Raw genomic sequence first — 467,823 nt, 5'->3', positions numbered from 1 at the left:
CTTGTATCTCCACATCACAACAAACCCATAGTACTGGGCTGGAAGCTTCAGCAGAGACTAACAAGTGAACAGAAAGCTGAAGCTCTCTCTTATTCTTAAATGGTCCCTGGAGATAAACTTACCTGTCTCATAGAGCTGGAAGGGACCTTTGGCAGAACCTATCACCAGCCCTAGCAGATTCATTTATTTTTTAATTTATTGGCCCTAGATCTCTAAACAGGCCCCTCAAGGATTGAGCTCATAACCCTGGGTTGAGCAGGCCAATGCTCAAACCACTGTCCTATGCCTCCTGCATATCAATGAGCCCTAACAGAGCAAGTTAGGGAGGTACTTTGCTGTTTTTGCAGTACCCCATTCCAGTGATAGCAAGCGGACTTAATCCTCCAAGGATTTCAATATGACATCTTTCTCCTGAGTTTGTTGCTGAGATGTCAGTCGGATAACAGGCTTTCAAAACCCACACTTTCCAACCTAACCTAATGATTGCTTCATCTCCCTCAGGCTGTATTTCAGCATTACTCTTTTCTGCTTTGAGGGGGTTGTGTATTGCAAGAGGGTGTTTTTCTTCTTCATAAAACAGAGAGCGGAAGTTGCCAGCTGAGGTCTACAAAAGAGGAAGCTGTTAGGCAAAGATAGTATCACTTTTAACTGTATTTTCAAAGTGAGGGTGGCTGCAGCTGCCCAGTAGCAATTCGTTACTTTGTCTGTCTTCTGTAGTTATCCCTGCTATGAACTATCACTCCAGAACGCAAATAAACTCTTCTCCGGTTTTCCTACAAACAGGAGTCCCAAACAGCAGTTTAAATGCAAATGCTGTGAGCAGAGTCCAGCATTTTCAGTGTAACAAATAGACCCACTTCTTGAAGAAGCAGAATCTGAACATGTAGAATGCTGGTGGACATTGGTGTCTACCCTACCTCCCTACTTTGAAAGGAGGATGGTAAGTAGGGTGTTGGGAGTTTATTAATTAAGTGCTGTGCTGCATATGCTAGACACGAGCCAGCACTTCGAAGTTGACCACTTCGAAGTTGCCACGGGGACAGAATTTGCTTAATGAAGTGTTGCATATGCAGTGCAGCACTTCATTAATAAACTCCCAACACCCTACTCACCATCCTCCCTTCGAAGTAGGGAGGTAGTGTAGACACAGCCCAAGACTGGAAGATGTGACATATGAGCTTGTTCTAGAATCCCTTGTGTAAATGGAGGCCTTTGGACTGAAAGTCACTAGAAAACCTGAGCCAAACTAGCCACGCTCTTTACTTCTGTAAAATCTTTTGGCAGGCAGTTGATGAAGAACAATTATAGGCCACATGGGGAAGGCAAGGGGAACTGTGTGCTCTTACACACTTACGTGGGTGGAGGTCAGACCAAAAAGCTCAATTAGGGCCAAATTACTGCTGCTGCTGTAGGAGTGCAAAAATGTGGGGGAAATGGCACAAGGGTCTCTTGCCTTCCCTCGCAGAACACCCATAGAGGAAGCAGCATAATTAGCCTAGCTGTGCTCATGAACACTTAGCCCAATGTTTGCTGGAATTTTGGTCATTAACCCTTGAAAGAAACTTGGATATGTCAGTAATGGGTACCAGGACAGACAGATGATATGCCAGGATATGACAATTCTATGTTCAGAGACTGTTGAAGAAGAACAGTATTTACATTTTGAGGTCATCTGTGAGACCGTGCGACTCATCTGTATGTCTGTGCAGCTATTTCTTTGTGGCATTTAATCTAGGAACATGTTTGTAAGAGAGGAGAATTAGTAGGGAATGTCTGAACAATGGATTTTGAATTTAGGAAGATGTTTGTTTAGAAATTGTAGAAGCATTCAGTACAGGGTTTTGGTTTTGACTGGCTTTACTACATAATGCAGATAAGTGGTGTCGTTAGTAAGCAGAAATAGTGGCCAAGTTTCACTCTGAACCTCTCCTTTTCCCACCTGAACATTTAAGTCTCAGCAGAAGAAAAGACCATAGTGCAGCCATGGACAAAACTGCATTTCTCAGCTTACACAAATCTAAAAGCCAACATCCTGTTTGTACATAGGGGTTGTACATCAGTGCCTGTAACCCTTCTCTGACAATGGCAAGCTGACAGGAAGCAAATACGAACAGCTTTTTTATATGGGAAACGTGGTTTTTTTAACCCTATGTCCTGCTGTGTTCTGAAATAGCTCTCCTCACTCACCCCTCCAAATCCTTCCCCATTCCTCACCACTAAACTAACAGTGCAAGCTGCAAACCTCATCCTCCTCTTCAGGGAGTTATCTGCAGGAAATGAAGTCAGCTGGAACACTTTGTACTATCAAATTTTTGCAGTAATTCTGCAGCTGCACTTAAGCGCATTTGTGCACGCACAAACCTAGCATTAACTCATTGCTCAGGATATTCAGGACCTGCTGGAACTGATGGGAGAGGGGGCAAATAAGCCCTTTCACCAATGGAGTTCAAACCACATTAAGGGTATTTAAATTTGAGCTAAACATGATTCCAGCAAAGCTCATTCCTTACATGGTCTCACTGGCCCAAGAGTGTAGGGTTTGTAGTTATATGCAAAAGAGTTAACGGATGGATCCCAACCTTGTGAGCATACAGTTGCAAACTTACCTTTGAGCAGGGCTATAATATGATTGTTAGGCCATATCTAAATTCTAACATGGTTCTGCAGTGCGGAGGCCGGAATACTGTGTAATCAGATTGACCAATCGTCCTCCCTAATTCCCAAATCCCCAGGAACAAGCATACCACAGACTGTAATAGTAACACTATGGATGTGTCTACACTACAAAAAGACCTTCCAACTGGTGTACTTTGAAGTTGAGAGTCTACATACATCCTATTTCGAAGTTAAACTTTGAAGTAGAGTAGTACTTCATTCCTGTGAATGGAGTAAGGACTTCGAAGTGGGGCTCCCTACTCTGGAGTAAGAGAAAATGTGCGTAGACCCTCTGGTGGCTACTTCAAAGTAGTGCCTAACTTTGAAGTTAGTTCCTAGTGTAGACACACCCTAGGACAATACTCGATAGGGAGTATTTCATCATATGAAAATAAATCAGTAATTGTCTGCCTCAGCTTCTTTAGTCGTAGAAAGAGCATCTTTTCCAACAGCGCTGCATTCACTAATAACAAACAAGGCCTTAGTAGCTGGTGGGAAAGAGTGACACTGTGACACTTCCCGGATGTATCCAGGGTTGTGAGACACCTTGCTACCACCCGCTCTTAGCATGCAGAAGCCTTGTCTGTGCCTGTAAGGGGTCTTGTCCCCAACTTCATCAGCAACAGGCAACACAAATATTTCTCTCAGCCCAGATGGGCTCTGCTGTCCTTCACGAATCATAGAACTGGAAGAGACCTCTAAAGGTCATCAAGTCCAGGCCCCTGCTTTCACAGCAGGACCAAGAACCATCCAGACAATCCTTGACAGTTTTGTCTAATCTCTAAAATCTCTGAAGATGGAGCATCCACAGTCTCCCTAGGTAATTTAATCCAGTGGTTAACCACAGTGACAGGAAGATTTTCCTAATGTCCTGCATAAATCTCCCTTGCTGCTATATAAGCCCGTTGCTTCATGTTGTATCATCAGAGGTTAAGGAGAACAATTTTTCTCTCTGATCCTTGAAACTACCTTTTATGTACTTGAAAACTGTTATCATGTTCCCTCTCAGTCTTCTCTTTTCCACACTAAACAAGCCCAATTTTTTCGATCTTTGCTCATAGCTCATGTTCTTTAGACTTTTAATCATTTTTATTGCTCTTCTCTGAACTTTCTCCAATTTGTGCACTTCTTTCCTGAAATGGGATGCCCAGAATACATTCCATCTGAGGCCTAATCAGCACCAAGTAGAATGGAAAAATTACTACTTATGTCTTGCCTACAATACTCTTGCTAATGCATCCTCCCAGGATGATGTTTGCTTTTCGTTTTCTCAATGGTGCGATACTATTGACTCATGTCTAGCTGCTGGTGCAGTATGACCCCTATGTGCCCCTTTCCACAATACTCCTTCCTAAACAGTCATTTCCCATGTTGTATGCACATAAAGGATTGTTCCATCTAAGTGGAGTACTCTGCATTTGTCCTTACTGAAGTTCATCCTGTTTACCTCAGACCACGTCTCCAGTTTGTCCAGATCATTTTGAATTCTAATCCTATCCTCCAAAGCACTTGCCACTCCTCCCAGATTGGTATAACTTGCAAACTTTATGAGCATGCTGTCTGTCCTGTTATCTAAATTACTAATGAAGATATTGAACAGACACCATCTCAGACTTGATCCCTGCAGAACTGCACTTGTCCTTACAGAAGCATGACTGTGAACCATTGGTAACGACTCTCTGGACACAGTCATCCAACTACTTATGCACTGACCTAACAGTGAGTAGGTCCATCTAGATCAGGTTTCCCTAGTTAATGAGAAGGTAATACAACATTTTATCAAAAGCTTTATTAAGGCTAAATATACCACATCAACTGCTTTCCCCCCATCCATAAGGCTTGTTATCCTGTCATAAAAAGGTATCACATTGGTTTGACTAGATTTGTTTGCTGATTGCTACTTATCACCTTATCTTCTCTATGTTTGCAAATGGATTCTTTAATTATGTGTAACAAGCAGTCCTGTAGCACAGAAAAGACTAAATTTATTTATTAGGTAATGCGCTTTTGTGGGTAAGACCTGCTTTTTCAGATTTGGAGTAGACAATCAGAACCCAGAGTTTACATGGGGAGAGGAAGGGAGGGGAAAAAAAAAAGGGGTTATCTATCACTAAGGCTTGTTTCAGCAGATAGGTCAAGACCTGACTGGACCGTGGAGACTGAACCACAAGCTGAGTCTCCTGAGATGGCAGTTCCTCCAGAGTTCAGGACACATGAGTAGGGAGTATAAGGAGGAAATTTCTAATGCTATGGCCTGTGCTATGACTCTTGTAAGGGTAAAAAGGACTTCAGCCTCTCTGATCATCAAGCTGGAACTTTTAACCAGCACTAAAATCAATTTAGAAATGCTTCAAAAGCTCATCTTTGAAAGAATTGTAAGTTAAAAACACATAGTTTGAAGCAGGATATTTTCCTGAAAAATAAATACATGCTTGTAGTTCTAATGCTTTTATGTTGCAATGTTTAGAGTAAGTTTTATGCAATTTCCTAATTGTAACAGAATAGGAATTGGCTAATCTGTTGGGCGGACACCTGACCAACATTTTTAGTAACAGATTTGCCTGAAGGCACTAAGTGGCTGGTACTTCAAAGCCTCGAATATTTGAGCTTTCTGACAGCACTATATCAGAGGTCAATCTTGTTTTTTGGGTACACAGCGGAAAAGTGGCTTTAATCTCTCTGCTTGTCACTTGAATGCACAGAGCTGGCTCAGTTTACAGACCGACCATTATCAGACAGAGATTGCACAGCCCTCAACAAAAGTTATCCAGACAAAGAAAGGGCCCTTTTCACGGACAGACTATATGATCTAGACAGGAAGCTTAGCCCAACTCACAGCTAGACTATGGTATTTAGAGAGTACTAGTCTAGCCCACAGACTGTCTCAGTGCAAACATGGACTGTGCTACCTGCAGAGAGAGCTGGTCATTTCCACAGGCAGACCAGGTAGGATGGACAGAGATTTTGCACAGTTTTTAGCTAGTCTATATTATCCAGCAGAGGCAAACCCCAGCCCAGGTTCTTGGCTGAAATTAAGACCAATAAACTAACAATGTTCTCTGGACAGAGCACTGGCCTAACCCCCAAGAGAGTGTATTATCTGGGCAGAGGGCTGGACCAGGCCATGAAAAATTGTACCATATTTTTGTTATTTTTATAAAGTAGGTAAGAATGTGAATTAAAAAGAGAATGAGCAGCTGGCAGTGTTCCTTCAACCTCATTATGCAAAGGTTTTGAAACCCCCAGCTTCTTGTGAAGCAAGAAGAGTCCTTTCCCCTTCTCTAAGAAATATCTGAGGAAGAAAGAGAAGCCCAGAAAATTCATTTCAGATAACCGACTGATCCTGGACTGGCTGGGGGTGCTAATGAAGCATCAACTAAAACCACAGCTTCCTCCTCCTGAAGTTAGGACTATTGGCATCGCTTTGTGACACTGTCAGCAGGAGAACCTGTTTGAACATGTTGCTATCAAAGACAGACAAGCCTTCAGCAGACTCACACGGTGATTAGCCTTTCCCATCAAGTGCCCAAAGGGACTGTTCATGAAGCACCTGATAAGGCCAAAATTCAGATTTTGCCAGCATTCGTCAGTCCAGTATACCTTGTCCAATACAGTACAATTGGAAAGCACTGTACAAATATGAAACCCACAGAGTTCAATGCATGAAACTAATACATTTATGAAGCACTGTTCAGCCTGGTAAATCATGTTCAGTTCTGTACATCTGACAAGTACTCTTAGCCTGGTACACTCTGTATATCATCCAGCAATCTCTCATTCATCTAGTACATCCAGGGAACAGCTCCCCTGGCTCAGTCCATTAAATTAACTTCTGCAATCTAAATCAGTGTTTCTTAAACTTTTTGAGACCATGGAACACCAAACAATAATACTTTTCAATGCAGAAACACCTATGAAAATTTTCTTCAAAAAAAAAAATTGTCAGACAAAAACAAAACAAAACAGAAACAAAACCAAACAGCAACATATACAGCAAAAGCAAAATGAAGTAATTTAATCAGGTATCACAGCAATGAGTAAGTAACATTGTATCTGGTTTTAATAACAGCAAATATAGCCTTATTGTGAAACTCTGAAGTATTTTTCCGAACACTTGCAGCACATGTGAGAGTTGTTCACAGAACACCAGTGTTCCATCAAACATAGTTTAGGAAACACTGATCTAAACTACCCAAGTTGAAAGAATAGCACCCTCTTGTGACTTCTAGAGGGGAAGCAGAATGAACATCTGAAGTTTAAAGTAAGATAAATATTTAAACAAACCTTTAGACTTGCGTTTCCCATGGAATACTCTTGGATTTGGAATATACTGACAGAACATGTACTTGCTAGTTGGGGGTGAGGTGGAAGGTTTCACACCAAAAGATTGCCACACATAACGTTCAGAAGTTGATTTAAAAAGAGTTTTTAAGATGTCTTCTATTTTACACCCAACAAAAAATAATAAGAGAATAATCATCTGTATGAACTAATGCCCCTTCTGATAGCAAGACAAAATTAGCAACCCTATAATTAAATATAAAAATTAAGAAGTACAACCCCAAACCAAAACATCAATATATCAGCCGAAAGAAGGATGGTTAGTGTCGGTCTTTTGTATAAAAATAGAAAGGACAATGTTGCTCAAAAAGGACTGTTCTTCCTTAAAGCTTAAAAAACAATTTTTAATGAAAAAGAAACAAAACAAATTAGATATGGAAAATACTTTTAAATGTTGTGTTTTTACAAATTTATTTTTATGGAAAACTACTATAAAATAAAAAATAAGTAACTTTTGGCAGCTTTTTTTAAATGGGAAGAATGTTTCTTCTTTGAGTAGTGTCCCTGTGTGTGCTCCAATCTGGGTGCTGGTGTGTCCTCACGCTGGCATTCAGAGATTCTTCTACAGCTGTGGTTTCCCTCATCACGCACGTGCAGTAGCTGCTCCTTGTGCTATCTGATGGGCATGTGGCACGGGCCCCTCCATTCCTTCTCCATTGTCCTCAACTGCAGATGGAGCTACGCGCTCTCTCTCTCTGAAAGATAAAAGAAGAGTAAGTTATTGTTCTACCCTTAGCTGTTCTTATCCAACTTCCTTTCCTGTTAAAGTTTGAAGAAAAAAAAAGAAGAAAGTTTTAGTTAGGTTTAGTGTTAAGAGTTTGGTTGCTGCATCACCATCATGCCAGGCACTCTGGTCTTCAAGTGATGCACAATGTACAGGGAAACCATGCTGGCCTCCAACAGCCACACATCCTACATTAAGTGCCTGGGTGAGGGTCACCAAACCCAATGCTGCACCCATTGCTCCAGCCTCAAGACAAGGGCCAAGAAGGACTGAGCCAACAGGCTCAAGACTTACCTTCACAAAAAGTCCCTCCAACCACCAGTCCCAGAGCAGGCCCCCACACCGAAACACCAGAATGGGAGACTAAGGGCACGTACTCTGCATGTCCCTCTACATTGGTCGGCCTTCCAGCCGACAAGACAGGTCCTTCCCTACCCTGTTCCTGGCCGCTGGCAACATCCTCTCAGGCCGCGCTAGTTAAAAAGGGCACCATGATGTCCCAAGCACTATCTGAACCGGCACCGCGAAAGCAGGCATTTTTGGAGCCAAGCCACCAGCATCTCCAGTTTCATCCACTTCTACTCCCAGGCATAAGAAATCATCCAAAACTAAGACCCCCGCCCTTGGTGCCAGAAAGGGAGCACAAGCAGCACCACTCCAAGTCTCCATGCCACTCGCACAAGGCACCAGACAAGTCCAGGGCCAAGGCACCACCCACTCCTGCATGGCACCGGAGAAGGCACTGAAGCGGCACCAGGACACCACTTCACTCAAGCCTACAGCACCAGGGCGTGGCACGGTGTCCAAACCGCACCGTGAAGACTCTCTGCCAAAGGCGTACGTGGTGCCAGTCTTGGCACTGTCCCACTCGCTGCCCTGCGTCCCCCTGGTGCTGCCTCCATCCGCATGTTCATCTAGGTGTTCAGGGTTCTCACAAGGATCAGGGGCCAGACCACCTACCCAGGATGAGGCGGTTCTGAGCAAAGTAGTGCCCTTTCATCTCAGCTGTCCAGTACCATGCACTCCAACTGTGGAGATGTGCTGCTGACAATGGCTTATCTACAGCTGCTCCCATCATGGTTTGCACACCAATATCCAGACCCAGAAGAAGCCGCTCCTCACTATCCATAACCATCCTCCCTGGTCACCTTGGCAGTCACGATTACCATGCTCCCATGCTCTCCCAGCACAGTCCACGGCATCTAGGGACCTCCCTGTGTTGCCGCAGCCCACCACATCAGCGAGATATCCCCTGTCACGGTGCTCCGAGGCATAGAACTCCCTGTCAGAGGGTGAAGACAGGTCCCCTCTGCACATTCCTCTTTGTCACCTGAGGATGCAGTGATCGCGGTCTCGCCTCCGCCTATGGATGACACACGGACCTTTCAAGAACTGTTTCAGCAAGTGGCCCAGGCTCAGAAGGACCTGTAGGAGGTGCAGGTCAAGCATCACAGGTTTCTTGCACCCTGCAGCCCACCCCCCTCCAGAATTGCCCTGCCTACGGAGGAAGCAATAATGGACCCCACAAACATCATCTGGCAGATGCCGGCATCCATTGCTCCCACCAACAAGAGAGCAGATAAAGGGTATTTTGTGGCCTCACTGGACATGGCGTTTTTATTCAGCCATCTGCAACCATATTTGCTGCTGGTCAATGTGGTCCATAACAAGTCTAAGTCCTTCCTTTTGACCCCTCAGGACCCGGCAGGCAAGATATGGGACAACACAGGGCACAAAGTCTATTCATCAAGAATATTGGTCCTGTGGACAGCAAACTATGCAGTCATGCTAGCTAACTATGACTACCTCAGTTATTCCAAGCTGCAAGAGTTGGTCCCCTCCTTGATGGAGCAGCAACACCTGGCCCTCATAAACGTCATACAAAAAGGACACACCATCTCCCATATGGCCCTCCAGTACGCAATGGATGTGGCAGAAATGGTGGATAGAGTCATGGCCTCTGCTGTGGTCATGGGGTGCACTTTGTGGCTCTCGCCCTCAGTGGTCCACAAAGACCTTAGCACAAGATACAGGACCTTCCCTTTGATAAGCAACACCTCTTTGCAAAAAATACTGACACTCAGTAAAGGAGTCTCTTGCCATGCTGGGGATCCATACCCCACCTCCATTTAAGTGGGCTTGATACTCTCCCTACCAAAGACCACAGGAGAGTACGCCATTACTGCAGACAAGTGTGTCCTAGACCAAGTGGCCCGGCGTACTCCATCTTGTTTACCTCTACCCCAACCTGTCCCACTTCAGGGACCCATCTCCTGAGAATTTACTTGAGCAACAGGTACAGCACCTCTTTGGCCTGGGCAACACTGAGTCTGTCCCAGCAGAGTTTCAGGACAGGGGGTTCTACTCCACGTACTTCCCAACCCAGAAAAAGAATGGGGATGTGGGGGACCATCCTCAATCTCCAGAGGCTCAACAAATACGTCCTCTGTCCTCTGCAAGATGGTGATTCTTGCAACCATTATCCTGGCCGGCGCTGGACAAAGAAGACTAGCTCTCGGCTCCCGACCTATAGGGCACCTATTTCCACATCACAATCCAGCTGGTGCACAGGAGCTTTCTTCATTTTACAATGGCGTCCTAACACTAGCAAGACGGTGTCCTTCCATTTGGGCTCTCAACCACACCCAGCTTGTTCTCCAAGACTCTGTCGATCATGGCTGCCCACTTACATCATCAGGGGGTGATTATTTCCCCATGTCTGGATGATTTGTCTCACAAGAGGGCCCTCATTTCTGGCAGCACTTCACATGGGCAGGGTCACCACAGCCTCAGCTTCCACATAAAATACAACAAGTCCATGCTTTGATCCCCACAATTTCTAAAGTTCACTGCGGCCCACATAAACACTACCATTGCCAGGGCCACTCTTCCTGCTCAGATTCCAGGCCCTGGACGACCTCATCTTGGTGGTGCAACTGTCTCCCACTGACATGGAGTGCATGTGCCCAAAGCTGCTGGGTCTCACGGATGTCACCACGTACATGATCAAGCTGGCCAGACTGCACATGAGATGCCCCCAGTCCTGGCCGTCCATGTGCTACACCCCAGCCAGGTACTCGCTGTCCAAATCAGTAGTTGTCCCGCCACACGTTCTCATCTCCCTTCAATGGTGGATATGTCTGGACAACGTTCTCACCAGATGGCCGTTCCACCAACCACCCCCATCTATTACCCTTACTATGGAGACTTTCCTTATGGAATGGGGGCCCATTTGGGCTGCCTTATGGTCCAGGGCAAATGGTTCTTCCCTGAGCAAGCATTCTACATAAATCTACTGGAGCTCAGCATTTCTGGTGGCACCTCACATACAGAACTGCCAATATCCTGACAGACACCACCACATGTATGTATTATATCAACCATTAAGGCAGAGTTCGGTCCCCATCCCTGTGCACAGAAGCCATAAAACTGTGGATTTGGTGCCTTCAGCACCACATCACTCCAGTGGCCACATATCTGCCCACGGTACTGAACATGACTGTGGATGCCTCAGTCACTCATTCAGTGATCACCCCAAGTGGGAGATCAGCCTGGTGTCCCTCGACCATGTGTTCCAGACTGGGGCCAGCTGCGCATAGACCCATTTGCAACCCAAGTCAACAGAAAGTGCCATCAGTACTGCTCCAGAGCAGGTCTGAGGCGGCGCTCCCTCGGAGATGCTTTCTCCATGAAATGGGACACGCTCTTTACACGTTTCCACCCCTTCCCTTGATTCCCAAGCTTCTGGTCAAATTCAGGCTAGACTGGGCTCACCTCATCCTGATAGCTCCAGCATGGCTGACACAAAGTTGGTATCCTTGCCCGTACCGACCGTTGGTGTCGACTCCATATCCCTTTCCTCCTGGCCACAACCTCCTGTCCCAGGCCTTCAGTCACACCCTTGACTCCCATCTACTCAGGCTAAACCTCCATGATTCCAGGATGCTGAAATCACATGCTGTGTGGGATAAATAGGTTTCTCGTTAACAGCAGATAGGAGTCCACCCAGAAGTCCTACTTCTACAAGTAGATGCAGTTCTCTCAGTGGTTGGGCATTAATCACTCTACGCCTCCTCACACTGCCCCCTTTCCTACCCTCCTTGACTACATGCTGCACCTGCATGAGTCAGGCCTAGCCCTCTGTACCATCAAGGTTCATGGTGCAGCATTAGTGGCATTCCACCAAGTGGAGGACAGCATCTCCTTCCTTGCCCATCCTATCACCAAACGTTTTTTGATGGGTCTGCAAAACACTTTTCAGCTGGTACATCCTCCAATGCCTACCTGGGACCTTAGCCATGTACTCAACTGCCTCATGACCCTTTGAACCCCTGGCAATGTGTTCCTGACTCCATCTGTTGATGAAGGTGTCATTTTTAGTCACCATCACATCAGCCAGGAGGGTCAGGGAGCTTGTTGCTCTGATGGCTCAACGTACTTACACAGTGTTTACCAAAGGTAGAGTCACTCTTTGCCCTCATCCTAAGTTCCTCCCTCAGGCTCCTTCTCTGTCTCACGTCAGCGAGCCTATCCACTTACCTGTGTTCTTTCCAAAGCTGCACTCTGACCCTGCGCATGCGGTGTGGCATACTCTGGATGTTGGTTGGACATTGGCCTTCCACATTGATCACACGAAGCTTTGGTGCAAGAGAGGAGAAACCTGACTGAACTGACCTGGTTTCTCCTCTCTTGATGTTCACAGCTCCACATTAGCTGCTGATAATGGGCCACATCCTCTGTGATTGAACTGACCTTGACAACTCTGGCCCTCCTCTTGACTGGGACTCCCTCCTTTTCATAAGCCTATAAATTTAGACCCTCCTCTGGAACCCCCACTCATGCATCTGATGAAGCGGGTCTTTGCCCACAAAAGCTTATGCTCCAAAATATCTGTTAGTCTATAAGGCACCACAGGACTTCTTGTTGTCTAGACATTTGCTCTCTTTGTCTCAGGAAGTTTGAGAGTTTTCCTTCAGGGTTTTGTGATCTCCATTTTTCCAAAGGAGCACAGGTGTCACACAGTGCACACAGCAAATGCCATCTTTGACATAGCTGGGTTTTGAAATATTAACTGATCTATGAAATGCCGACTGAACAGACAGGAGGGAGTGTTCTGCTCTGTACTCAGATTACTCTGCCTACCTGGTCCAAAAGGTTCAGCTGTACTGCAATTACAATGTGAGGGCAGCTCACCTACACAAACTCCAGCAAACTTTAATCTAGTTTGTTCAGGTCCCAAAGCAGTTAAGCCTAGAAATCTGGATAATCATGTGGCTAACACATGCTAAAGCACACACTGCTCCAGCTTCACTGCTTTGGGAACCAAGATAACTAGATTAATGCTAGCTTGGGTGTTTAATCAAGCTGCAATCACCATTTGATTGGTACGTAGATATAACTAGAATAGGAAGATAGATTTCTCTCTAGTCTTTCAGAAAAATCAGGGTCTATACTTGGCATTCCTGATGTATAATACTGATTTTTTTTTCTTTTAAAAAAAGGCTGCATAGGAAATGAACCATTTTCAGGCCAGTAAGCTTAAATTCACTTCCAGGTAAGTTGATAAAAGCTATAGTAAAGAACAGAATTAACACAAATGAACATGATATTTTGGGGGAAGAATCAACGTGGATTTTGGAAAGGGAAATGATGCCTAACCAATCTATTAGAATTCATCGAAGGAGTCAACAAACATACAAATAGTAACAGAGAGAAAGCTGTGCTAGTCTATATATTATCAAAACAAAAAAGCAGTCCAGTAGCATGTTAAAGACTAACAGAATAATTTATTAGGTGATGAGCTTTCGTGGGACAGACCCACTTCTTCAGACCATAGCCATACCAGAACAGACTCAATATTTAAGGGACAGAGAACCAAAAATAGTAACAGAGAGGAAGCCATGCTAGTCTATACACTATCAAAACAAAAAGCAGTCAAAGTGCTTTAAAGTGCTACTTGACTGCTTTTTGTTTAGAACCAAAAATAGTAATCAAAGTTGACAAATCAGAAAAATATTATCAAGGTGAGCAAATCAGAGTAGAGGGGCAGAAGGGGCATGGGGGGCGGGTTAAGAATTAGATTAAGCCAAGTATGTAAAAGAGCCCCTATAACGACCTAAAAAATTCCCATCCTGGTTCAAACCACGTGTTAATGTGTCAAATTTTAATATAAAAGAGAGTTCAACAGCCTCTTTCCAAAGTAGTGTGAAAATTCCTCTTTAGTAACATGCAAACTTTCAGGTCATTAACAGAATGTCCCACCACATTAAAATGCTGGCTGACCAGTTTGTGAATCAGGAGTGTTTTTATATCTGTTTGATGCCTATTAATTCTTTGTCTAAGAGAGTTTGAGTCGGTCCAATACACAAAGCATCTGTGCATTGTTGGCACATGATGGCATATATGATGTTAGTTGAGGAACATGAGAATGGGTCCAAATCATATACAGAGACTCTAGAAGAATTCCACAGAGACTTTAACAATCTGCACCCCACCATCAACTTATGCCTCGACTACTCCACGTGAGTATGTCATTATAGGGCCTCTTTTTGATACTTGGCTTAATATAATTCTTGACAACGCCCCTCCCCACTCCTTCTACCCCTCTACTGTGTAATTTGCTCACCTTGATAATATTTTTCTGATTTGTCAACCTTGATTACTATTTTTGATTCTCTGTGCCTTAAACATTGAGTCTGTTCTGGTATGGCTACGATCTGAAGAAGTGGGTCTGTCCCAGAAAGCTCATCACCTAACAAATCATTCTGTTAGTCTTTAAAGCAGCTACTGGACTGCTTTTTTGTTTTGAAACATACGAACAAGCGTGATCCTGTGGACTGAGTATATTCAGACTTTCGGAAAGTCTGTCACAAGGTCCCTCTGGAAAGGCACTTAAGCGAAGTCATGGGATAAGAAGGAAGGTCCTCCCACCAATCATTAATAGATAGATTAAAAAGAACAAAACAGGAGGAATAAATTTTCAGTTTTCAGAGTGGAGAAAGGTAAATGGCAGAATCTCCCAACGCTCTGTAGTGGGACCGGTGTTCAACATATTCATAAATAATCTAAAAAGGGGTGAATAGTGAGGTGGCAACGTTTGCAGTTAATACAGAAGTGTTTTAAATAATTAAATCCAAAGCTGAGTACACTGAATTACAAAGGGTTTTCACTAAACTGAGTTACTGAGCAACAAAATGGCAGGTTACGTTTAATCCCAACCATAATAAGAGCAAATTAGCGGTTATCACTCAGGAAGGAAAGCTTGGAGTGGGAGTCTTTGTGGAGAAACCCCGGAAAACATTTGCTTAGTGGGTAGCAGCCACCAAAAAAAGCTCACAGCATGTTAGGAACCGTTAGCAGAGGACTGGAAAATTCAACAGAAAACTGTCCCAGTGCCACGAGAGAAATCCATGCACACCAGAGCGCAGCCCGACCTACGCAGCAACCCCGCAAAGGCCCCCACGCAAAAATTCGAGAGTGGGACGGAATGCTGGGGGCAAACCTGGGGGTTCCCGAGAGAACCGGGCTCCCCACGCGCCCCGCACTCGGATCCCAGCTGCAGCAAGGAGGAAGAAGGGCGCAGCCCACGCGCACCGCAGCAGCTCACGCCACTAGCTAGCGAATCAAAGGGATCTCGACGCGATTTACTTGGCCCACGCGCTATCTCCCGCCCCACGTGACCAGGCGGAGGGCGGCACGGAAGGGCTTCAGTTTGTTTACGTTTTACCTGCGCTTGCGAGTGCCACTCACTCGGGGCCAATCCGTTTTCATCCCGCCTCCGCCCGCCCACTGTCGCTTGTCATTGACGGAATTTCTCAAAGCGGCTTTATTCATTGGCTGACAATTGATTGACTCCCCGCGCTGAGCTGAGTCGAGAATCTGCTATGTTTACAACCGACACACTGTCGGACCCTTCGCCCGCCCCCGATCAGAACTCATTGGCGGAAATGAGAGGCCGGCGTCCGTCCATTGGCTGAAAGCTGAATGATCTCGCCTCACTGCGGGCCTATCCCTCACTGTTCCGTCGCCATCGAGCTCTCATTGGTGAAATTGTGCGGCTGACGGATGCCCATTGGCTCACAGTGGCGTGGCCCCGCCCCCAAGGGAACCGTCCAACGCCGTGTGCAGGGCCAGTTGACTACACTTGGGGTCAGTTAGTTTAGCGGCGATGTGGCCGGTGCTCGGGGTGTGGGCGCTGTTGGCCGTCGCGGGGGCCGGGATCCCGCCGCACGAGGACGCGGCGCTCGTGGCGCGCTACGTGGTTCACCAGTGCGACTGGGGCGCGCTGGCTACTCTGTCCGCGCAGGAGCAGCTGCGGGGCCGCCCCTTCGCCAATGTCTTCTCGCTGAGCGACGGGCCGCCCGGGCCCCGCGGCAGCGGCGTCCCCTACCTGTACCTCACGGCGCTGGAGGTGTCTGTGCAGGACCTGCAGGTGAGTGCGGGGTTCGCGGGTGTGTAACTGGGAGCCGCCCCCCGTCGGCTCCTCCGCCCTTGCCTCTTCTCCCACCACCCTCTGCGGGGGGGCGGTCAGCCACCGTCCCTCCCTCCCTCCCTCCCTCCCTCCCACCCACTTGGCAGAGCATGTGGGGCAGACCTACTTCTTCAGATCTGGAAATCTGGTTTTCCGATGTGAAGAAGTAGGTCTGCCCCAGGAAAACTCATCACCTAATAAATTATTTTGTTAGTCTTTGAAGTGCTGGGTGACTGCTGGTTTGTTTTGTGAAGATACGGACTAACAGTGCTAACTCTCTGTAACTATCCATTGTAAATTAGGGTGATCGGTCTCAGTGGTTGTGGCCATTCAGTGTACCTGATGGAGAAATGTAAATGTACAGCAAGGGGTCCTGTGCTAGCAAACCTCCTTGCCCAACAAGTTTCATAATTGATCATAATAAGCAGTTCATTAATCATCCTCTGATATGCGAGACTAGCAAGATGCACCGCTTCTTTATTGCAAAAGAAAACACCAGTCATGTAGCACTTTCAAGACTACAAAAATAATTTATTGGGTGATGAGCTTTCATGGGACAGACCCACTTCTTCAGATCTGGAGATAGTGCTGTACTGAAAATGGCACAATGGTTTTATAACACAGATATACAAAAAAAAATTGAAATAAAAACCGACAAATCAGATACATACTACAAGCAGGGGTAGGGCAGAGAGTTACTAAGTGTAAATATCCTGCCTGAGATCACTATGAATATCAAAGAGGGTGAAGCTGTCTTTGTAATGCATAAGGTAATTGATATCTCTATTACAGCCTAGTGTCAAAGTATTGAATTTGAGCATAAATTGCGGTTTGCGTTTCCCTTTTTATTTGCTGTTAAAGTCTCTTTGTTGTAAGACACATATTCAAAGGTCTTTAACAGTATGGCCCTTTATTGCAGCGATCCTTTGCCATCCTTGCAAAATCTGCAAATATTAATACATTCAAATTTTGAAATAAAAAGGAGAGATAGTGATACATGAATTAGCTCAGATGCTTAGAAAAAAACATAATTTTCCAGCCTACTTGCTGCTAGTATACTTGTAGCATCTGATATTTTCTTCAGAAAGTGGAATACAGTAACCTCCTGATTTGCACAAGAATTAGGTTCTTGTTTTATTTGAACAAGAACTAGGTTTTATTTGAATTCCACACAACTCAAGATGGGGTGGGGCCAGGAGAATTCCTGGCAGTAACAGGGCGGGGAGCTGGCTGGGGCTCAGCACTCTGTGCCACCCCCCTGCCCGGCTCAGCCCCAGCCCAGCCCAGCCTGATGGGTCCAGAGGAGGAGGCAGCCCTGGTACCCCCCATGCCTCCAGGCTCACATGCACACATGGCTGTCCACCCCTGCTAGGGTCTAGCCCTGCTCTCTCACCATGCGTGGCACTGGGGCTACTCCACTCCTGCTGGCTGCTGCAAGCTCCGAACCATTAAAGGCTCTGCGGGGAGGCGGGGGCCAGGCAGCTGGGGGGCAGCAGCAGCACCATGGCCACTCAGCACTGAGAGCACGGCAGCTGGAGCAGGAGGTGGCCCAGCCCCTCCCCTAACTCACCTGCCAGCGGGAGCAGGGGGGCCGTGAACCCCCTCCAGTCTTCAGCTGCATGCCCTGCGTGCGGTGCCTGCCCCTTCCTGCTCCTGGTGTTGCAGTCCTGGGTGGCTGTAAGGTGGGAGCTGCCTCCTGAGAAGTTCCCAAGCTGGCTGGCAGCGCGTTAGTGGCAGGCAGGACCCATGGGGTAGTTCTTTATACAGTAAACCCTTGACATGCATGATTTTGAGTTGCACTTAACTTGCAAAATCCTGCTCCCCCAGGCCCTGGTTCAGCCCCACGCAGCCCAGCTCATCACCCCATGCGTGGCTCTGGCTCAGCCCCCCGGCTCAATTCAAATCTCCCGCATGTGGCTCCAGCTCACACCACCTGTCCCAGCTCAACCCCCCACCCCATTCAAAACCCCATGCAGAGCTTTGGCTCAGCCCGCTACTCATGTGGCTTTAGCTCAGCTCTACCCCCTGCTCCTCTGCAGCCCTGACCTACCCCAGGCTTAACCCTCCTGCCTCCCTCCCACTGCCCCAACCCTTTGCAGGCTTAACCCTCCCCAACTGCCCCCTCACACCTCCAGGAATTACGTTGCAAAATTAGCTCTAGGTGCTCCTTCTGCCTCCACAGCTGCAGAATGTGTGTTCCACCAAGGAAAAAAGCCCCCCAGCCCCCCCCCCCGCCCCCGACGTATGTGAGTAATGTGAGGGTGTGTGGGAATGGAACGCTCGTGCAACTTGAGGGACTACCGTATTCCCTCATGTATCATTGTGGAATGGCATTCCAAAGGACTTGTTGCAAGCATCCAGAAAAATAATTTCTAGCTAGGCAACTCCCAAATGTCATGGTCATCCAGGGCAAAAATGCACTAATAGATGAAACTGCTGAAGCTCCATGAGTGGGCACTGAGCAAAGAAGCAGAGGACTCCTAAAAGATCAGAAAGGGGAGGGTAGGCCCCTTAATGAGCCACAAAAGACTTGGGAGCAGAAAATCTGACACTGCTGGGCTAAAGCAACCACAGGTGTGTTTATACTTCGGGAAAACAAAAACAAAAAAAGGGGCAGTAAGTCTCAGGACCCAGATTGACTGATTTGGGCTTGGGCTATGAGGTTCAAATAGCCATGTAGATGGTCCTGTTTTGTCTGGAACCTTGGGTCTGAGACCCTCTCTCAGGGTTTTAGAGCCCTGTTGAGAACATCCACTTTGGTGTTTTTTAGTTCTGTGTGTTCCGTGACTCCAAGTGAGTTGACCTGGGATCTGAGATTTGCTCTGAGATTTTGCTGTGATGATATACCCAATCAGTTTGAGAGATGCTGTAGAACAAATACTAAATTGATTTATAGAAACAAATGGTGTGAGAGCAGGTACGCAATGAGACGGAGTCAGAATGGCAACCTCTGAAAGTCCCCAGTCAGCTCCTGCCATGTTTCTTTGCTTGGTTAGGGTGAAAAATGAAATGTGTGGTCAAGAGGACTTTAAGGGGATAGCAGCAGTTGATTACATGTATGCTGCTGCTGCAGTAGAGGAGAGGGTAGAGTAGGCTTTGTGCACCAGTGACTGCTGTTGCTTCTGTAAAGAATTTTAAAAGTAGTAGAATTGTGTTCCGATTTGCACTGGGAGCATGATGCTCAAGAGTGAAAAACCAATACTGATGGTAAGAGAGAGGGAGCTGTGCTAGTCTATATACTATCAAAACAAAAAGCAGTCAAGTAGCACTTTAAAAACTAGCAAAATAATTTATTAGGTGAGCTTTTGTGGGACAGACCCACTTCTTCAGACCATAGCCAGACCAGAACAGACTCAATATTTCAGGCACAGAGAACCAAAAACAGTAATCAAGTAATCAGTCAATATTGATGGTGTCATTTGAAGAAATTATTTATTTAACTATGTAAACGATGATCACAGTTACATAATAATATGGTACTACTTATGTTTACTTGTCTGCAAACATCCAGCTCCCAGCTGAAGAGTGCAGTTTTAAAAACACAGATTTGGATGAGAATCCAATACATGATGTCCCCCTCTCTTCACTCCTGTTCTCCCTGTAAAGAAAACTGAAACATGGACAAAACAAGCATGCAATTGTTTAGCCTTTTCCTGTATAAGTAATTCCACTTCGCTTCTTGAATTGTCTGTCTGTAATCCTCACCTCATTCTGAACCCTTGATATTTACCATTCTGCCTTTTAATTTATACCGGAGCAATGTTTCCCAAATGGTGTTGGAAGTGAAAATAGGGCTCAGTGAAAAAATTCCATTACAATAATATTCTATGATTTAAAAATAATTTATATTTAAGCATGTATGAATTTTTATTTCAAAACATTTCATTTGTGTTTGCCACGATAAGTGTCCCTGTGTAATGCCAGTTTAGCCACAGAGTGGGGATGATGTGGAGACTCAGCACTGTGTGCGCAGTTCACTCAGTGTTGCGATTGACTGTTGTGTACCACCATAAATCCCTGTATTCACTCCCAGAGAGCGTCGATCATGGAGGCTTACATCAAGAATATTCAGCTTTATCAAGACATGCAGTTTGTCAGTTGTTCCCCTTCACCAGCACATACTTGCGTGAAACTGGATTCTTGAATTAGCAGCAACAAAAATGAAATACAGAAATCAACTGAATCCTGTGCCAGATATGAAACCCAACTTTCCAGTATTAAACCAAATATAAAAAGAATTTGCCAAGCAAAGAAGGAAGGCCACTCTTTGCATTGAAAATAGCCAATCTAATGCATATTTGGTTTTGGGCTTTATTTTTTGTACACATTTAATGTGTTTTTTTGTTTGTTTTTAAATACGTGCAGTTAAACTAAATGTTGATCTTATGACCTTGTTTAGCATTTGTTTTTTATTCTTATTTGTGATCTACTTTTTCAGCTCCATATTTAAGACTGTTATTGGGGGTTAACAAAATTCTTTTGAGTTTAAAAGGATGCTGTGGCTAATAAGATTGGGAAACACTGTATGAGAGGATTTACCTGGTGTTGCTTGGGTCCATATGGGGACTCAGGGCAAGGGTTGGTGTGTAGCACTCAGGACAGAGGGCTGGTGGGCAGAACTCAGGGCGGCCCTGAGGTTGTCCAGGGCTATGGCATCTGGCTGGCAGCTGTTCCCTGAGGCCAGCCGGTGCTGCATTGGCTGGCTGACAGCTGCTGTCTGGGGAGAGGGCTGCTCTAGCCACCCCCTGCCCCCCTCAGTCTAGTCTGGGGCCAAGAGTTTGGGCTCTGGGTGTGGGGCAGTGGGTCGTGGCCAGGGGCCAGCAACATGCAGAGCCCCACCCCAGCTGGACACTCTGTTACAGGTGCAACTGCTCCCCGTGGTCATTCTGCCCCTGTGCTTGTTGCTCCCCCTCCTGCCCCTGTGGCATTCTAGAACATTACTGTCTATCCTATCAAACCCCTTCCCTTTCCATGTTATGTAAAACAGTCGGATTCCAGGCACATCCCATTGTCCTGGCACAGTAAAACCCTTACATTTCTTTACGTTATGCTAAGAGGCTCTTATCATAACTTTGAGCAAAGTGGAAGCTGTATACCCAATTTGGTGGTCCTGGCTCTTACCATTTAGGAGTTCATGAGCATATGGACTCACAGATGGAAGAACAGACAGACCCACAACATTTTGAAAATATATAGTAGATTTCTAATACTTCATTACTTCATTTATGAAACTATCTAGTTGTTTTAAGAAACATGAAGTTTTGATCAACCAGTACTTTTTTTTGGATCCTGCCTCCCCATTTTGACACTTGATATAGACTTTATTGGTTCAGCAGTCTTTTTCCAATAGGAAGGCTCTCAAATAGGTGTTATGTTCTCTTATCTATATTCTGCTGTTGCAAGGCAAAGGTCAGCTGTTTGGTTGACAGTCACATGGAGGCCTCCATGCACAGATAACACCAAATTAGTATGATTCAGCTTTTTTGGAGCAGAGTGACTTGAGCATCTGCACAGTCAAAGGCACATGACAGCTGCAGTTCCTTAAATGCAGTGGGAGCTTTAAGTGCTTAGCTCACGTTTTCTTTTTTTGCTGAAATAAGCTATTTTAATGGAATTAACAAAATGCACATTGAACTCTGAGCTGTTGTGTCTAGGGGGAGAGCAGTTGTGAAAAATGACAAAATCTGTAAGAATTTAGTGCTTTGCATTTCATATTTTGAAATGGAAGAAATTCATGAGAGAATTGGAAACTTGTGCAGACCTGCCTAAAGTTTATGCAGATATTCTCCCTTCTCTGGCCAAAAGTGCTACATGGATCTTCGCAGTTACAAAATGAAATTCATTTTGGGCCTGATTTCGATATGAAGCTTGTCCCCAAGATTGAAAAGCCTTACTAATGTCAACCTCACCAGCTAGAGGACTCGCACTTTAATTTAATTTAGCTTTTTGGGGAAGTCCTCGGACAGCATGAAGAAGATCTACTGAGACTGAAGGACAACAACTGGGGTAGAAGTTTTGTCCCAAGACAGAGTGAAGTGGAGGAGACTTGTAGATGACCTGTGCCACACTCAGAGCTCAATCTAATTCTTGACCTTCCCCCCCACCCCTCCACTCTCTGATTTGCTCACCTTGGTTATCTTTTTCTGATTTGTCCTCCTTGCTTACTGTTTATGGTTCTCTGTGCCTTAAATATTGAGTCTGTTCTGGTCTGGCTGTGGTCTGAAGAAGTGGGTCTGTCCCACAAAAGCTCACCTAATAAACCATTTTGCTAGTCTTTAAAGTGCTACTTGACTGTTTTTTGTTTGGAGTACAAGGGTTTGAGTCAAGTTTCTCTCAAGTCCACTACTGCTGACCTGGTAAACTGAAACGAAGGTGAGAGGGAGAAGGCTTATTTTCTGTTTATTGATTAAATAGACTTGCAGACAGACATGAGTGTTCCTCAGTTGGATCTGAGTTGATGGACTTTTGCCCGAGTGGAACTCCATTGAACACTAGGGCTTTGCATGGCGGAAGTAAGGGCCTGCGTATGTGATCTGACCAGAACATTGCGGGAGGAATGATATAACCTTACAAATGTTGAAAATAAAGAAGTTCTTGTGAATGTTCCGTCTCTAATGGGAATGTTGTTCTTTGAAGTATGTTTCTTTTTTTTTTCTTCTTCTGTTGAAGGGATAATATGTATTGAATAGTTTGCTTTGTGACATGCACTTAAACTCTGAATACAACAGGCATCTGTGCATGGATTTTAGCTGCACTGCTTCATTGTAAAGCAGAGCTTGTGCTAGTGCAGTGTGTCATGGTTCAGATGTAGAACACTTATAACCAGGAATTTGCATTTGTGTAGCTAACGTGAAATGGCCTTAACCTGTACCTTTAATCAGTTCCATAGGTAGTTATGGAAGAAAAACTGTGTTTCTTGATAGGGATTATTACAAAATCTTCTGTGTAAATTTCTTGATGTTGTCAACAAATTAATTTTTGTAAAATTTTTTTGAAAAAATCTCCCTACATATGTTGAAAACCACTGACTGTGATAAGTTACAGTTAAGACATTCTGATCCTGCCAGCTTTTGAGCCTTTCTAACTTATTCTTGGATAGTAGTCACCTGTTATGCTTATATTTAGGCAAAAGTGATTTTTAAAAAAAACAAAGTAGAACTATGTTTCAACTATGTTTATGCTGCTGGAATGGAGTTTAGTGTTTGGAGGGGTGGAATGGTGTTCTATTTTTTACACAGTTGACGTTACTTTCAAATAGATTTTTGCACTCCTAACTTAAATTGAAGTCTGAAGCTAGTTTTAAAAATCCAGTGGAGTTGACTATCTGAGAACAGATGTCTCTGAAGCAATTTCCCTGCCAGATAGTTGTTGTGCTTGTCTTCCCATTGTTTGTATATTGTACTTTAGTGCATATATCTAGAACTGTGACACACTTTGTTATATCACCGTCTAACCTCATATACGGCATTGTATATTCTATCACATCACAGCATTTCACATTCAAGTTATAACCAAATCCTACATTAAATTCAAATGTTAATGATGCCCATTTTTGAATTCTCCAGTTGTACACTAGATGGATTTTCCTGTCAGAATCTTTATAAGCTGGATGGTTTTCCAGGCCTGTCTATCTTGGGTTTCAAATTAAGTCGTTTAGAAGAATAATACAACTAAAGTAATACCAGGGACATAGCCATAGTCTATCAAAACAAAAAAGCAGTCATGTAGCACTTTAAAAACTAGCAAACTAATTTGTTAGGTGATGAGTTTTCATGGGACAGACCCACTTCTTCAGATCTACACCCTACCAGAACAGACTCAATATATATTTATAAAAATAGTTAAATATACATTGAGTCTGTTCTGGTAGGGCTGTAGATCTGAAGAAGTGGGTCTGTCCCACAAAAGCTCATCACCTAATAATAAATTATTTTGTTAGTCTTTTTAAGTGCTACATGAGAGCTTTTTTGTTTTGATAAATAAGATGGCAATGACAAGTGTCCGTAACTTTTCTCGCTGTGTTCTGGGTATTATCTGGAACTTAATTTCAAAATACCTTTGTGGCAATCAATCAGAGATGGGTATTTACCAGACGGTGGCTTTTAACAGGTAAAATCAATGTTTTTACCACTCTAGGAAAAAGTAGCTAATTCCCTTTTAAAGCATTTTTTTAATTGTTTCAAAAAGCACACCACATTATGTAACTAAAACTGTGTGTATTCAAATTGCTGTTTCATAAAACAGTAGAATTGTAGATTAAATTAGAATTGTACAAATAAAACAGCAGGGGTATAATATTAATATATGCAGCTAACACTGAATATTGGAATGCCTTATACATTTTGATTCAGTATTTTCTTAAAGAAAGTTATCATCAACAACAACAACAACTATGGGCTCAGCGCCTGTTGGTGTCTGTCTCCCTCACTATTTCCTTCCTTCTTTCCTTGTCGAGGGCAGAGTGGCTTATTTCTGTAGACTAGCTCCGCATCAGTCTACTATATCGTCTACCAATTTGCTATAGCAGTGCTTCTTAATCAGGGGCATGTGTATCCTTGGGGGTACACCGAGGTCTTCCGGGGGTCCATCAACTCACCTAGATATTTGCCTTGTTTTACAACAAGCTACATAAAAACACTAGCAAAGTCAGTGCGAACTAAAAAGCTCATTCAGACAGTGACTTGTTTCTACTGCTTCATATGCCTATGCTGACATGTAAGTACAGTATTTCCATTCCAGTGCATTTATTTGATATGATGGTCGAAAGTCAGCATGTTTTCAGTAGTAGTCTTCTTGCATGTTTTTGTAAGTAAGTAGGTGTAAGTGAGGTATATTTTGGTGGTATACAAAACAAATCTCGCTCCTGATAAGGGTATAGTAATCTGGAAGGGTTGAATGGCAATTGTTTCAAGACTTCAGATTACCTCAGCACCGTGTTACTCAACTGATGATACACATACCCTTAGAGGTACATGAGAGAAATCTAGGTGTACTACTAATTTTTTAAAGGGGTACTTTATTAAAAAAGGTTGAGGAAAAACTGCTCTGTGGGGTCTGCCTCTCCTATTCGAGCCATACATTATGCTGAATACCAGGGTCTTGATCTTTTTGCTCATCGTCCATTCTGCAGATATGCCCAAATAGCTGTAGCTTCTGTTGTATAACCTTCTGCAATAGGTTCTCTTTCAGCTGTATCTTCCTATATAATTCCTCATTGGTGACCTTCTGCATCCATCTTATTCTCTGGTTCTTCTTATAACAACTTCTCTCGAACACCAATATCCTTCTCTACCAATCTTTCGTTATCATCCATGTCTCACATCCATACAACATGCTGCTGAATACGTTTTCAAAATGCTTGGCTTTGTTCCTACTAATTGCTTTGCTTTTCCAGATCTTGCTTTCGCTTCCTACAGTATATATCATACATCATGTTCCTCCTCAGGTATGTTCTGTAGTTCCACCCCATCTACACTGATCTTCCTTCCTATTTTGTTAACTCTAAATACCATTGTCTTTGTTTTATCGATGTTCATAATCAGTCCGTATCACTTCCCTATTTCATTTAGCACTTGCACCATTCTTGCTAGCTTCTCTTCATCTTCCTCGATGATAACTATATTGTCCATCAACCTCCAGTTGTTAATTGTCGTCCCACGCACCAATGTCCCTTCTTTCTTTCTTGATCTTGTCCATCGCTCTCTTTAGGTGCGTGATGAAGATACTCAGCATTATTAGCTCTCCTTTTCTCATACCACTACTCATTCTAAACCAACTTCTCAACTCTCTGCATGTTCTCACGGCTGCCTCCACGTTGTTGTTGATGTCCTTCAACAACAATGTCAGTCTGCTATCCACTCTGTACAACTCCAACACTGCCCAAGTCACTTTCTGATTTATATTGTCAAATGCCTTCTGGAAATCAATGAAGCAATTGTAGATGTTCTTTTGTGAGCTTTGTCTGCGATCAATCATAGTGCCAATATCTGCTGTACGGTAGGTCTGTCTTTCCGGAATATCGCTTGCTCATCTGCTAGACGTTCTTCTGCTATCTGCGATCTCAGTCCCTCTGTCAGTATTATCATCAGCACCTTGCCTAGATGATTCATTAGAGAAAAAGTTTTGTAGTTCTTGCACTCTAATGTGATTCCTTTATTGAGTATTGTCACTAGCACAGATCTTTTCCATTCCTTAGGTGCCTTCCCTTTTTTCAATACTGTATTACGTTGTCAGTTTATTTCCTAAATCATACTTTTTCCACCATATTTTATCATCTCTCTCATGATCTTATCATTTCAGGCCTCTTGTTCTTTAGTCATTATACTGCTCTTTCTGCCTCTCCTTCAAAATGTCTTTCTTGCTCTCGATGCTTGGCAGTGTTATCTTTCAGTTTTCAATCAGTTTCTCTGAGACACTTGGGTCCAACTGTGCTTTGTACAGATTGGTGTGATATCTCGTCCATCACTGTACAACCTTGTCCTTGTTTATGAGCACCTCGTCATGCTTGTCTTTAATTGCCATCTGCTTCAGCTGCCACTTTGTTCAGATGTATGTACCCACGTTGGACAGCATGAAGGAAGAGATCGAGCTATTCTGTAAAGACTTGCCAAAGACATTGGAGGAGATACCAAACAGAGATGTGTTGATCATCAGAGGAGATTGGAATGCAGAGGTCAGAACAGATAATTACAAAGGTCAGGAGAGAATCATGGGAAAGTTTGGATATGGAGAAAGAAACGAACCGGATGGGAAATTACTAGAGTTTGCTCGTGAGCATGAGCTAGTGATCTGCAGCATGAGATTCCAACAAAAGGACTGCAGGGAGTGGATATGGCAATCGAACGATGGGAAGTCTAAGGATATGATAGATACGATCTTGATAAGAAAAAGACGGGTAACATCAGTATAACAGTGCCGAACTTTCCAAGGAGTGAGTCACAGTCTAGTGATTGCTAACATCAGGATGAAACTCAAGAGAAAGTATAAGACACAGTTCAAGAAATGAAGAGATGTGGTGAGGCTAGGTGAGGAAGAAATAGGGAATGCGTACAGAGCATTGCTCGAAGAGAAGATCAAGAATGAGGGCACAGAGATCCCTAGATAAGGGGGTTGAAGGGATAGCTGCAGCGAAAGAAGAGGCAATTGAGCAGATGGTTCCAGAAGAAAAGAAGGGTTCCAGAAGAAAAGAAGATCAATAAGAAGTGGATTATGTAGGGAACACTGCAGTTGGTCCAAGAGAAGAGAGCATTGAAGATCAGAAGGGATGTTTCTGAGAGGGTGGAAGAGCAATACAGGATGACATGCAATGAAGTAAAGAAGGCATCCAGAATGGATAAGGCAAAGTGGTTAGAGGAGCAGTGTGATGATATAAAGAGGTATAATGGTGAGTGTAAGACCCTAGAGGTGTATAAGATGGTCAGGAATATTAATAGGAAGTGGCAGCTGGAGCAGAAGGAAAGTATACGTCATAATTAATGTCATATTTGAATACTGTGTAAACAAAAGTTGAAAACTCTGAATTATATGATAATACAGAAATGCGGAGTTGTAAGCTTGTAGCAGTAAGCATACAGTGTTGCAGACAACAGTCTGGGTCCGTTTGGATTTGCAACATTTTTTAGCTGAAGACTAGCTTTGATGTAGTGGGTGAACTGAATTTTGAATATATGTATCCACAGTTTGAAAAAATGCATTTTGAGTTTGCTGGACACTGATGCAATTAGATCGTTATTCACCAGTGCCTGGACATTTCCTGGGAAAGTAGCAATTCCTGCGGTCAGTATATTTCAGCCATTTGTCAGCCTGCTGGATGCAAGCAGCATAATTAGCACACAGCTGCAGCCCAGAGAGTCAGGGCCAGGGACTCGTGGCAAGGTGGGAAGTCTGGGGCTGCCACCTGGCCCCACATAGCAGGGTATCCAAGATAATTTGGGGTTTGGAACTCCCACCTGGCCCTACAAACATCTGAGGTAGGCAGCTGGTCCTGTTCAGCTTGGGGTCTAGGGTCTGTGGGGAGCTAGCCAGCCCTTCGTGTTCTTCAGTATGGCAGGGGTCCTGGAGTACGTGGTGTCTGGGACTGCCACTTGGTCCTGCACAGCAAGGGCCTGGTGCAGTCAGGAGTCCTGGGCTGCTGCCGAGCCCCACAGGATAAGAGGTCGAGGGCTGCCCCCAGCCAACCCAGCAGTGGGTAGTTGTCAAGGCAGCCACTACCCTGCTACTCAACCTCTGCTGCATAGCCCACAATGATGAGTATGTTGAGAACTGCTGGTTTATTTTAACAAGTTTAATTATGTAAAGTTTTATACAGCTTAGTCAGTTACTTTCCTGCTTGTATTTCAGGTAAATGCAAATGCCTCCCTAACAGTGTCTTTGGCACAGACTCCATACTGCAAGAAGAAAGGCTATGATCCTCAGAACCCTCTTTGTGCCCACATTATCTTCTCTGGGACTGTTGATAAGGTAAACAACTGAAAGCCTGCACCGAACAGGATAGTATTATATTCAAAGCAATAATCTTTACTAACAATAGAAATTTAAGAACTTCCGTGTGGACACGTAACACTAACACTTGAATCTTTTCTCTCAGGTGTTTCATTTAAAGAGACAGTTTAAGCCCTTTGAGGCGTTAGCAAGCTAGCTCATAATTTGTATTGCTGGTAATAAGTTGTGACTTAATCTGCCACTCAAAATATCACTGAGAGACTCTAAGTAATTCTGTAGAACTGTTCTTATCAGGGCTACTACAGTGAGGGGTTTTTTCTTCTGTTCTTTCTCTAAAAACTAACAACTCTAAGCCAACCTTCTCTCTGTGAAAATTTACTTTATATTGTGTTAAGTGTTCAAACCAAACCAGTTTTGAGAAAACGAGATTCTACCTCTTCACTTGATGAGGCTTAAAACTATTGGGCTGAGTCTACACTACTAAGTTCTTTTGGAAAACCAGGCCCTTTTTCAAAAGAACATGTGGAGCGTCTACACACAATACACTCTTTCGATCCAAAATCGAAAAAATGTGGCTCTTTTTCTAGAAGCTGTCGTCCACTCCTGGATCAGGAAGGGTGCCTTTTTCCGAAAGAGTAGTCCTCATTTTGCTGGATTTCTCAATCCCTAGCTTGCTCTTTTGAAAGAGGGGGGTTGCTCTCTATCAAAAGAATGCATTGATCTTGCAAGCCACTTTTTTGTGTGTGGATGCACTCTTATGAAAGAAGTTTTTTTGGAAGATCTCTTCTGGAAGGTCGTCTTGTGAACGATCGCTGTTGTGTAGACATAGCCTAGAAGTTTAAAGATGGAAAAATTATTGCATTATCTGTTGATCTTTCTGACAGCGCATTATTGTTTTCTACTGTTTACTAGTGCTTTGTTCATCATGTTAGTTCTAGCAGCTGTAGGATTCTAGACACTCTTAGTTGTTCAGCCTAAAATTTTCCCTCAAACGTCACCTCATTACTGATGATTGTTTCCTCATGAAGAGTACCTTAAATAATTCCTTATTTGGTGTTTGTCCTTCAGATATGTATATGTTACATTCTCCCAACACCTTAGTTCACTATTCCCACATTTAGCTCCTTTATAAACCTGTTTTTTAGTTCCTTATAATTTTTGTTACTCATTTGCACTGTCTCCATTTTAATATCTTTCTACTAATTAGGTGCCCAGAAGATACAACTGCACTTAGAATATTACGTTGGTCATATAGCAAGGGTCTATGAATTCCTGGTCTGTGATATGATACTGCTGCATGTAGTCAGAAACCACACTGGCCTTTTCTGCTGTTTATACTGCTTGTTGTGCACTATTACCCATAACTGCCTATACTGCAGTGTTAGGTAGGATAATAAAGTATCTCATGAACTCTGTCTGCAGTTTCATCCTTTTTTTTCCTCCTAGTTTTTTCTTTCCCATTTAAATATTTACACCCTTCAGTTAGTTAGTTTCCTTCTTTTTTGTTTTATCTAGTCATGTTATGCACTCTTTCACCTTTGAGGATACAGGAATAAAGATGATGATCCACCAAAATACTCAAAATAAACTTTTATTTAGTCAGGGACGGGGTGGTCAGCCTTTTTTCATCGGCGGCCATGTGGCAATTTTTTATATGTTCCAGGGTCCAAACATAAAATAGCCCCAACTTCCCACCCCACCCCCCAGGCTTAAATCCCTCGCTGCCCCAAACCCCTGTGCCTGTCCATGCTTAAACCTCTCACCGCTCCCAGACTTAAGCCTCTCACTGCCCCCCCCCAGCTTAAATCCCTCACCGCCCCACGCCCCCATTCCCTTCACCCCACCCCACCCAACCCCAGGCTGAAATCCCTCACAGCCCCAAACTGCCAACCCCCAGGTTTAAACCCCTCGCTGCCTCAAACCCAGGGTTAATTTACTTTTACAGAGGAGCTCTGGGTGCTGTCGCCTGCCCCACTGCACCTTCACTGGACTGCTGTTTGCCCCTCAGCGCAGCTGCACAGCACCCCCCAGCCCTCCTTCTGCCTTCCCTCCACCTATAGCACAGCAGTGGCAGGGACTGGGAGCTGGAGGAGTGAGCAGTGAGAGCTGCAAATGGCTCCTTAAAGAGCAGCATGTGGCTTGGAGCCATGTAGCTGGCTTTTAAAATGGCGCAGCTGCCAGCTCCACGGGCTGAATAAAAAGGCTCTGTGGGCCGGATTCTGGCCCCTGGGCCACGTGTTGGACACCCTTGGTCTAGAATAAGTTATTGAATAACTGCAGAATTGTTTAATAAATATACTAAGGGATCATGTCCCATAGGCCATTTCTACACAGGCCACTTCCTTCAGAAGTGGCATGCTAATACAGGGAGCAAAAGATGCTAATGAGGCATGGATGCAAATTCCCCACGCCTCATTAGCATAACGTCGCATGATTTGGAGTCCGAAAGACAGTTCTTCCGGACTCCAAAACACTGTGTAGAAATGTGGCCGCCAGGGGGCTTCCGGAAGTAAGTCCTTCTGGAGGCCTCTTCTTCCCACTTCTTCACAGCGTTTTGGAGTCCGGAAGAACAGTCTTCCGGACTCCAAATCACGTGATGTTATGCTAATGAGGCACGGGGAATTTGCATCCGTGCCTCATTAGCATCTTTTGCTCCCTGTATTAACATGCCACTTCCAGAGGAAGTGGCCTGTGTAGAAACAGCCATAGAGTTTGTTTACAGCCACCAGTCCTGGCTCTCTGTGTTCTTTTCTGTTGTTTAGCTGTAATTTACCCCAAATGACTTCTAAGAGTCTAGTAAGCAGTGGAAGTGTTGGTAACGCTGCTAGAAAATATTGACCTCTTGTGGTCAGAAGGGTGCCAGATTAGAGGGGTTCAGCCTCTAATAGCTGCTAGCTTTCCTTACCATGTGTTTTCTAAATGTTTTCTTTGTATGAAAATAAAGTTACCCCCATGAGAAAAAGAATTAAACCAGGTACTGTAGAATTGAAACAATTGCATTTTGAGCTCTTGTAGAGGGTTACCTACAGGGGTATATTTTTCTAAAGCACATTAACATGTTATAAACTATTTGCCCCATGTAAGTGTGGCTGCTGCACTGAGTTGTAGATGTTTTGAAAACACAGGGAAGAGCACTAGGGAACCATTAGTGCACATGAATAAGGTCTACCTGAACCAATTAATATATGACACATTAGTGTGTCTTGGAAACCAAACCCCTGTAGAATGCAGCATTCTAGCATGTGAACAAGCCCTCAACTACCATAACCTGGTCTCTTAATACTGTGTCCGAGATTTACATATGATTTTCGCAAACAGGGTAATTTTCAGCTGGGGCCAGCCTTTGTACAGTGGAATCCAAGTTACATGCACTCATGCTGTGCGAATCTTGGGTTAATGTAACTCTGAGTGGCATGGAGCTGGCATCTGGCTCCAGGATGCCCATCACTCAGGGGAGCCGGGAAACTGATCAGTGCTACTGCACTGGTCCGTTTCCTGACTCCTGTGAACCGTGGGCAGTCAGGAGTCAGGCTCCAGCTTCCCAGCACTCACAGGAGAGGGGAAACTGACCATGGCAGCGGCACTGATTGGTTTTCTAAGATGAGCAGGGAGCTGGGAGTCAGGCTCCAGCTTCCCACCTCTAACAGGAGCGGGGAAACTGACTAGCACATCATCACTGGTCAGTTTCCTCGCTCCTGTGAGTGGTGTGGAGGTGGAGCCTGACTCTCAGCTCTGTGCTGCTCAAAGGAGACAGGAAATTATCTGGCACTGCTGCACTGGTCAGTGTCCAGGCTCCCCTGAGTAATGCCCAATTTGACTTATGCGAGGTTGCACGAGAATGCAACCTTTGCATAAGTGGGGGGCCTACTGTACCCAAGCAGAATTATTATCTGCTCTCAAAGATACTCCCTTACTAGTCTTTTTCTGAAACTAGCTATTCTGCATGGCCGTGTCTACACTAGCCCCAAACTTTGAAATGGCCACGCAAATGGCCATTTTGAAGTTTACTAATGAAGCGCCGAAATGCATATTCAGCGCCTCATTAGCATGCGGGCGGCCGCGGCACTTCGAAGTAGGCGGGGTCCTTTCGAAAAGGAGCCCCGTCGGGACGAGACGCGCGGCAGCAAGCCGCGTCAATTTCAGTGGCCATTTGCATGGCCATTTCAAAGTTTGGGGCTAGTGTAGACACGGCCTATGAGGGAAAGAATTTAATCTGAAACTGGAGTAGTACTTCATTATGGGCAGAAGAGCAATGGGAATAGCAAGAGTTCTTTTTTTTCCCCCCAAAGAGAGCAAACTAGTAAGTAAGTGTCAGTGATAGCCAGTATTCATACTAATGTTGAAAAAATACAAACTCATGGGATTTATATTCCTCCTTTCATGTTAAATTGTCATATAACAGCACTTAAGGTAATGCTTTTCTATGGGTATTGGTTCTCCCTTTGGCTAATATTCAGTTATAAGAGTTACTGCTTGTTAGCTTCCATTGGTAATATTTAAAATGGTGGCTATACCTATGTGACTGAAGGACTCCTGTTGGTACATCCATCTAGCTTTCTGGGTCAAACCTCAATTTGGCAAACTTCTCCTGTTGAGATATGGATGTGGGGGTACTATAATTGGGAAGAAAACATATTTTATACTCATGTTACAATAATCTTCTTGAAAATTGATTTTTAAATGCCTCTTTGTCTTTTACCAGTGAAGTTTACATGTTCTGTTATATGTTGCTGGTTACTTGTTAGGTGAATGATACAGAAGCAGTCTTTGCGAAGCTAGCGTTATTCAGCCGACACCCTGAGATGGCAAGCTGGCCTCGAGATCATAACTGGTTCTTTGCCAAATTCAACATAACCAATATCTGGGTCCTGGATTACTTTGGTGGACTGAAAACAGTGACCCCAGAGGAGTATTACAATGTCACACCTTAGTAAGTCCCTATTAAATATTTCTATCTCATACTTGGAAATTGCAAACAGTGCCATCACAGACAGCAGACATGAGCTGTCATGTTAGGCTTTTTTTTTTTTTCTCCCCCCTTTTGGCTTGTTGATGTCTTTTCCCCCCAAGTGATTTATTAGGTGGCTAGTGTAAAGCAATTGGTATACTATGAAAATTCCTATTGATCGCTCGCTGAGAGACCAAGCTTTCCCTTCAGCAGTTTCCTTCCTTTGGCTCATCTGTATGCATTTCTTGATATGTGAGCTGGAACTCCACCCAGTTATAATTGCAACCTGGGGTGCATCTAGTGAAACATACAAAAAATTGTGAAATGTGAAAATATGGGACACTTACCTTTTTAAGAAGGATCATCATGGGCAACTATATTTGTACCTCTAACTTAAACATAATTTCCAGAGGGAAGGGTCCTTTTGAAGGAGCACTGAAAAATGGTGCTGCCTCTGTACTAAGTACAGTATGGAAAGATGTCTTGGTTGATGTAATGGTTAAGAATTGTGAGATCAATCAAGTGCACTTATTCTTGGATGTAATTCTTTTTGATGGAAAATAGTAACAGTTGCTGGACTATTCTGAAGTAGAGCCTCAAGTCATACACAACTCTTAAATTCTCTTATCACAATATTGGAGTGTCGAAGTCCTGCTACATGTAATTTGTTCTGTGGGACAGAAGGCTGCAGAATGAAGTTCCAAAAATTTATTGAAATAATTTCCTAACCTAAAAGCATACCTATACATTCAACTTAAGAACTCTTCTTATTTTTACCTTCTTGTAGGTAGAAGAGGATCCTGGAAGTTATCAACATAGAAACTATCTTCCTGGCTTTGACCGTGCTTTCTGTTTAAGGGAAAGTATGCTCTCGTTTGCTCCTAGAGCTGAGTTAATACTGCAAAAAGTCACAAATGTGCTCAGTTTTTAATGAGCTTTCTTTGGGTATACTTCCACTAGTTTGTGTTCACATCCCTCAAACATTTGTGTGGTTACATTTTACTGGCAAGAATGCTCACACAAATGAATTGTCAAATCTCTCGTGCCCATTCCTCTTGAGGAAGATATGTTAATTGGACCACACCCAGGCCTACCCAAATCTGAGGCCATTCCAGGGGACAGTGTCCCCCCTGCCCCAGCTTTTCTGGATTGGCTAGTAACTGTCTCCCCTCAACAGGATGTGAGGGGACATACTAGTAGGGGGAACACAACTGTCCTGCAAAGCCCTAAAACAACACCTCATAGCCCCCAAGACTTGGCAGAGTACTATGCAGCCAGTAGTGGCAGGGGTCAGAGCCCAGTATCTCTAGCTATGAACAGAGAAACCGGCTGTTGTTTCTCCAGTGTGGCACCCAGCCAAACTCTCTCATCATTGCCCATGTACCATAAATTGGGGTTCAGTCAAATTTTTTTTCCTAGCTGTGCTACTGATGTTAGTCACAGCTAGTCAGCATGGTTTAAATCGTATGTCTGAGCACAAAGAGTTTTGCAAATCTCAGTCTGCATGGTTTTAAACAATTATGTCTAATAAGGCTAAAATTTAATCCTGGGTATTTTTAGTACAAATCAGAGACAGGTCACAGGCAATAAATAAAAATTCAGGACACTGACATATCCATGAGTCTTGTTATAAATATCCCTGGGTATTTCTTAGTTGCTCCTACGGTGCTGCTTCTCTTGAGGAGTCTGGGGGCTAACGGCTGGCCCCCGATCCAGTGGTGGGGGTTCACTGTCACTGGGTACCTGCTGCTCCAAGTCAGCTGGGGACTGTTATCACAGACCAGCCCCTTGGGCAGTTCTGGCATCAGCCAAACTAACCACTGCAGTGGCAGATGTCGTGGAGGTTTCAGAAAGTTATAAAATCCACAACAAGCGCATAGCCTTACTAATAACACACGATTTGTTGTGGATAGTGTGCATGCAGAAAAGTTTATCTAAAACTACTTGAGTATTAGCTCAGCTCTACACTTTTATGTGCCTTAATTAAATCATTCCTGCTATGGATTCTCTAGAAAGAGATTTTTAAGTTTGTAATATCAGCTACATTCTGGGTCGTAATCTTTGGGGAAGAATGAACTATAACCAGCTCCATTATGCAGTGTGGCTCAAGGCTGACTTAAGCTTGAACATGGGATGGGCTATTCACATCACGATGAAGAGTGAATTGCGTATGGCATCTCTAAGAACCTCAATAGCGTATTATCGATTAGCACTGCTGCAGTCTGTAACACTTTCTGATTACGTGTTTGTGTAGCTCTCAAGATTGTTGTGTGTTTTTCTTATGAAAATTAAATGTACCCCTCCGACTCATGAGAAGTTGCTGACAGAGCCTTAAGGAGAGGACAAAGCTCGTGTGGCCTAATTCTTTAGAAAGAAGCTATGAATTATGAAAATGTCTGCTACTTATATGCCAGTAATTAATTCTTTTGCTGGTGAAAAATTCACCGTATAAATATTAAATCCAGTCGTTATTCTGGAAGTCCTCTTCTTACTCAGTTTCCATGACACAGCGGTTGGCTTGTGAATTTCGTGTAGGCTCTGTGAAAAGGATACAGTATTTGCTGGTCACATCTAACTTCTCAATCCATGAAGAAAAATCTTTTGCTTTATAAATCTAATTAGTTAATAGATTAACAACTTATTTTCGCTCAAAAATATAATTGGTTTGGGAGGTAGTTTTTTTTAAGCATAAAAGGAACTTTTCAGTGAATAACCCAAAAGTGGAGGAAAGGTTTATGAAATGTAATATAGCTCTTTCACTTTTTTCATCCCTTAAGGGTTCACTAGCTAATGAAAACACTTATGAAAACCATAGTTCCTTGCTCTTTAAAATCCTAACTCTGGCAAGTGGGATTGAGTTAATAGCATTAAACAGCTATTTGTGTCCTGTCTGATTTCCCAAGTTCTAAATTCATAAGAAGTTGTCAAGAAGGACCACTTACCTTATCAGATTAAATTAATTGAGCTCATAATGAGGGTGTACTGTGTAGTGGCTAGAGCAAGGGACTGGGGAATCGGGACTCCTTAGCAAGTCACTAGCAGACCCAGAAATATGTTGTGTCCATAGTTAAATTATGTAACCTATTTATGATATGGCAATATTACTATTTATCTTATAAAGAGTTGAAAGAGTTGAAAATTACTTTGTCTAATAAATTATCAGTTTGCTACATGTAAACGACTCCCTTCCATTCCTTGTGGAAAATATAGCTAAGTTACAGGTTGAACCTCTTTAGTCCAGCACCCTTGGGAGCTGACTGGCGCCAAACAAGAGAATTTGCCACACCATGGGAGGTCAGTATTGTCTAGCAGCATTACCAACACTTCCACTGCTTACTGGGCTCTTAGAAGATATTTAGGGGTAAATTACAGCTAATTAACAGTACAGAGCACTGAGAGCTGGGAATAATGGCTGTAAACTAACTTTACGGGACCACAGGAAATTTGTCTGCCACAACCATGATAAGTGCAAACTAAAATCATGACAAATTACGGATGTTGCCAGATGAGAGAATGCTGAACAAGAGAGATTCAACCTGTACTACATTTGAAATGCTTTTGGTAAACTGATTGAGAAGATGTGTAGGAAAGTGAGGAAGCTTGCAGTTTGGAAATTACTCTTTTTTGGCTAGATAATGCTGAATTTAGATGAGGAACCAGTAAATAATTTTAAATGAAATATACATTTTTTTAAAAATTGGAGAGCATTCAAGTGACTAAATTGTTAGGAGGTTTCATTGCATTAATTCTAATAGAAGTCCTTGGATGATATTCTTGTGATTCAGGAGAATAATTTATGATTCAGTATATTTTATTCTGTGTGAACATCATGTGCTGCTGGGCATTTGTAACAATTAAAATCTATTTTATGATAAATGGTGTTTGGTTTAGTTATTACACAGTTCAAGGATTACTAATTTTTTTTTCCATTTCCCCTGCTTCCCCTGTACCTTACAAGTGGCTGTGTTTCTTGATTGTACCTTATTTGCCAGAAGGAATGGGGGAGCTGCTGTGTCAAAGCTTGACGTGCCCTCATCTAGCTGACTTTGCCTCCATTTTTGTTATTCCTTTCCTATGTGATTGCTATCACTTCTCAGAGGTCTAGGATGTCAGATAGTTATTTGGTCTGGGGGTGGGAGGTAGGTTTCATTCCTGTAAACCAAGACATAGAGCTGTTGTATTCTACAGGGGAAGGGAAGGACTCTTGGTCAATGCAAGAACTAATATGCAATAAGCCTGACTTGACCATTCTTCTTTCCATATTTACTATGTCTAAAACTATTCCACTCGTTTTCTTTGCTGCTGACAATTTTTTTCATTATTTTGTTCTTCACTTAAACCACTGTTCTGTGTCTTTCCTAGTAGTGATCAAAATGTATTCATCTTCCTCCTCCTGTATATTAACCTTCTCACCGTTTGTGTTTAGTTCTGACCTCCTAAATGTTTTTTTAAACTAATTTTTTCCTTTTTTTGTTTTTTGTGTTTTTTTTGTTTTTTTTTTACTGTCTGTCATGTAAGTTGATGACTGAAATGGGTCTCAGTCTTACTCTTTAAATCCTGAGAGCACATCTACGCTTCTGGGAAAATCAACTCACTCAGGGTCAGTCTTCTAGAATTGGATTTTTGCATGTCTGTTAGAGACTTGCAAAACCACTCGGCCTGGGGTCAGCAGTCGATCCCTGTGCTCCTTGCTATTATAAGGAGTAAGGGAGGTTGATGGGAGAAACACACTCGTGTCCCACAGTGAAGACAGTCAGATAAGTCAATTCTAGCTATGTAGCTGCCTTATTTGAAATTGACTGTATTGCGCAGTATAAACGTGGCCTAAGTGTGTCTATACTCTTGAGTGTTCTGTATGAGGGCTGTAAGCAGTTGTATCCTCTCTTCTACCCCATTGGACAAATGGATTATTTTTTCCTGTAGAGGCTATGGGGCAATTTTAGACAAATACAGTATTGGGATTTCTGCCTACACTGCAACTTGGGTCCGGAACCTAGAATGAATGCTGCTTTTGAAAACATACTCATTGTTCCTACTGAAGATGTCCTCTGAGCTGCGATCTTAGAAGCTGGTCATAGAACTTAAGACCAAAAGCGATCACCAATTCCACCTGTAAGCTTACCTGTTCCCTGTAAGCTTAGTTCCTGGATAGCTGCTCAGGAATTATGCAGGATCTTTTTCAGCAGGATAAGGCAAAATGCCACATTTATTGGTAGTATATATCTCAGTGCAGTGTCATATGCATATGCTGTACAGGTTGCACAAAGGATGTTCCTGGACCAAAAAGCTGGGGCAGGAGAGCAACCAGCTGGCAGCCCAGTGAGGCCGTGTGGAGGTGATGCCCTTGGCAGCCCTGGGTGAGGGACTGCTGCCAGGGAGTGCCAGCATGCCCCAGGTGGGGGACAGGGCACTGAGGCTGAAGGGGCCTGCTGCAGTGGTGAGCTGTGGCCAGAGAGCTGGGAGCCATGGCTAGAGGGCCAGGAGAGTAGAGGGTCATTAACTTCCCCAGTTTGGCAAAATCCCTTATTCGGGACCACTGAGGTCCAGAGGGTGCCAGACCAGGGAGGCACAATCTGTACTACACTCATGCACTCATACACGCTGTGCCTTGTTGTCTAGTTACCAGCTTGTCGATCGTAACCGACTAGCGAGTTAGATGGAGGATGGGGAGGAGTCAGGCTTCTGTCAATCTGGATTGATGCTTCAATTTTGACAAGATCCAATCCTATAGATTTGCATCCATCTTTTTATAAGTTTCAGTCCATAGCTCTGCCCCAGTACACTGTATGACCATGAGTCATCAGTTAACAGCAGATGGGACTTAGATCTTTCTTTGATGGGGCTTTTATCGGTCTTTCTTGGTTTTTTTTTTTTTTTTTTTTTTTCAGGGCTCACTTGCATTGTTCTTTCACAGGCTGACTTAGGGACTGATCCCATTATTATGCACACACCCACATTCACACTTGTGAATTAAACTACAGTCAAACGTCTAATTTCAGACAGAGTGAAGGCAGTAAAGAATTTTTAAAATGGAGTTTGTTGTAATATGAAAGAAAGTTCTTTGCGCGATCCCCAGGGGTGCTCCAAATCAGGTGTCGGACCCACCCCAGCGCTGCAGCATGGCGAATTTTGTAGAGCCATAGTCAACCAGATCGTGCATGCAGAGCCGCTGCGCCTCTCTGCTCGTGCTCTTCTGGTCACATGTGCAGTCCGGCTCCCGCCAGTTTCTTCTCAACCACCCCAGGTTACAGATGGAATTTCTCCTCTCCTCATGGAGATCCCTCAGAGTGAGAGTGCCTGTTTAGAGCCTTGTGTCTAGTTAATTTATCCTCAACTGTTCATAGTCCTTATCGTGCTCCTGTTTCCAAAAAAAAAAAAAATTATTAGGGACTTAGCCAGTGTTGATAAGTCTTTGTGTGTTCTTAAATGTTTTTAACTACCATTCTTAAGTTTCCATTTGTTCAAAAAAAAAACAACCCAAGAACAACAACAAAATAAGACAGCCTGAGTTCTTTTTCAGACACTGATTAACGACCATCATGCCCGGATCACCCAGCTTCAAAAATTGCAAAACTTGCTGTGAGGTCGTGCCAGCATTGGACGAGGATGCCTGTTGTATCCGCTGCTTAGGTGAAGCTCATGTTCCTCAGAAGCGTGTGCACTGCTCCAAGCTTACTGCAAGAGCCCACCATGATTGGGAGATGAGGCTCCATATGCTATTGTTTGACAAAGCCCTCCAGCCTTTGACTTCCGAGGCTGAGGCTTCCAATAAGGCTTCAACTCACAAGAGAAGAGCCTTTTCAGCTCTGGCAACTTTGCCCAAGAAGATCAAGGCATCTCCTGTAAATCCTGCTAGAGTGGATCAAAGACCTTTGATAATCCCCACAAGAAGGGCTCTGAGACTTCAGCACCAAAGTCAGGGCCGTCCACAAAGCCCAGGAAGAGATCGACTTCAGTCCCCGGAGGCACTGGCATCAAGATCAGAGTTGGCACCAACAACCCCAAGATCCAAGGTGCTAAGAGACTCTTCCATTGCTTCAGGCACCGTCAGCTCTCAAGATCGCTATGTCACTGAGCTAGGGACCCAGTGCTGAGGGCTCCCCCACAGAAGCATTGAGAACCATGGAAGGCTACCTCCAAAACTAAGCACTGTAGTTCCTCCCCATGTTCACCATCTTTAACATTTTTGCCATCACTGTCTCCATCACCACTGCCACGGCACTGTTTCATACTGCCTCACTGTACCTTGCATCATACCCCAACTAGCAGACTGCTCTCGCAGTTTCTCAGCCCAGCCAGAACTGAAATGGAGCAATATCAACATCATTTTTCTGCTTCCCTGTCCCCCAGACTACCATACAGGTGTTCAGAGTCACTTGCCTCAGATATCTTCAATCGCCTCAGATATCTTGTTGGGACCACTACAGAAGGGCATATTACCGAAGATACTCTCCTCCTCACAGGACCTACTGTTACTGTTATCACTACCGTGTATGTTTACCGTACTACTATTCATACCATCACAGGTCACTTTCAAAAGGCAGAACCCAATGTAGTTCAGGTTCATCCTGTCACCTGTCCCAGCTCCATCATCACCAACTCAGCATCCCACCCTGCCCATCAATGGCATTTCGAGCCAGAAGAGGGACAGGTCTCAGATACAATGATCATCTAGTGGTTGCATCTCCAACAAATCAATCGTCCTCCTCTCCGGATGAGGCTGTCGTACCGGGAGCTGTTTCTCCTACTGATGATATTAAACAGTTTCAGGAGCTATTCAAATGGGTCGCCCTCAGTCAGGAGGTTCAAATGGCTGAGGTCCAACAAAAAAGTCACCACCTGCTCAAAAACCTCCAACCAGTGCAAAACTCAAGGATTGCAATCCCTCTGGATGAAGCCATATTGGAGGCTGCAAAAGAAATTTGGCAGACCCCAGCATCCATTCCTCCAATAAAAGAATGGATAAAAAGTATTTTGTCCCTCCAAAAGGGATGGAATTCTTACCTACCCATCCCCAACCGAACTCTCTGCTGGTGAACACCGCACAACACAGGTCCAGAACACCGCACTTAAAACAACACTAACTGATAAAGATGCCAAGAGGCAAGACCTTTTTGGAAGAAAAGCTTATTCATCAGTGATGCTTCTATTAAGAATAGCCAACTAGGAGGCTCATTTATCAAATCATGATTTTGACAGTTATTCTAAATTAGCACCACTAATGCATTATTGTCTGACTCCAAGGCTACGTCTACACTAGCCCCGAACTTCGAAATGGCCATTCAAATGGCCATTTTGAAGTTTACTAATGAAGCGCTGAAATGTATATTCAGCGCTTCATTAGCATGCGGGCGGCCGTGGCACTTCGAAATTGACGCGGCTTGCTGCCGCGTGGGTCGTCCCGACGGGGCTCCTTTTCGAAAGGACCCCGCCTACTTCGAAGTCCCCTTATTCCCATGAGCAGATGGGAATAAGGGGACTTCGAAGTAGGCGGGGTCCTTTCGAAAAGGAGCCCTGTCGGGATGAACCGTGCCAATTTCGCAGCGCCGCGGCCGTCCGCATGCTTATGAAGCGCTGAATATGCATTTCAGTGATTCATTAGTAAACTTCAAAATGGCCATTTGCGTGGCCATTTCAAAGTTTGGGGCTAGTGTAGACATGGCCCAAAAGACCTATTTTAAAATCCATAGTGGAAGAGTGAGTCATCTCAGTTAGAGCAGGAGTACAGATAGCTCTAGACGTAGCAGACACAGCTGCCTGTTCTACCATCACAGCTATAGTAAAGAGGGGTGCCTCCTACTTACAGTCGGCAAGAGTTCCTAAGGAACTACAAGCCAAAGTTGACAACCTGCCTTTTGACAGCTCAGTTGTCCACTGAAAAGACCGACTCGATATTACATTCCACAAAAGACTCATGCATGACCCTTCATACTTTGGGACTGTATATCCCAGCATCCACAGTGGGGATTTGACCAGCCCCATTCTTGGCAAAGATCACAAAAGCGCAGAATACCAACAATCGTGGGCTGCCTCAGCACTCTGAGACAGCAGGTTTCATGGTGTAGTTGAGGACAGTGAACCAGCACGTCACCTATCTGGACCATCACACTACCCACGTTTCACCACCGATTTGAGATCCTTTTTCCATCAATGGGCCTCTATCACCACTGACAAGTGGGTTCTAATGACCATACGATCAGGCTGCAGTATTCTCTTCCTCATCACCCCACCTACTCCCTCCCTCTTCAGGGACCCCTCTCAGGAGACCCTGCTCGGCAAAGAAATCAACCAACTCCTTCTTATTGGAGCTGTGGAAAGAGTATCAGAAGAATTCAAGGGAAAGGGTTTTTTTCCTGCTGCTTTCTCACGCAGAAGAGAACAGGTGGATGGAGACCAATACTAGGCCTTCAGGGCCTGACTGGATACCTACAAAAATGACAGTTCAAAATGGTGGCACTTGCTTCCATAATATCAGCACTAGAACACAACAACTGGTTTGCTGCCCTTGACCTTCAGGATGCATATTTTCATGTGACAATCCATCCAGCACACAGACAGTTCCACCGCTTCATAGTAGGCATGAACACTTCCAGTATCAAGTACTACCCTTTGGCCTATCCACTGCCCCCAGGGTATTTTCCATAACCCTAGCAGTAGTCACAGTCCATTTACCTCAAGAATGAGTCATAACATTTCCTTATCTTGACGACAGCCTCATCAAGGACCAATTGCTATCAGAGACATCCAGGATGGTTGCAGTCACCAGGTGACCATTCAGTCACCTTGAACTATTAGTCAATATCCAAAAATCTTGCATCTAAAAGACTCGGGCCTGGTGCTGGCATCTCTACGAGTACATCTTGCCACAATTACTGCATTTGTTCAACCCATTGAGGAGTTCTGTGTTTGCACATCCCCCTACCAAGACATTTATTAGGGGCCTTACCTCACCCAGATGGCAATCAGTTTGATTCTGAACATGTGAACAAAAGTTAACACTCCAGACAAGCAACAGAGAGAGAGAAAATGTTTGGTGCCACCTTAGAAGCCCTGACTTACTTTATCTGGTGTCCCATTCCCCCATCTCTCATGTTTCAGGTGATGATCAGCCTTCCTCCTTTCCCAATACACTGAGAGCAGGGCAGGTGAGGGAAGTGGAATAAAGTTAAAAGCCACCTTGGCCCCTTCAGGTGTCTGGCTGAAACTCTGAAACAGGAGCTTCTAAGCAGCCAGAGACCCATTGGGTTAATTCAAAAGAACTGAGTTTAAGGTGCTAGTGTGGCTGCAGGACTGGTAGAATATTTGGGTTGAAAAAGCTTTCAGTATGTCTATTAAGACAGGCTGGTATCCAAGCCAGTATAAAATACTTTAACTACTAGAGATGATCTAGTAAAACATCTGATTTCCTCACTACTTTGTTTGCTATCTGTCTTACAAAACTATTCTAGTGTCAGTAGATCACTGAGTCACTTTTTGGTCACTAAGAAGAGGTGGCTTTGGGTTACGTCATGGAAAATACTGAAAACAGCTAGTCTTCACAGAGGAAAGGACCAGGAATTAAACTTTTGGATTCTGTGTAGTTACTTATTTTGTTCTTGCCCCTATATTACCAAAAGTACATTCCAAATATTAATGCATTTATCCTTGTGACTTACAGGTGAGACAGGAAAATATTATCTCTGCTTTTCACGTAGTATCTATGGTAGAGGGAGTCTGGCCTGTCTCAGACTGGCAGGTTAACCAAGAGACAGTATTTCCATGTCATTTGTGTTTTTGCTGTGAAAGATTGAGGCCATATATGTGTAGGTCACAGATGTGATGTCTTAACTGTTTCCAAAATGCTCTCAGATCCTCAAATGAAAGGTGCTGTAGAACTGCAAAGTATGGAGTAAACATCAAAACAGAACCAGATCAGAGTAAAATAGTGTTAGTTTTGCAGTTTAAATTATGGCATTTCAAACAATGCTGCATCTTTAATCTTAAAATACTATATGTAGTCCATTGACCAAAACAATAAGTAAATCCAAGCCGTCTTCCTTTATTCATCTATTTAATTGGGTGATGTTTTTAAAGTCATGCCTCCCTCCCTATAGACTATCTACACAGCAAAACATACATTGTAATGTTGGTGTTTCCTGTCCAGTAACAAATGTGGGACGAATCCAAACTATAGTAAGTTATATCAGTGTTGGCCACATGAGGGTGCCATACACTTTAGTGTCTTGGGTTGATCATTTTTCAAACTATTACCTAAACTAGATTAATGTTGATTTGTTACAAATCCAGCTAAGAAGAGAGCCTGATTTTAAGAGTTCTGTACGCTTTAGATTCTGTATGCTCCTCTTCTGAAAAAAATTCCATTATTCTAATACCCCCATCTAATAAAATATTTATCATTCCTTTGTTTTGGCAGTTAATTTATGTTGTGAAAGGTGCTGGATTAGTGGCCCTGACAATTGAAAGTTTTAAATGCACACGTCTAGCAGAGGTGGTGATAATACAGATTTCTTCTTCGAGTGTCCCCGTGGGTGCTCCACATTAGGTGTCGGGCTTGCCCGGCGCCGCAGATCGGATCTTCCAAGCAGTTTCTGCCGGACCGCGCATGCGCCGGTGCGCACCGCTCCCTTGCGCGCTCCTGGCCACATGCGCAATCCGGTCCCCGCCAGTTCCTCTTAACCGCCGTCGGCTGCACACGGAATCCGACTAGGCTACGGCCAAGTTAGCATATTCAATGGTTTTAATTGCTTTTCTTTAAAGTTTTCAAGTTCTTAGTCTATTGTTCAGTTAGCCAGTTGTTATTTTAAAAAAGAAAAAAAAAAAAAAAAAAAGAAACAACAAGCGGGACGGCATTCAGTCCAGTCCTAGTAACAAGCGGAGCACTGGAGGCCAGGACCCTAGGGCCATTAGCCCTCCTGCGGTGGCAGGCTATCGGAAAGGGGGGAAACAGCACAGAGAAGGTGCTAAGTACCCATTAACAACTAAAAGGCTCACCAACAATGTCCTCTTCAGGATTCAAGAAATGTGAGTCTTGCCGAGAGGCAATGCCAGCGTCCGATGGGCACAGTCACTGCGTAAGGTGCCTTGGGGAGTCCCATGTCACGCAGAAATGCTCCTTCTGTGCAAAATTAACAGCTAGAGCAAGGAAGGACAGGGAGATGCGGCTTAAAATGCTGCTCTTCGACAAGGCCCTCCAGCCAGATGTGCTGGAGTGGCTGCAGCAGGAGGGACCCTCCGGGGCCCATAAAAGGAAAGCTGCCTCCCTCACCCCATCAGCGCAAAAATGGAGGAAGGTCTCCCCAGCCCGATCCCTGCCGGCAGCAGCAGCGAGGGGGACGGGAGGAGCGCACGGCCCCCAGCCGCAGCAACAGCTGATCGGCGGCGGCATGGAGAGCCACGTGGAGGCGGCTCAGCCTCCGATAATCAAACAGCCACCCCGCACCGCAGGCAGGGCGGCGGCTAAACAAGCGCCGGTACCGGTGGCACCGCAGGCAGCGGCATCAACCCCCGGGGAACTGGCGGTGCAGAGCGCGCAGGCACGCAGCCTGCAGGCACCGGAGGACACCGCCCGTGCGGCACCGCCCATAAGCGTGCCGAGCACGGCGCGGACGGGGCCGAGATCCCCTGCACGTCAGGGGGCGGAGCTACCCCCTCCAGGGAGGGGGAAGGCTGCACACAAAACAAGGCACCGCAGCCCCTCTCCAGACAGGGCTGCAGAGTTGCTTTCTCTCAGCCCTCCGCTCATGCTGCAGACTCCAACTAGAAGGCAGGGGTCCCCCCTAGCCTACCCGGAGCCCCCGTCTCCATTTTTACAACCAGCCTCGCCCTGGCTGAGACCACCTTCACCCTTCCTGGGGTTTGAGCCGCTGGAGTACTATCACAAATCGCTCTCTCCAGTGTCCCAGGTCTCTCGACGATCTCACTCCCCCAGACGCAGAGGATATGCACCAAGGGAGTGGTCCAGGTCACCTTCCCAAGAACAGTGCCCATGCTGCCATGGTCGCCCCTATCACGCGGGGCATAGACACCACCGGCAGTCTACCAGGGAAAGATCCCCACAGACGGTCCCGTATCCCCGAGGGCAATTGCGAACGGGGACAGAGACTCAAGTATCTCAGGGGGAACTGGTTATGGAACCCTGAGAGTTTCCCTTGCAAGCTTCCAGCGAGCGGATATACCATCACCAACAGGAACCGGAAGGGTCCAGAGAGGCGTATCCTAGTGGTTCCTCGCTCTCCTCCCCAGACGAGGCTACGGCCCCGGGGGACGTCCATCCTCCGGACGATCTCAGACAGTTTCAAGAGCTGTTTAAGAGGGTGGCCTTCACGCAAGGCATCCAGACAGCAGAGGTGCAAGAGAAACACCATAAGCTCCTCAAAAATCTGAGATCTCCGGCCTCCTCCAAAATAGCAATACCGCTTGATGAAGCAATCTTGGAGTCCGCCACTATGATATGGCAGACCCCCGCGACTATTCCGCCTGTCCACAAGAGAGCGGATAAGAAATACTTCGTGCCGGCGAAGGGCATGGAGTTCTTGTTCAGCCACCCACAACCAAATTCCTTGGTGGTGGAGTTGTCGCAACAAAGATCAAAGACATCTCAATTCAAGACAGGGGGAACAGACAAAGATGCCAAGAAGCTAGAGCTGGGGCAGTGGAAAGAGTGCCGGAGCAACTGCAAGGGAGAGGGTCCTACTCGAGGTACTTCCTCACGGAGAAAAAGACAGGAGGCTGGAGGCCCATCTTAGATCTTCGAGGCCTCAACCGGTACCTGCACAAGCAACGCTTTCGGATGATCACAATCGCCTCCATCCTTACGGCACTAGACGATGGAGATTGGTTCGCAGCCCTTGACTTACAAGACGCGTATTTTCACATAACTATCCATCCAGCTCACCGACGATTCTTCCGGTTCATGGTAGGCAAAGAACATTTTCAATACAGGGTCCTACCGTTTGGCCTCTCCTCGGCCCCCAGAGTCTTCACCAAGACCTTGGCAGTGGTGTCAGCCTACCTGCACAGACAGGGGGTATTTATATTCCCGTATCTGGACGACTGCCTACTCAAAGGGGCCTCGAAGGAGGAGGTACTACACATGATGTGCGTCACAGCAGGCACGTTCTCTTCACTCGGCCTGGTTATCAATCTGGCAAAATCAAAGAGAGACCCCCACACAGGACATAGAGTTCATAGGGGCACGCATAAATTCTATTACAGCGAGAGTGTATCTACCAGAGACTCGCTTTCGGGCCATCGGCTCCCTCGTGCAAGTCATCACCTTCAGCCCTACAGTGCCGGTTCTGACGTGATTACAGCTGCTGGGCCACATGGCAGCAGCGACGTTCATAGTACAGAACGCCAGGTTCCACATGCGCAGCATGCAGCACTGGCTGGCAAGCGTATACAAACTGGCAGCACACACCGTTCACAGGGTGGTGTCGCCCACAACAGAGGTGCGCAAATCCCTGCAATGGTGGGTAGACCCCAAGAACTTGCTAACGGGTACCCTTCCACCAACCACAAATATCGGTTTTTCTTACTACAGATGCCTCCCTCATAGGGTGGGGAGCACACATGGGCGAAGAGGTGACGCAAGGGCTGTGGTCCTCCACGGAGCAGTCACTGCACATAAATATACTGGAGCTCAGAGCAGTGTTCAACGCCTGCAGACACTTTCGAGACTACAAGGCAAAGTAGTCGGCATCAGTACAGACAATACCTCCACCATGTTTTATATAAATCGGCAAGGAGGAGCTCGGTCCCGTGCCTTATGTGCGGAAGCAGTCCGGTTGTGGAACTGGTGCATCGCCAACAATATAACCTTGAAAGCCTCGTACTTACCAGGTGCTCACAATGTGAAGGCAGACCAGCTGAGCAGGCATTTCGCACTCACGCACGAGTGGCAGATCCATCCCAATCTGCTACGACCGATTTTTCACGCATGGGGCTTTCCCCAGATAGACCTGTTTGCCACTCAACACAACAAGAAGTGCCCACTATTCTGCTCCAGGGCAGGACTGGGACGGGGGTCCCTGGGGGACGCATTCGCGATCTCCTGGAGGGGCCCCCTGCTTTACGCTTTTCCTCCCACAGTGCTGATCCACAAAGTCTTGCAGAAAGCCAGGAGGGACGGAGCCCGAATGATCCTGATAGTCCCAACGTGGGATCGACAGCAATGGTTCCCCCTACTCCTGCGCATGTCGGACCGTCCACTGATGCCCCTTCCAGTGGCGCCGGTTCTGCTCACGCAAGCCCAGGGGTCCATAGTGCATCCGCACCCCCAAGGCCTGCGACTACAAGCGTAGTTAATCCATGGCTCAGCTCCCTAGAGAGCACATGTACGGAGGAAGTGCAACAAGTCCTAGAAAGTAGCAGGAGGACTTCCACCAGGAAGACCTACAAGCAGAAATGGACTCGCTTCACGGCATGGTGTTCTACCAAACAGCTAGCCCCCCTTTCGGTGCCTATACCTGTAATATTAGAGTATCTACTGGACCTCAAGAGAGGAGGACTCTCACTATCCTCGTTAAAGGTCCACCTTGCCGCCATTTCGGCGTTCAGACATGAAGAGGAAGGGCACATGGTGTTCGCCCATCCCATGGTTACCAGGTTCCTCACAGGGTTGGTAAACCTATACCCCCCTCGGAAGCCGCTTCCACCTTCGTGGAACTTGGACCTGGTGCTTAATGCGCTAACGGGACCACCGTTCGAGCCTTTGGCCACGGTTTCCCTCCGCCTCCTTACGATAAAGACGACCTTTCTTCTAGCAATCACGTCAGCTCGCGGGGTGGGCGAGCTTGGGGCAGTTATGGCAACGCCACCCTGCACTGTTTTTTCCAAGGAGGCGGTAACCATACGGCTGCATCCAGCCTTTGTTCCTAAAGTTTCTTCTGAGTTTCATATTAACGAACCTATTGTTTTACCCTCGTTTTATCCAAAGCCTCATAACTCTAACAAAGAGGCACGCCTACACCTCCTGGACGTGAGGAGGGCGGTAGCCTTCTATATAGACAGGACCAAGTCCTTCCGGAAAACGGATAGACTCCTAGTTTCTCTCACTCCCAAATCGAAAGGAGAAGGTCTCTCTTTGCAGAGAATATCGAAGCACATCGTATCCTGTATAAAAATGTGCTACGAACTCAAAAAGACTCCTTTACTGGCCACGCCCAGGGCTCATTCCACTAGGGCGGTGGTGGCATCAACAGCCTTTTTCAAGGGCGTTGCTCTAAAAGACATTTGCAGAGCAGCGACCTGGTCATCCTATGACACCTTCGCCAAACATTACGCCCTTCACAGGGTATTCCAAGAGGATACCCGTCTCTCGACAGCGGTCCTTTCGGGGACAAGCTGCACATAATCCGATTACCCACCTCCTATCTTGGGTTACTGCTGGGTAGTCACCTAATGTGGAGCACCCATGGGGACACTCGAAGAAGGAAAGGTTACTCACCGTAGTAACTGTGGTTCTTCGAGATGTGTCCCCGTGGGTGCTCCACTACCCGCCCATCCTCCCCGCTTTGGATCTCTGTTTAGTGTTTTGCAGGAGCATCCGAGGCGGTTGGTCAAGGAACTGGCGGGGACCGGATCGCGCACGTGGCCAGGAGCGCGCAAGGGAGCGGCGCGCACCAGCGCATGCGCGGTCCGGCAGAAACTGCTTGGAAGATCCGATCTGCGGCGCCAGGCAAGCCCGACACCTAATGTGGAGCACCCACGGGGACACATCTCAAAGAACCACCGTTACTACGGTGAGTAACCTTTCCTTCCCCACACCTATCTCAGCCTTCTGGAGAATCCTCCACCTGCGATTGACAGGTGTTCTTGGTTATTCAGTCCTAAATTTTGCTGAGAATAGAGACAAATGCTGCCGAATGAGGTGGTGGAGGTTCCTTGTCATGCGGACACTTGTCCTCTAGCAAATGACTGAGAAGCCGAAATCTCTTTTCATAATGGTCATGTCACCATTGGATAATTAACTTTTTGTTTGCTGCATATCCAGACCAGATTTGAATGCATCACCTAAATTTCAGGCCCCGAAGTGTCACAACAGGGTCTTGAGTGATCTGATCAGCAGTCAGAAGTCAGGCTGAATTAGGTACCAGAGGGTCAGGTCCAAGATAGGCCAGAGGGTAAACCGGTAGTCAGGTGTCCCTAGGCACAAAGCATCTAGTTTAAGTTCCAATGCCAGCTAATTAGTGGGCTACAAAGAACTTCCATTGAGGTCCTGTTGGCCCCAGCCTCACATGGTCCTCCTGTGGGAGTCTAGCCTGTGCCTCCTGTGGTGATGTAGAGCTCTAAGTTTTAGTTGTGTAGGCTTTTACATGGAGGCACACCATTCAAGGAGAGAGTAATATTTCAAGTCCTGAATGATTTGAGACATTGACTAGGCTACTTCTTGTTTTATATTCCATCATGTCTGCGAAGCAAAATTCATCAACTTCTAAGGCTAAACTCTTGGAGTTGGTCCAAAGGACTTCTACAAAACAAGAACTTGCTTCCCTTGCTTCAGGTCAGTTCAATGGGTAGTTGGCATCACTTTGGTTTCTGTTCTTATTGTGATCAAGGCATGCAGGTAGTGTTCTGAGAACAGAAGATTTGCTGTTACCGGGGGCTGGTTTATTTAATTTTGAATCCAAAAGATCTAGTTGCTCTGATGATGGTTACAATGCAAACCAATAGAAGTAATGGGTTTCAAAATGTTTGTTTTAAAAATTCTCCCTTTGCTAGTCCATCTAGAGAGCCCAAGCCATTCTCCTACTTACCCACTAGATTCTAACTGACTTTCATTACCAGTCTTGTGTATAATGTTACAGTTTAAGTAGAACTTCCCAGTGAAATTCTTCCAGGGCTTCAGTGGTTACTGCTGAATGAGAGAAGATTGCCCCTCAAAAAATGTTGCCTACTGGGTAGAAAGGGACTAGATGTTAGGTCTCCTTCATTGCATTTGTGGTTCTGCTGTTGACTTGCTTTGTGACTTTACCCTTTCTATCCCACATGTTCTGTCTGTAAAATGTAGATAATACCTGCCTCGCAGGCCTCTTGTAAGATTAATCTTTGTAAAACACCTCAACATGTTTAACTGAAAGGAGCAATACAATATATATATATTTTTAGTCAAACCACTAGGCCTATTCTGCATGCCACAAAAACATTGTAATTTGAGAAATCCCCATAGAAGAGTGCATTTTCTCATGGATCCCATTAAAGATCATTTAATCCTACGACACAATATAATTTCCTGTGGACCAAAATGCAGAAAAGAGATAGAAAGTCAATTAAAATTTCAATGTCAGTTTCAGTATGCAATGTGGTTTATGAGTCTTGACGTTTAGTCATGATCAAATTGCACATCACCTGCTGATTGGGGCCTTGGTTTTTGAAAGGTCCCGTTAGCCCAGGTTCCTGTCTTCTGACAGAGGCCAGTTCCAGATGTCCCAGGGAGCGAACAGAACAGGTAGTAATTGTGTGATCCCTCTCCTGTCCTTCATTTCCAGCCTCTGGCAAACAGAGGCTCGGGGCGCCATCCCTGTTTATCCTGGCTAATAGCAATAAACCAGATTAATACATCATAGTCAGTGAGGTCTATGTAAACGTGGGAATAAAGTAAAGAAGTTGGTTCATACCTGAAGTCATCACTTGGAGAGTGTATTGTTTAAAAAGAAGTTCTATAGAGCAAAATAGGCTGTATCAGAAATCAGTGTGAAATTAGCAGATCAAATAATTAATAAGCGGTGGGAGTGTTTATTTCCCTTTCTGTAGGTCAATGCAGCTTACCTTCTTACATTCTCTTGTAATCAGTTAGGGTCTCCAGAGAACTGTGGTCTGCTCAGGTAGTTGTTGATGGTGTAAGAAGTGACTGCTACTTTTCAGTGTGAGGCACTTTCAAAGTGACACTGCCATACGTGTTCAACAGCTAAGATCTGGCTTGTATTTGTAGGGGCCTCCTATTAAAGTTCTTCTGATGTCTCAGCTATATTTCTATCATGTTAATCAGGCAGAACATTTAAAAATAAAGCAGAGGCATATGATTGCAAGTCACAAGAAACTAAGCAGCGAATAGGAGGTTTTTCATATAATATATGGAGGCCTGTTTATTTCCCAGAGGACATGTACACTCACAAACATGTTTATCTCTATTGTATTTCACAGGTGTCTGTTTTCTTCTGTTCTGTAGGAGGCTGTCACTTTAGATGTGGCAGAGCTTCTGTTTACGCTCAGCAGCTGCAAGGGATCCGGGCAGCTGAGTAGGAGGCTTTAGGAAAGCAATATTTTTCACTCCCACAAGGGAGCAGCTGAACTAAGACAAACTCCTCTTCGCTGTCTGTTGGAAGCACCCGACGAAGGAGCGAGGAATTATTCCGTGTTATACTTCTCCATACAGTGTATTGGCAAATGTGCAGAGGAAGAGGTGTTAATCCTCTTGGAATGCAACAAACATTTGTTGTGCAATCACGGCTGCATTTCAAGGAGATTAGCACGTACAGCCCAATTTTAGGCAGAGTAAAGCTTCACCATAAGGAGTTCCAATTCACTTAAATTCATTGGAGCAATATCTGACTGCTTCTGGGCTGTATTTTTCAGTGTAAGTCACTAGCTTGCATACTGTAAACAGAGATATGGAGACTGCTTTTTTCTTTGCAGTGTCTCATGCATGAATGGCAGGTACTGCTATGGGTTACCGCCTGCTCCCCATATGGACCTACTACTGTCTATTTGGTATCCATTATCCTTGTGTGAGCATCTCCAAAAATGATTGGAAGAGCTGGGTGTTGAATTAGTTGCTGGAGGCTACAACGTTACCACTTATTGCTGAACATTTCTATAGATATAGTCGCCAATATCTTTCAGCTCCTGCAAGAGGTGACACACACATTAATTTTGTCTGCAAGTACTAACTGTACCAGGTAAGATCAGGAGACTCCAATCTGCTGCTAAGAGAGCTGCCCTTAATCCTAGCAGTCTGTGGTGATTATGGGCAGGGTCGCTGTGGTTGCAGTGCATGAGACAGAGGGCAGTGTGTAGTTATTTTTTATACCCAGCTTGACTGTGGTGCAAGTTCATTTTTAGTTTTCATTTATTTCCTGTTTAGATACTAGACCCTGCTGCTCCTTTATACCTCAGGCAAGCAAACCCAGCCAGAATAAAAACAGGCTGCTTTTAGGGCTGAATTAGCCCCCTGCGTGAGAGAAGCTTGTGCTAGGCCTGCCTGTAGCCAGAGAGGGGGAGAATGGCATATTGACACAGCCCCTGGTGAATGTATGCCTTGCGTACCCTAGGAAATTTTTAACAATCATAGACAACAGGTGTCAGAAACAGGTGCAGCTTGACAAGTGCTGAGCACAGTTGAAATGGAAGTGCACAGTATACCAAACTGTTCAGTACAATTGCAGAAGCCATGGTTAAACCTATGTCCCTCTGCCATTAATGGGTAATTTTCCTAATTGACCTGGCACTAGACATACACTCAAGATAGCTAAGAGCTGCTCCACTGTCAATATTAAGGAAAATGTGTACTGATTCAGCTGAACTGGTATAGGCGGCTTAGTGTCAACGTGGCTCTTTGACTTGACCTCTTTTTATATACACGGTTAAAATGTGCGTGAGAGGTTGGCCTCCTGCACAGAGAGAAGCTAAAGCTGCTAGATCCTTTCCTTTGAGATGTTCTTTTACATATTAACACAAGGTCAGTTGGGCAGGAGATTGCACCTGGAGAAATCATTTCTCAGATTCCATAGTTCAGTCACTCTCCATCTGAGCACAGAGTACCACTGTTGCAGGAAAGGGAGACCCAGGGAGCACTCTTGCTTCTCTTGTTTTCCCTATCCAGGAGTAGGAGTTACCGTTTTCCACAAATACATGCTTTATGAGGAAGAACAACCCACATTCCCCTTCTCAGGAAAAAAAAATTCATTGTTGCACTGTGCAAATTAGTTTAAATTAAAATCTAATTGAAATGATTATAAACTTGTACTGGTAAACCTTTTTTTTTTTTTAAGCGGGTGTTTTAGGAGAAGAGTGTTTCTAAAAATGCAGGTGACTGTTCACAGCTTTGATTCCTTTTTCACATAACTACACAGACACAAAGCCCAGAGAAAAAGTCTTTTTTACATTTGGTTTTTCCTTTTAAAATGGCTTTCACAAACTTGTTACTTTATTGTTAAATTTGACTCACCTACGTTAATCATCCAAACAATGGAATCTTATCCCTAGGAATGGGGGGAATGATTAAGACCTATTATAAGTACTTTGCTTTTTTTTGGATCTGGTACTCAGTCGGCTCCCTACCCCCTTCCCCAGCCAGTCCTGAACCTGGAGCTGCTGAGGTGCCAGTAATCTGTACTGGCACAAAAAAAAACACTGCCTATTATCAAGTAGTCAATGTCTGTGCCAGTGCAGGATTGATTCCTGCAGTATACTAACAGTATGGCCAACCCAAGCATTAAAATTATGAGCTGGGCCTTCCGAAATAAAGAAATTATATATAATATAATATAAAAATGTGGCGTTTTTTGTTTTTTGTTTTTTTTTTACTTGCCTTCTGGTTTCCGACCATTTAGGTGCAGTCAAGTCACCTTCCCAATGTTTTCTCCGTAACTATGAGACCGAGAAACTTAATCGTTTTTTTTTTTTTTTGTAAATGAAAGTGGGTAGCATTTCAGGGACTCCTGTGACTCCAGGAACTGAGATTGAAGAGACACATCAAATGCTGTGAGACTCACAGTAAAGCTGAAAGAACTGAGAACACTGCATTGATTATTGTTTTGTCTAGCTTTGTTATAAAAAGTTCAAGCAATGGAGTTCCGCACCACTTCCCGGTGGAGACTCTGCCATAACTTAATAGAGCTCCTTGTCATGAAAGTTTTTAGGTGGTTTTTTTTTTTTTTATTTCATCCTATATTTAACTCCTTTGTACCAGCCTAAATAATTCTGCTCCTTTTATTTGCCTGTTGCTACTCAAGTCACTAGTAAAACTCAGTGTCATTAGGCAATATTCAGGGACGTGTGTGCTCTGATAATATCTTGGCTCCCAGGGCCGTTCTTTCTGTCCCATTAAAAATTCTGAGGCTGCAGGCCCCAGACTACTCTGCATTCCTGGGTTTTATTCCCAGCTTTTCCTCCCTTGGCAAGCTAATTTCTCTAGCCACCTGATGGGCATAATAATATTTAGCCCCTGCACCAGGTATGGTGGTGAGGCTAATTTAATTCTTTGAGGCCCTCTGGTAAAACCAACGTGGAATTAATCAGTATTATTAATACTGTAAGCTGACAACAGTTGGCCAACTAAGGTAAGAGCTCTGGAGCATGCAGTCAGCCAAGTTACTATTTGCTCGAAATAACTAAGTTGGAACTGGTCTACTAAGATGAATTGTATATGAAGGGCTGGTTGCAGGTATTAAATTGAAAGCCATGAGCAGTCCTGTTAATCCCCTACAGCATAACAATTCAGGCTGAAGCAGGGCAAACATCCCTGCATGTCACTCTGCTAGTGGCCATCCATGACACTGTTGAGACAACACTTCTAGGGATGGGAGGGTTGTTCAGTCTCATGGCTCACTCAGCCCTGGGGCGAGGAGAGATGTGGAGCCTGAAGTTCTGCTGCAGCAATGCCATTTGTTTTAAAGGTCCTACCCCTTTAAATTTCTAAGCACTCTGTGCAGAGCTCAGCGGCCATTTTGGTCTGAGCTTTGGCAGCCTGTCCAGTGGCGACCAGATCTCGGTGGGAGAGCAGCCTCTGTGTGTTCCCTACCCTGCAGCTGCTGCAGGTCTGAGAGCAAAATGGCAGCTGAACTCTGAGGGGGGAGAGGGAGTTCTTAGCTATGTAAAGGGAGGGGCGGCGTGTTTGAAACAAAAGGTATTGCCATTTCCCAGCCACCTACACTCAACGGGCACCTGTTAGTTCCAACTTTGATGGTGCTTTTCTGCTAAGTGGACTCTTGTCTATAAGCAGCAAAAATGAGACCAACTGCTCCCTTGCAGGCCACTGAGTAGCCAAGAGAGAAGAACTTGGGGCTGCGAGGGGCCGGCCCTGCGGGGTTAAATCCATAACCCAGAGATGAAGCGCACCGCCAACCCCCTGAGCTAGCTCGTTGTTGGAGGATGTTATATCTGACTCTGTGATGCCCCAGCTGTATTTTCACCTTGTTTTCTAATTTACTGTGCACTGGACATGCAGTAATATTCCATCTCTTTTGAACTGTGACTGAGTGGCACGCCACACGTACTTTACAGGCTTCTCGCAGGCGTTCAGCTGCTGCTGATTTAGAATTTCTGAGGCTTCATCAGAAAAAGTAGAGGGAAAAAAAGAAAACCCCAAACATCAATGCTACGCATATGAAACCAAACCTCTAAAGCTTCCTGGTTGTGAAGCAAAAGAAGGAGCGTGTGTTTCAGCCACACTGCCGGCAGGTGGACTCTGAAAGATCTTATAGACCTTGCACTTCCTGTGGAGGCAGCCAGAAGAACAAAGCCAGTGGAGGTGCCTTTTCTCCTCACCATCCCACTATCTGTTAACTCACGACCTCCCGCCCCCCCAGTGCAATCCGGGGGGGGAGCAAGATGAAGTGGAAGGGGATTGTTATCTCTGCTGTCCTGCAGGCACAGCTCCCAATTACAGGTAAGGCAGGATTTTCGTATTACAAGGAACTATTTTAAAACCCTTTTGAGGTGGGGAGAGAACACAATGTTTCCGTCAGATTCTCCGCCCTTCTGGTAGCAGGAGGGCATCTGCGTGTGAACCTCTACCATGCCTGTTCTCCTAATTATGACTAGTTATGCACTAGTTCAGAACCGACAGCTGCAGGACTTGCAGAAAATGAAGTCTCTTCTATAAAGAAATCCTTTGGAAGATGGAGAGGGGCAAACAAGGCAGCCGCAGCTACCTGCCATTGATGAGGCCTGCCTTTGTTGTGTCAGAGTAAAAGACACGGCAGCTGAATAACGTCTTGTAATTAAATGGGGTTTCTAACCCTCCCCCCAACCGTTCTCTCTTTGGGATTTAAAAAATGAAAAGTTGATATGCAGAGTGCAACCACCTTCAGTATGCTGCCCAAGAGATATCTTTAATTTAGCTGGATAAAATTAGGGCTGTGTTGATCCTCAGTGGTGAGTCCAGGGCTTGGCTTCCAGTAAATGTCACACCCTAGCAGCTCAGAAGCTGCTCTTGAGGGACAAGAATGGGTAAAAAGTCTATGATTTGCCCCCACCACATCTCTTTCTTACCAGCACGCTTGCTTTCAGCAGATGTAACTAAATAAAAGTTTCCTTACCTTTATGTATTTATTTGGCAGATGTTCATAAACCAACCCGACACAGGCAGTTAGTGGAGTGGGTTTAATGTGCAAACATCCATAAATTAACTTAATCTGGGGGAAGATGGGTATACATGTTTAATAAGCTGTAAAAGCAAGAAAAACTAGGTCAAATTAATTTGTATCAAGAGAAGGAACAGGAAGAGTCCTGAATCTGAATTAGTCACCAACATGATACATAGCTAGGCCATCCTCAAATGTGTATAGGAAAACCTACATGAAGCATTTCATCAACATTTTCTCTCGTGAATGTATGCAACCAAAGCACCGTAATACAACACTTTTACGTGAAGTGTGTTGGGGATCTCAGTAAACTTTCAAATAAACAAGGTTTTTGGCGATTAGGGAAATGAGCCAAAGTATTCACTGGTACGGTTCATGATACTGATAATCATGTTCCACTTAACCTGTGTACTATATATTTGAACAGGATTTTAAACTAGATTTGCATTATTCACAGTAAGTACTCATTGCTACATTTATGTTCAATATGTAACGAGTCCATGTCCATTTGGGATATCAATGCATTTCTACATGCATTGCAGTGTGTGCGCATGCACAAGTATAAAATGGGTACCAACAGCAGGAAAAAAAGTCTGTCCTCTTACAGTGTTTTCGAAATACACAAAGGCATAGGATGCTTCAAGGAAAGGTGACGGTACGTATAGGCTTATAGAGGTCTAAAAATTACTTCTCAGCATTTGTTTCTCTGACTGTCATTCTTTAATGAAACATCAAGGCTCTTGCTCTTGTTTGCCCTTTATCTTTTTTAGCAGAAAGACCATACTGAAAAAAGTAGATTAGTTTAACCAAATCTGCAAATTACTAAAGTACCATCTTTATTAAGGTCTCTGTTTGCGCATCTTGGGGATAACAACTCTCACAGGAAGTCTGTTTAGCTACAACACACCCTGGGCCAAATTTTGCCCAAGGATCTTTCCTGTTGATTTTAAATGAGGATGATCATCTACCTCAGGACAGAATTGTTAGGTGGGTGTTTGCAACATTATAAAGATCTCTTTATATTTTAGATTGAATATAGGGTAAGAGAATGATAGTGTAGCTTCCATGGATTTATTCAAATGGTCTATAGAGGCATTAACAAGATTCAAGCCTTCACTAGTAATATAATGCAACTATGTTGCCTGAATTTTTCAGGTCACGACTATGACCCTTGAATCTGGGGCCTTCCATTATTTGTAGTAAATGAGAAACCTCTTAAAACAAAACATGTTTTTAATTTTCACATAACATGTTTGCTGTAAGCAAAGCATAATAGCAGAAAGCACTTTACAATGCATTCATAAAATGGCATTTAGGATTTTCAGCCTTCTTTGCTATCAGACTGCTTGTTTGTAGATAGTCCAGAAAAAGGTGCAGGCCCCACACATGGTAGTGGAAGATCAATCATGCACTTGCGTTTGGCTCCTAATAGTGTTAAGTTAAATACACAACACACCAAATACATTTTTGGAGTAACTCTAGGTATGGACCAAAGCTGCAGAACTCTGATTTAGCCATTGATCCCCAGCTTTCAATTTTGAGGATGTGGTGAGCTGGGGTTTGACAAATAAAGTGAGAGGAGCTGCTAGAAAAATTCAGATCCACATTTGGATTTTGGAATGCTTGCCCTGTCCAAAATTGAGCAGGTTTGGATCTGGAGATCTTGCTCAGGCCCTCTGGTAAATATTTCACTAGAAAGAGTTTATAATAAAATTAAGTATGTTCTGAGTCTCTGAGCAGAGTGATTTTGTTTATCATGCTGCTCTCTGCTGTGTAGGAATATTATGGTAAAAGACATTTCTTCTGTCTGTACTACAGAACTCTTCAGCTCCCCTTCCAAACAAGACAAAACAAAAAACCAAAAGCCTTGCCATATGCTGAAGTGATGATGCAAACCACTGCAATCTTCAATAGCAATATGGCAGCATTTGGGGCAGTATTGCCTTTTTTCCCCTGTAATGGTGATCAGTTTAATTTGAAAGCTATATCGAGACATGTACAACAGGGTCCTAAAAAGATGTTGTTTTCAAATTTTCCTCAAAAATCATATCTTGAATTGAACCCTGCACTGGATTATTTGTACTGTCTGTAGGGAAATTAGAGTACAGCCGCCCTTGTGAAACATCACTTGCAATTCGGTCAACATTTAGCTGCCATATGCAACCGCTTAGGGCAGTATGTGACTCAGGAGTGTTTTGCTAATCATCACATGGACAACGGGAGGACATGGGCAGCATTGTGTTTTCAGGGTTCATTTGTTCGTTCCTTCATTCCTTCTTTAAAATAATTTATTTAGAAGATTACGTTTTTAAAAACAGAAAAAAATATTGTTTACAACTACTTCCTGGATACTCAAACAGATGTAAAAACAGAATATTTTTAGGTGCCACCCTCCATTCTGTTTACGCCATCCTTACTGTATTTTAGTGCTAATGCAAAAGACTAGCAAGGATTCGATTTAATAATATTTGTGCTTCTCTCTAAGTCCAATGATTCATTAATAATTTATGTTAAATACTCAGAAATGGGGCATTTGCACATCGGACAAAATGAAGGCAAATATGGTGCTTCTTTATGACAGGTGGTTTATTATGCCTCTAAAATGCTAAATTCAGTTTCTTTAGTGAACATTACATGCTATATAGCAGCACACTATTAAAACACTTCTGTGCTAAATTATTGAGTGAAGTAACAGGCGTGTGTTTAAAATGGAAGGAGCCATTTGAAAGTATATTTTACCCAGTACAAGGTCCTTGTTGTACTATTGAACCACGTGGATAAAGAGTCAAGTTTTGACCCAAATGAAGTAGTTGTGTAGTTTGATGATAACTGATGCAAGTTCATACAACATGCAGTTTAAGTACTCATTCTGTGTGGAATCTATTCACGCAGTTAAATTGTAATCTTGAAATATAAAATATCAACGTTTTAAATCCCAAAAAATAACTTCCCAACAAACATTTAAATTCTAATTTACTCCATGTTTACCTCAGTAAGAATTTTAAAAATCCTTACCATTATATAGCTATGGCCAAGTTTTAGGAAAAGACAACACCCCCAGCCACCACAGAAAACCCCACCCTACCCTTGAAAGCTTGTAGTAAAACTAGAACTTTAAAATCTGTCTGTGAAGAACAGATGGGGATGTGTAAATAAACAGAGATGGTACATTTGCTCTTTTAGGATGGCATGGGCGGATGACAGCATTTTTTTAAGAAAATGAGAAAATAGTGGGCCTGGTAAAACCATCTCCTGTGTGTGTTGAAAAGATTCAGAATCATGTGTATGTAACTTGACTTAAAACCAATATTAAAATGTTTTGTTTTATTGTTAAGAAAATACTGTCTGTGCTGACTGAATCTTGATGTACGATAATGTGCTACATGATATTTGGAGACTAGTTCTAACTGCAGATCTGTTACTTTTTTTTTTTTAACAGAATAGACAGAGATCTAATTATGTGCAATTAATATCTTTTAGGCATGAGCTTTAGGATCAAATTTTTCAAAGAATGGGGTAAAATCTACACTATGTTAAACCCCAGATTGCCATACCCAAGTGATTAGTATTCTCATGTACAGATCAGGTAACTGCATGTACGAGTAACTGCGTTTGCAATTTGTTTGCCGAAAACTGGGAAAAAAATCAGTGTGCATGTGTTTAGGTGTGTACAACTGGTTTATGGCCACTTGTGTGTTTGCAGTGGGTTTAGGGACATGTTTGTGGGTGCACCATTTGCTCCCTCCTTTGACAATTTAGTCATTAAAAGCAGAGAAGGAAGATCATAGCTAGTCATGCACTTTTTCGCACCCCTGGAACACTCACATACATCCAGTGTGCATACATATTCTGTTCAAGGACATGAAAGCTGAATTTTAATTTTAAAAAGCACCTGTTTCAAATATTTTTTAAAAGATCAAAACTGCTAGAAACAAACCCCTGCAATTTGAAAGCCCTCTATGGTATTTCTTTGTAAGTTTGGATTAGTCTTCAGAATTGGTTAAGGAGTCTTGTACTCTCCATGTTGACTCCGGTCATTTCCAAAGGAAGAAAGACAAAATGAAAAAGCCGGGATGAAGCCACTTTCTGCACCACTGTTAGAATGCTGTAACATGGTTGAAAGCAGGTTCCTGAACCAATTCAAATATTCTTGTTTATACCATTTTGGCATAATCACAGTGAAATAATACTTGCCCCATATTTCTGTCTTTCTCCTCACGCTTTCTGAAGAAAATAGTACTGACCGATCTGTGACATTTTGAAGGAGAAGCCTCTCAAATAACATTATGCGAGTTGAAAGCACAAATACTACGGTATCAGAACTTAGAACTGAACAGAAACATTGGAGAAAGGGGCTGTAATATTACCTGGATAGATGTTTATCTAACCTACCCTTAAATATCTCCAGTGATATTTCTTTAAGACCCAACTCCTGGAATCATGGAATCAGGTGTGAATCTCAGTTTCCATTAAAAATAAAAGCTGTCTACCCTCGTGACCTGCAATTCAGGTCTAGACAATGTGAACCAGAAAGGCTTCAAAAAACAGAAAGCAAATGTCTTCCCAGAATTTATTATTTTCTAAAAATCTCTTGATGTGGGAGGACCTGAACATAATTTTTGAACACTCGGGGTTGGCAACATGGAAAATGCATTCTTTGCCTGGAAAGTTATTGAACCGTAAAACCCAGGGACCAGATTGTTTAGAGAAAGAGGGGATGTTCATCGCTTTTTCTAGTGTAAATAAATTTCTGGAGCCTGTCCATTGAGACACACACAGTTCTTAAATGAGAGCTGGAAAATGGCTACACTCGGTAATTTGCACTGAGTTTTTGAGAGAGGCCCAAAAAGCAAACTCCACTGAGAGACTGACAAAGGTTGGCAGAAGATATTGTCCTGTAAACATTACTGGTACAAAATCTATTGCCGGTATCCCCAGTCTGTGTTTTCCTTCAGACTGTGTGTACTGAACACAAGCAGACCTAACCACTTTATTTTTTTTTAAATGACCCTGCTGTGGTCTACCAGGACTGGAGACAAACACTGCGCTAACAGTATTTTAAGTTGTAGTGTTTTGGTAAATTCAGGGTAGAATATTGATTTTTTTTAAGTGAATATACTACTGAATGAATAACGCACATTTAACAAAATTTTGGTCATTCAAATTTTGTAATGAATTTGCTCTAGCCATATATGTATTCCTTTTGCGTTCACTTCCAATCAGCTTGAGAGTGATGGAGCTCTGTTTGTATAAATGCAGCAGCCAAATTTTAAATCCACTTTGGACAAACATTCATGTCGCAAGCGTTTGCCCATCAATCCAGTCACGGAACAGAAAAAAAAATGTGTTTGGCTAAGATGATCGGTCCCCATTAAATGACACAGTTTGACTACTGTGTACTGAAGACCGGGAGTAAAATGTTTGCAGTCAATAAATCCATCCTTGCAGTTAAAATAACATCCATAAAATATATTTGGGGAAATTCTGGTCTCCTGCATAAAGGTAAATTAATGAAATATGTGGTTCACAGAATTGTTTTATTTTTTCTTGGAGGCATTCATTTTTTCAGCATAGAGCAAACCTTATTTTTAAATCCTCAGCCATACAATATTTCTCTTTCTTTTCCCCTTATCCCTTCCTTTGGTAAAAGCCTCTTAATGAGATGGATAACATTTCTGATGTACGCTCTGATCCACATGGGTGAACCCCTATGCCTGTGTGAGACCTGTTGAAACTGGCCTGTGTGGATTGGATAGTTGGTTGGGAGCCTAAAGTCAGGAAAATTGTACTGTGCATACACACATCTTGGAGGGAGGCAGTTTTGCAGATAATCCTCAGAGGACTTTACTAGTGATTTTGCATGGATGCTGCTCAGATAACGAGGTGATAGGCAGCAATTGAAAGCCATACAATAAGTAGAGTTGGAGAAAGAGAAATTGTTTTCATACCAAAGATTTCCATTTGGGATTTTATTTTTGTTTTTATTAGTATTACCGTCCAGCAATCCACAGGTGTCACATTTGTACAGTAATAAATGTATGCCCTTATGTTTAAGTCCTCTTCTTCTCAGGATTATTAAATTCAGCTGAAAATATTTGCTGTGAGCTGAAACCTCCAGTATGTGATTTCAGCTCAGGAACCCAATATATGTAGTCCTTTAAAAGATGTACTAACTGGACAGCTATTTTTGAGTTAAAACAGAATTAAGTTTTATGACTAGAGGGCTTTAATCACCATTGTTATCGAGCTGGTATCTTTTGCTAATGCACAATTCACTGAAAACATTTAAATAGTGATATTATTGCATGCATGGTTTAAAAATGGAATTTTTATATTATCTTTCAAACACCCTTTTCACATTTATTTTTATGACTGATGTTTATTATGCATTGTATTGAAATTAAACACAAATACTTCTATATTAAATAACGCAGGGTTTTTTTTTTTTTTGTAACTATGAAATGCGTGGCCTCAAACAAATCACTAAGGCTATGTCTACCCAGTAAAGTCATTTTGGAATAGGTATAGGTATAGGAATAGGTATAAATTCTGGAAGAGATTTTCTGGAATAGTGCATTCTGAAATAGCACATCTCTACACAAAATACATTTAGAAATAGCTCCCAGTTATTTTGAATGGAGCATCAAGGTACAATGGAACCTATTTTGAAATACAGCCCTTGGACCCACTGTAGCTTCTTTTGAAATCGCACCTATTCCCTGTCTATATCCATTTCGAAATACATGCTAGTCCTCATGGAATGAGGTTTACCAAATTTGTAATAGGGCGTCCACTCTTTTGAAATTGTTTTGAAATAACTTTGCTGTGTAGACGCACTCTAAGGTCCTGATCCTAGTCAGATCCTTGTGGACAGACCTTTGCATCCCTGTGGAATTCCATAGGAGCTCCAGGTAAACACAAGGATTTGCTCTTGTACATCCCACTACAGGACTGGGCCTTCTTCTCGTTCCATGAGCCTCAGCCTGACCCTGTGTGAGGTGCAGATAATAGTGCTGCCCTGATAGGGGAATTGAAAGGGTTGACGCATTGAAAGAAGTGTGTGTTCATAAATCATTTAAGAGCGTCAGGTGCAAAGTGCTAGGCAAGTGTAGTGTGTGACTAGGCATATTTTTTGTTTTTGAGGGGTATTTTAGTGGCATCTTTTCTAATTTAAATAATTTCTACAAGGTATATAAATGATTGCTAGTCTTTCAATTCAGCTTTCTTCTGCATTTTATTTAGCTTGCCTCTCTCTGTCCAAACCTGTAAGTGTTTGTCCCCTCATACAGAACAAAATCATCTGTGCCGTACAGCCATTGAGTCTGGAGAGTATGCCTCTGGGATAAATTTGGCCCAGTGCTCTGTTAGCTTTCACCCCCCCGCCCCCAGTTCCTGTCTATATTCTCTCACTACTAATAATGGACCTTTTTTGCTCATCGTGGTTCTCAAACTCTGGCTGTACTCCTGGAGTTTTGTCAAGCCTGGGTCTAGCAGAGATTTGTACACATGTGTTTCTGAGGCTTGTCACATGAATAAAGTTAAGCAGGTTCATAAGTCTTTGCAGGAGCTGGGCCCAAGAAAGGCATTGAAAGGTAACTTAAGAGGACCCACCATTTTCATCAACTCTGATCGAATTGCCTTTCCCCATTCAGCGGGGAGTTCACAACATCCATATCAGGGTCATGATTTGGCTCATTTTTCACTTAGGCTGAGTCGACATGGCATGGTTTTCCCGCAGATCCATGCTAATGAGCAGCCTCGAAATTGCAAATGGCTGCTAATTAGCAAGGTCCCGCAGCTCATTAGCGTAGCTGCCCGAGAGCTCGGTCTCGGCAGAGGGGGCTGCTGGCAGTAAAGAGGCCGTGTGGATGTGCCTCTGCCAGCAAAAAGCCCCTCTGTCACCAGACCCTTATGCCTGAAAAAAATCAGACATAAAGGTCTGGTGACAGAGGGGCTTTCTGCTGGCTGGGGCACGTGCACACGGCTTCTTTACTGTCAGCAGACCCCTCTGCCGAGACCGAGCTCTCGTGGCTACGCTAACAAGCTGCGGGACCTTGCTAATGAGCTGCCATTTGCAATTTCGAGGCTGCTCATTAGCATGGATCTGCTGGGAAAGCTGTGTTGTGTAGACCCAGCCTTAATATTTTAGGTATTGAATTTTTAAATTTTATTTGTAAACAAATGTGCATCATTCAGCAGATAGATGTCACTGAGGAAGTGACCCTGCGAAGTCTAGTGAAGACTGATGATGGGCTACTGAAGTTTGATCTTTCACTGCAAGTTGAACAATAGCACACTCCAGGTCACTTTTGAAGTGGGTTGCTTAAAAGGCAAAGTTATTATTGAACATACACAAAAAGAAACGTGAGTTTTCACAAGTCCATTTGACTTTAACCACTTTTACAAATAAACACAAACATATATATATAACCCTATTTCAGACAAATGTTTGTTCTTGTGCTGTTGGAGGGGGACATAAGAAGGGGAGCCAAACTGAAAAGATAACCTCTGCAGCTAATATAAGACTAGGCAAGAACAGATTACATTCAAAGACTTCTTAGAGTAGGACCGTATCCCACTAGGTCCTTAAAAATTTGTGGGTAAACACTGGTGTTTTGCTTGCATATGAGCAGAGCCAGATTTTACCAGCCATAGTGGGGGGGGGGAAACAAACACCCATAATCCAGTGCAAGGTAGCCTGACTTGGGCTGTGTAAGTGACAGTGGACTGTCATGGACAGCAACAAAATTTGGGCAATTCAGACTCCCTTGTCCGGTACTCTCTTGTCCGGCAACTTCCCTTGTCCAGCAGAGCAATGGATGTTGCTGGACCAGAGAGCCGGCACGGCTGGGGCACAGAGCCTTGCCAGCAGCCCCAGCTGCAGGGGCCCCAGCTGCAGGGCCCCCAGCCAGGGGAGCCCCAGCAGCCCTGCATCTGGGAGCCAGCTGGGGTGCAGAGCCACTACCAGTGCTCCCAGCCACAGGAACCCCAGCCGGGGGAATGCTGGTAGCACCGTGGAGGAGAGCCAGATGGGGCACAGAGTCCCACCAGCAGTCCCTGCTGCAGGAGCCCTTGCTGGGAAATAGGAGGACCCCAGCAGCCCCATGGCTGGGAGCCAGCTGAGGGCGTAAAGCACTGCCAGCAGCCCCAGCCACAGGAACCCCTGCTGGGTGGGAGAGAGCCTGGCCCCTCTGCAGTGCAGCCCTGCTGGAGTTGGCCTCCCATTCCAGGCAGCGGGCCTGACCTCTCCTCATCCAGTAAATTCCCTCCTCTGGAACCACTCAGGTCCCAAGGGTGCTGGATGAGGGAGGTACAGCCTGTGCTATTTTAGTGTAATAACATCCCCATATCAGTTTTAGGCAGTGTGCACTTTCTGAACAAGGTTTGCTGTTCCGGTATGTACATTTTTCCTGTTCCCCCTACTTGCCCCACACCACACGTAGATTTCCTGGAAACAAAAAACTACCCAATCTATCCCCCTGGCTTCAGGGATTTTGAGAGGAGTTGGAAGGATGAATTTGTTTAAGACAGCTGTTTCCATTAGTAGCAGTGTCTTAGAGTACAATGGGAAGGTCTGAGGATGAATGCTTGTAAATTTGAAAGTATTGTCAACTCCAACCATTTCCAAATCATGAGTCAGGCCCCAGAAATTCTTGAAATTGGCTTAAAATGATGAGATTTTAAAAATAAATGTGTGGGTTCTTTATTTGCCTTCTGGTTTTGAGCCTGTGGGGTTCATTTAGGTCACATCTTTAAGGTTTTTTTCCTCCAATCATGAGAGCCAGAAACTAACAACTTTTTAAATGAAAGGGGAGAGTCTCATATAACCCCTTGTCTCCAGGAGTTGTGGCTTTAATAAACCATCAAATATCACGGGACTCACGATGAAATCAAGAGAGTTGGCAACATTGTTTTGATCTGCTGCTTTAGCATTAGATGTGTCCAGAGCTTATGTGAACTAGTCCGAACTGGAATTAACTGTTGCCAGACTGTGCATACAGCTAAATTAATCTCTGAGTTCTAATAACCTCTGTTGTTGCTTTTCTAACCTGTACCCAGACCCAATATTGATGCAGTGTTCATTGGTGTTGCTGTGGTTTAGTTCATCTGCATTAGCTGAAGAACAGTAACAGCTTTTCAAGCTTGACAAAATTCTACTTTTATAATTCTCTTACATGAGTTTCAGATACGAACCTATCTTGCTGTCACATCTCTTCCAAGACGTTTTTATCTGATTTCTCTCTCTCTCAGCTGCGAAGAAGTAGCTGGCAGGTTTGCCCCCTTTCGTCTCTTGTTCTTTTTAGGTACCGAAGCCGCAGCCCTGTTTGCTAGAAGTGATGGCTTAGTAGTCTACCTATCGGATTTAAAACGTCTCTGTTTCGTGGATGTTGGACCAGGAACTACAGGTTCAAACCCTAGTAGGTGAGGGTACTCCTTCCAGAGTAGATTATTTGACTGCCATGCATTTTACAGTTGTCCTTTCATACAGCGGGTGCAGTACTACAGTCGTGTCAGTTCTGCATGTCCTTTGGGTAAGGGTAGCTCCCCTGCTCCTCCCGCCATGCCTTTGCCCAAAAATGTTCCTGTCCACTGACAGCTGCCGTGCACTTCTGAATTGACTGCATTTCTGCTAGTCTGGATTGCCCAGCCAGCCCATGCTTGTCTATGGAATGGGCAGCAGGATAGTTGCTGCTGTCTTCCACGTCAGTATAACCGAAATATGACTAGTACTCCCTGGTGGTTACGGGTACCCTAATCTTTCCCTCAGTCATCTAGGCCCAGTTCTCTAAAGTACCGTGAAAGTGAGGGAAGAGGGAATTAGGGAAAAGTGCTAGATTCGCAGCCTGCTCTAGTCCCCAGAAGGTACAGATAATGGGGGAAGAGGGCGGACCACACTCTGAAATTAGAACACTGCCAGACAAAAGTGCTGTTGCAGAAGCAACACAGCTGGGTGCCCACCTCTCTAATCTGGCAGCTCTGACCAGCTGCCCATCTCCTGATAAGAGCGAGGGGCTTTAATGGACAGAACGACCTGGGAGCCAAAAACTTTGGGGTCAGTTCCTGGCTCTGCTAGAGACAGTGTGACCAAGTCACTTAATCTGTCTGTGGCTCAATTCTTCAAGTGTAAAATGGGGGGTAGTGCCTCCTTTCTCTCATGCTTGTCTTCCTATTTAGACAGGAAGCTTTCTGCAGTTCTCTCTCACACCTTGTACAGTGGCCCCCATAAGAGGGACTTAATCTCAGTTCTAGCTTCAAGGCAGTACTGTAATACTAGAGGTAATGGGGCCTGCTGCATTTTCCCATTTTAAATGCAACACAAGGAATTCCTCCTGGCTAATGAGCAGGCCGTGTTAGGGGGAAACCCACGGATCAGTGCCCTCCAAGCTACCCTGCCCACAGATAAAGTATTTAACCCTTATTCAGGGCTCTTCAGCCATAGCACTGCTTTACAAAGAAATGCAACTGTCATTTCACTTTCCCATTTTACGGGTGTGTCTGTGAAACTCAGAAAAAGACTCACACAAAGGCACCAGAAGAATCAATGTGTAACCCCAGAGGCACTTGAGATCATGTCCTATGGAGAGTGAAGTGTCTGCTCTACAGCCTTGGCTGAGAGCCAGCTGGCCTTTAGCTCATGTGGTAAATCACAGGGTTTTTGCCCCTCTGGTCACAGGGTCATTTCCTCCTGCTGACAACCCAGCTCTGTTGGCATTACAAATATATTCATGGACAGTCCATTAAAAAGAGTTAAAATTTGACCTATCTGTAGAAAACATTCAGATATCAGTAAAAAACCCGAGCTTTGTAGTGTGGGTTGAGCTCTGAGCTGTGGGACAGCTCCAGGGAGTCTACAATTCCTGGCAGCGGTGGAGAGGGGATTTCTCCTGGTAGGAGCTCCCTCAGACCTAGAGCTGGCTGGCAGGGGATACTCTTGTCCAACTCTGGCTTTGAACTCTTCCTTGGTATCACGAGAATAAGCACAACAGTGACATTTGAAAGGCATGCGTGCAGCACATACCACGGCCAGTTTCCCTGCGGCTGGTGGTGTACAGGATATTCCAGGCCAGGTATAGCAACCTCCCACAAACTCCCTGCCTCTAAGTCTCAGCAGGGCAGTCACTTAAATATAAGAAATAAACTGTCCACTCCTATGCTGGAAGGATTATTTACTGTCAAAAATGGACCGGAAAAATTACTAAAGAAATGGTTGACAGTGTGGCTGCTGCACTGTATGATCACAAAATGGAGAACTGGAGGACGCTGATGTGGCTAGGTTAAACTAGTGTAATGTGGCTGTTGTGTTGTGTGAATAAAAACAATGAATATTATTCATTTATCCCCTTTTGAGCCATATCTTACAGAAGAATGTGCCCATAAAAAAGGTTTCTTTGTTTGTAATATTTTTTTACACTGTCCATAAAATTCATTTTCATCCATCAGCGACCCTGAACAAAATCTAGGTCCTTTAAGTCCCAGGCCAGTGCCTAGTGATCAAACCATATTGTCTCCTATCTGTAGATCATTCATACTTGTGTTGGTGATGCAGACTGGGAGGCATCCTCCATGAACAGCAAGAGTTCCACTTCCATTTAGTCTATAAAAGATGAGTCCCATAAAACCGTCTCTTCTACCTCTTAAGTGTGTGGTGGATAAGGCATGCAGTTATGTTGAGTGTGAGTGGATACGAGGTGCAGGTGTGTTAGTGGATAAGCCTGAGCACTTGTTGCCTGTCAGTAGACAGGAATTAAGAGGACACAAAGCAAAAGTGTGTGGAAAGAAGAAAAATTGGTTTGGAGAGCTTTAGAAAGAGGGAAGGATCACAATGATATGGTGAAACAGAAGGAAGAGAAGAGATTGAGAAAATGGGAAAGATTGAGCAACTAGAATTTGGAGAGCGAGAGAGAGAGGGAGAAAATAATAGTTCTATAATAGCTGGAAAGCTAGTCTGAGGGGAAAATGAAATTTAAAAGCTAAGGAAAAATGATTCCAGAATCCCTCATAAAAAGAAAGAAAAAGAATTTAGGGGGAAAAGAAGAACAAAACCAAGAAGAGGAGCCTAATAAGTAAAGTGTGTGGTTTTAGGTGCTCTAATATTACAATGAAATGTAAATAATTAATATTAACTTGTACATATGCCTTAAGAGAGTATTACAAGTATATAGGCCAGGGGTCATCTGAATTGCTTTCTCTCCCCCAAAAATAAAATTGCGCTGCTCTAAAGACAATCTCTGAACTGCTTGTAACAAGGGTGTGCCTACACTCCGAGATAAATTCAAATTTAAGGCAGTTAGCTTGATATTGCCATGTGACTGTCTTCACTGTAAATACCATTAGCTCGATTTAGGGATAATCTTGAGATTACAAAAGTGCAGTTACCTGACAGGTATAGCTTCAAGCTCAAATTCAGAAGTTTGATTAAAGGCCAGTGTGGAAGTGCTGAGTCTTAAAATGGAATTTATTAGCTTCCACAAGTGTCCCGTATGTATCCCACAAAGATATGAGCTGCACCTGGCTTCCAGCTCCCTGCTACTAGCGGGAGCTAGGAAACTGACTAGGGCTGCTGCACTGTCAGTTTCCTGGGTGCTGGCAGCTGTGAAATTGACTAGGGCTGCTGTGATGTCAGTTTCCCAGGTCCCGCAGCTTGGGGAGGCCACAAAATTGACCAGGGCTGCTGCACTGTCAGTTTCCTGGGTACCCCAAGCTGCAGGGTCCAGGAAACAGACAGCACTGCTGCACCTGGCTCCTGGCTCAGAATGCAGGACTGAGGGAACTGTGGGATAGGTTCCCACAATGCACTGCTGCAACAGTCAATGTTTGGTGATTTCATTGTGGAAGCAATGTGTTGAATTTGTTGGGAGCTTGTGGGAAATGAGGGTACTCAAAATGAAATTTTAAAAAAAGGCATTATAAAATCACTTTTAATAAACTTGAATTTATCTTGTATTGCAGGCTTAGCCAATGGCTAGAATGGACTGCCTATGTCTTCTTGTCTGACTTTAGCAGTGGAGGAAGAGATTCTTCCATATAGATCATTTTTAAACTATCTTGGCATTAAAAGCTTTATCCGAAAGTAAGAAACTCTTTGCTATGACCTTCCTTGGTATAGTTTGCATACTACTAACAAACTGATAGGCAATTTAGAGCTAGTGTGCCTGCTTTTTATGTGTGTAGACCCTTCATATTTCTAAATGTCTTTTCACAGTTTGTTTTGGAAATGATACTATTGCGTGCTGAATGTGACACAAGCAAAAGTAACAGAGAGGTAGCAGTGTTAGTTTGTATTCTAATAAAACAAAACAGCAGAAATATAACACTTTAAAGACTAACAAAATGGTTTATTCAGTGATGAGCTTTCGTGGGACAGACCCCCTTCATCAGATCGATAGCATTGTCAATGCAGACTGACATCTATAAGTACAGAGGTCCAAAAGAATTGCAATAAAAACTGGCAAATCAAGTACATAGGACTGAAGGAGGGGGGTACGGGGTGGGGGATGTTAAGTGTCTTGCCTGAGATAATTAAGAGCATCAAAGGAAGGAAAGCAGTCCTTGTAATGCATGAGGTAATTGTTGTCTTTGTTCATACCAAGTGTTAATGTGTTGAATTTGAAAATGAACTCCAATTCACAAATTTCCCTATGTAATCTGTTTTTAAAGTCTCTTTGTTCTAAGACATAAATTCTCAGGTCTTTAACAGGTCTACAACCAGTTCTAGTTCATGATGCTACACTCTGGAAGGCCCTAGGGATGGGTCTGTACTTGCCCCCAGCTTCAAAGGGGGCATGTTAATCACGGCAACAGGAGATTACTAATGAAGTGCCACGGTGAATACGCAGCACTTCATTAGGTTAATTCTCCCCCCGCGGCTACTTTAAAGCTTCAAACTTTGAAGTGCCGGCATGCGTGTAGCCGCGGGCACTTCAAAGTGCCCACGCTACTTCAGAGTCCCTTTACTCCTCAAAATTTTGGAGTAAAGGGACTTCGAAGTAGCATGAGCACTTCAAAGTGCCCACGGCTACACGCATGCTGGCACTTCGAAGTTTGAAGCTTTGAAGTTGCCGCGGGGGAGAATTAACCTAATGAAGTGCTGCGTATTCACCGTGGCACTTCATTAGTAATCTCCCGTCACCCTGATTAACATATGCCATTTAAGTTGGGGGCGAGTGTAGACCAGCCCTAAGCGACAGGCCTGTCCTCTCCTGTAGCCAACCTCCTAACCTAAGAAAGATTCTCACTAGCAATCAGAGGCTATACCACAGAAATACCAATTTTGGAACTTTTCCTTGCCACAAAACCCTCTGCCAACTTCGTCCATGTATTTATTCTGGGGATACCATCACTGGACGTAACCATGTTAGCTACAAGATAAAGGGCTCATTCTTGTGTACTTTGACCAATATTATATATGACATGTGCCAACAATGCCCCAATGCTATGTACATTGGACAGACCAGGCAAACTCTTTGCCAAAGAGTGAATGGACACAGAGCAGACATCCGGAATTTCAGTACACATAAGCTGGTCAATGAACACTTAAATGGTGTGAGCCATTGTGTTAAAGACCTGAGAATTTGTGTCTTAGAACAAAGAGCCCTTAAAAACACATTACATAGAGAAAGTTGTGAACTGGAGTTCATATTGAAATTTGACACGTTAACACTTGGTATGAACAGAGACTACAATTACCTCACACATTACAAGGAGTGCTTCCCTTCCTTTGATGCTCATAATTATCTCAAGCAAGACACTTAACATCCCTCACCTCCCTTCTTCAGTCCTATGTACTTGATTTGTCAGTTTTTATTGCAATTTTTTTTTTGAGGCCTCTGTACGTATAGATGCCAGTCTGTACTGGAAAGGCAAATTGATCTGATGAAGTGAGTCTGTCTCACAAGCAAAAGGGTTAATTTGAGAATACTGCAAGTAGGTAGAAACAGTACTCCCCTCTTACCACAAGGCATTATCAATCAATGGGAGCTTGTGCAGTTGTAAAGTTTTAACTTGACTTCCTTAGAGAGAGTTTGGGCAGGCGAAGTTCCCATGGATTTAGAATTCTCCCTCTCTAGCCTGCTTCTGCAGTTTCACTTAAGTTCAAGTTATTTAATAATCTCTTCCTGAGGAAACTAAGCTATGTGTTTTCTAATTTGCTGCAATGCTTATTCAACCTCCACTAAATTGCTGAATATTTTTAAAGGATTGTATGATGCTTTCAATTCTGTTTAGCTAGAAAATAATTTTAAAATATTGCAAATTATGGGGTATGACTGGAGAGGTTTTCATTTTTAATAGTCCTCCTTGTGAGTGCTTCTCATGCTTAAATATTGGGGTCTGCTCTCATCTCTTAAAACTGGCATCTCTCTGAGGCAGGAGCAGAAAATCCTTAAGATTCTGATTGTCCCCAAAGCTGCACAAAGCAATTCTGGTTTTATTGAAAGCTAACTGGCTAAAGCAGCATCTGGTGAAGTGAGTCTGTGCTCACGAAAGCTCATGCTCAAAACTTTTCTGTTAGTTTATAAGGTGCCACAGGACCCTTTGTTGCTGGCTAAAGCAGAGCACTGGGAATTAAGACACCTGGTTTTTGTTCCTCATGCTGTCACTGATTTCTTGAGATCTTGAGTAAATCATGGGAATGTGTTTGTGTTTTCAGCTACGATAGTGTCCAGGCTCCTGTTGGGATCAGGGCCACACCATACTAGGAGCATTACAAAAAAAGAAAAAAAGACACACTATTTGCACTAGAGAGTTTACAACCTATTATTCACCCGTTCGTATAAGTATTTGCTTCACAGGAGCATATAGAGGATTGATTAATTTTTTTGAGACTGCTGATGAAATCTGCTGTTTCTACTTTCCCGTTTACATAGTATGTGTGCTATTTTCTGCCGTATCCTTAACTGGTTTTACTGGTTATAAAGAAACCTTGTCTGCACTGAGCAATTGCCCCTACCTTTCCCTCTGAAATCCACAACACCATGTGGAACTGAATTATTTTATACATATTAAGATATGGGTAAAAATAGATGTAGCCTTGATCTCCGTAAAGCGGGCATAGTTTCTCTACTGTGCAGTGAGGTTGTGGGGATTAGTATTTGTAGTGTGCTTTGAGTTCATCAATGCAAGGTGTTAAAGAAGTACAAAAATATCCATTATTTATGCTGAACTCTCTTTTTACCAAAGGGAATACTTTAGATCATGGGATGCAGCAAGCAAGGACTATCACTTTCTACATCTTTGTATAGGCCATACCCCAATGGGGCCCAACCTGCTTGGCCTCCAAGAATGAAGGCAATAGAAATTGTGCTAATATTAATGGTGTTGTGAAGCTAGTCTTGCTACCTTCTGCTCCTATAAAAACACCCTATGGTGGTGTGGTGGTTATAGTAACTGTATTTATTATCTGAGCTAGTTAGAGCATATGAATTATTTGAATTGTTGAACCTTTTCAGAGATGTTGCTATGTCAGCAGATGCAGGAACTCATATCTCTCTTTTATCACCCATTTCTGTTCTCTCTTCCCCCCCACCGTAGCACGTTCTCTTTCATCCAAACTGGCTGTTGGGAGCCTGCCCTTTGCATTAAGTATTTACTAGGCATGAAGACACTGACTTCAGCAGACGATTGACTGCAGCTAATTTGCGACACGCATCGCCTCTGCTGCCTTAGGCATGAAACAGAGCAGCTCAGACTTGCACTCTGGTGTCTTTGGCTTTCTCAGAAATGTGGCATCCTTAGGGGAGCTACATGTCCGCTAAGCTTTTGTTCAGAATGTTTACGACTCACGCAGGGTAATATCTGTGTTGTGATTTAGCCAAGTTCAGTGTACAGTGTGTCTCATGCTGAGGGGATAATGGAAAGTGCTTAAAGGTTTCTGGTGTTGACAGACAGCTGCTTGGGATTTCTGCCAAGGATATTTTTCTGCCTGCTAGCCTGCAGGCCTAGATCTGTTGGGTTGGAGGAACCTGACATATTCTGGAAGAGAATCCCAGAGGCACGTAATAATTTGGGTGGAATTTGCATACAACTGATCAAAATACTATCTTTCCAACAGTTGTGTATTTTGAAATACCTATGTGATTTGCATAGATAGATATATATATATATATATACACATACATATATATATGTATATATGTGAGGTATTTAACATTCAAGCATGCGCATGCAAAGTTACACTAGTGCTATATCACTCAGTAAATACATATGTACATGCACTTGCACTCAGACATTCACAGATACCTACTATATGCATGCATGTGTAAGCACACCTATTGGTGTAGATGTGGAAGTACTTTATTAAACTCCTGCCCACAGTTACATGTGTGAACACAGCAACATCATTACGGGACCTAACCAGATCAGCCACACCATCGTGGGCTCATTCAGCTGCACATCTACCAATGTAATTTATGCCATCATGTGCCAGCAATGCCCCTCTGCCATATACATCGGACAAACTGGACAGTCTCTACGTAAAAGAATAAACACACACAAATCAGACATCAGAAATGGCAATATACAAAAACCCATAGGAGAGCACTTCAATCTCCCGGGACACACACAGTACCAGATTTAAAAGTAGCTATCCTACAGCAAAGAAATTTCAAGACCAGACTCCAAAGAGAAATTGCTGAACTACAATTTATCTGCAAATTCAATACCCTCAGCTCAGGATTAAACAAAGACTGTGAATGGCTGACTAAATACAAAAGCAGCTTCCCCTCTCTTGGAGTTCACACCTCCAGATCTACTGATGACAATACAACTCAGCCTGCCTGACTGAGCTAACCTCGTTATCCCCAGCCTTGCTCTGGCCTATTTATACCTGGCCTTGCAGATTTCCAGGACCAGCATCTGAAGAAGTGAGTTAACTCACGAAAGCTCATGCTCTAAACTTTTCTGTTAGTCTATAAGGTGCCACAGGATCCTTCATTGCTGCTCCAGATCCAGACTAACACGACTACCCCTCTGACACTTGACACATACATTGAGTACGCCTACACCACAGCAAGGAGCAGCATAGAGATAACACTATGGCTGTCGCAGCAGGGGTGATGGCTTGGGCTAGTTAGCCTAGTATGAATCTACCCACCTTCCTGAGTGCTGTATGTACTCGGGTGTTAGCTCAAAATAACTGCCCTTTCCACCATGGTTACCTTTCTCTTTTCACATGCTGGCTTGAGCAGAGCTAGCACGTCAGTCCATGTGTTCTGGGAATCACCTGCCTGGCTCCTGTGTAGAGAAAATCTTAGCAGTAAATCCTCTTCCTTTCTCCTCAATCAGATTTTAATTTTTTTTCCTAGGAGCATGAGCTTTTTAACATGCCTTGTATAGTACTATACAGATACGTGCTTGGTAAAGTAGTTTTAAAAAAAAAATTCCCTTCTCACAGATCTGACCTTGTGTGAGGAAACATCAATGGGGATAGACCAATGGCATCCCAGCTGGCACCAAGAGAAGTGGAGCACTAGTTCTATGCTCTTTGCTCAGAGTTAGCAAGATGCTACCACTGCCGCCATCTCTTTCTCCCTTGCCTTGCACCTCTTGTCTCAGTCATGACCCCTTATAAGCAACCTCTCTGTATTTGCCCTCCCACTCACTGGGGGTGTAAGTGACACAAACTTCATCACCAGCCCTCTGCACAGAAGAGGCACTTCGCCTCAGAATCCTCTGCCCACATTCAGTGATTTTCATATTAATCAAAAGAGCCTCCTAAGGCTATTGTGAAATCAGAAAATCCCAGGATCCAACCGGCAAACAGCTTAAAATTTTTCCTTGGCCACCCTACGCTTAAACCCCTGAACTGTCCTGACAGCCATGCAACATACCCCTCCTGTATTTCCGTCATGCCACCTGTTACCCACAGTTTCACCTCAGCCTTTACAGACTGATGAACCCATCATCCACTCATTATGAACATCATCTCCAATTCTCACTCTTGTTGAACCAGCTACAACTTCTCACCTTTTCTTTTCCATACACACATCAAAGACCTGTCCATCCCTAACCCACCTGCTCACTATAATAAAAAAAACCACAACACTTACCACCTCAGTCTGCAAACTTCTTTCATCTATCCACCTTTAGGTTACATGGTAATATGCTCATATTTCATCCTCTTCACACCTGTAGAAATGTCCCTATACTTGTTCAGCCTTTTAGAGACCTTCCTACCCATACAAAGTTGTTCACCTGAACCTTATCCACTTTATAAATAAGCCATTGACCACCCAAATGCTAGGCTAACTCGTATTTTATCTTCACAAAACAAAAAACAATCATGTAGCGCTTTAACAACTAACCAAATAACATATGAGGTGATAAGTTCTTGGTCTGAAGAAGTGGGTCTGTCCCACGAAAGCTCATCGCCTAACAAATTATTTTGTTAGTCTTTAAAGTGCTGCTTGACTGCTTTTTGTTTCGTGAAGATACAGACTAACACAGCTATCTCTCTGTGACTAGTATTTTATCTGGTCCACAAATAGCACAGAACTGACTTTTATGCACACACATTGAGCGTTAATGGTAACAGAGAGAAAGCCGTGCTAGTCTATACACTATCAAAACAAAAAAGCAGTAAAGTAGCACTTTAAAGACTAACAAAATAATTTATTAGGCGGTGAGCTTTCGTGGGACAGACCCACTTCTTCAGACCAAGAATTTTAAAGATTTGGAAAGCTGTTGAAATGCTTAGATGTGTATCTATATTATACAAATGAATTACAGGGTTGCTATACACTACCAAATTGTATCTGAATCCTTTTGGTAACAATCAAATTAGCTCAGGGTTTCCCAGCCTATGGGTTGGGACCCACACATGGGTCCCGATTACATTTGAAAAGGATCGTGGGCTGGGCTGGTGGCTCTTAAGAAGCCATTCACACTGAAGTGGTTTTCAACTTCTTAATTGGATTAACAGCTGTCAGGCAGTTAAGCCAATCAATTACACTGAGAACATTCAGCTGCAGAGCAGAGAAGCACAGACCTGAGGAGCCGCACCCAGCTCAGGTGAGGTGGGGGCCTGGGTCCGAGGGCCGGCAGAGCTGATCAGCTCTCTGGCTTCCAGGCTCTGCAGGAGATGGGTTCCCCCAGCCCCCAGCAGGGTTCCCGCGGCTGGCGCTGCTGGCAGGTCTCTGCCCCAGCCAGTCTCCAGCCATGGGGGTTGGGGTTTCCCCCCAGCTGCAGTTTCTGCATCTGGCTCTGCCATTGCTGGCTCTGTCGCAGCCAGCTTCCTGCTGCAGAGGGTCTGGATCCCTCCCCCCGGCTGGATTTTCCATGGCTGGAGCTGCCAGCAGGGGCTCCACGACCCAGCTGGTTTCCAGCTGCAAGGGTCCCTGTGCCTCCCCTAGCCCCCTGCAGCCCCTGAATGACTCTGAGCACCCGAGTGTGACTCCCCTAGCCCTCTGCAGCCCAAGTGACTCCTAGCCTTTGACTGTAACTCCCCAAGAGTGACTCCCCTAGCCCCTCAATATGACTCCCCTAGGCCCTGTCTGTGGGGTTTTACTCTGACTAACTATAGTAAATGTCGTGTTATTATTTTACTAATAGATTTCCCCTTTTCTATGAAATAACTTCTATGAATATATAAACATGAGGGGACTCAATTTCATATTCTTGCCTCAGGCACAAAATTAGCTAGTCATGGCACTGCTCTCCCCCCTCCCCCTGTTTTTGAGTTGCCTTGGGTCACCAAGTCTTCCTGAATTGTCGAAATGGGTCCCCGTCTGGAAAAGTTTGGGAACCACGGAACCAGCTGAATGAATGCTCAGCACTGTTTGCAGGACAGACAGGCTACTAACCATTGTCCAGCACCTGCACATCTAATATTACTGGAAGAAAAACATGTTCAGATGCAGTTTGATTTGTTGTAATGTAGATCAGGTCACATTGTTACAGGCATGGGTTAGAATTAGGTTTGCCTGCGAAAACTTAACTCCAAGTTTCCTGCTGCGCAGAAGTTTGTCAAACTTCAAAAGTCTAATCAATGTTGAAAGTCTACTTCTTATTTAAGGAATATGTATTTTAGTTTTTACTTCTGATGAAAGTTTGTTTTGGAATTAAAGTATCACAATATCTGTGAATGGGATGTTAGCATTATTGCCGCTATTCTGCATGTAGGTAAATGTACACACAGAGAATTCAGACAGCTTGCGCCAAATCCTTGGGGTGGCAGAGCTGTATACAGAACTCTGTTTGCACACCTGTGAAAGGTGTATGTTACTCATCACCCCCCACAGGATGTCATGAGACTTAATATTCTTGTTGCTAAAGTCTATTTAATTAGATCAGGGTTTCTCGAACATCACTGCACTTGACCCCTATTTGACAAATTACTACGTGATCCAGAAGGGAAGGTAGAAAACTGAGCCTGCCCAAGCCCTGGGGATGGGGCCAAAGCCAAACCCTGAGCCCCACTAACCCTGGTGGGAGGGGTCAGAAACCCAGCCCAAGCACTTCAGTCTCAGGCAGGTGGCCAGTAACCTGACCTCCGGCACTCAGGGCTGACACCCTCGGCATTTGACTTCAGTGCTGGCTGATGTGGCTTTGGCCCTGGGCCATAGCAAGTCTAAGCAAGCCTTGGGGATCCCATAAAATGGGGTTAAGACACACTTGGGGTCCTGACTCTGTTTGAGAACGACTGCATTAAATTATATGGAATATATCGTTGGGGAAATGCGTGGAAGGAAGAATACGTAGCTGATGTCTTCCTTCCACCGATGCCTCTCCTCGGTTTTGTTAAGATGCTTTCTTTCTGTTTTGTCCTCTCACTCTCTTGATAGGTTCTTTATGGTCTTTTAATTGGCTTTGTGAATCCCAATCTCTAAAACCTACCATCATACTTAGCAGCAATTTGTTTTTATGGAAAAGGAGCTTTTTTTTTTTTAAAAAAAAAGGAAAAATAGATAATCAGGGCTTTTGCTTTGTAAGAAGGATTTAATGCCTTCCTGCTGAGATTAGAGAAGGCAATGCCTAACAGCACAGAGCTGGAAATTTGTAGCTAGACATTTGAGGTAGAGAGACCGAAGACCCTGAGACAGACACACAAATGCAAGCCCAGCTGCGTGAAGAACAGAACTGTGTTGGTGATAACCAAATTTAAACACAGATTTTACTAGCAGCCCTTGTGTGTGTGTCCCCAAATGGTGGGGGTGGGGAGTTTTCTGATTTCTATTTCTTTTTTCATCTGAGAGCCAATTTAGAACAACGTGCTGACTGTTGTGCTCTGGGATGCACTAGACCTATATTCTGCAGCATGCCAAAGCTGAGCTCTACAATAAACATCATGTGTGGCAGCTTCAATTAAATTCAAACCAGGGTTTGCTTTAAGAAAGGAATGATATACGTACAATACTCTGCATTTGTTACTTCAATAAAAATCTCAATTTTTTTGAATGCCCATGTCCAAAATTTTCCATGTTTCACATGCTGCAGACTCTATTAATCTCTGAAGAACTGCACTATAGAAAATGATGTGGCGTGGGAGTGAAAGATGGGAGATTTTTAACAGGATGGGGTGCATCTGGACAAGGGAGGGAAATCGATGATATATGTGAATGTTTTTAGATGCATCCTCTCTGCAGTGCTGTTCCCCTGTCCTCTTTGCAGGCAGACACAAAAGCATCTCTAAAATATAGGCACGGATATGAGAGAAAAGGACAGGAACTCCTAGTTCCCTATTCCACATACCACTGACAAAAGCCAATAGCTCTAATGCACTTCCCTGGAAATATCTGTTTCTCTAACTAACCATGATGGGCAGTTGTGTTAGCTGAATGACTCTCTAATGAAAAGATTAACAGTGAAAGACTTATCCTTAAGATTGAAATTACAATGTTAATATTCTTAGAAGGGGGTAGTTCATGTCTCTCTCAAGGCTATGGTTTCAGGCTGGCTGCTTGTGCAGAAAGGTGGAGCACTGCATCCGTTCCCATTCTGTTCATGTAAGAAGAGTTTTCTTTTAAAATTGAAGGGCTAGGAACCGTAATATGACAAAAAAGGGTCATAGAACAGGAGGATCCTGTGACCACAGAACTGTAGAGTGGGGAGATGCTGGCTATAGCCATGCTTTTGACTGTTTAAAGGTACTAATACTGTCTGGCCCTTTGGAAAGGAGAAACTCCTGCACATTGTGGGCAAGAAAACCACCACAGAAACTTTATAGCTACAAACAAGGTAGCAAGAATCCTGGAAAAATCGTCTTGAGGTGCTGTTCTGGGGAAGCTAGCCAGTACTAATGTAGAGCCACTGAGTCATTGATTTAGGCCTCACCTGAGCCAGTTTAGACATGTTAGTTAAAGTGCTGGTGGAGGGATTATGTCACTGTCCTGCCATTACTAGGCCCTGTGGGGAGCTGCAGCATCCTTGCAACAGTATGTGGGAGCTCTTCAAAGAGAACCTTGGTGTTGACGAGTCCTTAGCGTAAGCACCGAAAGAGAGAGAGAGAAAGAATCCACATGTACATTGCAAAATCCACCACGGGAGGGACACCCAATTAAGATGTGGTTAAAGCACAATTTGGTCTTGCAGCACAGATGAGACTGAACTGTGTCTTAACCATACCCCTGAACCATGCTGTAGCCTTTGAGTTCAGGTGGGCTGTCACATGAATTGGGAAAATGGCTTGACACCATCTCCACTGCAAGAATGAACTGTCTTCTAGTGCAGGGTTTAGAAACTGGTGTCTTATTATCAGGTTTCCTTCTTTACTTTATAGTGAGGAGAGAGATACTCCTGGCTTGTCATCCTCAGCCCCTCCACTGGCTGCTGTGTCTCTGGATACAGGGCTGGGCTCTTAGCGGGAGGGGCTGGGAGATCTACTGCAGCTGGAAGAGCTACTAGAGTTGTGCTCCTTTCCCCATGGCCTTTCCTGCATGGAAAGGAGCAGAATCCCGCCCCCGCCCCTCAGCCCAGATGTGACCGCTCCATAAAGGGGCAGGAGACAGGGCTTCTGCGCCTTTCCTCACTGGGAGAAACAGTGTGGAAAGGAGCAGAGCTGCCAGCTCCTCCCCCAGCTGCTGTCCCCTCCCAGCCCCTTCCCGCAGGAAGTGTGGGCTGAGGAGGAGAAGAGAAGAGTGTGGGGCTCCTGGAATGGGGACAGAGTCATGTGGGGGGTCGCATGGGCAGGTCACTTGTCCCCCTCCCCCATTGACTGGTGTGCCCTCCCCCTCCTGTAAGGTAAGAACCTTTGTTTATACACTGTATAAAACAGTGGGGCAAGTAAAGCTAAATGGATGTGTTAAGTCTTTACAGGGTCTGAGCCTAAATAAGCAAGTGACAAATGGTGTCAGGGAAACAGGCACAGAGAAGTGACATGACTTGTCCAAGGTCACATGACAGGTCAGCTCAGAAGAAGCCTCTACAGGTGCTGCTCTATAAACTTTTAGGGACAGAGGCTGTGCCTCACTATGCATGTGTACAGGTTCTAGAGCAATGCATCCTGATCTTTGTTGGGGCTTCCAGGTGCTATTGAGTAATTCTACCAATGATCGGAACATAACATTGTCCCACTATGGAACACACACACACACACACACACACACACAAAACTTGCCTCCAAGGAAAGGAAGGAGGTTGAAGCCTGGAGTACAAGGTGAAGGGAAGAGAAATGGCCAAGTACACTAACAAAAGCCAGGAGTCAGTGTAGTGTGAACTGTATTCAATACATCTGGAAGTAGGTGCCCTTTCTTTTCCAAAGGCATTATCTTTTTTCTTGCTAAAGTAACTCAAACTATCTGTGACTCTTCCTTTGGTGCAGAGAAGGGGTTTCACCAATGAGGAGGCTGACCCCTTTGTTTTCAGTCTGTTATTGTGCATAGCTTCTGAACTGTGCAGGTTTCTTGTTAGTTTCCCTGCAACTCAGCGGAAAACATTACTGCCACCAATCTCTGTCGCAGAACTATGGGTGACAAACTGCCTTGTCATTTCAATCAAAGCCGCCAGCGCCTGTCATCTGATTTATCCAGGGTTAAACCGTTTATTATGCCCCAGCTCAGATGGCTCAGGGTAGCTGTTTTTCTTAATCTCCTGTCATAAGTGTTGTTGTGTGGAGGTGGCACCGAAAATACCAACTGACTGGTTGAAGTGACAGCTTCATTTTGGCAACCAGGCATTCTGCTGAAAGGAAAAAAACAAAGGGAGATAAAAATGCAGGGCATGCAGCTCATCAGGATGGTACCTGCTGTAGAATGAAGGTTATTTTAAAAGAAACGGTAGCCCAAGTTCATGCCACCACCACCCCCTACACCTTAATGCTTTCCTCATCTCCAGCTCCCGCTTGAAACTCCATGTCTCCTTTCATGCATGTGTACATGCACATAATAGACTTTATGCTGTGGCTGCTTCAAATCCCTCTTCAAAATTCACTAGCTTCCAACAACCGATGCATGTATTTTGGCTGTGGCTCTTCTAGTGCTTCCTTTTTTAACATAAAAGCAAAAGGAAAAGCACGTGCAGAACCAAATGGTGCAATCTGCTCCTCATTGTTACAATCATCGGCATGCATTTAGCTTTCTGTCGTCTTTTCTTTTGCTTTGTCACTTCTCAGTGTGTTAACTATCTTCTGGCTTTCCTTTTGGCTTCCAGTGTGATCCAGTCCAATGCTCTGACAAGTGGGACTTGGGAGACCTCAGTTCTGTTCTTCTCTCTGTCTCCCACTGCTATGTGACCCTGGGCAAATCACTTCACCCCTCACTGTTTTGGTTTTTCCAAAGAACGATATTTCTGTCACCATGCCTGGTTTGTCTCACAGCTGAGAATGGCAAATTCAGTGCAGACACATCCCAAAACAAAAGTGAGCTATACTATGTTATACTATACTACAGGTTGGACCTCTCTAGTCTGGGACTTGACCTGTGCTGTATGAGAGAATTTGCCAGACCACAGCAGGTCAATATTGTCAAGCAGCATTACCAGCACTTCCACTGCTCACTGGGCTCTATTAGAAGACATTTAGGGTAAATTACAGCTAAAGAACAGCACAGAACACTGAGACCCAGGACCGGTGGCTGCAAACAAACTTTATGGGACCAGGGGAAACTTGGTCACACTCATGAGAAGTGGTTATCTGGCTAACTAAAATCATGCCAGACAAGAGTGTGCCAGACTAGAGAGGTCCAACCTATAGTTAAAAGGAACTAAAATAGCCCCCCATTAGCCAACCCAGCTCCTATCACCACCCAGACAACTGGAATTCTGTGAGAGAAGGCTGTTAAAACCAAAGGCACAGCATATTAGGCTTTTCCAGTTCCAGAAATCCAGCCGAACACCAAGTCAATATACAGTTCAGATCTTGCCCAAAAATCAGGCTGTGGCCATGCCCTTTAATAAACTAACGGTTTATTTTTTAAAAAAGTTTATTAATTGGTTAAAGGAAACCTATCCCAAACAATTGATTTCAGGACCTGTAGGTCAGGATGCAGTGGATTGCCCAAGAAGACTGGGAGGTCATCCGTCCTTTATTGAAAGCTTCGCTTTGTTAGTAATTGTAGTTCAGAGGTGTGTTGCACAAGTGAAGATAAAGAATGAGGTCACTGCCTGCAATGTAATCCTCTTGGTCCAGGGGCATGGAAGGTTACTGGCACAGTATGGCATCATTGGTCATATGTGCCTTGCTGAATCATGAGGCATTCATTTCCTATGTGCTGTCTGAAGAGAAGACGGGAGGGATACATGGAAGATCTGATTGTCCTTAACGGGACACCAAGTAGGCTGACTAGATTTGATGTAAATTTGTCTCTGGCTGTTACCCAGAAATGCAACAGGGTTCCATTACAAACACCTAGCAAAGTTGAATAACCTCAAATACTATGGTGATGCATGCACCTAACTCTGACAGTCATACTTAGTAGGCTATAATTTTTCCAGCTATGTCCTTATACATGTTTAATCTGGCACTCTCTCATCCACCAACATCTGTAATCCAGTTTGATTTTAGTTAGTCAGATGACCATTTATCATGGGTGTGGCCAAGTTTCCCATGGTCCCATAAAGTTTGTTTACAGCCATCAGTCCTGGCTCTCAAGGTTCTGTGCAGTTGTTTAGTCGTAACTTACCTCTCAATGTCTTCTGAGAGTCCAGTAAGTGGTGGAAGTGTTGGTAATGTTGCAAGACAATATTGACCTGAGGTCCGTCAAATTCTCTCATTTGCCACTGGTCAGGTCCCAAGGTTGCCAGATGAGAAGTTCAACCTGTGTAATATATTTTGTATGAGAGTTATCACTGTTGTGCAACAGGATGGTAAATCAGTGGTGCATTCGTGGTTCCCTTTCTTTAATAACTTCACAACTTTATTTTGTGAAGTACATGGGCAATTATGGATGGAAAGGGCAAAGTGAGAAAAGTCAGACACGAATGTCATTGTAGAAGTAATTACAAAAAGGGGAGCTACGGCTGTGTTAATTCAGGGTAGTTGCTTCAGAGAAGAAGTGATAGAGGAAAATGAATTGCTTAGATGCTTATTTTAAAAATATATGAACTCTGCATCGTATTTTTCAGGCAAGAATATCACTAAATGCAGTGTAAGTTCAGTAACAGTTGCACAAGGAAATAGAAGTAATAGTAGACTTAGAGAATTACATAGTACAGCTATCCATGGAATAGCTGCAAAGGAGGAAGGGAACTATTTAAACAGATCAGTTTCTGCGCACCCCGCCCCCCCAGCCACTGGAAACAAATTGCTGCAATTCAGTTATTCTGAGAGGATACCATTGACTTTTTGATTGGGTAAAGTGCACTGTCCATGATGATTTAGACTTGTGGTTGCATTTTGGCAGAATGCTCATGATCTTGTAATTTGTTATGTATATTGAAAGTTGATACAGAAAATCACTTATGCTTGCACTACTGCCTAGTTTTTTGACCCTGGCCAACTTCTAACCTTCAAGGGCCCCAACATTTAAAAAAAAGATAAAAACTGCTACGAAGTGTCCTTGTTTTCATTCTCCCATACGCTGTCCAAAGGTGTGCAATCTGTAAGAGAAACAGTTTTGAGGTTTAATACCTCATGAACTTGCATGCTAGCAATGGGAGCTCAGGCTGTATTGTAAAGGACACCCACTGGAAAATACAGCACTTGCTCTTACACTGGTGTAGGATCTTGGGATACTGGTTCTCAAAACCATTCATTCTATATATAGGAAAGCTATTTGAGAGTAACTTTTTGAGACTTCAGAAGCTGTATCATATCAAAGGTGCCTCTTCTGATAGACAATGGTCACATAATTTTAAAAAAACTTCCTAAAATAGTTCTTCTGTAACATATGGTGTGTACAGAAGACATATTGGGATGGGGAATATTTAAGTTTTAGTGACAGTCACTTGGGTGTAGCTGTCAGCTCACTTTTGGCTTCACATTTCCCTGAGTAATGCACCCAACACAAATCTTTATGCTACATCACATGAACTCTCTCTGTACCCGTTATGCACAGGTGCATAGGTGTGCATGTAGGGCCCACAAGGCTGGGGGAAAGGGACACACCTGAGATGTGAAGAGTGGTGGGTGCATCAAAGAGGGCTGCAGAGAAATAAGGGAGAGTGAACGAGGAAATGAGTAAGACGTCGCGGCTTGGAGAAGGCCGCAGTTCCTCTCCCCTTGGCTGTAGAAGGACTCTCTGGGGCTACTGTGGGAGCAGGTCAGCTGAATGGCTTGATAGATGCTACACACGGTTGCAGAAGCCCTCCTTGATTCTATTGAGCACCATGTTGAGCCCCGTCTCGGTTGTCTCAGCAGCACAAGGCCAGTGGCTGACTACACTATGGAGACTGATTTGTGCTTTCCTCCCTACATGTGTGTCTACCATAGGAAGTTGGAGCCCTATCAGTGAGTGGGGTGACCATCTGTCCCGTATGAGGTGGGACGGTCTCATACGTGAGATGCCAAAAAGGAGTCCTGACATATTTTAAAAGGGACAAATTGTCCTGTGTTTGGGCCCCACCCCCTTCCCCCCCGACCTTTTCCGCCAGCAGCTGTACAGGCGGGAGTCACTCCCCGGAGCCTCAGGGAAGTCAGGGGAGCAAGGGCAGCTGCCATGTCCCTGCCGCTTCCCTGGGGCAGGCCAGCGGCTGCGGCTTCTCTGAGCTCTGGGGGTGGGCCAGCAGCTGCTGCCTCCTCAGCTTCCTGGAGCTTGGTGGAGCTGGGCAGAACCACCCCTCCCCCCACATCTCCCAGTCCCGTACTTGGGACAGGGAGATATGGTCGCCCTACCTATCAATGAGATGGTGTGAGAAAGGTTCTGAATATGTTCTGTGGCTCATCAGGGGATTCAGTCTTCAGGGCAGCCAGTACAGAACCTTTCATCCGCCCCGTTTTTTTTCCACGTGGGGGTGGGGGAAAGGGCAAGGAAAGTAAAGATGGGAGCAGCTGTGACTGGAGCACAGCAAAGATTACACTGCCTTTAAAGGGAAGTGGCAGGGGAGTTTGCAAGTTAGCATTTGTCTGGCAGCACCCACACTAGGCAATTTAGAAGGAACTAGCATGTGAAACTCTTGACCTGATCCTATGAGGGGCTGAGCACCGTCAGCTCCCCCTGTGAGAGCCATAAGGAAAGCAGAAGCATTTCTCAGAAGGAGGCTCTCCAAGATCACAGGCAGTGCTTTGGTCATTCATGTTCTAGTTTCAGTTGGCTATGAGGAATTAAAACTGCATCGTTTTTCTGGGGGAAGGGAAGGGAGAAGATGAGAAGAAGGAATGATCATGAACCAAGACTGGCAGGAGAAAATATTCTGTAAAGTTTAAACTACTTATACAAGCATTTGAGATAGTAACCAATAGGAAAGTATCAGTTACAGGATCAGAAGATAAGAAGCAAAGTATTAGATGGGGGTGGGGCGTGAGGATAATTGAAGACACCGTGGTGTGGTAACTAAACTTTGTGTTGTCCCTTCATGTTAGAAATGATCCAGGGAAGCTGAGCTGTGATTCAGCGGGGAAAAGTGCAAATCAAACATCACTTTACTCATGATGACTGAGGCAATGATAGAATCTCTCCCCACCCATCCACTCCCCCAACACCCCCACAATCTTTTAGTATTGAGGGTGGACACCGGCCTCTGGGGATGGGGGTGCGGCTGCTGTCCCATGTCAGGGCTTGTTGGCAAAGGGGGCTGCTACTCCAGGATGAGGCACCAGGGATGGGGGCTCTGCAGCCTCCGATGGGGAGGTGCCAGGAAAGAAGGGGATTGGAGGATGGGGGTTCCAGAACCCCCTGATGGGCGGGGGGGATGTTTCAAAGCCTCCCAGTGGGGTGGGGGGAAAGGGGGCAGGGAATGAAGCAGGAGCTGCCTCTCTGAGGTATGGGAGGCCAGGAAACAAGGCAGCCAAGCCGTGGAGGGGCCCCTGGCAGTGAGAGCTGCCTCTCTAAGGGTAGAGAACCAGGAAACAAGGCAGCTGCCCCATTGTGGAGTTCTCTGGCAGTGGGGGCTGCCACCATAGGGTGCCAGGGAATGAGGCAGCTGCCCCACAGAGAAGCTTCCCTGCAGCAGGAGCTGATGCCACAAGGTGCAGAGCTCTGGGGAAGAGGGCAGTGGAGGAGCTCCCTGGCAAGAGAAGCTGCCACCCCAAGACGCAGGGTGCTAGGAAACAGGAGCCCCACAAAATAGGGGACAATTTGCCTATTTTCTTAAAGTTGTGATGCCTGTGAGACAGCTTAAATAAGGTACTGTCTCATTAAAACTGGGACAGATGGTCACCTTAGTGAAGAATCACTGTTGCGGGACTTATTTTTTTTACTTTAAGTTATGCAGTTTATATATCCATACTGTTATAGTGTGTGGCCACATTTAATTCTGTGTTGAGGCCTTTAACTTAATGCATGCCATCTTTGACATGTCAGAATTCTTCTTCCAGTGTCTGGAACGTGTTCTCTAATTGTAGGATGCGTTGAGCTATTTTCTTTTGTCCTTTATTTTACACCAAGAGAATGAACGGCAAAAGCACTTAAACTTCAGGCAATATTTTAGCTGAGCACAAACTCATGCTGTGTTTTCAATGACAGCAAATATACTGAACTATTTTGCAAATTCATTTATTTTAATGTATTTGAATTAATGTCATATACAATGCACTTTAGGCTAATGAAGACTGGACTACCCTTTTCAGCAGCATCTATTATAAATACAGCTACTGGAAACATTCAGAAATATCAGTGGGTATATATGGTCTGAGGCTGCTCCTGGAGCTTGGCTTCCTTGGGAGCAGGACTGGGCCCTCAGAGTTCATGAAGACTGAGCTCAGTGATGGTGCTGTGTGCTGTGCATTCAGAAGGTGTATTGGTAGCTTTCTTGAGAATTGTCATTTAGACTTTGTACATGTTAGAAAGCTGCTGATGCAGTTTCCCTGCTTGCTTATCATAGAATTCTATGACTGGAAGGGACTTCAAGAGGCCATAGAGTCCAGCCCCCTGCCTCAATGGCAGGGCCAAGTACTGTCTAAATCATCCCTGGTAGACATCTATCTAACCTGTCCCTAAATATCTCCAGCGATGGAGACTCCACAACCTCCCTTGGCAATTTATTCCACTGTTTGACCACCCTGACAGTTAGGAACTTTTTCCTAATGTCCAACCTAAACCTCCCTTGCTGCAGTTTAAGCCCATTGCTTCTTGTTCTATCCTCAGAAGCCAAAAAGCACAAGTTTTCTCCCTCCGCCTTATGACTCCCTTTTAGACACTTGAAAACCACTATCATGTCACCCCTCAATCTTCTCTTTTCCAAACTAAACAAGCCCAATTCTTTCAGCCTTTCTGCATAGGTCACATTCTCTAGACCTTTAATCATTCTTGTCGCTCTTTTCTGGACCCTCTCTAATTTCTCCACATCTTTCTTGAACTGTGGTGCCCAGAACTGGACACAATACTCCAGCTGAGGCCTAACCAGTGCAGAGTAGAGCGGAAGAATGACTTCTCTAGTCTTGTTCACAACACGCCTGTTATGGGGCCAAAGGAGTCTAGGGCTACGTCTACACATGCACGCTACATCGAAATAGCTTATTTTGATGTAGCGACATTGAAATAGTCTATTTCGATGAATAACGTCTACACGTCCTCCAGGGCTGGCAATGTCGACGTTCAACGTCGACGTTGCGCAGCACCACATCGAAATAGGCACTGCAAGGGAACGTCTACACGCCAAAGTAGCACACATCGAAATAAGGGTGCCAGGAACAGCTGCAGACAGGGTCACAGGGCAGGCTAGCACTTCCTGGGCAACAGCAAGCTGCTCCCTTAAAGGGCCCCTCCCAGACACACTTGCACTAAACAGCACAAGATCCACAGAGCCAACAACTGGTTGCAGACCCTGTGCCTGCAGCATGGATCCCCAGCTGCAGCAGCAGCAGCCAGAAGCCCTGGGCTAAGGACTGCTGCACACGGTGACCATAGATCCCCGCAGGGGCTGGAGAGAGCATCTCTCAACCCCTCAGCTGATGGCCGCTATGGAGGACCCTGCAATTTCGATGTTGTGGGACGTGCAATGACTACACGTTCCCTACTTCGATGTTGAACGTCGAAGTAGGGCGCTATTCCTATCCCCTCATGGGGTTAGCGACTTCGACGTGTCGCCGCCTAACGTCGATGTTAACTTCGAAATAGCGCCCAACACGTGTAGCCGTGACGGGCGCTATTTCGAAGTTGGCGCCGCTACTTCGAAGTAGCGTGCATGTGTAGACACAGCTTAGGAGTGTTAATGCCAAATTACGTGGAGCTATCCAGCTGTGTATCTCCCTAAAACACTCCATGCAGGTTCCATTGGCTACAGGTATTGCTAGCTCAATGGGCTTAAACTGCAGCAAGGGAGGTTTAGGTTGGACATTAGGAAAAATTTCCTAATTGTCAGGATGGTTAAGTACTGGAATAAATTACCGAGTGTGATTGTAGAATCTCTATCATTGGAGATATTCAAGAAGAGGTTGGATAAATATCTAATAGGAATGATATAGAGGGTGCTTGGTCCTGCCATGAGGGCACAAGACTGAACTTGATAATTATTGAGGTTCCTTTCTGGTCTAGTGTTCTACGCTTCTGTCATTTTCATACCAAGGCTGTTGTTATTTCTCATTTTATTTACAGCCCCAGCTCACAGCGGCTGTTGAGCTACCGGAGAATTTCAGCCTTTTTTTGTTTTGTTTTGCTGTGTTTTTCAACTTTCGTCATTGGAGAGGAAAGACTGAAAATGTGACCAAGGAACCCTCAAACCTTACTTCTAAAAAAAAACAAAAAAACCAGCGTTATCTCATTGTTTACAGTGTTGTTGTAGCTGTGTTATTCACAGAGTATTAAAGAGACTGGGTGGGTGAGGTAATATCTTTCATAAGTCCCTCTTCTGTTGGTGAGAGGCACAAGCTTTTGAGCCAAACAGGTCATACGTACATGTCCCAGAGCTGAAGAAGAGCTCTGTATACGCTTACCTCTGCTGCCCACAAAAGCAGGCCCATTAAATATTACCTCATCTTATCTCTCTGAGCTGTCATGACTTTTGAATTTCAGGGTTTGCAGTACTATGGCTATGATATTCTGCTTTGGCTCATGTTCCAAACTGTTGGACACTATTCATATGCTCTAGTAAGCAGCAAGCACATCCCAGCTTACCCTGCCAAACATGGATTGCATTTCTCTGGGTGGGGGCGGGATGTGATTCCAGTTTGTGTGAATGGCTGAGAGTTCCTTTGGCATGCAGTGGATGTTTAATGATGTGCCATCATGTATTTTCTTCTCTCACTCTAATACACGCTGCTCTGTAACTTCAAAAGATCATTCCTGTGTCTGAGCAGTCATGCTGACTAATAGGAAAGCCTGGTGTTTGCAGAGGGGCAGGATATACTGGCTAACAGGTCAGATATGGGACTGAAATGAAGGAAAGTCCCTTGAGTTGTCAGAGCATCAGCAAGTTCTGCTCAGAGCTCAGCAATGGAACATATGTAGAAGCAGCAATGAGATTAAAAGCCCCACATCTGGACAGAAAAACAATGACTTCTGTGAATCATTGTGCATGCATGTGATGCTGGCTCCGGGATGGGGGTGGGTCTCTTACTACTTATTGTAAATTACAGCAGAATACCACTGAATTGGCCCTTGCCAAGCAGCGTAAGCCTCAGACTGCTGCCTTTAAAGGTCAGAGGTCAGCCATGTGCCAAGCCTGAAGTCTGACAGGATGCCTTTTTATACATATAATTTGTTAAACATTGACCATGTCATACTCAGTACTGCATAAGATGCAAAAATGAAGGCAATCCCTGCCCAAAAGACAGTAACTAGCTAAGGGGGAGTAATTTTTAAATCAGTAATATTTTTAAATAACTGAATTTATTTCCATTTAGATTTCGTAAAACTGACCTGAAAAATTGTGCTGTTGGTACTCTACATTAAAATTAATAAGGAAGTAATTTATATATGCTGCTTTTGTTGATAGTGTGTTTGTTTTAAATGGAATTACTGATAAGGCATCTTTTTTGAAGCTTCTAAAAAAACTGATATTGGCAACACTCTCTCCTCAGCCCCCGCAAAACATTGAAAACTTAAGACTCTGATCCTTCAAATACTTGCACAAGAATGTAAATTCATTCTCACAGATTATCTAGCATGAATCCAAGTGACTTCATCAAACTTCAGTCTCCTGTGAAAGATTACAGCTTGGTCAAAGCACTTAAACTTTCTTGACTTCTGGATACAGTAAACTCTGTCTTAACAGGCACGCTATCATCTGGAACTCTCAAATAACCGTCATTTTAAACATAAATAAATTTTAGTTGTTTTCCCTAAGTACAGTATAGTAAAAATAAATACATATAAATACAGTATAAGTTTAGAGTGTACAAGATGAACCTCTCTAATTTGGAGCTCATCTGGCAAACTCCATAATCCGGCATGATTTTAGATAGCTGGACGACCACTTATCATAGGTGTGGCCAAGTTTCCTGTGGTAGCATGAAGTTTGTTTACAGCCACCAGTCCCGGTTCTCAGCCTTCTCTGCTGTTATTCAGCTCTAATTTAACACAACATGTCTTCTAAGAGCCCAGTGAGCAGTGTAAGTGTTGGTAATGTGCTAGACAATATTGATGTCCCGTTGTCCGGAAAATTCTCTTGTCTGGCACTGGTCAGGTCCCGAGGGTGCCAGATGAGAGAGGTTCAACCTGAACCTTACTATTGTTGTTGGTTGATAAAGTACTCAACATAGTTTGGTTGGTAATATCTAATCTTGTTTTTCTTTAGAGTTATGCATTGCTAGGTATACCTCTCCATTTTCCAGAATATTTGACTGACTGGGAATCTCCCAGTCCTGGGGCTGCCAGATGTGTATTTTAATTTCTTGGAAGCTGGTAGTGGCAAATCTTTGATTTATTAGTTTTTGTGTTTTGAATTTGTTGTGCTATTGCACCAAGGAAGTTGTCTCTTTCAGCACTGATGAAATTTCATGCTTGAAACTGAAATTCTAACAGTTAAACTAATTACAGACGCAAATACAGAACTAATCCTATGAATGGAAAGAAAGTGGGGAACTAAAACATGCAAACAAAAATAATTTTCTGTAAAGCTTGATTTTCCCAGTTTAAGTGATTTCTGTCCACCCTGGTTGTACAAAGTGCTACATATGTCGATCTAATTTACATTGCTCAGAGGTCTAAATTAAGCCAGCACTCTGAGTGTCATGTTACACAATCTAAATGCTGGTGGACAGGTGTGGTAGTTGGTATGGATCTGGGTATTTCTTGTGCTATTCAGTAAAAGGCAGTGGTGTTTGGACACCCCTGCTGAGCCTCTTTGTTAGGCTTTAAGAGTTAAACTACAAAATCCAGGCTGTCTGTATGGTTGGAGGTTTGGAAAAAGGTGTGCTGAAGTTACAGGACGCTGAGGAGTCGGCACCAGACCCAGGGACTAGGCAGTTAGTGTGCAGGGTCTCAGCTCTTGGAAGAGAGCATGAGAGAGAGGGTGTGCTCCTCAAGAGCACATCTAGAGACCACAACCAGGGTTGGTGCCTGGACCATGTTCAAATCTAAGGCTTAAAGAGCACACAGGCCGCACCCAATGAGACGTGCTGGAGTATAACACAAGGGGAACATACAGCCAGCAGGAGCGCTGCCAGGGCTGTATATTGCAAAAGTATATGGCTTTTGTGACTGCGGTGATCTATCTTAATGAGGACACAAAAGCTAAAAGCAAGAGAAATAAAGTTTGGAGAGTAAGTGGAGGTGTGTGGGAGGGGGAATAACAATGGAGTTTAATAAGACCGTCATTGAAATGAAGCTATTGGAGAAGGGGACCATAAACCTGGAGTTTTGCAAAATCCCACCCCAAGCTCATATATAGGCTGCTGACTGATACCATTCTACCAAAGACGTGCCAGGTTAGAAGGTTTGCATTGCACAAACCCCTTGCTGTCTGTACTCAGCTCTCATGGTGTCATCACACATCTCTCAGTAAAGAGGTTGTTATTTATAACACCCTGGCTCCTGGAGTCATTACCTGAGAATCATTTTCAAAACAGTCAGTTCCTAGCCCTCACGGCTATGTGGGAAGGACAGTTTGAAAACGTGAACCTGAAAGACTCAAACCAGGTGACTGATGAAGACAACCCCAAAATTAAAAACAAAAGAAACAACTTGAGGGTCTTAGGTGGTGTGACTCCAGCAGGTTTGAATACCTAGGGCTGACAATACTGGAGGGGACTCAAAGGGCATGCCACTATTTGTAATTGCTCCTCCTCCAAATTGACCGTGCCATGGATGTTGCAGATTCTGCCTGAGATCCTGCATCAAACCTGTGGCTGGGTTATCCACAGCTGGTAATTGGGAGGAGCATGATAAAGGCTGTTTCTATCCTGTCTGTGTCTCCGTCTGCAACAAATTACAGTTTGGTTATTCTCTGCTGGTTGGATCGGGGCCAAGTAACTAACTCACCCAATCCCACTAGTGCTCCTATGGCTTATGGTTAGTGATACATTGCCAGCTCATGCAGTGCTGTGATAAGCAGTACATCTTGGCAGTTCATGTGGGCCACAGGGATGCTTCCTGAATAGGAGGCAGAACTCAGTCACTGAATCAGCCCAGGCCAAAGCAGAGCAGCAATTTCTTGTGAACATCATGGTGTAACTGTCCTCCAGTCTCTTTCACTGCTTCCCTATTTTCCTCTTCCCGGCTGTCAATCGTGTAGGCTGAATTAGAAATAAAAAATGAGTTTACAGTTCTGCTGCATTCACTCTGCCTCAGAACGAAAATGGGGTGATGGTAAATACCCAGTTTTGAACAGAACCTTCTGTATCACTTCATCTTCCTTTTTGTAATCCTGCCTGCCCTCTCTTTCCACCCCGGCTTTTACTCGGTTGTCACCCGCCACATAAGTCCCTCAGACCCTCAGCTACCAAGCAGTGAGACCACACTAACTTTGAGTGACACGGCAGTGAGGCTGAGCTCTGTTGATGATCAGGTGCTTTCATGCTGGTGACAATCAGTCTTTTCCTGCCCAGCATAGAAGGGAGAACCTGGTAGAGACCCTGCAGAGGAAACCACGTAGGAGGTCTGAACACTGCGCTATCAGCAAGAACAGTTACAGGTGATGTGCCTTCTTCTGTGCTGTGGCTTCAGTGTTCCTTCCTGCTGGGGCAAGGCAGGGGGTACTCTCTATCAGGGAAGGAAAGCCAGGGTTGTTACTGAAATGGTCTTTTAATGTCTTTCTTAGTGTCACAGTGGCAAACCTGCACACATGTGCAAGAGACAGCAGGCCAGACTCCTGCCTGGTGAAGTCAGCGTTGTTACACTAGCGACTTTTTTTTTTGTGGCCCACTGGGTCACATTCCATGCTGTTGAACACACAGTAAGAGAATTTGTGCAGCTTGGTGCTTTAGAGGGAGGGGGGGCCCACAGAAGAAGTGGGGAGAAAAGTGTGGGTGTGAATGAGCACTCACGATCTGTGGCCTTGAAGCAGAAAGTAGTGATGGCTGAAATGTAAGTATTTGGGAGGGTGGTTAGCCTCGGAGAAACATGTAACAATCTTTCTGAATTCTCTGGTTCTGAAAAATTTCTCTAGGTTTTCCTTTGGCAGTATGATGACAATGGCATTTCTGCCTGTCTTGGCTGTTTGCAGAAACGGGGCTCACAAGGGCAACATTAAAAATGGAAAGTAATGGGGAAGGTGGAAAATGAGCTGAATATATTTGAACTACAGATGTTCAGTGAAAGCTTGATACAGCCTTACTTCCTTCTAATTGGTTCTCCCATATACCAGGATGGGATGACATGGTTTGGATTATATAAGAACCTATTGAATTTTGTCTCATAGTGAACTCTTTGTGAAGTTTGAAGAAGTTCACTGAACTTTTGTTGTAGTTCATATCTTCTTGCAAACTAACTCTAGAAGCCCAGCCCAACATCAAGGGACTAAAATCCATCTTGTATTTCCTGCTTAACTAAAATTGATCAATACCAAAAGTCTTACACGAAAGTTTGATTTCAGCTTAGACAAGAGCCTTCGTATCAGGATTATTCAAACAACCCATGAACTATGGAGAATATAGCTATGGAACTGGAAAAGGATGTTTTTCTGTCCTGCTTCTTTCAATTTCCAAGAATCTGCAGAGGCAGCTGTTGTTGTGTGAAGCAGAGCTGAAGCAGCATGTTACAAAGTGCACAAACAGTGCTCTCCCCAGCTCTCTGTCGTGGAAACTTTACTTGTTTTCCCTAACTCTAAAATAGAAGTCTCTCTGACTGAAAGCACAAGGTTGCTCTTTAGGTACGGAAAAAAATAGCATAAGCTTTCAGTATGTAGCTGTATGACCAATTGCATGTAAGCAGAAAGCTCATCCATTAGCCAGCATTCAGACTGAAATGATATAAGTTTGTATAGTTTTGGCTCCCTTTTGGCTAGTTCATTTCTCCTCAGCTCTGGTATCCTGGTCAAATTCCCACAAAGTTAACTAACTATAGGCGGCCTCCCTAAGCAAATCCAGCAGCCGCAAATGTACAAAATTCTTTGCTTTCTGTCTAAACTGAATGGGCACCTGGTGCTGGTAAGTCTTGCTTTGTCTAGCTAAGCAGCTGTCACAGGCTACCCCAAAAATGGATGTGTGACTCTCGCTGTATAAGCACGGCTTTGTTTCCTGCTAACAGCTGGACCACATGGATGTTTGTGTGTCTTAGCTCAGGCTAGGGTGGAAGGGGCAGTAGATGCAGACTCTTGAGTTGCAAAAGACCCAGGTGCTCCACAGGAATTCCAGGTCCCACTGCCAGTCCCCCTGTGAAATGTACTGTGCTCTCTCTTCTGCTTTGGCAGTACAGCCTCCTAGCAATGTAGGGGTAGAAGGAACCTCAAGCTCGTCTAGCCCAAACCCTAGGCTCACGCTCAGGCAGGACTGAATATAAGTGAGCTGTGTCCATATTTATTGGTCAACAGGCTGTGCTCTTTCTCCTCTCTTCCCCCAGAGAGTGAGAAGCCATAGATTCACCCATGAAAATTAATGTGGCAGTAACTTCAGTTCTATCAGATATGGCACGGCTTTCCTGGGGACATATGCTGCACCCAGACAACACATCTGGAAACCCACAAAGCCCCAGATGCACAATGTCCATAGGAGAAGGGTATTTGGTGACTGGGATGCATGTGAACCATGCCATGTGCATTTGGCTGTGCAATAGTGGAACTTAGTTATCTCGTAATTTCTTTTAAAAAGATCAAAGCACTAACCAAACATTTGGGTCTAAATAAAGGCCCAGTCTATATTTAGTATTTTCTGAGGTAAGAATTTCTAGCTCAGGTATTGCGGCTCTCAGCTATTTTGTGTCCTTCCGCAGATAAGCTTGGTGTTGCCTGTCTTTGCTAACAAACTTCTCAGATGTGTGTTTCTTTGGGGGGGGGGAGGGCTGGGGGCATAGATTAACATCTGTCTTTAAGGAAAGCGCAGTGACTCACTTTGAGGTTTCATAGTAGCTGGGGTGCTAGTGAGGGGACAATGAACTGGTTTTCATTTTGGATGTCACATCTCATATGTGGCTTTGGTGAACTTAAGTGAAAGGACCTGGCAGTTCTGGACAGTGTGTGTGTGTGTGTGTGTGTGTGTGTGTGTGTGTGTGTGTGTGTGTGTGTGTGTGTGTGTGTGTGTGTGTTGTGCAGGGTTGATTGCTAGAGAAGCAATCATACTGCTCACAGGTCTCGGTCTTCCAGCAAATGGGAACAAATCTCAGAGCTGTTGATTTCACCATTGGAATTAAGAACCAGCTTTGCAACTGGTTTGCAGCAATCTCATGACTGATTTTGTGAATCCGCTGGGCTTGAGCAAAGAAGAAGGTTGATGAAATGGACCAGGAAAATTCTTGACCTTGCTGCTATATAAAATATTCATGGTTTTTGTTCCCTCTTCTTCCTTCCAACCTCAGTCAGACAGCAGCAGGGGTACTGGGGAATATTCACACACACTCTGTGGAGAAGCCATTTCCTAAAGGCAATCGTGAAAAAGCAAGGTTAGACTGATAAGACTTTAAGAGGACATGCTAGGAAGACTCTTTTGGAAATGAGAGAGACTTTTCCAAAGCTAGACTGATGTATAGTAGCAGGCCACTGAGGTGAAATGCTAAACTGGCATCATTGTGCATCCTTCAGGAATTCAGCATTCATGGGAGCAGGCTTCCAAGGGTCGATTTAACAGAAGGGTAATGGGCAGAGTGTAGCTAGGGATAGCACATGATAGTATTGCCTCTATGGCTGCTGGCAGGTACAAGCTCCATGTGTCACAGCACACAATTTTTAATCCCAGGGAGCAAGCTTCTCCATTGTAAGTGAGCAGAGTGGTATGCATGTTCTTCCTTGGGCTTATTGAGCACAATGCAGGATCTTTCTAATAGTGTCTGCTGTGGTAGTGATCCTCTTTCTAATTGTATGTGAATGAACCTTGGGAAAATATTGGCATAATGCAGATGAGGCAACAGATCAGCCAGTGTTCATAAACACTTCCAGTTGCCTCCATAGTCCAGTGTGGGAGCCTACCTTTGATTCTTTCTCTTTTCACAGATCTGAAAATAAGTCCCTCCCAGGATTAAGAATCTCTTTGGCTTGTGTGATGGTGTAAGGCTCTGAATTGAATTAGACTGCCTCCAGGTTCAAACATGTGTTCTAATGTGCTGCGGGGAAAGATAAAGAGAAGGTTTCCAAAAGCTTTTGTAAGACCTAGGCTACGTCTACACATGCACACTACATCAAAATAGCTTAGTTCGATGTAGCGACATTGAAATAGTTTATTTCGATGAATAACGTCTACACATCCTCCAGGGCTGGAAACGTCGACGTTCAACTTTGACGTTGGGCAGCACCACATCGAAATAGGCGCTGCAAGGGAGTGTCTACACGCCAAAGTAGCACACATCGAAATAAGGGTGCCAGGAACAGCTGCAGACAGGGTCACAGGGTGGACTCAACAGCAAGCCGCTCCCTTAAAGGGCCCCTCCCAGACACAGTTGCACTAAACAACACAAGATCCACAGAGCCGACAACTGGTTGCAGACCCTGTGCATGCAGCATGGACCCCCAGCTGCAGCAGCAGCCAGAAGCCCTGAGCTAAGGGCTACTGCATACGGTGACCATAGAGCCCCGCAGGGGCTGGAGAGAGAGCGTCTCTCAACCCCTCAGCTGATGGCCGCCATGGCGGACCCCGCTATTTCGATGTTGCGGGATGCAGATCGTCTACACGTGCCCTACTTCGACGTTCAACGTCGAAGTAGGGCGCTATTCCCATCCCCTCATGGGGTTAGCGACTTCGACATCTCGCCGCCTAACGTCAATGTCAACTTCGAAATAGCGCCCAACACGTGTAGCCGTGACGGGCGCTATTTCGAAGTTAGCGCCGCTACTTCGAAGTAGCGTGCACGTGTAGACGCGGCCCTGAAGAAAGATACTTACAAGCGTTCATGAGGGAAAAAAATTGTAAAAGGAAGGATTAACGTTAAGGCCAGAGAAGTGTAACACAAAGCTGAGCACATATTAGAAATGTGGGGTTCCCATCAGCAGAAGATAGTGATATACTTTCCCACAGTAATACACCTGCAGAATGATAAGCTAAACCAGCTCATGAGACTGTTCAACGTACAGTGCACACACAGGAAACAATAAGCATAAAACTATATTGTATGTTGAAGTCTGTGCTGTATTTTGTCCCTTTTGTGAAGTACCCTGATCAGCATTAATAGAATTGTTCATCTTGAGTTTCGTTTAGCTAGATCCCTTTTACAACAGAGTAAAAATCAAAAGATGACAAGAACGTCTTCCTGAATGTTCTGTGTAATTGCAGAAAGCAATTTTAGTACGCAGGATCTCGGTTTTCTGTGGATACAAAATCTCTGTATAAAAACCAGTTTCACCTCTAAAGACCTTATGACAAATGTTTGCAAAGTCTTGTGCATCAGTTGCTTGAGGAGGATAGCTGAGATTAAAACTGTGTGAATATATTTTTCCTACCTATAAACATTACCGTGTGTTCTTGTTTTCAAATAATCCCAATCATTCTGAATTAATAAAAAAGAGAAGAATACTCTTGTCTGATGGCCGCAGGACTGGACGTATAGCACCCAGAGATAGATGAATGAAATGCGCGTCCCTGAAGATTTGGAGTTACTTGCCCTTAGTTTTAGAATTATACTCCATAATATAATCTCTGTCCAACTGTACTTCACTGAGTAAAAACATCTACATTTTTGTGCTTGGATTGTAATTGACCAAGCATCAGCTAAAACTGCTGTAAACATCTGCAATGAGCATTATGGACATCGTGGACCTAAATTTGCTTTCTGCTGCACAGAGGTCAGCGGAGTTACTTTGCACCTATAACAGTGTAAACGAGAGCAGAATATGGCCCCATGTGTTTTTATAATTGGGTCATCTGAGCACCACTGATAATAACTTGGCAATGGAGATTGAATAACTGGTAAGATTTAAACTACTCTGCAACTACTACTGCTCGAAATACAGACTATATCATGAGAGAGTTAATTCACCCTACTTCCGCAGTAAAATCTCAAATGTGAAAGATGACCTTGAAGAGAAACAATTAAACAGTCTCTGTTCAGCTAATATACAGGCAAGTATGTGACTTGCTGTAGAAATGTATTAATTTACAAAGATAACTTTAAATATTAGAATTATATCATTTCTAAAATACAGGCTCAGAGAAACAGAACTTAATTATACTGAATAGTGGAGGAAGAGCTCTGCTAACTTTGAAATAAGATCTTATCCTTCTCCTCCCATTAGCCGCTCAGGTTTCAAATTACAAACCCTTTTGTATATGAAATATACTTTTGCACTAACTTGAATTATGTGCCTTCAGCCTGTTGCTTTTTCTTTCTGTAGACATTTTTGACACTTTAGTGGAACCTCTTAGAAACGGGATATATCCTAATTTCAGAACAACCAGTCTAGAAAATGTTTATTTCTAAGTCACAGCCACTTGAAAGCTTCAATCGTGGCAGAGTATTCAATGCCATCGTTTCAGCTGGTATATATGGTTTATACAGCTGACTACAAACCAGACATGTTCTAGCCCTCCAGAGAACGGAGTGTGTGATATATTATTTAGGAAAGATTTCTCCAGTATTTATTACTTTCTGGGTAAAATTGTTTTTTCTGGGTAAAATTCATTAGCTGATACTGGTAAGAGCATATCCTACCCTGTGTATTATCTCGTTTAACAGGCAAAAATGTCATTTGTTGGAGACATGGACAGAAGGACGGAATGTTGATACAAAGGTGATGAATTGTGTCCTAAAGCAATATAACCCCCTGTCACTCATCACCAAATGTGCTAGTCAAATAACTGAAGAGAAGATTCCTCTCACCTTTCAATAGGCTGTCTTTTTTCTTTTTTTCCTTGGGATATTATTGTGACATTGATTACAGAGTTATGGCTGAGTACTGGAGCCGACTGAAGCTCCTACCAGGGAAGGAGAGCTTTGGAAGGTTTGCAGGTTTGAAAGGTTTCAGTGGAACAAGATACATCTGGCTGTGTATTTTATGTGTGCATGTGTATACTACGGAGAATCTGGGGAAATCAAACTCCTGCTTTTATTTCTCCAGTGCAAGTCTCTGTTTTGGATAACATCTGCATACAAAATAAAAATGCATGTTACCGTGGATTACATTCAGTTGCTCTTCTAACTGGTTTTACCTGAAGTTAGGGTGATCAAGTGTGAAAAATCAGGATGGAGGGGGAATAGGGTCTACTTAAGACAAAGTTCCTAATATATGGACGTCTGGTCACCCTGTGCATTGGTCTTAAAGTACCTTACAAAGGTAGGTGTAATAATTGCATGTACGATCTGTTAAGCAGTAACATTTTTGGTTTTGTGTCTAAATGATGCAAAACTGGTGGAGAGGTTACACAAATCGTGATGTTTGATGTGATTTCTGAAATCCTATAATTCTATTTGAAATAGAAGTTGTTCCTGTGTTATACTGATCCAAAAGCGAACTGTTTCATTATTTGATGCAGCCAGACTATGTCTGTAAGTGTGCATGTGTGATTCTTACAGAAATTGTTTGGAGAGTCATACATGCAAAGGCAGAATTTGATCCTTTGCAGTGAGTTCAACTGTCTGTCTCTTCTCCTCCTCTGGTTTTGCTCTCCAGGAACAAAAATTGCTAATGCAGCTCCAGCTTTTGAATGAATTGTTAGAACTGTGCACACTTAGGAATTTATTTGCACAAAAATGAGGCAATTCAGAGTTAATGTCCTGCAGTAACTTCATTGCTGGCGTCTCATGCATAGGCATCTGAAATGACCTGGTTTTTGTTATCGGATTGTAAAGTGAATCTGAAAACAGGGCAGGATTTGTTCAAAATATCAGACCTGTTGAAAAGGGGAAGAAAATAATTTTATGGTACAATCTGCTAATCTTTACAACTTCCAAAACTCAACAATGATTTCACAGTGAGAAACAGCTTCTTGTAACATATTCATAACTGATATGAAATATGCAGAATGAAAATAAATTTTTACACTGTAAGTATTTTTTCAGAGCAATATGAACAGAACTTTGTCATGCAGTGTCTACAGTTTATTTTAGCTTAGTCACGGATGGGCCCCAGGAACTTCAGGCATTCGTGAAATATTCAGAACATTCTCTCTCTCCCTTTCAAAATAGTTGATTATTTTTTAAAATTGCAACTGTGTATCTCTGCATTACATGTCTTTTTGTATTCCCTTTGTGGCTTTTGCATATATGTTTAGAGTCCAGACCCTCTAGCTCTGAAATTGATGACAAAATTTGTTTTGCCTTACATCCAAACAGGCAGACTCCTGTGCCTTTGCCAAATCCCTGTGAATCCAATTGTGCTCTGTATAGGTCTATTTCCACAGAACTGATTTCAGGAATGGGACCTTAGATGGGAACAGAATTGAGCCATTTATTTCCATTCACTTATACCTCATTTGGATTCGATGGGCATGAAAATAATCTCCCTTCCGTCAATGAACTTACTGCTAAATTACCCCAGCATGAGTGAGATCAGAATTCAGCCATAACAAGGCCGGTAAAAGCAGGGTAAAGTCTAAATATTTCTAATCCACAACTTGAGAACTGGTCAGAATTCATTTTAAAATGGCTTATTCTCTGTGATCTATTTTAATTAGCACAAAATACTGTAGACTCTTAGTGGAAAGAAGAAACGTAATGTATAATAGCAGCACTAGGGTTTTCATATGGTATAAACAGCCAGCAGGCTCGAGAGAAGTGTAAAAGACACTAGAAGTCCTGTATATGCTTGAATATGTTCTGTTTATATAGACATTTTAATTACTTGCCATCAGTATAGTTTTGTAATTGCACTTTTATTTATTGTAGTTTTATGAATCAAAAATAGGTAAAAGTGGTGTGAAACAAATTCAGAACTATCAAAAATTGCACTTGTATTTTAACACAATGTCAGCTGCACATAGAAAAATAAAACAGCTTCTAGCCATCCTGTTTTTGTCACTCAGGGTTCCAGAGGGGTCCCAGTATAGTGAATATTGCAAGCCTAGGTATCCAAATTAAACATCCCATCTCCATTGCCCAAACTCTGATTACCTGGTGCTGATTGTAAACTATAAAATCTGGCCATAGAAATACCCCAAAAAAGACACAGATGTGGAGCAACAGAAATTCTATGATAAATCTCATTATAGAGCCTCAGCAACTTTGAACCAATGTTAAAGTGTATAGAAGAAATACCACATACACTTTCTCCGTGCACCTTTTACTAATTTGCTTTTCAGGTTAATAGTGGTACAGTCTACAGTCAAATTCTACAGTCAAGATTTAAAATAAATTATATTCATTATGTGTCTTTTTCACTTTAAGTGATTTACTCTAGGGACATGCAATATATGGTCCCACTGGAATCTGTCTTGAGTGCAAGTCTACTGATTATGAAGGTGAAAATATCATTGGTTTGATGGTGTATTGCCAGCATTAATAATACAGGATAAAGGTAATTTTAAAGCAGTCTCTTGAGGCAGGGGATTGATCAGTACAGCAGGTTTTGCAATATGTGGAGTCTGTATATAAAGTACCTCTGATGTTTCTTCTGGAATTAAGGGGGAGAATACATATGTATATGCAACTAGAGCAGGATTGGGCTTCTGGAATCTCTCTGTAGTGTTTTTCAGAAATACCATTGCCCACTCATGCCTCTGACGAAGCGGGTCTTTGCCCCTGAAAGCTTATGCTCCAAAATATCTGTTAGTCTATAAGGTGCCACAAGACTTCTTATTTCCCACAAAGGTTCACAATACAAACACATTCATTTGAATACTATACTCCACAGGTTAGATAGTTATATATAACAACAATTACCTTCCCATGCATAAACTGCCATCCCTCACTGTTTGTCTGACCTTCTCAGGGACCTCTTCCAGGGTCTGAAGAAGTGGGTCTGCCTCAGGAAAGCTCATCACCTAACAAATTATTTTGTTAGTCTTTGAAGTGCTACATGACTGTTGTTTTGTTAGAATACAGACTAACACAGCTACCTCTCCGTTACCTTCCAGGAAGAGGAGACCATATTTTTACTTGATCTATAAAGTACAATCTATGTGTAGAGCTCCCATCAAAAAGATAAATGTGGGTTTGTAGTTCTTTTTGCATATTTTAATTTGCTCTGATTTCATACCCTTGTAATTCAGCCTTTTCAGTTTATTTATGACATTTTTCTATTAAAATAAGTTTGAAAGCATGCAAAATATTCTACTGCTATAAGACGTGTCTCTCATAACAGTAATAAAGATAAAAATCCTACAGCAGTCCTAGGAATGGGATGATGTAAATCTCCACAGTTATTGGTCTAGTGGTTTGACTATTATGGTAGAATATTGGGGTTTTTTTCTTAAAGAATATTTTTATTTTAAATGTCAACATGTTCATTTCTAAAACACATTTTGCTCACAGAGGCCAGGTTCTCTACCAACGAACAGGTCTCCAGTATATATTTTTCCATCTCCACTGTGCCTGGGATTTCTACAGCATTCCGTTTTCTGACTCAACCCAGTTAAAAGACCTGGTTCTGCAGCAGCTCTGTGTGTGTGTGTGTGTGTGTGTGTGTGTGTGTGTGTGTGTGTGTGTGTGTGTGTGTGTGTGTGTGTGTGTGTGTGTGTGTGTGTGTGCGTGCGTATGCGCACGCATTTGTGACACTGCAAGCTCCTGCAATATGTTCAGGAGATACTGAGTTTAGGTAGTGTTGGAGTCCACTGTCTTACATGCAAAGATTAAGTATTCTTGTGGCCCTGGATGATGGACTACATTGTCCAACGTTGCAGACAAGAATGAACTTTTGTGATGTTGTGCTTGAAGTGGATTTCCTGGGGCATATCTAAGGGAAAATTAATGCATATTCCCTCACTTCCCACTCCCCATACCACTACAAATCCAGTATTGCAAATTCCTAGCTCTTTGAAGCTAAAACCTGAGGAGAGGGCTATAGTCTGCTGACTAGCTATTCCCAGGGTGCCAAGATCAAAGCCCCAAACTGTATAAAGCAGTGAGTCTCAAATTTTTGCATTTGTTTGTTCTGAGCTAACAGCTATTATGAACGTCTGACCTCCCAGAAGCTCCTTAGTGGGGTTTGAATCATCTGTTTAGAGTCCTTGGAATTGGGGTGAGCTCTGGTAAGCTTTTTAGCAAGTCCAGACATTCCTTTCATAGTGTTAATTTGTTTTCTCTGTAACATTTTCACCTCAAGAATAAATGCAGATACTTACAGTAATTTCCTCAGGGAATTAGGCTGTTTATAGACGGATCACCGTAAAAGTCCTATTTTGCTTTTTCCAAGGAGATAACTTCATTGTCTACCCAAAGTTCCCTAGGAAGTAGTAGGCATCCTTCAGTCTGCATAGACTATGGATCGCGCCCTTTATAGTTTCAACTGAGGACTTCATTTACAGCGTCTGCTGTGACTATGAAGACCCACACGAGAGTGACAGTCCTTGCTGCATACTAGGAAGTATGCAGATAGGAAAAATCCCAGCCAGCTGTGGGAGACACAGGACTCTGCCCAAGAGCAGTAACGGCCAAGGAGTCTAGAATTCTCTTTGCTAGATCACAAGGGACAGAGCTACAGTACCTTGAACTGTAGCAATTGACACCAATGAAACACATGCATGGAGAAGCTACAGCATTGGTCCCAATATTTTCAGGTTGTTTGATGCTAAGTATTGCTCTGTGCAATTCAGGTGGCTTTTATCAGCAACCATTCTGAATATTGTACTAGTGACAAAGTCGGACAGTTGGCTCCAAAACTGAACAAGTGAATGACTGTTTTGGGAAGGCTCTCTTTAACTGTATCTGCAAGAGCTGCTTAAATATTACACAATTTGCTTGGTGGTTATGACCAACTACAGTCAAAAGTCTGAAAAATACAAAAGCAGGTGTTCTTTCAGAAAGCGTTCCATGTTGTGAATTTTTTTGGTTCAGTTTTTAGGTAAAAATATAATTTTTATAATTGGCTTGAAAGATATGGAAGAGGTTATGCTTAAATCAGTGCAGGTTAGAAAGCAGTGTAGTTTCACTATATATTAATCCTTGGGTAATTTTGTTGAGGAATAGCTGCATACTTTTAGCACTATTGCATACATTCAGCCTACTTTTAGCTGTACCAATTTGCATTTTTTAAAAATTGAAGAATATTGTTACTAGAAAATAACAAAACAAATGACATGCATGAATAAAAATTGTGGTAGTAAAATATTAACTAATAGTTATCGCTATTGATTAATGGAAGCAATGAATGCCAACGTTTGTTTAATTTAATGCAAACTAATGTTAATATTTTTAATGCACAGATAGACTTTCTGGTGAACAAGCATATCAGCTTGGCCCTACAGTAAACAACAATCTTAACTTGCTCTACAGCACAGAGCAGTAGAACTGGGCAGGAAATGAATTTTTCGTTTCAGGAGAACTGCTGAGATTTCAAAAATCTTCCAGTTGACAATTGGGATACAAATTCACTGAAAAAATGTCACAAGCCAAACTTCTTGAAATAAAGAAATGTAGGTCAATTGAAATGTTTCATTTTAATTTTAACTTTTGCCAAACATTTACTATAACTTCAATTTTGAAACAAGTTGTTTTGAAATAGAGCACTTCAATTTAAAAACTTTTTTTCCAACTTTTTCTCTAAATGAGAAGTTTGTTGAAACCAACCCACTTCCTACAAACCCTTTTTGTCTTTATGTATCATCATTTTCCAAAAAACAGTTTAGTCAAAATATTTGACCTGCGCTACCCAGCCCTGAAATATCTAAGCACCTACAAATGCTTTCCACTTGGTATTTTGAGAGCACTTCAATGCCAAAGAGAGTTAGGAGACTAAATATTGTTGTTCCCATTTTATGGATGAATAAAGGAACGCACAGGGAGTGAAGCATCTTGGCCCAACACCGCAGAAGGCAGTGGTAGAACTGAGATATGGGTGTTTTCTGCTCACTGGTCTTATTGTGTTACTAGAATAAATTATTGGGAGCTGGCAAATTTGTTACAAAACCATGCAAAGTCCCAAGTCTGTGCATTCATACATGCAGAAATTCTTGCGTATATACAAGTAAGTAGCAAAACTGTGGTAAATGTAAAGTATTATGACGGAATTTAAAAATGACACTGTAATCCAAAATGGTGCCCTCTAAATTGGGAGCAACACTCCTTTTGTGTAGCAATATTTCATTTTGATTTTAAATTGTGGTATTTAACAAACTTGTGCAGTGTGCATCGATAAATAGCAATGGCCAACAGCCTTAGAGGAAAACATCGTTTCACAAATGCGTGACGTGATCGCTCCTCTCTCAAAAGAGATCTGTGAGGCCTAACTAGTTAGTGTTTGCCAGGCAGGCTGAGTTACTCCGATGAAAGGCTCTTTGGCAGTGCTGAGTGCGGCTGGTTGGTTAACGTTAATGTTAATCAACTATTTCACAAGATGCTTTTATATACGACCTATTAAATGCTAAAATGTTCAAAATTACACTCAGGAAAAGAGCATGAGATGCTGCGAAAATGTTGAGGGCGAATATCAATCTGATGGTGATAATAACAATTAATAATGAAAACCGCTCTCCAGTGTTCAAGCTCAGCCTCGCTTTCCTCTGCACTTACTGTAGCTGCATGTATTCTGGCCACATCTCTTTCCCCACATCAGAAGGCAACAGAAGCGGGGGATGCGGGGGGGTGACACAAATAGCTGTTCATTAAATGGGTCGGCAGCAGGGGACTGAATGTACGGGAAAGCCTGCTTTTAACCTTCTGCCGGCCTGACGCCCAGAGATGGAGCTGCAGACCTTGTGACTGGTATAAACTTCTTTCTGCCTCATACACAGCTCCCACTTCCATCAGGATGTTTAGAACCCAGTCTGACACAATGCTTCAGCTGTGCAGTTGCCCATGCATCCAGCTACCCCCTTGACTATAAACGTATAAAAAGGCCAGCCTGCAAGTACGTATCTATACTCAGCCAGCCCCTCCCGTCATAGGTCCTTTGAGTCAGTGCCTGCAGTGCATAATAACACAGGGATTCACTGAACTCCCCAGCAGAAAGCATAGAGTCTCCCTCCAAGTGCCAAGGATGATGGGTAAAATTTTAATGGCCAGCTAGGTGGGAATGTGCCTGAGTCAGGTAAATGGTGCTGTTTCAGATATGCAGCTCATGGGCAGTGAGCAGAAGAACCTGATTTCTGGGTAGCCCCCTCAATTTGGGGGCAATTCCAAATGAGACCAATCATTTCTCTTGGTTCTCACTTCTCCCTCCCTGGTAGAGGGCAGTTTCCTTCAGTGGTTGGAGGAAGGCGTGGGGCGCTAAGGATAGATATTCTCCCACTTTCTCACTGACTACTTGTATGATCTTGGGCAAGTCTCTTAATTCATTGGTACCTTGGGTTACTGACTCAGCTGTAAGGTAGGTGGAGAGGTATTTCCCTGTATCATGGGGCTCACAACCCTTCATTAATGTTTGTAAAGTCTACTGAGAATCTTGAATGAAAGACACTTTAGAACTGCCCAGTATTTATTTCTAACTTTAATCTAAATTCAGATGGCGTTACATGTCAGGTGGCTGTGCCCTCCCATGAGGTGACTGGAGGGTCCATGTGCACCTTTGCTCTCTGCCACAGGCTTGACTTGACACTTCCAGGTGGTGTAGAAAGCAGTTGATTTCAGAAGACAAACTGGCTTCATGCCAGCAGGATAGGGTGTGTTTCGCGTGTAGCCCTGTTGGTTCTTTCAAGTATTCACAAGCAGCAGCACCTGCAGTTGCAGCAGCTTTGATCCATGTCGACTGCATCACAACAAGTTGGTCATACATTGTCACTCTTGCTCATGTGTCACTTCCAGACTGGTGAGTGGAGTGCCCCAAAAGCATAACTGTAAAACACTTGCTGTGATAGTTTCTTTCCCTGTCCCTCAGTCCCAGCTTGCATGATTTTTGAATATTGAATTGAAGTATGTTCCCCACTTGCCCTCCCTGTTTGGTGGCCACTGGAGGTGGCATTTAGCTAATGGGGAAGAGCAGTGCCTCTTGTCCAAAGCCAGAGAGTGCTGGAAGAGTCTTCACCTGAGCAGAGCTTGACCGTGAGCATGCGAGCAAAGTCTCGTTCAATAGCCTGTCCCATTGTCCCGCAACTCTGTCGTTGTGAGATCACCTCTAAAGATAAGAGTCAATTGGGGCCAGTGGCTGCTATGCTGAGGTGGAGTTTACATGGGCCTCTTGTTCGTAGGCCAAATACGGTTCAGCTTTGAACGTCTGAGCACAGGTAATATGATTACAAAATCATTCATCTAAGGGAATGCCCCGCCCCACGCCATCCAATGAATGCAGTATCAGTAAATCGAATTTTACAACAATGGGGGTGAGGGGTTGGGGTGGGTGCCTGGGGAGATACCTAAAGGGTCATTCAGTTCAGGACTGTTCTCTATATTATTAGTAATTCTTCATTTATGTTAAGCCCCAACAGCAAGTTGGGTGCTGTACCAGCCATAGTCCCTGTCCCAAGCTGCTGGGTACTTTAATATCTTTCCAATGGCTATTTTCATTCAGTTTAACTTTAAAATTCTGTGTTGGCGGGACTTCTGTGTCTTGGATGATTTCTCAGTGAAAGAACCTGCTGTGTTTGCCTTCTTGAATGTGACTGGATGTGTGCACATTAATATATTTACACTTGATAACTCTTGTGTCTCCTTTTCCCCACCTCCTCTTATTTCCGACTTACTCATTGTCTCAGGATGCTATTTCTGGTAGGGGACAATTTAGTCTGATTTTCTTCATGTCCTCTGATTACTCCCACTTATATATTAAATATTTACTCATCTTTTTTTGTTTACCTCATTTAAAAATGTGTTGGATGTTATCGAGTTTCCCCCTTTTTCCAAAGAGATTCTGCTTTTTTCATTGTCCAACTAATTGTTGAGATGAGTTCTACAAATCACATCTTAGTTTCTTAAAAATGACAAAATTCTGGCAGTTCCACAGACATAGTGCCATATGTAGCTGAATATTATTGAAAGGATATTGCTTATTTCTTGGAGATGACATCATGACCTCATTGTGAAGACCTGATTGTAAATGTAGGGGAAATTCTCATTCTAGTGGCTTGTGAAATGTCCTGCTAGACCATTAACACCTGGTAGCTCCTAGGCGTTTCCCTGAGTTGAGGCTTTTTGTGGGAAATGGGGTCAGCGGCTGTCTATGTACATTTTTCTGTTTGTTTTTGTTTGTTTTCATGATCTAGCTTGGACATTAGTTAAGAGCCTTATTCACCATTCAAGAAGACAAAAGTGTATGTGTACAGAAATATATTTTCAAACTGTTCTTGTCATCATTACCACACCTCCTCACATCATAGAGCTGGGAAGGACGTTGAGAGGTCATTGAGTCCAGTCTCCTGCCCTCACAGCAGCAGGACCTGTCACTATCCCTCTCAGATTTAAAACAAACAAACAAACAAAAAAAAACCCCTCCAAGCTGCCCCAGGCCCTTGAAAGGCCCCCTCAAGGGTTGAGCTCACAACTGTGGGATTAGAAGGCCAATGCGCTATCCACTCAGCTATTCCTTCCCCACCTTGAGCTGTTTCCTCTCCTCGCCATGTGTTGTCACACCCTTCACATATTGCTCTGTACTAGTATGCGTGTTTTTTAAAAACACACAGGCTGTGTCTACACCACAAAAATAACTTTGAAGTTGCTTACTTCGAACTACAACTTCAAAGTTGAGCGTCTACTCACGCCCTACTTCAAAGTTGAAGTTAAACTTCAAAGTAGGGCACTACATTCCTGGGAATGGAGTACAGACTTGGAAGTTGGGCTCCCTACTTCGAAGTTTACTTCAAAGTAAGGGAAAAATGTGTGTAGACGCTCTGCTGACTACTTCAATGTAGCGCCTCACGTCAAAGTTACTTCCTAGTGTAGATGCACCCAGCCAAACTCCAAAAGAGAGGCTGCTACATTAGGTGTTTAGTTGCCCGGTAGGAAGAGCTGCATTCAGGCAGAGGGAATGGAAAGACAAAAAGCTAACACCCACCGATCAATACACGGAGCAGTAACCAAACTAGAAGCAACCTTTTAAAATAGCGATGTTCTTCATTGCTACAGCATCACTGTTGCAGGCTGTAGTACTCTGGGCAGTGCTAGAGAATAGGATTTTGGTTTCCGCAAGGGGATTTGGCAGCTTCAAACAGTCTATACTTTGCAGTCTATTGGCTCTGTTTTATTTGGGCTCCTGACTGTAACCTCTATTAGTCTGTAAAATAATTTCCCAAGGGAAGCGGTACAAACGGTTGGTTGGGGTCACTTGAAAAGAGATTGGACAAAGCAGTAGAAATTATACCATTGGAGACTGTCCTGCATTAACTGATTTAACCTCTAAGGTCTCTTCCATCTCTGAAGATGGTTCTGTGCTCACTCCAGAAAGATACCACCTCTCTCGTCTAATACACCCCATGAGCCACGTGGCCCCTTTCAGCTCTTCTGTCTGTGTCCTGAACCTGCTGGATAGGTGGGTTCTGTTCACATTCTTTTCAGTTTACTGTCACTAGGCGCCTTAATCAGGTTTGAGTCAGGAAAACCCTCTGTGCTGAGTTCTTTCATTTCTCAGTTTTGCAAGCAGTTGCTTTTTCTGAGAATGACTGACTGTTTTGATGAAGCTTGGAGTCCCCTTCAAGAGATGAGCGAGACTTTCCCTCCCCTCCGCTTCTGACAGAGGATCAGGAGGCATTTAGAGATGAGGATGGTTGCTTGGCTTTATGGCTATGTTGAAAGTTCGTCGCTTTACCTCCCCCACAGCCCTTCAGATTGGGAAGGCGGGTGATTTCTCATGCTTGTGAGTGTGCTGAGTCCGCTTAAAATAGCTCAGCCAGCTGGGATGAGACTCTTAACTTGCCTCTGTCACCATGCACTGGACCTTTGTATCACTGGTTTTTATTCTGCGATATGGTAGGAAGGACTCAGATCTCTGTATCAGCACTACACAGTCTAAACTATGGCCATATCCATGGAAGAAAGATGGTGCTTTTTCCCCACTGTTCTTGAATCTATTGCTTTCTTTATGAAACCTCAGGTGTACCCAAATACCGGGACTCCAAAGACTCACCAAGAGCCTAAGGGCAGCATGAAATGGAGCTATTGGTAGCATTCTCCATCTTCCCCATGAAGGTGTAGCATATGGAGACTTCCAGCAAGCAATGGTTTGTCTTTATCTAAGTAGCCTGACTGGTTCAGAAAGAGCATGGGCCCCACAGTCTGCCTGGGCTGCCCCTCCATTTTAAAGATGAGAGCAACAGTGGGACACGTTGTAGCGCTCCATGAGCTGCCGGTTGCCCGCTAGCCACCGTGGCTTACCCAAATGGTGGTGATGAGCTGGTAGGGAATACAGAGTTTCTCCTGAGCTCTCCAATACTGCCTGTGAAGGGAAGATCTGCTGCACCATCAGTGGCTTTTGGATTCATTCACTTTTCTGGTTTTGAAAGTTTCTGGCTTGAGCAGGTGGCATTAGAGAAAATCTCTGTCTGGAAACACACTCTGCAACTCTCCAGCTGCAGTGAATGAAGTAATTGCTCACATCTGCACTTACAGACCTTGCACATGCACAGGGGGAAGCCTCCTGAACTCGTACTTTCAGCTCATCATGAGTGCACTTTACTCCTGGGATTATTCATTTCTAACTTCTTTGCCTTATTTACTAGCCCCCATAAACAATTCTGCACTTGTTAACAGGAGAGGTGTGGGGTAGCCAGTGCCAGTGTTCATCTTCCTTCTGAATGCTTCACCTAGCTACTTAAAAATCTGGCCTAGAGTGACTCTCCCCCATCTCCTGTGGTGAGAGTATTTGGTCCCTATGCTTGTTTAGTCCTGGGTTTCTCTGCAGGGTGCACTTCAACCCCGCATTTTTGTATGCTTTGATATTAAGTGAGAAAATAAACTAAGCCAAACAATATTTTTTTCCTTCACAAAAGAGGCTCAGCACTAAAAGTCAGAAGTGGAAATAGGGTTGTGCCTGCTGATCCCTAAAGTAAAGCCAGCACGGATACAGCCCATACACACTCCGGGGCAGGACCCACCATCTGCCTCTGGATTTAGATTTCCTGGAAAAGACTACCCTTACAACAAGAATTTCAATAGACATGGGTGCTACACTGAAAATTCAATGGATCATAAAATCAGTTATGACTTGAGGGCTGAAAGCTCACCAACTCTAGCCAGCCCTGACATGACCACTCAGGGAGATCCCCAAATATAGCCAGTCCCTTGGCCTTTGGATAAAGCCCATACAAGAATTTGCTCTGAGCGCACAGCCACTCTAAAACCAAAGTAGTATCATCTCTTGCCCAAAGATTGTGTCCAGGGAGGGAGACTCCCCCACGCAATGGCCAAAAACCCCCCGACTACAGCCAGCCCCTGAAAATCATGACCGCTGAGGGACATTTTCCCCTGGAGGAAAAAAGGCCCTTGAATAATAGACAGCTCCCCAATAGCCAAGTTGCTGAGGTGGACTTTCCCTGACTGGCTACAGGACCCTCACCACGCACAAGCTGCCTAGCACCTTGCACAGCAGGTCCTTTTGTTGGTTCAGGGTCAGCCATGTGATGCGGCCGGGTGTGGGAAGTGCCAGACTGCGTGGCACCCCTAGGGGGAGGGCAGGGAGAGGATGTGGGGGGCAGGACAAAATGTAAGCACCAGAAAAGAAGTTTCTCATCCAAGCATGATCCTCATCCACAGACTAGCTGCCACGTGATGCGGGCATGGGAAAGTTCCAGACTGCGTGCGCCTCTCTGGGAGGGAGAGGAGGGGATGTGGCAGGTCAGGACAAAATGTAAACGGCTGAAAAGAAGTTTCTTGTCCTATCATACAAACACGACCTTCCCCCCCCCACACACAGCCTAGCTGCCACGTGATGGGGTGGAGGATGAGCAGCGGCTGGTGCCAGGCAGTGCAGGGCGGGGGAAGAGGCAGCTAGTGGAGGTAGACACAGAACCACAGACCCCACAGGCATGCTAGCAGCAAAGAAAGAGAGAAACTTTTTTTTCAGCCTCACATGACCCTACAGCCACGGGCTTCCAGGTGCCAAACTGAAACGGTCTTTCTGTTGCCTAATACCTCTGCACCTGAGAGCAGTGGAGATGGAAGAGGCCAGGGCGGAGAGATGTGGGGCAGATAGGGGACATTTCTGGAGGCTAATGAATTCGATTTAAAGACATGGTGCTTCCACACTAGCCTTCAGTCGGAATTTTAGATTTGACCTGAACACTCCACCCAGCAGGTTCTGACGATATCATGCTATCGACGTTATATCGATTTTAGTGCTCCATAAATCGAGCTAATGGCATTTGCAGTGCGGGCAGGCACTCGGAAAAATCAGGCTAACTGACTTCAAATCGATATTATCTCACTGTGCAGATGCAGCCTAAGTGGCCCTCCAGGTTCCTTTACAATTGAATGTAAAGCTTCTTGCTGCCAACAATGTAGCCAGAATGTTTACAGGTTCTGATAGTGTGTTCATCACGGCAGCATCTGAACATCTTACTTTAAATAAGCCTGTGATTCAGCAGCTTGTGTACATGTGGCCGATGTGACTGTGCCTCACCTGCCTATTTAACTTAAGTATGGGCTTTGCTGTGTTGAGGCCCAACTGAGCAAGACGGGGGCTCCTGCTTGCTGAAGTGTTAGCGGGCTGGGTTGGTGGCCCACTCTTCAGCACTGAAGCACCTAGATTCCCTTAAACCACAGGGTTGAAACCTGGCAGCATCAGATCTCCTTTTTTGCTGTTCTGAGGAAGATAAAAGAGTTTCTTGAAGCTTTGTGAAAAGCCTGTAAAATTCACCCTCTGGGCAAACAAGTCAAATCCCACAGCACTTTTGGCAGGAGGGGTTTGTCTTGGCATCCTGGCCAGTTCCCCTCTGGCCTTCGGCGGCATCTGTATTTAGGTTATGAAACAGCCTAAAGAGCCCCTCTTGGTTCAACGTACCACCTTAGAACAGTAGGCTCTGTTCTATTAGCACTAACCAGGCCCTAGGAGACACTGGAGAGCGGCAGTTGCGAAAACTTTTTTCCTCATTTTAGAGGATGAGCCGCTGTTGTGAGGCTGCCCGTCTCCGGCTCTACGTCAGTGGGAGGGGTGCGGGGGTGTCTGCGTGCTGCCTGTATGTGTGTATCAGATAGATAGATGACTGGGAGATAAGCCCCTAGGATTGCAACATAGCACAGGAAACCTTGCGCTCAAGAGACACAGCTGTCAGCCCTGAGTGGAGGGGTTGAAACTGTTCTCTGTAACCACACCGAGCACTCAGGCTGTGTTCAGAGCTGAGCTCTACTTTGACTTCAGCATGGCCCCTCTCTCTCTCAGGCCCACAGGCTTCCTCTCCTTTAGTTACTATGTCACCCAATAGTGTGGTGGTGGTTTGTTTTTTGTTGGTGTTTTGCGAAGAAGAAGGTGCACTGGGTTACCCTCAGGGGAACTAGGAACAGGTTCTCGTCCTTGCTGTGTGGCCTACAAATGCTGAGGTAGCTTCAAGCTGCCTCTGGAGGCCAAATCCCACTAGTCAATGAAGACTTGGGTGTTATAGTAAGTCTGCAGCAGAAAAAAAGAGAGCGGCTGCTGCCCCTGACCACCTGCTGTGGAGGGGTAGGTTACTTCTTGTGGGAGGAGCATGTGTCTGTGAGAGGAAGCAGAGCGCAAACTTCTCCAGGGGTCTAGGCTGGGCTGGGCGGAAGCCTGGCTAGCAGCTTTCAACATTAGGTGCGTTCCATGGTGTCGTTCACGCCTTCTGTTACAAAACTCTCCATGACTCTTTCCTTCCAGCTTGTCCACTTTGTGTCATTCCGTGTCTTCCCCGCATCCTGCTGCACTCTGGCTACAGTGCGGGCCTCATACACCTCGTGCATTGGCCTTAGACTTCCACTGAGCATTTACGGGTATGATCAAAAGCACCATACAGCTAATCCTCACAATGCCCCAGTGAGGGAAGTGGGTAAATATCCCCATTCTACTGGTAGTACAGCTGGGACATAAACCTGCAGTTACTCAATCAAGGCCATGCACTGAGTGAGCAGCAGAGCCAAATTAGAGCTCAGCCCCCTCCTTATTGCCTTTCCAAGGGTGGGAAAATCTGACAGTCCTGAGCTCATCCACAAAATCCTAATTATCTTTGCATTTCAAATGCCTCCTAGAGACTTAATTGTGTGTGTTGCCCAAGGTGCACTTGCTGACTCCCTGTGACACATTTCAGGATTAATCTGACAATGGCTTACATATTTAAAATATTAAAATTACAGTACTTCCTCTCTCTCCCCTCTCATCCTCTATCTTTAAGCTCCTCAGGGCAGAGATTGTGTTGTGTTCTCTGTTCAGAAAACACCTTGCACTACCTTGCCCTATTTAGACCACCAACAGGTGTTGAAACTAGGACACTGCCCCTGCCCCCCACCCCCACCTTGCTTTAAAAATGTAGCTGTCCATTGTTGGGAGCAGCAGCCAATTCATAAACCTCTAGGACAGGGTCAGCAGCCCCTGGCAGATGTGCCAAGAGTGGCACGTGAGGCGGGAGTTCATCCCTCCTCTCCCATATATCTGAGGGCTTGCTCAAAGCCTGTGGATTAACAACAGACCAGCTAATGCTACCATCTACCACTTAAGTGGTAAAGCTCTGTATCTGAAGCTATTGGTTAATGAAGCTGTTGTAGGTAGGACTATTAGTGACTTTTAAGTGTATCACCGGTACTTGGCCCATATATAGCCGTCAAAAGGTCACATTTAGGCACACCGCCTCAGAAAGGTTGCTGATCCCTGCTCTATGGCTTGGCCTCTAGGGGGAAGCGTGTAATATACTCTGGACAGCAGAATACCTGGGACCTGTGGGCATTACTCCAAATAACAATATTAACTGAGCCGCATCTACTTTTTTTTTTTTAAGGACAGGAATCTTACAGGGACGTTATTAAATGTTTTTCACAGATTTTGAAACTTCAGTAGGTGTGTATGTGAGAGAAGTCAAAAATGGTTATTGTCCAGTGTATGTCATTGTATTTATCTCAGTATGTTAATATATGAGAGAGAGTGAATGAAAACCGACACATTCACTTATTGTCCATAGTGAGCCAGTGATGCACGATTATGCCTGAAAGCAAAAATATCCCCTCCTTTTAAGTCATTTAAAATAAATGTAGCCGGGCATAAGACTGCAGCTTCTGTGGTTATTCCACACATCAATAAATCATTTATCAAAGCCAAAAACGCCCGTTTGTCAAAAGATGATAATGGTAACAGGAAGCCTGAGTTGTAAAATAAGCCATTTCAGAGGCCTGCTCATGGTTTAATTCCCTTTTTGTTTCAAAACAGCTAAATAGCTATTTCCATGTTCATTGTGTATTACATATGGTACATTAGTATACACTACAATAGGTGGTTCTCCCACAAGGGAGCTCTGGTCTATACGTGTGGTGGTCTGGGTAGACCTCTTTGTGTGGTCATCTGAGCAGCTCTACAGCAGGTTCATTCCCTGCAACTGCCCCCTCCTGCCATTGGCTAGTCTGGTTGTTGCTCTCTGCTGTGGTGGTGGTGGAGTAGGAGCAGGCTGTCCGTAGGCAGTTATCCTGTTAGCTCTGGCAGGCTAGGCTGTGGTCCCTCCTTGCCTGCCATTTGCTTTTTTCCAGTTCATCTCCTGATCATTAGGTCCTGACGGCCCAGTTCAGTAAACCCTCACAAACAGTATCATCTTTCAAAACAAAAAGCAGTCAAGTAGCACTTCAAAGACTAGCAAAATAGTTTATTAGGTGAGCTTTTGTGGGACAGACCCACTTCTTCAGACCAAAGCCAGACCAGAACAGACTCAATATTTAAGACACAGGGAACCAAAAACAGTGATCAAGGAGGACAAATCAGAAAAAAATGATCAAGGTGAGCAAATCCGAGAGTGGAGGGGTGAGGGGAGGGAAGGTCAAGAATTAGATTAAGCCAAGTATGCAGACGAGCCCCTGTAGTGACTCAGAAAGTTCCCATCCCGGTTCAAACCACATGTTAATGTGCCAAATTTGAATATAAAAGCCAGCTGGGCTGTTTCTCTTTGAATAGCTGTGCGAAATCTGATCCAAATGACAGAGACCAAAAACTACAAGATCTTTACCAAATATTCATAAACCTGAATTACCCACCAGGAGAAGTAAAAAAAAAAAATCGACAGGGCCAGACGCATACCCAGAGACCAGCTACTCCAAGATCTGCACAAAAAAGCCAAGAACAGAACACCACTGGTCATTACCTACAACCCCCCAACTCAAACCATTGCGACAAATTATTAAAGACCTTCAACCTATCCTTAATCAGGATGCCACACTCCAGAAGGCCCTGGGTGACATGCCTGTTCTCTCCTACAGACAACCTCCCAACCTGATGAGGATCCTCACAAACAGACCCAGTCTATACCCCAGGAATACCAGTCCTGGAACCTTTCCCTGAAACAAAGCCCGCTGCCAGCTTTGTCCACATATCTTCTCTGGAAATACCATCACTGGACCTAACCAGGTTACTCACAGAATCACAGGCACTTTCTCATGTTCCTCTACTAACATCATATATGCCATCATGTGCCAACAATGCCCAGATGCTTTGTATATTGGACAGACTTCTAACTCCCTTAGACAAAGGGTCAACGGGCACAAAACGGACATCAAAACACTCCAGATCCACAAACCAGTTAGTCAACATTTTAATGGAATGGGGCACATTAAAACTGTGGTGTTCACAGTAATAAGGATTTGCTGGGTTTGACCCTTTAGTTCGGATGGTGTGCTCTTTTTTTTCTGATAGTTTTTTCAAGGATCTTGAGATTCATCAGCAGGCTGAACATCAAGTGACTTAGTTCGGAATTTGTTATCCATCCTTACTTCTGGCTACGTTTTGTGTCTTTTAATAATAGTGCAATGGGTGTATAAGGTTCAGACACATCTGTGCTCATTCAAGCAGAGCAAATGTAAGGAGTACTATAGAATCTGAGTTGCAGACACCTCTGCAATAGAGCTTGTTCGTAACTCTGAACAAAATGATCAGAGTCTCTACAAGCTGATTTATTACTCTCCCAGTTCAAAGCATGACCTATCCTGAAAGCGTAAGCGTCTGTAAGCATGTGAAAGGTTTTGGATTGAATGTCAACCTGTAGTTTAGAGAAATCATTTTAATGTATTGACTGTTTTATCTGCCTCGGTATAAACCTCCCTTCAGATTAAACCTAACTAACAGCACATATGTGTGTCCTGGAATAAAATGCATATAGCATCTACAACAGAATTTACAATTGTATTAGCAAATGTGGAAAAAATGACTAAAAGCTTAAGTGTGCATACACTCTCAGAATGAATACCGTTCTTCAAATCCATCGGCATTAATTCACTGGGCACTTTGATCCTCCAGAAGGCACATCTTGTATTGATGGCTGGTACAGAAGTAAACGTTTAACTGAAAAAAAAATGCTGTAACTAGAGCTTTTTAGAGTGAGTGACCTGTATGGAACACAAATCAGAATACCTATACAACATATAAAACATTCTAGTCTGTAAAGGTTCCTATACTGCCTCATGAAGCCTAGTCTCGGAGTCTGTTCCAGTAATGCATTAAGCAAAGTGTGACTAACATCTGTCATTTGTGGTGCATGGAAATTGCTAGACTGGCTCAGATTCAAGGACCATCTAGTTCAGTATCCTGCCTGACGGTGGCCAGTAGCAAACTGTAGAGAGAAAGGTGCAAGAACCCTGCTGTAGCAGATGTAAGTCTCATTCTGGTCTCTAATAGAGGTTGGCTTAGACCCTGAAGCACAAGGTTGTGTACCTCTTCGAAATATGTATCATAATCAATGACGTTTGAATCTTGACCTAAGCAACATCTGGTGGCAACAAGTTCTAGAATTTTAATTACATGTTTTTGCGCAAAAGTATTTCCTTGTGTCAGTTTTGAATTTGCCACCCTTAATTTCATTGTGTTATGGAACCGGGAGAATATCATTACCTAACCTCTTATGTCTACAGCATTTTATATACTTTTTCTCCTTCTTATTCATCTCCTTTCCCAGGCAAGCAATCTTGGACATTTTCTGTGGCCTTGATAGTTTTTGTCACCCTTCTCCTGAATTCCCTCTAATTCTGCAATTCAGATAACGTTACTTTCCTCCATTCCCAGGAAAGATGCAGCTTTCTCTGCTTTTAGTTTACATGGTAGCCTTTCCTTTGCTGATGGTTTTGGACTCAGCTCATGACCTAAGAGTGCTCCGACTTCTCAACCTGAACTGTTGTCTCCGCAGCTGAAATTCTCAGCTCTGCTTCTCCTTTTGGTTCTCTCTGAACAGGTGTCATTATGATTGTAATAGGTGCCACTGGAGACAGGGCAGTCTGCTGCCTGTCATGAGATGGGACCGGGATGTAATCTTAACCACATCATGTAACTGGGGTCAGGCCATACATACTAGGTCTATACAGACATACTGTTCACAACTTTGTCGCCATGACTCCTGCAGGGGGTAATACTGGATTCTAATGACTGACTTGATGGGTAACAGTTGTGTATGTGAGCCTTCTTCAGAGAGCTGCGTTATAGGTGATCTTTGTCCATAGATATGCAGATAACCTAGTCACCAGCTAAATTACACACATACCACAGGCAATAGAACTTGGACTTTCTGCTTCATAACAGTCACTTTCAGCCTCTTGAGCTAAGAGTCTTCCTTTATGTGCAGTTGTCTTAGGGCTTTTGTGTCCTTTGTAGGCCTCAGCCGCTATGGCAATACATAATCATGTGCACTGAAGTGGCTTTTGCTTTTGTGAGGAAAAGGCAGCAATGCCACGTACACACAAGTCTGTATATTATAATCCAAAGGACCTTGTTTTCACAAATGTACCTGGTATTTCCATACAGGTGCTACACCGATTCCGGGACTGACAGACCCAAGACTGTGCTACATACTGGATGGGATCCTCTTCATCTATGCAGTCATCATTACAGCTCTCTTTTTGAAAGCTAAGGTCAGTGTAATTGACAGACTGGCTTCTCAAAGCCCTTGAACAGTTTGGTGTTTGTCACATATTCCAGGATGTCTGTGGTCTGTGAAGGGGTTGAGGAAGTAAGACGTCCTTGGATAGTTGCACGTTTTGAAAGATGATGTGTAATCCTATGGTCTTTTGGCTCCCATTGCAAATGAGAAGTGCTGAGTTTGCTGTTGAATTGTTGTAATGCCTGAGAACTTGTTGCTGCACACGGGGACCTGGTGGGAGTGAATGCAATCCTGTGTTTAAGCGCTGAAGATGTCAGGAAAGCATGGCAGAGTTATTGTAACTCCCTTTGTGATAACGTCTTTCCTTTCCTGAAGTGGGCTGCCAGCACACTTAATTGCTTTTTGTTTTTCTAGAGCAGGGCACAGAAGTGCATGAATGCCAAACAAAATGCATTTCGTCTCTCCACCTTAGAATTTTCAGGTGACTTTTGGCTCATGCCCCACCTTCGGCCTGGTCTTTGGGCTAAGTAGCAACATAAAGAACAATGCCAGCTGGCCCCAGCCTGATAGTGCCTCGTTCAAGCAATGGTCAGAGTTCTTCCTGCCTCTGGGCAACACAAGAGTCCCAGGATCATGGGTCCTTTCCGAAGGACTCTAACACACTCTGCTGACAGAGGAGGAAATGTGGGCTTGGAGGCTACTGTGAGCACATTTTTATTGTTGGTATGACATGGGACCCAGTCAGGGAAATGAAAAGACAGTCCCTGCTGCAGAAAGATCACTAACATCACTATCTCAACTTTTGTCAAGACAAAATCATTGTATAAACCAGACAGACAATGGGCATAGGGGACAAAGTAACAGTAAATGTGGATGCTTTTGCAATATAAACGGCAGCATCTGCTTGCCGTGGCACAAGGCAGTCTCTGCGAGTGATGGTGCTCACAAGCATTACAGCACTGGAAGAATCTGAAGAAGGATAGAGTAGTATGTCTACTGATTGTGGTGGGGAATATTTTTTTCATTGTAAACAAGGCTTGGTGTGGGAGAAGTAAAGATAGGCCATTTCTTCCCTGAAAGGGCATTGTGTCAGAGGGATAGATGGAAACTTGAACACCAGTGTTGGGGAGACACTAATGGAAGAAGACCTCCAAGGTCAGCTGTTCCCAAATTGCCAACCTCACTAGACTGTTTTGCTGAAAAGTCTCAGATGTGACCTCTCCCTGAAGGGGCGGAATGGAGAAGAAACATCACTCTCCTTGGTCCAGAGCTGCAGAGGTATTTTAGCCTCCTAACGTTCACTGACGTCAATGGACCCCCTACGTCCCTTCGTGGTTTGGGTCCTCGTTAAGTCTGCACAGTGCTCTGATGCTACAGTGGTGGGCACGGTACAAGCGGCTTGTATGGAATGGGAAGGAGAAGTGGAGTCAGCACTGAACGGGCTCATACCTCTGAAAATAATTGAGAGAGTGTGATCAGTGGGGGTGAGGGCAGAGGACTAAGTCAGGAACAGTGTGTTTGTGCTGAGGAAAAATCCCAAGCTTAAACTATTTAAAAAAGTAAAACCACTATGTTGGCTGTCAAACTGGGGACTGGCAATGGAGACATGAAGTTGCAGGAGGCTTGGGCACCAGCTGGGACCTGTAACAGGGGTGAGTGGGCAATGCTGGGCCGCTGGGGCCTCTCATGGTGGTCCAGTGACCCATGAAAGGAGTTGGTGACTTCAGTTCAATTCCCTCCAGAAGCACACGTAAGGATGGCAGGGGAAAGCAGCCCCTCCCCTTTCCTGCTAAAAGCAGAGGGGAACTTCCTCTTCCTGGCTTAGGTGAGCAGCTCTTCCTCCACATCTCTGCAATCTTGCTCTGTGAAGTCCCTCTCTGGTGTCAGTCTACTCTAGTCTATGGGTTCAGCCCAAAAGCCATTCAAAATGGGCACCTTCCCTATTAGTCACCCAGAGAAAAGCCCAGGATTGGAGGTGTCTTGAATTAGATCTCTCTTCTTATGAGCCCATCCCAGGCAGGGCTGAGATGTGCTGGATGGGGCTGGCAGAGCTGCTGGCACTCATCTGTTCCATATATAAAATGTGTCTCAAGGCCGCCTGTCCACCAGGAAATTCCAAAGGGAAAGAGCTTTGGAAAAAATGAACAGAACTTCTCAGTGGCAGAAGATTCCGCCCCCCCTCCCCCCCGCCATTATACAATCCGACAGACGGATGACAATGCCGCTGCTCTAGGACCGCATGTCTGTGTGAGCCTGCCGCAAGGAAGAGACAGACAGACCCTCCCCCTCATGCATTGTATTTAACTGCAGGAGTCCTGGACCCTGCCTGCTACTGGGGAGAGTGGTCATGGTGTGGGGGGGGGGAAAGGGCTCAGGAAAATTGCCCGGGAGCAACAAGATGCTGAAGCAGAGGTGAACTAGCCCAGCAGTTGCTTGTTCCCAGCAATGATCCCCTCCAAAGCTTGAAATTAAAGTGAGAGAAATTCAGCCCCCTTCGAAGAGTAAACCTTAGAGACAGAGTTGCTGAATGTGATGAATATTGGCAGCAGGTGCAACTAACCTGCTTGCCGACATCCTAGGCAGTCGATTTTCATGCCATGAGATGGAATGGCTTGCCTTCTGCAACATGTCTAGCTGTTAACTAATAATAATTCCCTGTTAGCAAATAAGTTGCTGCTTCAGCGAAGAAGGCACCAGGGGGACAGACAATCCCTGGTGCCATTCCACTTATTTAGGATGGACCTAAATTGGAATTGGCAGTCTTCCCAGTGCCATTGTTTAGTTTTGATTTCCCTCAGTAAGAGGAGTTAGTATACCCAAATCCCTTCGACACGGTGGTGGGCCCGCTAGGACAGAGATCCTCAACTAAAGTAGCAAAAAAGAGCAATTTTTTTTCCGGTTTGGTAAAATACTCACTAATTTGAGAGCCTTAGTGCATGTAAATATGAGCTGGTCCTTAATAAATAACCTCAAACCGTAGTTTTCGTAACCCCCTGTTTTAAGAACAGCGCGCACACGCTGACTTGTAATGTGATACATGTTTACTGTAGGACAGTCAAACTTTTTACATGTTCTATTTCCTCCCACTTCACATGCATGTTTGTACCACTGTCTTCCTGCCCTTCACTCCTGAATCTGCTTGCTCTCTAGAGGACACTAGGGGGCGTTATCCAACATTTGTAGATCACATATCGCTTGCTCTTTAGGTATGAGTTCTTCATTTCTGGGGCTTTTAGACATTGAAATCAAAAATAATCAGGAGGGTGTTTTTTTTTTTTAAACTTTGCAATTATAGTGTTGGGAGCCACAAAGAAATCCTTAAAGAGCCACATGTGGTACCAGAACTGCAGGTTGCAGACCCCTGCTCTAGGACGTGGGGTGCATGTCTACAAAGTTCAGTACATTCCTGCAGCGCAAATCCCTTGCCGCAAATCACTGTTTACAGCCAGAAGGGACAATAAAATAATCTAATCTCCCAGATATCAGAGGCTAGTAACTCTCACTCTGATACCCCTGTATCAAGCCTTGAGCCCTTCCTGAGTAGACAGACCCGCCAGTGAACTTTTAGCACATAGGCATGTCTGGACTAGAAAACTTTTTGTGTCACGCTTTCTCAGGTAGAACATTGACTGGAAAGAGACTTTGCTGAATTCCCCAGGAAGCCCAGAAAAGCTTCAGTGGGATTATACATTAACCATTTCTCAAGGAGTTGTAACACTATGGCTACGTCTACATGTGAAGCCTACATCGAAGCAGCCTATTTCGATGTGGCGACATCGAAATAGGCTCTTTCGATGAATAGCATCTGCACGTCCTCCAGGGCTGGCAACGTCGATGTTCAACTTCGACGTTGCGCAGCCCAACATCGAACTAGGCGCAGCGAGGGAACGTCTACACGCCCAAGTAGCACACATCGAAATAGGGATGCCAGGCACAGCTGCACACAGGGTCACAGGGCGGACTAGCGCTTCCGGGGCAACAGCTAGCCGCTACCTTAAAGGGCCCCTCCCAGCCACACTCAGCCTGCACAGCACACGGTCTGAGGAGCCATAGGCACACAGACCCCGGGCGCCGCAGTCATGGACCCCCAGCAGCAGCAGCAGCAGCAGCAGCTAGAGGTCCACCCAGCCCTCCCGGCAGGAGCAGGGCTTGCCCTGACCCATGCCATGTGGGAGGCAGCTGAGCACCTCCTTGCCCCGGGGAGGAGATGCCCCCAGGGCAGCAGGGCTCAACCCCTACCCCTGCAGCACCCCGCCCCACCCCCGCCTCACACGCCGGCGGCTGTGGAGCTACCCACCAGCACCGACTGGTGGGAGCGGCTGGTGCTTGGGGAGTGGGACGACGACCACTGGCTCAGGAACTTCAGGATGACCCGGCAGACATTCCTGGAGCTGTGCCAGTGGCTCACCCCCGCACTCAGGCACCAGGACACTGCCATGCGGCATGCCCTCACAGTGCAGAAACAGGTCGGCATCGCTGTCTGGAAGCTGGCCACTCCGGACAGCTACCAATCCGTGGGCCAGCAGTTTGGTGTCGGCAAGGCCGCCGTTGGGGCTGTCTTCATGGAGGTAAGCGAACCCACGGGGGGAGGGCAGGGCAGGGGAGGGGAGGCCAGGGCAGGGCAGGGCATGGGGGCCAGGGCATGGGGGGCAGGGCAGGGCATGGGGGCCAGGGCAGGGGGGCCAGAGCAGGGCAGGGCAGGGCCACGCACACCCTGCTCACCCCTCATTGGTGCTGTCCCATGTGCTTTCTCTGCAGGTTGTGCGTGCCATCAACGCCATGCTCCTGCACAGGCTCGTGAGGCTGGGGGACCCAGATGCCACCATCGTGGCCTTTGCCACCCTGGGCTTCCCCAACTGCTTCGGGGCTCTGGATGGGACTCACATCCCCATCCGCGCCCCGCATCACAGTGGAGGACGATACCTCAATCGAAAGGGCTACCATTCTGTCGTCCTCCAGGCCTTGGTGGACAGCCAGGGACGTTTCCAGGACATTTACGTGGGCTGGCCTGGCAGCACCCACGACGCCTGGGTTTTCCGGAACTCGGGCCTGTGCCGCTGGCTGGAGGCGGGGACCTACATCCCCCAGCGGGAGATCCCTCTGGGGGACACCACCATGCCCTTCTGCGTCATCGCAGATGCGGCATACCCCCTCCGGCCGTGGCTCATGCACCCCTACACGGGCCATCTCTCCGCTAGCCAGGAGCGCTTCAACGACCGCCTGAACCACGCGCGCCAGGTGGTGGAATGCTCATTTGGCCGCCTGAAGGGATGCTGGAGATGTCTCCTGACTGGCCTGGATGCGGGCCCCAACAACATCCCCCAGATTGTGGGTGTCTGCTGCGCCCTGCACAATTTGGTCGAGAGCAAGGGGGAGACCTTCTTCCAGGGCTGGGCTGCGGAGGCCGGCAGGGCACATGTCCAGCCACCTGCTGCCCCCAGTCGGCAGGTGGACCCCGAGGGGACCCGGGTCCGGGAGGCCCTGCGGCCCACTTCGATGAACAGGCCGCAGGGTGAACTCTGCCCAGGCCCCCTACTGCCCGCCCCTTCTTCGCCCACACCATGGAGCACCCCACCGCCCGCCCCTCCCACTTTTCCTGGACAAATGACAGCACGCACTTGTGGCTGAACGTAAACTTTTTTTTTTCTTTCCGAAACTTTTTTTTTTTGATGTAAATAAATATGTGAACCACAAACAGAAAACTATGTACAAACGTTCAACAAAAGCAATATGTACAAAAATAAAACAATACAAAAAAACAACTGTCTGCCATAATAAAAAGAAAACTAGGGAGGATAAAGGGGAGAACTATGTACATGGGGGGGACGGGGCAAACGGGGGGCCGAAAAAAACAGGGTCCAACTATATACAAGGGGGGGGGGGCCACGTCCCGGGCCCCTCGCCCCTATAGCTCGGCACTGGGCGTGGCCGGCCGGGAGCCCCGTTGCGCTCGCAGCCTGGTCCGTGGCTGGGTGGGAGCAGGCTGGACCGGAAGGTATGGTGGCCGGTGAGTGTCAGGTGGCTCCAGGGGTCCCTCGGCGCTCCGGCCCTCGCGGGTGGGTGGCGGGGCGACGGCGGACGGGCCGGCGACAGGCGGAGCAGCTGGTGGTGGGGCTGCAGGAGCAGGCAGGGCGGGCGATGTTTCGGCCGGTGCGGCATGGGGGGCCAGGTAGTCCACCAGGCGATTAAATGTGTCCATGTAGGCCCCCCATGCCTCCTGGCGCCAGGCCAGCGCCCGCTCCTGCAGCTGGAGGTGCTGCTCCGCGACCTCCAGCTGCCGACGGTGGATGGCCAGCAGCTGGGGGTCCGTCGCCGTCGGCGGTTGGAGGCGCGGGGTCTGCCGTCTAGCCCGCTGTGGGGCCGGTCGGTCCTCGGCCGGGGGGGCTGCCCTGGAGCGATGGTCCCAGAGGGCTCTCCGGGACGACTGACGCCTCGCCGGCGCTCTCTTCCGGTCCTTCTGATGGTGCAGGTGCAGGACACAGGAGAGGATGGGGGGAAGAAGAATGGAGACAGGCGTTAGTGTGGGCCCCGAGCCGTGGCCTTTGTCCCCCCAGCCCTGTGCTGCAGGTTCCCCATCCCCGTCCCCGGGAGATGCTGCGGTGATGGATGGGGTTCAGGGGTCCCCCTGCCCTGCACCCCGTCCCCTGGTGGGAGCGACTCTCACTTCACCCCGCAGGGTCTGAGAGCAGGAGAGGTTTCTTAGGCCACAGATGCCCAGTTTCTCCCAGGAGTGACAGCACCAGCTGTCAGAAGAGACAGTCCTTCCAACCCGTCGTGGGGAGAAGACCCCAAGGGGTGCCCCTCGGGGATGCAGCTTTCCCCCTCCTCAGGCTGGCTGCCTTCCAGCTCTCCCTTCCCCTAGCCTCTACCTGTGGCCCCCGCCCTCGCCCCCCAAGTCCAAGCCAGCTTGGCTCCTCCCTCCTCTTTGTTCAGGGCAGAGGTGTCACCTGCCAGCTGTAGCCCCAGGATCCTCCTTTGCCCCTGGGAGCTATTCGGCTCTTGTTGCTCATATGTAGCCTGAGTCTCCCTTTGGCACTCCCCCCACTCCATCACATGCTGCTGCTGCGGGGTGTCCCACCCCCTCCTCCCGGGGGCCCCTCGAGGTTCCGCTCCCCCCTGCCCCGGGGATGGGGCATGGCACTGTCATGCGGGGTGGGCGGGGGCAGGGGCTGATGGCTGCAGTGCTGTGAGGGCCATGGCCCTGGTGTCCTTGGGGCCATGGCCATGTGAGCATGTGGGGGGCCCTGGACACATATCTCTTACCCCCGCCCCTCAAGCCCAGGGGTGTCAACCAGAGAGGGGTACCTACCTGTCGGTCCGCTCCCACGGTCCAGAGATCCCCGGGGGGTCGGAGGCCCTGCTGCTGCTCCGGGATGGCAGGAGGAGGATCTGCAGGCTGGATTCTGCGGAGGAGGAGCCCCCCTCCTCCTCCTCCTCCTGCCGCGATGTCCCTGGGGTGGCCTCCGGGGGGGGCCCCCGGGGTGTGGGGCTTGCCTCCAGGGCGGACTCTGTCTGCAGGGCCTGCTGGGGCTCTTCAGCCAAGGTGTCAAGGGTGGCCGGAGGGGAGGAGGTGTGCTGGGAGCCCAGGATGTCCCTGAGCTCCCTGTAAAAGGGTCAAGTGACGGGGGGCGGCCCCAGATCGGCTGGCCGCATCCCGGGCCCGGGAGTAACCCTGCTGCAGCTCCTTGACCTTACTCCTGACGTGGTCAGGAGTGCGGGCAGGGTGACCCTGGGCAGCCAGGCCGTCGGCCAGCCGAGCGAACGCATCCGCGTTCTGCCTCTTGCTCCCCATTACCTGGAGCACCTCCTCCTTGCTCCAGAGCCCCAGCAGGTCCCGCAGCTCGGCCTCCATCCAGGAGGGGCCCCGCTGCCGCTTCCCAGCCTGGCAGCCCCTCTGGCTGGGCTGGCTGCCCTGGCTCCCCTTGGGGGAGGTCCCCTGGGGGCGCTGGGGGGGCTGCCGGGCGGCCATCGCAGCTCTGTGGGGCTGAGGGTGGTGCAGGCTGGCCGCATGTGCAGGCTGCAGCCTGCACGTTCCCTCAGCTTCCTGCAGCGGAAGGGAGTGGGAGGGGACCTTTAAGGGGCTGCTCCACGCGGCCACCAGTGAGCTGAGGGGCTGGAGAGAGCGTCTCTCAACCCCCCAGCTGATGGCCGCCATGGAGGACCCGGCAATTTCGACGTTGCGGGACGCGGATCGTCTACACGGTCCCTACTTCGACGTTGAACGTCGAAGTAGGGCGCTATTCCGATCCCCTCATGAGGTTAGGGACTTCGATGTCTCGCCGCCTAACGTCGAAGTTAACTTCGAAATAGCGCCCGACGCGTGTAGATGCGACGGGCGCTATTTCGAAGTTAGTGCCGCTACTTCGAAGTAGCGTGCACGTGTAGACACAGCTTATAAGTGTTCTAGCTAACGGATTCATAGCGATGCCTGTGTCCACTGGAGGTGAGGTGGGGGAGAAATGAGCCAAAATGGTAGGTACAGCTGCCCTGTCAAGGTACGCTTGGTGTATTGGACATTGATTTAGTGCCTAGTGTACCCGATTTAAAATGGTGCTGGCAAAGCACCCACCTCAAGTTGCTGTCATGGCTTCCAGGGATGAAACTGCACTAGTAGAACTTGTAGGCTTGGGGCTTGGTTACCTGACATTCTTTCTTCCGGTGGTTATCAACTGTGCTAGTCAAGAGCAGCAGAGACGGAAGTAGAGTGCCCTCAATAAAAGTAAGAAGTTGCTGCTAGCAGGGTGCTCTGAATACCCTTTATGCTGACCCTCTGTTAATTATTATTATAATTACCAGATAATCTGGTGGAGCCAGATTTTTAATCTTCCAAGCAAGTGGCAAAGTTTGTCTCTTCTCTTACGTAAGTCTGTTGAGGAGTGTTTCATTTGCTGTGGACAGATTTATGGTGCAGGTCTGACTGTTCTATATTGTGGTTAATGTCTGGGATGGGACACTCGAGAGGCATGTTTTGAAAATGACTGAACAGGCAAAGCAAACTGACCTTGTAAACTCTGTTGTGGTTAAGAATGGGGTTTAGAACTGCTGTAGTTTACAGGGCTTGCCAAATAGCCAAAGGAAGCTAAGCCATTCCTTGGGTATGGGAAGGGAGACGAAATGGCAGACTCCAGGAACATAAACATGCGCTTTCTGCTGGTTTTCAGTGCATAAAGGAAATACGGACTTCTTAGGTCAAGCTGGTTTTGAGCTATGAGAGATGAAAACACTTGTACAAATTTGATGGCTTTCTATGTTTTGAGAAAGAAAACTCTGAACGCAAAAGTGGCTGCTTTCACGTGATTTCTTCCTCCCCCTATTTCCCTAAAACTGAGCCTGGGGAGGCCAAGGAAAAGCATGTATGGTTTCTTGCAAGTGCTATGCCGAGTAGGAGCACACAAATTTGGCCTTTATTTTTACATACTCATCCCCCAATCTATGTGCAGCAGCAGCAGCAGAAGGTGCGCTAGTCTGCAGACTTGAAATGGGTCATTGGTCTTCCAGCTCTTGATCCTGAAAGAGAAGGACCCTCTGCTGAGCAGGTGCTCAGCCCTTCAACTCCCACTGATGTGAATTGAAACTGAAAACATTTGGAAACATTCCACAGGTGCAAGACATGCTGTGGGGTGTGGGGCAGGAAAGGCCTCATTAATACTAGCAGGCTTTGCCCTCACGAGCAATTCTTCGGTAACAGACTGCAGGCACTGAGCCTGCAGTAACACTCTCCTGTGCCCATGCAGTGGAAGGGAAAATTTAGTACGAAATTGTGTTTGTTCCAGTGGCCTGTTGAAAGCATCATTAAAAAGGTGACAAATGCCTGAGAGGGAATGGAAATACAAATGACAGTTCCCTCTGGAAAGCAGGGCAAGGACTTGAATAGTTTCTTGACCCTTTTCGGCACCCCAGATGGTTAGGATTGTGAACCCTCCAGGACTGGCTGGGTGTCTCCTGGCAGCAGCACTGATCTCCCAGTGACTGTTGAAAGCACACCTGGAGATGTCAAGAGGATAGTTTAAGAAAATGATGTTGCATCATGTTTTGTGTGGGAAAATAGGCTGGCGGAGTTGGCAACCCTACAGATGGTAAATCCCTGGTGGCCCTGAATGGGCCATCACCTGTTAATCTGCAGGCATCCCACCTTAGGCAAGAATAACTTCCCCAAGGGGCTTTATCTACTATGCCACCATTGCTAGGGGCTCATTTTGCATTCTCTCTTTTTTCCAGTTCAGCCAAGGACCTGAACTCCAAGGGCTGCAGGACCAGAATGACGTGTATAATGTAAGTGACTGCTTCATCTGGCCATGCTCTCTCCTTCCCTCCAAGGTTTCTTTGGATGACATGTCTTCCCTCTGGCCTGACAGATCTCAGGATGGGCTGGATGAGGCAGACTAAGGTGGAACAATCACAATGGGCATTGGAGTAGCTGCAAGGGGAAGTGGCTGATGGCTCACTGGGGGGAAACTTCCTTCTCACTCACCAACAGAGCACTAGGTCCCTGGGTTAAGGCTTGACTCTAGTAATGTGGAAAAGATGCACTAGGCATGCTCATTCACCAGAAGCGCAGGAGCAATTAATTCCAGTATTGACCCAGTGCTCGCCAGCTGACAGATTCAGCCTGTCCAGTACACAGGTCGGTGTGTGAATCCCAGACCTCTGGCCCCAGCATCCACAAAACATGTATCCATCTGCATGTGCTTTCCTCTAGAGCGTAATGGACCTTCCAGTACTAACTTACACTGAATAATATGTACCTATTTGAGTCACCCCACTGACACTGCCTGAGTGTCTTTGCTGCTCAGAGTGGTAGGGAATCTGTGAATCTGGAATGCAACATTTCTAAGGTGAACTCTTCCCAGATTATTTTTTAACTGTTGCTTGAATGTTGTGTGGTGGGTTGCTGGAAAGGGAGTTGACCATAGCTAATCTGTAACGTACTGAGTCTGACCTCAGTGTTATAAAGAGCACTACACATGTACTAGTGATGGTACAACAGGGTCAAGCATTATACTATACTGGGTATTTTTACAAATGTGTCTTTTAAAAAAAAATTAAAAAAACAAAACAAAAACCCTCAGTGTCTCAACACATTCTTGAATTCCTGATAGTAAAATTCTAGTAAACCCACAAGAATTTCCTGTTTTACCTTTAGAAATAAAGGACTGTGGTTAAAGATTTATAAGCTAATATACTTACACTAATTTTTACCTGCTCTTCAGCTTCAGGTTGATGCTGAGGGATCAGTTTAGTGACATAGCTTATTTTCCTACCCACTTTCTTTCACCTTGCTAGTTTCTCTTTGCTGATAGCTTTTTGAGAGACCATATGATACAGCACAATGGCACAAGCCTTTCAACCATGAACACAGGCACTGTTGCAATAAACTTATGGAAAGGGGAAGAGAGATTCCCACTCTCCTGGTCTTAATTAACAAGAATTAATGTAGTCACCCTGAGAAGGGACCATGCGTGTAGTGATGTTTTTAACTGCCTCTCAGGCTTGGTGAGATCAGAGTACACAGAACATCCTATTGGCCAGTGATGGAAATTCATCCATTTCCTGCAGTTCCAGGTGGGATCACTGCAAACTAGAGGCTCACTGACCCCATAGGGGTCTAATACCCTATGCAGTTAACAGTCGGGGTTGGCTTTTACTTGACTCCGAGATATCCATGGCTGAATTTGGATCCAGCGTTACACTCCAAAGGGCAAAAACTCTATTCCACCATGTGTGTTGGCCTGCTGACCTCCTTGGGCCCTCTCCCCTATGTTTTCTGTCTGCCTGCAGGGACTGCTCCCCACTCATTGGTCCTAAGTCTGAATGAGGCATCCCCAAGTGCCCTCCATCACTTGATTCCCCAGGGATTTGGGGCTCTGCAAGGGCTAGTAATTGACTTGACCCTGTTCTCCCCATGGGGAGCAGCCACAGAAGGAAGCAGCACAAGCACTGCACCCCTGAGAACCTTTGTGCAGTTCCTTACGTGGCTCCACTCTAAGGACGCCGGGAAAGGTGGAGCCTGTGGCCCTTCCTCCTAGCAGACAGCAGGGATGTGTGTGAAATCAGGGGGATGAGGCAGAGGGATTTGGCTAAGATCAGAGCTAGACCCCAGAAGTAGCAGCTGTCCATGTCCAAGTTTTCGATTTGATTGGAATATAGGCTGTGATGAGGCATGCAGAATCCGAGGCCTGTCAGTCAGTAAAGACAGGTTACTCACTGTAGTAACGGTGGTTCTTCGAGATGTGTCCCTGTGGGTGCTCCACAATAGGTGTCGGGCTCGCCCGGCGCCGCAGATCGGATCTTCCAAGCAGTTTCTGCCGGACCGCGCATGCGCCAGCGCGCGCCGCTCCCGTGCGCGATCCGGTCCCCGCCAGTTCCTTGACCAACCGCCTCGGATGCCCCTGCAAAACACTAACAGAGATCCGAAGCGGGGAGGATGGGCGGGTAGTGGAGCACCCACGGGGACACATCTCGAAGAACCACCGTTACTACGGTGAGTAACCTGTCTTTCTTCTTCGAGTGTCCCCGTGGGTGCTCCACAATAGGTGACTACCCAGCAGTAACCCAAGATAGGAGGTGGGTAATCAGATTATGTGCAGCTTGTCCCCGAGAGGACCGCTGTAGAGAGATGGGTATCCTCTTGGAATACCCTGTGAAGGGCGTAATGTTTGGCGAAGGTGTCGTAGGATGACCAGGTCGCCGCTCTGCAAATGTCTTTTAACGCAACGCCCTTGAAAAAGGCTGTTGATGCCGCCACCGCCCTAGTGGAATGAGCCCTGGGAGTGGCCAATAAAGGAGTCTTTTTGAGCTCGTAGCACATTTTTATGCAGGATACAATGTGCTTTGAGATTCTCTGCGAGGAGAGACCTTCTCCTTTCGATTTGGGAGCGAGGGAGACTAGGAGTCTATCTGTTTTCCGGAAGGACTTGGTCCTGTCTACGTAGAAGGCTAGCGCCCTCCTCACGTCCAGGAGGTGTAGGCACGCCTCTTCGTTGGAGTTATGAGGCTTTGGATAAAACGAGGGTAGAACAATAGGTTTGTTAATGTGAAACTCAGAAGAAACTTTGGGAACAAAGGCTGGATGCAGCCGTATGGTTACCGCCTCCTTGGAAAAAACAGTGCAGGGTGGCGTTGCCATGACTGCCGCAAGCTCGCTCACCCTGCGAGCTGACGTAATTGCAAGAAGAAAGGTCGTCTTTATTGTAAGGAGGCGGAGGGGGACCATGGCCAAGGGCTCGAACGGTGGTCCCATTAGCACGGTAAGCACTACGTCCAAGTTCCACAAAGGTGGAATCGGTTTCCGAGGGGGGTATAGGTTTACCAACCCTTTGAGGAACCTGGTAACCATAGGATGGGCGAACACCGTGTACCCTTCCTCCTCGTGTCTGAACGCCGAAATGGCGGCAAGGTGGACCTTCAACGAGGATAGCGAGAGTCCTCCTCTCTTGAGGTCCAGTAAATACTCTAGTATTGTAGGTATAGGCACCAAAAGGGGGGCCAGCTGTTTGGTAGAACACCAGGCCGTGAAGCGAGTCCATTTCTGCTTGTAGGTCTTCCTGGTGGAAGTCCTCCTGCTACTTTCTAGGACTTGCTGCACTTCCTCTGTGCATGTGCTCTCTAGGGAGCTGAGCCATGGATTAACCACGCTTGCGGTCGCAGGCTTTGGGGGTGCGGGTGCACTATGGACCCCTGGGCTTGCGTGAGCAGATCCGGCGCCACCGGAAGAGGCATCGGTGGACGGTCCAACATGCGCAGGAGTAGGGGGAACCATTGTTGTCGATCCCACGGTGGGACTATCAGGATCATCTGGGCCCCTTCCCTCCTGGCTTTCTGCAAGACTTTGTGGATCAGCACTGTGTGAGGAAAAGCATAAAGCAGGGGGCCCCTCCACGGGATCGTGAACGCGTCCCCCAGGGACCCCCATCCCAGTCCTGCCCTGGAGCAGAATCGTGGGCACTTCTTGTTGTGGTGAGTGGCAAACAGGTCTATCTGGGGAAAACCCCATGTGTGGAAAATCGGCCGTAGCAGATTGGGACGGATCTGCCACTCGTGTGTGAGTGCAAAACGCCTGCTCAGCTGGTCTGCCTTCACATTGTGCGCACCTGGTAAGTATGAGGCTTTCAAGATTATATTGTTGGCGATGCACCAGTTCCATAAGCGGACTGTTTCCACGCATAAGGCACGGGATCGAGCTCCTCCTTGCCTGTTTATATAAAACATGGTGGAGGTATTGTCTGTACTGATCCCGACGACTTTGCCTTGTATATGGTCTCGAAAGTGTCTGCAGGCGTTGAACACTGCTCTGAGCTCCAGTATATTTATGTGTAGTGACTGCTCCGTGGATGACCACAGTCCTTGAGTCACCTCTTCGCCCATGTGCGCTCCCCACCCTATCAGGGAGGCATCTGTAGTGAGAAAAACCGATATTTGTGGCTGATGGAAGGGTACCCCTGTTAGCAAGTTCCTGGGGTTTACCCACCATTGCAGGGATTTGCGCACCTCCGCTGTGGGCGACACCACCCTGTGAACGGTGTGTACTGCCGGTTTGTATATGCTCGCCAGCCAGTGCTGCATGCTGCGCATGTGTAACCTGGCGTTCTGCACTACGAACGTCGCCGCTGCCATGTGGCCCAGCAGCTGTAAGCACGTCAAGACCGGCACCGTAGGGCTGAAGGTGATGACCTGCACGAGGGAGCCGATGGCCCGAAAGCGAGCCTCTGGTAGATATACTCTCGCTGTAACAGAGTTTATGCGAGCCCCTATGAACTCTATGTCCTGTGTGGGGTCTATTTTGATTTTGCCAGATTGATAACCAGGCCGAGTGAAGAGAATGTGTTTGCTGTGACGCGTATCATGCGTAGTACCTCCCCCTTCGAGGCCCCTTTGAGCAGGCAGTCGTCCAGATACGGGAATATAAATACCCCCTGTCTGTGCAGGTAGGCTGACACCACTGCCAAGGTCTTGGTGAAGACTCTGGGGGCCGAGGAGAGGCCAAACGGTAGGATCTTGTATTGGAAGTGTTCGTTGCCTACCATGAACCGGAGGAATCGCCGGTGAGCCGGATGGATAGTTATGTGGAAGTACGCGTCTTGTAAATCGAGGGCTGCGAACCAGTCTCCATCGTCCAGTGCTGTAAGGATGGAGGCGATTGTGATCATCCGAAAGTGTTGCTTGCACAGGTACCGGTTGAGGCCGCGAAGATCTAAGATGGGCCTCCAGCCTCCTGTCTTTTTCTCCGTGAGGAAGTACCTCGAGTAGAACCCTTTTCCTTGCAGTTGCTTCGGCACTCTTTCCACTGCCCGTATGAGCATGAGATGGTCTACCTCCTGCTTGAGCCTCGCTACATGGGAGGCCTCCTGGAGGTGGGGCCTGGGTGGAGGTCGTGGCGGTGGGAGCGACTGGAAGGGGATGGCGTACCCCATGGCTATGATCTCCAGCACCCATTTGTCTGTGGTGATCCTTTGCCACTGGTCGTAGAATGGTCGGAGGCGATGGTGGAATAGCCGCTTCGGATGACCTTGTGCGATGGTAGTGATGGCGCAGCCCTGGATCTGTGTGTCAAACTTGTGGCCTTTGGCCCTGCCCCGAGGACGCACGGCTCTGTTGGGAACGTCGCCTGGGAGTTCTGTACTGCTGGTGCTGTTGATGTCGCCCTTGCTCGTAACCCCTGTGATACTGGGGACGCTGTTGCTGGTACTGGTACCGTCTTTGTTGAGGGTAGTACTTTTTCTTTCTGTATGGAGGGGTGTAAATCCCCAGGGTCCTAAGTGTGGCTCTTGAATCCTTACTGGAATGAAGGACCGAGTCGGTTGATTCAGCAAACAGCTTCTGCGAGTCGAAGGGAAGGTCAACTATCTTTGCCTGCAGATCCCTCGGTATACCCGAAGTCTGGAGCCAGGACTCCCTTCGCATCACCACTGCTGTAGCTGTGGAACGTGCTGCTGTGTCTGCAACGTCCAGGGCGATCTGAACTCCCGTCCTCGAGGCCGCGTAGCCTTCTTGCACGATGGCCTTGAGCACCGGCTTCTTGTCCTCTGGAAGCGAGTCCATGAGGGAGGTTAACCTAGTATAGTTGTCGAAATTATGGTTCGCTAAATGCGCTGCGTAATTTGCCATTCGCAACATTAGAGTGGAGGAGGAGTAGACCTTTCTGCCGAACAGCTCTAGCTTCTTGGCATCTTTGTCTGTTCCCCCTGTCCTGAATTGGGATGTCTTTGATCTTTGTTGTGACAACTCCACCACCAAGGAATTTGGCTGTGGGTGGCTGAACAGGAACTCCATGCCCTTCGCCGGCACGAAGTATTTCTTATCCGCTCTCTTGTGGACAGGCGGAATAGTCGCAGGGGTCTGCCATATTATAGTGGCGGACTCCAAGATTGCTTCATCAAGCGGTATTGCTACTTTGGAGGAGGCCGGAGGTCTCAGATTTTTGAGGAGCTTATGGTGTTTTTCTTGTACCTCTGCTGTCTGGATGCCTTGCGTGAAGGCCACCCTCTTAAAAAGCTCTTGAAACTGTTTGAGATCGTCCAGGGGATGGATGTCCCCCGGGGCCGTAGCCTCGTCTGGGGAGGAGAGCGAGGAACTGCTGGGGTACGCCTCTCTGGACCCTTCCGGTTCCTGTTGGTGATGGTACACCCTCTCGCTAGAGGCTTGCGAGGGAAAATCTCGGGGTTCCATAACCAGTCCCCCCTGAGATGCTGGAGTCTCTGTCCCCGGTTGCAATTGCCCTCGGGGATACGAGATCGTCTGTGGGGATCTTTCCCTAGTAGATTGCCGATGGTGTCTATGCCCCGCATGGTAGGGGCGACCATGGCAGTATAGGCACTGTTCTTGGGAAGGTGACCTAGACCACTCCCTTGGTGCATACCCTCTGCGTCTAGGGGAGCGAGATCGTCGAGAGATCTGGGACACTGGAGAGAGCGATTTTGAATAGTATTCCAGCAGTTCAAACCCCAGGAAGGGTGAAGGTGGTCCCAGCCAGGGTGAGGCTGGTTGCAAAAATGGAGAAGGGGGCTCCGGGTAGGCTAGGGGGGACCCCTGCCTTCTGGTTGGAGTCTGCAACATAAGCAGAGGGCTGTGAGAAAGCAACTCCACAGCCCTGTCTGGAGAGGGGCTGCGACGCCTCGTCTTGTGTGCAGCCTTCCCCCTCCCTTGAGGAGCTAACTCCGCCCCTTGGCGTGTAGGGGATCTCTGCCCCGTCCGCGCAGTGCTCGGCACGCTCGAGGGCGGTGCTGCATGTGCGGTGTCCTCCGGTGCCTGCAGGCTGCGTGCCTGCGCGCTCTGCACCACCGGTTCCCCGGGGGTCGGTGCCGCTGCTTGCGGTGCCGCCGGTACCGGCGCTTGTTTAGCCGCCGCCCTGCCTGCGGTGCGGGGCGGCTGCTTGATTATCGGAGGCTGAGCCGCTTCCACGTGGCCCACCGCCGATCAGCTGTTGCTGTGGCTGGGGGCTGCTCGCTCCTCCCATCCCGCTCGCTGTTGCTGCCGGCAGGGATCGGGCTGGGGAGGCTTTCCTCCGTTTTTGTGCTGATGGGGTGAGGGAGGCTTTCCTTTTATGGGCCCCGGAGGGTCCCTCCTGCTGCGGCCGCTCCGGCACGTCAGGCTGGAGGGCCTTGTCGAAGAGCAGCATTTTAAGCCGCATCTCCCTGTCCCTCCTTGCTCTGGCTGTTAGCTTTGCACAGAAGGAGCATTTCTGTGTAACATGGGACTCCCCAAGGCACCTTATGCATAGACTGTGCCCATCAGACGCTGGCATCGCCTCTCGGCAGGACTCACATTTCTTAAATCCTGAAGAGGACATTGTTGGTGAGTCTTTCAGTTGTTAAACGGGTACTTAGCACCTTCTCTGTGCTGTTTTCCCCTTCTGATGGCCTGCCGCAGCAGAAGGGCTGATGGCCCTATGCTCCTGGCCTCCGGCGCTTGTTACTGGGACTGGACTGAGAGCTGTCCCGCTTGCTGTTTGTTTTTTTTTGTTTTTTTTTTTTTTTTAAAAATAACAACTGGCTAACTTGCAGTAGCCTAAGAACTTGAAAACTTCAAAGAAAAAACAGTTAAAACCATTGAATACGCTAACTTGGACTTAGCCTAGTTCGGATTCCGTCTGCAGCCGACGGCGGTTAAGAGGAACTGGCGGGGACCGGATCGCGCACATGGCCAGGAGCGCGCAAGGGAGTGGCGCGCGCCGGCGCATGCGCGGTCCGGCAGAAACTGCTTGGAAGATCCGATCTGCGGCGCCGGGCGAGCCCGACACCTATTGTGGAGCACCCACGGGGACACTTGAAGAAGAACAAGCATTACAAATCACCATGGTGTCATTGTTCTAGTCACGTGACTTGCTGAGCATCCCAGACCATGGGCAGTGCCAGGCTGGATCAGCGCCATGGTCTGTCTTGTCCAATACCCCAGCTCTTGGAGTGGCCAGTAAAGATGCTGTAGCAAGCACTGCAAACAGCTCCACCGTGGCAGGTGTCAGACTGCCCAGCAGGAGGCGTTTGCCTTATAACTTGGGGCTTGAAGCACGCTGGTGTTGTATCTCTTCCAATAATCTTTTTAGTATTAACTATTAATCTCAGGATAGTCTTATCCATATGAAGTTACAGTCTCGTTGAATCTTGCTAAGTACTTGACCTCAACCACAGCCCACGCCCCCCAAGATTGTCTGATTTGTTCAAGGGGCAAAAAAGTGTTTCTTTTTTCCTCTTGAATTTGCCATCTTTCAAGGCCATTGACTGTCCCCTCATTCTCGTGGCGTTAGCTGTGGAGAATAGAAGCATCTGCTCTGCCCTTTTTTATACCAGGCCTTATTTAGGTACTTCTACCATGGATCTCCTCATCTTGATCTGCCTTGGGAACAATCCCAATCTAGAGTGAGCTCAGGCAAAAGGTGACCTGAGTTTGTTGCCTGCAAATCAAGACCTTTTTAAGGAGGGAGGTTGGGGTGGGGGAAGAGGGGAATCAATGCTGTAATGTCATGGCTGCCGTCGATAGGATATTAGCTCTTCTGTTACATAGAATCAGACCCAGTACAGGGAGGTAATATGAAAGCCATAATCCTGTTTCAACTCAGTGGGATTTGCCTAAGCTCTGGGGCCTTGGTTTGGGAGCCAGAAGATCTGAATTCCAAGGGCTAGACTGCAAGCAGGCTCATAGTCACATACAGCCTTATATCATTTATGTTTGTTATTTTAAAACTACTTTGTGGCTTATTTATCAGTTAAAACTTGTGTACTAAATTGGATGTTGAACTGTAATTCCCTTCTGGTGTTAACTAAGGCCAGATCTACGTTGTTCATTAGTGCAGCCTCTGTCACTCTGAGTTTTGCTTTTTAATTGCAGAAATTGTCTCGTACAACCCGAGATGAATATGATGTTCTGGGAACGAAAAAGAGAGGTTCTGACCTTGAAATGGGAGGGAAAAATCAGGTAACTCCCCCTCACCTTCACTTTTAACTTTGCCTCCTTCCTTCTGTGCACGAGAGAAGTTAAGATGTGCAGGTACCATTCACACAATGCCTGGCTAGTGCAGGCAGGGCATCTTTATCCCGCTTGTGCCGCCCAGACTGCTCTTCTGGATTTGTCCGCAACCTGGGTAGAGGCTTTAAAGCAGGCTCCTAAAGATTGTTTTGAGCTCAGATGACGGCTAAAAATCTTAAGCTTAAGCAGGCTTTTTTCAACTGGCACGTTAGCTTGGTGAGGTTAGAACTGAGGGCTGTTGGATACTGGCAATGCAATATAAACAGATGTGGAAATCCTGCTCTGACCTGACCTTGTGCTGAGGGCCCTACATGTCCTTAGCTACACTGGCCTTAAGGCTGGATACATTTCACATAACCTCCTGAAACTTTTCCTAAGACATCTGGTGTGGGTGTTTTGTACCAGCACAAGCACTTCTGCAGACAGCACAACTGCACAGTGGACATGCTTGTTTATTTGGTTCAGGGAGCCGATCTAAGCTAAGGGCAGTTTTGGCAGCATCCTTGTGTCCATTCGAAGAGGGCCCTGCTGTTTTTCTTTAGTCACCTCCCCAACAGAGCTGTGCCAGCCCAAGTTTTTAGTTTATTTGTGGCACAGCCTTTAGTTAACACTGTTCATGTCTCTCAAGGCAAAGGATGACTTTGGACGAAGACAGAAGGGTGTAAAAGTGCAAAGGGTGCAAATCTGGAGTCTTCAGTATGCAGCTTGTAAAATCCTCACCCCAGCATCCTTTTTAGAAGCTCACAACAGCCCAGAATAGGAAATCACACTCCACCTCTAACCTAACAGATGTGTGGGCAGGGCACCACGCAGGGGCTGAGAGTGTCATTGTAGAGCTGTGCGACACTTCAAGTACCAGCGCAGTAATGTCAGTCACAGTCACTGCACTTACTGAGACTGCACCTGCTGCTGGAGAGGAAGAAGGTGGGGACACCTCCTTACTCAGGGTTTTCCTCACTAGGACAGCTATGCAAAAAAAGAAAAAAAAAAAAATCTCCAAAGCGGCAGTACTTCTTCTGCCTCCATCTGTACAGGTATCAGGCTGGAGAGCAGGATGCAGAAAAAGATGGCAGCAATACGCATCCACTGTATACACTGGATATATAGAAACATGTCCATCCATAGCCATAACTATGGACGTGGCCTGGTTAAGACACAGCCGTATGCACAGGGGAAAAGGATGTTGACAAATTCTTTGCGTTTGTTTTTCAGCAGAGAAGAAAGAAGCCTCAGGACACTCTTTACACTGTGAGTGAACAAAAGAGCTGTGGGGTGCTAAAGGCATTGTTTGATATATGCTGCCGCTCAGGACTGACTCTGTTCTGATGGTGTGGCAATCAGGTTTTGGATCATGTCGCCTCTCCCAAACACAAGCTAAACTGACTTGCTTTGCAGGGGAAGGACAGGGACTCCCCAGGCATATCCCACCCACCTCAGTCTATGGAACAGCTTTGCTTCCAGCTGTGTGTGCCCCCAGCTGATCTCTCTGAAGTACCATGGGCAGAATTTCCCTTGTAACTGACCGCATCCCAGTAGCATCCTACATCAGCAGTAGTTCATTAACACTCTACCCCAGGGAAAGGGACAACGTCCTATCCTATAGGGTAGCAGTAGAAACCTGGAGAGTTAGCACTGGAGTTCTGCTCAACTTCCCCCTGAGTTTTCAGTATGCGTTGGGAATTTACAGCAGCCCCTGGGAGTCAGTCTCTTTCACTTACAGACTTTCAGCAGCACCTGCATTAGCACAGGGCCCTCAGATTTAGTATACATCTTTTATAGCACATGCCAGGGGATGTCCTCTTTCTCCAACCCTCTACAGCCTGAGCAGTATCCTCTGCCTTGTCCTCAGTTTAGCTTCTCTCTAAAGGGAGTGCCCTGAATCCTTGGTGATATGGTTACCACACTACAGCCTGAGAAGCTGTTCTGAGCCTTGCTCAACCCAGGTATTTTCTAATGAAGAAGCCAATTGCCAATTAGTTGTGCTGGGGCTGTGATGGTGAAATACAGGTGAAATAGATTCCATCTATACTACAAATTCATGGGTTTGTCCCATACAGTGCCCCATACGTAGGCCAGCTAGTCTGAGATTGTGCAGGTTTTCCTCTTAGTATTAATTGATCTTGAGAAGCCTCGTGGTCACCAGCCCAAGAAAAGTCATCTGGCCGCGTACGAGAATGAAACAAGTGGCTGAAGGCTCATCAGACTCCGCTAGAATTTATATTATGGTGCTGTTACCACAGTTAGAAGGCCATGTGAAGAAACTGAACAGTCCATAGTAAGAGTTATACTACATCATGGCATGGTAAAAAGTCTTTTATTTACATGGGTGCTCAATGACCTTCCAGAAAACAGCCGGAGAGCAGCATCCTGCCACACGCTTTTTGCATCACGTCTTTCCCACGCCCCCCCCATGTTTTTACATCAAGATGTGCTTGTTGGGGAGAGCAAAGAAATGGGAAAAGATTTCTGAGCAATGGAGGGGCATCCTTGGAAAAAAAAGGCACAAAAATTAGCAGCAATAAAAGAGTATCTGGATGGTAGATTTGAAAGCTTGCAGACAGATTCCAAGATAGAGTTTGCAGGGCAGTGTACGTACCAAAGTTCAAGTGCCCAGGTTTGATAGTAGAGGATAAAGGTGAACCTAGCAGTGAACTAAAGCAAAACAGGAAAGGCAGGGATTAAATGGAGAAAAGTGAGTGTAGTGGTCTGCAATAAGTGGATGCCTATCAAACTGAAAGCTAACATCTTGCAAGATAGAAATGAGGTTGGCACATTTGTATGGCTCCAAACGATGGGCACTGAGGAAGAGAGAGAAGCAGATCTTAAACACAGAGGCCAGGAATGCTTGCTGTTAGGAAGCTGGAGAAGACAACTGGATGAATATATAGGAAATAGGGTGATGCCCTCCATTTTTAAATTTAACAGAAGGGTTGGAAGATCCAGTGCTACCCATACAAAAGCCGTTTCTACTTGTAGAATTTCCATGAAAGTACTCGAAGACGGAATGGAGAAGGTCTCAAAGAACCAACCTCATGTAGATGGCACGAAGGCTAGGAGTCATGTGCGGTAGGGAAGGGGAGGGACTAGAAGTGAAAGGGAAAAAAAGAGCAACTTGGTGTTGGGTTTAAGGATTTCAATAGGACTTCATGGCAACATGGCTTCTTCCACTGCTAATGTTATTCTCTACATTTGGTTATTAGTCTTTGCAGAAGGACAAGATGGGCGAGGCATACAGTGAAATTGGGAAGAAAGGAGAGGTGAGTGGTACCTTTCTTACCAACAAGAGCAGGCATGAGACCAGAGAGTCTTCCACCTCATATGAGATGGTCCTATTATAACGTATATCCTCGTGACAATCAAAGTGAATCCCCAATTTAAAAAAAATCTCCCCCTAGAACAAGAATTTACTTCTTTCCAGCAGCTGTTTACTAATGCTTATGAAACACCTAACAGAGAAGCTTGAACTGCATTGAGAGCTATTAATGAAAAGCACTCTAAAAGCCATACATCAATAATGTAACTTACTTTTCTGTTCATAAGTTGAGTGTAACTTTAGATGTTGGACAGTAGGTGGTGTCTGATCAATATGAGAAATACTGCATCACTGCCTTACCCAGCACATTCGGTTCTGTACCTCCAGGACAATTTAAGAGAAAAAATTGAACGTGTGAGAGTATTAAAAACTTTAAAGCTGTTGCACTTTTTTTTTTCCCTTCACAGCTTAATTTAAATTTCCGTGGGAAGTGGAAACAAACCCAAATCTGAAGAAAATCAGTGGTGTAGTTTCAAATGTCTGAATGTTTAATGCCAAGTGAATTTTGGACTAACTCTCAGTTTGCAGGTATCATTGGAGAAAATCCCTTGTGCATGCTTGGTGCACAGTTTAAATGCTCCAATTTGAGCTCATTTCCTAAAGGGCCCATTAAATGTGGTCTCTGCATCATAGACAGAATTAACAGCGAGTGGATAGCTGAAGATTAGGAAATTTACTGCTCTGTCTTCTGTATTTAACAGAATGCAATCACTTACTTTCTTTTCTCCCCTCCCCCTGGCATGTACCAGTCATCACATGAGAAATGAGGGCTAATTCTTAACTGTACTTAACTTTTAAAAGATGTTTTGTGAACACTGCATATTTGAAATACAGTAAACCATAGTAACTCCGCTATCTAAAGCCGATGTGGTTATTAATCCATTGCTTCTCCTTTACTTCCCAAAGCACCAGAGGCGGCGAGGCAAAGGGAATGATGGCGTCTACCAGGTAGGGAGTGCATACATAGCAATGCTCTCTTTTCAAGTTGTGACTTGACTGAAGCTCCTATGTGTATGTCCAATCGTAGTTTGTTAATGGATAATGCTGGGGGGGTGGAGGGTTTAGAGTGTCTCTGAGCAGGCGTGATATGCTGCTGGTACTCCAAAGCTAACATCCCCACTGTAAGCCTTTATTAAAAGTAGCCCATATCATCTTGTGTTCCTGCTTTTTGCTGACAGCTACACTTCCTAGAAGAATTATTTCCTCCCTCTGTCTTCTATATAGCTCCTGATCCAGATAGGTCAGCTGTAACACGTAAAGGATGTGTCTGGTTGTACTTGAAGTAGCCCAGATTACCTGCTGCCTACCATCTACAGTGACTTGAGAGTAAAATCCAAAACTGAGTGACCCTGGGTTTAGGGCATATGCAGACCACCAGCTGCAGTCAACAAGCAGCTTTAGTTATCTTACGTTATTGAACAAGCTGGTGCATTAGGGGATTTTTTTTCCCCCCACTTTCTTTCACATATGTGGCATTGACCATAAGCAGAGAGGGTAGGTTAGCAGCAGGGAGTTGAATCAGCTCTGCAGCACCAGTTTGAACTGATACTTTTACCTGGACTGGAAGGAAAACAAAAAGCGAGGGTACTGTTTTAAAATAAGTTCTGCACTTTCAAGCTCAATAGTTTAAGCTATTGTGAATTTACTGTCATGAGAAAGACAGGCCTGGCTTGAGGCGTGTCTACACTAAAAAGGTTGCAGAACTTCAGTGGAGATGCAACATACAGTGAAATGAGAGAGCATCTCCTGTTGGCACAGATACTCCGCCTCCCTGCAAGGTGGTGGCCATCTCAAAGGGAGAAGCCCTCCAGGTGACACAGCGCTGTCTACACCAGAATTTAGCGTGCTATAACTGTGTTGTAGTGAGGCAGTTAAACCAAGCCATAGTATAAGGAGAATAGGAGGCAAGTCCACAAGCACAGACATGTGGGAGGGCAGCTTAGGAGCTGCCTATACACCACTATCATGGGGCCAGAGATATAAATATCAAGCAAGGCTGCATCTATATGCTAAAAAGTACATAGTCAGGATGGCCCAGAGCCTGGGTCAGCAGCTGAGGCTTAAGCTGAGTTTCTGAGACTGCTTCCAGAGCCGTAACATCTACACTGCTATTTTTAGCTCCACTGCCTGAGCCACAGTGCCATGCATCTTTTACTGTTGTGTTGGTATCATCTGAAGATAACAGGGAGATAACAGTAACAAGGAGAAAGCCATGATAGGGAGATAACAGGGAGAGAAGAGGTAGAATGTGCCCTGGTCTCAGGAGTTAATAACATATCAAACCCAAGGAAAAAAGGAAGCGCTCAATCCTGGGGGTAATGCATCTGTTCAGATGCTCCATTTGAGACATCTGCTCTAAACTTACCCTTTCATGGCAGACATCTCATAGGAAAAAGTAACTGGCCAAAGATGTGTGAACTAAAAAATGTTCATTAATTTTAACATAAGTTTTCATAGGGTTTTTATTTTCAACTTGTGCAAAAAATTACAGTTTTGTTTCCACTCTGAAATGTGATGTGAGCCAGTTCAAACCAATGACCAAACTTTTTTTTGGTGGCTTGAAGCAGAACTGAACTGGCCCAAATTAAATATATAGGCTTGACAACCCCACCTCCTCCCTCCAGCTACCAGCTCAGCTGTCAAACTCCAGTACTGAAGTTCATTTGGGCTCTTGGAACAGCCTGGCAGATGTATTAACAGCACTGAAGTTCAGATGCTCATATTTTATTCCCCTTGAATGGGGAAAGGAAAAAGAAAAGAGCTGTTTTCCTCCTCCTCCTCCTCCCCTACAATTAATCTCCTTGAAAAACTTTGCCATGGTGGTCACACTTGTAGCTGAGGACCAAGTGAGCTTAGAAGCTTTCTGCACAAAGGCCTTAGTTTTAGACTAGATTGCTACAGATCCCCCAGTAGAAGAACAGAAATGGTTTTCCTGAAGTGGATTGAAGACACATGCTACAGCTGGGTGGGGGATATGGGACACATGTTAAAGTCTCTACTCTGCCTGACTTGGAATGAGCTGAGTTAGGGGAAATCCTCTGACCTCAGTCAGGTAGAACAAATATTAGAAACTGGCTCTTCCACAGGCCAATATAACTTACACAGACACAAGTCTACCTTAGAAGTTACCACAAAACCTCCATTATCATCTGCAGGTCTGCTCTAACTAGCTTCACATTTTTGTTCAAGCCAGGCTTCAACTAGGCTTTAGTGAGATGGGAGTCTCAGAAATGTAGCACTACACAGAGGACCAAGTAAACCTACAAAGGTTGAGCATCAGCCAATGAGCTGTGAAACTTACCCTTACAGCTGCAAAGGGTGTCCTGCTTTTAACCAGTAACTACAGCTACTGGGTGTCGGCCTCAGTTGTTTGTTGCTCACTTGGCTATTGGGCTCCAAGTGCCCCAGAATCTTTGTGCTAGTTGATTGTCACCTCACTATATTGTTGCAATTACAAAGGAAATGAAACTGCTTTTCACAGCTGGGCAATATTAAAGGAAGTTTTGGAACAGAAAAGCAGAGGGGTTGGAGGATGAACTGTGCTGAGGGAGAAAAGGAACAAGTCTTCCATCCAGAGTGCTGCTATCATACCAAATGCAACAGGCTAATCACGAGTCCTTGTTAAACTCAGAAGTCTGACCAAACTAGGAATTTGGATGACTGCAAGGAAAATCTAGGGAGGCAGAATGTACTTTCCGTTGGATATAGCTTACTGTGGTATCTAGCTCTACCTAGCCAACACATTTGTCCATCAATCGGACAGCCTGCACAGGAGTGAATGTGCTGCTGCTGAGGTTACTATTGTGAAGCACTCAGAGCTCTTTGAGCAATGTTTTTCATTAACCCTTATTCAGCATGCATCTTACCTTCAAGTTAACTTATGGCCTTTGAGTTTTCATCTCCATAGGGAAAAAAGAGAAATACGGAACAAATTGCTACAGAACAAATGTGTGTGCTGAACCCGTCTTTCCAATTCATGCAAGACAAAAGGCACTGCTCCAAGGGTTACCTCATCCATCTTACCCACTCTTTCTTCTTTCAGGGACTCAGCTCTGCAACCAAGGACACATATGATGCCCTCCAGATGCAGCCGTTGCCCCCTCACTAAGTGGGATGCAATGGGAAGGCAAGACCAAGACCAGTCCAGATGCTTTGGGGGAGGAGAGAAGGGAAACCATCATCAATCCAAGAGAGAGAGTTCAGTCAATGCCTATTTTATCAGGACAGCAAATTATTTTTGCATGATTCATGCACAAAGTAGAGACAATTCTGGGTTCAATTCACTTCTTTCCTTCCCCCCTCAAAACTATACCATCTCAAGCTTTAGCATGTAAATGTTCAGATCTGTAAAACTATTTCTAATAAGAGTGGCTGTTACCTAGCCAGAGTTCGGTATCAGCAAGTGTTGAAGATAGGGAAGGAGGCTAGGACTCTGGGTCTCTTCCTCCTCACTGAGCCTGGTTTTCCTGGTTATTTTTTGAAAGCAAATCTACACCTCATTCACCTGCCTCATGGGTGGTTGAGGTTTAATTAATGGCTAAAGCACCTTGAGGTCTTTGAAAGGAAGGCGCTATAGCCAAACGCAGTATGATTTACAGGAAGAATTTGTATTAGCATAATTACGGCTGTCTAGCTCAAATATTTTTCTGCTGTAAATTTAGCTTTGTTTTCTAAGTTGATTTTAACTATGGAGAGCTGATCTTACTGTAAATGATGACAGGCTCTACCTTTACAGTGTGAGGAGGAATCACTGCTAGTCTGTAACAAGAAACAAAGAAAATAGCCTTATGTGACTGCTCTTGCCAGCACACAGACTGCATGCAGGAATTTTAATGGCAATATATGACAGCAAGGGCAAATTTACCAGCAAAGTTTCTTGACAAAAACAGGTGTGGTGTAGCATATAGATTATACCAGTCCTGTCTGTTATAATGGAGCCAAGACATTAGGCCTCTGTAAAGACTGCCATTTTAAATCATGCTGGAGAACACCGGGAAAGTTAGTGTCAATTAAAAAAAGACAATAGTTAATAGACAATCCGAAGTGTGACCCCTTTTTTCTCTCACCAATGCCAAAGCCATAAAATTACGTAAGGGATGTTCTTTTCCCCATTTAAAATACAGCACTGAGGTGTATTCCTGTTGAATAAAACAAGGCCAACAAGAGATGGGTATTTTGCTAAGGAAAGTGTACCAAAGCCAAAAAAAATGTATATATTTTTAATACCATACCATTTTAAAGATGAGCAAGGATTCAACACGAAGATGATGGTGAGTCAGATGATTTTTAATGGAGTAATAAAATTGATGAGGATGTGTAAATGTGTCAATGTGAGCTTCGTGTCATTCCTTCCACTGCTATCCACATGGGCTGCCTGTACCCACCTGAACAGTCACAGTGGTGATGTCAAACTAAGCAAGCTGGACTAGGTTAATACTTGCTGGAAGGCTTCAGCCAAGTATTTCTGAAATCAGTGTTGGTAGCAGTACTATCTTCAGACCTGCTCCATCTGTGTAGGTATTTTCTGCACTGCTTTAGAAACAGGTAAATTACTGAAATGACCTTTACCAGTATAAAGACCTTGTATACTGATATAAATGACTCTGCAGCAGGGATAGTTCTACCTCATTTTGCTACCACCTTTATTTTAGACTATATAGCTTCTCAACCAGTACAAATACTGAAGTAGTCCAGCCCCACAACACGGCATTGGGGGAACACTCAATTTTTTGGACTCTTACTATGCCTGCTGTGAAAGAAAATGTCTTAGAGGCACAGATAGAGTAAACAGCAGACATGATAGTGCAATAGGTAATACAATGGGGAAAAAAAACCCCAGCACACATATTTACCTCCTTTCATAAAAGAACAGTCAGCCAGTCACTGAAATAGGAAGCCACTGCATTTACAGCTACTAAAAACAAATTGTTTTATACAACACAAAACAAGCTAGGACCTGACAGCTAGTGACTAGTAAGCCTGGAGTTTCATATTAAAAAGAAAAACAAATTTTAACTCTCCTGTGCCAGTGAATCAGACAACCACTAATCTGGGGGAAATAGGAAGAAATTTCCCTTTTAGGCTGTCCCTGGCTCTGGGAGGATGGTGCCTTACAGTAGTTTCATGTAATAGTTCTTCCAGAACTCCCAATGCATGCAACACGCAAGGTGGTCTGAAGCCTAACATGTGGAAGGGCTGGCTCTGCTGCTACACACATAGTAACCGTGGCCAGATGACAACCAACCAGGCTGCTGCTTCTCTTTTATCACAGAAGACTGGAGAATGCAATGGTGCTAGAGCAAAGGCTGCTTGCTGAAAGCTGATCATTTGGAATATCCTGCCATCTGGTTTGGCAGAACTGACAAACAGCAAGAAGAAACAGTTCTCAGGCCCAGCTTGGGGATGTGAGGAAAAAAAGAGATTTTATCTTCTCACTACTGATGTGCACTTAAAAACCACAAACAAGTGCATACATGTTAAAACACTTGGAAAATGGTTTAATGGTGTTTACAACAGAAATGAACTGTACAGTTACAGTAAGTTTAATATATATAAAAAATTACAGCAGACAAATGCATCTACACAAAATCTACCATTTCATCCTGATTCACTGTAATCTACACAACCTCTCAATGCCTACAGCCACCTGCAGGCAGACACTGGGAAAAATAATAAAGAGTATCTTTAAAGAGACAGCGACCCTTTTTACCGCGCCCCCCCCCATCAAGAAAAATATCAGTTAGTTTCAAAATCATAGGAGGCCTTTCCTATTTCAGTCAACACCAGATGAGAATTTATTTCATCTGAATATAAGTATCTCATTAAGGTCCTTGATTTCAAGCGTTCAGCTGATGCCAGGTGTTCAACTGATAGCATAGGAGGAGAGATGAGAAAAAGGTGTAACACCTAGACTGAAAATTTATCTTTAGCTGAAGTTAAGGACCCCGCCACAGGCTATTTAATATTCAGTAATTGTTACTTCTTTTAAAGCTATTGACTAACTTCAGTGGAAAGGGTACTTCCCAAATTCCAACTCTTCACTCAAACAGTAACTGACAGTGTTCAGACTAACACGTATCCAAGATTGCCCACTGTCCCCTGCAAAAGCAACGGAAAACACCCTTTAACCCAGTTATATAAAAAGTAAATTCACGTTTTTAGAAAAATTAAGGGTGCTGTCTCCTTAAAAAGGGAATCCCAGCCGGGAATGGCAATCAGTGAAAATGCAATCCAAATTGAGGGGTTGATGGAAGTTCATTATGGAATATTATGTACACTTTAGAACTTTTTAATTCTTTTTAATTATGAACACCTAGGCAGTGAAAATTGTTAATGTCAATACATACAGACACACCCAAAACATACAAAAATACTATTATTTCAAACTACTAAGAATAGGACAGTTCCGTTATCTCCATGCTATGACTTTAAGAGCATTACATTGAAACAAACAAGAATTTAAACGACAATTTTTTCAATATCCCAGAAATATACCAAAATATACATCTAAGCTTTGGAATTACTGAGGTTAGACTAATGCAAGTGCTGGGTAATCGTACTTAATACACAAGTCTAAGGTTCTGCAGGAAAGAAATTCTTTGGTATCTGCATCAGGCTAATATTATTAACATTTGGATTTTGCTTTGGGATAGAGCTTGTATGACCCTACAACCAAACACCCCCCCCCAGTCAACTGAGATTAAAAAGGTCCATGTATAAAGTTCCTTCATTTGCAAACCCCCCCCAAAGTTAAAAAGTCACAGGCATCTACCTAGCATAAAAGGTTGAGAAATACAATGCATAGTTGCACGTTGGTGCTGCAAAAATAAGTATAGAAAAATGAAACTAGAGGAGAAATGAAAAACTTTCTTTTCAGAGATTTCTCACAACAGGACAGCCTCTTCCAAGCAGTAAGGGGGGGGAGGAAAAAAAGCTCAGAAGTGCACCTCAGCGTGTATTAATCAACATCACCCAGCCCCCAAAGGGTTAAAGCACCTAGCAGAGCAGCCAATCATGCACCAATGTCTTCAGCTTCTCAACCAATCTGTGGAGTCCCATCAGCTGCAGCAACCCATTTGCTCTCCCCACCCACCTCCCCCAATAGCTGCACCCTGGGTCTTTGTGAGCTTAAAGAGCAAGGGTAAGGTGGAGATCACCTGGCTCTGGTTCAGTCCACTTTGCGGTAGAAAGAGCCACACAGTACTGTGCCCTGGGAAGCCAGCTTTTCCATGTTAGCAGAGTGCTGGGAACACCTTCCTACTCTACCCGGGCTAGCCTCACAGATGGGATTGGTGCTGAAGACGCCCTTTGTCTTTGGTTTGTTTGTTTGTTTTGAGTTTATACAATCATTAGGAAATCTTTGGTTTTGGCTGGAAATTCTAAAAGAACAAAACAAAACAAAGAAACCGCCCCCTCAGCTTATAGCAGCACACCGTGACCTGTCAAAGCTTCTCTTTCTCAGGGGGTGGAGGAACTACATTCAACGTAAAGGTGGAAGGGATCAAGGATGCAGCTTCTAGACAGCCTGGGGGATACAAGATTGTCAAATAATAACGAAAATTAAATATTTGGAGAATTTTCTTTTTTGGTCTTTTTATTTTTTTAAGGGTGAGTAGCGTGTGCGCAGCACTCAGCTGAAAGAAGCCTGCAGAGACTTGCCTGGCCCTGCCGTTTCAGTGTAGTCCTGACACCAAGGGAGCGGGGCACGGCAGCTGCATAAGTTTCATGCACAGACTGGGAGGGTGGTGCCTTTGGATATTCACAGAGTAATCGAGAGGACCCCTTGTAACCAAAAGAAATAGTTTAAGATTGCAATTTGCCCTCAGTTTGCAGTAGCTTTTAAGCAGCAACATTCAGAGGCTTTAGGGGATCACTCCCCATGTTGCAGGTCACGGGCTGCTATATGCCAGAGTTCAACGTTAATCAAGGGAGGGAGGGCAGACTTGGCAACTCTGTAGGGTTTGGAGAAAGTTAAAGCAAGTTACTCAGTTACGAGTTAGAAATGAGGTATACGACAGCTCCTGTACCTGTGGTGGATAAACACACCCCACACCTATTCACACACCTAGCCTTAGACACAACTGCAGAGGAAGGAAATGGAACAGCAGCAGCACTGGCAAACATGGGAATGGCTACTGCACTGGTCCTTCCTATAGACAGTGGGCATGTAATGCTCTCCAAGGCAATTAGCATTTGCCTCCCAGCCCCCAGCAGAACTGCCATATTCACATTACTCCAAACAAACTGCAGGCAGTTCTGCAGTGCCCCTTTCCTCACCCTGCTGCAAAATGAGGGTCCAGTCCTGCTCCCAGTTCTCAAAGCATAGCGGGGCTGGGCTATGAATCTGCATGGTTGTTTCAGCTTGCAGAGATTTCAGCCTTCACCTCAGTTGTGCAAAGAAGGCACCGGGACCAACACCACAGTGAAGGGGACCACGGGCAAAGACTGATTTTTATCTAAACTGCCTTGTTTTGAGGAAGTTGAAGGACGTTGCCCAGGGTGCTTTGATTTTTATAAGAGCTTTCATTTCTGACAGGGGTTGTGGGAGTTCCATGATTTATGACTTGGCGTAGAAAGTTGCCAGTCTCCAGCACAGAGCCAAACAGCATTCTCTTCGTTTAGTAAATTAGGATTTCTATAGCACCATAGTGTGCCAGCACAATCCATAACACTAGCACAGCTTAGGGAATAATGTTTGTTACCCAGATACTGTTACAAAAATCACGAGGGAGCAACACGTAATTTTCGTGGGTCCCACACAACTACACTGAGAATTCTGGGGGAGGAGGAGGGGATGTTAGTTCTTGGGGGCAGAGTGGAAGGTTAAACATTATTTCATGGTCTATATAAAACTCTGGAAGGAGAAATTCCCCAGCACACAAGAACAATTTTCCGATAAATTACATTTTTGGCCTGAGCTATTGGACAATGTCTTGTTTGATAGAAAGATGAAATAAGGCAGAGGGGATGCTCCAGTCCTGGGGCAGACCAACTCAGTAGTACTAAGGAATCCCAGAGGATATCCTCCTCCTCCTTTGCCTCGCCCAGGTTGTTTCATTTCCTTCCTCAGATTTGTTTACTTTAAAGCACACCTTGTTTTCCACATTTTTTTGTTCCAAGTGCTCTTATAATTGAGAAGTCATTTCTTCAATATCCCTACCACCTATCTATAAATCTAGCTAGCTCTTTGAAAAGTCACACAATATTAATACCACTTTTACATAATGTCAGAACAACAATTCTATTAGTAAAGCTTTCAGTGAAGTTCTGCAACCCGAATCGTTTCTGGAGGAAGAGTAGCTGGACAATTCATCTATTTTCCACCCTTTCCCTTTCTTCCCAAGAGTCCGCCAGGTTCACTGATAAAACAACTCAACCCAATCAATAGCACAATACATGACAATGTACCCAGCTATTTCGGGGAGTAAAGAAAGGACTCTCCTGGGTGCCTATCTTTAAGAGACAAAGACAACACGTGCAGGCCGTTTGATGGGATTCTGACCTTGGTAACCATGCTTCTATATTTGAAGGGAAGAAACAGTCTTTCCTATTTCCCAGAAGCAGCTGAGACCGAGGCTGCTGCACCGAGTAATTCCCATATGCAGTTTGTCCTAACAGAGCCAAAACAACTCTGTGCACAAAAAGGCAGCAACACCCCCAGGAGAGGAGATCCTTACAGAAAGGGATATCCAACCAATGAGCGAAAAAGGCCCAGCTTTTCCTCATTCTGCTCTGATGACAGCAGAGCTGATGACTCATCAGTGCCTTTGGTTCCCTATCAAGCCATTGGAAACTCTCCCATCCGAGTGGAGCTTTGAGCTCCTTAGAAATTCAGCTCTCTAGATCCACACACTCAAAACTCACTCGCCCACTCATCTCCCCACCCCAACCCCCTTTCCAGGAAGCTGGAAGAATGGAAAGGATGCCTTGGAGTCAGGATGGAAGAAGCTAGGAATCCTTCCCAAATCATTACCACTTCCCCCAGTACTGTCACCCCAATAACAAGGCAAACACCATGAGAGGAATGCCCTTCTGTCCCTCCCCCCCATGCTCTTCCCCCTGACTGACTCACAGTACTTTGATCCTTTCAGGTACACTAGCCAGGTGCTAGGAGCAGGTTAGCGTTCAGTTCTCAGTTTGGTTTTTCTTCTGTAGTTTTTGGTCTAGAGAGGATTAGCATTGCTGTTAGAAAAAGAAGGGTTTAAAAAAATGTCCACTTATTATCAAGCACTACAAGCTCTACATTCAGTAACAAGACAACAGGGATAAAAAGGAATCTGTTTCACTTTTGCTCTCTCAGATTAAGATGCAGCAACTGTTTTCCCTTTCCCAAACTTAAATGCCATTGCCCCAATTCAGCCGGGATACAAATCCACTGGCTAAAATGGAGTTATAGCTGGGACGAATTTGACCCAATATATCTATCTCCTCTCCCCTCCCCTACACTCTCAATACAGACACACTGACTAATCTTGAGATCCCCACAAAGGCCCTTATTCATTATGCAAAGGCAGGAAGGAGGGAAAAGCATGAGTGCACCTTAAAGGACCCTGAACAGCAACCCAATCAGTAACCAGCATGCCACCACAGGCTGTGCTACAGATCAGACCACAGATAAACAATCCCAAACCCAGGAGCAACACAATGTTTCCTTTGGCAAGACAGATAAAAGGAAAAAAAATTAGGATCAATATTTTCCTTCTAACAGAGTCAACACCCTTCACTCTCCCACCCCCACCCAACCCTATAAAGTTGAAACCTATCAACAGGATCTCAAATACATACAGCATAATCATGTTTATCAATCTTAATAAACAGTTCAACTAAACTCTACAGCTAGAATTATCTCCACTATTTATAAAGTTTGTTTTTCTCTTCTGATTTTTCAGTTTAAAACCAGTTCTGTGACAATGCTAAGCTATGCTGAGGTATTTTATGAAGGTGCCAGAAGCCAGCTGCTACCCACAAGCATTGTTCTCACAACTCTATGGTGCTACCTCTTACAGAAGGAATGAGTGGGATCCAGATTATTCCACTTGGGGACCCTCCACTTACTCAAGGACAGGAACTGAAATGTCTCCCAAGGAGATTCGCCCAAGGAAAGCTCACTTTGTAAGGAGTACTAGCATAAAGCTCAGGAAGTCCATGAATAGGATGTCAGCCAGAAAACTCATATTTGAAGTGTGAGACATATCTGACCATACCCATACCAATCTAGTCTATTAAACCATATACTCAGTGGATAAAATGATTGTAGTTCCTCTACATAACCCTGTAGATGGAGTTCCACAGGGATGAAAGCTTAAAATAGTCTGACCATTAAAGATGTGGGCATGCACATAAGAGAGAAAAAGGAGGACCGAGCTGGATTAGTGCAAGTATGCAATCAGATTGAAATCTGAGCAGTAATGACTAGGAACGATAGCAGGAATGTGTGTATGTATGAAACTGATAGGAAGAATATAGGCTGGCCAATGGGGCATGAGTGGGGGGAGGGCAAAGGGGGCAGTTGCCTCTGGGCCCCTTTGAAACACCAAAAAGCACCAAAGTTGCCTCTGGGCCCCTCTGAAACACCAAGAACACCAAAGTGTTGCTGCTCCATGTGTGGTGGGGGGAGCCCAGGGCTAACTGCCCTATGCCCTGCCCCTTCCAAACTTGGCCCCGCCCTTTGAGCCCCCCACCTTGCCCCCTAGATGCAGTGGCGTTGGCAGTGCTGGAAGAATACATACATTTTTGTAGCAACTCTATTATCATCGGAATCGTATAAAGGACAGCCACACAGCAAGCGGTAATTATTCCATTTGTCCGCCTGATTGATGATGAAAGCCAGAAGAGAACAATCACGTTTTCACATTGCACTGTCTGTGTATACAGCTATATGGATACATACATGTGTCATTTCCTTCTGTTCATTACTCTGTATGGCATAAACTGCTTTTAAAGTTTATGGAATCTGACCCTATTCTCAACAGGTGGCAATAAACAATATCCTGAACATACTTATAATTTGCAAATCATGAATGAGATAAACAGCATATTTGCATTACATTAGAACAATAGAGCAGATGACACTATATCCACATGTAATGCCTTTATCTTAACCTCAATACATGAAAAGAAGGGTGATTGGTACCAGTACCGAGGCATACTAAATGCTTTGTAAGACAGGAGATCAATTGTCAAATGTGTAAAACTCTCTGATCTATTCTGAAGACAAGGGGGATTTTTATGACATTAATGGAAGTTCCTTTTGACTATTCTAAGGAGCAGAACCTGAACACATGTACTTCCTTGAAGCGTGAACTGCTTTAACAACTTTCTGGGTCACACTTTTGTAACAACTGGCTAACAAACCCAGAGCAGCCTGGTTGGAGATGTAGAACTCCCTTATGGATGTATTCATTAATAAGTCAGATTCCTCCTTTGATAATGGCCAATCTGTAAGAGAGTACATGAAACGCAGAATTGAATTTACTCTCAAAGTGTGTACATACATGCACACATACATACAAACTAAGGATAAACCAAATTCTACCATCTTGAGGGAGAACAGGATTAACTAGCCATAACACAGTTAAATGGATACATTAAAATTTTACATATGGGATTTTTCCCGAGGATAACTAAGGGAATTGAAGATACTTTTTTTTTTTTTTTTAAATCAAATGTCATCAACAGCTTGGATCTGATGCAGTATTTAGTCTGTCCCAAAACCTCTATTTCCTTTACATCACCAAAACGAGCTGCTTTCTGATAATTTGTAAAAAAGAACAATTTTAGTTAGCAAAACATCAAGTATTGACAATTAAGGTAAATTGGAAGTCATTTTAGTTGTGCCTCCATTATATGGCTCCAGCTGGAACAGAGCTAAAATGTCCTGTTCTTTTAAGAAAAATATGGTCCTTTTGTTCTATTGAATGTTGCTCTGCTCCAAGAATGTGCTTCAGAAAGGACTTTGCACTGGAACACAGTTCTCACCTATTACCTGCAGTGTTTTCATATGAGGATCTTCTACTTTCCATTGTGTTCCCACTGATGGTCTGTCAGATCCCAAGCGTTATGGACTTTCAGACAAAGTGGCAGTTTTGGTCTGATATGGCTTAATTATTTTGTGTGACTTATTGAAGGCAGAGAATTTGTTGCATCTGGGACAATGATATGTTGTCATGAGTTGCCCCATTAAAAACAAATTTTTGAATGCAAAATATATTGTACTTAGGCTTATGAGCATGACACAAAACTATTAAAGTCAGGATTTTTCTTATGCAGGGCATATGCCTCAGTACTAGCTGGTATAGTGTGTGTCTGCGCGCACGTGCGCACGCACACACACACTGTATGTAGCATTCCTGCATATACTTTAGTTTAAAAGTCAGTAAACAAACTATTACACTTTTTAATTGGTTTAGGATCTCTCTCAAAATTCACTTTTGTCAGCAGATTCCTTTTAAGGGAGAGTATGTCCATGTGTATAAACATTACATGGATTTTCATTCCCTAACTCCCAGGGCAGGCATCATCTGAGCAGGTCTTGTCTGAATAAAACCTGAATGAGCTCTCTATCAAAATTCACACGACCACCAAGTTTCAAGACTTTCTTCTGAAGCTATATTCATGTATTTCTGCTTCTCGATGGCTGTGTCTGTACTACCTCCCTACTTCGAAGGGAGCCTGGTCAGTAGGGGGTTGGGAGTTTATTAATGAAGTGCTGCGCTGCATATGCAACACTTCATCGAGCAAATTCCCCCCCACCCTCCTGTGGCAACTTGAAAGTTTTAAAGTTCAAAGTGCCGGCTTGCGTCTAGCCACGGCTCACCTGCCGGTACTTCAAACTACCCGAGGCACTTTGAAGTACTGAGAGGTGAGGCACGGCTAGACGTGAGCCGGCACTTTGAAGTTTAAAACTTCCAAGTTGTCGCGGGGGGAAATTTGCTTAATAAAGTGCTGCATATGCAACGCAGCACTTCATTAATAAACTCCCAACACCCTACTTACCATCCTCCCTTTGAAGCAGGGAGGTAGTATAGATGAGCCCTATGTCTTTTTTGGTAAATGTGTGTCTTCATGCCTATCTACCTCCCAGGGACTTACATACAGATCCTAATTGTGCTTGGAGGTAAATTTATATATATAGTTTATAATATGCATATTCCATATTTTTATATATATATATGGAAATGAGAAAACAAGCGCACACACCTGCACATATGGAGTTGTAGTAGAGAAAGATGTACTAGATAACCTGCAATTTTCCCTTCTATGTGCAAGGCTTTCAGGAATTTCTTCTGACCCTGACCAATGAAGCCTGATTTTGTGTGTGTATATGAGAGAGAAGAAGAAATTTTACTGAATTCAAAATTTTCAGAGATAATCCTCTAAAACAACAAAGGAGGGGGTTTTAACTCCATCATTAAGAGAATAGGCAAGGACTGTGACACCCGTGGGCAACAAGAAACCATTTTTGCTTGGACTGCTATGTTGAATTGTATTTTGGTTTATAAAGAGTAAACTATCATCCCTGGTGTGGAAAAGTGACCTCCATTAAAGAATAATGCCCTGAGCCACTGCTGGCTAATTTCTGAATCTGTGGGACAACACTTTTCCACTCCCATTCTTAAATCCTCAGTCTCTAATTAGGCAAGCCCATCTGTCAACAGCCACTATTGAATCTCCTTGTAGACACTTCAGATTCTGTTGCAGTCATGATTAAGGTTTAAAACAACAATTTCCATTACATTCCTCTACCAGATCATCCATCCATTTCAAGCTCCAAAAAAGACTGTGCATGTATATAGTCTTAGGCAAATACACTTCCACTGAAAACTACATCTCTGGGTTCTTTGTCCTTTAACTAAACTACTAGAGGTGACCATCATCCACAAGGGGATACAATACTACCAATGACTATCAGGGTCCAGGCAGATCAACTGAACAAAAGGGCTTTAGTCAGACATTGGCATGTTGTATGACAGCAGATAAAAGTACTGGGCTTGATTCAGAGTGAGAGGAGAGTGTGATAGGATAGGATAATCTACTGCCAGTTCCCCAGGACAAAAAGAAGAGCATTTCAGCCTAACCTCCCAGGACATGCGGCTACTTTTAAGTTTCCAGTTTGTCTCAGAAAAGACTGCTAAGAAGCAACCTAGAGTCTGGGCCCCTTCGAGGGTGATTGGGTAGCAGAGGGTAAGAGGGGAAAAAGAGGGGAGTTTAAGGTGCTCACACCAAAGCCATGTTACCAATGCAAAAGGAGTCAGGAAAAAGTATTTTTTATAATAAATAACCATCCAAGCTGCATTAGTGTTCCCGATATGTATGCATCATGATCCCCTCCCAACCACAAACCAGTCAGAATGGGAAGTTAAAAATTAGCCAGAGAGCTGATGACACAGTCCCTTTCAACTGTGGAGAGAGGTTTTTATGCTGATTTAAGGCCCACATTCTTTGTATTTCCTTGATAAATGCACAGGACCCACTCCCCAGTCTCAAATCCATCAGAGAACAAACAATACAGTGGAGAGGATATCATAACAATGCCCTTGAACAAAAAGGCTCTTAGTAAATTTTACTTTTAAGAGTGCATGGAGGTGATGGAATTTTCGGACCAAGTACAACATTATAGCTATAGCTTTTCCTGCCCTCTTACTTGGCTGAATACAAGAACCCCAAGACTGATATCTCCTTTGGTAGAAACTATAGTCAATGCAGACCAACATAGTGGGTAACCAGCTTCCCTCTTCCACTTCTCATCTCCTTACCTGAACTATACCCACCTATACTTTTTACTACTCCAAAGCTCTTACTATGGGCATTTTATATTCTGTATTATTCATAGCCCTAAAATTTTCTGCACCGACTGAAGTCAGAGGCTTCAGTCAACGAGACTATTTAGACTTATTTCACCAATAGGGTGGAAGGGTGGGGGACCACTTGGATTATAATCACCCGACACTGCCATTCTATTTACACACCAAAAATAAACGAACAAACCCACTAGTTTAAAATCAAGTTCAGAGTCTGCCCCAAGGATAATACAAATTATCAACCCCTCAACAAAAAAAAAAGTTAAAACAAGCAGCAACTTTTATATAAAATAATAAAAAACAAGACAAATGAAAAAGAAATTGTCAGTAGCATCTATCATTTCTCTGCGTCTGAACTGCACTTATACAAACTAGTCCATTAGTACAGCAGCTTGCTAGAAATTGACTTTGGTTCAAGCTTAGTTTTAAAAAACAAACAAAAAAATAAAAAACCCACACATTAAAACTATGGACGGACATTTGTTAGTTTCCCTGCTTGCAGTTCACTAGTTTTGAAATTTTATGGATAATTGTTTTAAATAAGCTATGTAACAGGAAGGTGGAGAGAAAGAGCCAGATGTGAACAGAGAAAATCAAGGAGCGATGGAAAGAAGAGATCAGAGTTTCTGCCGTATAAGTATAAATGTAAATCCCACACACTTAGGTCGCAGACCAAAGAGTACAGGTTTAAGCTGCTGTCTTATTGATCTCAGGTGGTGAGAGACTCCAAGATCCCCCCTCAATGATCATCAAAAGTGAACATATTTACATAAACTTGGTATCTTGAAACTCCGTGCTGACACCCCCCGCAAACTACAAAAAAAAAAAGGCAAAACAAAACCACAAAACCCAGAGAGGGAGCTTGCAACACCCTCCCTAGCTGAGCGTAAATGAGTTTTAAACACATGGCAGAAACTTTTAAATCCAACAGGAATGAAAAGTTCAAAACGAACTGCATTGCAGCAATCCAGTCTTCACTTTTTCAAAATCTTTTTGGTTCAGATGCTAGACTGGTATATTAAAGAATATACCGCTAGTCTCTGGATAACCTATCATTCTCCCCATCCATTCTCATAAGCTCTCTGTCCTCAAATGCCCCTTGCTATCAGGGGATTGGAAATACAACTACAGCAGCAAGCTAACTCTGAGTCTGTAGTCAGAGGTGCTTATTGCCATGCTGACCAAGTTAGTAACATTAATCCTCAGAGACCACATGAGAACACCAAGATGTGTGCAAAGTCCCAGTATCAACTAGAAAGAGTGGTGCTATTTCTCACATCAGATTGGACAATTCCAGCTGAATGGTCGTTGGCGCTTTGGAAATAGGAGCCAAGCAGGGTGGTGGAAAAAAAAGGACCTAAAAGCTATTTAAAACAAGGGCACAAGAAAGCCAAGAGCGCTTTCTTGCAGTTGTGTTGGCAGGAAAGATGGCAGCAACTTCTGTTCTAATACAGCCTCCTGTACACAACAAAAAATATACAAAGGAATATTTCTCTGATTAGAGAAGCGAGTTTCAGCTTTCAAAACCCTATGCCAAACCAATTGGTAGGAAGCTTGGACTGTGGATGCCTTTAGGTACTACTGATATGGGCATCCTCAGGTAACACTGTATTACTAGGATTTTTTTTTCTTTGAAAGGGGCAAAACCCTAACAATACAGTAGAACAACCAAAACGGGTCTGAAATAGTTTGGGTCTGCTCTCTGAAGTCAATACTAGCAATACACATGAGCAAATACTCAGAGCAAAAGTTGGCCCTTTAGCCTAAGTAGTTGGGCAAAGGAGGGCTGCCATATAGAAGCGCTTTCAACCTCTGTCACCATAAAAACACAGACAAGTCTGGAAGTTTGCACACATCACTTGCTATCTCTAATGGAGCTTCCTGCAAAAGTGGTGAAAATAATCTCTCTTGATCTCTCTGTATAAAGTCAGTGTAAAACAAATTCAAGGATGAGGAAACTGAGGAATGCTCCAAGGAGATTAGGACAGAAAAACTCCTTGTGTTCCCCTTTCTCTCCCGCCTCCTTGTGCCATGGGAGCTCACTGAAAACAATCCAGGAGCAAAGACAAATGTGTCCAAATCATATATATAAAAATAATAATAACAACAATAATAATAATAATAATAGAGATACACCAGTAATACAGGCCTGCCTAAATTGTACCAGTTAAGAAAGGAACCCCCAACACGATTGATACGATTATAAACACCTTGTATGACATAATGGCCTGTACAACAGACCTATAAAATGATAATTAAAAAAAAGATATTTAGACCAAAAGAACTAAGAAATCCCCTTCCTATGTTTGAGTCGATAACCCACCTTAACTTGTCATTGTGACTGCTGGAAATAAGTAGTCCTTTCACTTTTTTTTTTGTTTTTTGTTTTTTTGTTTTTTTACATTTTTGGTTAGAAAGCTCTCCGATCCATGAAGTGATCCTGAAAAGACAGTGTTTATTATAAAATTAGGCAAATGTCTGTCCCAGCTTTGAATCCTTCCTGTTTTTTTTTTTTGTTTTTTTTTTGTTTTTTTTAACATCTTTTCCTTCTCTCCCTTGTCCCCAGCAACATGGCGAGAGGAAGCCGATCACATTTTTCAGTTTATAAACCCAGCTGGCAGCCAATCCCACTGCAGAGTGAAACAGGCTGGTGGTAGCACAGCTCAGCCCGGCTCACTGTGCCTTGGAGGCAGTAGTGGTGGTGGATGTGGCCCCACTCGCAGAGGCCACTGTGAAGAGAGAGTTCTGGATCGACTCAGCTGAGGTGGAGGTGGCATGAAGGCTGGCGACTGGTCCAGAGGCCCCTGCAGAGGCTGCAGCTGCAGAAACCAAGCTAACTGGGTTGCTGGTGAGCAGAGAAAGGTTCTGAGGGTTCAGAAACAATGGGGCAGTTACAATGTTAGGAGTACCTCCAGCATTGGCAAACACCAAGTTCCCAGTTGCATCCAGTGATGTTATTGGAAGAGAGCCACCAGATGCAAGAGCTAAAATAGAGAAAAACACAGGGAAGAAACCATTAACATTCACGGGGAATGAAGCAAAATTCAGCAGATTTTTAATTTTCTTTCCTATGAGCAAAACCTTCTTCCCTCAAGTAAAGATTTCTTCCTCTTACTTCAATCCAACATAAGAGGGTCCACAAAGTCAGTTGAAAATGGTATTTGGCATTAACGAGGTTGGCAGAGCTAACCACATAAGAGGGAGGGGATCCTCTCATGATCCCAAAGATTACAGAAGGGTTGAAAAGAAATTTTTGTTTTCATTTTTACCTATACCTCCCTAACACATTTTCACGTATGTAAGGAATCCAGAGTTTGTTTAAACATGGTATGTCACATAGACGAAAAGAACAGATGATATGACATGGCAATATTAATGCATTACACAGCGTATACTCCTAAATATGTGGTCAACCACATGCAACTAAATAACTGTCAAGTCTGTGGTGCAATTCAACTATGCAGTACCTGGTGTCTTTGGAGCATCACTTCACACTACAGCTCTAGTTGCCACCTGGTTGGGTTTTGGCTGGCAAAGGCCGAAGAGCTGAAGCTAAGCACAAACTGTATTTAATTTTTGTGAAATATAAGCATAAAGTTCCAATCTAGAGTAAAAAAATTAAGGCATCTCTCTGGGTATGTTCAAATCCTAAAAAATGTAGATCTGAGCCCAAGTCATCTGATCGTTCACACAATTTTCCACCTGAATGAACTCAAAGCATCAGCACAAGATGAGAGGCCTGGCACCAGAGAAATTGCCCTTTAGTGTCCGTAACAGAAGCCAGAATTTGCTGAGAGAAAGCTCCCTGAGAGCAGTGGATAAGACTATGCAGAAACTGAAATGACTGTAAGGGACTGATCCAATGTCAAATGAAACTGAAGGGAGTTTTTCCATTGGCTTCAATGTGCTTTGGATCAGGACCTAAGTGGGGACACATTGCTCTACCCTACAGGCCAGAGAAAGGCCTACACTCAAGGAACCTAGAAGCTAAAAAGGATGGCACATGTATTCACATAGGCTACGCCTACATGAGAAGCCTCTGTTGAGAGAAGGCACTGTTGGAAGAGATTCCCCGACAAAATTTCTCTTGATAGACTGTGTCTACACATAAAACCGGGTTGATATTTCATGCTGGCCGCTCTATCAACAGAGGTGACCCCAAACCCCTAGAAGCAAGACTCACATGGAGTTGAAGTCCTTCCAGGGCCGCTGACCCTGCACACCCTTAAAGGCCACACCCCGCTCTTCTCCCTCACCCCCCCAACCCACACCCCCCTTACCTATGAAGAGCAAGAGCAAACCTCCTGAGGGGGGACAGCAAAACTGTTGCAGGGCTCCCTAGCCATTTGAGTGAGAACTAGTTCTTACCAGACTGCTGTCATACCATGCTGGCCCTGCCTCTCATCCTGAGCTGCATCTTCCACCACATCTCAGGGGGAAGACCCCAACAGGCAGCCTGCAGAGCACGCCAGCGGCGCCACAGTGCCTCACCCACCCTCACCCCCTTGGGACCTCAGGTGGGTCTGGCCGTACCCCACCAGCTCCAATTAGTGGGACCGGCTGGCTGTGGGGCAATCGGGCGACCAGCAGCAGATACAGAACTTTAGGTTGCACAAGGAGACCTTCCTCAAGCGGTGCACCTGGCTCACCACTGCCCTCCAATGACAGGACGCCAACATGAAGTGCAGCCTGCCCTCCCCCCTCAAGAAATGGATCAGTATGGCTTTGTGGAATCTGGCCACTTCCAATAACTACCGCTCCAGGGGCCACCAATTTGGCATCAGGAGGTCCACCTTCAGTGCTGCACTTGTGCGGTTAATGCGCCCTCAGGCCCTGAACAGGGGGAGAGGAAAGGGAAGAGGGGAGTGGGTGGAGGGGGTGCTATGGAGCTTTCTGGGGCCCAGGGGTGCTATCCCCCTCCAGTCTCTCATGGGCATGTCTCGTCTCCTCCCTTTGCAGGTGGTGCGGGCCATCAACGTGATCCTCTTGTGGATGCTCGTCTGCATCAGCAACATGGACGCCCTCATGGCTGGCCTCGATGCCTTTGGCTTCCCCAATTGTTTTGGGGTGCTGGATGGGAAACACATCCCCTTTCAGGCCCCAGAACACTGTGTCATGCTGTAACAGGGAGGGCTACCACTTCGTGGTCATGCAGGCCCCAGTGGACCACCAAGGACAATTCCTGGACACCTGTGCTGGATGGCTGGGCTGGACCCACACCACCAGGGTGTTCCAGAACTCCAGCCTGTTCTGGAGGATGGAGATGGGCACCTGCATCCCCTGTTGGGAGTCAGCAGTCTAGGACATGCAGATTCCTTTGTGCGTGGTGGGGGATAAGGCCTACCCACTCTTTGAATGGCTGATAAGACCCTGCACTAGGCACAGATAGACGCCAGACAAAACCTATTATGCCTACCTTACCTGGGAAAGGAACCCATTTCTGCCTCCTAACCTGGCTGGATGTGGGAGAGCAGAACGCCTCCTACATCGTGGCTACATGCTGCACCCTACACAACCCGGTGGAGCAGAAGGGGGAGGACTTCCTCCAGGGGTTGGGCTGCAGACACCGGGGGAGCCCTGACAAATAGCTGGGTGCGGCCCCCAACCAACAAGTGCATGCAGACGGGTTGCGCATCCAGGAAGCCCTGCGGAAGAGCTTTGCCCAATGCTGCCAAAGACCCTCCCACGGGCATCCCCAGAGGCCACCTTGGGCCTGCAGCCCTCCTCCATCCCCAGCAGCACCCCTCCCTTTGACCATCCTGCCCTGACCCCCACCCAACAAGGAGGGACATGTGAGTTGTGCTTAAAAACGTTTATTTAACCAAATAGAACGTTTTAGAAAATAAACATGTGCAACAACTATTTACAAAGGGTAACTTGCTTGACTATATACAGCTGGGGGAGTGCTTGGGTTGTGGAGACCACTCAACTGGCAGGGGAGGGGAGAATCACAATGGGGGAGGCCTCAATACACAGCAGGTGTAGACAGCTGAAAGTCATGTAGGCTGTGAGATCCCCTCTTGCCCTATGATCAGGGCCCCCCTCGGGGCTCGGGTTGAAATCATGGGGGTGGGGGGTAGGAAGGTGAGGGGCCTGCTGCCGGTTTGGGCTCAGGAGAGCGGGGAGGCAGGAAGGGCAGGGGGAGCCTGGCAGGTATGGATGCCGGCCATATCCATTGCCCACCGCAGGGCATGGAGGAGGACATGCGGCACAGGGTCAGGGGGATCAGGGAGAGGAGGGGGAGCACCGGCTGCAGCAGAAAGGGGCATGGCAGGGGCTGCAGGCGCAATTGTCTTGGCCAGCCAGGCCTCTACGAGGTCCAGCAGGTGGTCAACTCAGGCCAGCCACTGGTCAGAGGCCTGTGTCCGCTCCCACTCCTCTTCTTGCTGCAGCTGCTGCTCCACAATGTCATTCTGCTGACAGAGGGTGGCCGTGTAAGCACAGAAGGTGTCACCCCCTCTGGGCACATGCACGCCCTGCAGCTGGTAGGCTGCCATCTTGAGGGGGCGCTGCTCCAGGTTCCACTGGCTCCAGTTCCTCCCGGGGCTGCCTGGGTGCGCTGCGGGGCTGGCTCAGCCCTTGGACAATGCAGCTGTAAGGGCAGAGGGCGAGAAGGTGAGTCCTTCCTGCAGCATACCCCCGAGGCCACGCCCCCTGCCTGCAGCAGGCCCTGCCCTTGGGTCATGAGAGGGATATGTCCCAGGTACACACGTTTGCTCCCCCTGCACAGTGGACCCTGCCACACAGGGAGCCTGTGGTGTCACAGGGACCGGCCTGACCGTGGCCCCTGCCCGGCTGAGGGGAGAGAGGGGATGTGGCCACAGAGAGGTCCAGGCACGGGTAGTGGCCAAGGCGGGCGCAGCTTGATTCCTCCACCTCCCCACTTGCAGCTAGCAGTGCTGTCCCCAGGGGCAGGTGCTGCCTCTTGCCTGTGGCCACGTGTGCACGCCAAGAGCTGCAGTCCCTGGTGGCATGCCTGGGGTTGGGCCATCGCCTATGCGGCTGTCCCGCTCCCAGCTGTGGCAGGAGCAGGCTGGCTCTGGAGCTCATGCAGCCCGCCCATGGGAATGGCAGTGGGCCAGCAGCCATGCCCTGGGGCTGTCTCCTGGGTGCGGGTGGGATGCTCTGCCATGTACACCGGTACATGTGTTGGGCCTGTGGTGTGGGTGCCCACTCAAGCCATCCTGGCAAGCCCTGAGGCACATCCCTCCTGCCATGCCCTGCACCTCAGCTTGGGGGTTTGCGACCTGTGGGGTACTCACCAGATGATCCCATGCTGAGGTGGCGGCTGGACTCGGGGTTGGAGGGAAGGTCATGGGCTGGCTCTGGTGGGGTTTGCAGATGCTGGATCATTGGCTGTGTCAGGGGTAGCTGTGTCAGATCTAGCTGGGTGTGCCATCACTGGCCTGCAGGAAGTGGTCCAATTCCTCATAACAGGGGCAGGTGGCCATCCCTCACCCCGGCCTATGCCATGTGTCCTGGGTTTGCATGCAGCCCTGGTGGAGCTCTTCCACCTTTGCCTATACCTGCTTGAGGGTGTAGGTGGGCTGGCCGTGCTCTACCAGGACTCCGGCAATAAGGCTGTAGACTGGAGCACTGCAGCACCTGGCAACAGGACCAGCAGGTCCTTCATCTTGAGGCCAGACCAGGAAGGGGCCCACTTCCTGGTGCCCCAGAGTGCATCCTGAGATATTTTGAAATGGAGCAGGGAGTGGCTGCCAGGGTGTGGTGACGGCCACGTGCTGCCAGCCTGGAGGCATGCCTCCAACTTCCTGCACTGGGAGTCCAGGGCTGCATGCCCCTTTAAACACAGCTGGAGGCACATACCATAAAGCCCCACCTCACAGTGAGGAGGGCACTTCCCAGCTCTAGCTGGCCAGCATCATGGAGGACACCTCTGTCAACAAAAAGGGCCCCGGAGCGTCTACATGGCTTTTTTCTTGACAGAATATTGTTGAGAGACGCCTTAGACCTCAATGGGGAGAGGTATCATACTGCCAGTATATGTGTTGAGTTTTGTCGACAAACTATCAACAGGGTGCATTTTGTGTGCAGATCCTCTGCGGGTTTTGGATCTTTGCGTTCAGGTTTCTCGTTCTCTGAAATATTCTGCTATTGGTCTTGATCAAGGCAACTGAACTAAAGATGAGCTGTAAAAAGTAGATGTTAGAATTACCTGTTACAAATTGTACCTCAAGGTCTATCGAGGGAAGGGAGCAAAATTAATACAGGGCTCCCCAGCATCAAATTCTTCCTCAACTTCACTTCCAAATCCTTGAGACTGTATATTGTTCTAACCCGCCTTCCAAATTTGATTCTTAATCATAATTCAATGATGGATATAAAATATCAGTGTGCTATTTTTAAAGATTCTGTCACTGACTATTTTGGTGTTCAGGAACGTTGTCTTGTTTGGTCAGTAAAACAAGTAACAAATCAGCAATATATTAAAAGGAATTTTACAGACCTTGAATAGTTGCCAGTGTACTGTTGCTCATCAGAGCTGGGCTGAGAGCACCGCCTAGTGTCCCTGGATTGAGACTGAGTAAGGCACCTCTGTGAAACCAGGAAAACAGAAGAAGAGACAGATCAAGGGAGACTGTGTTACTATTCAGAGACCACCATACAGAGAAAGAAGGTGGAATTTAATGGTCTGATTTTAAAAAAAGACACCCTTCTCCCATATCACAGTGTAATTTGGATAAGCCCTTCATAGCTGCCTTTTAAAGCTATGTTTAATAACAAGCTGCAAGAACAGGCACCCAAAAAGCAAAAGCTGTAGTGTATTACTGCTGTGAATTACACTCAAAGTAACTTCTTGGGACACTGCTACTCTTTAAAGAACTATCCAAAGGAAAATGAGAATCAAGAGGAACTGAAAGAACTACAAAGTCATGTTTATAGTAATATTTTTAGTCACCCAGCATCAAAAGAATGATTTCCAATAAATATACAGGTGCTCTCCATCTTGCTCTGGGTCCGAAAGGAACAGAACTATTTTCTTCGTTTCTCATCTAAAATGCAGAAATGATCCTTACCCAGCTGCAAACTGTGAGGGTGCCATCAAGCCTGGGTTTAGTCCTGCTGCAGCAGCCATGGCAGCAAGGCTTGCATTTGCAGGCAACTGTGCAGCTCCTTGTAGTGCGGCTGCTGCCGCTGTTTGCAACCCTGATGCCGTCACCATCACCTGGCTGGTCCCAAGAGGGGAGGACAAGGGAGCAGAGGTCGTCTGTGTTGTGCTGGTCTCACTGGCACTGGATGCCTCGGAAGCAGAGGCTGAGGCAGACGGGGAAGGACTCAGAGAAGGTGAAGTCACTGCTGAGGAAGCTGGAGGAGCTGTAGAGATAACGGTTGCCGTGTTGTTGGTGGTTTCTGTTGTGCCTGGAAGGAGACTTCCCATTAGAACAGTCCAAAGCACAGGTACGCCTGAATAGCAACATCTACCACCTGGACTGGACAGTACAGAAAGGAGGAAGTGAGACAGACATGTCTCTATGGGACTGAAGGGCACAATGAATTCAAAAGAGGGATGGGTGAGCATGGATCTTACATCACAATTAACTGTTCTGCAGGAGGAAGCTGGGCAACTCAGATTGGTAGTGGGAGTGCCTTTCATGTCTAGGTCACTGGCCAGTCTCAGCAGGGAGGCCAGAATTAACATTCATGAAAATGAACTACCCCAGCATAGGACAGAGACATGAAGGCCAGGCAGCATAAGGGAGTCTTGCACGGCAGTTGCACAACTCGGTATTTCCACGGCCAAACGGAGGACTTCACTCTCCAGGAGTGTCAGTCCAGAGTCTTCATCAGCACGTAACTGCTTTTAATTAAAAACGTTTAAAGGGGCAAGGTAGGAGTGAGGTGGAGGAAGGAAATCAGACTGAAGTCAAATGGAGTATCTGGGCAGAGAGACGGCAAATCCTCTGTATTGTTTCTTTGCACCTATATACCACAGCTATGTGTGTGTGAACAAACAGAGAACCCTTTGTCTTCCCACAAAGCACTCCACACATTCCCCAGTTTTCACCTTCAGCTAGTCAGGCAATGGATATCTGAGACTCTTACAAAACATGTGTTACAAAGGTACCGCAAATCCAAGTGTCAGTTCTCTACAGAGATTAAGCAGCAGAACCCAAAAGGACCCTAACATTTGCAACACAGGAACACCAGAAATCCAAAAATATCGTCCATCTTAAAATTTGTATCTGTTTGCTAGATAGACACCACCACTAACAGACTGGGCATCCATGTCATAGTCTGAATTGGTTCTCTCTCATTACAGAGGTTTTCTGAAAGCCAAGGCTGTATCTTACCTGTGACTGACAGATTAGTTACAGCCGCGCTAGTTAGAGGGAGCACAGGGTTGACAGTCAAGGTAGTAGCTGCACTGCTTGTCACAAGGCTTGGCGTGGTTGCCACCTGGAGGTCAGAAGAGAACATAACTGCATAATTCACAAGAAGGAAAAGATTATATCCATGTTGGGTTCTTATAGCCTCACTCTCAACTGAAGATGAGGGAAGGGCTACACAATTTTGCTTATTTCATTCAATTGCTTCACCTGGCAAAGAGCCTGGGACCATATTAACAACACTTGCTCCACTCAGGGACCTGGCAATGAATAGCAGCAAACCCCCATGCGCAGACCATCCCAAAGCCACTGAACAGCTAAGTGGTGGTGTATCAGGAACAAGACGTCAACAGATCATACCCCAAGATTTTCAAACATTCTCATTTAACAACAAGCAAGTGCCGAAGGAGACTCTCTCAGAGAGAAGAAACTTAGGCAACTCAAAAAATCTTTGTACAAGTTTTTTCCTGATACTTCTTAAGATCCAATTCACTTCCTTTGTTTGAAGGCCCTCCATGCACCAATGCATTATAACCTAATTTGTCAGGTAGGTATTTTACTATTGTTAAATTTCATGTCTTGTTTCACATTTTCCTCTAAATTATCTGAACTTCACTTTTGTGTTAATCAACCAATGTGATTCAAGGGCTGGAGGGACTGATTTGTTAAGAAAGACTAAATAGCTATATCAAGGACTAGAAGCGTATGCATGTGTATATGAAGAGTATATATACATCTGGAAGGCAAGTAATCAGTTATATCCTCTTGGACAACTCAAAATAAGGGATACCACTAAACAAAAGAAAACATATGTAAATTATCAGGAAATCTTTCTATTAGGGAGATATGTAAGACTGCTGAATATTCTCCGAAAGGAAGTGATAACCTCAGTTGCTCGACATGTTTAAAACTAGGTTGGAAAAGAACAATATAGATCTGGTAGCATTTTGCCCTAACGTTCCACGGAGGAGAAAAAAGTTAGAAAAAGAGTGCATCGCCTAATCAACACAGGCTATTGCAGGCACACAAAATCTGTTCACCATGTTCTACGCTGGATTCCCATAGAACCCAAAGTTTAGTTAAGTCTTGGTTCTTATCTTCAAGATTCGCAATGGCCTGGGCCCAATGCACCTGCCATAGTGCAGAAAGCTGCCAGATGAAAAACCAGGGTTGAAATTTCTATTTCTCAGGCACAGTGTAACTTTACACAACAGGGCAAAGCTTATGGCTGTAGGAGAAATTTTTCTCAAGGGCTTGTCTGAGACTAGAATGAACTCCCACAGGAATTAAAAACCAGCACAAACCTCACTACCACCTGCTCCAAGTGAAATGTGCACTGCTTCAACCTTACCTTCTTTAATATAAATACATATGTACCAAAAACAGAGGAATACCCCTTCTAAAACAAACACTACACTGCACATACAATTTCTTCCCTAAGGAAAGGATGACAAAGAACAAACCACACATGACAGATGTTAAGTCATGACACACAATACACTACTGGAAAGTGCTCAGATAATACAGTGATGAGGGCAGTATAAGAGCCTACATAGAACAGATTTGCTATAGGCTACAATGAAGTCCACACAGACTTCATAATATCACAAGCACAGCTACCACCTCTAGATAGACCTCCTTGAACAATAGCTCAAGGAACCTCAAGGAAATAGCAAGGATCTCAAACCTTGATGAATACACTTTGTTACTTGTGTTATCGGTAAGTTTATTTATTTTAGCCAAAAGAAGGTTTGGAAAATGAACTACAAAGATTAGCTGAACTCTTTTTTCACTTTGATATACAATAACCATGTCCAAAATCGACAAAAATAGTAAATCCAGGTTTGAGTGATGTAGTCTGCCAACTAATGCCTAACTACTGATAGGAACCACTGTTGATTGAATGCATCACCATGACTGGAACAAGGTGGAAACAGTGGCACTAGGGGGCATTTTTTTCCCCGTTTACAGAAAAAGTTTTAGATGAGTCTGCTCATTTGGAAAAGAAGTCAAACATGAATCATGATCTCTTAGCCTATGTGCAAAGCAGTAATATAAACTGTATATTTATAGGTCATATTCAGTCAGCTGTGAATTAGTACCAGATCAAGTTAGGTGCTCAACTGGGTATTTAAGTAATGAATTCCCACTAGCTGATTTGTAACCTTCACCTTTTGTTTATAGTACACAGTAGGAATAAAAATTAAGTATCTCAGTTACAACTGTGATCACAAGTCTATTACATAGTGCAGCTGACAAATGTGTGCAACTCCCACCATTACTAGGAGAGAAGTGACTGATCTTTTCCAAAGTGCTGTGCCATCTTCATTTCTTGGCTCTTACCAGTGAAGTTGGGCAAGGGAAAATTGCTTTGATGGGAGAGCTGCTGGTGCCACTACTGGGTGGGTTGATCCTTTTCTCCTTCTGGCGTCGGTTACAAAACCAAACGCGGATCACCTCCTTCTCCATGTTCAGCTGGTCAGCTATCATGGTGATCTCCTCCGAGGTAGGCTTTTGGTTCTGAAAAAGAGAAATATTTGAAAATCATGGGAATTACTTGGATGAGTGCTACATTATGGGTCTAGCATAATAGGATCCTAAATAAAAGAACTGAGTAAGGAACAAACAGCTGTAATAAGTTTTCCCATTTTATCAAAGATGATGCTGCCAAGAATAGATTAAGCAAAAGTAGGACCTGATGGCCCATCTGCCCAATCCCCTCAATTCAGATGGGCCCATCTTCCTGTTCTGCATTCCTGACAATCAGAATTCCCTTCTTCTCATCCAACTCCCCCCACACCCCAAAAGGGGCCTTTTTTCCTTCCTAGCTACCAACTCTTATATCTTAGCATGTCTTCTTAGTGAAGCTCTTAGCTGCAGAATTCTTTTCAACTGAATGGACACCTTCTTAAGTAAACCCACTATTCTACTTCATTACAAATTGGCTGAGTAAAGCAACCAGTTCACTGACCTCCAGAAAACTCTTCTCTAAGGCCACACGTATGTTGGTCTCTATGCTGGTGCGTTTCTTCCTCCTACGGTTCAAGCCCTCAATTCCCAGCCCCGGGGAATTCAGGGCACTTGGGCTGGAAAGAGCTGAATCAGATGAGAGATTTTCTGAAAGAACAGAACAGAGCATATATCGGCAAGAGATGTTGTATCAGCACACTGCAGTCTAATTAAACGATAAAACCTATGCTACCTCTACAACAGATGGCAGAATGAACTCCCATATTCAGTCCAGACCTGGAGAGGCTCCTTCACAGCAGATGAATTTACCTTGAATGACCACTTACATGTGCAATTTACAAGTTATCAAAAAGTCCTAATGTCTTTTGTGACAAATAGCTATTCACCCTGTGCAGTATATGTGATTCTTCAAGATGTATCCTCCTATGGGTGCTCCACTGTCGGGCTGTGTCTATACTAGCCAAAAACTTTGAAATGGCCATTTTGAAGTTTACCAATGAAGCACTGAAATACATATTCAGAGCCCCACTAACATGCAGGCGGCTGCAGCACTTTGAAATTGATGCGGCTCGCTGCCGCGCGGCTCATCCAGACAGGGCTCCTTTTCGAAAGGATCCTGGCAACTTTGAAGTCCCCTTATTCCTATCTGCTCACAGGAATAAGGGGACTTCGAAGTAGCTGGGGTCCTTTAGAAAAGGAGCCCTGTCTGGACGAGCCGCGCCAATTTCGAAGTGCTGCAGCCGCCCGCATGCTAATGAGGCGCTGAATATGTATTTCAGCACTTCATTAGTAAACTTCAAAATGGCCATTTGCATGGCAATTTCAGAGTTTTTGGCTAGTGTAGACATAGCCTAGGTGTGATAGAGCCTCCCACACCATTTGTTAGAGAGTTCTGATAGCAGCATCTGTTCAGCCCATGCTCGCATGACAAACAGTTTTGTGCCCCAACCCAACATTATATAGCAGTGCACGGGTCACGCACCCCCAGTTCCTTCTCTACCGTGAAGCTCTATCACAGAGAACTTTGAAGCAGAGGAGAAGGAAGGCAGGTGATGGCGCACTTGTAGGACACATCTCAAAGAGCCAGTTATTGCACAGGGTGAGTAACCCATTTCTTCTTCTTCCAGTAGCATCACTATGGATGCACCACTCTATGCGATTACCAAAAAGTGCATGCTAAGATGGAAGGGACTCAGAGCTGAAGCTGGTATATCAGAGAGTACAGTCAAGCTGAATATCATACTGGAGGTGGAGCTATGGGTGATTGCATAACACTCAGACGTATGCACAGAAACCCAAGTAGCATATGGAGATTCATATGCGGTTAGAGATAGAAGTGAATCATCCGATATAGAATGCAACAGAGACGTTAGATAAGCGTTTGGAGCGAGATCAAAGAGTAACCTTGTCCTTAAAAACATTGAGAAAAGGCTGTCTGACATGGGGGTACAAAAGGTAGTCTTGTGGAGTATTTAAATACAAGGAGAGGCCTCTTATTGGAGATGTACATTGGATTAGTGGGTAGAGGTTTCCCAACTCTTTAAGGAGCCTTGTCCTGGTTAGGTGGATAAAGATGGAATAGCCATCTGCAAATGGGTGAACGATGGCTGCCAGGTAAGCTCTTGTTCTGTTCATCGATAAACTGAAAATCTTTAGGGCAAAGGTGTGATCTAGTATATCTGGAAATGATGCGGTCATTGGTAAAATCTGTCTACAGCTACACCAGCAGGGAAAATGAGATAATTTCTGACAACACAGATAATGAGTAGGTTGTTTCCTGCTGTGTAGTAGCACTCTTTTTACATCATCTGAGCATGCTGTCTCTATCCCTATGAGCCATCAATTAACATGCCTTGAGACAAAGTGGCTAGAGATTGGGGTGAGGAATCCTCCTATACTCATGGGAGAAGAGATGTTGAGTGTTGTGAAAATGCTTACAGAGCATGGAAGATAGCTGTAGGAAGTAAGAAAGCCATATTTGCCTAGGCTGGGGGAACTATTAGGATGATTGTGGCCCTATCTCGGCTATTAGGTGAGTTGGAAAGATGCACACAGCAGGCTGATGACCACTGAAGCTGAAAGACCCAGTCCATGAACTTGTGCTGATTAAGATATGTTCTTGCTATCACTGAACTGAGATGTGCCCTTGTGAACTCCGAGCTGTGCACTGGGGTGAATGTGGATTTCTGTATATTCAGTTGTAGACCCTACTGAAGGAATAGGTCTGTAGCCTTGGACATTTTTTAGATCATCTCCTCCAGGGAGTGGCCTTATAGGAACCAATCATCAAAGCATGGCAATACACATGAACCTCTTTAATCCAGCGGCTTTGGGAAATAGGATACGCTGGATTGTGGAATTTTCCAGACCATGGGTTTTCACCCTAATAAAGGCTAAACAAAACCTATTACTAAAGTTTTTGTATGTGCAAACCATTACAGACTACTGTACATTTAGGACATTGCATGAGATAAAGCCTTAACGAACTGTATTTAAACTGTTATTTTGTTTTTATTACCATATGTAGATAATTAAGCAGAAAATCACTAATTGTACAGTACAGTGCTCTCCCATTTCTCATGTTTACAAGTTAAATTTGTGGTAAACAGTGCAGTATATAGAAACACACTTTGGGCTTGTCTACACTACCACTTTCCTTCGAAGGAAGGATGGTAACTAGGGGGTTGGGAGTTTACTAATGAAGTGCTGTCATGCATAGGCAGCACTTCATTAAGCAAACTCCCCCTGCAGCAACTCCAAACTTTGGAGTACCGGCACGTGTCTAGCTGCGGCGCACCCGCTGGTACTTCAAAGTGCTAGGGCAACTTCGAAGTCCCCTTACTCCTCAAGGGGTAATTTTTTGAATTTTTACACATTTACATAGATGAGTAGTAGTCCCAGGTATAGAATGGGTCTCCAACTTCCACCTTTTTTGGTACCAGGAAGTACCTTGAATAAAATCTTTTCCCTCTGAGCTGCATGGGTTTATAGCTCCCCAAGATAAAAAGAGCATCTATTTCTTGACTACTTATATTTTCATAAGCGGGTTCTCTGCACAGGCATGGCGAAGGGAGGGGAGGATCGTTGGTAGAAGTGAAGTGCATTGTGTAATCTGTGGAGACTATCTCCAAGACTCACTTGTCCACAATTGTCAACTCCCAAGTACACATGGGGTGGCGAATGCAGTCACTGACTGGAAGGTGGAGGTGTGGTGGGAAAGTATGAGGATGGTAATTCAGACACTTGACCAACACGTTAAAACTGTCACTTGGAGATGGACACGTACAAGGTGGAAGGCTGAGAAGTGAATGGTTTCCTTCTTCGAAATTTTTGACTTCTTTGGTGTGGTTCCTAGGTTCTCTGAGGGAGGAGGAGGAACTGGACCTGAGGTATCTCTGGGTTGCCTGGCACTTGCTGACTTGTCTCTGGTATGCAGCTTTGTAAATGCCACGAAAATGCAAAGTTGCTCTGGAATCCTTCAACGTTTGCAGAGACTTATTACGCAAATCTGCAAATAATTTAGAACCACTGAAATGAAAGTCCTTAAAAATGGTCTGAACATCCTGAGGAAAATGGGAAAGTTGGAGCCAGGACACTTATGCTTTGCCCAAACATCCAGTGGTGTCAGCAGCTTCAAGGGAGGCTTGCAATATTGTTTTGGCCAACAGCTGGCCTTCTACAATAATCACCTGAAATTGCTCCCTTTGTTTTGCAGGCAGGTGGTTGACAAAGGAAATGAGTTTTGTGTAGTTGGTATGGTTATATTTTGCCATCAAGACCTGGTGATTGGCCCCTCTGAATTTAAGTGAGGCCAAGTAGTAAGATTTTCTCCCTAACAGATCCAGATACTTGCAGTCCTTATTAGGAGGTTCTGATGGACTGTGTTGCTGCCTACCACATTCATTCACTGTATCTACCACCAGGGAGTTAGTTCAGGATGGGAAAATGAAAACTCCAAATGCTATGCTGGGACAGAATACTTCTTGTCCATTCTTTTACATGCAGGTGGAATGGATCCTGGTGTTTGCCAAACAATCTTTGCTAGATCTAAAAGAGCCTCATTAACAGGCAGCACTATGCAGGTTACTGGAAGCTAATGGTGGATATCAAGCACCTTATCAAGAGGCTCTGAAACCGCCAAAAGTGGAAACTGTAAGGAATCTGCAAGTCTCTTGTCAAATCCTGGAGGTGGTTAAAATCATCCATCAGGGATGAGAGAGAAAACCTACCTTTATTTGGGGATGAAGAGATGTTGGCTGCAAGTGAAACCTCTATCTGCTCTCACTTCCTTCTCCTCCAAAGATTCATCATGAGTGTCAAGTATTTGCGGGGAGCAAATGATGCCAACTGTTCCCGCCCATGGTGGGTAGTACTGGATGCCCTGGAGAACTGCTGATGATAAACAGCCTGATGTTCCAACATGACCAAAGAGGAGGAGCATAAGTCATTGGTGGAGGTACCCAAGGATGTTTGTACCAGTGAGGCACTGATAGAGATTATCAGGAGTGAACAGCGACTGCTTCAGTTGATTCCTCTGGAAAGGAATCTCTGAAGGGCTGAGGGGGACAGCCCTGACTGACACTGGTGAAACCAAGCTGAAATTCTCAACAGTATCCTCTTGCTCTGGTTCACTCAGGAAAGACAGAGCGCCTAGAGAAATCAGAGGTAAAACAATTGGTACCAGGAACACCTCAGATGATCTAGATGTCCTCAATACTGACAGTACATCACAGCTGAGAAGAAGCTAATAGGCAGTCTGATACAGCCAGGTACTGAAGCACATGGAACTCCTGCAGCATTTGTGAGCGATATCAGTACCGAGGCTGACAAGTGTAGTAAAGTAGTAGTGGCTGGGGGTGTTGCCAGTACTGTAGACTTTGATGGCACAACTGCCGCATGTGATCTGAAAGAGGTGCATCTGGAGCCTGAGCAGGATTCTTCAGTACTGAAAGAGCAGAGGAAGAGCTCTTACTCCTGCCTTCATCTGATGGAGCAGAGGATGTCTTTGAGGCTGAAGCCTTGCTTGTCACACAGGCTAGCTTTGTTTTGGTCTCCAGATATACCAGGAGTTTCATCAGTGCCTAAACTGGAAAGCTGATGGTTCTGGGTAGCTGAAAAACAATGACCTGGACTTTTTAGATGTAGACTCTCTACTTGGGGCACTCTCCTTCAAGAGCTTGCGAGCAGAGTCCTGTATCTTCCTCATGAGCACCCTAGAAGTGTGGCATTCCAGGGCAGACTTACCTGGAGACTAACGTACAATAATGATCCCTTGACCTGGATCAGAGTCCAGACATAGAGAGCTCCTCATCATAAGGAGGCAGTACTTAGTTTCTGTTTCTCCTGGCTCTTGATTTCCATGCCGGAAAAAAGTTATACTCCGCAAGGCACCAGATACATGAACGCCCAACACTAACCAGGATATCCTCCTAACATGATAAACAGTGTTTATAGCCTGGAGAACCAGGCATCACCATGCAGTCAAAAATGTCCAGCCATCTAAAACATATCTGAAGTATTGAAAAAACAGTATTTATAAGAATGGGAAGGAGGTAGAATAAAGGAAATTATTACCTTAGACCAAGTAATACAGTAAAAGCTTGATTATCCAGCAACCCTGGGGAACAGAGGTTGCTGGATAATCCATGTTTTCTGATAGTCGAGCAGGGTGGCCCTGATGAGGCAGCTAGCCCTGCTCTGGTGGGGCAGTGGGCAGATGGCCACTGGCCCCACTCTGCTGGACCCAGAGAGATGGCCGGTAGTGGACCAGATGCCAGTTAGTTGTAAGTGCTGGTTATCCAAATGCCAGATACCACCACCACCACCACCACCAGTAGTCTCAGGTCAAGGTAGTTGAAAAGAAACTGAGGGTGGTTTCCCTGCACAGTGCTACATAACAGGATGAGGCTAATGATGAGGCAGAGAGACTAATGCACATGTCGGATGACCAAACACTGCTATGAAAACTCTCTGACTGAAGTCACACCATGCATACGCTAGTCGAAGAACCCTACATTCTATGCAATGTTAGGGCATTGCCTCTCCATGAAACACCCTTCATTCCAATGCCTCATGATTTAAACATGCTACTCTGGCATACATTAAAACATTCAGTGTTGTACTTCAGTGATTATTTTCAGTGATAATTCTTGCTTACTGATTTTTTTCACTATTCCCCCAGACAGCCCAGCTCTATGAGTTTCAGCAGTTGCCTGAGCAGCCTAGCGCAGAATCTCCTTCCCCTGGTCCATGTGTGCTGGGGAATGAGGGAACAGTCAGCTTCAGTGGCTCGTCCTTTAAACTTCCAAATATTGGCTGATGTTATATTCTCTAGGCAGCCCAGACAGCCACCACACACTTCCGGCTCTCTCCTTCCTTCACTGTAAGCTAGACTTGACCTCTGGTTCTCAGCCATCGCTATCTTCTGTCTGAGTCTACAGAACAGTGAAGGTAGCATGAACTGTAATCCAGTTAATTTCCCATTGTGGGAAAGGGTGCAGGACAAGAGTTAACTGAAAGTAGGTCCCAGCAGGTCAGGGCAGATAGGAAACTAAATGCCAGAATAATAAACAATGAATTGAGCTGCAGAACCATGGAGTCCACAAGCCCTGAGTGAGATGAAAAGGGCAGCTCACACCACTCAGAACTACTGTTCTAGGTCCCTCACAGTTTCAGATGGGCTTCGTTCAGTTCATGTTCTGAGGGTTATCTTTGCAACCATGAGTCAGAAACTTACTTTAAAACAAAAACGAAAACAAAAGCTGAAGTCCTGAAGCAAAATTTTATAATCTACAATCATGTAACACACAGGCCCCTGGCTGAGATACTATACCCTTCTATGTAATTCTACCTAGGATCCAATTAAAACTACGAGTGAAGACAATGGGAGTCCTTCAACTGATTGAACTGTAACTAGATAAAATTATAATGAAGAGATTCACAAACCTTTTGCAGGCACAACCCCATTTTAGTGAAATATTTTCTGCTGGAAACTCAGAGAACATGGAGGATACCATTTTGCTCTACAATACTGCATCCTCTGTATAGTGTGGCCTCACACATACGGTGCATGAAAGGTAATGCTGCACAGAGGACACCATTTTGCTAAACAAAATGGTGCCTTCAACACAGCATAACCTCGTATGTATGGTTTAAGGGAGGTCACACTGCACAGAGGATGCAGTTTTGTAAAGCGAAATGGTGTTCTTTATGCATTATGATCTTGCATCCACCATATGTGCGAGTCCATGCTCTGTGGAACAAAATAACATGATCTGGGCACTGGGAATTGCTGCAGCCCCATCTGCTGCTGATGCCACTGCATTTGAGGTATAATCCACAGTTTGGGAACTGCCGCCATAGGGGCACGTCCTGCCTCTGGCAAACCCTGATGTAGGATGCGACAGGACCAACCAGAAACTTCTTGCTGACATTTCTCTGTTGCTGAAGCAAAGTTATTTTTGTTTATCTGTCATGCAAGAACTGTTGATCATATTCAATAAATTCCAGAACCGCAAATAATGCTCTATGCATTAGTGAGTAGATCTCTACTGATTTTGGTGAAAACTGGAATACCAAGAAGAAAAGAGCTACAAATGGTTTAGGAGACCTATCAGCTTCAGCCAGGTCTATAATGGTTTAAGGATTAACGAACTAGTTGATGGCAACCATTAACAATTTCCTGCATAGCAAGGGCTCCATCTGAGCTCTCCTCACTGGTGCAGAGTTCAAAATGTCAACACCCTGAATGACTTACCTCCCATAGAGAAAGACATGTTATGTGATGGCTATGAATTGGGAGGTGGGGGGGCAAGAACTCAGGACCCCTACCATGCAGAGGGAGAAGTGGGAGCCATAGAATGACAAGGAGATTGGTACACCAGGAGCTTGTGGAGGGACTAGATGTGTCTATAGAGCTGTAGGTATGCGCAGAGAGCTTGGCCTGTACTAGCTTTGAAGTATGCAGCCTCTTGTAACTACCCAAATGAGAAAAGAATGCAGAGGACAGAAGTTATACACATGTGTGTGTGTATACGTGTGCACACAAACACACAAAGTCATGCAGTGTACACTCCTCTCTCACACCAATCAATGCTTCCACTGACTGTAGAACACTTCTCTAAAAGCACCATGTAAACTCCTCCAGAGACCTGTGGGTCCTTGGCATGGTTACTGATGCTATTATTCTTACCCTTGTGAATCACCTGTCCCAAGAAAAGATAGAGAAATTTTATGGGTTTTGCAACAAATGACTGAAGGCCCAAACTAAACAGAAGAGTAATGTTATTTTCAGAAGCCCCACTGGATTTGTTCACAGAATCATTCACCTGCATCATTGAGCCACTTTTCCAAAAGTGGCTTTAATTTGCACATGTTCTTAAAGCTGAGGTTCAAGGCTTCAAATCGAGAGATGGTAGTTTGGCTGAAGTCATTTCCATAGAGTTTGCCCATCGCGAGCCCAACATCACCCTACAAAGAAAGAGAGAAAGATTTATATACATATATATATATATATACATATATATATATATATAAAAATATATAAAATTCTCTGCTACAAAACAATCGTCTATCACAGAGGACACAATGCTTTAAGATAAACACACTTATGGGCCTATCTGGTAACCCTGCTTCTACATAAGACTTCACCTCCATAGAAATTTACTCAGTGCTATAGATTCATGTCAAACAGATGCTGATGAAAAAAAAATTTAATCTTTCCAAGTCTCTCACTTTTTAATATGACCCCTTTCCAGGATATCTCAGGTGTCTTTGGCTTGCTCTCCACATTATCACTGTGCACTACATCTCATCAAATGTTAATGTAAGCAATTACAGCAAACAACATAATTTAGGGGAGGGAAACTGAAGATGTATCTACTTAACATCAAAGAATAAATTTGGGAAGTTCAAATAAAACTGGGAAGTAGTAATTATTTGAGGGCAACACATTGGTGTAACTTTCTGGACATGGTCAGGGGATCCGATTTGTCCATAAGCCAAGGTGCTCATCTCAGCTTCTAATGGATTTTATCATTTTAAGGTTCAAACTAAGCCGCTCCAGCAGATTAGTTTCAGAAGCATAAGAGAAGTTAAACTAGTCTCAGAAAGGGTCTATTATTCCCTCTATATCACAAGTCTTTCCAAAGAAAAGTCAGGAAATTTACAGCCAACCAGACCACCATCACCGTTACATCTGGAGTTATTACTTTTTCCAAACTCAGCTTTTTGGCTCTGTATCAAACATTGTACTTGCACCAGCATTTATACATAAGAGGATCTCAACATCTTTAACACAGAGGGGTGGGCTATTAACAAATAGTAGAGAGCAGGAGGAGGGAGTCCCACCAGTTCTTGCAATAGAGACCACCGAAGAAAACCCGATGTGGCCTGATGTCTCAGAAGAAGACATCTCTGTCCTTTTCAGGGGTACCCTCTAGACAGCTCCAGCACACCGTTCTTCAGGAACTGCCATTTTAAAGCTTTGCTGGAAAATTGAATTCCTGTTTGTGGTCGTTAAAAATCCTTGCAGTTTCTGCAAGTGTAAGGGCCCTGCCCAGAGCAAAGAACTTTAAACTATCTTAAAAAAAACAACATAACATAGAAGTAGTTAATACAATTTACACCCACATTGCAATACGTATGGTAAAAGCATGACTAGGCCATCGTTCATTGAGTTCAGTCTGCACCCTCCTCATGAAAAGAATCATCTGCCCTTTACAGTGGGTAATGTCATAAAGAGCTTATTCAGCCCCCACTTGCAGTCATTGTGAAAATGGCTGCAAAGTGAGTCCACCACTATGTTCTGCAGTCCTGGTAAACTGCTAAGATCTGTATGTGCTGTGATATGCACCAGGTTCCATAACTTTATGGATTTACCACATAATGACTAGGAACTTGCTGCTTGGTTCAGTCTTATTTGCACTGTTCGGCCCCTGATGTGAAGCAGGAAGATACAGCAAGTATAGCTAACCACTCTGAACTCTAGTATGTTGATATAAAGTACTGGCTCTCCTGAGATATCTACATGCCCTGAATTACAAAGTCCTGAAAGCATAAGCCTCAGTTTATCAGAGGCATCTATAGCAATCATTGCTGTGGGCAGAGGCTAAAAGAACAGAAATCTCACACATACTTTGTGTCCTTCCATCAGTTAAGAAAACAGAGGACGCTCAAAGGTATGGACACTTGCTTGGACAGACTGTGCTTGTTGGGGGACCGCAGAAAGTTCTCAGCCACACTTGAAGACACTGGAAGTGGAGTCTTGCAAAGGTTATCTCAGAGTAAAGGATACCAGATGGCTTAGAAGTTGTAGGCAAGTAGTTGCTGTAGTTTGCAGACTAGACATTGTTGCAAACCTGTGTGTGAAAGTATGCTCCAACAGTGAACAAGTTAAATGGTGGCCCCAGTGAAGTCAACACATTCAATTGGTGCCAATTTTTCCACATTGAGGCAGAGGCCTAGAAAGTCAATTGAAATAGGAGCTTTCTGGTTGCTTTTTCTCTCTCAAGAAATGAATGGTCTTTAGGAACCAATTATTCATGTAAGAAAAGATTATTTCCATCTGGTGAAGGACTGCAGCTGTTGAGAAGACTTTGGTAAAGATCACTGGGTCAGTGGAGAGGCCAAAGGGAGGGACTCAGTATTAACGGTGATCCCTGCCCACCATGAAATGAAGGAAACACTCATCCAATGCCTCCATGCCTGTGTGAAAATAAACATCCTGAAGACTGAAGAACAAACCAGTCTCCCAGATCAAGGAAGGGTATTGTTCCTGCTAGGGTTACCATTCTGTACAATTATGCACAGATGAAGGTGTTCAAAGGCCCGAGACCTAGAACTGGTCTCCATCCCATTTTTCTTTGGAGCCAGAAAGTATTAGATACAGAACCATTTCAGAGTAAAATCTGGTGGGACAGGTTCAATCACCCCCCATTGCTTGGAAGGACCGGATCTCTTGGCTCAAGAGAAACTCCTCAGAAGGACCCTATAAAGATGGTGAAGAATGGAGAAGGTGGGAAGGAGATGAACTGAATTAAATGTGTAGAACTCCTACCTCCAAGGCCCATCTGTATGAGGGGATGAACTCCTGGGAAGGTAGAAAACTAGAGATGCAACCTTCACAGGGTTGAAGGGCAGACAGATGCAGAGTAGGATCCGGAGCAAGAGACTGTGACACTCAACCTACAGGTCAAAATGGTTGTTTTGAGGATGCTACCCACTTTGCTCTCCTTCTTAGTGACTGTAGGCCTCTTTCTGTGAGGTTCAACTTGTCTCGAGCTGATAGTGGACTGGTGAGGGAGTGGATCCATCTGCAATACTCTGCATTTTTTCTTTGTTTCAGGTGTATAAATACCCAGAGATCCCAGAGTCACCCAGGAGTTTTTAAATGGATGAAGAGACTTACCTGTGGCATGATTCAACAACTTGGGCTCTTTGAAGGGGAAGTCCTCCACAGTACTTCATGTACCTCTCCGAGGAAACCGGAGGACTACAGTCAAAAAGCTAAGTGCATGACTATTGCTATGGGTATGGATTATGCAACTGTATTGATGGCATTGAATGAGGCCTAAAAGAGAAACCTAGGTGACTGGCTTGTTATGAGGACTGGAAATTCTTCCTGAGAGTCCTGTTGCAGGTGCTCACTCACTCTCATACACACTTCACATTTTGCCATCAGGTCTTGATATTTGTCCACGCTGAGCTGTGAAGAGGCACACAATTAGCTTTTGCAGCCCAAATGATTTAGCTGTTTCAGCTTCTTGTCAGATGGAATCAAATGGGATTGATATTGTCTTTCATTCGTTGACAGACTCAGCAGCACAGGGTGCAACAGTCCCTCTAATTTTTTTCATCCATGTGTGGAATAATTTTTGTCATGTGCACCAAGGCATATATGGATGTGAGCATTCTGTGGGTCAGCTGTACAGCATTTGAATCTCTCCTGGGTGGCCAAGCAAGCATACAACTTATAGTGAACACTGGTAAGGTGGTAGAAAAAAAATACTCAAACCTCTGGGTGGAATACAGCTTTTTTTGTCGACCCATTTATATGTAGGTGGGGTGGTTGCCAGAGCATCATTGATGGGCAAATCGATTTTGTCCTGCGTAGACATATGGGGGAAAATGTTTAACAAGGACATCAAAATTCCTGTTATCTACTGTAACAGAATTTGTAAGATCTCATTAAATAAACAGCAGAGATCTTGAAACTAATTGAAATTCCTGGTATGAGATAGCAGCAGTAGGCACATCGTGCTTATTGGGCAAGAAAAGCATGGGGAAATGCTTCTTCTGCTACTGGCACGAGTTCTTCTCCAAGTTGTTCCTGTGAAGCAAGGTCCATAAATGGATGGTGGTGCATTCTCTTACTGGGTGGAACACTGTAAAGTTGGTCACTGTAAGAGGCCAACAGGCTCCAATAAGACCACTGAGATGGGTCATAAGGGAAGACAGTACCCGTGGTTGCTCTTGCCAGGTTTGTGAGCTGTATATCCTATGGAAGATTTCTTGCTTGTGGTACACCTCATAAGAACAGCTATACTGGGTCAAGACCAAAGGTCCACCTAGCCCAGTACCCTCTCTGCCAACAGGGGCCAATGCTAGGTGCCCCAGACGGAATGAACCAAATAGTTAATAATCTCTCTCCTGCCATCCATCTCCAGCCTCACACAAACAGAGGCTAGGGACACCACTCCTTACTCATCCCAGCTAATAGCCATTAACAGACCTAACCTCCATGCATTTATCGAGCTCTTTTTTAAACCCTATTACAGTCTGAGCCTTCACAGCCTCCTTTGAAAAGGAGTTTCACAGGCTGACTGTGCACTGTGTGAAGAAGAACCTCCCTTTCATTTGTTTCAAACCTGCTACCCATTAATTTCATTTGGTGTCCTGTAGTTCTTATATTATGGAAACAATCAATTTTTCCTTGATCACTTTCTCCACACCACTCATAATTTTATATACCTCTACCATATCCCCCCCCGTCTCCTCTTTTCTAAGATGAAAAGTTCTAGTCTCTTTAATCTCTCTTCATATGGCACCCGTTCCAAACCCCTAATTATTTTAGTTGCCCTTTTCTGAACATTTTCTAATACCAATATATCTTTTTTGAGATGAGGGGACCACATCTGTACACGGTATTCAAGATGTGAGCGTAACCTAATTTTACATAAGGGCAATAAGCTATTCTCTGTCTTACTCGCTACCCCCTTTTTAATATTTCTTTAACATCCTGTTTGTTTTTTTGACTGACGCTCCACACTGAGTGGATGTTTTCAGAAAACTATCCACGATAACCCCAAGATATCTTTCCCGATTAGCTGCAGCTAAATCAGCCCCCATGATATTGTATGACAGTTGCAGTTATTTTTTTCAATTTGCATTACTTTACATTTATCCATGTTAAATTTCATTTGCTGATTTGTTGCCCAATCACTCAGTTTGGTGAGATCTTTTTGAAGTTCTTCACAGTCTGCTTTGGTCTTAATGATCTTAAGCAGTTTAGTACTGTCTGCAAATGTTGCCACTTCACAGTTTACCCCTTATTTATGAATAAGATGAATAGGATTGGTCCCAGGACTGTCCCTTGGGGAATACCATGAATTACCCCTCTTCATTCTGAAAATTTAGGATGTATTTTTAATCAATTCTCAATCCATTAAAGGATTTTCCCTCTTGTTCCATAACTTAATTTACCTTAGAGCCTTTGGTGAGGGACCCGATAAAAGTTTTCTGGAAATCTAAGTACACTATATCTACTGCATCCTGCTTGTCCACATATTTGTTGACCCCTTCAAAGAACTCTAACAGATAAGTTAGACATGATTTCCCTTTACAGAAACAATGTTAACTTTTGCCCAACAAATTATGTTCTTCTATGTTCCTGAAAATGTTATTCTTTATTATGGTGTCAGCTAATTTGCCCAGTACTGACATTAGACTTTCTGGTCTGTAAGTGCTGGGACTGCCTCTGGAGCCCTTTTTAAATATTGGTGTTACATCAGCTGTCACGTAAGTCAGGGGACAGCTTTTTTCCCCCAGCAGAACGCATGTTGTGCAGCAGGGGAAGCAGAAGGAGCATCTGAACCTCCTTTTGAAAGGTAAGTCCTGGGACTGGAGAGGGGCAGTTGGGGAGGGTTAAGCTTGGTGGTGGGTTGAGGCCATGGGAGCGGGAAGCAGGGTTCAGCCTGGGGTGAGTTGGGGTGGAGTTGAACTGGGGATGTGCAGCCCTTTCGGCGGGGGGCGGGGAGTTGTGACCCAGGGAGAATGGGATTTTGAGTTGTGCTTAGCTTGCATTAATGAAAATTAACTGCAACTTGAAATCGTGCATTTTGAGGGATTACTGTACCTTGAGTACAGCTAACGGCCATGTATTTAGCGTACCTACTGCTTAATAAGTTTACACTACATATTTCTAACTTCAAATACAGGAAGGGCACATGCACAAACAGAATATACACATTCAGCAGATTATAACTTTTATAATGATATAGTACAAGGTGTATTTTGGATAAAGCATATTCATAAACATTTTCTTAAAGCAGCTTGATAAGTCTGACTCTGCAACTGAGAAGGCCCTGCAGTGATGGCAATTATGCTCCCCTGAAGGGCCTCACACTGCAGCAGAGGGATAGCTAGGGTCCAGAAAGTCTCCAATCAGGATTGCACATGTAAGTGCACACCCTGAAGTGGAGCACCCATAGGGCACTACTTGAAGAAAATTATTCATTTCTTCATGAACATTTCCCCCCCCCAAAAAAGGTATCATTTCAGGGGTAGGAGAAGAGATTATTGTATGGGAATTAGCAAAGAGTTACTCACCACTGAAAGAGAGGATAAAAATACTTGGCAATAATCAAGTTTGACCTACTTCATAGAATAGATGAACTCCTTTACAGACCAATGAATGCAAATATGGAGCACAATATGAGCCGATACACTTGATTACAATGCATCTCCTTGCATCTGACAAAGTGGGCTTTTGCTCACAAAAGCTTATGCCCAAATATATCTGTTAGTCTTTAAGGTGCCACAGGACTCCTCATTATTTTTACTTCATTACAATAGTATCATTCATGCCAGAAAACAGGTGACGACACACAATATTTCAATTTGTTTGTATTATATTACAAAATATTATAAAATGCCAAATCATAAGTTTTCACAGTAGGAACACATTCCAAACCAGTCAGTTTAGATGTCGGTCAGATCTATATTTCCAGAATTATCAGCTCTCTCAAACAGAATACCTTGCTTGTGTTTAAATGTGTCAAAAATAGAGGAGTTACTCACCTGTAGTAACGATGGTTCTTCGAGTTGTGTCCCCATGGGTGCTCCACAATAGGTGTCGGGCTTGCCGGGCGCCGCAGATCGGAATTCTTCTAGCAGTTTCTATTGGAGCGCGAATGCGCCAACGTGCGCTGCTCCCTTGCACACCCCCGGCCATGTGCGCGATCCGGTCCCCACCAGTTCCTTGACCAACCGCCTCGGATGCTCCTGAAAAACACCAGACAGAGATCCGAAGCGGGGAGGATGGGCGGGTGGTGGAGCACCCACAGGGACACATCTCGAAGAACCATCGTTACTACAGGTGAGTAACTTCTCTTTCTTCTTCGAGTGGTCCCCGTGGGTGCTCCACAATAGGTGACTACCCAGCAGTAACCCAAGTAAGGAGGTGGGTAATCGATTCATGTGTAGCTTGCCCCCGAGAGGACTGCTGTCAACAGACGGGTATCCTCCTCGAATACCCGATGTAGGGCATAATGCTTGGCGAAGGTGTCGTAGGATGACCAGGTCGCCGCTCTACAGATGTCTTTTAACGCGATGCCCTTGAAGAAGGCTGTTGACGCCGTCACCGCCCTGGTGGAGTGAGCCCTAGGCGGGGTCAGCAAAGGGGTCTTTCGAAGCTCGTAGCACAGTTTTATAAAGGACACAATGTGCTTTGAAATTCTCTAGGAAGAGAGGTCTTCCCCTTTTGACCTGGGAGCGAGAGACACTAGGAGCCTGTCCGTTTTCCGGAAGGACTTAGTTCTGTCTATGTAAAAGGCCAACGCCCTTCTCACATCTAGGAGGTGTAGGCGCGCCTCCTTGCTGGAGCTGTGAGGCTTCGGGTAAAACGAGGGTAAAATTATTGGTTCGTTAAGATGGAACTCTGAGGAAACTTTTGGAACGAAGGCTGGGTGTAACCGTAAGGTTACTGCCTCCTTTGAGAATACTGTGCAGGGCGGCATTGCCATCCCTGCTGCAAGCTCGCTCACCCTGCGGGCTGACGTAATCGCAAGGAGGAAGGTTGTTTTCATGGTAAGGAGTCGGAGGGGTACCGTGGCTAATAGTTCAAAAGGGGTCCCGATAGCGCACGGAGCACCAAGTCCAAATTCCACAACGGCGGAAGCGGTTTTCGAGGGGGGTAAAGGTTTAACAGCCCCTTCAAGAACCTTGTGACGACAGGGTGGGCGAATACAGTGGGCCCTTCCTCTGTATGCCGAAAAGCTGATATAGCAGCAAGGTGGACCTTTAGCGAGGATAGAGAAAGTCCGTCTCATTTGAGGTCCAATAGGTATTCTAGTATTATGGTTATAGGAACGTCAAGGGAAGCTTACTGCTTGGCGGAACACCAGGCTGTAAATTGAGTCCATTTCTGTTCATAAGTCCTCCTGGTGGAGGTCCTTCGGCTACACTCCAGGACTTGCTGTACTCCCTCCGTACACGTGCTCTCTAAGGCGCTGAGCCATGGATTAACCATGCTTGTAGGCTCAGACCCTGAGGGTGCAGGTGCACTATGGACCCCTGAGCCTGCGTGAGTTAAGTACGGCGCCACTGGTAGGGGGAGTGGTGGACAATCCGACATGCGCAGAAGCAAGGAAAACCATTGTTGCCGGTCCCAAGTTGGAACTATGAGTATCATGCGAGCTCTCTCCCTTCTGGCTTTCTGCAGAACCTTGTGGATAAGCGTTGTGGGGGGAAACGCATGCAGTAGAGGGCCCTACCATGAAATCATGAATGCGTCCCCCAGGAACCCCGCCCTATTCCTGCTCTGGAGCAGTACTGGGGACACTTCTTGTTGTACTGGGTGGCAAACAAACTGACTTGGGGAAACCCCCATGTACGAAATATGCACCATAGCAGGTCGGAGCAGATCTGCCATTCGTGCGTGAGTGCGAAGCGCTTGCTCAGTTGATCTGCCTTCACGTTGTGAGCGCCCGGCAAGTACGAGGCTTTCAACGTTATGTTGTTGGCAATGCACCAGTTCCACAATCGGACTGCTTCCGCACATAACGCACGGGATCGTGCCCCTCCTTGTCAATTGATGTAAAACATAGTGGAGGTATTGTCGGTATTGATCCCGACTACTTTGCCATGCAGGTAATCTCGAAAATGTCTGCACGCATTGAACACTGCTCTGAGCTCCAGTATGTTTATGTGCAGTGTCTGTTCCGCAGGGGACCATAGCCCTTGCGTCACCTTGCTGCCAATGTGCGCTCCCCATCCTATGTGGGAGGCGTCGGTAGTAAGAAAAATAGAAATTTGTGGTTGCTGAAAAGGCACCCCCACTAGCAGATTCTTGGGATTTTCCCACCATGCTAGGGATCTGCGAACCCCCGTCGTGGGCGACACTACCCTGTGGACAGTGTGGGATGCCAGTTTGTAAACACTCGCCACCCAATGCTGCAGGCTTCGCATGTGTAACCTGGCATTCTATACCACAAACGTCGCTGCCGCCATGCGCCCCAACAGCTGCAGGCACGTTAGGACCGGCACCGTGGGGCTGTACGTCATGACTTGCACCAGGGAGTTCATGGCATGGAAGCGGGCGTCGGGCAGATATACTCTTGCCGTGATAGAGTTTATGCGTGCCCCTATGAACTCTATATCTTGTGTGGATTCGGTCTTTTACTTTGCGAGGTTGATAACTATGCCTAGCGAAGTAAACGTGTTCGCAGTGACACTTATCATGCGTAAGACCTCTGCCTTTGAGGCCCCTTTCAGCAGACAGTCGTCCAGAAATGGGAAAATAAACACCCCCTGTCTGTGCAGGTAGGCTGATACCACTGCCAGGGTTTTGGTAAAGACTCTGGGTGCTGAGGATAGGCCAAACGGAAGAACCCTGTACTGGAAATGTTCCCTGCCGACCGTGAAGCGGAAGAAGCGTCTGTGTGCCAGGTGGATTGTTATATGAAAGCAAGCATCTTGTAAGTCGAGGGCTGCAAACCAGTCTCCATCGTCCAGTGCTGTAAGTATGGAGGCAACTGTGATCATCCGAAAGCGCTGCACGCGCAAGTAACGGTTGAGGCCCCGTAGATCCAAGATCGGCCTCCAGCCTCCTGTTTTCTTCTCTGTTAGGAAGTAGCATGAATAAAAACCTTTCCCTTGGAATTGTTCCGGCACTCTTTCCACCGCCCCTATGAACATGAGGTGATCTACCCGCTGCTTGAGCCTCGCCTCGTGGGCAGCATCCCTGAGATGAGGCCTGGCGGGAGGCTTCGTCGGTGGAAGTGACTGGAAAGCGATCGTGTAACCCATGGCTATAATTTCTAGCACCCATTTGTCTGTGGTCATCTTTTGCCATTGGGAGTGGAACGGTTTGAGGCGATGACCTAACATGAGATGAGAATGGCATTGAGCGATGGTGTTGATAGTGCAGCCCCTGACATACCCGTCAAACTTGCTGTCTCTGGGCCTGCCCCGAGGGTGTACAGCTTTGTTGAGAACGTCGCCTGGGAGTCCTGTATTGCTGCTGCTGTTGATGGCGCCCTTGGTCGTAGCCTCGCTGATATTGAGCATGCTGTCGTTGGTAAGCGTAGCGTCTTTGCTGAGGATAAAATTTCTTCTTCTTGTATGGGGGAGTATAAATACCCAAGGTCTTAAGTGTGGCCCTCGAGTCTTTGCTGGAGTGGAGGACCGAGTCGGTTGAGTCCACAAACAGCTTTTGCTTATCAAAGGGAAGATCCACGATCTTCGCCTGCAGGTCCCTGGGGATACCAGACGTCTGGAGCCAGGATTCCCTATGCATTACCACTGCTGCAGCTGTTGAACGTGCCGCTGTGTCCGCCACGTCCAGGGCAATCTGGACTCCCCTCCGCGACGCCGCATAGCCCTCTTGGACAATCGCCTTTAACACCGGCTTCCTGTCCTCCGGGAGTGAATCCATGAGGAGAGTGGGTCTAGAGTAATTGTCAAAGTTGTGGTTTGATAGATGTGCCGCGTAATTTGCCATTCTCAATAATAGGGTAGAGGAGGAATATACCTTCCTGCCAAATAGCTCTAGCTTCCTAGCATCTTTATCCGACCCCCCCCCCCCCCGACTTGTACTAAGATGTCTTCGACCTCTGCTGGGACGATTCGACCACCAAAGAATTGGGCTGCGGGTGACTAAAGAGGAACTCCATGCTCTTGGCTGGGACGAAGTACTTCTTATCCGCTCTCTTGTTTGCAGTCAGAATAGAGGCTGGGGTCTGCTATATGTTAGTGGCTGACTCCATAATGGCTTCGTCCAGCGGGATAGCGATTTTAGATGAAGCCGGGGGTCTCAAATTTTTCAGGAGTTTATGATGCTTCTCCTGCACCTCTGCTATTTGAACATCCTGCGTGAAAGCTACTCATTTGAACAGCTCCTGGAATTGTTTAAGGTCATCCGGGGGCGGGGGGGACATCCCCGGGGGCCATGGCCTCATCTGGGGAGGATGAGGAGGAACCACTGGGGTACACCTCCCTCAAATCCTCTGGCTCCCGAGTTCGGTGATATACTTGCTTCCTGGAGGACTGTGAAGGGAAGTCTCAGGATTCTGGACCTAATTCCCCCTGAGACAACTGTGTTCCCATCCCAGAGCGAGAGTGCACATGGGAGTATTGACGAGTAGCAGGGGAGGACCTGCCCTTGGATCTAGACCTGCGGTGCCTGTGTTCAGCATGATGAGGACGACCATAGCAGAATGGGCAAGGGCCCGGTGATGGAGACCTGGACCACGATCAGGGAGTGTATCCATGATGTCTGGGAGAGCGGGACCTCCGCAACGACCTAGATAGTGGTGAAGCTGGTTTGTGATAGTACTCAAGGGGATCCATGCCCAGAAACGGTGAAGGTGGCCCAAGCCACGGCAAAATTGGTTGGAGGAACGGAGAGGGAGGCCCGAAATAAGCTGGTGGAGTTACAGCCCGTTGGTGCAGTGTGTGTATCTTGGGGGGGGGGGGGGGGGGGTGTGCTAGGAGATAAGGGCAGCGCAGCCCTGCCTGGAGATGGACTGAGGTGCCGAGTTTTTGTTGTTGCCTTGCCCCTCGCCTGCGGGGTGGGTGCCGCCCCTTCCCATGCCGGGGATCTCAGCCCCGTTGTCGGCGCCACGCTCGGCACAGTCAGCGGCGGTGCCGCGTGGGTAGCTTCCTCCGGCGCCGATAGGTTCCGTGCGGGTTGCCCCTACGCCGTCGGCGCCGTGGGGGCCGGTGCCGCATGTGTCAGCGCCGCCGATTCCAGCGCTTGCCTCGCTGGCGCTCGCGGCGCCTTCCATGCCGCCTGTTGTGTAATCGGAGGCTCAGCCTCTGCAACGTGTGCTGCTACGCTGCCGCTTTCATGAGCTCGCGGCTGGGGGCTTTCCGTTCTGCTTGTCCTGCCTGCTGGACCCGCCGGCAAGGATCGAGCCGGGGAGAGTTTCCTCCTCTTCTGCACCGAGGGGGTCAAAGAGGCTGCCTTTCTTTTATGCAACCCAGAGGGCCCTTCTGCGTGAGGCTTCTCCGACGGTTCTGGCTGGAGAGCCTTATCAAACAAGATCATTTTGAGCCTCATCTCTCTGTCTTTCCTGGCCCTGGCTGTAAGCTTAGCGCAGTGGGAACACTGCTGGGTAACGTGTGACTCTCCCAGGCAGTGAATGCATTCACTATGCCCATCGGAGGCCGGCATAGCTTCGCGGCATGACTCACACTTCTTAAACCCCGAGGAGGCCATCGCGGAGAGTCTTTACTGTTAATAGGGTACTTAGCCACTAATCAGTGCTTTCTAACCCAAAATAACATTCACCGGCCTGCGGGGCAGTAGACGACTTAACTAGCCTTCTTGTCCGCCCCTCTCTCCTTCGTTCCTCTTCTTTCTGCTGTCTAATATTCTCTTTCTTTCTCTTCTTTTTCTTTTTTTTTTTTTGATAGTGACAAAATCAAACAAACTACACGTAAAAACAACTATCTTATCTGTCTCTGGCTTTAGCCAGAGCGGATGCCGTCTACAGCCGATGGCGGGTGAGAAGGAACTGGCGGGGACCGGATCGCGCACATGGCCGGGGGCGCGCAAGGGAGCGGCGTGCGGCGGCGCATGCGCAATCCAATAGAAACTACTAGAAGAATTCCGATCTGCGGCACCGGGCGAGCCCGACACCTATTGTGGAGCACCCACGGGGACCACTCGAAGAAGAAGCATCTATTATATAAAATCCCAAAATTAATCCATTTTGAACAATTTCTTTAAAATAATAAAGAACTATCAAAAGTCAAAAACAGATTATATCACCTCCAACATGGAGTGTAATAGGCAATTAGAGTGCACTAGATCCTTCTAATTATTTTTTTTGAAAAGAACAAGGTTAAATCTGGTAAATTTGTATGCCTAAAAGTAACAGAAAAATTCATTGCCTATCTAATTATGGGACTACAGGAAACATTATGTAATAATACCCTTAATTACTATTTGATTATATAATTAAGTAATAGTTTAATTAAAATCTACCTAATTATGTATATATTTACTCAAGAAGAATAAACTGATCAAATACATACTATGCCATTCTGAATATTTTTTTTTTTTTTTTAAAAAACAAAGGGGAATTTAATATAAAAAGCTGCTTTTGTATTATACTGGGATTTTGATGCTAAACTCAAAAGCAAAGGCTGATATAGAATCCTTGCGTTATTGTGTGTATTTTTCATCCACAGTACAAATTCAGGACACTGCTGGTAAGGACAGTTAACCCTTAATTTAAAAATCATGGTTTCTGCTGTGCAGTAAACCTTAGAAATGTGCAAGTTTTGAGATGCGCTTAACTTGCGTTAATGCAACTCAAAATCTGACTCCCCCAGCCCTGGCTCAACACCCCATGGCCCAACATGGCCTGGTTCAAACCCCTCCCCTCCCGGTTCAAACCCCCGCATGCAGCTCCGGCTCAGGTTCAATCCCACCCTCCCCCTGTGGCCCAGCTGCAGCTCACCCCTCCCTGCACCACACAGCTACGGGTCACCCCCTCTCGTGCTCCAGCAACTCCAACCCTCTGTAGCCCTAAGCCACCCCAGACTGGGATCCCCCACGACCCCACCACCATCCCTGGGCTAAGGGTACCCGGAAAAAAAATCTGCATTTTTGGTGACCAAGATCTTTTTGCAGGGTCTCCCTCCTGCAGCTTCGGGCCCTGTGCTGCAGACCCTAAAGCCCCTTTCTTAATCTAGCCCTGCCCAGTCATGCCTTCCATGGGCTCTGCACTGGCTCCTAAGGCATCCCTACCCCTTGGCTGCCCCCTTTACTGTAGGTTCACCTCCGGCTCAGGCTGCCTCCCCAGTGCCCCCCCTGCCCCCACTAGCTCAGCATGGTTTCTGGCAGCCCTCATCCTCCCTCACCTCCCTTGCAGGCTCAGCACTGTTTACTGCTATGTGTCCACTCCCAGTCACCAGGAGGTGGTGAGCGGTGTGAGCATGGGCTGGAGAAGAGAGGGCAGCTGGAAAGACGTGGTGCTTTAAACTGCCACTTCTCTCCAGCCACCAGATAGAAAGGTTACTCACCGTAGTAATGGTGGTTCTTCGAGGTGTGTCCCCGTGGGTGCTCCACATTAGGTGTCGGGCTCGCCCGGCGCCGCAGATCGGATCTTCCAAGCAGTTTCTGTCGGACCGCACATGTGCCGGTGCGCGCCGCTCCCTTGTGCACTCCTGGCCACGTGTGCGATCTGGTCCCCGCCCATTCCTTGACCAACCGCCTCCGATGCTCCTGCAAAACACTAAACAGAGATCCGAAGCGGGGACGATGGGCGGGTAGTGGAGCACCCATGGAGACACACCTCGAAGAACCACCGTTACTACGGTGAGTAACCTTTCTTTCTTCTTCGAGTGTCCCCGTGGGTGCTCCACATTAGGTGACTACCCAGCAGTAACCCAAGATAGGAGGTGGGTAATCGGATTATGTGCAGCTTGTCCCCGAGAGGACCGCTGTAGAGAGACGGGTATCCTCTTGGAATACCCTGTGAAGGGTGTAATGTTTGGCGAAGGTGTCATAGGATAACCAGGTCGCCGCTCTGTAAATGTCTTTTAGCGCAACGCCCTTGAAAAAGGCTGTTGAAGCCGCCACCGCCCTAGTGGAATAAGCCCTGGGCGTGGCCAGTAAAGGAGTCTTTTTGAGTTCGTAGCACATTTTTATGCAGGATACGATGTGCTTCGAGATTCTCTGCGAAGAGAGACCTTCTCCTTTCGATTTGGGAGAGATAGAGACTAGGAGTCTATCCGTTTTCTGGAAGGACTTGGTCCTGTCTATATAGAAGGCTAGCGCCCTCCTCACGTCCAGAAGGTGTAGACGCGCCTCTTTGTTAGAGTTATGAGGCTTTGGATAAAACGAGGGTAAAACGATAGGTTCGTTAATATGAACTCAGAAGAAACTTTAGGAACAAGGGCTGGACGCAGCCGTATGGTTACCGCCTCCTTGGAAAAAACAGTGCAGGGTGGCGTTGCCATAACTGCCGCAAGCTCGCTCACCCTGAGAGCCGACGTGATTGCGAGAAGAAAGGTCGTCTTTATCGTAAGGAAGTGGAGGGAAACCGTGGCCAAAGGCTCGAACGGTGGTCCCGCTATCGCATTAAGCACCAGGTCCAAGTTCCACAAAGGTGGAAGCGGTGTCCGAGGGGGGTATAGGTTTACCAACCCTTTGAGGAACCTGGTAACCATGGGATGGGCGAACACAGTGTGCCCTTCCTCTTCGTGTCTGAACGCCGAAAAGGTGGCAAGGTGGACCTTTAACGAGGATAGTGAGTGTCCTCCTCTCTTGAGGTCCAGTAAATACTCTAATATCACAGGCATAGGCACCGAAAGGGGGGCTAGCTGTTTGGTAGAACACCATGCCGCGAAGCGAGTCCATTTCTGCTTGTAGGTCTTCCTGGTGGAAGTCCTCCTGCTACTTTCTAGGACTTGCTGCACTTCCTCCGTATATGTGCTGTCTAGGGAGCTGAGACGTGGATTAACCACGACTGCAGTTGCAGGCCTTGGGGGTGCGGATGCACTATGGACCCCTGGGCTTGCGTAAGCAGATCCGGCGCCACCAGAAGGGGCATCGGTGGGCGGTCCGACATGCGCAGGAGTAGGGGGAACCATTCCTGTCGATCCCACGTTGGGACTACTAGGATCATTTGGGCTTCCCTCCTGGCTTTCTTCAAGACTTTGTGGATGAGCACTGTGGGAGGGAAAGTGTAAAGCAGGGTGCCCCTCCACGAGATCGTGAATGCGTCCCCCAGGGACCCCCGTCCCAGTCCTGCCCTGGAGCAGAATCATGGGCACTTCTTGTTGTGTTGAGTAGCAAACAGGTCTATCTGGGGAAAACCCCATGCGTGAAAAATCGGTCGTAGCAGATCGAGACGAATCTGCCACTCGTGCGTGAGTGCGAAACGCCTGCTCAGCTGGTCTGCCTTCACATTGTGAGCGCCTGGTAAGTACGAGGCTTTCAAGGTTATATTGTTGGCGATGCACCAGTTCCACAACCGGACTGCTTCCGCACATAAGGCACGGGACCGAGCTCCTCCTTGCCGATTTATATAAAACATGGTGGAGGTATTGTCTGTACTGATCCCGACTTCTTTGCCTTGTATATGGTCTCTAAAGTGTCTGCAGGCGTTGAACACTGCTCTGAGCTCCAGTATATTTATGTGCAGTGATCGCTCCATGGAGGACCACAGCCCTTACGTCACCTCTTTGCCCATGTGTGCTCCCCACCCCATGAGGGAGGCATCTGTAGCAAGAAAAACCGATATTTGTGGTTGGTGGAAGGGTAACCCTGTTAGCAGGCTCTTGGGGTTTATCCACCATTGCAGGGATTTGCGCACCTCTGTTGTGGGCGACACCACCCTGTGAACGGTGTGTGCTGCCGGTTTGTATACGCTCGCCAGCCAGTGCTGCATGCTGCGCATGCGTAACATGGCGTTCTGTACTACGAACGTCGCTGCTGCCATGTGGCCCAGCAGCTGTAAGCACGTCAGAACCGGCACCGTAGGGCTGAAGGTGATGACTTGCACGAGGGAGCCGATGGCCCGAAAGCGAGTCTCTGGTAGATACACTCTCGCTGTAATAGAATTTATGCGTGCCCCTACGAACTCTATGTCCTGTGTGGGGTCTCTCTTTGATTTTGCCAGATTGATAACCAGGCCGAGCGAAGAGAACGTGCCTGCTGTGACGCGTATCATGTGTAGTACCTCCTCCTTCGAGGCCCCTTTGAGTAGGCAGTCGTCCAGATACGGGAATATAAATACCCCCTGTCTGTGCAGGTAGGCTGACACAACTGCCAAGGTCTTGGTGAAGAATCTGGGGGCCGAGGAGAGGCCAAACGGTAGGACCTTGTATTGAAAATGTTCTTTGCCTACCATGAACCGGAGGAATCATCGGTGAGCCGGATGGATAGTTATGTGAAAATACGCGTCTTGTAAGTCGAGGGCTGTGAACCAATCTCCATCGTCTAGTGCCATAAGGATGGAGGCGATTGTGATCATCCGAAAGCGTTGCTTGCGCAGGTACCGGTTGAGGCCTCGAAGATCTAAGATGGGCCTCCAGCCTCCTGTCTTTTTCTCCGTGAGGAAGTACCTCGAGTAGGACTCTCTCCCTTGCAGTTGCTCCGGCACTCTTTCCACTACCCCTATGAGCATGAAATGGTCTACCTCCTGCTTGAGCCTCGCTACGTGGGGGGCCTCCTGGAGGTGGGGCCTGGGTGGAGGTCGTGGCGGTGGGAGCGACTGGAAGGGGATGGCGTACCCCATGCCTATGATCTCCAACACCCATTTGTTTGTGGTGATCCTTTGCCACTGGTCATAGAATGGTCACAGGCAATGGTGGAATAACCGCTTCGGATGACCTTGTGCGATGGTAGTGATGGCGCAGCCCTGGATCTGTGTGTCAAACTTGTGGCCTTTGGCCCTGCCCCGAAGACACACGGCTCTGTTGGGAACATCACCTGGGAGTTCTGTACTGCTGGTGCTGTTGATGTCGCCCTTGCTCGTAACCCCTGTGATACTGGGGACGCTGTTGCTGGTACTGGTACCGTCTTTGTTGAGGGTAGTACTTTTTCCTTTCTGTATGGAGGGGTGTAAATCCCCAGGGTCCTAAGTGTGGCTCTTGAATCTTTACTGGAATGAAGGACCGAGTCAGTTGATTCAGCAAACAGCTTCTGCGAGTCGAAGGGAAGATCGACTATATTTGCCTGCAGGTCTCTCAGTATACCCGAAGTCTGGAGCCAGGACTCCCTTCGCATCATCACTGCCGTAGCTGTGGAGCGTGCTGCTGTGTCCGCAACATCCAGGGCGATCTGAACTCCCGTTCTCGAGGCCGTGTAGCCTTCTTGCACGATGGCCTTGAGCACCGGTTTCTTGCCCTCTGGAAGTGAGTCTATGAGGGAGGTTAACCTAGTGTAGTTGTCGAAATTATGGTTCGCTAGATGCGCTGCGTAATTTGCCATTCGCAACAGTAGAGTGGAGGAGGAGTAGACCTTTCTGTCAAACAGCTCTAGCTTCTTGGCATATTTGTCTGTTCCCCCTGTCTTAAATTGAGATGTCTTTGATCTTTGTTGCGACGACTCCACCACCAAGGAATTTGGTTGTGGGTGGCTGAACAGGAACTCCATGCCCTTCGCCAGCATGAAGTATTTTTTTTTTTTTTATCCGCTCTCTTGTGGACAGGCGGAATAGTCGCAGGGGTCTGCCATATGTTAGTGGCGGACTCCAAGATTGCGTTATCAAGCGGTATTGCTATTTTGGAGGAGGCCGGAGGTCTCAGATTTTTGAGGAGCTTATGGTGTTTCTCTTGCACCTTTGCTGTCTGGATGCCTTGCGTGAAGGCCACCCTCTTAAACAGCTCTTGGAACTGTTTGATATCGTCCGGAGGATGGACGTCCCCCGGGGCCGTAGCCCCGTCCGGGGAGGAGGGCGAGGAACCACTAGGGTACACCTCTCTGGACCCTTCCGATTCCTGTTGGTGATGGTACATCCGCTCTCTGGAAGCTTGCAAGGGAAATATCTTGGGGTTCCATAACCAGTTCCCCCTGAGATACTTGAGTCTCTGTCCCCGTTCGCGATTGCCCTCGGGGATACGGGACCATCTGTGGGGATCTTTCCCTGGTAGATTGCCGGTGGTGTCTATGCCCCGCATGATAGGGGCAACCATGGCAGCATGGGCACTGCTCTTGGGAAGGTGACCTAGACCACTCGCTTGGTGCATACCCTCTGCATCCGGGGGAGCGAGATCGTCGAGAGACCTGGGACACTGGAGAGAGCAATTTGTGATAGCACTCCAGCGGCTCAAACCCCAGGAAGGGTGAAGGTGGTCCCAGCCAGGGCGAGGCTGGTTGTAAAAATGGAGATGGGGGCTCCGGGTAGGCTAGGGGGGACCCCTGCCTCCTAGCTGGAGTCTGCAGCATGAGCGGAGGGCTGAGAGAAAGCACTCTGCAGCCCTGTCTGGAGAGGGGCTGCGGTGCCTTGTTTTGTGTGCAGCCTTCCCCCTCCCTTGAGGGGGTAGCTCCGCCCCCTGACGTCTAGGGGATCTCGGCCCCATCCGCGCCGTGCTCGGCACGCTTATGGGCAATGCCACATGGGCGGTGTCCTCCGGTGCCTGCAGGCTGCGTGCCTGCGCGCTCTGCACCGCCGGTTCCCCAGGGTCGGTGCCGCTGCTTGCGGTGCCGCCAGTACCGGCGCTTGTTTAGCCGCCGCCCTGCCTGCGGTGCGGGGCGGCTGTTTGATTATTGGAAGCTGAGCCGCCTCCACGTGGCTCTCCATGCCGCCGCCGATCAGCTGTTGCTGCGGCTGTGCGCTCCTCCCGTCCCGCTTGCTGTTGCTGCCGGCAGGGATCGGGCTGGGGAGACTTTCCTCCGTTTTTGCGCTGATGGGGTGAGGGAGGCGGCGTTCCTCTTATGGGCCCCGGAGGGTCCCTCCTGCTGCGGCCGCTCCGGCACGTCTGGCTGGAGGGCTTTGTCGAAGAGCAGCATTTTAAGCCGCATCTCCCTGTCCTTCCTTGCTCTGGCTGTTAATTCTGCACAGAAGGAGCATTTCTGCGTGACATGGGACTCCCCCAGGCACCTTATGCAGTGACTGTGCCCATCAGACGCTGGCATTGCCTCTCGGCAAGACTCACATTCCTTGAATCCTGAATAGGACGTTGTTGGTGAGTCTTTCAGTTGTTAATGGGGTACTTAGCACCTTCTCTGTGCTGTTTTCCCCCTCTCCGATAGCCTGCCGTGGCAGGAGGGCTAATGGCCCTAGGCTCCTGGCCTCCCGTGCTCCGCTTGTTACTAGGACTGGACTGAATGCCGTCCCGCTTGTTGTTTCTTTTTTTTTTTTTGAAAATAACAACTGGCTAACTTAACAGTAGCCTAAGAACTTGAAAACTTTAAAGAAAAACAGTTAAAACCATTCAATATGCTAACTTGGCCGTAGGCTAGTCGGATTCCGTCTGCAGCCGACGGCGGTTAAGAGGAACTGGCAGGGACCCGATCGCGCATGTGGCCAGGAGCGCGCAAGGGAGCGGCGCGCACCGGCGCATGCGCGGTCCGGCAGAAACTGCTTGGCAGATCCGATCTGCGGCGCCGGCCGAGCCCGACACCTAATGTGGAGCACCCACGGGGACACTCGAAGAAGAAGCCTCCTCTCCTCCAGCCTGTGCAGCTTGCCACCTCTTGGTGAGCAAGGGCTGGGTGCAAAGTCCACAGATGGGATGGAGAGTGGCCGGAGCCTGTTCTAAGCCTGTAAGGGAGGGGCCTGCTGGCAGGGGGATGGAGCTGCCAGAGCCTGTGCTGAGCCTGTAGGGGGCAGGGGGCTACTGGGGGTGGAAGGGGGCTGTCAGAGTCTGTGCTGGGGGGAAGAAGAGGGATAACTGCTGGTTCAGGGTGGTGACTGCCAGAGCCTGTGCTGAGGCAGTGGGGGCAGCTGCCAAGTGGGTGTGGCTTGGAGCTGCCAGACCACTTGCTGACATGCTGAGCCCGGGGCTGGAGGGGGGAGCTGGGGGGAGCTTGAGCCAGTGCTTAGCTTGTGGGGGATGGGGGGGAAAGAAGATGCCAGAGCCTGTGCTGAGTCTGCAAGAGGGCAGCTGCCAGAACCCATGCTGAGTCCGTGGGCAGTGAGAGGGCATCTGGAGGCTGGCTGCAGTCTGCTGGCTCTCACTCAAGCCACACACCACCACCTACATCTCTTGGCTGCTACCAAGGCTGCAGCTGAGCAATTGTATATAGGGGCATTCCTAACCTGAAGGTTCGTAACTTGGGGAGTGCCTGCATATTGACTATAGTAAAGCAAAGCAGCATTATACAAAGTTGTAAAAAATTCACAAAAAATTTATTGGCTTTGAGTTCAGACTTCTACGCATCCACTTGTTATTTTTGTTTGCTCTTCCTTGCAAAACATGCAAATGTTAACAGCATGCTACCAGACTTTTGATTTTCAGAGAAGATTTGAATTTTGAAGGGGAAAAAATATAATTTTGATATTTTCAAAAAGGATCTCCTGGATCCAAGCATAGCTTGTCTCAGCAACATAATAACAGAACACGTAACCCAACTTTGCACTAAGAGCACCTTTCATTCAACTACATTCAGTACATTCAAAATTACTTTTTTCAGACCCACGATGATGGGATTTTGTGCTGTGACTCCACTTACCTAAACTGATTTCACCATCACACTTCAAGAAAGCAGACAAGTGAACCTTTGCTCTGGTGAGCCCTATGGAGTAGATGTTGCTTTCCCTTAATTTTCCTCCTCTATCATATAAAAACCCCGCTAAATAATTACCAGCGAAAGTCGGCTTTGTTTCTTAAGATGGGTTTTTCAGAACTGAGAGTAGTCTGGGCACCTGCTCCCTTACTCTAACTAAAAACAGATCTTTTCTGATCAATTGTTTACATAGGAACTTGCTGGAAGAAAGATGATTGAATGCTCAGAAGACAAGCTTATCAATGTGCAAACTATTCAAGAGAGGTGATAAAGTATCACACCAATTTTTTTTTAAGTTTACTATTTTCTTACGTAACTTGTCTTTTCTAAACTTGTTTCTAGTTTATTTTTTAAGATTACTCCTTCGCCACTGAGTTCTTATTTGCAGACTTCGCATACCTTAAACCTCAAATACAAAATCCCTAATATTAAACAGGAAAATATGTTCAAAACATAAAATCCTTCAACATATAAAGCAGCTTTATCACAGTTTTGACAACATCTTTAAACACTTGGAACTGTTAATGTGCTATAGGACTTAAAAGGCTGAACCTCTGAGAGCAGCTTTCAAAGAGTTCTGATCTCATAATTTGAAATCCTCTAGGATGGACCGTGCACGTTCAATGACGGCCTGATCTGTTAACAGTGCGCACCTGCTAAGAAAATGGCTACTCCTTAAAACCAATAAGAGTGCGAAAAAGATGTGTATGGCCTTTTTTGTTCTTTCCTAGAACCCTTATGCAGAAGGGAAAGACAAGAGCTTAATTCTACTTAAGAAAGCACTGCTACAAAGGAATGCTACTGTCCCCTCCTCTCTCCTGGACTGAAATATGATTTAACCCCATACTGGTAGGAGGCACTAAGGTAACTGAATTTTACCTGAGTGAATCCAAGTTTGATCCGTCTTTGTTTGAAAGTCTTGGCAAACTGCTCAAGCTCCTCAAGGTCACTGGGCTCCTCCAAGCTGGGAGTGTCAATTCGCTTTGGTGTTGATTGGCTCTGTGGAAGTGGCTGAATGGGGGTTGCTGCTATTGTGCGTGTTGGGGTTGCTGGCTGTTGAGGGAAGGAGACAGGATGAGAAAACAAAAATGAAGGCTTTTTTAAACACAACACAGTGGAAATAAATCTCACTTGGGGTTTAGATTACCACAAGATACAGTACGGATACCAACACAGCTACCATTTGTAGTAAATCCCAAAGTGCTTCCCAATGTATTAACATTCCTCAAATACAGACCATCAAACTCCATTGTACCTTATTAACACAGAATATTTCAAGAAGAACTCTGTCAAAAACAACCAAAATTAGACAAAAAGACACACTGTACTGGTTCGCCAATGCTCCAAGAATAGCACAACGTTCCTTTTAACATACTGCAGCAGTTTTGGAGAGTTTGGCATCCAACCCCTTTAATTATTTTAAACTGAATTTACTTTGGATGCAATGGATCAAGCTGTCAGTTCTACAGACTCAAACCCTCTATTTCTGCATAGACAAAACAGCACAATAAGTATCCCTAACACCGCTCCTTGTGAATGTGACGCAGCCTTGGAACCACTTCCAGCATGTCTGTTGTGTGTCCTGAGTATTTAATTCTCTTGGCACATATTTTGAGTCTACTAACAAGAAGATTATTTATAATGATGACACTATATGGCAATAATTCCTTTAAAAATAGTAAATCAAGACTTCTTTTAGGTCTTTTATTTTCCCAGTATAAAGAGTTAGTTTCCTAAGAAACATGAAAAGTTTGCTATTCCTGATAATTAGCTTATAGAGCTCATTTCCCAATGTCAAAATAGGAAGACAGGGCCTCAGTAAGAGCCTGAGATATCTGTGCTCTAGGGAAACCACAGGTTAGGTTTCACACAGTCATACTATATTAAGAAAACATTGGTGTTGCACAGTTAAAGTTTCGCATGTAATGTGAACTTTGGAGCTTCCCAAGCTTTGAGTGTTTCACACCACCTCTTTGGAAGTATATTTTGGTAAATGCAGAGTTGAATCCTCTTCATTGGCAAATTCTGCTCAGTGCAGCTTGGGAAAATATGGTATTATGGCATTTGTATGCTCAATGCCTAATTCTCATGTTGGTTATTACCCCAATGCACCAGAGAGAAACCTCAAAACTGCTCTAAATCATGCTGGTTAGCAATAGCTCCCAAATGACCACTCCAGAGCATCACAGTGTTATACAGCTATGTCTCCTTCAAAGCTGAACCCCTAACTGGCTTATAGAGGGTACACCTATACCCACCCAAAAATCAACACGCTGGCAGTCGATCTTCTAGGTTTGCTTCACAGCACCTAGTATGCTCACACTAAATTGAACTATCAGGGTGCTGCTGTTGACCCCAGCATGCCTCACAATCACGGAGTAACGGAAGTTGACAGGAGCGTTTCCCCGGTAGACCTCTCGCTCTGGGGAGGGCAGCAAAAATCAATTTAAGATACATCAATTCCAGATACACAGTTCTTGTAGATGGAGTTAGCATCTTAAATTGATATTACCCCCTAATGTGGACTTGACATAAGTTGGCTGCCTCCTTGGTTTGAGATACTGGTATTCTGCAATGCAGAGCAGGTGGATTGCAGAGCAGGAAGGGGAAAGCAGGATTTAGCCCTCTGTCTTTAATTACATTAAAATGAGAAGTCCTGTGGTATGTTACAGATATATCGGAAAGAGAAGTTACTCACCTGTAGTAATGATGGTTCTTCGAGACGTGTCCCCGTGGGTGCTCCACAGTAGGTGTCAGGCTTGCCCGGCGCCGCAGATCGGAATTCTTCTAGCAGTTTCCATTGGATCGCACATGCGCCGATGCGCGCTTCTCCCCTGTGCGCCCTCGGTCACGTACGCGATCCGATCCCCGCCAGTTCCTTGACCAACTGCCTCGGATGCTCCTGAAAAACACCGGACAGAGATCTGAAGCGGGGAGGATGGGTGGGTGGTGGAGCACCCACGGGGACACATCTCCAAGAACCATCGTTACTACAGGTGAGTAACTTCTCTTTCTTCTTCGAGTGGTCCCCGCGGGTGCTCCACAATAGGTGACTACCCAGCAGTAAGGAGGTGGGTACTCGATTCATGTGTAGCTTGCCCCTGAGAGGACTGCTGTCAACAGACGGGTATCCTCATCGAACACCCGATGCAGGGCGTAATGCTTGGCGAAGGTGTCGTAGGATGACCAGGTCGCCGCTCTACAGATGTCTTTTAACGCGATGCCCTTGAAGAAGGCTGTTGACGCCGTCACCGCCCTGGTGGAGTGAGCCCTAGGCGGGGTCAGCAAAGGGGTCTTTCAAAGCTCGTAGCACGGTTTCATACAGGACACAATGTGCTTTGAAATTCTCTAGGAAGAGAGGTCTTCCCCTTTTGACCTGGGAGCGAGAGACACTAGGAGCCTGTCCGTTTTCCGGAAGGACTTAGTTCTGTCTATGTAAAAGGCCAACGCCCTCTCACATCTAGGAGGTGTAGGCGCGCCTCCTTGCTGGAGCTGTGAGGCTTCGGGTAAAACGAGGGTAAGACTATTGGTTCGTTAAGATGGAACTCCGAGGAAACTTTTGGAACGAAGGCTGGGTGTAACCGTAACATTACTGCCTCCTTTGAGAATACTGTGCAGGGCGGCATTGCCATCACTGCTGCGAGCTCGCTCACCCTGCGGGCTGACATAATCGCAAGGAGGAAGGTTATTTTCACGGTAAGGAGTCGGAGGGGTACCGTGGCTAATGGTTCGAAGGGTGGTCCCGATAGCGCATGGAGCACCAAGTCCAAACTCCATGACGGCAGTAGCGGTTTTCGAGGGGGTACAGATTTACCAGCCCCTTCAAGAACCCTTGTGACGATAGGGTGGGCAAATACGGTGGGCCCTTTCTCTTTGTGCCGAAAAGCTGATATAGCGGCGAGGTAGACCTTTAGCGAGGATAGAGAAAGCCCGTCTCGTTTGAGGTCCAATAGGTATTCTAGTATTACGGTTGTAGGAACGTCAAGGGGAGCTAACTGTTTGGCAGAGCACCAGGCTGTAAAACGTGTCCATTTCTGTGCATAAGTCCTCCTGGTGGAGGTCCTTCGGCTACACTCTAAGACTTGTCGTACTCCCTCCGTACATGTGCTCTCTAAGGCGCTGAGCCATGCTCGTAGGCGTAGTCCCTGAGAGTGCGGGTGCACTATGGACCCCTGAGCCTGTGTGAGTAAGTCTGGCGCCACCGGTAGGGGGAGGGGTGGACGATCCGACATGCACAGAAGCAAGGAAAACCATTGTTGCCGGTCCCAAGTTGGAACTATGAGTATCATGCGAGCTCTCTCCCTTCTGGCTTTCTGCAGAACCTTGTGGATAAGCGTTGTGGGGGGAAACGCGTAGAGTAGAGGACCCTTCCATGAAATCATGAATGCGTTCCCCAGGGACCCCGCCCTATTCCTGCTCTGGAGCAGTACTGGGGACACTTCTTGTTGTACTGGGTGGCAAACAAATCGACTTGGGGAAACCCCCAGGCACGAAATATGCGCCGTAGCAGGTCTGAGCGGATCTGCCATTTGTGCATGAGTGCGTAGCGCCTGCTCAGTTGATCTGCCTTCACGTTGTGAGCGCCCGGCAAGTACGAGGCTTTCAACGTTATGTTGTTGGCAATGCACCAGTTCCACAATAGGACTGCTTCCGCGCATAACGCATGGGATCGTACCCCTCCTTGTCGATTGATGTAAAACATAGTGGAGGTATTGTCGGTATTGATCCCGACTACTCTGCCGTGCAGGTATTTCCGAAAATGTCTGCACGCATTGAACACTGCTCTGAGCTCCAGTATGTTTATGTACAGTGTCTGTTCCGCAGGGGACCATAGCCCTTGCGTCACCTTGCTGCCAATGTGTGCTCCCCCTCCTATGTGGGAGGTGTCGGTTGTAAGAAAAATAGAAATTTGTGGTTGGTGGAAGGGCACGCCCACTAGCAGCTTCTTGGGATTTTCCCACCACGCTAGCGATCTCCACACCTCCATCATGGGCGACACTACCCTGTGGATGGTATGGGATGCCGGTTTGTAAACACTCGCCAGCCAATGCTGCAGGCTTCGCATGTGTAACCTGGCATTCTGTACCACAAATGTAGCTGTCCCATATGCAGGCACATTAGGACTAGCACCGCAGGGCTGTGAATCATGACTTGCACCAGGGAGCTGATGGTGCAGAAGCGGGCGTCGGGCAGGTATACTCTTGATGCGATAGAGTTTACGCGTGCCCCTATGAATTCTATATCTTGCGTGGGTTCGGTCTTTGACTTTGCGAGGTTGATACCTAGGCCCAGCGAAGTAAACATGTTCGCAGTGACGCATATCATGCGTAGGACCTCTGCCTTTGAGGCCCCTTTCAGTAGGCAGTCGGACAGATATGGAAATAATAAACACCCCCTGCCTGTACAGGTAGGCTGATACCACTGCCAGGGTTATGGTAAAAACTCTGGGTGCCGAGGATAGGCTGAACGGAAGAACCCTGTATTGGAAATGTTCCCCACTGACCGTGAAGAGGAGGAAGCGTCTGTGTGCCGGGTGGATTGTTATATGAAAGTAAGCATCTTGTAAGTCAAGGGCTGCAAACCAGTCTCCATCATCCAGTGCTGTAAGTATGGAGGCAACTGTAATCATCCGGAAGCGCTGCTTGCGCAAGTAACGGCTGAGGCCCCATAGATCCAAAATTGGCCTCCAGCCTCCTGTTTTCTTCTCTGTTAGGAAGTAGTGTGAGTAAAAACCTTTCCCTTGGAATTGTTCCGGCACTCTTTCCACCACCCCTCTGAACATGAGGTGATCTATCTCCTGCTTCAGCCTCGCCGCAGGGGCAGCGTCCCTGCGGGGAGGCCGGGTGGGAGGTTTCGTCAGTGGAAGTGACTGGAAGGGGATCGTGTAACCCGTGGCTATAATTTCTAGCACCCATTCGTCTGTTGTGATCTTTCACCATTGGGAGTGGAACGGTTTGAGGCGATGATGGAACATGAGATGAGAATCAGAGGGGTATCTGAAGAAGAGCATCTGAAGAAGCGAGTTAACTGACGAAAGCTCATGCTCTAAACTTTTCTGTTGGTCTATAAGGTGCCACAGGACCCTTCGTTGCTGAGATGAGAATGGCACTGAGCAATGGTGTTGATAGTGCAGCCCCCGACATATCCGTCAAACTTGCTGTCTCTGGGCTTGCCCTGAGGGTGTACAGCTTTGTTGAGAACGTCACCTGGGGGCCCTGTACTGCTGCTGCTGTTGATGGCGCCCTTGGTCATAGCCTCGCTGATATTGTGCGTGCTGTGGTTGGTAAGCATGGCGTCTTTGCTGAGGATAGACTTTCTTTTTCTTGTATGGGGGAGTATAGATACCCAAGGTCTTAAGTGTGGCCCTCGAGTCTTTGCTGGAGTGGAGGACTGAGTCAGTTGACTCTGCAAACAGCTTTTGCTTCTCAAAAAGGAAGATCCATGATCTTCGCCTGTAGATCTCTGGGGATATCAGACGTCTGGAGCCAGGATTCCCTACGCTTTACCACTGCTGCGGCTGTTGAACGAGCCGCTGTGTCTGCCACGTCCAGGGCAATCTGAACTCCCGTTCGCGATGCCGCGTAGCCCTCTTGGACAATCACCTTTAACACTGGCTTCTTGTCCTCCGGAAGTGAATCCATGAGAGGGGTGAGTCTAGAGTAATTGTCAAAGTTATGGTTTGATAGATGTGCCGCGTAGTTTGCCACTCTCAATAATAGGGTAGAGGAGAAGTAGACCTTCCTGCCGAACAGCTCTAATTTCTTAGCATCTTTATCCGACCCCCCTGATATGTACTGGGACGTCTTCGACCTTTGCTGAGATGACTGGACCACCAAAGAATTGGGTTGTGGGTGGCTAAACAGGAACTCCATGCCCTTGGCTGGGATGAAGTACTTCTTATCTGCTCTTTTGTTCATAGGCGGAATGGAGGCCGGAGTCTGCCATATGTTAGTGGCTGACTCCATAATGGCTTCGTCCAGCGGAATAGTGATTTTAGATGAAGCCGGGGGTCTCAAATTTTTCAGGAGTTTATGGTGCTTCTCCTGCACCTCTGCTATTTGAATGTCCTGTGTGAATGCTACTCTTTTGAACAGCTCCTGGAATTGTTTAAGGTCATCCGGAGGGGAGACACCCCCGGGGGCAATGGCCTCATCTGGGGAGGATGAGGAGGAACGGCTGGGGTAAGCCTCCCCCAAGTCCCCTGGCTCCCGAGTTCACTGGTATACTTGCTCCCTGGTGGGCTGTGAAGGGAAGTCTCGGCACTCTGGAGCTAATTCCCCCGGGACAACTGCGTTCCTGTCCCAGAGCGAGAGTGTACACAGAAGTATTGACGAGTAGTGGGAGAGGACCTGCCCCTGGATCTGGACCTGCGGTGTCTGTGTTCAGTGTGATGAGGACGGCCATAGCAACATGGGCAAGGGCCCGGTGATGGAGACCTGGACCACGATCAGGGAGTGTACCCATGATGTCTGGGAGAGCGGGATCTCCGTGATGACATTGATAGTGGTGAAGCTGGTTTGTGATAGTACTCAAGGGGATCCATGCCCAAAAATGGTGAAGGTGGCCTGAGCCACGGCAAAGTGGTTGGAGGAACGGAGAGGGAGGCCCGAAATAAACCAGTGGAGTTGCCGCCCGGTGGTGCGGCATGTGTATCTCGGGAAGGGTCTGGTGACAAGGGCATCGCAGCCCTGCCTGGAGATGGACTGAGGTGCCGGGTTTTAGCTCTAGCCTTCCCCCTCCCCTGCAGGGTGGGCACTGCCCCCTTCCGTGCCGGGGATCTCGGCCCCATTGTCGGTGCCGTGCGGGTAGCTTCCTCCGGTGCCAGTAGGTCCCGTGCTGGGTGCCCCTGCGCCGTCGGCGCCGTGGGAGCCGGTGCCGCGTGCGGCAGTGACGCCGATTCCAGCACTCGCTGCGCTGGTGCTCGCGGCACCTTCCGTGCCGCCTGTTGTATAGTCAGAGGCCTGGCCTCGGCCACGTGCGCTACTGCGCTGCCGCTTTCATCAGCTCGCAGCTGGGGGCTCTGCGTTCCGCTCGTCCTGCTTGCTGGGACTGCTGGCAAGGATCGAGCCAGGGAGAGTTTCCTCCTCTTCTGCACCGAGGGGGTCAAAGAGGCTGCCTTCCTTTTATGCAACCCAGAAGGCCCTTCTGTGTGATGCTTCTCTGGCAGCTCAGGCTGGATGGCCTTATCAAACAAGATCATTTTGAGCCTCATTTCTCTGTCCTTCCTGGCCTTGGCTGTAAGCTTAGCACAGTGTGAACACTTCTGGGTAACACGAGACTCCCCTAGGCAACGAATGCATTCACTATGCCCATCGGAGGCCGCCATAGCTTCGCGGCATGACTCACACTTCTTAAACCCTGAGGAAGCCATCGCGGTGAGTCTTTACTGTTAATAGGGTACTTAGCCGCTAATCAGTGCATTCTACAACCCAAAATAACATTCACGGCCTTCAGGGCTGCGGAAGGCTTAAACAGCCTTCTTTGTCTGCCCCCTCTTCTCCGTTCCTCTTCTCTCTACTATTTAATATGCTCTTCTTTCTTTTTTTTTTTTTTTTTTGTATAATAGTGACAAACAACGAACTAACAAATAAAACAACTATCTTATCTGTCTCTGGCTTTAGCCGGAGCGGATTCCATCTGCAGCCGTTGGCGGTTGAGAAGGAACTGGCGGGGATCAGATCGCGCACATGACCGAGGGCGCACAGGGGAGTGGCGCGCATCGGCGCATGCGCGATCCAATGGAAACTGCTAGAAGAATTCCGATCTGCGGCGCTGGGCGAGCCCGACACCTACTGTGGAGCACCCACGGGGACCACTCAAAGAAGAACATAAGCTTTTGTGGGCAAAGACCCACTTTGTCAGAGGTACAAAGTGGGTCTTTGCCCATGATATGCTCCAATATATCTGTTAGTCTATAAGGTGCCACAGGACTGCTTGTTCTTGTGGACAAAGACTAACACAGCTACTCCTCTGATACTTATAATCACATTGTCACACATCAGTCCTCAAGTACAGTAAGGTCCCCACATTCTTGAACTTAATGTTCACGAATTCAATTATTCCTGAGCAGCTGCTTGAGGCCACAGCTTCCCCAGGGTGGGGAGCGCTGGCAACCACCAATTCCCCAGGGCTCCGAGTCCCCTCCCTGTCCCGCATTCACGAAAATCAATGTTCGTGAGGGTTCTGAACATGGAACCCTTGCAACTGTTGAGGCCCTACTGTAATGTACAATATGCGTAAGAACTGTGGATACATATGTATGCTAATTTTTTCAGTATTTTAAGCTTATTTTAGCTGTATTGGACTATACAAACGTGTCTTTATTGACTTCACCCTTTATAAAAGTTCTCTTCTTTCTACGTCACGCATTAAAAAGAAAAACAAAAAACCGAACATTTCAAAGGCACACGTGAAGCTCACCGCACTGTGAACTAGGAGGGCTAATATCCACAATTTTATCTTTCACACACAAAATGGGGTAAGCAATTCTTTTCATACTTGGGACTTTCATAGACAGCAGCATTACCAATAGTATTTGCTAAAGATTATCACAAGTTGAATCTCTCTAATCCATCATGCTCTCATTCGGCAACATCCGTAGTCCGGCATGACTTTAGTTAGCCAGACAGTCACTAAGCATGGGTTTAGAAAAGTTTTCCATGGTTCCATAAAGTCTGTTTACAGCCACCAAACCTGGGCTCTCAGGGTTCTGTGCTGTTGTTTTGCTGTAATTTACCCCTAAATGTCTTTTAAGGGCCCAATGAGAAGTGGAAGCATTCGTAATGCCATGAAATAATATTGACCTCCTGTGGCTTGGCAAATTCTCTCATTCAGCACCGGTTAAGTCCCGAGGGTGCTGGATGAGAGAGGTTCAACCTACACCTGCATTAAATGAAAAATATTGTGAGTCTTATTCCAGAAATACGCGATCATATAATTAGAGATTATTGTAATCACACACACACAATCAAAATTTACACTCCAGGGTTGTTAACATTACTTTTCCAGAGTTTTGAAAGTTTAACCATAGAGCTTCAACAGCCTTCTAAAGCAACTGTTTTTGGAAACTGCTAATAATTAGCTTTACTTTTTTGCTGACTGCAAAAGATTGGCAACAATATAGAGCTCTTTGGCTAGAAAATAGACCATTGTATCCACTGGATCTTCGGAAAACTTGCAGAAGATAAGCCCTCTTCTGCACACTTTAGGAAGCCTTCAGGTCTTCTCCTATAAGCTTTAGGAACTCTGAGAACCTTATAAAGATGTGAAGGAAGTGATGTAAATGCCTCCCATGGACATTGCCTTATGTGCCTGCCAATTTAGCAGCTAAATTAACTGCACATTGTTGAATTAGTTGTGTAAAGTAGATTAAAAATCAGTCAACTATATAAATACAAAATCTTCAGTCACAATTTAGTCAAATAAAAATATTTTTATTAGCACAATTAAAAGGATTTTTACTCAATGACTTCTATGTCAAATAGCAATGTATTATCCATAGCTCTTTTGATTTTAAATCTATTAAAAGTAAAGCCACAAAAATGTTTAACATGATGGAAAAATCTATTTTTCTAACACTCTACCTAAACTCAAAATTGACCCAGTTATTTTCATTTAAAATACCATAGATTTTCACCTTTAAAAAAGGCCAAGCATGGTCTTTTTTAATTGAAAGAGTAAATGTTTTGGGAAATTATGAGTGAACGGAAACAGAGAAGCATGAAAGGAAATTATGCAGTCTCAACTATAGGTGCAGCTGACAACTCCATTATACTGTAGCCATCTAGAAAAGTGAAAAGACTAAATAGTTCAACTTCTATTCAAGCTACTACCATATATGTGCTCCTCTCACCCATAAGTTTGAGTCTAGCAAAGAAGTGCAGAAAAGCTGCAAGAGCAAAACTGACCTGTGAGGTGAGGGTGATGCTTGGCTGAGACTGCAGGAGGTTGGCTTGGCTTTGCTGAGGTAGTTGCGTTAGAAGATTCTGCGCTTGCAGGAGACCTGAAAAGAAAGGACTGTGGTTTTACAAATGGTTTCAGAAATTTTTACAAGCTGGCTGAAATGAAGGCCAGAAAATTAAAGAGGATAACATTTCCAATGCCTAATTCTCAGTCCACAATTATCCTGCAAGTCAGTGTTTTCCACATGGTGTTCCATGGAACCCTGGGGTTCCCGAAGTGCAAATAAGGATTGCATGAGAAAATTCCATTACAACAACATTTTAGCTGTGTCTACACGTGCACGCTACTTCGAAATAGCGCCCAACACGTGTAGCCGTGACGGGCGCTATTTCGAAGTTAGTGCCGCTATTTCGATGTTAACATCGACGTTAAGCGGCGAGACACTGAAGCCGCTAACCCCATGAGGGGATAGGAATAGCGCCCTACTTCGACGTTCAATGTCGAAGTAGGGACCGTGTAGTCGTTGCGCGTCCCGCAACATCGAAATGGCGGGGTCCTCCATGGTGGCCATCAGCTGAGGGGTTGAGAGACGCTCTCTTTCCAGCCCCTGCGGGGCTCTATGGTCACCGTGGGCAGCAGCCCTTAGCCCAGGGCTTCTGGCTGCTGCTGCTGCAGCTGGGGATCCATGCTGCATGCACAGGGTCTGCAACCAGTTGTTGGCTCTGTGGATCTTGTGTTGTTTAGTGCAACTGTGTCTGGGAGGGGCCCTTTAAGGGAGCGGCTTGCTGTTGAGTCCGCCCTGTGACCCTGTCTGCAGCTGTTCCTGGCACCCTTATTTCAATGTGTGCTACTGTGGCGTGTAGACATTCCCTCGCAGCGCCTATTTCGATGTGGTGCTGCGCAACGTCGATGTTGAACGTCGACGTTGCCAACCCTGGAGGACGTGTAGACGTTATTCATCGAAATACCCTATTTCGATGTAGCGTTCACGTGTAGACGTAGCCTTTATGATTTAAAAATAATATTTAAGCATTTATGAAGTTTATTAAAAAATATCATTTGTGTTTGTCACAATAAGCATCCCCGTGTAATGCCAGTTTAGCCAGAGAGTGGGGATGATGTCACTATTCTGTACTGCACGTGTAGTCAGTCATCACTCCTGTTATATACTACCTTATATCCCTGTACTCACTCTCAGGGAACATGGAGCACATGGGGGACTAAATACAAATATAGTATTGTCAGATGATTTCTTGTTTTTAAAAATGTTACTGTGACAAATATAAATTGACTATGACTCGGGGTCAACCTGCAGCTCTTTAAGGAGTCATTTGAGGCTCTAGATGCTGCCACTGCTGACTCCTTTGCAGCTCCCTGTCCTGCCACCACTGAAACAGCAAAACTAAATTTAATTAGTTTAATGGACAGCAGGGCAGTGGGAGGGATCTGGCCATTAAACCAATTGACTTTAGTTCCATTATTTCAGTGGCAGCAGGTAGGTAGCGGCAGACAGTCCCTCACTCGCAAAGTAGCCAGCACTCAAATTCTGACCTGTTTATCATCATCCTTACTTATTTGTGGTCTACTTTTTCAGCTCCATATATGAGACTATTAGGGGTTCTGCAAAATTCTTTTGAGTATAAAAGGGTTCCATGGCCAAATTAAAGTTTGAAACACTGCTGTAAACTATCGGGAAATGCAGCATTCCTTTGCTTGTGATGCAGACACAAATGTTCACTGAGGCTAAGCTTATATATAGGAACTGTTTAATATAGTGACAGTATCATCAGCTTAATATTTAGGAAGTTTGACTTTGATTCCACTCTCTAGTTTAAGTCTTACATTACTAGTAGACAAGCTGAGATTTGAAGAGACGAGTAAGAAGAAACTGAAGCCACTGATGGTAATTAAATGTTACACTCCACAATATAGTTTAGCTGTTTGAACACCCCTTTACAAAGAATAAAGTGGCTTTAGCAGATTAAACTAGTACAAGAGACAGAAGAACATATCCCATCACTCGTTAATATAAAACAGAGAAAGACAACCTTTAGGAAGGAGTAATTCGATCTCAAAAAAAAGTTCTCAGCTGGCTCTCCACCTCTACCTTCTCCCAACCAATCCCATGGTTGAGGCTGCCAAGGTGCTGGTACTCAATATTGGCAAGTACCAGCACAAAAAACCAAAAAGCACTGAGTTACACCAAAAACTGAAATTACTTATCTATATAGGAGAGGTTATTCACCCTGTGCAGTAACTGGAGTTCTTTGAGATGGTTGTCCCCATCGGTACTCCACCTTATCCACGTCAGCACCGCTACACCAACAGGCCGAAGATTTTCATAGCATGCCCTTCAGCCAGCTGCCTGTGCATGCAGAGCACACGCTTGAGATGCCTGTGACAGCTACTGCTCACATGTGGGCAGCCTGTCACCTCTCTGTTCTTCTCTGATCTGGACACCTAGGTAGAAATCCAAAGCAGAGGGGAGGTGGGTGGGTGGTGGAGCACCCACAGGGACAACCCTCTCAAAGAACTCCAGTTAACTGCACTGGGTGAGCAACCGCTCCTTCTTTGAGGGTCCCCGTGGGTGCCACACCTTAGATGACTACAGAGCAGTTCTGAGGTAGGACCTTTAGATTTTGTGTTGGCTGACAATTGCATAGAGTAGCCGAACCTGGTCTGAGAGTCAAAGTAGGATTGTATGGCAAAGTGACATGTAAAAGTATGTACAGAGGCCCACCTTGCCACTCTGCAAAGGTCTTCTGTGGATACACCCTGGAAAAAAGCGGCAGATGAAGCTATTGCCCGCGTGAAATTTACCCAAGGATTAGCAGAAGGCTGTTTATCTGCATCAGTGTAAGTAAGTCTTATGCAGCTGGAAATCCACTTTGGGAGTCTGTGTTTGGAAATGGGCATGTCATGGGATTTGCTGGCAATGGAGAAAAACAGTCAAAGTTGTCTTACGGAAATCTTGTATTTTTTGCAGGAAAAAGGCCAGTGCTTGCCATACATCCAGGGGATGCAGGGACCTGTACTCATCACTGATGTGTGGTTTGGGGAAGAATACTGGTAGGTAGACTATTTCATTACAATGAAACGAGGTGAGCACTTTCGGGATGAACTTAGGGTGTGTGTGTAGTATCGCTTTGTCTTTGTAAAAGGTTGTGTAGGGAGGCTCTGACACAACAGCGCTGATCTCCCATATTCTGCGTGCTGACGTTATTGCCACAAGGAAAGCTACCTTCATAGAGAGATGTAGTAGGGACCAGGCGGCCAATGGTTTGAAGTGTTTCCCCATGAGAGATGCAAGAACTGAATTAGGGTCCCATGCCGGTGTTGGGTCCCTAATCGGGGGAAATAGGTTTTGAATGCTGCTCAGGAATCATTTGACTGAAGGGTGAGTAAAGACTGAACAGTCCTGAATTGGCAGGTGGAATGATGATATGGCAGCTATGTGAACCCTGGTGGTGCTTATTGGTAGGTTCATTTGTTGCAGATGGGTCAAGTAAGTATTTGTGGAACCCCTGATTGCACAGAGTCGCATGATTGTGATTGGCACCACAATATAAAATGCTGCCACTTCTGAGAATAACTCTTGTCGTGTTATCGATCTTCTGCTGTTTTCCAGGATCATGCAAACCTGTGGTGGGCACAGGATCTCCAGGTCTATCAGCCAACCAGGTACCATGCTTGCAGGTGGGGATGGTCAACAGCTGGGTGGTGAACTGAGCTGTTCTGCTGAGTGAGGAGCATTGGAGCAGGAGGAGGATGCCTGGAGAAAAGCAGCAGGTCAGAGAACAGGGTTTGTCTGGGACATCTGCGTGCTAGGAGGATGACCCAAGCTCCATCCTGTCTTATCTTGGCTATCACCCTCTGAATGAGGAGTGTTGGTGGGAATGCATACATTAAAGGTGCATTCCATGTGATGCTGAATGCATCCCCTAGAAAGTTGCGGCCTATTCCATGTCTGGAGCAAAATAGGGGGCAGAGAATGTTGGCAGCTGCAGCAAACAAGTCTACCATTGGGAAGCCCCACTTCTGGAAAATGTGGTAGAAGAAGGACTTGTTGATTTCCCACTCATGGTCTCTGGAGAAAATGAGACTGAGATTGTCTGCCAGTATGTTGTTCTCACCTGGGATCTGAGCTGCAACAGTGTGGATCTGATGGGGATACACCACTGCCAGTGTAGTAGTAGGTAGTAGGCATCCTTCAGTCTGCATAGACTATGGATTGCGCCCTTTAAAGTTTCAATTGAGGACTTCATTTACAGCGTCTATTGTGACTATGAAGACCCACACGAGAGTGACAGTCCTTGCTGCATCTCTTGCAGATGTAGTGGGTGTCTGGCAAGTCCTTATTGTGCTTTCTGTGCGCTCGCTTCTCCTCTGCTAGCTGTCTGATCTTCATCTCGCCCTTCTGAAGGCCCTTGTGTAACCCTTGCCTCCATCTGCTGCGGTCATCTGTTAGTTCTTCCCAGTTGTCCAGCTCTATGTCCACCTCTCTGAGGTCTCTCTTGCAGACATCTTTGTAGCGCAACTGGGGGCGTCCGGGAGGTCTTTTGCCAGAGGCTAGCTCACCATACAGGATGTCTTTTGGAATCCTTCCATCATACATCCTTTGGACATGGCCAAGCCAGCGGAGTCGACGCTGCCTGAGGAGGGTGTGCATGGTTGGGATTCCAGCAGTGTAGTACTGCTTCCTGGAAGAGTTGTTCTGAGCATACCCCACCCTGTTTCTTTATATAATGCATGGCTGTCATATTGTCTGTTAGTATGCATACTGTAGTGTTGGAGATGTGGGTGGAGACTTGCATGTACTGAACTGCTGTCAACTCTAGGAGATTTATGTGTTGCAGTTGTGTGTTTAGGGACCATGTACCCTGGGCTAACTGTTCCCCGATATGAGCACCCCACCCCAAGAGGGAGGTGCTCGATGTGATCATGAGTGTAGGAGGGGGTCTCTGGAAAGATACTCCTATGCACACATTGCTGGGTTGCATCCACCAGGTGAGGGAGCCCCTGACCTTGGCTGGGACACTAAGTGACTTGTTCAGCAGGTGTAGATGGGACCTGAATACCACTCTAAACCATGTCTGCATGGGTCTCATTTGTAAACGTGCATGTACCACCAATATCACTGCTGCCAATGACCTATAAGGCATAGGCATTGCCTGGCAGGTACAGTCAGTGAAAGTTACAGACCAGTGACAATGTCTTGTGTCATTTTCAGCCTGTGTGGCAGAAGAGAGGCTGTAGCAGTCTGGCAGTCTAGGAGCACCCCTATGAATCTGAGTCTTGGGGTTGGTGTAAAGGTACACTTTTTAAGGTTTACGCACAAGCTGAGGCTGGAGAAGAAAGTCCTGGTAAACAACACTGCTTGCTTGTTCTGTACCTGGGATTGGTCCCTTATCAGGCAATTGTCTAGATCAGGAAAGATGGTTACTCCCTTTCTCCTCAGGAATGCAGTCGGAAGAAGGTATTTCAAGTTTGGGTGTGACTCTCCTAAAGAGTTCCTGAAAGGACTTGGAATAGTCATCTGAGATGGCAAGCTGTATCACTGAGGCAGTTGAAGACAAAGAAGACAGGTGTGGAGGAAGGGGAGAGGGCGAGTGATCTTCCCCCTTGAGTGTGAGGCACATTCTTCGATCTCCAATAGCTTTGGCTTGATAGACAAATGCTTTCTGGTGTGGGGTCTGTCCCTCCGCACCAGGAAAGGTTGTGGCATGGGCTGTGGCTGTTGTCTGAATGTCCCCCCCAGCCCAATATGGTCAGCTGGGTGGGATAGGTGAGGGTGGCCAGTGGTGTTGCTAGCATTGTGGCTGTGGCAAGTTAGGATGCCTCCTTGTACTTTCTGAGGAGGCATGCAGTCCTCTGAAACTGAGGAACTAGAAAAACCAGTTGCAGGGGTGAGGGCGGTTGTCACAATAGGAGAGCCTCAGACTATGTAAAGAGCTCTCAGTTAGCAAAAGAGTGCTTGGAGTACAGGTAATAAACAGCTCGTCCTTTGAAGTTAAGGCAGGAATGGTGGTGGGTGCATCGGTACCAGGGCCCCCTGCACCGTTGGTACTGAGGGGAGAGAAGCAGAAGTAGTGGCTGAGAGTTTTGGCACTTCTCTGGTACCCGCTTCTCAGTGCTTCTCCTTGCTGAGCTGAGGCAGAGGGCTTATCAAAGAGCCCCACTGCTTTAGATAAGGAGGGTTTGGACCTCTCCTTCTCTCGCCTCTTGGGGGAGGACACCTGGGCTTCCCCCTTAAGTGCAGTGTTTTGAGGTGGTCCCTTGCACTGTCAGGAACACAGAGCCCAACCAAGCATACAACCTCTTCTTCCCTCTGGGGGATTTCCCCTCTCTTTGTAAGGCTTGCCACTGCCAGAGCCCTGTCAGGGCTCTTGACCCCCCTGTGGGCTGCACCTGAGGGGGGAATCGGTTTGCTCTGCAGGAGCCAAAGCCTGCTCCATAAGCCCGCTGTGGAGCTGCTGCTCTCTGCCTCTGCAAGCTTGGTTTGAAAGGCTCCTGCAGTGAGGACAACCTTCAGTTTTGTGCTGGTTTCCCAGGCACTGGACACAGCGAGAGTGGGGACTGAGATGCCAGAGGGAGAGTACTCATAAAACCCAGGACACCAGGCATGAGTGAGTGGCTGGCTATGCTTTAAAATGGAGCTGGCAAACAGCTGGGGCTGTTTAAGAAGCAGCCTTGTCAGCAGCTCTACTTGTCAGTTTCTTTCTTAAGTCTTCAAAGCCTGTTTAATGTTTAAGAGACTATTTAAAGACTCTTCTTATCTCAGTTGGTTGGTTATATGTTTGTTTTTCAGGTTTGAGGGAGTGAAAGGGAAATGTGACCAGAGCAGGTGGCGAGAAGAGAACAGGTGACAGGCTGCCCATGCACAAGCAGCAGCTGTCACAGGCGTCTCGAGCCTGTGCTCTGCATATGCGGGCAGTTGGCTGAGGGGCACTGCTACAAAAATCTTCGGCTTGTGGGTGCAGCACCTAAGATGGAGCACCCACAAGGGCCCTCAAAGAAGAGCTGGAGGTTCTTTGAGATGTGTGACCCCCATCTGTATTTCAGAGGTGGGGTATGTACATGCATCATGAGCCTGAGTTCAGGAAGTTTTGCAAATAACGTCCATTGATCCATTCATGCACCACAGCACTCCTCATGCACCAAAAGGTCCAATGCCCCTCCAGTTTCCCAACCTTACCAGCATTCAAACAATCCGCAGGAAAGAGAATGGAGGACATGTATTGGAATGCAGGGAGGGACCCCCACACTCAAAAATCCTCCAGTTACAGATAAGTAACTCCTGTTTCTTCTTCGATTCAAGGTCCCTATGTTTATTTCACTTGTGGAAGATTAACAAGCAACAGTCAACAGGGAGTCTGTGCAAGCACACAGAAATGATAGCCGACTGTAGTACTGTCCCCATAGTTGTAGTCACAGTTGACAACCAGACCAGAGTGCGATATTTTTGTGAAGAGCTCCAAGTAGCTGCCCTATCTATCTGTAGGAGAGGTCAGCCTCTCAGCTGTGCAGTGGAAGTAGCTTGCCCTCTAATGGAATGGGTCCCTTCAGATGGGAGGGATATGAGCTAGTTGGTAACAAAGGGTAATACAACACAAGATCCATTTTGAAAGCCTCTGTGCCAACATAGCTTGACCCCTTCATCACCTTGTTATGGGAACAGTTTAGGTGTCTAAGTTTCTTTGTTCTTTGCAGATAAGAGTTGAAAGTCCGTCACACAGCTAGAGAATCAGGCCACCTCTCCATCTGAGACACATGGCTTCAGAAAAAAAAAAAAGATACTTGCAAGTGGATTACTTGACTCATATGGAACTCAGAAACTACTTTAGAAATACATATAGGTCAGAATCATGACACCTTTTCTTTATAGATAGAGTATATGGTGGAACTAGGAAACATTCCCAGCTCACTGATTCTTCTGGGTGTCACTATGTCTAATAGAAAGGCCACCTTCATGGACAGGTGGGTCACAGACCATGTGTCTAGAGGCACAAAGGTGGGTTTAGTGAACAATGATAAAATAAAATTGAGCTCACAGTGAGATGTGAACTTCAAACAGTAGAAAGGATTGAAACTCCATTTCAGAAATCTACATGTGGCAGCACGTGTGCATATTGTACAGTTATTCACAGGAGGATAGAAAATGCTGATCACTGCTAAATATTGACTCTTTAGAAAGGGTGAATGCAGACAGAAACAAGCAAAGAAAGATAATGGAGCAAATAACTATGCAATTTGCAAACATCTAGAAGATATGTTGAGAACTAACAGTTCAGGGTTCCACATTTCAGGAAAGATTTGGGCAAACTGGAGAAGTCCAAAGAACAAAAATGATTACGTGTCTAGTAAACATGACCTATGAAACAAAATTAAAAAAACTGGGCTTGTTTAGTGTGGAAAAGAGAAGACGGAGATAGGACATTATAGCCGTTTTTCAAGTACATAAATATTCTTAGGCTGAAGAGGAGGAAAACTGTTCTTAACCTTTGAGGATAGGACATGAAGTAATGAGTTTAAATAGAAACAAGGGAGGTTTAGGTTGGACAACAGGAAAACTTCCTGTCATGGTGGTTAAGCACTGGAATAAATTGGTTAGGAAAGTTGAAGACTCTTCAACACTGGCAATTCTTAAGAGCAGGCTACACAAAACTCCTGTTAGGATTGATCCAGATAATACTTAGTCCTACAATAAGTGCAGAGGACACAACTAAACGACCTCGTGTGATCCCTTCCAGTGCCATGATTCTATGAAAGAGGTCTTCTGGGGGCTGCAAGTCTCTGATTAAGCTGAGCTATGATAAGAGTCCATCAGTGGAGCTGTCAGAACTGGAGCTTCCCTGTCACTTAGCATTTAGCTCCTTCCAGGGCAATGTTGTATCAGTATCACATTGGCACTAAAATGAATGGGAGTACCTGGAGCTATTTATCCCAAGGCTTCAATATTGGAGCTGATGTTCAATCACTGAATTCATATTTTTGCAGGCCTCCTTCTGCTGAGATTTACTTTGGACTCAGGTTTTAGTGCCCATATGTACTAGCTCTCCTGATTCTGCTTCCTCGAGGTGGCATGAGGTTTGGGATAAACACAGGTAGGGAAATATCCTGATTGCCATGGAAACAAGACTAGTTAACAGAGAAGTAGCTGTGTTAGTCTGTATTCTAACAAAACAAACCAGCAGTCGTGTAGCACTTTAAAGACTAACAAAATAATGTATTAGGTCATGAGCTTTCGTAGGGCAGACCCACTTCCTCAAATATGGAAAGAGACCACCTCCAGCAGGAAGGTCAGATGGGGTCTCAGTCTAATCTTGTCCTTGTAGAACACCATGTAGAGTGGATCCACAGTCAGGGCTCTAAGTTCCAACACCCTTCTGGCCAATGTCATGGCCAAAAGAAAGTCAGTTTTATAAAAAACAGAGGACAGGAAGTGAGGGTATCAAAGGGGGCTCCATAAACTTACACAGCACCAGATTAAGATCCCATGAGGGTAAAGGACTGTGCACTTGCGATCTAACCCTCTCCAGGCCTTTCATGAACCTCTCAAGCACTGGGTCTGAGAACACAGATGAAAAGCAGAAATGGCCATCAAGTGCACCCTGATGGAGGAAAGGGCTGGCCTTTCCGGACTTAAGTGCCACACGTGATCCTAAACAGCTGGGATATTCCTGGGTTGGGGAGAAGATGATGAACTCTGTGCCATCCACACGGTAAACCTCTTCCACTCTGCCAGATAAGTGGCCGTCATAAAAGGTTTTCTGATGTTCAGGAGCACCTCCTTCACTGGTTCCCAGCAGGGAAGTTCCATGGCATTCAGCCATGAAGCTTCCACGCCATAATGTGAAGGGAGAAGAGACTGGGGTGCTGAAGCCGCCCCTCGTCCTGAGTCAACAGGTCTGGGCATAAAGGACAGGTCAAAGAGGACTAAGTACTAATGCTGCCTGGCCCATGCCAGTGCCATCAGTATCACAGAGTCCTGATCTGACTGAATTTTGAGGAGGACCTTGTGGACAAGGGTAACTGGAGGGAACACATACAGGAGAGGGCCTGCCCAAGAAATGCTGCATACATCCACCCAAGACTCTGGGCTCCAGTCCTCATAAGAATAAAACATCTGGCACTTTGCACTGAGGTGTGTGGCAAACAGGTCCACTTGGGGATATCCCCAAATTTGGAAAATTGATTGCAGCATGTCTGGGTGGATGGACCATTCATGGTTCATGAAGGACCTGCTGTGGTGGTCTGCTATGGTGTTGTGGATCCCTGGTAAGTAGTGAGCTTGTAGGAGAATCTGGTGTTGAATGCAAAACTCCCAAAGCTGGAGTGCCATGTGACACAAGGGAGATGAGCACGCACCCCCATCTGTTAATATAATACATTTCTGTCATGCGGTCTGTACTCATTGACATGCAATGTCCCATTAGGTTGTCCCAAAACACCTTGCATGCCAACCTGATGGCCCTGAGTTCCCTCATATTGATGTGGCGCTCGAGGTCTGACATGCCCAAGAAAACCCAAGTATGGCACTCTCCCAGATGCACTCCCCAGCCTAAGTCTGACACTTTGGTTACCAGGGACAGGGAAGGTTGGAGAGGTCGGAAGGGAATCCCTGCACACATTGTTTGAGCAGCTAGCCACCAATGCAGGGTCCACAGTACCTGCTACAGCAACGCCACTTTAACATGTCTATGTCGTCCTTCACAGGGCAGTATACTGAAGGAAGCCACAACTGGTGAGGGTGGAGATAAAGTCTGGTGTGTTGCATCACGAATGTACACACTGTGATGTGCCTGAGGAGCCTCATGCAGCATCTGGCCATCATGGTGAGAAACTTGATCAGGTTGTTTATGATGCTGGCCATAGCCTGAAACCTGCTCTCTGGCAAGGAAGCCCTGGTGAGCAGCGTGGCCAGGAGAGCTTCCACAAACTCTATCCTTTGTGCGGGGACTGTATTAAGTCTGACAGACAAACCTTAAAGGCTGTTGAACCTGGTCCTGTGATCTCCCTTTGACCAACCAGTCATCCTGCTATGGAAACAACTGGACCCCATGCCTTCAGAGGACAGCTGCTACCACTGCCATGCACTTGGTGAAAACTTGGAGCTATCGAGAGACTGAAGGGGAGGACTGTGAACTGATCATTTCTTCCATTCACCACAAACCTCGGGAATCTCCTGTGTGGAGGGTAGATTGCAATGTGAAAGTACACACCTGTAAGTCGAGAGCAGTGAACCAGCCTCCTTGGTCTGACAAGGGGAACTGAGAATCCCAGGGAGACCATGGAAAACCGATCTTTTTTACAATCTTGATCAGACCTCGCAGGTCCATGATGGGTCTCAGACCACCTTTATATTTTGGAATTAGGAAATAGTGAGAGAAGGCACCTGCGCCCTGAACTGCAGGGGAACGTCCTCTATTGCACCTTGGTCGAGGAGTGATTGAACCTCCTGTCCAAGGAGGTTCTTGTGAGGGGGTCTCTGAAGAAAGATGAGGAAGTGGGCTAAGAAAAGAGAAGTTACTCACCGTAGTAATGATGGTTCTTCGAGATGTGTCCCCGTGGGTGCTCCACGATAGGTGTCGGGCTCGCCCCGGCGCCGCAGATTGGATATTTCCAGCCGTTTCTGCTGGACCGCGCATGCGCCGGCACGCACCGCTCCCTTGCGCGCTCCTGGCGACGTGTGCGATCCGGTCCCCGCCAGTTCCTTGACCAACCACCTCGGATACTCCTGAAAAACACTAAACAGAGATCCGAAGCGGGGAGGATGGGCGGGTGGTGGAGCACCCACAGGGCACATCTCAAAGAACAATCGTTACTACGGTGAGTAACTTCTCTTTCTTCCTCGAGTGTCCCCGTGGGTGCTCCACGATAGGTGACTACCCAGCAGTAACCCAAGAAAGGAGGTGGGTAATCTGGTTATGTGCAGCTTGCCCCTGAAAGGACCGCTGTCCAGAGACGGGTATTCTCTTGGAATACCCTGTGTAGGGCACAATGCTTGGCGAAGGTGTCATAGGATGACCATGTCGCTGCTCTGCAGATGTCTTTTAGCGCAATGCCCTTGAAAAAGGCTGTTGATGCCACCACCGCCCTGGTGGAGTGAGCCCTAGGTGGGGCCAGTAAAGGAGTCTAAGTTTGTAGCACATTTTCATACAGGATACGATGTGCTTCGAGATTCTCTGCGAAGAGAGACCTTCTCCTTTTGATCTGGGAGCGAGAGAGACTAGGAGTCTATCCGTTTTTCGGAAGGACTTAGTCCTGTCTATATAAAAAGCCAGCACCCTCCTCATGTTCAGGAGGTGTAGGCGCGCCTCTTTGTTGGAGTTATGAGGCTTTGGATAAAACGAGGGTAAGACTATAGGTACGTTAATATGAAATTCTGAAGAAACTTTGGGAACAAAGGCTGGATGCAGCCATAAGGTTGCCGCCTCCTTGGAAAATACTGTGCAGGGTGGCGTTGCCATAACTGCCGCGAGCTCGCTCACCCTGCGAGCTGACGTGATTGCAAGAAGGAAGGTCGTCTTTATCGTAAGGAGACGGAGGGAAACCGTGGCTAACGGTTCAAATGGTGGTCCTGTTAGCGTGTTAAGCACCAGGTCCAAGCTCCATGAAGGTGGAAGCGGTTTCCGAGGGGGGTACAGGTCTACCAGCCCCTTCAGGAACCTGGTAACCATGGGATGGGCGAACACCATGGGCCCTTACTCTTCGTGTCAGAGAGCTGATATAGCGGCAAGGTGGACCTTCAACGAGGATAGGGAGAGTCCGCCTCTCTTGAGGTCCAGTAAGTATTCTAATATTACAGGTATAGGCACGGCAAGGGGAGCTAATTGCGTGGTAGAACACCATGCAGTGAATAGAGTTCATTTCTGCTTGTAGGTCTTCCTGGTGGAAGTCCTTCTGCTACTTTCTAGGACTTCTTGCACTCCCTCCGTACATGTGCTCTCTAGGGAGCTGAGCCATGGATTAACCATGCTTGCCGTTGCAGGCCTCAGGGGTGTGGGTGCACTATAGACCCCTGGGCTTGTGTGAGCAGGTCCGGCGCCACCGGAAGGGGCATTGGTGGGCAGTCCGACATGCGCAGGAGTAAGGGGAACCATTGCTGTTGATCTCAAGTTGGGACTACTAGGATCATGTGGGCTCTCTCTCTCCTGGCTTTCTGCAAGACCTTGTGGATGAGCACTGTGGGAGGAAATGCGTAGAGCAGGGGGCCCTTCCAGGAGATCGCGAATGCGTCCCCCAGGGACCCCCATCCCAGTCCTGCCCTGGAGCAGTATTGTGGGCACTTCTTGTTGCGATGAGTGGCAAACAGGTCTATCTGTTGAAACCCCCATGCATGAAAAATCGGTCGTAGCAGATCGGAACGGATCTGCCACTCGTGTGTGAGTGCGAAGTTCCTGCTCAACTGGTCTGCCTGCACGTTGTGAACACCTGGTAAATACGAGGCTTTCAAAGTTATATTGTTGGCGATGCACCAGTTCCATAACCAGACTGCTTCCGCACATAAGGCACGGGACCGAGCTCCTCCTTGTCAATTTATATAAAACATGGTGGAGGTATTGTCTGTACTGATCCTGACTACTTTGCCTTGTATATGGTCTCAAAAGTGTCTGCAGGCGTTGAACACTGCTCTGAGCTCCAGTATTTTTATGTGCAGTGACTGTTCCGTGAAGGACCACAGTCCTTGCATCACCTCTTCGCTCATGTGTGCTCCCCACCCTATGTGGGGGGCGTCGGTGGTGAGAAAGATAGATATTTGTGGTTGGTGAAAGGACACCCCCTGTTAGCATGTTCTTGGGATTCACCCACCATTGCAGGGATCTGCGCACCTCTGTTGTGGGCGACACCACCCTGTGGACGGTGTGTGCTGCCGGTTTGTAGACGCTCGCCAGCCAGTGCTGCATGCTGCGCATATGCAATCTGGCGTTCTGTACTACGAACGTTGCTGCTGCCATATGGCCTAGCAGCTGTAAGCACGTTAGAACTGGCACCGTGGGGCTGAAGGTGATGACTTGTACGAGGGAACCAATGGCGTGAAAGCAGGCATCTGGTGGATAAACCCTTGCTGTGATGGAGTTTATGCGTGCCCCTATGAACTCTATGTCCTGTGTGGGGTCGATCTTTGACTTCACCAGGTTGATGACCAGGCCCAGCGAAGAGAACGTGCCTGCTGTAACGCATATCATGCGTAGTACCTCTTCCTTCGAGGCCCCTTTCAGTACGCAGTTGTCCAGATATGGGAATATAAACAGCCCCTGTCTGTGCAGGTAGGCTGACACCACTGCCAGGGTCTTGGTAAATTCTCTGGGGGCCGAGGAGAGGCCGAATGGCAGAACCTTGTATTGGAAATGTTCTTTGCTGACCATAAACCGGAGAAAACGTCTGTGAGCCGGGTGGATTGTCATATGGAAATACGCGTCTTGTAAGTCGAGGGCTGCGAACCAATCTCCATCGTCCAGTGCCGTAAGTATAGAGGCGACTGTGATCATCCGAAAGCGTTGTTTGCGCAAGTACCGATTGAGGTGTCGAAGATCTAGGATGGGCCTCTAGCCTCCTGTTTTCTTCTCTGTAAGGAAGTATCTTGAATAGAACCCTTTCCCTTGGAGTTGCTCCAGCACTCTTTCCACTGCCCCTATAAGTATAAGATGGTCCACCTCCTCCTTGAGTCTCACTTCGTGGGAGGCGTCCTTTAGATGGGGCCTGGGTGGAGGTTGTGGCGGTGGGAGCGACTGGAAGGGGATCGCGTAACCCGTGGCTATGATCTCCAGTACCCATTTGTCTGTGGTGATCTTTTGCCACTGGGCGTAGAATGGTCAGAGGCGATGATGGAACATTAGCTTTGGATGACATTGCGTGATGGTAGTGATAGTGCAGCCCTTGATCTGTCCGTCAAACTTGTTGCCTTTGACCCTGCCCCGAGGAGGCACGGCTCTGTTGGGAACGTCGCCTGGGAGTTCTGTACTGTTGGTGCTGTTGATGCCGCCCTTGCTCGTAGCCCCTTTGGTAGTGAGCACGCTGGGGTTGATACGGGTATCGTCTTTGCTGAGGGTAATACTTTTTCTTCCTGTATGGAGGGGTATAAATCCCCAAGGTTCTGAGAGTAGCCCTTGAGTCCTTACTGGAATGAAGGACCGAATCATTTGATTCAGCAAACAACTTGTGTGTGTCAAAGGGGAGATCAACGATCTTCGCCTGCAGGTCCCTCAGGATACCCGATGTCTGAAGCCAGGATTCCCTGCACATGACCACTGCCATAGCCGTTGAGCGTGCCGCCGTATCTGCTACGTCCAGGGCGATCTAAACTCCTATCCTCGAGGCTGCGTAGCCTTCCTGCACGATGGCCTTCAGCACCGGCTTCTTATCCTCTGGAAGCGAGTCCATGAGGGAAGTCAGCCTGGAGTAATTGTCAAAGTTATGGTTCACTAAATGTGCTGCATAATTTGCCATTCTCAACAGTAGGGTAGAGGAGGAGTAGACCTTTCTGCTGAATAACTCTAGCTTCTTGGCATCTTTGTCCGTTCCCCCGTCTTGTACTGAGAAGTTTTCGACCTCTGTTGGGACGATTACACCACCAGAGAATTTGGTTGTGGGTGACTGAACAGGAACTCCATGCCTTTTGCCGGGACGAAGTATTTCTTATCCGCTCTCTTGTTTATAGGCGGAGCGGATGCAGGGGTCTGCCATATCATGGTAGTGGACTCCATAATTGCTTCGTTGAGCAGAACAGCTATTTTGGAAGAGGCCGGAGGTCTCAAGTTTTTGAGAAGTTTATGGTGCTTCTCCTGCACCTCTGCTGTTTGGATGCCTTGCGTAAAGGCCACCCTTTTAAACAGCTCTTGGAACTGTTTGAGATCGTCTGGGGGGTGGACGTCCCCTGGTGCCGTAGCCTCATCGGGGGAGGACAGAGAGGAACCACTAGGGTAAGCCCCTCTGGATCCTGTGGACAGTGATACATCTTCTCGCTAGAGGCTTGCGAGGGGAAATCTCGGGGATCCAGAATCAACTCCCCCTGAGATATTTGCGTTTCCGTCCCCGTCCGCGATTGCCCTCGGGGATAGTGAACCGTCTGAGGGGACCTGTCCCTGGGGGTATGCCTATGGTGTCTATGCCCCGCATGATAGGGGCGACCATGGCAACACGGGCACGGTTCCTGAGATGGAGACCTGAACCACTCTCGAGGCGCATACCCCCGGCGTCTGGGGGAGCGATATTGCCTGGGTGATTGAGACAATGGCGAGACTGATTTGTGATAGTACTCCAGAGGGTCAAATCCCAGAAAAGGCGAGGGTGGCCCGAGCCATGGTGAGGCTGGCTGGAGGAATGGGGAGGGAGGCTCAGGGTAGACTGGGGGGGACCCCTGCCTCCTTGTTGGAGTTCGCAGCATACGGGGAGGGCTTAAAGAGAGCAGCCCTGCAGCCCTGTCTGGAGAAGGGCTGCGGTGCTGGGTTTTCTCTGCTGCCTTTCCCTTCCCCTGTGGGGCTGACTCTGCCCCTTTCCGCGCCAGGGATCTCGGCCCCGCTCGGCACGCTTCGCTGCGGTGCCGCGCCGGTGGTCTCCCCCGGCGCCTGCAGGCCGCATGCCTGCGAGCTCTGCACCGTCGGCGCCCCGGGGGTCTGTGCCGCTAGCTGTGGTGCCGCCGGTTCCGGCACTTGCCTGGCCGCCACTCTGCCCGTGGTGCGGGCCAGCTGTTTGATTATCGGAGGCTCAGCCTCTGCCATGTGCACTTCCGCGCCGCCACCGCTCGTCTGAGATTGCGGCTGGGGCTATGTGCTGCACCTGTCCCACTCGCTGTGGCTGCTGGCAGGGATTGGGTTGGCGAGATTTTCCTCCGTTTTTGCACTGACGGGGTGAGGGAAGCCGCCTTCCTTTTATGGGCCCCTGCGGGTCCCTCTTGTTGGGGCCGCTCCGGCACGTCTGGCTGGAGGGCCTTGTCAAAGAGCAGCATTTTTAGCCGCATTTCTCTGTCCTTCCTTGCTCTAGCCGTGAGCTTTGCACAGAAGGAGCATTTTTGGGAGACGTGAGATTCCCCCAGGCACCTAATACACTGACTGTGCCCATCGGAGGCCGGCATAGCTTCGCAGCATGACACACACTTCTTGAATCCTGAAGAGGACATTGCGGTGAGTCTTTGAGTTGTTAATAGGGTACTTAGCACCTCTTCTGTGCGTGTTCCCCTCTCGGACCCAGCCTGCCGCGGCAGGAGGCCTAATGGCCTTACGTCCCCATGCCTCCGGTGCTCCTCTTTTTACTAAGGCTTTTATATACTTTTTTTTTTTTTTTTTTTTGCAATAAGAAAAATAACAAGCTAACTTAAAGACTGAAAGACTGAAAAGAAACTCTAAAAACACTTAAAACATTAAATACGCTGACTCTGGCCGCAGCCTGAGCGGATTCCATCTGCAGCTGATGGTGGTTAAGAAGGAACTGGTGGGGACCGGATCGCGCATGTGGCTGGGAGCGCACAAGGGAGCGGCGCGCACCGGCACATGCGCGGTCCGGCAGAAACTGCTGGAAAGATCCGATCTGCGGCGCCGGGGCGAGGCCGACACCTATCATGGAGCACCCACGGGGACACTTGAGGAAGAAGAAAAGAGATATGCTATCCAATTCCAACTCTGCGCAGGATCCACTGGTCTGATGTTACACAGCACCAAGCAAGGTAGAAAGAGGATTGGTGAAATGAAAATAAAAAACATGCTGGATCCTGACTTGTGAGTGGTTCAGTGCTTCCACATGCAACTTTGAAAGTTGGGTTTTGGCCGGGAAGGGAGCTTCTGTTGTCCCTGACTCTAGCCAGGCTGACTAGAGCACCTTCTGCTACTGTGATCCCATCTCTTATTACGGTCTCTAGGCTGTTGCTGGAACTGCCTAGGAGAAAAGTCGGGGGTAAAGTGCCTGGACTGGGTTACAGGAGCATGAAGGCCCAGAGACCTTAGGGTCACCCATGACACTGTAGTCTCTTGACCATTTTCTCAGAAAACAAAGTCAGTCTCTCAAAGGGCAGATCTTGTACCATCTGTTGCACCGCCTGGCGTAGGCCAACAACCTTCAGCGAAGCCCCATGCCTCATGGCAATTCCTGATGCCATAACCTGTGTCACTGCAGCAGCAGCATCCAAGGCAGCTTGGAGGGCCACACGAGAAATTTATTTTCTTCCACTACTGCTGTAAATTCTTGATTAGTGTCCGGAGGCACGAGTTCTGAGAGTTTAACACCAAAGACACCATATTAAAAGAGTATCTGCTCACTAGAGCCTGCTGGTTTGCTATATGCAACCGTAAACCCCCTGTAGAATAAACCTTTTTCCCACTCAAGTCCAATTTCTTGCCTTCTCTAAAGAGGGGCATGCCTATGAGCAGCCAAGCACAGCCATCATCTTCTAGGCCTATCAAGATGGGCTGTGGTCTGGGAGGTCCTGAGGGGTAGCTTCTCTCACAGACCTCAGAGGGGGCCTCAGGCCCACAGCCCTACCCTGCCCCCACCATAACCACTCCCTTCACCCCCTCATCCCTCCCTATCCCGGCACAGTGAAGAGGGATGTGGTGTGGGTGTGGCAAACAAATAACTGTTTTAATGAACAACAAATAACTTGTGCACAAGAAACTATTGTACATAACTATTTATGGCAGGGGGGAGCGTTTGAGCCTGGGGGTGGGGGCCAGCAGGGTCTAGGTGAGCAGGGGGAGCAGGGGCTGAAATGCGATCTGGGTGGGCAGAGGGAGGGGCCATGGACATCGCCCAGAGGATCAGAATGCTACACATGAAGGCCGGTAGGTGTAGCATGGAGGGGGCAACCGCAGGTGGCTGAAACAGTATATCCTGACAGACACTGGTGACAGCATCAAAGAGGGACATGAGCTGGCCCCAGGCCCACAACCACCACTCCATGTTGGCTCTAAGACGGCTCTCCATGTTGTGTGCCTACAGAGCACTCCATGGATGGCCCACAGAGCAGCACTGTGGTCCCACATCAGGTTGACATGCAGGCGCCACAGGCTACAAGCTCAGCCTGGTGGCAAGGCGGGGGTGGCTCAGCCTGGTAGCGAAGTAGGGGTGACCTAGCCCTTGGACGGTGCAGGTTGCACTGTAAGGAAGACAAGAAGGAGAGATGGTGAGACATTCCTGCAATGCAGCCCCTAAAGTCCCTGAACCCCACCATGAGCAGTGACCAATACCCCGGGGCCAAGAGACATGGATGTCCCAGGAGGAAAGCTATATGCTGCCTACACAGTGGACCCTGCCGCACAGGGGCTCCACAGTCCTCCCAGGACTGTGCTGATGCCCCACCCTCAACAGGCTAGTGGCCAAGAGGGTGTCTGGCCAGAGAAGGGTCCCCTCAGGGGTGGTGGGTGAGCTGGGAGCAGCCTAGGCCTCCTCGAAGCCCCCCCTCCCCCCACCTGCGGTTTGCAGTGCTGCCTGTGGAAGCGGGTACTGCCTTGCACCTGTGAGCTTGCCCATGTACCAGGTGCTGCACTTCTCAGTGTGTCTGGGGTCAGGCTGGCACCCTTGTGGCTAGCCCGATTCCAGCCATGGCAGCCACAGCCTCCCGTGAGCATGGCAGCAGGATGCCATCTCTGCCCCGGGATGGGGGTGGGGTGGGGGGGCTTTTGTCTCCTGGGTCCGAGTGGTGCACACTACCGATGTATGTGGTTCCATGCGCTGGGACCACAGTGCAAGGTTCCACCGAGCAGGTCGAGCAACGCTTCCAGCATCCTCCGTCTGCATCCACCTTCCATGCCCTGGGGTGTGTGACTTGCAAGGTACTCACTGGAGGGACCCTCACACAGTTCAGACGATGCCCAGGAAGTGGCCTGGCTGGTGTGGACCAGGTCCAGGAACAGGATGAGGCTTCTGGCCTCCGAGTCCGGCTCTGGCAAGGGTGGGGGGGCTGTGATGCCTCCTCCTCCTCCTCCTCTTGCAGGAGTTCCTGATGTGGCAGGGGGCCTCGAGCCACATGTTGAAGATCAGGCACAAGGTTGATGTACCCTCCTGCACACCTCCCATGATGGTGCTCAGCTTCTTGTAGTTGAGGCACGTCGCTGGTCCTGCCCTGGAGCATTGGGCAGTGTCCTGGGCCTGCACACATTGCCCTGGCGATGATATTTTACTTCCTCCAGACCTGCTCCATGGTCCAGTGGGGGTGGTCCTGTTCGGCCAGAGCAGGGGCCATTCTGTTATAAATCTCTGCATTTCTGCAGCAGGCCTCAGGGTCCAGCATGTGTTCCTCCTCTACCCACAGTCCAGAAGGGCCTGAAGTTGTGCCCCATTCCAGGAGGGGGCACAGTGTTTGGCCACCCGCTCCCTTGTGGGTTCTGGGGGGTATGTCTCAGGGGCATCTCTGCCATTGTGTCTTCTTGTTGTGTGCGGCTGTGAGGGCATTGCACTGAGCAAGCTTATAGCTCTGCTACTTGCACGCTCTCAGCTTCCTGCCATGGGATTCCCTGACCTTCCTGAACCTTTAAAAAGGGCCAGAAGCAGGAACCATACAGCGCTGATTACTGTGGAGAGGGTGTGGATGGCCATTTTGTCGACAAAATGCTGCAATCTAGACATAGCTAAGATACCCTGTCTGAAGCATCTCTTATGAATGTTGTAGTGTCTCAGGGGAAAACAGAGTTCTAGAAAGTTGAGGCTTTTGATTTAACGAGGTTCCCTAAGCAAAGAAAGGTTACTCACCGTAGTAACGGTGGTTCTTCGAGATGTGTCCCCGTGGGTGCTCCACATTAGGTGTCGGGCTCGCCCGGCGCCGCAGATCGGATCTTCCAAGCAGTTTCTGCCGGACCGCGCATGCGCCGGTGCGCGCCACTCCCCTGCGCGCTCCCGGCCACGTGAGCGATCCGGTCCCCGCCAGTTCCTTGACCAACCGCCTCGGATGCTCCTGCAAAACACTAAACAGAGATCCGGAGCGGGGAGGATGGGCGGGTAGTGGAGCACCCATGGGGACACATCTCGAAGAACCACCGTTACTACGGTGAGTAACCTTTCTTTCTTCTTCGAGTGTCCCCGTGGGTGCTCCACATTAGGTGACTACCCAGCAGTAACCCAAGATAGGAGGTGGGTAATCGGATTATGTGCAGCTCGTCCCCGAGAGGACCGCTGTCGAGAGACGGGTATCCTCTTGGAATACCCTGTGAAGGGCGTAATGTTTGGCGAAGGTGTCACAGGATGACCAGGTCGCCACTCTGCAAATGTCTTTTAGCGCAACGCCCTTGAAAAGGGGCTGTTGATGCTGCCACCGCCCTAGTGGAATGAGCCCTGGGCATGGCCAGGAAAGGAGTCTTTTGAGTTTGTAGCACATTTTTATGCAAGATACGATTTGCTTCGAGATTCTCTGCGAAGAGAGACATTCTCCTTTTGATTTGGGAGCGTTCTCTGGAAGGACTTGGTCCTGTCTATATAGAAAGCTAGCGCCTCCTCACGTCCAGGAGGTGTAGGCGCGCCTCTTTGTTAGAGTTATGAGGCTTTGGATAAAACGAGGGTAAACAATAGGTTCGTTAGTATGAAACTCAGAAAGAAACTTTAGGAACAAAGGCTGGATGCAGCCGTATGGTTACCGCCTCCTTGGAAAAAACAGCGCAGGGTGGCGTTGCCATAACTGCCGCAAGCTCGCTCACCCTGCGAGCTGACGTGATTGCGAGAAGAAAGATCGTCTTTATCATAAGGAGGCAGAGGGAAACCATGGCCAAAGGCTCGAACGGTGGTCCCCTTTTCGCATTAAGCACCAGGTCCAAGTTCCACGAAAGTGGAAGCGGTTTCCGAGGGGGGTATAGGTTTACCAGCCCTTTAAGGAACCTGGTAACCATGGGATGGGCGAACACCATGTGCCCTGTCTCTCCGTGTCTGAATGCCAAAAAGGCGGCAAGGTGGACCTTAAACGAGGATAGCGAGAGTCCTCCTCTCTTGAGGTCCAGTAAATACTCTAATATCACAGCCATAGGCACCGAAAAGGGGGGCTAGCTGTTTGGTAGAACACCATGCCGTAAAGCGAGTCCATTTCTGCTTGTAGGTCTTCCTGGTGGAAGTCCTCCTGCTACTTTCTAGGACTTGCCGCACTTCCTCCGTACATGTGCTCTCTAGGGAGCTGAGCCATGGATTAACCACGTTTGTAGTCGCAGGCCTTGGGGGTGCGGATGCACTATGGACCCCTGGGCTTGCGTGAGCAGATCCGGCGCCACCGGAAGGGGCATCGGTGGCCGGTCCGACATGCGCAGGAGTAGGGGGAACCATTGTTGTCGATCCCACGTTGGGACTATCGGGATCATTCAGGCTCCTTCCCTCCTGGCTTTCTGCAACACTATGTGGATGAGCACTGTGGGAGGGAAAGCGCAAAGCAGGGGGCCCCTCCATGAGATCGCGAAGGCGTCCCTCAGGGACCCCCGTCCCAGTCCTGCCCTGGAGCAGAATCGTGGGCACTTCTTGTTGTGCTGAGTAGCAAACAGGTCTATCTGGGGAAAAACCCCATGCATGAAAAATCGGTTGCAGCAGATCGGGACGGATCTGCCACTCGTGCGTGAGTGCGAAAACGCGTGCTCAGCTGGTCTGCCTTCACATTGTGAGCGCCTAGGAAGTACGAGGCTTTCAAGGTTATATTGTTGGCAATGCAGCAGTTTCATGACCGGACTGCTTCTGCACATAAGGCACGGGACCGAGCTCCTCCTTGCCGATTTATATAAAACATGGTGGAGGTATTGTCTATACTGATCCCGACTACTTTGCCTTTTATATGGTCTCGAAAGTGTCTGCAGGCGTTGAACACTGCTCTGACCTCCAGTATATTTGTGTGCAGTGACTGCTCCGTGGAGGACCACAGCCCTTGCGTCACCTCTTCGCCCATGTGTGCTCCCCACCCTATGAGGGAGGCATCCGTAGTAAGAAAAACCAATATGTGTGGTTGGTGGAAGGGTACCCGTTAGCAGGTTCTCGGGGTTTACCCACCATTGCAGGGATTTGCGCACCTCTGTTGTGGGCGACGCCACCCTGTGAACAGTGTGTGCTGCCGGGTTGTATACGCTCGCCAGCCAGTGCTGCATGCTGCGCATGTGTAACCTGGCGTTCTATTCTACGAACGTCGCTGCTGCCATGTGGCCCCGCAGCTGTAAGCACGTCAGAACCAGCACCGTAGGGCTGAAGGTGAAGACTTGCACGAGGGAGCCGACGGCCCGAAAGCGAGTCTCTGGTAGATACTCCCTCGCTGTAATAGACTTTATGCGTGCCCCTACGAACTCTATGTCCTGCGTGGGGTCTATCTTTGATTTTGTCAGATTGATAACCAGGCCGAGCGAAGAGAACGTGCCTGCTGTGACACATATCATGCGTAGTACCTCCTCCTTCGAGGCCCCTTTGAGTAGGCAGTCATCTGGATACTGGAATATAAATACCCCCTGTCTGTGCAGGTAGGCTGACACCACTGCCAAGGGCTCGGTGAAGACTCTGGGGGCCGAGGAGAGGCCAAACGGTAGGACCTTGTATTGAAAATGTTCTTTGCCTACCATGAAAAACCAGAGGAATCGTAGGTGAGCCGGATGAATAGTTATGTGAAAATACGCGTCTTAAGTCGAGGGCTGCAAACCAATCTCCATCGTCTAGTGCCGTAAGGATGGAGGCGATTGTGATCATCCGAAAGCGTTGCTTGCGCAGGTACCAGTTGAGGCCTCGAAAATCTAAGATGGACCTCCCGCCTCCTGTCTTTTTCCCCGTGAGGAAGTACCTCGAGTAGAACCCTCTCCCTTGCAGTTGCTCCGGCACTCTTTCCACTGCCCCTATGAGCATGAGATGGTCTACCTCCTGCTTGAGCCTCGCTACGTGGGGGGCATCCTGGAGGTGGGGCCTGGGTGGAGGTCATGGCGGTGGGAGCGACTGGAAGGGGATGGCGTACCCCGTGGCTATGATCTCCAGCACCCATTTGTCTGTGGTGATCCTTTGCCACTGGTTATAGAATGGTCGGAGGCGATGGTGGAATAACCGCTTTGGATGACCTTGCGATGGTAGTGATGGCGCAGCCCTGGATCTCTGTGTCAAACTTGTGGCCTTTGGCCCTGCCCCGAGGACGCACGGCTGTGTTGGGAACGACGCCTGGGAGTTCTGTACTGCTGGTGCTGTTGATGTCGCCCTTGCTCGTAACCCCTGTGGTACTGGGGACGCTGTTGCTGAGTCCGCAACATCCAGGGCGATCTGAAGTCCCGTCCTCGAGGCCACGTAGCCTTCCTGCATGATGGCCTTGAGCACTGGTTTCTTGCCCTCTGGAAGCGAGTCCATGAGGGAGGTTAACCTAATGTGGTTATCGAAATTATGGTTCGCTAGATGCACTGTGTAATTTGCCATTCGCAACAGTAGAGTGGAGGAGGAGTAGACCTTTCTGCCCAGCAGCTCTAGCTTTTTGACATGTTTGTCTGTTCCCCCACATTGCGACGACTCCACCACCAAGGAATTTGGTTGTGGGTGGCTGAACAGGAACTCCGTGCCCTTTGTCGGCACGAAGTTTGGGTTTTTTTTTGTTTTTTTTTTCCCCGTTCTCTTGTGGACAGGCGGAATAGTCGCAGGAGTCTGCCATATCATAGTGGCAGACTCCAAGATTGCGTCATCAAGCGGTACTGCTATTTTGGAGGAGGCCAGAGGTCTCAAATTTTTGAGGAGCTTATGGTGTTTCTCTTGCACCTTAGCTGTCTGGATGCCTTGCGTGAAGGCCACCCCCGTAAAACAGCTCTTGGAACTGTTTGAGATCGTCCGGAGGATGGACGTGCCCTGGGGCCGTAGCCTCATCCGGGGAGGAGAGCGAGGAACCGCTGGGGTACGTCTCTCTGGACCCTTCCGGTTCCTGCTGGTGATGGTACACCCTCTCACTAGAGGTTTGCGAGGGAAAATCTCGGGGTTCCATAACCAGTCCCCCCTGAGATGCTTGAGTCTCTGTCCCCGGTCGCAATTGCCCTCGGGGGTACGAGATCGTTTGTGGGGATCTTTCCCCAGTAGATAGCCGATGGTGTCTATGCCCCGCGTGGTAGGGGCGACCATGGCAGTATAGGCACTGTTCTTGGGAAGGTGCATACCCTCTGCGTCTGGGGGAGGGCTGGAGAGAGCGATTTTGCGTAATAGTCCAGCGGTTCAAACCCCAGGAAGGGCAAAGGTGGTCCCAGCCAGGGTGAGGCTGGTTGCAAAAAAAAAAAAATGGAGAAGGGGGCTCCGGGTAGGCTAGGGGGGACCCCTGCCTTCTGGTTGGAGTCTGCAACATAAGCGGAGGGCTGTGAGAAAGCAACTCCACAGCCCTGTGCGGAGAGGGGCTGCAATGCCTCCTCTTGTGTGCAGCCTTCCCCCTCCCTCGAGGAGGTAACTCCGCCCCCTGACGTACAGGGGATCCCGGCCCCGTCCGCACCGAGCTCGGCATGCTCGAGGGCGGTGCCGTAAGTGTGGTGTCCTCCGGTGCCTGCAGACTGCGTTCCTGCGCGCTCTGCACCGCCGGTTCCCCGGGGGTCGGTGCCGCTGCCTGCGGTGCCGCCGGTACCGGCGCTTGTTTAGCCGCCGCCCTGTCTGTGCTGCGGGGCGGCTGGCTGATTATCAGAGGCTGAGCCGCTTCCACGTGGCTCTCCGTGCCGCCGCCGATCAGCTGTTGCTGCGGCTGGGGGCTGCTTGCTCCTCCCGTCCCACTCGCTATTGTTGCCGGCAGGGATCGGGCTGGGGAGACTTTCCTCTGTTTTTGCGCTGATGGGGTGAGGGAGGCAGCTTTCCTTTTAAGGGCCCCGGAGGGTCCCTCCTGCTGCGGCCGCTCCGGCACGTCTGGCTGGAGGGCCTTATGAAAAGCAGTTTTAAGCCGCCGCCCTGCCTGCGGTGCGGGGCGGCTGGCTGATTATCGGAGGCTGAGCCGATTCCACGTGGCTCTCCGTGCCGCCGCCGATCAGCTGTTGCTGCGGCTGGGGGCTGCTCGCTCCTCCCGTCCCGCTCGCTGTTGCTGCCGGCAGGGATCGGGTTGGGGAGACTTTCCTCCGTTTTTGCGCTGATGGAGTGAGGGAGGCAAGCTCTCCTTTTATGGGCCCCGGAGGGTCCCTCCTGCTGCGGCCGCTCCGGCACGTCTGGCTGGAGGGCCTTATCAAAAGCAGCATTTTAAGCCGCATCTCCCTGTCTCTCCTTAATCGCCTCTCGGCAGGACTCACATTTTTTTTAAAGCCTGAAGAGGACATTGTTGGTGAGTCTTTCAGTTGTTAAGCGGGTACTTAGCACCTTCCCCGTGCTGTTTTCCCCGTCCGATGGCCTGCCTCAGCAGGAGGGCTGACGGCCCGATGCTCCTGGCCTCCGGCGCTTGTTACTGGGACTGGATTGAAGCTGTCCCGCTTGTAGTTTGTTTTGTTTTTGTTTTTTGTTTTTTTTGAAAAATAACAACCGGCTAACTTGCAGTAGCCTAAGTACTTGAAAAACTTTAAAGAAAAACAGTTAAAGTAATTGAATACGCTACTTGGCCTTAGCCTAGTTCGGATTCCGTCTGCAGCCGACGGCGGTTAAGAGGAACTGGCGGGGACCGGATCGCGCACGTGGCCGGGAGCGCGCGGGGGAGTGGCGCGCACCGGCGCATGCGCGGTCCGGCAGAAACTGCTTGGAAGATCCGATCTGCGACGCCGGGCGAGCCCGACACCTAATGTGGAGCACCCACGGGGACACTCGAAGAAGAATTAAGGTATTTCAAGTTTAGGACTATCACCTTGAGTAACCGTATCTGGAACTGTTTTGGGAGCCAATTAGAGAAGAGTACTGATTTGTGCCCATCTATCTGCTCTTCTGAGTTGATAAACCATTACATGCTACACCATTTCCCGTTTACAAGTGTCCTTTAGGATCCGATCCTAGAAGAATGTGCTGCAACAGTCCAGCCCAAAGGTGAAAACTGATTTTTGATGGAGACCCAAATATAAAGCAATAGGTGAAGATGCACTCCCAATCTAAGATGAAAGACAGCATTTCTAGTCACTGATGCTATGTGGATGTCTAGAAACTGCAAGGACTCCAACTACCCTCTTTGAGTATGTGAGAGAAAGGTGATAAGGGAACCTAAAAAAAAATCTGGTATTTTTACTTTAATCAGATATTTTATTAAGGTTCTTGATTAATTGCAGTAAACTCATATAATTAACTGAAATAAAATAGAAATTGCAGGTATAATCAAACTATTAATGGAATACCAACTGATTTTTTTTTATTTTTTTCAACTTTCAAATATACTGATTTTAAATTACATCAGCAAAGTATAAACTGCTTGTTTTATATTATTTTTATTATATATATTTGCATTATAAAATTATAAAAGAAATAGTATTTTTCAGTTCATCTCATACAAGCACCATAGAATAATCTCTTTATTGTGGAAGTTCAACTTACAAATGCTGATTTTATTTTTGTTAAATACATGCACTGAAAAACAAACCAATGCAGCACTGTACTGTCTACAAGTCCTCTCAGTCCTACTTCTTATTCAGCCAATCACCAAGAGAAACAAGTTTGCATTTATAGGGGATAATGCTGCCAGCTTCTTATTTACAATGACACCAGAAAATGAGAAAAGATATTCACATGGTACTCTTGTATTCAGAATTGCAACCTGTTCATGTGCAGAGATGCTAAATATTCATATGCCCATTCATGCTGTGGCCACCATTCCAGAAGAGATGCTTCCATATTGATGATGCTTGTTAAAAATAATATGTTAATTAAATTTGTCATTTAACTCCTTGGGTGAGAATTGTATGTTTCTAGCTCTGTTTTACACACATTCTACCATATATTTCATGTTATAATATTCCCAGATGATGACTCCATATGTTTTGCTTTAAAAACACTTATTGCAGATTTGATGCAACACAAAGGTATTAATGTGGAATTTCTTAAGATAGATTCTTAAATCTTGGATTGAATGCTGGAGCTCAAATGCCCTCCAAAATTTGACAGGAATGGGGTGCAGAGCATGCTTTCAGAAGTCTTAAAAGTCTTAAAAGAGCAACACCGATGTGAAAACTACAGAGCATCAAAAAAGAAAATCAACCTGCTGCTAGTGGCATCTGAACCGCACTGCTTTGGACTGTTAACAAACAATCAGTAGTTAGAATGGAAGTATGTCCCTGAATTATTGTTGAAGCACAAAGGGACATGTGAATCCTAAGTGTTTCTGGTATGTAAATATCTTGCAATGCCAGTGAAATGCCAGTCCCATGTGAACAACTACTCTATCTATCAAGTGACACTGAACAAGAAGTGTTACCGGCTGCAAATGTAAGCAAATTTGCTCATCAGAATGATTGGCTGAACAAAAGATACAACTGAGTGAACTTTTAGGCTTTAAACTTTTACATTGTTTTATTTTTAAAGGCAGTGTTTCTTAACATAATTCTACATTTGTAAGTTGAAATTTCATGATAAAGAAACTGTACTACAGAATTTTTAGTAGGTGAACTGTGGGGAGGATAGCTCAGTGGTTTGAGCATTGGCTTGCTAAACCCAGGGTTACGAGTTCAACCCAGGGTTGTGAGGGGGCCATTTAGGGATCTGGGGCCACTAGAATTAAAAAAAAGTCTGTTAGGTCCTGCTGTGAGTGCAGGGGACTGGACTTGATGACCTCCAAAGGTCCCTTCCAGCTCTATGGGGGGGAGAAAGAGGAAAATACTATTTTAATCTCTGTATTCTGTGTTGTAAGTGTAATCAATATACTTGAAAATGTAGAAAAATCCAGAAATATTTAAATAAGTGATATGTTGAGGTATTTTAGTTAGGAACTGTGTTACACTCTAATGGCTGAAGATCTAACGAGGATGCAAATCCTGGTTTCTGAAGCAGTTCTGATGTTTTGGCTGCAGGGTAATATTTAAGTATGTGAATTTATTTACAGGGACACAGCTAGCAAACAAACCTCAACTGCAGATGAGTGGTTTGTGAAGAAATTTTTGATTTTCTTTAGAAGAAAACACCAAATTATGTTCTAGTGGAAGTTCTGCTTTAGAAAAATAAAAAGAAAATTTCTCTGACCATTTTATCCTTTTCTATGCAGCGAACAATTATTTCAAACTCTCTCCATATTTCTAGAAGTCAACATTTGATTAAGATTTCTTGCTTGTGAACCATTTTAAAAAAAATTATTCATTACTATTGTGAAAACATGAGAAGCTGCATGAAAACTGTAAGCTACATAAACAGCAATGTATTTAAAAACAACCATTTTGTGGATATTTCCCCTTCAAATAAAGGTTATTCAAATTCCAAGGGTCGATTGAACCAGATTTTGAACATTTTAAGGTAACTCAAATCCTGTGCTCTGTGTTCTCTGACCCTTGTCCCTGTAGCAGGGCTTACCTGGTCTGGTTTCACTATCTCAGTTCACTTTTCATATAAACAAAAACTACATCTGGTGTTTCCACAAAACACCTCTGATTCTGATTCGGTTTATTATCATAAAACACTACTCACACTTCAGCCCTCCTCCTTAAGAAGAATTATTCCTTTTAATCTACAAGGGATGTCACCTGTATACACACATGGCCCTCTTTCTAGGCTCAAAAGACTTTCTAGGGCTTTAAAATAACTTTCCCTTCCTTATAACCCTGCCTCCAGTGTGCCATCCTTTGCAGCATTTACTGCTTGGCTTCTCATCCCCAGCAGGCTCTTGCTCCTTGTAGGAGTATCAGATGAGGCCTATCCTTCAAAAGTCCCCTGATCCTTGATAGTCTCACCTAGGTTTTCTGCCTAGGAGCTCTGGGAAATCATCACCTCACCTATTCAAAGCAAGCTCTCTTTTAAACTCTTTCTGACCGAACACAGGCTGTTTTCCTCCCCCCCAGCAGGCCCAACTTTTAGTAACATGAACCCATCACATGACTCCCCAACTCAGCCCTTTCACCCAGGAAGCCAGAATACATGTATCACTAGTAAAGCTGAACTACGAATTCTTCAAAAGGGCTACCTCATGCAGTGACACTCCCTAAATCCCAAGAGGCTATTTCCAGGAATGTCAACAATAACAGACACACAAAGGACCCTTGTGCCTCTTCTCACTGAACCCAGCTCTGAATCCCTCCCAGAAAGGTCCCACTCACCCTGCTGCCCTTGCGGTGTTTGTGAGATGATAAACTGGGCTGGCTGCAAGTTGGTTGTTGGATGCACCAACACAAACTGTTGCAGGTTGAGATTCTGCTGCTGAAGCTGCTGCAGGTGCTGCAAGTCCTTAATGAAATAAAGAGGTATGCATTAATCATTCAAATTAGTCACAACTCCTAAAATATCCTGAGATAAAAGAGAACCTAGCATCAACATGCTTACTATTGAATAATTTAGTTTAGTTTATTCTTCCACTTTTGAAATATACGTAACCTTAAAAGTGCTTCACTAGCATATGCAGAACTGCACAGAGTTTACTCAATGTCATAGTAAAGGACTTCCAACATGGTAAAAATTTACCAGCATTAATATACGGTTATGGGTCTATCAGCACTTCCATTGTCAGACTTTTGCTCTTCTGAGATTAGCAGCATTTGCCATCACTGACAGATGAAATAAGGGATTTGGCCCAGGAAGTATTGGGGTATTTTGGAGGACTGGGGGTTCTTCAGTTTTTTTTAAACACAAATTTTAAGAAATCAGGAATGGCCATTTTTTGAGCTACAGGACTGCAAAAAGAAAACAAAACCAGAATTTTTTTAGTTTGCATTGTAAATGATCATTAAAAATTGGACATGGTTAATCCATAAAATAAACTAATCTTTTTGAATAGTTTAAAATGAAGATCTCTAGATTACTATAGTAGGTATGACAAACATATCTGCACTTCTCAAGAAAAACACTTGCAACTATTATGACTTGTGTGCTTTCATCTACTCATTTATTTTCCAGGGTGAAGATTTTGCTGCTTAGTCTCTGCCTCACCAGGACTTTCTGAGGCATCTCTTGACCTGTTCGAGTTGGAGTGTGGAAACACACAATAAAGCAGCCTTTGAAAAATTATAGCCTCATTCTCTCTCTCATCTGAGCAACGATACAGTAAAAGCAACTGATGTTAGAATGTTGAAGCCTGGCAAGAGGCATATTACTGACCTTCTAAATGATTTTTTTTAATTAATCACATCGTTACTAGACTGGCTTTTATAAAAAAACAAACTCGTTTTGATTGCACAAAGTTCAGAAAGTATGAAAATTGTGCGATGAGCATGCAAAATCAATTTCATCATTACACTGAGATGTATGCAATTCAAAAATTCATGCGGTGTGTAGGTGTGCAAAATTCAGGAAGTGGACGTATTCCAAAACTGCAACTTCCTACTTCCCAACCAGCATTCTTCTTGTACTCTCACCCACACCAGCATATCACATTAATTGAAATTGTTATATTAAAAATAAAACAAAATCAAACCAAATTACAACCACAATTTAGGGGCACAGAGGAACTGGAGTACTTACAGATATTTTGTGAACTATGCACATATAAGGCTATATACATGGAAAGGATTCCCAATGTAAACCATACCCTTTCCACCATTTGGTCAATTTGTTTTTGGTAAGTTAGAAAGTTTAAACTCTAAATGGCTCTGACAGAATGATGGCTGTTATACAATTGTGGACTTTGACTGCAGCATGTAAATTGAAATCCCTCTTTCAACGCTTGCTTTCATGAAATTCTGGAAGCACTGCAACCACCTTCAGCTCTCTGCCAAGCTTGCTTACTCCAATTTTGCCAGAGATTCATTTTACTTCTTTTCACATTAAGACTAGGAGGAGTTCATGCAGGAGTGATAATAAGAACAACTTATTTTTTAACCCCACAAACATAAGTCAGGATAATCAGAGACAGCTGGTAGGCAGGGTCCAAAGAAGCACACGGACAATGGGACCCAGCTGGTGGGCAGTGGATGCTCAGCTCAACTGAAGTGCAGGGTCCAAGGCAACAGCCTTCTTCTCCTTGCCCTAAGGCCAGGCTTGCAGATAACATAAGGTTAAAATCTCTGCTATATGTCAGGGGTCAGTATCCAAGATTCCATTGATTACTGTTACAGAAAGGAACAAGCAACTTCTGAACAGATCACCACTATGGTGAGAGCCTCAGAAAAACTTGGGTCTGAGGATTAGATGCAGGGAAAGAAGTTCATGGGCAGTTATAGGGCAATTCTGGAAGCCAAAAACACTGGGAAAAAGATAACCCCCATAGCAAATACAATCAAGACAACCCAACGGATGGGAGGGCCTGGACACAGAGAGAAATAGGACCCTCAAGAAGGGATGCTGGAGAGACAAACTAGAGAAGAGGAGTGGGACAAAGGAGTGAAGGGGAACTTCAGAAAAGAGAACAGGCAACTCACCGCAGTGGAGCTGGAGAAGAACTAAGACTGGAGATCTCCAAGGTAAGAAGAGCATTACATTTCAGGAAAGAGTAGGAAGGAAGAGAGCAAACCAAGCAGCCACTGGATACAAAAGGTAGAAAGATAGGAAAACACCACGATTTATTTCTTGCCTAAGCTATGAAATCTAGCAAGTGGGAGAACCATTTAAAATATGGAAGCTCCTGTTGACATGGTTTACTTAAAACAAGAGTCTCAAAGATGGGAGTAAACTGTGTTTAAACTCCAGATCTGATTCAGATCTTGCACCTGTTTTACACCAGCATAACTTTACAGATGTCAGTGGAGTTACTTTTCATACACAAGTGAAAATCAGAGAGGACTCAGGTTCCTATTGTTCCCACACAACCCTATGCCCTTCAACTAGCCTCCTGCATTCTGGGAAGGCAGATTAAGAGTTTACTTTTGGAACTATACATGGGACCCAACTGTATTTTAATAATATTTTGATATTTTATACTTTGATAACCTTTCTACGTTCATCTCATGAAAAAATATAAGGGAGCCTCTGATTAACTTTCTTTACACCTCCCCACAGCGTCCAGTCAGCTAATTCTATTCCGCTAGCTGTGGTTTTGCATAAAAACTATTAGGTCAGGCAATTTCTTTCTACAAAAGTGCTGAACTGTTCCCTGCAGCATGTGCTCTGTTTTTATAAACAGCTTTAAAAGTTCCAAATACCTGGACTACCACATTTCATCATTTTTGAATGCTCAATTGTGCAAACAAAGTTGCATTAAAACTGATTTTATTTGACTGTTTGGAAATCAGCTTATATAACAATATTTGAATTGGCAGAAAATGTGGAAACTGCACCAAATTTTGTCCATGACCAAAGTAGTAATGTCAGAAGTTGTACTGAAGAATGTGATTTGAAGTACTGTTCTGTTCTTCTCTCTGCTCAAACACACACAGCAGCGATTATTGCAGAGTTTCTTTTGTCAAAGCCATTGAAGCCACTATGATACAGCTCTGCATCATGGGAATGGGATAAAGAACCAACTATCATTAATACAGGACAAGCAATAAAAGATAGTTACCTGTTTTGTAATGGTGTTCTTCAAGATGCGTTGCTCACGTCCATTCCAAACTGGGTGTGCGGTGGTCAGAGTGGTGATGATATGGTGACCAATATATGCACCACCTGTCCTGTCCCCCAACCCCCACCCCGCTCAGTTCCTTCTTGCTGACTACTCCGACAGTGGGGAAGGTGGGAAGGTTTTGGAATGGATACGAGCAACATATCTCAAAGAACACCACTTACAAAACAGGTAACCATCTTTTCTTCCTTGAGTGATTGCTCAGGTTCATTTCAAACTGGGTGAATATAAGCCAATGCCTAGGAGGTGGGGTCAGAGATCCAGACAGAGTGTAGCAGAGCCCTGCCTACCATAGTGTCGTCCCTAATTTGCTGGGTCAGCTCGTAATGGGCCACAAACGTATGGATGGAAGACCAAGTGGCTGCTCTGCAGATGTCCTGGATAGAAAACTGGTCCAAGTATGCCACTGAAGAAGCATGCACTCTGGTAGAGTGAGCTCTGATCGGGGGAGGGGGGACCACCGCCAGCTTATAGCATTCCTTAATGCAGGTCACTATCCAGGAGGAGATCCACTGGGAAGAGAATGGGAGGTCCTTCATCCTGTCTGCCACCGCCACAAACAACTACTGCAACTTCCTAAAAAGGTTTAGTCCTGTCCACATAGAAGGCTAACACCATTCAGACATCCAGTGTACGTAAGCTGTGTTCTCAAGGGGAGGTGTGAGGTTTCAGGTAAAAAACTGGTAGAGAAATATCATGGTTGATATTAAAAGAAGAGACCACCTTCAGCAAGAACACGAGATGGGGTCTCAGCCTGACTTTGTCCTTGTAGAACACTGTACAGAGCGGCTCCACCATCAGTGCCCTCAACTCAGACACCCTCCCAGCTGAGGTAATGGCCACCAAGAACGCTGTTTTGTAACCGAGAAATAACAGGGAAGAGAAGCAAGGGGTTTGAAGAGGTTCTCCATAAGTTTTGACAATACCAGATTAAGGTCCCAGAGAGGCAAAGAGGCTCGCATATGTGGTTTGATCCTCTCCGAGCCCTTCCTAAACCTTTTTACCACCAGGTCTGAGAAAGCTGACAACATACCAGGGCTGGGGTGAAAGGCCGAGATAGCAGCTAAGAGCACTTTGATGGAGGATAGTGATAATCCCACGACTCAAGAACAGCAAGTAGTCCAGAATGACAGGTATCAGAGCCTGTACCCAGGATAACTCCTTTTGAGAGGCCCAGACAAAGTGTCTTTTTCATTTGGCCAAATGTTGTCCTTGTGGAGGGCTTCCTGCTGTTCAACAGCACCTTCCTCACAGGTCCTGAGCAGGAGAGTTCCACAGCTTTCAACCATGGAGTTTCCAAGCTGTGAGGTGCAGGGAGCAAAGGTTGGGGTGCTGCAGTCTCCCTTCCTTCTGCATCAGGAGGTCCGGGCATAGTGGGAGTGTCACGGGATTGCAGACTGACAGTTCCAGGAGAGTCGAGTAGCAGTGCTGCCAGGCCCATGCTCATGCCACTAGGATGACTGATGCCTGATCTGACCGAATTTTGAAGAGGGTCCTGTGGATGAGTGGCACTGGAGGGAATGCATAAAGCAGAGGGCCTGACAAGGAGATGCTGAATGTGTCTGCCCAGGAGCCTGGACTCTGGCTCTGGTTAAGAGCAAAATGTCCTGCACTTCGTGTTGAGATGCAAGGCAAATGGGTCCACTTGGGGATGCCTCCACCTCTAGAAAATTACATACAGCACATCTGGGTGTAACAACCACTCATGGTCCATGAAGGACCAGCCGAGATGGCCTGCCAGGGAGTTGTGGACCCCAGGTAGATAAATGTGCCTTCAGGAGAATTTGGTGTTGAATGCAGAACTCCCAGAGCCTGATGGCCTTGCGATATGGGAAGAGGAGCATGTGCCCCCTTGTTTGTTTATATAGCACATTGCTATGGTGTTGTCCATGCTCACTGACACACAATGGCCTGCCAGACTGTCCTGAAACACCTCATAAGTGAGCCTGACAGCTGCAAGTTCCAGAACATTTATGTGAAACTGGACATCCGCATTGTCCCACAAAGCCTGGGTCTGGCACTCCCCGAAATGCACCCCGCATCCAGGTCTGAAGCATCAGTGACTAGGGAGAGAGAAGGTTGTGCGTGATTGAAGGGAACTCCCATGAAAACTGATCAGGCATCCAGCCAGCAGAGCAGGATTGACAGAATCTACAGTGGTACTGTTACCAACACACCTATGTTGTGTCTGACAGGCCAGTACACCAAGTCAAGCCACAGCTGAAAGGTGCGCACCTGCAGTCTGGTGTGCTGGACTATGAATGTACATGCTGCCATGTGACCTAACCACCTCTGGCCATTGTGGTTAAGAACCTGATCACCTCGAGAATAAGAGATGCCATGGCCTGAAGCCTGCTTTCTGGCAGGAAGGCTCTGGCCTGCGCCACATCAGGGAGAGCCCCCACAAATTCCACTGACTGGGTGGGAGTCAAAACTGACTTCATCTCGTTGACCAGGAGGCTGCGGTTGGCAAATGTTTGTTGGATCAGCTGCACGTGATAGACCACCTGGCATTGAGAACATCCCCTGACTGGCGAATCATCCAGACATGGGAAAAGGTGTACCCCGTGCCTGCGCAAGAAGGCTACCACCACCCCCATGCATTTGGTAAAGACCCTCAAGGCAGAAGACAGACCAAATGGAAGGACCAGGAACAGATAATGACATCTGCCTGCCAAAAACTGCAGGAACCTCCTGTGGGGTGGGTAAATTGCTATGTGGAAATACGCACCGTGCAAGTCGAGAGCAGCAAAGCAATCTCCCTGTTCCAGCAACAGAATGATTAGGCCCAGGGACAGCATACAAAACCTTATCTTTTTTATAAACTTGTTTAGGTCCTGCAAGTCCAGAATGGGACTTAGAGTCCCCTCACTTTGCCTCTGGAATTAGGAAATAATGGGAATAAAATCCCTATCCCAGAAATTGACTGGGGACCTCCTTTGTAGACCCCCATTGAAGGAGGGACTGTATCTCCTGCCTGAGCAATTTCGTGAGGGGGATCCCTGAAGATGGATGGGGAAGGTGTGTGGGAAGATGACCATGAAGAAAATTGGACAGCATATTCTCTTTCCACTGTGTGTAGGACCCACTAGTCCAACGTTATGTTGCACCAAGCACAGTAGAAGGGAGATAGATGGAATGAAAACAAGGGACGAGCTGGAGCTAAGATGGAAATTGGTGTGCCATTCCCAACCGCACCATCAAAATGCTCGTTTCAGCCCCGATGGGGGGTTTTGATGACTTTGGTCCTGGGTCTGCTGGTCATGGCGCCTTCTGCCCATTTAATCTCCTTCTCTTATTAGTATCTCTCTTTTGCTGGGAGAACTGCCTAATAAGAGGTCTAGGGGTAAAGTGCCTTCACTGGGTCACCAGGGTATGAAGGTCCAGGGAGTGGAAAGTGGCAATTGAGTCCTTTAAGCTTTGTAATTTCTTATCGATCTTTTCCGAAAATAAGGATGGCTCTTCAAAAGGTAGGTCCTGAATGGTGTGTTGGACCTCGTAGGGAAGTCTGGACACTTGCAGCCATGTCCCTCTGAGAATGGCTACCCCTGAAGGCCATGAACTGGGTAACGGCATCTGCCGCATCCAGTGCCACCTGCAGCACTACCCTGGATATAAGTTTATTCTCCTCCACTACTGCCATAAATTCTTCTTTGCTCTCAGGAGGGACCTGCTCTGAAAAGCGAGACAGGGAACCAGCAGTATTGTATGCATACCTGCAAACCAGGGCCTTCTGGTTAGCAATTCTTAACTGTAGACCTCCTATCAAATAAACTTTTCTACCCTAAAGGTCCAAACATTTGGCCTCTCTGTTCTTTGGGGATGGGCCCTGAAACCCCTGCCTCTCCCTATGATTTGCTGCATCCACGCCTAGGGAGTCGGGGGAGGGCGAGTAAAATGATGTTCATTGCCTTGGGAGGGAACAAAGCAATGGCGTTCATTCCAACTTGCCTGGGCAAGGCAGAGGTTGGAGTCTACCAGATTGTCCTTGCCATATTGGCAATTGTTTTAATAATGGGCAACACTACCCTCGTGGGGCCTTAGGTGGACAAGATATTCGTTACTGGATCTGTTTCATCCCTGACCTCCTCTGCCGGAACACCCAGGCCCTGGGCCACCTGGCACGGCAGCTTTTGGTACACCCTGCCATCTTCCATGACCAGGGATGCCAAGGACCCAGCCAGGGCTTCATCTGGTGAGGAAAAGGAGGACACACCTGCCATCTCCACATAATGGTAAGAGTGGTCGGCCCAAGTCCTCCACTTGAGTCCCTGGCACCGAAACCTACAGTGCGGTACTTGGCACCTGGGGCAGTATGCTTGGCATCGGGGTAGTGGTATGTGGCTCGGCACCTGGCCTGCCAGCGCCAGTAACAACCATGTCAAAGACCCTGGAGTCTGTGAGAGTGGCACCCACAGTTAGGATGGTGCCAGCTGGGATGGTGCCATTGCCAGCGCTGACACCAAGGAAGGGGACTCTGACATAGTAAGACTGTGCAGCTGTTCTGGAAGGGGTGCCTCCAGTGAAGTTGATGGTGCAGAACATCGCACCTGGGGAGTACCGGGCACCCTGGATGGGAGTCCTGCAGCTTGCCCCTGAGTTTCATCAAATGGCTACAGGGCCCAGAGAGGCCATCGTGGTGCCCCTTGTGCGGACATCTGCCACCTGCAGTCTGCAGAATGTTTGCTCTGGTGCCTACGACGGCTGCAGTACAGCGTCCTCATGCTCCTGCTCTTCACCGAGCTGGAGTAATATAAGTCTGATTCCGATGCCGATTCTGATGCTGATGACCAGGGCAGTGCCAAAGGACCTGTAACCTGGATGGACTCTTGCTGGTGCCCTTGTGCCGCTACTGCCTGGTAAGATAAACTAAGCTGGGTTAGCACAGGTGCTCTGGCTTGTTGAGGCTGGTCCGGCACCAGGAATGATATCAGCGCTGTGGATGGAGGCACCTGTGTGGTGCCTTGCACTAGCACCTGTGCCTTGGGTAGGGCCTCACACTGCACACACCTGTGCCTTGGGTAGGGCCTCACAGTCTCCTCCTGCAGTGCTGGGCCAGCACTGTAATTTATAAAAGGCTCTGTACCATGCTAAATGCATCCAGCGTCGAGGGCAACCTCGGAGAGCATGGGCTCTCACCTCACACCGGCATCAATGCCTGTGCTTCATGACCCAGCTTATGGCACAACATGGCAGATGCCTTGGAGGTTTCCCATACTTTCACCTGCTCCAGGGACCTACCCCGATCATGCCTCTTTTTCTTACAAGGCACTGGGGACTATGGTATCTTGGAGCAGTGGGTGCCGCTGTCAGGCCACAGCATCGGGAGCTCTCTGGTGGCACCGACCCTGATGAGGGTGCTGGAGCACTCTGCACTGAAGACTCACTGCTCTGAGCTCCTGCTGGAGACACATCTGGCTGCAAGACCGCTTCCATGAGTGAGACTTCTAGCCGTTATGCTCTGTCAGAGTCCTGGGTTTGAAGGTCTTGCAGGTGGAACAATATTCTCCAAGATGCCCCTCACCGAGGCAACTCAAAACAAGTCTGATGCAGGTTACTTTTGGGCATTCGTCTGCCGCATTTTGAACAGTTCTTAAAACCTGGGGAGCCAGGCATTCCGTGGGGCTGAAGCACCGAGACTGGCAGAATCCTGTCTCATCTCTCTAACAACTGAACACTAACTAAGAACTTTAAGAAGCTATTTACAACTATCTACACTACAGGTAATAGCTACCTGCTTAATGAGGAGAGAAAGAAGGGAGCTCCAGCAATCGACAGAGCAGAGAGAAGGAACTGAGTGGGGGGCGGGGCGGACAGTGCATATATTGATCACCATATCAGCACCACTCCAGGGGACGCCACTACAACCCGATAGCTATCGGCTAGGGCAAAAAGCTTCCAGCAACTGGGCATATGCCAGTGCACACCCAGTTTGGAATTCACATAAGCAACCATTCGAAGAAGAATCTTGCAAACCACCAGATGGTTAGGAGGGCACATGTTAGAAATTATCTTTCTGGGATTCTACCTTAAGTGGGAAAATGGAAACTTGACATACTCAGTGCCCTTCTCTCCATTTTCATCTTGGTAACTGACAGCTTTCTGAGCCTTCTTTGAACTGGGAACCTCACCCTAGCTATGTTTCTGGTAAAGCCAGTTGGAAGAGCTAGAATCAGGGTTTATCGCAAGGATAGGTTATGTGTTAGTGTTTCTACACAGGGTTAGCATTTCTGTGGTGTGGTGCGGTGCATGGCAGATGGTGATTACTGGCTTCAGGCTGGGGGGGCACTGTCTGTAGGAGCGAACTCTTTCCACTTATCTGTACAAGTGACACCATCACAGGACCTAACCACATCAGCCACGCTGGCAGGAGCTCATCTACCTGCACACCTACTAGCATGATATATACCAGCAATACCCCTCTGCCACGTTAATTGGTCAAATCATGCAGTCTGTGCACCGAAGAACACAAATGAGACTTCCAGAAAGGCAAGACACATTAACCAGTAGGAAAGTACTTTAATCTCCCTGAACACATGGTAATGGATTTAAAAGTAGCCATTCAACAGAGCTGCAATTCATCTTAAATTTAACACATTTACGTTAGGACTGAATAAGGCTATAGAATGGTTATCAAATGGCTATCCCACTACAAAGGCAACTTCTTCCATCTCTTGGTGTTCACACTTCCCCATCAGCTGCTAGGAGTAATCCACATTCACCCTGACTGAAGTGTGCTCATTAACACCGGTCCTATACTTGATAAATACCTCCACTTTTCCGATATATTGGTATATATTTGGTATATATTTATCTCTATCTATTCCAGATCCCTGCCTCTATATTTCCATTCCAATGCACCTGATGAAGTGGGTTTTGCCCAGGAAAGCTTATGCCCAAATAAATCAGTCTTCAAGGTGCCACAGACTCCTTGTTTTCACAATTGTTAATGGTACTTCTGCATCAGTTCAGCAGCCGCATCAACAATCTTACTCACACCCCCAGTACATTGCTTGTGCTGACTGCACAGCACATTAAATAAGCCATGTTTATGCAATTAGTTAATTAAAATAAATATGGTAATCCCCCTACTGCTGAAACCTGACAGTTAATCAATTATTCAAGTACCATCACTTAAAACAAACAGTCAGCTATTTGGGTAATCAGATCTGTGTTTACAATAGCAATGCAAATACGCAAACCTGTGTGCTGTTTACAAATCTATGTCAAGATGGATTGGAGACCATGGCTTCATCCATCTGCAAGTATAAAGGATACAAGTTTTCCACAGAGTCTCCCTTCTATGCTCAACATAGTGTTGAGCTTAGCTTACCAGGAACCCAAGGTTCATGGTTAAATTTTAGAAAGAGGAATAGCACACACTTAATTTATAATTGCATAGCTCAGAGGTTAGAGCACTGGCCTTGTCAACCCCAGGGTTGTGAGTTCAACCCTTGAGTGGAGCTTTAAAGGGTCTGGGGTACGTTATATTTAAAAAAAAACATCAGGGATGCTGATCAGATTGGATCTGATGATCTCTCAAGGTCTCTTCCAGTTCTTTGGCTGTAACCACACTTGGCCAAAACTTCGAAATGGTCATGCAAATTTGCATTTCGAAGATTATTCAGTGCCTCATTAGCATTAGGATGCTTCTGGCCGCAGCGCTTCGAAAGCGCCGCTTTCGAATGCTCGTGGCTCGGCGTGGCTACACAGGGTGGGGGTCCTTTTTGAAAGGAACCAGCACCTTTCAAAATCCCCTTATTCCCCTCAGCTGAGAAGAATAAGGGGATTTCAAAAGGTGCTGGGTCCTTTCGAAAAGGACCCCCCCATGTAGCCACGCCGAGCCGCATGCGTTTGAAAGCGGTACTTTCGAAGCACCGCAGCCAGAAGTGTCCTAATGCTAATGAGGCGCTGAATATTTAATTTAGCTCCTCATTAGTAATCTTCGAAATGGCCATTTGTATGGCCATTTCAAAGTTTTGGCCAAGTGTGGCCACAGCCTATGAAATATGTATGTATGTATATAGCCAACAGTTAGGATTTGCCAGAATTAAGATTGACTTTGGATTGCTCAGGCTGTCTTCTTGTGTTATGATATAGTCTTTACTTGCACTATCACATCCTATGTCTTCCATAGGACTGCTGCCTAATTTAGTGCAAAAGATAAAAATTAGAGGGAACACTGGCTGAGGGCCTTATTTACTACACACTATTCAAATAATTCCCTACACAGAATTAATTTTTTCAGGGGTTACTATACCATTTGCATCACTACAGCATCTAAGCACTTTACAAACTAGAATTAATTTTATACCACCCTTGCAAAATGAGGCAGTAGAATTAGCCACTTTTTACAGATGTGGAAGAATAAAGATATTAAGGTAAACAGGTAACCATCAATTTTTGGTACCCAATTTTAGGTGCCTTGAACCTAATTTTTCAGAGAACTAAGCGTTATATATCTTCCTATGTTCAAAGCACCATTCACAACTGCAGATGATGACAACAGGAGTACTCAGCACTTCTACAAATCAGCCCCCTCAGTCACAAGTTCAGTGCCCATAAAAATAAGAAAAAGTTAGTGACCCCAATAAAGATTCTGGTTTAAGGACTTGTCCAGAATCCCTAGAAACTCTGTGGCAAACCCAAGGATAGAGTCTAGAAGTCAGTTCTGTAGGAGGAGCATTTAGCTTCCTTAAGCACAACAATTTCTTCCTGCAATTTTCTCCCTCATTCACTGTCTACCACCTTCCAGCTTCTGCAACAAATGAAACACAGCTCTTACAGACAACAGAAACCTGTATTATCCAATTTTGAGTAATCCCCAGAGCAATTTTTTGCTGTGCATTGAATGAGACAAGTATCCTGCAGAATACGTAATATGCAACCATGTGATTAAAGACTGTATCATAATGCATATGCACACGAAGGCAACCTTTATAGCGGCTTTCCCTAATTTCTCTGTACTTATTTTTGCAGCCTTAATAATGTTCTTTCAACATAGTTTCGTATGTAAGTTCTCTTCCTTGCTCTTTGCCCTCGCTACTTGTCCTCCAATCTCCTGCATGTCCGCATTCCCTATCCCAAATTTCCTCTGTAGGTTCCTCATTCTCCTATCTAGTGGTCTGTCCATCTGCCTACCCAAACTCCTTGCTCACTACGTTCTAATGCACCCCGCTCCTTGCAGATCACCTTTCCTCCATTCATTTGTAGCCTATGTCTCTTTACCCGGCCACTCTTGGTCTGTGCAGAAGCCAGACCTTGTCTCCACTCCTGGCTCCCAGGACCAGCCCCTCCCTCTGAAAACCTTTATCAGCCTCCACTACCTATCTTTCCCCTTCTGTATCAATCAGGCTCCTTACCCAAATTATTCCTTGCACTCATCCCACAGATCTAGCCCCATCCCTTCTGTATTCAAATCAGACATCTTCGACCTCCACCCTCAGCAGTGATTGACTGAAAGCATAGGAAAGAAGTCTCTGGACTCTCAATTCTATTGATCAAGACTAGACCCAAGATGGCCTTGTGCAGCCCAGAGCAGCAGTTGTAGTAAACTACTGCCCAACTGCCAGTTGGCATATATATGTTTGGAATATCTGGAGAACTGACCTGTTAAAATCTAAGAAGTCTACTGAGCATGTGAACTATTTTTGAAAGGGTTTTAACTTGACCAATGTTGACAGACTTTCACAGAGGAAGCAAAACCACATCTGTGAGTTCATTTCCAAATTTCAAGCCATGGCTACCAAGCAAGGAGGAGCAAGAGATTCAAAAAGGTCATCACAAAATTTTAAACCTGTGTTCAGTTAGTGGTGTTACCAGCCCCGTTCATAATATGCAGGTACAGCTTGTTGAGACTACAGGAGCCAGCCTACTACATAGTGAGGTTACTTAGATCAAGAAAGAATACTGCATGCCAGAAACTGTAATTTACAGGAGACTGGACCTCTGTGCTGAAGATGAGGCCAGCAACAGGCTTCATTAGAGAACCTTGTGGCTGGCACTGGGTCACTCACATATGGAAAGATGTAGAGACCTCCAAGCTCTGCATGTTAAACACGGAATCAATGGTTCCAGGTCCTCCACAGTGGACTATGTCAACCTGGACAGATCCAAGGACTTCACTGCCTCTCATGCTGGGCACAGACTCACTTTGGTAAAGAGTTCTTCAGAAGTAAGGGTGCTAGACCCTCAATACAAGACTTTAACCTGTCTGGATCCAGGCATCTGAACCACGTTGACAAGCAGCTCTCCAGTGACAAATGATACTGGTTCTCTGACGCTGGACAGGATGCATCAGAAAGAATCCAGGAACCTCAGCGTCACTTGCAAATGCAAACAGCTGTTGTGAACAGGTATCCAAAGTCCAATTATCTAAGTCCAGCAGAGAGCAAACTTGGCACAAACAGCCATCTAGGTCAGTGGGGTTACAAGGCCACCCTCCTGATGCTGTTGGTCCTACAATTCCTATTCTATAGGGGCATAGTCTCTCTCCTGTCCCCCACCATCTTAAGAAATGTTAACCAATTACAATAAAAATAGCTCTTCGAAAGGAAGAAAGTGAAAAATGACAATGGAAGTATTGAGAACAATGTTGTGACACCATTAGCAATGAAACAGAACTGAGAGGTAGCTGGGGACACACATGTATAAACCCCCTGAAGGCCTCCGTGAAGGACTGAGAAGAAAGATGTGGTCCCAGTGGACTCTGCTCAATGAAAGATTCTGGAAGCCTCTGGCACAGGTGCCTTGATCCCACAAGTGAAAATACACAAAGGCCACTTGAGGAACAAATGGATTGGTTTTTTCAAATTAAATTGCATTTCCTGAGACCACTCAAGCTCCCGTGCTCACCTGTGCAATCTGTATTGGCTGAGAAAGAGGAATCTGTGTCATCGGTGTCGCAGCGGAGGCCGAGATGGTGGCACCTGCAGCACTATGCTGCTGATTGGCTGAATGCTGCACGGCAGCCGCCAGCAACTGTGCCTGTGCCTGTTGTAACAACAACTGCTGCTGGGCTGGCGTCAATGTGAGCTAGCAACAATTAAAATAAACACTCATTAACAGCAGAAAGTTTGCAATGAGAACAGTTCAATCAACTATTAAACAGTTAATGGACATTCGCCAACGTAGCCATCTTATGTAAGGGCAGCTGGCTATTCAACATAACACAGCAATGCAACTACAGCACAATTTTGGAAGAAGCATTTAAACCATGGATCCCCAACCTGGGGGGTGTGCCCCTCTAAGGGTGGCATGAAGAAATTCAGGGGGGTGCCAGGAGACCCAGCCACCCCATCATTTCTGCTACCCCAAGAAAGAGATGGCCCTTGCTTCCAGCTGTCAGCCACCGCCATTTTATGTGGGTGACCCAGTGCTGCCGCTATAAAAAGCGGGCAGCCAGTGAGGACCAACATGGAGCTAGCTGCCTCCTGCACAGGTGACTGAGTGTGGGTTGTGGAGGGAGGAGGATGGAGCACTAAAGGTGCCTTGGCTTGGGGGCCGGAGGGGCTCAGGCCACTGGCCCCAGCAGCACAGGAGCTCTGATGGCTTGGGCTGCTGGCACAGGGGCTCAGGTGGCTTAGGCCGCTGGCCTACAGCTTGGGCTGGCTGGCCGAGGGGAGAGGAGGGTGGTGGCTGGCCCTGGCAGCACGGGGGCTTGGGCCACTGGCCCTGGCAGTGCAGGGACTCGGGCCGCTGGCCCACAGACTGGACTGGCTAGTGGACAGCATGGGGGCTCAGGCGGGTGGCTGGCCCTGGCAGCATAGAGCTAGAGCAACTTGGGGGGCTGGGGACAGCTCCAATGGCACAGGACTTGGGTGGGCGGGTAGCTGGCATGGGGCTTAGGCAGCTGGCCAGCTGGGGCAGCACCAGGCACCCACATGTATGCCTGTGTCCTTAACCTGGCCGGTCCATAGTCTGACTCCAGGTTGGGACAGGGCTGGCACAGAGTCCGGTACCCTGGACTGGGGTGCAGCTGGTCTCTGCAGGGCCTGGGCTGTGTCTGTAGCTCTGGGGCCTTGTCAGCAGGCCATGTCAGCAGCCCAGTCAGGGCACAGCTGGCGCCCATGTAGCCAGGGACACATCCAGCATAGGGCTGGAACCAGCCTTCACAGCCTGTGGCCGGGCTGGTGTTGGCCCAGCAGGGGTCAAGGTCTGGCAGGGGGTAAAGGGCCCTGGGGTTAGGGGTGGGAGGGGGGACACTAAGGTTCTGGCAGTTGCCTCATGGTTTGGGGTGACACGGTTCCACTGAGTCACTGGCAGTTTGTGGGGTATGTGTTGGGTGCCTGGGTGCAGCGCTTGGCTTGGGGGGGGGGGGGGCGGTTCATGTGGTGATCCGTGCAAGTGTGCATGGACACTACTGGGGTAGAGGGTGGGTTGGGGGTGCCTGGTTCGAGAGGAGGGGAGGGGAGGGTGATGGGCTAAGAGTGGGGGACTAGCAGTGCTTGGCTTTGGGGGAGGGGGTTGGGGTTGGGGTCAGAGCAGGGGCCTGGGAGTGCCTGGCCCTGGGGGAGAGGGTGGGGGTTAGAGGGGGACTGGGGTTGCTTGGTTCTGGGAGAGGACATTGATTTAGAGCTGTGAGGGAGGCTGGGTCCCAGGAGGTGAAGCCTGGGGGCAGTTTGGGGCTTGAGTTCTGGTGTGGCAGGGTTCCATCACCAAAAATGGAGGCAGCACTGGCTTCCTGCAGCATGGAGAGGCGGAGGAGTCGTCCTGCAGCTGTATGCCAGAGCTGGCATCTCAGGAAGCACATGCGCTGCTTCCCCTCCCCAAACAGCTAGCGAGTCTGTTTCCTGCCAGCTGCCTGAGCAGCTGGAGCTGTTGCGGCCCTAGGACTTCCACTCCCTGCTGCTCACCCTCCTCACAGGAAGGCAGCAGGTGGAAGGAAGTCACTGGAGGGCAACAGACCCAGCTTTTCAGGAAACACACTGGCTGTTTAGTGAGGGGAGGCAGTGCACGTGCTTCCTGAGACCCTGGACCTGGCACGCAGCTGTGGGACCCCCAGGTAACAGCTGAGCTGTCCCCTCCCCTCACCCAGACCCCCACAAGTACCCTGCCCCGGCCCCCATCAGCACCCTGACTTATTTTTATGTTCCCTGCCCCCCATAAAAAGAGCCAATGCTGATATTTGTGTTGGATATATTTTATTTAAAAATGAAGCCTAGCCAACAAGCCCTCAATCGGGGCCAACCCCCCATCTGGCCACAGCATCATAACATCCCTGCAACCCCCACCTCACCTCAATCCTGAGCCTATCATACATCAGACCCCCTGTCCTGAGCCTCTCTCATCTCCAGTCTTGTGCCACACCACCACTGCACAATCCACACACTGCACATCTGTGTCCTAAGCCCATCATACTCCCAACCACCTTCCCCTGAGTCCTTCAAAGACACCTTAACCTGAATTCCTGCACTCTCGCATCCACAAGCCTGTGGTTTGCTCATAACTCTCCAGCCTGGAGCCCCCTCCCTGAGCCAGGAGCTCCTTCTCCACCTCCTCCTGCACCCAAATTCCACTCCAGAGGTTGCACCTTTCACCCCTTCCCACACCCAAATTCTTCATTCCCACCCCAGAGCCCACACCTCCTGTCTCAACCCCGCGAGAAGGAATATGGGCTAGGCACAGCAAATGATGGAGAGGAGGGGGATGGAGAGGGAGGTGGGTGGGGTCTTGGGGTTTGCCCTGATATTGAAAAAGTGATCTTGGGTGTAAAAAGACTGGAGACCATGGCCTTTAAAATTTTTTAAATTTTAAATGTCACAAAAGGTGTTGGGTTTTTTTGGCCTTTTGACGTGTGAGGGTACCTGTTCGGTCAGTAGGGAGGCCAAAGAACAATGTAGAAGGCATTGGAATTTTTTTCAATTTTCTAGCATGCTAGCGGGAGTGTTTGGGACTGTTCTATCATGGGAGTAGGTAGCTGGTGCAGTTACTAGTGGTGGGGTATATATGGCAGCACGCATCCGTACACAATAATAGTAAATAAACATTCGTGATAACTTATCAAAGTAACTTGCATTCATTAAATTTATTCTAATCAGGAAAATTATTTTTTATAGATTTTTAAAAAATATATGATGGTTGCAATTAAGAAAAGGAAGTACGCTAAAGACTATATTGAATATGGCTTCACTGTCATGGAAAAAAAATGGGATCTATCACCCTCAATGCTTAGTATGCCACACAGTTCACAGCAATAAAATCCTGAGGCCTAGTTGTCTTGAGAGACACTTGACTAAGAACCACAGTACTTTGGCAGACAAGCCAAAAGAGTTTTTTTGCTGCTAAACTTCAAAATTTGAAACACATGAATCTGGACACTACTGGAGCTTTTCATCAAGCCTCAGCCAAAGCAGTAGAAGCGTTTTATGAGGTCACTGCTCATTGCTAAAGCCAAAAAAGCGCACATAAATCAGAGAAACTCTTGTGAAGACTTGCTTGTTGAAAGCAGCTGATATTGGGCTTGGTGTCAAAGGCAAAAGAAAGATATCAGAAATTTCGCTTTCCAACAATTCTGTGAAACGTTCCATTGATGACCTGGCGATAGAGCTCAAACTTCAAGTTGTGGAGGCTGTGTTGGCTTCTCCTTTTTTTGCAATTCAGTGACACAATACCACTGATGCAGCACAATGCTATCAGTTGCTTGCCTACTTTCAATTAATTAACAATGGAATGATGAAAGAACTGCTTTTTTCAAAGAAATTGATGACCACATCAAAGATGCCTGATGTTATGAAAATGATTTCCAACTTTTTTTTTTTTTTTTTTTTTTTAAGATAATAGACTTTCATGGGGAAAACTGGTTGGTGTATGCACAGATGGTGCTCCAGCCATGCTTAGCTCTTGCTCTGGATTTGTGACATTGGTGAAAGAAAAAAATCCAGCCATAAACACAACCTACTGCATGACATATTCCTAAAACACTCCCACGTGATTTACGTGCCTGTTTGAAATTGGCCATCCAAGTTGGCAATTTTGTGAAGAACGGTGCTTTAAATATGAGACTTTTTTCTGCTCTTTGCATGAATTCGGGAGCGGATCATAAAACTCTTGTTTCACATGGAAGTATAATGGCTTTCTAAAGGGAACATGCTTTCGAGATTATTCAAACTGAAAGACTAAGTGGAAATTTTCCTCGATCAACAGACAAAAGAAGAGTTATATCACGCACTTATGGACCAAACATTTCACCTTTCACTGGCATACATTGTGGACATTTTTGAATCTTTTAACAATCTCAGAAGCTGCAAGGAAACAATGCTGCAAACATTATAGCACGCCACGATGCCATCAAAGTGGTTATGGAAAAAAAATTTATCTTTTCCAACACTTTTGTCACTTGCTGAAAATGAAAGTTTCCAAGAACTTTGTAAGGAGGACGTGAAGAACAAAATTGTGTTTCATCTGGACTGCCTTGCTGATGAATTCGACCACTATTTTCCAGACAACTTTTCTGGCAACCCCATTCATAAATTAGCATGCAATCCAATTTAACATTGATGTTGATACATTGCCAGAAGTATTGCAAGAATAAGCACTCAAAATAAAATATGACTTGAGTGCAAAAGATGATTTCAAAAACTTAAGCTTGGAGGAATTTTGGATAAAATATTTCCCAATACACCCCAAAGCTGGAGAAGAAGTGCTACGTATTATTCTTACATTTTCATCAACATACCTCTGTGAAAAAAACTTTTCAAGTTTAGTCACATTACAAACGAAACAAAGAAATCAACTGGATGATTTGCATTGTGCCCTGTCATCTTTCAAACCTAGGATTTTCCAACTTGTGAAGAAAATGAAGCACCATCCTTCAAATTAAATTCATTTTGTTTCGGCTGTTGCCAAATTGCATATTTGTTAAATTTTGGGGCCAAGAAAAACTATGTGCTTATTTTTAATTTTAAATAACTTTTTACATCTAGTTTTGTGTTTATTTATTTATATTTATTTATTTATTTTGTTAAAAAGGGGGTTGGATGATGGTAAGAAAGAGGTGGGGAGCCTGAGGGTTTCTCAAAAATTAAAGGGGGGGGGGGTGCGTGATGTCAAAAAATTTGGGAACCACTGATTTAAACTGTAAGTGTTATGCTGCCACCAGAACCTAAGCAACCACATAAGCTTCTGAAAAGCTGTACTCAAGGGTTCAGAGGGTGGGAGGGGGAGAGAGTGATTAAATAGCTGGCAAAAAAAGAGAATCAGCCCTGACAGCATTTGAAAGGAAATGTACACCCGTCAGAATAGTAAGTGATTAGCCAGATGAAGTGCTAGCTATGGCCACTGAATGAACTGATAACACCCCAGCTGCCTCACATTAGCATGAATCCCTGCCATATTCCATCATTTCCGTTATGCCCTAAGATATAAGTGAAGAACATGAGCTCCATTTGTTTCACCCAAGTCTCCCCTCCCATCTGCATTTCTTTTAACAGAACAGAGTTGGCAAGTTTACATCCCTTTCCTCTTCCAAACACACATTATCTCTATGAAACAGGTGGCAACTGTCTCTCCTTTACATGTAAATGAATCATGAGGGCCACATTCAATACAATCCCCATCTATACAAACTTGGATTCCTGAATGTCTCAGTACCACAGACATTCAGAGTAAACAAAAATGGCTTTTAAAAATTGGTTTAATGATTTTTTTCTACCATATAATTTTTGTTGTTCACAGTAAATGTACTTTAAAACAACAAAATACAAATTAAATTAAACAAAACCCATTAAACATGTGCCTTTATAATTTACACAGCTCTCCTACTGTGAGGGTTCCACAGCAAACAGAATTGAATTAGAAATACCATTCAAAGATTTTTAGGTAACAACAATTTAAATCATAGACCCAATACGTTGACAGAAAAACCTAATGCTCCATTCATGACCAAAACATTCAATCTAAAGAGCTGATGAAGTGGAGATAACCTCTGCAATCAAACCAATGCACTCTCAAATTTGTTTTTAATTAAATTTTAAACACTTGTGGGAGCTGTAACAATTTCACAAGCACAAATTTTCTTTAAAAACAAACAAACAAACAAAAAAAAATCTATCTTCCACACCCCCAAAACTTTGCTATTTAAAGCAACCAAGCAAAAGACTGGCTGGATGAATGGAGAGGACTGGGCATAAGCAAAAAGGTTGATGACGTCTAAGGATCGAGTTGCTCAGGAAACAAAACGGTAATATGCCTTTTTCAAAGTGTTTAAAAAGTTAGGGAATATGAACTGTATTGACGTTCCCATGATTTTTGCTACATATGTATCCACGTTTTAACATGGTGTTTCTCTCTCATGCTTCTTTATGATCCTGCAATGAAGTCAAAATGTTGACCTTGGTATCAGTGACATCAACAGTCTAATGTCAAATACAGGGTTTTGATTTCATTGCAGGGTCAAGTAGGAGAAAATGAACAGGAACCAAGAAATTCTAATAAAGTATAAACATTTCTGCATCAGGCACTAAGCATAAAAATAATGCAGAAGGCATTGAGAACTCCTAACAAGCAGATAGAATATTATATACAAAAAGAATTCTTGCCTTGCCACTTGTGTAAAAGTTCATCTTTAATGTAATGACAGTAACCTTTGAAAGCCACTCTACTATCTGCGTGGTGGGCAATTCTAATTGGATGGTGAATGGTGATTTACTATAATTCTCTTGGGTAAACCTTACCCCAGTGATCTGTCCTCCGGCTAGCATGAGCTGGGTCTGGGGTATGGCCGCCTGCACTGAAGGCTGCTGGGAAGGCTGGCTTGGCAGCTGGGAGTCCCCAGATTCTTCATTAGATTTAGACTAGGAAAAAATATAACTCTTTATAGTGTAAAACAGATGTTAATGTGGACACTATCATCTCTACACTGTACATCAAATAGCTTATCTGCATACAAAAAGCCCTTGGGTTCATTTTCAGAGTGGGTTTAAGAAATGGCTCTTTGTGCCCAATGTCTCAGCTATCGCTGCTTAAAACATGCATAGCTTACACATCTTAGGGTTAAAACAGAACAAAAAACACCCAGTTCTTTTGTATCTGGTGTTTTCAGATCTCAGGTTGTTAGCTGCACCTTCACTGAAGTTGATGCTACTTTTTACAGCACAGAAAAAATATTTGTCCACCACTTAAAATTATTCATGAACTAAAATCCAGAACAATGGAGGGGAGGAAATGCATGTTTTTCATACATCTGCATTAAGGACCTCAAGTAAACAGAATGCTAGCTAAACAGCAGACTGGTTAGAAATGTCCTCAATATGCATCACTAAATCTAGGGAAAAGCCCAACACAAACGGCTTTAAAATTTTTTAAAAATTAGCATTTATACAGTTGTGCAATATTTTATTTAATATCAGTTTTTTTGTTTTTTTTTTTAATGCAGAAGAAAGTACTGCAGCCATGAGGGAGGAAATGCAAGCGAGTCTGAAGAGGAAAGAGAGGGTTTTATGGTAATTAAAACTGGTTATGCAGAGTATTAAAATTCTGCATAGATTTGCATATTTTCCACCACCTGTTTTGGGGACTGCAGAGCAGGCTAATTAACATAAAGCCTCTGATTAATTCTGCCAGTCATTGAGAGATAATTACAGCATGGGACTGTAAACATTCTGCACTAGTGATACAGCCTGTTTGCCAACAACTCTCTCAGGGATGGAAGTTTCCCATGGCAACCAAGGCAATTTTCTTCCTTCTTTCTCTTAAAAAGGAAGATCACTACATCTCCCCTTCTTTCTGAAGCATCACCACATATAACTGGCTCCATGTTCTATTTCACTTCATGGAATGCATGGGCCCCAATTCATTAGTAAACTGCAGTACTGAAACCAGTTTTCAACAAAACTGTGTCCTTATCCCCTTTCTGCATCTTGCTTGAATATTGTATTGAAAGGAAGCAGTAGCAGAAATGTTACAGAGTACACTGCGGCATGTAAAGCAAGGCTGGGGAACCTCTTCTAAGTCAGGGGGCCACAGGAAAAAAAAAGCAGTCAGGGGCCACATGGAAGTGAGAAGCAACAAAAAAAACCAAAACCCTCACTGATGTGGCCAGAGACATCTCACACTCCAACATCATGGACAGGAGAATGGAAGAGCAGAAACTGGGGTTCAAGGCTTCCCTCAGGCCAGATTAACTCTCCTGGGGACCTTGGCAGGGGTTTCCCAGGAATGTGCATGGAAGGGGGCTGCTGGGGAGCAGGTGTGGGGTCTACGCAGATGGGAGGGTGCAGGAACAGGCTATGGGCAGGAGGCTACGGGTGGGAGGGTACAGGAGTGGGCTGAGTTTGGGGGATCTTGGTGGGAGGTAAGGTACATAAGTGGGCTGAGGGCAGGCACAGTGGGGGTTCAGGAGTGAGCTGGGTGGTGAGGGGTTGGGGAAGGAGGGAGGATGCAGGAACAGGCTGAGGGTGGCAGTCTGTATGAAAGGAGGTGCAAGAGCAGAGTGGGTAGGAGGAGGTGGCGGGTGCAGGCTGGAGATGCACCCTCTGGGAGCTGGAGAAACAACAGCGTCGGGAATAGAGCTTCTCCCAGGAAGCCAGGCACCAGCCCTCCAGCCAATCAGTGTGGTAGGGAAGTCTTTCTATAGGCAGTATTTGCCATTCTCCCAGCCGATGGAGGGAAAGGAGTGGCAGTGCACATAGCCAGGAGCCACCTCCCCCCTGATTCTTCCCACTTCCCTGGCAGAACCTGTGGGCTAGACCTCTCCCCAGCTTGCCAGATCTGACCCATGAGGCTCAGGGCTGTGAAGGGGAGCACTGTGCCTCAGTGTCTAGATCTAGACAAGCCACAGTCCACATCCAGAGCACAGGGCTCCCCACCCCGACAGAGTCTCAATATTTTGTTAGGACGTGTAGCTCAATGAAGAGCAGGTAGCTCAATCTATTTTTAAATTACTACATGTAATTTACTTAATACTGCAGAAAACTCAAGTGATCCACACCAGCAACCTTAAAAATCACTGCTGCATCAGCCCCTTGTCTTCAACTTCCAAAAAAAGCTTGCAGAGTAATCTACAATTACAATAAGACTGCAATTAAGGAACATGTGAGATTACTGGAGTTTTTAAATGCAGCATGAGAACTGCAACAGCTCACTAAACACCGGCACAAAATTATGAACACCACTGCATTAACTAGCTCCTACTGCTGACCATCACCCATCTGGTCTGAAACTGTCAAACTATTACTATTCAACATCTCTTTATGTTTACAGATCTAAACACATGTAATTAGAACGTGACACCTCACAGACTGAAAACTATCTTTAATGGAACAGATACCTGATGGAGAATGGGAGAAGTAGAAGCAGCCCTTACCTGTACATTTAAGGACTGAGCAGCAGCCTGTAAACTTGTTCCAGCGAGCTGGACCTACAACACAGTGCAAAGAACTGAGATGAAGTGAAGTAACAGTCATATAAAGGCCCTGAAAGAGAAAACACAGACCCCCAACCCCCTGTCCAAACATTCTGCATTAGCTGAAAGCAGGGGTAGTGCTGCGGAATATTAGACAAGCCCATATGGACCTTGCACAGTACTATCTGTCCTTCTCTTACTGAGAAAAAAGATTGTCAGTTTGGGAGCTCTGCATGTTAATGTGAATCTGAGTAGGAATGAAGCATTTTTGGGTTGGAGAGTATATTTTGGGAAATACAATTTTTTATATAAAATCTCCTAGGTTTTGAAAAACAATAGCCCTATTCATCATACTCCACATGCACCACCTTCCTTACATCACACAACGGGAAATTTACATATGCAGCAGGAACCTCACATACCACATAAAAACTGTTCTCACATCAGTCCACCACACAACCACTCTGTTCGTAAGCACTGCCAAAGGAACTTACCTACAGAGGAGTTGATCCTCTTAATGAGGGTAGCAGTGTCTGAAGCACATTCAAACTCAAATTCTATTTTTGCGATTGACAACCTTAGCCAATACAACCCAGAAAGCATGTGGGGTTGAGAGGCCAGAAAAGTGAAATAAAATCAACATTCCAGAATTGGGAATTTTAAAGGAGCAAGACAAATATATTACTAACAAGATGAGGATTCTCTCCGTTGTCACATGAATTACATGTTTATATACTACAGCTAGCTTTAAAGACCTTCTTCATGTTACCACCATCAGCATCACTCCTACTAGGAAGGAAAGATGTTACATAATAGCAATTCTTACAAAAGGGCAGGATTATAGCCTGTAAAATATTTGATGCTTGAAAACTACTGCTCTACTGGGAACCAGGAAACGTAACGAGCACAAATGATCAAATATTGTATGCTGTACACTTTAACTAATGGAAGACATCCCTACGCTGAGATATACTGCATGAGAGCTAACCAATTTCAGGATACTTACTTTCCTGTTGCTCTATATGGGCTGGAGAGCTTTAGTTCAGATTCAAATACAAAATTTCTATTATGTATGACCTGCTGTGGAAGCTCTGACCTTGCACAGCCATTTCTTGAAATGGTTTCCCATCTTCCTGGGTAGGATTTTACAAGGTTTTCTGCATTTCCTCTAGTGCCAAACAGAGAGATCATCTCTAGAAAATGCTCTCAACCATCAGATTGGTGTAATTAAATTTGCCTTGCCTGTTATGTTCTGAGATTTTAACATTACAGAACATTGGCCAAATAGCACAATCTAAAAGCTGTCCCCATGAAATAGCTTGGATATAATTATTTTTACCTTCCTCAGGGCTAAAAGAGAGACCTTACAATGTATGCCTCTTATGTGCAGCCAGCACACACTTAAGCATAAATTGTGGTGTTCTCTCCCCACTTCATGCACAGACTTTCCTATTAGGGTACTTCATAAGACTATTTCTGAATGGCACCTTGTGTTGTATGTGGCATTGGACAGGTATAAAGCACTGAAAATTCCTGTACTGGAATAGATTAACAGTGCACATCTACGGTGGTAGCCAGTCTGATGGCGGCCATTGCCAGAAGCATCAAAAGAAGGTTTGGAGACTTCTTGAAACTAGAGAGTCAAGAAATGCAGCATACATCACCACATGTTAAGTTATGAACCTGGCAACTTTTTAAAAATTATTTTCAGAGGAAGTGATAAAATATAATTATCAAAGTTACTGATTTCAGGTAAGCTCACGTGACAAATGAACATTAAAACAAGCTTTACTGAAAGACACAAGACCTTTAGAGCTGCTGAATTTGCATACCATACTGACCCACACTAAGGGCACTGTCAGCAAAGTATGCAGGAAAATCATCCTCAAACAACCTATTAGTTCAATGTACTCACACAGTCACACTGTTATTCCAGAGGTCCTAGGTAAACCTACATATGCTGGAAAAAGAGCAGTTACTCACCGTAGTAACGGTGGTTCTTCGAGATGTGTCCCCGTGGGTGCTCCACAATAGGTGACGGGCTTCCCCGGCGCCGCAGATCGGATCTTCCAAGCAGTTTCTGCCGGACCACGCATGCGCCGGCGCGCGCCGCTCCCTTGCGCGCTCCTGGCCATGTGCGCGATCCGGTCCCCGCCAGTTCCTCGACCAACCGCCTCGGATGCCCCTGCAAAACACTAACAGAGGTCTGAAGCGGGGAGGATGGGCGGGTAGTGGAGCACCCACGGGGACACATCTCGAAGAACCACCGTTACTACGGTAAGTAACTTCTCTTTCTTCTTCGAGTGTCCCCGTGGGTGCTCCACAATAGGTTACTACCCAGCAGTAACCCAAGATAGGAGGTGGGTAATCGGATTATGTGCAGCTTGCCCCCGAGAGGACCGCTGCAGAGAGACGGGTATCCTCTTGGAATACCCTGTGAAGGGCGTAATGTTTGGCGAAGGTGTCGTAGGATAACCAGGTCGCCACTCTGCAAATGTCTTTTAACGCAACGCCCTTGAAAAAAGCTGTTGATGCCGCCACCGCCCTAGTGGAATGAGCCCTGGGAGTGGCCGATAAAGGAGTCTTTTTGAGCTCATAGCACATTTTTATGCAGGATACAATGTGCTTTGAGATTCTCTGCGAGGAGAGACCTTCTCCTTTCGATTTGGGAGCGAGGGAGACTAGGAGTCTATCCGTTTTCCGGAAGGACTTGGTCCTGTCTACGTAGAAGGCTAGCGCCCTCCTCATGTCCAGGAGGTGTAGGCGCGCCTCTTCGTTGGAGTTATGAGGCTTTGGATAAAACGAGGGTAGAACAATAGGTTCGTTGATGTGAAACTCGGAAGAAACTTTGGGAACAAAGGCTGGATGCAGCCGTATGGTTACCGCCTCCTTGAAAAAAACAGTGCAGGGTGGCGTTGCCATGACTGCCGCGAGCTCACTCACCCTACGAGCTGACGTAATTGCAAGAAGAAAGGTCGTCTTTATTGTAAGGAGGCGGAGGGGAACCGTGGCCAAGGGCTCGAACGGTGGTCCCATCAGTGTGGTAAGCACCAGGTCCAAGTTCCACGAAGGTGGAATCGGTTTCCGAGGGGGATAGAGGTTTACCAACCCTTTGAGGAACCTGCTAACCATAGGGTGGGCGAACACCGTGTACCCTTCCTCCTCATGTCTGAACGCCGAGATGGCGGCAAGTTGGACCTTTAACGAGGATAGCGAGAGTCCTCCTCTCTTGAGGTCCAGTAAATACTCTAGAATTGTAGGTATAGGCACCGAAAGGGGGGCCAGCTGTTTGGTAGAACACCAAGCCGTGAAGCGAGTCCATTTTTGTTTGTAGGTCTTCCTGGTGGAAGTCCTCCTGCTACTTTCTAGGACTTGCTGTAATCCCACTGTGCATGTGCTCTCTAGGGAGCTGAGCCATGGATTAACCACGCTTGCGGTCGCAGGCTTCGGGGGTGCGGATGCACTATGGACCCCTGGGCTTGCGTGAGCAGATCCGGCGCCACCGGAAGAGGCATCGGTGGACGGTCCGACATGCGCAGGAGTAGGGGGAACCATTGTTGGCGATCCCACGTTGGGACTATCAGGATCATCCGGGCCCTTTCCCTCCTGGCTTTTTGCAAAACTTTGTGGATCAGCACTGTGGGAAGAAACGCATAAAGCAGGGGGCCCCCCCATGGGATCGCGAACGCATCCCCCAGGGACCCCCATCCCAGTCCTGCCCTGGAGCAGAATCGTGGGCACTGCTTGTTGTGCTGAGTGGCAAACAGATCTATTTGGGGAAAACCCCATGCGTGGAAAATCGGCCGTAGCAGATCGGGACGGATCTGCCACTCGTGTGTGAGTGCAAAACGCCTGCTCAGCTGGTCTGCCTTCACGTTGTGCGCACCCGGCAAGTATGAGGCTTTCAAGATTATATCGTGGGCGATGCACCAGTTCCATAAGCGGATTGCTTCCGCGCATAAGGCACGGGATCGAGCTCCTCCTTGCCTGTTTATATAAAACATGGTGGAGGTATTGTCTGTACTGATCCCGACGACTTTGCCTTGTATGTGGTCTCGAAAGTGTTTGCAGGCGTTGAACACTGCTCTGACCTCCAGTACATTGATGTGTAGTGACTGTTCCGTGGGTGACCACAGTCCTTGAGTCACCTCTTCGCCCATGTGCGCTCCCCACCCTATGAGGGAGGCATCTGTAGTGAGAAAAACCGATATTTGCGGCTGGTGGAAGGGTACCCCTGTTAGCAAGTTCCTGGGGTTTACCCACCATTGCAGGGATTTGCGCACCCCGGCTGTGGGCAACACCACCCTGTGAACGGTGTGTACTGCCGGTTTGTATACACTCGCCAGCCAGTGCTGCATGCTGCGCATGTGTAACCTGGCGTTCTGCACTACAAACGTTGCCGCTGCCATGTGGCCCAGCAGCTGCAAGCACGTCAGGACCGGCACCGTAGGGCTGAAGGTGATGACTTGCACGAGGGAATCGATGGCTCGAAAGCGAGCCTCTGGTAGGTATACTCTCGCTGTAACCGAGTTTATGCGAGCCCCTATGAACTCTATGTCCTGTGTGGGGTCTATTTGTGATTTTGCCAGATTGCTCACCAGGCCAAGTGAGGAGAACGTGTTTGCTGTGACGCGTATCATGCGCAGAACCTCCCCTTTCGAGGCCCCTTTGAGCAGGCAGACGTCCAGATATGGGAAAATAAATACCCCCTGTCTGTGCAGGTAGGCTGACACCACTGCCAAGGTCTTGGTGAAGACTCTGGGGGCCGAGGAGAGGCCAAACAGTAGGACCTTGTATTGGAAGTGGTCGTTGCCTACCATGAACCGGAGGAATCGCCGGTGAGCCGGATGGATGGTTATGTGGAAGTACGCGTCTTGTAAATCGAGGGCTGCGAACCAGTCTCCATCGGCCAGAGCTGTAAGGATGGAGGCGATCGTGGTCATCCGAAAATGTTGCTTGCGCAGGTACCTGTTGAGGCCGCGAAGGTCTAAGATGGGCCTCCAGCCTCCTGTCTTTTTCTCCGTGAGGAAATACCTGGAGTAGAACTCTTTCCCGTGCAGTTGCTCCGGCACTCTTTCCACCGCCCCTATGAGCATGAGATGGTCCACCTCCTGCCTGAGCCTCGCTACCTGGGAGGCCTCCTGGAGGTGGGGCGTGGGTGGAGGTCGTGACGGTGGGAGCGACTGGAAGGGGATGGCGTACCCCGTGGCTATGATCTCCAGCACCCATTTGTCTGTGGTGATCCTTTGCCACTGGTCGTAGAATGGTCGGAGGCGATGGTGGAACAGCCGCTTCGGATGACCTTGTGCGATGGTAGTGATGGCGCAGCCCTGGATCTGTATGTCAAACTTTGGCCCCGCCCCGAGGACGCACGGCTCTGTTGTGAGCGTCGCCTGGGAGTTCTGTACTGCTGGTGCTGTTGATGTCGCCCTTGCTCGTAACCCCTGTGATACTGGGGGCGCTGTTGCTGGTACTGGTACCGCCTTTGCTGAGGGTAGTACCTTTTCTTTGTGTATGGTGGGGTGTAAATCCCCAGGGTCCTGAGTGTGGCTCTTGAATCTTTACTGGAATGAAGGACCGAGTCAGTTGATTCAGCAAACAGCTTCTGCGAGTCGAAGGGAAGGTCCACTATCTTCGCCTGCAGATCCCTCGGTATACCGGAGGTCTGGAGCCAGGACTCCCTTCGCATCACCGCTGCGGTTGCTGTGGAACGTGCTGCCGTGTCCGCAACGTCCAAAGCAATCTGAACGCCCATCCTCGCAGCCGCGTAGCCTTCTTGCACTATGGCCTTGAGGACCGGCTTTTTGTCCTCTGGAAGCGAGTCCATGAGGGACGTTAACCTGGAATAGTTGTCAAAATTATGGTTCCCTAAGTGCGCTGCGTAATTTGCCATTCGCAACGTTAAAGTGGAGGAGGAGTAGACCTTTCTGCCGAACAGCTCTAGCTTCTTGGCATCTTTGTCCGTTCCCCCTGTTTTAAATTGAGATGTTTTTGATCTTTGTTGCGAGGACTCCACCACCAGGGAGTTTGGCTGTGGGTGGCTAAACAGGAACTCCATGCCCTTCGCCGGCACGAAGTATTTCTTATCTGCTCTCTTTTGGACAGGCGGAATAGTTGCAGGGGTCTGCCATATCGTAGTGGCGGACTCTAAGATCGCTTCATCAAGCGGTATTGCTACTCTGGAGGAGGCCGGAGGTCTCAAATTTTTGAGGAGCTTATGGTGTTTCTCTTGCACCTCTGCTGTCTGGATGCCTTGCGTGAAGGCCAACCTCTTAAACAGCTCCTGAAACTGTTTGAGATCGTCCGTAGGATGGACGTCCCTCAGGGCCGTAGCCTCGTCCGGGGAGGAGAGCGAGGAACCGCTGGGGTACGTCTCTCTGGACCCTTCCGGTTCCTGCTGGTGATGGTACACCCTCTCGCTGGAGGTTTGCGAGGGAAAATCTCGGGGTTCCATGACCAGTCCCCCCTGAGATGCTTGAGTCTCTGTCCCCGGTAGCAATTGCCCTCGGGGGTACGAGATAGTTTGTGGGGATCTTTCCCTAGTAGATTGCCGATGGTGTGTATGCCTCGCGTGGTAGGGGCGACCATGGCAGTATAGGCACTGTTCTTGGGAAGGTGACCTAGACCACTCCCTTGGTGCGTACCCTCTGCGTCTGGGGGAGGGAGATCGTCGAGACACTGGAGAGAGCGATTTCGCATAATAGTCCAGTGGTTCAAACCCCAGAAAGGGTGAAGGTGGTGCCAGCCATGGCGAGGCTGGTTGTAAAAATGGAGAAGGGGGCTCCGGGTAGGCTAGGGGAGACCCCTGCCTTCTGGTTGGAGTCTGCAACATAAGCGGAGGGCTGTGAGAAAGCAGCTCCACAGCCCTGTCCGGAGAGGGACTGCAATGCCTCCTCTTGTGTGCAGCCTTCCCCCTCCCTGGAGGAGGTGACTCCGCCCCCTGACGCGCGGGGGATCCCGGCCCCGTCGGCACCGTGCTAGGCACGCTCGAAGGCGGTGCCGCACGTGCGGTGTCCTTCTGCGCCTGCAGGCTACGTGCCTGCGCGCTCTGCACCGCCGATTCCCTGGGGGTCGGTGCCGCTGCCTGCGGTGCCACCGGTACCGGCGCTTGTTTAGCCGCCGCCCTGCCTGCGGTGCGGGGCGGCTGGCTGATTATCGGAGGCTGAGCCGTTTCCACGTGGCTCTCCGTGCCGCCGCCGATCAGCTGTTGCTGCGGCTGGGGGCTGCGTGCTCCTCCCGTCCCACTCACTGTTGCTGCCGGCAGGGATCAGGCTGGAGAGACTTTCCTCCGTTTTTGCGCTGATGGAGTGAGGGAGGCAGCTTTCTTTTTAAGGGCCCCGGAGGGTCCCTCCTGCTGCGGCCGCTCCGGCACGTCTGGCTGGAGGGCCTTATCAAGAAGCAGCATTTTAATCCGCATCTCTCTGTCTCTCCGTGCTCTGGTTGTTAATTTAGCACAGTAGGCGCATTTCTGTGCCACATGGGACTCCCCCAGGCACCTTATGCATAGACTGTGCCCATCGGACGCTGGCATCGCCTCTCGGCAGGACTCACATTTTTTAAAGCCTGAAGAGGACATTGTTGGTGAGTCTTTGAGTTTTTAAGCGGGTACTTAGCACCTTCTTTGTGCTGTTTTCCCCGTCCGATGGCCTGCCTCAGCAGGAGGGCTGATGGCCGTAGCTCCTGGCCTCCGGCGCTTGTTACTGGGACTGGACTGAAGCTGTCCCACTCGTAGTTTGTTTGTTGTTGTTGTTTTTTTTTTTTTTTTTTTTGCAAAATAACAACCGGCTAACTCGTAGTAGCCTAAGTATCTGAAAAACTTTTAAAGAAAAACAGATAAAGCCGTTGAATACGCTATTTGGCCTTAGCCTAGTCGGATTCCGTCTGCAGCCGACGGCGGTTAAGAGGAACTGGCGGGGACCGGATCGCGCACATGGCCAGGAGTGTGCAAGGGAGCGGCACGCGCCGGCGCATGCGCGGTCCGGCAGAAACTGCTTGGAAGATCCGATCTGCGGCGCCGGGCAAGCCCGTCACCTATTGTGGAGCACCCACGGGGACACTCGAAGAAGAATTACAATTTTGTGACAAAGTACTGAACTCTCAGTACAATAAAATGGCAGCTTTGCGCTCTTAGAAGTGAGCACAAAAGCCCGAGTACCTCAATTATACCATAACAACTGTGTAACCCTCGACCCCAAACACTTGAGCTGAGCCAATTAGCTCCATTAATTTTAAGTTTAAGCTTGGTGCCAGAAATGAAAAAAAAAAATTAGGACATTTGTTGTCAGACCTTGTGTGTGATCAAATATATATAAATATCTCCCATTTCCCTTCGCCCAACCTCTGAAGCATAGCTGTGACTCCAGAATAATGGCTGTAGAGAAGCAGTTAAGGGAAAAAGAAGACTGAATATTCTATGGCAACCGACTCAATGAAATAAATCAATGAAAAAATTTGTAGAAATGTGTGTCTAGTTCCATCATTTTAAGCTTCCTTGGGTGTGGGACAGTACAGAAGAACTTGAACACTGACCTTGTAGCCCTCACTACCATTTCCCTTTCTTTAACTAGGCACTGACAAGTTCCAAGTCCATGTTGGAGCACTTATTGGGCAATTTTTTTTTTTAATAGAAAACACCAAGTCTGGCCTTGTCTTTGAACACCTGTGATTAAAGGGACAATATTCCGAAAAGGAGTGAAAAATTAAACCTTTGGTCACCTGTTCAAATACAGAGTAAACATTTTCTACTGCCTTCTCCATACCTTGGAAAGGACTATGGAAGGCATATGGAGTTTTAATTATAGGTACCCTGAGTTCTGTGGTGGGATCTAAAAGTCCCCAAAAGAGCTAATTCCCAATAATAGTATAGTAATTCACGACTGGTCTCTAACATTTACCAGGCAGGAAAAAAAACCTCACATCATACTCAGGATGACAGTGCTCCCTTGGCACTACTTACGGATTCAGCTGACAATGATGAAGGGAAAAAAAAATCTTTCCCAAGCCTTCTCTAATTTAGAATGTGTCTCGGTTTTACCTGATGAAGGTGTCCAAGGAAGGCCTGAGCCTGGGCTGTAGAGATTGCCCCTCCAACAGGCACAGGCTGCTTCTGAAAGTCCAGGCCATTTGTCTGCGCGCCTGGAGAGGCAAAAGAGATTACAAAACCACTGAACAGGACTCAAAGAAACATGAATTTTTAACTTAATTCTTTCTGAAGTCTCCTGCTACTCTGAACTTTTAATTCTATGAAGTACCCTCTTATAACAAGGGTTTGCATCTTCCCAGAAATTAAAGCCACACTTTCACTACCAGCAATTATATATAATTTATATACATAAAATGACAGCCAAATATGAGCAGCTTCACAGCCTCCTCAACAACTATCATCTTGATCACCTTGCCTCATCAGTGCTGACGATGGTTTCACAACTGGATGCTCTGTAACTGCATGTGCCTAGGGATAAGCTTGTAGTTCAGTTTTACATGTACTCTATCTAATAGCTTAGTGCTGATGGTAATTTTGAAGTTCAGACTGCTGGGGAAGGATCGTAGTGGTAATTACATAACACCTACTTCTTTTTCATTAGTAGAGCTCAAAGGGCTTCATGCTGTAAGATATTTAAGAGAACAAAAAGGATTCTTTCAGGAAAGTGTAGGGGGAGGCAACAAGGAAATGGTAGTATCACATGTACATTAGAACACAATGACACCTCTTCTGATAGTGATATAACCAGTGTTCTGATGAATATTTGTGCTGAAGTCTTGTTACATGAGATTGCTCGTTTTATCATCTTTTATCCACTTTGAAACAGTTTAGAATGGATTGCCTTTTTAAATTTTCTCCCCTTCCCTGCAAAGCCTGGAAGAACAGAAAGCCCAAAAGCTAATGCTGGTGCATTTGGTTGAGAGAAATGAAAAGTACTGGAAACTTCTCCCCCAAGATATTGTCAAAGATTTTCTGTTCTGCTAAAAACACAGCCATAATACAGTTTCAGGAATAATTACTCCTAATAGTTAAATTACTCTCTCTGTTTAAAATGTACCTAATTTCCACCCTGAATTAAAACAGTTTCCAATTCCAGGCACTGTAACATATTATTCCTTTTTCTAGTAGACTGAACTAAATTAAAATGTATTTGTTCTTCAGATAGATATATACAGGCTAGGGAAATCACCCCTTAAGCTTCTTTTTGACTGAGCTCTTTGCAGCTATGACTATATAAAGCCTATTTGTCTATTTTTAATATTTTCATGACTCTTCTTGGGATCCTCTCCAATTTATCAGCAATGTTCTTGAATTGTGGACATCAGAACTGGATACAGTATTCTAGAACCGGATGAACCAGTACCAAATATAGAACTAAATTAACTTATCTACTCACACTCAAGATTCCCGTGGATTATACATATGAGGATTGCATTATCATTTTGGGCATCATCACAACACAGGAAGCTCGTGGTTAGCGAATTATCCACAACGAACATCAATTCTTTCTTAGAGTCCCTGCTTCCTAGGATAGAGTCACCCTTCTTGGAAGTATGACATTTACAATTAGGTCGTTCAAATATATGCTGTTTGCTTGAGGACAATTTACAGAGTGATTCAGATCATTCTGTGTTTGTGACCTGTCTTTTTCCTTATTTACCAATCTGCATGTTATCTCAAAACTTTCAGTGATTATTTTGTTTTCTTCCAAGTAACTGATAAAAATGTGGAACACTATGGCTGTGTCTACACGTGCCCCAAACTTCGAAATGGCCATGCAAATTTGCATGGCCATTTCGAAGTTTGGGGCACGTGTAGACACAGCCTATATGGCCAAGAATCAATTCCTGTGACAAACATACCCACTCCATGTGAATCCTCAATAACAGTTACATTTTGAGATCTATCAGTTAAGACAGTTTTAATGTTTTTGAAGTATACCATGTTGATTTTATATCTTTGTATTGTTTTCTTCAAAATGTCCTGTAGTACCACCAAGTTAAATGCTTTAGAAAAGTCTAAGTATATTGCATTAATACTGTTACCTTTATCAACCAAATTTTTCTCAAAAATATATCAAGTTAGTTTGAAAATATCCATTTTCCATAACACCATACTAATTTACAATTATATTAGCCTCTTAATTCTTTATTGAGTAATAGCACCTGCCATGTAGACATAACCTTTGAGTGCTACCGCCAATACCTCCCTCCCACTAAGATCAGATTTCTCATACCCACATCCTTTCTAGCCACACATGCATGTTCGTCAGCCTCATGCCCCATGCCACTGTTACATGGAACTTAACAGGTGAATCACTCTTACAGCAGGTCTATGCTACTGCTTAAGTCAGCAGTCAACAATCTGTGGCACAACAGGGTAATCTGCTTGCAGGCTGCTAGACATTCTCCCAACACTGATCATCTGCAGGCACCATCCCCTCCAGCTCTCAGTGGATAAGGTTCTCTGTTCCCAGCCAATGAGAGCAGTGGGACCAGTGACCAGCATGTTCCTGCAGTGCCTTCATCTGTAGGCATCACTTCCAACAGCTCCTACTGGCCAGGTACAGAGAACTGTGGCCACTGGAAGCTGCATAGGGCACTGCCTGCAGATGGTCAATGTCAACATTATGTCTCACATCGCATAATCCAATTACCCTAATGGCAAAATGGGCTGCAGTTGCCTACACTGACTTACGTCCATCTAACTTATATTACTCAGGGATGTAAAAAAGCACCCACTCCTGCTTAACAATGCTAGTTTCCTAGCATTCACACTGGTGCTATGTCAGCAAGAGATGCTCTGCAGATTCAACAGATTCCACTTCTTGTTTATCTTTTAAGATGACAGAAGACTCTTTTCAGATACAGATTAACACACTTGGGCTGGGGGAGTCACACTCAGGCTGGGGGGTCATACTTGGGCTGGGAGGGCTGGCTGAGTCACACTCAGAGGCTGGGAGGAGATACAAACAAAACATGAAAACTGGCAAATCGGCAACACGGAACAGAAGGGGGCAAAAGGCGGAAGGGAGGAGGGGGCAAAATGACTTCTTGTGGAAGTAGAATGACTTCTTGTGGAAGTGGAATAATCATGCTGATGCGAGAGCATGCTCCCATTGGTATAGTGCATCTTCACCAGTTACTCTGCAGTTGTTGGAGCAGCTGCACTGGTATAGCATTCTGCCACAAAGCTCCACAGAAGAGGGGAAGGTGTGGGGAGGGGATAGTGGAGCATCTGCATGGGGACACTTTGAGAACCACAGTTACTTTAGAGCAGGGATTCCCAACCTATGGGTAGGGACTCAAACATGGGTCACCTTTAGTTTTGTTAAGGGTAGCCAGCAGCTCAGATCTGCATGTGATCTTAAAGAAGGCATTTGAAGCTCCTTAACACTGCCACACCCAGCAACTTTCTCTATCAATAGGGAAGCAATTACACATTACAAAGGCCTTTGGTATTCGTAGCCATCCCAGGCAAGCCACTTAATAGACTCCGTGCACTAAGTCATTTTTGCCCTCTCCTCCCTTTCCCCTTTTGCCCCCTTCTGTTCTGTTTTGCTGATTTGCCAGTTTTCATGTTTTGTTTGTATCTCCTCCCAGCCTCTGAGTGTGACTCAGCCAGCCCTCCCAGCCCAAGAGTGACCCCCCCCCAGCCTGAGTGTGACTCCCCCAGCCCAAGTGTGTTAATCTGTATCTGAAAAGAGTCTTCTGGCATCTTAAAAGATAAACAGATTTATTTGGGACTTAAGCTTTCATGAGTAAAAAACACTATCAGATACATGGAAGTAGAAATATAGAGGCAGGGAGAGATATATGTATATGTACTAATATATCAAAGAAGGGAGACACTTATCAAGTGTAAGACCAGTGTTAAAAAGGCCATTTCAATCAGGGCGGATGTGAATTACTGCCAATAGCTGATGGGGAGGTGTGAATACCAGAAAGGAAATTGCCTTTGTAGCAAAATAACCATTCTAAATCCTTATTAAGTCTTATTCAATTTTATTACATTTCCAAATGAATTACAGAACTGCTGCTTCTTTTTGTAGTCTGGATTTTTTTTTTTGGTTGAAGAGTGTCTACTTTCAAATTCATTACTAGTGTCCATGGAGGTTAACAGCAACAAAGGGTCCTGTGGCACCTTATAGACTAACAGAAAAGTTTTGAGCATGAGCTTTCGTGAGCACAGACTCACTTCATCAGAGGTTGGTCTTGGAAATCTGCAGGGCCAGGTATAAATAAGCCAGAGCAAGGGTGGGGATAACAAGGTTAGCTCAAGTATCGGAGGGGTAGCCGTGTTAGTCTGGATCTGTAACAACAATGAAGGCTCCTGTGGCACCTTGTAAACTAACAGAAAAGTTTTGAACGTGAGCTTTCGTGAGCACAGACTCACTTCATCAGATGCATCTGAAGAAGTGAGTCTGTGCTCACGAAAGCTCATGCTCAAAACTTTTCTGTTAGTCTATAAGGTGCCACAGGACCCTTCGTTAAGGTTAGCTCAGTCAGCAAGGGTGAGGCTTACTACCAGCAGTTGATCTGGAGGTGTGAACACCAAGGGAGGGGAAGCTGCTTTTGTATTTAGCCAGCCACTCACAGCCTTTGTTTAAGCCTGAGCTGAGGACGTCGAATTTGCAGGTGAATTGTAGCTCAGAAATTTCTCTTTGGAGTCTGGTCCTGAAATTTCTTTGCTGTAGGATAGCTACTTTTAAGTCTGCTACTGTGTGGCCTGGGAGATTGAAGTGCTCTCCTACGGGTTTTTGTATATTGCCATTTCTGATATCTGATTTGTGTGTGTTTATTCTTTTCCGTAGAGACTGTCCAGTTTGTCCGATGTATATAGCAGAGGGGCATTGCTGGCACATGATGGCATAAATTATATTGGTAGACATGCAGCTGAATGAACCCATGATGGTGTGGCTGATCTGGTTAGGTCCTGTAATGGTGTTGCTGGTGTAGATATGTGGGCAGGGCACGAGGTTTGTTGCATGGATGGGTCCCTGAGAGTGACTGTGGTGCGGTGTAGAGTTGCTGGTTAGGATTTGCTTCAGGTTGGCGGGTTGTCTGTGGGCAAGGACTGGTCTGCCTCCCAAGGCCTGTGAAAGTGGGGGATCATTGTCCAGGATGGGTTGTAAATCCCTGATGATGTGCTGTAGAGGTTTTAGCTGAGGACTGTAAGTGATGGCTAGTGGTGTTCTGTTGGTTTCTCTCTTGGGCTTGTCCTGTAGTAAGAGGCTTCGTGGCACATGGAGGTTAAGAGCGTTCTACTATTTTATCTATTTTACCTTTCTTGGTGTCTGATTTGTGTTCATTTATCCTTTGGCACAGAGACCAGCACATGATGTCATATCATGTTAGTATATGTGCAGGCAGATGAGCCCCTGTGGGTGTCGCTTACATGGTTCAGTCCTGCGATGGTGCTGCTCATATAGGTAAGTGGACAAGAGTTGGTAATGGGGTTCTTAGCAAGGACAGGTTCATGGGTTAGTGTTCCTGTGGTGTGGTGTGTGGCTGCTGGTGAATATTTGCTTCAGGTTGAGGGACTGTCTGTACAAGAGAATGGGTCTGTCTCCCAAGGTCAGAGAGTGAGGGACCATTTTCCAGGATTGTCAGATGATGCACTGATAATTTTAGGGGCCCACAAATATGGGCCTGACTGCTCAGCTGGAGTACAAATATGTGCCTGCACAGGACAAGTTTCTGCCTAGCAACCTTTAAAAGGCATGGTCTGGCAGACTGATGACTGGTTTAGCTGCGCGCAGTAAGTGATAACTAGACATGCATCTGATGAAGCAGGTCTTTGCCCATGAAAGCTTATGGTCCAAGATATAGTAACAGAGAGGAAGCCGTGCTAGTGTATACACTATCAAAACAAAAAGCAGTCAAGTAGCACTTTAAAGACTAGCAAAATAGTTTATTAGGTGAGCTTTCGTGGGACAGACCCACTTCTTCAGACCACAGCCAGACCAGAACAGACTCAATATTTAAGGCACAGAGAACCAAAAACAGTACGCAAGGAGGACAAATCAGAAAAAGATAATCAAGGTGAGCAAATCAGAGAGTGGAGGGGTGGGAGGGAAGGTCAAGAAAGGTCCAAGACATGTTAGTCTATAAGGTGCCACAAGACTTCTTGTTGTTCTCGAAGCTACAGACTAACACAGCTACCTCTCTGATAGCGGTGTTTTGTTGTCTTCCTTTTTGAGCCTGTCTTGAAGTAGGTGACTTCTGAGTACATACCTGGCTCTGTCAATGTCTTTCTTCACTTCCACAGATGGGAATTTTAGCTTTAAGAATACTTAATAAAGAAAGGTCTTATAGATATTTGTTTCTGTCTGAGGGACTGAAGCAGATAATGGTTGTATCTTAGGATCATGTGAGGTGTCCTGGACAGAAGCTAGAGGCATGTAGGAACAAGTAGTGGTCAGTAAGTTTCCTGTATAGGAGTTTATGTGACCAGCATTTATTTGTACTGTAAATATATATGTAAATAATTGGAGATACACATCTCCCAGAACTGAAAGGGACCTTGGGAGGTCATCTAGTCCAGGTCCCTGCCCTCCTGGCAGGACCAAGCACCATCTGTGACATCTATTTGCCCCAATCCCTAAATGGCCTCCTCAAGGATTGAGCTCTCAACCCTGAGTTTAGCAAGCCAATGCTCAAGCAACTGAGCTATCCCTCCCCATTCCCGTAGTATCTAGAAAGTTGATCTCTTGCATGGACTGGTCCAGGGTGAGGTTGATGGTGGGGTACAAATTAACTGTTCTGCAACTGGTGTTCTTTGAAATGTATTGTTCATATCCATTCCCAGATTAGATGTGTGTGTTTGGTTCATGAACCATTCCCTCAGCAGTACCCATAGGGGAGAGACTCTGGCAACCCTAAGAGAGAAGGCCTCATACAGCGATATCAGTGACACTGCTTGCTCCTCCAACTCTCAGCTCCTTCTTGCTGGAAACTCCAACACTTGGGAAAAAGGTTGAGTCATGGAATGGACATGAGCAATGTATTTCAAAGATCATCAGGTACAGAACAGGTAACTAGCTGTCTTTTCATCTCCCTCTTCAAGTGATTGCTCACGTACATTCCACATTATGACTTCAAAGCAGTACCCAGAGAGGTAGATAGGCATTCATGGACACTGAATGCAGTACAGCTGGGCCAAACCCAGTGTTACCTCTGGCTTGCTGAGTGATGGAACAGGGAGACAAACATGAGGGCCAAGGAACGTGCTGCAGCTCTACAGATCTCCTGGATTGGCACGTATGCCAGGAAGGCTGTCTGGAACCCTCATGAAATGACTTCTCAAACTTTGCTAAGGCTGCCCACATTAAAATGGTAGCAGCCAAGGGAGGGTTGGTGGTTGGCCACCCTTAGTTGCAGGCTGGAAGTGGAATAAATTTTATGGCCCAATAAAACCAGTCTCTTGCAGTACTTATTCTTTGATATTGACCTGGTTGCTCCTACCGCTCTTTATGGTTGACCACTTCTACTACTAAGGATTGGGGGCAGGATGAATGTAAAGGTCCCTCTGTCTGCTAGCCAGAACAAAGTATTTCTTCTCAGAACTTTTGGCAATTGGTGGCAGAGATGAAGGTGTCTGCCAAAGGGCATTAGTGATTTTTGTGACACCTTCAAGTAAAGGCAATGCCACCCTGGTGGGCACTGTGGAGCTAAGCACATGAAAAAGTTCATCCGCAAGTTCCTTGAGCTCCTCAGCATGGAGTCTCAAACTGAAGGTCACCCAGTTGAGAAGCTCTTGAAGTGTCTTCATATCATCACACAGCACACCAAATAGAGGGGACTGGGAGAAGTTGCTGGTTTCCTGGGGCCTTCTGGGATGCAGCCAGGTCTCAGGGACTTGTACCTGCTTGGCTGGGTGAGCTCCCAAGGCTGAAAACCATTCTGAAGCCACTGAAATTCAAGCAGGCTTGCTGGGAAGGTTGAGGGAGGCCCCATAGGTTCCAGGGAAACCAAGGCCCTGGCCCTGCGGCCAATCTGAAGGGTGCATTGTTATGGGCTGCAGCAGGGCTGGTGACAGCAGGGCCTGTCCCGGCAGGAGGGAACCCTACTCGATACCAGCATCCAAAGCCTTATAGTTACTACCCAATGACCAAGAGCAAGAGGGTCTGTGACTGCCTTCTGCCTAACAAGAGTTAGAGGCCCACAAATATGGGCCTTACTTCTCAATTGGGGTACAAGTACGTGTGAGCAGGACAAGTCTCTGCCTAGTGACCTTTTTAGAAGCATGGGCTGGCAGGGGGTGACAGGAACACAGCAATCAATGCCCGCCACCACTCACTTGGTGACATCATGCAAAAACGGGACAGTGACTTGGAGTGGGTCCTACCACCCAAGGACCACCATGACCATGAAGATCAACATGATAGAGATCAGCATCAATGCAATGATTATGTTAATTATCTGACTGGTTCTGGGAGCAGTGACAAGGTTTTGAGGAAGCAGAAGATGGGCCATAGTGCCCAATGTAGGGAGCATGAGCTTTGGCCTGCCCACACCAAGGCTCTAGCAAGCACAGCCCCAAGTCATGCTTCCTGCATCCACTGTCAGGGAACAGAAAGGAGTGTGTGAGGATCATCTCCAAGTAACAGAGACTTGAAGGCTTTGCACCAGGGAGCACTAATGGGACAATACCTTGGGTAGGAAAAGTGTCTGCTGGGACAGAAAACACCCAGAAAGGGCTCAGTGTGGTCTTTCTATCACTTTGGTGTGTGTCACCAACACTGTCAATGCCAAAATGTCCTGCACTGTCCTAAAGGCTTCAGGTGTAGATGGCCCCTCCATACGTCACAGGCCTTCATCGCTACTCTGTGTTGCTGGAATGGGATGGGCAAGGCTGAACTGTTCTGTCTGAGTCAGTCTTGACTTCCAGAGAAAGGTGTCAAGCCACTGTGGGCTTTGACTCTCCTCTTGACTACCGCTTTCCCCTATGTGATGTCAGAGAGCATCCCTTCACCACAGTCTGTTTTCCAGACTAGAGATGGTGACAGGGAACAGTGCTGTCCTGATAATGGCACCAGCACAGCACTTCTCACCAAAGTTTTGATGCTCGAGGCCAAGTCCTACCTAATCTCTAGATCTCAAGTTAGTGTCAACTCCATTAAAAGTTGGAGGTGAATGTCCCTTTCCCTTTTTGTTCAAAGCTTGACCAGTTTGCAAATCTGCCACTTCTGGCTAATGTGTGCCTTGCCTAAACAACTCAGGCAGATGTGCAGGTCACTAAGAGGCACAGGACACTTTTATTCTAGACATGGCTTGATGCCTGGGGACCAGGGCACACCCTGACTACATGCTAAATCCCACCTGGAACATTATCAAACTTACAAACTACAACGAACACACACATGAAACTACTCAGAGAACTATATAAACAGCGCAGACTGCATTCGCACAAAGAGCAAAAACTGGCTGAAGCACAGCTGTTCCATTGCACCATCAATGGCAGCAAGAAAGAACTAAGGTGGGGAGGAAGCACGTGTCACCTCTTACACCACAACATGAAGGTATCGCTTGCCAGAGTTGCTCCCCTATGGGTACTGCTGAGGGAGAAACTTACAGTACCAATGCACATGATGAGAACACACACACAATGTAGAATGGATACAAGGAAGTTGGGAAATTAAGGATATTAGCTAAAACAGTCAGTTGTCCTGAAGGCCTGAAGTAAATTTTATCCTATATTCACACATTATAATATAAAAAACAGGCTCCCAATTTGACATTAGGTGCCTGGATAGAGGTTAGGAGAGGTGTCCAGAAGCTCGCTATTTCTCTCTATCCTTAAATGCCTCCAGAGGACATCCAATTGGCCTTCCTGGCCAAGGATGGCAATTAGAAGCAGTATTTGGAAAGAAGTTTGAAGAGTTTTGTTTGAGGTAAGGAGAAGGTCCCCTCTGAGGAAAAGTGATCACAAGCTCCATAACTTCAGCAGTAGCTGACTTCTTTGGTGCATGAGACCTTTGTATGAGATACATAATAAAAGTTACAGTCCCATTCAGACACATGGCTGACATTAACCTGCACGAGATACCCAAAAGATCCAATTTATTTTAGGCCTCAGTAGGGGACTTCAGTAAAGTTCCAAAGTATCACAAACTACCATTTGTCTCAATTCTAACTACAGTACTTCTCTAACCATCATAAACCTTCTAATTAGTCTCTTAGAACTTGCAAAAGTATATCAACTTTGCCAAGAATTACTGCATTTTTCCTTGAAGTTACAATCTCTGCCCCACGTAAATTCTATATACCTCAGCTATTTGTCATGAAGTGTGAAAGCTTCTCCAGTTCATAGGTTTTAGATACACAAATGATTCAAAGAGAGAAAAAGAGCAATGATTCATTGTAGTTAAAAGATCTTCTGGTAGTATATGAGAAATTCACATGAGCCACAAGCGCCACTGAGAAACCAGCAGAGTTTGTAACTTCTTTTAACCCTGAAAGTAATAAAAATAAATTCTCTGAGATCAACATCTGCCAGATGACTAATGCCACCTATCATGTGTTTGAGCCTTGGAAGGCCTGGTTCAAAATTTTACTAACTGCTAGTGTCCCTGGTTTGTGAGCATAAAAACAATGAGATCTAATACAGACTTGCCACAAAAATTCTGGGCTCTGTCATCTTGCCCACTGAGTTTATGAATTATGAGCCTAAAATGAAGAGCTCAGAGACTGTTTTAATTTAATAGAGATGATACTTCTAAACATTCAAACACATGCCACAACCAAGTTCAAAAGTTCAGGAATATAAATAGTGATTCCCAACATTAGGGCACTTAAATGATGAAGGCACTTCTTCACATCATAGCCTTACTAGAACAGACTCAGTACATAAAGCACACAGGTCCAAAAATCGTTGTCAAGGTTGGCATATCAGAAAAGCAAAGGGATGTGTGGGGGGTGGGTGGCTGGGGGGTTTTAAGAGTTAGATAAAACCTCAAAGTATGTAAAAGAGTCCTTACAATGGGCCAGGTAGTTGCTGTATTTGAATATGAATGTTAGCTCTGAGCATTCCCTCTGTAGACTGTCCCTTTTCAGTAGAACACAAAAACTCTCAGGTTTTTAACAGAATGGCCCCCTCCATTAAAGTGCTGGCTGACAGCTTTGTGTAGTTGGAGATTTTTGATGTCTCTTCTATGTCCATTCATTCCTTATCCAAGAGTGTTTGCAGTCTGTCCTATGTACATGGTATGTGGGAACTGCTAGCACACGATGACATACATGTTAGTTGAGGAACATGAGAATGTGTCTGTGATTCTGTAACTAACATGGTTAGGTCCAGTGATGGTATCTCCAGAATAGATATGTGGACAAAGCTGGCAACAGGGCTTGTTGCAAGGAAGAGTTTCAGGATTAGTATTAGTGTGGTATATAGCCTGTGATTTGTACTGTATCTAACTCTTAACTTCCCCACCCCATCCCCTGACCCCATCCCTCTGCTCTTCTGATTTGCCAACATTTATAGCAATTTTTTTGATTTGTCAACCTTGATCACAATTTTTGGGCCTCTGTGCTTTACACATTGAGTCTGTTCTGGTCAGGCTATGATGCGAAGAAGTGGGTCTGTCCCACAAAAGCTCATCACCTCATAAATTATTTTGTTAGTCTTTAAAGTGCTACATATGACTGCTTTTTTGTTTTGATAGAATACAGACTAACAGGGCTCTCTCTCCGTCACTATAAACCAACAGGTTATCACAGTATCTAATCCCTCCAGATCTATTTATCGCTGCCTGTTCTACAGCTGAGGTAGGTTATTGCTGAAACAGTAATATATAAGAGGAAGAGCAGGCTATGTACAAAACCACATCATCCTTTGGCTACATACTTTAGCCATAAAGTATTTTGATAATTTACAAAATAAAGTTACTTTGAATATACTGCCAGCATTCCTTGTAAGTTGTGTGCTTGTACAGCCTCTCAAGAGAAATTGAACTGCCGCTCAGCTCATTAGCAGAGCACCCACAGCTATGTTTTGTGTTTTTCTTGTTGGTGCACATTCCCACATGCTTCAGTGCATATAAACTTTATTCCACACATGGATGGAACAGATTAGAGGGAACATTGCTGCCAGATAGCAGTGCATTCCCTCCAGCATCTCTTATCTGCCTCTCCTGTTCTGTTCCTACTCAGAGGCTGTAATATAGGCAGGAAGTTGCCGTGACTAAAGTAGGGTACAAAATTTTCCTCCAGCGTCAGTGCTTCTGGAACAGACACAGACACAGAGAGAGAGAGAGAGAGCGAGAGAGAGAGAGAGAGAGAGAGACAGGCAGGCAGGCAGGCAGACAGACAGACAACGAACCATGGTTTCCTGAGAAAGCCTACACAGTTCCAAAGTAAGGCCACTTGAGAGGATCTGAACAGGACTGGAACTTCTGACCACCACCAGAGAGGCTTTTAAATTAATAATGGATTATTTTTATGTACAAACAAACAAAAGTCTTGAGACTCACTCACTCTCTGGCACTGCCACTACTTATAGAAATTACAAATTGAAAAGGCAGTTGCAGGGAACAAACATATGAAGGAGCTGAAAAAATCTGACTGGCTCCACCTATTGACAAGAAAACATCCATCAATCTTCGATTAGTACAGACAACACTCCATTATCCTCAGTCATATTGTTATTAAAGCCCTGCACAAAAACATTGAGAATCACCAGATAAAAATGCCAGCTCATTATAGTTCCTCCTAGAGTTGAAATACAGAATGAATACTGTTATTCTTATTGAAGCAAGTCAAGGGAAAAAATATTGTTTGTCCCATACAACAAACCCAGACTTCTCTAAAAGCAATGAGAAATTAGTGCTTACAAATTAGAATTTCCTGACTAATTTCCTGGACTTGTATGCAGAGAGAGGCTGAGTCTGAGTTATTTCATTCTATTTATTTTTCATCTGAAGTTTTCATTTCTATTCTGTTTCCAAAGAGAATCAGTTTATTAAATGGCATCTAGAAAGGATGGAAAGGACATAACAATTTTTAAAAATTTAACTATAAGTAAAAACATTATGTTTTAAACATCAGTTTAATTTTAAATAACACATAATGAACTCTACTCTCCATCACATACAAGCAGCTCTTATGTAAAAGTATGTTATAACTGCAGTATCAGGAAAAACTGAGAAGAAGCTAATAGGTGTTAAAGTCTACTTCAACTCCACAAGCAACTTCACTTTTCTATGGGGGTGACATGGGAAAAATTATCATTTTATGCGAGGAGACAACATCATTTGCTTAAACAAACAGTTAAATATCCTGTTAACGTATTAAACGGCAAGCAGGGATCTCTAAGGATGTCCACACTGCTATGAAACACCTGTGGCTGGCCTGTGTCAGTTGACTTAAGCTCACAGGGCATAGGCTAACAGGCTGTTTGACTCTCGTTTACATTTCTGGGATTGTGCTGCTCATCAGCTGGAGCTGTGGGACCCTCCCACCTCACAGGGTCCCAGAGCTCAGGTAGCTATACTATAATTAAACAGCCACTGAGCCCTGAAAGCTTGAGTCAGATGGCACGGGCCAGCCCTAGGTGTCTGACCGCAATGTAAACACACCCTAATAATTTAAAAAAAAAAAAAAAAAAAAAAGTACAGAAAACAGCCCGAGTATTTATATGCAAATAAAGATTACCCATTTTAAAGCCATTCATTTCTCCCAGAAGGCAGGGTCTGAGCACTGAATGTTCATGTCTTACCTGTGTTCCCATCCCCACTCTCCATTGACGGTTTACTGGTTTCTGACGGATTGTTCATTCTTGAGTCTGCATCAGAAAGAGGTAAAGAGATATAAAATAGTAAAGTGGTAAACCTGGATGCTGTCTTTTCTAACAAGCTAAGTATAAAATATTACAAGCCTGAATCATATATATCTCACATACATTAACCACAATCAGAGGTGGGGTCACAGTAACGTATGGCTAGAGGGAATTCAAGAATTTATCTGCAGTCCAATGGTGAATGTTCAAATAATGAACTGGGCCATACTTTTTAAGGATAAAACTCAGCAGCCATATACACAAAATAAGAAAATATTGAGAGAATAACAAAAACTGAGAGGGCAAGGGTGCCCAATACCATGAAACAATTATAGAAGCAAAAGTATGGTGGAAAAGTAGCCATTTCTAGATTCAAACAGATTCTATATATATTTTTGTCTTCCAAAAATAAGGAAATTCAGTCATTACAAGGAGAAAAATATTTATAGTGTCCTGCATTTTCACTTGATAGGAATGTCATCAGTGTAAAATTATTTTTTATGATCTTTTCAATCTCCCCGTTCTCCTAATTTCCACATTTGTCAGTTTAATGTAAATAAACTGGGCAGAATTTACATTTTTGTACCTTTGACAGATAACATAGGTCTATTATAAAGACCATTTATTTTCATGAATTTAAATTTTCACAGCTACAGGATATTATGTGTGGCTTTCAGAAGGGGTCAGACAATTATTTGATAACAGTAGATACTCAGACTGACAAAGTTAAAACTTTATAGGAAGTTAAGTACAATTTTGTCAACATCACATGTAAAAAATAAATATCTTTAAATCAACCTCAGGTAACTTTTTTCCTTATGTTGCCCATCTGTAAATTTCAATTACTATTAGTGGAAACACTTTTTTTTTTTTTTTATCAGTTGTGTCTAGGGGGAGATTTACATTTATCAATAAAAATAAGCCAACCCTAAATAAGTTGAATGTACAGAGCCTTCCCAGGTGGAAGGGAGAGAATACAGTTTCAAGTATCTAACAGCTGCTCTCAGCAAACAGCCTCCTCATTTCTTGCTAGTAACTGCAGCATCTCACATTACCATAGGCACAAGAAAAATCAGACTATGTCAAAGTGCTTAAGCAGAATAATTTTGTACAGGGAAAAACAGGCAAATCCTCAAACATCTTCTATTCTCAATTAGTCAGGACACAGTCTTTTGACGGGCTTTTAATATAGTTGCTCCTGTAATGGGTTTTCACTAATGCAGAGGAATAGTCTGAAGAAGGCTGACCACTGTCACAAGATACTCTACTCTGTTATAAATGCTTCTACAAGTGTCCTGGATCCTTGTTGCCTAGTGGCCTGCAAATGTAGCTGAAAACAATGATAGTAAGTCAGCTAATTGCATCAGCCAGCAAGGCCAACAGATATGCGGGCCCCACAGCAAAGTGTGTGTGGAGGAGGCAGCTCTATGACCCCAGAAAGCTGAGGGCAGCAAGCCCTTAGTGCTGCTGGGATCACAGCACCTCCAACACACAGACCTCAGAGCCAGGCACAGCACTCCAGTGGCAATTCAAAGTGGCCCAAAGCTTTAGTCACCACCTCTTCAGTCACCTGCTCCTCCCAACAGCAGGCCTGACATCAGTTACTAAACAACAGAGGAAACTGAAGCCACCCTCAGATACCATAGCCACCATTGGTACTGAAAATGCCAACCTGCACAAGGAAAGGCATCCCACAAAGAACAGGAAAAAGAATGGTCAGAGCTAGAGGGAATGGAACCTCAGGAAAGCTTGTGTGGGAAGAAAGGAAAACAATTAGACCCAGCAGAAGAGAAGCATATGCAGGGCTGAAGAGGAAGAGCCAGGAAGGAGGAACTTAAGTGGAAAACAAAAAGCAGTTTTTTTTTAAAAAATTCAAAAGTGATTAATTCATTTCAAAATACAACAATAACTTTCCTGACATAACTTATCAATGTAAATTATTGATGCAGTTCAGCTTGCTATGGCTTGAAAAATCCAGTCACTTATAACAAGTAAGAATCTTTCCAAAGTGAGAGACAACAGGTTCTACAGAATCTCAAATTTTGCTATTTCTGAGAAAAATGTTCTAGCTTTTATGGCTGAGATTAAACCTTGCAAATGTGAGCCAACTGTAATGGATGCACTGACGTCTGCTTGAACCGACTAACATGCATCCAGAGCCCATGTCACTGAAGGGCGTTGGAGGTGGCACGGCTTCAGAGTGGCCAGGAGAGGTCCGGTTGCCACTGTCAGGAGGAGCAGGAAGCTGCAGTGTATGTCCTGCACCCTTCTCATCTCCAGAAACTGGAATACATTAGTCCGACTTGTGGCATAATGGGTATGAGAAGACAAAACGCTCCAGCAGAGGGCTATTAGTCAACCATCCCATTGAAAAGGTATATGGGATGTGATCTACATGTTCCTTCTATATCTTTCTCTCTCATATAGCCATTAACTTGAAGTAATGTCAACAAGATTGCCATCCCAGTTAAAAAAGCTCTCCACTCAGTGGCCAGAAGGTCTACTAACACTGGTCTTCAAAATGAGTGGGGCCTGGCTCCTGAAGGCTATAACTACCCACAAAGAGCCAGTGCAATAAATCTCTGTTCACTGACACCATAGCAAACAGCTGTTTGTATGGCCCTTCCTGGCTACTCCTTGCAGATAGGTCTCCCTGTGTCAGACCAGCACATGATTTATTTGTATGAGTGACTACCTGGCACCTAATTTTCTGAGGGAAAGCATCACAAGAGGCAACTGGCGTTAACTGCAGGCTTTGATTTTAGCCAGCAACAGACCAGAGACTTGATCCAATAATGAAAAATGCATGACCTGTAGATGACTAAGCAAAACGACTTGGGATACATATGTATTTCAGCCTGGTGGCAGCCTGGGGCTAACAGGTATTGGGGTAAGTTTATCAAGCCCTGAATACAAGGGGATGTTTTGAGTTTACAAATGGAAAAGTTGGTCGGCAGGATCACAAGGGGAAGGGGAAAAAGTCATCTCCCTGTTAAGCTGTGCCCCAAACCATGAAAAAGACTGAGCCTTTGCATGAAGGAAACAGCACTGTGCTCACCAAAGTACTTCATTATTGAAATTAACACAATTAACTGGGGCACTGATCATGACTGGGGACTCTAATGGAACTTTATTATACATTGTTATTACTGAAGCTATTGAAGAAAATAAATTGGTTACAAAGTACTACAGAATATAGTGGACACTCTCCCTCTCTTTTTATAGAAGGCTCATTCAGCAAACCTTTGAAAATATTTTAATATTCCACACCTAATGGGCAATCAGTAGTTTGTCTTTGATGAAGCTGCAGACCCCAATCCACAGGGCAATAAGAATAGTTTTTGCCAGACAACACTGGGAAATCAATGCTTCAGAAAGAGGTTTATAATGGTTATTTAGGGTTAGATGTATATGGGTAATTTAGGCACCCTGTAAATGTACTTGAAGTAAGAATATTTTAGTATTTTTACTATTAATATTTTACTATTCTTACTATTACTTTTACTATTTAATATTTTACTATAAGATTCACCTCTTGCAGCAATATATTTGTAATATTCATCAAATCCTTAAACACCACTGCAACTAAAGAGAGAAACCCAATGAAAAAACTTCTTGCCGGCACTACTTTGAACCCAAGGAAGGAAGATTCTTCATTATTATTTTACCAACTTAAACAAAACATTTTTTGTGGGGGGGGGGGGGGGGGGGGGGATTTTTTTTGTTTATTTTGCACAAAAAGGAACAAGGACTCTAAAGTGTGTCCATTGTAAATAACATCACATGCATCTAAAGCACAATGCTGTTATCAGTAAAATATACACTCTGTAGGGCACACAGATCTACAGTAATGTAATTAATTTGTTTTGTAGATACTAATTTTTTTTCACAATCTTTCACTTGAACATCTTTCCCCTTTAGACCTTTCTTAAGTTTTAAATAAATGCCATGGGCTTCAAATTTCTGTCAATATCACCTAAAAACAAACCCTCAAGCACAGAAGGAAGGATTGAAAGCAGCAGGTGCATGACTGAAATCAAACTCACAGGAGCTTTTACATTCATTTAGGTTACTCTGACAGCAGAATTTGAGTGTAACACAAGGCACTACTGTGCCAGGCTTCCACTGAGCCTCAGATATTTCTAAAGGTATTCGGGGGGGGGGGGGGCGGGGGAAGGCTTAAACAAGAGTGGAGTGATAACTAAATTGCATATTAAGCTCTGCAAATACATAAAATCATTCTAATGTAGAATTTCATGCACTGTTTCCCCTCGCCCCATTCAAGGGAAACTGCCACAATACATCAGAACCAACATAAATAATTCCCTTCTGAACACAGAGATTCCTCATTACCTGCAAAACACCAAATGGGTCATTTGCAATTTTAAGCTGGAGATACATATTTAACTGCTGCATAACTAAAAATATGTATGTTCACCTGTCGATATAAAAATCACACTAACGACTGTCCAGTTATACCTTTTATTACAGAACCAAAAAGGAAATAGGCTCAATATGTGGAATTCAGAACTCTGAAAAAATAAAACATTACCCATGGCAAAGCCAATAAGCAATTGCCATGAATTACTTTTAAAATACACAAAGAAGAAAGGAATATGAGCACAGGACTGACAGGCTGGTAATGGAAATACGTTATCCCAGCAACCTTCACCACAGCTTGAATCATTATCAATGGCAACTGTGACTAGTCTATTTTCCATTATACAAGAAGAAACCTTATTATGTCAGAAAGAGAGAGAGAGAGAGAACAGGCTATAGAAAGAGTTGATCCGAGTGTGATCTCAAATTGGAATTTTTAAAAAAATATGAAAAAACAAAAAGCACATATATATCTGCAATTCAAGTCCTAAGTCTTAATGTATGTCAGAAGTCAAATGCTTATCAGAACAAAATCCCGAAAGCAAAAAGTTCTGTATTAAACACCACCCAAACCCACGAGGAAATCTATATTTTCCAATGCCGAAGAGTACAATTCGCCTGAACCAAAAAAAAAAAAAAAAAAGAATAGCAGGGAGGCACTTGCTGTTGATTCACTGGCAAGCTTCAGTTTTAAAATGCCTTCTGCACCCCCTGCATATGTGATTAAGCCGCCATGCATAGTCAATCTCACACCCTCTATTTCCATACTGAATACTTATAAGAAAGAGCAGAGCTAGTACCCACCTAGAACGTAGTCACTGCAGTCCAACATTGCTGTGAAATCCTCTACAGGTTCAGACAGTCCAAGGAAAGAAATAAAGAGGGGGAAAGCCTATTTCTATCAAATTTATGCTGCTTCTCTCAACAGAACAAGAAAGGGAGTGGGGATGAGGGGGAGAAATACAACTGCAGTTACACCATAGCAATCTTCAACTGAACAGGGAAACTTCAGTTGCTCTGTGGAGTTTTAGTCTCTGCCACTGGCTGAGTCTGACATTGTCAAGGCGACTGAAGCGTGAAAAGTTCCCCTTTTTGTAATAAAATAGAAACAAAGATTGCAGCTGGCAGTTTCCATAATGAAGCTTAATCAGTATGCGCCTGATTAGGGCCTTATGCAAATTTCCCCTCGTTAGCACAGCAGCCAGCACTTTGAAGTCCATGAACAATTCATTTGCAGAGTACACTGAAAGCGTTCCCTGCATAATTTAAACCATGGTATAAATATTTATCAGCTCATTTGCATATTAATTGGCAGTGCATGAAGGGAAAAATTATCTCCCAAGTGCCAGCATAATAATTAGGGAACAAAATGAAATTTCTTCCAATAGCTTGGTTTCTCAGACCAAACTCAACAACAGTACTGGTAGAGCAGGGAAGGAAAAAATTTCTGTTAAAATGCCACTAAAATGACATATACAAATTAGAAACAACTCCACAGACTTAAGCACCTTTAATCTTATTCCTTCTGGCAATAACTTCAGTCATAAAGAGAATTAGGAAAAAAGATTTCTATGGCATGCAAAAAATCCAAGAGAATAATCAGCAAGGTAGGATCTGAACACAAAGCTGTCAACCTGGTGTTTCCCTAATGTTAACATGAACTATCATGAGATGGTCCCAGCTCAAAACTGGAAGGTGACATTAGGGATAGGGAAGCAGCACAACTCTCTTTAAATGGTCAAAGCAGCCTGATGATTCATTATCAGCTAATCCCTTTGCAAATTTAGATTAACAGACTCAAATATTGTGTAACATTTGACACGTATTAATTTATCTCCTGTAAAGTTGCAAATAGATTTATTTTTTAACGTTTTAAATGATTTCCAAGTAAAAAGTACTAATCCTTTTGACAAAAAATACAGCTCACCAAGGAACTTGGATTCCACAAAGGAGATGCTTGAGATCAGGGCTATGGTGCTTAGACTCTTGCCCAGCAATCGTCAGCAGAATTAAACATTTTGACTACCAAGCAACAAGGGAGTGGAGACTGGGAGCGGCTGTGGTACATGAAAGGATATTTCTTACAAAATGTTCCACAGGATGAACATCATGTAGGATTCACAAATTTACTCTCATGCAACGTACAAAACCTAATTCTGAGACAGTAAGAACAAGCTACGTCTCTATGGGCCAAGGGATAAATGCACAGCCTAGATCCGAACACTCACCAAACCATTTTCTAGTCAGGAATAAATGAAACTATGACCAATACGGGATGAATGCACTGCACATCCACTTTCTGGCACAAACTGATAAGAATTTGCAGAAAGAATGGCATTTATTTAAGTGGTTGCTCTTCTCTGTCCCTTTATAAAGTTGAAAGCAAATCCCACTCCTCTACACCAAAAAGAAAACAAATATTTAATTTATGTATTACTTACTTAAATTCATTTCCACTCTAGACCTATCCCTCTCTGGAGGCTCACATCTCTGTGTAACACTCAGGGTATGCCCACACCTCAGAGTCACAACAGACAGCATCTACACTAAAATTACCAGCTGAGTGTGGGATGTGTTTCTGTAACATCCTGCGTCCACAGTGATGCTCTGCTTGCTCCTATATAGCACTAAGACTTTTAAGGGCAAGTCCCAGAGAGTTTCAAATTTCTGTAACCAGCACTATTCTAAGACTTTTTGCAGTATACTGTGGGAGAAATATTCATCTGTGAAGAAATGGCGAGACACCAGCAACTCAGTAAAGGAAGCCATTCCTGGTGCCAGGTGCCAGCAAAGTGAGATGTCTTCTTTGGGACCATTCTCAAAAGCGGAGCTCTGTATTATTTGAAAAGAGAAAGGAAATCTGAGCAGAAGGTGCAACAGAAGGTGACTTCTGGCTAAAAACTGGAGTTGGGAGACAGGAAAACACCAAGGTGTGGGTGCCTGTCAGAATGGGGGTGACAGTGGAGGACTAGTGCCCTTCAAGTGCTGTGTCACAGACTAGTTTGTATGCTTGCTACAGATGTCATGTTGGCAGCTGAAAAGGGGTAGGGGGGTACTCAAACTCTGCCCTATACACTCATCCCTCGCTATAGGAGCACAATTGGTTCCCAAATTTCTGCTCGTAGGCAAAAACTCATAAGAGCGACACTATATTCCCATAAAAATACATATAAAATTCTCCAATTCATTCTACGGACTTGTAACTTGACATAAACCAGTTGAGTTGAGGCACTTTTCTGCTTTATTTCAATAGTTTGGCACCAGAAATACAATGTAGCGTATGCATGTAGAGCAGGAATTTCCAACTTATGGGTCCCGTTAGGTTTGTTAAAGGTGGTCAGCTGGGCAGTTTCCAGCTGCATGGGTGAATCTAAAGCTGGGGGTGGTTTGTCGCTACTGGGGGGGGTGGTCTAAGGCTGGAGGAGGTTTGGGGCTGCTGGGCGGGTTTAAAGCTGGGGGGCAGTTAAAACCTGGCCGAGGGTGAGGTCTGCAGGGCAGGTGGAGGGGACTAATACAGTAAACACTGGAGTTATCAGGGGAGTGGAGCCAGGAACCACAAAGACCGGTCAGTTTCCTGGCTCCCAGAGTGGCATGAGCTGGGAAACAGAGGCAGGCTGGTTCCCTCTCCCCATGGCTTGCAGAGCTGGGAAACTGATCAGCTCATGGCTAGTCAGTTTCATGTTTAGCAAGGAAGAGAACCAGGCTAAGAGCCTTCTCCCTCTTTTCCCCCAGCCAAAGGGCTGTCAGACAGCTGCATGTTTGAGGGAAGGGAGGGACAAGGCTCCAGCTGCAGGTCTCCCTACCCCCAGCCAAGGACCCCGCTCATATAAGCTGAGGAAGTTGAAGTTCACTCATATAGTGAATAAAGGTAAGTATACATGTTCTTTGTTTCAGCGAGTACTCATAAGTAAAGTACTCATTAAAGGAGGGACGAGTGTATTCCCAGTTGTGCAAGACAACGCGCATTACTATCACCACACACAAAGAAGAAGTGGGTCTGTCCCACGAAAGCTCACCTAATAAACCATTTTGCTAGTCTTTAAAGTGCTACTTGACTGCTTTTTGTTTTCACAAACAAAGGGTTTGTTTGTTTGGTACAAGGAGTCAAAATAACAAGCTTTAACTCATGGTAACTTAGCAGTGAAAATAAACAGAGAAGTTACTCACCGTAGTAACGGTGGTTCTTCGAGATGTGTCCCCGTGGGTGCTCCACATTAGGTGTCGGGCTCGCCCCGGAGCCGCAGGTCGGATTTTCCAAGCAGTTTCTGTCGGACCGCGCATGCGCCGGTGCGCGCCACTCCCTTGCGCGCTCCTGGCCACGTGCGCGATCCGGTCCCCGACAGTTCCTTGACCAACCGCCTCGGATGCTCCTGCAAAACACTAAACAGGGATCCAAAGAGGGGAGGATGGGCGGGTGGTGGAGCACTCATGGGGACACATCTCGAAGAACCACCGTTACTACGGTGAGTAACTTCTTTTTCTTCTTTGAGTGTCCCCGTGGGTGCTCGACGATAGGTGACTACCCAGCAGTAACCCAAAATAGGAGGTGGGTAATCGGATCATGTGCAGCTTGTCCCCGAGAGGACCGCTGTCGAGAGACGGGTATCCTCTTGGAATACCCTGTGTAGGGCTTAATGCTTGGCGCAGGTGTCATAGGATGACCATGTCGCCGCTCTGCAGATGTCTTTTAGTGCAATGCCCTTGAAAAAGGCTGTTGATGCCGCCACCGCCCTGGTGGAGTGAGCCCTGGGCGTGGCCAGTAAAGGAGTCTTTTTGAGTTTGTAGCACATTTTTATGCCGGATACAATGTGCTTCGAGATTCTCTGCGAAGAGAGACCTTCTCCTTTTGATCTGGGAGCGAGAGAGACTAGGAGGCTCTCCGTTTTCCGGAAGGACTTAGTCCTGTCTATATAGAAAGCCAGCGCCCTCCTCACATCCAGGAGGTGTAGGCGCGCCTCTTTCTTGGAGTTATGAGGCTTTGGATAACGAGGGTAAAACTATAGGTTCGTTAATACGAAACTCTGAAGAAACTTTGGGAACAAAGGCTGGATGCAGCCGTAAGGTTACCGCCTCCTTGGAAATTACTGTGCAGGATGGCGTTGCCATGACTGCCGCAAGCTCGCTCACCCTGCGAGCTGATGTGATTGCAAGAAGGAAGGTCGTCTTTATCGTAAGGAGACGGAGGGAGACCGTGGCTAAGGGTTCAAACGGTGGTCCCGTTAGCACATTAAGCACCAGATCCAAGCTCCACAAAGGTGGAAGCGGTTTCCGAGGCGGGTACAGGTTTACCAGCCCTTTGAGGAACCTGGTAACCATGGAATAGGCAAACACCGTGTGCCCTTCCTCTTCATGTCTGAAAGCCGATATAGTGGCAAGGTGGACCCTTCAATGAGGACAGGGAGAGCCCGCCTCTCTTGAGGTCCAGTAAATACTCTAGTATTACAGGTATATGCGCAGCAAGGGGGGCTAATTGCTTAGTAGAACACCATGCAGTGAATTGAGTCCATTTTTGCTTATAGGGCTTCCTGGTGGAAGTCCCCCTGCTACTTTCTAGGACTTGTTGCACTCCCTCCGTACGCGTGCTCTCTAGGGAGCTGAGCCATGGATTAACCATGCTTGCAGTCGCAGGCCTCGGGGGTGTGGATGCACTATGGACCCCTGGGCTGCGTGAGCAGATCCGGCACCACCGGGAGGGGCATCGGTGGGCGGTCCGACACGCGAAGGAGTAAGGGGAACCGTTGCTGTCGATCCCACGTTGGGACTACTAGGATCATTCTTGCAGAAAGCCAGGAGAGAGAAAGCCCGACTTTGTGGATAAGCACTGTGGGAGTAAAGTCATAGAGCAAGGGGCCCCTCCACGAGATCGCAAACACGTCCCCCAGTGGCCCCCATCCCAGTCCTGCCCTGGAGCCATATTGTGGGCACTTCTTGTTGTGTTGAGTGGCAAACAGGTCTACCTGGGGAAAACCCCATGCGTGAAAAATCGGTCGTAGCAGATCGGAACGGATCTGCCACTCGTGTGTGAGTGTGAAGCGCCTGCTCAGCTGGTCTGCCTTCACATTGTGAGCGCCTGGTAAATACGAGGCTTTCAAGGTTATATTGTTGGCGATGCACCAGTTCCACAATCGGACTGCTTCCGCACATAAGGCACGGGACCGAGCTCCTCCTTGCCGATTTATATAAAACATGGTGGAGGTATTGTCTGTACTGATCCCGACTACTTGCCTTGTATATGGTCTCGAAAGTGTTTGCAGGCGTTGAACACTGCTCTGAGCTCCAGTATATTTATGTGCAGTGACTGTTCCGTGAAGGACCACAGTCTTTGTGTCACCTCTTCGCCCATGTGTGCTCCCCACCCTACGTGGCAGGCGTCAGTAGTGAGAAAAACAGATATTTGTGGTTGTTGAAAGGGCACCCCTGTTAGCATGTTCTTGGGGTTCACCCACCATTGCAGGGATCTGCGCACTTCTGTTGTGGGCGACACCACCCTGTGGACAGTGTGTGCTGTCAGTTTGTAGACGCTCGCCAGCCAGTGCTGCATGCTGAGCCTATGCAATCGGGCATTCTGTACCACAAACATTGCTGCTGCCATGTGGCCCAGCAGCTGTAAGCACATCAGAACCGGCACCGTAGGGCTGAAGGTGATGACTTGCACGAGGGAACCAATGGCGCGAAAGCAGGCATCTGGTAGATAAACCCTTGCTGTGATGGAATTTATACGTGCCCCTATGAACTCTATATCCTGTGCGGGGTCTATCTTTGATTTTGCCAGATTGATGACCAGGCCCAGCAAAGAGAACGTGTCTGCTGTGACGCGTATCATGCGAAGTACCTCCTCCTTCGAGGCCCCTTTCAGTAGGCAGTCTTTTTTTTTTTTTTTTCAGATATGGGAATATAAACACCCCTGTCTGTGCAGGTAGGCTGACACCACTGCCAAGGTCTTAGTGAAGACTTTGGGGGCCGAGGAGAGGCCGAACGGCAGAACCTTGTACTGAAAATGTTCTTTGCCTACCATAACCCGGAGAAAACGCCTGTGAGCCGGGTGAATAGTTATGTGGAAATACGCGCCTTGTAAGTCGAGGGCTGTGAACCAATCTCCATCGTCCAGTGCCGTAAGTATAGAGGCGACTGTGATCATCCGAAAGCACTCCTTGCGCAAGTACTGGTTGAGGCCTCGAAGACCTAGGCTGGGCCTCCAGCCTCCTGTCTTTTTCTCTGTGAGGAAGTATCTTGAGTAGAACTCTTTCCCTCAGAGTTGCTGCGGCACTCTTTCCACTGCCCCTATAAGCATAAGATGGCCTACCTCCTGCTTGAGTCTCGCTTCGTGAGAGGCGTCCTTTAGGTGGCGTCTGGGTGGAGGTCATGGCGCTGGGAGCGACTGGAAGGGAATCGCGTAACCCGTGGCCATGATCTCCAGTATGCATTTGTCTGTGGTGATCTTTTGCCACTGGTCGCAGAATGGTCAGAGGCGATGGTGGAACAGTAGCTTCGGATGACATTGCGCGATGGTAGCGATAGTGCAGCCCTCGATCTGTGTGTCAAACTTGTGGCCTTTGGCCCTGCCCCGAGGACGCACGGCTCTGTTGAGAACGTCGCCTAGGAGTTCTGTACTGTTGGTGCTGTTGATGTCGCCCTTGCTTGTAGCCCCTGTGGTACTGGGGACGCTGTGGTTGATACTGCAAACAGCTTCTGCGTGTCAAAGGGGAGATCAACAATCTTCGCCTGCATATCCCTTGGGATACCCGATGTCTGGAGCCAGGACTCCCTGCTCATGACCACTGCCGTAGCTCTTGAGCATGCTGCCGTATCCGCTACGACTAGGGCGATCTGAACTCCCGTCCTCGAGGCCGCGTAGCCTTCTTGCACGATAGCCTTGAGCACCGGCTTCTTCTCCTCTGGAAGTGAGTCCATGAGGGAGGTTAAGCTAGAGTAGTTGTCAAAATTGTGGTTCGCTAGATGCGCTGCGTAATTCGCCACTCTCAACAGTAGGGTGGAGGAGGAGTAGACCTTTCTGCCGAACAGCTCTAGTTTCTTGGCATCTTTGTCCGTTCCCCCTGTTTTGAACTGAGACGTTTTTGATCTCTGTTGAGACGATTCTACCACCAGAGAATTTGGTTGCGGGTGGCTGAATAGGAACTCCATGCCCTTCGCCGGCGCGAAGTATTTCTTGTCCGCTCTCTTGTGGACAGGCGGAATAGTCGCAGGGGTCTGCCATATCGTGGTGGCGGACTCCAAGATTGCTTCGTCAAGAGGTATGGCTATTTTAGAGGAGGTCGGAGGTCTCGGATTTTTAAGGAGCTTATGGTGCTTCTCTTGCACCTCTGCTGTCTGGATGCCTTGCGTGAAGGCCACCCTCTTAAACAGCTCTTGGAACTGTTTGAGATCATCCGGAGGATGGACGTCCCCCGGGGCCATAGCCTCATCCGTGGAGGACAACGAGGAACCGCTAGGGTATGCCTCTCTGGACCCCTCCGGGTCCTGTTGACGGTGGTACATCCGCTCGCTAGAAGCTTGCGAGGGAAAATCCCGGGGTTCCAGAACCAACTCCCCCAGAGATATATGAGTCTCTGTCCCCGTTCACAATTGCCCTCGGGGATACGGAACCGTCTGTGGGGATCTGTCCCTGGTAGTATGCCTATGGTGTCTATGCCCCGCATGATAGGGGTGACCATGGCAACACAGGCACTGCTCCTGGGATGGTGACCTGGACCACTCCCTTGGTGCATACCCCCTACGTCTGGGGGAGAGAGTTCTTCTGGAGACCTGGGACGCCGGAGAGACCGATTTGTGATAGTACTCAAGTGGCTCGAAGCCCAAGAAGGGCGAAGGTGGTCCAAGCCATGGGGAGGCTGGCTGTAGAAATGGAGATGGGGGCTCCGGATAGGCTAGGGGTGACCCCTGCCTTCTCGTTGGAGTCCGCAGCACGAGCGGAGGGCTCAGAGAAAGCAGCTCTGCAGCCCTGTATGGAGAGGGACTGCGGTGCTGTGTTTTCTGTGCTGCCTTTCCCCTCCCCTGTGGGGGTGGCTCCACCCCCTGACGTGTCGGGGATCTCGGCCCTGTAGTCTGCACCACGCTCGGCACGCTCCTCAGCGGTGCCGTGCGGGTGGTCTCTCCCGGTGCCTGCAGGCCGCGTGCCTGTGCGCCGCCGGTTCCCCGGGGGTCGGTGCCGCTGTTTGCAGTGCCGCCGGTTCCAGCGCTTTCCTGGGGGCGGCTGTTTGATCATCGGAGGCTGAACCTCCGCCACGTGCGTCTCTGCACCGCCGCCGATCAGCTGTAGCTGCGGCTGTGCACTCCACCTGTCCCGCTCGCTGTTGCTGCCGGCAGGGATCGGGTTGGGGAGATTTTCCTCCGTTTTTGCGCTGATGGGGTTAGGGACGCGTCTTTCCTTTTATGGGCCCCGGCAGGTCCCTCCTGCTGCGGCCGCTCCGGCACGTCTGGCTGGAGGGCCTTGTCGAACAGCAGCATTTTCAGCCGCATTTCCCTGTCCTTCCTTGCTCTGGCTGTTAACTTGGCACAGAAGGAACATTTCTGAGTGACATGGGATTCCCCCAAGCACCTTATGCACTGACTGTGCCCATCAGACGCTGGCATCGCGGCACGACTCACACTTCTTGAATCCTGAAGAGGACAATGTGGTGAGTCTTTGAGTTGTTAATAGGGTACTTAGCACCTACTCTGTGCTTGTTCCCCTCTCAGATAAAGCCTGCCGCGGCAGGAGAGCTAATGGCCCTAGGCTCCTGGCCTCCAGTGCTCCGCTTGTTACTAGGATTGGAAGCTTTGAATTCTTTTCCTTTCTTTTTTTTTTTTGAAAACAACAGCCGACTAACTTAATCTAAGACTGAAGAAACTTTAAAACAATTAAAAACGTTAAATACGCTAACTCTGGCCATAGCCTGAGCGGATTCCGTCTGCAGCCGATGGTGGTTAAAGAGGAACTGGCGGGGACCGGATCGCGCACGTGGCTGGGAGCGCGCAAGGGAGCGGCGCGCACCGGCGCATGCGCGGTCTGGCAGAAACTGCTTGGAAGATCCGACCTGCGGCACCGGGGCGAGCCCGACACCTAACGTGGAGCACCCACGGGGACACTCGAAGAAGAACTTCAGTTATCACCTCCTCAAACTAAATCCATCAAACACAGAACCCATCTTTCCTTCTAAATCATCTACATTCCATTAATCCTCTCCATTCTCCAGTGATGTTACCTCTCCTTTCACACAAGAACAGAATCTTAATCCAAAATAGCCAGAATCAGTTGTCTTTATGGCATGCTATTAAAACCTTCTGTTTACTAAGGTTTTAGGGGAAAATGAAGGCCTAGGTGCGATGAGATTTGGGGTGGGTTACTTTAAATTTGCTACTTCAAAATTATGGGCTAGTTAAAATCATTTGTACCTGGCTTGCACCATACTGCAAGGGTGGTTATTCCTGAATGGATTGCTATTCTAAATAACTGTCCTGGTGTCCTGCACACTGAATGGCCTTTTTATTACAAAAAAAATTCAGACCTAAATAAAATAGCCCTTTCCAAATCCTGTCACTCTTTCAACTAACGTATGTTTCTATCAAGAAAAATGATGCACCACTTTCCCTAGTGTAGACATACCTTAAATTTGCAGTGGGTATCCTGGGGGCTGTGGGGTGCATGCGGCCCATTGGGTTTCCATATATTGCCCACAAGAAGATATTTTGTTTACCCTTTCCCATGCGAACTCTTGCAAGATTCTGCTTGTTTCCATTCACAGTTACTTTTTTTTATACCACCTTTCTATTAAAGTGACACACACATTAAGCAAGGACATGTGAAGTGAGGTGTGCTATTGCACACACCACCTGTGAAAGCCATGTACTCCCTGTGCATCTAATCAAAGCACTGCTATGGTTCAATCCGTATGCCCTGCAAAAACTAGGTACACAAGTACGCTCAACTAAACTACATTACTGTGGGAGAATGTCTTGGTTATGACAATCTTGCAGCTCAATAAACTGAAAGAGGGCCACTCACGCAGTGCCTTCACTAAGTCTGGGTTGCCCACCTCTGCCTTAATCATTTCCTGTCTGTCATCATTGCAAAGACTGGTTCTCTTTCAACTTGACAACAGTTCATCCTCTCCAATCTCATCTTACAATACAAAACAAATTATACAGGACTTTTTCCTGTTTAATCCTTCCCTGTCTTGCCCTCTATTATGCCAAATTTAGACTTTAAAGCAAAATGTTCCTTAATGGCACTGCATAAATAATAAAAAAATCCAAACAAGTGGAGGAGGAAGAGAGATTTTAATTCTTATGGTGAAAAAAAATCTAAAAACTGGTAGGCAGAAAAAGAGGCAAAGTCAAAGGTCTGCAATCTTCATTTTTACACACAAGTTGTGATCTACTTGTAAAACATCACCTACTGTAAGCCCTCAATGACAGCTAAGAAGTTTCTACTGGTTAGGCATCTCCATTTGACAAGCATGACTTAAATTTCCCAGGCACACTTTCTTCCCTAATAATGAAAGATTAGTCTTGACCGACAATACATTATTCTCACTCCTCAATGGAGTTCTGTGAGAATGGCATCAATCATAACACATACCACCTGTAAGATGTGCACCTGTGTGGCCACTCAGGAGAGATTCAGATGCTGCCAAGTTGATTAGCAAAGCACCCACAGCTAGGTTTTTGGTTTCAGTTGCTGGTGCACATTCACACAAGCCTTGACACAAAAATTTTGTTCCACATCTGGATGAAAAAGATTAGAGGGAACATTACACGCCTCCTTTTTAGTATCTCAAACTCTAGCTCAGATTTCTCTCTCAGTATCTGCGCAAAACACTAGAGAGCACAAGATTTGAAAAGTCATAGTAACTACACAATGCATCAACACCAAAAATCCTCAGAGGAAAGTTGCTTTGTATAGTTCATATCAGCCAAGAGTAATATGCTTGGTGCCTGCTCTGGTCTCTAAAGCACATGTTGAATGCAAAAGAGCACCACACTAAGGCCTCAAACTCCCATTTTTCAAAGTAAGTGAAAAGACTTCCTGTTATTTTTCAAACAGAACCCCAATCGTATTGTGAAAAAAACCACTTATGAGCAAAATCACCCATTATTTAAATCCTCATAGTAATAAATGATTGACAATAGCCTCTTATTACAGGTTGGACTGCCCTGGTCTGGCACCCTTGGGACCTGACCGGTCCTAAAATAAAGGGAGTTTGCTGAACCATGGTAGGTTGAACTTCCAGGCGGGGTATATGTGACACCTGCTGCTACTGCCTCCACTGGCTGTCAGCCTTGCTGCCCCCGCAGCCCTTGTTGGCACCTGCTGCCTCTGTGGGCCTCCCGCTGCCCAAGGCCCTGGGAGCCCAGAGACTCCACTGCCTCCAGCCTCGCAAACTGCCAGCAGCCTCTGCCATTGGGCTCTCCGGTCCAACAACATTCGTGCTCCTGTCGGATCATTGATGTTGCCAGACTAGAAGATGCTGAACCAGAGAGGTATAATTTGCAATTAAGATTACAACGAGGTTTCATTGTAAATTCTAATTTTAACTCCAATCTTTGATTTTGGCTAGCAAAAGTAATTTAACCTAAAAATTGTTAAGTCCTGGTCTACACGTAAAACTTTTATCATCCTAGCTATATTTCTCAGAAGCATGAAAAATGTATACCCTGAAACAAGTAGTTAAGCAATCTAAAGGCATATTTTTACTGTTTGGAAGATCAACCCAGTCAGGGTCGATCTTCTGCGTTTGATTTTGCTCGCCTAGTAGGGATCCAAGACATCGAACTATCAGGGGTCGACAGTCGATTCTTGTACTCCTCAATATTGCTAGGCGTAATGGAGGTTGACAGGAAAGTTTCTCGTGCCAACCTCCCTTTGTGAGAATGGGCAGATAAGTCAACTGTAGATAAGTCAGTTCTAGCTATGACCCAATTCTAGCTTAGAATCAACTTTAATGTCTAGTGTCGACCTGGCCTAAGTCTTGATGTCACCACCATTAGGAATTCTTCCATTGACATAGCTGCCATCTCTTCAGACAGGGATTATTTACACTGACAAAAAACTATTTACTGCTATAGCAAATGCCTACAATGGGGTCAGCAACCTTTCTGGGGCACAGTGCCAAAAACTGACCTTTTGACCTCTACGTGCCAGCCAAATGCCAGTGATACTTTTTAAAAAAAGACATTAACAGTTCTACTTACAACAGCTTCATTAATAAATAAATAAAGACGCAAGGCTTTACTGTTTCAGTCTTTAAATCTCCATCCATCTGGCAGGGACCCTGTGCGTCTGGGTTCTTGCCCCAGCCCTGCGCTGTGCTGTGCTGTGGGTTCCAACAGGTGGAGGGAGCTTCCTGCACAAGACCCACGCTGCCTCAGGGGCCTTCGCCACAAGGGCTCTGGCCCCAGCCCTGTCCTTCGGCCTCCTCCTATGTTGCACAGGTGAAGAGGCAGGGCTGAGCTCCCACCATATGCCATCAGTGGCACATGTGCCAGAGGTTGCCAAACCCTAGGCTACACTGTAAAGTTACAGTGATTAGCTGCAGTACCATAGCATCTGTAATATTGACATAGCCGTAATACTCTGAAGGCTAAAGAGCAGTTTTCTGCAAAGTGATATAAAACCAGCCTGTAACACTTGCTCTGATTTAAAATTTTCATATGCATCTAATTATTCTGTATACCTCCTTATTGTCTTTAGCAGAACTCCAAACTTTTCATGCTCTTAAATCTTAAAAATTCTTACACATAACTACATTTCAAGAAGATTAAGTAACAGTCTGTCTACATTAGTAAGTTGTATTGCTCATCAGGGTTCCATGGCTGCTTCCACCTCTTATGCGCAGAGCCAATGAGCTTTCAGGGCTTCTTTTCCCCTACTCTGCCGCTCCCACTTCCCCCAAATTACTGCTATCCTGCAGAGCTCCACTTTGAAGGCTTTTTGGGTGCTTCTGCTTTCTTTTTCCTGCTAATCTGAAAGTTCCATAAACACCCCCAAGTTCTCACCTCTCAGCTGTGTATCCACTACTCACTGTTCGTATAAGAGATGCCTGTTCAGTTTCTCCACAAGGGGGCAGACTCTGACAAAGAGGGGAAGAAGGATGGGTCACAGAACATACAGTGCAACAGACCTTCAAGAACAGTTACAGAAACATGCTTGTGGAAGAGACAGCACATGGTTCATTCTACTTCAGGTTGATTTTGAAACCCTTCTGCAGTCTGAACTGCCTGTAGCTCACCTGAAGAACTGCTCACCCAAATCTGACATAGTTCCTGGATTTTTAGGAAATAGCATGTGTGGCAAAAGTATGCAAATCAATGATCTTTTTGCTCTTTACAAATGCCCCTTACAGATACCTGAGCCAGAAAAGCAATGAAAGCTACTTGAGCTCTTGTGGAGTAAGAAACTGCCCTGCCTTGTGTTGGCATGTTATCATAGCACAGCCGTATGCAAGATAAAACCATTATGCAATCTTGCTATTTTTCATTCAGAAAATAAACTGAAATAAAACAAACAAACAGTCTGGTACACCTTACGAAGTATCTGCTTCTATCCAAGTAAAATACATCTGCCTTCTGATATTGAAAGCGTGAAGCTTCTCTTCATCCTTATGAAAATATCTTAAGGAGAAAAACGGATGGTAAGTATTTGGCTGGATGACAGTAGAACTTGCAGACAACTTCACTAAAGAATTTTGGATGAGAATTTACACATACTTTGTCCTTAAACAAAAAAAAAAAAGTATGGAGAGTCAGAAACCAGGGCACATAACTTCTCTGTCCTCCTCATGTATATAATCATCAAAAATGCTACCTTCATCAACATAACAATAAAACAAAGAAGGTGGGGGCCATTGGCTCAAAAAGCAGACTTCTCAGTGCATCTACTACCAAATTCAAGTCCAACTGAGAAGTGGGATCTACTACATGGGATACAGGCTGTCCAAACCCTTTAATAAATCAGACGGCCATAGTGTTAAAAAACACCAATCTGTGCTGTTGGCAGACAGAAGAGATAGCCACCAGGGAAACTCAGAGAACAGAAAAATCTTGATGCTTCAGGTGAAGCAAATAATCCAGGATATGATGGACAGTGGCCAGCTTCAGCAAGGGACCAGTTTGAGTTTCTACTTTTTCAGATAAGCATATTTGGCTTACTCACAGTTTAGGAGGATGTTTTACAGTCCACAAAACATGTAGTCTCTTGTGGCGTTAACCCTGAGTATCCATCCCAGAAAGTGAAGGGTGTACTGGTTGGAAGGCAACATCTGATCGTGGTTCTGGGATTTTAAGTCAAGTTTCTACGGCAGTGGTACGGTACTCATCGATAGAAAGGTTCCAAATATTGGAGAAACAATGCTGAAGATGCCAGGCTGGTGCTATACGGATCATGCATGCCTGATCCTGCTTGAACCTTCACAAAACACTGTGGAGCAGGCGACTAGGAGGATAGGCATTTACAGAAGCTTTCCTTTCCATGAAAGAAGAAAAGCAGAAGCCTGGACTGTGGCTGGAACAAAATATGGGGTACCTTCTGGTCAACCAAGTGGAAAATAGATCACTTTTTGTGACCCTCCCCTCTCCCACCATGACTGAAAGATGAATCTCAATAGTTGGTTTAAGAACATTTGTGATCTTTACTGATCACTGAGCTTTGATAATCTTCCAAGCTCTCCTGAGCATCGGGAAGGTAGGACACTACGAGATATAGTGCACTACAGATACAAAAAGATCTACTACTTGCTGCAGTTGATTTGATCGAGCCACCTCCCTCCCTGTCTATTCACATTGAATATTACCACAGTGCTGTCTATGAGGATATGTAACATAGCCTACTACATATAAAGGAGGGAACCCTGACATGTCCAGTGATTTTCCCAGAATTCTTTTTATTTATGTGTTGGGCAAGATCTTGAGCTATCCAAAGACCTGTAATCTATAGACTCTGCAGGTGAACTTCCCAACGCAGACAGAAGGGGTGAAAAGAAAAGAACTCTCATACACATCTAGGTAGGAGCTATCCACCTGACTAGAGATTACAATTCTTGCAAGTAAGAAAATTAGTATGTCCAACGCAAGATGAGATGGAAAATAAGCTGATTTCAACTTTCTGAAGTGACGTCTGGAACGCTAAATCATATACGTGCACAAAGCAATGTGCCCCAGAAGTCTTAGACAGCTACTTGTTGGTTTTGAGAAGATGACTTTGAAATTTGCACAAATATGTGGAACTGTTGGGAAGCTGGCTTGTGGCAAGGAATGTAGAGTTTAGGCTAAATTCTATCTTCTGCCCTGGAGAAAAAAAAACTGATTTGTCCTCATTGATCACCAGGCCCATGTACTGAAAAACAAAACAAAACGTCAAAAACAAACAAACAAAAAAAACCCCCAAACCCTCGATTTTGATGAGACCAACTTCCATGGATGCTGAGAAGAATGCCAAATCTGGCAGTTGTCCAGGTAAGGACATACTTGCACACTTATTTTTCTCAAAAATGCTACTACCACTGGGGATGTTAACCGTTACTGGCAAGCCTCATCCTAAATGGGGCAGCCTGGGTTGCCAGCACGGGCACTCCAGCCTGGCCTGAGCAGCCCTGGTCCCCAGTGTGCCACCGGTGGGCAGGGGAGGCTGCTCCAAGCATCAGTGGGATGGAGCAGCCTTCTCAACTGCTCCCCCACTTTAATTGTTTAAATTAAATGGTAGGTGAGCCAACTCTTTAACCAATTAAATGGAATTTTACATCACTAGCTACCACTGCAATGCATTTTGTAAAAACAACCAGGATTGCCAAAAGACCAATGTGCAGGACTGCAAATCAATGAGTGTTATGGAGCACCAATCTTAAGAACTTCCTGAGATTCTGGTGGCTAGCCATAAGATACAAAATCCTCAAATCAAAGGCAACATACTAGTTGCTGGGATTAAGAGAGAGGATGATGAGTCCAGGGTGGCCATAAGAAATCTTGCTTTCTCTATGCATTTATTTAAATCTTAGAAGTCCAGAATAGGCCTGAAACCTCCTTTTGCATTTGAAATGAAAAGATACCAAGAGTAGAAACTCAGACCGTCAATTACAGTTTATCCATGCAATTAATTCAAAAGTATTAATTTAAATTACAACACAACACTTTTTCAGTGATCATTTTATATTATTACAAATATTTGCACTACAAAATGACAAAAAAAAACAGTATTTTTCAATTTACCTCAAATACTGTAGTGTATTCTGTACCATGCAAATGCAATTTAGCAATCCAGATTTTTTTTTTGTTTCAGACCTACATTCAAAAACAAAACAATGTAAAACTTTACAGCCTACAAATCCACTCAGTCCTACTTCTTGTTCTGTCAATGGACAAGAGAAATGTTTGTTTACATTTACAGGAGGTAATGCTGCCTGCTTCTTATTTACAATGTCACCTGAAATGGAGCAAAGGCATTCATATGTCACTTCTGTAGCTGGCACAGAAAGGTATTTACATGTCAGATGTGCTACACATTCATATGCCTCTTCATGCTGCAGCCACCATTCCAGAGGACATACTTCCATACTGACAATGCTTGTTAAAAAAAGTAACAAATTTATGACTGAACTCCTTCGGGGAGAATTGTATGTTTCCTGCTTTTTTACCCACTTAACATTTCATGTTATAGCAGTCTCAAGATGATTAACCAGCACATATTGTTCATTTTAAGCATACCTTCAGAAGTCTTAAGACAGCAGCACTCTTAATAGGAAAACTAGAGAACCTGAGCCACTAAAAAGGAAACATCTTCTGCCAGTTGCATCTGACTCAGGATGATGAACATGAGCCAGTCCTTACTGCTTTGGATCATTACCTAGCAAAACCAGTCATGAGCACGGACATACATCCTCTCGAATAGTGGCTGAAGCACGAAGAGACATACGGATCTTAAGCAAATATCTTGCAATGCCAGCTCTAACAGTGACATATAAATGCCTGTTTTCACTTTCAGATGACATTGTAAATGAGAAGCAGCAGTATTATCTACCGTTAAGTGCAAACAAACTCATTTCTCTTTCTCCCCTGCCTCCAGTAAACACAATATCTGTGTGTACACCAGACCAAAGTCGAGGAAGGAGTAGAAGAACAAAACAAGCTAGGGAAGGAAAGGGAAGAAACGACACAGATTCTAAGGGCAAGAATATCTTATACTGATGCTGAATTTGACTTTAACTCACTTAAGTATTTTGGTACCACATTAACTATATTTCCATTTCTATTTCTCTGCAAACCTCTGATTACCATAAATAGGAGGCCAACTGTGGCCTTAGCATAGTACGTAGTAGTAAATTTGTACTTCAGTTATGCACCATAACTAATAATGAAATTCAGATCTCTCAAAGAGCAGAGATTGACACTCTGATGTCAATTGACTCACACAGCTGTTTTATGATTGAGATAAAATGGAGTTTTATTTTGCAGCATAGCCAGCACTTAACAAGTTGTAAAGACATCCCCCATCATCATGTACATGCTCTCATATTTACAATATTCTGAAAAAAAACTTTATACAAAAGATACATAAGTATCACTTGCTTTGGTTTCTATCCTTTTTCTTTCCATCCACTTTTGTCTCAAAGGAACTGTTTCCATTCTATGTAATTGTTACAGCTAGGGCTACAGAACAAGTATGGTAATGTTAGCTAACATCGTTATTTTTCCGCAATGTTTCTATACCAGCAAAAGCCTTACTGTTGATACACCTGTACAAATGCTTTACTGACATCTTCTCTTTTTGCTTGAGAAACCAGTATGAGCCTTATTAGTGAAGACTCTTTTTTGTGTAAAAGCTGTGTACACCTTAGGAAGATATGCCAGCATAAACTTGGCCTAAGAACGGAGAGTGAGTCCAGAAAACTCAAAGACCACCACAGAATAATGTCACAATGGATACTAAAAACTTGACAGCTGCTCAACAGACCAAAACTACGGCAAATCAGACAGGAATATCACACTGATGTGTCTGCAGAGAACATGCATCCCAATAAAACAACTCAATTCTACAACAGGGTTACTAACAATTGAAGTCTGAATACAATAAAATTTCTTTAATCGGGCCTCTGGTGATTAGGAAATCCTGACAGTCCAGCATCTGGCAAAAATAGTCCCATTTACAGAGATAATCTGGCAAAATTTGATGGTCCGGCATACCGTAGTCACCTGAGACACATGGAGGGGCTTGGGTGGTGGTTTGGAGCCATGGGATGGGGGCACGAGGCCTGGAGGGTGGACAAGAAGCAGGAGAGGAGCGCAGGGGTGGTGAGCTGCAACGGGGGAGTTATGGTGACATCCAATAGTCTGGAAAATTCGGTAATCTGACACCTGTCCAGTTCCAGAAGTGCCGGATTAAAGGAATTTTACTGTATTATGAGGAATCAGGAACCAAATTTGATCAGAACAGTAAGAAAAATTTCAGGAGCCAGGGTAGACAAGATGAGAAACTAATAATTTACTCTAAAGCCTAGCAGAAGTTGACATTTGGCAAAAGGTGGAGGGGGTATGCATCCTTTCCCTTACCCATCATTCTGGTATTTTAAAAAGTCTCTAACAAGACAACCCTCCAGTAAGGGGTAAGATAGCCTGTCAACCCTACAGCATGACTGCAACAGCAATTTCTTTTTCCAGAGACAAAAAAAGCCAGAGAAAAAGTACAAAAAAAACAAGTCAACATACAGTGTTAGTCTTGGAGCCGTGGGAGGTGGGCAGAAGGGTTAAGCCTGGGGTGAGTTAGGGCTGCAGGAGTCTGGGGGATGGAGTTGAGCCAGAGCATGCAGGGGTGGTGAAGCGGGAGGAGCATGGGGTAGCGAGCCACAATGGCGGGGTTTGAACTAGGGTGTGGGCATCTGGTAAGTTATAGCCAACTTTACTGTTCGATTCTGACTACACAGAGGTGAACCCACTGGACGTTGTTATTCAGTCATGGGGACTGAGGTCGACTATGTTCAGGACACTTTTTCTGGCCCCCTCTCCAAGCAGGGCGAGCAGAGTGGATCCTAAATAGGGCTGCTCAGTCACGGATGCAGCAGCTGGGCCATTCTACCACTTCAGTCCTTGAAATGGAATGACTGATACATACATCCACCGTCTACTTGGTGGTTCATGACTAAAAGCTTCTGGATTTCACAATCCTGCTCCCGTCGCCACTCACCAGTCACTGTAGGGCTTAAATTTATAAGAGTAGTACACAGAGGTAGACTCCTGTGTGTGACTTCTTTTAATGTGGGGGGACTGTTGCACTAGAGCCACCACACAGTTCTTGACAGATAGAAAACTCAGGTCCATTAGCATGGAATCCACAATAGCTGGGAGTTTCCTGTCCACTGTAACCTTCATCCTCCTTCACAGCCATTGTAGCATTACCTTTGCTATCCTCCACCTACTATGTGGATTGTCACCTTGTCACAGTGAGTGGGATTGGGTGCTCCAATGAACCCAAGAGTGACACTGCAGGGAGTCTCATACTCCCAGCAGAGTCACCTATGGAGGCAAGATCAAGGGGCAGGCTCCAGGCAAAGAATGATCCTAAAGTCCTCAACAGCAGAGCAGGGGGATTTCAATGCCAGGGTCAAAAGAGATGTGGCTCTGGCAGACTACCACAGGGAAAGGAGGAGTCAGTAAAAGCAATTCCAATGGAGCTTACAAAATGTGCAGAACACAAGCTCATCATCACAAACACTCTTCTACCAGAAAAATAAATTTAAGACCTCATGGCATCATCCTTGATCGAAGTACTGGCACCTCAGACACTATGTCATCATCCACATTCGGGATAGGCGTGATGTCCTTCCCACACATGCAGTGACTACTGATGATGACTGATGGACTGATCACTGCCTTATTCAATCCACCATGGTGATCATGATTGTCACCAAATGGAGAAGTCAAAGGAAACCGATCCAATGAAAGACCTACTGTCCTTCAAACTTTGTACATCGAAAATGACATGATTTCCAGATAGAGCTTGAAAGGAAGCTGCTGACTGTACGCTCTTAAGATATAAAAGAACACTGGTGTCAATTGAAAAATGCCATCATTGGAGCTTGGCTACCAGACCAGGAAGCATCAGGACTGGTTTGATAAGAACGAAGTGGTTGATTGAAGTAAAAAGGAAAAAGCCTTTAGGGCTTGTCAAAGCAACATCAATTACACGAGGAAGAGAGAAGTGTGTGTCAAGGCAGAAGTCCATTGTAAAACAAGAGTTCTGTAAACACAAAAAAAAAAAAAAAAGCCACAGTGGTGGACTGAGAAGGTGTGAAACCCTACCATCTCACAGACATCAATGATACAAGAGGTTTCTTCAATGTTACCAAAGCTGTTTATGGACTGAGAAAACCATTAAATCAATCCCCTGAGGTCAAAAGGATGTACCCAATTCTTGAAAGACAAGGAAGCCATTGCTTCTCACTGGAGGAAGCACTACAAAATAAGGTCTTGAACAGCCCCTCCACCATGGTCCTAGAATCCCTTGACCAATCCCTCAGCAACTGCCTACAGACCATCTTGCAACACTTCCTATTGAGTGAGGTCCAAACTACCATCAAAATGATGAAGTGCAACAAGGCAACCAGACTAGATGGAATCCCTGTGGAAGTTTTCAAAGCAGGTGGGCCACATCTCCACAAACAGCTTCTCCTCCTGACTCTCAAGAGCTGGGATAGGAAGCAGATGCTATAAGATTTTCAGAGATACTCTGATCAACAGTCTTTTCAAGAAGGGTGACAAGGCAGACTGTGGAAACTACAGTGTTGCCCTCCTGGCAACAGCAGGGAATATCTTAGCTTGAATCCTAGAAGACCAACTCCTGCCACTCTCAGAAGAAATTCTCCCAGAATCCCAGTGTGGCTTCCAACCTTTCTGAGGAACAGCGGATATAATCTTCACTGCATGGCAACGGCAAAAAAAGCATTGTGAATAAAACCAAGCCTTACACATGAATTTCATCAACCTGATCAAAGCATTTGACTCAGTCAACCGTAGTGTCCTGTGGACCAGCCTCAAAGATCCGCTGCTCAAAAAAATTCATTAGCATTTTAAGGCTGCTTCACGACAACATGACTGCCACAGTATTGAGTAACAATGGATCCCAAAACAACCCTTCTGAGGTCAAAACAGCAGTTAAGCAAGGCTGTGTCATTGCCCCATCACTCGTCTGCATCTTCATCGCCATGACCCTTTACCTCATTGATAGCAAGCTTCCAGATGGTGTGAAGATTATCTATAAAATGAACAGGAAGCTTTTCAGCCTCAAGAGACTGAAGACTAAAAGCAAGACCTACACAACTTGGATCATGGAGCTTCACTACACAGATGACGATAATGTTGTTGGTCTCTCCTCCACAGCCCTTCAGACCATCTTAAGTGCCTTTGCTGAAGCATACAAGAATCTCAGCTTCACACTGAACATCGTAAAGGCAAAGGTGCTCCACCAACCTTCAATGACTGGACCGTCTCATTCACCGTCTCCTGAAGTCAACAGATAACTGCTGGAAAACGTAGAGCACTTCCCATACCTTGGAAGTCATCTTTCTGCTAAAGTCAACATTGATGTGGAAATCCAGTATCATCTGAGCTATGCAAGCTCTGCTTTTGCCTGGCTGAGACAAAGGGTCTTCAAGAACTGGGACAAAGCTCCTTGTATACCGTGCAGTGGTTGTTCTAATGTTACCGTATGCACGTGAAACCTGGACAACGTACAAGCATCATTTGAAGACACTTGAACAATATCATCAATGCTAACTAAGGAGAATATTAAATATCTCTTGGGAGGATAGGTACACAAACACTAGCATCCTGGAAGAGTCAAACATGACCAGCATTGAAATCATTATCAATCATCAACAACTTAGTTGGACTGGTCATGTGGTTTGGGTGTTTGATCATTGCTTCCCAAAACAGATTCTGTTTTCCAAACTGGAGGAAGCACAAAGGAACATTGGGGGCCAGTGGAAGTGATATAACGACAAGCTGAAAGCACACATGAAAAAGTCCAGCATCGTTGTCAACACCTGGGAGAATCTTGCCCAAGATCATCCCCAGTGGAGAACAGTAATCCGTGATGGGGTGGCGCAATTTGAGAGGTCCTGTCTCAGTGCAGACGAAGAAAGGTGGAGAAGAAAAGAGCACAAAAAACTGCCACATGCCTCTCCAATAGCTACCAACATCTGCCTCTTCTATGATAAGATCTGCAGATCCAGAATAGGGTTGATCAGCCATCAAGAGACTCACAAATAGGAGGGTGACATGAACGCATCCTAGTTGTTATCGAGTGACTGCCAAGAGGAAAAAAAAGCACCAATCTTCACCAATCAATGAGATAATCATGAAGCTCAAAAATGGCACAGAAAGGCCAAACATGCAAAGGAATGTAAAAGACTAGAGAAGAATCAAAACAGAAAAAGTTGACTCAAAGATGCCAATCTACAACCACACTGGATGACAGGCAACATCAATGTTTGAACGTAGCTGTTGACCAGTCATACTGGTTCCTCTGAGCTATTCCACTGCCCTCTCAGTCTCAGTCATGATGGTCACACCATTGAGGAATGAGAGATTTCACTAGTAAAAAGGGAACAGAAACTGAAAGATTCGCCCCTTAATCTCCCAGCAGCACTTGATATCACATTGCCATTCTAAAGTTGCATTGAGTTGTAGACTGAAATGCAATTTCCTGAAGACAAAAAAAGAGAGACGTTCACTTTGCAATCCTTCCCACCATTCCAAAGTCTTGTATTAAAAACATAAAGCACCAAGAAGGCTGATGCAGAAATGTCTAGCATAATCCATGGTGGTGGGAAGTAGGTAGGGTTAGAGGCTAAACTAAAAAAAAAAAAAGAATAAGTTAAACATTACTGAAAAAAAGTTAAACGTCTGCAAGTCAGCAGGGTCTGATGAAATGCATCCTAGAATATTTAAGGAGCTGATAAAGAAGGTTTCCGAGCCTGTAACTATTATCTTTGAAAAGTCCTGGAAGTCAGGAGAGATTCCAGAAGACTGGAAAAGAGGAAAACGCAGTGCCCATCTATAAAAAGGGAAGAAAGAACAACCCAGGAAACTATAGACCAGTCAGTTTAACTTCAGTGCTGGGAAAGATAACAGAGCAAATAATTGAGAAATTCATTATCTGTAAACATCTAAAAGAACATAAGGTGAAAGGTAACAGCCATCATGGATTTGTAAAGACCAAATCATGCCAGACCAATCTGATAACCTGTCCCAAAAAAAAAAAAGCTAACAAATCTTGTGGATAAGGGAAAAGCAGTGGATCTGGTATACTTAGACTTTAGTAAGGCATCTGACATGGTCTTGCATGATCATCTTATCAATAAGCTAAGCAAATACTTCTTAGATGGGGGCACTGTAAGGCGAGTGCATAACTGGCTGGATAACCGTTCTCAGAGAGTAGTTTAATGGATTGCAGTCATGCTGGAAGGGCATAACAAGAGGCATTCTGCAGAGTTTTGTTTTGGGACCGGTTCTATTCTATTCTATATCTTCATCAACAATTCAGATATTGGCAGAGAGAGTAAACTTATTAAGTTTGCATATGATAACAAGCTGGGAGGGGTTGTAACTGCTTTGAAGGTTAGGGTCATAATTCAGAATGATCTGGACAAACTGAAGAAATGGTCTGAGGTAAACAAGAGGAAGTTTAATAAGGACAAACGCAAAGTACTCCGTTTAGGAAGGAACAATCAGATTCATACGTATAAAATGGGAAGCAACTGTCTAGGAAGGAGCACTGTGGAAAAGGATTTAGGGGTTATAGGAGACCACAAGCTAATATGAGTCAACCGTGTGATGCTGTTGTAAAAAAACCAAACATGATTCTGGGGCGCATCAATAGGAAAGTTGAGACCAAGACACGGGAAGTCATTCTTCCACTCTACTCAGCACTCCTTAGGCCTCAAATTGGAGGACTGTGTCCAGTTCTGGGCACCACGTTCCAAGAAAGATGTAGAGAAACTGGCAAAGGTCCAGAGAAGAACAAGAATGATTAAAGGTCTAGAGAACATGAGCTATGAGGGTAGACTGAAAGAACTGGACTTGTTTAGTTTAGAAAAGAGAAGACAGAGGAGACATGATAGTTTTCAAGTACCTCAAAAAGAGGGCTAAGGGGAGGGAGAGAGAAAATTGGTTTCTTGGGGCTAGCACAAAGAGGAATGGGCTTAAACTGCAGCAAGGGAGGTTTAGATTAGACATCAGGAAAAACTTCCTAACTGTCAGGGTGGTTAAACACTGGAATAAATTACTACCTAGGGACATTGTGGAATCTCCATCGCTGGAGATATTTAAGAGCAGATTAGACAGCTATTGGGGATGATCTAAATGGTGCTTGATCCTGCCAAGAGAACAGGGAACTGGACTTGAGGACCTATTGAGGTCCCTTCCAGTTCAAGCATTCTGTGATTCTATAGTGAAGTTCGCTAGGATTTAAGAAATTAGACAAAATGATATAGAAATAAGTGAAGCCGGATCAACTTTTATTCTCATACCTGGCCAAAATTTGCACACTTCCCAAAACGACTACCAAATTCAGATCCTTGTGTGGATCTGAAGGAACCTGGATGACTAAGATCACCCTTTCTGTCTAATGTGAAACGTCTCAAAATAACAAGCCTTTTCTGGCTTTCCACTGGCTAGTCTACAAGCCCCCCACTTTTTTTTCCTAACTCAAAAATTGAATGCATATAAGCCAGGTGTGGTCTGCAGAACAGTAATTGTTAGATAGTCCCCACTCAGTTCCTATAGCAACAAGCGCAACTGGCAATAAGATGCTGCATCTGCCTCACATTGGCTAGAAAGTTTAAATGCTGAGTGAAATGCCAATTATATCATCTTATAAAAGAAGCATTTAGTGAAAACCCCATCTATCCTTCCTTGACTAACACAACAAAATAAAACTAAAGCCACATCTGCACTGGCTGATGTAAAAAGTGCTAGCAGTTACAGAGCCGCTCAAAGTGCAGCCATGAAAACATTATTGGGTGCCACATTATCAGATGCCAGTACAGTAGTGTGACCACACTTGCAGCAGAATTCAGACAGTGTACTCTGAACAGCTATCCGACAGAGCACCTCTTCCTGTTCTGCTGCAGAGCTTTGTAGGAAGGACATGAGGAGGAGCAGGGCATCCTGGATCTTGTACCCATGCCTGGTGGTGGTTCTCTCTTTGTAGCTCTTCAACCCATGCTTCCTTCCACATTTGGAACCATGTTTCAACAGCTTCTGTGCCACACATGCTCTCTCTCCTCAGTCTGCAGAAATTGATCCCCAGCTGTTAACAAAAATCAGCATAGTTCTCACTACCACATCACAAATGGCAGTCGAATTATTCCAGAAGCTGGAAAGTGAGGATGAGGCATTCATGGAGGCACTGACCACAGTGGAATGTTGCTCCTGTGGGCTCAGGAAACAAGCACTGAGTGGTGGGATCAGACTGTCAAGCAAGTCTGGGGTGATGAACATTGGCTGCAGGACTTTCAGATAAAGAAAGCTACCTTCATGGAGAATGTGATTAGCTTGCCTTCACCCTGTTGTGCAAGGACACAAGAATGAGAGCTGCCCTGCTGTTGAAGATGCACATGGCGATCACACTATGGAAGATGACTACTCCAGACAGCTTTGCTCAGTTTAGAGTGGGAAAGTTGCCTGCTGGATTCATGCCGATGGAAGTGCGCTCCAAAAGACCATTCTCTGGGCATGAAATTGCAAATAACTTTGCACAGATGGGCTTTCCTAGCTAAAGGGGAAAAGGGTGTGTGACAGATGGTACAGGCATTCCAACTCTGCCATGAGACCATCAAGCCTCTGAGTACATTAACTGCAAGGGATTTCTCCATAGTTGGGCAGAAGCTTCTGAATCACCATGGACATTTCATGAACAATAATGCTGGTCAGTCTCAAAATTAACGTGACTCTCGCATCTTTTGAAACACTGACATTGTCAGGAAGCTGCAAGCGAGAACTTTCATTCCGGACCAGAAGGTCAGTGGGGGGAAGTGGAAATGCCCACTGGGATCCATGGAAGCCCTGCCTACCCCCACAGGATCTCATTATCGTGAGGGACTTTAATTACCCTGACATCTGTTGGGAGACCAATACGGCGGTACACAAGCAGTCCAGGAAGTTTCTGGAGAATGCTGGGGATCATTTCTTGGTACAAGTACTGAAGGACCCAACCAGAGGTCATGTGTGGCTCGACCTGCTGGTTACAAACAGGGAGGAACTAATAGGGAAGGTAGAGGTGGATGACAACTTGGGAAGCAGTGATCGTGAGATGGTAGACTTCAGGATCCTGACCAAAGGAAGGAAAGAGAGCACTAAATTACACACTCTGGACTTCAGCAAAGCAAACTATGACTCTTTCAGGAACCTGATGGGCAGACTCCCCTTGGATGCTACCATGAAGGGAAAAGGAGTCCACGAAAACTGGCAATATTTTAAGGAAGCCCTACTGAAGGCACAGAAAGAAACCGTCCTGATACACAGCAAGGGAAGTAAATATGGTAGGAAACCAGTCTGGCTTAATGGGGAAATCCTTGGAAAACTTAGGCACAAAAAGGGAGCATACAAAAAGTGGAAATTTGGACAGATGTCTAGGGAGGGATATAAACACATAGCTCGAGAATACAGGGCAGTTATCAGGAAGGCGAAAGCGCAACTGGAATTGCAACTCACGAGGAATGTGAAGGATAACAAGAAAGTTTCTACAGGCATGTTAGCAAGAAGAAGATGATCAGAGAGGGTGTGGGGCCCCTTCTGGATGAGGGAGGTAACCCAGTGACAGATGATGGAAGGAAAGCTGAAGTACTTAATGCTTTCTTTGCCTCTGTCTTCACAGACAAGGACAGCTCCCGGACTAATGCAATAAGTGATCCACTGTGGGATGAAGGTGGACAGCCTTTGGTGGGGAAAGAACAGGTTAGGAGATATGCAAAAAAGCTAAACTTACATAAATCCATGGGCCTGGACCTAATTCTTCCGAGTGTTCTGAGGGAATTGGCGTATGTCGTTGAAGAGCCCTTGGCCATTATCTTTGAAAGTTGTGGAGATCAGGAGAGATCCCGGATGATTGGAAAAAGGCAAATGTAGTGCCCATCTTTAAAAAAAGGGAAAGAAGGATGACCCAGGGAACTATAGGCTGGTCAGTCTTACATCAGTCCCTGGAAAAATCATGGAGGGGCTCCTCAAAGAAGTCATTTTGAGGCACGTGGAGGAGGGGAAGTGATCAGGAATAGTCAGCATGGATTCATGAAGGGCAAGTCATGACTGACCAATCTGATTAGTTTCTACAATGAGATAACTGGCTCTGTGGATAGGGGGGAATATATATATATATATATATATCAATGGATGTGGTTTATCTTGACTTTATCTAAGCTTTTGATACAGTCTCCCACAATATTCTTGTCAGCAAGTTAAAGGAATGTGGATTGGATAAATGGATGGTAAGATGGATAGAAAGCGGGCTAGAAGGTCGGACCCAGCAGGTAGTGATCAACAGCTCGATGTCAGAATGGCAGTCAGTTTCTAGTGGAGTGCCCCAAGGTTCGGTTCGGTTCTGTTCAACATATTTATCAATGACCTGGATGAGGGGATGGATTGCACCCTCGGCAAGTTTACGGATAACACTAAGCTAGGGGGAGAGGTAGATATGCTGGAGGACAGGGATAGGGTCCAGAGTGACAGACAAATTGGAAGACTGGGCTGCAAGAAATCTGATGAGGTTCAATAAGGACAAGTGCGCCGGAAGAAGCCCAAGCATTGTTACAGGCTGGGGTCCGACTGGTTCAGTAGTAGTCCTGCAGAAAAGGACCTGGGAGTTATAGTGGGTGAGAAGCTGGACATGAGTCAACAGAGTGCTGTTGTAGCCAAGAAGGCTAATGGCATATTAGTTTGCATCAAGAGGAACATTGTCAGTAGATCCAGAGAAGTAATGATTCCTCTTTATTTGGCTTTGGTAAGGCCGCATCTGGAGTACTGTGTCCAGTTCTGGGCCCCCAATTATAGGAAGGATGTGGATACACTGGAGAGGGTCCAGCAGAGGGTGACCAAAATAATTAGGGTGCTGGAGCATATGACTTATGAAGGAAGGTCGAGGGAATTGGGACTATGTAGTTTGCAGAAGAAGAGAAGACTGAGGGAAAACTTGATAACAGCCTTCAACTTACTGAAGGGAGGTTGCAAAGAGGCTGGAGAGAGGTTGTTCTCAGTGGTCACAGATGGCAGGACGCACAACAATGGTCTCAAGTTGTGGTTGGGAAGGTCCAGGTTGAACATTAGGAAAAACTTTTTCCACCAGGAGGGTGGTGAAGCATTGGAATGGTCTACCCAGGAAAGCAGTGGAGTCTCCATCCCTGGAGGTGTTTAAGTCTCACTTCGACAAAGCCCTGCTGATGGGTTTGGTCCTGCCTAGGGCAGGGGGCTGGACTTGATGGCTTTTTTAGGTCTCTTCCAGCTCTACTGTTCTATGATTCTAATGCTGTAGCTAATGGAGCAAGGAGCAGTTTAACAACAGGCTGAGCCAGTGCAGAATGACAGTCAAGCAGGTCATCTGAAAGCCTGCGGACATTGTTTATATGGGAAGATGGACCTGGCTGATGACATCCTGTGCTTATTCCCATGTACTGTACCCTCCACACACAGAGCACTTCCCTGCAGCATGCAGATCCGTGCAACGAAACCTATGCCCCTGGGAGCTATGCCAGGTCAGCACACCAATCCACTGACCTCTCTCTGTCCTACCTGGACCCCCACATCCTACCCACTCTTGCATCCCACTTCCCATCCAGACCCTATACATTCACCCCCAGTCTGCTCCCTGGCAGCCCCCTCTTGCACAGTGAAACCTTCATTTTTTTCCTACCTCAGATCCTGGGGGTGGGTGCGTCACAAAAGCCTACTAGCTCCCAGCTCCTACAGAATTTAATCTAGCCCTGGGGATAAGGCCCAAGATGCCTCAGCACTTCCTTCCCCACCACTACCCCACCACTGTTGGGCTAGAGCTTGAGTGGAGTCCCCCCCCACTACTCACTTGGGGGCCAGGTCAACAAGGGATTTTTAATTTTCCTCTCACTTTTGTGTGGCCCCCAACTGACTTCTGTGGATCAGTGGCCTCAGACTCATAAAAGGCTCCTCACCCTTGCCATAATCTATCAATGCCTTGAAAGCTGCTTATTTGCTTGAGGAGTTGTAGTTTCAAATTTTCTACTATACTCACTCTCCCCATTCTCTTCAGGGTAGTCAGCAGAGCTTGAAACCTGAGCAAGTAGAAAACTGTCCAAAATACACAGATTTAATGGGGCACAACCAGTTGTTAAGTGAAATATGCCATATGCTGTTAAAACCGATGGCTACAAAGGCCACTGAATTGAAAGAGTTCTTCAGTTCATTACATAAGTAGATTACTGGTTCCCCTTGGCAGTATTGCCTATGATTTTTCTATCCATGGGCAGAATAAATATTCTTATGTGCACCAAGGCATGTGCATGCACCACCATCAAAACACATGCCACCAGCTTTGGGCACTCTGGTAACCAATTGGATGGCACCTGAATCTTTCCCAGGGGATCTCCCAAGTGCTCAGCTTACAGGGAACATGGCCTCTTAGTACAGAGCTGGTATAATTCAAAGACTCAGAACTACATTACAGTAACATTAAGGGTCTACTTTCAATTGACAACCATGAAATTAAAAATTAAACTATTTTCTGTAATGTCCTACAAAGTAAGCCATACATTTATGCACATTAGGAATTGCACTGGACTTTATTCAAATATGCGAAGCTTTGCATTTCAGACGGAAAACATGTATAACATTTTCTTCCGTGTTTCACTTCCTTTTTCTTTTCCTTTTGACTCGGGAAGAAACAGACCGATTCCACTTGCAGTTTGTGACTCACTAATAACCAGACTCAGATGTGTTGCATTTTTCATCATATGCATCTGACAAACCAAGTCTTTGCCCTTGAAAGCTTATGCTGCAAAAAAAAAAAAAAAATCTGTCTATAAGGTGCCACAGGACTTCTTGCTGTTTTTGTGGATACAGACTAACATGGCTATCCCTTTGACACTGGCATTTTTCCTTGGGATTTTACTCAGATCTTAGTTTCCTCACTAAAAAAAATTACCCATCTTCCATAATTGTTCTTCTTTGACATGTGTTGCTCATGTCCATTCCATTCCAAGGGTGTGCACACCCATGTGTGCAGTTGTCAGAGATTTCCTATGGGTGGAAATCGAACAACCCTTCATTCTGTCCACCACTGTGACAAACAGCTGTGTTGACTTAGAAAATGCTCTTTACATTGAAAGGATTGAGACAATCTAAGCTCTTCCCAGGGCTAATGAAGCTTTGGAAAGAAGACCGGAAAGAATATTTCCTGATTCATCTGAAACTGTGAAACAACCTTGGGCAGAAAGGCTGGGTGCAGTCATAGCTGGACTGTGTCCTTGAAAAACACAATAGAGGGAGGCTGGGAGACAAGTGTCTTGATCTCAGAGACTCTACAAGCATGTTACTGCCACCAGGACGAACATCTTCCAGGAGAATAGAAGGGAACATTGGCCAGAAGGCCCCCTGACCCTCAACGTGCACTAGCACTAGACTCTGATCCCAAGGAGGAACATGATCCTGGACACAGAGCTAGAGCAGAGCAGGGCAAGATAGAGCCCACCAGGACTTTTAACCCAACCCGCTGATAGCCCCAATGGCTACCGAGTGGGGAGAGACTGGGTGCTGCCCCCTCCCCCAGCAAAAAGTTTCCAGCCAATAGGAGCTGAGAGATTTTGCTTTGGGCAAACCTATGCAGCACAATTTCTCAGCTCCCACTGTCCAGTTTCCAGGCAATCAGGGGGGAAAGATTTTGCTAGGGGGCAGGAGCAGCACGTAAAACCAGCCACTGGGAACCAACAGATTTTGCTGGGGGCAGGGTAGTGCAGCCCAGCTTCTCATCTCCTATTGGCTGGGTTTCCAACCAACAGAAGCTGAGGGATTTTGCTGAAGACAGGGACAGCGCAAGAAGTCGCTCCCCAGCACTGAGTCACATGGAACAGCCAATGAGCTGGAGCTGCTGGAAGGCCTGAAAGTGCTGCTGAGCTGGAGCCACTCAGGTGAGAACCTCCTGGCCAGAGCCTGCCTCTGGCACTGCACCTCAACTCCTTCTGAATTTAGTACGTCTCTGTCCTCAGTAAAACGGGTTACCCAAATTAATATTTGTAAATAGCTATAGAATATTAACAACTAAAATATACTTCCCCGGAGAACAAGTAGACAACCTTTTTAATACTCTCTCTCTCTCTCTCTCTCTGATGGTTAGGGTTATATGGAAAGAACAATTTCCTTCCTCTCAAATCTCTGTTCCTTGTCTCAGCTACCCCATAATACACTGGGCACTTACTTCACAGCATCTCACCTTCAACTTGAAGAACAGGTCTAGTGTCTCTGAAATCTAGCTTGCTAGCACCACAAATGTGTTGTCAACCAAGGTCAATACAAAGCAAAAAAAAAGTTTGATGGCTCAGAGGACATAGAATGGAAATGCTTGATTCAAGAGCTAAAACAGTATGCACTAGGATGGCAAATTTGAAAAAAAAATCAGTTTCATATGCAGCAGAAAAAGGGGGTGGGGGGGTATGAAATGGTATAATCAAAGTCTGTTCAATACCATGATATACTCTGTAGCCTGGGTGACTTGGAGAGTAATTTTAATAGCAGAAGCAGGACTTGAAATCAGAGTTTTCACAACTTCAGTGGGACACAAGCAGTCCTGTAGCACCTTAAAGACTAACAAACAAATAAATCTGTTCGTCTTTAAGATACTACAGGACTGTTTTTTTTTGTCAAGCTACAGACTAACATCTATCCCTCACAGACCTTTTCCTATGGGAAAGTATTTTTCATTGTAGAGAAGGGATAAAATTTCTCTTCAACTGAATTTTTTTAAATTTCTTCATTGGGCAAGAAAGAGTTTCAAAACAGACCAGAAGGGAAACTCACTCCAATCTCAATTCAAGCAATATGTATCTTCTTAAATGGCCCATGTTGAAACATTTAATTTTCATCTGAAGCATCAATAGTACAGCAAGGTCGTGATATTCACGAATACTCATGAGAGGCTGCCGCTTCCCCGGGACTCCAAGGGGAGGAGCGCCAACAGCTGCTGCTTCCCCGGGGCTCAGAGGGGAACGCTGGCGGCCACACACTCCAGGGCTACAGACAGACCTCAAAGGTTATGTTTGAAATTATACAGAATAGTTTGGGTTTTTTTTTTTTAAATAAATAAATAAATAAAAGCTTACATTCTGCAGAAGACTATGTCATAGTTGTGTATCCCTGACATGGAAACTTTCCATTCACGAAAAACAATGGCACTTTTCCATCACTATACCTGAAGATCAAATGAAAATTTAGCTATGCGGCAACATATCTTAATTTTGTCTCTCACAAGATGTGTGTCCTAGTGTCTATAGACGTTTTAATCTGCTTCCAGGTGAAATTTGACGTACTGGATTTCACCTATAAACATCTTTATAGTCCAAATGTTGGGAGTGGCTGGCTGTGAATTCTCAGAAAATGTCCTCTTGTGGAAATCACTTCCTCCACTGTTGAGTGAGTTCATTTCTGTTGACTGAGCACTTGTTGAAATGCAACTCACTGTCTACACTATACTTTAAAACTTGTTTTCTCCCCGCTCCCCAGCCTTTTATTTTTTAAACAAACACCTTTTATTCTAGTCTAGACAAGGTTTATTATGGTGATTTTATTGAAGCCTTTAAAGTGGAATTTAGGGTGAGTTCTCCAAATGATATTGTATCTGTGTTATTAATGTTTAAGGTATTTTGCACAGACAATTAAAAGAAACAAAGTACCTTTGATAAACAGAACAAGAAATTGAAATTATAATTGGGTAGTCAACTGGGAACTTGAGGGAAAAAAAAAGCCTATTTCAACATATACAGATATTTGAAATACTTAAGCTAAAAGCTTAATACTACTTAATAAGACAATATGACTTGGGACTAACGCTAGACTGTCAGCTGAAAAAGGACTCCTCATACGATGCATTGGCCAAAAACACTGGATGCATAAATAAAGGAATGTTGAATAGGGCCAGATAGGTTGTTTTACTTCTCAATTTTGTAAAGGTGTGACCACTGCTGGAATAGGGGACAGTTCTGAGGGCCATAATTCAAGAAGAGATCTCATAGAACTGGAAGGGACCTTGAAAGGTCATCAAGTCCAGTTCCCTGCGCTCATAGCAGAACCTACATCACCATCCCTGACAGATTTTTTTTCTTGGCCCCAAACCCCTAAATTCCCCAAAGATTGAGATCACAACCCTAGTTTTACAAGGCCAATGCTCAAACCACAAGAAGGATGTTGATCAATTGTAAAAAGTGTTCAGGGAAGAGCCACAATAATATTTAAAATATTATAAAACATGCCTTACAATGAGAAGCATAAGACTCAATCCATTTAGCATAACAAAGAGAAGGTAATGGGGTGATCCGATTATAGTCTGTAAGTATGTATGTGGGGAACAAATACTTAATAATAAACTCTTATCTAGCAGAAAAAGGTAGACTATTATCCAATGGCTAGAAGTTGAAGCTAGACATATTCAGCATGGAAATGTTTAAATCCCAGGCTTGACAAAGTCTTGGCTGGGATGATTTAAAGAGGGTTGATCCTGCATTAGGCAGGAAACTGGACTCAGTGACCTCCTGAGGTCCCTGCCAGCCCTAGGATTCATTGGAATAAAGATTTACACCTCAATGGTGAAGGTAATTAGTTAAAGGAACAATTAGGGTTAAAGTAAATTAAAATTTTTACAGGTACTGTCCTACTGCAACCCAGGTCCCCACCAGCTCTTTCAATAGCTCCCTGCTGGCCTTTGCCCCAGCTCTTGCCAGCACTGTGCACTAGATCTCACCCATTTATTTTCACCACTGGGAACAATGCACTCAGAGGTCATGGTGGATTCTCGATTACTACCACTTTTTAAAATCAAGGGTTTTTTTTCCTCCCCAATGGTACGCTCAAGGAATCATTATCTGGAAGTGCTACGCCCTGTGTTATACAGGAGGCCAGCGCAGATGACCACAATAGTCCCTTCCGGCATTGGAATCTATGGATTTAATAAGCCCACAGAGGAGGATGCTAGTACAAATAAAGCACATGCCAAGTGGCATAAAAACTATTCTACACATGTGACCTATGGTACCTTATGAGATGGAGGTTATTTGGGAATCTGTGAAAAAGAAGAAATGAGAAAGAAGAAAAAGAATAACTCTCTTAATACTCCCTTCCTTCCCAACAAGTCACAAACCTTTCAGGCATCTGCATTACAATGGCTCAGATAATTAATTCAGCCAAGCAGCCAGAAGCAGCAATAGTGAAACAGCCAGTTAAGCAGTCTGTGCTTTGCTGTAAGATTTTTCCTGAAGACAGATGCCACCCAGAGGAACAAAAACAGAAAAACAATCTAGTACCTGACCAGAGGCAACACAAGGAAAGATTAGAACAGCAACTCTCTCTCTCTCCAGCGATTTCAAGGCTGCACCCTTAGAACAAACAACAGAAATGGTAATTTCCAAAACAAAATACAAAGCCAGGACTTCTCTGCTCCCTCCATTGCCATCTTACAACAGAGCCCTATCAAAATGTTGTATTTGGTAAGAAACAAAATTTGGACAAAACAGATCATTACTCTCACATCTGTGCAAGGTCACAAATTTCATATAACTTCCTTCCCAACAGCAACAAGAAAAAAAAAGAGTGGTTCTTTACGTTTTAAATTATTTGAGCAGACTGACAACATAAAAGAGTCCCAATGTTGGGAGCTCATGAGTGCATGCACAGAGATTAAAACCCTCTCCAAAATGGTGGCTAACAAGGCTCATCTTTCTTCTTCAAAAAGCTGAGCATTCAAACCTACTAACTTAATAAGAAACCAATGTTGACACAACTCCCATTGTTATTCAGAATGATTCTAACCCTAAAAAGAAAAAGGAATGTGAAGTTCAGTAGTCAAAGAACCACAATTTTACTAAGTAATCACCCTTCAGGTATTGACCATCACAGAACCTTTCTACAGAGAGATTTACTAGAATTAACCACCTCCAGATCAAGTGCATTTAAAGAAATGCATCCCCGAGATTATACACTAGTCCTGAAAGCCAAATAAGGAGCGTACTGCTGAATCAACTCTACATATGCCAACAATGCAACCATTTCTAATATATGCCAAGCAGAATGCCTTGGGCCTGTCAGAGTACATTCTAAGGTTTTCATATACGTGCAAGTTTGTTAACATATTTACATGCAAAAGTTTGATCAGATACAGGGATTCCAGAGCAAAAGTCTCAGAGGGGCACCCATGTTTGTCTGTGGCTTCATAAATAACAACAGCCCTGTAGCGCCTTAGAGACTAACAAATTTATTAGGTCATGAGCGCTTGTGGATAAACCCCACTTCCTCACTTACCCATGAAACAGTGACATGATAAACTGGATAGTCTCTAAACAGCTACAGGATTGCTTGTTATTTGTAGAGCAAAAACTGTGATTGCCTGAAACCAAGTACCTTCCAAGACTATAGAAAACCTAGATAGTTTACATTAAGTGTTTTTTTCCCCACCTCTAAATAATAACTAAGGATAAGATTATATCATGGAGGTCATGGATTCCATTACTTTCAGAGACCTGCATGACATTTTTCACTTCAACTGCTGTGGGTGGGTCCCCATGCTGCTTGCCCCCAGAGCCATCAGACACTCCATGGGTGGTGGTAGCTCCCAAAGCAGACTGCCATCTTGCGTGCATGCGCACATGCCGGGGGGGGGGGTGTCTTTCAGAGCTATGAATTCCCCCTTCCTCCTGCAGTGAGGTTCAAGCTCTTAAATCCCCACATCAGGGCTCAGGCTTCAGTTATACCCCATCAGCCTCCATGCTGCCCCATTATTTTTTAGTAAAAAAGTCAGACAGATTACAGGCTTCCGTGAATTTTTTGTTTATTACCCATGATCTGTGATACGTATTAAAAATAACAGCAACAAAATCTTAACCTTAATATGCTCATCCCTCGCTATACAACTGCAACTGGTTCCCAACTTTCTGCTTGTAGGTGAAACCTTGTAAGAGGGACACTAAATCACCATTAAAAGTCTCTGATTGGTTCCTAGTGCTCCTACTTGGCGAAGAAGTGGCAGCAGCTGGCACTGCTTTTGAAGGGTAAGAACCATGGGTTGTTGGGGGGGGGGGTGTTAAAGGCTGGGGGCAGTTTGCGGCCATGAGGGGGAGGGAGGGTTAAAACCTGGTGGTGGGTTGGGTCCATGGGGGTGGGTGGGGTGGTTCAGGCTGCTGCAGGTTGGGTCCGTGGGGTGGGTTGGGGGGATTACGACTGCAGTGGTTTAGGGTCTGTGGGGCCGGAGGGGGGGGTTTAGGCTGTGGTGGTTTGGGTGCGTGGGATCGGCTGGGGGGTTAAGGCTGTGGCGGTTTGGGTGTGTGGGGTCAGCCGGGGGGTTAAGGCTGCGGCGGTTTGGGTGTGCGTTGCCGAAGGTGGGTTTAAGGCTGCAGTGGTTTGGGTGCGTGGGGCATTAAGGCTGCGGCGGTTTTGGGTCTGCAGGGCCAGCGGTGGGGTGGGGTGTTAAGGCTGTGGTGGTTTAGTGTGAGGGGCCAGTGGGCGAGTTAAGGCTGAGGCAGGTTGGGCTCTGCAGGGCCGGCGGGCGGGGGGGAAGGAGGTCAGGCTTCTGCAGGTAGGGCTGTGGGGAGGGGGTTAGGCTCATATTAGTGGGGGAGTTCACTCAGTGACAAAAGTAGGTATGTGTGTCCTTCGTTTAAGCGAGTACTCGTAAGTAAAGTGTTCGTTTAACGAGGGATGAGTGTAATAGTATGAGGCTGGATCTTAAAGACTGCTCAGCACCCAACATCATCTCTTGAGAACAAGGGGAGCACATGAATACTGAGCCCTTCTGAAAATGCAGCTGTAGAGCTCTTAACATTCAATCTGTGTAGTCAAGCTTGCTTGTAAACAAGTAAGCTTTGAGATGGAAACAGGAAGTTAGTGGATTTGTTAAAATGAAAGTCAAAATCCAGCTTAGTTAGGAGGAAATTGAACTTAGCCTTAGAGAGCATAGCACGGTGGTGAAGAGAGGGAACAGTGTCAAATCAGGACCTGTCTCTCTCAATCCTTTGGACTGACACTCTCACTTCTAGAAGAAGTGAAATCTTGACAGAGACATACTACAACAGAAACAAAGGGTCCTGTGGCACCTTATAGACTAACAGAAAAGTTTTGAGCACGAGCTTTTGTAAGCACAGACTCATTTCATCAGATGCTGGTCTTGGAAATCTGCAGGGCCAGGTATAAATAAGCCAGAGCAATGGTGGGGATAACAAGGTTAGCTCAGTCAGCAAGGGTGAGGCTTACTACCAGCAGATGGTCAGGAGGTGTGAACACCAACTGAATGTACAACAGAATGTTCTTAAAGGCTAAAACAGTGATATCATGTAAGGTAGGAAGATTAGGTGCTAGGTTTGGACTTGGAAACCCTGGATTTAATTACCAATCCTACTACAAGTGAGTGTGACTCTGAGCAAGTCACTTAATCTCTCCATGCCTCGTATACTTATCAGTAAAGTGAGGATTATAATGCTTTCCTACCTTACAAGGATGTTTTGATAACTATACAAGTGTAAGGTACTCAGATACTGAAATGAACGTGGCTTTATAAATTACTAAGATAGCCAATGGTTCAAATGCTAATAATAAGGCCGCTCACAAATGGCTGTAAATGTGTAACAGTCCTTCATGTATTTTAACAATCACAGACTAGGCAGATCAATTCAGTAAGAAGACAGTTCAACATGAGGAAACCATGGAAGCTAAAGGATTAAATCCTTTGCAAGAGACTAAACAGCAAATATCTCTTGTATTTTAAAACAAAAGTTTCCTTAGTGGAAAATGTATGATTTTTCAAGATTCAACAGACTTAATTCATGTAAATCATTTCAATCAGAGGTAGAGCCACATACCATCAGCCTGAAAGACTTCAGGGTCTTAAGGCATGAAAGAAGATGATGACCCAGAGATCTGAAAAAAAAAAAAAATGAAGCAAGGTTCTTTTGTAAAGGGCAGGAGATCTGAAAACCAGATCTAAAAAGCCTCAGTCTGAAGCTCTTATGTGTATTATAGTGGTATGGTACAGGCTATAATTAAAGACTGGGGTGATATTGTGCTAGGTACTGTTCTACAAGAAGGGACAGTCTCTGACCCCAGAAGTATGCAATTTCAATACACACAACAGAAACCAGGTAGAAGTGCGGGGAATCACCATGTCCACTTCCTACAGTCCTTTTGTTGGAATCTTGCATTGCATATTGCCATCTCCTGCTCATTGGAAATTCTACTAGTTTCTCACCTCGTTTGTTTCTTTCTCTGTATCCAAACCTTCCCGTGACACACACACACACACACACTCACTCACACTCACTCTCTCTCCCCCTGCCGTCGAAATAAGGGGCCAGCAAAGTCTGCAGATGGGGTTAGAGGCTGGACTAGCCCTTCTGGGGCAAGAGCAAGCCGCTCCCTTAAAGGGCCCCTCCCAGAAACACTCGGTCTGCACAGCTCAAGGTCCACAGAGCTGACAACCGGTTGCAGACCCCGTGCACACAGCATGGACCCCCAGCTGCTGCAGGAGCAGCAGCAGCAGCAGCAGCCGCCGCCACCACCAGAAGCCCTGGGCTAATGGCTGCTGCATGTGGCGACTGTAGAGCCCTGCAGGGGCTGGACAGAGTGTCTCTCAACCCCTCAGCTGATGGCCGCCATGGAGGACCCTGCTATTTCGATGTAGCAGGACGCAGATTATTTACGCACGCCCTAGTTCGACATTGAATGTTGAAGTAGGGCGCTATTCCCATCTTTGGATCGGAATAGCGATTTTGACTTCTCACCGCCTAACGTTGATTTCAACATCGAAATAGTGCACGGCGTGTGTTGACACAACACGTGCTATTTCGACGTTGTGCCAGCTACTTTGAAGTAGCTGGCTAGTGTAGACGCGCCCTAGCAGAACAGTCAAAAACACACTGAAGGTTTTTGGTTTGTTTGTTTGTTTTTTTAAGGAAATAAACTACACCAGCAAAAGTCCATAAGGGAGGATGATTGCAGTAGAAGAGCAGGTGGAATATACTAAAAGAGGTGAGACACCAGCTAGGGGCAACCTCTAGTCTCACTTTTCCCTCCTGGGTGCATACCAAAAATATAGTGGCCACAGACCACCCGCAGGTATACAACACATGCAAAGCCCTGCTTCTTTTATGGGAGATGGGAAATTTCTACTGACCGTCTGGGCAGCTATGCTAAGAACACACTTGCTCAGCATACGTATTGAGAACACTGCTAAGGCTGGGGTGAGGAGTCAAGAACTATCCTGCAGTAGGTGGGGATTGCTCCAGCCCCTACTGGTTAACCATAACCGATAAGCCATTAGCACCCCTATTATAAAATGGGGTTCCTTTGGAAAAACTGAGTTATAGCAAAGTAAAATAAGGACTAGACTTAGGGCATTACCATTATAGTCTGACCATGATGTTCCAAAATAAGGAGCATGTATTGTATAACAAGAAAATGACAGTGGCAACTGGCAACTTTAGATTTCTCTTTTTGCAGTTTTCTGTACGGTATATTTAAGTGACGACTTCTAAACCTAGTTAACTAATTAAACAAGCCGTAAGGATTAGCTAAATTAAACCTTTATTCCCCCTCTAACATACACAATGAACAGCTTGGGAATTCACTTGTCAAATCAAACTTATACTAAAAAGGCATGGAGAGAGTCTTAAAGAATGATGAATCACAAAGGCTACGTCTACACGAGCCCCAAACTTCGAAATGGCCACGCAAATGGCCATTTTGAAGTTTACTAATGAAGCGCTGAAATGCATATTCAGCGCTTCATTAGCATGCGGGCGGCCGCGGCGCTTCGAAATTGATGCGGCTTGCTGCCGCGCTTCTCGTCCAGACGGGGCTCCTTTTCGAAAGGACCCCGCCTACTTTGAAGTCCCCTTATTCCCATGAGCTGATGGGAATAAGGGGACTTCGAAGTAGGCGGGGTCCTTTCGAAAAGGAGCCCCGTCTGGACAAGAAACGTAGGGACAAGCCACGTCAATTTCGAAGCGCCGCGGCCGCCCGCATGCTAATGAAGTGCTGAATATGCATTTCAGCGCTTCATTAGTAAACTTCGAAATGGCCATTTGCGTGGCCATTTCGAAGTTTGGGGCTCATGTAGACACAGCCAAAGTGAATTAGTTACTAACCAGCTGATCCACTTGGCCATAACCACATCTTTATCCACATCATTTTCATCATTTTCTCCCAATATGCCATTTTCTTTAATGCTTCATACTTGCACATAGGCCCTACTTTGCTCGCACTTGTTAAGTTTTCCTTTTTTTAACCCAGGAAATGAATTTCTTTAAAATATTCCCAGTTTCTTTATCAAAGAAGGGGTCCAAAATGTGAAGAGAATGTAAATACAAACGGTGTTGTCATCCTCAGTTTCCAAAAAGCAAGATCATAGCTCTGTCTACAGCTGCAGAGTAAACTAGTAAGACTTAGTAATTTCACAGTTGCAATTCAGATTTCTCTGAGCAACTGTGCAACATCCAAGAATCATGTTAGTTTCATGCTGCTGATACTTGAAAAAACTATTTACTGCAGTAACAGCATAAACTATAGAGGTAATTATATTATTCCCCCATATTTAATACATTAAATACCATTATACTGTAATTTAAATTAAGTTGCTGAAGAATTTCCAGTCTGTTAAAACAGTGCCCCAAATCCAGGAATTTAGCCACACAGCTTAACCTACCTACTTTATTGCATTCCGCATATTAGAGAATAAAAACCAAAGACATTTACATTCACTTCAAGTCAAAGTGGAATTCATCTATTTTAGGGTTTTCTACAGTGCCTATCAGAGTAACTGTAAGCCTCAAAGCCTGCAATGGAGCCCTGATAAAAGGCAACAGCTCTCCTGGAAACAGCAGGTGATGTAATAAGCCATTTACCCTGAGCTAGCTCCTGGGAACCTCCTTTATTGGGATTATCTTAATGCCCTCCTATTTGATGTTTGAGTTGTAACTTCATCCTTCCAGAATGATCAAAAGTTGAGTATGAATACCTTCCAACATTCTTTTAAAGGCTTGGACACGCCTACAATTATTCCTTTAGGAAAGACTGTTCCAATTTAGCACTGTGGGAGAGAACAATGGACTATAAATAAGTCTGCGTATGGTTACAGTCCTACTCCTCTGGGTCATCACCACCTCCACTGGACAAGTCAGACTATACCAGGACTGAAGGCGGTGATGCCATCACTGACACAGACAAGTGGTCTTGACACAATCTCCGAAGAATTAGATTGATAAAAGTAGGTTTCTTCGAGACTTTCACAGGGACCTAGTTCTGGAGCAGAGACTATACGTGGGGGGAGAGCATGCAGGGTCAAAGTGGCCCCTCCCCCCATATTTCTGCCAGGGCTGGGAGTTGAGTTAAGACTGGTTGAGGGGCAGGCCCACCAACTGTTGGTGGGGGGAGGGGGGCGGAGAGAGAGAGAGGTTATGAGAAGAAATGGGATGACAAGGGGGCTTGGCATTTCAAAAGGAGCCGCAACCACTGTCTGCCGCTGCTGATACTTTGGCAGCAGCAGCCAGAACTGGACTCCTCTGAACTGCTGTGGCATTACTGTACCACATAGCTCACGAGAAGCGAAGATGGGGAAGGCTCAGTGCTGCAACCCCAGCAGCACTAAGGGCTGACTGTCCTAGGCCCTGGCCCTTCCACCCCTGGCCCTCCAAGGCCCCCTCCCACCTTTGCTTGAGGGCCCATGGTGGCTGTTGGCCCCGCTGATGAGGGGGACGTGCCTAAGAAAGGTACTAGCACTTAGCACTCTGGCTGAGGACTGCTAGAAGGTGCCCAGAACAGGAAAGAGACATATGGCAGGCAGTGCAGTCCTGCTAGCAGCACAGCAAGACCCGAGTCCCACCCCTTCCTCATACACAATCACAGTTACCTAGTTACCAGTAGGTGTTCACAGCCCACTGTGCACACAGCAGGGAGGTGATGGGAGAAGTAAGGGAGGATGGAGTTGTGAGGGAAGTAGGAGCAACAGGGTGAAAGCTTTGAAAGGGTTTGGGAGGAACGCAGGGGGCGGAGGGGGGCACCTGTACAACCTTTAAATTGTGCCCCCTACCATAGAGTTACAAGTCAGCTCTGTTTTGGAGGACTCACACACAGAACATTGAATCTTGTCCTCCCTGACCTATATGGATTCCAATGGGGAGAGAGCTGCCATGAGATAGCTCTGGCCTTCTAAAACTTTACCTACAGCTGTACTAAAAAAAAGAGAGACTTACTTCTAAAATTAAATACTCAGATGTGGAGGAAGGCAGAGTGAGGGAGATAGAGGGTAAGGTTAGGGACTGTTAATCCCCAGGAGACTTAATGCTCCATCAAAGATTGTAACTAAATTGTACAAAAGATGTATTAGGAACACGAGCGCACGGAAAAGTAATGGGCAACGCAGGGTGGAATATTTAAATTTGAAGTGATTAAATCACCAATTTTAAATCATGATTCAAATTAGCAAGCAGGAAACCTTAATTTAAATAACTAATTTTAAACTGGTTTTGCATCTGTACTTTTTAGTTATTTTTTCTGAAGGGTTGAGCCTCATTGGTTGCCAACTATTACAATATTTATTTGCAATTACAGACTCCACAATAACTGTGGTACTTATTGCAACTTAGGAAAACATAATGTATCCACATAAACAAAGTATTTATAGAGCTTAAATTTTTATTGTTTGTTTACATATTTATATCCACATAGAACGAATGATGCCTTTCAGATTTACTGAACAATTTTTTCCACTTATGAGGAGAATAAAAGCTCTTATTTGCTTGGAAACTGTATGTGACTGTGTGTATCAGGCATTTGAGGACTCCTGCTAGTGGGCTCACAGTCTTAGTACACACACCACAGAAAAGGAGAGGTGACGGTGGGTCTTCCGTGCCTGCCTAGAATGGATGAGGGCAAATGACAAAATCAGATTGAAGCAGGCTTAAATAACAGGCATTCCATGGGCTGAGTAGGTCTGTTCCAATGGGAGGACCAGCGGGACAAAGAAGGTGTTCCACGTTGGAACTCAAGGGAGAATAAGACAATGGGTTCTGGTGACGCAGGCATTGCACGAGAAAGAACTTCAGCCTTGAGGTAAAGCCAAAGAAGAATGGACTATGTGAGAGGTGACCCAGGGAATGGCAGCAGTATTAAAGGAAACAGCATGAAGAAAAACTAGATAGTAAAGACTTGGAAATAAGAGAGTTGCTGAGGGAAGGGTATTTGGCTTCGTCCCGATGGCAGAAAGGCCACGAAAATATTTTTGGTGGGGGGTATGACATTCCCATATCATACCACCCTTATTTCTGTGCAGCTGCCTTCACAGCTGGGCTAATGGAGAGTGGCAAGTGATGGGCAAGGACCCAGCTCTGAAGGTAGTAGCACAGAAGGATGGAAATACCATACCATGGCATCCTTACTTCTACACTGTTGCTGGTGGTAGCTCTGCTTTCAGAGCTGGGCTGCTGCTCTCTAGCCATCCAGCTGTAAATACACAAAACCAGCACATAAGTAAGGATGGTCATAGCACAATCTGTACACTAACCTTGCAATCCCCACAGAACCCTCTTTTGTATCAGGAGCAACTACAGTTATAACGCCACAAAATTTCAGATTTAAATCGAATTTACATTTTAGAAAAGTTTATCACCATGAAACTGATCAAAGTAAACTGAATTTGGTAGGATTTTATTAATGATGTCTGCAGGAATAATCCATTTGGCCTTCAATGGCTGTGGTTTCCTAAACATTTCAACCTTGGCACCAAGAGCAAAAAGTCCCTTAGGAGAAGGGACAGTCAGTCTACTGAAAGATTGAACTGTACTTCAAGTTCAATAGTAATTTTACAAACTCTATGTGGGGTTAGAAAAAGAGGTAATATGTGGTTTTAACAGAAATCATACCACTGATTAATGGGTGGCATTTTTGTTTGTTTTTTTTTGTTTGTTTGATTCTGCTATTTGATTTAGTTACATATATAATAATAATAGTCAATGGAGAGGGAAGATATATACAAACATCAAAAGAAAATCTTTGAAATAGAAAAGATTGCAAAAAAAATGGAATATACTTGAGAGAAAAAAGTGGCTATGTTTTATTTTGCTTTGCAAAAATTCTGTGTGTCTAAACATTTTATTAGGCCATCAATCTTTCAAAAAACTATTTCAAATATTTTGTTGTATTTCCTTTTACAATCAGAATGATACTGTTCACAGCTTCAAGCTTTGAAAAGTTTGAAATTTTAAAATTTGCTTTATAGTATTTTACTTTGACCCACACTTTCAAATCTGAATGTGTAAGCTTCAATGAAATCTGCAGATGCGCTGCACTTTTTCCAAAAATCAGTCATCTTTACTTAGGTGCCTACCTAATATTGAGTTCAAAGTCTAATTTAAGGCAATCATGTTTGAAAAACGTAGCTATTATTTTACACAAACTCTGAAAAAATAATTTACATAGTACTGTATGTCTTTAAAAAAAGAGAAAGAAACAATGCCACAAAATTAATTAGCCATACAAACTTCAGGAAAGAAGATCAATCAGAAGAGCAAGAATAGATTTATATGTGGTAGCTTACAAAATGTGCCCTCAAAGCCCCAGTTTACGCTTACTTGCCCTGTTCTTTCTTGGAATAAACAGGAAGGAAACATTAATTCCTCTCTGGTGAATACAAATTGAGATGGAATTTAGAGAACTTACAAGATAAAAGAAAGTAACTGCACTGCCCTCCCAGTCTCTTCCACCTGGAGTAGAATATTTAGCTGCAGTTTTGCTCACAGCTGCCTCCTTTTCTGATGGCATTTACAAAGTATCTAACACTATCTACTTACATGGCTACCCATACAGTTTTTATGAGAGTGGGCCCTAATTCTGTAAGAATTATTATGAACATCAAAGAAACGAGACATTTACTGACGGGGGAAGAGGAAAAAAATGTGAAGTAATGAGGGTCCTACTGTATTTACCTTATGCGCAGGGCATTTGGACAGCAAGAGAAACCAAGTAAGGAGCAATTTTGGTCAGAGAAAGAACATGGTAGTCTAATGGGAAGCCTTTGTTCTTCAAAAGGGTCTCCTTTTTCCCTTTTGTGCTTCACTTAATTCATGGCATCTGAGCTGCTCTTGAACTTGACAGACGGTGAAGGGGAGGATGAAGAGAGGGGGAGACAGACGAAAAAAAGAGTAAGGACTTCAAAAGAGTTTCCCTTTAAAAATTCAGTTGTACTGATGAAGGTTCCAGAATCAGAAAAGGGCAGAAAACACTCTCTCTCCAGCTAAATTATTTGAATTGCCCCAGCTCTTAAAGAAGCTACAACAGTGATAAAACAGATAAATAGGAAGTAAAACAAGCAAGAGAAGTATGGTGTTTTTCACTTTATATTAATCTTTAACCTTATTTTGTATAGGTAAAAATATTTATTTATTAAAGACACTACCAGAAAAATACCTGGTTTCTAGCAATGTCCTGGAAAAAACATGCAGTTTACATGTGGCCCAATCAAATGATTCCCCATACAGAAAACTATGGTTAAACCACTACAGGAAATCAAAGATAACCAGCGCCATCTAGAGGATGAATTCAGCAATGAATATTACATACTTCTCCAAAATTCAACATAAAATGAACTCAGTAGTCAAACTTTAATTGGTATTTACTGCGAATTTCAGAAACAGGAAACTTGCTTAACATAGTACTCAGTGCAAGCAACTTCGAATATCCAATGACTCTTCAGAATGACAAGAGACAGAGAAGCTGCCAGTGCTAACAAAGAAACCAAGTTCAGAATTTTAGAAATCTCTACCAAAGTTGAAGTAATTCATTTCTCTTTGTGACTCTTAAGAGCATGTTCAAATGGCCTAACTCAATAGGACAATTTTAATGATATGCAAGGAATATGAAATAGGGTCCCAACCTTTGACCACACGTTGATAAAGACTACAAAATGTCTCATGGCTCTGTGTGTGCTATAGAACTAGACAAAACAACTTTTAATATTCACTCTCACACCACACAAAGGCTATGTCTACACTAGCCAAAAACTTCAAAATGGCCATGCAAATGGCCATTTCGAAGTTTACTAATGAAGCGCTGAAATACATATTCAGCGCTTATTTAGCATGCGGGCGGCCGCGGCACTTCAAAATTGATGCGGCTCATCCAGACGGGGCTCCTTTTCGAAAGAACCCCGCCTACTTCAAAGTCCCCTTATTCCTGGACGAGCCGCGCGGGTTGCAACCTGCGTCAATTTCGAACTGCTGCGGCCTCCCGCATGCTAATGAAGTGCTGAATATGTATTTCAGCGCTTCATTAGTAAGCTTCAAAATGGCCATTTGCATGGCCATTTCGAAGTTTTGGCTAGTGTAGACACGGCCACAGTCTATGATGTCACTTCTTAGAAAGTCCATAATCCTTAGTTTGTAAATCTAGTTAATGATATGGATATGTAAGAATTCAGGCTGCACATTTCATATTCATTTTCCATATTCTACAGATCACATCAGTCATACATCAACATATGTAAATCTTTACCTGTACTAAGTATGTACTTTACACTAACGTGCATCAGTATATTGTGTGTCAGAACGAATGTTTGTGAAATGAATAAAGTGAGGTTTCACACCCCTGTATTATCATTATTAAAACACATAACTGTATTGGTCTTGGAACGTTTTATATCAATTACTGTACTGAATAAAGAGAAGTTACTCACCTGTGTAGTAACGATGGTTCTTCGAGATGTGTCCCCATGGGTGCTCCACAGTAGATGTTGGGCTTGCCTGGAGCCGCAGATCGGAAATTTTTTTAGCAGTCTCCGTCGGGTCGCGCATGCACCGATGCACGCCGGTCCTTCGCATGCCTTCAGTTACACGCGCGATCCGGTCCCCGCCAGTTCCTTGACCAACTGCCCCGGATGTTTCTGAAAAACGTGAAAACAAATCTCCGAAAAGGGGAGGAATGGGTGGGTAGTGGAGCACCCACGGGGACACATCTCGACAAACCATCGTTACTACACAGGTGAGTAACTTCCTCTTTCTTCTTCGAGTGGTCCCCGTGGGTGCTCCACAGTAGGTGACTACCCAGCAGTGACCCCAATTAAGGAAGTGGGTGTCCGCTTATGTGCGGCTTGCCCTTGATAGGACTGCTGTTGATAGGTGTGTATCCTTGTCGAACACCCGGTGCATGGCATAATGCTTGGCAAAGGTGTCGTAAGATGACCAAGTCGCCGCTCTGCAGATGTCTTTTAATGCGATGCCTTTGAAGAAGGCCATCGACGCTGCCATCGCTCTGGTGGAGTGAGCCCCGGGCGGAACTAGCAGAGGGGTCTTACTCAGCTCATAACACAGTCTTATGCAGGATACGATGTGATTTGAAATTCTTTGTGAGGATAGGCCTTCCCCTTTCGACCTGGGTGCGAGAGACACCAGGAGTCTGTCCGTTTTCTGGAAGGGCTTAGTTCTGTCTATGTAAAAGGCCAACGCCCTCCTTACGTCTAGCAGGTGCAGCCGCGCCTCTTTGCTAGAGTTATGAGGCTTAGGATAAAATGAGGATAATGCTATTGGTTTGTTAATGTGGAACTCTGAGGAAACCTTTGGAAGGAAGGCCGAGTGCAATCGTAAGATCACCGCTTCTTTTGAGAATACTGTGCAGGGTGGCATTGCCATTATTGCTGCGAGTTCGCTCACCCTGCGGGCTGACGTAATCACGAGAAGGAAGGTTGTTTTCAGGGTAAGTAGCCAGAGGGGTATCGTGGCCAATGGTTCAAAGGGTGGTCCCGACAGTGTGTGGAGGACCAAGTCCAAACTCCTTGACAGCGATAGCGGTTTCCGAGGGGGGTACAGGTTTACCAGCCCCTTTAGGAACCGCGTGACCATAGGATAGGCGAATATGGTTGGCCCTTCCTCTTTATGTTGAAACACTGATATAGCTGCAAGATGGACCTTTAGTGAGGATAGGGAAAGTCCGTCTTGTTTTAGCTCCAGCAGATACTCTAGAATTGCAGTTATAGGAATGCCCTGAGGAGTCAACTGCTTGGAAGAGCACCAGGAGATGAATCGTTTCCACTTCTGCGCGTTACTGCTTCTGGTGGAAGTCCTTCAACTGGACTCCAAGACATGTTTCACTCCCTCCGAACATGTGCTCTCTAAGGCGCTGAGCCATGGATTAGCCATGCCTGCAGGCAGAGTCTTTGAGGATGTGGGTCCACTATGGACCCCTGGGCCTGCGTGAGAAGGTCCGGCACTACCGGTAGGGGGAGTGGCGGGCGGCATGACATGTGCAGAAGCAGAGGAAACCTTTGCTGTTCGTCCCAGGTTGGGACTATCAGTATTATGTGTGCTCTCTCTCTTTTGGCTTTCTCTAGAACCTTGTGAATGAGTGTCATGGGAGGGAACGCATAGAGTAGAGGGCCCTTCCATGGCACCGTGAAGGCGTCCCCCAAGGATCCCTGTCCTATGCCCGCGCTGGAGCAGTACTGAGGGCATTGTTTGTTGTTGTAAGTGGCAAACAGATCAATTTGGGGAACCCCCCATTTGTGAAAGACTTATCGGAGCAGATCGGCACGGATCTGCCACTCGTGCGTGAGCGCAAAGCGTCTGCTTAGTTGGTCTGCCTTCATGTTGTGGACACCGGGTAGGTATGAGGCTTTTAGCATTATATTGTTGACAATGCACCAGTTCCACAACCGGACTGCCTCCGCACGTAGCGCACAGGATCTGGCCCCTCCTTGCCAGTTGATATAAAACATGGTGGAGGTGTTGTCAGTATTTATCCCAACTACTTTGCTGTGCAGGTATTTCCAAAAACGTCTGCACACATTGAACACTGCTCTGAGTTCTAGTATGTTTATGTGCAATGTCTTTTCCGCGGGGGACCACAGCCCCTGAGTTACTTTGTTGCCGATGTGCGCTCCCCAGCCTATGTGGGATGCATCTGTCATAAGAAAAATCACGATTTGTGGTTGGTGGAAGGGCAGCCCTACAAGTAAGTTCTTGGGGTCTACCCACCATGCCAGTGACCTGCGCACCTCTGCTGTGGGTGGTACTGTCCTGTGGATGGTATGGACTATTGGTTTGTAAACGCTTGCCAGCCAATGCTGCAGGCCCCGCATATGCAGCCTGGCATTCTGTACCACGAACGTGGTGGTCGCCATGTGCCCCAACAGTTGTAGGCATGTTAGGATTGGCACTGTGGGGCTGTACGTCATCACTTGTACCAGGGATTTGATGGTGCGGAAACAGGCCTCGGGCAGGTATACTCTTGATGTAGTAGAGTCTATGCGTGCCCCTATGAACTCTATATTCTGCGTAGGCTCGGTCTTTGATTTCGAGAGGTTGATAACTAGGCCCAACGAGGCGAATGTGTTTGTAGTAACGTGTATCATGCGCAGGACCTCTGCCTTTGAGGCCCCTTTCAGTAGGCAGTTGTCCAGGTATGGAAAAATGAAGACACCCTATCTGTGTAGGTAAACTGACACTACCACCAGTGTTTTGGTGAACACTCTGGGCGCCGAAGAGAGACCGAACGGAAGAACTCTGTATTGGAAGTGCTCCCTGCCTACTGTGAAGCGGAGGAAATGTCTGTGTGCCGGGTGAATAGTTATATGAAAATACGCGTCCTGCAAGTCAAGGGCTGCAAACCAGTCTCCATCGTCCAATGCCGTAAGTATGGAGGCAATTGTAATCATCCTGAAACGCTGTTTGCACAGATGCCGGTTGAGGGCCCGTAGGTCCAGGATTGGCCTCCAGCCTCCTGTCTTCTTCTCTGTTAGGAAGTACCGTGAGTAGAAGCCTTTCCCCTGGAATTGTTCCGGGACTCTCTCCACCGCCCCTATGAACATGAGATGGTCTACCTCCTGTTCTAACCTTGTGTCGTGGGAGGGGTCCTTGAAGGGCTGGGTGGGCGGTTTTGGTGGAGGCAGTGATTGAAAGGGGATCGTGTATCCCGTGGCTATAATTTCCAGTACCCATTTGTCTGTGGTGATGTTTTGCCATTGACAGTAGAACGGTTTGAGCCAATGATGGAACATGTGCTGGGATTAGCATTGAGGGATGGCCTTGATATTGCAGTCCTTGACATACCCGTCAAACTTGCTGTCTCAGGGCTTGCCGAGGGTGCGCGACCCTGCTGGGGGCGTCATCTGGGGGCCCTATACTGTCGCTGCCGGTGGTGGTGCCCTTGGTCATAGCTCTGTTGGTATTGTGTACGCTGAGGTTGATAAGTGTAGCGCCTTTGCTGAGTGTAAAACTTCTTCCTCCTGCACAGAGGGGTATATATGTCCAGGGTCCTAAGTGCGGTTCTCGAGTCCTTGCTGGAGTGTAGGACCGAGTCAGTTGAATCTGCGAATAACTTCTGTTTATCAAATGGAAGGTCTACGATTTTTGTTTGCAGATCTCTGGGAATGCCGGACATCTGGAACCACGATTCCCTATGCATTACCACTGCTGTGGCTGTGGCGCATGCTGCCATGTCTGCCACCTCCAGGGCAATCTGAACTCCTGTTCGTGAGGCCGCGTAGCCCTCTTGGACGATCACTTTTAGCACTGGTTTCTTATCCTCCGGAAGGAAATCCATGAGGGAAGTAAGTGTGGAATAACTGTCGAAGTTGTGGTTTGACAGGTGTGCTGCATAGTTCACCATTCTGAGTAGTAAGGTAGAGGAGAAACAGACCTTCCTACCGAACATGTCTAATTTCTTCGTGTCTTTTTCTGACCCTCCTGATTTATATTGGGGTGTCTTGGATCTCTGCTGTGATGATTCGACTACCAGGGAATTTGGTTGAGGGTGGCTAAACAGGAATTCCATGCCCTTGGCTGGGACAAAGTATTTCTTATCCGCCCTCTTATTTGTGGGAGGGACGGAGGCTGGAGTCTGCCATATGTTGGTGGCTGACTGCATAATCACTTCATCTAGTGGGATAGAGATCTGAGATGAAGCCGGGGGTCTTAAGTTTTTCAGGAGTTTATGATGTTTCTCCTGCACCTCTGCTATGTGCATGTCCTGTGTTTGTGCTACTCTCTTGAATAGTTCTTGGAATTGCCTAAGGTCGTCCGGGGGGGAAATATCCCCGGGGACCATCCCCTCATGTGGGGAGGACGAAGAGGCGTCGCTATGATATACCTCCTCTAATTCCTCCGATTCCTGGATTTGTTCATACGCTTGCCCTTTTGAGGAATCAGAGGGGAGGTCCAGGGCCCCAGGCGGACCAACATCCACCTGGGAAGGCTGTGTTCTTCTCACGGAGTGAGACTGTGTGAAGGGGTGTTGGCAAGGTGTGGGTGGGGATCTACCCCTGGATCTGGATCCCCTGTGCCGGTGTTCAGTATGGTAGGGACGGCCATAACAGCAGGGGCAAGGGCCCGGTGATGGGGATCTGGACCACGATCGGAAAACGTACACATGGGGTCTAGATGAGCATGACCTCCGTGATGACACTGACAGTGGCGGAGATGCTCTGTGATAGTATTCATAGGGGTCCCTACTGGAGATTGGTGAAGGCTGTCTGAGCCAGGGGGATGGTGGTTGAAGGAACGGGGATGGAGGTCTGAAGCAGGCCATTGGAATTGCTGCCCGATGTATTTCGGGGGTGGGGGAGGAAGCTGGGCGATAACAGCAATGCGGTGACCTCCGGGGATGGGCTGCGGTGCCAGGTTTTGGCTTTTACTTTTCCCCATCCCTGCAAAGCAGGTGCCACCCCCTCCTGTGCCAGGGACCTTGGCGCCGTTGTGGGTGCCGCGCTTGGTGCCCCTGTGCATGGCGCCGCGTGGGTAGCTTCCTCCAGCACCGCTGGGGCCCGTGCCGGGTACCCCTGCTCTGGTGCCGTCAATGCCGCAGGGCTCGGTGCCATGGGAGTCGGTGCCGCTGATTCCGGCGCCTGCGGCGCCCCCGGTGCCAACTGCTTAATGGTCAGACTTTCTGTTTCTTAATGCTTATGGTGATTGCGTTATTTTTATTGTCTCTCAGAGATAATTATCCCATCTCTGGTTAAACAGTTACTCACCTCATATACCTATTGTTCTTGAAGATGTGTTGCTCATGTCCATTCCAATTAGGAACATACACTTGCATAGCAAGAGGAAAAATGTGTTCCCAACAGATAGCCATAGGGTCAGCATGGGTGTCCCCTGGTGAGGAGCCTTCATGGTATCCAATATATGGCCCCTCTGATCTGCCCCCTTCCTACTGACTACACCCACAGTGGGGACAGGGGACAATAGAATGGACATCTTGCCGTCATGGTAGGGAACTGCAATGTTGTGAATGTCATCAGCCAAAGCTCAAAACCTTGTATCCAGTAGGAGTATCTTGGCTTGTATTGAGTCTAAGAGCACTCCTACCAGCTCTTTTCTCTGGACAGGTACTAAAGTGGACTTTGCCTTGTTTATGCAGAGACCTAAGTTGAAGCAAGTGTGCCTCATGAACAAATGATCTACCTCTACTTGGGACTCTGACCGAGACTTGATCAGCCAGTTACCTAGGTTTTGGAGAATTTGTATGTGGTTCCTGTGGAAGAAGACAGGGATTACTGCCATGCATTTGGTAAACACCCTTGAGATAGCTAATAGCCCAAAGGGAAGGACCATAAATTGGTAGTGTGCACTATTCACCATAAATTGGGGGCATTTCCTGTTGGGTGGGTAAATGATGATGTTAAAATAAGCATCCTGAAGTTTGAGGGCAGCAAACCAGTCTGCTAGATCTAGGGAAGGAATTATCAAGGCCAAGGAGACCAAGCAAAACAATCTTTTTCATGAACTTGTTCGGCTCTTGCATGTCCAGAATGGATCTGAGCCCACCCCTGGCTTTTGGCATTAGAAAGTATCAGGAGTAAAAGCACTGTACCTTGAAGTCCTAAGGAACCTCCTTCACTGCTCTTAAAGCCAGGCGTGAATGCACTTCCTGGAGGAGGAGGTACTCCTGAGAAGGGAACTTGAAGACCAGGGAAGTGGGATGGGAGGGAGCTGAACTGAATGGAGAAAGGAGCCAGTCCCTTCTTCTACATGCAGGACCCACTGATCCAATGTAATGCAGGACCAACTGTGGTACAGAGATGCAGTTGGGACGAGAAAGTAGAATGAAGTGAATCCAGCTGTTGGAATGGTGTAACACCCTGGACTGTACCTTCAAAATGTCTGCTTTGCACCTGAAGAACGCTTCTCCTGGTCTGAGCCCTCGCCACACTGGCGGAGACACCTCCTTCCATTCTTATTCCTCCACCTTTGGACACCTCTCTTCTGTTATTAATAAGGAGGCGGTGGTGGACAGGGCATGAAATGTCTACACTGGATGGCCAGCATATGAATTCCCAAGGACTTGAGAGTTGCTCTCGAGTCCTTGAGGCTGCAGAGCCTTCCATCCATTTTCTCAGAAAAGAGATAGTTCTTCAAAAGAGAGGTCTTGTAACCCTTGTTGGGCCTCATATGGAAGGCACAGAAACCTGAAAGACATTCACCCGTCAAGGCTTTGCCCAAGACCATGACATGAAGTGTCTCTGTCTGCAATACCTAATGCTACTCATGATATAAAAGTTTGCCCTCCTGTACCATGGCCGAAAAACTCAACTCTGGAGTCCTGTGAGAGCAGCTCCATAAGCTTAGCCATTGGAGATGATACATTGTATGACTACTACTATTGATGACTTGTTTATTAGGAATCCAGAGCTGTAAATCCCCAGCTGAATAACTTTCTGCCACACAAATTCAGTCTTTTTTGTCTCCCTATTTTTGGGAAGGGACCTTAATGTCCCTGATGCTCTTGATGATTCACTGCATCCACAACTACAGAATCAGGAGGAAGATGGGTATACAGATATTCATAATGGCTAGAAGAGGGGTATGCAACCTGCAGCTCATTACAGATTTCTTTGTGGCTCCTGACGCTATAATTGCAAAGTAAAAAATCCCTCCTGATTATTTTTGTAAATGGTGAATGTCTAAAAGCCCAACAATGAACAACTCATATTTAAATAGCAAACAATATGTGATCGCGAAATGCTGGACAACTCCCTCTTTAATACGTTCAGTGCATTGTGGGATATGCTACTGTATCTGTGTTTTGATCGTGTTGCAAATAAAGTCTTGATTTTTCAAAAGGAAAAGGAAGCTTGTGGCATTCCTGATATGAAGGGTAGCATGCCTTTTAAGAAAGAAAAATGAAACTGAACGTGAAGTAAAATTGGTATAATTAAAATGGGTTCGGGAGTGAAAAATCAGGAAGAGACTGGCACAAACATACACGTAAAGTGTGAGGAAACAGAATATGTAAAAAGTTTGTGAACGTCCTGCAGGAAACATGTATCATGTTACAAATCATTGTGTGCATGCTGTTCTTAAAACAGGAGTTACAGAAAGTATGGTTTGAACATTAATAAGGACCGTGTCATATTCACATGGATTGCAGCTCTTGAATTACTGAGTTTTTAACCAAATTTGAAAAAACTGGCTCTTCTAAGCCAGAGTCGGCAACCAAAAAAGCCAGAAGATATGAAATACTCCCCTCATTTCTCTTAGCTGCGGAGGTATTAAGGATGGAGTCTGCCACACTGCTTTGTTATTGTCTGAGATGGTCCTTTTCAAGGAAGGGCCACACGTGTCGGAGACAGAGTGAAAATGTCAACCACTGGATCCACATCCTTTGTCATGTCTTCAGCTTGGCATCCCCAAGCCTTGAGTGACCCTCCTCAAGAACGGATGGAGCATTCGGCTGTCCTCCAGGGTAGTGGCTGTGGCTGTACCTACCACTGCCACATCTGGTAACAAGGAAAAAAGATATTGCCAATCCAGGTGGCTATTCTGTGCCTTCAGCACTGGTAAGGGTCTCTGGAGCCACAATCCTCAGATGGTTGCTACAGGACTACTTGTAATTTGTGAAGCTGCAGACTAACATGGCTGTCACTTAGACTATAAACCTAATGATTTTATCTTCTGTGACAGGGCCATACAATTAGCCTTCTGGTAGATTAGTCCTAAATTATTTTCAAATGTACATATGATGCATGTAGTCAGTTAGTGAAGTGTGCCTTCTGAACAAAAGGTAGTACAGACACCACTGATTCTTGAAGGCAAAGACCCTTATGCAGTCAGATGCCACTTTCTCCGTTAATAGCCCTCTAACAAATGGCTTTTAAGGGCAGCCCAAATGAAGCGTACAGATTTTCTCCAGCCGATAGGCAACAAAATGTTTATTGTGGCATGACCTTTGTCAGAAAGGAATAGTTATAACTTGAAAACAATCTGAAGGTTAAAAATATGTTTACCTATTTGTCATAATACAGCCTCTGAATTTACTTTGACTCAGCTTTCATTGTGGCAGGGAGCAGCTAAACTTCATGAACAACTTTGTAGTCCAGTCATCTCCTCTGCTCCTCTTATCAGCCATCTCTCCACCTGAGAAATTCCTATTCTGAACTTGGTACCCTACACTCACTACGTTAAATTATTAACATTGCTAAGTGTTCATTCTTGCTGGGGTGTCATGGGAGGGGCTGTACAAGTTCTTCCTCAAAGCAGAAAACAATTAAACAACTGAAGAAAAAAATTGCATTTATGTGGCTGCTTAGACTCTGGGAAAAGACACTAAATACATAGCATAAAGTGCGAGGGAAGAGAATGAGGGAGAAGAGCGTATGAAACATTCCAGTCACAAAGGAAAAAGAAGAAGGGAGAATTACATTTGTTCCCCCTTCTCAAAATGGTATCTGATTTAAGACTGACTGACTTACGCTCACATTCTTTCCTTACATATTCCTGTTTCCTTTTCTTTTCATCTTCTTATTCCATACTGTCTTCCTCCAAACAGAAAAAAACAGAGTATGAGTGTGACATGCTTGATGCTGCTTTTCAGAGAGGCAGGAGCAAAATTATAGAGCCAGCTGATGCAGAGAACAAGAGGAAGAGGAAGGAAGAAAACAAGCTGGGAATATGGCTTCCTTTCCAAATTAGGGCACACACTTTCAAACAAATGTAAGGGATACTGGCAGTTCCCAAATCCCACTGAAGTTTAGCTCCCTTAGGTTCCTCTGAAGATGACAATCTAGTTGCCTCCTGTCCCAGTGATAGGTAAGGAAACAAAATCAGAGTCTTGCCATGGATAAAAGTAATTTCTGATCATATCCAAAAGACAAGACTTCTGGTGTTTATCTCACCATCAAAATTTCACTCAAAGTGCAAACCCTGTACTTATTTGGGCAAATCCAACAACACAGAGAGCATCCTCAACACCAGGAAAGTTCCCTAGTTATCTGACACATCACACACACCGCTCCTCTAGTCTTGATTGGGTTCTACCTCTCTCAACTATTTCCTTTTATCTCACTGTAATAGGCAGCATAGATGCAATTTAACACAGAAGACAGAATAAGAGATGGATCGTCCATAAACTAGAGAAATGTAATCTAGATTTAGTGACGTCAGCACACTGACACTCTCTTATACCATGCCTCTGTATAAAGGATTCTGATGAGGAACCAAATAAGTCATTTGCTCTCAGCTGGTTTCCCTTTATTGATGAAGCGCTATATAATTTCTTGCAAAGAAAGGTGATTTTGAAGATCTACATTGATCCTTTTTTGCAATATTGCAAAAGGGAATTTAGATGTTTTCTTGATTAGCACATTTATAAAGAACTATGAAGTGTATCTGTTTTTGCTTTGCTCAATCGGGTCTCACTATCATATATTTATAGGTCTGGCCCTTTTAGATTTTATCCTTGAGTAACCAAAGGCTCTGCAGCAAGCCTCAGAGATTAATATTTTTTTTACCTTGTATATTTTCCTCTAGTATGTGTGTGTCAGGATTAAAGTTATTATAAAGGTAAGTAAAAATGCTTAAACATATGAAGTTGAGACAATAAACCAAAGGACTCAAAAAAAGGGACAGTGGATTGTTGTATCCTTGACAAGGTCATCCCAGTCACAAACTATGTCACATGAGCTTCTGAGAAGAGCAACTCTGCAAACTTTTTTGTAAATAATTTAAAGGAATTAATGTAATGGAAAACTCCCCCAAATTTAATATTGTTACTCAAAATAACAATATTCAGCAATGTCATCAACTATGTGCACATAGTTAGCATAGAGACAATCTTAGATAACACAGCTCCACTTTCCTTACCTTTCTTTTTTCCTGCAATGACACCACATACTGCCTTGACCAGTTTATCCAACTTCCAGTGGATCAATTTCAGTTGTTTAAAAAGCTGCTTCTCCAGGAGGAGGAAAGAAAACTATAGATGTTTTAAAAGGGTACTGGACTAGAGGGAACAGCTGTCCTAATCTGTACTGCAACTCCTCCAATAATTTTTCCTGAATCACTTGCTAATTCACATTTGTTTACATGAAAGCTAATTCAGTCCTGCCTAGTTTAGCCTGCCTATGTTAAATTTCTAACACTCATTTTTATGCAATGCATTGTATTTCCAAAATGCAGGAAGCAACTGTAAATCTTATCCCTTAAAAAGTAAAAGGTATGTCATATGAACTTTCCCCAAAACCTTCTCAGACCAAATAATATTTGGCAGTAGATGGCAGTGACGCAGTCAGCCAGTCCGACTCATCCCACCTGGTGATCTTCACTGGCTTATTTCAAAAGTCTATTTTTATGCAAACAACAGGGTGGTATTTGTGCATTGCTTCAATCTTAACTAGAAATGAAAGATACAGGAAATGAGTCACTTCAAAATAAGATTTCCTCATTAGTACCCACATCTTATATGCCACCACAAGTAAATCAGATTTAGATTTCTACCATGAGTGCTGGATTAAACTATTCATGATCCTCATATTTAAACAGGCTCTAAGGTGTAAAATAAAAACCTATCCAAATATTACAATATTATGGAGTGTTTATAACAGATAAAAGATTAAGTTCCAAGAGCTGAAGCCAGGGGGAAAATAACTTAAATTTCTTACACGTACTGTCGTGCTGTAACCCTCCTGGTGCGGGGGGAGGAGGAAGTTCAGGCCAAGAGGCTTGGGGCCGGATGGGAGGGAGGAAGGTTGCAATGCAACTGTATCTATAAAAAAAATTATGTGTGGGATAGAAGTTGGTGGGGTTCAAGTCAGAGGACTAAGGGTGTTTAAAAGCTCAGGCAGAGGGTGAGGGGAGATGGGGAAGGTGCAGGAGTCAGCGCAGGGGGTTGGGAGGGTGTGGGTAGGCTCAAGGCAGGAGGCTGCAGGTGTGTGTTTAGGGGGAGCATACTGAGGTTACTGGGTTACTTTATCTAGCTGGCAGATGCACCCCTGTCCCAGTGTTCCTGTTGGCTTCCAAGGGAGCTGTGGGCCATCTGGGTGGAGACAATGCTGCAGGCTAATGGGCAGTGGTGGCGTGAGAAAATCCCTGGCCTGCAGCTCCCTTCCTCTAGCTTCTTCTCCAGGGCGGACAGCAGCAGTGCACACCAGGGATTGCACATGCACTGCCTGGTGTTTAGTAAGAGAGGAGCCAGCAGAACAGGAGTGGACACTGGAGGAGCTGAGCTGGTAGCACACATGCCTGCTACAGTGCACCCCAGCCAGCTCCTTTGACCTGGCTGACTGCTGCCTGATACAGTAGCACATAGTGTTGCCAGCAGCAGCCTGGAGCAGGAACCCTGGGAGCCAACAGAAGCCCAGCTAAGAGGTGCACTGCAAGCTGCACCTCATGTCTCCACCTGCAACAGTACACCCCAGCCACTTCTTACCAGAGTGGTGGACCCGGGAGTACCAACTTACTTTCACCACTGGCTGGCCCAGCAAAAAAAGTCAACTGCTCCTAAAGGTTCCTGAAACCTGGACAGTGTACTACCAAATCTATAAATCAAATACTATATTACATAAAATTGACAGATGAGTTCAGAAAAAAGTGGAGAATCTCAAGATGGTGATGTCTAAGAGGTTGAATTTCTGATTTCCTGGAGAGCTGGTTCACCTGCACGTCTACTAATGCAACATATGCCATTGTGTGCTAGCAATGCCCTTCAGCCTGTACACTGGACAAACCAGACAGTGTCTACACAACTGACTAAATGGACACTAATCAGACATCAAGAATGGTAACATAAAAAAACAAGGGAGGAGTGTTTTAACTTCCCTGAACACAGTTACAAATCTGAGAGTGGCCATTCTTAAGCAAAAATTTCAACCACAGACTTCTACCTGAAACTGCTGAGCTGGAATTCAAAAGCAACCTTGACACCAACCAGAACAGGTCTCAACTGAGACTGGGAATGGCTCTCTCATCACAAGTAATTCTCCTCTTCAGGTATTCCCATCCTCTTGTAAATGTTTAAAACATGCCACATCCATCCTGATTGTATTACCCTCATTAACATGACTAACATTCCCATCTCTGAATGTATATATCCCTGCCCCGATTCTTTGCTCCATGCATCTGACGAAGTGACCTGTAGCTCATGTAAGCTTATGTCCTAATAAATCTTTTACTCTTTGAAGTGCCACCAGACTCCTTATTCTTTTTTGCTGAAAAACTGACATGGCTACGTTTTGAAACTTGTCATCAACTCGGGGTTGTGACTGCCAGGGTGGATGGGTTGTCACAGAGTGGGTTTAGAGAGTCTCAAGTAGAGGGCTGGCATTAAGGGATGATAACCTGGACAGATGCTCAGAGCCCCATGAAGCCGTGGCTAAGGGTTCAAACGGTGGTCCCATTAGGGCGTTAAGCACCAGGTCCAAGCTCCACGAAGGTGGAAGCGGTTTCCGAGGGGGGTACAGGTTTACCAGCCCCTTCAGGAACCTGGTAACCATGGGATGGGCGAATACCGTGGGCCCGTACTCTTCGTGTTGGAAAGCCGATATAGCGGCAAGGTGGACCTTCAACGAGGATAGGGAGAGTGTGCCTCTCTTGAGGTCCAGTAAGTATTCTAATATTACAGGTATAGGCACAGCAAGGGGAGCTAATTGCTTGGTAGAACACCAAGCAGTGAATCGAGTCCATTAGCTTTGGATGACATTGTGTGATGGTAGTGATAGTGCAGCCCTCGATCTGTCTGTCAAACTTGTTGCCTTTGGCCCTGCCCCGAGGAGGCACGGCTCTGTTGGGAACGTCGCCTGGGAGTTCTGTACTGTTGGTGCTGTTGATGCCGCCCTTGCTCGTAGCCCCTTTGGTAGTGAGCATGCTGGGGTTGATACAGGTATCGTCTTTGCTGAGGGTAATACTTTTTCTTCCTGTAGGGAGGGGTATAAATCCCCAAGGTTCTGAGAGTAGCCCTTGAGTCCTTACTGGAATGAAGGACCGAATCAGTTGATTCAGCAAACAACTTCTGTGTGTCAAAGGGGAGATCAACGATCTTCACCTGCAGATCCCTCGGGATACCCGATGTCTAAAGCCAGGATTCCCTGTGCATGACCACTGCCATAGCTGTTGAACGTGCTGCCGTATCTGCTACGTCGACGGCGATCTGAACTCCTGTCCTCGAGGCTGCGTAGTCTTCCTGCACGATGGCCTTCAGCACCGGCTTCTTATCCTCTGGAAGCGAGTCCATGAGGGAAATCAGTCTGGAGTAATTGTCAAAGTTATGGTTCGCTAGATGTGCTGCATAATTTGCCATTCTCAACAGTAGGGTAGAGGAGGAATAGACCTTTCTGCTGAATAACTCTAGCTTCTTGGCATCTTTGTCCGTTCCCCGTCTTGTACAGAGAAGTTTGGTTGTGGGTGACTGAACAGGAACTCCATGCCCTTCGCCGGGACGAAGTATTTCTTATCCGCTCTCTTGTTTATAGGCGGAGCGGAAGCAGGGGTCTGCCATATCGCAGTAGCGGACTCCATAATTGCTTCGTCGAGCGGAATAGCTATTTTGGAAGAGGCCGGAGGTCTCAGGTTTTTGAGGAGCTTATGGTGCTTCTCCTGCACCTCTGCTGTTTGGATGCCTTGTGTAAAGGCCACCCTTTTAAACAGCTCTTGAAACTGTTTGAGATTGTCCGGGGGGGGGGGGGGGGGGGGGACACCCCTGGTGCCGTAGCCTCTTCAGGGGAGGATAGAGAGGAACCACTAGGGTAAGCCTCTCTGGATCCCTCTGGATCCTGTTGACGGTGATACATCTTCTCACTGGAGGCTTACAAGGGGAAATCTCGGGGTTCCAGAATCAACTCCCCCTGAGATATCTGCGTTTCCGTCCCCGTCCGCGATTGCCCTCGGGGATATCGAACCGTCTGAGGGGACCTGTCCCTGGGGGTATGCCTATGGTGTCTATGCCCAGCATGATAGGGGCGACCATGGCAACACGGGCACGGTTCCTGGGATGGAGAGCTGGACCACTCTCGAGGAGCATACCCCCGGCGTCTGGGGGAACGAGATTGCCGAGTTGATTGAGACAATGGTGAGACTGATTTGTGATAGTACTCCAGAGGGTCAAATCCCAGATAAGGCGAGGGTGGCCCAAGCCATGGTGAGGCTGGCTAGAGGAACGGGGAGGGAGGCTCAGGGTAGACTGGGGGAGACCCCTGCCTCCTTGTTGGAGTTCGCAGCATAAGGGGAGGGCTTAGGGAGAGCAGCCCTGCAGCCCTGTCTGGAGAAGGGCTGCGGTGCCAGGTTCTCTCTGCTGCCTTTCCCTTCCCCTGTGGGGCTGACTCCGCCCCTTTTCGCGCCAGGGATCTCGGCCCTGCTGTTGGCGACGCGCTCGGCACGTTTCGCTGCGGTGCCGTGCTGGTGCTCTCCCCCGGCGCCCGCAGGCCGCGTGCCTGCGAGCTCTGCACCGTCGGCGCCCCGGGGGTCTGTGCCGCTAGCTGCGGTCCCACCGGTTCCGGCGCTTGCCTGGCCGCCGCTCTGCCCGCGGTGCGGGCCGGCTGTTTGATTATTGGAGGCTCAGCCTCTGCCACGTGCACTTCCGTGCCGCCGCCGCTCGTCTGTGATTGCGGCTGGGGCTATGTGCTGCACCCGTCCCGCTCGCTGTGGCTGCCGGCAGGGATCGGGTTGGCGAGATTTTCCTCCACTTCTGCACTGACGGGGTGAGGGAAGCCGCCTTTCTTTTATGACCCCCTGCGGGTCCCTCTTGTTGGGGCCGCTCCAGCACGTCTGGCTGGAGGGCCTTGTCAAAGAGCAGCATTTTTAGCCGCGTTTCTCTGTCCTTCCTTGCTCTAGCCGTGAGATTTGTGCAGAAGGGGCATTTCTGGGTGACGTGAGATTCCCCCAGGCACCTAATACACTGACTGTGCCCATCGGAGGCCAGCATAGCCTCGCGGCATGACTCACACTTCTAGAATCCTGAACAGCACATTGCGGTGAGTCTTTGAGTTGTTAATAGGGTACTTAGCACCTTTTCTGTGTGTGTTCCCCTCTCGACCCAGCCTGCTGCGGCAGGAGGCCTAATGGCCTTACGTCCCCGTGCCTCCGCTGCTCCTCTTGTTACTAAGGCTTTTATATACCTTTTTTTTTTTTTTTTTTTTTTTTTGGAATAAGAAAAATAACAAGCTAACGTAAAGACTGAAAAGAAATTCTAAAAACACTTAAAACATTAAATACGCTGACTCTGGCCACAGCCTGAGCGGATTCCGTCTGCAGCCGATGGCGGTTAAGAAGGAACTGGCGGGGACCGGATTGCACACGTGGCTGGGAGCACGCAAGGGAGCGGCGTGCACCGGCGCATGCGCGGTCCAGCAGAAACTGCTGGAAAGATCCGATCTGCGGCACCAGGGCAAGCCCAACACCTATCGTGGAGCACCCACGGGGACACTCAAGGAAGAAGAAATGTAATTTTTCAGGAGTAGACACTGAGGCACTTTTGTATTTTTACGTCTCATTCTGAAGCAAATACTTTTAAAGTGAAGTGAAGCAGACTACACAAAACACATGAGGCTCCTGAGAGGGACACAGCAGTCTGGGATTCCCTCCTTTTCATGAAACTTGCCTCTGGAATCTCTAATACATTGCATCTGACAAAGCAGGTCTTTGCCCACAAAAGCTTATGCTCCAAAATATCTGTTAGTCTATAAAGTGCCACAGGACTTGTTTTTACAGTAATCTGGAAAGACTGAGAACCACTGTTTTCGGGAAATTACTGTTCTACACAATTCACAAGACTTGAACCATAGTGAACAAGATGGGTACACCTAACCTGTGGTAATAACGGACAAAGAAATTCCAGAAACTGAAAATAAAACATTTAGTATACTAACTGACACATTATGGGACACGTTCCATTGCTGTCCAGGCACAGTCAGAAAGAACCAAAGAACTGGCGATCACTCTGCCCTTTATGTCTGAAGCCATAAGGCGCAAACGTGCAACTCCTACCGGACACTGCTGGAGAACCTTCTGAACACCTCTGCATAACGTGCACATGAACCCTGGGTGTAATTAACATGTAATGACTCAAAGAATGGAGTTGTGAAGTGGAGGGAGCGTAATGCTATAGTAGCCAAGGCGGGAGAAAGAAGTTACTCACCGTAGTAACGGTGGTTCTTCGAGATGTGTCCCCGTGGGTGCTCCACAATAGGTGACGGGTTTGTCCGGCGCCGCAGATCGGATCTTCCAAGCAGTTTCGGCCGGACCGCGCATGCGCCGGCGCGCGCCGCACCCTTGCGCGCTCCTGGCCATGTGCGCAATCCGGTCCCCGCCAGTTCCTCGACCAACCGCCTCGGGTGCCCCTGCAAAACACTAACAGAGATCCGAAGCAGGGAGGATGGGCGGGTAGTGGAGCACCCACGGGGACACATCTCGAAGAACCACCGTTACTACGGTGAGTAACCTGTCTTTCTTCTTCGAGTGTCCCCGTGGGTGCTCCACAACAGATGACTACCCAGCAGTAACCCAAGATAGGAGGTGGGTAATCGGATTATGTGCAGCTTGTCCCTGAGAGGACCGCTGCAGAGAGACGGGTATCCTCTTGGAATACCCTGTGAAGGGCGTAATGTTTGGCGAAGGTGTCGTAGGATGACCAGGTCGCCGCTCTGCAAATGTCTTTTAACGCAACGCCCTTGAAAAAGGCTGTTGATGCCGCCACCGCCCTGGTGGAATGAGCCCTGGGAGTGGCCGATAAAGGAGTCTTTTTGAGCTCGTAGCACATTTTTATGCAGGATACAATGTGCTTCGAGATTCTCTGCGAGGAGAGACCCTCTCCTTTCGATTTGGGAGCGAGGGAGACTAGGAGTCTATCCGTTTTCCGGAAGGACTTGGTCCTGTCTACGTAGAAGGCTAGCGCCCTCCTCACGTCCAGGAGGTGTAGGCGCGCCTCTTCGTTGGAGTTATGAGGCTTTGGATAAAACGAGGGTAGAACAATAGGTTCGTTGATGTGAAACTCGGAAGAAACTTTGGGAACAAAGGCTGGATGCAGCCGTTTGGTTACCGCCTCCTTGGAAAAAACAGTGCAGGGTGGCGTTGCCATGACTGCCGCGAGCTCGCTCACCCTACGAGCTGACGTAATTGCAAGAAGAAAGGTCGTCTTTATTGTAAGGAGGCGGAGGGGAACCGTGGCCAAAGGCTCGAAAGGTGGTCCCATCAGTGTGGTAATCACCAGGTCCAAGTTCCACGAAGGTGGAATCGGTTTCCGAAGGGGGTAGAGGTTAACCAACCCTTTGAGGAACCTGGTAACCATAGGGTGGGCGAACACCGTGTACCCTTCCTCCTCGTGTCTGAACGCCGAGATGGCGGCAAGTTGGACCTTTAACGAAGATAGCGAGAGTCCTCCTCTCTTGAGGTCCAGTAAATACTCTAGAATTGTAGGTATAGGCACCGAAAGGGGGGCCAGCTGTTTGGTAGAACACCAAGCCCTGAAGCGAGTCCATTTTTGTTTGTAGGTCTTCCTAGTGGAAGTCCTCCTGCTACTTTCTAGGACTTGCTGTACTCCCACTGTGCATGTGCTCTCTAGGGAGCTGAGCCATGGATTAACCACGCTTGCAGTCGCAGGCTTTGGGGGTGCGGATGCACTATGGACCCCTGGGCTTGCATGAGCAGATCCGGCGCCACCGGAAGAGGCATCGGTGGACGGTCCGACATGCGCAGGAGTAGGGGGAACCATTGTTGACGATCCCACGTTGGGACTATCAGGATCATCCGGGCCCTTTCCCTCCTGGCTTTTTGCAAAACTTTGTGGATCAGCACTGTGGGAGGAAAAGCATAAAGCAGGGGGCCCCCCCACGGGATCGCAAACGCGTCCCCCAGGGACCCACATCCCAGTCCTGCCCTGGAGCAGAATCGTGGGCACTGCTTCTTGTGCTGAGTGGCAAACAGATCTATTTGGGGAAAACCCCATGCATGGAAAATCGGCCGTAGCAGATCGGGACGGATCTGCCACTCGTGTGTGAGCGCAAAACGCCTGCTCAGCTGGTCTGCCTTCACGTTGTGCGCACCCGGGAAGTATGAGGCTTTCAAGATTATATCGTGGGCGATGCACCAGTTCCATAAGCGGATTGCTTCCGCGCATAAGGCACGGGATCGAGCTCCTCCTTGCCTGTTTATATAAAACATGGTGGAGGTATTGTCTGTACTGATCCCGACGACTTTGCCTTGTATGTGGTCTCGAAAGTGTTTGCAGGCGTTGAACACTGCTCTGACCTCCAGTACATTGATGTGTAGTGACTGTTCCGTGGGTGACCACAGTCCTTGAGTCACCTCTTCGCCCATGTGCGCTCCCCACCCTATGAGGGAGGCATCTGTAGTGAGAAAAACCGATATTTGCGGCTGGTGGAAGGGTACCCCTGTTAGCAAGTTCCTGGGGTTTACCCACCATTGCAGGGATTTGCGCACCCCGGCTGTGGGCGACACCACCCTGTGAACGGTGTGTACTGCCGGTTTGTATACACTCGCCAGGCAGTGCTGCATGCTGCGCATGTGTAACCTGGCGTTATGCACTACAAACGTCGCCGCTGCCATGTGGCCCAGCAGCTGCAAGCACGTCAAGACCGGCACCGTAGGGCTGAAGGTGATGACTTGCACGAGGGAACTGATGGCCTGAAAGCGAGCCTCTGGTAGATATACTCTCGCTGTAACCGAGTTTATGCGAGCCCCTATGAACTCTATGTCCTGTGTGGGGTCTATTTTTGATTTTGCCAGATTGATAACCAGGCCAAGTGAGGAGAACGTGTTTGCTGTGACACGTATCATGCGCAGAACCTCCCCTTTCGAGGCCCCTTTGAGCAGGCAGTCATCCAGATACGGGAAAATAAATACCCCCTGTCTGTGCAGGTAGGCTGACACCACTGCCAAGGTCTTGGTGAAGACTCTGGGGGCCGAGGAGAGGCCAAACGGTAGGACCTTGTATTGGAAGTGGTCGTTGCCTACCATGAACCGGAGGAATCGCCGGTGAGCCGGATGGATGGTTATGTGGAAGTACGCGTCTTGTAAATCGAAGGCTGCAAACCAGTCTCCATCGTCCAGTGCTGTAAGGATGGAGGCGATCGTGGTCATCCGAAAACGTTGCTTGCGCAGGTACCTGTTGAGGCCGCGAAGGTCTAACATGGGCCTCCAGCCTCCTGTCTTTTTCTCCGTGAGGAAATACCGGGAGTAGAACCCTTTTCCTTTGAGTTGTTCCGGCACCCTTTCCACCGCCCCTATGAGCACGAGATGGGCCACCTCCTGCCTGAGCCTGGCTATATGGGAGGCCTCCTGGAGGTGGGGCTTGGGTGGAGGTCGCGACGGTGGGAGCGACTGGAAGGGGATGGCGTACCCCGTGGCTATGATCTCCAGCACCCATTTGTCTGTGGTGATCCTTTGCCACTGGTCGTAGAATGGTCGGAGGCGATGGTGGAATAGCCGCTTCGGATGACCTTGTGTGATGGTAGTGATGGCGCAGCCCTGGATCTGTATGTCAAACTTGTGGCCTTTGGCCCCGCCCTGAGGACGCACGGCTCTGTTGTGAGCGTCACCTGGGAGTTCTGTACTGCTGGTGCTGTTGATGTCGCCCTTGCTCGTAACCCCTGTGATACTGGGGGCGCTGTTGCTGGTACCGCCTTTGCTGAGGGTAATACCTTTTCTTTGTGTATGGAGGGGTGTAAATCCCCAGGGTCCTGAGTGTGGCTCTTGAATCTTTACTGGAATGAAGGACCGAGTCAGTTGATTCAGCAAACAGCTTCTGCGAGTCGAAGGGAAGGTCAACTATCTTCGCCTGCAGATCCCTCGGTATACCCGAGGTCTGGAGCCAGGACTCCCTTCGCATCACCGCTGCGGTTGCTGTGGAACGTGCTGCCGTGTCCGCAACGTCCAAAGCAATCTGAACTCCCGTCCTCGCAGCCGCGTAGCCTTCTTGCACTATGGCCTTGAGGACCGGCTTTTTGTCCTCTGGGAGCGAGTCCATGAGGGAGGTTAACCTGGAATAGTTGTCAAAATTATGGTTCCCTAAGTGCGCTGCGTAATTTGCCATTCGCAACGTTAAAGTGGAGGAGGAGTAGACCTTTCTGCCGAACAGCTCTAGCTTCTTGGCATCTTTGTCTGTTCCCCCTGTTTTAAATTGATATGTTTTGATCTTTGTTGCGAGGACTCCACCACCAAGGAGTTTGGCTGTGGGTGGCTAAACAGGAACTCCATGCCCTTCGCCGGCACGAAGTATTTCTTATCTGCTCTCTTTTGGACAGGCGGAATAGTTGCAGGGGTCTGCCATATCGTAGTGGCGGACTCTAAGATCGCTTCATCAAGCGGTATTGCTACTCTGGAGGAGGCCGGAGGTCTCAAATTTTTGAGGAGCTTATGGTGTTTCTCTTGCACCTCTGCTGTCTGGATGCCTTGCGTGAAGGCCACCCTCTTAAACAGCTCCTGAAACTGTTTGAGATCGTCCGTAGGATGGACGTCCCCCAGGGCCGTAGCCTCGTCCGGGGAGGAGAGCGAGGAACCGCTGGGGTACGTCTCTCTGGACCCTTCCGGTTCCTGCTGGTGATGGTACACCCTCTCGCTGGAGGTTTGCGAGGGAAAATCTCGGGGTTCCATGACCAGTCCCCCTGAGATGCTTGAGTCTCTGTCCCCGGTAGCAATTGCCCTCGGGGGTACGAGATAGTCTGTGGGGATCTTTCCCTAGTAGATTGCCGATGGTGTCTATGCCCCGCATGGTAGGGGCGACCATGGCAGTATAGGCACTGTTCTTGGGAAGGTGACCTAGACCACTCCCTTGGTGCGTACCCTCTGCGTCTGGGGGAGGGAGATCGTCGAGACACTGGAGAGAGCGATTTCGCATAATAGTCCAGCGGTTCAAACCCCAGGAAGGGTGAAGGTGGTGCCAGCCATGGTGAGGCTGGTTGTAAAAATGGAGAAGGGGGCTCCGGGTAGGCTAGGGGGGACCCCTGCCTTCTGGTTGGAGTCTGCAACATGAGCGGAGGGCTGTGAGAAAGCAGCTCCACAGCCCTGCCCGGAGAGGGGCTGCAATGCCTCCTCTTGTGTGCAGCCTTCCCCCTCCCTGGAGGAGGTAACTCCGCCCCCTAACGCGCGGGGGATCCCAGCTCCGTCGGCACCGTGCTAGGCATGCTCGAAGGTGGTGCCGCACGTGCGGTGTCCTTCTGCGCCTACAGGCTACGTGCCTGCGCGCTCTGCACCGCCGGTTCCCTGGGGGTCGGTGCCGCTGCCTGCGGTGCCGCCAGTACCGGCGCTTGTTTAGCCGCCGCCCTGCCTGCGGTGTGGGGCGGCTGGCTGATTATCGGAGGCTGAGCCGCTTCCACGTGGCTCTCCGTGCCGCCGCCGAGCAGCTGTTGCTGCGGCTGGGGGCTGCTCGCTCCTCCCGTCCCGCTCACTGTTGCTGCCGGCAGGTATCGGGCTGGAGAGACTTTCCTCCGTTTTTGCGCTGATGGAGTGAGGGAGGCAGCTTTCCTTTTAAGGGCCCCGGAGGGTCCCTCCTGCTGCGGCCGCTCTGGCACGTCTGGCTGGAGGGCCTTATCAAGAAGCAGCATTTTAATCCGCATCTCCGTGCTCTGGTTGTTAATTTAGCACAGAAGGCGCATTTCTGTGCCACATGGGACTCCCCCAGGCACCTTATGCATAGACTGTGCCCATCGGACGCTGGCATCGCCTCTCGGCAGGACTCACATTTTTTAAAGCCTGAAGAGGACATTGTTGGTGAGTCTTTGAGTTTTTAAGCGGGTACTTAGCACCTTCTTTGTGCCGTTTTCCCCCTCCGATGGCCTGCCTCAGCAGGAGGGCTGATGGCCCTAGCTCCTGGCCTCCGGCGCTTGTTACTGGGACTGGACTGAAGCTGTCCCGCTCGTAGTTTGTTTGTTTGTTTGTTTTTTTGGCAAAATAACAACCGGCTAACTTGTAGTAGCCTAAGTACCTGAAAAAACTTCAAAGAAAAACAGATAAAGTCGTTGAATACGCTATTTGGCCTTAGCCTAGTCGGATTCCGTCTGCAGCCGACGGCGGTTAAGAGGAACTGGCAGGGACCGGATCGCGCACATGGCCAGGAGCGCGCAAGGGAGCGGTGCGCGCCAGCGCATGCGCGGTCCGGCAGAAACTGCTTGGAAGATCCGATCTGCGGCGCCGGGCAAGCCCGTCACCTATTGTGGAGCACCCACGGGGACACTCGAAGAAGAATTCTAGTTTAGAGCAGAAATAAACCCTAAACTGCTATACTGCTGTGAAATAAACCAGCCTAATCCAGATAGTCCATCCAAAATAGATTATGAGGAAGCACTCACTGGATATTAAAACTCAGTATGGTCAGACCTTTCACCTGGACACAATTTATAAGTCATCCTTTTTAACCCTAATAACAAGTTGGATCCCATCAGCTGGATTTTGTCTCCTGTGTGCCCCTCCACCCCAACATTATACCTTCATCTAGACAGTATTTTTTATTGCTTGGCAAGCCAACTAAACATTATAGATTTGGTTTAACTAGCCTTATGGTTTTCATTTTCATTTTCTTCATCTCATCTCAGTCTTTGCACATAGTAAAAGGCTAAAATTAAATATAATGTAGCAAAGTATACAAAGAGAAAGGAAGCAAAACAAAAAAAAATTAGTGCACAAGCTCACTTCATGTCATTGATTAGTTTAGAAGACATGTGGACCTACAAAAGTCTCTACTACATATCTTAGGTTTACTGTATGGTTTTACCTGTGGCATTTAAGCCTATCCGGGATATACAGAAAGTGTTTATCAATCTTTATTTTTCATTTCAAAGAGAACAAGGCAAACAAAAGCAACAGCTAGAATGGAGGTCTGAAAAAAAGTATCTGAATGGAAAAGAATCAAAGAAAGAAAATGGGTAGAGTACATTAATTTTTTTAATCTCTTGACTCATTTAAAGGGTGAATTCCCGTGACAAAGAAAAAAATATTGACAGGACAGGAGGAAATGTCAAACCTCCTTTGTGTATCAAGAAAGGAAGAAGAGTACATACCCTCTTTTTTTTCCTTCAGTGGTCACCTTTAGATGTACACCACTCTGAATGATCAGAAGGCCTGAAATTTACAGTATTTCTGCTTGACTTGCTGAATGTTTTCAAATCAGTTTCAGAAGTTTTCCATCACAAGAAAATTCTGATCACATATTAAATGCAACTATGGAAAGCAATGGCACTTGGATGAACTGCATGTCAAGAGAGAGGAACCATAATCAATCAATAATTCCACTAAAGATGAGTTTATTTGCAGAAGATACAGATCCAACAGAGAGGAATTACATTGAAAACAAAAAGGTACCAGCAGGAAATCAGCAACATGAAGAATCAAAACGCAGAATGGCTACATCTACACGTGCATGCTACATCGAAATAGCTTATTTCTATGTAGCAACATCGAAATAGACTATTTCGATGTTGCAACGTCTACACGTCCTCCAGGGCTGGCAACGTTGATGTTCAACTTCAACCTTGGGCAGCACCACATCGAAATAGGCGCTGCGGGGGAACGTCTACATGCCAAAGTAGCACACATCAAAATAAGGGTGCCAGGAACAGCTGCCGACAGGGTCACAGGGCGGACTCAACAACAAGCCGCTCCCTTAAAGGGCCCCTCCCAGACACAGTTGCACTAAACAACACAAGATCCACAGAGCCGACAACTGGTTGCAAACCTTGTGCATGCAGCATGGATCCCCAGCTGCAGCAGCAGCAGCCAGAAGCCCTGGGCTAAGGGCTGCTACACACGGTGACCATAGAGCCCCGCAGGGGATGGAGAGAGAGCGTCTCTCAACCCCTCAGCTGATGGCCGCCATGGCGGACCCCGCTATTTCGATGTTGCGGGACGCTGATCGGCTACACGTGCCCTACTTCGACGTTCAACTTCGAAGTAGGGCGCTATTCCCATCCCCTCATGGGGTGAACGACTTCGACGTCTCGCCGCCTAATGTCGATTTCAACTTCGAAATAGCGCCCAACACACACAGCCGTGACAGGCGCTATTTCGAAGTTGGCACCGCTACTTCGAAGTAGCATGCACGTGTAGACGCAGCCAATATGTTTTAAACTAAGAAAAAAGTTGGAAATTCTGTGGTATATGCTTTGGCCCAGAACATTATTGATTCTCTTTTTGGTGGATGCAAGGTAGGGATTCCAAACCTAAGGGTTGGGATCTAAACATAGGTCACGATCAGATTTGTTAAGGGCTGCCAGTGGCTGGGAGCTGCATGTGACTCTTAAAGGAGCCATTTGCAGCTCCTTTACGCTGCCTCATCCAGCAGCTCCATCTATCAATAAAGAAGCAATTATGTATTACAAAGACAACTTCTCCACGTTTGATATTCGCAGTCATCCCAAGAAAGCCACTTAGACTCTTGGGCCATGTCTACACTTACAAAAAACTTCGAAATGGCCATGCTAATAGCCAAATTGAAGAATACTAATGAGGCGCTGAAATGAATATTCAGTGCCTCATTAGCATGCCACCAGCCATGGCATTTTGAAAGTGCCACTTTTCGCTCACCCACGGCTTATCTACATTGGGTCCTTTTCAAAAGGACTCTGCAAACATCGAAATCCCCTTACTCCTATCAGCTGATTTGTATTACTAATTCAAAAAGAGTTTTCTTTAAATATTCTTTCCCTTCCATCCTTGGTTCCCCACCTTTTCCAGACGGGGATCCATTTTGACAATTCAGGAAAATATGATGACTCAAGGCAATTCAAAAACGGGGGGGGGGGGGGGGTTGGGGGGGAAGAAGAGCAGTGCCATAACTAGCTAATTTTACACCTCAGGCAAGAATATAACATTGCACCCCCTCATGTTTATATATTCATAGTAGTTATTTCATCAGATGATAAGTGTAGACGTAGCCTTGCAGTAATTTTCCACTCTCCTCGTTCTTCTATGCAGCTGATTTGCCAGTTCTCATTTTTGTATCTCCCACAAGCCCGAGTGTGACCCTCCCAGCCCCCTCAGCTCAAGTCTGACTCCCCCAGCCCAAGCATAATCACCCCAGCCCCCACTCTCCAGCCGGAGTGTGACACGCCCCCCAGCCCACAAATCTTCCCAGGCCTTGAGTGTGACCCTCCAAACCTCCCAGCCCCTCCAGCCTCTGAGTGTGGACCTTAAGCTGTGGGAGTTGGGGGGAAGTGGTTTGTGGATAAGGGTCTTTCCACCACAACTCAGATCGACAAGAGTAATAAAAATGTATAAGAAATGCTGTGCTATTATTTTATTATTATTAATGTAATTCCCTTTTTCTATGAAATAACTACTATGAATATATAAACATGAGTGGGTACAATTTTATATTCTTGCCCGAGGTGTAAAATTAGCTAGTTATGGCACTGCTCTTCTCCCCCCGTTTTTGAATTGCCTTGGGTCACCAAGTTTTCCTGAATTGTCAAAATGGGTCCCCCTCTGGAAAAGGTGGGGAACCACTGAGGCAACGAAAAGAATATTTAAAGAAAACTCTTTGAATTAGTACTACAAATTTTCAAAAAATATTTCACTGATAGGTTCGTTGTTTACTATTGTAGCATGCATGGCAGTTTCAGGATCTAGTTGTTAACATGGTTTCAGTATGATGAGCTACATTCAAAGAAAGATCCAGGCAGGCAACACAAATGGATGGTCTGATGACAACTGCGATAATTTTGCTCAGTGTAAGAGTGAAAGACGACTATGATCTAATTCCTTCAATTAAATAGTAGTTTCAAAAAAACAAAAAAAAAAAAAAACCTCTCATACAGCAAGACACGAACCGCAACATGAAGCCAAAACTTATCACAATAAGTGTGTTCCAGCAGATACGTCTGGGACCAGGACATTTTTAGGAAATAGTCCCTATCCCAAACCCAGAAATGAAGGAATCATACCATTCTCTTTTGTTGAAAAGATGTTCAGAGGTCTCTAGTCAACCCCATATCACACAACCAAGTCTCACAAACTGGACTGACCACCTGGGAAAAGTAGAAATACAGCTTGAATTTTTCAGGGGTCTTATCTGCAGTGACAGCCTCAACTTCTGACAATGTGACAGAATGCTACTGATTTTTCAAATCTTGTCCACCAGTAAAGAGTGCATGGGATAAATCCATTCAGATGTGGATTGGGAAAATCCATGCCCTAGAAAGGAATTTTCAGGACAGAGGGCCACTTTCCTACCCAAGAGAGGCAAAATTTTGATGTAGCAACAGCTCTACATATGGGGCCACATATATCAAAGTATGTAGTAGAATGGTGTGCCTGAATCTCAACTTTCATTTATAAAACAATTATGTTCTTCACCCTTTTAGTGGCTGAGAAATTTTAAGAGTTTGTTGCCACACAGTTTGGTTCTACCATGCTATAGAGTTCACAGGCCTCTGCCCATAATCTGTGATGTGTTTTAGAAGCAATCAAGTTCATTTCTGAGAAAGATATTCACGTAAAGGCCCTGGAATAGAAGACAATCAGATACACCTAATCCCCCTGAAGAGCCGTGAACGCTTTTCTCCTTTCATTGTATACTGTATATTTCCTTGGAAATAGAAAAAAAAAATTAACTGACAGACAGTTTTTTCCCCAATCATTTTGCCCCAGATCCCTAAATAACCGCTCAAGGATTGAGCTCACAATACTGGGTTTAGCAGGCCAATGCTCAAACCACTGAACTATCCCTCCCCTAGTTCCTGATAAAAACTCCACTCCAGGCCAAACAGCAATTAAAATGCACACACACACATATATATATATATATATATATATATATATATATATATATATATATGAACTGCCTATTTGTGTCCAGTGAAGGAGTGGATAAAAAGTTCCTCTTCTTGACAATTACCTCAATCCTCCAGTCAGAGGTCCAATAATCTGTACATGTACATTAAACAAAATTTCCTTTCAAAATTGTACCCCAGATTCTGGGTCCTCTTCTGCAAAAACAACTCCCTTTTAAGGCTTGAGTCCCTACATAGGAAATATGGTCAATTTTCTTTTAAAGAGAACATCTTTGTACAGTACAGCAATTAAATTTAGGTGAATATATTCCTACCACCTGCATCCTGTACTCATTTTTAAAAAGGGATGAAGCATAGAGGTCATGCTTTTCTGACTCCTAGGGACATCAGCCAGTAACGGCCATTCAGCTGGGATGTGGGTGAGACTGAGTTATCCCTAAAAATCTAGAAATGAGCTCCCTTTTAGCGCTACACTTACTCTATTTGTTCTTCTATCAACTATTAATCCTTATGACAAAGGGAGTATACAGGATCTTCTTCCATCTCATTTCTTTCTTAGATAATCTTTCTGTAGTTAACCTGTCTTCTTTCAAAATTTTTCCCCACATAAACAGTATTTAGAAACCACGACCACATAAAATCATATACTTTCCTCTTCCCAACCCCAAGATACCTACAAAACCAACATATGAAGATCACTTCACCTACTGCATTTTTTACAGGTATATTTTTTAAATATATATTGTGTACTCATCCCTTCCCAGTTCTCCTTACTATTGTTCCTATCATTTTTATTTTTTTCCTAAACTTCCTTGATCACTGATGCCCTGCCCCACCCACCCACACACTTCATTTCTCTTCTCAGTTCTCTCCTTGTTTCCCTCCCAGACCATTCCATTCTCCCACCATGTCTTCTCCACAGCAAAATGTATTCAGCAGAAACAGAAGAAAATGGAAAAAAAAAACCAGGAGCTAGACATTAGATTAGATACCCAAATGAACAAAAGAAATTTTAAAAATATGTATTCTAACAAAACAAAAATCTGATACGTTCTACAAGGTAGGTTAACTCACAGAAACTAAGCCCTAAAAATCAGAGTTTGGGATATGCCCATTTTTCAAATTTATTCAAGGAAGAAAGGTGCCTTATCGTATTTTTCTCTGTAAACTATGGGAGATTTTTCTTTTAGATAGTCAAAAAGGATACATATTTTTCTATGTTTGTGGAAAAGTATTTTATATTTACCTTTAGATAAAATTTGTTTTTATTAAGAAAATTAAGAATAACTCAGGGAATCGCAGCCTCACAGCCACTTTTTGCCAAAGCTTACTTACATAATAAAAACAAAGAGTTTTCATCCAAACATAGATTGTATCTCCCATGCTCCATTGGCATTATGTTTTATTTTAAAAGAAATTCCTTCTCTATCTGAATAGATGGCATCCTAGAGCTTGCTGCTTTTCCTTGAAGATTACACCATCAAGGGAAGACTGCTCTACTACTGCTGTGCTTTGGAGCAGTACCATACGCTTTGCTATGGAGAAAATTTTTCATCTTAAATTTCAATTGAAAATAATGAAGGTCTGCTTTCCAACTGGCATTAAATGATCCATACTAAAAAAAGACCTGCTCTCTACACATGAGTGAGTTCTGGAAAAGAATATATCACTGACTTATCACAAGGTGAACTTATCCGTTCTATGGAAATCTGGAAATGCAGCAAAGTACTATTACTGTTAAACTGGGACTTCAATTTATATAAAAGTCAATCAAACTGTAGCAATTGTAGTGTCACAGTTATCACCAAAACACATTTGGTCACTTGCTACTAATTCACGCAACATCAAAATTGCAATAGTGACAGTAAGCAAGACACCGTGCAACATGTTTTGGTGATGTTCAGAGAAAAATGGTAAGAGATAATATAAGTAATATGCTTCAGTACAATTACAACATTGCATTAGACCGCTTAGCACAAGAAGTGCATCAAATATTTTCTTGCAACAAAATATTCAAGTTAGTGTCAGTTATTTTATCTGCTAAACTTTATTTTCACACCATTGCTGGAAATTTGCTATACAGTGCCCTAGTTTTTTCAAAACACCAAGCTAATCAACTACTGATTTAGAGTTTTAGCTATCGCTACCGATGAATGGGAAGCTTTCCACTGATGACTAAAGAGACATGGCATCAAATTATGCAGAATTTTGACTTTAATGTTAACATTTTAGCTTCTAACATTTAATGTCTGTGACAATTTAATTTATTTTCTATTTGGAAGATTAACCACATAAAGCAAAACAATTTTGTCCTTCCTAGTCTACAGAGCACCAAAACTTCTGTTACTGCTCACAGGTTTCACAAAAAGCAGAAGAGAAGAATTAACAAGACTGGTTAATTTGATTGCTGATGTTCAAACTAGAAAACAGCAGCGAAACTGACTGATAAAAATGAGACCACTGAGCAGGGTTCAGTTAGAGTATGGTTTCCCAAACTGGGGGGTGCGAAGAAATTCCAGGAGGGGCATGAGGTGACCCAGCCCCCTCATCATTCCCTCCACTCAAAGAAAGAGACGGCCTTTGCTTCCGGGTCTCAGCCTCTGCCATTTTATGTGAGTGACCCAGCACAGCCACTATAAAAAGCAGGCAGCTGGTGAAGACCCATGTGGAGCTAGCTGCCTCCTGCAAAGTTGAGTGAGTGTGGGCTGGGGGGAGTGGAGGGGGAGGAGGATGGGGTTAGATTGGGGGCTGTGGGTGCCTGGCTCGTATGGGGATGGGGTAAGAGTGGAGGGCTGGTGGTGCCTGGCTTTGAGGGATGGGAGGGGGCTGGGTGGCTGGCCCGCAGGGCTTGGTCACCTGGCCCCGGCATCAAGGGGCTCAGGGAGCATGGGGCTCAGACAACTTGGGCTGGCAGGAAGGCAGCTGTCCCAGGTACCATGTGGGGCTCGGGAAGGTGGCTGGCTCCAGCAGCGTGAGGCTTGGGTGGTGGACAATGGGTTGGCTGGGCACCCCCGTGGCACAGGGCTTGGGCAGGTGACTCTGGCAGTGCAAGTGTCAGGCACACAGGCAGCTGGCGCAGGCAGTTCTGGCAGCTGGCACGGGGCTCAGACAGTTGGCCAGCTGGGGCTACACCAGGCACCTGCAAGGGGCCAAGAAAAACTACTTGTGCTTATTTTTAATTTTAAATAACATTTTTATATCAAGTTTTTGTGTTTATTTTAAATTATGAATTGAATTGTTTGTTACCGGGGGGTTGGATGATGGTAAAGAAGAGGTGGGGGGTAAGGGTTTCTCAAAAACCAAAAGGCATGACGCCAAAAAGCTTGGGAACCACTGAGTTAGAGGCTTGGATGAGATCTCACCAGTCACAGCCTTTGGACCTTACTGATGACTCCCATCCCATCATCTTTTACAATGGCCTTTCTCTAGTTGCATACAGTAATTTTCAAGTACAGCCTCTCTCCTTTTAACATGTTATGGTAAACACCATATATTGTAGTGCTGACTAGAGTCAGAGCTGCATCCCACAGGATTATGGTCTTTCATTGCCAGTTAACAGAACTATTAAGACACATTTTAATTCCAGGGGCTGTTTGTGACCCATAAACAGTATTTCCAACTTCAGCTGGAAGTGGGAAGAACAACCAAATTTGATCCTGGATTCCCAAATACTGTCATTCAAAAGTGTTCCTGCATCCTCATTCAGTGGCTCTCTGGGGAAGGAAGGGAAGAGAGAATCTTCAAAACAGGAGCTGGCAGTATCAATATAACAACACTAATCAGCAATAAGGTTCAGTCATTTTTAACTACCATGTAAAGAAAACCTGATTTGCCACTAGAGTCACATGACAAAACAGTTAAAATGCCTTGGCCCTGCTCAGACAAGCGCTTAAAACCACTGCTATCACTTGCACTATTGGTGGCAATGATAATACAGGTTCTAGTTTTATCATCCACCACCAAGGTCTGTGTCTCCTCTTCTGACCACAGACTCCAGAAGTATTATTAGTTCTTCACACTGTGCTTCACGAGCAGCAGTATGAAACAAAGACATTTTCAATTAGTTTCCCTATTACCGATGCTGGTGATGAAGAAAGAAAGCAATCTTTTCTAAAGCCTCAGATGCCAGATCCTTCAAGGCTCCCCTCACAGCCAAAAAAAAAAAAAATTAGGTCTGTACTGATCCTGTACATGTTTTCTTTCCACCCATAACTTTGATATGTCATCTGTTTCTTAAACTACACTGCAGTTAAAACAGAACCCTCCCAAAAGGCATTATTTTTAATGGAGTGGGAGCCCACGTTCATGCTATCTAAATCTCTGCTTTTTCCACTCGTCGTCTAGTCTGGTCCCCTCAGTTTGGCTGTGACCACACTGGGCACTAATTTTGAAAGCGTTTTCAAAATGAGCAGCAGAGCAACTCCATACAAATTGCTTGTTTCGAAATCAACTTCAAAATAAAAAGGCGCTCACTTCGAAAGTGTTGTTCCACTCCTGTCTCAGGAACAACGCCTCAATTCAATGTCGATTTCAAAATGAAATGTGTGTAGACCTGGACACCATTTCGAAATCACAAGTCCTCCACAGTCACAGTCCCTTCCCTGAGCATAGCGACGCTCTGAACAGCAACCAGGGCTCTATGGCTGTTGGCTCCAGCTACCTCAAAGCTGCAGGTACACAGAAACCTCATGCAGGAAGCTGAGAGTGTGCTGGCAGCCCTAGGAGCACGTGATCCTACCTGCACATTCTCCAGCACCCCCTTGAACACCAGAAAAATCAAAGAGCCAGAGCCATGGCCTGCAGGCAAGACCCCTGGGCACCCCAGGGAGCCCACAGCACTGGGAGGCAGGGCTCCCAGGACCCTGGGCAGCTGCCAAAGAGAAGGGATGCCCTGTGGCTGGAGGACGAGGTCTGTGACCTCCTGGCCATATGGGGGGATGAGGACGTCCTGCTGAGGATGGAAGGGCAAAACCGGAATGCTACCGCTATCGCTCGGCAGGCCAACACCCTGGCTGCAAGGGACTACCCCACTCCCAGACCCCCGACCAGGTGCACTCAAAAGTGAAAGAGCTGCCCCACGGGTATGCAAAGGCAAAGGGGTCAGCCAGGCGTTCGGGGGCAGTGCCTGCCACTTGCCCGTACTTCCACGAACTGGACCAGCTCCTCAGCCCGGGGGAGGCTGGAGTGCCAGAACAGGCCCTGGACACAGCCAAGCTGGAGGGGGAAGCTGAGGAGCCACAGCCGGGACCCTCCACAGAGCCACCAACCCCACGCCCAGAGCCACTGGCCAACGATGAGAACAGCAACAGAGAGGGCGGGAGCAAGGGGACACTATACATCATCATGCCATCACAGGACATGAGTCAGACCACCTCTGAGCCCCTCAAGGCACCCTCAGGTAGGACCAGGTGTGGGGCACCCTGGGTCTGCGGGGGGGCCGGTCCCTGCCACTGCCAGCACAGGCCTGGGCACATGGCCAGCAGCCATGGACCTGGGGGATGGCCGTGGTCACCGTCAGAGAAGGGCCCATGCATTGGGGTCCCCAGACAAGACCATGGACAGCCACGCGAGGCACATGGCTGGGGGGGCATCAAACCAGCCCCACAAACAGCCCAGCATGGACAAACCGCACAGCAGCTGGGACACTCTGGGCCCCCACCCCACAGTCAGGGAGTAACAGTGACATGGCCACCAGTCCACGGCACGTGGTCACATGACTGACAAGACACCGCCCTCTTCCCTTATGTCTTCACAACGTCAACGTCCGCGGGCCATCCAAGCCCCCTCGACATACCAAAGAGCCCTGCAGCACCTGGCAAGGGGAAAGGAGCAACATCTCCCAGGACCGGGCACCATGGCGGGTGGGCCCACCGCCACAGCTGGGCGAACGACCTAGTAGCAGCCCACACAGCTGTGTGGTGGAAACAAAACCACCTGCTGCGGGAATGACTCTCCATGGAGCAGGCGGCCTTGGACCAGGTCTCTGAGTACCTGTATGTTATCATCTGCCTGGCCCAGCCACCCTCTGCATGAATGGCCCTTCCCGCCGTCCCCACCCTCCTGCTCCCACCCCACGTGACCGCAACTGAGAGGAAGGAGCTGGTGTAGTGGCTGCAGGCAGGCATGCCCGTCCTGGTTATGGCTCCACCAGCCCCCCCCGAGCAAGTCTGAAACCAATGCACCCCCAGTGTGCCCATACCTACCAGTGCTCCTAGCACCATCCCAGTCCCGCCATAGCTCCTCTTCCCCCACACCTATGGACGAGTGAGCACTCCCACCATCTGCCTTCTAAATAGTTCGCCCCCTGCCGTCCTGTTACAGAATTCACCCCCTGCCCCCTTGTAAACAGTTGGAGGTTGTCTGGTTGTGAACAAGAGACAGTTAACTTTATTGAACTGAGTTGGTGTCATGTATTGGGTGGGAATGGTGAGCAACATGCGTGTAGCCGGAGGTGCTGTTGGGGAGAAGGTGAGGGGTGGGTGTACAAGGGGTAGTTGTGCGGGATGGGATGGGTCACAGCAGCCCCTGGGCCAAAGTTTCCCAGAGGGCTGCCCACACATGCACCCTGTTCCAGTGCGCCTAACTGCATGGGACCGCACCCAGCTGCTTGTAGTGCTTCACAGCCTCAGCCATCCAGTGCGCCACAAAGAGCTCATGCTTGCTCTCCACGATATTGTGGAGAACACAGCATGTGACCACAACACCGCAGGCACACTGGGGAGGCCCACCTCCAGACACATCAGCAAGCACCTGAAGCATGCCTTCAGATGCCCTAAGGCCCACTCCACTGTGTTCCTGGCCTGATTGAGCGAAGCACTGTAGCCATCCTGGCTGTCTTTGGTGTGGCCCTTGTAGAGGTGCATTAGCCAGGCCTGGAGGGGGCAGGCTGCACTGACAACTATGCACAAGGGGATAATCGTGTCCCCCACAGGGAGCTCCCGTGGAAGGATGTGGGTACCCTCAGCCATCCTATACCCAAGCCATGAGTTCTGCAGGATGCAGGCATCATGGGCCCTGGCTGGCCAGCCCACACAAATGTCTGTAAAACGTCCAGTGGCATCCACAAGGGCCTGGAGGACGACCAAATGGTAGCCCTTCCAATTAATGTATTGTCTGCGGCTGTGTGGTGGGGCCCAAATGGCAACGTAGGTGCTGTTCAACGCACCAAAACAGTTGGGGAATCCCAGATGCTGGAACCCAGCCAAGGCAGCAACTACATCCCCCAAGCACATGAGCCAGCACAGGATGATCTGGACGATGGCATCAATGACCTGCACGGGGTGGAAGGTACAGGCACACTTCAGCGTGTGGCAGCATGTAGGGGGGCACCCTCCCCAGAACCTCTTACCCAGCTACCCTCCCTAGGCCCCATTGTAGGTGCATGACCCCAGCTGACTTACTTCTAAGACGATGACCCCAATGGTGACCTTCCCCACCCTGAATTCATGGCTGACTGAGCAGTTGCTGCCTGGAGTGGCCAGCTTACACACAGCCAAGGCCACTCTTTTCTCCAGGGGGAGTGCAGGCTGCATGCAGGTGTCCTGGTGGCATAGTGCTGGTGCCAGCACCTCCACAGCTCCATGAAGGTGGCCTGGGTCATCCTAAAATTACGGAGCCACCATTTGTCGTCCCACTCCTCCAGGACGATATGGTCCCTGCTGGAGGGTATTGCCAGAGGCGACAGTGGGCCTGGGGCTACGAGTGCTCTGGATGCCCCATCAGGTTGGAAGGCCTGCAAGAGGCCGTCCACGTGGCGGGCAGCACAGAGCCTCAGGTGGACTGCTGCCAGGATGTCCTGCAGGTCCATGGAGGGCTGCAGTGATGGGGTTGAGCAAGGCTCAACCAGTGCCCAGATGGAGTTTGTGTGCTGCAAGCAGCCTGAGTCCTCAGCATGTGTACAGAGGCTGTCTGTGTTTTGGAGGGGCCCCTTAAGGGAGTGGCTGGCCCATGCTCCAGGAAGGGCTTGTCAGCCATTTGACCCTTCCCTCTCCATTTCCTGCCCCATTCTTTCAAAAGGAGGCTCTGTACTGTGTAGCTGCTCCCTTTCAAAAGGAGAGGGGGTCTCTTCCATGTTGCAGATCGCAACATCGATCTGCGTTTTGTGTGCAGTCACTTCATATCGAAACAACTCTCTTTGAAGTTAGGGATCGGGATTACCCCTTTAGACGTCCCTTGCTAGCGTGGCCACGGCCTTTGTGTTTTGTTAAATTCCTATTACATTCTAACTTTGCACAAGGTCTCTTACCATTTTCCTACAACAAATCTCTTTCTGTGCCTTCCCTATAGTTCCAAACAGTCCAGGTCCTTTACATGCTCCTTATTGGTTCTAAGGAATAGCGTGCACTATGTATTGCTCAGACCATAACTTTCAGTTCTCACATAATCTCAGCATTTTCACCAGCTGTAATGACTTGTGAAGTGCCTCAGCAACAGACTCAAATTCTACTGGGGACTGAAAAAGATCTGGTGTTCATGGGGCTGAATAGTAAACAGAATTCTTACTCAATTTTAATAATGCTGAGATGCATAAAAAATTACTAACTTTTAATCACCCATTCTTCCCCTAATATCCATATCTAAACACTAAGCACATAAATTAGACCTGAAGACAGATTATAATCATCTTTATGGAGGAGTCTGCTCTTCATCCTTCCAATCTGCTAGGAAGCAATTCTTGTTTAAGATCGAGTCTACACTACAAACTTTTGCCAGTTTCACTATACTAATATAATAAACCATCAACACCTTCTTAACAGAGTGTGATCAAGGTTACACCACAAAATTTTATCAGCATAGTTATGTCCCTTATGTCAGTTCCTCCCAACCACTTCCCAATAGATGCAGCTCTACCAGCAAAACAGTCTTTTTGACAACAGACATGTCATTTGAAGAGGAGATTTATCTATACCAGCAAAGGGTATCTTTATGCCAGTATAAACTGAATCCACTAGGAGGCTGTGCCATTACACCTATACCGATATAGCTGTACCAGTGAAACCTTAATAGTGTAGACTCAGAGTTAAGTAAGTATATAAGAGTGGTTCTCTCAGTATAGCATATGCCAGGTCCACAACCAGTGTAAAGCACACTGGAGTAAATACATTTAAACTGATGCAATCACACAAAGGGCCTTTTTTGCAGGGGGGAGGGCATACCTATGAAAGCAAAACATTTCACCTAGCAAGAAAGCATTTCCAAATAGAGGAGTTTTGAACCCTCTCTATAAGCAGACCAATACTGCCTCATTCCACACATGAGCAACTTCAGTCAAGAATGTTCTATCTCCAGATACAACATACCAAAATTTGACACTCTCCTGGATATCATCATATATGACAAATAGAGATAAACATAAGCAAGGATTTGCTCTAACAGGAGGTCACAACAGAAGCAGTTCCTTACGTTTTCCATCTTCTAATTTTCCTTTTAAGTTCACTTCCATCTCATTTGCGAGTTGTCCAGAATCTCTCTCAGATTCAGTATTGGTTGCTTCTGGAAGTTCTCCTCCCCTACTTCCTGATTAGAACTAATGCATGTACAGTGAGGATATTTAGTTTTAATCTCATCAAATGGGAGATGTTTGCCCCAAAGCAGTTTATGTAGATAGATTCTGCAGTGATCAGCTGTAGAAGAAATAAGCATTTTCTCCCCTCTTGGTCTGGCCTTCAATACACAGTGAACAGAAATACCAATGATTGAGTTAAACCAATAAGCCAGTTGTTAACTGATAGAGCAGTGATGGATGGGCAACACAGAAGAGTGAGTGAGCTGCATGAGCGAGTTGCCTCCATCTCAGTGGGCTGCAGCAGTCTACATGGCCCACTGGGGCTCCACCAACAGCTGCGCACCCCCTTTCGATCTGCCTCCCACCCCCATGCACCACTCACACACTGCGGCACTGTAATCCTGTACTTCCTGTTCTTCCCTCTCCCTTCCAGCACTTCCGAAGCACCACAAATCCGCTGATTTGTGCTCCATCCTCACTCCTCCCACTCCCTCTCAGAGGTGGAGTGCAGAGAATCAGCTGTTTGTGGCTCTTCAAGCAGATTTGTGACGCTCCAAAACTGCCAGGATGGAGGGGGAGGAATAGAAAGTGTAGGGCTCCAGTGTCCTAGTGTGCCAGAGGTGCATGGAGGATGGGGACAGACATGGGGTACATGGGCTGTAGGTGGACCCCCAGCAGGCCACAGGTTGCCCACCACTGAGAGAGATGCATTTAGCACAGAGGACTGCACTAGTTAGATTAAACTTTTTTTTAAAAATGGCACAACTTTTGTATTTACACCAGGGCTTGAAAAAAATTGGGAACAAGTCTAGCAAATGCTTTTCTTGTGACAACTGTCATTCATCAAGGAGATGCCAAGGTAAGGTGGCCAAATTTTATACGACGGGCTCTACTGCTTGCAAATGTTAAAGGGAAAATATAATCCAGAGAAAAACTGAAGTAAAGGACAGACAAACAGCAAAATGCTTACCTATGTAGGAAACGTACAGGCAAAATTATACTAGTTTAATTCCCTGTGTGTACCAACAGTTACAGCAGCACTAGGAGGATTCTTGAACTGCATAAGCAGAAAGCAGAAGAATTAGGAGTGGCAAGATAGTACTGAAGAAACTCTTCAGAGGAATAAGTCTTTCACAACCTCACAATACCTGGACAGTTATCACTTTAGACCAGTGGTTCCCAAACTTTTCTGCATCAACACCCCTCTTCTGATTTTTAAGAAATTCTCATCCCCAACACACTTTTTTTTTTTAAAACACCGTGGGCCACCCACCCCAGCAGCCTGTGAGCCACCTGCCTGAGCCCCTCCCCTCCCCCAAAGCCAAGCATCGCCAGCCCCTCATCTAACCCCACTCTCACACACCTTTGCAGGAAGCAGCTGGCTCCACATGGGCCTTCACCAGCTGCCTGCTTTTTATAGTGGCTGTGCTGGGTCGCTCACATGAAATGGCAGGGCCTGAGCGCCGGAAGCAAGAGCCGGCTTTTTCTTTGGGTGTGAGAATGACTGGTGGGGGCTGGATTGCCTCATGCCCCCCCGGAATTTCTTCACTCCCCTCCCAAGCTTGGGAAACCATGCCTTAGACAATCCCCATCTACCTGAATTGTGAAGGGAGTACCAAGGATTCTCTCTCCTCACTGGTAACCTACTTGGACATCACTTTGGTTTGAAACAGCCCCACTTGTTAACATTTAGAGCACAATGCAAGACTGAAGTTTAAAGGTAAAAGGAGGCGTTTTTAATTTTATAACCTTACTCCCTTTTAATGAGGCTGATGACTGAGAGGAAGTTTTCTGTTTTAAACCTTTAAAATATACAAGCTACAAAACCATGTACAAATGGATATAATTCTGGTGGTAAACTCACCTAGGGTGCGAGAAGACATTGTGACGGTCAAAAGTGCAGTCTGACCCCTCTGTGAACCCTCAGGAGAATTCCAAACAGACCAGTCTGTGCAAGGTGAAAAGCTGCAAAACAAGTATCCTGCCAAGGCGAACAGCTGCAAAACAAAGTAGGATCCCCGAAACTTCAAGGCTACGCTGGCAGTAGGCCACAAGAGATAGTAAAAAGAGTAGCGCATAGGCAATTTTAAGCAATTTTATGTAAACGAGTTTAAGCTTTATTAGTTAGTGTTAGGAGGCCTGTTACAGAGCCTCTCCCCTGAGCGAAGCTCATATGTGTCGGGTTTCCCCCCCACTGGTGACTGTGGCGTTTCCGGGGCTCCCGTCACGGGTGTCACGCTTTCAATAAACCAAATATAGCACTTGTCTTCTGGGTACAGCCTCGTTTCTGGGGAACCCGAGCCTGGTTGGTTACATTTGGCGCAGTGAGCAGGGTTCTCCAGGTACGATGCCTTTTTGGTCGAAGGCGGGGGAAGCAGGTAAGCCAGAGCTGGCCCTGCAGCGCATACCAGGATGGCCCTCGACGGAGCGATGGGGGCCAGTAGCGCGGATGGTGGGCTGTTGGGCAGCCCCGGCAGACTGGCTGGAGTTGCGGGAGGCAGCAGGTGTGACGCCGGTACAGGTAGAAGGGGCGTTGCATCAGCTGCGGCTGAGCCGCCAGCCAGGGACGGAGAAAAGGGCGGTGGGAGAGGTAGCATGACTTTTCCTAACTGCCCTCCAGGCCCTGGATGACGAGCTTCTCCACTTGCAGAAGGCGCTGGCAGGGAAGGAGCAGGAATGTCGCGATCTGGCAGATGCGCGGGCAATGGCGCAGGAGGTGGCTACCTCGCAGTCTGAAAGGACGCAAGAGTTAATCCATCATTGTGAGGTACTGGCGACGAGAGTGGCGAATCGGCGGCGCATGAAACTAGGGAAAGAACCAGTGTTGACGGCCCAAGTGCATGCGATCCTTGCGCTAGCCACTTGGGACCCTGAGACCTGGGATGGTAACATTTGGAGCTCTTCCTCATCTGAGGAGGTGGTGGTGGTGAACGGGGCGGCTGTGCAAACCGTCCCGACACAGGTGCGCCCCAATCGGGAGATGAGGTTAGAAGGAGGCCAATTGCAGCCTGAGGTCTGGCGGACGTTTAAGACAAATGAGTTGCAGGAGATGGTGAAGAGTTTTAAGCAGGAACCAGGGGAAGGCCTTTTGGCCTGGCTGGTGCGTGTGTGGGACAACGCGGGAAACACTGTGTTGCTGCTGCTTGAGGAACTCCGCCAGATGGGCGTGTTGTCCCAGGATTCACAAGTCCGACAGGCATTGCAGAACTCGCAAGACTTTACCGATGCACAGGGAAACGCCGTGGAGCTGCCGTCCCTGTACCACTGTTTGACTGTGGCGGTGGACGTGGTCTACCCCTCCCCGGGGGAACTGGAAGCACTGGTGAGGCTCTGGCGTACGATCCCGGAAGGGGTGAGTGCACCACAGCAGCTGGGCATGGCTTGGGCTGTGGCTCTCGGGGGAGAGACGGGACCAGATGATGTAGGGGTCCACAAATCCATCAAGGCCACTCTGTTACACCTTGCCCCCCCCGCCCCCCAAGCTGAAGGTCTCCCTTATGGCTGTGGTCATGGCGGCATACAGGTGACTTGGTTGGAACGTTGATGCAATTAGAGACCGTCAAAGGCGCTACAGCGGTCCACGCCCCAAAAGGAAAAGGTGGTCGGGCAGGAGCACCCGGACAGGAAAAAGGGCACGTTACAGTGACCCAGAGAACCATGTGGATGGACTTGCTGAAGGCAGGAGTCCCCCGTAAGGAGATCAATGGTCTACCAACACCAGACTTGTACAAATGTTGGTTACAACTGCCGCCTACCCAGCGGAGTGAGGATGAGTGTGCCTCCAAGAGGGCAGGTGAGACCCAGGCACCAAAAAAAGGTACAGGACCCGGGGGGAGGACACAGCCCAGTGCCCCCATCGACTGGACCCTTCCTCCTAGGAAGTGACAGGGAAGCGGGTCCCCTGCAGTACGGGCTGTGGCTGTGCAACAGGTAGCAGGGGACCAGCGCCCATTTGTCCCGTTAACCATAAAGTGGCCCCGGGGAGGGGAGCAGCATGTGTTAGCTCTGTTAGACACTGGAACTGAGGTGACCATTCTGCATTCTACCCAGACTGCAGGTCGTGTGGTGGTCGTGCAGGGCCTCAGAGGAGCGGAGACCACCACCTATGTGGTGGAGGTCCACCCTAATGCTGGTGAAAGCCCCTCCCTTTCGAGCGACAGTGCTGGCTGCACCTTTGGGTGAATACATCATTGGAATGGACATCTTGAGTGGCCGATGTGTGGATACGCAGTATGGGCTATTTGCCTTTGGGCACCCCTGCTACATTCGGGCAGTCAGAACTGTGGAACCCCTACTGCGGGGACATCCCAAATGGGACCCTGTGCGCCTGCCGGTCCCCCAGACCCAGGTGTCAGTCAAGCAATACCGCATTCCTGGTGGAGAGCATGAGATTAGTGACACTATTGCTGCATTGCTATAGGCGGATATTATTTGCCCCACGCTGAGTGCCTTCAACAGCCCCATCTGGCCAGTGAAGAAGCCGGATGGATTGTGGCGCATGACGGTGGACTATCGGGAACTCAATAAGGTGACCCCGGAGCTTTCGGCTGTAGTTCCGGACATGGTTACCATCCTGGAGCACACCACTGTGGCGGCCTTGCCGTGGCATGCTGTCATAGACCTGGCCAATGCGTTTTTCTCTATTGACATTCATCCCGAGAGTCAAGAGCAGTTTGCCTTCACGTGGCTAACAAAGCAGTACACGTTTACCGTGTTACCGCAGGGCTTTAAGCACTCCCCGATGATCTGCCATCAGTTAGTGCAGGCTAATCTGGACAGCCTGCTACCACTACATTGACGACGTTATGATCTTGGGACCAGATGAACCAACTGTTCAAGCTGCCCTAGACACTGTCGTAACAGGTTTTCAGGAACGGGGGTGGGCTATTAACCCCAAGAAAGTGCAGGGGCCAGACACTAGTGTGGTCTACTTGGGTGTACTGTGGATGGGTACAGAAAAATGCATTCCACCGAAAGTGCAGCATACCATCCAAGCGTTCCCCACACCCTCATCTAAACAGCAGTTGCAAACCTTTTTGGGCCTTCTTGGTTTCTGGTGAGCTTTTATTCTGCACCTTGCTTTTCTTATGCGTCCTTTACAGGAGCCTGTGTGAAAAGCCACCCTGTGGAACTGGACAGAGAAGCACCAACAAGCTTTCGACCTCTGCAAGGAGGCGGTGGTGGCACACACCCGCCTCACTGAACCGCTGCAGGGCCAGCCATTTGAACTGGAGGTAACAACCGTCGGCGATGTGGTGTCCTGGGGTCTGTGGCAGCAGTCAGGAACCCAGCGAAAAGAACCTATCGGTTTCTGGTCACGAACCCTCTGCAGAGCCGAAAGCGGGTACACCCCCCTGGAAAAGCAGATCCCAGCAGTGATGTGGGCTTTGCAGGACACTGAGCGGGTCACGGGCATCGCCCGTTACTGTACGGACCCCGGTCCCCTTAATGGGGTGGGTCACGGATACCTCTGAGCGTGCACATACAGGAGTGGCCCAACCAGCTACCCACTTCAAGTGGAAACACTACTTACAGCAGCGCATGCGCTTGGGAGCCCCCACACTTACTGCTCCACATGCCCTTCTCCTGGGAACCATTACTTTTCAGCATGATCCCCAGCTAACAGATGAGCTACCCGCCAGTAGCCCCCTCACTGGTGGCAGAGGAACCTCCGTTGGACACTGTGCCTGAGGAGAGGAGAGGAAGCATCTGGGTAACTGATGGGTCCGCTACATACACCCCGACGGGACAGAGACAGTGGCGAACAGCAGCATATGCCCCCTATAAGGATGCAATCGCCTTTACCTGGGGAACAAGTAACTCAAGCCAATGGGCAGAGTTGCGGGCAGCGATGCTGGCGGTAGAAGCTGGGCAAGCGGAGACCTTTATATATACTGACAGCTGGGTAATCTACAAGGGTCTGCGCACCTGGGCGATGACGTGGGAAGCCAAGGAATGGAAGATAGCGGATCACCCCCTCTGGGGCGCCGACTTATGGCAACAACTCTTAGCTTTTGCTCGGCAGCAGCCCCAGAGGTGTGGCACGTTGACGCCCATACCAAACAGACGACTTGGGAGGCGCAACTCAATGCAGCTGTGGATCAGACATGTGGAGTCAAGGCACCGAGGCGCCCACGCAGCCCGCCAATACGGCCTGACCCAGGGTGAGAACCTACCCCCAGTAGCGTATTGGGCGGCCCAACTGAAATGCACCATCTGCACCAAACTGGCCCCAGTAGCCCTAGCGTTAGCCACAGGAAGCATACACCGCGGGCACTTGCCCTGTAGTGAGTGGCAGATCGATTATATCGGACCGCTACCTCCATCGCGCTCATGGCTGTATGCACTGACCGCCATGGATACCTATACTGGCCTGCTGTTTGTACATCCCTGCAAGCATGCAGACACTGCTGCTACACTTACAGCACTCACCCAGCTCAGTGAACGGTATGGCGCGCCCCTGGCGATACAGAGCAATCAGGGCACACACTTCACAGCCCAACGTGTCCGTGACTGTGCGGCCGACCTACGGGTAACCTGGATGTTCCACATGCCATATACCCCCACCGCAAGTGGGTTAATTGAGCGGATGAACGGACTTCTGAAAGAGCAAATACGCAAACTGACGCCCACGAACACCCTAAAAGGGTGGGGCGAGGTGGTGCACCGTGCTGTCTTCCTTCTTAACAACTGGGCTGTTGGACCCACTACTCCCTATGAGTGCCTGCACCTTGCTGCTGAGCAAGGAGTTGTATTACGTGTCAGGCAGGCCTCACTCCCGGGCCAGGTGCAAGTGGAAGGACACCGGGTGGTGCTCCTTGCTGGGAGTCTGGAGACTGTAGCACCCCCAACCACTGCCGAGCTCTGGGCAGGAGTGGACAAACTTGAGTGTACCCCTGAGATCCTCTTTGCTGTTTGTATCCGAGTACCTGGGTTGAGTTGGGTTCCAATGTACTGGTCAGTCCCTGGCCCACCACTGGCTGAACTACAGTGTTACAACCACACTGACCAGCTGGTTGTCTGGGAAGGGGGGCAACCCCTAGTCCAGCTGGTCCCTGTGACGCCCATGATGGCACAAACAGAATGTGCCTCAGCACCAGCGGCCAGTGCGCCTTTGATTAGTGCCTGGCACCGTGGTGCGCCCTCGGGGGGCTATACAAGCAGTTACTATCCTAGCAGAAGGCTCAAGCATGGCTGTGGTCCTCCCTGAAGGAGAGGACTATCCTCAACGTGTTTCTTCCCGCAGACTGACGCTACAGACCCTGTAACCATGGCCTGGCTGTGGCGCTGGTACCTCTGGACTGCTGTAGCAACAGCCTCAGAGTGGAGCCCTCGTAACAGTGACAGCTCCAACATATGGGTAACGTTGGCACAAACCGCCATCAGTGCATCTGCCTTTTGTCTGCCCCACAGTATGGCCGTGGGACAGCTAATGGACACATACTTTATAGGTGTCAGTGCTACTCCTCCTCTCTTGCAAAACTATACCCTTTTGCGAAACTTTGCTCTGACTGCTACCTTTGCCAATCTTTATGATATGGGGACTGTGTTAGCAGCCCCAGACAGTCGCACTTATGCGTACCGCGTAGCAAACATAACGCGAGCTACACACTGCATTCTTTTTGTTAATGCATCAGGACCCCGAGTAGACCTTAATAACACTGAGTTACAATGTACTCAGACCCAGCTTGTCTCGTATGCCCGTAACCCCCTTTTGCTGCCAACAGGGTGGTTTCTTGTTATGTGGCTGTGTGGCCCACACATACGTACCCGCGAATAGCTCAAGAGGCCCTTGTACCATTGGCAGAATTGTGGCCCTTATCCGTCGCAATGCAGGGCCCGACGCTGTTTGGCGCGTGACCTATCAACCCCATCCCTGCCACCCACTTGCGACCCAAGGGTGACTTCGGCCGCCGAAAAAGAGGCAGCAGCCCTAATCTTTGCTTTTGGAGGTTTTTCTGGTATCTTGGGCCATGACTATTATGCTATAACCCACCTTGCATGTGCCCTCACTAAAACTATCAACTTCACCTCCATTCTCATTGTGGCCCTCAATCAGGAACTCGGGGAGGTGCGCAAAAGAGTGATACAGAACTGCATGGCTATAGATTATCTCCTTTTGCGACATGGACACAAGTGCTCTGCGTTTGAAGGTATGTGTTGTTTCAATATCACCGGTGTCAGTAACATGGTGGAGACCAATTTAAATCATTTGGAAGCCCTGGCTCAGGGCATCCAACAAAGCCAGGAAACTAACTGGCTTTGGTCCTGGTTAGGCTCACTGCGGGGCTGGGCAGCCCATTTGGTGCAAATCCTATTCCTTGGGCTCTTATGCCTCTGCGCTGGGTACATCAGTCTCATATGCTGTTGTCAAGTCTGTTCCACAGGTGCACGCTGTGTTGCCAGAAGAGCGTCAACCACGTCACTCGATTACTACTAGCCTCGGGATTCACGAAGGGGTCGCGGGGAGGAGTGTAGGGTGCAAGAAGACATTGTGACGGTCAAGAGTGCAATCTGACCCCTCTGTGAACCCTCAGGAGAATTCCAAACAGACCAGTCTATGCAAGGTGAAAAGCTGCAAAACAAGTATCCTGCCAAGGCGAACAGCTGCAAAACAAAGTACGATCGCCGAAACTTCAAGGCTACGCTGGCAGTAGGCCACAAGAAATAGTAAGAGTAGCGCATAGGCAATTTTAAGCAATTTTACGTAAATGAGTTTAAGCTTTATTAGTTAGTGTTAGGAGGCCTGTTACAGAGCCTCTCCCCCGAGCGAAGCTCTGATGTGTCGGGTTTTCCCCCACTGGTGACTGTGGCGTTTCCGGGGCTCCCGTCGCGGTTGTCACGCTTTCAATAAACCAAATATAGCACTCGTCTTCTGGGTGCAGCCTCATTTCTGGGGAACCCTAGCCTGATTGGTTACAACTCAGCAGAAAAGCCTATCGATATTTGTTCCTGCAGTGAAGTCGTAATACTGAATTTGTGACATCACACTCTTCTCCATAACTAATAATATCAAACCCAATATAATGCTTTCACTGCAGAATCAAGAAGTAGTTGGGCTGCAAAGGAGGAAATGTTCTTATTCAAGACACAAATCCTCAACAAAACAAGGAACACATAGGATGTTACGGAAGGCAAATTGCCTTTTGTGTAGCTCCTATTTCATTTGCCCAGTGTGAAATGCCTTTTAAATGCTCCGTTTTATATAAAAAGCCTACTGAAGTGTACATACACATCCGTTGTACAATGGAAAATGGTCTAATGAAAAATTCAAGTTTTTTCTAAAGTGGAAGTATTTTGAAGAGTGCACCTGCTCAGCTTTATTAAAAATAGAAAAAAGGATGTTTGTACTCACACTTTGCTCCTAAGGTCATCAACACAGTCATATTTTCAAAAATAAAGTATAAGACTTGAATCTCAGATGCATGTGTGATGGGTTGAGTCACAGAGAACCCCTTGAGCCTGTCACTTGGTGGGCTGATCATACCATGAGCCTACCTATCTGCCCTATGGGGCACCTCACCACCCTGCACTACTGAGCTAGAACCTCTGATGTCCCACCAAGCAAAGGCGGAGAGTTGGAGTCACAGGCCACAGTAGAGCCACAGAGTCTTGGACAACAGCTCAGCTCTGGGAAGGCTCAGTCACAGGGACCTGACACAGGACCCAGGTACTCCACCCCAACAGGACCAGAAGCCCAGATATATCTGCAGAGAACCATTATTTATACTGGGTTTAATAATACACAAGTTATTTTATTAAATATAAAAGGTAGGATTTAAGTGGTTACAAGTGATAAACAGATCAAAATAAGATACTAAGCTAAATAAAAGAACTGGGGTTGTTTAATTTAGGAAACAGAAGACTTAGAGGGGACATGATAGCGGTTTTCAAGTACCTTAAAGAGGATTAAAAGGAGGAGGTAGAAAATTTGTTCTCCTTAGCCTCTGAGCACAGGACAAGGAGCAATGAGCTTAAACTGAACAAGGGAGGTTTAGACTAGACATTAGGAAAAGCCTCCTAATTGTCAGGGTGGGTAAACACTGGAATAAATGACCTAGGGAGGTTGTGGAATCTCCATCACTGGAGATTTTTAAGAGCTGCTTTGATAGACAACTATCAGGGATGGTCTAGATGGCGTTTGGTCCTGCCAAGAGGGCAGGGAACTGGACTCAACGACCTCTTGCGATCCCTTCCAGTTGTAGTGTTCTGTGATGCCAGCTAGGCTTAATACACTCATTATAGGAAATTTCTTGCCCAAACGTCAGTTATCTTTTCCTCACCAAGCTAGGCAGTGTCCTGTTTACATGTCTCAGCAGGACCAACCACAGTCCAGGTTTACAGAAAGAAAACTACTATAAATCATTGTCATGGGCACCAGGCCATTGCTTGGAGTACTTCTAATGGTCTTCACATAGATATATTAACAGCTTTGTGTTACATGTTTCTAACTTCAAAAACAGGTATGAGATATGCACACAAATAGGATATAAAAATTCAGTGGATTACAAACTCTTCATTGACAGGTTTCATGCCACTTTTTGCATAAAGCATATTCAAGTTAGGCATATTCATATTCAAAAACTATTACCATAAAGGTTATGGGGGTGCAACATTATGGTAAGAATTTCAAGAAAAAACCTCTTCCAGCTTTTCAAACCAGTGAACTATTAAGTTATGATACCCATATAGCACATGTTCTAGGTTCACAGCTTATAAATCCTTTTTAGGTGGCCCAAGTCAGGTCTCTCGCATATCAGACATGTTTTCAAAAAAGTACTTGCGCCTAGCACAATGCATTGCATATGCAAGTTTATGAAAACTGTCCAAGCATATTTCTCACATGCACAACCAGCAAAATTGGTTTCCCAAGTACAATCACCTACTATGCCACATGTAAAATACCTACTATCTCACATTTACAAAGGCCTGAAATCTGTTTGTGTAAAGATGAGAATTAGTCTTTTTAAATCATACTCAGGCTTTTGTCTTTGATTGATATTTAGCAATAAGAGCTAGTCACAGTTATTTCTGGTAAGAAACATTAGTTTCACAAACACAAAACTAAAATCGCACTTGATAATGCAACCACAGTGTCAGTTGATCTTACTCCATTATTACAGGCCTCCAAAAGGGAAAAGCTATGAAAATGTAAGATTTCAGGTGTTCACTCGCTCAACCAATTCAGGGTGTGTATCAAAATTAAACACATAAGCTCACATATTCTAGCATGTGCCAGAACTGAAGCTCTCTATTTGGCTATCACCTATACCTGTGTAACACCTGCATTTTAAATTGTGAGAGTTGCATTTGACAGAAATAAAATATTTTAAACCAATTTTTAGCAGGGTGCAACACTATATTTTTATTCACTGTCTTTTTTAGAAAAGGGCTTTGAGATCCACTAAAGGAATATAAGACTTAGTACATCAGTGGTTCACAGTGACCCAAACATTGTTGGTCCAAGGATCATTTCCGGATAGTCACAAACATTAATTGCCATGACCAAAGCTGTTACAATATTGAAGCAGGAATGTTTTTTCCTTGGTCAGTCCAGATTTCCAGAGGCTATTTACCAATTAAATCTACCTCTCTGCACCCTGTATTACACCTTTTTCAGACATTGCAACTGTGTTCAACTTTGTGGACCATATAAAAAGCCAGAGGTCTGAGTCAAACAGTAAAGCAGAGCTGGAGAACGTTTTTTGAGCTGGAGGCCACTGATTCACAGAAAAGTTAATTGGGGGGCACAAGTGAGTTGCAAATTAAAAAAAAAAAAAACAAAACAAAAAACCACACACCCCTCGTTGTGGTCTGCAACTGTGTAGAATAAAAGGGAGACACCACACCTTACTCATGCAGCATCCATGACATGTTCTTTACAACCATGAATTTATTAGGGCCTGATAAATAGCAGAAACTTACCACTAAAACTTCCTAAAACACTACTTTAAAACAAACCCTCAGATTGGTATGTAAAACAAGTATGTAAAACAAGTCATTTTCCACATATCACTCCAAAAAAAACTGATTTTTTTTCTGAGCAGGTAAAATAGCTTAGATGTTTCCCTTGATTTTTAACACTGAGGATCACACACAAGAAGTTTCAAACAGATTGGTTAGGTCTGACCAAGTCAGAAAAGGTTTATTGATTGAAGGTCAGGCTTATGACACTAATCAAAAACTTCACCACTGAAAGATTACCCTTCTAAAAGCTGTAAAACAAGAGAGGTCATTCTGCGTTTCATCAAGCTAATTCCCTTTGTTGCTATAGAGTACACTGCTCATAACTAGTAACAGAGAGAAAGCTGTGCTAGTCTATATACTATCAAAACAAAAAAAGCAGTCAAGTAGCACTTTAAAGACTAACAAAATAATTTATTAGTTGAGCTTTCGTGGGACAGACCCACTTCAGACCACAGTCATACCAGAACAGACTCAATATTTAAGGCACAGGGAACCAAAAATAGTAATCAAGGTAGACAAATCAGAAAAAAAAATATCAAGGTGAGCAAATCAGAGTAGAGGAGCAGAAGGGGGGGCAGGGGGAGTCAAGAATTAGATTAAGCCAAGTATGCAAACGAGCTCCTATAATGACCCAGAAAATTCTCATCCTGGTTCAAACCATGTGTTAATGTGTTGAATTTGAAAAGAGAGAGAGTTCAGAAGCCTCTCTTTCAAGAGTGTTGCGAAAATTCCTCTTCAGTAAGACACAAACTTTCAAGTCATTAACAGAACGGCCCATTCTATTAAAATACTGGCTGACTGGTTTGTGGATCAGGAGTGTTTTTATGTCTGTTTTGTGGTTTGAACCAGGATGGGAATTTTCTGGGTCATTATAGAGGCTCGTTTGCATACTTGGCTTAATCTAATTCTTCACACACACACACACACACCACCCCACAACCCCTCTATTCTCTGATTTGCTCACTATTTTTGGTTCTCTGTGCCTTAAATATTGAGTCTGTTCTGGTATGGTTATGGTCTGAAGAAGTGGGTCTGTCCCATGAACGCTCACCTAATAAATTATTTTGTTACTCTTTAAAGTGCTACCTGACTGTTTTTTTGTTTTGCTCATAACTACAGTAACCCTTAATTTTATGGACTCTGGGAGCAACTGTCGGGGGGGGGGGGGGGCAAACATTCCTGAAGACCACTAAATTGGGGTCTGTAAAACTCTAAACCCTGCCTCCCCCCCAAAAAAAGTTAATGGACTTATCACTGCTGAAGCCTGTAGAAGCCGCCACAGCCTCCTCTGCCATAACTGCCACACGCTCAACCCACCAGGGATGGGGCGCATACACAAGTGCCATTTGCCTACGTACATGCCCCCCGCCTCCTGGTTGGAGGAGCGCATGGTGGCTCCAACGGCCCTTCCAATCATGAGCAGCAGGTCAGCTCCAGCAACACAGCAAGATCCTTCCAGCCACAGGGTGGTGTCTGGCAGCTCCTCCAGCAGTGGCAGCTCTAGTGAGTCCCCAGTCTTTTTTTTTTTTTTTTTTGCGGGGGGGGACAGGGGTAAGCAGGCAGTAAACCCTCAGTTTAAGGGACTTTCGGGAATAGTGGACACCCCTCTCCCCATTAGTCCATTAAATCAAGGGTTTACTGTATTCAAAACTTATGTTCACAGGCAGAAAAAAATTATTTATGTAACATTTACCAAGACCTACATTCAATAAGCTTTAGTGCAAAGATGGCCACCCCACGGCTCTTTGCTCAATGAAATGCAGCTCCTGCTTGGAGCCACACACCTGAACTGCTTTCAGCCCCTCTGCACAATTGCTCCAGCACCTGGCTGTGGCAGTGGCTCCAGTGATTTCCAGACTTTCAGTTGGGATGGGGGGACACTAGGGGGTGCCTGACACTGGGAGAGGGGTATGGGACAGTGTTACAGTTGGGGGCTGGGGTATCTGGCGATGGCGGAAGGGTTAGAGCAGGGAGGCTGGGGGTGCCTGGCTCTGGGGAAGCGGTAGGGGATTGAGCCACTTATTATATGTTAATATATATCTATATACAGACAAATAAAAATAATGTATAATATAGACAGACAAAAATAAATATATAATATGTGGCTCTTTGCACTCTATCCATAACTATTTTGGCTCAGTCTCCGGTTGGCCACCCCTGCCTTAATGCAAAAATATTTACATTAAACCATGCTGCAAGACCCAGAGCTAGGCCTTACCTGCAGATTTAACTATCATGTGAAGGACATGACAACGCTGTTATTCTCCTACATGGCAGGACAAATCATATATTAAATTCCCAAACAGAGTCATGAGATTGGACTTTAGCAGGGATTTATTACAATTCCAGAACACAGTTCAGCCCCAACTACAATGGCACTACTATATGGTATTTGGTTCCCACAATATGGCATACTAAAACTTCAATTAAACATCATATTAAAGAGCACTCACTTCTCTGGGCTAGTATCATTTTAGTCTATCTACAGACTCAAAGAAGTGCATTTTTTTACAATATCAAGGTTATCTTCACAATTAGAAGAGGAAGCAGCTTCAAACATTTGTGTTCTAGAACTGTGCTAAGCCTTGCTGACACCCTATATTGTATCAAAATTTTAGACCATACTTAAAAACCCACAGGGCCTTTTCATAGAGCTGGATGTAGCAGTTACCTGGAGCAGTGTTAGGCAACCTCTGGCCCATCAGGGTTATATGCGTGGCCTGCAAAACATTTTATTTACTGTTGCCCAAGCGCAGGGTGTCCAGACAGTGCTTGGTTCCATTCACGCAGTCTTTCCCTAGCAGTATTACTCAAGTAACATGCACGTAAAGCAAGGACACATGAGATGTGTGCTGACTGGCTGTAGAGGTAGCGTATGGCTCTCACAGTCAACGTTGCATGCAATCAACCCACTCCACAAATTCTACATACACAAGTGTAGTTAGCTAAACTACCCTACACTTGGATACCATCTTGGTTAAAACAATCTTGCAGCCCACTGAGTTGGAGAAGGGCCACTCATGCAGCCCATTCACTAGTCTAGGCTGGCCATCACTGATGTGGAGTCTCTACCCTGAGTCCCTTTCAAACAGAGACACGCAGCAAAAGTGGTTGCATCATTTCCCCCTCTCCCACATAACTACCTCTTAATTGGGATGGAGACTTTTCCAAGCAGGAAATGGAGCACCCACCCCTGTAACCTATTTTCAGGGTAAATAAGTGGCTGGTAGGGGAGGGGTAACCTTGCAATTCTTTGATGGAGTTGGAGATGAGCAGGGAGGGATGTCTTCTTCCTTGGACCTCAATATACAGCACAGAAGCAACAGGCAGCAAAAGACCAAGACTGACATCTCAGAACCTGTACACAGTGCCTACAGAGCACTGGAAACTGGCTGGAAGTGAAGGCGTAAGTGGGAAATGCAACCTTCTGCTTCAAGTGAAAGGCACGTTTCCTTGACCTCATATTCTCTAACAAACCATATGTATTTCAAAAACCCTACCAAAACAAAATATTACACTGCATTCCTGGGGAGAGGGGGACACGAACATGAGAATTGTGCACCATACTATTTAATGCACTATTGGAGCATGCTCAGATATTACAGTAATAAGTGCAGTATAAGAGCCTAAACAGAACAGAATTTGTTGTCCAGTTTCAGAATGTTCAGTGTTCATGTGCGCAACCTATAATGCCTTTACCATCATAGCATGCTGCTCCTATTTGTGTGCGTTTAAAAGTCAGGAAAACATGATTCGAAAAATTCATCTGAGCTGGGGAAACTTGGACGTATATTTTTTCAAAACTGATCACACCCAGTTTGGTGCAAACAGCAGAGACTTCAAGTTCCTTATGCTGTTGCCCCCTCTAGCTGAGTGCAGAGATGCCTCCTCCAAAATATCAACTTCACTGCCACCTCCTCTTGGCAGAATCTCATATGTGGTTAATACATCAACTGCTGGAATTTTGTTTGCCCTAGCACACCCACTATAATACAGGTGGAGCTGCAAACAGTACTGAAATCGGGAGTTTGCGTGGTGGTGGGGTGGAAGGTTGTTATTGTTTTAAAGAGCTAGTATATTATATTTAACCTAACTGATATGTCAAAAGCCATAAAGCCAAATGATGAAGGGAATGGAACTCAGAAGCTCCTGGCTCCCTACTTACTGTTTCATACCCAAGAGCCTAGATTTTGAAGAATCTTGAAAGATGGGCCTAAAAACTCAGAATTTCAAGATTTCTCATCACAAGTTGTCTAAAACAAACACTCTCTGAAGTGTGATAACAAGTCAATAATAGTTGAGATCCAAACTTCAGTATTCAACATAACCAGAAATACTGTGTATGTTCCATTTGCTCATTTATATTCCCTTGAGCTACTCAAATAGCTATTCATGTTGAAGTAGTGCACTATAGCTCTATTTTAGTGAATTTTATACTGGCCTTGAAATAACATGCACCACAAACTAGTCCATATTTTAAAAATGATCTAGCCTTCTTTTCAGATCAGGAGAAGAGCAATTGTAGAAAATAAGGAAATACAGAAGTAGAAGGTGTGAGGAGGTGCTAGTCACGGCAGTATTTCCATTGACGTTGGCTGCTGGTACTACCAAGATAATGTGATTCTCCTCAGGTAGCTTTCCATGCCCCCCCGACCAAAAAAAAAAATCTTTAAAAAAGAATTCAAGTATTTTCCTGTAGTTTCACACTGCCATCTGAAATAGAGGAATTAAAATGAAAATGATACCTTTACTGGAGGTAAAGATCAGCAGGGTAAGAAACAGAATTGTAACTAAAAGGCACCTCTGCAATTGGATTCCTGGAATAAGATGAAATCACATTTCTTATTCAAGAGATGATTAAGTAATAATACAGAAATGACTAATTCATGAGATGACTGAGTAATTTCCACCATTCTTACATGCTCCACACCTCAACAAAAATCTAAGTTTTACAAACCTACTATTTTGCATTAGCATGGTCAGGCATAAATTAGTAGATTACATCTTATTTTCAAAAAGAAAAAAAGTAGAGGAACAAATGGTGAGGCAATAAACAATCTGGAAATCTAGCTAATGTTAAAGAAATTGATACGAACTACACCTAAGTCCCCCTGCCAATCTGTATTTTTTTTGCAGTCTCACTTAATTCTTTTGCTGTGGTGTAACCAGTCATTAACTAAAGCTTGAACACTTGTTTTGTCTGACCCTACCTAAAGCAAGTCTACACATTACCCTGTAGTTAAAAATCCTGACAGCCACCAGCACCTTATTCATACTATTGATAGAAGTGCACAGATGGTATATTAATGGTGATACTTTTTATGGAAAGAGTTTAGTGTATATATAACTTAACTGTATAAATAACTGAAAATACAGAGGAAAACAGCAAAGCAGAACAGAAAAATGTAGTCAGATACGCAAAGTAAACAAACTGAAAAACAGTATGATTTTTTTAAACTTCTCAGATTTTTATATCTTAGGGGAGGACTAAAATATTAAAAAGGCCAAAAAATCTACATGCTGCAATGTTATTTCTAATTTGATGATCTCCCTTCAAGCAAAAAGGCAAAAACTCAGCTACAAACACCTAGCAATAAAATGTGGTACTTACATACTTCACTCTTGAAATCATTATACTAAACTTTAACTAATTATCTCCTACCTGTCTCCACAACACCCTGTGAGGCTAGTATTTATTATCCCCATTTTACAGATACAGCCTAAGGTCACAGCATGTCAACTCAGCGGAATGGAACTCTGGAATTCCTGAGTCCACCCTAATGCTTAATCACTAAACAGTTCTGCCTAGTCACCTCAGTCAAATTCACTAATACAAATAGCTATTAGCAATTAATTAATATCCTCTTTCCCACAAGGAATTGTAGTATGCTGATGAAGACCTACTTAAAAATAATCTGAAAATTTAGACATTAGCTGACAACAGTTCTGATAGTCAGTTGTGCAGCCTGCTAAAGACAGGGAAAGGAATTCACATAGAAATGTTAAGCATTTTCTTTCGAAGAACAGAAATGAACAAGTGTAAGAGAGCTTGTGCAGCTTTTATACTCAAAGCTTCATAAAGTTAATGCACCCATGTGTAAAAAGGAAAAAACAGTCACATTTACAGAACCTCCTTTAATTAGCAGCTGTGGGAATTGAGACAAGTTCCAAGTGAAGTATAACTAATTCATGAACATACAGTGAAAGATTACAGGACAAAATTAAATTTGTGATTCCCTTCCCATTTCTACTGCCGTACTCAATGCAATGCAAGCCCACACTTGGGCTGCAATGTGCTGCAACACATCACAATAGGAACATGGTGGGAAAGATTGTTAATGCAGAAGAGAATCTCTGCAGTACAAGCATCCAGTACTGTTCAGTCTACCCAAAGACATAAGAGTCCCTCATTGACAGGATAATAAGTCTGTACAAAGAGCAAGTAATATCAAATTTGAAAAATCAATTTAAGCTTAATTTTACTTAAATATTCCATCTTGTTTTCATTAACAGTGTAAACGGCACTCAGAGTAGAAATATGCACCTCATATAAACCTTTGTCATCTAAAAGGACTAGGATTGGGGCCTGCCTCTCACAAGACAATATACAATTTTAGGTATGGTCAAGTAATTGAGTATACATAATTGGTGGCTGAAATGTTAAAAATGCACACTGATGCAGAGTGATTTTTAGGTTGCGGAATAAACTACCGTAGCATGTAACAAAAATTAAAAACATTAAGTTTGCGTGTTAAGTAGTAAAAATTATTTTTAAGGTCCTTCAAATTCACAAAAGAATCAGGACTTGTAAAACTGAGTGAAAAATTACTTCTCGCACACTCCTCAACTAAGTCATACTCCACTGAGCATGCCAAATTTTGTCATGGCTGTGTGTGTAAAGGTCAGCCCACTGACTAATTACTACATATTTTTCACAAAATTGGGTGGGGGGAGATCAAGGAAGAATGAAAGACCTATGGAAAGAAAGAAGAATATTCTAGTTCTTTAAGAGGAAAGCTATGATAGATTATAACAAAAATTAAAATGCACACACCCTACTCCATTAAGCTTTTCTGCACATTTAAACTTGTGCCAGATATGAACTGCCACTAGAATGGGCTACTCTGTTTAAATGCAACAGCATCAATTCTGATTGGACTATTGTGCTCCAAGTGATGAAAATGCTTCAAAATCTCATTTTCTAAAAGTAGTCATCAATAATCAGGATCTTGACTACAAGCAGGTACTATACTACTGTGTTTATGTGGTACTCTGGTACAGTCCTACAGAACTAGCACAGAATAATTTGTTCTACAACTGGTTTAATACTCAGAGAACTGATTTGAAAAATGCACCAATTTTCCCCCACCCCCAAAGTTAAGGAGTAACAAAAACAAAGAAAGTATCAGAATTTAAACATTTACTTCCTGAAGACTTCAGATTTGCTTGAATTAGAAGCACATAAAAGGTTTTTCTCAAAAAAACAAAACCGAAAAAAAAATCCATTCCATCATGGCAAAAGGAAAGCTTTCACTGAAGATGATAGGAGCCGAAAAGATTTTTCCTTTCATTTAAAGCCAGTAAGCGTCTACCTTTTATAACTGGAAATATAACCTTCAAAATGTGAACCAATAGTGTTGTCACCCTGAGTCTGCATAGAGGAGCAGCAGCAGCGACTGCCACTTCTTCACAACTTTCCTAACCAGCAAAGTACAATTAACAAGTCTTTGATCACTTTCACTGGTGACAGAGCCCTCTTGGTAGGTGAAACTGTCAAGAATCCTATCTGTTTCACTCGACTGCCACTGAAAATCAGAAAACTGAGGAGCGATAAGAGGAAAAAAAATTCCTTGCCTCTTCCATCATGTGGAAAGAGGAGGATAAAGCTTCAAGTTTATCAAACATCTACTTGCCAGAGATGGGTACCAAAAACTGAACATCTCTCAAAATCCACAGAAAATACTCTGATAGAAATTGCAGTTGGGGGAGGGGAGTGGTTAAATTGCTGCTATAAAGGAAACGGTCTTCAGATAAATGGTTTCTCTATGAGAAGGTTGCACGGGTACACCTCACCGCAGGTCAATAAATCAAATTAACTGCACCTTGTCCTCTGGCCGGTGACATCATCAGCTTGACCACATCTTGCGAAGCGAGTGCAAAAACATATGCTATTTAAGGCATGAAATTATATTACTGCTTTTTGTCCAGCCAACCTCATGCTGCTGGTCTGTGAAGCAGTCAGTCACCTGAACAGTCTCATTATAGCCACCACAGACCTTTTCTTGCAGTATTCAAGGCCCATCTTTACCACGGGGGTGGGGGAAAAATAAGTAGTGAAACCGGTCATTTTAAAATTAAAATGCTTTTCATTAACTGACATCTGTATTCTGTAACAAATTAACCTTCAAAGCAAATGCTACAAAACATAGGGACTACACAAGGACATGAGCTCTTCTTAACCATGCTTTAAAGATGTTTACAGACTCACCTGATAAAGCTATACCACCACCCATGAGAAACAACACAGTTTTATCAACTCTAATGCTACATTAAAATAAAATGACTCCATTACCTCCCTTGAAAAAGGAGTCCATTTTGCTTGTCCATAAGTCGCCTGGTGTCTCACTAAAACATAAATAGCCCTGACAATTTAAAGGGGGAAATCTTTTTCTATTTTCGTTCAGTCATATACAGAAAACTTATCTTGTTTTTATTTATTTTTTGTACTGTCAAATATAAATTCAAAATAACTCAGGAGGCCAGGGACACTGACAAAAGCAGTCCCATTATACAGCATCCTTAAACATGGAGAGATTTATTTTATTTAATGCTTGATCTAAACTACAAATTCAAGATTAGCTTCTACATATTAAATCTAGTTTGTATTTGGAAGTAGGAGAGCTTTTTAGTTTTTGAAAGTGTTCTCACAGCCTCAAGAAATGTAAATTCAAAACAACTCTTTTTTAGGTGAATCGGGACAAAGGGATGAAAAAATGCTCAATACTCACTGAAAAGCAGTTATGAAAAGGGCAGCTTTACAATCTTGTTGGTATAAATTAAAATAAGCCCCTTATTTAAAAGACATAAGTGTGTGCATGAAACTGTAAGCAGTTCTGATGCTGCACAAGCCCCAGGAGGGTTTTGTTTTTTTGCTGGTGGGGGTGGGGTGGGGGGGGTCATTTTGGTTATTAGTAAATAAATCAAGCGGCAGAGAGTGAGGCCTAGGCGTCTGCTAGATGAACCAGGGCCTAGCTCTTCCTCCACCCCATCCCCTCCCCACACAGCCTGGGTTTGATCTCTGGGCCCTGTGAGTTGCCAAGAAAATGTAAAAAAACCGAGAGAGCAAGAAAGAAGAATCATATTGAACCACAAAAGCACATGGGGCGAATGTAAAATATAAACACGGCTTTGGGCTCTGAGTGGCTGTTATTAAAAGTCTGAATTACTAAACATGAGAGGCGGGGAAAGCCAGGCAGCCATTTCAATAATATAAACCTCCCCGAATTAGACATTATTCAAATGAGACCGAGAGAGAGAGGGAGAGGGAGCCCGGCCCCTCACCCTTGGCAAGCAGATTGCCACCCCACCCGCCCCTCACTGGGGGGCCTCTCAGAGCCTGGCAGTTAGAGACCCCCCAGGGGACTTTTCCCGGGGCGCTCCCACTACTCGGCTAGGCCTCCCTCGCTGCCAGGGAAGCGAGGAGAAGGGGGAGACGTCAGGGCAGCCCATCCCCTTGGGTAACAGAGCCCCCCGCAGCCCCTCGCCACCAGGGGTGCACCTCCCTAAGAAAAACCGAGCGGAGTTGAAACACTTTTTCTGGGGGAAGGGGAGAAGACCCCCGCCAAAAGCACCCCGCCAGCCAGCCCTCCCGCCCTACACACCCCAGACCCCCTCCACAGGCAGGCCTCTGGCTCTGGGGAAATAAGCTACCACGGGGGGGGGGGGGGAGTGGACCAGAGAAGCCCAAGCCCGCCCCCATCCAAATCCCGCGCTCCAGCCGGGCTCCCTGAAGCAAAAGCTGGGGGGCAGCTCCCGTGGGGCTGCAGGGTGCTCGCCCCATAGCTCCGGGCTCTGCCCCCCAGCTCCCTGCCCGAGCCGGGCCCGCTCCACCATGAATATGTAAAGCGGCTTTATTGTGGGCGTGCGGGCGCTGCTGGCCCAGCCCGGCGGCCTCCGGCCGGGTTCGGGGGCGGGGAGGCTCCCCCTTGCCCCCCGCGCCCGTGTGTGTGTCTCCCGCACGGGGAAGCTGCCGCTGCCCCCGCTCCCCCTGTGCCGTTAATTATAATAATCCGGAGTACTAATAAATTATGCTAAGCGGGGCGGGCGGGCGGCGGGGGGGGCCGCGCGCGCGAGTATGAATATGAATATGTAAAACGCAGTAATGATTACCTGCCGCCGCCACCGCCGCCGCCGAACTCTCATCTTGACTCGCTGCTCCTCCGTCCGCCATTTTGAATATTTTAACCAAAATCGGCCGCCCGATAAACCCTCCCTCGCTCGCTCGCTCCCTGCTGCCCCCGCCCCGACTCGCGCAGGCGCTATCTCCCCTCCCCTTCTACCCCGCCTTCGCGCCAGCACATGGGCCACTGCGCATGCGCACCCTGCCCCCCCTCAAGGGTGAGCGCTTCGCGCTTGCGTCGCCCGCCTTTGCTCTCATTCCCCGACTCCTCGTTTACCGTGCCGGCTTTTCTGCGCATGCCCCACATCCCCTTGCCATTCACCTCTGCCCTAGCCTTCGTTAATATGTAAACGGCCTCGACTAGCACGCGCGCCACCTTTTTTTTGTTGCCCCCCCCCCCCCCCTCCGCATCGGGTGCGCGTGCATGCGCATTGCGAGTGACGGCTGCGGAGCGTGCTGGGTTAGTTGCTCCTGGTGTGCGTCTGTGGCCTGCGGTTCTCTAGCCGTGCTGGAGTACAGGGCGTCCGGGCCCCGCCCCGCGGAGGTGTATTGTGCCGCTGGCGTGTCGGGGCAGTGCAGCGTGATGGCACTGATCGCTTGTGTTTGTTGGGTGGGGCAAAGGTATTAAAAGCAACCGTCCATGTCAGTTACATGGCGGGCGGGCTCTCGGTGCTGAAAGCATTGGCCTTGTGAAGCCCTGGTTGTGAGTTCAGCCTTTCAAGGCTCTGGGGCAGGTTAGACCAAAAAATAAAAATAACCTGTGAAGGATGGGAAGGGACTGGACTTGGTGACCTCTTGAGATCCCTTCCAGCTATATGAGATACATATATGTGCATTTCCAGCTCCGTGGGTCTGAGGGACTGAAACTGCCTAACCTGCCAGGCCAGATAGTAAAGAGGCAACGGAGGGAGAGGCTTGTCCCTATCATCTAAGGCATAATAAGCTCGCTGAGCTCATGGAGTAGGACCCAGCATCTGCTTTTTCCACATTGTTTTGTTAGTTCTTTTTGCAGATAAAACTGACAATCAAAGGAGACCCTTGTACTCATGCAGAGCTTGCTTGAAGATAAGGGCCCAGGCAGTTAAAAACACCAGGAACGCTAGGCACACTGAAAGAAGAAATGATTGCTGCACGTTCTAGTTTTTATTAACTATTTCCTGCTAGGAAGATACTGGGGAGTAACATAAATAGGTAATCACAGTAAGTAAAACAGATAATCCTAAATGAAAGCATCTTCAAATATAATGGTTAAACTGAAGAAGTATTAAGACAGCACAATCTGCAAGTGTTGTTCTGTGAAAATAACCATCAGGTGCAAGACAGGTACTCCCCAGGCTCAAAGTGAAATTAATCCCCTATGTATAAAAGGGAATTGAATAATAAAGAAATAGCAGAACCTGCAATTCTGTGCAGAGCACAGTACGTGAGTGGAGGTCTTTCATATCTTTGGAGAAGAACAATTACAGGAAAGTAATTTTCTCTTTAAAGATATCCGTCATAACACATTTCCAGTCTAGGACAACACAAATCTCCAGGGATGACTCTCAAATAAATACGTTAACCTCTCCTGTACTCTGCATAAAATTTGACTAGCCTAAAAGAAAAAGATGACAGACTTTGTGCCTCACTCATAAAAAGTGGACTGTATACTGGGGCCTACAACTAAAATTGACATGTTGAAAACCTCCATAGCCTTACAAAAAGGGGTGGACAATAATCTTAGATGGGAGGTGACAAAACATTGCTGATCATGTTGTTTAGTTAAAAAATTCAGCAAAATTAAGTTAAAATAATTAAAGACTTTTATAGCATTCCTTATAATATTTTGTGGCACACATTTACAGAGAAAGGCCAGGAATATTATACACCATATAAAGAAAAGGAAGAAGCTGAGAGAAGTCTTTACAATATTTTCACTAAGGACCTGATCTGAAGCCCAGTAAGAATCTTTCCATTTACTTCAATAGACCTCCAAAACAACAGCATAAAACTTCAGTCAGTATCATTGCCAATATTTAAAATTTATGGGAATTCTATTGCAGTGATTCTGGGGAGATTAAGAACCATATCTTGAATGCCTGTTCTGCAGGAAAAAGTGTTGAGCAGCAAGAAAGGCCAAACATGGGAGGATCCAAAAAAGAGACACTTAGGAAAAGTTAGAGCTACCCAATAAGGGCTGCATCATAAATAATTTTTGTCCTTTAAAACAGTCCAGAAGTGTTCTTAGTATGTCATTTTTATTCTTGTGCAAAGTCTCCTGATATCCCAGAATATATTGGTAGAAATTGACTGGTATGGAAAGTTAAAGAAAGGCCTTCTAATCAATGGTTCCACATGTACAGTACGTTCGTTTTAATGGTATTCCATCCTACTTGTAAATGTCAGGAACCTATTTGTAACTAAGGGTGGATGACTTTCCAGAATGAAAATGTAAATGCTGCTCTTCAATTTTGTCTCTAGTCTAGTCTTCCGTGAGCCAGCTAATCCAATTTTATAAACAGATTACATCATCAATGCAATCAAAGTGACCACACCACACCAAAGAATCTAGCCCTTTGTTTGCATCTTCAAGACCTATGCTGCTCTGTTCGTGAATGTATTTAGGGTATGTCTACACTAAAAGCATCTGTCTACAGAAGTTACTGTCAGAAGAGATGTTCCGAAAAACCTCTGTGGACAGATCGCGTCTACACACAAAAAATAGGGCCCCCAGAGCATGTACATGGCTTTTTTGTTGACAAAGTGCGTTTTGTATGTAGATGCTCTGTGAGTTTTTTTGCCAAAACCCCAGTTTTGGTGACAATATTCTCTAGACATAGCCTGTATCTCCTCTTCTACTGCTTTTCATGTCATCCTTGCTCTCTTATCACACCTGTATGTAGGTTCTTATTACCTTCCTGTCTCAGTGATGCTTCTCCCTCATCTCCTCAAGGACAACCTATTGTGTCATATTCCATTTTCTTCCTTGTTCTTTTGTCAACCTGACTCAAGTTGTCAGATGTAACTGTGATTCCAAGATCCAACCTTCCACAATCTTCTGGAATATCACCCAAAATACAATTCCTGTTTGGCTAGCTGTAAACAGCTAAAAGCTAGCACTCCCTTTTTACTCCATCATATCTGCTCACATAACCTCTCTGACTCCCTCTCTACAGACTTCTCTGGATCTCTGTCTGAATTCTCCTCTCAGGTTTACTTTGACACATCTCTTTCTGGCTCTTTCTCTCAGGCATAACACAGGTCTCTCTGGCTGTACGTATATCCAGTAAAGCTTGGCAAATCATTGGTAATGACTAATATATTGGACAAATTTTGCCTCTATTTCTGTTGTGAACTGTCTGCAAATAGATTGTGATATTCCCAAGTTTATTTCGTATTTGAAATTACCAAATACTTCTTGCCATTTGTCTTATTCATGAGCAGTTTGTTGTGATTATTTGAAATTCAAGATGATTTGACACAAAGGCAACACACAGATCAATTCTGCAAGGAACTGAGTACTCTGGCACTGATTCCTCAAAACAGTGTAAACATTTGCATAATGTTGAGCCCATAAGCTATCCTATTGAAGGACTGCTTGTTTTTTGTTGAAGTCAAGGAGACTGTTTACATGTTTGAAGTAAGTATGTGCTTAAATCCTTTGCTGATCTGGGCCCAAAATGCTCAGCATCTTGCAGGATGAAGTCCTTTCCTTGTGTGTTTCTATTCCCTGACTGGATGAGTGCCACTCGTAGAATCAGGTTATGTACATTCAAAATTTGCTAAAAAATCTCCATATAAGTGTATGTTCCTGCCAATTAATTCACTTTATACAGTATCCAAAATGAACAGACACAAAGGCTACATCTACACAAGAGGGTTTTTCTGGCAAAACTGGGCTTTTGTCTAGGCTGACCATCCATCTCGTTATTCTGGGACAGTCCCTTATTTAAGCTGTCTCCTGAGTGGGGCACCTGCCCCACTCCCCAGCACCCAATGGCAAGCTCTGCCACAGGGTGGCTGCCTCATTCTCTGGCATCCCACGCCTAGGGAAGACAGCTCCTGCTGCCAGGGAGCCCTCCAAGAGGTGGATGTATCATTCCCCAGCATCCCACACCTCAGGGAGACAGCTTCTGCTATGTGGAATTTCCTCCTTGAGGCAGCTGACCTGTTCCTCAGCACAGCAGCCCCTGCTGCCAGGAACTCCTGCCTGCTGCAAGGAGTTTGTGGAATCCCCATCCTCTGTTCCCCCTCATTGGGAGGCTGCAGTAGCTCCCGTTGCCGAGGAACATGGGACAGCAGCCTCCCGTCCTTGGAGGCCAGTGTCCTGTATTTGCCACAGAGTAATATGGTCGTCTTTTGTCAGAAAAACCCTCAGAGTGCCTACATGCAAAATGTGCTTTGTCGACAGTCTGTTAACAATACTTGGCACATCCGCCAGCAGCATTATACCTCTCCACGTTCAGGTTTTACACCTTTCTTGACAGTTTCCTGTCAATAAAACAGCCATGTAGACACTCCTGGGATCTTTTGTTGACAGACAGGGCTTCCGATTCACTGGGGAGCCCTGTTTGCAGACGTTTCGGTCAGCTATTCTGTCAAGAGAGGGACAGGAAGTCTGGTTGCTCTCTGTCGAGGGAGTGGATTGCTCTTTTGATCTGCTTTTATGCATAGATGCTCTCTGTTCATAGAAGTTTTGCCCAGAAGATCTCTTCTGGCAGTCACTTCCATTGACAAATGCTTCTTGTGTAGACATAGCAAAAAAGGGCATATGTCCAGTCAATGGAAAATCTTTTAAAATTGAGTTGAATTTTTTTTCCACAATCCTCCCTAGCTCTTTTGTGTTTCCTGTCATGGAGGTTAGATGCATCCCCTGTAGTGCTGCTACTTGTGTCGTGGCCCCAGATCTTCAGTATTAATAGTAATGTTTCACCAACTCTTATTACGATTTTACAGACAATATTTATTACATGGGGAGACATAAAATACAGAAAATTATATGTAAGCAAAAGGCTGATCAGGCACCAAATCAGACCCTTTGCACAGCCCTAGTTCAGAGGGAAAGAAGCATGCTGTATGCACCTATTTTTGTGGAGGGTTTCCTCAGCCAATTTTTCCCCCTCTGGCAGCTTCTATTCTGTAACTTTCTCCCTGACTTCTGTGCTCTATTAAATTTCCCTTCTGCCACTTGTGCTCATATCCGTGATGCTGTTCTTTTCACATACTTTCCTTCGTACCAATTATTTTTTCCTTCCCAGCCTGTTCCTATCCTCCTCAAGGAGGTGCTGCTCCTGTCACCAGGATTACTTAGGTCTTCTCATACTCTATTTAAAACTGCCTCCCCTCACCCCCTCCAACTGCCATGGAAACGTATGGTCCCACAATCCTGTCCTTTCTCCTCTTAATGAGATATCAGCCTTTGAACATTCTGCTTGCCATTAGCACAGCACCAGAGCAAAGAAACATCACTTCTCTGCACCCCCTCCTCTTATATCCCCCTCTGACTTCCAGAACATTCACCTCTCTGACTCTCTCACCATTCAGGCTCATTTTGAACACCTCTCTCTTTGACTTCTCACCAGTACCCACAGGCAGCATCTATGCTTGTTACAGAGATCCCAGCTGAGATTGTGTGCTACATGCTGTGTATACATATAATAAAGAGGGATAATAATTCCTCCTGCCCCCAAAGAGTCACTGCCCCCAAAGAGTCTGCAAGCTCAAAAGAAGAAATGCAAATCTTGAGAGGAAGGAGGAATTATTATCCCTCTTTTTGAGGTGGGGAAGTGAAGAGCAGAGAGCTTGAGCCAAAGCAAGTCCATAAATAGGCTAGAAAGGATCAAACTGTTGCTGGCAAATATCAGCAAATGACAGTTTCACCATATGCACACAAACTGACCATAATAATTCCATTGACAATCAAAATTATAAATAGGCAAAGTAATCAGAATGCTGTTTGAGAACTTATTCAAGCTTGATTTAAGGATATTTTGTATATTTTGACGTGTGATGTTGACAATTTGTGTTAATGCTCAACATAATAAAGCTTTAACTTTTGTACCTTAGTGTCTATTGTTATTCTATATTATCCGAATACTCCCTGTTGTCTGATGCCTCATAATTTTCCGCAATTTTGAAAATTGAAAATGATCAAAATAGCAATAAATGTTTAAAAATAAACATCAGTGTTATCTGCTGAGATTGTAAAAATATACAAATTTAATTCTGCCAAGCATGCCCATAAGAAATTTGTCGAGGTCACAGAGCAAGGCTGTGGCATAATTAACAAACAACCCCTGAGTCCCAAAATCAGAGATTTAACCACAAAGACCATTGTCTTTCTCTCTCATCACTTCCCACATGCCTCTTTAATTTTTCCTATAGCCGCTGTGGGATGAGACAGAGCCCCTATTCCAAAATGCTGAGACCCTCATACATCCTTCTGAGAACAATATTCTCCCCCTTTCCTCTTAAAAGGACATCACTTCCAACATTTGGATTGCTGTGTGTGTATAGCAGCAGAGAGACAAAGAACATCCATTTCATAAGCATTCCGTAGTAGTTCCCGATGTATCTCACTGTGTTTCTCAATATACACCTCAAGTTTTCCAGCTAGTTCCCTTTCACCAGATCACTTTGCTCTCTGTCTGCTCCTCTCTCTTGTTGTCTCTGTATTTGACAAAGGATGACCTAAACTCCCTTAGGCTATGGCTACACTACAGAGTTCGAAATATCGTTGCTAGGGTCTAGACCACACACGCAGTATTTCAAAATAAAATCGAAATAGAGGGTGTGTTGTTTCAAAATTGGTAACAATCAATGCAGGAGGAATAATGCCTATTTCAAAACTGATATTTCAAAATAGGTGCTATTAAGACATGGAATGATGCTATTTCAAATAAGCTATACGAGGCTCCAAATAGCTCTATGGATCTGGAAATGCTACTTTGAAATAGCTGGGTGCTATTTTGAAATACAATTTGTGTGTAGTTGTGTTATTTTGAAATAAGATTTTTGATATAGGGCTGCAGTATAGCTGTAGCCTTATTGTGATAGTTGGGACTGACACTCTGGATCTCAGACTAATGAAAGTACTGCAATGTAGCCGACCACCCCAAATTCTTTACCCATCATTATAGCCAGTTAATTCCTGTTTTGGAGATAATAGAACATATAGGAAAAGAAACATGCAGTTTATTTTTATATTTAATGAGGCAGTTACGACAGTAATTCAGACCCTGCACACACCTTCGGAAAAGGGTGAAGTATTCACCAGGAGCACACTCATTTTTTCATATGCGTTTTTTCAGTCGACTTATTCTCTGCGCTCACTTCCTCTCTGGCTCTTTTGATAGAAAAGAATTTTCATGCTCATCACCACCATAGCCTCTGAGTGCCTCACAACTGCCCATTCCCACTGGGTAGGGAAATATGATCACATTATGAGAGTGGGGAAAATTGAAGCACAGAGTCTTGCCCAAGGTCATGTTGTGATTCTTGCACAGGTCAGAAGTAAGACACCTGAATCCTTTTCCTGAGCACTGTCCTGAGGATTGTCCTTCCTCCTGTTGGTTTCTTCAGGTCATTGTCATCACTTTCACCAGAGTTCTCCCAGTGTTCTCTCAGTTTTAGTTCCCTCGCTGTTCCTTGTCCATCCAGTCATGGGGGATCCTGCAGCTGTCATCGTACGCTATTCAATTTTCTCCAGCTGCACAATTCCAATTGCCAACCACAACTGTCATTTTGCAACTGTCACAGAACCTTCTGCTTCCAACATTCTGTCCCAGCTGTCCAAGGGACATTACCCAAAATACTGTTGTGAGGATTGATTCATTAATATTTGTGACGTGCTCAGATACTACAGTAATGGAGGCCAGATGGATACTGTAGAAGGAGCCAAACTGTTTTTCACACCCATTACAAAAGGAGTTCTGAACCCCTCATTCCACAAGAAATCTAACACACTTTCCATTTGAGACATTAGAAACGCTGTGGACCTCAACATTAGTAACTCAATTGTTTTTTACCCTAGCTGGCCAAGGGCCAGGAGGAACAAATATCTGATACCCTTTATCAACCACAAATCATTTTTTCAGCATAGACAGAGTTTATGAAACAAGCACACAGCTGGAGCTGGGCACTGCTGAAAACATTGTCTTTATTCTCTCCCTACTCTTTATTCCAGGACAGGTTCTTTGCTTATTCTCTCTTCAGAGGGGGCCTTTCCTGACATGCAGCCAGGACTGGGTAGAGATTAGGAATTCTCTCTGTCCTGTCCTTGAATATTTCCTTTTAATTTCACAGTTTAAATTCCAGTTGGGTAAGTACATTCTGCCTATCTCAAATTCCTCTGTAATTTCAATTGGACACGGTGTCCTTCATTCACTGAATCTTGCAGTGCCGCTGGTCTCAGCTCAAAGACAGACACATTCCATTTCATATCTGCTGGAAAAAGGGATGGGATCTGGGCCCCTTTAAACAAAAATGGATGCTCCACACATCCTAGACAGAGGCTGCTGTTGAGTAACAAGGCCATCTTAACCCTTGGCTGTACAGCAGATGTTTTTACAATACCCCAGTCTCTACATATTTTGGGATTAAAAGTCCAAGTCTAGTTCGAAGCATTATACCTCCTCAACACACACTTAACTCTCTGTGAAGATATGCAAGGAACCCCCAACTACTGTTCTGAATTTATGTTGCCAGAGGGTATCTGCTTTGTCATTTTAATGTGTCAATAACAACACAACCAATTATTTGACTAAGAACTGGTCTACACTGGAAAATTAAGTTGTCTTAAATATGCTGCTCAGGAATATGAAAATCCTACATTCATGGCGGCACATTTAAGATGACCTAACCCCAATAAAGCCTTCTTCCATTGATCTAGGTACCATGTCTTGGAGAGGTGGATTAATTAACCTGACGGGAGATCTTCTGTTGGTGTAGGCAGTAATGAAGATCTACTTGTGCTGATGTCTCTTACTCCACATGGCAGTGTGAAGTCCCAGAGTCAACAGCTGATCCCAGAGAGCTCGATCACAGCACATCGAACCCCCCGTAGGTATAGACGTACCCTTAGATTCAAAGAGTTGCATAGCAATGTGAGTGTGTGATCAGCAAAACAAAACCCATAACACTTGGTTTTAATAAGCCACTGTTCAAAAACTGGAAAATCCCCTGTATTTTATCATACATCACCAATTTTGCAGGCCTCAATCCACTCCCTTGACCTGTCATCTGAGTCCTATGTCCCTGCTTGTTTAGAACCATGTGTTGCTTTGGTTTGTTTTTTTTAAAACTAGACTCTTTGGTGTTGGTGTTCCTTTTACATTAATCTAAAACAGCATTTCCTAAACCAATTTGGCCATGGAACACTTTTGGGCTTGGAATATACTGATGGAACACATACATGCAGGTTGGTGAGCGGGAGGTTGGGGGTGGGTGAAGAGTTTCATACCAAAAAATTGTTGCATGTAATGCTCAAAAGTTGATTTAAAAGTAAGGTGACCATATCTCCATGTCCCAAATATGGGACAGGGAGATATTAGGGAGGTGCAGCTTCTCCCAGCTCCACCAAGCCCTAGGGAGCCAGGAAAGAGGTATCAACTGCCAGCACTCCCCCAGAGCCCCAGGGAAGCAGCAGTCCCCAGCACTCCCCAGGAGCCCTAGGGAAGCAGCAGCCACCAGTCTGCCCCTGGGGAAGTGGCGGGGACATGGTAGTCACCTATGCTCTCCCTGCTTTCCTGAGGCTTCTGCGGGGGGAGGTAGGTCCCCTCCTGCATTCTGTAGCCAAGGCACAAGAACACCCGGGCATCATGGGCCTTTCCAGACCATTCCATGTAGACGTCTATGAACCAGCCATTAGCTGAAGGGCCTGGAGGACCACAGAGTGGTAGCCCTTTCTGTTTATGAAGGCCCCCGTGCTATGGTTCAGGGCATGGATTGCAATGTGTGTGCTGTCCAGGGCGCCAAAACAGTTGGGGAACCCCAGTTCCATGAAGCCAGCCAGGTCTCCAACTGTGACCACCCAGTGGAGGAGAAGGGTGTTGACTGCCCAGATGACCTGCATGGGGTGCAAGAGAGATGTGTCTCTGAGTGTCTGGCCCAGTGGTTCCCAGCCCTATACGGTACTCCCTGCTCCCCAGCCCATCCCTGTTCAAGGCCACCCCTTGCCAGGTACCCCTGCCATGGTGGGTGCATGTCCCCGTCCTGGCTTATCTACGTCAGGACAGCCCTGACGGTGGCCTTGCCCGCCCTGAACTGATGTCAGACAGAGCAGTGGGTATCCGGAGTGGCCAGCTTCCATAGGGAGATGGCTGCCTTCTTGCACAAAAGGAGTGTGAGCCACATCCTGGTGTCCCAGTGCTGAAAGGCTGGGGTGAACCAGTGGCACAGCTCCTTGAATGTCTACCAGGTCATCTGGAAGTTTTGCAGCCACCAGTTGTCAACCCAGTCTCCCAGCACGAGGTGGTCCCACCAGTAGGTGCTGGTGGGAAAGCCCCGGCGTTGCCGGATCACCAGGATGGGGTGCAGCCGCTACTCCTGGCAGGGGGCTATGCAGCTGGCACTGCGCTGTTGTTGCATGATAGCCACCAGCAGTGCTGTCAGCAGGCTGGCCACGATTTGGAAGAGATCCCCCTCGGGGAGCTGCTGAGGACCCATGACGGACTCTGCAGTGGCTCTGCTCTGTGCAAAGAGGGAGCTGTGCTGTGTACATCCTGGCAGCCCTGAGCATGTGCAGGTTGAGGGGTAGTGGGAGGGGCCCTTTAAGGGCGTAGTTGGCTGCGAGCTCGGAAGGACTTGTCAGCCATGCAACCCCTGTCCACATCATTTCCTGGCATCTGACTTTGAAGTAGAGGCTATTGGTGTACAGACACTTCCTTCCAAAGTAGTGGGACCCTACGTCAAAGTAAGGGTGGGTGGCTTTTTGTGCATGGATGCTCAGTGTCGAAGTCTGTTACTTCGAATTAAGCAGCTTCCAAGTTATTTTGCAGTGTAGACATGGCCTCAGAGGAGCAGCTATTGTAGTCTGTATCTTCGTAAAACAAAGCAAGCAGTCCTGTAACACCTTAAAGACTAACAATTTTATTTATTGCGTAATGAGCTTTCATGGAAAAGAACCACTTCTTCAGATTCTGGAGCAGAACTGAGAGAGCTATTAGGTAATGAGCTTTTGTAGGAAAGAGGAAGTTTCTCAGTTCTGCTCCAGAATAGGAAGAAAGCTAATTTCCTTTATAATTTTATTTACTGTCTTTGTTTTAGGTTTGGAAAAATATTTTTAAATTATGTGTTTTTATAAATTTGTTATTTGTACAGAAAACTAACGGAAAATAAAAATAAGTAACATTTGACTTTTCTTAATGGGAAGAGTGTTTTTGCACCTCTTGATCACAAATCCACTTAATATTAGGAATGATGCTGGAGAGCTGGATCCTCATATCAGGTGCAGCATCAAGTGATTTCTCTGAGCACAACTCAGGTGAAAAATACAAACCTACTCTGATTGTTTCGGCATGAGTTGCATAGCAACTATACTATTATGACTGCATTACAAATATTAATATACATACAATCAAAATACTATTAAAACACCTTAGTATTTTTGATACATGCAATTTCATATTTAATAGTTGAGAAGGAAAAATAGCACTAGCGTCAGTTTTTTCATAGAATACCTATTCACACTGCACGGAACACCAGTGTTCCATGGAACACAGTTTGGGCGACACTGATGTAAAGACATCTCTGGTATTCCTGAACCCAGCCCTAAGGCCTTCCTCTCTCAGCTCCTCCTTTGCATGCTATCCCTATTCTTCATTGACCTCAAGAGGGTACAGCTGTTTACTTTCCTCATGTGCTTCTGTGCTGCCCTGCAGATACCGGTAATGTTTTGCTTTCACATTACTGCCATCTTTTTGCTGGATCCTGTGTGAAGCTTAGCTTTAACCTGTTTTTGTAAGAATGATATCTATGACTAAAGGAGAAGGAGAGAAAATATTCCCTCTCTTTCCAATTCTTTCTCTCAGACCAATCTTTCTGTAGCAAACTCCTCAGAGGGTTTCAAAAAGTCTGCTAGCCTGGTTTAAAAGTCTATTTAAACACAGTTCCAGCTAAAAATATTTGGCTGCCGTGGATGGATGATGGGGAGGGAGAAGTTGTGGTTAAGCTACTTTGTATGGAACCATGTCTAAATAGGGCCTTAACTTGGTTTGAGTTCTGTGTCTGCTGGGCTTCTGCTTTTTTCTGCCTCTTTCTGGAGTGATCCTGTTCCAAAGAAAGCATTGTCACTGATTTCCATAGGATCAAATTTGGGGCCATTGCCTTTGTCTCTGCCATAAAACAGTAAACTTAGCTGACACCAAAAGGTACACAGCAGCCCCATACTTCTTGCCAGCTTGCTCTCTCTGAAAAGGGGCATGTTCCATAAAGAGGGGAAGAAGTACAGTGTCAGTGCTACAGCTGGGCTGTTTGTTTTTTAGTCGTAAATCTTTAAGGATGAGGGGAAAAGAAAGAAGCCATCTTATTCATCTCCAAGTTCGTCAGTTGGCAAGGCTGTACTACAAGCAGGAAAATGAAATGTGAAGGTACAAGTGCCAGCGGGGGAAAGTCACTGTTGCTTATTGTCAGTTTTGGTGTGACACATAAAGTTCAGCTAATCCTCTTAGTTACAGAGACACACTGGTGTTGGGAGATTGTTATCTCAAGCAATTTGCTGGCTTTATTCTTTTTTTCCTTCAAGTTTCTTCTCGCCTAATTGAGCAGCAGCTCTTCCTGGGACTGGTTTGCAATAATCCTGGGGCCTCATCAGGGAAAACACTCTGAAAAACAGAGAAGGAAAAGCTGCCCATGTGAGCCAGCTTTTGCCATGAGTCTCCCTCTGCCGGCAGGCATTGCAAAAGGGTCCAAATAATGAGAAAGTTTAAAAAAAAAACAACCATTGTGATATATTCTGATTGCAAAGAAGAGCAAAGTACCCAAAAACATATGATCTAATCTGAATGAACAATTCACCGTCAATCAGAAAACTGCTAGTTCAACTCTCCGAAATGAAAAGTAGGAGCCAGGGAACGCAGATGCCTGGCTTAAGTCCTTTCATTGCCAAATGCATGTGCCTGAGGTAATATTGAAAGTGAAAGAAGAGTAATAGTAATATTTACTTATTTAAAAATAGAAGAACTCAGCAACAGGAACAGAAAAGAGAAAATCCCGTTTCTTTTCTTTTACAGATTTTTCATGCACACCACCATTCTCCAGCAGGGTATCAAGTTGCAATTTACAAATCATTACATCGCAAAATCATTGACTATGTCACGCTGGAAATTTCCCACCATTACTACTAGTTTAGTGGCATTACTAATGTTCTGAACCTTATTATAGGTATTTTGGCAGCTGCCAAAAGTGATTTTAATATAATGTTCATTAGACCTGAAGAATTACGTGACATGGTCTTAAAAAATGGTAGCAGCCATCTGCACTAAGGTTGCTAGCTCTCCACATTCATAGAAATCATAGAACATTAGAACTGGAAGGGACCTCAAGAGGTCATCGAGTCCAGTCCCCTGCCTATATGGCAGGACCAAGCGCCATCTAGACCACCCCCCGATAGATACCTATCTAATCTACTCTTAAATATCTCCAGTGATGGAGATTCCATAACCTCCCTAGGCAATTTATTCCGGTGTTTAACCACCCTGAGAGTTAGGAAGTTTTTCCTTATGTCTAATGTAACTGTCCCTTGCTGCAGTTTAAGGCCGTTGCTCCTTGTCCTATCCTCAGAGGACAAGGAGAACAATTTTTCTCCCTCCTCTTTATCACACTCTTATAGGAACTTGAAAATTGCTGTCATGTCTCCTCTGTGTCCTCTTTTCTTTCAGTCTTCCCTCATATCTCATGTTCTCTAGCTCTTTAATCATTCTTGTTGCTCTTCTCTGGACCTTTTCCAGTTTCTCTATGTCATTCTTGAAATGTGGTACCTAGAACTGGACACAATACTCCAACTGAGGCCTAATGAGCACTGAGTAGCGTGGAAGAATGACTCCCCATGTCTTGCTCTCAACACTCTTGTTAATGCATCCCAGAATCATGTTTGCTTTTTTTGCAACAGCATCACACTATTGACTCATATTTAGCTTGTGCTCCACTATGACCCCTAAATCCATTTCTGCAGTGCTCCTTCCTAGACAGTTGTGTCCCATTTTGTATGTATGAATCTGATTGTTCCTTCCTAAGTGGAGTACTTTGCATTTATCCTTACTAAACTTCCTCCTGTTTACCTCAGACCATTTCTCCAGTTTGTCCAGATCATTTTGAATTCTGATCCTATCCTCCGAAGTAGTTACAACCCCTCTCAGCTTGGTATCGTGTTCAAACTTAATAAGCCTACTCTCTCTGCCAATATCTAAATCATTGATGAAGATATTGAATAGAACTGGTCCCAAAACAGATCCCTGCGGAACCCCACTTGTTATGTCCTTCCAGCATGACTGTGAACTATGAATAACTACTGTCTGAGAACAGTTATCTGGGCAGTTATGCACCCACCTTATGATAGCCCCATCTAAGTTGTATTTGCCTAGTTTATTCAGAAGGAGATCATTTGAGACCATATCAGATGCCTTACTAAAGTTAAGTATACCACATCCACCACTTCTTTCATACCTATAAGACTTGTTATCTTGTCAAAGAAAGCTATCATATTGCTCTGGCATGATTTGTTCTTCACAAATCCGTGTTACCTATCCCCTTCTTTTCTTCCAAATGAATTTCAGATGAATTAATTGTTAATGAAGTATTGGTGCTAGCAACGATGGGAAATTATTAGAAAAATTTGCAAGTGTAGACAGAGCCTTTGATTGTCCGAACCTTGTAGGCACAATAGGTTGTCCAGAAACTTCATGCTTACACAGATGTATGATAAGAGGCAAATGCCAGAGCAGTGGACAGGAAGTCTCTCAGCTCTGCTACTGACTTGATTAGCAATCCTGGGTAATTCATATCACCTTTCGGTGTTTCAGTCGTCACCTGTAATCAGGATTAAGAATATCAACTTCAGTAAGATATGTGAGGCTTACGATGAAAGGTGGTATTGAGGTAAAAAGGGCTAGATTTACAGCAGTGCCCCACATTGTAAACAAGAATCAGGCCCAATACACTAGTACTATAGACACTGAACTTTCACTGTGAGCACTACTCTAGGGGTTCGTCTACACTTGCCTCCAACTTTGAAAGAGGCATGTTAATCACGGCGATGGGAGATTACTAATGAAGTGCTGTGGTGAATATGCAGCATTTCATTAGGCTAATTCTCCCCCGCAGCAACTTTGAAGTGTCAGACTTCAAAGTGCCAGCATGCATGTAGCCACAGGGACTTTGAAGTGCCTGCGTTACTTCAAAGTGCCTTTACTCCCCAAAATTTTGAGTAGCAAAGGCACTTCAAAGTAACGTGGACACTTCAAAGTGCTGGCGGCTACGTACATGCTGGCACTTCAAAGTCTGATGCTTCAAAGTTGCTGCAGGGGGAGAATTAGCCTAATGATGTTCTGTGTATTCACTGCAGTACTTCATTAGTAATCTCCCATCTCCCTGATTAACATGCACCCTTCAAAGCTGGGGCAAGTGTAGATCCAGCCTAGTAGTCAGAAGAGCTGGCTTTAATTCCATGATACTTCCACCCCCAGACTTCTTGTATAATCTTGTATAAATCTTAGTCTCCCTGTGCCACAGCTCCTCATTTGTAAAATGAGAACAGCGCTTCCCTACCTCAACTTGAAAATTGGAAGAGTAAACACATTAAAGATTGCGAGGTGCTTAGATATGATGATACTGGGATTACCTTAAGGAGATTCTATTATTTTTAAAATATTGGTTAATTTAATCAAAATGTAGAATTTACCTTATAAAATGATATTATTTTATTATTCTTTAATATTAGCTAGATTCTGCCTTGCTCTCATATGAGTATGCAATGGAGGCAGGAGAAAGGAATAGGGAGCCTACCTTATGTTTGGGTGTCCAGAATTAGGGACAGGCAGATTTGCAGGCCCTCCTTTAAGAAGAGCACAGGTAATGTTCCTCAGTGACTTCCCTGGCACTGACTATCACCCCCAAAGGAATAGGGATGGGCAGGAAAAGCTTGTAGTGAGTGGCGTCATGAGTTTCTCTAAGAGTCTGCACAGAAGAGTATGCAGCACTCTTTAATTCTTTCAGTAAACGTATGAGTGCCTTACAATAGAAAGACCTTGAAAGTCATCTGTTTTCTTTACCAGTCAGATATGTCCTTTAATCATACTCTGTAACATCAGATGTGGACTCTGACATTAAGAACTCATTCTTAGTTACTGAGATAGTGAGGAAAGAGCAAATATACATTAAAAGTTTTTAGAAATACATGTATTGGTGTTTGATATTTATACTCAGAGCTGTCCATGTTATTTTAACTAACCAACTCAGTTTAGATTCCCTTTAATTATCAGACAAGAGACTGAAACCAATGAGAAAGAGAAGAAAATGCCCGCAAAATATGACAGATGAAAATATATTCACCTCTGTAAGTAGGATCATCATCTTCCTCAATGGCAATTCCCTACCTTCCCCATATTCTCTCCACCCCTCAAATGTGTGTGCTTACACATACACACACACACACAATGGGAGGAATGACAGCTGTTCTTCATGGAATGACAGCCCAGAGATATTGCATCCTCCCTTTAAAAAAAATGAGGCAAGGTACAGAATAAGGTCAGTGAAAGGAGACAAGAGGGTCTCCCAGAGAAGACAAAGGGTAATTTATTGACAGATGAGATAGACGTTACTACAGAAAAATATTAAATGGATTCTTTTCCTCCAGTCTTTGGGAAAAAAAAAAAAAGAGGGGAGGGCTAGGAGGGACAGATGCCAGAAATGGAGACAAATTTCCCAGGAGAGGAAGAAGAAATCCTGAAGGAAATTAGGATCACAACGGAACAAGAAATTAAACCTTCCGAAAAGATAAGAATTTCTATCCTAGAATTCTGCAAGAAAACAACAAAAAGGGATGTGGGGAGGGAGGACCGACAGCCAAATTGCTTCAAAGGCTCTCTGAGAACAGAGTGCTAGTAAAACAGAGAGAAGCTAATTAAAAGCCAGTATTTGAGAAAGGGTTGCTAGGAAATTACGGAGCTGTGCATGTGATATCAGTGGTCGGGATGACACTGGGATCACTAATCAAGGGAAGGCTAGGGCAACATGGCTGTGTCTACACGTGCACGCTACTTTGAAGTAGCGGCACTAACTTCGAAATAGCACCCGTCACAGCTACACGCGTCGGGCGCTATTTCGAAGTTAACTTAGACGTTAGGCGGCGAGACGTCGAAGTCGCTAACCTCATGAGGGGATCGGAATAGCGCCCTACTTCGACGTTCAACGTCGAAGTAGGGACCGTGTAGACAATCCGCGTCCCGCAACGTCGAAATTGTGGGGTCCTCCATGGCAGCCATCAGCTGGGGGGTTGAGAGACACTGTCTCTCTAGCCCGTGCGGGGCTCTATGGTCACCGTGGGCAGCAGTCTTTAGCCCAGGGCTTCTGGCTGCTGCTGCTGCAGCGGGGGATTCATGCTGCATGCACAGGGTCTGCAACTCGTTGTCGGCTCTGTGGATCTTGTGCTGTTTAGTGCAAGTGTGTCTGGGAGGGGCCCTTTAAGGGAGCGGCTGGCTGTTGAGTCCGCCCTGTGACCCTGTCTGCAGCTGTGCCTGGCACCCTTATTTCGATGTGTGCTACTGTGGCGTGTAGACGTTCCCTCGCAGCGCCTATTTCGATGTGGTGCTGCGCAACGTCGATGTTGAACATCGACGTTGCCAGCCCTGGAGGACGTGTAGACGTTATTCATCGAAATAGCCTATTTCGATGTCGCCACATCGAAATAGGCTACTTCGATGTAGGCTTCACGTGTAGACATAGCCCATATGGGGCAGGGAAGATTTTATTAGGATGGTAGTCAGCCTTTGTTTACATAATAGAGGCAGTCAAGCTCAACAAATGGTAAATAAGTTTTGTAGGAAGGAAGGGCCAGATCTCCAGCTGGTGTAAACTGAAATAGCCTAACACCACTAATGGAGCTATGCCAGTTTGCACCAGCCGATCCTCTGCCTGAGTCTTAATTAGTAGAAAATCATGGCTAAAATGCCTCTTGGTCATTTGGAGTTGGCCCCTGCCTATGTATGCAAAAGAAGACATGTAGGATACAAGAAACTTTCTCTGCAGCCTTAGGGTCTCCAGGCTTACAACACTTCTGGTCACTTTCCCTGTGGTATTACACCTCCCCTCTGCCCCGTAGCATGGGACAGTACCTAGAAGACACTATCAGATTCTGAAATGTTGAAGAGCTTATGGTACACCCATACCAATACTAAGTTGATGAATATCTCCTGAGCAAGGGGATCATCAAAATCAGCTGCTCAAAGGGTAAAAGTGACAAAAATAAGAGAAATAAGAGAAATAAGAGAAATAAGAAATGGAACTGATTTTATTTTTATTTTTCTGCTGAAAGAAGATTCACAAGCATATTTGAATTTAAGCTAAGTAGAGCCCTAATCTGCTTCTTCTTGGCAAGGAACATGTTTTTATGAATGTATAAATGAGCCTGCATGGTATGGAGGAGGGGAGCAGCAACACTTTCCATATGCCCATTGTAACATGCCACACAATGTCCTGATGATCCTGCTTCCCTGTGTGCATCAACCTTGGCATTGCTCTCACTCTGGGCAGTCCCCTCTGCCACTTGGGCAGGCTCAGCTGCAGTTGCCACCCATTCCAGCCAACACTGACACTACATTGTAATCTGGTATTGAGATGTGGTTCCATGGCCATACCATGCGTTGACATCAAACCATGAGATGATGACAATGTGCTACCTGCCTGGTTGCTCTAAAATGATGATGTAACTTTAAGGCATTATCCCACTACCATTTTATGAGGGGGGGAAAAAGAAACCCCTCAGTTGGCAGTATCCCTTTAATATTGCCCTTCAACTTAACAACTGTAGCATATGCCTATAATTTAACCTGATCTTAACTGTCTGCTCAATGATATCTTTGACTAGGTTATTACCAGAACACCCCAAAATGTTTCCAAGAAACAAAAAACAAAACAACACTTGCCTGCTATGACTGGATGGCTCAGTTTCTCAGTAACGCTATATGAATCCTTTGTTGATAATCCGTTCAAATGCTGGTGGGACAGTATGGAATGTAAACCATTAGTACCTAATGGCTGTCTGGATGCCTGTGTGAAATGAATTGATTATCTCAGCCCAGCTGCCAGTTAGAAGGCGTCCACGTCACAAAATCTTTACCATCAGCTTCACTGCTGGCAATTCCAGCCAAGAGGCCATGATTGAAAACACCACGGAGACTGACCTATTCCATTTACCCCTACAAGTGATAAGGAAAAGTTTGCCCAATCATTGCCTGTACAGCTCATGTTCCAGAGGATTCAGTTTCCATCACTCATAAAAATGTTCCCGTGCCGCCGACAAGAAGGTTCCAATGCAGCAGCAATAGAGTACCACCTAATTGCTGGATAACTTCCTGTGCCTCCTTCTGGCTTCAACAGCATGATTGGACCAGTCAGTGGAGCTGGGTGATCCTGCAGTTAGAGCTCCCATAGCTGATGCATTGGATGGGGCTGTAGTCCTGCTGTCTCCTTTGCCCACCAGGTTTCAGCAGACTGTGGGTGGCTGCCAAGATGTGATGGCTGCAGCAAAACTCACAGGCTGGACTTCCAGCATGGTGGATTGTCATAGCTATGGAATTGTTTATTTCATGAGTTTGTATAGTGGGACAGTGGGATCCTGGTTCTTAACTGGAGCTCCTAGGTGCGAATGTTAATAAGTACTATATTATTATTATTTGTTATAAAATAAAAATAAGAACCAAAGTGGATGTGAGAGATGAAACCGAGTCATAACAGGGAAACATTTGACAGCACTGAACATAATTCACAGGAAAAAAGCCATATCTGCACTGAAAAACTCCTGTAGCTGTGCTAACCACAACTGGGTTAGAAAATGGTTATCAAGCATGGTTAATTATACAGCCATGCTTAAGAACTATCACTATTCATCACTGTGGCAAGCATATTCCAAATTCCAGGGTGAACAAGCCCTGTGCTTCAAAAGAGTGAAAATGAAGTGTGCATTCTCTGTACAATGTGGTAATTCTGCTGATAAAGAAGAAACCTGTTTTCTAAAGACAAAGAAAAAGCCTACATGTCTCATTTCCCCCACCTATACAATGAGGATCATACTTCCCTGCCACGCAAGGTGGCTATCAGCTTCAGGACTCAACAGTGGAAAGGGCTATCAAACAGCTGTTATTATTTCACTGTGTGAAAGTCCATGTTAGATTTATTTTTAAATTGCTGGCTGTAGCTTTAAAAATATTATACATCTGTGTGCTTCGTCAGAAATGTTAAGAATCCCTGTCATGTTCTAACACTGTAATGAAATTTTGCTCAGACAAAATGGATGCTGTTGAACTAGAGGTTTCTATGAGAAAATCTTTTTGCTCTCAGCAGCCGCATTCAAGACATGAACTAGGCTACATTCTGCTGTTAGCGCACTTTTCTGAAAGGATGGAAATATGTTGAACAGCGGGGAAGAAAGGTGATTGGAATTTACAATCTTCCAAATGGTATGAATAGAAGGTTATTTTCTCTTTGATGGTTAGGCCCTATTTACTCTATAATCACCCCCAAATCAGTTTACAACATCATCCCATTTTGTAAACAAAATATAACATCATGAATGTTTATTTACCTTAGCAGGCCTAGTAGGAGAGGGGGTTTCCAAACATGGAGAAAAGATGGTTCCTTCTCCAAGAGACTCAGATGCTAAGCACAGACAAGGAGACAGAAGCAAAGGGAAAGGGGACTGGGAAAAGTAATAGGTATAAAATATATATATTCTATACAAGTCATTCCAGAAAATATGGCAAACAGGTTTTTAAGAGGGTTGTAAATGTGTACCGTGTGGGGCCTTGTGAAGATGCTAAAGAACTATTGTACAGTATTTTAACCATATCATTGAACCATCATGTGCTTGGCTTCTACCCAGTGAAAGATCACTCTTAAGGCCCCACTCATAATACTGAATGACACTTTATTTTAATCAGGTCCCCTAGCTCACGGGAAGCCTCTAGTATCTACCTCTGCCTGTCACCTTGCAACTACAAGAGAGCAAGTCAGTTTTGAGGACGTATATGCTGATGAATAAAAACCTGTGAAGAAAATGGCTGCTCACCAATCTCTGTTTGGGAAACTGGGGTTAGAAGAAACTTAAGACTTGAATGGAATTATAAACATCAGTTATAAATGCTAACAGCACTTTCATGTTATAGTTTGATTAGCAGCCTAATCAAACAAAAACCCTATGAAGCATGCAGAGAGATTCTGGTAGTCAGAGCTCCAGACTGGCATTTTTGGCTTGCCTGCCTACCAGAAAGGGGAAACTTCTTGCTAAGAACTGAGTACTGGAGTCAATGATCTCAGAAAGTAGAAGATGAAAGGCAAAGTTTTGTTAAGAATCTACTGCTGAAAGGAGAAGTCCAAGCCTCTTATTACCATCGAGAACGCCTATAGCACAAACAGTGTAATTCAACATGTTAATCAGTTTAAATTGATCTAACTTCATCAAGATGAAAATCAATAAAGACAAGTGCAAAGTACTTCACTTAGGAAGGGAAAAATCAAATTCATAGCTAGAAAAAGGAAAATAATTGACTATGTGATGATACTGCTGAGAAGGGATCTGGATGTGGATGGGGAGTAATGGTGGAAACCTTCACATCGTCCTCCCAGTTAAGTAATCATCATCATTGATCCCTTGATTCAAGGATGATCTCTACCACAGATTTACATCGGGGTCCTGAGATGACTCAGGAGTCTGTTACTGGAACCAGAGGTCTACCTGCAGTAGATACACACATTTTCTGGAAGAGCAGCTGCCAGCAGGGAGAAAATTCCTTTTCCTTCCTTCCCTCTTTTTAGCTTTGAGAGCAAGATGCTTCTCCTTGAAGCGAGCCACTGCCTGAAGGAGGATCTGGCACCTTTGGAGTCAGTTGGGAGCTTGCACCTCCCAGCTTGTGATGTCCACAAACCAGTTAAGTACATTTTAATCTATGTGTACAAACTGATGCCACCACTTTGGAGAGTGAAGATCATTCACTGGCCTCCCTGACAAAAAGCAACTTTTCCAGAAAAGACCCTTTTCCAAGCCATGTCTACTGACTAGGAGACCCATTGATTTGTCTATGCCAATTTAATGTTGAGGACCTATATTTTTGAAGGCTGATGTCTTCATAAAGCAGCTAATGGGCAATAACACTAACATCCTAGCACTGCAAGAAACACGTATTGCAGACTAAGACTCAAGATACCAGGATATGTCCTTTACTTCTCTCAAAACCATCAAAATCACAGAGTGGCCACCTCTGTGATGCTGAAATGAAAAGATATAGCCAAAGAACTGCCAACGACAGGTAATGGTTTCACAGTCAGTATCCAAGGTGGTAAAGTGAGAATATATAATACGTACAAGCTGCCCAACAGGCAGGGGCCCTTACCAGTCTTGCCAAAATCACAATGCCCATTGATATATTGGCAATTTTAACTGCACGGAGCTATTTAATGATGCTGCAGGCAAACAGTTCACTGAATGGGCACTGGCACAGGAGCAGGATAATATTGCTGTTTAATGTTAAAAAAAAGGGCATCTTCTGCTCAGCAAAATAGAACAGAAAATACACATGTGAATTATATTTTGTGTCCAAGAACTCCCACTGGATCACCACTTATTGCATCTGGAACTGCCTTGGAGCTCTTCCTGCACAGTCCAAATAGTGTGGTGGTAGTACACATTGTCTTTGAACTCACTTTCCTTAACAGTGTACCAGTTCCATGCTGGAACCTGACACAGGTGAACTGTCTGGGTTTCTCCACTGCTTTCAAAAGATCCATCAGTAGCAACATACCAAAGCCTAGAAACTTCAACTGCTTCTCAAAACGTACTATTAAAGCCACAAAGAATATCTCCAAGCATTAAGGGAGCTTCTTCATACTATGCTGGAGCCCCAAAAGCAAAAACACTCCTAAGGTGTATGAAGCTACTGGTGACCCAGGCTTAGTTACTGCTCTCTTGGAATCCTTGGTCTCTGGAAGACAACAACATTAAACACAGAGGGTGGAGGCCACAGACTCCAAGCATTCAAGCTATAAACAGCAGCCAATGGGAGCTGTGGGTGGCCAGTGCCTGAAAACACAAGGTAAACAACTTGTTTGGCGGCTTTCCCACAACTGACAAGCCACATTCAACCCATGGGGCGCAGGTTGCTCACAACCGTACTCAGAAGTTCAAACATGACTGTAAACTGACAAATGAAAAGAGAAGTGAAAACAGCTCTCCAGGAATCCTGTGCTTGAAGCACCTCTTCATCAAGTCTCTGTCAATCCTTCACAAAAGCCAAGATCAATGCCGTCTAGTCTACTACCAAAGTGGGAAAAGCAGATGGCATCGGTGGCATCCTTCTGAACTTTAAATATCTCAGGTTGAAAGAGTGCATTTGGAAGGCAGCATTTTTCATGGAGTTCATCACAAGCAGCAAACTCCCAACAGCTTGGAAATGATCATAGGGCATCATCATTTTAAATCCTGGCAAGCTGCCTGATGGTCCCAAAGCTACTTCTCTAGCTCTCTCCTCTGTACAACACAGATTACTGGAGTGTGTGATGTTAAGGCTGATGTTAATATGTTAAGGTCTGTTATAAAAAGAATAGTGATCAAGAGTTCCCCATGTCCACTGAATACAGGACAAAAAGTAATGGGTTTAACCTGAAGCAAGAGAGATTTAGATAGTAGGAGGATAGGTGAGCTCAGGAATAGCTTCCAAGACAGATTGTGGGATCCTCATCATCAGAGGGTTTTAACACAAACGTCTGTCAGAGCTGATTCAGTTTACTTTGTCCTGCCTCACTGCAGGGGACTGGGTCCGATGATATTTTATTGATATGATTGTACATAAGGTCTTCAGGAGGTTTGTTATGAAATAAAAATGCAGTTTGGTTGTTGATAGTACAGGCTGATACTGTCCTCTTTATTAGTTACTCTGATTTATTATTATTAACCCCTTTTCCTCTTCTAGCAATTGGAACAGAGTCCTAGGCATCCTTCAGTCTGCGTAGACTATGGATCGCGCCCTTCGTAACTCCATTTAAGATTGTCATTTGCAACATTGACTGTGACTGTGGAGGCCCACACGAGAGTGACAGTCCTTGCTACATCTGCTGCTTATGTAGTGGGTGTCTGGCAGGTCCTTGCTGTCCTTTCTACAGGCTCACTTCTCCTCTGCCAGCTGTCTGATCTTCATCTCGCCCTTCTGAAGGCCTCTGTGTAATTCCTGCTTCCAGCTGCTGTGGTTATCTGCCAGCTCCTCCTATCTGGGTCAATGTCTACCTCCTTGAGGTCCCTCTTACAGATGTCTTTGTAGCGCAATTGGGGGCGTCCGGGAGGTCTTTTGCCAGAGGCTAGCTCGCTGTACAGGATGTCTTTTGGGATCCTTCCATCATTCATCCTGTGGATGTGGCCAAGCCAGCGGAGCCGCCACTGCCTGAGGAGGGTGTGCATGGTTGGAATTCCAGCTTGCTGGAGGATGGTGTTGTTGGGCACTGTGTCCTTCCATGATATCCCAAGAATGCACCTGAGGCAGTGCAAGTGGAAGACATTCAGCCTCTTTTCCTGGCGGGCGTACAAGGTCCAAGACTTGCTGCCGTAGAGGAGCATGCTGAGGATGCAGGCTCTGTAGACTTGCATTTTGGTGTGAGTGTACAGCTTGTTATTGTTCCACACTCTCTTACTAAGTCTGAACAGAGTTATGGCTGCCTTTCTGATCCTCCTGTTTAGCTCAGTCTCCAGTGACAGGGTGTAAGTGATGGTGGACCTGAGGTAAGTAAACTCGTGGACGACCTCTAGCGTGTAATTGTCAATGCTCATTGATGGAGGTTTTCAGCAACGTCCTGACCAAGTACCAGAGAGGGAGCCAGGCTAGTCTATACACTATCAAAACAAAAAGCAGTCAACTAGCACTTTAAAGACTAGCAAAATAATTTATTAGGTGAGCTTTTGTGGGACAGACCCACTTCTTCAGACCATAGCCATACCAGAACAGACTCAATATTTAAGGCACAGAGAACCAAAAACAGTAATCAAGGAGGACAAACCAGAAAAAAATGATCAAAGTGAGCAAATCAGAGAGTCAGGGCGGGGGGAGGTCAAGAATTTGATTAAGCCAAGTGTGCAGACGAACCCCTTTAGAGACTCAGAAAATTCCCATCCCGGTTCAAACCACGTGTTAATGTGCCAAATTTGAATATAAAAAACAGCTCAGCTGCTTCCCTTTGTTAGTAGAGGAGCATGAGAAAGTGCCCGTGATTCTGTGGGTAACCTGGTTAGGTCCAGTGATGGTATTTCTCATGCTCCTCTACTAACATCATATATGCCATTATGTGCCAACGATGCCCAGATGCTTGTATATTGGACAGACTTCTAACTCCCTTAGACAAAGGGTTAATGGGCACAAAACAGACATCAAAACACTCCAGATCCACAAACCAGTTAGTCAACATTTTAATGGAATGAGGCATTCTGTTAATGACTTAAAAGTATGCGTGTTACTGAAAAAAAACTTTCGCACAGCTATTCAAAGGGAAGCAGCTGAGCTGGCTTTTATATTCAAATTCGGCACATTAAACGGGATGGGAATTTTCTGAGTCTCTATAGGAGTTCGTCTGCATACTCGGCTTAATCTAATTCTTGACCTTCCCCCCCACTCTCTGATTTGCTCACCTTGATCATTTTTTTCTGATTTGTCCTCCTTGATTACCGTTTTTGGTTCTTTGTGCCTTAAATATTGAGTCTGTTCTGGTCTGGATATGGTCTGAAGAAGTGGGTCTGTCCCACGAAAGCTCACCTAATAAACTATTTTGCTAGTCTTTAAAGTGCTACTTGACTGCTTTTTGTTCTGACCAAGTACGTTTCCCTTCTCTAAGCTGATGGTAAGCCCAAAGTCCTTGCACGCTTTGGAGAACTGATCCAGCAGTTTTTGAAGCTGCCTTCTGTGTGTGTCACTACAGCAGTGTCATCTGTGAACAGCATGTCTCTAATGAGCACTTCCTGCACCTTAGACTTAGCCTTCAGCCTTGCAAGATTAAACAGTTTCCCGTCAGATCCTGTGTGCACAAGGATGCCCTCTGCTGAGGACCCAAAGGCCAGGCTTCAGGAGCAGTGCGAAGAAGATCCCAAACAATGTCAGAGCAAGGACACATCCTTGTTTGACGCCGCTCCTGATGCTGAAGGCATCCGATGATGTGCCATCATAGTGGATGGTTCCTCTCGTGTCTTCGTGGAAAGACTGGATCATCTTGAGTAGCCGTGGTGGACAGCCTATCTTGTGGAGTAATTTAAACAGTCCATCCCTACTGACCGAGTCAAAAGCCTTGGTCGGTCGATGAAGGCGACACCGAGTGGCTTCCTCTGCTCCCTGCATTTCTCCTGCAGCTGCCTCAGGGAGAAGATCATGTCAATGGTAGATCTCTCTGCGCGGAATCCGCACTGGGATTCAGGATACACCCTTTCAGTGAGCTTCTGGAATCTGCCGAGGATGACACGAGTGAACAATTTACCAGTGATACTTAGGAGGGAGATTCCATGGTAATTGTTGCAGTCACTTCTGTCTCCTTTGTTCTTATACAAGGTTACAATGTTGGCGTCCTGCATAGCCTGTGCAACCTCACGCTGTCTCCAGCACAGGCACAGCAGCTCATGTAGGGGTTCCAGGAGTGTGTCCAAGGCACACTTGATTACATCTGGTGGTATACCATCCTGGCCTGGGGCCTATCCTACTGCAGTGCTGGCAATAGCTTTCTTCAGTTCGACCACAGTTGATTCCTAGTCCAGCTCGTCCATGACTGACAGGAACTTGACGGTGTTGAGGGCTGTATCAACCACAATGTTCTTGCATGAGTACAGCTCGGAGTAGTGCTCGACCCGTCGCTCCGTCTGTTTGGCTTTGTCAGTAATGACTTCACCAGATTTGGATTTCAGAGGTGCCGTCTTGTTCTGGATGGGTCCCATTGCCTTCTTTATGCCCTTGTACATTCCCCTGAGATTACCAGAGTCAGCACAGGTCTGGATACTGCTGCATAGCTTAAGCCAGTAGTTGTTGGCACAGCACCTGGCTGTCTGCTGTACTATTTTTCTGGCTACTCTGAGTGCTTGCTGGGTACTCTGACTCAGTGAGCGTTTGTACTCCAGAAGTGCAGCACACTTCTTTTTGATGACTAAAATCATCTCATCGGAGTTAGCTTCAAACCAGTTGTTTGTGTTTCCAGCTCTTCTTACAAACACTGACAAGGCTGTATTGTAGATTGTGTCCCTCAGATGCTGCCATCTGGATGTCACATCAGCACTCCCAGGGCTCTGCGCAGATTCTCCTCAAGGGTCTCTCTGAACATTTCAGCTTTTTCTGAGTTTGCCGTCTTTCTGGCATCAATGTGGGGCCTTTCAGTTGGTTTAGAATGGTGCAGCTTCCTGGGTCTCAGCTTGAGCTTGGAGCAGACTAGCGAATGATCTGTATTGCAGTCAGCACTATGGTAGCTGCATGTCAGGAGGACGTTTTTGAGGTTGTCGCATCTGGTGATGACCAAGTCTAATTGGTGCCAATGTTTCAAGCGTGGGTGTCTCCATGACACTCTGTGCTGTGGCTTGGTTCAGAAAAATGTGTTTGTGATGCACAGATTGTGGTATGTGCAAAGTTCGAGGAGACACTGTCCGTTGTCATTCATTTTTACCACACCAAAGTGACCAAGGCAAGAGGGCCATGAGTCACGATCAGCTCCAACTCTTGCACTGAAGTCACCCAAAAGGTACAATTGTTCACGAGCAGGTATTTGCACTATGGCGGCACTGAGCTCGTCATAGACCTTGTCCTTTGCTTCCGGTGTGGCGTTCAGGGTTGGAGCGTAAGTGCTGATCAGGTGGATGGGACTGGCGCAGGTTTGAAGTTTGACCTGAAGGAGTCTTTCTGATCTGCCCGTGACTAGTTCCACTATTTGCAGAAGGGTGTTTCTGATGGCAAAGCCGACACCGTGCTCCCTGGGTTCCTCTTGGGCTTTGTCCTGCCAGAAAAAGGTGTAGTCCTTTTCCTTTAGGGATCCCGAAGCTTCGAGTCGTGTCGCCTGCAAAGTGGCCATGTCAACTTGGAGCCTCTTCATTTCCTCGTTGATGACAGCAGTCTTCTGGGTGTCGCTGATGTCCTGAAGATCTTCAGTCAAACCAGTCAACATGGGCTGTACATTCCAACACGCAAGCTTGAAACTTTGATGATTTCCTTTTCTTAATAATGTTCTTGTTGGTTTGTCTGGTGCTCATTTCAGTCATTTGTCAGGTTTGGGAACCTTAAGCTTCATGCACCCAGTGAGGCACGTGAACTGTGGCAAGACAGTGCCCTACTGGCGGGAGGCTGCCCAGCTTAAGGTGGGCGATGACTGTCCAATGAGATGCGATGATCTCTCCCACCAGTGGAAGCAACCCCTGTCACTCATTCTCTGCGCCAAGCGAGCAAGAGCTTATAACGGGTATCTGTTGCCTCCTGTGTTGGTTCAACATTGTTAAGCGATGCTGGAGTACCTCTCCAGGTACAAGCCTGGGCAATTTTTATGGAGACCCTGGGCTGCCCAGACACCAGGCCCCGCCCCCCTCGGCTTTACTGATATAGTCCAAAGGAAAGGATAACCTCTACGTCTGGTACCAGCTCAGCTGCAGGAGTTGCTGGGACAGTGCCAGAAGTTGACACAGAACCGCCTTAGGACCACCCTCCGGATTTTCTGTCAGTGTTTACTCCCTTAGCCTTACTCCTTCCCAGGATAACCCACAAGGCAGTGGGGCATCTTCCTCCACCTTCACAGGAGTTGTCGATTTGCAGCACCACACCTTCTGGTCCGCCGTTGAGACTGTGCATTAGAAGGGAGAAGGAACAAGTCCCTCCATAAGGTCGGTATGTGAGACAGACCAGACCCCCTTCACTGTGTTTCGCCTGCGAGCTGTTGCAGTTGCCTGGGGGACGGCGTCGCTGTAACGCACAACAGCTGCTAGGAGCCAACAGTGAGAGTTGAGTGGTGGGTGAGGACCAGTGCTTGAAAAGGCGCAGCTGCCGGAGAGTCAAAGGTACTACCTCTACCTCTACCCCAGACACCCCATATCCCCAGCTGGAACAGAGCTCAGCACAATTCAGTGTACATGAGATCTCATCACAAGACAGAGGGAAGGGCACATGATTTTCAAACCTGGGTGTCTAAAGGTGGGCTCCTAATTCCATATTTAAAGGGTGATCTGATTTTCCATCACGTTGTGCACCCAGCAGTTCTCAGCGACTGAGCTTGAGTGTAAGCAAATCTCAGAACCGCTTGTTGAAGCTTGATTGTAAACAGGTTTATCGTGTGCACGCTGGCACTTATACCATTTCCTGATAGAGTTCAAAGGGAAACATTGTTGAAAAAGATCCTCCATGGGCTAGTTTCCTACTTCATTCAAGGCTTAAATATCTGAAAGGGAAAAGAGGTGTTTTGCAAGCCACCCCCCTCATCCTTGTTAAGCACCTACAAGCAGACCAGACAGTCAACAAGTAACACGCCAAGTTGCTCTTCTTACGGTTTCCTCATGAAAATATTCTTCCTGTTATTCTACACTTCCAGGGTTCACATCCTTGCCAATTTTTTCAGTTCTCCATCGCTAACTGTCATGGTCAGCATCTATTCATGCTGTCACAGGTTACATCTACATAGCTGTGTCTACACGTGCACGCTACTTCGAAGTAGCGGCACTAAGATCGAAATAGCGCCCGTCACGGCTACACGCGCCGGGCGCTATTTTGAAGTTAACTTCGACGTTAGGCGGCGAGACGTCGAAGTCGCTAACCTCATGAGGGGATCGGAATAGCGCCCTACTTCGACGTTCAACGTCGAAGTAGGGACCGTGTAGACAATCCGCGTCCCGCAACGTCGAAATTGTGGGGTCCTCCATGGCAGCCATCAGCTGGGGGGTTGAGAGACGCTCTCTCTCCAGCCTGTGTGGGGCTCTATGGTCACCGTGTGCAGCAGCCCTTAGTCCAGGGCTTCTGGCTGCTGCTGCTGCAGCGGGGGATTCATGCTGCATGCACAGGGTCTGCGACTCGTTGTCGGCTCTGTGGATCTTGTGCTGTTTAGTGCAAGTGTGTCTGGGAGGGGCCCTTTAAGGGAGCGGCTGGCTGTTGAGTCCGCCCTGTGACCCTGTCTGCAGCTGTGCCTGGCACCCTTATTTCGATGTGTGCTACTGTGGCGTGTAGACGTTCCCTCGCTGCGCCTATTTCGATGTGGTGCTGCGCAACGTCGATGTTGAACATCGACGTTGCCAGCCCTGGAGGACGTGTAGACGTTATTCATCGAAATAGCCTATTTTGATGTCGCCACATCGAAATAGTCTACTTCGATGTAGGCTTCACATGTAGACGTAGCCCATGAGAGGCTTTTCCTGGCAAAACTGGTCTTTTGTCAGAAAAAAGTATGGTGTGTCTACACGCAAAATGCGCTTTGTTGAGACTTTGTTGACAAAACCCAGCACATCTGCTGGCAGCGTTACACCTCTCCCCATTCATGTATAACGCCTCTCTCAACAGTGTTCTGTCAACAAAACAGCCATGTAGATGCTCCGGGACCCTTTTGTTGATAGACAATGGTAAGAACATCTACAGTTACACGAGATAGGACCTAATAAACTATTTTGCTAGTCTTTAAAGTGCTACTTGACTGCTTTTTGTTTTGATAGTGTACAGACTAGCACGGCTTCCTCTCTGTTACTATGAGATAGGACAGAGTAAAAACAATGGAAGAGATATTAAACTTATGCTTTAGGGCATGAACCAAATTAACCAATGGGGACTAGAATGAAAGTTCCTTCGGGACAGGAAAGGAGTAAGTACTGTACAATCTTCTGCATTTCCTGTTTCTTCCTCTGAAGCATCTGGTAATGGCCACTGTGAGGCATAGGACACTGAATTAGAAGGACCATAGGTCTCATCCACTAGAGCAGTTTCTATGCCTCTAATATTTTTGCTGGCAATTTGGATGGGTAATCTTTTATGATCCCGAAGTACACCTCTGTTTCCAACATGGACTTCTGCTCTGCCACTGATTGCCAAATCCTCTTCCCCAGCCTCCTCTAAGACCACATCCTTTGCACTTCCACAAACAGTACAGAAAGAAGCCAGGTCAAGATGATGACAAGAACAAAAGCCCCGAAGACTGCCTTTAGATAGCAGCTTTACTTTAACAGAGGAGGGAATCTTCAAAGAAATGAACTCTCTCTGGCTATCTCCCAGGCAGCAGTCTCATGGGAGAAGAGGAAAACAGCTTTCGTTTTAGCAAGTTATGATATTTATGGTCCTTTTATGAGTTTTGTTTGAAAATATAAAAGTAGATGAATTTAAACCTGCTTCAAAAGAGAGTAGAGGAGGAGGCCAGAGAGAGAGCATGTGAAGGACAGGTGAGCCGAAAGCATCTCTGTCCATTTAAAAAAGTCTTTTTAAAATATGCCTCACCTGCCAGTCATGAAGATACTGGCTAATCTTTATATAGCCTCTTTCATCCCAAAGTGACTTACAAACTTTATACACCTATTACAACCAAGTACACCCACTTTGGGATACAACACATCAGTGGCTGTGTACAACACCAGTGTGCAAAAGGCCAGGTCCAACTGTTCCCAGTAACTGGATTCTCAGATCAGAACTCTGACAAAAGTGAAGGCCCCCACTGCCAGATCCTGAGCGGGACCTGTTCGTTTGTACTTGCTCACAGACCAAAGCTCCAAGTGCACTTTTATCAATCATTCTTGTGGGGTCTGTTCTGCAACTGAGACGTAGCCCTCCAGAGGGCCTCTTGTTTTTCATATCTGGAATCTCTGGTAACCCGCTGCACTCATGGACAGTACATTTGGATCCAATTCAGAGAGTATGCTGCACATGCCTGGCACAATGATCTCTTTCTAGATGCCCCCCTCACCACATCATAGACTCTGAACCTATCCTAAGTACCTAAACATAAGCTGGAATAATTCAAAAAGAGAGAGAGAGAGAGAGAGAGGAACGTTTAAAGGAAAAGTTAAATTGAAGAATTATCTTTTTCACTTTTATCTGAATGCCGTGAGATCTATGGGCTTTACCTTACCTGGTCACGAGCTCCATAGTCTAGGTCAGTTCCTATGAAAATGTTGTCCCCCAAATCCATAGCCCTTCATAATTAATTGGCAGTTTCATGGCAGCTTTTTGGGAGGCTGTGGTCAAGACGAGAGAGAGATCTTTGGCCGACATAGTGGAAGGCTTTGAACATCAGGACAGTGACTTTGAATTGGACTCGGAATTCAACAGGGAGTGAATGCTTAGAGCAGAATGCTGAGGATACATGAGCACAGTGTTGCTAAGCAGATGGACTACTGAATTTTGAAGCAGTTAGCACATATGGTTTCACTCTTAGATATGACACTTGAGAGGTCATGAATGTGTGGACCACTGTGGTCAGATGTGTTGCTAACAGTATGGCTACGTCTACACGTGAAGCCTACATCGAAATAGGCTATTTCGATGAGTAACGTCTACACGTCCTCCAGGGCTGGCAACGTCGATGTTCAACTTCGACGTTGGGCAGCACCACATCGAAATAGGCGCTGCGAGGGAACGTCTACACGCCAAAGTAGCACACATCGAAATAAGGGTGCCAGGCACAGCTACAGACAGGGTCACAGGGCGGACTCAACAGCAAGCCACTCCCTTAAAGGGCCCCTCCCAGACACAGTTGCACTAAACAACACAAGATCCACAGAGCCGACAACTGGTTGCAGACCCTGTGCCTGCAGCATGGATCCCCAGCTGCCGCAGCAGCAGCCAGAAGCCCTGGGCTAAGGGCTGCTGCCCACGGTGACCATAGAGCCCCGCAGGGGCTGGAGAGAGAGCGTCTCTCAACCCCTCAGCTGATGGCTGCCATGGCGGACCCTGCTATTTCGAAGTTGCGGGACGCGCAACAACTACACGGTCCCTACTTCGACGTTGAACGTCGAAGTAGGGCGCTATTCCTATCCCCTCATGGGGTTAGCGACTTCGACGTCTCGCCGCCTAACGTCGAAGTTAACTTCGAAATAGCGCCCGACGCGTGTAGCCATGACGGGCGCTATTTCGAAGTTAGTGCCGCTACTTCGAAGTAGCGTGCACGTCTAGACACGGCTTATGAAGTACATTCTCCTGGCCAGACAAAGACAGAAGTGAGCATTTTTGTCACTTAGCTATTTGGGTACTTAATAGTACTGAGAAATCTAAAAGGACCACAAGGCTGCAAACCAACATCCATCTGAGGGCTGATGCCATAGCTAGTCAGAGGATGTTTCAGAGAGAGAAAGTTTTTTTAAATGCTTCTCTCTGCCTGCCAGCATCACTGCAGTCTTGCCTTGGTTCAGTTTTATTCCCCCATTCAACTCTTGTGAATGGAATCATTTCCCTCTCTTGGCTACTTGTTCAGAGTCCTTGCATAAGTCTGACCAGGTCTTAAGATTTATTGATCTAGCCTTGTTCATTGTGTGGTGCATACTCTAATTTAATGACTACAAACCACTCAGGCATGTTGGCATGAAGAATGCTATAAAGAAGTCTAAGTGACTGATTGATTATGGAGAGCCATCGGTCTCTCCATAGTTAACGATAAGGCTAGCTTTTCATTATAAACCCAGTTTGCCTCCCAGCATATAACTTCACCAAAGTATAAACCAATGTGCCTGAAATTTCATAGGTGTGATTTATCTCTCTAGGTATTTTTGTTGTGATCTTATGCAATGGATAGAATACTTCTGGAAGACTGAGGCAAAGCAATAAACCAGACAAGGCAATTGAAAGATACAGGCATTCAAAAATGGAGGTGATATGCTTTCTGGTATTTTACATTAATAGTTTCGTATCAGTATCTAGTTGATAATCACTAAAGGGCAACTTGGCCTCGGGACTCTGAACTTTGTCTTAACCTTTTGGTTGCCCTTGACTAAACTGGAGGCAGTATTGTTGGCTGAATAAAGTTCAAAGTGTTTTCATTTTACACAATGAGGTCCACTGTGAAGAGATCGATGGGGGAATGGTGGTCTTGGAAATACAGCTGTTGGAAGAAGCAAGATAGAGAGATGGAGGACTGTCATGCAGGCAGGCACGAACAGAGACCAGAGTGATTGTAACAGAAGGATGAATGGGAAGTGAGAGAGTCAGCACTGGTCCAGGGTGCACTGAGGCTTAGCATATAGGGGAATCAGGCCTCTGAGAGATTAGAAAATCAGAATGAGGTCCCCAAAAGTGGGACTGTTTTGATCTCTGACTACAAAATAAGCTCCACTGTTGTAAGAGGCCAGGGAGACTGCAAAACTTCAATTTCTTGAGATATTTTTGAAGTCACACAGGTCTAGGATGGGCCCCAGACCTCCACCTCCACTGGCCTCAGATGTTAAAAGAATAGCATGAGTAAAACCCTTTTGCCTCAATACAGTGGAAAGTCCTCCAGAACTCCCATCCACTGGTGGCCTTGCACCTCCTAAGCAAGCAGATACTCATGAGAAGGGTTATAGAAGCCAAGGCAGGGAGGACGGGGAATAGGTAGTCAGAAAATAACTGGGGATCAAGATTCAAGTCACTGGCTGAAAAGTTGCCCTTGTGCCCACGCTCAAAATACCCAATTACCCCTGGTAAGGGTGAAGATAGAGTGAGCTAAGGATGTTGTCAATCATAATGGCCAAGTGAGGCCTAATGTTGGCCACCTGCATCTGGCTGGAAGATGAATAGTCTTTTCTTCTAGAGAGATTGAATCACTTCACCTCCTTGTTTTTGTACATCAGATCTGGTTGGTCCTGTCATGCTCACTGACTGCTGACACAGCCAGTAAGTTTATACAAATATTCATAACCCTTAGCCAGACCTGCCGTTGCCCCTGGGCCCAGCATTTCAAAGGCGCCCAGAGCTTCAGTCACCATCACTGTTACTTTGACAGAAGCATGGCTGGAGCTCTGGCACCCTCTGAGCTGCTGTGGCAGTGCTGCTCCAGCTGCCCATGGCTGTGATGAACGGGGGGTGGGGTGGCGCAGGATGGGGCTGGTACTGTGGTCCTGGTGGCTCTGAGGGCCAAATGCCCTTGGCCCTGCCCCTTCCAGGGCACAGACCTGGGTCCCCCCTCCCACCTTGCCTCAGGGACTACTGGGGTTGTTAGCACGTCTAGCCTTAGCATGGACATACTGTTTACTCTCTGCCTGCCTGGAGATGGAAGGGCAGTGACAAAGGTGTCTGCTGGAGGGTTTGAGTGATTTTCATCCCTTCCTTGTGCACCGGCAAATGCTACCCTGTAGGGGGCTGCCGCACCTAAAACATCAAGCTTGGAGTCAGAAGGCTCCGCAAAAACCCAGTTTTGAGGTAACCCTCTGCTCCCAGCCCCAGTTTTGAGGTTACCCTCTTCCAGAATTTTGGGTGAGTCTTGACAGTGTTCCAGGGAATTGGGTGAGAAGGTCCCATTATTGCCTCATCAGGCAAGGACGACAAGGAGGTGGGTATAAGTTGGACCTGCCACCTCTGCCATAGGAGTCCCAGCTGAGGGCTGGGTGACCCTGAAGTGCCAGCTCTGAGTCTGCATCTGAGTTGCAGGGCAGGAGGGAGACTTGCCAACCATTTGTTGGATGCCCCGAGGCCAGCCAATGCCCCTTCGATGGCTGGGAAAATACCTGAGGATTCCAGAGCTGCCAGGGTGTAGGCCACTGACCATGCAGCCCCGGTGGTCCTATGGGGAATGCTGGTGCTGCTCCAGGGTGGCTCTGGTCTTCAGGCAGGATTTGCTCCTCGCTGTTGGAGCCAGAGGAGAGGGACACATGTCTGGGGGCCTAGGATGGTGGTGAGGCCATTTTGTCTATCCCAATCCCATCAAAGCCATCCTGAGACCTCCTAAGAGGTCTGTACGAGAGCTATGACTCCTGACACCAAGGTCTTGGTGACTGCTGGCAGCATTTGCTGGATTTGTCATGGTAGCCCAGCAATCTGTGCCTCATGCTTTGTGACCCATGCTGCTCTGCTAGGCAGGAGTGGGAGCAGGAGCAAGCAGACTGCTGCACTGCGGATCACTGATGCACTTACAGCAAACCGTATCAACAGTCCAGTAACTGGGCTCTGGGAACCAGCCTCTTCATCCACCGGAGCAGTGCCTTGAGCTGGGCAAGCTGCTTGGGCACTGCCAGCAGGAAGACCACCTAGAGTCTAAGGACTGACACCAGGAACTTTGGCAGGTAAGTCAACCCTTGTCTGGTGGCACTACTCAGGTGAGCACTGGCAGGGCACACGCTGTAGTGAGTAGCAGTGTCACACTGATGGGGATAGATGAAATGGTCCCAAGGCAGATTTAGCCTTCAAGCAAGGCACTTCCATGGCTGGTATGAGCAGCACCAGCCGGTACAGAATGTTCTTTGCAGCCTCACAGGCCTCCAATGTGGATGGAACCGTCAGACGTTGAGCACCCCTGCTGCTTCCCAGGGAAGTTACTGAGAGTCAGGCTCTGACATCTGTCCAGAGGGCAGGATCTGCCCCTCATGGGTCTCTCCTCTCCTCTGAACCTCTCTTCCCCTTTATGGAATGTACGCAAATGTGCCCTCCCAGCCTTATGGTGCTTTTTAGCCAGTAGCAGGGATGATGAGCTGTGCCAGTCTGTGACTGGTGCCACTGGTGCACTCTGCACCAAGACTGTGATGTTAGGCTTGAGTCCAATCTGGTTGGCTTTGGGGCTGAGGGAGGGGCTGACTCTGTAAGGAGTACTCAGAGATGAATAGCCCTTTTTTTTAGTCCATGTTTTGAAAATTTTGCAAATGTCACGTTTGTTGCTAATGTCCCCATCCCTATGCTAAGCCCTGGTCAGGACTACAAACTAACACTACAAGTCTACACTAAGGGAACTATAAAAACTAACAACTTCAGAGCAATATGCATAGCAGGTCGCAACTAGAAGTTGAGAGGCATAAGTTTGCCAAGACAATGTGGAAGCCATCATGTATAGAAGCCATTTGACATCCCTTATTTCCGCACGTACACGAGCTTGAATGTTTCCTCACCTATTTGGGAATGGCAGGGAGGATGAGCTCTATGGGACGCGTTAATGGACTGTTTGGATTTGGGGCTCCTACTCCCTGACACCTGTTTTTCCTTGCTGGTAACGGTTTCTCTTTGGACAGTGATTTACGATTCTCTAACTAATTGCCTCTGACACTGGGCTTGTTTGTGTAAGGGTATAAAATACTAGAGTTAGCTGCATCAAGCAGCCTTGCTGGACCTGGTTTTACTGGTGCCCAGTTTGGCTCATCTGTTGCCTTATTGAATTCAATAAAGCTGAATGTTAGCTGCCTAAATGCAGAGAAGGCATGTGCTTCAACAACAAGGAGAGGTTCCAGGATTGTCACTGATAGTAAGCAACAACTGGGAGAGGAGGGAGGGGGAGCCAGCAGTGCCCCTTATCCCGTGCCATCTGCGCACCACTCCAGAGGGCACCAGAGCCTTGTGGATACCACTGAGGGAAAAACTTCTGGCACTGGTGCATTTGGCGAGCATATACACGTACAATGGAATGGACATGACCAAGCATTTGAAGGATAACAGTAAATTACCCAAAAGGGAATGGAGAGGAAAAAGGTGGGGCCATAGTCTATATTCTACTGCAGAGTGAGCAGGCACACGAGGAGCAATTTTTTACACTTCTTCACATTCAAAAATGTTCAGCCCCCCCAACTGCTAATCTCTTAATCTCCACAGATGTCACTTCACAACCTTTCCACGTTCCTGCCATCAGCCGTACCCTCTCCCACAGTTCCCACTCCAATCTCTCGTATTTCCTAAACAAACCATAATCCTCGTTAACCTCACCTCCCCTTCATCTCACAAAGATGATGTTCCATCACCTTTTGGTGTTCTCCACACAACGTCATCTCCTACGTAAACTGGAGAATCTCTTTATTTTCAATTAACATCGGGGGTTTAGCGCCACCACAATGAACTCAGCCACCTCAACTCATTGAGACTACAGCATTACCCACCTCCAACATAGGTCTCAATTTCTGGACATCCACACAAAGCTGGGGACCGTAGGGTATTTCTCTCCACAGAACTGCTGTTGGATATTGAAAGGTCTCCTCTGTAATGTCAGGTTAGTCAAGTACAATAAACCCTTGAGTTACATGAGGGTTGCGTTTCTCCAGCCCCCTTGTAAGTCAAATTTTCGTGCAAGTTGGGACCACAGTTGGTCAGTTTTCCTGGCTCCCAGAGTGGCAGGGAGCCAGGAACCAGGGGGCAGCTGGGTTCCTGTCTCCCCACCACTTGCGGGACATGGGTCTTGCAAGCGACGGGGAGATGGGAACCAAGCAGCAGCCTGGTTCTTAGCTCCTCGCTGCTTGCGGGACCCAGGAAACTGACCAGCTCATGACTCCCCTCCACTCCTTGGAGCCGGGAAACTGACCAGCGCTGTTACAAGTGAAGGGGAGCTAGGAGCCAGGCTGCTGCCTGATCCCAGCTCCCCGCTACTCCCAGGACCAGGAAACAGCACCTGTCAGAGGTAGCAAGAGTCAGGCTGCTGCCCCTGACAGGAGCAGGAAACCAGTTTCCCCACTCCTGTCGAGGTGGCGGTCGTGTTAACCTTAAGGCCCATCTTAGAGATTTTCACTAGCACAGGTGACACCATGGGGCCCAGGTCTACAGCTTCTGGACAGGAAACCTCAGGGGTATCCCTCTATCTGTTAGCTCAGTCTTTACTGCTGTTCTTGCTGCCTCTATGTCCTGGACCAGCTGTTGCCTCTGGACAGCCATTTTCTGCAGGAGTCATCGCTACTGTTGCTGCTTCTAGAACTTGGTCACCCATTCGAGAACACAGTCTATGTCCGTGTTGCCTGATCTACCAACCCACATTTCTAGTCCAGGGTGTTTGACTGGGTCAGTCAGTCCTCCCCACTCTCCAGAAGTTGTTAAGAGATCAGCCCCCCACTGAAACTGCCCTGCAGCCAGGCATGGAAGCTCTGTCTCCATTGGGGTCACCTGCCACTGTCTGCTCTGGGTCTGTGGTGGCCTACTTCTCATTGTGATTCAGCTCTCCAGCCAGGTCGCTTCCAAGTCTCTCTCCTTCTATATTGGCCCATAAACAAAAAGTAGAGGTATTAACACAACCTGTGTTAACCAGAGAGGGACGGAAATGCCTCCCTCTCAGGGCACATCAGGATTAAACCTTCCATTCCCTCAGAGAGGAAACGTCAGGTCATTATTGTCAGGGAAGATCCTGCCTTCCCTTGACTGTTTCCTCAGGAGCTGAGGGTTGAAGGCCTGTTTTCTTCCCATGTCTGTTCACAAGTGAGCTGTTCTGCTTGTTTTGGTTCTCCCCCCAGCCAGTGCATGCCTGATAGTTGTGGCCAAAGTGGTTCTTCTCAGAACAGCTCCCTAACCCTTGAAATCTATTGTGGATTTATATACTCCACATCAATTACCCTCTCTATCTTCCATACCCATCTCAACTTTTTCATCTCCTACTGACTTGTCTTAACTTCTTCATCTACAATAGATTCTCTCCTTAATTTGTACACCGCCCTTGAATCCTTTCAAGTTCTACAGATGCTCCTGGATTACAATCCCTCAATTTATCTACCTTCCACAAACCATCTTCAGACAACTTGCTCCCGTATACATTTTCTCCCTAACGTTTTGGTTTCCCAGAGACACTCCTCAGTTTCTTCACTTTCCTCAGGACATGCAAAAGATAGCATCATAAACATCTCCAAAGCAGTTGTTTCTCAAATGAAAAAGACATTTGAATTTTACTTTAGTCTCACAAGCTTTCTCTTTCCAGGTTATGAGGGGATAAAATGGGCAATACCAACTTGCTCAAGGCATGGGCTGCCACTTCAGCATTGTAAAGCATTCTCATTGATGTGCAACTCTGCCCAAGGGTTACTGAGGCCAGCTAGCCATAGTGCAGCAGTAAGATGCCCCTGGGCACTGAGATTTTGGAGCAGCCTAGATATAGTTTAGTAATAGAAGTCTACTCTGTTTCGTGATTTTGGGGCACTTTGGGTGATTACGTTCTGGAATTCTGAGGGACAGGGTACTTTAGAGTAAAATTGTTCATGTGAACCTCCCTGCCTCCCAAATAAAAAAAATGGCAAAACTCACACCCTCCTGTATGCAGCAGGCATTTGCAGCTGTGCCAGAACATCAATCCCAGTGCAAGTGGTTTCTTCCTTACTTTCACTGAAAGATTGTTGGGAGGAGGAAGCTGAGGCGTTATTGTAGGGTCACAGAAAAGTAGCCTCCCTGGGTACGTTTTGGGTACATATCCACTCCACTAATTTAGCACTAGACCATGGCATTTGACGTAAAAGAAACTCTAATTGCCTGAAACAGTCTTTATGTATGTGTCTCTTCATCTCTGTTTAAATTCTCATCTTAAAACCTGACTTTTCTACCCTGCCTTCAGACTCTTCATTTCTCCCCCTCCTGGTTATTGGCCTTATGACGGAATGCTTTAATATTTTCGCCATGCAAGGTCTTTATGTCACTGTGTCATGTAATTTACGCCTGTGAGCTGGAGCCTTTCTCACCTGCTCTCAAATACAGTTCACACAATATGTAGAGTCCAAAAATCTCCCCCTTTCCGCTTTGGGTCTTTGGCTTTATTAACAAAGATATCACCAATAAGAAAACACAGTTCAGATTTTTCTGAGGTTTCTCCCTCGTGACTGTTCAGCCCACATCCTAAAATCTCTTTCCCTAGACGTCCATTTCTGTTTCCCTTCCCCTTCCCCCTTCCCTTTCACTTTTATATAAATGCAGTAATAAGCCACCTATGTCAGGCTACATCTACGCTATAAGATAAATTTGAATTTAAGGCAGTTAGTTCAATTGTATCAAGTGACTGTCTTCACTATAAATACCACTAGCTCAATTTAGAGAGCACTAATATCAATATAATAATGATACCATAGTATCAATGGAACCGGGTGGGTGTAGCCGCAATTTCAAATTTAAAATCTTGAATAAATGCCAGTGTGGACATGCCATGTCTTTAAATCAGATTTATTCACCTCCAGAAGCGTCCTGTGTGTATCCCACAAAGCTATGCAGTTACTCACCAAGTATGGCCACTTCCTTCCCACTGCGCTCTATCCAGGTGCGCAGGAAGAAGGTTACAGGAAGCCTATGAATTTTTGATTAAATTTGAATTTGAATTCATCAGCACCCAGGCATGCAAATATAGAGGGTGCCCATAATGGAAAACTTCTTTTATCCATCACATCGCATCGCACCTCATCGATAGCAATCACATCGGTAACCATCTCCTGTAGTCATGAGCACGCAGGGTGGTGATCTGCCTAGTAGTTCTCAAGTTCGCAAGATAGCTCCAGTGTGGACCCATCAGAAGATTCTGGATCTTTTTGCAATTTGGGGAGAGGAATCAGTGGTGAAGAGACTTCAGGTGGCCAAGAGAAACATGGACATCTATGATCACGTCGCACAAGATGACCACCAGAGCTGACTCCCAGGACTCTACGCAATGCCAGGTGAAGGTGAAAGAACTCCAGTAGGTCTATCACAGAGTCTGGGAAGCCAACCAGCAGTCAAGGTAATCTTCGCTCACCTGCTGCTATTATCAACAGCTGCACGTGCTTATTGGGGGGCAACCCACCATGGAGCCCAGTCTTAATTCCGACACTTGTGGACACCCTGGTCTGGAGTCAGGTGATCCATGAGGAGCTGGGGGCCCAGGAGGAAGACGCCAACGGAGAGGAGGAAGGGGGCAATAAACAGGGGCCTGAGGAAGTTATTCCTGACAGCCCAGAGTTCTTTGCCCTAGATCTGGAACTGGTCCCCACTATGCTGGTCCCTGAGGGCCCCGGGACCAAGCTGTTCTAGTCAGTACTTTTTTTTTAATGCTACAAGAGTGTTGCAGGTGAGTATAGAAATAGGTATGGGTACAGGTTTTCCATGGATCTATGCCCCTCAGAACAGCGTGTTAATATTTCTAGGGATGGAGTGCTTATCCTTTTTGGAGATCTCCTCACAGGCCTCATCCCAGCACTCTTGTATTTTTTGCACAAGGATTTTGGGCAGGCCTGACTTATTGCGGCTTCCATGGTAGCACACCTTGCCATGCCAGGCAGCCAGATAGTGATCTGGCATCATGGTGCCACACAGCAATTTGCAAATTTTCAAGGCTTGTGCTCACACAGGGTGAGCAGCTCTTCTGTGTGGATATCTGTTAGGTTTAGGAGGGTGAGGTCTTCTTTGGCAACCTAACGAAGCACAGGAATTTGGATCAGATTTTTTTCCCATGCTTCCTGCCCTTTTATACTTCCCTGGAGCCCAAGGCCACACTACATGGCTGGCGGGCTCTCCTATCCCCCTGACCACCCCCAAGCAGGTGGCAGGGTCTCCAGGCCTTCCCACCTCACACGTTCCTTTCATCCTGATGTTTCTTTTCACTTTACAGGGATCCCTCCCCACCCAGGCATCCATGTGGCTGGAATCGAACCCTTCCCCCTTGCCACACAGCTGCTGGGCTCTGCAGACCCTGCTACTCCAAACTGGGATGTGCAGCACTCGTGAGTTTTTCCCTCCTTTAAATGGCCTCTCACCAAGTGGCTGCTGGGCTCTGTGGGCCTTCCTGATTGCAGATGATTGCTCCAGGAATGGCCGAAAAATGTTCTTTCCCAGCCTCAGGACACTGGCTGGCTTCCTCTGCTTTGCAGCCCTCCCCTTTCTCCCAAAAAGTGGACTATAACTTATCATATCCACAATGAAATTTTCTGGATAAATGATGGCAAATGATGGCTTGTGCAGTGCACACTTCAAATGCCATCCTTAATAAGCCTTAAGCGGCCTTGCAAAAAGAAACTTTCCCTGATAAAAGAGACCTTCCCATGAAACGTTTTGCCTAAATTGTATCTTAATTTTGACCTTCACTTACTTTCCAGCTGCCATCCCCAGTGTGAGACAGGGCGAAGAAGCAAAAAAGGTGCAAGCAGGATCTCATCCTGCAGCACGTGGAGTGGTCTGAGGCAGAAACCAGTAAGATGACAAGGGACACAGCTCAGTGGCCGCAAAATACAGCTCAGTGGTGTCATGCTACAGCTGAGTGGCCACACAAAATGCAAGAGCAAGCAGCAAGTCTTGTAATGGCAGTGAATGACCACACGGAGGTCCTGTGCTCCTGCTGCCTTGAGTCCCTGGAAGACAGGTTGCCCTCACCACCAGACAGATCATTCATGAAGCTATGTTTTAAAACATCCCTTACTGCTGCTGCCTGTGCCTGCTTATTGGTGAATGGCCAGGTAGGCAGCTACAAGTAAGCCCTGGTGATGGCCTCAGCCTGGGGATTCCAGAGGGCAGGAAATTCTCCCACTTGGATTCACAAATTTGTGCAAAATAGCACACCCTGTAATCAGAGTTGGGACATTAGTTTCAGAAAGGTCCAAATGGGTCATTAAGCATCTGAACCTCATTTTTAAATGGCCAAAAGCAAATTCCACAGCCATTCTGCACTTGCTGGGTCTGTGATTGAAGTTTTCCTTGCTGGGGTCCAGGGCACCTGTGTAGGGCTTCATAAGGCAAGGGAGCAGAGGATAAGCAGGGTCTCCCAATATTAACATAGGCATCTCCATGTCAGCAATCGTGATTTTCCAGTATGGGAAAAAAGTCTCATCCATGAGCTTTCTGTGCAGTCCAGAATTCCTGAAGATGCAGCCATCGTGAATCTTTCCCGACCATCCCACATTGATGTTGGTGAAACAACATTTGTGATCTGCTGACTCTTGCAAAACTATAGAGAAGTAGCCCCTTCAGTTTTTATACTCTGAGGCTATATACTCTTGAAGCCAGGTGTTCTGGGACCATGATGGGGATGTGCGTGCCATCTATTGCCCCACCACAGTCAGGAAACCCCTGAGAAGCAAAGCTATCCACTCTGGCCTGTACACCTCCCAGGGTCATGGTCTTCCTGAGGAGACACCAACAGATTGCATGGGCCACCTCCATCACCAGGGACCCCACTGTAGATCTGCCCACCCCAAATTGATTAGCCACTGACCAGTAACTGTTGGGCATTGCAAACTTCCACAGAGTGATTGTCACTCGCTTCTGAACCATTAAAGCTGGCCTCATCCATGTGTTGTTGCATTTCAGTGTGGGGGCCAGCACATCACAAAGTTCAATAGCAGACTTGCACATGTGAAAGTCTGCACCCACTGCTGGTTGTCGCAGGCCTCCACAATGATGTGATCCCATAAGTGTGTCCTGGTCTCACATGTCCAAAACCACTGCTCCACTGTCAAAAATGCATTCAGGGCAGCCAGCAGTTGTGATTTCTTGGACCGCAGTTGAAAGATTTGCTCTTCAAAACCATCATCATCATCATCATCATCCTGAGCTATTACTGCACTTTATAATCGAAAGCAAAATTGTGCAACAGTCTGGGAAGTTGCCTCAAAGGTGTGTGCAATGACTGGAAACAATTGGGGATCCATGCTTGCACTAGCTCTGTGCTGGAGAAAATGCCGGACAAAATGGTGCGACCTTCAGTTTGTTTTCGCATGGTTACTGGGTGCTCTGAATTCTTGAACAATGCTTTGAATTCTGGGATTCCTGACATGAAACACCCACAAGTAACTGGGGCTAATGCACTGTGGGATAGGTACCCTCAATGCACTGCTCACGCAGTTGAATTTTGATAAGACAATGGGGGTGCAGAAACTCGAAATGGTGGCTTGAATTTCCAGAAGGTTGGTAGACACTTAAATTCGAACTCATAAGAATGAGGTTAAAAATTCAAATTTAGTCAATGTCACATTTATATCATAGTGTAGACACAGCCTCTGTGAGTCAGCAAAAGCCACTTACTCCTTCCTCGCAGGATAAAAACTTGCTAACAAGGTGGAGCGTTTCAGGCTTGTTATCTGATCAGATAGGCTACACCTACACTACATTCTCCTTTCAAAAGGGAAATGCAAATGAGAAAGATCAGAAATGCAAATGGAATGTGGATTTACATATCTTGTGCCTCATTTGCATATTCTCTCATGATCTTGCTTCTGGAAGAGACTTTTCTGGAAGCAAAAACAGCCATGTAGAGAGGGTTCCTTCAAGAATAAAACTCGTTTTAAAAGAACCCTTCTTCCTATTTTGTTTCAGGAAGAAGGATTCTTTCAAAAACAGGGTTTATTTTTGAAGGAACCCCGTCTACATGGCTGTTTTTGCTTCCAGAAAAGGCTCTTTCAGAAGCAAGATTGCACGGGAATATGCAAATTAGATGTGGGATATGTAAATCTGTGCCTTATTTGCATTTCTGATCTCACTCATTTACATTCCCCTTTTGAAAGGGGAATGTAGTGTAGATGCAGCCATATGGTCCTCTGTCCTGAATAATTTAACTCTCTGACAGTCCTGGGATCCAGTTTAAATGAAAAATGTAATCTGAATTTATTGGGAAGAAACAAAATAAGTAAAATCTGTTTCTTTTCTATTACTCTCCGTTTATTATTTTTAATCACCTGATTTTGAGAGCCCCTTTCACTCAGAGCACTTGAACCCCCACTGGTTAACGTTGTCTTGTATGTAAGAAAGAGGGATGCTTACATCTACCGGATCCAGAAATCCAATCAATGAAGGATAGTTGAGTGAAATGGTTTTATATTTCTACTGAATATACAAAAATGTTATCATTATTATTTTCATAGCACTCCTGATGCACATGACACCATGCAGAGAAGGAGGAAGATAAAGTCTATGCCCTGTGGCATTTACCATTCATATTAATGAATTACTGTACTGAGAAGGGATAAAATCCCCTCAAAATTATGGGGAAAGGGAAATGAGATGAAGACAGAGACAGACAAAGCTATTCTTTGGGGGAAAATGTTACAATGACAGGTCTCTGCCTGAGTTTCTGCTTGTGTTTGGTTCTAGGAATGCAGTTGTGGAGAAGTCTGGTGTTTCAAACTATAATTTGCAGAAGAGGGTGAAGATAATGCTAGCGTGGAGATCAGTGATGGAAAGCTGGCCAAAGGTATTTTGAGGTGAGATTTGAGGAAGAAATGGGAAATTGGCTGGTAACATTTATTATATTTGTAGGGAATGTGACAGAAGGAACACAATGCTGCTGAAGGCTGGGAGGAGTGTGTCTCCCAGAGATCATTTGCATGAGAATGCAAAGGTGCGCATGTGTGATACCTTTTCAGGCAAAGCCTAATGGGTAGCAAGTAAGCCATGAGATTTGGTCTATTGTAAACATGTAGTTGTAAAATCACAATTTAAGCTGACACTTAATGCGGGAGTTGTGAGGTCTCACCAATGCTCTGGGTTGTTGTGGGGGACAGGGCAGTCGCCATAGCTGCATAAGACATTGATTACACAGGGCTCCCTGGTTTAAAGCATTATAAGAGAGAAGGGGAGGGGCACTGGTTGAGCCAGCTTGTTGAGTGCTATGGCCCTGTCTATGCCTTAGCTATAAGCCTGGCTTGACTAACTCTCCCCACCTGTTGAAAAATAGAGCTGGATACTAGGGTGTTTATGAAACCCCATATGAGAGATACCAGGAGCTGAAATCACAAGGTTCTGCCTTAGGGTGATCCCAAGCAGTGGGGTTGGGAGTGACAATGGTGGGTGGCTGGTAGGAGCACTGGCAGGTGATGGTGGCTGGTGGCAGCAAGGGGAGGCTGCACACAAGTGGACAGCTAGTACTGCCCTGGTGATGTATCTGCAGGCTTTGGGTTTGGGACTGCACTGCAGGAGGTACATCCTGTAACTGTGTGTGGGGTAAAGGGCCAAGAGCCCCAGCAAGAGACTTGGTTCTACTGCATATGGGGATGGTATCTGGGTAAAAGGGGGTTTGTCTCTTCTTTGCTTAGACATACTGCATCTGTCACTGTAACCTTGGGGTGGGTTATGGTCATTAAAAAAGCCATTTCTATCTCAGACTCTGTGCTTGCGAGGGATGGGGAAGAACGGCCTTACAGGCACCCAGCACGGGGGTGAAATTGTCCCAAGCCACTGGGTGGGGGCTCGAGCCTGTTGGTTGTATCCTTGACAGGAAAACCCCACAAGAGTTGAACCCGGCCCTTCTGGCAGGCGTCTGGCGTTAATAGAAGGGTTACATATTATTCAGCCACTAGTCAGCGTCTGAATGTGTCAGAAACTTACAGTGATGTACAATCCACACAAATAATTCCTTGAGGAGTATCTAGTTTTGTCATGTGGAACTTCATAGGATTCAGCACATCCTGGCAGGCACCAGAACCAGAGACTCTGAAGTAAATGATCATGGAGTTTAACCCAGAAGCCAATTAAAGAAACATTTCACAACCATCCAATGTGAAACTTCCACAGAGCTATCATTTAACAGAAATGTAAGATTTTCTTTTTGGACTGTACACAATTTTTGCATGTTGCAGTCCACTATATATTAGTCATCTATTTGTTTATTACCTGCTATTGGTATGAGTACCACCTATTTATTTAAGGCACCAATGCTGAAATATAGAAAAGAAATAGATGAAATAGGACTTCAGGCATAACAGCTGAATTGCATACATGCTTCGTCAAACTCTGCTCAGAATTTTTCCTCCAACACAGACCCCTGCCTTTTGAATAAGATCAGAATATCCATTTGTAAGACTACTAAGCTGTCAATAGTATTAAATACTTTTTTCCTCTTGCAGTCCTCAAGCCACCAGCAGGAGACATAATCACACTGGACGGGGTCTAACTCCATCTACTCATAGGCAGTAGTACTACACAGACAGATCCCTTAGTGTATTAAACTTTTAACAAGAAAGCATTCTTGTTACTATATAGGTTATGTTATCTCTATTATATATATGTTAAGATCTGCCACGCTGAATAGGATCCTTTTAAAAGGGCTCAGACACTGACCGCTAGTCATTTCAGAATTTGGCCTTGTGCTGTATTCAGTAGGAGAACAATCCTTGAGTTTCAGAGAATCATAGAACACTAGAACTGGAAGGGAACTCAAGAGGTCATCCAGTTCCCTGCCCTCTTGGCAGGATCAGTCAGCATCTAGACCATCCCTGATAGGTATCTATCTAACCTGCTCTTAAATATCTCCAGCGATGGAGATTCTGCAACATCCTTAGGTAATTTATTCCGGTGTTTGACCACCCTGACAGTTAGGAAGTTTCGCCTAATGTCTAATCTAAACCTCCTTTGCTGCAGTTTAAGCCCATTGCTCCTTGTCCTATCCCCAAAGGCCAAGGAGAACATTTTTTCTCCTTGTAACCCTCTTTGAGGTACTTGAAAACCGCTATCATGTCCCCTCTAAGTCTTCTCTTTTCTAACTAACACAAGCCCAGTTCTTTCAGTCTTCCCTCATAGCTCTTGTTCTCTAGACTTTTAATCATTCTTGTTGCTCTTCCCTGGACCTTCTCCAATTTCTCCACGTCTTTCTTGAAATGTGGTGCCCAGAACTGGACACAGTACCCCCACTGAGGCCTAATGAGCACTGAGTAGAGCAGAATGACTTCCTGTGTCTTGCTTTCAACACTCCATCTCAGAATCATGTTTGCTTTTTTTGCAACAGCATCACAATGTTGACTCATGTTTAGCTTGTGCTCCACTATGACCCCTAAATCCCTTTCTGCAGTATTCGTTCCTAGATAGTGGCTTCCCATTTTATATGTATGAAACTGATTGTTCCTTCCTATGCAGAGTAATTTGTATTTGTCCTTATTAAACTTCATCCTATTTACCTCAGACCATTTCTCCAGTTTGTCCAGACCATTTTGAATTATGACCCTGTCCTTCAAAGCAGTTGCAACCCCTCCCAGATTGGTATCATCTGCAAACTTAATAAGCATACTCTCTATGGCAATATCTACACCGTTGATGAAGATATTGCATAGAGCTGGTCCCAAAACAGATCCCTGCAGAACCCCACTTGTCATGCCCTCCCAGCCATAAGAACAGTTATCCAGCCAGTTATGCACCCATCTTATAGTGGCCCCATCTAAGTTGTATTTGCTTAGTTTATTGACAAGAAGATCATGCAAGACTGAGTCAAATGCCTTATTAAAGTCTCGATACACCAAATCCACCACCTTTCCCTTATCCACTAGACTCGTTATCCTATCAAAGAAAGCTATCAGTTTGGTCTGGCATGATTTGTTCTTTACAAATCCATGCCAGCTGTTACTTATCAGTTTATTTTCTTCAAGATAATTGCAGATGAATTCCTTAATTATTTGCTCCATTATCTTTCCAGGCTCAGAAGTTAAATTGACTGGTCTCTAGTTTCCTGGGTTGTTCTTTTTTTTCCCATTTTATAGATGGGCACTATGTTTGCCCTTTTCCTGTCTTCTGGAATCTGTCCTGACTTCCAGGACTTTTCAAAGATGATAGCTAAAGGCTCAGAAACCTCCTCTATCAGCTCCTTAAGAATTCTAGGATGCATTTTATCAGGCCCTGGTGACTTGCGGACATCTACTTTTTCTAAGTAATTTTTAACTTGTTCTTTTCTTACTTTATCCTCTAAACCTACCCACTTCCCACTAACAGGAATTATTCTATTATTATTATTTTCACAGTAGTGTCCTTCCCCTAATCTCAACCAACTGACAGCAAATAAAATAAGAAACCCAAAACATAAATCCCCACAATAGCTACACTTAATGGATATTTTGTTCTGCTGCAGCTACTCAGTGGAGCAAATTCTGTTGTTGACATTCATGACGCCGATGAAGTACACGTAACAAAGCCGCAATAGCTTGTGCTTAATAATAAAAAGTGATGCACTTAAAAATAAAAAGAACCCTCAATATTTTCCATATGGGAAAAAGGCAATGGAGCTCACAGAGAAAATTACACTGTCAGGCTTCTAGAAACGATGGTATCTTCCCCATTCCCCCATTTATAGTCAAAATAAAGCTAGAAATAATGCTAGAAGGACTCTTTAATGACTGCAGAAAAATTAAATAATCAAAACAAGATGTCACGAAGCTCTTGACTTGTGGGTACTGTCCCAGGGCCAGAACAGCTTTAATTGCTATTGGTACTAAAATATTCTCTGAATACAAGTGTCTCCTAATGATTTATTCATACCTATGCACAAGCTTCTTCTTTTTGACAAACCAAAAACATTTCACATGCTTAACCTTCTTCCTCCAAGTCTGTTGATGAAGGCAAAGAAAGCTTTTCCAGGGCATCAGTAGTGCCCTGGAACTCATGAAAGATGATCTGAGATATAATAATGAGTCAGGTGAGATATCTGTGTCTGGGACTCCAGCTGAGGTTGGGAACCTGTGGGGACCCCATTTCAGTCTTCGTGGTGTCTTCACACCCTTGTCCTCAATCACTCCTCCCTTCTTCGCTGGAGCTTTGCCTTAGTTTCTTCTTGCCGACTTCTCCAGGCAGCAATAATGGCATCATCATCCATTTCTTCTTCTTCTTCCTTGTGGGTGCTTCTCCTGTACCGTGAGAATTGCTTTGATGCAAACCTCTCTGCACTTTCTTCCACTTTCTCTTCTCTGTCTCCATCCTCTTCAGACTTTGAAAAACTCTGAATGAACTTTCTCTTTGCTCCAAATTCTGACATGTTGGAACTAGACTCCTCTTCAGATTTTTCCAGTTGACGAGACCTGACTCGACTCTGTGTAGATGGTCCTGGGGATTCAGAGTCAGAGGATGGCTTGGGGCTTTCTTCCCTAAAAATTGTTTCTCTAGACTTCATTCGTGTGAACTTGTACATCTCCTTGTCATCTTTTGCAGAGGTAGAGGAAAATCTTGATGTTGTTCTCAGTGAATCACCTTTAGACAGGTAGGAAGAAGAACTGTCCACCTCTTCTCTTTGGGATCTGGAGAAGCTGTACCTGGATGCTTCAGAGTCGACTTCTCTGAGAGTAGATGATGCATTGTATTTCTCTCTAGCCCTTTCACTGTGGTCATGATAGGATGTTTTTTCTTCTTCTTTCAGGCCACTGAGCCACTTGTTAACATTGTTCTCCACCTCTGAATTCATGGCACCAGTGTTTGCAAACTGACGGGAGAAAGCAGAAGCTGTATCAGCTTTGTCAATATCTGTTTGGAATGGGTACTGTATGCTACCTATTGTGTTCACTCTGTTGTCTTCAACTTTCTCTTCATCTTCTCCTTGGGCTTTCTTCTTCTTAAATAAAGTGCTGCGCTTGTTGTCTCTGACAAGCTTTTCAATTCGATAATCTGACATCTTCCCTCTCATCTCCATTTGCATCTCCTTCTCCTTCTGGCTGAGTTTTCTCAGGTCAATATCATCTGCAAAGAGGCTGTATAGTGGCTTGCTTGTTTGAGTCACCCTTTGGCTTGAGCTAGGTCTTCCTGTCCTCTCACTCACTGAGGCACTGGAAGACAAAATAGACTGGGCATCAGCACCCTCCGTATCCCTTGGGCACAGCAGCGAGCTAGCTAGAGACAAGCCACTTTGTGCACTGAGAAGCGAGGCCTTATCATCATCGAGGCATCTGCCAAGGTCACCTGACTTCATGCTGGAGGTCAATATAGAGGGCGAATGGGACAACATCATTATCTCATTTTGTTTCTGAGCAATGGTTTCACTAACCACACTGGCAATCCAGTTCTGAATACTGGCCAGTGATATCGCAGCTCCAGGGCCCGCTGGGATGTTGGGTAGAGGTGTGGCTGGTATTTGGGGCTGCATAGCCCCAGTGATGCTTTTGCCCTGAGGTAAAGATGAATGGTTGCTCTGCGTGCTCAGTGTAGAAGCTGAATCCTCCACACCACTTATGGAAGCTGCTGAGAGCCAAAGAGATGACAGCGGGATACTTCCACTCATTGCGCTCTCTGTCTCCCAGCTGCAGAGGGACTGGCTTTCTTCCAGGATTTTTTTTGAATGTTCAAGTAGCTCCACTCTCCTCTGCTTCCTTTTGGCTGAAGCAGAATCTTCACCCTTGGCAAGCTCCACGATATCATCCTTGTTCTCTTTGCCCACCCTCTTCTGGTGTTTTATTTTCCAGGCCTGGTAAGCTGTCAGGTTAACATCTGATAGATCCTTCTCTTCTTCTGCCACTACTTCCTCACCTGGCTGGCTGTCCTCTCCCATCTTGGGGAGCACAGGGGATTCTGCATCCTTCTTGTGAAAGCCAAACTGGATTCTCTTGATCTTCCACCTTTCAAGAGGGGTCAGCTTGTCTTTGTTCTTTTGGCAGAAGTTATAGAAGGAGCTGGTGTCTGAGATAACACTCTCTGCATCCACATCTTTGCCCTTTCTTCCCGGTTCCGGTTCTGGGCTGTCATCACTGCTTTTACCCCTGCAACGGTATTTCTGAGTAGCTTCCTTCTCAATCTCTAGCAGCCTCTGGTTCCACATATCCCAGGTACTTTCTGTAGATACAGAGTCTGTGCGCCCCCTCCTCAACCTGTTGATGCTGCTGGCTTCCAGTTGTTGCTTCAGAGTTTGGATGTCAAGGCTGCTCACGCTGTCTGTGTCACACAATTCACTTGAAGGATATGGTGTTTCTCCCATGTAGGAGACACTATCCTCTTCTCTGGGTAGCCCATAGCCTTCCTTTTCATATTTTGCATTTCGACTCTGCCACTCTTCGATCATCTGTTCCACATTCTCAGATTCCTCCCCCAGCTGATCTGGAAGCTTTGAAGGTGTGTTTTCCACATTGCGATTTGGTGGTTCCCTTGCAGGCAGACCTTGCTTCTGCCTCCATTCCTCATACAGCTGTTCCTCCTCCTCCTCACTGATGAGAGTGGGTTGCTGGGAAACCAAGTTAGATTTTCCCATGGATGAAGAACTCAGAACACTTCCCAGAATGCTGGTGGTATCCTCTTCCTCCACCGTGATCGAGTGCACTTTGGCTCCCATGACACTCTCAGAGCCCCCAAATCCAGACATCAGGGAATAGGTGCCTGCTTTGATGAAAGAACACTGGCTGGCTGTGTCATCATCACCCTCAGCATCTTCCTGCTCTCGTTCCTCCAGCAGCTTCTCATTGAGCTCCCTGAGCTGTTTCAGAAACCCATCGTTGGGGTAAATGGCACGCTTCTTCCTTATAGTCATCAGGGCTTCTAAAATGGTCATGTGGTGGAAGATCATCAGGTAAGCAGCCACCAGCACAGCCGAGCGACTGATTCCCATTTCACTGCTTACCAGGATTTTACCTATAGGTATGAAATATAAAAGTGTCATATGCTTTCAACAGCCTACAAGGGTTAAGCTGCAATTTATCTCCATAAGGTCCGATCCAAAGTCCATTAATGTCACTGGATGTCTTAATTTCACTGGGATTTAGATCAGACCCGTGTAAAGTACTTTTCTTTATTTAATTTCTGATTTTCTTTAATGAAAACTTGACAGAATAGAAGTAATATCAAGCAACAAGTGTACATGTGCCTGGAGCTATGGAGAGGCACATTTTATAAAAGGCTAATTACAAAAATTGTACCATGAGTTTGTACTCATTTAGTTCATTTAATCAAAGAATCTCAAAGCACTTTACAAATGTCAATGAGCTGATCGTTACCGTACTCTTGACTTGCTGTGTTACCTTGTTTATGTCACTTACCTGCATCATGGTGTAAAGTGGGAATATTAACATTAGGGTCAAAAGGACCACTGGAAGGACAAATTAATTCATTAGTTAAGGTCTGCTAGTGTTTGTAATGTCTGTAAAACACTTTTAGAGCCTTGGATAAATAAAATTACTGGTTGTATTTTCCCAGGACTTGGATCTTCTATGTTCAAGTGCACCTAAACCTAGAGTTTCCTGTAGGTCAAAACTGATGACCATGCAAAGTCATATTGGGTCTTGAGACCAATATAGTTTGGTGGCAGACTGGTATAGCTGACTCTACAATCTGAAAACCAACACAGTTGCTCCACTGACTTACAATACCACTGAAAAGCTACGTCTACACGTGAAGCCTACATCGAAGTAGCTTATTTCAATGTAGCGACATCGAAATAGGCTATTTCGATGAATAACGCCTACACGTCCTCCAGGGCTGGCAACGTCGACGTTCAACATTGACATTGCGCAGCACCACATTGAAATAGGTGCTGCGAGGGAACGTCTACACACCAAAGTAGCACACATTGAAATAAGGGTGCCAGGCACAGCTGCAGACAGGATCACAGGGCGGACTCAACAGCAAGCCGCTCCCTTAAAGGGCCCCTCCCAGACACACTTGCACTAAACAACACAAGATCCACAGAGCCGACAACTGGTTGCAGACCCTGTGCATGCAGCATGGATCCCCAGCTGCAGCAGCAGCAGCCAGAAGCCCTGGGCTAAGGGCTGCTGCACACGGTGACCATAGAGCCCTGCAGGGGCTGGAGAGAGAGCGTCTCTCAACCCCTCAGCTGATGGCCACCATGGCGGACCCCGCTATTTCGATGTTGTGGGACGCGGATCGTCTACACGTGCCCTACTTCGACATTCAACTTCGAAGTAGGGCGCTATTCCCATCCCCTCATGGGGTTAGCGGCTTCGACGTCTCACCGCCTAACGTCGATTTCAACTTCGAAATAGCGCCCAACACGTGTAGCCGTGACGGGCGCTATTTCGAAGTTGGCGCCGCTACTTCGAAGTAGCGTGCACGTGTAGACACGGCTAAAATGTGCTATAACAAAGGAAATGTATGGTCCATATTCCATGGCATTTGCCACACAACCTGGCACTTACTAAAATGTGTTACTGAAATGTGCTCCTCCATCTGAAACCCAGCCAAGCAAATCTAAAGTGTCAGTACTGATACTGTACCAGAATTGTTCAAATTCCCCTACAATGCCAAAATGCTCTCACCAATTCCTACATGCCAGGATCCCCAGCTGTCTCCTATTAGGGTAACTAGTTTTTCCTACTGAGACCTTTTGCAGTGCAGTTATGTTGTCAACACAAAAATTAGCACCACCTTCAAAATGTAAGGGCAGAAAAAAAATAAGCAAAGTCAATATCCAAATAAATAACATAAAGGATATCAAAGACTGACTGTAATATTTATTTTCATGTTTAATTCAATTAAGAGCTCCATTTTTTATTTTAGCTGATATTGCTGCAGAATTTCTAGAATGCTCTACTAGCATTCCCTAAAAATAACCAGGACATGGGGTACGTTATCATCGGTGCAAAACAGCTGGCAGGATTTTGGTATAATCACTAGAAATGCATCACCTGTTTTATCTTTCAATAGCACAGTGGTGCCTACTGTCCTGTAGCACATAGATAACCTAGTGAAGGTGAGGACTCAGCATGCAGTACACAGCTGCATATTATTGCAATAGTAGCTCTTGATATAGGCTCAAATAAGCATATTCATGAGTGCCGGGCTCAGGCAGGGGATCACCAGATTCACTTGCAGGGCTTGTAGTAGGGGATCTCTGGGGTGCAGGACATCAGCTATGTCTCTTCCTATCTTTGATCCACCTCTGGCATCTCTACTCCCCACCTTGGAATGCTCACTGTACTAGAAATCTGGTTCAAAACATTCTCTTTAATGCCTCCTGCTGCATCACTGGGTTTTCCAAGTGTCCAGATACTAGGCCAATCTCCTTGTCTTACCTCTGTAAGTCAACAGAGCTTCATCAAGGAACTCTGCAGCCTGGTGGAAATGTTTTGAAATGTCCATCTCTGGGAAGTCATCCACCTCAATGCCTAGGTACTGGATATTCAAACCATTGTAGAAATCTGGCCCCGTGTACACACCAGTACCATGAGCTGCATTCAGGACATGAGTGATCCCAAGCCTCTTCAGGCGGCCTTTGTTCACTGCAACACTCCTCCAAAGAAGAGAAAGGGACATTAGAGGTTGTTTTCTGTTCTGAGGCTGGAGAAAGCCAGTCCTTATTTAGACGGCCAGGAAAAGTGGTAACAAAATAAACCAGCAGTCCTGTAGCACTCTAAAGACTAACAAAATAATGGATTAGGTGATGAGCTTTCATGGGGCAGACCCACCTCTTCAGATCTGGAGACAGTGCTGTATTGGAAAGGTGGTGTTAGGAGGGGAGATGTCAGTAAGAGGCTTGATTAAAATGGGAAAAGAATGAACACAATGGGACATGGAGAGTGGCAAACCAGGCTGGATGTAACTGTTTGTCAGCCCACCGAGTGCTTTGGAGGATGTTCAGTGCAATGTGAGGGTCAGAAGAGGAACAGGTTATTAGGGAAGGGACGTGTACCGGAGCCTGGGACAATCTAAGAGCAAGAAAATATGCATGATATTTGAAAGATAAACAGTTTAACATGCATGAATTGTGAACTCAGCTTGATCTAGCATCAGTTTAGACAGATTCCCATGTATGGACTTTGCTTTTTTCCTTAAGCCCAGAGGCAGATTGGAAGGAAAAAACACGACGGCTGAATCTACACTATATTCCCCTTTCGAAAGGGGGATGCAAATGAGCGAGATCGGAAATGCAAATAGAGTGCAGATTTATATATCTTGCACCTCATTTGCATAGTCTCACAATCTCGCTTCCAAAAGAGACTGTTTTGAAACAAAAACAGCCATGTAGACGAGGTTCCTTCGAAAACAAAGCCTGTTTTCGAAAGAACCCTTCTTCTTGCTTTGTTTCACTTTCCTGTTTTGTAGCATTTTCCATTAAGTACTTCCTGGAAAGATGCTGAAAGAGAAACAAAGTGCTTAGCCTACATTACTGGAGATTCATTAGATTGGGGTGCACAAAGTGGACGGGCGGGCCCCCTTGGGGGCATGAAATTTCATAAGGGAGGGTGCAGCACGATTGGCTTCTGGGACCGAGGCTCATCTATCTGATTAAAAATGTTGAAATAGGTTACTGTTTTTATCTCTGTGTATTCAAAGTTATATACCGACTAATAAAGTTTTTACATTCCACAAACTTATTTTCTTACACCTCTGAAACTTTTTTTTTTTTTCCATATGAACATAACTGAAATTTCCATCACTTCAGATCAGGCTGGGGGGCCCTGCTAATTATAGGGACCTGATGTAAAAATTTTGCTCAGCCCTGCATTAGATAGCAGTCTTCCATCTCAGGGCTCAAACAATGTCTCAGCGCAATTTCAGGCACTAGTAGGCTGCTGACGGTGGTGTCTTTTGGAAGAGCCATAAAACAGAGGCCCTGGCCCTGCAGGGGATTTTTAACCTCTTTTTGAAAGAAAAGGTGTTTGTCTCTGTGTGTCAGCCAAATTCCAACTGCAGTAATTTCATTTTGCTTAGTTTCCTTGGTGTTTTTAATTGGATATGGTATTCTTTCTCTCCTTTCCTAAACTGTTCTGAAGTGTCATGTGTGTTGTGGAAAAGCTGTGGTTTTTCACAGAAGTGATTATTTTTCAGTGCAGTGTGATCTTTGTACACAGAGTGTAAAACATCTTTGGATCTCTGGGTTTGAAAGGCATTACATGTAATACGCATTATGCTGAGGTAAGTTTAGTGACTCCATTAAACCCTTCATTGGAAATTTCGTGCAACTTCAATGACGAAAGTTCATACTCACTTTTCTGCTATAAAGACGTTGGGCCAGACTTCATTCACAGGATCCCAGGGAGATTCCAGCCTGTCCTTCATGAGTGCTCTCTGCAAGTCCATCACACACGGTGTGTTGAACAAGCTGGTGTCATCAATCTTTTCTTTAACTCGGTTGTACAGGTCCTCCACCAGCAGCTGCTCTGCAGACTCCAACATCCCCTCACACAGTGAATCCACTTTGACCTCCTTTGTCTTCAGTTCTGGAATGAGATGACTGTCACTCAAAGCTTCCGAAGAACTCAAATTTCTTGCCTGTGTTTAGCAATGTCCACCCACCCAGCCTGAAATGTGTGCATGTGCATGCTCAGGCAGTAGCCTCAAGAGAGTTAATAGAGGACTGAACACAGTAACCTTTACTTTTTTCCTGTTTAGTCTATGCTGGCTAAAGTTACAAGTCGGAAGTCTGGGGAAGTCTCATTCTGAACCCAAGCATATGGGGGAAGGCAGCTGCCCACTGCTCAGAGCCAGGAGTAGCAAAAGCTCCCTGAAAGTGCATGTAGGGGGCCAGTGGTGCCCAAACCTTGCCACCTACCCCCTGCTTCTTCCCAGGGCTTTGCCCCTGCTTGTCCCTTCTCCCTGAGACTCCATCCCCTGCTCGTTCCCTTCTGTCCTTGCCCCCATTGCTCACCCTTAGGGCCAGTAAAAAGTGGGAAGAAACAGCCCCGCTCCTACTGCCCCGTGCTCCTACTGCCCCGTTCCAGTGCCCCTGGCTAAGCAGGCAGCTATCAGACAGGACTCTGGCACTGTATTCTGTCACTTGGTCATTGACTCACTGTGTGCCTTTAAGGCACTTCAGACACTGTTGTGTAATGGTATGTAAAAATAACCTCTCTCCTGCATGGAGTGCGGGATGTTCTGAGGCTTCATGAAAGTTTGTCTGGCACGTTAAGATCCCTAAAGAAAAGGGGCTAACCAAATGCAACCAAAGTCTCTTATTTACCCCACCTCTTTTCCCCTCTCTTACCTTCCTTGATTATCTGTTTAGCAGCTACTGCAGAAGACAGGTGGATAGGCTCCATGAAGATGCTTTCTGTGTCTGTGTCCGATATCACTGAATACCTGCCAGTCAATGATATCAGTATTAGACAAACACTTCCTCATCTGCCCCTACACCTTGGGCATTGCTGCCCTTTTCAACTACTTCAGAGGGGATCAGCTGGGAGGGCAGACAGAGGCTTTTCAGAGGGGTGCAAGGAGAGATACTCCCCCTTGGAGGCTGTGACAAGTGTCCTCTGCACTCTGCCTTTGGAACAGATCTGTGTCATTCAAAAGACGTCTGTCAGAATTGACGGGGGTCCTGGTGAAGAGGATTTGGCTGTAGGAATGACTGGCAGCAAGTGGATGAGAGTGAGGCCTGCGATGAGGATCTGCAGACCACGGAAAGAAACAGCAGAACAGACCTAGAGAGAGAGAGTACCTGCAAAGGGGGACTGCAGGTAGGTGAGTGAGGTGAGATTGTTAGATGTATTACTAATGTGAAACAGAAATCAAGGGTACCTCCACACAGACAGCTTCTTGCTTGAAAAGCACTTCTTACTTCTCTTTAGTTATAGTAGAAGGAGGAACCAGAGATCGGATCTACAGACTGAAATCTACCCGCTCTTATGGCTTCTGACCCAAGCCTGAATGTCTACACAGCAATTTTTAGTGCAGTAGCAGAAGACCAGGAGCCAAAATCTTTAGATTTGGGTTCTGGGACTTGCTGCTGGAGGCTCTTCCTTGCTCCCTGGGGGCATTTTGCATCTATGTGCATGTGTTTCTTTCGTGTGTGTGTGTCTCTCTCACACACACACACACACACATATTTTTCCCCCCCACAGACAATACCTTCTGTCAGAAAGTTTCTGTTGTTCCACCAGGGCAGGTCATAGACAGGGGTTCATAAGAGCTACTGGGGGAAGACAGACTAGGGCAGGGGTTGAATGGGAGTGGGAGCACAGGACCACAGTGGGGAGGAGAGTGCAGGTCCACATGATGGAAGGGGAGTGGCTGAGTGGTGGCTCAGAAACACATGGGCTGGGGAAGGGAGTGAAGGGAAACATGGGGATAGTGGGAGGAGGCTGCCAGAGGGCGTGGAAGCACACATGTGGATGGTGGTGTGAGGGCACATGGGAGGGTTAAGGAACACATGGGGACAGGTGCAGATGTGCCCGACGAAATGGGAGAGGCCGGGCGGCCGGGGTCAGACAGGGTATGCGTGGGGGAAGTTCCCTAACAATTCCTCCCAAAAAACCCAGTTCTACACTTTACCCAACGACCCATCAAGTTCACACCTATGCTCCTTCCCAGCAATTCATTTCCTCTCCCTCTGCCCTTCTATTACCCCAACTCCCCCAAACTTTTGCACTGCTTCTGAGGGAGGTAGGAAATACAGCTCTGTAATGTAGTTTAAGTGAATTACTACTCAGCATTCTGAATTAATATCCCTAGCAAGGAATCCACTTGTTAAAAAACATTTCCTGAATCCTCCTCCTCTTCTGTACTATTACTGATGTACTCGCTGACAGGTGTTTTGAAATAAATTATGAAAATAATCAAAATTGGCGTGATTATATTGTGTTACTTTGAAAACTAAAATATGCAGAATTTTGTAGAATTTTAAAATATTGTACACAGAATTTTTATTTTTATGCAGAATTCCCCAAGAGTGATATATCACAAGTGGCTTGGACATTCACTGTTAAACAGTTGGGGTTATCTGGGGTAGAAAGGGGTCATAACCATCCATTTTATTCTGTGTAAGTTCTTATGTCGCCTTTGTCACTGACACCTGGGTACCACTCCTGATATGTCTGCTCCAAGTCTGCTGCTCTACTGTTATACCCAGGGTGGCTTCTGATTAGAATTTGGTGAACCACTGACAATGGATTGCGCTGCAATTTAGTTTCCTTTTCTGTTAACGTATTGTCTACAAAACCTTTTTGACTTTGCTCTTCCAGATTATTTGATGTCTGACTTAAGTGATGAGATGGCCATGTATGGCTCTCTTACAAACTACTGATTTTGTCATACAGTTTGTCTGCACTCAGTGCAAGATCAATGTTGCTGTGGTCGATCTTCCAGAGTTTGACTTAGAGACTTACTAAATCAAAAGTTCAGGGTGTCCCCGGTGATCCTGGTACTTCTCATAGATGTGAGGAGCAAAGGAAGTCAACATGACAGTTTCTCCCATTGACCTCCTGCTGTAGGGATGGCAGAGAAAGTCAGCCTAAGGTACATCCATTCCAGCTATGCTATTCTCATAGCCGGAGATGCATATCTTAGATCAACTTTCGGTCCTAGAATAAACCTGCCCATAATCTGACATTCACTGTTTGTTCAGTCAGTCAAATCACATGGTATTGTTTCTGTCCTCTAATTGGAACAATTATCAACCCCACCAACAGCTTTCATGATTGCTGCTTGCACATTCAGGACAACATTTTCAAAACTACTTAGGAGCCTAATGGGATTTTCAAAAGCATTTAGGTATCTAAAACCCCCATTGAAATCAATGAGTTTTAGGCACTCGGTTTTGGATTTTGGAAATCTCCCAAGGAGCCTAACTACCTTTAAAAATCTGGCCCTCATGTGAATATATATTTATAAGAGCATTTGTGACCCATTCTTTGCCAGTGAAAATTCTTGCAAACCAAAAATATGTTCCTTGGATTATCAATGGAAAATGAATCAAAAGTTTCATAATACAATCAAAGTGAATTCACTCTTTTTATTTGAATGAGGTCTCAAAATATTTTTATAGAATATTTATTCATCTAAAGCCCTGACTCCATCCTGACTCGCTAAATTCTCTTCCCCTGTGGATTATTTAAATTAAACTAAAGACAATCACCACAATTTTCTTACCATCAGTGAAAGAGTCAAGAGGCAGAAGCTTCCAGCATTTGAAAAATCACTTCTTGTGTATAGTTATGTATAGCAGAAAGAGGCTTTCAATTAACCCACACAGAATGCAGCAGGGGAGAAGTGATTTCATGCCACAGCATCGTCAGCATGAGTCCTAACCTGAGTGGCTGAACTGCTTTCAATCTCCAAACTCAAAATGAAGAACGCAACCAACCTAATGGGGCACTTCTAAGTTACCAGTCCAATTGCCACTCTCATCAAAAGTGTCTGAAAGTCATTAGTATTTTACAGTAGTTCCATGAGCTATGTGAAACAAGTCTGGTGGCTCCATTCCATTTCCAGAGGACAGGTCGCCACCTAAAAACACCCTCCATTGAAACTGCTGCTAACTAGGCTCTTCACTGGTAGTCTCAACAGAAATGTTAAGGAGAGAATAGGTGATACAGCCTGAACTCCCCTCTCATCCCTGGAAGAGCTCCTTGGGTTACTTCCACAGGGGCTAGCATAAAGGAAGCCTACTCTGTTGCTGGTGCTGCACTTATTCCTATGGATAAAGGGCGGGGCATCAGTCTCCAGGGCTGTCTATCTTACACCTTTCCCCAGGATAGATTTGCACACAAAGAATATTAAACACAGACATGCTGAATTCATTGTGAGCAAGTAAAGGATAAAACCCCAGATAAAGTTTTTTTTCCTGTGCCCCACACTGGTTCCCCAGGGTCCAGCATGCCATGGGGTTGGAGAGCTGACTGTAGAGACATACAACATTTCTCTCTGACTTGATTTGGTGACTGTTTCCTTTCCCTCTATGAGAAGACCTGGACGTCTCAGGCTTCTGCACACACCAGCCTGGCTGCCAGCTGCATTGATTAAATTGGTTCCCATAGTAACTGGCCAGGGGAGATTAGATGGACAGCATCGTTTCCAACCCAGGAGCAACTGGAGCGATTGGGACAGTCACGGAGGACTGTGCAGTGGGATGTGTTGGCACAGAAAGAGCTGGAGGGTTCAGACTTTAGCTGATACATTTAGCTGGAGGCAGGAAGTGGGGGTGAGGGTGGGGGCACAACTACACCAAATTTTTACAGGGGGGAAAGTGTGTGAGCCTTCCTCTCCCTGCTGTCACGACCACCTGAACAGATTTTTCATGTTTAGTGCCTAAAGTCTGCTCCAGGTTAACAGCAAGAATGTGCCTTCTCCACCCAAACCAGTAATTGTGGAAAGGATCTCGATGACCAGCTATGGACAGGGAATTTAGGGACTAAGGAAATCCAAGTGCTGTATGGAACGTCCAGACTGCAGGCTTGTTCAAAGGGAGGGCTGGAGCATGGCCATCGGAGCCGCCGACAAAGGCCATATCTACAAAGGGAGCTGAGGTGTTAAGGAGAGGGGAATCCAAAGACGCATGCTGAGGGTATGGGCCTTTATGTTGCAGGCCAGGCTCTTAGCAGACTTCCCAGCAAATAGGCAAGAAGATTAAATTCCACTGGCACCTCCTGGAATGGTTCCTTACCAGTGTTTCTTGCAAGCAGAGTACTTGGGCAGCCACCCAGGAGAGATTCAAATGCTGCCCTGCTGATTAGCAGAGCACCTGCAGCCAGCAACATATGTTTCCACTGGAGGTGCACATTTGCACACGCCTTGATGCGCACAAAATTTATTCCGCTCATGGGTGGGAAAACTACAGGGTGCACTGTTCGTTATGATCAGGCTGGGGCATATGTGTGTGGGCTGGGGGAATCCTTTGGTAATACTAAGCACATGCCCTTCCCTCTTGGCGCTGGTCCAGACTCCTTCTGCTACTAGATAAGTTGTGTCTTTATTCTAAGTTAACCTGCAT

General features: G+C 45.9%; 4 protein-coding genes and 1 long non-coding RNA gene across 16 annotated transcripts in view; 2 read left to right on the top strand and 3 right to left on the bottom strand.

Moving 5' to 3' along the window:
• Positions 1-6,128: 6,128 nt before the first annotated feature.
• Positions 6,129-15,396, bottom strand: LOC142006983 (uncharacterized). 3 transcript variants are annotated; one of them, XR_012643875.1, is made up of 4 exons: positions 15,222-15,396; positions 12,260-12,357; positions 11,495-11,678; positions 6,129-7,691 (listed from the first exon to the last, which is right to left on the bottom strand). It is a non-coding gene; the product is annotated as an uncharacterized LOC142006983 (long non-coding RNA). The 3 variants fall into 3 exon arrangements; XR_012643876.1 differs by lacking the exon at positions 15,222-15,396 and adding an exon at positions 12,473-13,516; XR_012643874.1 differs by lacking the exon at positions 12,260-12,357 and having other exon boundaries at positions 6,301-7,691.
• Positions 15,397-15,824: 428 nt separating this feature from the next.
• On the top strand, positions 15,825-37,435 carry CREG1 (cellular repressor of E1A stimulated genes 1). 2 transcript variants are annotated; one of them, XM_074983492.1, is made up of 4 exons: positions 15,827-16,151; positions 28,530-28,649; positions 33,377-33,561; positions 34,367-37,435. In XM_074983492.1, coding segments are annotated over exons 1-4 (570 nt in total). In that variant the 5' UTR covers positions 15,827-15,887; the 3' UTR covers positions 34,368-37,435. The 2 variants fall into 2 exon arrangements, with proteins under 2 accessions (XP_074839594.1, XP_074839593.1); XM_074983493.1 differs by lacking the exon at positions 34,367-37,435 and having other exon boundaries at positions 15,825-16,151; positions 33,377-33,562.
• A 19,649-nt stretch (positions 37,436-57,084) lies between these two features.
• On the top strand, positions 57,085-150,901 carry CD247 (CD247 molecule). The gene is made up of 8 exons (XM_074983490.1): positions 57,085-57,187; positions 122,748-122,854; positions 133,042-133,095; positions 142,144-142,230; positions 143,494-143,529; positions 145,482-145,538; positions 146,501-146,542; positions 149,637-150,901. Exons 1-8 carry the CDS (start codon positions 57,130-57,132, stop codon positions 149,700-149,702), a joined length of 507 nt encoding a protein of 168 aa, XP_074839591.1. The 5' UTR covers positions 57,085-57,129; the 3' UTR covers positions 149,703-150,901.
• Positions 150,902-152,075: 1,174 nt separating this feature from the next.
• On the bottom strand, positions 152,076-404,559 carry POU2F1 (POU class 2 homeobox 1). Of its 7 annotated transcripts, none has more exons than XR_012646068.1 (17): positions 404,493-404,559; positions 293,017-293,082; positions 279,352-279,452; positions 270,279-270,332; positions 267,649-267,768; positions 260,831-261,010; positions 246,585-246,711; positions 216,528-216,622; positions 206,500-206,673; positions 184,040-184,181; positions 175,714-175,859; positions 175,086-175,262; positions 172,707-172,812; positions 171,432-171,774; positions 170,861-170,949; positions 164,717-165,377; positions 152,076-159,031 (listed from the first exon to the last, which is right to left on the bottom strand). XR_012646068.1 is itself a non-coding variant. In XM_074998166.1 (17 exons), the coding sequence occupies exons 1-17, from the start codon at positions 404,551-404,553 to the stop codon at positions 164,757-164,759; spliced, it is 2,133 nt and encodes a 710-aa protein (XP_074854267.1). In that variant the 5' UTR covers positions 404,554-404,559; the 3' UTR covers positions 160,578-164,756. The 7 variants fall into 7 exon arrangements, 5 of the variants coding, with proteins under 5 accessions (XP_074854267.1, XP_074854249.1, XP_074854235.1 ...); XM_074998166.1 differs by lacking the exon at positions 152,076-159,031 and having other exon boundaries at positions 160,578-164,833; positions 165,303-165,377; XM_074998148.1 differs by lacking the exon at positions 152,076-159,031 and adding an exon at positions 336,510-336,567 and having other exon boundaries at positions 160,578-165,377; positions 404,493-404,531.
• A 49,983-nt stretch (positions 404,560-454,542) lies between these two features.
• Positions 454,543-467,823, bottom strand: part of STYXL2 (serine/threonine/tyrosine interacting like 2) — a 16,847-nt gene continuing 3,566 nt past the window's right edge. For all 3 annotated transcript variants that reach the window (XM_074998104.1, XM_074998113.1, XM_074998121.1), the window contains 4 exons: positions 463,102-463,196; positions 462,106-462,337; positions 460,190-460,407; positions 454,543-457,790 (listed from right to left, as the gene is read on the bottom strand). In XM_074998104.1, coding sequence (XP_074854205.1) covers positions 454,978-457,790; positions 460,190-460,407; positions 462,106-462,337; positions 463,102-463,196 — 3,358 coding nt within the window. In that variant the 3' untranslated portion in view covers positions 454,543-454,977. The remainder of the gene's footprint in view (positions 457,791-460,189; positions 460,408-462,105; positions 462,338-463,101; positions 463,197-467,823) is intronic.

This window comes from Carettochelys insculpta, chromosome 1, assembly GCF_033958435.1.
Source record: "Carettochelys insculpta isolate YL-2023 chromosome 1, ASM3395843v1, whole genome shotgun sequence".
In the NCBI taxonomy this organism is placed as follows: Eukaryota; Metazoa; Chordata; order Testudines; family Carettochelyidae; genus Carettochelys; species Carettochelys insculpta.
The sequence above is the reverse complement of the archived record's forward strand: the minus strand, read 5'-3'. Positions and strand labels throughout refer to the sequence as shown.

Excerpts from the sequence above, each read along its gene's own strand:
- CREG1 (XM_074983492.1), top strand. The coding sequence starts at position 15,888 with ATGTGGCCGGTGCTCGGGGTGTGGGCGCTGTTGGCCGTCGCGGGGGCC. Across the intron at positions 16,152-28,529 it reads TGTCTGTGCAGGACCTGCAG|GTAAATGCAAATGCCTCCCT; the intron begins GTGAGTGCGGGG and ends CTTGTATTTCAG. Across the intron at positions 28,650-33,376 it reads TCTCTGGGACTGTTGATAAG|GTGAATGATACAGAAGCAGT; the intron begins GTAAACAACTGA and ends GTTACTTGTTAG.
- CD247 (XM_074983490.1), top strand. The coding sequence starts at position 57,130 with ATGAAGTGGAAGGGGATTGTTATCTCTGCTGTCCTGCAGGCACAGCTC. Across the intron at positions 57,188-122,747 it reads GGCACAGCTCCCAATTACAG|GTGCTACACCGATTCCGGGA; the intron begins GTAAGGCAGGAT and ends ATTTCCATACAG. Across the intron at positions 142,231-143,493 it reads AAATGGGAGGGAAAAATCAG|CAGAGAAGAAAGAAGCCTCA; the intron begins GTAACTCCCCCT and ends TTTGTTTTTCAG.
- POU2F1 (XM_074998134.1), bottom strand. The coding sequence starts at position 404,553 with ATGGCGGACGGAGGAGCAGCGAGTCAAGATGAGAGTTCGGCGGCGGCG. Across the intron at positions 270,333-279,351 it reads TCCTTGGACACCTTCATCAG|GTCCAGCTCGCTGGAACAAG; the intron begins GTAAAACCGAGA and ends ACTGTGTTGTAG. Across the intron at positions 170,950-171,431 it reads CCCTCACAGTTTGCAGCTGG|AGGTGCCTTACTCAGTCTCA; the intron begins GTAAGGATCATT and ends CTGGTTTCACAG.